Source organism: Schistocerca cancellata, chromosome 4 (genome assembly GCF_023864275.1).
Source record: "Schistocerca cancellata isolate TAMUIC-IGC-003103 chromosome 4, iqSchCanc2.1, whole genome shotgun sequence".
Taxonomy (NCBI): Eukaryota; Metazoa; Arthropoda; class Insecta; order Orthoptera; family Acrididae; genus Schistocerca; species Schistocerca cancellata.
Window position 1 is genome coordinate 565,857,200 of NC_064629.1, and position 518,926 is coordinate 566,376,125.

At 42.1% G+C, this 518,926-nt stretch overlaps 1 protein-coding gene and 1 pseudogene across 5 annotated transcripts; both read left to right on the plus strand.

The window, feature by feature from the left end:
- Window positions 1-48,814: 48,814 nt before the first annotated feature.
- On the plus strand, window positions 48,815-374,182 carry LOC126183286 (beta-1,3-galactosyltransferase 5-like). 5 transcript variants are annotated; one of them, XM_049925118.1, is made up of 6 exons: window positions 48,815-48,842; window positions 87,829-87,940; window positions 334,333-334,403; window positions 347,977-348,067; window positions 350,206-350,326; window positions 369,856-374,182. In XM_049925118.1, exons 5-6 carry the CDS (start codon window positions 350,209-350,211, stop codon window positions 370,959-370,961), a joined length of 1,224 nt encoding a protein of 407 aa, XP_049781075.1. In that variant the 5' UTR covers window positions 48,815-48,842; window positions 87,829-87,940; window positions 334,333-334,403; window positions 347,977-348,067; window positions 350,206-350,208; the 3' UTR covers window positions 370,962-374,182. The 5 variants fall into 5 exon arrangements, with proteins under 5 accessions (XP_049781075.1, XP_049781077.1, XP_049781076.1 ...); XM_049925120.1 differs by lacking the exons at window positions 48,815-48,842; window positions 87,829-87,940 and adding an exon at window positions 214,563-214,690 and having other exon boundaries at window positions 369,856-369,991; XM_049925119.1 differs by lacking the exons at window positions 48,815-48,842; window positions 87,829-87,940 and adding an exon at window positions 252,245-252,270.
- LOC126185839 (5S ribosomal RNA) lies at window positions 111,460-111,577 on the plus strand (annotated as a pseudogene).
- Window positions 374,183-518,926: the final 144,744 nt, after the last annotated feature.

Here is a 518,926-nt window from a genome sequence, read left to right on the forward strand (position 1 = left end):
GAAATATCTGCAATCTCTTCCATCAGTATTGCTTAATGGGACAAACGTAAATTTCACTCCCTCAGTGAAGTGTGTAGACAGAATACTAGATGCAAACCTAAACTGGGCTGAACACGCACCTTCAACTTCTGAAAATTCCTCTGAATCTCTCCACTCCCTAAAAAATTGGAAATGAAAAAGAAACTTGTATAAATGAATGTACTTTCGGCTGTTTTATTTATTTCCAGTTGCACATATGGTATGTCATCATATCTAGTAAACTCTGGCACTGATTAAATAAATAATTCACTCCCAAGTAATAAGGCTATCACCGCAGTTGCTAGCGCAGTACATACGGAAAACAAGCTTAGGATTCTCAAAGATGTGCGACGAAATCGGTCGAGCTTCTGTAAGGAAGCATGAGCGGATTTTAGCCGAGATTCTCGATGATTTCCCGTTAACTGCCACATCTGCCTGCGTCAGTGTTAGACCACTTGTTTAGAGGACCGAGATGAGTGACAGGAGAAAGGCGTTGCTATCATTTTGATACTGAATTACTCAACATCAAACGACGGAGATAGGCAGTGATAGCATCTCTGACGAACGATTATAAGCGTGAATTTCCACCTGCACTCACTTGGGTAGTACCGTCGTAATTCGCGTTCAAGGAATTACATAAGTAATTCTTCACTCGACGAACGTCTTTTTATATATCCTCGAATCTATATTTGTCAAACAGACACCACAATCTAGCAAATACTGGTTGATCACTAAGTGCTGTTTCTGTGGTCTGTTTCGTCATACAATTTTTCGCTTTACTCCTGCATCACAAAGCAAGTTGGAGCTTAGCCACTGGGCCTGCATTCGAGACGAACGAGATTCAAATACTAGTCTGGCCTACCTGATTTCGTTTCTAGTGGTTTCCATAAATCACTTAAGGCTAAGTCAGGCGTAATGGCTTCTCTTTTTCCCGTGTCATCTAAACCAACATTTACCCCATCTGTTCAGAAAGTATCGAGACTGAATTAGCAAAAAATAGAGAAACGTTAAGATGATGGTGTTATAGCTTCAGGTGTTCAATACAGTTTCCACCCACTTGAGTACAATTCACAGAACTTTCATACAACCATGTGAAACTGTAAAAGAAGTCCTTCTATGGGATGTTGTTCAACTCGTGCGTCACTTTAGCTTGAATGTCGGTTATCTCGTCAAACCATTGACCCTTCATGTGAATTTCTGCTCTTTGTCGTTTCGTGCTATTTTCGTATTCATAACACCAAGTCTCGTCACTCATAATGAACTTTTATAGAAACGAATTGTCCACGTTTAGCATTTCTATTAAGTCGTGTCAGACAATCACGAGTCATTCTGTTTGTTCTGGAGTCAAGGTCTGAGGGACAAGTTTGCACATGCTTTTCTCTTCTTCAAAACATTCTCGAACGCTTGATTTAGAGATATTGCTCCATTACTATTTGTGTCACAACAACATTGGCCCACTACGGTCGCACGTCCACTACTTCACGCTGCCTGCTCACAACTCACTGAACGAGTGCACATCTGTTATTTACAATTATTAGTTCAAGCTGGCACCATAGTTACTGAGCTCAAGTCTCTTATAAGCCAGAAATAAAATCAGCCTCGGAAGGGTTCGGTCGGACGATGTATATTCCGCAGGGCAAAAAAATGATTCAAATGTGGTCATCAGTCCCCTAGAACTTAGAACTACTTAAACCTAACTAACCTAAGGACATCACACACATCCATGCCCGAGGCAGGATTCGAACCTGCGACCGTAGCAGTCGCGCGGTCCCGGACTGAGCGCCTAGAACCGCTAGACCACCGCGGCCGGCTCCGCAGGGCACAGTATAGTGTGTGACGGAGGATACGTACTATACTAGGACCACTTTCTCCCTTTCCTATTTCATTCGCGGATGTGACGCATGAAGAAAAATTGTTGTTAGCCTTCTTATGAGCCGAAATAACGAACCGTAACACACCGGTAATTACACGATATGTACGTTGAGGGAAGTTCTACTTTCTCGGTTCATTTTGGAATGTACACCCTCGGAGCTTTTAGAGTAAAGCTCCCTGCAATGTGCAACGTTTTCCTTGTAGCGTTTGCCACTGCAAATTTTGAGTCTCTGTGACACTCCCACGCTAACTAACCAAACCTCTGACGACTCATGCAGTTATTCTTTGCATATTTTCTATCTCTGCCGTTATTCTCACTTGATATGGATTCCAAACTGGCGAACAACACTCGACAACTACTAGAATAAACTTTTCTACGTGACCTCTTTCGAGCGTGAAACACTCTTCCTTGGGATCTGTCTTCCCCAAGGCTATGTTTATGTGATCGTTCCACCGTAACTCGCTTCTGACAGACAACGATCAACTCTGAAGTTTATTTTGATACCCTCAGAAAACTGAAGAAACGACTTCGGCGTGTTCGTCGCCACAAATATGCAAACGAACTTCTCCTCCGCCATGTTAACGTAGGGCCTCACACAGGACTGCGCACACGAGTGGAGCTCACAAAACTTCATTCGACTGTTCCTTCTCATCCACCCTACAGCTGAGATCCCGCACTTTCCGACTTCTGTCTGTTTGGCACAGTGAAGGATGCACTCCACGGGATTCAGTACGTGGACGATGGGGATGTTATTTATACAGCAAGACGCTGGCGCCGACGTCGACCAGTAGAGTGGTGCCATGCGGGCACACAGGCTCTCCTAGAAAGGTGACGTAAGGCCTTCGCATTGGACGGAGATTATGCTGAAAATCAGGGTTTTTTTAGCCAAAAGAGAGAGGAGTAACACGGTATACTGGAATCCTGAATAAAACTAACCTGCTTTCAGAAAAAAAATTTGTTGCGTTACTTATTGAACACCCCTCGTAGTTAATTGCATAATCTACAAAATGTCTGAGATTACTATTAATACTGTCCGCCACGTCATTAGCACGCAAAGTGAACAGCAAGGGCCCCAATACACTTGCCTGGATGCGCCTGAAGTTTCTTTTTACTTTGTCAGTGAGTCTCTATGCAGGATAAAATATTGCGTCCTCCATACCGAGAAGTCCTCAGTTCAGTCACAAATTGCAGCTTGATACCCCACACAGTAGTACTTTCCGTAGTAAGTACAGGCGTGGTACTGAGTCAAATGCTTTTCATAAATATAGAAATACTGGATATAGCTGAGTGCCTTGATTCAGGGTTTCAGGATATCATTTGGCAATAGCGCGAGTTGGGTTTCGCATGACATATGCTTTTGGAATCTATGCTGTTTGGCATGAAGGTCATTCTGTTGGAGGTAATTCATCATGAAATGCAAGTTTTTCATCTGCATCATATAGTCCCATTAACGACATCGGATATTTTGTTGCTCACGTGTTATCTACACACAATGAATAACTCAACTTGAAGTGCAGCAACCCAATTATTTCATTCTATTAATGTTAATTTCCGTTCTAAAGTGAAGAGTATTTCTATTTAAATACTTCCTGACGAAATTCTTTGATCTAACTCTTTTAAGTGTAACGACAGTAGTCTGGTGTTTAATTTAATTCAAATGTGGGAGATGCCAAAATGCAACGAGGGGTGCGGCAAGCCAATTTAGTATTCGTCTTAAGCAGTGGGACAGGATGCAGAGTGTAACGTAGAAGAAGACTACTCGGAGACACGTAGTCAGGGCGTGAATGGAATGTAGCCATGATGATGGTCTATAAGACCTCCAAGAAAGTTGTAGAACATACTTCCGGTCTACGGTAGTTTAAAGGATTTAATAAACCTGCGAAGACACTTCAGGTAAAAACAATGGACTCGCTTGAGTCTGATGGAGGTGGAAGAACAAAAGGTAAATTATTCTTTTTCCGACCCTTAAAAACAGAGTAAAAGTTGTGATAATCTGACGTCTGAGAAAGACGCGATAATTAGGTAGTATGAAAGACGTACAATGTGGCTGGTCTGCAAATTCCCCAGTAAATGTTCAGTTCATATGTTCAGTTTTGTTGAAAGTGTGTTTTTATTCCATGAATAATGTGGTTAGAAATTGAACTGCATAGTGAAGACACCATGTCACTCCTGACCAAGGAATTACACTTACGCAATGCGCCTTGTCTTGTGTTCAAATGGTTCAAATGGCTCTGAGCACTATGGGACTTAACATCTGAGGGCAACAGTCCCCTAGACTTAGAACTACTTAAACCTCATTAACCTAAGGACATCACACACATCCATGCCCGAGGCAGGATTCCAACCTGCGACAGTAGCAGCAGCGTGGTTCCGGACTGTAGCGCTCGGCTACAAAGGGCGGCTTGTCTTGTGTCGCTTAGTTTCTCCGTATCGGTGTTTTTACCGTTGATGACCTAATGGTCACGGTATAGTGCGCTAAATGAATACATAGCATTACTTGTATGCTTTCAAGGTGTGCAGTGGAACATGCTGTGGTAGGTGCAGTGTTCCGATTACTGTATATCAAGAGGTGCGTAACAAAGAAAGTAACTTCACACAGTGTTGCTGGACCGAGTAAGATTAAAACGTTCATACCGGCAAGTACCGCCGATGTCTCGCGTTAGATCAGTGTTTCCTTATCCGCGGATAATCACCCCCTGAGGGGTAAAATGTAATTTTCTGAGGTGTAAATACAAAATGATTCAATTGTGTTTCGGCCACGAAGCCAAATTGTATTTAAAACAACATTACTATTTTCGCTGACTCGAAACACTAACAATGATTACGAAAGTTACTAATAATTACACTTATTCTTCAGATACTAAAATTAACGCATGAGGACGCTGATGACCTCGCAGTTGAGCGCCCCACAAACCAAACATCATCATTAACGCATAACACAGGACATATAGGTTAGCTAGTCAAAAGAATGTATGATCATCATCTTTCTCACATATTCCATGCATTAGACACATACAATGTACCATGTATCTATGTCAGTAAAATTGAGACATAAACATCACATATGCTTAAATATCTCATGAAAATACCTTGTTCGAGTTATAGGTATTTCCAGCAATAGGCCATACATTGCTTCATCATTCACTTCGCAAAATCAAACTAATTGGCAGCACAAGACAGTGTATCAATGTAATGACTGCGAAACTGCTGCAGGACCTACATTGCATGATTATTATTGTTATTATTATTATCATTAATGGCAGTGGTCAAACACAAAGCATCGGCAGCCCGAAGTCTTCCAATTTCTGCCAGGTCAGAAGTGAGGAGTCCAGCAGTCAAACTATTTACAAACAATGAGCCTGCATATAGTGCACACATTTCAACGTGGTTGATTTTAAATGGGGGTGCAGGGTGTGGGTGAAGCAAGTGTCGCTAGGGAGAGGATTGGTGAAAATGTTCAAATGTGTGTGAATTCCTAAGGGACCAAACTGCTGAGGTCTTCGGTCCGTAGACTTACACACTACTTAAACTAACTTACGCTAAGAACAACACACACACCCATGCCCGTGGGAGGACTCGAACCTCCGGTGGGAGGGGCCGCGCAATCCGTGACATGGTGCCCGAGACGGCGCGGCATCTCCACGCGGCGAGGATTGGTGCTGAGAAAGCAAGTTTTGTAACAAGTGACTATCCTCGATGGAGATTGTTGTGTTGGCAGAAGAGCCAACACCGTGTTACGAAGGGAGGCCGAAATGCACGCGTGAGGAGGGAAGAACTATACTGACGTGAGGTCTGAAACATGACAAGGAATTAGAATTCAGAAAGCGGACGTAACTAGTTTGATACTTAACTTTAATCCATTAATGATGAACGTCGCTCTTGACGGTACATGATTCACAATATTATCTGTTCAGGATACATAGTAACTGAATATGGCGCCTTGCTAGGTCGTAGCAAATGACGTAGCTGAAGGCTACGCTAAACTGTCGTCTCTGCAAATGAGAGCGTATGTTGACAGTGAACCATCGCTAGCAAAGTCGGTGAACAACTGGGGCGAGTGCTAGGGAGTCTCTCTAGACCTGCCGGGTGGCGGCGCTCGGTCTGCAATCACTGATAGTGGCGACAAGAGGGTCCGACGTATACTAACGGACCGCGGCCGATTTAAAGGCTACCACCTAGCAAGTGTGGTGTCTGGCGGTGACACCACAGAGATATTTATAGCTTTCTAGTCTGAGAAGAAGTTTTAGACAGCGCTAGTGATGCTCTGAGAATTGCCAAATCATTCTATAAAAGAAAGGCTGTAAAAAATAAGCAGTACCAGTTGTCCCACTGACTCATTTGTTCGTGCTTTAACAAACCACCCATATGAACTAAATCTCATTAATCTTTCGTTGACATTCCTGAGGGAGAAGGGTACTAGCTAACATCTAACTGCACTCTCATAAAGGTTGGGAGCAATTGCGCTACATCCTCCCATCTGGCGGCGTGTACTACGGGTGGCACACTCTCGAGGCTACCAATCATGGTACCAGCAATACACTACGGTATGATGTATTACCTATCAGCCAGGTACAACGTGGAACAGGTGTGAATAAAATTCTGTGTGACCCTTCAATGAGAGTGCTTAATGAACAAATGAGATTTTTGTGACTAATTTAGTATAAAATTATGTTAACTCTCGTTGATTTAAATGAACGGACTTGCAAAATAAAAGGTCAGTATATTAAATGAGTAGCCCAGGCCGTCTGAATACGACCCCTGTCTCACGGCGAGAAACAGGCAAAGCGGTGCGGCCTGATGCAGGAAAGCATGAATACGCCGCCGCGCCACATAGATAAACACTCTTCACAGCGATGACGTGAACGTGTTTCGCTCGAACTCGTAGTGAAGTTAATGATTTCATATGTTCCGTAACTTCATGCTGAATAAGCAAAGGAGGATGCGTTCTGAGTTTATAGCTTTCCGAAAGGGCTTATTGTTCTGTGGTTCAAAAATGGCTCTGAGCACTATGGGACTTAACATCTGAGGTCATCAGTCCCCTAGAACTTAGAACTACTTAAACCTATCTAACCTAAGGACATCACACACATCCATGCCCGAGGCAGGATTCGAACCTGCGACCGTAGCGGTCGCGCAGTTCTAGACTGAAGCGCCTAGAACTGGTCGGCCACACTGGCCGGCTGGTCTGTGGTGTCAGACAGATTAAGTTAATTTGTTAATATCATATGTCACACAAGGCAGCCACCGAGTATCCAAGTAAATTCACAATTGCAACATTTGGTTCTGTTCTTATTGGTCGGCTTAACAACACCCTTCCCTGGCCTAAATTTATTTTAGTGCTTTGACATAAGGCAACTGTGTCCAGCACATCGGTAGTTTATCTGGGAGCTTTTCTGTAACGAGGAATGTTCACAGGATGGCGAACTGCAGGACGTCTGCCACCTGCTGTGAACTTAAGGTGTCTCGCTACACGATATCAAATAACTGTCAATCAAAATTTACGTCACAGCGTAGCTCCTTGATAAGTTCCGAGCTTCAGTTTCCTGTGTTTCTTCAGCAGTGATGCGTGTCAGATCAGATATGCTGCTGGCCTGAAGACAGCAAACGGAGCTCAGCATATTGTTTTCAAGGGGAAGACATTGCCAGCAGCACTGCAGGGAAGTGCTGCAGGTCAGTGATTATTTGCGACATTTATATCAGCTGACAGGTAACGTTGCTATCTCTCGGAGACTACTCGCAGGTTCTGCAGCTCTACAACTACATCCTGAAAAATTCTTGTTAAGAACTTTTGACTGTACCACTTTTAAAAGTTTCTCCCCGTTTCAGTCACGTACGGACTGTGAAAAACATGAATACTTACACGCTTCTGGACGAGCTGTTATTTGCCTAATTTTATCTTCGCAATATCTACAGGATAGATACTTACTAGAGGCAGCCTGGGGAGGGAGGGGGGGGATGAAGAATGTTCATAGTTTCTGTTCTGAACTATGGTTCTTGAATTTTTCTAAGCGGGTTTGCGAGAAGAGGTACGGTGTCTTTCTTGGAATATCTGCCAGCTAAGGCACTTTCCCTATTCAAATAAGCCTGTGACCTTTCACACCACCCTTCTTTGAATATGATCGATGACCATTGCTAGTCCTACCTAATATTGGTCACGTACACTCGAGGAGTATTCAAACATGTGCCGTATAAGTGTTTTGTGTGGAATCTCTTGGTGACAAACTGCAGTTGTTAGTGCACTACCAATGAACCGTAACTAGCGATTTGCTTTAGCCACAACTGAGACTCAGCGATTTGCTTTAGCCACAACTGAGACTATGTCATCTTTACATGTTGGCATTCCCAGATACTAGTGTGACATGACTAACACTAGGTGTGAATCGTTTATCCTACACTCAAATGTTAGGTATTGTCGATTATACCAAAAAAATCCACTTTTCGTAAAAAAAAACTTTGTATTTCTCTACATAAAGACCGAGTTGCCAATCTTTGTGAGACACTGATGTTTTGGCGATATCTAATTTGATGTTACACACATCAAAAAAAGTTTTGCATCACCCCGGTTCCCAGAACTCCTGAATATACACATTGACTGTGGATGTTGTATCACAGACACAGCCCCTTTGACTGTTCAGAGACGTAGCTAAAGCCGCCCAAAGATGTAAACAATCACGCATGAGCAGCGCCTATTAGACGGAGGGGGTCCGACTGCCGGCCAGTTCCAGTCATTTCACCAGGACTGAGGTACACGGCTCGTGTTGTCTGTAGTTCAACCATGCTTAGACGGTCAATACCGTGGTTCAATCGCGTCCGCAGTGAACCAAAGCGATGTTGTTCCGATATGGAGGAGATACACAGAGTCAGGAACTGTCGATGACATGCCTAGCTCAGGCCGCCCAGGGGCTACTACTGCAGTGGATGACCGCTACCTACGGATTATGGCTCGGAGGAACCCTAACAGCAACGTCATCATGTTGAATAATGATTTTCCTGCAGCCATAGGACGTCTTGTTATGACTCAAACTGTGCGAAATAGTCTGCATGATGCGCAACTTCACTCCCGACGTCCATGGCGAGGTCCATCTTTGCAATCACGACACCACGCACCGTGGTACGGATGGGTCCAACAACATACCGAATGGACCGCTCAGGATTGGCATCACGTTCTCTTCACCGATGAGTGTAGCATTAGCATTGAGCTAGACAATCGTCGGAGACGTGTTTGGAGGCAACCCGGTCAGGCTGAACGTCTTAGACACACTGTCCAGCGAGTGCAGCAAGTTGGAGGTTCCCTACTGTTTTGGGGTGGCATTATGTGGGGCCGACGTACGCCGCTGGTGGTCATGGATGGCGCCATAACGACTCTACGTTACGTGAATGCCATTCTCTGAACGACAGTGCAACCACATCAGCAGCATATTGGCTAGGCATTCGTCTTCATGGACGAAAATTCGCACCCCCATCGTGTACATCTTGTGAATGACTTCCTTCAGGATACCGACATCGCTCGACTAGAGTGGCCAGCGTGTTCCCCAGAAATGAGCCCTATCAAACATGCCTGGAATAGATTGAAAAGGGGTGTTTATGGACGACGTCAACCACCAACCACTCTGAGGGATCAACGCCGAATCGCCATTGAGGAGTGGGACAATCTGGACCAACAGTTCCTTGATGAACTTGTGAATAGTATGCCACGACGAATACAGGTATGCATCAATGCAAGAGGACGTGCTACTGGGTATTAGAGGTACCGGTGTGTACAGCAATCTGGACCACCACCTCTGAAGGTCTCGCTGTTTGGTGGTACAACCTGCAATGTGTGGTTTTCATGACCAATAAAAAGGGCGGAAATGATGCTTATGTCGATCTCTATTCCAATTTTCTGTACAGGTTCAGGAACTCTCGGAACCGAGGTGATGCAAAACTTTTTTTGATGTGTGTATTTCAATTTTAACGAATTACATCTCCTTGTAGATTACTGAATTCTCAGCAAAAAGCCTGAGATTGTAATTAATAGTACAAGTTTTGACATTAACGTATAGTATGAACAGCACACATCATGCAAGATAACGTGCTGCATCTACCCTAGCAGGATATTCTCCACCCGAAAACCTGGTTCGATAAGTCATAAGAACGTATTTTCTTTAGAAAGCGTGGAATCTGTTGTGAATCAAAAGCTTATCAAAAGTCTGGAAACACTGAATGAACTTAGTAACTACTATCAATGCCATTGAGATCACCACATGCGAATATCATGAGTTGAGGCTCCCATGATAGATTTTTTTCGGTACCTACACCAAATTGCATTTAGGATATGTTTTGTTCCCGCTAAGTCATAATGATTGAACTCAGAATATATTCAAGGAGTCTCCTGCAAATAGATGTGAATTGTATTGGATAAGAGTTCTGTGAAAGGATTATATTTATTTTTTGATAGACATATCAGACTTGTACTCTTTTCCAGTTACAAGGAACATACACTAAAGCGCCAAAGAAACTGTTACAGGCAAGCGTATTCAAATACAGAGATACAGTATGTAAACAGTCAGAATACAGCGCTGCGGTCGGCAAAGCTTATATAACACAACAGGTGTCTGGTGCAGTTGTTACATCGGTTACTGCTCCTACAATTGCAGGTTATCAAGATTTAACTGAGTTTCAACGTGGTGTTATAGCCGGCGCACGAGCGATGGGACACAGTATCTCCGAGGTAACGATGAAGTGGTGATTTTCCCGTATGACCATTTCACGTGTGTACCGTGAATATAAGGAACCCGGTAAAACATCAGATCTCCGACATCGCTGCGGCCGGAAAAAGATCCTCCAAGAACGGGACCTATCTATGATTGGTACTGAAGTGGTGGACGAGGGTCTATCCTCTCTTAATGCATTTGCCTGCTTCTTTAAGTCCATATTATCCGCCCGCATTTCAGCCATTTGATCTAGCCAAACCTGACCTACCACTGTAGTGGTAACCCCTTGTTCCACTGGTTTGCTTATTTTAAACTTTGTGTATATACCAACAAGAAAAAATATAACAGGAAAAATCCGAAAGGAAAAATACGAAAGGAAAAAAAAAATTAATACTAATAACAAGGTCACACTCTCGACTACAAAGACACCTAGTCTCTACCCCTGAGCGCTATCCAAGAGCGTCCTTTACCTTCTCTGGCGTAATGCGCAAGCCTTCAACATTTGAAACAAATCACCACTGAAGATTGTGAACATGGAGCATTATGCTCCAGTAAATTACACTGCCCACATTAAACCATCAGTTTCTTTAGTGTTTCCCCTGAGTTCACTTAAATCTCCGCCACTTCCATGAATTGAACCTTTAAGCCAGTAATCAAACCCAGTCTTTCAGCCGTTTCCAATCACTCGAATTAAAAGGAGTCAAAAACAGTTTGTTTCTATTCACCATGAAGCGATGACGATACTGTATACTGGCCCGTGACGTCGAACGTTGTCATTGGGTCTCTTTGATACCAGTGTAATTAAATGCCAGGATGGCCATGTCTCGTCTCAGGATGCAGGTCGACTTGTCACGTAAGACCAGTAATTCGGCAGTCTTTGAATGAGTAGAGCTCAGATGGGGAATAGTTTCTCGCATAGTGCATTTAGACGGCCATTCGAAGGCGTGTATTGACCCCAGGCAGCACAGTCTGCCTCAGCAAAGCTCAAGCCCGCTGTCTGGCTGCGACGGGGTTGTTCAACCGAGTAAGCGAACTCGGCTAAGTAGCAGCGTCAGCGGCATTGCAGACGCGAAGTTGACGTCAGGCGTTTCTGCGGCAGCAGGGCGCATGTGAGTCGGACGGCCAGCATCTCTGGCAGTGGGTCAGGTGTGACGTCAGCTGGAGCGTAGGTTCCAACTCAAGAACTCTTACAGACACCCAGAGGCTGGATGCAGTCGCCCTGGAGATGGCCTCTTCGTGGTGGTTCCACTCTATCCCCGAAATCATCAGGTAAATCAGCGGCTCAGACTAGCAGCTAGTGGATGAAGTGGCTGGTTGGCATACGTGGGACCTCCGGCTGATGTGGATGAAGTATGTCTCCCTGTCGGTACTTGTTTATGTCAAGTTACTGCTAAATCTGACAGCAGCGGCAGACGCCGAGCCGACAGGATGCCCCTGTAGCGGGAGTAGCTGCAACAGTTGGAAAGTGCGCAGTAATTTATTTTAGTTTCTGTTTTTTCGTGTACTTCTGCGAAGAAGTGAACTACACCTGTGTATCTTACTGTATAGACTAGTGTTTACCAGCTTACTCTAAGTTTTTGTTTTCGTGGAAATCTTAGTGCATATCCTTGTGTGACACAGTTTACTCGTGTAACTTTCCTTCGCCAGAAGTGCCACGTCACACGTCACGTGACTACATTTAAATATCGTGTTAGTACAAGGCGTATAGCTTAGATCAGTGCTTTAGAGTTTGCATATTTATTTTCTGCAGTAGCTTCTATGCTAGCAGAGTTTCTAGTTGATACATCCATTTTGAGTAGAGAATTTACTTCTGTTTTAAGAGCTTGCGGATTCTGCGGTCTGAAGCTATAAACTCCGCAGAAGAGATTTTAGTATTTGTTCATTCTACTCATATTTTGTGCGCATTCGAACCTCAGTAGCGCCACAGTTGGGTAATTTTCTCTTTTGCAGGCGTCTGTTAGTACTTTCTAAGTTACTCCCGACTGCTTTGCTTGTATTTTTTGAAATCTTATTCAGTTTTTTTATACGGTATAATATGATTAGGAACTGTACTTGTTGTGACACTAGAATCGCCATCCGCCCGTAAACAGCTGGAAGTCACATTGGCCACGATCAACAAGCTTCTGGCCACTGCTCAAACCTGCAGCGACATTGGGACGCCAGTAACGAGACCTGTGACACCTTCGGTGCCGTTAGAATCCCCTGGCGACCTGGTTGTCCCTGTGTCTTCCGATATACAATATCTGCCGACTCTGTTCTTACTCGAGACTGAGTGGCGGACAGTGGTGCCTTCGTGTGTTATTGGGCGGAAAGCAAAAGAGGAAACGCGCCGCATGGCTCTCTCCTTACGCCTTAACGACAGGCACGAGATGCTAATCAGTGCTGATAATACTTCTGTCCCAGAACGGGATATCTTTCCTGTTGGGCCAGCAGCCGATTTTCCTGCGCAGTCGGACGAGTGCAAAGGGTGGGTATGCAAGTCACTTCGAGTCCCAACGTTAGAGGCGGGTAATGAAGCCCCTCAGGCAAACAGCATGTAGGGCGGGAAAGAATGTCAGTGTGCATTCGGTACGTTTGCCGGGAGGACGGGTTCCAAGGGGTCTCGTCGTGGAGGAGGTTCGCCGCGCGGGATTAGCCGAGCGCTCTCAGGCGCTGCAGTCATGGACTGTGCGGCTGGTCCCGGCGGAGGTTCGAGTCCTCCCTCCATATTTATAGTATATGCAGGGCTTGCTCAGAAATGAAAGTGACAGAAGTGGGAGATCCAGATAGCAGAGCGTTTAGAAAAAAAAGGGGGGGGGAGGTGGAGTAACAAACGAAATGAAACGAAATAAGTTGAGAGGACATGTGATGTTATTTCATTTACTACAAAATCGAACCAAATTTACAAAGAGCTTTGCAGTATGAGTCCACTTATCAGCCTGACGCTGGACCCCTCTGGCCTGGATGCATGAACTAATTCTGTTCGGATGTACCTCATAAATCTATCGTACATTCTCCCAAGGCAAGACGGCAAGCAAGTGTTGTAACTGGTCCTTGACATTCTGATACTGTCACTCGGACGGAATTGACACCGAGCAGGTCCCACATGTGTTCTATCAGAGACAGTTCTGAGGCTCTTTCTGGCCTTAGAAGTATCTCATCATCATCCAGATAGCCCACAATGATATTTTGCGTGTGCGTGAACAAGCATTGTCCTGTTGATAAATGGTACCACGATACCGGCACATGAGAGGAAATACAAGGAAAGGCGGGATGTCCGTTACTTATTGTTGTGCTTTTAGAGTTCCCTCAATCATTATCAGCCGTGACTTGAAATTGTGTCCAATAACTTCCATCATCATGACGCCTCAAGTAACACCGCTGCACCTCTAGAATGTGACATATACGCAGGTCGCTGCCATACTCACCGACGAAGGTCACCCAGAGTAGTGCAGATCTGCGATTTATCCCTGAACCCAATGCGACTCCATGCATCAGCAGTCCTTGCATTTCGGTTGCGGCATCATTCCAAACTCTGTCGTCGTTGTTGTGCTATCAATTATAGCCTAGATAATAGATGATTAATACATAATTCGGGTGCTGTTAGTCTCCAACCAATGATTCGGGGTGACACAGTATGTTGCAAGGGAGTCTATTACTTGTTCTGGGACGGCAGGTGGAGATACGAAGGAGTTGCAATGTGCTTGGTGCATAGTACAGCGATACTCTCTTCACTTTTTTTTTTTTATCAGGCACTGTATTTTACTCCCGTGGTGCTCGGTGGAGCACGAGGCAATTTCGGAAACTTTGCCTCGGCCTCTCGAGTTGGCTGGTCCGGCGGACCGCACATTCTGGTAGATTTCCCCAGCGAGGTCTCGCCCGCTCCCTCCCCCCCCCCCCCCCCCCGTCCGCCCTTCCCATCCCCCCACTCTTCCTCCCCGCTTCCAGCTGTTGCTTCACACGCGTGGATAACCCCAGGCCGCTCATGCAGTTCTGCGATTCCAAAGAGGCATGTAAAGTGTTGCGGTTTCTTGCAGACATGCGCTCACAGAAGCAGCTGCAAGCATTACTCACTGCAAGACACGCAACATAATACTCCGAGGACATCGATGTGTGCCGTGGCGGGAAACTCCATTTTCCGCCCCTGCAACGTCGCGACGTAGGGTGGTCGTGTAATTCCCCATATTCTGACTCCGAGGTCTAAGGAGTTAGTTATCGCTGTGGCACGGGGAGGTATCTTGGGGCGAATTGGTAACGGATCAGAGTGACGTGACGTGGAGATCTGTCGAAGCAGGTACGTGCCACATGAATACATTCTCATGTGATCGTCTGATGGTTCATTTCAGGAGTAAAAGAGTGTGCTCTGGCTGCAAGGATAAGAGACAGAGCGGCAGGGTCCATGTCCCCCGAGTCAGGGCTGAAACTGACTGCTAGTTGCAGAAATACCTGCATAACATTTCATGCCCTTTGCTTACAGGATGCTCAGTCCCAAAAATGGATATAGTAGTATTAGATGATAAATACTGTATACAATATTTCTTATTTTCATGTTGCCGAAGAGACAGTGGCATAAGATTCTCAACAATTGACGAAATGTATTTTTTTTCCTTCAGCTGCATTGATTGATGTTAGTTTTACACGGTGTCAGTTTATAAACTAGAAAGCTTCACGTTCAGATGATTTGAAGGACGCATGAATCAGATAAGATAAAAAAAAAAAAAAAAAAGATTCCGTACCTCTTCAGTACTTATTCGACCTACCTATCTAATACTCGGCATTCTTCTGTTTCATAAAATTTGAAAATTTTATACTGTCTTCCGGTCTGTTCTGTTTATCGTCCACGATTCACTGCCATACGAGGATACAGTCCAAATACTTTCAGAAATGGTACACACGGTGTACCGTAATTAAAAGCTACACCTAATATTGCTGAAAATATACGGTAACAGAAGCAAAAACATTCCAGCAAACATTGTCCCACAGACAAACTGTCAGCGAAATGTTTGCAAATGTGTGGCTACTAACCGCCACCGGTCAGTATGGAATGTTGGCCCAGTTAATACGATGGTGTGTTGAAAGGTAATACCTCTGAATTTTTTATGTGAAAACTCGTAAAGCTTTTTAAGAAAAACAAACGTTATTAACATTCTAATTCTTTATTCTTCATGTCTACATGTTTGCACCCCTGTGTCGCTAGAGGGCCCGAATCGTAGCACGTAACACGGCGGTATGTAACGTAATTATGTCGGTACGTAAGGAGCAGTGATCTGTATTCGAGTTTCGAATTCTAAAAGTCCACCCACACATAGAAAACCCTCTCCTTCATCATGACAATGCCAGACCACACAAGAGCACTGCGACATCTGCAAGAATCCAATGCACTGCTCCCTGCCGCCGTTGGATAAGCAGCTGCAGCAGCAAGTCGTATACTCCTAGCTCACTCATTTGTTACATAGTTTAATTCTTAATTTCTTTGCGTGTTTTTGGTACTTGCATTGTTTAATTCATAAATTTCGGGCGTATTATAGTATTTGAGAGTTGTAGCATCGCGTTTTAGTACCTGAATAGTGTAAATTCGCGTAGTCGTCTGTCAACTGTTTTTGTTTTGAACGGCCAGTGTCGGTTGGTCACAGTCAGTGTGCTCCCTGCCGCCGTTGGATAAGCAGCTGCAGCAGCAAGTCGTATACTCCTAGCTCACTCATTTGTTACATAGTTTAATTCTTAATTTCTTTGCGTGTTTTTGGTACTTGCATTGTTTAATTCATAAATTTCGGGCGTATTATAGTATTTGAGAGTTGTAGCATCGCGTTTTAGTACCTGAATAGTGTAAATTCGCGTAGTCGTCTGTCAACTGTTTTTGTTTTGAACGGCCAGTGTCGGTTGGTCACAGTCAGTGTGCTCCCTGCCGCCGTTGGATAAGCAGCTGCAGCAGCAAGTCGTATACTCCTAGCTCACTCATTTGTTACATAGTTTAATTCTTAATTTCTTTGCGTGTTTTTGGTACTTGCATTGTTTAATTCATAAATTTCGGGCGTATTATAGTATTTGAGAGTTGTAGCATCACGTTTTAGTACTCGAATAGTGTTAAATCGCGTAGTCTCCTTCCGCCGCCGAGCAGTGTGTCAGCAGTGCACAAGTGGCAGCATTACTGCATTTACTAGGCAATCTTGTATTTTAATAACCGCTTCAATTTTGTGTCGTTTTGTTTGCGCTCTCTGTAGATTAGTTCAGACGTTCTTTGCACAGTTTTTAGCATGGATAGGGACTGCAACTGCTGTGTTCGGATGCAGGCTGAGTTGGCATCCCTTCGCTCCCAGCTTCAGGCAGTGTTGGCTTCGGTCACACAGCTTGAGGCTGTTGCCAATGGGCATCACTGTGGGGGTCCGGATGGGGGTTTGTCGGGGACGGCCAGCTCGTCCCACGCATCCCCCGATCGGACTACGACTGTGGTTGCCCGGGATACTGCCCGCATTGAGGCTGATCCCTCACCTGTGGTAGAGTGGGAGGTCGTCTCAAGGTGTGGCAGGGGGCGAAAGACATTCCGGAGGGCTGAACGGAAGGCCTCTCCAGTTTGTCTGACGAACCGGTTTCAGGCTCTGTCTCAGGCTGATACTGATCTTCAGCCTGACATGGCTGCTTGTCCTGTTCCAGAGGTTGCCCCTCAGTCTGCAAGATCCGGGCAGTCGCAGAGGGTGGGCTTACTGGTAGTTGGGAGCTCCAACGTCAGGCGCGTAATGGGGCCCCTTAGGGATATGGCAGCAAGGGAGGGGAAGAAAACCAAAGTGCACTCCGTGTGCATACCGGGGGGAGTCATTCCAGATGTGGAAAGGGTCCTTCCGGATGCCATGAAGGGTACAGGGTGCACCCATCTGCAGGTGGTCGCTCATGTCGGCACCAATGATGTGTGTCGCTATGGATCGGAGGAAATCCTCTCTGGCTTCCGGCGGCTATCTGATTTGGTGAAGACTGCCAGTCTCGCTAGCGGGATGAAAGCAGAGCTCACCATCTGCAGCATCGTCGACAGGACTGACTGCGGACCTTTGGTACAGAGCCGAGTGGAGGGTCTGAATCAGAGGTTGAGACGGTTCTGCGACCATGTGGGCTGCAGATTCCTCGACTTGCGCCATAGGGTGGTGGGGTTTCGGGTTCCGCTGGATAGGTCAGGAGTCCACTACACGCAACAAGCGGCTACACGGGTAGCAGGGGTTGTGTGGCGTGGGCTGGGCGGTTTTTTAGGTTAGATGGCCTCGGGCAAGTGCAGAAAGGGCAACAGCCTCAACGGGTGCGGGGCAAAGTCAGGACATGCGGGGACCAAGCAGCAATCGGTATTGTAATTGTAAACTGTCGAAGCTGCGTTGGTAAAGTACCGGAACTTCAAGCGCTGATAGAAAGCACCGAAGCTGAAATCGTTATAGGTACAGAAAGCTGGCTGAAGCCAGAGATAAATTCTGCCGAAATTTTTACAAAGGCACAGACGGTGTTTAGAAAGGATAGATTGCATGCAACCGGTGGCGGAGTGTTCGTCGCTGTTAGTAGTAGTTTATCCTGTAGTGAAGTAGAAGTGGATAGTTCCTGTGAATTATTATGGGTGGAGGTTACACTCAACAACCGAGCAAGGTTAATAATTGGCTCCTTTTACCGACCCCCCGACTCAGCAGCATTAGTGGCAGAACAACTGAGAGAAAATTTGGAATACATTTCACATAAATTTTCTCAGCATGTTATGGTCTTAGGTGGAGATTTCAATTTACCAGATATAGACTGGGACACTCAGATGTTTAGGACGGGTGGTAGAGACAGAGCATCGAGTGACATTATACTGAGTGCACTATCCGAAAATTACCTCGAGCAATTAAACAGAGAACCGACTCGTGGAGATAACATCTTGGACCTACTGATAACAAACAGACCCGAACTTTTCGACTCTGTGAGTGCAGAACAGGGAATCAGTGATCATAAGGCCGTTGCAGCATCCCTGAATATGGAAGTTAATAGGAATATAAAAAAAGGGAGGAAGGTTTATCTGTTTAGCAAGAGTAATAGAAGGCAGATTTCAGACTACCTAACAGATCAAAACGAAAATTTCTGTTCCGACACTGACAATGTTGAGTGTTTATGGAAAAAGTTCAAGGCAACCGTTAAATGCGTTTTAGACAGGTACGTGCCGAGCAAAACTGTGAGGGACGGGAAAAACCCACCGTGGTACAACAACAAAGTTAGGAAACTACTGCGAAAGCAAAGAGAGCTTCACTCCAAGTTTAAACGCAGCCAAAACCTCTCAGACAAACAGAAGCTAAACGATGTCAAAGTTAGCGTAAGGAGGGCTATGCGTGAAGCGTTCAGTGAATTCGAAAGTAAAATACTAGGTACCGACTTGACAGAAAATCCTAGGAAGTTCTGGTCTTACGTTAAATCAGTAAGTGGCTCGAAACATCATGTCCAGACACTCTGGGATGATGATGGCATTGAAACAGAGGATGACAAGCGTAAAGCTGAAATACTAAACACCTTTTTCCAAAGCTGTTTCACAGAGGAAGACCGCACTGCAGTTCCTTCTCTAAATCCTCGCACCAACGAAAAAATGGCTGACATCGAAATAAGTGTCCAAGGAATAGAAAAGCAACTGGAATCACTCAACAGAGGAAAGTCCACTGGACCTGACGGGATACCAATTCGATTCTACACAGAGTACGCGAAAGAACTTGCCCCCCTTCTAACAGCCGTGTACCGCAAGTCTCTAGAGGAACAGAAGGTTCCAAATGATTGGAAAAGAGCACAGGTAGTCCCAGTCTTCAAGAAGGGTCGTCGAGCAGATGCGCAAAACTATAGACCTATCTCTCTGACGTCGATCTGTTGTAGAATTTTAGAACATGTCTTTTGCTCGAGTATCATGTCGTTTTTGGAAACTCAGAATCTACTATGTAGGAATCAACATGGATTCCGGAAACAGCGATCGTGTGAAACCCAACTCGCATTATTTGTTCATGAAACCCAGAAAATATTAGATACAGGCTCCCAGGTAGATGCCATTTTCCTTGACTTCCGGAAGGCATTCGATACAGTTCCGCACTGTCGTCTGATAAACAAAGTAAGAGCCTACGGAATATCAGACCAGCTGTGTGGCTGGATTGAAGAGTTTTTAGCAAACAGAACACAGCATGTTGTTCTCAATGGAGAGACATCTACAGACGTTAAAGTAACCTCTGGCGTGCCACAGGGGAGTGTTATGGGACCATTGCTTTTCACAATATATATAAATGACCTAGTAGATAGTGTCGGAAGTTCCATGCGGCTTTTCGCGGATGATGCTGTAGTATACAGAGAAGTTGCAGCATTAGAAAATTGTAGCGAAATGCAGGAAGATCTGCAGCGGATAGGCACTTGGTGCAGGGAGTGGCAACTGACCCTTAACATAGACAAATGTAATGTATTGCGAATACATAGAAAGAAGGATCCTTTATTGTATGATTATATGATAGCGGAACAAACACTGGTAGCAGTTACTTCTGTAAAATATCTGGGAGTATGCGTGCGGAACGATCTGAAGTGGAATGATCATATAAAATTAATTGTTGGTAAGGCGGGTACCAGGTTGAGATTCATTGGGAGAGTCCTTAGAAAATGTAGTCCATCAACAAAGGAGGTGGCTTACAAAACACTCGTTCGACCTATACTTGAGTATTGCTCATCAGTGTGGGATCCGTACCAGATCGGGTTGACGGAGGAGATAGAGAAGATCCAAAGAAGAGCGGCGCGTTTCGTCACAGGGTTATTTGGTAACCGTGATAGCGTTACGGAGATGTTTAACAAACTCAAGTGGCAGACTCTGCAAGAGAGGCGCTCTGCATCGCGGTGTAGCTTGCTCGCCAGGTTTCGAGAGGGTGCGTTTCTGGATGAGGTATCGAATATATTGCTTCCCCCTACTTATACCTCCCGAGGAGATCACGAATGTAAAATTAGAGAGATTAGAGCGCGCACAGAGGCTTTCAGACAGTCGTTCTTCCCGCGAACCATACGCGACTGGAACAGGAAAGGGAGATAATGACACCGTTGGGTGGCTTGCGGAGTATAAATGTAGATGTAGATGTAGACTGTCATCGATCATCCTCCATACCGCCCCGACTTAGCCCACCCGATTTCCATCTGTTTCCGAAACGTAAAGAATACCTTCGAGGACTTCACTTTTATAGTGGTGAAGTGATGCAAACAGAGGTGAGGTTGTGTTCAACAAAGTCAGACATCCTACAGTGACCGTATCAACAAACAGGTGTCTCGTTGGGAGAAATATGTTCGCCGTCAGGGTGACAACGTTGAGAAATAAATGTGTAGACATCAATAACAACGATGTAGAATTTTAATGACGTTCGCTTTATTTACAAAGCTTTAAAAGTGTTAACATACAATTTTCGGAGGTATTACGTTTCAGCACGCCCTGGTACAAATGTATTTGAAATGTAAAATTTTCGATTAAGTCGCAGTTAGTTTCAAATCACGCCTATGGCTTATCTTAACATAAGATGTAATACTACATTAGAACATGTTGTTGTTGTTGTGGTCTTCAGTCCTGAGACTGGTTTGATGCAGCTCTCCATGCTACTCTATCCTGTGCAAGCTTCTTCATCTCCCAGTACCTACTGCAACCTACATCCTTCTGAATCTGCTTAGTGTATTGATCTCTTGGTCTCCCTCTACGATTTTTACCCTCCACGCTGCCCTCCAATGCTAAATTTGTGATCCCTCGATGCCTCAGAACATGTCCTACCAACCAATCCCTTCTTCTAGTCAAGTTGTGCCACAAACTTCTCTTCTCCCCAATCCTATTCAATACCTCCTCATTAGTTACGTGATCTACCCACCTTATCTTCAGCATTCTTCTGTAGCACCACATTTCGAAAGCTTCTATTCTCTTCTTGTCCAAACTAGTTATCGTCCATGTCTCACTTCCATACATGGCTACACTCCATACAAATACTTTCAGAAACGACTTCCTGACACCTAAATCTATATTCGATGTTAACAAATTTCTCTTCTTGAGAAACGCTTTCCTTGCCATTGCCAGTCTACATTTTATATCCTCTCTACTTCGACCATCATCGGTTATTTTACTCCCTAAATAGCAAAACTCCTTTACTACTTTAAGTGTCTCATTTCCTAATCTAATTCCCTCAGCATCACCCGACTTAATTTGACTACATTCCATTATCTTCGTTTTGCTTTTGTTGATGTTCATCTTATATCCTCCTTTCAAGACACTGTCCATTCCGTTCAACTGCTCTTCCAAGTCCTTTGCTGTCTCTGACAGAATTACAATGTCATCGGCGAACCTCAGAGTTTTTACTTCTTCTCCATGAATTTTAATACCTACTCCGAATTTTTCTTTTGTTTCCTTTACTGCTTGCTCAATATACAGATTGAATAACATCGGGGAGAGGCTACAACCCTGTCTCACTCCTTTCCCAACCACTGCTTCCCTTTCATGCCCCTCGACTCTTATAACTGCCATCTGGTTTCTGTACAAATTGTAAATAGCCTTTCGCTCCCTGTATTTTACCCCTGCCACCTTCAGAATTTGAAAGAGAGTATTCCAGTCAACATTGTCAAAAGCTTTCTCTAAGTCTACAAATGCTAGAAATGTAGGTTTGCCTTTCCTTAATCTTTCTTCCAAGATAAGTCGTAAGGTCAGTATTGCCTCACGTGTTCCAACATTTCTACGGAATCCAAACTGATCTTCCCCGAGGTCGGCTTCTACCAGTTTTTCCATTCGTCTGTAAAGAATTCGCGTTAGTATTTTGCAGCTGTGACTTATTAAACTGATAGTTCGGTAATTTTCACATCTGTCAACACCTGCTTTCTTTGGGATTGGAATTATTATATTCTTCTTAAAGTCTGAGGGTATTTCGCCTGTCTCATACATCGTGCTCACCAGATGGTAGAGTTTTGTCATGACTGGCTCTCCCGAGGCCATCAGTAGTTCTAATGGAATGTTGTCTACTCCCGGGGCCTTGTTTTGACTCAGGTCTTTCAGTGCTCTGTCAAACTCTTCACGCAGTATCTTATCATAACGCATTACATATTATTGTGCGCTAGTACCGGTTACAGGTGGTGTCCCGCGTATTGTCCTTGAATTTAGATGCAGTGCGGCAATCGTCTGTGCACTAAGGTATGATTTCTCTCAAATACCTCCGTGTCATCGTATAAATCGTAGCAAGACTGTACCATTCACTGCTTCAGTTCTTCAAATGTATAGACGGGAATGCAGTACTTGTTTCATTTTCGACATGACCGCGGGCAGAAAAATCCAGAAACTGATGTGAGCTGGTGATACTGGAGGCCATAGTGCAGGCTCTGTACGACCTCTGCATTTTGGACAATGTTAACGCTTTAGATGTCGTCTTATATCAGCAGCAAAATGCTCTGGTGCCAGTTTATACAGTGAATAACGATATTATTCCGTCAGTATGAGGTTTTATACTTTGTAGGAACATAACTTTTTCTTAACAAAACAAACAAAATCCATAACCAACTATTACATTAAGTTTTATGTCTTGTAAATAATAGCATAAACTTTTTTAACGTAGCTTACAAAAGTTATTTAGTGACGCGATTTAAATAAACCTCTAGCTTATATTCTCGTTATTTTGATATTTGGATACTTTCCAGAATTATTTCAAGACAAATTTTTGTGAAAAACAAATGTTTCAACAATCTTGCTGGGTAGCCATTCTTTGGTATCTTTTCTTTCAAACGCTGCAGCATACTGCTAATGATCATTTTTAAATAGTAGGTACGCAGACCGTCCTATTCTTCTTTTAATCGACGTTTCTAAGTTTCTTTGGAAGCTATTGGTGTTTTTCTAATATGTCGCTCTAGTTCCCAGCACATCCACTATAGGGTTGAGGTCTGGTGATTGAAGCGATTGTTGTGGAACTTACGGGTGATTTTACAGCAAATATTCCTGCGCAATACAAGCCTAATGTTTCAGGTCATTGTTCTGGTGAAACGTGAACGTGTTTGATATCTCCATTGTTCAGCACTTTTGCGTGATCAGATAGATATATTTGTACACAATACTGTCCATGAACAATAATTCTCCCGGTGCAAATTTGGTTATACACTCCCGGACAAGAACTCTGGCACCTTCATAAGTTATAGTCGACTTAATATTTGCGACTTTAAATTCTTTATTTTTCTTCCGCCATACCATCCTTCGTCCATCCGACCAAAAAATATTAAATTTACTTTCCTCGGTAAAAATGACGTTGTTTCACCACATTTCTTCCTTCGCAATAAAATCTTTAGCAGATTCCAGTCTCCTCTTTCGGTTTTGTTCATTCACAAATGGTTTCTTGTTAGTCTCTCTTCTACTGCAGCCATTATCTTTCAATGATCTGGGAATCGTTTGAGGATGTACTTCCTTTCTAGTCTCGTTTAGAAGCTCACTTGCCAATTTGAATGAACTGATGGCGGGATCCTTTATTTTCCGTATTGGATTCCTCTTGTCAGGTGTATCCAACAGCTTTGGTTGCCCCTTTTAAGGTAAAGAGACTATAGGGTCTTCGTTTTTGAATCGTCTGACGATATCTACCACAGTAGTCTTGCTCATGTTGAACATGGCAGAAATTTTTGTATGTGATTTACCTTCCGCGTTATTAAAAATCACAAGCTGTCGTATGTCAAAACCGGTATTAGTTTTTCGTGCATTGTACCATTTGTTCTTGTCACATGTATCTTTAGGTACTACCCACCTAAAAACATACGACCTGTAATAACTATAATTATTATCTGAAAATGACGTAAATACTGAGTTAATGTTGTTCAGTACACCGTCCTCAGTCACCAGTAGAAATATCTACATTTATACCCATTACAACCTGTATAAATGCCTTGGTGGAGAAAGCGTTGCTTGCAGACTTCACCGTTATGTGCAGGGAGGTGAGTTCTGTAAAAACTTATTTCAAAGAGCATAATGACTAACTGATGATCAGTGCCAGGTGCAAATATTGTCAAATGAACCTCAAAGTAAATAAATTTAACGTGATTCCCGTAAACAAACGAATACACACGATATCATATGACTATCAATCACTGGAATCAGTTACAGTCTTCAAGTAGCCAGGAGTTTCCGTCCGAGGTGATTTATGACGGGACAAATATACGAACTTAGTCGTGGGGAAAACAGTTGCAAACCTCATACTTATTGCAAGAACCGTAATGAAGAGGGATTTACACAGGAAAATGTTGCTTACAAAATCCTCGTTTGACTAACTATTGAGTAATATCCGTCAGTCTGGGACCCTTAGCGAGCTGGGTTAATTGAATAGATAGAAAATATTCAAAGACATGCAGCACCATTCGTTACGGATTCGTTTCAGTGGCGTGTGGTGCTCACAGGAGTGCTGAACGGACGGCCTTGGAAACGTTATGATAAAGGCAAACAAAATACCTTTTGCCTCGTGAGAAATGTACTGTTTCCTCGAATGTATATCCCGCTCAATTTCAACAACGTTAAAATTAGAAAAATACAGCCTACTATAGAAGAGCACCGGAGTCTTCCTTTCTCCATAGGAAAGCGAGAGAGGGGGGGAGGGAGGGAGTACCCTTCGCAACATAACTTATAGGGTGTTGTTTGCGGAACGCATGCGTAAACCTAGATGTAGATAAGCGAATGGGGATAACAGAAAATTATGTTCCAGGGCAAACATACGTGATAATGGCGATCATCGTTTACAGCTGCACTTCATGATGGCCACGACGAGTGCAGTTGTCCACACTGAACGCTAATATTGTAACGTAAAGGAATGGGAATCCCAAACTGTCTGGAACGCACACTTCTGCTTCTTCCTCTAGCTCATGAGCAAGACAACTGATGTAAGAACGAACTTACACCTAATGTTAGACCAACGTGCACGACAGTAATTTGTATAGCATATTAAAGCACGACTGTACGTTTAAGTTGTTATGCTTCACGAGAGAAAAGGGTATATGAGTATTCTTTGAGATATAAAGTGCTCCTACAAATATGTCTACTATCCACGTCTCTTGGGCATCCTATTTCGCTTCCCACGTTTGCAGTCAAGGTCCCAGAGTCCTCGCCTACGGTCTGTCACGACCAGAAAATACATTGATTGAACCTCGGCTGTGGAAGAAATTTTTGTCGACAGTGTTTGACTGGCACGAGCAGAAGAGTCTGTGGTGTACGCAACCTGATCAACACTACACTGTCCCAGGTTAAATCTCTCAAATTCCTCGCGAAACGAGGGCATGTGGCACCGTTGATGACGATACAAGGGGTGGACAAAAATACAAAAACACGAAAAACACAACACATTGTCATGTCTAATACGGTGTAGGAAACCCATTAGCATTCAAAATAGCTTTCATTCGTCTCTAATTGGATAATTATAGGCCCTGTATGGTTTTCAAGAGAATTTTATACCATTCTTCCTGCAAAATAGTGGCGCGTTCCGGTAACGATGACTGAGATGGGCCGGCCGGTGTGGCCGAGCGATTGTAGGCGCTTCAGTCTGGAACCGCGCGACCGATACGGTCGCAGATTCGAATCCTGCCTCGGGCATGGATGTGTATGATGTCCTTAGGTTAGTTAGGTTTAAATAGTGCTAAGTTCTAGGGGACTGATGACCTCAGGTGTTAAGTTCCATAGTGCTCAGAGCCATTTGAATCATTTGACTGAGATGGATAGCGATCGGGCACCGTTCTTTCCAAAGTAGACCCCAAAGGCTCAATGATCCTGAGGTCTGACAACTGTGGTGGCCAGGAGGGATGTGACGCTTCATCCTGGTCCTCACAATACCAGACCCGGACGACGCGGGCTGTGTGAACAGAGGCTTGTTGTCTTGGAGCACAGCATCACCATTGGGGAACAAACATGGTACCATGGGATGGATCTGATGAGCCAAAATTGTCATATAACATTTAGCAGCACTGCGACCTTGCGAAGTGACCATGAGGCGTGCGGAATACCACGGTATGGGTGCCCCAGTCGTCACCGACCCTCGCCATATTTCACTCTTTGGATGTAAACTCGGCCAGAAGTTGGAAACAGCATCATACAAGACTCATCTGACCAAATGACTTTCTTCGATTGCTCCATAATCCAGGTTTTATGGCTTCGGCACCTCGTTTTCCTATTACGGGCATCTGCATCATTGATTCGTGGTTTTGGAATTCCGGCTCGCCCTGCAATTCCGTGCTTCTGGAGCTCCCTTCGTGTTGTTTTGGTGCTGACAAGGTTCGCGAGTGCGACATTCAGTTCTGCAGTGACTTTTGCAGCTGTCGTCCTCTTATTTTTCGTCACAATTCTTTTCAATTACCATCTGTCACGATCGCTCAACACACACTTTCGCCCGCTTTGTGACTTAGCAGTTGGTGTTTCTCCGCTTTCCTTGTATGAGGCGTAAATTTTCCATACGGCGCCTCTTTTAAACCAAGCACTGCGGCTACCTTGGGTACGGAAGCACCTACCGTACGAGCAGCAACTATAAGCCCACTGTCGAATTCACTTCGCTCCAACTTACAACTAAACAGAACACTTTCCCACGACTGGTACTTACAACGTGTTGAGGATATAGCACAGGTGCAGGTCGTGGTCGAATAGAACAGCGTAACCTCTGCATCTGCATTTATATTTAAGCATGCATTTCTTGCAATGTTACCATTTTTCTTTGCCAAACCCCAATATGTCCATTAGACGGAGGCCTTATATTCGCCACTTAATACCATTCCAAACATATTGGCCATGCTCTTAAATATATATCTATACTCCGAAGCCACCTTACTCTGTGTTGCGGAGAGTACATGTTCCAATGGCGAATGGTGTACGGACAGAAAGACTCTCGGTAAGCCCCTCTAACTATTCTGAATTTCTCATCGTGATAATTTCGCAAGACGTACGTGAGAGGATTTAATGTGTTCTCTGAATCTTCCTGGACGGCAGGAAAGAAAATTAGACGTTAACGTCCCTTTCTACGACTAAGTTACTAGAGACGTACACTACTGGCCATTAAAATTGCTACGCCAAGAAGAAATGCAGATGATAACCGGGTATTCATTGGACACATATATTGTATTTGACTGGCGTTGCTCGGCCACCATTGACCAGAAGTTTTAAATTGGTGAGAGATCTGGAGAATGCGCTGGCCAGGGCAGCAGTCGAACATTTTCTGTAACCAGAAAGGCCCGTACAGGACCTGCAGCATGCGGTCGTACATTATCGTGCTGAAATGTAGGGTTTCGCAGGGATCGAATGAAGAGTAGAGCCACGAGTCGTAACACATCTGAAATGTAACGTCTACTGTTCAAAGTGCCGTCAATGCGAACAAGAGGTCACCGAGACGGGTAACCAATGGTACCCCATACCATCACGCCGGGTGATACGCCAGTATGGCGATGACGAATACACACTTCCAATGTGCATTCTCCCAATGTCGCCAAACACGGATACGACCTTCATGATGCTGTAAACAGAACATGGATTCATCCGAAAAAATGACGTTTTGCCATTCGTGCACCCAGATTCGTTGTTGAGTACACCATCGCAGGCGCTCTTGTCTGTGATGTAGCGTCAAGGGTAACCGCAGCCATGGTCTCCGAGCTGATAGTCCATGCTGCTGCCAACGTCGTCGAACGATGTTTGTCGTCTTGCAAACGTCCCCATCTGTTAACTCAGGGATCGAGACGTGGCTGCACGATCCGTTTCAGCCATGCGGATAAGATGCCTGTCATCTCGACTGCTATTGTTACGAGGCCTTTGGGATCCAGCACGGCGTTCCGTATTACCCTCCTGAACCCACTGATTCCATATTCTGCTAACAGTCACTGGATCTCGACCAACGCGAGCAGCAATGTAGCGATACGATAAACCGCAATCACGATTGGCTACAATCCGGTCTTTATCAAAGTCTGAAACGTGATGGTACGCATTTGTCCTCCTTACACGAGGCATCACAACAACGTTTCACCAGGCAACGCGTCTGTAGCATATCATCTTCGTGGTGTAGCAATTTTAATGGCCAGTAGTGTACATGTATACTCCGATGCCACCTTACTCTGTGTTGCGGAGAGTACATGTTCCAATGGCGAATGGTGTACGGAAAGAAAGACTCTCGGTAAGCCCCTCTAACGTTTCTGAATTTCTCATCGTGATAATTTCGCAAGAGGTACGTGAGAGGATTTAATGTGTTCTCTGAATCTTCCTGGAAGGCAGGAAAGAAGATTACACGTTAACATCCGTTTCTACGGCTAAGTTACTGGAGACGTAGCATAAGTTCAGATTGGGCAAGGTATAGGGAAGGAAATTGGTCGAGACCTTTTCAGCGAATCGTTCGGTAATTTACTTGATTTAAGGAACCTGAATCTGAAAGACCGGGCAGAGATTTGAACCGCCAGCCTCCGGAAGGCGGGTCCAGTGCTTTACTTCAGTTCCATCACGTAACTCGGGACACTTCTTGGAAGTTACACGATCGGAATTTTAACAGCAAATCTCTCTGTTGTGTTCAACGCCTCTTTTGCAGTGTCTGCCACTGGAGTGCGATGAGAATCCCCGACAGTCTCCTGCACACAAAATGACTACAGGAAGTAAGGCACCGTTTCTGATTTATCACCTTCACTTATCGTGCCTGATAAGGGTCTCTCTGACGGGCAATATTCAAGAGTCGATCGAGCTACGGTTCTCAAATCTAAAAAGATAAATTACAATTCCTTAACAATCTTCCGATGTTTCTCAGCCTTGAAGCTACCTTTCCTGGTACAGGTTCCACTTCATCATCTTACTTTAGGGCGCTTGATATTTCACCGTGGTCGTTGTTTCCATTGATTTACCAATAAAAGTGTAACTGGACACTAATGGGTCTTTCCGCATATTTATGTGCAGTATCATCATCTTATTATGTTGCGGGTCAAGTGGTAGTAGTTGCGCGAACCGTCGATCGACTTGAGGTCTTTCTGCCGTCCACTTTCGTTCCCTCATCGTCAACAACAACACGATCACGACCTTACTGCCGGCCGGTGTGGCCGAGCGGTTCTAGGCGCTTCAGTCTGGAACCGCGCGACCGCTACGGTCTCAGGTTCGAATCCTGCCTCGGGCATGGATGTGTGTGATGTCCTTAGGTTAGTTAGGCTTAAGTAGTTCTAAGTTATAGGGGACTGATGACCTCAAATGTTAAGTCCTATAGTGCTCAGAGCCATTTTTTTGAACGACCTTACTCTTAAGAGAAAACACACACAGTTGGCAAAGGAAGGGTTGCTTATAACCGCGGTGAAGAAAACTTTTCCACTATCACGCTTCTGAACCTTTCTTGGAAATTATAGTAAACTATGACATAGAACTTTATTTTTTTTATACAGTTAACGGTCTTGTGTGCCTCTGCTTAGGTGTGGGCTCCTGTAATAGTGCAACTGTAGCCAGCATAGCGATGTTTTACTTCCCGCTACGGTGGAGTGTAAAAAACTGCCGGAAAGTGGAGGGAAATGAGATTGCGTGGCCACGCCCAGAGTTACTTCACGGAACGAGGCCGCCCGCGAGCCGACACTAACTGCGCAACACGCCGACTCTCCGCCCACACACTAAAGTTCACCGCTGCTGCTACATCTATACATATAATTGCACAAACCACAGTGTAATGAGTGATGGAGTGTATTTAATACGGTTCCTCTGTACGCTCCGTAATCCCTCTTATCTGACACTCATTAAGCTATGCGAGATATACGATGGTTGCGGCAGAACTGTCCAAGTTTTCCTCGTATACCCGTTCTCTCAAGTTACGCAAGAGGGCTTCCCGAGAAGAACGTCACCAATCTTTCGAAGATTTGCTTCTCATTCCCCGAATATCTGTGTTAAATTTTAGTATCGGCTATAATCACTTGATATTATGTTCGCAACGCGTCTTTGAATTTGTTTGATGCCTGTCCTGTTGCCATGCCTACTTGATAAGGGCTCCAAACGCTAGAATTCATTTACAGGTGCATTTCCCTTTCCCAGAACCCTTCCAACACACATACGTCTCCCATACACCTCCATAATACTGATTTTTCACTTTCGCCATATTCCTTTTTTTTCAATCCGCCATCATTTATATGTGACTCGTAACAAAATAAGCAAAGTCCCACGTTATGGCCCTGATGGGCCAAAGGGGTCCTATATCCATATCATCCTCTGTTAAAATCGTCATGCACATGGGCTTTGGAGGGACATTGGGTAGCCACCGCATTCTCGGCCGTTGTCGGCTTTCTAGGGCTTGGAGCCGCTACTTGTCACTCATTAGCTCTTTATTTGGCATCACGATGCTTAGTGCTGCATCCCAGCCCAGTCCTCCCATTAAGGAAACCGGGTCCTCCGCATGGCAATCACAGCCAAACACGCTGACCACTGAACTATGGAGGTGAGGTGACTCGGCAGAGCATGTCTCGCCAATGGGTCGTTAGGCACATATTCTCTGGTGTTTCAGCAGATATTTACAAAGAAAATGTTCAAATGCGTGTGTGATATCTTATGGTACTTAACTGCTAAGGTCATCAGTCCCTAAGCTTACACACTACTTAACCTAAATTATCCTAAGGACAAACAAACACACCTATGCCCGAGGGAGGACTCGAAACTCCGCCGGGACCAGTCGCGCAGTCCATGAGTGCAGCGCCTTAGACCGCTCGGCTAATCCTGCGCGGCAGATATTTACAGTTTCGATTTTGAACGTGTAGCTGGAGCCAGTCCAAACAGATCGTGCTCATCGCGTCTTTCATACGACGCCCAGCGTCGATGGAACGCGTCGGTTTATTTCTCATACAAAAAAAGAAAAAAAAAACAGTTTTTACCAAGTAGAATTTTACATGCCCATTCGATAGAACAGTCCAAAATCAGTTTAGTGCGTTATTCATTTTATCGATATGTATTAGCAGGAGCAGTAAAACACGAAGAAAAATCAGTACTCCATCAGCGAGTGAGCAGCACTTCTGCATGGCGGTAGGAGTCAGTGGGGGCCAGGGCGGTATTGTTGCTGCTGGAGTACTGCTTATTCTTCGTGTTTTACTGTTCCTGTTAATACACACTGACAAAAAAAATATCTCATTATACTAATTTGTGCCGTTCCGTGAAATGAACAAAAAAATTCCACTTTAAAAATTATTTTCTTTGTGATGGGAAACAAACCAGAGTTTTCCATCGACGCTGGGCGTTGCATGAAGGACGTGTTGAGCAGTATTTGTTTGTACTGACTCCAGCTACAACTTTCTAAATACAAATAGCAAATCTCTGCCAAAGTTCCAGAGAACATGCACCTGGCGACTCTTACCAGAGACACCCAGCATTGTAGGCATATACACACATAAAAAAAAAAGTTTTCCATCACCCCGGTTCCCTGAACTCCTGAAGATACACGTTGACTGTTGGTATTGTATCACAGGCACCGTCCCTTTGGCTGTTCAGAGATGTCGCTAAACCCGCCCAAAGATGTAAACAACCACGCATTAGCAGCGTCTATTAGACGGAGGTGGTCCGACAGCCGATCAGTTCCAGTCATTCCCCCAGGAAGGAGGTACACAGCCCGTGTTGTCTGTAGTTGAACCATGCCTAGACTGCCAGTACCGCTGTTCGATCACGTCCGCATAGTTCCTTTGTGCCAGGAAGGGCTTTCAACAAGGGAAGTGTCCAGGCGTCACGGAGTGAACCAAAGCGATGTTGTTCGGACATGGAGGAGATACACAGAGACAGGAACTGTCGATGACATGCGTCGCTCAGGCCGCTCAAAGGCTACTACTGCAGTGGATGACCGCTACCTACAGATTGTGGCTCGGAGGAACCCCGACAGCAACATCACCATGTTGAATAATGCTTTTTGTGCAGCCACAGGACGTCGTGTTACGACTCAAACTGTGCACAATAAGCTGCATGATGCGCAACTTCACTCCAGATGTGTATGGCGAGGTTCATCTCTGTAACCACGACACCATTCAGCGCGGTACAGATGGGCCCAACTACTTGCCGAATGGACCGCTCAGGATTGGCAACACGTTCTCTTCACCGATGAGGATCGCATTTGCGCCGGCCGCGGTGGTCTAGCGGTTCTGGCGCTGCAGTCCGGAACCGCGGGACTGCTACGGTCGCAGGTTCGAATCCTGCTTCGGGCATGGGTGTGTGTGATGTCCTTAGGTTGGTTAGGTTTAAGTAGTTCGAAGTTCTCGGGGACTTATGACCTAAGATGTTGAGTCCCATAGTGCTCAGAGCCATTTGATCGCATTTGCCTTCAACCAGACAATCGTCGGAGATGTGTTTGGAGGCAACCCGGTCAGACTGAACGCCTTAGACACACTGTACAACGAGTGCAGCAAGGTGGAGGTTCCTTGCTGTTTTGGGGTGGCATTATGTGGGGTCAAAGTACGGCGCAGGTGGTCATGGAAGGCACCGTAAATGCTGTACGAAGTGTGAATGCCATCCTCCGACCGATAGTGCAACGGTATCGGCAGCATATTGGCGAAGCACTCGTCTTCATGGACGGCAATTCGCGCCCCCATCGTGCACATCTTGTAAATGACTTCCTTCAGGAGAACGACATCGCTCGATTAGAGTGGGCAGAATGTTCTACAGACATAAACGCTATCGAACATGCCTGGGATAGATTGAAAAAGGCTGTTTATGGACGACGTGACCCACCAACCACTCTGAGGAATCTACGCAGAATCGCCGTTGAGGAGTGGGACAATCTGGACCAACAGTGCCTTGATGAACTTGTGAATAGTATGCCACGACGAATACAGGCATGCATCAATGCAAGAGGACGTGCTACTGCGTGTTAGAGTACCGGCGTGTACAGCAATCTGGACCACCACCTCTGAAGGTCTCGCTGTATGTTGGTACAACATGCAATGGGTGATTTTCATGAGCAATAAAAAGGGCGGAAATGATGCTTATGTTGATCTCTATTCAAATTTTCTGTACAGGTTCCGGAAAACTCTCGGAACCGAGGTGATGCAAAACGTTTTTGATGTGTGTACATTCATAACAGTAATAGTAACACCTCTTACCCACTATGACCAAATTAAATTGTCGTTACAGATTCCTTCTTAGTAGTATCTCTAAATGTATCAATAGTGCAACGTGCTCCAGATTTGCTTTCTAGTGGTCCCGCAGCTTCCCTGAGGTTGAAGAACGACATATTTTAAGTACGAGTTTTTGCTGCACTATTTATTCATTTACTCGTAGTGATACAAGTTACACGATGAAATCGTTTCAGCGTTTTGCCATTAAATATTGTTTCTTACTTCCATATTAGTCTACATATGGCACCTTAGGCTTACGTCTTAACTGGTATGGCTCAGATGGCTCTGAGCACTATGGGACTTAACATCTGAGGTCATCAGTCCCCTAGAACTTACAACTACTTAAACCTAACTAACCTAAGTCCATCATACACATCCATGCCCGAAGCATGATTCGAACCTGCGACCGTAGCAGTCGCGCGGTTCCGGACTGAAGTGCCTAGAACCGCTCGGCCACCGCGGCCGGCCTTAACTAGTGTGAAGTCGTCCATATCCCATCTTGGAAGGTAAATGTCGGTTGTCATTTTGTTATGATGTAATCACATAATTTATATGTTTATATTTTATTTCCGTGATCTTGTATTGTTATTTTTCATGGCCTATTTTACAGCGTCGGCTCCAGCGATACAATGTGTTTACTGTTGAATTTTTTTTTAAAAAGGGAGGATGATTGGGTTGAACGTCCCGTCGACGTCGAGGTCATAGAGATGGAGCACGAACTCGGGTTACGTCAAGGATGGGGAGGGAAATCGGCTATGCCCTTTCAAAAGAACCATCTTGGCATTTGCCTTGAGCAATTTAGGGAAATCACGGAAATATATGGAATAAAAGCAGCCACCAGTCGCAGAAGGTAGTAGTGAAAACCTCTTGACCTAGGTTTCAACCTATATAAATAGGCCTTCTTCAGAAGTCTTATTACCTGTCTTTACAATTTTAAAACAGACATCCCCGTATCCATGTATACATTTTTAAAAATTTTAAGGAGAGATAATAAGACTTCTGAAGAAGGCCCGTTTATGTGGGTTGAAACCTAGGTCAAGAACTTTTGACTGCTACCTTCCGCAACTGGTGTCTGCTTTTATTCCATGTATTACGTTTGCACAGTTGCTTCTGCAGCCATGTTTAAGATCCTAAAATCATGGAAAACGTAAATCTGGATGACCGGAACCGGGTTTGAACTAATATCCTCCAGAATTAGAGCGAGTGTGCCAACAACTGCGCCACCTCGCTCAGTATGTAATTTATATTTCACGGAAATGAATCCCCGAAAAATTAAACGCAGTCACTGGCTTTCCGCGCAAAATAAATTCCATGGTAAACATATAGCATCGCTGGACCCGAAGCCGCAAAAAAGCGGTGAAAAATAAGTTCACAACATTGCATAAATAAAAAGTAAACATATAAATAACGTAATCATGTCATAAGAAATAGAGAGCCGACATTTGCGCTCCAAGATGCCATATGTACAACGTCATACAGCTAAGACGTAAGCATAAGATGCCGTATTTTGAACACAGACTAATATAGACGTAAAGAACAATATTACAGCTACTACTCCATGTTCACAGGTACATTTGATAATGGCAAAACCGCCGGAACCAGCTCGTCGTGTAACTTGTATCACGACGAATAAATTAAAAAATAGTGCAGCAAGAAACCTCGTACTTAAAATAAAATACGTGCTCCAAATTTTCACCAATAATCTTGTAATCTGTTATTTAAAATTTTTCTATTTGTTAAACCCTTAGGCATTATCTTGCTTCATCCATATTTAAAGAGACCTAGCACTGATTACACTAAGCGCAAATTTTGCCTAAAACTTTCTGCATTGTCTTACGATTGTCCAACAACGGTACCGTCCTGTAGGGAACAGAATCACTGTCGAAAATCTAATACCAAGATAAGACACAGAGACTCAGCTTCTACCAGTCGTTCCATTTTGCTGTAAATACTTCATGTCAATATTTTGCAATATGAGTTATTAAACAGATGGTTCAGCAATACACCTTTTAGCACCTGCCTTGTTTGGAATTAGGATTGTAACTCCCTTGTTGATGGCCGAGCATATATGGAACAGTTTCGTCGTGGTTGTTTCTCCCAATAATCCTCATAATTTTGAGAGAATGTCGTCTCTTCCATGTCTTTTAGTTTTATGTCAAATTCTGCTATGGGTACCCTATTCGCCTTTCCGTCTTAATCCACTTCCCCCTTCCTTTCCATAGTGTCGTATTTATGTTGCTTTCTTTTGTATAACAATTTCGCTTATACGAGTAATTCACTTCAGCTGGCACATTTGAAGCTACAATGAATTCTTTCACCCAACGCGTGTACCAATGCATGGCTGTCCGTGGTCACCACTTTGAGGACCTTTGAATGTTTGACCTCTTTTTGTGACCACAATGAATTACAGTACTTAAAAAAGGTATTAAAGATACCCAGTTACATTTCTTATTAAGCGGAATGTCGTGTTCACGTGAACACGTAATACGTTTATGATTAGGTCTTGGGGAGAGGAAGTAGATTATTGAGCAAAAAGAATATAGAATGCTATTGAAAAAAGACGTATGATTGCGGTGATATGAACAGCAGTACGTCTATCTGGCTGATGTTCCTCTGGTAGCTTACTTGCATTTGCTAGATAAATTTTTTTTATTTTGATTCTGGTCAAAAGAGTTAATTGGGGTAGTCAAAATAAATAGTACACCTTGTATACATCGAAATGGAATGAAAACTAATATTAATCAAATAACGAATGAGCACTGCATCTGAAAATTTATTTATTTGTTTATTACTTTATCCCTACACGATCAGTACTATAACGCCTTCTCTTACTCATTATGAAACACATAAGAGGTCTTACATTCAGTATTGAATCTAACACTTGGAAACAGTTGTGTTTTAGTAAACGCAATAATAACTACGGTAGAAAAAGGAGAGTGACCGAGATATTTTACAAGTAGGTAGATTTGTACTGTGGGCTGTTAGAGTAATGGATGCTAGAGAAAAGATGAGTAAAGGGAGAGAAAAAGAAAACACGAGAGAACACAAGTACTGAAGAGAGGACAACAAAAGACATGACTGACTGAAAAGAGAAGAGACAAAGCAGAATAACTGGGGGAGTGTCAGCATTTACTTCACTGTTTGAAAGAGAGAAATGACTATGCATATTCACTGTTGAGAGGAAATTGTGAGGATCGTAAAATTAAGTACTTAAACGTTTTACAGTTTTTATTTAGCACGGTACTGAACAGTGGAATCAAGCGACGTTGGAATGATGACACACGATCTCACACAGCACAGACGCTTGTGGCAACACCGTTTCAAGGCGAGAGCTGCTTACTTCTTTATTCTTCACGTAACTTATACGACAGATAACAGGACAAGCTTCCACACTGTTCGTAGTGGCTGACGTACAGTTGAAACCTTGTGTTATTACTTCGTTTGCGTAGACTCGTTGTTATGTTAACGTAAACGCAAGAGACGCGTCCAGAAACTGAATTCTTAAGAACACTGCACTTTTACCACTTATTTAACTCACAGAAAATGATTTTACACTTATATCGCGTAAAACCTATCACTGCAGATTTTTTTTCTCGCTAAATGCAAGGCACTCTGAATTATTACAGACAAATTACTCCTAAGGGGCAGTCATATGAAAGCGAGACAGGTGGAAAATCAGTAAATAAACTGTTTATTACTTCAAAAATAATAATAATATCTGTTAATTTATTTATCCCACCGTGAGACAAGACGGTCAGCGCCTTCATGGACAAATTTTTGCGGTTGCCTACAAAAATGTGACGTGCACCTTTTCGTCCGAAGCAAATTGACGGCCAGGAATATCTTTCTTCAGGGCTCCAAAAACTTGGAAATCACATGGGAAGAGATCGGGAATTTGTGTAGGATGAGTAAGGGTGTCCCAGATAAATTTCTGAAACGTTGTTCAAACAGTCTTGGCAATTATGGCTTTTATAGCCACATCACGCTTTTTTCTGTTCATATTTGTGGCCCATGGTCGATCACTGATGCAGTAATTGTAATAACTCTTGTAGCACTATTCACCATCAAGGACATGCCAAAACACTGAAAGATATTTACGAGAGTGCTACTACTTCAATTCGTGATAACTTTGTTTATGTCTCCAGGTTGCCAGCATAGTTTTGACCCTCAAGGTTTCGTGCATCCTCTATAGAAATAAAGTCTTAATTGTGTGCTTACGGTCATGAAGGAGCAAACGATTTCATCTTAAAGGCGACAATACTGAACCAGACAGGGCACGTCTTATACACGAATATCTTCGACGTCAAACAAATGAGAACACCAATAGGGAAACTGCTAAAAAAATTATTTTAAAATATGGAGAAGAGCTGTGTCTGGTACACTACTGACCAAGCTTATTTTTATGAAAAACGCTGTATTTATTCACTTAGTAGTAGTACTTGCTGTTCTTTTATTCATTCGTAGATCACTATTACAATGATACTGGACATGTCGTGAAACTACGAGAGCGTGCTGAAAAGGAATGCCTCCCAGTTTTTTATGTGAAAACTCTTAAAGCTTATTAAGTAAAATAAACGTTATTAACATTCTACATATTCATTCACCATATCTACCTATTTGCAGCCCCCTGTCGCTAGAGGGCTCCGAATTGTAACGTGTAACATGGAAGTGTGTAACGTAGCTACGTCGATGCTTGAGAAACAGCGTGCTGTAAATGATTTTTGAATTAGCAATGTTCGTCCACACACGGAGCACCCTTTCATTCATCATCAGATTTCCAGACCACACACGAGCTTTCACTGTCATCCATCATCATAATCATCCTCCATACAGTCCCGAATTGGCCCCGTCCGAATTTCATCCTTTTCCAAAACTTAAAAAACTCCTTCGAGGACTTCGCTTTGACAGTGATGAACCGGTGTAAGCAGAGGTGAGGTTGCGGCTCCGTCAACAAATTCACACCTTCTACAGTGACGGTGTGAACAAACTGGTCTCTCGTTTGGAGAAATGTGTTCGTTGCCAGGGTGACTATGTTGAGAAATAATTATGTAGACACGAAGGACAAAGACGCAGAATTGTGAGTTATATAATCACGTACGATTAAGACGGACTGTTACGAATAAAACGGAAAAAATTTTGGAAATTTGTGGTAAGGTCTTATGGGACCCAACTGCTGTGGTCATCGGTCCCTAAGCTTAAACACTACGTAATCTAACTTAAACTAACTTACGCTAAGGACGACACACACACACACACACACACACACACACACACACACACACACACACACACACACATGCCCGAGGAAGGTCTCTAACCTCCGACGGGGAGAACGGCGCGGACCGTGACGAGACGCCCAGACCGCGCGGCCGAATAAAACACCAAATATGTTCGCAGAGTCGTAAACAGGCTTTATCTTCAATTGACTTTATTTTTAATTTCTCCGTTACCTGTGGAGGATGTGAAAAAAGGTTATATTACATCTATAAGATATATCATTCCTTAAACCAAGTATTTGCGAATAAATTTTGTGAATCACTGGATTATAAAAATGTTACTTTAAGTCCAGTTATGTACTCTGTCGCCATTTCGAACTCGCAAAGTTCGGCGCAGTGCTTCTCTGCTTTTTTAATTCGTTTGCTAGGCAGTTTTTACTTAATGGCCCTTCCTTCCCATATGTTGAAAGTTTTATCACGTTGTTTGGCACACTATCCTTTGATACTAACTACTTATTTCTGACAGCAGCCGAGCTATTTGTCGCACTGATGAGACACTGAATTCGCTTTCATGAGGACTGTGATTCAAATTTCCGTCCGGCCACCTATGTTGATGATTCCCTTGATTTCCCTCAAATCACTGTGAAATTGGTACGACCGATTTTCTTATGTATCCTTTTTCTACCCGAGTTTGCACTCCGTCCTCATCTCGTCATTGTCGACGGGACGTTAAACATTAATCTTTCATCTTTATTTCTGCCAGCACAATTCCTAAGAAGTCATATTCAGTTCAACGCCCATACTCTCAGAATGCAAGGCCTTAGAGGCTGTATGAATTCTTTATAGTGGCTTATACTGAATCTGGAAAGGGTAAGATTAAGTTTCTATGACCTATCGCTACACTTCGTTCGCTACATTTCTCACTCTTACGAATTATGTCTGTCAGAGCTTAAGAGCGTCATAAATCGCTCTTATCTGCCAGCCCAACGCTTTCGATTTGATGTCTTTTGAAGTACTCACAGAACAAGCCTTTAAATCCGACCGCCGTAGCCTTTTGTGACCAAGATGCAGGGCACAATTGACAGTCCAGTCGCTGATCCATGGTCTGTGTTTCTCCGCAGTCACAGTGGTATACACAGGGAAGTTCCATTTTTAGAAGTTACTCCTAAAACTTCCAACTCCAGAAAGAAGACGGTTGAGTGACCTCCACACGATACAGTTCTGTTCGTCATGTATATATGCAGACTGAAGCGACGAATGATAATTTATACCAATGCCGATATTCGAACCCAGATGTCTTGCTCGCTAGGCAGATGCGCTAGCCACTGCGTCATCGTAGCACAGTGGCTTTGCACAACTGCATGGAATACCCTAGCACGCCTCACTCCTCAATACAAATTCCCATTCATGCCTCAGCCTACTTGGGCAGCAGGAGACCCAGATTCGAATCCTAGCCTTGGTAAAAATTTTCATTCATCGCTTCAGTCTGTGTGTGTTTGAGACTTTAAAAGATCCTTGGAACCTTATAGTTTCATTCGATTAAAGCACCTTTGCCTGGGTTTCAGGCAGGATCCCCCGTTTCGTTCGATGCTGAGGTACTATTGAAATGCAGCTGCTGTTCGAGGTTTATGGGGAATAGCAAGTGGGCTGAGGCATGAATGGGAATTCACATACAGGAGGGAGGCGTGCTAGGGTTATGTGTGCAGTGGTCCAAAGCCACAGTGATAGGGGGCGTAGTAGCTAGCGCATCTGCCTAGGAGGCAGGAGAGCCAGCTTCAAATCCCAAGCACTCAACCAGATATTTCCAGGTCGCTGGTGGATAGCTCGTGAACGCATTATTAGTTGGCCTGTACGTACGCGTGATTTGACTCCACTGGATTTTTTTCCCTGGGGTAATTGAAGTATGAAATCTATCGACAATTTATGACAATCCAAGATGATTTAGAACATCATTGTTGCAGCATGAGCAATGATATCGAACGAATCTCTTGTGCCTACCGAGAAACTTTTGCAGCCGGCCGCGGTGGCCGAGCGGTTCTAGGCGTTCAGTTCGGAACCGCGCGACTGCTGCGGTCGCAGGTTCGAATCCTGCCTCGGGCATGGATGTGTGTGATGTCCTTAGGTTTAAGTAGTTGTAAGTTCTAGGGGATTGATGACCTCAGATGTTAAGTCCCATAGTGCTCAGAGCCATTTGAGCCAAACTTTTGCACCAACAACTGTAATCGTGTACTGCAGTAGGCTTTAGGCATTTCGAACATTTGATGACATAAATGGAATTCTGAGGAAGTATTTATGGCAACGCTCTTTCGTAATTTCCTCCTTGTTGCTATTGCTGATGCAATTTTGCAATTTAACTGCGTATCATGACATTCAATTCATGACTTGAGGCTATTAACAGTCTTTTATATCGTTTCCCTGTTTAACACATTCATTTAACTTTTGATGCGCACCTTTCTTTCAAGTCTCAGCCAGGCTCAAGAGCGCCGGCCGCTGTGGCCGAGCGGTCCTGGGCGCTTCAGTCCGGAACCGCGCTGCTGCTGCGGTCGCAGGTTCAAATCCTGCCTCGTGCATGGATGTGTGTTTTGTCCAAAGGTTAGTTAGGTTTAAGTAGTTCTTAGTCTATGGGACTGATGACCTCAGAAGTTAAGTCCCATAATGCTTACAGCCATTTGAACCATTTTGAACCAGGATCAAGAGCAGTACTACTACCGTAGTAAACAGGTGGATCATGTTCACAAAAGACGTCCTTTGCCTTTGTCGGTCCAATCATATGTATGAAACTGTGATTATTATTAGTTTTAAATTAAATTTTTCTCCACTGTTGCACATTTGTAAGAAAACTCTCTTAGCTGCGTTAAACACGAGTCCCAATCAGCGACAATTACGTACATAAACACGAGCTTCCACGTAAGAAACAAATCAATTTCGTATTCAAAACAGATAAATTCGAAATATTGCAGTTTCTACAGATTTTCTTACCAGAGTTTGAAGAGTGAAATGCCGTTGAATTCGTCCGTTATAGAACTATGATACTAGCAGCAGAAATTAGTATGTTTCCATTTGAAAAAACGAAGCAGATTTATATATCTCTGTAATTAATGTAGCTATGAAAAGGAACGATACGTTATTTAGGCAGGACTTTCGCACAATTCATTTGGGTGGTAACATGATTACGATACCTTAAACGGTTCCAGAAATATCTGAGGTAAACAGTTTAGCTGAATCGCCCTGTATACCTTGGATAGTAACGGGCCTTTAAAATTCTCTGTAACAGTCTCTTGGCGTATGGTTGAAGCTGATTCTACGTTTGACGATTTCACCCCAATAAGAGAGGAAGTACCGATTGTAGTCACCAGACTGGTCTGATACTCCTTAAGCTTGTATTTATTTCACTAGGGGACAGGGCGGAATTGTATCGAATGTCCTTAGGACGATTTTGAGTGCGAGATCGACTTGGGCACCGTTATCTGCAGCCTCCTGGATCTCATGGACAAATAGTGTGGGATGAGCTTCTCCAGATCGCCGGTTGCGGAATCCATTTTGACTATTAGAGAGGTTATTTTGTTTCTCCGATAAGGTCATAATTTTTTCTTCCATTTAAAAGACGTCTTAAGTTTGAACAGTAATTACATGCTAGTAACGACATTTTCATTAAAATTTGTTGAAGTTTAATCACTTTCGATACTAACTTCATTAACAAACTACATCTACACCTACACTCTGAGAATAACGATGAAGTTGTAGCGGAAAGTACGTTCTATTGTATCATATACTGATTTTTGCTGCTGATATTCAACTGTTTGCATTAGTGCATGTAATTTTTACATTATCCGGTCACAGTAAAGTGACCACCTATCAAAACCTGAACAGCCACCTTTGCAGTGTGGACCGTTGTGAGACGTGAAGGAAGAGGGTCAGTGAGGTTCTGGAAGGTACCGACAAGAATGTGAAGCTATACCGACTGCAGTGTCGTGGCCAGCTGCATTCCGTTTGTGGGTAGAGAATCCAAGGCGCGAACAGCCCGATACTGGTGGTCCTACACATTTTCTACTGGGTTTCAATCCGAGGAGTATGGTAGCCATGGGAGTACGGTAAACTCATATTTGTGCTTTTCGAACCAAAAATGGTTCAAATGGCTCTAAGCACTATGGGACTTAACATCTGAGGTCATCAGTCCCCTAGAGTTAGAACTACTTAAACCTAACTAACCTAAGGACATCACACACATTCATTCCCGAGACAGGATTCGAATCTGCGACCGTGGCAGCAGCGCGGTTCCGGACTGAAAGGCTTAGAACCGTTCGGCCACAGCGGCCGGCGCTTTTCGAAGCAAACACGTTAACTGCGTGCGGTATGACACATCGCATTGTCGTGCTGTCAGATGCCACCGTGACGAGGAAAAACAGCCTGTATGCAAGGGTGGACATGGTCCACATGGATAGGTGCATACTTGTATTGATCCATTGTGGCTTTCAGAATGACGAAATCGACCAGGGAATGCCGTCGGCCTGGACAGTTCCGACGATTGTTGCAGGTGTTAGCTTTCAGGCGTTTCACGCCGTGCACGCCAACGGCCATCTGTCTGATGCAGCATGAAACGTGATTCATCTGAAAGCGCCACCTGTCACTACTCAGTGGACGTCCAGTTCCGCTATTGGCGTGCAAATTCCAGCCTTCGTCGCTCACAACCAGCAACCAGCATCGGTGCCTGAGCCAGACGCCTGCTGCGGAGTCCCACACAGCAACGTTCGCTTGATGGTGGTTGAGGAGACAGTGTTGGTGCCCTTTTGTTCATCTGAGCGGTCAGTTGCTCAACAGATGCATATCTATTCGCCCGGTCACATCTCTGCAGCCGTCATTCATCCCTTTTATCTACAGCCGGCGGCACACCTCAGTTGCCTCGGCGCCGGTTTTGGATAGCGCCATTTTCCAAACCACGGTATACTTTAACCTCGGCGGCATACGAACAGTTTACAAACTTAGCCATTTCGGAAATGCTTCCATCCTTAGCCCTAAAACCAATGATAATCTCCTTTTGGATGTCAGATAAATCGGTCCATTTCCGCATTACGACAACAATTGCACTGCTTTCCGTGACCCCCCCAACACTCTGTATATACCCTCCACTGCTAGTGCTGCCACCTACCGCCTGTCAGTGGTTTTTGTCCGTTAACGTCGAACATAGGTGACGGTCACGTTAATGTTACAGGACCGTGTGATAACGAATAGGTGAACCGAATAGAGCTAGTTGGGAAATATTACCAAAAATCGGTTACGATTAATACCAAAATAATTGAGAAAGAAAACATCGAAAAGAAAATTCTACAAATCAACAACACATTGAAAAGAAACTTCTACAAATTAACAATAAAGTAATAGAACCGTTAATGGTGTGTTTAGGGCAGGTGAAGACAACGACAAAAAAAATGGATCTGAGCACTATGGGACTTAACATCTATGGTCATCAGTCCCCTAGAACTTAGAACTACTTAAACCTAACTAACCTAAGGACATCACACAACACCCAGGCATTACGAGGCAGAGAAAATCCCTGCCCCCGCCGGGAATTGAACCCGGGAACCCGTGCGTGGGAAGCGAGAACGCTACCACACGACCACGAGCTGCGGACGAAGACGACAGCATGGATGCCAAAATAAATAAGGGTGAAAATAACATAGAGTTCGTTCGGTAAACTAAATGGGGCTTGTAAACTAGTCTACAGATGTATCTGAAAAGACAAGTTTTTAGGTGTTATGTATTACAGACCTTAAATGCGAAAATCAAACTTGAGGGTAGCAAACTGAGGAACAGATAGATGCATGTTTGGAATTATTTTAAGCATGACTAAAACAAGTAAATGGATCAAAAACAGGCTGGAATTAGTTTTACTTACGATTTCCAGTGCTGTTAGTCCACATTAGTCCATGTGTGTGGTACTGGAGATGTGTTCATTTGGTCCTCATGCTCCAGCTGGCCGATTTCCGACGTTTTTTCACCACATTTATTATACCACATCGCTTGCACTTTTCAATTTCTGATCTATATGTGTATGTTTACAGAGTGTAGTGTTGCCAGCTGTCGCTGTGTGTTTATCTTCCGTCTTTTGTTTGTGTCGTGTGTTTTGTTTGATATTTTTCGTTTGTTGTGTGTGTGTGTGTGTGTGTGTGTGTGTGTGTGTGTGGACAGATAGAGAGTGATATAGAGATAGAGAGAGAGAGAACGAAAAAGAAGTGATGAGGAAATTCATTAATTATATAGTAGATTAGATATACCAGGCTATAAACATTCACAGTAACAACAATAACAACCCTACTTCTAAAAAAGAAAACAATCTATTATGAACTCACTTTTCACTTAGATCCGTCCTGGTGATTCTTTAGTAAATCATAATCACTAAATCCGAAACTAAAATCACTCAGTAATTCTAAAATAACATATTCTAGCTGTAAACAAATCACACCTAACTGAACGAGCGGCCATACCGAAACCCAACCACCTTTTGGCACAGTTGTCGGAAAATCGGTGGGAGGACGATCGGTAACAGGTTCAAATGGCTCTGAGCACTATGGGACTTAACATCTGAGGTTATCACTCCCCTAGAACTTAGAACTACTTAAACCTTACTAATCTAAGGACATCACACACATCTATGCCCGAGGTAGGATTCGAACCTGCGACCGTAGCGGTCACGCGGTTCCAGACTGAAGCGCCTAGAACCGCACGGCCACACCGGCCGGCGCTATTTCACCGTCTTGTGTCTAATTCACCGTATAATCATAGAAAATGTCAACAGATGTCCGTACAATCGTGTTCTGCACGGAAAATGTTATTCTGGTCAACGGACAATCACGTCAACAATGACGTCAGGGCACCTATCAAACGGGCTAGTGTTTTGGCGGGTAGTCCCACATTCACAATCGGTGTGTATACAGTCACCAGTACAGTAAGGCACAAAGAAACTCCTACAGACTCTCTTTGGTGGAGCGCCATAAGAAGAATGGAAGCAGGACAGTCGCAGACTGATGAGGTCCGACGGCTTAATGTGAATCATTCTGTTGTTTCTCAGATGTAGCAACAATTTATAGAGGCCAAAACAGTAGCCCAAAGACCAGGACAGAGCCGACCACGTGTGATATCAGAAAGGGAGGGCACTTATTTGGATGTATGGGCATTACAGTACCGCCTTACTAATGCACGGCATCTGGCATCTCACCTCGCAGCATCCACTGGTCGTGTTGTATCGAGACAAACGGTGTCCAGAACGCTTCTGCAGAGTGGCCCTTATTGTTTGAGACCTGCTGTATGTGTACCTCTGATGCTCTTCACAAAGGGAAAGTCTAGTGTGGAGTCGTCAACACGCCATCTGGGCGGTCGAACAGTGGGCGAATGTTCTTTTCACGGATGAGTCCCGGTTTGGTCTGGAGAGTGATTCTCGACGCATTCGAATTTGGAGGAAACGTGGAACACGATATCGGGATCCAAACATTATGGAAAGAGACCGATGTCGAGGGGGATCCCTAATGTTATGGACAGGGATTACGTTGACTACATGAACACCTCTTCAAGAAGTTTTACGGGTGACTCGATAAGGCTTAACTGCTATCAGGTACTATGACGAGATCTTGGGATCTGATGTACGATTATTGCGAGGTGGTGCGAGCCCAGACTTCGTACTGATGGACGATAATGTTCGACCTCATAGAGCAAGAGCGGTTAATGTTTTCTTGTAAACGGAAAATATTGCACGCATGGCGTGGCCTGCTCGCTCTCCCGATTTGAATTCCATAGAGCACGTCTGGGATGCACTAGGGAGACAGGCTCCATCATGTCAGCATCCACCAACCACCCTAAAGAGACCAAACTACAGGTTCATCAGTCCCTCATAATCAATGAATTTCCTAACCCCATCTTTCTCTCTCTCTCTCTCTCTCTCTCTCTCTCTCTCTCTCTCTGTCTCCCCCTACCTCCCTATACCTCTCTCTCTCTCTCAAACACACACACACACACACACACACACACACACACAAATATCCACTTATATATTAAACAAAAAAAACCTCTCACAAGGAACGACACATAACAAAATACAAACACATACACACCCAAAACAAACGAAAAATATCGAACCATGCACACAGAGCACAAACGAAAGATGAAAGATAAAACACAGCGACAGTTGGCAACACTACACTCTGTAAACACACACATATAGATCGCAAGATGAAAAGTGCAAGTTATGTGCTATAATAAATGTGGATGAAAAAACGCCGTAAATCGGCCAGCTGGAGCATGGGGACCGAATGAACACACCTCCAGGACCACAAACATTGGCAATTATGACCTATAAACGCTGGAAATAGTAAGTAACACCAAACGATGATTTAAGATCACGATATTTGTGCTACAATAGTTGTTTCTAATCTGTAAAACAAAAGAAAAACGTGACAAAATGTAACATATTAACATATTGTAACTACTACGTAATACACTTATAGTACAGGGCTATTACAAATGATTGAAGCGATTTCATAAATTCACTGTAGCTCCATTCATTGACATATGGTCACGACACACTACAGATACGTAGAAAAACTCATAAAGTTTTGTTCGGCTGAAGCCGCACTTCAGGTTTCTGCCGTCAGAACGCTCGAGAGCGCAGTGAGACAAAATGGCGACAGGAGCCGAGAAAGCGTATGTCGTGCTTGAAATGCACTCACATCAGTCAGTCATAACAGTGCAACGACACTTCAGGACGAAGTTCAACTAAGTTCCACCAACTGCTAACTCCATTCGGCGATGGTATGCGCAGTTGAAAGCTTCTGGATGCCTCTGTAAGGGGAAATCAACGGGTCGACCTGCAGTGAGCGAAGAAACGGTTGAACGCGTGCGGGCAAGTTTCACGCGTAGCCCGCGGAAAATTGGCTCATGCCACAACTGGAGACCGACAGCGCCGACTTCATCTTTCTACAGGATGGTGCTCCACCGCACTTCCATCATGATTTCGGCATTTCTTAAACATGAGATTGGAAAACCGATGGATCGGTCGTGGTGGAGATCATGATCAGCAATTCATGTCATGGCCTCCACGCTCTCCCGACTTAACCCCATGCGATTTCTTTCTGTGGGGTTATGTGAAAGATTCAGTGTTTAAACCTCCTCTACCAAGAAACGTGCCAGAACTGCGAGCTCGCATCAACGATGCTTTCGAACTCATTGTTGGGGACATGCTGCGCCGAGTGTGGGAGGAACTTGATTATCGGCTTGATGTCTGCTGAATCACTAAAGGGGCACATATCGAACATTTGTGAATGCCTAAAAAAACTTTTTGAGTTTTTGTATGTGTGTGCAAAGCATTGTGAAAATATCTCAAATAATAAAGTTATTGTAGAGCTGTGAAATCGCTTCAATCATTTGTAATAACCCTGTATGTATGAGAAGTAACATGTATTGCAGCCCACTGAAGATGCTTCACAAATAAAAAAAGCGAAACGCGTATGGCGAAAAACAAACTACCTTTCATTTAGTTGCATACACAGAACATATTTCCATGAATTTTGAAGCAACTAAAGAACGACGGAAAACGAAAAAAATGCCGGGGTTACTTATCTTTCTAATAAAATAAATAAACATACGTAAGCACAACTCAGCTGACAGAAAAAAAAGTCTCTAACATCTGGTAAGAACTGAACTGAAGTCTCTGATTCGATAGTCTGTTGAGTGTGCAGTGTAATATAGCGCCAATAGGCAGCACAAAGTGCATGCACGAATTGACGGACGAATGGGCATTTCACCATTCGTGTCGACAGAAAATAAAGTCCTCGTGAATTCCTTCTCAGAACTACGTTTACGACGCGTTCTTTTACATTGAGCAGAGAACTCGTGAGAGGTGGTGGAGGGGATGACAGTAAATTGCTGGTAGTAAGTTGTTATCTGGACGCCAAGTAGCGGCTCGCGTCGCCAATCAGTAGTGTGGCAGTCGCCGAATCGTTCACAGCTCGGGATCTCGTGTGCCTGATTGTGAGTAGCGTTATCTCAGTAAGACAGCCCATCCACAGAGAAGTAACCAGTACATTAGCTTTCCTCTCTGTCTCTCTCCACACACTGGTAGCAGTAGAGCAGTTCAGTTTGTTCTTTTTATATCTGATATGTTATTTACTGCATTATCTAGCGCCAATTCATACAGTGTCTGAAAGACGGAGACAGTTTACTTCGTTTATACAGAATTCACTAGCAGTGCGTCACCCATCGTGTGCTCATCTGACACACAATTTCGTACATTTATAAAGACACGATTAACTAACGTTTCTTGTATAGACATGAGATAGTTTGGACAACTCAGTCTCCTACGAGGTTAAGTGTTATCCATGGTATCTATGTAGAAATGGCAACGGTCTTTCGCTATAGCCGGCCGAAGTGGCCGTGCGGTTATAGGCGCTGCAGTCTGGAACCGCAAGACCGCTACGGTCGCAGGTTCGAATCCTGCCTCGGGCATGGATGTGTGTGATGTCCTTAGGTTAGTTAGGTTTACCTAGTTCTACGTTCTAGGGGACTAATGACCTCAGCAGTTGAGTCCCATAGTGCTCAGAGCCATTTGAACCATTTTTTTCTTTCGCTATATCGGAGAGATGACTGTTTGTGGAGCTAATGTACATCAATATTATATCCTAGATTTATCGGCAACATTCACATCTACATTTACATGATACGTGACTATTCTGCAAATCACAGTTAAGTGCCTAGCAGATGGTTCATTCGAACCACCTTCATGCTAGTCCTCTGCTGTCGCACTCTCGAACAGCACACTGGAAAAACGAATACTTACATGTTTCCGTGAGTGCTTTGATTTCTCTTATTTTAGTACAATGATCGTTTCTCCCTGTATAGGTGGGTACCAACAAAATATTTTCGCATTTGGAGAAGTTTGTGATAGAAATTTCCGGAAAAAAAATTCTAAAGCAACGAAAAGTGTCATTCTGTTAATGACTGCCACCCCTACCCGCGTATCATATCCGTGACACCCCTTCCCTTATTTCGCGATAGCACAAAACGGGTTGCCCTTCTGTCAACTTTTTCAATCTCCTCCATCAATCCTATCTGATGCGGATCCCACGTTGCGCAGCATTACTCCAGAAGAGGGTAGACAAGTCTAGTGTAAGCAGTCTCTCTACTATACTTGTTGAATTTTTGTGCAAAGTGCCCGCTCCGTTAGCTGAGTGGACAGCGCGTCTGACTACCATGCAGTGGGTCCGGGTTCGCTTCTCGAGCGGATCGGAGTTTTGCGTCCGCTCGGGTACTGGGTGCTTGCTTGTCGTCATCGACATTTCTTCATCATTATCAATATGCAAGTTGCCCAATGTGGCATCAACTGAAAAGACTTGCAACTCTGCGGTCGAACTTCACCGGGTGGGGACTCCCGGGCATGAATGCCATACGATCATTTCATTTTCATTTTCTAATTAATCTCTTTCTCCAAACATTATATGTGTGATCGTTCCAAGTTTAAGTTAATTGTAAATGTAATCCCTATGTATTTAGTTGAATTCACAGGTTTTAGATATGTGTGATTTACCTTGTAACCCCATCCCTTTTAGTACTCATGTGGATGACATCCCATTTTTCATTATTAGGAATCAATTGACACTTTTCGCATCATACTTATATCTTGCCTAAATTATTTAGCAATTGGTTTTGATCATCTGATGAGTTTAAGAGATAGTACATGTCAGTATCATCTACAAACAATCTAAGCCGGCTACTCAGATTGTTTCCTGAATCGTTTATATAGATTAGTAACAGCAAGGGGCCTATAACACTTTCTTAGGGAACGTGAGATATCACTACTGTTTTCCTCAATGACTTTCCGTCAATTGCTGCGAACTATGACCTTTCTGAGAGGAAATCGACTGAGGCAATATTTCGTAGGCACGTAGTTTGATTACAAGTCGCTTGTGGAGAACGGTGTCAAAAACCTTATAGAAATCTAGAAATATGGAATCAATTTGAGATCCCCATGTATCTTTACTTTTGCCTGATACACTGCCCTTCCATAACGCTATTTTGGATAAACTTTTACTGTCAAATAACTACACGAGATTTATTATTACGGGTAATTTGATATCTGACACCTCTGCTCATCTACATAAATTATTTTGTACTTTCTGGGTAGTTTAAGTATTTCATATGCAACACAAATATTCGTGTCTCAATATACACACTGAAGATATTCAACGGATTCCCTGTTCATCTCAACCCATCGAGTCGATGACTTCCCTACTTGTCTGAAGTAAGTCCTGTGTTTCTACCTCTTCAATTCAGTTGTTCATCCGAGTCCGTGTGGTTCGGTATGCGTGAATTGTTGACTTGCAGTTGATAAAGTGACATATCACGTCTTTCGCTAATGTTTTGCTGAGTGTGGAGAAAATTATTAAATTAGTATAGTGACTTGTGAAGCTAGTTTATACTGTGGCACAAATCTTCAGTCATTAGACATATCCCTCTGCTTGTCAACACTTGTAGTTATCAGTTAAAGAGTAAAACCAGTAGAGATGTGGGAAAATCTCAAGCAAGTATCCCCAAAATTCTACAGTAGTGACGTCTGGTCCAACTAAGTGGCTAAATTCAAAATCGTCCAGCACCACCAGTGAAAGAAGAAACAGAGTGCGTGGCAAGCTCTTATCAGAACTACTTTACTTGAATGAATTGCCTCAAAAATATTGGCCGGAAACAGTTTATTTTCTAGTATGAACATACGAAAATGGTGTGATCCTCACTTTCACAGTAGGAAATGTGGACATACTGAACAAACAAAAAAGATTTCTTTGTCTGAAAAGCGAGTGTTATAAAATTTTTGGCACATTGACAAATTTTTTAAGAGTGACCTGTTCTCGAATTGATAATTTATTTCTGAAGTTTAAACAGTCATCAGTTTTGAAAATCATTCCTTTGAGTCAATACTAAATTAAGATACTAATTTCAGCATTGAAAACAGTTAATGTTGACCAATTTGAAATACTATTTTCAGTTTAAAAGAATATTCCCTTTAGGTTTGATGTTATTACAGATCTATTTTTTTTTAATTCAAATAACTAATTTCCTCGACATACGCCGGAAGCTACCTTGTCTTCTGACTATGCTTCTCCATTAAATGTGATATACTGAGTTCTGTGTGGTAGGAAGGCTTAAGGAAAATCGGATTTCTGCATTTATTTTGTTTCTAGGCGAAAGTGCGGAACTATATCGGAGGCTTCCTGGGAGTCAGGGAACACGGCACCAACTTGAGCTCCACTACGTACTGCCCGCGGGTCGTACGAACGAACAGAGCGAGTTCGAAAGATCACTCTTTCATTCTGCAGAGACATGTACTGTTTTTGAAAACTCCTGGCAGATTAAAACTGTGTGCCAAACTTAAATTCAAACTCGGAACCTTGTCTTCCGCTGGCAATGCTCTTACCGACTAAGCTATGCATCCACGACTGAAGACTCACTCTCACAGCTACACTTTTGCCAGTACCTTCTCACAGCTACACTTTTGCCAGTACCTGTCTTCTACTCACGCAGTTTTAATCTGCTGGGAAACTTCAAAAGAAGGCACATACCGGTTCAGGGTGAAAAAGTAATTCTGAAAACAATCCCCTATGCCAGGGATGGCGAACCAATGGCACGCGTGCTGTTAGTGGCACGCAACAAAAAATAATTTGGGCGCGGCAGTAAATCATGAATTTAGGCACGTCTACCTAACCGACATAATTCATTTATTAGTCTGAATTTGATGTCATAAATGATGGCGTCCTCTTGGGTAAAATATTACGGAGGTAAAATAGTCCCATATTTGGATCTCCGGGCTGGGACTACTCAAGAGGATGTCGTTATCAGGAGAAAGAAAACTGGCGTTCTACGGATCGGAGCGTGGAATGTCAGATCCCTTAATCGGGCAGATAGGTTAGAAAATTTAAAAAGGGAAATGGATAGGTTAAAGTTAGATATAGTGGGAATTAGTGAAGTTCGGTGGCAGGAGGAACAAGACTTCTGGTCAGGTGACTACAGGGTTATAAACACAAAGTCAAATAGGGGTAATGCAGGAGTAGGTTTAATAATGAATAGGAATGCGGGTAAGCTACTACAAACAGCATAGTGAACGCATTATTGTGGCCAAGATAGATACGAAGCCCACACCTACTACAGTAGTAAAAGTTTATATGCCAACTAGCTCTGCAGATGACGAAGAAATTGAAGAAATGTATGATGAAATAAAAGAAATTATTCAGATAGTGAAGGGAGACGAAAATTTAGTAGTCATGGGTGACTGGAATTCGAGTGTAGGAAAAGGGAGAGAAGGAAACGTAGTAGGTGAATATGGACTGGGGCTAAGAAATGAAAGAGGAAGCCGCCTGGTAGAATTTTGCACAGAGCACAACTTAATCATAGCTAACACTTGGTTTAAGAATCATGATAGAACGTTGTATACATGGAAGAATCCTGGAGATACTAAAAGGTATCAGATAGATTATATAATGGTAAGACAGAGATTTAGGAACCAGGTTTTAAATTGTAAGACATTTCCAGGGGCAGATGTGGACTCTGACCACAATCTATTGATTATGACCTGTAGATTAAAACTGAATAAACTGCAAAAAGGTGGGAATTTAAGGAGATGGGACCTGGATAAACTGACTAAACCAGAGATTGTACAGAGTTTTAGGGAGAGCGTAAGGGAACAATTGGGAGAGCCAGTTCTGACAAAACTCTACCATCTGGTGAGCAAGATGTATGAAACAGGCGAAATACCCTCAGACTTCAAGAAGAATATAATAATTCCAATCCCAAAGAAAGCAGGTGTTGACAGATGTGAAAATTACCGAACAATCAGTTTAATAAGCCACAGCTGCAAAATACTAACACGAATTCTTTACAGACGAATGGAAATACTAGTAGAAGCCGACCTCGGGGAAGATCAGTTTGGATTCCGTAGAAATACTGGAACACGTGAGGCAATACTGACCTTACGACTTATCTTAGAAAAAGATTAAGGAAAGGCAAACCTACGTTTCTAGCATTTGTAGACTTAGAGAAAGCTTTTGACAATGTTGACTGGAATATTCTCTTTCAAATCTAAAGGTGGCAGGGGTAAAATACAGGGATCGAAAGGCTATTTACAATTTGTGCAGAAACCAGATGGCAGTTATAAGAGTCGAGGGACATGAAAGGGAAGCAGTGATTGGGAAGGGAGTAAAACAGGGTTGTAGCCTCTCCCCGATGTTATTCAATCTGTATATTGAGCAAGCAGTAAAGGAAACAAAAGAAAAATTCGGAGTAGGTATTAAAATCCACGGAGAAGAAATAAAAATTTTGAGGTTCGCCGATGACATTGTAATTCAGTCAGAGACAGCAAAGGACTTGGAAGAGCAGTTGAACGGAATGGATGGTGTCTTGAAGGGAGGATATAAGATGAACATCAACAAAAGCAAAACGAGGATAATGGAATGTAGTCGAATTAAGTCGGGTGATGTTGAGGGTATTAGATTAGGAAATGAGACACTTAAAGTAGTAAAGGAGTTTTGCTATTTGGGGAGCAAAATAACTGATGATGGTCGAAGTAGAGAGGATATAAAATGTAGACTGGCAATGGCAAGGAAAGCGTTTCTGAAGAAGAGAAATTTGTTAACATCGAGTATAGATTTAAGTGTCAGGAAGTCATTTCTGAAAGTATTTGTATGGAGTGTAGCCTTGTATGGAAGTGAAACATGGACGGTAAATAGTTTGTACAAGAATAGAATAGCAGCTTTCGAAATGTGGTGCTACAGAAGAATGCTGAAGATTAGAGGGGTAGATCACATAACTAATGATTAAGTATTGAATAGGATTGGGGAGAAGAGAAGTTTGTGGCACAACTTGACCAGAAGAAGGGATCGGTTGGTAGGACATGTTCTGAGGCATCAAGGGATCACCAATTTAGTATTGGAGGGCAGCGTGGAGGGTAAAAATCGTAGGGGGAGACCAAGAGATGAATACACTAAGCAGGATGTAGGTTGCAGTAGGTACTGGGAGATGAAGAAGCTTGCCCAGGATAGAGTAGCATGGAGAGCTGCATCAAACCAGTCTCAGGACTGAAGACCACAACAACAACAAATATCACGGTTCATCGAGAACGGGCAATCGGTGCCGAGGCGTCATAGAAGTTGTAGATGACAGGTCTTCGTTCATGCACATTGACTGTGGGTCACGGTGTACTCAGATGCATTACTAATAATACACCGTCATCTACTGTTAGCTCGCACATGTTGGCAGCTGTTCCAACAACGACGACTTCCGATCCCTACCGGCAAATACGATACTGCCACATTGTAGCGGCGAAACAGTGTTTTGCTGCGGTCGCAGGTTCGAATCCTGCCTCGGGCATGGATGTGTGTGATGTCCTTAGGTTAGTTAGGTTTAAGTAGTTCTACGTTCTAGGGGACTGATGACCACAGATGTTAAGTCCCATAGTGCTCAGAGCCATTTGAACGATTTTTGAAACAGTGTTTACCTGTTTGTTGTACGCTTCCGTCGTGAGTTGCAATTACACATAGTACTATTTCGAAACTTGTGAGTACTATAAAACATGTCTTGCATGGAAATATAAGTGAAATAGAGCATTTCAAACTTGGTGGACTGAGAAAAATGGCGTGATTCCTACAGCGGTGTATGTTTTACGTCCCGCAACAGTTTTGTGTAGAATATCGTCCGTAAAACGGCGTTATGAAACAAATCACAAATTTCTTTATAAAAAAATTGAACAAGAAGCAAAGAAATTCATTTTATGGGCTATTAAAAACAGGAACAGACAGTCGACACTTAAGTATGTTAGAAACGAACGTCATACCAGTGTCTCATGTTTCTCGGCTGCAAATGTCATTTCCCGCTGTGTAAACATTTTGGCGAGGGTAAATTTGAAGGAAGCCAGTTTAGCATGTGCATCATCATCTTTCGAAGATTTTGACAGTTAAAATATGATAACTGAGTGCGTCAGAGGTACTCCTTTATCTAGAAACACAGTAAAATACAGAATCCTAAAATCGGCGGAAAGTGTGAAAGAACAACAAAAAAGTGACATCAGGTTCTCTCCTTATGTTTCGCTGTGTCTTTATCCTAGTACACGTGTAACTAAATCTGCCGTACAGCTGTGTTTTTGTTCTATAATGTAGATGACATCAGAAAAAAATTGAATGCGTAATATCGTTGCAAGCAACTACTAGGGGAACAGAAATTGGTACGGCTGTTAAAAACTTGCTTACTGAAAAAGAAATATATGAAACCAAAATTGTTTCGACAACTACTGATGATTCGCCCAATGCGGTGGGCAAAGAAAAAAAAAAGGTTTTATCACTTTATTCCAAGTACACATTGGACATGCTATTCTTTAATTCCACTGCATCATACATCAATAAGGCTTGTATTCAAAAGGTGTTTTCGTTTCCCTTCATAAAATAAAGGTCATAGTCAAGTAAAAGAAAATTCTAAGCGTTGTTAAATGAAGTCAACTCGGTGTACAGTGACTTACTGATTTGTTGGAATGGTACAAATGGCCCTGAGGACTATGGGACTTAACATCTGAAGTCATTAGTCCCCTAGAACTTAGAACTACTTCAACCTAACTAACCTAAGGACATCACACACACCCATGCCCGAGGCAGGATTCGAAACTGCGACCGTAGCGGTCGCGCGGTTTCAGACTGTAGCGCCTAGAACCGCTCGGCCACACCGGCCGGTGATTTGTAGGAATGTTCACTTGTTGAACCGCAGAAAAGTATTTCAAAGATCTGTGAATTGTTTCGAAGAAATTAGGCTGCTGTTACAAAATGAGGAAAAAATTATGACGTATTCGGAGTTTATAGATTGTACGTGGCTTACGAAATTGTTACTTACGCACATGTGGCAGCATTTCAATGATTTGAAAGTAAAATTGTGAAGCGCAGACAAAACAGTTATCGTTATGATAGATCATCTTCGTGCCTTAGGGACAAAACTGCGAGCTTTTTAACAACGATACTGTTTCTAAAAACTATAGGTATTTCCTAAGCTTGAAAAAATTTACGAGAAATTTGAATTTACATGAAAAGCCGGGTCAATAAAACGTCAGTGAGGAATTTTCTTCGGTAATACATTCTTTAATCGAAGAATTTTCATCGATATTTTCGCAGTTTAAATTAAGATTTATTATTTATTTAGATGCGACTTCACTGGATAAACTGAACACGCCCAGGTTTGATTGGTTAGAAACTGAAGAAACTGAAATGCAGCTGATTGATTTCCAGTCTAGTTCAAGATGGACTCAAGAACTTATCTAAACAAGGAAAGAACTTCAAGTAAACGAATCAGAGAGACTATCAAGCAGTACGGTCAAAAATGCCGACATTAAAATTACGCGAAAGTCTAAAGAAGCTGACTTTGTTATCTTGACAATACTTTCGTCTACCGATGTCAGTGGGTCACTGTGTTGTGAAATGAGTAACATCACAAATGACTCGAGCTCAGCTTGCATTATGCTAAAAGTTAGAAAGTATACACCTGATATAAATTATGTGGCATCCAATTTGCAACAGCAGAAATCATATTAATTTTGTTTCATTTAGATAAACAATAAATTTTTATTTTATGATTGCTGTATGGAAGGTCTATTTCTTGCTGCAAATAAAGGGTATTAATATGGAAGTATTTAGTTTCTTTCATTAATCAGGAGAGCCTAATTTTCTGTGCACTATCAAATCTTAAAATATGCACACATTCATGCATTATCATGTGTCCAAACATGCACAAAATAACCAAGAAAGAAAAGAATATGTGGTATCGAACTTAAGTTCTATAATTAGTTTCATTGCACGCCACGGGCGTACTTAAACTTTCACATAAATGTACATACAAAGGTTCGCTATCCCTGCACTGGGCTGTGGCTAAGCCAACTGTCCACCAATTCCTCTCTTCCAAATATCCTAGTCACAAAACGTATGTAGAAGAACCTCTATGCAGTTAGGGAGGTGGGAAAGAGATATTGACAGTAGTGAATCCGTGAGGGCGTCCGTGAGTCCTGACTGTATAGCTCACAACGTGAGTGCACTGGCTGCGAAAGGCAACGTTTCAGGTTCGACCCTCCATCCAGTACACAGTTTTGATCGGCCAGGAGGTTTCAGCGCAAGATGGATTTCACACGATCGGTGACTGCGGAAACCGTGATGAGTCCTACATAGCTTTCATTCTTTTACACTTAATTGCTTAAGAGGAATACCAGGATAGTTTCCTTACCCTTAATTGCTTAAGGTGAATACCAGGCTAGTTCCTCACAGAACCTTGTTCCTTCTCTTCTTTTAACGACCTTGTTTCTAACATAAACTTCCTCTTATCAATGCAACGGTTCTTTCGTTCCCTGCTTTTCCCATATGCAACTCTTCCTGACGAAGTTACGACAACTTTATGTTAGGACAGTGAGAACCAAACAAAATAAAAATTTGCCTTTAGTTGTAGAGTATCTTCGCACCTGACAGTGGAAAACATAAAGGCTGTCGGAAATGCTCTTGTAGCTTCGGCTGATATGTGGCAACAGCTGGCAGTAGACGTACACACGTGTAACGGATGAGCCAGCCGGCTGCGTTTCCTCGACTGTCCCAGTTTTTATCACTGTCGCTCCATTTGTAGAGCTTCTTGATGTCGTCGTCTTTTAGAGGAATGAGTCATTTCTCATAAGATCCTGTTAGCTTTTGTATCGTACGATGCTCTCAGCTTAGCATTATCTACAATTATTACTTCTTATTTTACTCGTTGGTCCATTTCTTACAAATAAGAACTGAGAAATTTCATGCAGTTGTGCCACCACTGCCCGTAATTTTAGTACAGAAAGTCATTTTTATATACACTACTGGCCATTAAAATTGCTACACCAAGAAGAAATACAGATGATAAACGGGTATTCATTGGACAAATACATTATACTAGAACTGACATGTGACTACATTTTCACCCAATTTGGGTGCATAGATCCTAAGAAATCAGTACCCAGAACAACCCCCTCGGGCTGTAATAACGGCATTGGTACGCCTGGGCATTGAGTCAAACAGAGCTTGGATGGCGTGTACAGGTACAGCTGCCCATGCAGCTTCAACACGATACCACAGTTCTTCAAGAGTAGTGACTGGCGTATTGTGACGAGCCAGTTGCTCGGCCACCATTGACCAGAGGTTTTAAATTGGTGAGAGATCCGGAGAATGTGCTGGCCAGGGCATCAGTCGAACATTTTCTGTATCCAGAAAGGCCCGTACAGGACCTGCAACATGCGGTCGTGCATTATACTGCTGAAATGTAGGGTTTCGGTGGGATCGAATGAAGGGTTGAGCCACGGGTCGTAACACATTTGAAATGTAACGTCCACTGTTCAAAGTGACGTCAGTGCGAACAAGAGGTGACCGAAACGTGTAACCAATGGCACCCCATACCATCACGCCGGGTGATACGCCAGTATGGCGATGACGAATACACGCTTCCAATGTGCGTTCACCGCGATATCGCCAAACACGGATGTGACCATCATGATGCTGTACACAGAACCTGGATTCATCCGAAAAAATGACGTTTTGCCATTCGTGCACCCAGGTTCGTCGTTGAGTACACCATCGCAGGCGCTCCTGTCTGTGATGCAGCGTCAAGGGTAACCGCAGCCATGGTCTCCGAGCTGATAGTCCGTGCTGCTGCAAACGTCGTCGAACTGTTCGTACAGATGGTTGTTGTCTTGCAAACTTCCCCATCTGTTGACTCAGGGATCGAGACGTGGCTGCACGATCCGTTACAGCCAAGCGGATAAGATGCCTGTCATTTCGACTGCTAGTGGTACGAGGCCGTTGGGATCCAGCACGGCGTTCCGTATTACCCTCCTAAACCCACCGATTCCATATTCTGCTAACAGTCATTGGATCTCGACCAACGCGAGCAGCAATGTCGCGATACGATAAACCGCAATCGCGATCGGCTACAATCCGACCTTTATCAAAGTCGGAAACGTGATGGTACGCATTTCTCCTCCTTACACGAGGCATCACAACAACGTTTCACCAGGCAACGCCGGTCAACTGCAGTTTGTGTATGAGAAATCGGTTGAAAACTTTCCTCGTGTCAGCACGTTATAGGTGTCGCCACCGGCGCCAGCCTTGTATGAATACCCTGAAAAGCTAATGATTTGCATATCCTGTCGGTTAAATTTCGCGTCTGTAGCACGTCATCTTCGTGGTGTAGCACTTTTAATGGCCAGTAGTGTAATACCAGGAGAGGCTGATTTGTTACCACGTTACAGATGATGCGATTATCTATTATAAAGTACGAGACGAGTTCAATAAGTAATGCGACAAATTTTTTTCTTAAAGCAGGTTGGTTTTATTTATGGTTCTAATACACCATATTATTCCACACTCTTCTGGCTACAACTCCCATTTTTCAACATAATCTTCGTTAAATGCGACGGCCTTAAGCTACTTTACTGTAAGGGCAGGTATGCCCGCTGGTACCACTCTACTAGTCGAAGTCGGAGTCAGTGACTTACTGCATCAATTTCCTCCCAGTCATCAATGTAGCACTTCCCCGGAGTGCATCCTTCATTGAGCCAAACAGATGGAAGCCGAAAGGTGCGAGATTCGAGCTGTAGAGTGGATGAGGAAGAACAGCCCAATTAAGTGTTGTGAACTCCTCTCGGGTGCGCAGACGCGTGTGAGGCCTTGTGTTGTAAAGGAGAATTTCGTGGCGACGAACACGCTGAAGTTGTTTCTTCAATTTCCTGAGGGTAGCACAACACACTTCAGCGTTGATCGTTGCATCATGAGTGAGGACATCAAACAGAACAACCCTTACAAAGTCCCACAAGACTGTTGCCATAACTTTACCGGATGAGAGCACGGCTTTGGACTTTTTCTTCGGAGGAGAGGTGGTTTGGCACCACACCATGTGTTGGCATTTTGCTTCTAGTTCAAAGTGATGAACCAATGTTTCATCGCCTATGACGATGTTCGACAAAAAAATTTTCACGATCAGTCTTGTGACGCTCACGCAATTCCGCACAAATGGTCATTCTTTGATCTTTATGGTATTCTGTTAGGCTTCAAAGAACCCAGCGTGCACGCACCTTTGAGTACCCCAAATGGTGGATGGGTGTGTCAGCACTACCAACAGAGACGTCCAGTTGTGTAACGACGTGTTTGATTGTGATCCATCGATCACCTCGAATGAGAGTGTCCACACGTTCCAACATGGCAGGAGTAACAGCTGTGTGCGGCCGACCGGCACGCGGTAGATCGCACAGGTTTGCGCGCCCTTGTTACGATGATGACTGACGACTCGCCCAACAGCTTGTAACGATCTTTAAACGTTACTGCTTAACTTATGTTGGCCTGTGGTCCATCGATGTTGTGGATGCTGCGAATAATGATAACATCACGAAAATTTCAAAAATGGTTCAAATGGCTCTAAGCACTATGGGACTTAACATCTGAGGTCATGAGTCCCCTAGACTTAGAACTACTTAAACCTAACTAACCTAAGGACATCACACACATCCATGCCTGAGACAGTATTCGAACCTGCAATCATAGCAGCAGCGCGGTTCCGAACAAATTCATCGGCCACAACGGCCAGCTCAAAAATTTCAAGTTTGACAAATTATTTATTGACATCAGCTGATCGACAGAACTGACATAAGTGCAAAACAACTGACGAAACTGAGCTAAACCGAACTGAACTGCACTGACTCCTGAAGTAAAGAAAACTTGACTGACTCCCCGCTCAGCCTCGCTGCGACGCTTTAAATACAGTTGTAACAATCGCTGCCATCGTTAATTTATTACAAAATGTAACTAACAATTAAGAACAAATTCATCTAAATTAACTGCTTTTACATTTGTACAGGTAATAAAATATAATGTCAGATAACATAATATTTTTATCGTCATCTTGGTTTTATGTGTGAAAATTAATTCACAATCTGATTTCAACAATTATTTTGACTTTACTCTAATTTCGTAAGTAGTGACTGTATAGATTTTATTGCTAACATTTGTTCGTAGTATACACATTGCGCTTCGCCAGATTACATAAATTAAATACACACATGTTTTCTCAAATACCGGAATTTCGTAAATTTGGGTGGTGTAACTAACAAGAGGTAAATATCTGCGTAATTTACAAGCATCATTAATTACAACGAACTACATAAAAATGAATAACGAATGAAATTACATCACTGGATAATGATTGTTATTTTCATTTGAATCGTAATGAGGTTTTTGTGTTAGCGAATTTACAAATTGCAACTATGGTAATTAGAGGCGTTAGTCATTTATCCTAACATTTCCACAGCCTCTTAATATTTCCAGAATGAGATTTTCACTCTGCAGCGGAGTGTGCGCTGATATGAAACTTCCTGGCAGATTAAAACTGTGTGCCCGACCGAGACTCGAACTCGGGACCTTTGCCTTTCGCGGGCAAGTGCTCTACCAACTGAGCTACCGAAGCACGACTCACGCCCGGTACTCACAGCTTTACTTCTGCCAGTATCTCGTCTCCTACCTTCCAAACTTCGCAGGAGAGCTTCTATAAAGTTTGGAAGGTAAGAGACGAGATACTGGCAGAAATAAAGCTGTGAGTACCGGGCGTGAGTCGTGCTTCGGTAGCTCAGTTGGTAGAGCACTTGCCCGCGAAAGGCAAAGGTCCCGAGTTCGAGTCTCGGTCGGGCACACAGTTTTAATCTGCCAGGAAGTTTCAAGTTTCTTAATATTTGTTGCTAAACCTTTATTACTTCAGTTTCACGATCTCATATTTAATTTGCATATGTACATATTTTTGTTAATGACAACAATCTATTAACAATCACGAGAATGTAAGTCATTCCAGAATATTCTATATGTATTTACAAAGAAGAATAGGGTTTTGGGCAAACTGAATTGAACGATACCTATAAAAATACACATAAAAGGCCCTAGGAAGCACTGAATCGTACGATAAATACATGGATGCATATGAAAAAAGGGGGCATCGGACAGTTCATAATGATCTTGGGGGAGGCTGTTGCACAATAAGCTCACCGTGCTTTTGTTCACTTCCAGGTCTCCGTAGACAATCTGCAAGCGCCTGTGAATATCTGCGTTGCTTGGCTTTCCACCAAAGAAACTCAATGATAGCTCTCTACTTGAAACGAACCTCCGTCCCAGACGCCACTTTGAAGATTACGTATAGTGCCGACAACTATCGGAACTTCATGAAACTATAGCAGCTGAAGGGGGAATATTCTTCTATGTTCCACAACAAATTTCGAACTTTTTTACCCGAAATTTGCCGAGCAAAAAATTTGTTACATTACATATTGAACACCCCTCGTAGAAACCCTAGAAGACAGTACAGATTTGCAGAATGACCTGCAAAGGGTTGATGAATGATGCAGGTTCTGGCAGATGACCCTGAGCGTAAATAAATGTAAAATACTGCCCATAGGTACAACTTCACTATTGATGACAAATTTCTGGAAACAGCATCTACCGTAAAATATCTGTGAGAAACTATCCACACCGACTTTCATTGGAACAACCACATACCCTGAATAGCCAAAGAAACTGGTACACCTCCCTTATATCGTGTAGGGCCCCCGCGAACACGCAGAAGTGCAGCAACACGACGTGGCATGGACTCGACTAATGTCTGAAATAGTGCTGGAGGGAATTGACACCATGAATCCTGCAGGGTTGTCCATAAATCCGTAATAGTACGAAAGGGGGGGGGGGGGGGGGTTGGAGACCAGCACGTTGCAAGACATCCCATATATGCTCAATAATGTTCGTGCCTGGGAAGTTTGGTGGCCACCGGAAGTGTTTAAGCTCAGAAGAGTGTTCCTTGAGCCACCCTGTAGCAGTTCTGGACGTGTGGAGTGTCGCATTGATCCGCTGGAATTGCCCAAGTCCATCGGAATGTACAATGCACACGAATGGATTCAGGTGATCAGGCAGGGTTCTTACGTATGTGTCACCTGTCAGAGTCGTATCTAGACGTATCAGAGGTCCCATGTCACTGCAACTGCACACGCCCCACACCATAACAGAGCCTCCACCAGCTTGAACAGTCTCCTGCTTACATGCAGGATCCATGGATTTATGAGGTTGTCTCCATACCCGTACACTTCCATCCGCTCGAGACAATTTGAAACGCGGCTCGTCCGACCAGGCAACATGTTTCAAGTCATCAACAGTCCAATGTCGGTGTTGACGGGCTCAGGCGAGGCGTAAAGCTTTGTGTCGTGCAATCATCAAGGGTACACGAGTGGACCTTCGGCTCCGAAATCCCATATCGGTGATGTTTCGTTGAATGGTTAGTAGCCGGCCGCGGTGGTCTAGCGGTTCTGGCGCTGCAGTCCGGAACCGCGGGACTGCTACGGTCGCAGGTTCGAATCCTGCCTCGGGCATGGGTGTGTGTGATGTCCTTAGGTTAGTTAGGTTTAAGTAGTTCTCAGTTCTAGGGGACTTATGACCTAAGATGTTGAGTCCCATAGTGCTCAGAGCCATTTGAACCATTTGAATGGTTAGTACGCTGACACTTGTTGATGGCCCAGTATTGAAATCTACACCAATTTGCGTAAGGTTTGCACTTCTGTCATGTAGAACGATTCTCTTCAGTCGTCGTCAGTCCCGTTCTAACAGGATCTTTTTCCGGCCGGAGATTTGATGCTTTACTAGATTCCTGATATTCACGGTACGCTCGTGAAATGGTCATACGGGAAAATCCCCACTTCATCGCTACCTCGGAGATGTCCTGTCCCATCGCTCGTGCGCCGATTACAACACCACGTTCAAACTCACTTAAATCTTGACAACCTGCCATTGTAGCAGCAGTAACCAATCTTACAGCTACTCAAGACACTTGTTGTCCTATAGAGGTGTTGCCTATATTTGAATACGCATGCCTACACCAGTTTCTTTGGCGCTTCAGTGTAAAATACGTACTAGGAAAAGCATATGGCAGACGTGACATTCATAAGAAGAATAGTAAGGGAATCTTACAGTAAGGGAAACTTATCCACGAAGCAAATGGTTTACAAGGCACTTGTTCGACTTATTCTTGAATATCTGGTACCCTTACCAGGTAGGAATGATAGAAGAGATAGAGAAGATCCAATGAATAGCGTGACGTTCGTTACAACAGAGGCCTAGTGCGTCACGGAGAGGTTTACTACCGAAATTTTGAGAGACCACTTTCCGGGAAGAGTCGAACAACATACTACTTCCTCCAACATACATCTGAGAAATTAGAGATAATACAGAGGCTTACCGACAATCATTCTTCCGACGGGGGATTTGCTAATGAAACACGGAAGGAGGGATCTGTTAGTGGTACCAGAAGTACCCTCCGCCACACTCCGTTGTGTGGCTTGCAGAGTATGATGTAGATGTAGGCGTAGAGATGACCATGATCAGGCAACATAAAATTCTTTTTTGTTATTGACGCTATAGTATGTGTCACACCATATAGACAAACATAAAAATTGTAAATTGCCTGCTGATGTTTATTTTCACAAAATGAAGAAACCGTAATAGTTCTTGAATCAATAGTATTTTATTGTTTACTTTCGGTTTCGGAATGATATTCGATATCGTGCTGAAAACTAATGACTCCGAATATTTTGCGTGAAATTTCTTACAGCTTTTAAAACCAAACAAATATTATTAACGTTATTCATCTTTATTCTTCACGTCTACATATTTGTTTCTCAACATAGTCACCCTGGCGAGAGACCAGTTTGTTGATACCGTCACTGTAGAATGTTTGACTTTATTGACAGAGCCACAACCTCACCTCTGCTTGCACCGCTTCGTCACTGTCAAAGTGAAGTCGTCGAACGTGTTCTTTAAGTTTTGGAAACGGATGAAAATCGGATGCGGCCAAGTTGTGACTGTATAGAGGATGATCGATGACAGTAAACGTAAGGCATCGGATTGTTGTTTAAGTTGCAGCACTCGTATGTGGTCTGGCACTGTCATGTTTAAGGAGAGGGTGCTCCATGTGTGGGCGAACTCCTCGTATTCGAAACTCCATTGCAGCATGCTGTTTCTCACGCACCTACATAGTTACGTTCCAAAAATATGGTTGGCTGGCTCTGAGCACTATGCGACTTAACTTCTGAGGTCATCAGTCGCCTAGAACTTAAGAACTAATTAAACCTAACTAACCTAAGGACATCACACACATCCATGCCCGAGGCAGGATTCGAACCTGCGACCGAAGCGGTCGCGCCGGCCGCGGTGGTCTAGCGGTTCTAGGCGCGCCGTCCGGAACCGCGCGACTGCTACGATCGCAGGTTCGAATCCTGCCTCGGGCATGGATGTGTGTGATGTCCTTAGGTTAGTTAGGTTTAAGTAGTTCTAAGTTCTAGGGGACTGATGACCTCAGATGTTAAGTCCCATAGTGCTCAGAGCCATTTGAACCATTTTTTTGAAGCGGTCACTCGGCTCCAGACTATAGCGCCTAGAACCGCACGGCCACTCCGGCCGGTCAAAAATATGGTTCAAATGGCTCTGAGCACTATGGGACTTACATCTGAGGTCATCAGTCCCCTAGAACTTAGAACTACTTAAACCTAACTAAGCTAAGGACATCGCACACATCCATGCCCGAGGCAGGATTCGAATCTGCGACGGGAGCGGTCGTGCGGTTCCAGACTGAAGCGCCTAGAACCGCTCGGCTACACCAGCCGGCAGTTACTTTCCACATCGCCATGTTACACGCTACAATTCGTAGCTCTCTAGTGGCAGAGGGCAGCAAGACAAGAAGAATAAATATGTCGAACGTTAATAGCGTCTGTTTTATTTAAAAAGCTTTAAGGTTTTCCCATAAAAAAATTGGAAATATTATTTTTCAACACGCCCTCATCATTCCATCTTCTGGCCTAGAATAAAGCGTAGACCAACTAGGGTTGTCTTCCACCGTATGTCATCTGTGCAACAAAAGTTTTGTGTCCCACTTTATAAAAAAGGGAACATAGGAAAGTGACAGCAAGAACTGTCTTGCTCATCTGGCTGTACTTCCTGTTGATAGCCCAAGGAAGAAGCGCGCGCTCGCGCCTGTGTGTGTGTGTGTGTGTGTGTGTGTGTGTGTGTGTGCAGAATGAACTGGCGCGTTTTCGTGGGGCCGAAACGTCTTCTTGGGCAGCTTCCTGCGACGCTTCGTCTTGACAACGTCCCGGAACTTCGTCGTCACACTGCGGTAGTATGCTCCAATGACGTTACCCCTAACGAGCATCATCTGTTAGCACCACGTTATAGCTCTCCCAAAAACACTTATCACCTTTCCTGGTGCAGGTTTAGTCTTCGCCCTTTTTGGTGGTAGTGAATCCAAATGTTTCCCTGCTGTCTTTGGTCCTCTGTCTTGGGGTCATCGTGACAGACGCAGAACTCGTCCATGCTGTTTAGGCAGCTAATGAAATCATTTGGCTTGGCCTCACACAGCTGCAGCATTTCCGCTGATGCCTCGGCTCCGCGGGCTTTTAGAATGGGTTTGAGCAGTCGCGTTATCCAGTGGTCAGCGACATTTGTCACGTTGAAAATGTCGTCTAAGCTAATGAAAACTAATCCGTGACTGATTTTTACTTTTTCTGTTATTGCCTCGATTGTAGTACGATGATATTCCGGCACAAAGGCCTAAGTTTCTCTTGCGATCCCTGGTTCTTCATAGAACTCTGTTTGATGTCTTGGCCACCAAATGTTCCAGATCTGAACCCGATGAAAAACATCTGGGTCCCTATTGGTCGGCATCTCCGCGCCCACAAACCATTGGCCCGTAATTTATGGGATCTGCGATCTGCGTTACCTATACTTAGACATCTCGTGCCATATACATCCGGAAAAGCCGCGCAGGGTAGTGTAGCCGTGCGGTCTGAGGCATCTTGTCACGGTTCGCTCGGCTCTTCCCATCGGAGGTTCGAATCCTCCCTCGGCTATGGGTGTGTGTGTTGTCCTTAGCGTAAGTTAGTCGAAGTTAGATTAAGTAGTGCGTAAGCCTAGGGACCGATGACCTTAGTAGTTTGGTCCCATAGTCGTTACCACAAATTTCCAAATTTTTTCCACCCGGAAAACTACCGATGACTTGCCGAATCCATGCCATGCAAATTGCTGTACAGCGTTCCAAACGAGGACCAACATGCTGTTAAACAAATTTCCATAATGGTTATGCTTATCAGTGAGTATAAACGTATCGAAATAACACTCTGTAAATATCTAGTGCCGGCCGGAGTGGTCGAGCGGTTCTAGGCGCTACAGTCTGGAACCGCGTGACCGCTACGGTCGCAGGTTCGAATCCTGCCTCGGGCATGGATGTGTGTGATGTCCTTAGGTTAGTTAGGTTTAAGTAGCTCTAAGTTCTAGGGGACTGATGCCCTCAGATGTTAAGTCCCATAGTGCTCAGAGCCATTTGAACTAAATATCTAGTGTTGGTAGTAAATATGAGGGGCGATAAACAAGTTTCCGTTCAAAAGCTGTACAGTTCAGAATCGGCACGACAATCAGGCAAAATCGCCGTGAGCATTGAGGCAATCATCCCACTTATGCACCAATTTTAAGATATCCGTTTGGTAAGCGCCGTGTCCTATTGCGTGAGGAAGTACATAGCTACCTGCAGCACCCTCTCGTCTGACAGGAACAATCGATCCTTCAATGCCTTTTTTAAGGACAGAAGGCGCAATAATCGCATTAGGAAGATCAGGACTATAGGGCGGGTGCTCCAGCGTCTCCCACTTCCGAGTTGGCGTAAATTCTGCCTTACGACATTTATATGGGACGTGCTTTATATGAAGCATCAGCACTCCTTGACGCATATTCCGCAACATTGGTTTTTGACGGGCGCGTTACCACTCACACGATCTTTATTCTCCGATTACTGTCTACCTGTGTTTGTCCATCGGCAGCCAAGAAAAGAATAACAGCACGTTGGTCTTGTTTGTACGCATTTGGTAATAAAGACGCCATAGCTCACTTCACAAAACGTCAGACAATATTATTAACGCAACTTATATTTTAACATAATGATTAACAGACTAATAAATCTACCTTTAGAACATGTAGTCATACAAAAAGAATTGCCAGGCCTTACTTACTTAGCTCAACAAAATGACTTCGATCCAAGCATAGTGAGGAAACTATACACCAAACACGCAGTGAGATCCATAAAGACATACTCCTACAACTAACAAAATAAGTACTAACAAAACAAAATTTCAAATACATAACTAAAACTTACACAGGACGTATATCTAACGAACTAAACACATTACTAAAGAAGGCAACAGTTAAAATCGCCGACAGAACCGGACACAACGTCAAGACACTGAACCACTCCGATAAAACAAAACCACCTCTACGCAATGTACCAGACAAATATAAAATCAGCTTTAAAGACTGTGACAAATCCTACATACGACAGACAGTCAGAAACTTTGAAATTAGGTACAGAGAACACACAAGAAACAGCGACACAAACCAACCAACGTACTCCAACCACTTAAACACAGAAAATGAGACTGATCACATAACCAGTGCAATGAGAATCTTACATATAAAACCAAAGAGATTAAAATGAATGTTTTGGAAGAAATCGAAATATAAAAAATGTGTTCAAATTTGTGTGAAATCCTAAGGGACCAAACTGCTGAGGTCATCGGTTCCCACTCTTACCCACTACTTAAACTAACTTTAAATTATGCTAAGAACAACACACACACCCATGCCCGAGGGAGGACTCGAACCTCGGGCAGGAGGGGCCGCCCAGTCCATGAAATGGCGCCTCAAACCGCACGGCCACTCCGAGCGGGCATAGACACGCCCTGATAAACTATTAAATGAACAAAAGGACATGAAACATAAAAATTATATAGATAGCTTTACTGAAATCATACATCTCGATTCCGGATGAAATAAAAACAAAGATATACACACTACGAAAACAAAACAACGATTATATTACCACATCACAGATCATCACAATACATAGACAAATAACTAAATATATTGTAACCATATAGCATCGCTGGGTCTGCTGTCAATCGTAGCTGTCAAAACTACAACAGTATATACCATCGACAACAGACCTAAGCTGACATTTCCAAACAACAGCATTCATCTATATCTACATTTGCATCTACATAAATGCTCCGCAAGCCACCGTATGGTGCGCAGCGGAGTATACCCTGTGCCACTACTCTTCATTTCCTTTCCTGTTCCACTCGCAAACAGAGCTCTGTACGAGCCCTAATTTCTCGAATCTTATCTTTGTGGTCCTTAAGCGCAATGTATGCTGGCGGCAGTAGAATCGTTCAGTAGTCAGCTTCAAATGCCGGTTCTCTAAATGTTCTCAATAGTGTTTCTCGAAGAAAACGTCGCCTTTCCTCCAGGGATTAACGTTTGTGCTCCCGAAGCATCTCCGTAACACTGCGTGTTGTTCGAACCTACCAGAAACAAATCTAGGTGTCCTTCTCTGAATTGCTTTGATGTCTTCCTTCAACCCGACCTGGTACGGATCGCAAACACTCGAGCAGTACACAGGAATAGGTCGCACTAGCGTCCTATATGCGATCAGGTGAACCACTCTTTCCTAAAATCCTCCCAATAACCCGAAGTTGACTATTCACCTTCCCTACCACAGTTCTCACGTGCTCGTTCCATTTCATGTCTCTCTGCAACGTTACGCCCAGACAGTCAAACGACTGCCGGCCGTGGTGGGCATGCGGATCTAGGCGCTGTAGTCCAGAACCGCGCGACTGCTACGGTCGCAGGATCGAATCCTGCCTCGGGCATGGATGTTTGTGATGTCCTTAGGTTAGTTAGGTTTAAGTAGTTCTAAGTTCTAGGGGACTGATGGCCTCAGATGTTAAGTCCCATAGTGCTCAGAGCCATTTTTTTTAGTCAAACGACTTCACTGTGTCAAGCAGGACGCTAGTAATACTGTAACCGAACATTACAGGTTTGCTCTTCTACTCACATGCATTATCTTACATTTCCTCATTTAGAACTAACTGCCATTGATAACACTAGAAATTTTGTCTAAGCTGTCTTATATCTTCCCACAGTTACTCAACTTCGACACCGTACCATACACCACAGAATCATCAAGAAAACAACCGCGGATTGCTGTCCACCCTGTCCGCCAAATCATTTATGTATCTAGAGAACAACACAGGTCCTATCTCACTTCCCTGGGGGACTCCTTACGATACCCTTGTCTCTTATGAACACACAGCGTCGAGGACAACATATTGCGTTCTAATACTTAAGAAGTCTTCGAGTCACTCACATATACAGGGTGTTACAAAAAGGTACGGCCAAACTTTCAGGAAACATTCCTCACACACAAAGAAAGAAAATATGTTATGTGGACATGTGTCCGGAAACGCTTACTTTCCATGTTAGAGCTCATTTTATTACTTCTCTTCAAATCACATTAATCATGGAATGGAAACACACAGCAACAGAACGTACCAGCGTGACTTCAAACACTGTTACAGGAAATGTTCAAAATGTCCTCCGTTAGCGAGGATACATGCATCCACCCTCCGTCGCATGGAATCCCTGATGCGCTGATGCAGCCCTGGAGACTGGCGTATTGTATCACAGCCGTCCACAATACGAGCACGAAGAGTCTCTACATTTGGTACCGGAGTTGCGTAGACAAGAGCTTTCAAATGCCCCCATAGATGAAAGTCAAGAGGGTTGAGGTCAGGAGAGCGCGGAGGCCGTGGAATTGGTCCGCCTCTACCAATCCATCGGTCACCGAATCTGTTGTTGAGAAGCGTACGAACACTTCGACTGAAATGTGCAGGAGCTCCATCGTGCATAAACCACACGTTGTGTCGTGCTTGTAAAGGCACATGTTCTAGCAGCACAGGTAGAGTATCCCGTATGAAATCATGGCGGTGAATCGAGGAATTACAGTACATTCGAAACTAAAATGAGCTCTAACATGGAAATTAAGCGTTTCCGGACACATGTCCACATAACATATTTTCTTTATTTGTGTGTGAGGAATGTTTCCTGAAAGTTTGGCCGTACCTTTTTGTAACACCCTGTACACTGACAATAAAGTGTCAAATGCTTGCCTAAAATCTAGAAATATGGAATCAGTCTGTTGCCCTTCATCCATAGTTCGCAGCATATTATGTGAGAAAAGGGCAAGCTGAGTTTCACACGAGCGATGCCTTCTAAAACCAAGCTGATTCGTGGACGTAGCCTCTCAGTCTCAAGAAAGTTTATTATATTCGAACTGAGAATATGTTCAAGCAATATTTTTCTGTAATTTTGCGGGTCCGTTCTTTTACCCTCCTTATATATTGGTGTCACCTGCGCTTTTTCCAGTCGTTTGGAACTTTTTTCGGGGTGACAGACTCACGATAAATGCAAGCTAGGTTAGGGGCCAATGCCATAGAGTATTCTTTGTAAAACTGAATTGGGATTCCGTCCGGACCTGGCGATTATTTTCTTTCAAATACGAGTATATCAGTTGCTCTTCTACGCCAGGGATACTTATTAGTAAGTCGTCCATACGCAAGTCTGTTCGATGGTCAAATGACGATATGTTTGGACGATTCTCCCGTGTGAACGATTTCTTGAATGTGAAAACTAAAACATCGGTTTTCGTTTTGCTATCTTCAACTGCCACACAAGACTGGTCAACACGGGACTGAATTGAGGGCTTAGACCCGCTTGGCGATTTTGCATCGGACAAGAATTTTCTCGGTTTCTCTGACAATCTTTTGCTAAGGTTTGACGGTGGTAGTTGTTGTATGCTCCGCGCATAGATCTTTTCACAGACGCACGAATCTCTACTGAGCTTTGCTTGTCGTCATTTGTGCATTCTCTTTTGAATCGAGAGTGCAACACACTCTGCTTCATCAGCATCTTACGAATTTCGTTATTAAACCATGATGTGTCTTTTCCATCCTTTATCTACTTACTAGGCACATAATTCTGCAGACGACGATTTACAACCTGCTTAAGCTCTGCCATAATTCCTCTACGTCCGTTGTTGTTGTCGTAGTCTTCAGTCCTGAGACTGGTTTGATGCTGCTCTCCATGCTACTCTATCCTGTGCAAGCTGCTTCATCTCCCAGTACATACTGCAGCCTACATCCTTCTGAATCTGCTTAGTGTATTCATCTATTGGTCTCCCTCTACGATTTTTACCATCCACGCTGCCCTCCAATACCAAATATGGAGATCCCTTGAAGCCTCAGAACATGTCCTACCAACCGATCCCTTCTTCTAGTCGAGTTGTGCCACAAACTCCTCTTCTCCCAAATTCTGTTCAATACCTCTTAATTAGTTATGTGATCTACACATCTAGTCTTCAGCATTTTTCTGTAGCACCACATTTCGAATTCTTCTATTCTCTTCTCTTCCAAACTACTTATCGTCCATGTTTCACTTCCATACATTGCTACACTCCATACAAATACTTCCAGAAACGACTTCCAGACACTTAAATCTATACTCGATGTTAACAAATTTCTCTTCTTCAGAACCGCTTTCCTTGCCATTGCCAGTCTACATTTTATATCCTCTCTACTTCGACCATCATCAGTTATTTTACTCCCTAAATAGCAAAACTCCTTTACTGCTTTAAGTGTCTCATTTCCTAATCTAATTCCCTCAGCATCACCGGATTTGATTCGACTACATTCCATTATCCTGGTTTTGCTTTTGTTGATTTTCATCGTATATCCTCCTTTCAAGACGCTGTCCATTCCGTTCAACTGCTCTTCCAAGGCCGTTGCTGTCTCCGACAGAATTTTTTTGTCATCGGCGAACCTTAAAGTTTTAATTTCTTCTCCATGGACTTTAATACCTACTCCGAATTATTCTTTTGTTTCCTTTATTGCTTGCTCAATATATAGATTGAATAACATCGGGGCTAGGCTACAACCCTGTCTCACTCCCTTCCCAACCACTACTTCCCTTTCATGTCTCGCGAATCTGATAACTGCCATCTGGTTTCTGTAAAAAATGTAAATAGCCTTTCGCTCCCTGTATTTTACCCCTGCCACTTTCAGAATTTGAAAGAGGGTACTCCAGTCAACATTGTCAAAAGCTTTCTCTAAGTCTACAAATGCTAGAAACGTAGGTTTGCCTTTCTTTAATCTTTTTTCTAAGATAAGTCGTAAGGTCAGTATTGCCTCACGTGTTCCAGTATTTCTACGGAATCCAAACTGATCTTCCCCGAGGTCGGCTTCTACTAGTTTTTCCATTCGTCTGTAAAGAATTCGTGTTAGTATTTTGCAGCTGTGGCTTATTAAACTGATTGTTCGGTAATTTTCACATTTGTCAACACCTGCTTTCTTTGGGATTGGAATTATTATATTCTTCTTGAAGTCTGAGGGTATTTCGCCTGTTTCATACATCTTGCTCACCAGATGGTAGAGTTTTGTCAGGACTGGCTCTCTCAAGGCCGTCAGTAGTTCCAATGGAATGTTGTCTACTCCCGGGGCCTTGTTTCGACTCAGGTCTTTCAATGCTCTGTCAAACTCTTCACGCAGTATCCTATCTCCCATTTCATCTTCATCTACATCCTCTTCCATTTCCATAATATTGCCCTCAAGTACATCGCCCTTGTATAGACCCTCTATATACTCCTTCCACCTTTCTGCTTTCCCTTCTTTGCTTAGAACTGGGTTTCCATCTGAGCTCTTGATATTCATACAGGTGGTTCTCCTTTCTCCAAAGGTCTCTTTAATTTTCCTGTAGGCAGTATCTATCTTACCCCTAGTGAGATAAGCCTCTAAATCCTTACATTTGTCCTGTAGCCATCCCTGCTTAGCCAATTTGCACTTCCTGTCGATCTCATTTTTGATACGTTCGCATTCCTTTTTGCCCGCTTCATTTACTGCATTTTTTTATTTTCTCCTTTCATCAATTAAATTCAATATTTCTTCTGTTACCCAAGGATTTCCACTAGCCCTCATCTTTTTACCTACTTGATTCTCTGCTGACTTCACTACTTCATCCCTAAAAGCTACCCATTCTTCTTCTACTGTATTTTTTTCCCCAATTCTTGTCAATTGTTCCCTTATACTCTCCCTGAAACTCTGTACAACCTCTGGTTCTTTCAGTTTATCCAGGTCCCACCTCCTTAAATTCCCACTTTTTTGCAGTTTCTTCAATTTTAATCTACAGTTCATAACCAATATATTGTGGTCACAGTCCACATCTGCCCCTGGAAATGTCTTACAATTTAAAACCTGGTTCCTTAATCTCTGTCTTACCATTATATAATTTATCTGAAACCTGTCAGTGTCTCCAGGCTTCTTCTATGTATACAACCTTCTTTTATGATTCTTGAACCAAGTGTTAGCTATGATTAAGTTATGCTCTGCGCAAAATTCTACCAGGCGGCTTCCTCTTTCATTTCCTACGCCCAATCCATATTCACCTACTACGTTTCCTTCTCTTCGTTTCCCTACTATCGAATTCCAGTCACCCATGACTATTAAATTTTCATCTCCCTTCACTATGTGAATAATTTCTTTTATTTCATCATACATTTCTTCAATTTCTTCGTCATCTGCAGAGCTAGTTGACATATGAACTTGTACTACTGTAGTACGCGTGGGCTTCGTATCTATCTTGGCCGCAATAAGGCGTTCACTATGCTGTTTGTAGTAGCTTACCCGCACTCCTATTTTTTTATTCATTATTAAACTTGCTCCTACATTACCCCTACTTGATTTCGTATTTGTAGCCCTGTATTCGCCTGACCAAAAGTCTTGTTCCTCCTGCCACCGAACTTCGCTAATTCCCACTATATCTAACTTTAACCTATCCGTTTCCCTTTTTAAATTTTCTAACCTATCTGCCCGATAAGGGGAACTGGCATTCCACGCTCCGATCCGAAGAACGCCAGTTTTCTTTATCCTGATAACGACGTCCTCTTGAGTAGTCCCCGCCCGGAGATCCGAATGGGGGACTATTTTACCTCCAGAATATTTTACCCAAGAGGACGCCATCATCATTTAACCATACAATAACGCGGCACGTCCATCTTACGGGAACTAAGTAATGTCAGTTCATTGTCTAAGTGAGATGCTAGCAACTACTTATCTGCTCTACATAGCAGAAGCACTCTCATAGCCTTCTTGACCGATTTATTAACTTTCGTAACATACTAAAGTAAACGATTAACAAAGAAAACTATGGCGCAATTGAAGTTCCTAATGCGGCAATAAAATTATACGGCAGCAACAGCGCCACGGTGCAATATGGATGTCAGTACCAAACACACAATCAAACAAAATTGTTATTAGTTATAATTTTGCAACTGTTAACAAGGAGTATTTGCCTCAGATAGCTTGAAGATGGACATCGAGCTGAAATAGGCCGATTGCTACTGTATAATCTATAGCAATAAAACAACATCAATTATAGCGGCAGTCTGATTCAATATTTTACTACAATGTCATTACAAGCCATTGTTTACCGCATGCACGTCATAAAGACACGACTGCTGCAGTAACGCCTTGCCTAGCTACGTTGCGTATACGGTGCAGCAACGCCCTCAGACGGAAACATTTTTATCGCGCCTTACAGTTCTGGAAAACAAACGTGCACAATGCCCGATGTAGAAGTGATTGTACTGAGAACTGTTTTTACGACGGGGTCACAAACTTGTACTAAGAGTTTTTGAGGACATGATCTTTATGCCATTGACTGTTATAAGTTTTATTACGCTATTGCAGTTACGGCCTTAGGCCATTGACAAGTGCTGATATTATGGCTTTAAGCCATGTCAACTTAATGTAAGCTGACACATTTGTATGTCATTGTCAACACTGTCCATACACTCGTGACGTTGTTACACAGTGCGAGCACACGTATTCAAACATCATAAAACAACGTAATCTGTAAGTACACCTGTTCTAGTTGTTTTTTGTGGCTAGTGATGGTTTAACGAACATGTGCACTTACAGATTATGTTGTTTTACGATGTTTGAATACGTGTGCCTGCACTGTGTAAAAACTTCACGAATGTATTTAACAGTATAGACAACGACACACAAATATGTCAGCTTACATTACGTTGACATGGCGTAAAGCCATAATATCAGCACTTGATACTGGCCTAAGGCAGAAATTGCAATAGTGTGCCGGCCGGTATGGCCGAGCGGTTCTAGGCGTTTCAGTCTGCAACCGCGCGACTGCTACGGTCGCAGGTTCGAATCCTGCTCGGGCATGGATGTGTGTGATGTCCTTAGGTTAGTTAGGTTTAAGTAGTTCTAAGTTCTAGGGGACTGATGACCTCAGATGTTAAGTCCCATAGTGCTCAGAGCCATTTTTTTGCAATAGTGTAATAAAAACTTATAACAGTCAATAGCGTAAAGATGATGTCCTTCAAAAAATTTCTTATGACTGTACAACAAGTTTGAATTAAGAGTGAACCATGTATCTAATGCTATTAATTTTCCTTGAGACATATGAGTCTCAAATTTATCTACGATAATGTTAGAAACTGAAGAAATGAATTAAAATTTGTGCCACTTGAACCCAGGTCTCCTTGCCTACAAGGATGTGTGCTAGCCATTACAGCAGCGCAGCAGTACATGTAACACAGGTGCACGGATTACCCTAGTCCAGTGCCCTCCCTAATACAAACTTCAGTTCATGTCTTCAGCTTATTTTCCCCTTCTTAAATCGTCACTATTGCCGAGGCTCTCCGGTATTGGAATAGCACCCTTAAACCATCCACACCCTTCCACCCACCCACCCACACACATACAGAAACACACACACACACACACACACACACACACACACACACACACACACACACAGTCACTTCGTTAACCTCCCTTTCATTAAACGCAACTTCAGCAGCTTGTGTGCCAACATCTTTCCTTGCTTAATCAACCAGTTTCTCATTTGATCCATGATGCTGACTTCTGCAACCAAAGTTTCTATCAAGTCATCTGTCGTTGGGAAAAATGTGTAACATAGTAGGGTGAAGGACCCGCCAGCATAGCCGAGAGCGCTAACACGCTGCTTCCTTGACTCGGGTAGGCGCGCCGGCCCCGGATCGAATCCACCCGGCGGATTAACGACGCCGACCGGTGTGCCAGCCAGCCTGGATGTGGTTTTTAGGCGGTTTTCCACATCCTACTAGTTGACTACTGGGCTGGCCCCCACGTCCCGCCTCAGTTACACGACTCACAGCATTTGCGACACATTCACACTATTTCACGATTTACACTAGACGCACACAGCTGGGGTACACTAATTCCGTCCTGGGGGGTACGGGGTGGCGGCAGGAAAGCATCTGGCCACCCCTTACAATTAACATGCCAAATCCGGTTAACCGTGGTCTACCCTGCGTAACCGCGGGACAAGGCGCAAGCGATAGAATAGAAGGATGAAGGACACCATCATCGCGTTCCATAGCCACTACGTGTTCGCTTCCAGGTGATAATAGAATCCTTCTGAAAATCCGCAGATGGCCAGCCTTTGGTTAAACATCTGACATCAGCAGAGTTCAAATAGATGTCCAGCCATCCAGGTGGTTTTCGTAAATTGTCTTGGGTGATTCCTTTAACATACACGCGTGTAGCTGCATGGGATTTCCTTTTGAAGTTGTAATGCATGGCAGTTTATCCAGATTCGGATGCAGAGTGATTTATAATCTTACTTCAAAAAAAGTTGCTCACCTGAATGGCAGACAGAAAATAAATAAAGCTAAGCTAACTGTGATGGGCGCCATCATGCATGTTCGCCTCGTACTCGTTTTTCATATAGAGCTTTTCATAGTTTATACGGGCAGTCTGCGAGCCACGTAACAATACTCTCTTTCTATGTTTATGAACTATAGGAGTCATTTCCTCTGCATAAAATGGCCCAACCACTTACAGTTTTGCCGGCCGGTGTGGCCGAGCGGTTCTAGGCGCTACAGTCTGGAACCACGCGACTGCTACGGTCGCAGGTTCGAATCCTGCCTCGGCCATGGATGTGTGTGATGTCCTTAGGTTAGTTAGGTTTAAGTAGTTCTAAGTTCTAGGGGACTGATGACCTGAGAAGTTAAGTCCCATAGTGCTCAGAGCCATTTGAACCATTTGAACTTACAGTTTTCCTTGTCGGCTTAGAGATATGTCAAACCTTGTCAAGTCTGTGACCTCACAAGTAAAACTACGCTATCTGATGAGAAGACTCCGGAGCAGGGAGGAGAAGATTAGTGCCGGCCGCGGTGGTCTAGCGGTTCTAGGCGCTCAGTCCGGAACCGCGCGACTGCTACGGTCGCAGGTTCGAATCCTGCCTCGGGCATGGATGTGTGTGATGTCCTTAGGTTAGTTAGGTTTAAGTAGTTCTAAGTTCTAGGGGACTGATGACCACAGATGTTAAGTCCCATAGTGCTCAGAGCCATTTTGGAGAAGATTAGTGTTTAACGTCCCGTCGGCAACGAGGTCATTACAGACGGAGCACAAGCTCGGTTTAGGGAAGAATTGGGAAGGAAATCGGGCGTGCCCTTTCAAAGGAAACATTCCAACAATTGCCTGAAGCGATTTAGTAAAGTATCCGGATAGCTATTAGTGGACGTCAATAGTGTGCCCATCCTTCGGCTTTATGATGTCTTGAACTCTGCTGGGGACACCTTCAATGAGGTGTCAAAACGTCTGCAGAGGAATGGCAGCCCATTCTTGCTCAAGAGCAGGGAAGGCAGGGAAACTGGACGCCAGGATCTGCAGCGAGATGGACGTTCTGCCTCCTCACAAAGGTGTTCCATTGGATTCAGTTAGGGGCTCTTGTCAGGCTATTGCGTTTCAGGAAAGTTATTATCCACAAAATGTTGCCCCATGCTGATTTATGGTGATATAATCAGCTATTGTCTTCACACTATTTCTCTACTGTACACAGGACACAATGCTGTAAAATGTGTTTATATCCTTCCAGAATTAGCTTTTTCTCAAAAGCAATAAGGAGATCCAGCTTTGTCCATGAAAAACACTGCAATACTGTAACACCACCACCAGCGTACTTCGCTGTTTGCACTACACATGAAGGTATGTAACGTTCTCCAGCCGTTCGACAAACTCAAACTCAGACCGTACCAGTGTACTGCCACAAGGTATAGTGCGGTTCGTCACAAAATCACCCGTTTCCAGCCATCCGCCGTCCAGTGGTGTTGCTGTTCACACCAATTCGACTGTCGCTCAGTACTGACTACAGAAGTGTGGGGCTTATGACCAGCTGCTTAACCACTGCCTTCCACTCTTTTTAACTCCTCATGCACAGTCATTGTGGGCGACAGCCTGAAGCACATTGGAATTCATGAGTGATTCCTTCCACTGATTTCATGTGATTTTTGCAATCGTCCTCCGCAATATTCGACGACACCTGTCCGTCAGTAGATGAGGTGTACCTGGTCTCGGTTTAGCCGCGGTTGTTACTTCAAGCTTCCACTACACAGTTATATCACCAACAGTCGACTTGGGCGGCTTTGGAAGGCTTGAAACTGCCCTAATGGTTTTGTTATTTTGCTGAAATCCAATGACTATTCCACGTTCTAAGTCACTGAGCTCTCCTAACTGACCCATTCTAGCCGGCCGCTGTGACCGAGCGGTTCTAGACGCCTCAGTCCAGACCCGCGCTGCTGCTACGGTCGCAAGTTCGAATCCTGCCTCGGGCATGGATGTGTGTGATATCCTTAGGTTAGATAGGTTTAAGTAGTTCTAAGTTCTAGGGGACTGATGACCTCAGATGTTAAGTCCCATAGTGCTTAGAGACATTTGAACCATTTTTTGATCCATTCTGCTGTAATTGCTTGTCTATTGCAAACACAATAGCTCCTCCCCTCCCTCACATTATTTTACACGGGCGGATCCACCTTTCATGACATCTGGTCGCCAATTCCGCGTTACCTAGAAGTGTCCGGGTACTTTTGGTCAGGTAGTTTATAAGTGATTGGGCCCGCTTAAGCAGAGGAAAGGACTGCAGTGATTTACAGGCATAAACAGAGAAACAGAGTCTACAAATACGGCAGGCAGGTTGCTCGGTATTCTACTGATAACTATCAATCGTTATCTTAAATACAAAATTGTTAAGGGTTTTGTGGCCACTTGTTGACACATTGCCTGTTGGCTTCTGTCTCGAGATCTTCGGCCGACGTACGTCTGATGAATTTTCGGACGTTTCGCCATCACGATTGACTGGAATTGTCGAAGTTTCACCCTTCCTTACTGGTGGTAAACTGGAGCTGAGCTCACAGCCGCAATCTGGCGCGCCAGCGTCCAAGGGCTGGGCTCCTCCGCGGTCGTTTCCGGAGCGGTTCTCTTGCCACCTGCGACGGTTGTTCGCTGCAGCACGGAAAGCCAGGATGCGTTTATCTTGAGGCCTTATTCTTTCTTGTTGGATCTGGTCTCGTGTTTGTGTATTTCGATAGCTTCCCTGAATAGGTGCGTGTGGTAGTTCTTCTCAACAGCCAGAAATTCTGCGTCGGCGAATTTTACTACGTGGTCGGTCTCAAACAGTGCCACAGCCGATTTCTCCACCTGCCCCAACCTGCAACATAGCTTATGTTCTGTAATCCTGGTGTGGATTGATCTTCCAGTCATTCCCACATGAACGCGTCCTCATGTGCATGGTATGAGGTATACTGCCGACATTGCAAGTGGGTCCCTTTGCTCCGTTGCCGATCTGAGACGCTCTTTGATCTCCTTTATCGGTTTGTAAATAGTCTTTACACCATGTTTGCGCTGTATACGGCCGATGCTGTCCGTCATTCTGGGAATGTATGGCAGAAAGGCCGTACCCACCATTTATTTTCTTGATTTGACACTTCGCCGAGTATCTAGCTCTGCTATACTTCTATTATAACTTGTGGAGTACCCATTGCTCCTCATAACACTTTCCAGGTGTCGCATTTCGCGTCTGAGGTGCTGCGGCTCACATATTCGTCTTGCTCGTGTTACGACCATATTAATCATGCCACCTTTCTGGCTCGGGTGGTGTTGTGATAGTTTACGTGGGTATCGGTCCGTGTGTGTCGGTTTTCGATAGACTCTGTGTCCCAGATTTTCGCCATCTTTTGTGACCAGCATATCTAGAAATGGTAGCTTTTCTTCCTTTTCTACTTCCATGATAAATTTTATGTTGGCATGGAGGCTGTTCAAGCGCCTCAGGCAGTCACTGAGCTGTACTTCACCATGGCTCCACACAACAAAGGTACCACCGACGTATCTGTACCACACCTTAGGTTTACAAGGTTCCAAGTCCAGTGCTTGTGCTTCGAAATGTTCCATGAAGAAGTTGGCCACCATTGGACTAAGAGGACTAGCCATGGCCACGTCTTCCCACTGTTCATAGAAGTTGCCATTCCACATAAACTCTTAATTCCGTAAAATAATTGGTATTTTGTGAGAATATTGACCGAAAATTTTCTTTCATGCCATAATCATTCACAGTAACAACAATAACAACCCTACTTCTAACAAAGAAAACAGTCTATTATGAACTCACTTTTCACTTAGATCCGTTCTGGTGATTCTTCAGTAAATCATAATCACTAAATCCGAAACTAAAACCACTCAGTAATTCTAAAATAACATATTCTAGCTGTAAACAAATCACACCTAACTGAACGAGCGGCCATACCGAAACCCAACCACCTTTTGGCACAGTTGTTGTCAAATCGGTGGGAGGACGATCGATGACAGGTTCAAATGGCTCTGAACATCTGAGGCCATCAATCCCCTATAACTTAGAACTACTTAAACTTAACTAACCTAAGGACATCACACACATTCATGCCCGAGGCAGGATTCGAACCTGCGACGGTAGCAGTCGCGTGGTTCCGGACTGAAGCGCCTAGAACCGTTCGGCCACCGAGGTAACAGGTTCCAGAAGCTTACAGAATATCAACTTCGGATAAAGTGCCGAAAATGAAGTCACTACCATACCAACCTACCGCATCGATCGGTATGAACGATACAGAATAGGGCCCTAGGAGAGGCGCTGCAGGCGATGCTCTGTTATTAGCAAAGGCACTCGCGTCGGCCATCTGCTGCCATAGGTCATTAACGCCAAATTTCGTGCACTCTCCTAACGGATACGTTCGTTGTACGTCCCACTCTGAACTCGCATTCGGGAGGACGACGGTTCAATCCCGCGTCCGGCCATCCTGATTTAGGTTTTCCGCGATTTCCCTAAATCACTCCAGGCAAATGCCGGGATGGTTCCTCTGAAAGGGCACGGCCGACTTCCTTCCCCATCCTTCCCTAATCCGATGAGACCAATGACCACGCTGTCTGGTCTTCCCCAAACCAACCAACCAACCCTAACTATTTCCGAAATAGAATGTTCCACGCCTCTAGCTCAAACTACAATTCCGCGTTCGATGTCTGTTAATTCCCGTCGTGCTACCATAATAACGTCTGACACATTTTTACATGAATAATCTGAGTATAAATAACAGTTCTGTCAATGCACTGCCCTTTTATACATCGCGTACGCCATACTGCAGCCATCTGTCTATGTGCATATCGCCGTCCCACGACTTTCGTCATCTCATTACATATCTGTACCGACTTTTATAAGCGGCAGTCAAATGAAAACGACACAAATGGAAAAATGTAATTGAGCTGTTTGTTATTTCAAAAGTAATCGTCACAATTGTTTATACATTTATGCCACTGAGAGAGAAGACCGTCAATGCCTTCATGGAAAAATGTTTGCAATTGCCTCACAAACCATGATTGTACCCAGGCGTGCACCCCTTGGTCCGACGCAAATCGATGGCCACGAATGCCTTGCTTCAGGGTTCTAATAATCTGGATTGTATGGACGGGACCAAATGTAGCCAACTCCGCTGCAGAATATTCTATGAGGTTTCGGGATTGGAGCCGGATCATGTTGAATTCTTGCCTCAGCAATTCGGCTGGCAACTGTTCAGCCATCTTCAGGTGAATGTCCGCCACTGGAGACTGTTAGTTCATAGTGTCGGCTTTATAGCAAAAATTGGCACGGAGACGCATGTGCACTGGCGGCTTTCACAGGAACGCCGTTTATCACTGCAGAAGTTTCGATGGGAAGTCCTTACGCATACTCAAATACAGTTCCGATCTCTTCCCACGAGATTTACATATTATTGGAGCCCTGAAAGAAGACATTCGTGGCCGTCGGTTTGCTTCGGATGAAAATGTGTAGGCCTGGGTACAATCAATGCTTTGTAGGTGACTGGACAATTACTCTTTCTTTAAAGGATTTTAAGTCCACCTATAAGGTGCGACGGGCAGAGGTCCACGCTTTCAGTGCGGATGCACACGAAGCCTGATCTCTCGGAGGAATCCGAAATGGCGAGTAAGGGGTTGATGGGTAGGTGACGTTACGCTTGTAGTGTGCAACATCGTGGGGATTTGGGGTGCATGCGAAGCGTGCTAGGATGGCTGAGGCAGTTAAGGCGACCGCTCGCATTAAGCGGAGTTCGAGTCAGAGTCCGGGTCTTGCGCAACTTTTCACCTGCTGCCGTTGATTAATTTCAATGTCTGAATGCGGCTAATGTCAGTGAAGACCTTAGAATATCATTTGCATTTGACTGTTCCTTATACATTGACATCCACAGAAAAATAACTATAGCGAATTTCACTATACACAGACAGGATAACAATGCTTTTTGCTTACTCACTGCAACAACTTTCGGCATCTACATAGATCTCTATACTCCAAAATCCACCTTACGGTGTGTGACGTAAGTGTTCTTCTGGTACCATTGGAATCTTCCACCTTTGCTGTTCCTATCGATCGGGAAGAAAAGGCTGACGATAATCCTTAATATAAGTTCAAACTTTGCGAATTTTACAGGTATGGCGATTTCGTAAGAAGTATGTGATTGTAAGTCATTCTTTCCCAGATCTTCTTGGGACTTACGCTCTTGTAATTTTAACGTAAATCTTTCCGTTTTGCATAACTGCACAACACCTATTTTGCAACGTCTGCCACTGGTGTTGGACGAGCATATCCTTGACGTTCTCGTGCTTTTTAAATGAACGTATGACGAAACGTGCTGCTCTTCTTTGAATCTACTCCATCTCCTCTATCAACTGTGCCTGTTAATGGTCTCAGACTGATGCGCGATGCTTCGGGTACGATCGAAATAGGGATTTGTAAGCTATCTCTTTCGTTCACGGATACATTTCCTCAGGACTGCTTCAATGGATCTCAGTCTGGCGACTACAGTCAGTTTTATTTGGTCGTTCCACTTCTGGTGGCTCTGGACGGTTACTCCAGATATTTCAGGTTTGTTACTGTCTCCGGTGACTTATCACCAGTAGTATAATCATACAGTGATAAGGGCTCAGATATTGATGTTTCTGTCTGATGCAATTGGCTAGAATTAAGTGGCCATTACCAAGAGGTCCGTCGATCATACCCACTCACTGCTACCAATTGCAACGCATCCAGGATGTGCGATACAGGGAGGGGGGATGGAGACTGGGTGGTACTTAACCTTGGGACTGGTTTGCTTGGACACACTGGTTCCCGAGTGGAAAGCCGCTGAGCTCTTACCAAAATTTATTTTAGCACCAAAGCAAACAGTACAGACATCACTACTTGAGCAATACAGGAAAAGACATACATAATTTATAAAAGCTCTTTCTAACAAAACAAAGCATATGAATTATTAATTCCAGATAACAATACAATTAGAGCTCTTAGGTTAGGAAAACAGGTTTCATTTAAATCTGTGCATGTACTAAATTTATTGACATAAGTGGATTCTGGACAATTACTCTTTTCTTAAATGAGTTTAAGTCCATTTATTCCAGAGAGGCACCTCAGTTCAATCTCTGCCTAACGTTGCAAATTATTTTTTTTAGAATTCTTTATCCCAAATGGCCGTGATTGACCAGTAAGACAGTCAAATTTTAAATTAAAAGAAAAATATCATAGCATAAAACAAGCGGGTGTTACTGACCACCATGGCTAACCAGTAGACGAGAAAAATTTGAATATTTAAAGCAAATAACACGACATTAAGCAAGTGACCATCATTAACCAACAGCTAATCTACTTTCACAGAACAAGACGCAATTTTACTGAGAGAACTCCCGTGGGTAACTGGTAGTATGAGTATATGAATAACTAAATATTCTTTAACCAAGAACGGTCGTAACTGACCAGTAAAGAAACAATTAGATGACATATTTAAAAGCAGTATAATACAGCTTTAAACACTAACCATTACTGTCCAGCAGCTAAAATACTTATACAATACGAGGCATGGTTTTACTGAGAGAAGGCCCAAAAACGATTGGCAGTGTGAGCATATGATTAAGCACGTATAGGCAAGTACGGCAGTAATTAACCAGTAATAGAAAACAGCTGGATTAAATATTTAGAAGCAAAATAGCACGGCATTAAACAAGCGGGCGTTATCAATCAACAGTTACGCCACTAGCACAATACCAGGAGTAATTTTACTGAAATAGCGCTCGTGAGCAATTAGCAATTTGAATATGTGAATATGCAAATTTTCAGAAAGAAGATGGGCCGTAACTGACCTGCAAAAACAGTCAAATCTAATCTTTATAATAAATATAACATAGTATTAACAAAGCGGACATTTTTGACCAACAGCTAAGCAATCCAAGCTTACGAGTTGAAACGGCTCTGACTGGGCGATGGCCAACACCAAACCATTTAAGGGTATTGAGACTGGAGTATTCTTGAAGCAACAAGAACGGTCGCAGTGAGTGAAGGGAGGCCAGGAAAATTTTAAACATCACTTTTCTGTAACAACATGGCAGTGCATAATTAAGGGAAAAACCATAACGATACAGTTAACCACAAGTATCTTAATTCTCACTGAACAAAGAGGAACAGACTTAAGAATACAGAACAGCTTCAAAGAATAGATATGTGAGCTTTTCATAGTCACCGAGCGGTACTCATACAAGGCACGCGAAACTTTCAATCAGCTTACACTCAGAGAAAGGTGCCGTTTTACGACATCTTTTCCAATTGCCAATTCTTCCGCAGACTGCACAAGGTAATTTCATGAAATGGTCAAATCACACAGAACACTATAACAGACATAAAGATACAATTGGATACAGCATAATTGAAGTCGCACGCCTGCCACAAGGCCACGTTAACAAGAAACTGTGTACACATCTGCGATCAACATAAACTCTCAGTCAGATCAGTGCCTTTCAGAATTTCAACACTTACTTATGCGTAGGAAAACAGAGCACACAACACACACTCGTCTTCGCGCCACCCCCCCCCCCCCCCGTGCCACCCCATCACCCAGCCCTCCGCGCCGCCACCACACAGCCCAAGGCACAAAGCAGACAGTCTCAAACATAGAGCAAAGTTACGGCGTGCTGGGTGAAAGTCAAGGAACACGTTTATACAGTTCGGGAATACTGGCTGTAGTTCCACAGGCAAGGCATACGCAAAGCCAGATCGCACCAAACCCGTTTCCACGGCCACAACCAAGTATCAATAGACTTCGCGCTCTGCCGCATACGCTTCCGCTGACAGCGGCCACCCGTCTCTCGCGCGCAGTACTGCCGCTACGGGCTTCTACCCAACACCGATCCGTGCGCTCCGTTGACTCTGCAGCCGCCTCTGTCTGTCAGACATCAGATCTCACTCCAAACTCACTCCTCAGCGCCGCGGACCGCCCCCTCTGGCCTGCAGCCACACGTAAATATCTTTGCGCGTCGGAGTCTACCGCGGTCCAAAATCGATGAGCACGCATCAATATCGTTTCCCAAGGAGCGCCCCATTACTTATGAAATTTTCAACGTCTCAGTCTTCGGGAGGCATCTCTCGCGGTGTCCAGCACACAATTCACTCAATGTTGGAAATTATTAGTCAAAAAAATGGCAATTTTGCTATCTCACTGTGATATTCAACTGTATAATAAGATGTTTATTATTGGAGAAAACAATATTTTCTGATTCCTAATTAACTGTAAAACTCTGTCTCTTGTATTCCAGTTTTCCACACCCAGCCAGTCAGTGGTGTCCTCTGCGACGCTCTGCAGTGTGCATTACCGCTTGACAGCTGTTTGGATCACCGCCAGCTGCTACTGTTTCTGCCTTCTGTTTGGTACGTCGCTGCTGTTTGACCCAATAGCTTTTTATATTGATTATTTCTTCCCTTCAAAGTACTTTTGTTTTATCTGTAATGATTGTTGCTTTGTGTGACATAATGAGGATACCGAACAATGACATACACTATGTTGACAAAACTTTGTTTATAGTTTTTATAGACTATGACAAAGTTTTTGTCGGATTGGTTAGACGAATTGTGAGAAATTATGGAAGAAAAAGTAGTGCCAGCCCATTTACTAAAAAGCCTCAACCATGAACAAACATAGAGATAGAGACAAACGTACAAAAAAAACTAATAATTCTAAACCAGAGTATTAAGACGAAAGTAACCCTTACCACCTACGTTACATAACTTTTATACTGACGATGTCATTCTTAACTAGAAAAAAATTGTTAGCTGGGAAAAGGGCTAAATAGCTTTAGAAGTCGGTCTAGGATCTGCACTTAATAAAAAAACTATAATTTTAAAATATATTTACATTAAACTGAAACACAACTATTCACCGGAAAACGATTGACAAGAGCAAATACTCTGGTGTGAAAGACTTAATGCACAAAGGTAACTTTCACATGATGTGTGCCTGTCAAGTAACGTAGTTCAGTGAAACTTGGCATACGAAGAACTTCTACAACTAGTACAGTTAACTGAACGAAATGCGCAGTCAGACGAACAGAAATGACACTTTTATTCAAAGACAATAATTACACTGAAGTCACCGCGATTTATGATGGTCCCTGGACGTTACAAAAGGCGGGACATGGTTCTTAATAGGGTGTGTGGTCACCACGGATAGCAATGCTTGCTGTGCAACGTTTACCATGCTGGCCACAAGACTAGTAAGGAGTTAGTGTGGTAAGGCTCTCCATCCCCCCGCCCTGACAACCTGAAGTATAGTGTCTCAGTAACGTACACCGGTGAGTGTACCATGTCCCTATGCTCGTGCTGCATTATCCCTCCCCACACCATATCGCGTGGACCACCAAAACGATCATGTTCGATAATCATTCTTGGAGCATTAGATAGTCCCATCACTCGCCATATGAGCCTCCCCCAGAATTGATTGCTTTGGTGGTCCAGGTATTATGGCGTGGGGAGGAATGATGCTGCGTGAGGGAACTGACCTCCAGATATTTGAGCATGATACACTCACCAGTCAACCTTATTGTGACTTTTCAAGGGTGCACTCGGCCCTGACTTCATTTTTATAGATGTGTTGATACAGTGTTAATACAAAACAGAAACAGATCCTGCATATTACACAGTTATACAAAATTAATGGGTCCAATACTCCAAAAAGTCTAGTTCTGTTCTACAAAAATGTATTTACAAGATTAATAATAGGTTACTGGTGGCTTGTTATATCTCCTGCAGCTATGTAGGAGCAACATACACTCCTGGAAATGGAAAAAAGAACACATTGACACCGGTGTGTCAGACCCACCATACTTGCTCCGGACACTGCGAGAGGGCTGTACAAGCAATGATCACATGCACGGCACAGCGGACACACCAGGAACCGCGGTGTTGGCCGTCGAATGGCGCTAGCTGCGCAGCATTTGTGCACCGCCGCCGTCAGTGTCAGCCAGTTTGCCGTGGCATACGGAGCTCCATCGCAGTCTTTAACACTGGTAGCATGCCGCGACAGCGTGGACGTGAACCGTATGTGCAGTTGACGGACTTTGAGCGAGGGCGTATAGTGGGCATGCGGGAGGCCGGGTGGACGTACCGCCGAATTGCTCAATACGTGGGGCGTGAGGTCTCCACAGTACATCGATGTTGTCGCCAGTGGTCGGCGGAAGGTGCACGTGCCCGTCGACCTGGGACCGGACCGCAGCGACGCACGGATGCACGCCAAGACCGTAGGATCCTACGCAGTGCCGTAGGGGACTGCACCGCCACTTCCCAGCAAATTAGGGACACTGTTGCTCTTGGGGTATCGGCGAGGACCATTCGCAACCGTCTCCATGAAGCTGGGCTACGGTCCCGCACACCGTTAGGCCGTCTTCCGCTCACGCCCCAACATCGTGCAGCCCGCCTCCAGTGGTGTCGCGACAGGCGTGAATGGAGGGACGAATGGAGACGTGTCGTCTTCAGCGATGAGAGTCGCTTCTGCCTTGGTGCCAATGATGGTCGTATGCGTGTTTGGCGCCGTGCAGGTGAGCGCCACAATCAGGACTGCATACGACCGAGGCACACAGGGCCAACACCCGGCATCATGGTGTGGGGAGCGATCTCCTACACTGGCCGTACACCACTGGTGATCGTCGAGGGGACACTGAATAGTGCACGGTACATCCAAACCGTCATCGAACCCATCGTTCTACCATTCCTAGACCGGCAAGGGAACTTGCTGTTCCAACAGGACAATGCACGTCCGCATGTATCCCGTGCCACCCAACGTGCTCTAGAAGGTGTAAGTCAACTACCCTGGCCAGCAAGATCTCCGGATCTGTCCCCCATTGAGCATGTTTGGGACTGGATGAAGCGTCGTCTCACGCGGTCTGCACGTCCAGCACGAACGCTGGTCCAACTGAGGCGCCAGGTGGAAATGGCATGGCAAGCCGTTCCACAGGACTACATCCAGCATCTCTACGATCGTCTCCATGGGAGAATAGCAGCCTGCATTGCTGCGAAAGGTGGATATACACTGTACTAGTGCCGACATTGTGCATGCTCTGTTGCCTGTGTCTATGTGCCTGTGGTTCTGTCAGTGTGATCATGTGATGTACCTGACCCCAGGAATGTGTCAATAAAGTTTCCCCTTCCTGGGACAATGAATTCACGGTGTTCTTATTTCAATTTCCAGGAGTGTATAACTTAATTAGATGACAGCGAGGCAGGATATTGTTCCAGAGTCATGCAGAATTTGTTTACTAACCTAGTGGTAGCAGTTGTTATGTAACTTAACAAACGTCAATTCATAGAGCACTCTAACAAACAACACCGACACAGATTAGATCCGCATGGACTGAACAAATAGCGTTTTCCCCCATGGGGTGTTCATATGGATAATACTAAAATAGAAAGCACCACATTTGTACGCTGGACATGAAGTTCAATACCAAGTCCCCTTCCCCAGGTGGTGTTGGTGAAGAGATATCTACATTGACTCCTTCCTGTCTTCTTTTATTCACTTCATAAAATACACCATAAATACATAATTTCCTACTTCCAAATTCCTGTATTTTTCTTTAAAAAATAAGTGTAATTGCTGTAAATAAATAGAGAATAACACCAAAGTGCAGGCAAAAGATCTCCACGCAGCCCCACCTCAACGTGGTACTACATGGGCAACAGTGCCCGTGGCCTCAACTGCGACGCATAATTCCGCTGCACGGTGGTGGCCATAGGTACTGGCTAAGTGGTCTGTGTGGAGTACTACGGTCTGTATAAAGTAATAAGATGGCAGGCCCTTGTAATCATAATTCCGCTTTTAAAAAAAAGCCAGTATGGTGCCAACAGCTGCCCAAATTACTGCTGCAGAGGCAGTAAGATGAACCCAAGTCATACGCCTAACACTATGGTCTTCTCTCTCGGTAGTGCCGCGTGGACGTCGGGAGACCGATCTTCTTGTGACCGTACATTCTCGTGAGCACCGATGCCAGGAGTCATACACAGTGACTACATTCCTCCCACGTCTTTTTCCAGTATCACAGAAGGAACACCGAGCTTCTCGTAGCCCCATTACAAGACTTCGTTCAAACTTAGTGAGGCGTAGATAATGGCGACTAACATCAACTCACTACGTCCAGTCTCAAAGATAGCAAACGAACTCGACCCCTACATCGTGTATTTAGAGCAAACCTGATTCGCATCCTCATAGTGGCGCTACTAGCGCCACTCTTATGCGAAATTTCAATGGTTCAAAATGGTTCAAATGGCTCTGAGCACTATGGGACTTAACATCTGAGGTCATCAGTCCCCTAGAACTTAGAACTACTTAAACCTAACTAACCTAAGGACATCACACACATCCATGCCCGAGGCAGGATTCGAACCTGCGACCGTAGCGGTCTCGCGGTTCCAAACTGACGTGCCTAGAACCGCTTGGCCACACCGGCCGGCTGAAATTTCAATGGATATCATCTCTCACATGTAGAAACACTCCTATCAACTTTCGTTTATGTCACACAGCTCCTTCTTGGTGTTGTGATTTTTTTCCGTCAGTGTAGTATCGACAGCAATTGAGAGATCTGTACCAAATAAATGGTTCACTAAACAGGTCACAATACAGTTCAAAAGCAGCAAAAAAAGCTTGCCAAATTTAAAAGAACACAATAATCACCATGTCTGGTGAAGTTTTTTAGAAGCTCTAAATTTAGTGCGGACTTCAACGCGAGATGCTTTTAATAATTTCCACAACGGAATTCTGTGTCGAAATCTGGTAGAAGATACGTAGACATTCTGATCTGATGTGAAGGGCACCAGCGACCAAATACAATCAGTACCTTCAAAGCTATAGAAATGATGAAGTTACTGATGACAGTGCCACAAAAGGGGGCGTGGGAGTTACTAAATACGGTTTTCCGAAATTCGTTCACCAAGGAAGACGAAGTAAATATTCAAGAATTAGAATCAAGGACAACAGCCCACGTGAGTAACTTAGAAATAGATATCCTCGGTGTAGCGAACCAACTCAAATTGCTTAAAAAAAGCTATTCTTCCGTTCCAGATTGTATACAAATTATGTTCCTTTCAGAGTATGCTGATATAATAACTTCATACTTAGTAATCGTATAAAACCGCTCCCCCTATGAAAGATACCTATCTGAAGACTGGAAGTTGCACAGGTCACACCAATACGCAACAAAGGAAATAGGACCAACCCGCAGACCCACATCGCTCACGTCGATTTGGAGCAGAATTTGGGAACATCCATCATCTTCGCCTGAAGATGATGGACACGCAATCCATTGAAACGTTGCGACTAGAAGACGACGCCACTCGGCTGATAACCCGTGAAGATTTCATAGCTGAAATACGCAGAGAAAGCCTGCAATCGCATATAACATACAGTGTGTTCGAAGATTATTCACTACCTCGAATAAAACGATCTAGTGACACATAGGCAGCTCGGATTCAGAAAATATCGCTCGCAGGCAACACAACTAACTTTGTTTTGTCCTGAAGTAATGAGTGCTATCAGCAGGGGATCTCAAATTAATTCCATATTTCCAGATTTCCAGAAGGCTTTGATATAATTTCTCACAAGTGGCTTCTAATCGAACTGAGTGCTTATGGAGTATCGTCGTTGTTGTGCGACTGGATTTGTGATTTTTCGGTCAGAAAGGTCACAGTTCGTAGTAGTTGACGGAAAGTCATCGAGTGAAACGGAAGTGATATCTGGCGTTCCCTAAGGAAATGTTATAGGACTTAAGATGTTCCTAATCTATATAAATGATTTAGTAAAAATCTGAGTAGCCGGCTTACATTTTCTGCAGATGATGCTGTCTTTTACCGTCTCTTTAACTCATCAGATGATCAAAACCAATTACTAAATGATTTGACGTATGGAGCGAAAAGTGTCACTTGACTCTCAGTAATGAAAAGTGTGAAGTCATCCACATGAGCACTTAAATGAATCTGGTTACACGGTAAATCACACAAATACAAAATCTGTCGATTCAACTAAACGTCTAGGGATATCAATCAGGAACAATTGGAATTTGAACGATCATATAGAAAATATTGTGAGTAAGGCGAACCAGAGTAGGCATCTTATTGGCAGAACACTTAGAAGATGCAAGAAATCCTCTAAAGAGACAGCCTACACTACACTTATCCGTTCTCTGCTAGAGTATTGCTGTGCGGAATGGGATTCTTACCGGATAGGATTGACGGAGGACATCGAAGAAGTTCAAAGAAGGTCAGCTCATTTTGAACTATCGCGAAATAGGGATAAAGTGTCACCGATATTACACGCGATTTGGGAAGGCAATCATTTAGAAAACAGACATTTTTCGTTGCTGCAAGATCTTTTCACGAAACTTCAATCATCAACTTTCTCCTCCGATTGTGAAAGTATTCTTTTGAGACGGGTATATGAGAAATGATCAACGTAATATAATAAGAGATATCAGAGCTCGCACGGAAAGATTTAGGTGTTCATTTTTCCCGCGCACTGTTCAAGAATAGAACGGCGGAGAAAGAGTGTGAAAGTGGCTCGAGGAATCCTCTGCCAGGCACTCAAGTCTGAATTGCAGAGCAGTCGTGTAGATGTAGATGTAGTTGTAGACAAGATATATGCATGGTGCCAAAAGTGTCAGCTTATCCTGAACCATAAAAAAATAAAGTTCTCCGCATGAGTAGTAAAAAAATTCGTTAAATTTCGGTTACATTACAAAGGAAAGAAAATTAAAGGTTGTAGAATGAACCATACCTAGGGATTACAATTAGGAACAAATTAAATTAACGTAGGGGGAAATGACTATCAGGAGAATACTAGAGGAAGAACCACAGGGAGAATAATCATAGAGAGACTGACTATCGTAATAGAATAAGAGAATTCTGTGCTCACATGGAAATACGATGGGTTAATTTCCCACGTATCATTCGAGAGTAGAACGATCAAGAAATAGCCTGAAAGTGGTTCCACGAAGCCTATCAAATACTTAATCGTGAACTGCAGAGAAATCACATACATGTAATTGTTAATGCATGTCATGTGCATGTAATATATATGGAATATTTTCCCATAAAATTGTGGTCAGTTTGGAGCTAATCGCCCTAGTACTGGAATGCTCGTCGCATCATTATGCCAGTGACAGACACTACTGAGACATGACGTCAAACTGTTCAAACAGAAAGAACCAAGCAACAACATTTCCAGTCACAATAACTTCGAAGTTGCGTCACAGGCATCTATATTATCGCACTTAGAGGTGGTATGGACTCAGGTTTACTGCAGTGCATTTCAATTGCTCCTATTACCTGACAATAATTTTGTTAGGTCAAAATATATCCTATGGAAAGTCCTCAGTTATTTGTTTCGCATTTTAAAATATATAATTATGGGTTTCTCTGGTTAAGTGACAGGGGCTATTAACAAATGAAACAGTATTCAAGTTACCACTACAAGAACACAGCACGTCTGGAGCCACGCGCATCTTGACGCAAGAACCACGTTATATCATATCTAGCCCTTCATTTAATTTCTCCCGTTTCGAGTTTAGAAACAGAACTGGGTACATGATTTAGTCTTTCCATTATTTCTCCTACTCATATCACTCCTTCTATGCAACTTCAATCATTTTATGATCATCAGCTTTTCCCGTATGCGTCAAGTAAAATGAATCGTTCAGTAGTCCACTCCTATCTTATCAACGACTCGATCAGTTAGGCTAGGGCAAACAGATAAGAAGACGAATATGGACTAATTATGTCTCACTGCGAAACGCAGATTTTCTTCATGCATTACTGACTCCTATAAAATCAAAAAGACCAATTAAAGCAGCCAATAACAAATGGCATGTCGTGGCTTAGAAGCATACTGTATAATTACAGAGGAAGTAGGCATTTATTGCTACCTGGAGCTCCTCCATGATTGTATTTGGTATGACTGATGACAGAAGTTATCGAAATTACCGTAAAATTTGCAGTATCTTATTCTTTATATACTGTTCGAGGAAAACTACATTCAGAGATGTTTGCCAGATAGATCAGCCATGCTGAACGTAATGGTAGCATGTCACTGCTATTGCGAAGTGCACACTAGCGGCAACCTTCCTTTGAAATGAAGAAAAGGAAGATTAGGGCCCAACGTCCCGTCGGCGACAATATCATTAGACGCGGAGCACAATCTCCAATAGGCGTACCAGGGAGTGCTGAAAAGTAATGGTTGGTTCTGAGCACTATGGGACTTAACTTCTGAGGTCATCAGTCCCCTAGAACTTAGAACTACTTAAACCTAACTAACCTAAGGACATCACACACATCTATGCCCGAGGCAGGATTCGAACCTGCGACCATAGCGGTCACGCGGTTCCAGACTGAAGCGCCTAGAACCGCACGGCCACGCCGGCCGGCTGCTGAAAAGTAATGCCTCGGAATTTTTTAATCTGGTCTCAATATCGGTTGAGGTATTACACGTTATGCGTAATACTCGGTCGACTTTCACGCTTCGCTGACACAAGTTGCAACCTTCTGCCGCGAGAGGGCTCCGAATTGTAGCGTGTAACGTGGCAGTCGGTGAGTGAGAGACCCTCTGAAAACTGAAAGCACGAATTCGAATAGTTCGTCCATACTTGGAGCAGCCTCTCCTTCAGCATGACAGTGCCAGACCACACACGAGCGCTGCGACATCTGCAACAATCCGACGATATGGCTTCACTGTCGTCGAACGCCCTCCATACAGTCCCGACTTGGCGCCATCCTATTTTCATCTGTTTGAAAACTTAAGGAACACCTTCAAGAACTTCACTTTGATAGTGATGAAACGGTGCAAGCGTCTTCGTCAACAAAGTCAAACACTCTACAGTGACGATACCAACAAACAAGTCTGTCGTTGGGAGAAATGTGTTCATCGTCAGGATGACTATGTTCAGAAATAAATATGTAGACATGAAGAATAAAGATGTAGAATGTTACTGAAATTTGTATCACTTAAAAAGATTTACGAGTTTTCACGTAAAAATTCGAAGGCATTATTTCTCAGCAAGCCCTCGTATGATCGGGCAGAAAATCTGCCGTGACTTTTTCAAAGGAAACATGCCGGCATGCTCTTTAAATACTAAAAATGTACATCAGGACAGTCGGACGGAGATTTAAATCCTGTGCCTCTCGAACGCGAGCAAGTGTCTTACATTACTCAGTAAAATAACATCTCTCGTTGATTATGGTGGCATCCATTTATCGATATTTTGTTTTGTCTGTGAAAATTTGTGAGATCAATTGAGAGATAATTAAGAAACGTGTGATAACATAGTGCTCAGTTACGAACAACAAGAAACTCACCAAGCATACGGAGTACGATATTTTCAAGCCGTAAAGTTCAAAAATGGTTCAAATGGCTCTGAGCAGTATGGGACTTAACTGCTGAGGTCATCAGTTCCCTAGAACTTAGAACTACTTAAACCTAACTAACCTAAGGACATCACACACATCCATGCCCGAGGGAGGATTCGAACCTGCGACCGTAGTGGTCGCGTGGTTCCAGACTGTAGCGCCTAGAACCGCTCGGCCACCCCGGCCGGCTCAAGCCGTAAAGTGTTTAAAAGCAGACTAAAATTAAAACAGCGAGACATATTGAAGACGACACATCGTTCAAGAAACATGTTTGTGCAAATAATAAAAATAAATAAAACACTGTGTTTTGCAAAAGGCAGAGTTGAAAAAAAAAGAAAATTTACATTACAAACACGGAGAAACGGCAACAGGAGCTTCGAACCTATGCAAGAGGATCATCTCTTTTGTATTCTTAGACGGTCGGATAAGAAATGTTACACATTGTCTGACCAGAACCTTACTTATTTTTCTAGAATGTGGCACTTGTTCCGAAATAAGACACAAAGATCAGAAAGTGCAACAGTAATTTTAACTGACACATCCGCTATAATCTTAGTTTTGCGTGGAAACGGGCGTCTGCAGGAAATTTGCCGAGCTGTTGAAGTTACACGTGCTAGTAGCATCGTAGACACGACCGTTGGCAGCATGACGACGTTCACTTGTTCCCGATCACGAAGATGGAAGAGTTTATCATCGAAAGCTCTAGTTTTTATCCTAATTTGAAGCACTAAGAATACTGGTAATATTTTACACAACCAAACATTGAAATTGTTTCCCATCGGCTGCTATGCACATTTGCAGTCGCCGTTCGATATATAAGACGACCAGCGACACGATGCAAGTGGATAACGTAGTGGCACATGGTGTAGTGATTCGTCGGTAGATATCGTCCGGCGTCTTTGGGCCTCCCCGGCCGTTGCTGCTAATTCGTGATTCAGGACGCTAAGCGGGGAGGTCAACAGCGCCCTCCGCTGCTGCCGTAACTGACGGAGCCAGCGGGGATACTCTGCTGGCTTAGTGCTTGTTACATGAACTCAGATTATCGTGATTAGCACACGTTACTTCACCGGAAAAGAGCACGCGTTTCAAACACCTAGTGTCATTTATCAAGCGTTGCAGAGTAAACAGGCAAACTTCTATTTGACTTCGAAACCACGACGTTCAACTGCCTGATGTGTTAGCAAGTAAAAGGGGAAAAACTGATGTCTATGCTAGGTGCATATGACACGCTTTTGGCTGATCCCAAATACGTCTCTTGCCACAGTGTGGGCTGATGAGCGACATAGCCAGAACAGCTTCTACGTGAGCTTTGTCAATTGCAGTTTTCTTCGTCGTCTTCTGCTTGATGCTGAAGCTGTTTGCTCTCTAAAGTGAGCAGATAGCAAGCGTAATTTCCTGGTTCGACGAGCACCATCGATTTGGATACTTATCCCTACATCGTCGTTCGACTTTGACATTCTCCGTATTCAAGAATGTATCTATTTCGTCACTGCTGTACATATCTGCACGCAAGAATCGTTGAAGAAGAAAGAGCTGTCATGTGACAGCAGGTAGGTCGATACGAGACCTATTTCTTTCAGGTCAGCAGTACAAACAAGTAGGAAGCACACATGCTTTATTTAGTGGGCCGGCCGGAGTAGCCGTGCAGTTCTAGGCGTTACAGTCTGGAACCGAGCGATCGCTACGGTCGCAGGTTCGAATCCTGCCTCGGGCATGGATGTGTGTGATGTCCTTAGGTTAGTTAGGTTTAATTAGTTCTAAGTTCTAGGCGACTGATGACCTCAGAAGTTAAGTCGCATAGTGCTCAGTGCCATTTTAACCAGCCATTTTATTTAGTGTCATCCGGAGAGTGAGGTGCCATATTAAAATTGGTACCTTAAGACGGAACCATAAGCTAAAGACAGTCGCTACCGGATGAGAGATATCGACGAGGACACGCACTCAAGAGGTTCCGTACAGCGCCGCTGCTGGAAGCTTACTTATGTCAGACAGAAGTCATAGGATACTTCCTAATATCGTGTCAGACTTCCTTTTGCGTAGAGTTATGCAGCAACTCAATCTGGCATTGATCCCATAGTCGTTGGAAGTCCCCTGCAGAAATATTGAGCCATGTTGCCTCTATAGCAGTCCACAATTAAGAAAGTGTTGCCGCTGCCGGTTTTTGTGCACGAACTCACCTCTAGTTTTTGTCCGATAAAAGTTCGATGGATTCATTTTGGGCTATGTGGGTGACCATATCATCAGTTTGAATTGTCCACAATGTTCTCCAAACCAATCGCGAACAACTGTGGCCCGGTGACATGTTTGGAAACATGAAGTCCATGAATTTCCAGTCAATGTTCCATTCATTTGGGCCAGAGGACCCAGTCTATTCCATGTAAGTACGGCCCACACCATTATTGAGCCACCACCTGCTTTCGCAGTGCCTTGTTGACAATTTGGGACCACGGCTTCGTGGGGCCTGCGCCACAATCGAACCCCACTATCAGCTCTTACCAACTGAAACGGGACTCATCTGACCAGGCCACGATTTTTCTGTCGTGTAGGGTCCAACCGTTATGGTCACGAGCCCAGGAGAGGTGCTGCAGACGATGTCGTGCTGTTAGCAAAGGCACTTGTGTCGGTCGTCTCCTGCCGTACCCATTAACGCCAGATCTCATCGCACTGTCCTAACAGATACGTTCGTCGTCCGTGAGGCATCGATTTCTGCGGTTATTTCACGCAATGCTGCTTGTCTGTTAGCACCGACAACTCTATGCAAACGTCGCTGGTCTCGGGCGTTAAGAGAAGACTGTAGGCCACTGCTTTGTCCATGGTGAGAAGTAATGCTTGAAATGTGTATTCTCGGCAAACTTTTGACACTGTGGATCTCGGAATATTTAATTCACGAACGATTTCCGAAATGGAATGCTCCATGCTTCTAGCTCCAACCACCAGTCCGCGTTCAGTGTCTGTTAACTCCCGTCGTGCCGCCACAATCACGTCGGAAACCTTTTCATATGAATCACCTGATTACGAATGATAGCTCCGCCAATACACTGCCCTTTTACACCCTGTCACGTGATACCACCGCCATCTGTATATCTGCATATCGATATCCCATGACTTTTTTCACCTCAGTGTATTTGTTCTTAAAGCGTGTCACTGAACCTGGCGTGTTGTAGAAGCTTCTCGTCCCCCTCCAGAAGTTAAAATCGTAGAACTGTCGTCTAGGCTTGCTACGTGATATTGTGACGAACCAGTTGCTCGGCCACCATTGACCAGACGTTTTCATTTGGTGAGAGATCTGGAGAATGTGCTGGCCAGGACAGCAGTCGAACATTTTCTGTATCCAGAAAGGCCCGTACAGGACCTTCAACATGCGGTCGTGCATTATCCTGCTGAAATGTAGGGTTTCGCAGGGATCGAATGAAGGGTAGAGCCATGGGCCGTAACACATCTGAAATGTAACGTCCACTGTTCAAAGTGCCGTCAATGCGAAGAAGAGCTGACCGAGACGTGTAACCAATGGCACCCCATACCATCACGCCGGGTGATACGCCAGTATGGCGATGACGAATACGCGCTTCGAATGTGCGTTCACCGCGATGTCGCCAAACACGGATGCGACCATCATGATGCTGTAAACAGAACCTGGATTCATCCGAAAAAATGACTTTTTGCCATTCGTGCACCCAGGTTCGTCGTTGAGTACACCATCGCAGGCGCTCCTGTCTGTGATGCAGCGTCAAGGGTAACGGCAGCCACGGTCTCCGAGCTGATAGTCCATGCTGCTGTAAACGTCATCGAACTATTCGTGCAGATGGTTGTTGTCTTGCAAACGCCCCTATCTGTTGACTCAGGGATCGAGACGTGGCTGCACGATCCGTTACAGCCATGGGGATAAGATGCCTCATCTCGACTGCTGGTGATACGTGGCTGTTGGGATCCAGCACGGCGTTCCGTATTACACTCCTGAACCCAGCGATTCCATATTCTGCTAACAGTCATTGTATCTCGACCAACGCGAGCAGCAATGTCACGATACGATAAACCGCAATCGCGACAGGCTACAATCCGACCTTTATCAAAGTCGGAAACGTGATGGTACACATTTCTCCTGCTTACACGAGGCATCACAACAACGTTTCACCAGGTAATGCCGGTCAACTGCTGTTTGTGTATGAGAAATCGGTTGGAAACTTTCCTCATGTCAGCACGTTTTAGGTGTCGCCACCGGCGCCAACCTTGTGTGACTGCTCTGAAAAGCTTATCATTCGCATATCACAGCATCTTCTTCCTGTCGGTTAAATTTCGCGTCTGTAGCACGTCATCTTCGTGGTGTAGCAATTTTAATGGCCAGTAGTGTATATAGCGACGGAGTTTGTATGTGAGCCAACATGGCTGTATTCACACCCACTGTGATAGTGGTGCTTCTCAAATTTCGCACATTTCTCAGATACTCGCGAAAGTAATTTCAACGCCTACCTTAGCAAACGTTAAATCACTGTATTTGCCTTTCCAAGAGCTTTCGAATGCCGTTAAACTAGATAACTGGTATGTTAAAAAATAATTGTCTCAATATCTTACCTCAATACATATCTCTGATCAAGAGTTTCATCGATATAGGCTCCAAGGGTGTTACATGACCTGGAAGCTTATCATGCTGGAACCACGTGCTAGTCAGAGAACAATATGTGTATTTTTGTGTACCAAGCAAGAGGTCCACAAGAAATACTGCGAGAGACTGCCACCACAATGGCACAATCACTCGCCTGGCGGCTCCCAGTTCCAGGTAGCAGCCTCCAGACGGCGTTCACAAACGCGGACCTCTTCCCGCTTCTGCACCACTTCCTCCAACTCGCTGTATAGATCCGTCACTAGCAGGGACCTGTTACCGTAGAGAGTGCTGTCAACTGTGAACTACACTGCTTCTGGTTTGTGCTGGCGGACCTGAAATCCTTCCACCGACAGGCGCTGAACCATAACACGCCACAGACACTAAGATACTTCCTAACCAGAAATTGGACAATAGAGTTCAGTGTTCCAGCACACTCAGTACAGTACGCTGAAGACAACCTACCGAATTAGCAGTCGCTATTTACGGAGAACTTGGACCACTAACATAATGTCTGCAACATTACATACAGTTATAGCGACAATGTTATAGACTGCCAGGATAAAACAAAGTTATTTACATTTCATTGTATTAGATTTTGGAAATCAAGTGCCACACATCAATCTGTAGGCTACCGAAGTTATGTACCATTTTGTAACACACTCTTAATAAATGTTATTCGTTATTTCTTACTGTGTTGCCACATTTGTTTTATAGTGCTGCTCTATCGAACAAGTGTTATCAGACGTACACTCAGCCACCATTAAGGGACCATAGTGCGGTAATCGGCCGTCATCCCGTGGGCCACACTTCAAAACAAGCGCACCGCCAGTCACGCAGCCGCATTACCTACAGCCGCCACCGTGGCAGAAAGGCGCTGCCACGAACGCTTAAGCCGCTGCCAGTGATACACAAGCATCCTCTCTCTCCGGATCTCCAGCGGCGGATCTGCTTACGTTCAAACAACTACGCACAGACTCCCATTCTGTGTGTTTGCCATTTCGTAACATTTATAGACTTTCATAGCGGTCAGGGTTCGTCATCTACAGAACAGTCATTGTACTGAAAACTGACTGAATTGTAAAACTTTGTATCTGTATATAAGTCAACATTCAAATCTACTGTTATCAACTGACGCTGCAACTACAGCAAACAAAGCTATGTATTACTTCTGCTGTTTGATATTAGATGTAGAGTAAATTAATATCGGAATTCTCTGTACACGAACCGCATCTGTTCCTCGCTCCTGCATCCAGTAAAGAAGCACAAGACGTGCAAAGGAGGTTACAACACATGGCAGGGAAACAGTTTTCTACTCCTATGGACTTTTGGGCTGAATTAATAGTAGCATTACGTTACAACGCTCACATCATATGTATACTTATCTTTCAACCGTGGGCTTTTGGGCTGAATTAATATTGGCATTCAGTTACTAAATTCACAACATATATCTATTTATCTTTGAAGTGCTGTTGATTTCCGTGAACCATGACCGCTAGAGAAATAACGATGCGCGTTTGATGCCAACTTTCTTATCTAAATTATTTTCTTCTGATGTAATCCACGATCCCTCTAAGTCAGGAAAGGATGTATTTCCACATCTCGAAACACTTGTTCTATATATACAGGGTGCATTGCGTGAGACTCACCCCTGTCATATTATCAATAGTTCAAGATACTGAAACTAGGCTTTAACCAAATGAAAGTACGAAGAGGTGCACGGAATTTTGCTTTATGGATAATACAGGATGTGTCCTGAGTTGCGCTGGAGCCAGTACGGGGAAAGACATTTGCTATCATGAAAAACACGACGTAAGGCTGACACAAGCGCATTGACGGTTTGTTCTCTTACATTACACTGCATGAAATAATCGTAGGCCTTTTCTTGGGTTGTTAGTACTCTGAAAAAAAAGGGTTGCTGTATATTGTTCACACAGCCATCAAAAACCACGAGTAGTAAAAAAAAAAAAAAGTTGGTCCAATAATTAGCGTTGCACTAATTCCACACCACTCATACGTTTGCATATCATGCAGGCGTTATTGATGTAACTAATGATGATTTTCAGAATTCAAATGGCAATTTTTTCTGCAAGTTCACGAACACTGATAAAATTTTTCGTTGTTTGTGTTCCACTGCTTTGATCATTCGTAGAAATGACATATTGAAACACGTGAAGCTGCTGAATAATTTATTTTTAATTTTACGATCGTTTCGGTCGGAGATGGTTTTCCAGTAGTTTTTGTTTGTAACATGTGTCACATATATCTCATAAAACAATTGTCAAATTATAACATTTGTAAATAATATGTTGTTATGCATCTACCTTTGCATAACAAAACATTATTTACAAATGTTATAGTTTGACATTTTTTTATGAAACAAAAACTGGACTGGAAAATGATCTCTGACCGAAACCGCCAGTACAATTAAAACTAAATTATTCAGCAGCTTTACGTGTTACCGTTAAGAGCACTCACGCTTCATCAGAAGAAAGAGCATTTCAGATTCAACCTCTCCAGCACATACAGACTACATTAGCACGCGGCAGAAATGAATTCCAGCAATTGAATCTAAATTGTCCAGTAAGTCCACTACCGTTACTTTGTAAGAAATCAGTTTCAGTCTGTACAGAGCTCTGTGAGCCGGTGCTGTGGTCACAACCGTCGAAAGCGCTTAATGATGTAACGATTGTCTCTGACTTCTTTCCAAAGGCCGTTCCCAATTCTTCTAGTTCAGATAAAACCGATGCGACACATGCCAAAGTCCGAAGAACGGGCTGGGGTGTATGCGGCGGTCGAAGTCTATCTTCCCGCTAGTAGTTCCCATGCAACGCCAGTCATAGAGTTTGTGATGTTTGTGAAACACCCTGTGTTATAGATAAAACAAAATCCCATGTCCCTCTAGGTACTTTCATTTGCCGAAAACATCGTTTCAGTCTTGAACTGTTCATGAAATGACAGGGTGAGTCTACGTGCGTATGCTAAAGAACCGTTTCAGGGTGCTGAAAGACTTCTTTTAGTATCTTAGAGGTGTAGCCGATTGTGTCGGAAGGAAGAATTTCAGATAAGAAAACGGGGATTCGACGCTCATCGCTTTTTCTCTACCGGTCATAGTTCATGGAAATTAACAGCACTTGAGAGATAAAATAGTTCAAATGGCTCTAAGGACTATGGGACTTAACAACTGAGGTCATCAGTCCCCTAGACTTAGAACTACTTATAGCTAACTAACCTAAGGACATCACACACATCCATGCCCAATGCAGGATTCGAACCTGCGACCGTAGCAGCAGCGCGGTTCCGGACTGAAGCGCCAAGAACCGCTCGGCCACAGCGGCCGGTTCAAATGGCTCTGAGCAGTATGGGACTTAACATCTGTGGTCATCAGTCCCCTAGAACTTAGAACTACTTAAACCTAACTAACCTAAGGACATCACACACATCCATGCCCGAGGCAGGATTCGAACCTGCGACCATAGCGGTCACGCGGTTCCAGACTGAAGCGCCTAGAACCGCACGGCCACACAGCCGGCACAGCGGCCGGCACTTGAGAGATAATCATATACACGGTGTCCCAAGAAAACACCGACGAGCCTTAGGAATAGGTTCCTCACACAGAAACAAGAGAAGAAGTCTAGTAAACATGAGTTCTTTTCAGCGACCCACATATACAGGGCGTCCCAAAAAAACCGACAACATTTAGGGAGAGATCTCTTACACCAAAACAAGTAAAAAAGTAGTACAAGAAAAAAAGTAGTACAAATGGTCTCTAAAATGCATACCTTAAGAGCTATGAGCACTTGTTCAGTAGAGGAGGCGTATTTTACGCTAGTGAAGATGAACAAGCGCTCATGCCTCATAAGGTATGCATTTTAGAGCCCATTTGTACTAGACTTTTTTTCTTGTTTTGGTGTAAGAGACCTTTCCCTAAATGTTGTCGGTGTTCTTTGGGATACTCTGTGTATGTGGGTCGCTGAAAAGAATGTGGTTCTAGCGTGACCAGGTTCCAAATCACTTAAAACACCATTACAGCCCATATGAGTCAAACATGGGCTAAGAGGTGGATCCGCAAAGGACGAATCATTCGGAGGCCACCAAGAAAACCAGGTTTGGCACCAGTGGACTACTTTCTCTAACGCCATGCGAAGAATTTGTTGAACTGAAAACCTGTGGAAGCATTAAAAAGTATCGTACGTCGTATTTCAGAGGCTTCAGTGATCGTCAGCCAAACGCTGGAAATAACTGGTTTGGTCTGACAGTTCCTTCTGAACAGATGTACTCCGTATTTATACGAGAAAGATGGAAAGCATGAGCCACTGTTTTAACAATCCGACAAAAATTGTGTAAGTACTCAAAATTTAACGGCTAGCCTTGTATTCCCGTCTGCTACCACTTTGATGTATACGATGCTAGAGAAATAAGCTGGATTCTTTTATTGTTTCGTCTCGTTAGCTTTCCTGTTATTTATTATCTGTTGAAGTAAAGAAAATTGTGAGTTAATGCAGATGAGTAGGAAAAACAATCCCATGCTGTTCTGTTTGACAAAATCACGTATATTAAACAGCTAAACGTAAAGTTGCAAAGCCATCTGGAATGGAAAGAGTATGTTACGATGGTAATAGGGAAGGTGAATGGTCGACTGCGGTACATTGGAAGAATTTTAGGAAATTGTAGTTTATATGTAAACGAGATAGTGTATAAAACACTAGTGAGACCCATTCTTCAGTACTGCTCAAGTGTTTGGGATCCCCACCCGATCAGTTTAAAGTAAGACATCGAAGCAATTCAGAATCGTGTTACTAGGGCTGTTAACGGTAGATTAGATCAAAACGCGAGTTTATGGAGATGCTTTGTGAACTAAAATGAGAACCGTTGGAGGGAAGACGATGGTCTCTTCGCGAAACGCTTCTGAGAAAATTTGGAGAACAGGCATTTGCAGCTGACTGCAAAACAATTCTACTGTCAAAAAATGGCTCTGAGCACTATGGTACTTAACTTCTGAGGTCGTCAGTCCCCTAGAACTTAGAACTACTTAAACCTAACTAAACTAAGCGCATCACACACATCCATGCTCGAGGCAGGACTCGAACCTGCGACCGTAGCGGTCGCGCCGTTCCAGACTGCAGCGCCTAGAACCGCTCTGTCACTCCGGCCGGCGATTCTACTGTCACCAACGTACATTTCACGTAAGGGTCGCGAAAACAAGAGACGCCTGTGCTGTCACCAATGTATATTTCGTACAAGGACCGTGAAGACAAGAGAAATTAGCGCTCGTATAGAAGCATTTAGAGAGTCGTTTTTCCGTCGCTACATTTGCGATTTGAATATAGAAGGAAACGAATAGTCATGGTACACCGGTACACCATATGAAAGCTTGCGAAATATGTATGCAGACGTAGATGTAGAAGTTTACAATAGCAGCTTTCCGCGCCCTATAAGGAGATAGATACTGGTCATACAAAATTTTCCGCGTAGTTGGGGCAGCATACCTGAAACATTGGTTAAAAACCTCCTACTGCAGTTCAGACTCTCTTATTAGAATAAAACATTTTATTCATCACTATTGCCAAATTTCGACTACATGGTCAATACCAATTGTCCCAGTAAACATAACAACTGAAATATATGAGGAAATAAACAATGAGAAATATGTAAATGAAAAGCGACGAAGAAGATGGTTTTAGTCAAGTGTATACAAAAGGAAACAGAGTACAAAATATAGTAGCTAAATCTTGATACTTACGTGTACATAGAATCATATGTTCTGATAATGATAATAACAGGTCGTAAACGCAGTGGTAAATTTTTTTTAAATGTCAAAGATGTCCAGATGTATAGTCGACATATATTATACATCCCAGACCATATAGTCGAAATTTGCCAGTAGTGGTGAATATTTTATTTTATTTTTTTCAGATAAGACTGCCTCATGGGAAACAAGACGTCTTTTACCCGACTCAACAAATATTGGTAATAAATTGGATTTTTAGGGAAATTCCTTCACGGTATGATACCAGTTCATTTATGGAAGAAACTAAAATCATTTTACGTATTCGATCTTCTTCTTCTCGATGGGTAAAAACTGGCTCTTTTTTAAACTACTCGAAATGTTAACTCAATCTTCGCTTCAATCGCCACCGTCTCGGTTATCTTCAGGTTTCGAAAAGTATTCTTGCCACGCGACATGACCATGTGACATTTGTTGTAACAATGAGAGCCATTTGCATTTGCTAGTTTTATACTTCAAGCATCATCTAATTAACTTTATGTTGTTATGGATATAATCGCTTGTAATTTTATCTCGTAAAGTCAACCACTTTTTTGTCGTAAAAAGATCTCATACATTTCTGTCCGTTTCTTATCTTGTTTCCTTGATGTCCAAGTCACAGTTCTATGAAACAGATCAGTTTTAGAAAGTATGTTCTGCAGTCTGATTTTAAAATATGTCGTTATAAGTGCCCCAAAGTGCTTATTAACATAGCCACCAAGTTTGCTGCATTTCTTGATACCGTCTTTTACATCAACGTAAGATCTGATAATAGGCACAATTCAACCTAAATATTTAAGTGAAGTTATCGGTTTTATTATTGCCTCATTAACAACCACTTTAATCGAAGGTGAATATTTTCTTGCACAGCCGTTGTTTTAGTTGTTGGTCGACATTTTCGTGCTATACGTCCGTCCTTAGCGTTTTTTTCTTTCGGTTGTTACATTCCTTGGCGAATCGACTTCTGAAACTGCTGTTAGTCCCTGTTCATCTGCAAACAAGATTGTCGCAATATCACAGTTATCCACCATGTATACTCTATCTGGGTTTTATTCTTGCTACTCTTCTAGAGTCTTTATGCAGTGAAGGTGACATACCGTATGCCTGGCATACACTTGATTGACTGCAAGAGATCAAGTTCTTCACTTTTGCCGTTCAAATGCAGACGGCATCTATTCGAAAAGGACTTAGGTATTCTGTGGTTTGTGTAATTTTAGATATGACTTGCATTCTAATGTGGACTGCAGCTCACTGTCGAGTGTCAGATGTTTCCTGGAGTTGTTTCAGTTATTGTTTTATACCTAGGTATATAGCCTACTAGCTCTAGTAGTACTCATTTAAGCTGTTCATGTGTTGTCGTTTATAGTGGGGAAGATGCCTATTTTACTAGCTCTGTGCCCATAGGACACTCATCATTTCACTTATTTCGCCTCAGTAATTTCCCGAAAGTAACCGGTAAAACATTTAAGCTCCTGTGTTTCAAATTCATATGTGTAAGAGACGTAATATATTTATGGTGCTAATTTCAGTTTTAAAAGCTACAGCTGTATTTGAAAGCCTTCTACAGCCAGCAGGCAAGCTGCTTGTTACTATGACAGACTTCCCCGTTATTCCGAGGACGCTGCATTGGTGCTGAAGAAGGAAAGGGAAACCGCAAATATTGTTACAGGTGATGGAGTTCATCTTCCGTCATCACGTTTGCGAGTTATGAAAAACGGCAGTATTATGACATCCGCAAAAGTCGTATTGCAATGGAGGAAATGTGATTACTAAAAGCTGCGCAGTGAAATCCAAATAGCTGCTAAACATGAAAAAGAGACAGTTTATAATGACCATTAATTGTGTCTCCCAAGTACCTCTAAACCACCAGAGAAAGCATTCCACATGATGTACTTCGCCTATATGGTTTCCCTTCAAAACAGTGGGGATGCGAGGACTGACGCTTGGAACTCGGCCCTTTGTTGTTAAATGGCCTAATGAGCTGTATTTGCCTGCTGGTGTGTTCGCGGCTCCAAGACTTTGAATGTCAAAGTTACAGTAGATTAGAAACAGATCTTTTGAGGTAAGGAATAAATTAATAAATTAACACAGATATTTCAAAGTATTGAACGAGCATTGCGTCTGAACCGTTTGTTTCTAAACAGATTATATTTGATAGTAAACATTGACTTATCGCATCGACGTTGGTAATGCTACCTTGGAAAACACCACACAATTGCTTACACTGAGGTGGCAAAAGTCATGGAATACCTCCTAACATCGTGTCGAACCGTCTTTTGTCGTGCGTAATGCAGCAACTCGACGTGGCATGGACTCAACAAGTCTTTCGAAGCCCCCTGCAGAAGTATTGAGTCATGCTGCCTCTATAGCCGTCCATAAATGTGAAAGTTCAAATGGTTCAAATGGCTCTGAGCACTATGGGACTTAACATCAGAGGTCATCAGTCCCCTAGAACTTAGAACTACTTAAACCTAACTAACCTAAGGACATCACAAACATCGATGCCCGAGACAGGATTGGAACCTGCGACAGTAGCGGTCGCGCGGTCCCAGACTGTAGCGCCTAGAACCGCTCGGCCACCCCGGCTGGCAAATGTGAAAGTGTTGCCGGTGCAAAATTTTGTGCACGAACTCACGTCTCGCTTATGTCCCATAAGTATTCGATGGGATTCATGTCGGGCGGTGCGGGTGGCCTAATCACTCGCTCGAATTTTCCAGAATGTTCTTCAAACCAGTCGCGAACAACTGTGGGCCAGTGACATGGCGCATTATTATCCATAAAAATTCCATCGTTGAATGGCTTCGAATGGTCTCCAAGAAGCTGAACGTAAACAGTCCCAATCAACGATCGGTTCGGTTGGAACAGAGGTCTCAATCTATTCCGTGCGAATACAGCCCACATAATCATGGAGCCACCGCCAGCATGCAGAGTGCCTTGTTAACAACTTGGGTCCGTGGCTTCGTGGGGTCTGCGCCGCATTCGACTCATCTGACAAGGCCACGGTTTTCCAGTCGTCTAGGGTCCAACCGATATGGTCACGAGCCCAGGAGAGCCGCTACAAGCGATGTCGTGCTGTTAACAAAGGCACTCGCATCTGTTGCCTGCTCCATAGTCCATTAATGCCAGATTTCGCCATACTGTCTTAATGAATATGTTCGTCATACGTCACACATTGATTTCTGCTGTTGTTTCACGCAGTTTTGCTTGTCTGTTAGCACCGACAACTCATGTAAACGCCGCTGCTGTCGGTCGTTAAGCGAAAGCCTTCGGCCACAGCGTTGCCCATGGTGAGAAGCAATGCCTGAAATTTGGTATTCTCGGCACACTTTTGACACTGTGGATCTCGAAACACTGAATTTCCTAACGATTTCCGAAATGTAATGACCCACGCTTATAGCTCCAACTACCATTCCACGTTCAAAGTCTGTTAATTCCCGTTGTGCAAGCACAATCACGTCGGAAACCCTTTCACCTGAATCATGTGAGTAAAAATGACAGTTCTGCCAATGCACTGCCTGTTTACACCTTGTGCACGCGATACTACCGCTTACTGTATGCGTGCATATCGCTATCCTACGACTTTTGTCTCCTCAGTGTATGATGTGCCCAATGCAAAATTGTCCGCTGTTTGCAGTTCATGGGCCATTGTCGAAGATGGACCATTACTCTTTGTACGAACTTGCAGACAAGCATTTAATGCCTCGAAAGCCAACGAACATGCGGAGATAAATTTCTCAATATCTGTCTTCGTAACCGGAAGAAATTAATCATCGTGGATGGAAACTTGCGATAGACTGGTTCATTCAATCCACAACGGGCTTGCCAAGCAAGGTTATCGACATAGAATTGTTCGCAAAGTGAAATTTGAAGAAAGGAGATTAGTGTATAACGTCCCGTCGAAAACGAAAGTATTAGGAACGTAGCAAAACCTCGGGTTATGGGAGGATCGTGAAGAAAATTGACCGTGCCCTTTCAGAGGAATTATCCCGGCATATGCTTTAAGCGATTTAGGGAAATGACGGAAAACCTAAATAAAAATGGCCGCACGGGGATTTGAACCGTCGTCCAGCGGAATGCGAGTCCAATTCGCTACCCTCTGCGCCACCTCGGTCGGTAGTGAAACTTGAAGAGCTAGTGTTAGATTGTGCCAACGGCCTTGCCGCAGTGGTAACATCGGTTCCCGTCAGATCATCGAAGTTAAGCGCTGTCGGACTGGTCTAGCACTTGGATGGGTGACCATCTGGTCTGCCGAGCGCTGTTGTCAAGAGGGGTGCGTCAAGAGGGGTGCACTCAGCCCTTGTGAGGCAAACTGAGGAGCTACTTCATTGATAGGTCTCCAGTCTCGTAAACTGGCATACGGCCGGGAGAGCGGTGTGCTGACCACATGACGTCTGTTGTCTGAGGATGACAAGGCGGCCGGTCGGACTGTTGGGCCTTCCAAGGCCTCTTCGGACGGCAGTGTTAGATTGTGCGGGAAAAAATTCAGCAACAAGCACAAGAGAACTTACCCAATGAAGATCACACTTCGAACATTGCAATGTGGGGAGCAATGGTTGAGCTGCATCTGCATCCATTTCCTAAATGTGTGCTAGCCATCTGGGATCCTGTTATTGAATCCAGAGTTTAGCTTCGACAATTAATCACCCAAGGCAGTGCTACAGCGTTGAACTTTCTAAAAGCTGTATATATCATAGATGAGACCTCTTTGAACCATGAGGGCGTTTTCTACCTGCATCTGTAGTCATATCTACAGTGCTGAAAATCCGCAGTTTTGTAACTTCCATGCTCCTACTCAGTTGTATTTATTAATGTCACATATACACGGTATTGTCTTCAGGAACATACGGATCCATCTTAAATAATTTTGCAAAGTCGCAGGAATCGATCTACAGGGCCTGAAAAAAAGTGAAGCAGCCAGAAGACATGGTCAGACGTCAGTGTAACATCATTGGAAGGGATATATAGGATTAGAGTTGCAATTCTCTGTGACATGTAGAACAGTCACCAGAGTGCGTTGGTGTTATACGTGTTCAGTATTGCTACCCGGCCTGGTAACACGTATAAAGCGCGCGAATAGCGTCAGATGTTGAGTGATGAGTGTGAAGTACACGGAGTTGTCAGGTACTCGTGTAAGACAGCTTTATCCATACCTGTAATAATTTGAAAGGGGTATCATTGTGTCTCTCAATTCAGTGGGGCTGGTCGAAGCGTGCAATATCAAGTTTTCTGGAGCATTCAGATATATAGTGGTGATGACGGATTGCATGGGAACATGAGGCCAGACATACTCGTCGTCAAGGCTCTGGTCAACCACATCTGACCACCAAAAGTGAGATTCTTCGTATTGTGCATCAGGCACATCGTTACCACTTCACACCTGCGCCTGCCATAAGAGATCATAGTGATGGACTTCCTACAGCATTCTGTGTCAAACCGCACAATTGTATGGAGGTTAGCGTAACTGCCGCAGTTTGGCACTATCCCGGACGACCATCGTCGGAGAGGACGGCAGCGACATGGGAATAAGTCCCAATCTTCCAATGTTTTGTGAGGCACAGCGGTTCTACGTCTGGCGTGATGGTGTGGGAAATCATTGGGTATGACATCAGATCATTGTTGATAGTGAGTGAAGTAATTCTTTTTAATGTGGAGCTACATGAAGTTTTTCGTGTAAGAAACTCCATCGGAAGCTGAGTATGAACTGGTTGATAGAATCCTAGCTGCTTGTCTCATGTCTCATTGCACTGCAGACAACGGGAATGTTAGACAGCATGGGAGTACTGTAATTCATGCGCTGAGACTGATAGTGGTCATTTTGAACAGTTCCTATGAAATTAAATTATTGCTATAGTTCCTTAACGTTGAAAATCATTTCCGGCCTGTATAATTTTGACCCTAAAGTTAGAGAAAATCTGTTCGCACGGGAGCACGCTGGTGAAGAAATCGGGGCACCATTTCCTCGGTGTCATTAGCTGTGTCGCCGGCCGCGGTGGTCTCACGGTTCTAGGCGCTCAGTCCGGAACCGCGCGACTGCTACGGTCGCAGGTTCGAATCCTGCCTCGGGCATAGATGTGTGTGATGTTCTTAGGTTATTCAGGTTTAAGTAGTTCTAAGTTCTAGGGGTCTGATGACCACAGATGTTAAGTCCCATAGTGCTCAGAGACATTTGAACCATTAGCTGTGTCATACTGTCTTCTTGATATAAACAATGCTTTAAAATCATATACGCGCTGTATTGAAATGAGTCAAAGAATGAAACTCAATGAGTTGGTAGAAATAAAATTAGGGAGATTTCATAGGTGTTAGACGTAATTTATCCACCGGTAACTATGCTACTATGTTCTCAAGATTTCAAGAAATCCTGTAGCCTTAAGAAATTAACTGATAGTGGTCGGTGAACCCTACAGCTTATTGTGCGACCGAATCGACAGACAGACGTCATCTAGTGCAGAAGACTTTACAGCATAGATACAGAGGCCAGGGATTGAACGGATGGAATCAGTGCCACTACATACACGCTCGCAAGACGGAAGATTTGAATGAGGGAAAAACATCGTCATTGGTCTCTTTAGCTGTGTATCTTATAGAGTGATGAGTAGGGGTACGCGGTGCTTCACTCATGGGCTTTGTGCGTGACCTGTAAGCGGAGATGGAAACTTCAACAATCGAACTACGTTAGACAACTAAAATTAGGCGCAACGAATAAGCACACATGTTCTACGCCCGCATCAAGCGCTCTTTACACATTTTCTGCGATGAATAGAGGGAATACAAGTAAATCCGACAGTTGCAGACTTTCAAAAACCTTCGATTCCGGACCATATCAACATCGGTAACGGAAATCTAACTAGTTTGCTACTGGATGGAACGTTTCCTGATGGGTGTAGTATAGAAAGTTATTGTGGGTGGAGAGTCATCTACAGATATGGAAATACGAGTATCGTAGTATCTGGTGTGGGCCAGGAGAACAATTGCTGTTCATCTTATACGTGAATTACTTATCGGTTAATGTTAATTGCAGTCTCAGGATTTTGGTAGATGATGCAGTTATCGGTAAGGAAACTCTGCCTAGTACATATTGCAATAACATCCAGCCAGGTCTCGGTAAAATATCAGCCTGCTGCTGTAGAGAAACAGGAAATTGTATGCTTCACGAAACATAGGTGTTTGGTTTCATTTGGCTACAGAATTCATGGTTCACGACTAGAGCCCGTCATCAATGCAAATTCCTAAATGAAAATCAACCGCCGCGTTTTTCTGTCTAGATGAGAAGGCCAATTTCAGAATCTTTTGAAAGCATTTTGATACAGTTTTCATTGATAGATAGAGTGTGTAAAATTTCTTTCCGTTACGTCAGCCTAATCGTCCGGCCGTAGATACACTACTGGCCATTAAAATTGCTACACCAAGAAGAAATGCAGATGATAAACGGGTATTCATTGGACAAATATATTATACTAGAACTGACAATGACGACATTTTCACGCAATTTGGGTGCATAGATCCTGAGGAATCAGTACCCAGAACAACCACCTCTGGCCGTAATAACGACCTTGATACGCCTGGGCATTGAATCAAACAGAGCTTCGATGGCGTGTACTGATGCAGCTGCCCATGCAGCATCAACACGATACGACAGTTCATCAAGAGTAGTGACTGGCGTATTGTGACGAGCCAGTTGCTCGGCCACCATTCACCAGACGTTTTCAGTTGGTGAGAGATCTGGAGGATGTGTTGGCCAGGGCAGCAGTCGAACATTTACTTATCCAGAAAGGCCCGTACAGCACCTGCAACATGCGGTCGTGCATTATCCTGCTGAAATGTAGGGTTTCGCAGGGACCGAATGAAGGGTAGAGCCACGGGTCGTAACACATCTAAAATGTAACGTCCACTGTTCAAAGTGCCGTCAATGCGAACAAGAGGTGACCGTGACGTGTAACCATTGGCACCCCATACCATCACGCCGGGTGATACGCCAGTATGGCGATGACGAATACACGCTTCCAATGTGCGTTCGCGGTGATGTCGCCAAACACGGATGCGACCATCATGATGCTGTAAACGGAACCTGGATTCATCAGAAAAAATGACTTTTTGCCATTCGTGCACCCAGGTTCGTCGTTGAGTTCGCAGGCGCTCCTGTCTGTGATGCAGCGTCAAGGGTAACCGCAGCCATGGTCTCCGAGCTGATAGCCGATGCTGCTGCAAACGTCGTCGAACTGTTCGTGCAGATGGTTGTTGTCTTGAAAACGTCCCCATCTGTTGACTCAGGGGTCTAGACGGGGCTGCACGATCCGTTACAGCCATGCGGATAATATGCCTCATCTCGACTGCTAGTGATACGAGGCCGTTGGGATCCAGCACGGCGTTCCGTATTACCCTCTTGAACCCACCGATTCCATATTCTGCTAACAGTCATTGGATCTCGACCAACGCGAGCAGCAATGTCGCGATACGATAAACCGCAATCGCGATAGGCTATAATACGACCTTTATCAAAGTCGGAAACGTGATGGTACGCGTGTCTCCTCCTTACGCGAGGCATTACAACAACGTTTCACCAGACAACGCCGGTCATCTGCTGTTTTTGTATGAGAAATCGGTTGGAAACATTCCTCATGTCAGCACGTTGTAGGTGTCGCCACCGGCGCCAACCTTGTGTGAATGCTCTGAAAAGCTAATCATTTGCATATCACAGCATTTTCTTCCTGTCGGTTAAACTTCGCGTCTGTACCACGTCATCTTCGTAGTGTAGCAATTTTAATGGCCAGCAGTGTACTTATTGCTAGCCGTGCGAAGCCGAGACAGGTTGCTAGTGTCAGATTAATAATAATGAGTAACAAAGAGTGGGGATCGCGTAGGCTGATTTGTAGACAAAGTAAATAGAAAGCTATTATTCTCGGATATTTCGCCCATACGGGACGGCATCATGAGGGCTGCGACTGTTGATCAATACAAATAAAACAGTTTCTGCGTCTGTCACTTGTTTATTTTGCCACTACGCGTTTCGATGGTTCACACCATCATCTTCAGGTGGAGAATTGCTTATTTACATGGCTGCTGTTGGTGAAGAGTACAGACGTCTTTTCACAGTCGCGGATCAAGGGCAGTGTAGGTTATTTTGCGTCTTTTGAGGGACGGCAGAGCTGTAATAGGTCTCCATACTGTTGCCTGATACACGTCCTCTGCATTGCACATTACATTTACACTCATTTATGACAATGATTGTGAAATCCAGTTGTAATTTTACAATTAATAAAGCGCCTTCGTATCCCCTAAATTTATAAGAAAGATTCGTGTAGTACCCTTCTGCAGACGTGGATATATAAATGAAAAAAATAAAATAAATAAAAATAATAATCGGGTATCGAACACAGGACGTAAAAGTGAGGGGCCGCGATGCTAGCCGCGGTGCCCCCCAGTTCAGCAGCACCCAGAACGTTAATTTACGTCGAAAACTTTGACGGCCATTTTCTCAGAAATGGTAGAGTATCTGCTGATAAGTCAAAACATATGTTCGTTTGTTTTAACTCCTCTTCCGTTGTACAAAGTTACTGAGAAGTCATGTAAAGACACTTGCTGTGTTTTCCTCGTTAGAGAGATGTGCTGGCGACGGCAGTGTGTGAAGAGCATTGCCTACTGTTTTATGAAGACAAAAAGAAACTTAGCAGAAGTGGTATCCTGGTCTAGAGCTGCGTTCCCTGTTTTGCGACTCGCGCTTTAGTTTCAGTCAATAACGACATGACTTCAGATAATAATTATTGCTTGTGAAGCAATGCCCTAGTCTAAGTTCAAATGGTTCAAATGGCTCTGAGCACTATGGGACTTAACATCTGTGGTCATCAGTCCCCTACAACTTAGAACTACTTTAACCTAACTAACCTAAGGACCTCACACACATCCATGCCCGAGGCAGGATTCGAACCTGCGACCGTAGCAAAAATGGCTCTGAGAACTATGGGACTCAACTGCTGAGGTCATTAGTCCCCTAGAACTTAGAACTAGTTAAACCTAACTAACCTAAGGACATCACAAACATCCATGCCCGAGGCAGGATTCGAACCTGCGACCGTAGCGATCTTGCGGTTCCAGACTGCAGCGCCTTTAACCGCGCGGCCACTTCGGCCGGCGCGACCGTAGCAGTCGCGCGGTTCCGGACTGATCGCCTAGAACCGCTAGACCACCGCGGCCGGCCCTAGTGTAAGTCTTTCGAATGGACGCCGCTTTGGTGACTTGTACGTCTCTAATGTGCCCCAGTGATCCAGCTGGAAATAGGGGACCTACAGTTTAACGTGAAATACGAACCACGTGTCGTTCCTGACAACTCTTTGCATCGCTGTGAGGTGAAGGTTAAACTAAAGAAAGACTGAAAATTTCCGTGAACCGACCGGGATTGGAAACTGCGACCTCCACGTCTCCAGGCACGCGCTTTACTGCTGGGGCACCAGGCCCGACGACTATGATGTCAGATGAAAACGTATTAAAGAATGCTTCCCATAGACACGATCGAGCAGGGCAGGGCAGTGATTAAGACACTGCACGCAAGTGCTGTATCCGTTATTTTGAAGAGGACACGTCCCATATGCTACCCCATCGTTCCCAACCCAAAAATGTGTTCCGTCTCTAATGACCACGTCTTCGACATGATGGCAAACCAAAATCTTTCTTTCATTCTTCTTTCATATAGAGTGAAGGGAACGTTGTCTCCATGGGCTACGATCCCAGAATGTATGTCTTCATAATTATTAGACATGCTAACAGCACAATTCACAAAACAGGCCGTCCTTAAAACAGTCCATTTCGCCGCCGGCCGCGGTGGTCTAGCGGTTCTAGGCGCGCAGTCCGGAACCGCGCGACTGCTACGGTCGCAGGTTCGAATCCTGCCTCGGGCATGGATGTGTGTGATGTCCTTAGGTTTAAGTAGTTCTAAATTCTAGGGGACTGATGACCACAGATGTTAAGTCCTATAGTGCTCAGAGCCATAGTCCATTTCGCCAAACACTGTTCCTCAAGATAATCTCTCCCATCTCTGAGGTTGCTGTTCTCCTCGTGGTTCTATGCGAGGGCCCATCAGTGTATCGCCACCAATGCGATAACTAACGTACCCTTTTATAACATTTTCTTGAGACAAACTCAAGGATCTCTGTAATGATAAGCACACGAGTCCCGCTGAAGACTATCTGCAAAATATCCTGTCCTACACGTCTCCACACTAAATACGTTAGTTCATTAAAATACAACGCTGCAACGAAGCTAAAAGCATATGTCTACATGCTGCAGTATTGTAGGCATATTCTAAACTCTTTCCTAGAGAAAGAGAAAGAGAGAGATAGAGAGAAAGAGAGATACATACAGACAGACAGAGAGGGGATAGGGAGAAGTACTTACTTGAAACGGAGCATGCACCTATCATATATGACAGCTCACGAATCACGGACGTAGACAAATACGCAGATTATCTTCGCAAATATGTGCGTGACTGATAGTCTGGTGCGTTATCTTGAACGTCACATGCTCATCAGGCACAAAGATAGCTTGGGAAATACCCCAAAGATAAGTAATGGAAACACCGCTATCTAAAATATACAGTACTTCGAAAATAACATGCAGAAATCTTAAAAGGTACCATAATAAATTTCCAACGTAGGTTACGCAAAACTCACCCGATATTCGATAAAGAAATGGAAGTTTATTCACGAGAAACTTCTTTGTCAATCTGTACAGGTCGCGGCCGATACAGACATCATGAATATTAGACAATGCGCTACACTAAATTTTGAAGTATATGTCAAATTTTAAGAACCGTACGCGCCTCAAAGAAATGATAATCCTCAACATATTCTTATGCTGCCTTAGGACATGAACTATTTATGGTCTATTGAAAACGACTACATTGTTGAAAATGAATTCAAAGTTTAAATGTTTCACAAGAACATTTGACTGCAATAAACTTCATAGTTTTACCAGACGTTTCCTTAAGCCCGCCAGTTCTGCTGTTACGTACACACTGATTTGACAAAATATCATCAAACAATATAGGTTAGTATTTTTTCTCCGTATGATTTAATTTAACTAGACAATTTTCTGTCTGATAATGACCGCAGGAGGAACAAGCCATAAAGTTATACAGAAAATGCTATTCGGCACAGAGAATTATGTTGACGATTGTAACGTGATAGGAGATATGCAGAATAATGTTTCTAAAATGCTCCTTCTAAAATGAAAATAAAAGATCCCTGGGATCATACAACTGCAGTATTGTTATAAAATAAACGACTAAGACTATAAAGTAATGTTTGTATCATAGTAGCTACGACCTATCTTATTGCTACATACAGGGTGTCCCAGGAGGAATGCTCAATATGTAGCGATATGTCGATCATTTGAAGCAAAAAACCTGTATATGGAAATATTCCCTATTCCGAATGGTTTCCGATATAGAACGTATTTAATGTACATCATTATTTATTTTCCGTTTAACTCAGTACATTGTCAGGTTTACACATGTACACATGTACAACAGTTAGTGAACATTACAACATGTATACACAGTATACACAGGTTTACACATGTACACATGTACAACAGTTAGTGAACATTACAACATGTATACACAGTATCAACTTAAAATAGACATAGTAACACATTCGCCTCTAGGCATTATCGTACGCGTCAAATTCAGATTCTGTACAGTTCACAATAAATGTTCGAATACCCCACTGTCAACTTCAGCGCATTTTTGCACTGTTAGGAGAACATTTTGTGTTGCTTCTCTGAGTGTCTCTGACGTTCCCTAATGAGGGCATCAGCGTCCATGATGAGATCAGCAGTTCCTCTCGCATATTCACCTTTCGTTTGTACGCTTCCGACTTCATCCAATCACATAAACAAAAATCTAATGGTGTAAGGTGTGACGATCTTGGTGGCCAGTTATTTGTACTACCACGACCAGTCCATCGATTATCGTAAGTGCGGTTGAAATGTTTCCTCACACGTATGGTAAAATGTGGAGCGTCTTCGTCAATCTGGAAGTACATTACAGTCCACGTGGTCAAAAGGTTGTCTCCGAGATATTCAAAAAACGAATTTTCCAAAAAATTCATTCGCTCTTCTAAAATGACTGTACCTATAAACATTATTACTGATCATGCCGCACCAAACGTTAATCGAGAAACGAACTTGGAAATTGGTTTCCACTGTAGCGTGTGAATTTTCCTGCGACCATCGATGATTATTACGTGTGTTGTTGAGTCCATTCTTTGTAATCGTGGCTTTATCACTGAACAGTAGTAACGGCAGAAAAAGACGATTATCATTTCATCAGTAACAAAATTCAAGTCGTGAAGCATTGTCGCCAAAGTAAAGATTGAGGAAACGGTGTATGTGAAATGGGTACAAGTTTTACGCAAGTAAAGTTCGCCGTACACCTGTGTGTTGCATTGATACGTGCAGAAAGTCACCGCGTGCTGGTTGTACGACTATGCAGTACCATTTCAACAAGATGTAGCTGTTCCTGCACTGGTTGTTGAACTACAGGTTAAGAAGAAAAATGAGACGTTAGAATGCCTGTTTCACGCAATGCGCTGAGGGCTTCGGGAAACAGTCTACGATCAGGAATTCTACGTGGCGGAAAGCGCCGACGGTATTCTTCGACAGTCGAAGGAGCATTGCAGAAGGCGTAAATACATACCATATCTGCATATTCTCCATTAGTGCAGATATGTAACATTCTAGCCAGCGTGCGTGCAAATACGGTTAACCGATGCTTCTGCGTGATACACTCTGTGCCTCGCACTGCTTCACTCACAGCACACCATGGATAACAGCGGGTTCAGTGGGCTAGTTTCGTGGCAGAAAGACATTCCGAGCAAAGAGGCTGAAAGCAGCAAGATAGGCTGGGTTAACATAAAACGTCAGAGATGTTGAGTGGGTAAGACACATACTTGCGCGCCATTAACCCAAAAACAAAGGGACATTAAATGGGCTCTATCTCGGAAACCATTCAGAACAGGGCATAGGTCGAAAGGAAGTCTTTTGTTTCAAATGAATGTTCCTGTCATATCCATGAATATTGACTATTCCCTATGGGACACCCTGTATAACGACACAGACTGGCATGAAACTTCCTGGCAGATTAAAACTGTGTGCCGGACCGAGACTCGAACTCGAGACCTTCGACGTTGACGGGCAAGTGCTCTATCATCTGAACTACCCAAGCACGACTCACGACCTCTCCTCACAGCTTCAATTCCGCCAGTACCTCGTCTCCTACCTTCCAAACCTCACAGAAGCTCTTCTGCGAACATTGCAGAACTAGCACCCCTGGAAGAAAGGATATTGCAGAGACATGGCTTAGCCACAGCCTGGGGGATGTTTCCAGAATGATATTCTCACTTTGCAGCGGTGTATGCGCTGATATGAAACTTCCTGGCAAATTAAAACTGTGTGCCTGACCGAGACTCGAACGCGGGACCTAAGACTTTCGCGGACTAGTGCTCTACAGTTTTAATCTGCCAGGAAGTTTAATATCAGCGCACACTCCGCTGCAGAGTGAAAATCTTATTCTGGAAACATCCCCCAGGCTGTGGCTAAACTGACTGGCCTTAGAGCTTTTTTTGGCGCTATTTACACCGAAGTAGTGGATTCGGGCCACCTTGCGTCTCAGTTTTAGTACATTTCGCTTATAAATTTGCGAAATGTTTTGACACCATCAATAACAAGCGTTATACCACTGTATTCATCTTTTCAAAAGCTTTCGAATGCTTTTACGGAGCATATTGTACCGCTAAAAAAAGATACTTGATCCAACATCTCGGTTGATGCACGAATTTAAAGAACAAACTATGTACCAGAACTAAGTGGCCCTCCGCGCACTTTCAGTTCCCGTAAACTTCGATTTTCTGTCTTGAACAATTCAGTAAACAGGAAGAATGTTAAGTCTTTCGCGATTTACCACCTAAACCTCGTGAGGTAAGGTACAGCAAGTACTTTGAGTTAGTGATGTGTTGGAGTAAGACGACTGGGTCCCTGACACGCAGAGCTCGCGGATCGCTTTGGCAATGGCGATTTTGTGACGTCAAGAGGCGCGACGATCCGCCTACAAAAAGGTTCAGCAGTGACCGCGAACACTGCGCCAAGGCCGGTGTGTCGAAACGTGGCCAGGCTGCTCACAGTGGACTACATCTGTTCCCATTCCACTGCACGACTCTGCCTCTCTGTCTGCTAACCCAACATCGTATAAAGCCTACCGTATGTGATCAAAAGTATCCAGGCAACCCTACGTAATGCAGAACTGTCCACTAGATATCACGATAGGTGAACCCACCAAGTATAAAAGGAGGTGGCAAGTACAGTACTGTCAGTAGATAATCGTTAACAGCAGAATGTGGCGGTGAGGAGAGCTCAGCGACTCCGAACATGGATGTCACCTTCACAGACATTTCAACACTTCTAAAGCTGGCCATGTCCACTGTTTGTTGAAACGCGAAGGGAAAAGCACAGCTAAACCAAGTCAGGCAGACCCAATGTAGTCACAGACGGGGATCGTCCAGCATCTCGGGGGTGTTGTAAACAGTCGCAGGAAATCAACTGAAGGAATCTCTCGTGAGTTCCAACGTGTTACCAGCAGTGCAGCTAGCACAATGCCTGTGCAAAAGGAGTTAAGAAGAATGGGGTATGATGTTCGAGCAGCTCCTCACAAGCCATAGATTTCAGTAGTCAGTGCAAAGCGATGCTTGAGGTGGTGTAAGAGCGACGCCACTGGACAGTGGATGAGTGAAAACGATTGATCTGGAGTGATGGCCACGTGACCAGGTACACTGCCAACAGTGAAATACGGAGGACGTTATGCTATGATATGGGCCATGGGGGTGTTTTTGAGGATTAGGGTGTGGTCCTCTTATTGCGCTAAAGTAAACGTAAACGTATGGAAGGATGTGTACTAATTTTACGGTATTGTATACTGTGCGTAGTACAGGGGCAGTTCGGAGACCATGATTGTTTATATCAGCATAACCACGTATTCTCTCGTAAAGTAGCATTTGCGATGCAATGGCAGTTGCTAGGCTGTAAATTTCCATCGTGACAAGCCGAGTAAAAAATGCTTCAGAAAACGATACGAATCTGCAAGAGGATAGGAATTTCAACGCATTCAGGGCGAGAACCATATGCTGGACACTAAGTAGGTCATCAAGACTTGATGATTAAATTTTGTAAGGCAGTCTAGGGTTGGTTCACCAAATTTATTTTCATTGGGGGGAGGAAGACTCGCGAGTCGTACGTGCAGGCTCTTATAATAGGCTGAAACATTGAGCTAGTTCATGGTGGGAGAGAAGTTCCGCTTTACGCCCCACTAGAGGACAGAAATGTGACTTATTGGTTAATCATGGATGATATCGCGTACGGGGTGGGCAACAATCTGTAGTTGTTTGCTGATGATGCTGTGGTGTACGGTAAGGTGTCGAAGTTGAGTGACTGTAGGAAGATACAAGATAGCTTATACAAACTGTGGTAGGGAAGGCAAATGATTGACTTCGGTTTATTGGGAGAATTTTAGGCAAGTGTGGTTCATTTGTAAAGGCGACCGTATATAGGACGCTGGTGCGACCTATTCTTGAGTACTGATCGAGTAGCGAAATGCAGGAAGATCTGCAGCGGATAGGCACTTGGTGCAGGGAGTGGCAACTGACCCTTAACATAGACAAATGTAATGTATTGCGAATACATAGAAAGAAGGATCCTTTATTGTATGATTATATGATAGCGGAACAAACACTGGTAGCAGTTACTTCTGTAAAATATCTGGGAGTATGCGTGCGGAACGATTTGAAGTGGAATGATCATATAAAATTAATTGTTGGTAAGGCGGGTACCAGGTTGAGATTCATTGGGAGAGTCCTTAGAAAATGTAGTCCATCAACAAAGGAGGTGGCTTACAAAACACTCGTTCGACCTATACTTGAGTATTGCTCATCAGTGTGGGATCCGTACCAGATCGGGTTGACGGAGGAGATAGAGAAGATCCAAAGAAGAGCGGCGCGTTTCGTCACAGGGTTATTTGGTAACCGTGATAGCGTTACGGAGATGTTTAACAAACTCAAGTGGCAGACTCTGCAAGAGAGGCGCTCTGCATCGCGGTGTAGCTTGCTCGCCAGGTTTCGAGAGGGTGCGTTTCTGGATGAGGTATCGAATATATTGCTTCCCCCTACTTATACCTCCCGAGGAGATCACGAATGTAAAATTAGAGAGATTAGAGCGCGCACAGAGGCTTTCAGACAGTCGTTCTTCCCGCGAACCATACGCGATTGGAACAGGAAAGGGAGATAATGACAGTGGCACGTAAAGTGCCCTCCGCCACACACCGTTGGGTGGCTTGCGGAGTATAAATGTAGATGTAGATGTATTTGGGATCCTTGTCAACTCGGATGGAAGGAAGACGTCGAAGCAAGATTTGTTACCGGTAGGCTCGAGCAATACGTAGGTGTTACGGAAATGCTTCGGGAACTACAATGAGAATTCCAGGAGTGAAGGAGATGTTCCTTTCAAGGAATACTATTCAGAAAATTTAGAACCGGCATTTTAAGCTTATTGCAGTAGTATTCTGCTACCGCCAACTTATACTGCGCGTAAAGATGAAGAAGATAAAACACGAGAAATTAGAGCTCATACAGAGGCATGTAGACAGTCGTTTTCTCTCTCTCTATTTGCGAGTGGAACAGGAAAGGAAATGACTAGTAGTGGTACAGACTACCTTCTGACAGGCACCGTACGGTGGCTTGAGGAGTATCTTCAGGGGATGGTTGTGTTTGACGGTGTGGACTTCAATGCGAGATGCCTCTAACAGTTTCCACAACGAAACTTTGTCTCGAAACCTGGCAGAAAATCCAAAGAGATTCTGGTCGTATGTGAAGTATGTTAGCGGCAAGAAACAATCAATGCCTTCTCTGCACGATAGCAATGGAGATACTTTCGAAGACAGTGCTGCCAAAGCAGAGTTACTAAACACAGCCTTCCGAAATGCCTTCACAAAAGAAGACGAAGTAAATATTCCAGAATTCGAATCGAGAACAGCTGCCAACATGAGTATCGTAGAAGTAAATATCCTTGGAGTAGTGAAGCAACTTAAATCACTTAATAAAAGCAAGTCTTCTGGTAGAGACTGTATACCAATTAGGTTCCTCTCGGAGTATGCTGATGCATTAGCTCCATACTTAACAATCTTATACAACCGTTCACTCGACGAAAGATCCGTACCTAAAGACTGGTAAGTTGCACAGGTCACACCAATATTCAGGAAAGGTAGTAGGAGTAATCCACTAAATTACAGGCCCATATCGTTAAAGTCGATATGCAGCAGGATTTTAGAACATATATTGTGTCCGAACATTATGGATTAACTCCAAGAAAACCTTCTGTTGACACACAGTCAACATGGGTTTAGAAAACATCGTTCCTGTGAAACATAACTATCTCTTTATTCACATGAAGTGCAGAGTGTTATTGACAAGGGATTTCAGATCGATTCCGTATTTATGGATTTCCGGAAGGCTTTTGACACTGTACCACACAAACGGCTCGTAGTCAAATTGCGTGCTTATGGAATATCGTCTCAGTTATGTGACTGGATTTGTGATTTCCTGTCAGAGAGGTCACAGTTCGTAGTAATTGACGGAAAGTCATCGAGTAAAACAGAAGTGATTTCTGGCGTTCCCCAAGGTAGTGTTATAGGCCCTTTGCTGTTCCTTATCTATATAAACGATTTTGGAGACAATCTGAGCAGCCGTTTTCGATTGTTTGCAGATGACTAATAAAGTCATCAGAAGATCAAAACAAACTGAAAAACGATTTAGAAAAAATATCTGAATGGTGCGAAAAGTGGCAGTTGACGCTAAATAACCAAAAGTGTGAGGTCATCCGCCTGAGTACTAAAAGGAACTCGTTAAATTTCGGTTACACGATAAATCAGTCTCATCTAAAAGCCGTAAATTCAACTAAATACCTAGATATTACAATTACGAACAACTTCAATTGGAAGAAACACATAGAAAATGTTGTTGGGAAGGCGAACCAAAGACTGCGTTTTATTGGTAAGACACTTTGAAAATGTAACAGACCTACTAGGGAGACTGCCTACACTACGCTTGTCCGTCCGCTTTTAGAATACTGCTGCGCGGTGTGGGATCCTTACCAGATAGGAGTGACGGAGTACATCGAAAAAGTTCAAAGAAAGGTGCACGTTTTGTATTATCGCGAAATATGGGAGAGAGTGTCACAGAAATGATACAGGATTTGGGCTGGAAATCGTTAAAATGAAGGAGTTTTTCGTTGCGACGGAATCTTCTCACGAAATTCCAATCACCAACTTTCTCCTCCGAATGCGAAAATATTTTGTTGACACCGACTTACATAGGGAGGAACGATTACCAAGATAAAAATATGGGAAATCAGAGCTCGTACGGAAAGATATAGGTGTTCGTTCTTTCCGCGCGCTATACGAGATTGGAATAATGAATTGTGAAGGTGGTTCGATGAACCTTCTGCTAGGCACTTAAATGTAATTTTCAGAGTATCCATGTAGATGTAGATGTAGACGGTCAACAACGCAGGTGAAGCACGTGTCGCGCTGGGCTGTTCGTGTTCAGTACGGACTAGGCATCAGTGCAGGTTGTTTACGATTAGTACACGCTTCGAATTTGCATTCAGACGCCGAGGTCGATGTGTAATGAAAGACATAACCAAGTTCCAAAGAGAGCAGATTATAGGGACCCGATTAGCTGGAGTATCGGTAACCAAGACAGCCAGCTTATTGAATGTTTCAAGAGCAACTGTTTCAACAGTCATGATAGACTACACAAAACATGGGAAGCCATCATCCTTTAAACGTTCTAGAGTACGCAAATCAAAACTAAATGACAGAGATCGTCGTACGCTAACACGAATTGTGTCAAAACAGCACAAAACTACGTTGGTTAAAGTGACTGCAGAGCTCAATAGTCATCTTCTAGCCCCGTATCTATCGACACTGTCCGCCGAGAACTCCATAAAGCGAATATTCATGGACGAGCTGCTATAACGAAACCATTAGCGACAACAACCAACGCAAAGAAGCGTAAAACATGGTGTCAGGAGCATAAACCCTGTACGGATGATATGTGGAAACGCGTCATATGGTCAACGTTGAGAAAGTGATACAAGAGTGGCGCAAACAGAAATCAGCTCTCAAAACTGACCAATCAATAACTTTAGGTAGAGGTAAGTTAGCTATAGATATCCTAGCACTTTCAGACTATTTAGAAATATTAACGGCGAAATTTTTCAGTGCAAAATCAGACTGAACTCTTGAAAGAAAATGCCGAGAAAGTCGGTCTGCAGATATCTTTTGAAAAGACAGGGCACCTGATCTGCAGCAAAGAAGCAGCAATTTTAACAGATTAAATTCATAAACTAAACGAGTTTCACAATTTTTAATATCTCGATGAAACCATTCACGAAAACGGAACCTACCCAACGGCAACCGAAATTATATGCCAAAAGATGGGAACTCCATACCGACTGACCCAAAATATCTTCAACAAGAAATGTATATCCAGGCTTATAATACAGCAATGAAATCAGAGTGCCTCTTTTTATCAGAACAGGAAAACAGTCATTGAAAATATGAGAACAAGGAACGCAAAATCGGAAGAAAAATTCTAGACCCAAAACATGATAAAGGATAACACCGATTCAGAAGTCATCACGAAATCAAACAATACACAAATATCCATACTGACATTAGAAAACGCAAGCTAAGAATCAATAGGCACTTTAAAAAATAAACGCAGACAGACTTACAAAACAAATAATACATATTTTTGACAGTAGGAGCAAAGCCAAAACGGACACGATGAAGTGGCTGGCGATATCAAAGCTGTTCTATAATTGGAAAAAATTACTCTAGATGTCCAAAACCGTGAGATTTTCACGTCCAAAATTCACAAATGGCAAGTTGAACAAGATGAAACACCAAAGAAGAAGACTGGAACAACATGGCCTGAAGACAGAAAGGAAGCCCACAGGAAGACAATGGAAGAATTAGAGGCAAAAAGAAGACAAACGCCCATCTCTAACTAATTTGGCTAGTCCTAACGCGGTTCTTCGCAAATAATGTGTTTAAAATTCTGTTGTATATGTTACAGCTTTACTTACACAAAGATATCTCAAAGTACCATAGCAAACTGGAATCTTTAGCGCAAAGGTATCTCCATCAACGGAATGTCAGTCAGCAGCCAGCCACTGCTGGGATTAACAAACTAAAGAGAGTAGAAAGTCACATGTTTAACTCTTTCTGCCTGTTTTCATAGTTTAATTCTTAAATTCCTTGAGTGTTTTTGGGTGATTTCGAAGTTTAATTCTCAAATCTGTTGCGCGTTTTTTTGTATTTGATAGGTCAGACTCGCGGTTTAGCAACTGTGTTGTGTACATTCGCGCACTCCGAAACGCGTTTGTTATTTGTTTTGAAAGACCAGTGACTTCATCCCAGCAGTCAGCCGCCAGTCTCGGTTGCTGACGCACCACGAGATTAGTAAGTCACGTATTTAGCCTTTTCTGTCTGTGTTCATAGTTTAATACATAAATTTATTTCCAAGCTGTTGTGTGCTTGCGTAGCTCAATATTGTTAAATTCGTTGCGAGTTTCTGTATTTGAAAGGGTAGGCTCACGTTTCAGTAATTGTATAGTGTACTGTATATTCGCGACTGTGTAGCGCATTTGTTATTTGTTTTGAAAGATCAGTGGTCACTGATCACAGCAGTCAGCTGCCAGCCTCCGTTGGTGACACACAAGGAGATTAGCAAGTCACATATTTAGCTTTGTCTATTTGCTCTCACAGTTTAAGTCTTAAGTTAGTAGTAATAGGACGGATAGGGTGTGTGCATGCTGAGGACACAGGAGGAGCTGGCCGCATTTCACGACCAGCTGAAGACGCTTATGTCCATGGTCAACCGTCTGCAGGTTGCAGGCTCGACGTGTAACGGCGGCGGAGAATCTGGCGCGTAGCGTAGGACACGTCAGGTGTCGCTTGTTTCTTCCGCGGGCTCTGCCGCCTTGGAACTTTCCAGCGCGCCAGACGCGTGGCAGCCGCGTTCAACGCAAGGTGAATGGCGGATGTTACCCCGTCGCGTCGCTCGAGGCAGAGATTGTGTGTTGGCTGACCGTCTGGCCTCGTCGCCGCTCGTTCATCTGGGCACGAGCAGACACACTGCGGGAGGGGTTTGCTAGTTATCTGCAGCTAAATGCTATGCGCCTTATGGAGCCCCTTAGGGAAATAGCGCTCAGGGCTGGAAAGAGGTCGAATGTGCGCTCGGTGTGTCTGCCAGAAGACGTCATCTGAGATGTGGCTCATGTTGCCACCAATGACATCTGTTGCTTGGGCTCTGAGGCCATGTTCAGTTCATAGGAGACGCTGGCGGAAGAGGTGAAGACCGCTGGCCTCGCACGAGGGGTGCAAGCAGAGCTCACAATTTACAGCGTCGTTCCCAGAGCTGATCTGGGTCCTTTGTTTTGGAACTTAATGGAGGGTCTCAAATAAAGGCACCGTCGATTCAATGACGGCGGCAAATTTCTGTGCCTGTGTTATGGGTTGGGGAACTGTAGGACACCCCTGGATAACTCAGGGATGCACTACACAAAAGAAACAGCTACTCGGGTGGCAGCGTACTAGTGGAGTTTTTAGACTATGCGGCAATTTGAGGTCCTCTGATGAACGCTTGCAAGTCGATACGCAGAGAGCAAAGTCAGATCGCGTACAAAGTAAAGAAATTTCGATTGGCAACACTTTAACGGTAAATTGTCGAAGTATTCTTAACAAAGTTCCTGAATTTACTGCCTTCCAGAAAAATGTTTGAGCTCAACTTATTCTCGAAACCGAAAGCTGGCTGAAACCTGAAGTAGAAAGCCCCGAGATATATAGCGAAACATGGAAAGTATATCGAAAAGACATATTAGACGCCTTAAGGAGGCGGAGTGTTCACTGCATTCGACAAAAATTTTGTGTCTATCGAACGTCGAAATTGAATGTAAATTAAGTTTTTCTGGATGCGATATTCAGCTCTAGGCGAACTGAAGTTAATTATGAGTCGTTTTTACCAGCCACCCGTTTGCATCGTGAAGGTTGTAGGATCATTCAAAGAAAGTCTACGCTCAGCAGCGCGGAAATATCCAGATCATGCAATATTAGTTGGAAGCGATTTGAATCTGCCGACTATAGACCGGGACGTCTATACAGGGTGATATTTTCCACCGTGTAAAAATTCTAGGGATTAATCGATGAGAGGATACGGAACAAAAATGGTCTAATGAACTTATGTCCGGAAAAGCATGATTTCCATGCTAGAGACCATTTTTTGAATCGTGCATTATTACAGAAACTGCGGTCTAATAAGCACTGTGCCATGCAGCCACAGTTACAGTATGTGCTGAAAACTGCTTCCATGTGCTTCAACGCATGCGTGTACGCGCCGTAGCATGTTCTGTCTCACACATTCACAGCGGCCAGGCTGCAACCGAACAGTGTCAAAGACAGCATGAATACGCTGCTCCAGTGTCTCCACATCTGGAGTCAGCTCTGCATACACGATACTTTTGAGATAGCCCCATAATCAGAAATCACAAGGGTGAACGAGCAGGCCATACAAGTAGACCCCCTCGTCCGATCCATCGACCAGGGAAGACACGATTGAGATGCGTTCGGACGTTAACGGCGAAGTGGGCTGGAGCACCATCATGTAGCAGCTACATAATTCTTCGAATCATCAATGTCACTTCTTCCAGCAGAGGAGAAAAAGTCACCCGCAAGAAACGCCGATAGTTCCGGCCTGTTAGGCGACCTGGGAGGAGGACTGGTCCCAAAATACGGTCGCCAATTATCCTGGCCCACACATTCCGACTACACCGATACTGATGATTCGCTGACACCATACCATGGGGTTTCTCCATACTATCCTACAGAGGACTTTTATGAAAGCTGAAGATCGCAGTCCGCATAAAGGTGGCCTCAGCTGTGAATAGGGTGAATGACACAAATCCCGGAATCGTGGTTGCCCATTCCCGATGTGGAAAGTCTGTCGCTAGTAAGCCCTGCGCTCGTTGTAAGTGATAAGGGTGGTAACAATTGTCATGGAGAATGTTCCACACGGTCGTCTGACTTACCCTGTACTGATGGGCTAATTGCCCGGTACTGACACGGCGGTCGCCTTCCACAGTGTTAATCACATTTCCCTCCAAGTCTGCTGTCCGAACATTTCGAGTATGTCCTTCATGATCACCTGCTTCCCGAAATGACCCTGTCTCAGACAAACGGCGAAACACTGTTGCAAACATTGAGTACTGTTATTGTTGTCTGCGGAGATAGGGCTCCTGATATAACCTTGTTGACCGCCACCCATTGCCATTTGCCTTTCCGTAAGTAAACATCATGTCGGCAAGCTCTCGATTCGAATACGGAACCATTTTGTACAACGCTGTATCACATCCATTACAAGATGTGTCAGCAAGAGAAGTGAATCGGACACAACATTACCAATTACAATGGCAGGAGAGGGCGCTAGGGGATGATGAATTAGTAACAGTACCATCTTCTAGGAGGAAACCATGCATACTGTAACTGTGGCAGCATGGCACAGCGAGTATTAGACCGCAGTCTCTGTAAGAAAGTATGATTGAATAAATGGTCTCTAGCGTGCAAACCATGCATTTCTGGACATAAGTTCATTAGCCCTTTTTTTCCGTATCCTCTTGTCGATCAATCCCAACAGTTTGTACATACATGGTAGGAAAAATCACCCTGTAGATTCATTGCAGGTGGTAAGGTAAGACAGTTGTATGAAGCACTTTTGAACACGTTATCCGAAATCTGTAGTGAAGTACGACAGCCCACACGCAGTGTGGCTACAAGTTTCTTTCTTTCTTGGGGCCCTGGTCCCGCTTCACGCAGAGTCGGCCGTGTTACTATTGATTTGGCAGTGTTAGTTGCAGAGGGTGGCCGGCGGATGCCCTTCCTGCCGCCACCCCGAACCCCCCGGGACGGAATTAATGAACCCCAGCTGTCTGCATCTAGTGTAAGCCATGAAATAGTGCGAACGTTTTCAAATGTCTGCGAGTCGTGTAACTGAGGCGGAACGTGGGAACGAGCCCCGTATTCACCTAGCGGGATATGGAAAACCGCCTAAAAACTACATGCAGGTTGGCCGGCATACTGGCTCTCGTCGTTAATCCGCAGAGCGGATTCGATCCGGGACCAGCGCGCCTACCCGAGTCCAGGAAACAGCGTATCAGCGCTCTCGGCTACTCTGGCGGGTTAACCTTGTAGCTACAAGCAGGCGTGATATCGACAGTGTCAGTATAGAGACGGGGGCTAGTAATCATGATTTTATCATAGAGACGATGTTTACTAATGGTAATAAAGCCATCAAAACGCCTAGGAGAATATTTATACTAGAAAGAGTAATTATTATCACCCCACTTAGTCACTGAATGGACACCATTCAGTTCCAATATGATGATCGTAGAGGAATTACGGGCAAGGTTTAAACTGATTACAAATCGCGCCATGGATAAATATGTGCCTAGTAAATGGGTTAAGGACGGAAAAGATCCTCCGTGTTTAATACTAAAATTCGGAAATGCAGAGATCGTTGCACTCTCGATTAAAAAAAGAACGCGCAGATTTCGAAAGACAAAGTTAGTAGAAATTCCTGCGTCTGTAAGAGAATCGATGTGCGAAGCATACAACTACTTCCACCACCATATCTTAGCGAAAAATCTTGCCGAGAATCCGAGAAAATTCTCTTCATACGTAAAATCGCTAAGCGAGTCAAAGGCTTCTATCCAGTCACTCGCCGACCCCAGGGGTGACAACAGAAGACAGAAAAAGGAAAGCTGAAGTTTTAAATTGCGAAAATTATTCGCTGATAGCGAATTTTTTGACATTAACTGTATTAACAGTATCACCTGTTAGTGACACATGAAAATTTGTGTTGGACTGGCACACGAACCCGGATTTCCCGCACATCGCGAGCGGTCGCCAAAACCACTTTGACTACCGGCGCAAGCTCCCAGGATTCATCCAAACCTTCATATGCCTCACTGTCTGCATCCCCTAAAGCTCCCGACATTACTTGGATCCCCGGAGTAGGGAGAATGGGACAATGATGAGTGTTTTTAACGTCATTTTGCCCATCTAGGGTTGTAATATTTATTTTACTTTACGTTGTTAAAAAATAGTTCAAATGGCTCTGAGCACTATGGGACTTAACTTCTGAGGTCATCAGTCCCCTAGAACTTAGAACTACTTAAACCTAACTAACCTAAGGACATCACACACATCCATGCCCGAGGCAGAATTCGAATCTGCGACCGTAGCGGTCTCGCGGTTCCAGACTGTAGCGCCTAGAACCGCTCGGCCACCCCGGCCGGCCTTTACGTTGTCTGTTTTGTTTCTACAGACATGCACACACGTTTCCAGAGACAGACATTGTAAAATACAATACATTTTAAATTTCGCGTTTAAGACATCATTCATGTAAGAGGACCGTGCAAACACACCGCCGTTTGACCGTCGTACAGTCACCCGTATGGAGGACGTAGTAATAGGCATCCCTAGCGTAGATAAGCAACTGAAAAAGTCGAAAACGAGTAAGTCACCAGGTGCGCATGTAATACCAATTCGGTTTTACGGAGAGTACTCTCACACAGTTGCCACTTACTTAGTTTGCGTTTGTTGCGAATCTCTAGCCCAGATCAAAGTCCCAAGCGACTGGAGAAAAGAGCAGGTAACTCCTGTATATAAGAAGGGTATAAGGACGGACCAGCATTATTACAGACGAATAGCCTTAACATCAGTGTGCTGCAGAATTCTTGAACGTCTTGTGATTTCGAATATAATAAATTGCCTTGAGACAGAAAAGCTTCTGTCCACAAATAAGCATGGATTTAGAAATCATAGCTCGTGCGGAACACACCTTGCCCGTTTCTCACACAATATACTGAAAACCATGGCTGGAGGTGAAAGAGTAGATTCCAGATTCCTAGATATCCAGGAAACATTTGACACGGTGCCCCGTTGCAGGCTGTTAACAAAGGTCCGAGCAAACAGCCTAAGTCCACAGATATTTGGGTGACTCGAAGACTTCTTATGTAGTACGTTGTCTTCGATGGCGAGTGTTCGCCAGAGGCAAGGGTATCGTCAGGAGCGCCCTAGGGCAGTGTATTAGGAACGATCTTATTTTCTATATGTGTAAATGCTCAGGAAAGAGAGGAGGAGGTTAGTGTTTAACGTCCCGTCGACAACAAGGTCATTAGAGGAGGAGCATAAGCTCGGATTAGGGAAGGCTGGAGAAGGAAACCGGGCGTGCCCTTTAGAAGGAACCATCCCGGCCTTCGCCTAAAGTGACTTAGGGAAATCACGGAAGACCTACATCAGGATGGCCGGACGCGGGTTTGAAACGTCGTCCTCCCGAATGCGAGTCCAGTTCGCTAACCACTGCGCCATGCCGCTCGGTGCTCAGGAAAGAGTGAGCAGCAATTTGTGACTGTTTGCTGATGACGCTGTAGTGTACAGTAAGTGTCGTCGTTAAGTGCCTGTACGGAGATACAAGATGATTTTGACAAAATTTCTAGTTAGTTGACGAATGGCGGCTTACTCTGAACGGAGAAAAATGTAATTTCATGCAGATGAGTAGGAAAGACAATCTCATAAAGTTCGAACATAGCAGTGGTAGTAATCTGCTTGACACAGTCACGTCAGTTAAATATCTAAACCTAACGTTGCGAATTAATGCGAAATGAAAGGAGCACGTAAGGACGGTAGCTGGGAAGGCGAGTAGTCGACTTCTGTTTATCGGGAGAGTTTTATGTAAGTGTAGATGATTTATAAACGAGGCAGTGTGTAAAGCACTAGTGCGACCCATACTTCAGTACTGCTCGAGTGTTTGGGATCCCCACAAGGTCGGATTAAGGGACACATCACAGCAATTCGGAAGCGTGATGCTAGATTTGTTATCGGTAGATTCGTTCAGTGTCTCTTGAATTCAAATGAGAATCCCTGGAAGGAAGACGACGGTCTCTTAGCGAAACGCTATTTAGAAAATTTAGATAACAGGCTATTGCAACCGACTGCAGAACGATTCTACTGACGCCGACGTACATTTCTCGTAAGAACTACGAAGCTAAGAGAAATTAGAACTCGTACGGTGACGTATAGACAGTCGTTTCACCCTCGCTCCGTTTGCGAGTGGAAAAGGGACGGAAATGTCTCTTAGTGGTACAATGTACCCTCCCCCATGCACCATTCGGTGGCTTGCGGCGTAAGTGTGTAGAAGTAAACGTAGATGTAGATGAATGTCAGATGTGATAGCAAAGAAATGATACTTAGTTCCGAGAAGTGCTATAACGTATCACACGTGTTAACTTCGCAGAACCTGTAACAAAACATCGAGTTGAAACAAACACATTTAGCACCGCTGAGTCGAAGCAGTAGCCGGTAATGTTGCTCATAACTTAGCCATCGAACGGTATTTCTGCATATGTGCCACACCAAGAACATTAAATTCTACTTACCTAGGCCATCAATGTCTTCCAGATTATTTCTTAGTATGTACCCCGTAAACCACTGTGAAGTCGTGACGTGCGTAACTGCCGACTTTGAGTGTCACACACTAAAATGCTGATCACAATCGCTGTGTTTTCACCTTAATTGGACTGCAGCTACTACCTATATACCCCGCATGCCATTCTGCAGTATGTGGCGGAGGGTACTTCATACGTATATCGACTATTTTCTGTCCTATTCCGTTAGCGCATAGAGCGTGGGAAACATGCGAGTCGAAATAGGGCTGTACGTGCCATAAACTCTTATTTAATTCTCATGACCCCAGCGTGACTTATATGATGGTGATGGCAGAATTGTCGCGCAATTTTCTTCCAAAACTGATTCTCCAAATTTACTCAACAAGGTTCCGCGGGAACAATGCCATATTTCTTCCAAAGATTCCCATAAAGTTTTCCAAGCATTCCTGTTACAGGTTTTTATGGTCAGTGCCGACATATTTCGATCTTAGTCATGCGTTCAGATGTTCAGATGTGTGTGAAATCTTATGGGACTTAACTGCTAAGGTCATCAGTCCCTAAGCTTACACACTACTTAACCTAAATTATCCTAAGGACGAACACACACACCCTTGCCCGGGGGAGGACTCGAACCTCCGCCGGGATCAGCCGCACAGTCCATGACTGCAACGCCTAAGACCGCTCGGCTAATCCCGCGCGGCTCCTAGCAATGCGTCTCTGTTTTCTTTCGATGTCTGATGTCGTGTCTGCTTGATAAGGACTCCAAACACTGAAGCCCCACTCTAAAATTGGTCTTATATGCGTTTCCATCGAAAAATGCAATGCACTTTACCAAAACCATTGCGTAAAATCTACGTCTTTCATTCCCTTCACATTGTCTACGTGTTCTGCAAATTTCATATCTCTTCTTACTATTAGAGGAGAGTGTTGTACCTTGGAACATTTCTCAGGCTCTCGTCTCCAGCCAGCTGTGTAATAGAAATGTAATATGTTTTATAATTCCATTTTGAAATGATAGCATTCAATTTATGCTTGCTGCAGTCTTTTTCTGAAATTACAAAAATTACTCTGGAAAAGTTAAGTTCTTCCAAATGTGAAAAACTGTTCCAAGGAACAATGTGGTTTTGTACCTCGAACAAATATTTCATTGCGTATTATTGCTGTACTACCAATAATGAGTAAGTGAAATTAAATCAAGAGGAAGTATTATCAAAAACGAGTTATACGTTAAAAACATTTTTAAATAGAACCTATTGACAACTAACACAAATTTACCTTCTCAAGAGAAGGCAGATCGTCACGACATTAAAGAAACTCAGTTCATTTGCAAAAGTTACATTTCCCATCGTTAAAAGACATTCCGTTTCAAAGTACAAGATGGTGCACGTCTGACGAAGTATGGCTGAACCGGTCACGTGTTATGTAACTAGTTTTAAACAAGTGCAGAATTTTACCCCTCATGAATCTCTGCCATCATCATCATCATCATCATTTAAGACTGATTATGCCTTTCAGCGTTCAGTCTGGAGCATAGCCCCCTTATAAAATTCCTCCATTATCCCATATTCAGTGCCAACATTGGTGCCTCTTCCTTTGTTAAACCTATTACTTCAAAATCATTCTTAACCGAATCCAGGTACCTTCTCCTTGGTCTGCCCCGACTCCTCCTACCCTCTAATGCTGAACCCATGAGTCTCTTGGGTAACCTTGCTTCTCCCATGAGTGTAACATGACCCCACCATCTAAGCCTGTTCGCCCTGACTGCTACATCTATAGACTTCATTCCCAGTTTTTCTTTGATTTCCTCATTGTGGACACCCTCCTGCCATTGTTCCCATCTACTAGTACCTGCAATCATCCTAGCTACTTTCATATCCGTAACCTCAACCGTGTTGATAACGTAACCTGAATCCACCCAGCTTTCGCTCCCATACAACAAAGTTGGTCGAAAGATTGAACGGTGCACAGATAACTTAGTCTTGGTACTGACTTCCTTCTTGCAGAAGAGAGTAGATCGTAGCTGAGCGCTCACTGCATTAGCTTTGCTACACCTCGCTTCCAGTTCTTTCACTATGTTGCCATCCTGTGAGAATATGCATCCTAAGTACTTGAAACCGTCCACCTGTTCTAACTTTGTTCCTCCTATTTGCACTCAATCCGTTTATATTTCCTTCCCACTGACATTACTTTTGTTTTGGAGATGCTAATCTTCATACCATAGTCCTTACATTTCTGATCTAGCTCTGAAATATTACTTTGCAAACTTTCAATCGAATCTGCCATCACAACTAAGTCATCCGCATATGCAAGACTGCTTATTTTGTGTTCACATATCTTAATCTCACCCAGCCAGTCTATTGTTTTCAACATATGATCCATAAATAATATGAACAACAGTGGAGACAGGTTGCAGCCTTGTCTTACCCTTGAAACTACTCTGAACCATGAACTCAATTTACCGTCAACTCTGACTGCTGCCTGACTATCCATGTAAAGACCTTTAATTGCTTGCAAAAGTTTGCCTCCTATTCCATAATCTCGTAGAACAGACAATAACTTCCTCCTAGGAACCCGGTCATATGCCTTTTCTAGATCTATAAATCATAGATACAATTCCCTGTTCCACTCATAACACTCCTCCATTATTTGCCGTAAGCTAAAGATCTGGTCCTGACAACCTCTAAGAGGCCTAAACCCACACTGATTTTCATCCAATTGGTCCTCAACTAATACTCGCACTTTCCTTTAAACAATACCTGAGAAGATTTTACCCACAACGCTGATTAAAGAGATACCTCTGTAGTTGTTACAATCTTTTCTGTTTCCATGTTTAAAGATTGGTGTGATTACTGCTTTTGTCCAGTCTGATGGAACCTGTCCCGACTCCCAGGCCATTTCAATTATCCTGTGTAGCCATTTAAGACCTGACATTCCACTGTATTTGATGAGTTCCGACTTAATTTCATCCACCCCAGCTGCTTTATTGCACTGCAATCTATTGACCATTTTCTCCACTTCTTCAAATGTGATCCTATTTCCATTATCATTCCTATCCCATTCTACATCGAAATCTGAAACATTACTGATCGTATTTTCACCTACATTGAGCAACTCTTCAAAATATTCCCTCCATCTGCCCAAGGCATCCACAGGATTCACCAGCAGTTTTCCTGACCTGTCCAAAATACTTGTCATTTCCTTCTTACCTCCCTTTCGAAGACTGCTAATTACACTCCAGAATGGTTTTCCAGCAGCTTGACCCATAGTCTCCAACCTGTTTCCAAAGTCTTCCCAAGATTTCTTCTTGGATGCTGTAATTATCTGTTTGGCTTTGTTTCTTTCTTCAACATAACTTTCTCTGTCTATCTGAGTTCTAGTATGTAGCCATTTTTGATACGCCTTCTTTTTCCTTTTACAGGCTGCCTTGACTGTGTCATTCCACCAAGCTGTTTGCTTCATCCTACTTTTACACACTACTGTTCCAAGACATTCTTTAGCCACTTCTAGTACTGTGTCCCTGTACCTTGTCCATTCCTTTTCCAATGACTGTAATTGACTACATTCAACTAACTGGTACCTTTCTGAGATTGCTGTTATGTACTTGTGCCTGATTTCCTTATCCTGAAGTTTCTCCACTCTTATCCTCCTACATATGGACCTGACCTCCTGCACTTTCGGCCTCACAATCCCAATTTCACTGCAGATTAAATAATGATCAGTGTCATCAAAGAATCCCCTGAATACACTTGTGTCCCTCACAGCCTTCCTGAATTCCTGGTCTGTTATTATATAGTCAATGACAGATCTGGTTCCCCTGCCTTCCCAAGTATACCGGTGAATGTTCTTATGTTTAAAAAAGGAGTTTGTGATTACTAAGCCCATACTGGCACAGAAATCCAAGAGTTGTTTCCCGTTCCTGCTGGCCTCCATATCCTCTCCAAATTTACCTATAACCTTTTCATACCCTTCTGTTCGATTTCCAATCCTGGCATTAAAATCACCCATGAGCAGAACACTGTCCTTGTCCTTTACTCTAACAACTACATCACTGAGTGCCTCATAAAAACTATCCATCTTATCTTGATCTGTCCCTTCACAATGCGAATATACTGAAACAATCCTAATTTTCTTGCTAGACACTGTCAAATCTAGCCACATCAGTCGTTCGTTTACATACCTTATTGCAACTACGCTGGGTTCCATTTCTTTCCTGATGTAAAGCCTTACACCCCATTGTGCTATTCCTGCTTTGAGTCCTGTCAGGTAGACCTTGTATTCTCCCACTTCCTCTTCTTTCTCACCCCTTACCCTAATGTCACTAACAGCTAAAACGTCCAGCCCCATCTTACTTGCAGCCTCTGCCAGCTCTACCTTCTTCCCAGAGTAGCCCCCATTGATATTAATAGCTCCCCATCTCATTACCATTTGTTTGCCAAGTCGTATCTTTGGAGTCCCTGGTTTGTCAGTTAGAGGTGGGACTCCGTCACCTCCAAAGGTCCGAGGCATTTTGCTCTGATTGTTGCCAGCATCATATTTAAAGTACCAGGGAAGCAGGTTGCTAGCCTTACTTGCCCCGAGTCCCATTGGGTTTTACCCCTAGCGGTTGAGGGACTAACCGGTGGCTTTGGTAGTCTTTGCCGTATGAGCACAAAGGTGACCACAACTCAGAATATGTTCGAGATGCCCAGCCTTATTCCAAAGTAACTGATATCCCGACTGTCGGGACCACTTACTTGGCCACTCATACGTTGCCCGTGGTTCATGAACTATGACATGACTACAGGAACCCACACCATGAACCATGAACCACCATGAATCTCTGTAATTGAAAACTTAACAGTATCCGCAAAATAGCTTTAATACGTGCAGGGGTTGTGATACAATACGGAAACATCGCGAGAAATGCGTACTCGAACATAAATGCAGATGCTACAAGCCTGCAATTGGCGCTATTGTATTTTACCACGAACAGCGCCTATCCAATGGCCTCAATACGTTGCAAGTGTCAGTCGTGGTCAGCAGTGTTGCATTATGCCGGAGCTGAGTGAGTTAGAACGTGGACAGTCTCTTGCTTCTCATATGGTGGGTGCTTCCAACCAAAGGAGCAGATGTATTTGGTGCTTCAAGGGGCAGCGTATTGTACATTCGTACAGCATACAGGGAAAGCGGAAAAAAAAGTGCGAGTTGAGTGATCGTGACAGAGTGTCATTGAAGACGATTACGAAGAAAAATAAGAGGACGACAACGGCAAAAGTTACTGCAAAAGAGCCTGTCGCACTCACGAAATTGTCAGCAACGAAACAACAAAAATGGAGTTCCGTAAGCAGGGAATTGCATGGCAAGCTGGAATTCCACAACCACTGATCAGTGATGCAAGTGCCCGTAACAATAAAACGTGGTGCCGAACCGTAAAACTTAGACTGTGGGCCAGTGGAAGAAAGTCATCTGATCGGGTGAGTCTCGTTTCACATAGTTTCCGACTTCTGGCCGAGCTTACGTCACAGAAGTAAAACAAGGAGGGTGTTCAGTGATGATTTGAGCAGTCATACCGTGGTATTCCACAGTTACTCAGCAAAGTAGCATTATTGCCAAGGATCATGTAACCAAATTGGCTGGTCAGGTCCTTCCCATGGCACAATGCTTCTTCCGCAGTGGAAATGCTGTGTTCCAAGACAACTCCCTGTTCACACAGCTCGCACCGGGCAGGAATGGTTTTGTGAGCACGATGATGAATTTTCGCATCTCCTCTTGCACCACGGACGCCAGATCTCAATATTATTGAGTCCTCGAGCCGTACTTCGGAGAGGAGAATACGTAATCGCTATCCACCTCCACCATCGTTACGTAAACTTGCACTTAATTTTCAGGAATAATGGTATAAGATTCTCTTGAAAACCTCACTGGACCTGTATTTATTCATTCCGAGACTACTGAAAGCTGATTTGAATGCCAACGGTTTTCCTACTCCGTATTAGGCACGGTAATGTGTTTTTGGCGTTCCCACATTTTTGCCCAAACCCTGTACCTCAAAACTGTATCCATATGAGTACTGTCCTCTGCATAAGTCACCAAGACCGTTCCAGATGTAAACCATCGTCTTTAAGAAAAATTTGGTAGCTTAAAGAACAAAAATGTTTAGATTCAGCCGCGTGTAGTGGCCGCGCGGTTTGAGACGCCATGTCGCGTCCCCTTCCACCGGAGGTTCGAGTCCTCCCTCGGGCATGGCTGTGTGTGTTGTTCTTAGCATGTAAGTAGCGTGTAAGTCTAGGGACCGATGACCTCAGCAGTTGGGTTCCTTAGGAATTCACACACATGTGAACGTTTTTAAATTCAAAGTAAGCTTTCTTAATTCAATGTAGCCCTATATAATGTCAGTAACTGTTATACAGATCGTTTATTAGTAAACTATGAAAGTCGTGAGTAGATGTGTGCAGTGTCTGAAATTGAAGTTCCACACAAAACAAAATAATTTCCTTAAAAAAATCAATGAAATCGTATTTTTCTCTGAATATTCGTTATTGGAAAGGGTTTACAAAAATACTAATCTTGAAGTTCGGTTTTACGCATTGGACTACCATGTATGAAAATTCAGATCTGAGTCTCCGGACATAATTACTTTTTATTGGCAAAATCAAATAGATCGTACTAATACTCTCATTACATGCATCTTCCCAGAATTTTTCTCTATGTATCCAAACACTGCAATTACAGAACTAAAGATCGAAGACATAATAATCTAAGACCTTTCACAGGTCAATCATACAACACAGCTTACAATTAAAACAATTGGTGGACCATAACGTTACCTAAACTGTAGGCAAGTTCATGAAAGATTTTACAGAGGAAGGTCACATTTCTCCCTGTTCGCTTTTGTCTTCAAAACTCGTTATGCGAGCCACCGGTAGAGACCACTTACAGCTCGCATCTTAACTTAGCCGATGTTCAAAGTAAAAAAAATCTAATTACGAGGGTGGATCGGGTAGCGCCAACATCGCTACGAGTGCCAAGCTGACACTGCGCCGCCCCCCTCCCCCCCTTTTAAATTTATACATTTATATCCCGTCGTCTGACAAGACCTGGAGAACCTGCAGCAAAAGTCTGTAGTGGCAGCTGATTCAAAATGTGATCCCTCGGTCTACGACCCCACCATCTTCAAAGTACTGCCCCCATGGATGCTTTTTCAGGGTTCAAAACATTTAACATTACTAGGGCTACGTCGGTGCCGTACGGTGGATGATCCAAGAGTTCGCAATGAAATGTTTTCAATGACCTCTCCGACTGCCTCGCCGGTGGGAGGTGTCCTCAGATAGGCAGTGATAAGACCACGTCTCATCCCCTGCAGTCAATCGTATTAGGAAAAAGATTTAACTGCTTACGAATGTTATTGTAGGCAGATCCACAGGGATAAACAATGACACGTGACGCTTCATAACCTCACAACAATTGTCACGAGATCATTTCTTCCACATGTTATAATGTGGCATCACTGGAAAAGTCTAGGACACACCTTGTTTAAAAAATTTTCTCATAATTTGTTGAATTCCTGTGTAAAATTGAATGGGGTTTTCCGAGAAATGCAGTTCAACCAGCAGCAGGCGACGCATTCCACGATCAACGTTCTCTATGGACAGTCACTTGGCCAAGAAAAATCCCATAAATCACGCTGTTCTAACGGGTATATACTCTCTAATAGCACACCTACAGTCTTGCATTAGCTGCAATCCACTAACGGTTGACGGTGAACTATCTCCATAGGCTATGTGCCACCTAAAAATATGCTGTCAGCTTTTGTAAACTCACAGGCATTAAATTTAAAACAGTGGCAGTCCACTAAGAAACACACAAAAATTAAAACTGTAATGAAGCTGCACCAAAGCTGTCGAAAGAGGAATAGAACAGAGAGAAAAGTGTATTTTCAAATCTGACGATAACTGGTTCACTACAGTACGTCACCCGTCAGTTTTGAATAATACACTACTGGCCATTAAAATTGCTACACCAAGAAGAAATGCATATGATAAACGGGTATTCATTGGACAAATATATTATACTAGAACTGACAATGACTACGTTTTCACGCAATTTGGGTGCATAGATCCTAAGAAATCAGTACCCAGAACAATCACCTCTGGTCGTAATAACGGCCTTGATACGCCTGGGCATTGACTCAAACAGAGCTTGGATGGCGTGTACAGGTACAGCTGCCCATGCAGCTTCAAAACGATACCACAATTCATCAAGAGTAGTGACTGGCGTATTGTGACGAACCAGTTGCTCGGCCACCATTGACCAGACGTTTTCAATTGGTGAGAGATCTGGAGAATGTGCTGGCCAAGGCAACAGTCGAACATTTACTTATCCAGAAAGGCCCGTACAGGACCTGCAACATGCGGTCGTGCATTATCCTGCTGAAATGTAAGGTTTCGCAGGGATCGAGTGAGGGGTAGAGCCGCGGGTCGTAACACATCTGAAATGTAACGTCCACTGTTCAAAGTGCCGTCAATGCGAACAAGAGCTGACCGAGACGTGTAACCAATGACAACCTATACCATCACGCCGGGTGATACGCCAGTATGGCGATGACGAATACACGCTTCCAATGTGCGTTCACCGCGATGTCGCCAAACACGGATGCGACCATCATGATACTGTAAACAGAACCTGGAGTCATCCGAAAAAATGATGTTTTGCCATTCGTGCACCCAGGTTCGTCGTTGAGTACATCATCGCAGGCGCTCCTGTGTGTGGTGCAGCGTCAAGGGTAACCGCAGCCATGGTCTTCGAGCTGATAGTCCATGCAGCTGCAAACGTCGTCAAACTGTTCGTGCAGATGGTTGTTGTCTTGCAAACGCCCCCATCTGTTGACTCAGGGATCGAGACGTAGCTACACGATCCGTTACAGCCATGCGGATAAGATGCCTGTCATCTCGACTGCTAGTGATATGAGGCTGTTGGGATCCAGCACGGCGTTACGTATTATCTTCTTGAACCCACTGATTCCATATTCTGCTAACAGTCATTGGATCTCGACCAACGCGAGCAGCAATGTCGAGATACGATAAACCACAATTGCTATAGGCTACAATCCGACTTTTATCAAAGTCGGAAACGTGATGGTACGCATTTCTCCTCCTTACACGAGGCATCACAACAACGTTTCACCAGGCAACGCCGGTCAACTGCTGTTTGTGTATGAGAAATCGGTTGGAAACATTCCTCATGTCAGCACGTTGTAGGTGTCGCCATCGGCGCCAATCTTGTGCGAATGCTCTGAAAAGCTAATCATTTACATATCACAGCATCTGCTTCCTGTCGGTTAAATTTCGCGTCTGTAGCACGTCACCTTCGTAGTGTAGCAATTTTAATGGCCAGTAGTGTATATAGATGCGAAAGTCGAAAATAAAACTTGACAGAAAATACATCACGTGCTAATAAAGAAGGCTCCTCCGAACAATAGCACAATGAGCGCCACCGGAGCTCGATCCTGTTGTTGGAGTTAACAAAGCCAAGGCCAGCGATTCGGTGCCGTGACAGAACGCGAACTCAGGTGGAGTAGCGCAGGCACCTCGTAGCGTGTACCAACTACTACAAGCATTAAAAATAGACTACACACGCTTTCGCCGACCGCAATATCAGACATTGTGGTGACACTGAAAGGACTCCTTTAGTCTCTTTAGCCTTCAGTGCTGTTGCGTGTTTCAGCCATATGTTACCGTCTAAATTAATATGCTGCTGCGGCGTGGTATGAACCGTCTGTCTTTGAATCCTACATGTTATTTCGCACGCCCTTGGTTGTAAAAATAATTTTACAACTGGATGGAAAGTAATGATCCACGTAGAAAGCAGCGGAAGAAAATGTTATTGAATGATTAGAGAGTGTAACGCAGTGCCAGAGCATAGCCAACCGCCTTGAGACTTGAAGGAGCAAAATAGCCTAAGTGAGTGTATAGGGCTGTCACTGTCTCTCCTAAGAGCCACCAGGGACATTCTCTCTGGTGTTTCGAAAAATATTTGCAATTTCGTAGTGTCATCCTAAAAGCGTAGTGTCATCCCAAAAGCGTTGGTTTACCTCCCATTGCAAACAAAGTGATTTTTAAAACGGAATTTTACGTTCCCATTCGATAAAGCAGTCCCAAATTATTTTATTGCGATATTCGTTTTATAGATATTTATTAACGGGGACTCCAAAACATGAAGAATAACCGGTACTTTAAAAGCAGCAGTCTTTGCCTGGCTTGCCACGTCTCGTGTGCCGCCCTGTCCCGCACTGTCTGCTACCGCCATACAGCAGCGCTACTTAGTTGCTGCTGGAGTACTGGTTATTTTTCGTGTTTTACTGTCTCTGTTAATACATACCTATGGACCGAATATCGCATTAGACTCACCTGGGACCGCTCTATGAAATGGGCACATGAAATTTCGCTTTAAAAGTTATATTGTTCGTAACAGGAAACAAATCGACAGTTTTCGTTGACACTGGGGGCCGCACGAAATACATGATGAACGATGTTTATTTTGGCCGATTCCATCTACATATTGCAAAATAAAATCGTAAATATCTACCGAAACACCAGAGAAAATGCGCCTGACGACTCTCATGAGAGGCACAGTATATTAGCCAGGGAACTGTATAGGAAGCTCTGTGGGACTGTACAATTAAGCAACTGGAAACAATGATAACCATAAGACATCTAAGACTGACCATCCACAGCGAGCGAAAGTGGTGCAACTACATCAAACTAGCTCAGGGAAAGGAAATACCTGTGTGAGCTTCACGGGAAGAATCCTAATGGTATGTAATACATTCACGAAATACGAGTAAATGACCTACGAAACACTCGTTTACCTAATTCTTTAACATTTTTGAGTCTGATAACCTTACCAGGTACAATTAATTGGTGAGAAAGAGAAGATCCAAAGAAGAGAGGTGCGTTTCGTCACCGGTATGTATAGTTAGTGCGAGAGCGTAACTGAGATGCTCTTCAAATTATAGTAGCAGGCACTAAAAGAAAGGGGCCATGAATTATGGAGAGGTGTACAGGTAAAATATCGGGAGTGTATGTTCAAATAACGGACAGGTACACTGAGGTGATAAAAGTCATGGGATAGCTCCTAATATCGTGTCGGTCTTCCTTTTGCCCTCTGCAGTGCAGCAGCTCGACGTGGCATGGACTCAGCAAGTCGTTGGAAGTCCCCTGCAGAAATACTGAGCCATGGGATTCATGTCGGGCGGTTTTGGTAACCAAATCATTCGCTCGCACTCTCAAAATGATCCTCAGATCAATCACGAACAATTGTGGCCCGGTGACATGGTGCATTGTCATCCATATAAATTCCATCATTGTTTGCAAACACAAAACCCAAAAATGGCTGCAAATGGTCTCCGAGTAGCCGAACATGACCATTTGCAGACAATGATCGGTTCAATTTGACCAGAGGACCTAGTCCATTCCGTGTAAACACAGCCCACATCATTATTGAGCCGCCACCACCTTGCATAGTGCCTTGTTAACAACTTGGGTCCATGGCTTCGTGGGGTCTGCGCCACACTCAGCCCTACCATCAACTCTTACCAACAGAAATCGGGACTCATCTGACAAGGCCACGGTTTTCTAGTCGTCTAGTGTCCAATCGATGTGGTCAGGAGCCCAGGAAAGGTGTTGTATATGATGTGCTGTCAGCAAAGACACTCGCTTCGGTCGTCTGCTGCCATAGCCCATTACCGCCAGATTTCGCCGCACTATCGTAACGGATACGTCCGCCGTACGTCCCACATTGATTTATACTCATGTTCACACAGTGTTGCTTGTTTGTTAGCATTAACAATTCTACGCAAACGCCGCTGCTCTCGGTCGTTAAGTGAAGGCGGTCGGCCACTGCGTTGTCCGCGGTGAGAGGTAATGCGTGAAATGTGGTATTCTCGGCACACTCTTGACACTGTAGATCTCGGAGCATTGAATTCCCTAACGATTCCCGAAATGGAATGTCCCATGCGTCTAGCTCCAACTACCATTCTGCCTTCAAAGTCTGTTGATGCCCGTCGTGCGGCCATAATCACGTCGGAAATCGTTTCGCATGAATCACCTGATTACAAATGACAGATCAGCCAATGCACTGCTCTTTTATACAATGTGTACGCGACACTACCGCCATCTGCATACGTACATATTACTATCCCATGACTTCTGTCACGTCATTGTAATATACTGCTTTGCCACATCTAAATCTCTCGCCGCGCGGGATTAGCCGAGCGGTCTAGGCGCTGCAGTCAGGGACTGTGCGGCTGGTCCCGGCGGAGGTTCGAGTCCTCCCTCGGGCATGGGTATGTGTATTTGTCCTTAGGATAATTTAGGTTAAGTAGTGTGTAAGCTTAGGGACTGATGGCCTTAGCAGTTGAGTCCCATAAGATTTCACACACATTTGAACATTCGCATCTAAATCTCGTGACATATACATAGCAGTTCAATCAGATAAATCTGAGCTCATATGGACGGTTACTGACAACTTTTCTTCCCACACATCATTCGCAAATGGAATGGAAAACGCGGGAAATTATAGTGATACATGAAGCACTTTCCGCCATACACGATAAAGTGGCTTCTGGAGTATAGATGTAGATATTGACGTTGAACAGCACCAGTGGTCCCGCTGAGCTGAATGTCCCTATTCGACGAACTGACCACCACAAAAATTTCGCATGCCTCACTCCAAAACACAGTGCGAGAGGTTTGAAATTTAAGTTATAGGTTTTATGTCGAAATTGAAATGTCTTCTACTTAGAAAGTTTCTTTTGCTGCCACTAATATCACTGTCCGCATCTATAGTTAAAGATTTTCACAGGAAACTAACTGTTTGCTGTATTTCTCCTTTTTTAATGCATGAAATCTAAGCCAAAAAGATGAGTGACGATTTATCTTTAAATGAAATAGGAGGAACGAAATTTTAGATGTAACTTAACCGTCATTAGACTCGGAGTACAAGCCCGGACTGGTAAAGGACATGAAGAGACATTTGCCGTTGGCCGCAATTTTAAGTCTTTATGGAACTTTTCCAGCTACTGCGTGAAATGCTCTAGGAACACCTTGGAAAACCTAGATCAGTGTGATCGGTCAGGGATTTGATCACTACTTCTACACAAGAAAAATCCACTACCTTCACCAAAGCGCCATCTCACTCCGTAAACTAGACAGAGGAAGTCGAAAGCCGTACACGGTCTTGATACAGCTCAGAAATTCAAGAATTTTCGTGTAGTGGTTGTTCTGAGTTCTTGCGCATTTTGTAATGGTTGGAGCTTGTAGTTAAGCTGAAGATGTTTATCAATGTGCATCACTTCTAGACATAATTAAGTAACATTTGTGTTCAAGACATTTCTATTTTGCACTGAGTCCTCAACAAAAGATGGTCGCATACCTTTGTAAGGAGTTTCTCTATTAGAACATTAACATTGCGTTCTTGATGAATGCTTTCATTAGGTCTGCAAATGTATAATCAATTTTAAAAGGCCGGCCGCTGTGACCAAACGGCTCTAGGCGCTTCAGTCCGGAACCGCGCTGCTGCCAAGGTCGCAGGTTCGAATCCTGTCTCGGGCATGGATGTGTGTGATCTCCTTAGGTTAGTTAGGTTTAAGTAGTTCTAAGTCTAGGGGACTGATGACCTCAGATGGTAAGTCCCATAGTGCTTAGAGCCATTTTTTGAATCTTAAAGGGGAAGAAGATCCACCGTATAGTTATAATTCTTCTTTCAACATAATTCACAGACCGGTGACATGCTGAATTACACTCACAACATGGATGAGCACCGACCACAGGATGGAGCGAATTCGGTCAGGTTCAAATGGCTCTGAGCACTATAGGACTTAACATCTGAGGTCATCAGTCCCCTAGAACTTAGAACTACCTAAACCTAACTAACCTAAGGACATCACACACATCCATGTCCGAGGCCAGATTCGAACCTGCGACCGTAGCGGTCGCGCGGTTCCAGACTGAAGCGCCTAGAACCGCTCGGCCACACCGGCCAGCAGTTCGGTCAGGAATTAATAGCTATGGCTCTTGTATGTGGCATGAGGTCACTTTAACGTATCAAATACAAATCTCCGAAACAGGCCTGGAGATAAAGTTCAAAGAAATAATGTGGTTATTCCGTGGATCCACACCCGATACATGAAAAAATAATTTTTTAGTCTTACAAATTGTCGCACTGAGGGTACAAAACACAGGGTTAATCAACCTACAACTATCAGTCTTCATTAGTCTACTTTAGATTTCGTAGATGGTTATTTTTGGAGGTATCAACTATAAAGTACACGGAAATACATCCCCAAGTGTGGGGACATATCATAAGAAATGAAATTCAGAGTTGAACGCTAATCAAAGGACATTAACCCAAGAATACTGAACCCTCGTAAAGTTTACTACGATTGCAGTAACATATAAAAGAGGACATTTTGCACTTAATTTGGTATCTAACATACCACTGAAGATCTAATAATTGTAGTCAACTAATAAATAACCTATAAATTATGACTTCCTTTGAATAAGATGTGGTGTAATACACTTTACGATGGTTTAGCAGCAGTATAACATTTCCCCCCCCCCCTTCCTTTTAGTGTTCTAGGGTTAAAGCTCATAATAGACGCGAGAGTTTCAACGGATGATTTTCGCAACAGATTTACGCTTATCTGATCGTTGGATCTTCAGTGCAAAATAACGCGCTCGTTGAAGCAAGTTATTTTTGTTTTCAACTCAGCTATAAAATACTGACCACTTCGGTGAATTATTGTATGAATGCCGAAATAATGTATCGCAAAAATAGAAAAAGGAAGTTTAGAGTTTTACGGTGAAATTATCAGAGGCAGAGCACAAACTCGGATTGTGACAGGAAAGGAAGGATCTATACTGGTCCTAGAGGGATTCAGAGACTCAATCTGAAACCTAAATCTGGGTGGCTGGACATGGATTTCATTCCCATTGCTTTCGAAAGTGTGTTCTATGGCTTTGCAGATTACCCATCTCACTCGATCTTTAAAAAAAAAAAAAAAAAAAAAAAAGAAAAAAAAAAAGTCTTGCTGAATCAGTAAGTCTGTTGTTGTTGTCGTTGGTTCAAAAAATGGTTCAAATGGCTCTGAGCACTATGGGACTTAACATCTGAGGTCATCAGTCCCCTAGACTTAGAACTACTGAAACCTAACTAACCTAAGGACATCACACACATCCATGCCCGAGGCAGGATTCGAACCTGCGACCGTAGCGGTCACTCGGCTCCAGACTGTAGCGCCTAGAACCGCACGGCCACTTCGGCCGGCGTTTTATTGTTATGGCCGTCAACACAAAGATGGGCTCAAAGCAGCTCTCCGCGTTAATATATTGTACAAGTATTTTCATACGTGCATAAATACCGTTCACTATCCAACCCTTTGTCGCCCTCTACAATTTTTACCCTCAGAACTTCTTTCCATTGTCATACTAACTATTCCTTGATGTCTCAGGACGTATCTTACAATTTCATCTCTTCTTTTAGTCAATTTTTGACATAAAGCTGTGTTGTGTGCTGTCCTTAGGTTAGTTAGGTTTAAGTAGTTCTAAGTTCTAGGGGACTAATGACCATAGATGTTAAGTGGCTCTGAGCACTATGGGACTTAACAGCTATGGTCATCAGTCCCCTAGAACTTAGAACTACTTAAACCTAACTAGCCTAAGGACATCACACAACACCCAGTCATCACGAGGCAGAGAAAATCCCTGACCCCGCCGGGAATCGAACCCGGGAACCCGGGCGTGGGAAGCGAGAACGCTACCGCACCATAGATGTTAAGTCCCATAGTGCTCAGAGCCATTTGAACCATTTGATATAAAGCTCTTTCCTCCCAAATTCAGTTTAGTATCCCGTCATTAGTTATCCGATCTATCCACCTAATCCTCAGCATTCTCCTGTAGCACCACATTTCCAAAATCTTCTAATCGCTCTTTCTCTACACTGTTTATCCGATATTAATATTTCTGGAAACGCGTTTCTTGCAGTTACCGATCGGAGGTTTTTATCCTCTTAACTTTGTCAATTATTTTGCTGCTGAAATAGCAGAACTATTGAACTACTCTTAGGGTTTTATTTCCTAATCTAATTCCGTCAGCATCGCCTGACCTAATTCGATTACACTCCATAAATATTCAACGAGGTATGTGGTGCAGACACCGGACACGAATTCGGGAGGGCGCAGTCCCAAGATTTAGATTTCCGTGTTTCCCATAAACAGCTTAATGCAATTTCCAGGAAGGCTTCTTAGAAAAGGAGTCCGCCAGTGGCCTTCCCCATTGTTCCCCAGTGGAGCTTATGCTCCGTGTCTCTGACATCGTTTTGGACGGAACTCTTACCCCTAATCTTCCTTCCACAAATAATTGTACTGCCAGTTTGCAGAACAAGCGGCTGATATAACTGTGTTTACGTTACGTCATGCCTTTGAAACTGTAACAGTTGGGTTTTGCTTTCCGCAGTTATGAAACGAGGTACTTTGAAATTTATTGTAGGTACCTGATGCCTTCGCGGAACCTGGCCGTAAACTGTTTCCTGTTGACAAACATTAACAGGACTTTACGCGCTGACAAGTCTTGTTATCGGACGTCGCTACCGGGATGTCAACACTCAAAAGTTAATAGCTGTATGCGCGACATTCCAATTCTCTCAGCAAGTCGAAACTCAGGGATGTCGTATGCTACGTGTTTGTTGCCATAACTACACACACACACACACACACACACACACACACACACACACTTAGCTGTTGCGGTTTGGGGAATGAGGTCTGTGTGTCCAACAGTTGTGGGTTATTTATACTACCTAGAATGAGGTGGCGTAGTCGCTAAAACAAAGGACTCGTTTCCGACAGTAGGGGGCTTTAGTCCCGTAATACCATCCTGATTAGATTTTCATTGTCTCCTAAAATTTTTGTCATCCATCTCTGAACAACATAGCCAGCGATCTACAGCAAGTATATATAATCCTCGAGGATGTCGAAACTATTAACTCTTTTCTCTTTTGTTTACCAGAGCGACATTATCGCTATAATCACTGTTACTGTTAATAGATTTCTTGGTGGAACAACCATTTTTGTATTTACTCAAACATCTCCGGTAAACACAGTTTCCATATTGCGATAGCTTTTCTAGGTTTTAAAAAAACGTCTCACAAAGTTGAGTAGAATACAGTCTTTGAAATTATGAAGTGTTTTACGAAGACAAAAGCTGGTGCACAACGTAGGAGAACTTTGGGAAATTAATTAAAATATAGGGATAAGAAAGAAGCATTTTAAAATTTTCCGATGACATTGCACTTCTTGTGAGAGACGAAAAAATGGCTCTGAGCACTATGGGACTCAACTTCTGAGGTCATTAGTCCCCTAGAACTTAGAACTAGTTAAACCTAACTAATCTAAGCACATCACAAACATCCATGCCCGAGGCAGGATTCGAACCTGCGACCGTAGCGGTCTCGCGGTTCCAGACTGCAGCGCCTTTAACCGCACGGCCACTTCGGCCGGCTGTGAGAGACGGAAAGGGACTTAGAGGATTAATTGAACGAAGTGGACAGTGGAAGTCATAAAATGACATTGATGAAAGTCAAACAAGGTTAATGAAGTGTATTCGGACTAAGTAAAACGTTTCTGAGAAAATTGGATTGTAGCCGCGCGGAGTGGCCGCGCGGTTAGAGGCGCCATGTCACTGACTGAGCGGCCCCTCCCGCCGGAGGTTCGAGTCCTCCCTCGGGCATGGGTGTGTGTGTTGTTCTTAGCGTAGGTTAGTTTAAGTAGTGTGTAAGTCTAGGGACTGATGAGCACTGAAGTTTGGTCCCTTAAGAACTCGCATAAAAAAGTCGGATTGTAAAATGATGTGCTGCAGGAAGTAGGCGAGTTTTGTTACTTGGAAAGCGAAAGAAAATACAACTGCAGAAATGAAGAGGATTTAAGATTGACATGGGAACAGGAAAAATATCTGTTGTGCGAGGGAGAAATATATTATCATCAAATATAAATTTAAATGTTGTGAACTCATATCTGAAAGTATTTGTCTCGAGTGTAGATTTATTTGAAAGTAAAACGTGAACGATAAACAGTGTAGACACGAAGATAATACAAGATTTTCAAATGTTCCCTCGCTAAGTGACGTCACCCATACGTTCTTGCTATCAGTTGTTTCTGGGCAGTAGCTAGATCGTGACAAGTACATTTCTGAGTCTAAGCGCATAGAACTATTGTGAAACCTCTCCGCTGGGATGCCTAAAATTGTGAGACGCATGCCCTGTCTGATTTTATTAAGTTCTCTCTATTGACTCATTTTCACTGAGAATACGTGTAAAATCAATTTAACTGATTTTTCTATGGATTCTTAGTGAAATATTGCAAATATTACGTAAGAAAATAAACTATTTTCCGATGTTCCATAGTATTTTATTTTACACGGATTAAGTTTCTTGTTGCAAGTCTGTGTAACAGTATTACTGTTTGGAAGATGTTATTCATGTTTTTTGGCGTACTGTGAAACAAACAAAAGAAAGCTGCAACCACCAAAACAAATGTGGTGTATTGGTGTATTACGTGGTCGATGCGCTTTGCATGTGGAGAGCAACTACCAGATAACGGCTTACTTTTCTAGAAAAAAACTGAACAGGATGTATGAAAATACATAGTATGGAAGTAGGTGATACAGAAACAAACTCCCTAGCCATTACTGCAAATATTCAAACAGGAAGCAACTAGTTTAAAATATACAGGAAGTAGACATTTACAGTCACATCCATTCCAGCAGCTTCACAGAATCACTCTCCCTACAAACATGCTGTATTTCACCCTACTGTACGCCGTCTCCTATCAGTTCCTGCATCCACAACTGAATTTGCCCGAGAACTGTAAACAATGAAAACAATAAATTTAAACAATAGTTATCAGTCCACTATAAGTGACAGTATTCGCTGAAAGAGGAAAGAGAATAAGCTATAGTTTCCCAAGCTCCAAACAACTGAATATATATGCTGCCTATTTTTGGCGCCTTCTCAACAGAATAGGCAACATATTGAAAGTTGAATATTATTTAGTGGCCTACTACATCACAAGGACAGAATGCAAGAAGTTGTTTAACTACAAAGTCATACAATCCCCTACGAACAAAGCTGGATGTATACAGTATCACTTGCCGTGATTGCATCTCGTACTGCATAGGAAAAGGAGGAGATATGTGTGCAGCAGGCTGAGTGAACATAATAGATATCGGATATTTCTTAAAACAAACTTTACGTTTGCACAGCGTTGATTGGAAACCAAACAGAAATAATGTCGATGTGTCCAAATGTGGCACTTAGGACAGAAACACCAGACTCTTTCATAGCTTGAAATACTAGGAATTGAAAAAGTCAGAAGAGCTACTCAGAACTGCTGCTAAATGACCATACGCTTTTAATTCCTCGCCAGATCTGGATACATCCAGAAGAAGTAAAGAAAAACCTGGTTCATTTGAGCCCCTCTCCTAACTTCCATGCACTGTTCAGTCATTTAATCTGTACCAAATCCTCCGTCGTTAAATAGTGTTACGATTATTGAAACAACCTAGACTTTGTTAGCTAAGACATGGTACTCTATTGTCAGTACTGAGTGATGTGAACTTCTACATTCACTTAAACTGTAACTTATTTTATTCAGTTTTAATAGCGTGTAATTCGAATACTCTCTTTCAAATTCTAAAGGTGGCAGGGGTAAAATACAGGGAGCGAAAGGCTATTTACAATTTGTACAAAAACCAGATGGCAGTTATAAGAGTCGAGGGACATGAAAGGGAAGCAGTGGTTGGGAAGGGAGTGAGACAGGGTTGTAGCCTCTGGCTAAAAATGGCTCTGAGCACTATGGGACTCAACATCTATGGTCATCAGTCCCCTAGAACTTAGAACTACTTAAACCTAACTAACCTAAGGACAGCACACAACACCCAGCCATCACGAGGCAGAGAAAATCCCTCACCCCGCCGGGAATCAAACCCGGGAACCCGGGCGTGGGAAGCGAGAACGCTACCGCACGACCACGAGATGCGGGCGTTGTAGCCTCTCCCCGATGTTATTCAATCTGTATACTGAGCAAGCAGTAAAGGAAACAAAAGAAAATTTCGGAGTAGGTATTAAAATCAATGGAGAAGAAATAAAAACTTTGAGGTTCGTCGATGACATTGTAATTCTGTCACAGACAGCAAAGGACTTGGAAGAGCAGTTGAATGGAATGGACAGTGTCTTGAAAGGAGGATATAAGATGGACATCAACAAAAGCAAAACGAGGATAATGGAATGTAGTCGAATTAAGTCGGGTGATGCTGAGGGAATTAGATTAGGAAATGAGACACTTAAAGTAGTAAAGGAGTTTTGCTATTTGGAGAGCAAAATAACTGATGATGGTCGAAGTAGAGAGGATATAAAATGTAGACTGGCAATGGCAAGGAAAGCGTTTCTGAAGAAAAGAAATTTGTTAACATCGAGTATAGATTTACGTGTCAGGAAGTCATTTCTGAAAGTATTTGTATGGAGTGTAGCCATGTATGGAAGTGAAACATGGACGGTAAATAGTTTGGACAAGAAGAGAATAGAAGCTTTCGAAATGTGGTGCTACAGAAGAATGCTGAAGATTAGATGGGTAGATCACATAACTAATGAGGAAGTATTGAATAGGATTGGGGAGAAGAGAAGTTTGTGGCACAACTTGACCAGAAGAAGAGATCGGTTGGTAGGACATGTTCTGAGGCATCAAGGGATCACCAATTTAGTATTGGAGGGCAGCGTGGAGTGTAAAAATCGTAGGGGGAGACCAAGAGATGAATACACTAAGCAGATTCAGAAGGATGTAGGTTGCAGTAGGTACTGGGAGATGAAGAAGCTTGCACAGGATAGAGTAGCATGGAGAGCTGCATCAAACCAGTCTCAGGACTGAAGACCACAACAACAACAACAACAATAGAAAACTCTGTACCTACCCTCTAATCTATTATGTTTATTGCTATCAAAACCTTCATATGTCCAATAAGTTGTAGGTTCATTCGTATAACCAGTACTGAATCAGTTAGCAGTTTTTTAAGTGTGTTAAGTATCTATTCTGAAGACAGCATGAGTACATTAATAAAACGTATAAGATGACGACAACCGTCGTTGAGAGGTGAAGTATATTTGGGAATTTTCCCGGCCTGCAAAAAAGGCAGATTTTTTACTACACCAAATAACTACGTGTGTCGTCCCAACTTATACAATTTATTAGACGGCCGTGGTGTATTCGGCATAAACAATGAATTTGAAAAATATTCGTAGTTGAAACCGTTCGCAACTGTGGTGTTATATGTCAATAAACTTACAGTCAGGCCCTTCACGAGCAAGACAATATGTAATCATTATATACACACATCAAAAAAAGCTTTGCATCGCCCTAGTTCCCAGAACTCCTGAAGATAGATTTTAACTGTGGATATTGTATCACAGACACAGTCCCTTTGACTGTTCAGAGATGTCACTAAACACGCCCAAAGATGTAAACAACCATGCATGATCAGCGCCTATTAAACAGAGGGGATCCGACAGCCCATCAGTTCCAGTAAATGGAAAATCAGGATGGCTAGGGCCTCCCGTAGCGGTAGACCGTTGGCCTGGTGCAAGTCTTTCGAGTTGACACCACTTCGGCGACTTACGTATCGATGGGGATGAAATGATGATGATAAGGGCAACACAACACCCAGTCCCTGAGCGGAGAAAATCTCCGACCCAGCCCTGGTTCGAGCCCGGGCCGTTAGGTATGACATTCCCTCGCGCTGACCACTGTCACCAGGGGTGGACATCAGTTCCAGTCATTCCACCAGGTAGGAGGTACACAGCTCGTGTTGTCTGTAGTTCATCCATGCCTATACGGTCAATACCGCAGTTTAATCGCGTCCGCATTGTTACTTTGTGCCAGGAAGGCCTCTCAACAAGGGAAGTGTCCAGGCGTCTCGGAGTGAACCCCAGCGACGTTGTTCGGACATGGAGGAGATACAGAGAGACAGGAACTGTCGATGACATGCCTCGCTCAGGCCGCCCAAGGGCTACTACTGCAGTGGATGACTGCTACCTACGGATTATGGCTCGGAGGAACCCTGACAGCAACGCCACCATGTTGAATAATGCTTTTCGTGCAGTCACAGGTCGTCGTGTTACGGCTCAAACTGCGCATGGACCGCTCAGGATTGACATCATGTTCTCTTCATCGGTGAGTGTAGCATATGCCTTCAACCATACAATCATAGGAGACGTGTTTGGAGGCAACCAGGTCAGGTTGAACGCCTTAGACACACTGGCCAGCGAGTGCAGCAAGGGGGAGGTTCCCTACTGTCTTGGGGTGGCATTATGTTGTACCGACGTACGCCGCTCCTGGTCATGGAAGGCGCTGTAACGGCTCTACGATACGTGAATGCCATCCTCCGATCGATATTGCAACCGTATCTGCAGCATATTGCAGAGGCATTCGTCTTCATGGACAACAATTCGCGCTGCCATCTTGCACATCTTGTGGATGACTTCTTTCAGGATAACGACATCGCTCGACTAGAGTGGCCGGCATGTTCTCCAGACATGAACGCTATCGAACATGCCTGGGATAGATTGAAAAGGGCTGTTTATGGACGACGTGACCCACCAACCACTCTGAGGGATCTACGCCGAATCGCCGTTGAGGAATGGGACAATCTGTACGAACAGTGCCTTGATGAACTTGTGGATAGTATGCCACGACGAATACAGGCAGGCATCAATGAGGGAAGACATGCTACTGGGTATTAGAGGTACCGGTGTGTACAGCAATCTGGACCATCTTCTCTGCAGGTCTCGCTGTATGGTGGTAAAACATGCATAGTGTGGTTTTCATGAGCAATAAAAAGGGTAGAAATGATGTTTACGTTGATCTCTATTCCACTTTTTGTTCAGGTTCCGGAACTCTCGGAACCGAGGTGATGCAAAACTTTTTTTGATGTGTGTTACTACACTAGTATGTCATACCAGTTTATGACGAACTTCTTATATACAATAACAATAGAAAATCGGGCTTGCAATCCAAAGCTAGGTCAAGTAAAAGAAAACGTTTTGAAACATAGGCAAAAAATGTGATTTCTTACGTATACTGAAGGAAAGGAATTTGATGATATTATTACGGAAACAGAAGTGAATAATGATGATATGGTTATTGTGATATGGTGTGTAGAGCTTGTCAAAGCACTGAAACACTTCAGTCGAAAATAAGCACCTGGAGTAGTCGGCATTCCTTTAGAACTATTAGTATGCATGGGAGAGACCAACCATGACACGCTGTTCCACCTAATAGGTATGATATACTGTACATTGAAGAGCCAACGAAACTGGCATCGTGTAGGGCGCCCGAGAGCACGCAGAAGTGCCGCAACACGACGTGGCATGGATTCGACTAATGTCTGAAGTAGAGTTGGAGGGAATTGACACTATGAATCCTGCAGGGCTGTCCATAAATTAGTAAGAGTACGAGGGCGTGGAGATATCTTCTGTACAGCACGTTGTAAGGCGTCCCAGCTATGCTCAATAATGTTCATGTCTAGGGAGTCTGGTGGCTAGTGGAAATGATTAAACTCATAAGAGTGTTCCTGCAACCACTCCGTAGCAATTCTGGACGTGCGGCGAGTCGCATTGTCCTGCTGGAATTGCCCAAGTCCGTCGGAATGCACAATGGACACGATGGATAAAAGTTATCAGACTGGATGCTTACGTACGTGTCACCTGTCAGAGTCGAATCTAGACGTATCAAGGGTCCCACATCGCTCCAACTGCACATGCCCCACACCATTACAGAGCCTCCATCAGTTTGTACAGTCCCCTACTGACATGCAGGGTCCATGGATTCATGGATTCATGGATTCTCCATACCCGTACACGTCCATCCTCTAGATACAATTTGAAACGAGACTCGTCCAACCAGGCAACATGTTTCCAGTCATCAACCGTTGAATGTCGGTATTGAGGGGCCCAGGCGAGGCGTAAAGCTTCGTATCGTGCAGTCATCAAGGGTACACGAGTGGGCCTTCGGCTCCAAAATCCCATATCAATGATGTTTCGTTGAATGGTTCGCACGCTGACACTTGTTGATGGCCCAGCATTGAAATCTGCAGCAGTTTACGGAAGGGTTGCTCTTCTGTCACGTAGAACGATTCTCTTCAGCCGTCGTCGATCCCGATCTTACAGGATCTTTTCGCGGCCGCAGCGATGTAGGAGATTTGATGTTTTACCAGATTCCTGATATTCACGGTACACCCGTGAAATGGTCGAAAGGGAAAATCACCACTTCATCGCTACCTCGGAGATGCTGTGTCCCATCGCTCGTGCGCCAACTATAACACCACGTTCAATTTCACTTAAATCTTGATAACCTACCATTGTAGCAGTAGTAAGCCATCTCACAACTGCGCGATACACTTGTTACCTTATGTAGGCGTTGCCGACCGCAGCGCCGTATTCTGCCTGTTTACATATATCTGTATTTGAATACGCATGCCTATCAGTTTCTTTGGGGCTTCAGTATATGAGACGCGTGAAATACCCACTCTTTTTCATAAGTCATATTTGCAAACTTCTAACACGAAATATCTACTGAAAGACGATAAGAGCGGTAAAACTCGACTTAGATCAAAATCAGTTCGGCTTTCTGGGAAATGTAGTAACACGTGAAACACTACTGACCTTACGACTTAACGTAAAAAAACTGGTTAAAGGAAGGCAAATATCCATTTATAGTATCTGTAAATTTAAAAATAAGTTTTGACAATGTTGTACGGAATACACTCTCTGAAATTCTGTAGTAATCAGGGAAAAATACAAGGATATCTTCAACTTGTACAGTACAGGGTGGATATAATTAAACTTTCGTTACTTGAGCCAGTGTAGACGAAAAATTATTTACCGAATGAGTACCCAACTTTACAGGAAAGATGTTCAGATTGTGACTACAGGATTTGCGTTGTTAGTAGTGTTAGTGTCATGGCCTGCCGTTAAGTGCTGATACAGGTGCGGCGGGTAGTGTAGGCATCAGTGTGCATTGCAGTTGCACACAGTCAACATGGTTCTGGACAAGGTGAGCAAGACTTTATTCGTAAAAGAACTACAGCAATAGTGCTCCTGCTCTTCGCGAATGTCGACGTGTTAAAGAAATGTGGAGAGATCTTATTTCCGCTTCGGGGTTGAAGAACATGATTCGGAAGTTAGAATTAACTGGCGATTTGGGAATTGCTCCTGGGAAAGACCGATGGCCAATTGAGCCACAAATTGTTGAAGAAGTTACTGTTGACATGGTTGAGAATCCTGGACGCAATGTGCGACAGCTGAACGTTTCTTGATCCACCGTTGGGAAAGTGCTTCGAACAATATTGTGAAATGCTATTCGTACAAACTTCACATTACTCACCAACTTTTGCCACTTGGTGCAGACATTCGAGTACACTTTGTTCTTACGTTTGTTAGAAGGGTTGAAGTTGACGACCTGTGGCCTTGGAACATTTTGTGGAGTAATGAAGCAACACTCACAACTGTCACATTTGGGGTTCGTCACCGCCAACGAAGGCTCATTAAGTTTTCCTGTATAGTGACGGCATCACTGTGTGGTGTGGCTCCATGGCATAGTTCATGATTGGTCTATTTTTCTTTGAGGAACTCGGACTTCAAGGACGAAAGACATTCAGCGTGAACGGCACACGTTACTGTGATCTGCATCGCCAACATGTGATTCCTGCTCTTCGGGAGAGAGGTGCTTTGGACTCAGTAGTTTTGATGCGCGATGGAGGTCCACCTCATACTGCCCGTGAGGTCACTCGGTTACTCTGTAACACATTTGGAGAGAAGAGAATCATTGGCCGATCTTTCCATACCATGTGGCCACCAGGATCACTGGATTTGAAAGCGTGTGATTTCTGGCGGAGGGGTTACCTGAAGGACAGAGTTTATCAACGGGACAGTAACACACGTTGGAAGTTGAAGATGAAAGTAGCGAGTGAAGTAGTCTACATCGCACCTGAGGTGTTTCGGGCAGCGGTAGAGCAACCTCTAGGACGGTCCGAGACTGTCGTGGTTGCAAATGGTAGTTACACTGAGCAACGTTTGTAACCTGGAATGTAAACAAGGTACCCAATTAAAAAATGTTTTCCTGCCGTGTGGAAATTAAAACGTGTTCCTTGCAGTGGTTTACGCGTTGTTCCTCTTTCTCGTGTCCTTACAAATGTTTCCACAAAGTTTCATTGTCCTACCATCATTTGGTTCTCGTAGGAGCCCACTCAAGTAGCGGAAGTTTTATTATAAACACCCAGTACAAAAGGGGCATTAGTTGCCGAGGGAGTGAGACATGTCTGTAGCCTGTCCCCATGTCATTCAGTCCGTACACTGTGCAAGCACTGAAGGAACTTAAGGAGACATTTGAAAAGGAAATGTAAGTTCAGAGGGAAAATATAAAACTTTAAAGCTTTCCATTGACTCTATAATACTGCCAGAGAAGGCAAAAAATCGGAAAGATCAATTGAACGGAATGTATAATATCTTGAAAAGAGTTTTTAACACAGATAACAGTAGCAGTATAACAAGGGTATTGGGGTATATTCCAAGTCTGCCAATGCTGAGGAAATGAGATTAGAAAATGAGATGCCTAAAGAAGCAGACGAATTTTGCTATTTGAGCAGCAAAATAACTGACGACTGCAGAAGTAAAGAGGGTTTAACACTTAGCTTGGCAAAAGCAAGACAAAAGAAGGGTACTAATTAAGAAGAGCTGAAGCGAATTTGGGAGAAAAGAGCTTTGAGCCACAGCTTGAATAAAAGACGAGATCGTTTGATAGGACGTCTGATGAGTCAAGAGGAACACTAAAGTAATGGAGTGAAGGTTGTGATGTAAGGTTTGTAAAATTGAAACCAAGGCTTCAGTACAGTGATAGGGTTCAAATGAATGTCAGATGCAGAAGTTACCAGTAGATGAAAAGACCTGCACAGGATAGACTAGCATGGAGACCTGCGTCAAATCAGTCTTAAGACGGATTATTAAAATAACAACATGAATAAAGCTAACATATTTGTCTTGCGCTTTTACAGTCACTAATACATACACTGGGACACTCATATGCAATGCAGAGTTGACCACTAGACGACACGAGAGGCGGACTCGCCAGTATAAAAGAAGGCGCGGAGTATTTTGTTGTCGACAGAGAAACAGTAACACCAGAATGGGCCGATCAGGAAGGTCAGTGACATCGAACGTGGACTAGTTATTGGATGTCACCTGAGTGACAAATCCTTCAGGATCGTTTCAATCCTTCTTAAGTTGCTCAATTATACTGTCAGTGACTTACACTACTGGCCATTAAAATTACTACACCAAGAAGAAGTGCAGATGATAAACGGGTATTCATTGGACAAATATATTATACTAGAACTGACAATGACTACATTTTCACGCAATTTGTGTGCATAGATCCTGAGGAATCAGTACCCAGAACAACCACCTCTGGCCGTAATAACGGCCTTGATACGCCTGGGCATTCAGTCAAACAGAGCTTGGATGGCGTGTGCAGGTACAGCTACCCATGCAGCTTCAACACGGTACCACTGTTCATCAAGAGTAGTGACTGGCGTAATGTGACGAGCCAGTTGCTCGGCCACCATTGACCAGACGTTTTCAGTTGGTGAGAGATCTGGAGAATGTGCTGGCCAGTGCAGCAGTCGAACATTTTCCGTATCCAGAAAGGCCCCTACAGGACCTGCATCATGCGGTCGTGCATTATCCTGCTGAAATGTAAGGTTTCGCAGGGATCGAATGAAGGGTAGAGCCACGGTTCGTAACACATCTGAAAATTAACGTCCACTGTTCAAAGTGCCGTCAATGCGAATAAGAGGTGACCGAGACGTGCAACCAATGGCACTCCATACCATCATGCCAGTATGGCGATGACGAATACGCGTTTCCAAAGTGCGTTCACATCGATGTCACCAAACACGGATGCGACCATCATGATGCTGTAAACAGAACCTGGAGTCATCCGAAAAAATGACGTTTTGCCATTCGTGCACCCAGGTTCGTCGTTGAGTACACCATCGCAGGCGCTCCTGTCTGTGATGCAGCGTCAACGGGAACCGCAGCCATGGTCTCCGAGCTGATAGTCCATGCTGCTGCAAACGTCGTCGAACTTTTCGTGCAGATGGTTGTTGTCTTGCAAACGTCCCCATCTGTTGACTCAGGGATCGAGACGTGGCTGCACGATCCGTTACAGCCATGCGGATAAGATGCCTCATCTTGACTGCTAGTGATTCGAGGCCGTTGGGATCCAGCACAGCGTTCCGTATTACTCTCATCAACCCACTGATTCCATGTTCTGCTAACAGTCACTGGATCTCGACCAACACGAGCAGCAATGTCACGATACGATAAACCGCAATCGCGATAGGCTACAATCCGCCCTTTACCAAAGTCGGAAACGTGATGGTACGTATTTATCCTCCTTACACGAGGCATCACAACAACGTTTCTCCAGGCAACGCCTGTCAACTGCTGTTTGTGTATGAGAAATCGGTTGGAAAAATTCCTCATGTCAGCGCGTTGTAGGTGTGGCCACTGGCGCCAACCTTGTGTGAATGCTCTGAAAAGCTGATCATTTGCATATCACAGCACCTTCTTCCTGTCGGTTAAATTTCACGTCTGTAGCACGTCATCTTCGTGGTGTAGCAATTTGAATGGCCAGTAGTGTAGTTTTGAAGTGGAAACGCGAAGGAACAACCACAGGTAAACCAACACAAAGCAGACCATACGTGCAGACGGACAGAAACTGTCGAGCACTGCCGAGGGCGATTGTAAAAAATCACACGAAATCAGCTGAAGGTGTCACTCGTGAGTTCCAAAACGCTACCAGCAGTCAAATGGCTCTGAGCACTATGGGACTTAACTTCTAAGGTCATCAGTTCCCTAGAACTTAGAACTACTTAAACCTAACTAACCCAAGGACATCACACACATCCATGCCCGAGGCAGGATTCGAACCTGCGACCGTAGCGGTTGCGCGTTTCCAGACTGTAGCGCCTAGAACCGCTCGAACACCCCAGCCGGCTACTACCAGCAGTCCAGCTAGGACAATTACAGTGTGTTGTCAGTTGCAAAGGATGGAATACAATTGGTGAGCAGCTCCTCATTAGCTACACATTTCTGTAGTCAATGCTCAGCGCCGCTTGAGGAGCTGTAAAGGGCGAGGCCTCTAAACAGTGGATGACTGGAAACGAGTGATTTTGAATGATGAATCACGCTAAGCTCTGTGGCAATCCAATGGAAGGGTTTGAGTTGGTGAATGCCTGTAGAACGTTACCTGCCGTCACGTATAGTGCCAACGATGAAGTACAGAGGTCGCGCGGAGTGGCTGCGCGGTTAGAGGGGCCATGTCACGGATTGCGTGGCCCCTCCCGCAGAAGGTTCGAGTCCTCCCTCGGGCATGGGTATGTGTGTGTGTGTGTGTGTGTGTGTGTGTGTGTGTGTGTGTGTGTGTGTGTGTGTTGTTCTTAGCATAAGTTACTTTGAGTAGTGTGTAAGTCTAGGGACCGATGACCTCAGCAGTTTGGTCCCTCAGGAATTCACACACATTTGAGCATTTGAAGTACGGAGGAGATATGTTACGGTACAGGGCTTTTTTTCGTGGCTAGATTGTGGTTCCCGTATTTCCACATCTACATCTACATCCATACTCCGCAAGCCAGTCTCGTATAGTTCGTGGAAAAATGGTCAAATGCCTTTGAGCGCTATAGGACTTAACTTCTGAGGTCATCAGTCCCCTAGAACTTAGAACTACTTAAACATAACTAACCTAAGGACATCACACACATCCATGCCCGAAGCAGGATTCGAACCCGCGATCGTAGCGGTCGCGCGGTTCCAGACTGTAGCGCCTAGAACTGCTCGGCCACTCCGGCCAGCGTTCGTGGAAAGAAAGATTGTCGGTATGCCTCTGTATGGGCTCTAATCTCTCTGATTTTATCCTCATGGCCGGCCGGAGTGGCCGAGAGGTTCTAGGCGCTACAGTCTGGAACCGCGCGACCGCTACGGTCACAGGTTCGAATCCTGCCTCGGGCATGGATGTGTGTGATGTCCTTAGGTTAGTTAGGTTTAAGTAGTTCTAAGCCTAGGGGGCTGATGACCTCAGAAGTTAAGTCCCATAGTTCTCAGAGCCATTTGAACCATTTTATCCTCATGGTCTCTTCGCGACATATACGTAGGAGGGAGCAATATACTGCTTGACTCCTCGGTGAAGGTGTGTTCTCTAAATTTCAACAAAAGGCCGTACTGAGCTACTGAGCGTCTCTTCTGCAAAGCCTTGCACTGAAATTTATCTGTCATCTCCGTAAAGCATTCGCGATTACTAAATGATCCTGTAACGAAGCGCGCTGCTCTCCTTTGGATCTTCTCTCTCTCTTCTATCAACCGTATCTGGTACGGATCCCACACTGGTGAGCAACATTCAAGCAGTGGGCGAACAAGTGCGGTAGCGTTCTCGGGTTCGATTCCCGGCGGGGTCAGGGATTTTCTCTGCCTCGTGATGACTGGGTGTTGTGTGATGTCGTTAGGTTTAAGTAGTTCTAAGTTCTAGGGGACTGATAACCATAGATCTTAAGTTCCATAGTGCTCAGAGCCATTTGAACCGTTTTTTTTTTTTTTGTGACCTACTTCCTTTGTTTTCGGATTGCATTTCCTTAGGATTCTTCCAGTGAATCTCACTCTGGCATCTGCTTTACCGACGATCAACTTCATACGATCATTCCATTTTAAATCACTCCTAATGCCTACTCCCAGATAATTTATGGAATTAACTGCTTCCAGTTGCTGACCTGCTATATTGTAGCTAAATGATAAAGGATCTTTCTTTCTATGTATTCGCAGCACATTACACTGGTCTACATTGAGATTCAATTACCATTCCGTGCACCATGCGTCAATTCGTTGCAGATCCTCCTGCATTTCAGTACAATTTTCCATTGTTACAACCTCTCGATGTACTACATCATCATCAACAAAAAGCCTCAGTGAACTTCCGGTGTTATCCACAAGCTTATTTTTGTATATTGTGAATAGCAACGGTCCTACGACACTCCCCTGCGGCACACCTGAAAGCACTCTTATTTCGGAAGACTTCTCTCCATTGAGAATGACATGCTGCGTTGTGTTATCTAGGAATTCTTCAATCCAATCACACAATTGCTCTGATAATCCATATGCTCTTACTTTGTTCATTAAACGACTGTGGGGAACTGTATCGAATGCCTTGCGAAAGTCAAGAAACACGGCATCTACATGGGAACCCGTGTCTATGGCCCTCTGAGTCTCGTGGACGAGTAGCGCGAGCTGGATTTCACACGATCGTCTATTTCGACACCCATGCTGATTCCTGCAGAGTAGATTTCTAGTCTCCAGAAAAGTCATTATACTCGAACATAACACGTGTTCCAATATTCTACAACTGTTCGACGTTAGAGATATAGGTCCATAGTTCTGCACATCTGTTCGACGTCCCTTCTTGAAAACGGGGATGACCTGTGTCCTTCTCCAATCCTTTGGAACGCTACGCTCTTTTAGAGACCTACGGTACACTGCTGCAAGAATAGGGGCAAGTTCCTTCGCGTACTCTGTGTAAAATCGAACTGGTTCCCATCAGGTCCAGCGGCCTTTCCTCTTTTGAGCGATTTTAATTGTTTTTCTATCCCTCTGTCATCTATTTCGATATCTACCACTTTGCCATCTGTGCGACAATCTAGAGAAGGAACTACAGTGCAGTCTTCCGCTGTGAAACAGCTTTGGAAAAAGACATTTAGTATTTTGGCCTTTAGTCTGTCATCCTCTGTTTCAGTACCATTTTGGTCACAGAGTGTCTGGACGTTTTGTTCTGATCCACCTACCGCTTTTCTCTTACGAAAACGCGAAATGTGGAAGGATATGAAAACATTTGACAGCACTGTGTACTGTAGGGGAACAATTCGGATACGATGACTGTATAAACATAGCAATGCACTCTGTCAGAAAGCAGCACCTGTGGTTAGTGGATTTGCTGGCACTAACACTTCTGAAATGGAGCGGCCTGCTCATAGCCTCAAACTGAACCCAATGGGACACCTTCAGGATGAGTTAAAACGTCGACCTCGCTCCGGACCACAACGTCCGACATCATTACCTTCTCTGGTTTCCGGGCTTCGGGAAGAACGGGCTGTCATTCCTCCACAGACTCTGTAAGTGTCCCGAGCAGAATACAAGCTGTCATAAAGGCGAGGGGTTGACGTTAGAGGTCTGCATTATCTCCGATTTTTACCGGCGTGTTCTGCTCGCCCCTCTGGCTCTCGGGAGTATTCGGCCGAGCGTCCTCTTCCGTCGGCTGTGGGCAGCCGATCGCCAGCGCTCCGCCGAGTGCGCCAAACGCTCGGCCGGTCGCCAGTAACCGGTGGACTCAGTGCCAGCGAGCGGCGCTTCATCACACTCCTTGAGATCAGAGGCCACCGCTTCACATTAACCACTCACTTATTTCTTTTACAAATGTCTTAGTTGTTCGCTACCAGTTCTATGACCTAAATAATACACTTGTATATGTTACATTTGATGTTTGTTAATATGTTGCAGACTAGAGGAGCTTCGCCTTTGAGGTTATCATGTATTCATGTATTCCAGTAACTGTAACGTTAAAAACAGTAATGTCTGTATTTAGTATTTTGTTCCGTTCGGTAGACAAACGGGAACACAGTAGTCTAATCATCGACTATGTGTAGCCTATCTCCAAACTCGGCCACGTATACGTTGTACTAATATTGAATGCAGAATGAGAAGGAATGACGGAGTTAAAAGTAATACTCACGAAATTTTGTTGCACAAACGTTAATTTCTGAACAAATTATGACCTGTAATAAGGTTACAAGTGAATCATGACTATACAATTCGTTTTTCGTCATTGGTGCTCCCTGATACACAGGCGTCATTTGTGTTCCTGGAGCTATTACTACAGCTGGCGGTTTGAACTTCTTCCTGTGAAGTCAATGAAAGTGGAATCATACATTTATAGAGTTTGAGGAATGTTTCCTTCCTTGCGATTACGTGGTATGTTGTGAATACTTACGTAATTGTGATGGATCAATAAGAGATCATCCACCTTGTCTGATACCAGGCACGATCTTTTGCTGGACAACAGGTGACCAGCACTAGTGGCAGGAATACAGAGAACTCTTCTAGCTACTACCGACAGCCTTGGAAATAACCCCGCGTGCGCTTTCCACCACTGCAAAATTTGTCCTTCGGCACAGCTACATTCGGATTTGGAGAGCGAAAGGTACCTGTCGAGTTCATTGGTAGTAACTGTGTGTCCATCTTCGTCGTCCTCATCCGAACACCAGTCCAGCCTGGACTTTTTCATGGGAAGAACTTGGTCACTGTTTGCTTGAATGGACTCTAAACATGAATGAAAGCATCCGTAAGATATTCCTGTCACCTTCAAACATGTATACACCGTAGTTAGAATTACTGGTTACTAAACGACTATTTACAGTGACATTTTATATATATCGCACAAATTATATCAAAACGCATTTTGGAATGTTTAAGCTGCGAAACCTTTCCCAAATATCACATTGTAGACGTAATAAATGTTGATCTAACGAAAGATGGCAGATTAGACAAACAAACATTCGTTTACTAATTGGTTTCAGTGAATGAACCTTACCATTTACGGGCAGTTCCAAGTACAATCGTCGAACTTCAGCATACGCGGCTTGCTTTTCGTCTGCTGTGAGTTTCTTCAAATGACGCCGTGATGGCCATAGAACCGTGCAACATAATGGATAGACTCAATTTTGCACTTCTCTGTGATGAAGTATGCTGCTTTCCTTTTTATTTTCGCCATGAGCTGAAAAGGAACCCAATATACACTCCTGGAAATGGAAAAAAGAACACATTGACACCGGTGTGTCAGACCCACCATACTTGCTCCGGACACTGCGAGAGGGCTGTACAAGCAATGATCACACGCACGGCACAGCGGACACACCAGAAACCGCGGTGTTGGCCGTCGAATGGCGCTAGCTTGCGCAGCATTTGTGCACCGCCGCCGTCAGTATCAGCCAGTTTGCCGTGGCATACGGAGCTCCATCGCAGTCTTTAACACTGGTAGCATGCCGCGACAGCGTGGACGTGAACCGTATGTGCAGTTGACGGACTTTGAGCGAGGGCGTATAGTGGGCATGCGGGAGGCCGGGTGGACGTACCGCCGAATTGCTCAACACGTGGGGCGTGAGGTCTCCACAGTACATCGATGTTGTCGCCAGTGGTCGGCGGAAGGTGCACGTGCCCGTCGACCTGGGACCGGACCGCAGCGACGCACGGATGCACGCCAAGACCGTAGGATCCTACGCAGTGCCGTAGGGGACCGCACCGCCACTTCCCAGCAAATTAGGGACACTGTTGCTCCTGGGGTATCGGCGAGGACTATTCGCAACCGTCTCCATGAAGCTGGGCTACGGTCCCGCACACCGTTAGGCCGTCTTCCGCTCACGCCCCAACATCGTGCAGCCCGCCTCCAGTGGTGTCGCGACAGGCGTGAATGGAGGGACGAATGGAGACGTGTCGTCTTCAGCGATGAGAGTCGCTTCTGCCTTGGTGCCAATGATGGTCGTATGCGTGTTTGGCGCCGTGCAGGTGAGCGCCACAATCAGGACTGCATACGACCGAGGCACACAGGGCCAACACCCGGCATCATGGTGTGGGGAGCGATCTCCTACACTGGCCGTACACCACTGGTGATCGTCGAGGGGACACTGAATTCTGCACGGTACATCCAAACCGTCATCGAACCCATCGTTCTACCATTCCTAGACCGGCAAGGGAACTTGCTGTTCCAACAGGACAATGCACGTCCGCATGTATCCCGTGCCACCCAACGTGCTCTAGAAGGTGTAAGTCAACTACCCTGGCCAGCAAGATCTCCGGATCGGTCCCCCATTGAGCATGTTTGGGACTGGATGAAGCGTCGTCTCACGCGGTCTGCACGTCCAGCACGAACGCTGGTCCAACTGAGGCGCCAGGTGGAAATGGCATGGCAAGCCGTTCCACAGGACTACATCCAGCATCTCTACGATCGTCTCCATGGGAGAATAGCAGCCTACATTGCTGCGAAAGGTGGATATACACTGTACTAGTGCCGACATTGTGCATGCTCTGTTGCCTGTGTCTATGTGCCTGTGGTTCTGTCAGTGTGATCATGTGATGTATCTGACCCCAGGAATGTGTCAATGAAGTTTCCCCTTCCTGGGACAATGAATTCACGGTGTTCTTATTTCAATTTCCAGGAGTGTACATAACTGCACTCTGATAATTCAACAGTTGTATAAATGATCGTAACCTGTAGAAAGTGTTCTTACTTCGTTGTCACTGTCTATTGGTTCACAATGATGTAACAGACTCTTGTACCACGGCAGCATACGTTCCAGCGTTGTCATCTTTGCAGTTTCCAAATCCAAAGTCGCTTCTTTAAAGGGGGTTAGAAAAGCGACAACGTCTCGTACGCACCCTTCTTGGAAGGTTTCTAAAAGTGTCGATTGTCCCCGGGATTCTAGTAGATCTCGAATATCGTCGATTTGACTTATGATGGAATTGAGCATTAACAGTATACTGTTCCACCGAGTTACAGCTTCTTGCTTCAGAGTGCCGCCGACGCCCCGAGTGACCCGATCTCTTCAAATAGCCTACTGTAGCTCTTGCTGATAGTAGACACGACAGGAATTCAGGGGCTTCGGCTTCTAAAAACATCTCTTGAAATGTGTGACAAAGCGCAGTCATCAAGCAGTGATCAAAGCAAGGCAAACGGTCGTAAGATTCAAGTGCCTTCTTCATATTAGCTCCTTGGTCGGTGACAAAGTAACATTTCGTAAGATCATTCTTGTTAATTCCTAACTGAAGCATCCGCTCTTCGATTTCGTGCCGTATGTTCTCTCCTGTCTTAGGTACGCCCGGAAACTCGGTTGTTATCAAAACAAGCATTTCCAGCTGCCACTCATCATTCACATAATGCGGCGTCACAGTCAAAAAATTTCTCTTCTTGTAGTTATCAGACCACAGATCAGCGTCTAAAGCGCACATTTTGTTCTTTAAGGCACATATTAGCTTGGGCACCGTTGTCACCCGTATTTTGTCTGCCTTTTCTTTAATATGCCGCGATACAGTTTTAGGGTGCGGAAGAACATCTTCTATACTGACTTTGCCGTAAGTGGCGCCAACATTGATGAGCTCCTGCGAATAAATCTTGAAGCCAATCTTACTATAAGTATTTAACGGTAGCAAATCTATTCCACTCATATCGACCAACCTATCAACAACAACTTTCTTTATGCTACTTGGTACTGAAAGTGGCCGGTGGACTTCTGTTCCGCATTTACTTTTGCAGTGCCGAATCATACCTGTTGTGCTTGACTGGTACGAAAGTATGGTATCGCATGTGGTACATTGCACGAAACCAGCAGAAGCCTGCGTGACAGGATCCACTACATGTGCAAACGATTTCCAAGCTTCACTTTTCGCCTCCTCTTCCGACATGTCTTTCTTCTTCCGGACTAATGAGCCGCTCCTAATTCTCTCCATAATACTTCTCTTCGTTTCATGAATGGAACGTTTACGACCTATACTTGATTTATCCATAACGCTGTCTGCGCTGCTCAAAGCCAGGTCGTCAATTGAGTTTACACACGGTTTCTAATGCGATTCGGCACTGTAGAGCGCGCGGCGGTTGCACTGTCACCGACCGAGATTGTGAGTACGCTCGAGCGCCCTGCAGTGCTCGACAGTCCAACCCATAACCGAGAGGTGGAGGACAACCGGCCACATGCCGCATTAGACGGCCACAGCCGTATCGCAGCGTGGGCCTTTCCCAGCCGTCGAGCAGCGGCACGAAATGGGAAATGCTCGAGCGGTTGTTTTCATCGTCATGCAGAGCTCTAGTTGACGTAGCCCATAAAAATGTCCTCTAATAGGTGTCAGAATACTTTTCATCAGTTAATATCAGCTGACGGCGCACAGTACAAGCCAAGTGAAGAGTCTGTAGAGCCTTGAGCACGTGGTCCATCGTCAGGGCAGAGTAGAAGCAAATGCACTGTCGCAGCAAGTCTGACAGAAGTGAGGGGTACGAATTTCAGCGAGCCTGGAGTATTGTAGCGGCGACCTCAAGCAGCGAAAGCAGGTTATCGGCGCTGGAACACGTCCCGTCATTGTGCTTGCGTAATGGAGGCTAGCGGTAACGCTGGAGGCTCGGTACGATAACGAATTTGCCGGCAGGTCGCACGGAACGCAGCTGCCGAGTTCAGTGTGAACACCGCAGTCAGGTACAACCGCAGTTACCTCTCCAGAAAGAGAAAAGGGGAAACGAATCTCGCGATCTCGTTCAAAGTGATGTTTTATTACTTTACTACAGCAGTTAACGACACCTTCGGCTCTGGCTTGTGTACTGCATGCCATTTTAACCCGAAGGTGCGTTTTCCTCCAACCTTAATTTTTATGGGCAGTTGACGAAGAACGAGTTAGATGGTACAGAGGTTAGCTCAGATAACTCGTTTTCAGAAAGATAATGGTTAAATACTCATTCAGCGTCCGGTTTAGCTTTTCCGTAGTTTTCTTAAATCACTTAAGGTAAAAGCTGAACAATGCCTTTGAAACGGACACGGCCGATTTCCTTTCTAATCCTTACTCTAACCCAACAATGTGATCCGTCTCTAATGACCTCGTTGTCAATGTGATATTAAACCGTACTCCTCCTTTCCTTCCTTGTTTAAAGAAGATTCGTGAAACTTGTATCCAGTTATCTTTGGAGTTATATGAATCTGTATTATCACATTAGAAGTTCTCATATGAAATTTCCCCTTGCCGCAGCGTGCATGAACTCCGTTAAGCAACTGTATTTATGTTCACCGTCGCTTGCATTTTTACTTTTAAAATTTACTTTAACTACAGGTGTTGCAAACTCATCAACTACACAGTATGACACTATTTCTAATCCTTTTCTCCAAACAGAAACATATACAATGATTCAGGTCTCCCAGAAAATGTTGGTGTACAGATTTGATGTCGTATACATTGAAAACAGAAATGTAGACGTTAAATAATGGTGAAATGCTGTATTAACACTTTTGTTAGAAATATTATGACATGCTATGAATTTCTACACTGCAGTAACAATAGGGAAGTAGTTTGGCAAGTACAATGACTTTCAGAAATTTGACAGAATCACGAAACAGTAACTCAGGAAAACACAAAGCAGCTGACACAAAAATCGAATATAAAATTAGAACATTAATGGTGCACAAAACTATCCACACCATTGGTACTGACGTACGCCATTAGTTACATGGCTCCGTCTCCGAAACGAAGACCAATGGCAATCAAGAGACGTTTAGCCATTCAATACAGTTCAGCGTTTGCGATCGAGAGGTGTTTGATGTGTGAAATACAAAAGAGGCATTATTGGGGTGTATCAGCAGATCACATACATGTACGTACTTCGAAGGAAGGACGGAATATAGTGATGACGTTAGAGATTAAGCACAGGCTTAGGTAGGAAAGGAAGTTTTATAAAATAGAATGGTTTGGGGAACCCAAGCCTATATGGCTGGACGGAATTTTGAACTTCTCTCCTATAGAAAAGAAGTCTAGGTATTCAGTGTATTGTGATGCCTGTCTCTTTCTGATGCCTGCTTCTTCATTGAGGACTGCGTCTAGCAAGGTAGCCACAAACTCTTCACCATCATTCCACTGACAATACAGCTGTAAATTCGTCACCATAGATCCACCGAAAATGCGGTCATAAAAGCGTTGTTTCTCTGCGTTCTTCCTCAAAAAAATGGTTCAAATGGCCCTAAGCACTATGCGACTTAACATCTGAGGTCATCAGTCCCCTAGAACTTAGAACTACTTAAACCTAACTAACCTAAGGACATCACACACATCCAGGCAGCTGAACAGCCCCTCGGGGCTTCCCAGTCAACAATGTCTAGTAAAATGGTTCAAATGGCTCTGAGCACTATGGGACTTAATAGCTATGGTCATCAGTCCCCTAGAACTTACAACTACTTAAACCTAACTAACCTAAGGACATCACACAACACCCAGTCATCACGAGGCAGAGAAAATCCCTGACCCCGCCGGGAATCGAACCCGGGAACCCGGGCGCGGGAAGCGAGAACGCTACCGCACGACCACGAGCTGCGGACCAGTGTCTAGTAGTAGTACAAAATATAAGAACACTGCCGTCCCATAAGGTACATATGATTATTTCCTCTCAGACATCATTCATCATTTATCTGCTACGTCGCGTATTCACCGGCACACTTGACGCTATGATCGGCGAGCATCTCGTGACTGAGAGATTTACAAAAGCCTTCCAGCGGATTACATTACCTGCCATATTGTACCACGACGGCGTCGATTTGTCCTCAGGGCCTCGGACTGGCGCGAGTGGGGCTCTCGCGTTTCATACGCGCTGCACTTGTATCAGCTTCTCGACGAATACTCGTAATTTATTAGTGAAATTGCCAACGGCCTTTCCGCAGTGTAACACCGGTTCCCGTCAGATCAAGAAGTTAAACGCTGTCGGTCCTGGCTAGCACTTGGATGTGGAACCATTCGCGTTGGCCGAGCGTTATTGGCAAGTGAGTTGCACTACTCAGCCCTTGTGAGGCCAAGGTTGAGAGCCTATTTGGTTGAGAAGTAGCGGCTCCGGTCGCGAAAACCGATAGCGGCTGGGAGAACGATGTGGTAACCATATGCCCCTTCATATCCGCACTCAGTGATACCTGTAAGGACGGCACGGCGGTCGTTTGGTACCGATGGGTCTTCCGAGGCCTGTTCGGACGGAGTTTAGCTTAGTTCATTAATGTAACTGCATGCAAGAGTTCTACATGAAATAATTGACGTACAATTCGTCTTCCATCTAGACCAAACGACCTTATCAACGATTGTTTAATTTTCTTATATCCTGTAAAATATACACTAGTAATAAATTGGTTTATTTGAATGCGCGTGAGTTCCTACACTGGTGGGCAAAACTCATGAGCGAAAGTAATTTTCGCATGATGTGTCACTGCCAAGTAACATAGCTCGATACGATTTCGATCATACACAGAAAGAAAAGTATAGTACAGAATGTACACTACTAGCCGTTAACATTGCTACACTCAGAAGAAATGCAGATGATATACGGGTATTCATTGGACAAATATATTATACTAGAACTGACATGTGATTACATTTTCACGCAATTTGGGTGCATAGATCCTAAGAAATCAGTACCCAGAACAACCACCTCTGGCCGTAATAACGGCCTTGATACGCCTGGGCATTGAGTCAAGCTCCAGTCCGGAGCCGCGCTGCTGCTACGGTCGCAGGTTCGTATCCTGCCTCGGGCATGGATGTGTGTGATGTCCTTAGGTTAGTTAGGTTTAAGTAGTTCTAAGTTCTAGGGGACTGATGACCACAGCAGTTGAGTCCCATAGTGCTCAGAGCCATTTGAACCATTTGAACCATTGAGTCAAACAGAGCTTGGATGGCGTGTACAGGTACAACTGCCCATGCAGCTTCAACACGACGTGTAGGGTTTCGCAGGGATCGAATGAAGGGTAGAGCCACGGATCGTAACACATCTAAAATGTAACGTCCACTGTTCAAAGTACCGTCAATGCGAACAAGAGGTGACTGAGACGTGTAACCGATGGCACCCCATACCATCACGCCGGGTGATACGCCAGTATGACGATGACGAATACACGCTTCCAATGTACGTTCACATCGATGTCGCCAAACACGGATGCGACCATCATGATGCTGTAAACAGAACCTGGATACATCCGAAAAAATGACTTTTTGCCATTCGTGCACCCAGGTTCGTTGTTGAGTACACCATCGCAGGCGCTCCTTTCTGTGATGCAGCGTCAACGGGAGCCGCAGCCATGGTCTCCGAGCTATAGTCCATGCTGCTGCAAACATCGTCGAACTGTTCCTGCAGATGGTTGTTGCCTTGCAAACATCCCCATCTGTTGACTCAGGGATCGAGACGTGGCTGCACGATCCGTTACAGCCATGCGGATAAGATGCCTGTCATCTCGACTGCTAGTGATACGAGGTCGTTGGGATCCAGCACGGCGTTCCGTATTACCCTCCTGAACCCACTGATTCCATATTCTGCTAACAGTCATTGGATCTCGACCAACGCGAGCAGCAATGTCGAGATACGATAAACCACAATCGCGATAGGCTACAATCTGACTTTTATCAAAGTCGGAAACGTGATGGTACGCATTTCTCCTCCTTACACGAGGCATCACAACAACGTTTCACCAGGCAACGCCGGTCAACTGCTGTTTGTGTATGAGAAATCGGTTTGAAATTTTCCTCATGTCAGCACGTTGTAGGTGTGGCCACCGGCGCGAACCTTGTGTGAATGCTCTGAAAAGCTAATCATTTGCATATCACAGCATCTTCTTCCTGTCAGTTAAATTTCGCGTCTGTAGCACGTCACCTTCGTGGTGTAGCAATTTTAATGGCCAGTAGTTTAAGTGAAAGAAAGAGTCAATGAGACGAACAGATATGGCACTTTTATTCAAAGTCAGTGAGTACATTGAAGTCATCACGATTTATGATGGTCCCCTGGACATTATAAAAGGCGATACAGGGTTCTTAATAGGGTGTGTAATCAGTATAGACGGCAGTACATGCTCTGCAAGGTCGTCACAATGTTGGTAAGGAGTTTTTGCTGTAGGTTGTACCATTGCTGCTCCATCGCTGTTGAGAACTGTTGGATGGTTATCAGTGCGTGTGGACACGCCGCAATATCTCCCCAACGCGTCCCACTCGTGCTCGATGGGATATGAGTGGTGGGGAACGGGCAGGCCAGTCCATTCGCGTAATATCCTCTCGTTCCAAGAGCCCCTCCAACTGGGTTGTTCGATGCGGTACCGCACTGTCGTCCGTAAAAGTGAAATCGGGGGCGAATGGATGCCTGGAAAGAACGTACGTTGGGAAGGAATACAGTGTCATAATAACTTTCACCGATGCGTGTACCGTGTTCAAAGATTTCGTGGCCACATGCCCTCGGAACACTATGCCTCCTCACACTGTAGCACCTGGACCACCAAAACAGTCATCTTCCACAATGTTCCTCGGTGCATCACATGTTCCCGCCTCTCGCCATATGAGGGTATGTTCAGAATCAATACTCACACTGAATGTGCTCTCATTCGAGAACAGCACACGAACCCAGGTGTCGTCGGTCCAGCTCCTCTTGTCACCACTGCAAACGGTGCCGCCGGTGTCAACGGAACACTACGTATTGTTTGTCGGGCAAACAGACGTGCAACAGTGGCGTATGAGATTGTGTGCCTTCCAGTCTTGTTAAATGTGGTTGCAGCTGCACCCGCCGATTGACGTGGGTCTCTTCTTGCCTGCTGCACAGTGCAGCGGTCATGTGCTGCTGTAGTGGACCATAGCCGACCATCTCCTCTCCTTCGGGCAGCAGTGCCTGTGGTTCGGAATGTTCCCCGTGCACGTGAAAAAATGCTCGTCACACTTCGTCCTTATTCTGGTTTCCCGATGATTCTTCAACTGCCTCGTGTTACAGGGTCAGCCCCATTTGGCGCTATTGTCACGCTATTTCACGTCATGTGACGTCCAACTTTCTGTGCGCAACTGGGAGACCTCTGGCAACACACTCCTGCACTTTCATTCATTTCCACTTAGTAGTTAATATGTTAAGTTACTTTATCTACATCGCCCCTAAATTCTGCAGAACAGTGTATTAGCCACATTTCTTTCATGTAACCAGCTCCCAACTCTAGATCTGATCGTTGTTAGGTTACTTTCAGCAGTCTCACGTTGAGCTACTGTTAAAACGTCAGATAAGACCGGAGGGTCACTGCATAATTTGACGACCAACTGAAAGAATACCACTACAGTAATCTCTTTGATACTGATTTCTAGTCTAGTCAACTTTCCGTCCACGACCGAGTCCCAGTTAGCACCAAATTCTCCCCATTGGGCCGGCCGCTGTGGACGATCGGTTCTAGGCGCTTCAGCCCGGAACCGCGCGGCTGCTACGGTCGCAGGTTCGAATCCTGCCTCGGGTATGGATGTGTGTGATGTCCTTAGGTTAGTTAGGTTTAAGTAGTTCTAAGTCTAGGGGACTGATGACCTCAGATGTTAAGTCCCATAGGCCACTCCGGCCTACGTTCTAAAAATGTTAGACATATTACTTCCTCCAAAATACCTCTTACGTAATGACCACAATGCTAAAAACAGAGAATTTCGGGAACAATCTTCCTTTCCGCGGATGGGGCAAGATGGAAGAAAATGACGCTCCTGCACCATGCAGCCGGCCGCGGTGGCCGTGCGGTTCTAGCGCTGCAGTCCGGAACCGCGGGGCTGCTACGGTCGCAGGTTCGAATCCTGCCTCGGGGATGGATGTGTGTGATGTCCTTAGGTTAGTTAGGTTTAAGTAGTTCTAAGTCTAGGGGACTGATGACCTCAGATGTTAAGTCCCATAGTGCTTAGAGACATTTGAACCATTTTTATACTGCTGTTTTAAAAACTTACTATTTAGGAGGTCCGTCTCCGTAATAGAACGGTTGGCGTACCTGAAGGCCATGCGGGGTATTCAGATTATATCCACGCTACTGGGAATAATTATTATTTCCCGGGAGGACTAGAAAGGAGTTTTCTCTCCATTGTGAAACAAATGCGGAGCTACTTCAAGAAGAAATAACGCACCTGTTTTCGACAGCTGCGAGACAGAAATGCTGATAACATGCCACTCCAATACGTCAAACCACTGACGCATTTACTACACAACGATACAGTGACTCAACAGTAGATGGCAGCTTTCAGTTGTTGCGTGCACCTGATCGTGGAGCTTGTTACTGGTCCACGAAAATTGTCTGGCGTTTCAGTTCACAACAAATACCAGTTAAAAGATCAAAAACAGGTTAGACGCGCTCCATCTTTCGTACCATTTCCCAGCCATAGACTTGTAACTATAGGGAAATGTAAATTTACTCCCTTAAATTTCTTAGACGACATTGGAAATATGGACAAACTTACATACTTACAAATAAGTTATCAAACGTGCGCTTCATCAGTTTTGATCTCACTGAAGTAGGTTGTAGGTCTTCTGCCCTCCTCCTCGCATGTAATGACAAAAACAGGAAATGTACAGGAAATGTGCCGCGCAATTCGACCACTGTAGTTTGTAGAGCTACCAAGCTAACTGTCCTGTCTGCGTAGGCAGGTGCAAGAACATCGCGTACTCGACATGTGTTGTATTACATCTATATCTAAAAATGTGTTATGTTTATGCAATAAGACTGAAGTTTTAAATAGTGAGTGGTATACTGACCGAGTGATATGATATCCTGCCAAAAGAAGTGCATGTTGTAAAATTTTACCAGTAAATGTAGTGCTGCGTCAAACTTTCGTTAAACAGTTAGGTAGGAAACTTCGAATGGAATAGGATATCTTATTTTCCGAAGGCAGCCCAAGTATCCCCATTATTTTCACGCTGTGGTCTTGGTGGAGATGATTTAACGTAACTTCCCGTGACGTGTCACAAATGTGTATGGCTCTGAGCACTATGGGACTTAACTTCTGAGCTCATCAGTCCCCTAGAACTTAGAACTACTTAAACCTAACTAACCTAAGGACATCACACACATCCATGCCCGAGGCAGGATTCGAACCTGCGACCGTAGCGGTCGCGCGGTTCCAGACTGTAGCGCCTAGAACCTCTCGGCCACTCCGGCAGGCCATATGTGTATGTCGAATGTCGTGACTGTTGAGTGCTATATAAGCACTTTGTGAGAAATTAGGAAGAAAAGGAAGATAGAGGCTGAAATGCAATGACGGCACTTAGAAATCAAGCTTGTTATCATGTATGACCTGTTGAACCGGTTTGATCAAAGTCTGATATTTGCTACGTTTATAGGGACTTGACTACGAGTTTTTGCTCTCAGCCAGTCAAAGCAAAAGTCAATAAACACGAACTATGCTTTGCTTCTGAGAGACGTGAAGGGAGTATAAGAATGCTGGATGTCAATAACAAAATCTAGGACGTCACTGTCATTGTCAATGATAATGTGAGAGAATTTTCTGCAAGAAAAAGAACATAAACTTGCCACCAGAACCAACAATAGAAATTAATGGTTTAAACAACAATATTAACTCCTGATTATTGCTCAGTTCCAGGCTGTTTTATCAGAGAGAAGTTTACAGTGAGAGAGTAGGGTGCGAAACTGAGTTTAATGTAAGTGATTCAGAAAATGGTACACATGTAATTGAGTACCCAAATGGCATGAAGTGCAGGGCGAGAGTGAAAGCATCCAAGAAGTCCAACAACAATAAGAAAATGCCAGCTATTGCCTGTACGGTTGGGCTACCAGGTACACCAGTGAACCCAAAAGCTGTAGGAAGAAAAGAATGCACAGCAGCTGATCTCACTTATGACGATATCTGCACTTCTCATTATCATATAATAAGTTTAAACAAAACTGACCAGGATAAATGATTATTAAAATAATGGTAATCACATCACCAAAACACAGGAACATTGTGAAAGAAGCAAAAAAGGAAGAATACTGTTTCGATAAAGTACAGCATAAGGAAAAAAGATAGCCAGAGAGTACCTCTCTGTGCTGCAACATTTCAAGCAACATCAGGGATGTCCAAAGACAGGCTCTTAAGTTTGTCCTAGAAATTACATGTAACAAGGAAGTCACCAACTGAAAACCGAAGGGGAGACCACAGTAATACTAAAGATAAAGAAGTTACACGTGCTAAAAATAATTACATCAAAGCACACAGGTGTAGGGAGAGCCACTGTTATATGCACCTAACAGGGTTTGGAAAAGGCATCATTGCGGGTCTCCATTTGGCCGATTGATGAAATCGTGCAGTATGCAGATTTGTGGGGCGTTCGGATGTGACAGTGGACTTAACGTTGGACAGCCTGGGATGTGAGGGCGGGCATACTGTTCCTGTCGGTCACGTATGACCACTGCAAAGGTGTACTGTGCACTAAGCACATCCGAAGCCCTTCATATCTGCGCGTGCCATCTCAGAACAAGTAACAGACTACCTGTAAGTTTCTGCGTCCTCCTGCCTCATTGATCGGAGACCAGCAGTGGCCGGACTACGGAATTACCTGCCGGCCGTGGTGGTCTCGCGGTTCTAGGCGCTCAGTCCGGAACCGCGTGACTGCTACGGTCGCAGGTTCGAATCCTGCCTCGGGCATGGATGTGTGTGATGTCCTTAGGTTAGTTAGGTTTAAGTAGTTCTAAGTTCTAGGGGACTGATGACCATAGATGTTAAGTCCCATAGTGCTCAGAGCCATTTGAACCATTTGAACGGAATTACCGTTACATGCATAGGCTGCCGTTAACAACATAACACAAAAAATAGTATGTGTTCATTAATGTTAACACTTATCGTGATTGTATATCCTGTAAACAGACTCGTTCCACATCATTGTGGCAAAAGAATTGTACACATGCTCTATGGAACATATAACTAACTAACGGCTGCGTTTGGAGTTGTGCCGTGACCAGGAAGCATGGACTGCTGATGAATGTCATCGTACTGAGCTCAGCAAAGAATCGTGGTTCTATATTAGGCCGGATTAGCATCGTCAGCTAGTATGGTGGAGCCCTGGAGGGAGATCCTCTTGTTCGAATGTTTAGGAGAAGTACAACGGTGTAACTGTTGGCGTCATGGTGTTGGGAGCCCTTCGGTATGACTTCAAGTCACGGCTGGTAGTGTCTGAGAGAATTCTGACGGCACAACGGTATGTCACGGATATCCTGCATCCTCATATGTTACCTCTCGTGCACCAGTATTGTGGAACATTTTTCAACAGGACAATGGACATCCACACATGGCACGTGTCTCTATGAACTGTCTGCATGATGATGAGGTACTCCTATAGCCAGCGAGATCCCTAGGTCCGTCCATGATAGAACATGTGTGGGACTGGAATGGTCGTCAACCCCACTCCAATGTCAGTGTCCATTACATCGAGGACCAGTTACAACAGTTGTGCGCTCAACGGCTTTATGAGAGTCTTCCCAACCCAGTCACTGCATGCATCCAGGCCAGAGGACCTGCAACGTCATACATTCAAGTGGGCTCATATCCCGCTGTTTCACGAGTCGAAGGATTTCCTGTTCCCAGAATTCCTGTAGCTGTGACAGGAGCCAGTCGTCCGCTGTGTCTTTCAGTTCTTCGTCCGAGTTGAAGCTCTCACCTTTGGAATGTTTTGTAGCGGATCTAATACGTGGAAGTCGCAGGACGACATGCCCGGACTGTAGGCGAATGTTCAAGCTGCTCCCATTTCAACTTGGTGATTACATTTTGTGTGATCTTGGAGACGTGTGGACGAACATTATCATAGAGCAGAATCACTGCCTCTGTGAGCAACCCAGGCTGCTTGCTCTTGATGGAGTTGCGCAGGCTACGGAGTGCCTCACTGTACACGTCACTGTTAACGGTTTTTCTGTGCTCGAGGAATTCGACATGTATCGGACCTCGAACGTCGAAAAAGACGATCAGCATCACCCTAGCTGCTGTGGGCGCAACTTTGAGTTTTTTAGGGGGTGGTGACAACATTCGCGTCCCTAGATATCGCACTACGTTATCCCAAACTGGAATATGCAAATTTCAACCGGTTTGGTTGTTACGACGTTTCGTACCTTTTCATTTGAACGCTCCTTTTACAATGAGAAATCAGTATCCATCAACGCTAAACCTACACACTACTCTATAGTAATTCGCCCAGAAGCACTTTACGAAGCAGAATTTTTAACTCGGAACAACAAGGTGATGATGGAGACACTGGAAATCACCAAAAGAGAAGTACTATCGGAAAATTTGGAACCAACTGAAGAGCAAACACAATACGGAAGACGTCTTAACAGTGAACTTTAAACACATATTGAAAACATAATTAGGACCGAGCGGTCTAAGGCGCTGCAGTCATGGACTGTGCGGCTTGTGTGTGTGTTTGTTTGTCCTTAGGGTAATTTAGGTTAAATAGTGTGTAAGCTTAGGGACTGATGATCTTAGCAGTTAAGACCCATAAGATTTCACACACATTTTTTTAACATAATTAGGAAAATAAAATAGCATTCTAATTCCATATCCAAAGGATGAATCCCAACAGATTGCCAAAAAGACTGTTCACTTATTTCGGTAAATTATAAAATAAATTGAAAGGAACATGAACGAACTCAAAGTTATCCCACAAGATGCTGACGAATAACTGCCACTCAGAAAGAAATTACAGGATTTCAAACGCTTCCGTAAAAAACCCGAGAAGAAGACTGGAACTAGAAAGAAATTTTCACTCTGCAGCGGAGTGTGCGCTGATACGAAACTTCCTGGCACATTAAAACTCTGTGCCGCACCGAAACTGGAAGTCGGGACCTTTACCTTTCGCGGGCAAGTGCTCTACCGACTGACCTACCCAACCACGACTCACGCCCCGTCCTCACAGTTTCAATTCTGCCACTTCTCCTACCTTCCAAACTTCACAGAAGCTCTCCTGCGAACCTTGCAAAACTAGCCCTCCTGAAAGAAAGTGTATTGCGGAGACATGGCTTAGCCACAGCCTGGGGGATGTTTCCAGAATGAAATTTTCACTCTGCAGCGGAGTGTGCGCTGTTATGAAACTTCCTGGAAGATTAAAACTAAGTGCCAGACAGAGACTCGAACTCGGGACCTTTGCCTTTCGCGGGCAAGTGCTCTGCCAACTGCTGGCCGGAGTGGCCGAGCGGTTAAAGGCGCTACAGTCTGGAACCGCACGACCGCTACGTTCGCAGGTTCGAATCCTGCCTCGGGCATGGATGTGTGTGATGTCCTTAGGTTAGTTAGGTTTAAGTAGTTCTAAGTTCTAGGGGACGTACGACCACAGCAGTTGAGTCCCATAGTGCTCAGAGCCATTTGAACCATTTTTTTGCTCTGCCAACTGAGTGCTAGCTCTGCAGGATCGCAGGAGAACTTTTGTAGTTTGGAAGGTAAGAGACAACGTACTGGCAGAGCTGAAGCTTTGACTAGAGGTCGTGAGTCGTGCCTGGGCAGCTCAGACGACTGGCTCCTGTCACAGCCACATTAGTTCTGGGAACAGGGAATCATTCGACTCATGAAGCAGTGGGATAGTTGTGCTCACATCTTCGAATAAAGACTTAAAGTATACCCACAGTGTTATTTCGTACCTTTTCTTTTGAACACCCTACATATATGTCCTTTGTGAGGTATTATGCTGTTTTCGTCTTATTAACTCTTGCCTTAATGGCTTCTTTCTCCGAAATGCCTTGTTCAGTTATTTCTCCTAAATACTTGAACCTGTTAATTCTCTCAGTTTTTCAATATTTAAAAAAAACTTAACTCCGTCTGAACAGGCCTTGGAAGGCCCACCGGTACCGACCGGCCTCCGTATCATCCTCAGCCCACAGGGGTCACTGAATGCGAATATGGAGGGGCATGTTGTCAGCTCACCGCTCTCCCAGCCGTATGTCAGTTTCCGAGACCGGAGCCGCTACTTCTCAGTCAAGTAGCTCCTCTGTTTGCGTCACAAGGCCTGAGTTCACCCCACTTGCCAACAGCGCTCGGCAGAGCGGGTGGTCAGCCATCCTAGTGCTAGCCCGACAGCACTGAACTTCGGTGATCTGAAGGGGAACCAGCGTTACCGCTGCGGTGAGGCGGTTGGCCAAGTTTTCAATATTTAGTTTTCATTATGTTTGGGGCTACCTTGCCGTTTGTCAAAAATTTGGTTTCATCAAAGGAGAATTGTAATCCTCCTTTTCCAGCTTATTATTATTAAGAGAGCGCCTGAAATACCTTAGCTACTGCTGCTGAATATTGGTTTAAGGAGACTAAACATTTAAGATCAGTAGTCTCCTTTTCACCCCTCAGGAGGGAATTAGTAAACTCCATATGTCTACGTGTAGAGTAAATTCATGTGGAACCTTAATAAAGTTTCCTAAATGTTTGCGTAGCTTGTATCTCAGATGGGACGTAGGTACCGACCTATTATTCACCTTTTGGTATGTGGGAAACCGCCTAAAAACCATACCCCGATTGGCCAGCACACCAGCCTTCATCGTTAATCGGCGGGGCGTGTTCGGACTGGGGCTGGAGGGTCCACCGTGCCGGAAGCGGATGCTTTAACGTGGACAGCTATCCAGGCGGGTGGAGTCCCGTTACAATCCAGATGAAATAAATTCACAGTTAAATGCATTACCCTGAAGCGCTTAGATATTTGCATTCTAAAGGAGAAGGAAAGGATAAAGCTAGAAGATTTTCTCATTTAATTCCAGAGAAATTTGTGAAGGTTAAAAGGGTAGCATACATCAAGTGAAGAAGTATTCAGTAGAGGAGGCTAATTAAAATCAGTACTAGCTTTGATTCATGAGAATAAGTTTACTTGACATGTATTGAGAAAGATAATATTGTATGTAGCCATAGAAGGAATCTGACTGTTGCCCGGCATACAGCCTGACATCCAGGAGTGATCGTGTGAAGTGCAATCTCATTTGGTATCAGAACTCCTTTAGTTGACATCGTGGCATCCTTACAACATAACGGTGCGTCTATGACATTCTACTCCTTGTTTTGTTGCCCTTTATGTGTTATTCGTTGCGGCGTGATCTTTTCACAAAATTTCAGTCTGCAGCTAAACTGTCGAATGTGAAAATACTTTGTTGACGCCCATCTACATAGGGAGGTGATCATCGTAATAAACTAAGAGAAATCAGAGCTTGCAAGGAAATATTTAATGTTCGCTTTTCCTGCGCGCTGGTCGGGAGTGGAACTGTGAGAAATGGTGTGAAAGTGGTTCGATGAATCCTCTGCCAGGCACTTAAGTATGAACTGGAGAGTAGTCGTCTGGATGTAGATGTAGAAGACTGGGAAGGAAATCGGCCGGATCCTTTCAGATAAGTCACGCCGCTTTTGCCTTAAGCGATTTTAGGGAAAGCACGGGGATTTGAAACCCGGTCCTCTCGAATGCAAGTCCAGTGTGCTAGCCGCTGTGCTAATTCACTCCTGGAGAACAAAGTAGAACAAAAAGTCGCTATTAAAAGTATGAAGTAACCTTCGCCACGCACCGTACAGTGAGTTGCGAAGTATATATGTAGATGTATCATCGCCTTCACTGTTTCTGGGAAACGGCAGAAACCCTAAATCTAGATGGTCGACGGAGATTTCAACTCCGTAGATCCCGAATGCGAATCCACTGTGCTCGCTGTCCCACCTTACGCACCTCCCTTCCTTCGACTCGTGATATTAAGACATCAACATTAATCCATCACTTAAACTGAGTCACTACCTTAAAATTATAATTACATACCCATTTCAAGGTACTAGTCTTTCCAGAATAATGGAAACGGTATGTAACACCATATAATCCTGTGTAGGACTCCGTCCCGAAAGAAAATGCAACTCGCACGTTAATCATTTACGTTATGCTCTGGACGAGAAAATATCTACATTCATGCTTAAACGAAATACGACCTCACTCAGACAGAATTAGCTGATTTTAAAGGCTTCTTTGAAACAATGTTTTCAGCTTTAAACTGATTTCTGGAAGTCGTTTATTACAGCTGTGTTCAAAGTCTTATATAGCTTTTGAGAAGTTGCAGTTTAGTGCCAAGCCATTGTTTACAGCAAAGTGGAGGTAATTCATACGGAAGTCGTTTATGCCATGCAGTTTGCTCAAGGTAAATCGATTGTCTAGGAACAATGTGAATTGTTTCAACAGAAAGACCCCTCGACAAAAGCGAATTTATGAGTACGATAAAGAAAATGGTTTCAGGCGAAAGTTAATGTAAAAGACACTCTGCTATTCGTTTTTCTCCGTGAAAAGAATATTAACGTACGCGAATGGCCACGCAGATAACATCAGGCAGGCGAAACCGTGCACGTACTTTGCACTGTAATTCCCTAAAGAACTTAACCTTCTGTTCTGAGAAGCCGTATCCGTGGCAAGCCCCGCTGATTGCAAGTAGTGGAGTCATTACATACTGGCGACAGTAACACATGTTTATCCTGCAGGTCTGAAAAGCTGTGTGGCATGGGGTGAGCTATTCTAACTTTGAGCAATCCTAACTTAATAAACAAATTCCCTGTCGTGGCCAGAACCTTGCAGTGATCGTGCTGGTAGAGTCGAGAAAACATCCGTCATTTAATGAGCAGCTACGGTATCATTTTTCACAAGTTTCTTGTTTTGCCAGTTTCAGTGTTATTTTGTGACAACTTAGTTTCATTTCCGTCCTTTAATTATTATTCCAATGTTTCCTATTTCATTATTTTCATTATTAGCATTATTTACTTTCTCAGCTACATATATCAGACAGTACGCATTACATTTATTTACATTATACAGAAAAAAGCATCGTGTCAAATTTGAAATACTGCAGCAAAAACGTTTCATGGGCTGTAATTCTTTCCGCCCGCATCTCGTGGTCGTGCGGTAGCGTCCTCGCTTCCCACGCCCGGGTTCCCAGGTTCGATTCCCGGCGGGGTCAGGGATTTTCTCTGCCTCGTGATGGCTGGGTGTTGTGTGCTGTCCTTAGGTTAGTTAGGTTTAAGTAGTTCTAAGTTCTAGGGGACTGATGACCATAGATGTTAAGTCCCATAGTGCTCAGAGCCATTTGAACCATTTTTTTTTGTTGTAATTCTTTCACTGAAAATTGCTGACAGTTTTTCGAACAACACCATAGTCGTAATTTCTAAACAAATGAAGTGTACACATCTATAAAATCACAGGACTAATACTACGAGTATGAAGCTAATGTAAGTAAACTAATGAACTTACTTTTTGTTGTCCATCGGTTTTCGCCGAAAAATGCCAATAGGGCATTATTTTTCCCTTTGTAACGACCACTGTTACGCATCTAAAAGGAAAACCGATTGACAAGACGGAATAATAAGAAACTAAATAACAAAATATAACAACATAAGAAAGTAAATTGTGTCACAGCAGCGACGTAAACAAACGAACAGTAAAATATGAACCAGTTCAGACTGTGGGAGATGGTCACATGAACGTCAACGATGATGTCTAAGTATCTCGCAGCTGACGGTCCATATTGTTAACAGTCGAGTTTAGTTCTTCTCACAGTGAGTGTGAATGCCTCCTCCATGTCAACTGCAGGACAGAAAACGTTACGTCGGGCTGTTCCCTGGAATTCCGACGGATGACATTTCCATATTGATCATGTTTATAAATCAGAGATATAGCTTACCTTACTCTACTTCCGTAATTCTCGTTTTGGTTCGAATTAATTTCCTTTCCAAATGAGATGTTTCCTAGTGAGAAAATTCTGAAATTCGATACCAGCTAAATTCAATGAATCATGAGAAGCCATATTGTGACAGAGCGCAACTATAATTTGACAGAAGAACTATGATGACATCATTACTCAACTGTTACTTGAATCAATAGCAATTTTACTAGCAAAAATAAATAAAAAAAATGGGTTGTGCCGTTATCATTGCATTTTCGTGTGATTCGTTGCTCTATATTTTAAAGAAGAATTTCATGTTCCTACGTATTTGTTGTGAAGTGGAAGCCATAGTTTGGAACACGCACTTTGAATACATATTCATGAAATGGGATCCTGAAACGGATCTCACGTATACAATGATTTGGCCCATCTTATATCCGTGTAATACGTTAAATTTGTGGATAACAAAATTATGGAAACGTTTCGTAACGTATTTCGTTGGTATGAAATACTTTACAGTGAACGAGGTCGCTGACGCACGCCTCTGCAGTGGTGCTCGACTCGGAGATGGCCGTATCGAATTCTCGTAACGGAAAAATTTTCGCGGCCAACATTTGTCGACAAGGGTGTAGTGGTGGAGGGGTATACATGTTTTGCGTCAATTTCATGGCTTAAATTCCATATCTCTCCGCAACATCTCAAGTAGTAATCCTTTCGTGGGATGATGAGGTTAAGCTGGACGGTCACCTTGCTGCTACTGGAAAAGAGCGGTCTACTTACTGGGATCAGGTTTCACACTCTTATATCTCGCTGTCATCAATAGCACAAACATGGCACTAAACTTTACATTTACATACCACATTTGCCTCCACTGGACAGATCTGCTTAAGACACATTCACACGTTGTGAAGGAAAGATGACACCGTTGTATGCGAGGGAGGAAAACATTTCCAGTTAGAGCCCTTAGGGTCTCTCAGTCAGCACAGCCAGCTTCACTATTAAGACGGTTGATTTTTCATTCGTTACCTTATTAAACAGGCGCTAACTATACAGACTGTGATCGTCCAGTATAGCTGCTACATTTACGAATCCCAGTGCTATACTGCTTATAATAAGTATGGGTAGAGTCGGTGCAGTGAGACAGGAAATGTTTAATCCCATTTTTTCAATGATAAATGAAATTTTTCTGGTCTAGTAATAAATGCTATCAAAAATGGTTTTGCATCACCCCGGTTCCGAGAATTCCTGAAGATAGACGCTGACTGTGGATATTGTCACAGACACAGTCCCTTTGACTGTTAAGAGATGTCACTAAATCCGCCCAAAGATGTAAACAATCATGCATGAGCAGCGCCTGTTAGACGGAGCGGGTTCCACAGCCGATCAGTTCCAGTCATTCCACCAGGAAGGAGGTACACGGCTCGTGTTGTCTGTAGTTCAACCATGCCTAGACGGTCAATACCACGGTTCGATCTTTTCCTCATCGTTACTTTGTGCCAGGAAGGGCTCTCAACAAGGGAAGTGTCCAGGCGTCTCGGAGTGAACCAAAGCGATGTTGCTCGGACGTGGAGATACAGAGATACAGGAACTGTCGATGACATGCCACGCTCAGGCCGCCCAAGGGCTCCTACTGCAGTGGATGACCGCTACTTATTAATTATGGCTCGGAGGAACCCTAGCAGCAACACCACCATGTTGAATAATGCTTTTCGTGCAGCCACAGTACGTCGTGTTACGACTCAAACTGTGCGCAATAGGCTGCATGATGCGCAACTTCACTCCCGACGTCCATGGCGAGGACCATCTTTGCAACCACGACACCATGCAGCGCGGTACAGATGGGCCCAACAACGTGCCGCATGGACCGCAAAGGATTGACATCACGTCCTCTTCATCGATGAATATCGTATATGCCTTCAACCAGACAGCCTTCGGAGACGTGTTGGAGGCAACCCGGACAGGCTGATCGCCTTAGACACACTGTCCAGCGTGTGCAGCAAGGTGGAGGTTCCCTGTTGTTTTGGGGTGGCATTATGTGAGGCCGACTTTCGCCGCTGATTGTCATGGGCGGCGCCGTAACGTCTGTACGATACGTGAATGCCATCCTCTGACCGATAGTGCAACCATCGGCAGCATAATGGTGGGGCATTCGTCTTCATGAACTACAATTCGCGCCACCATCGTGCACATCTTGTGAATAACTTCCTTCAGGATAACATCGCTCGACTAGAGTGGCCAGCATGTTCTCCAGACATGAACCCCATTGAACATGCCTGGGATACCAGAATGAGATTTTCACTCTGCAGCGGAGTGTACGCTGATATGAAACTTCCTGGTAGTCGTCCTCGGATAGCTCAGATGGTAGAACACTTGCCAGCGAAAGGCAAAGGTCCCGAGTTCGAATCTCGGTCCGGCACACAGTTTTAATCTGCCAGGATGTTTCAAGCCTGGGATAGATTGAAAAGGGCTGATTATGGATTACGTGACCCACCAACCACTCTGACGGATCTACGCCGATTCGCCGTTGAGGAATGGAACAATCTGTGCGAACAGTGCCTTGATGAACTTGTGGATAGTATGCCACCGACGAATACAGCCATGCATCGATGAGAGAGGACATGCTACTGGGTATTAAAAATACCGGTGTGTACAGCAATCTGGATTCTGGACCACCATCTCTAAAGGTCACGCTATATGGTGGTACAACATGCAATGTGTGATTTTCATGAGCAAAAAAGGGCCGAAATGATGTTTATGTTGATCTATTTTTCAATTTTCTATACAGGTTCCGGATCTCTCGGAACTGAGGTGATGCAAAACTTTTTTTTGATAAAACGTTGTAAATGTGAATTACTGAAGAAAATGTCAAATATCTGTGTTCCGCTGTTAAGAGGTATAAGACATGTTATCCAAGCTGAAGAGGCCTTTGTTGGAGTGTTTTTGCCATGGCCCCTGGTACTGGGTAAAATCATTTTACTATCTGCTTTAGAAGTACTGGATACCTCCGGCACACTGGGGGAAGAAAACTTGCCAAGACAAATTGTACTTTCTCGAAGAACGCGAATTTCGACTCACGTGATTGTTCTGTGCCAGATACAACCTTACTTGCACTATACAATTTCTCTTCATCTTTACAAACAATTATCATCATTTCCACCTCCATTTTTCTCAAATAATTGATTTGTTGGCTTATTCACACCTTTTCTCACCCATAACTCTAGTTTCTCTGGTATGTCAAGTGTGCAAATGGTTCAAATGGCTCTGAGCACTATGGGACTTAACATCTGAGGTCATCAGTCCCCTAGAACTTAGAACTACTTAAACCTAACTAACCTAAGGACATCACACACATCCATGCCCGAGGCAGGATTCGAACCTGCGACCGTAGCGGTCACGCTGTTCCAGACTGTAGCGCCTAGAACCGCTCGGCCACCCCGGCCGTCTGTGTTAAGTGTAATTCTGGTTTTTACTTTATGCTTCTTTTTTATTTTCACTTCTTTTTTTTTACTTCTGGGTGTAAATAGCCTCAAGACTTGTGTAAGTAACTTGTGACTTTTGAGATGATGCTTTCATCAGTTTTGTTGCTAATCCGGAAGAGGACTGAGCCATTTCACTTGTTGGTTGAGAATAATCAGTCATGCTCCTCGCAAGAGGTGTAGCAAGCACATTACGTAGTGGAAAGTTATCCCCACTAAAAAAATGTGCTATCTATACCTACACTACAATAGTTAACACGAATGACAAAGTGTCTTACTGTTCTCTGTGTATCACTGCACCCATTTCTCCCGCACATTTTATGGACAAAACGCTTATAGTCGCCGCTCCCCACTGCCCTCGGCCAAATTTATCTCTCATGATTATCAAATGCAAAAAAAATGGCTAGGAGCACTATGGGACTTAACATCTGAGGTCATCAGTCCCCTATAACTTAGAACTACTTAAACCGACTTTTTCAGTGACTGCAGAAGAAGACTGCTACAGATTTGTATCCGTCTATATTCCATTTAGCATGTAAAATCTACATTATGAGCTTAGTCCTTGAGTAATCGCCACCTGTTCTTCCCAATGCTTTAATAGAAAACGGTGAAGAATTTGGGTGTAACTTTGGACGAGCACCTCAATTGGACAAAAAATACTATGCCACCGGCAAGAAAACTTCCGCTTTTCCATATGGCCTCTAGAATTATCGGAACATATTTGTACAGGGTGTGAAACGTAAACTTGTGTAATCACTCGTTAGCCTCGCCCCATATCTTGCGATGCAGTCCTACTGGGCACGAGTAGTTAAAAATTCTAGACGGTTAGAACTGTGATGTTTGCGTGCGTTACGACTACAACATCTGTCTATTTGAACATATTACGGCTTCATATCCCTAGTTAGGATAGTTGGAGCCATACACTTTACTTGACTGCTTTTATTTTTTGACTTCTATGGTGCACGTTCTATAATTTGTAATTAATGTGACGAAAATATTTATCTACTTTTTTCTTCATTTATTTGAAATTAGAAATTAAATTTTCTTACTTGCTTACTTTGTTTTACTGTTAATACTTAGCTCAAACTTTTTCTGAAGTGATGCACGTCTAGGAAGTGTATTCTGCCTATGTTTTTTATTATCAAACATTAAGTAATATCATCCGGAATTCTTATGTAATAAATGCGAATTCAGTTCACTTTATCTCTAGAAGTTTTTCCTTTGATGATCTTTATAGAGTTTTCAGTGAAAGCTTTACACGAATATATTGATAAAGAGCAAGTTGATTTACTCCTTTTCTAATTTTAGCTTTATGTTGCTCTCCATTAATCTCTATCCTCACACTTTGGTTTGTATGTACGTTTAATATTGTTCTTGTAGTTATTAGATTTATATGTAAGATTTAATGCTACTTATAATATGTGTCATAATATATGCAATGTAAAATATGAAAGATGCATGTTTATATGCGGAAAAGGATCCTCTGCCTCTAACCTTGCCAGAATAAATGTATAAATAAATAACACCGGTAGCAAGTACCAACGAAAACTTCACTGGTAGGAGTAACCATGTATTGGTTGTCGTTATATAATTTCCCAAATTGTATGGTTTTCTGTCCATGTAAACACAAAAAGGGAGTCATTGTATTCTCTGTTCTTATTTTCGTTGAACATCTCTTTATATGTACTGAAAACTTCTGAGGATGTGAGGATGTAACACCACCGCTTTGTTCTTTTATTTTAGCACCTTTGTTCGTTTGTTTAAACACTCCAGATCTCCACAGCGAAATGTTCATTAAAACCGTTACGAGTCGGTGTCGTAAGACAATCTTGTGCGTATGATACCGACAAACTGCCGCCGTAAAAATACTTGAGCATGGCGACATGTGACGATTTAGCTACGGGATTCTGAGGAAAAAGGAACGAGTTAACTGTTCTTCCGTCCACAGGTGAAACTACGTACGAGTGACAACTTCCATAATCCTGCACAACCTATAATTACTCTCAATATTTTCAAAACAACATTTATGTAATTACTGCACAGATCGTTATAAAATTTTCCTTGTTTGCTCATTAACAACACTGTCTTGAAATTTCGTAAATGTATATTGTCAGATCACGTGAGAAGTCAGATCGTTCGGGATCTATGCAATGTTTGCCTGTAATATGACCAAATTTGTGAACATCTATTTTGCCACTCTTTGTACGCCTATGTGATCAATTACAGAAACCCAGCTTTGTTGGCATGCCATATACTTTTCTAATATTTCACCGTAGCTCGTTGTGTAGCAAATTTTCGACGTAAAATAATTTGAGTTAGTTTTACCTCCTCCACAAACGATGCTTGTCACTTGCTTTAGCCACTAATGAGCTTATATAATACCACAAATTGCTGCTCTTGATACTTGAACCAAACGAATGCTTCCCGCTTTGAGTCACTGATTCTGTAATTAAACGCTACAACTTTTACAAATGTAGTGGCGTGCTTAAGTTCATACTGTTCTAAATTTGGAGTCGACTGGATGTTCCTTCTCTAGGGAGAAATTTTGTCAATATCAGACCGAATAACCTTCCAGTTTTCTTCCGGTACCTAATACGTATTCAAGCTTCACAAATCGTTATGATGTATGACGAAGAGTGTATATTTTATTGCACCATGTTTCAAAGTTTATTGTCGCTCTATTTACGGACTTAGCGTGGAAAGAATAAATTTTTATGTGCCAGTGTTATTAGTGTCAATTTTACCTTCGCATCGTGGAAGAGGAGGAAAAAATTCAGACGTTATACCACGGAAATTGGTTCTTGGAAGTTCCTTATGAGTTTTTCACTTGCTATTGTATGTCAAGTTCTATTGTCTACCAGTTCGTACTTTTCAGCCAAATTGTGGCGCTCTACTTTGAAACAAAAAAAAACATGTTTTTACTCATTTCGCTGTTTTTTGTACACATTTCATGCCCCCCCCCTTCATTTTATTCGAACTGATACGAAGTCGACACACTTACGCAGTATTTCATTATATGTTGTACAGACGTTTAATACTCAAATTCTTTCGTAGACACGCCTCAGCTTTCCAGTATTCCACCACTAGCGTAAACGTTTCTTTTGGTTTTCACACGATGGAATGTATGCGATGGTTCCAGTGTATTTATGCCTAGTTACTTCTAAGTGTCTGGATGGTATGTCTGACTCTAGGTGCATCTTATTAATTCTGTAATCACTGGCTATTTATTTATGTTTCGGCACGGGCATATCTTTAAATTTGTCCTTATTTAGAGTCAATTCTGGCTTATATCTTCTCAAGATAGAAACAGATGTCTCAGACCTTTTTTTTTCATCAAACATTTTCTCTTAGATAAGCACTTTATCGGCGAAGCGTCTGAGATCGCAACTAGTTACACATAACAAAAGCATTAATGATAATGTCATATTTCTCAGAGGCACACCGGAAATTACTTCGGTTGTTGATTGCACAACCACTATAAAACGCTGCAGTCTGAAAATGAAGAAACGCACAGAGTAATCTTAAATCTTGCTATGAACCTCATGGGGAAGTGATTTTTTTCTCAGCGGATATCGTAGTTCTGCATGTAATACTTCCAGGGAACATGTGCGGTAGAATATATTAGTGAACATTCCCCTAAGTAATTGTATGTCTTCCCTACCTTCTTCCTGCATCTCCCTTAGGCCTTCAAATTTCGTAAAACAGCTGCTCAGTGCATTCACCGTTCATAACACTGTCAGTTCCTGCTGCATTTCCTGGTTTTTGGACGAACGAATCCCAAGTTGGGGACCAGTTTCAATCACAGAACTGTTGAGTGTTGAGATAGGGTCCTTCTTTTCTTCCATTGTATACGGTGTCAAATGTGTATCTGTCTCTTCTTAATGGCTGCTAAGTGCTTGTACTGTTCACTGTTGTATTTGAGCTCTTATGGACCGTTACATAAATTTAAGTAAAGGAGATCGTGAAATTCGGCGCTAAGAGGTAATTTTTTTTTTAATTTACAGGAACCAGCAAACATGTCAGAAGATTGCCAAACTCAATTGTTTTTACAATATTTTCCCCAATTACTAATTTTCAAATATTTTAAGTTCTTTCCCACACTATCCGATTAACACATCAATTGTTCTGGCAATCTTCTTCCTTCTGGGAATTCTTTTATCGCACTCTTAAGCTATATGTGTCTTTATTACCTTATTTTTGTTACTGTGTGGTATTCATTAAATAAGTAATATATTTCTGTCTTTTTCTTCCTATCCAAATTCACCATTCTCCACTGACGTGGCCTTTCACTGTTCCAAATACGTTGCGCAGAACACCGATATGCAAAACTAAGGATGAAAGTAATCTTCGCATGATGTGTCACTGCCAAGTAACGTAGATAGATGAAACTTGGACAACACATACAAAGAACTGCTAGAGTATAGCACAGAAGGTAACTGAAAGAAATATGCAGTGAGACGAACAGAAATGACACTTTTATTCAAAGACAGTAATTACACTGAAGGTAGATCCGAATATCCCCCCTCTGAGAAGACCGCAGATGGGGAAGGAGTACAATGGCACAATAACGAGTTGACTGGTGAGTAGTGTATCGTGTTCAAAATATTTGGAAGTCAAAACGGCCATGTAACATTATGCCACAGAGCGGGGTAGCGTAGTGGTTAACACACTGGACTCGCCTTCGGGAGGACGACGCTTCAAACCCGCGTCTGGCCATCCTGAGTTTGGTTTGCAATGATTTCCCTAAATCGCTTAAGGCAAGTGCCAAGATAGTTCCTTCGAAAGGACACGGCCACTTTCCTTCCATCCTTCCCCAATCCGAACTTGTGCTCCGTATCTAATGATTTCGTTGTCGACGGGAGTTAGACACTAATTTCCTCAACATGCCTTTCCGCCCCCACGCCATAACCCCTGGACCACCGAAACAATCATGTTCGACAATGCTGGATGTACCTTCGTATGGCGAGAGGTGGGAGCACGAAACGTACACAGGAACAATGGCTAACATGGCAAGTTTAGTGGTCCATGTGTTATGGTGAGGGGAGGCATAATGTTACATTGGCGCACTGACCTTTGAATACGGTATACTCACCGGTCAGCGTCACTGTGACACTCTACTCCTTCCCATGTGGGTGTTTTCAGCGGTGCATTCGGCCCTGACTTCAGTTCTACGGATGCGCGACCACGTTGAACAGCGCTCTTGGAACGGGTGAATTTTCGGTGAAATCAAATCAAATCCCATTGAGCACGTGTGGGACACGTTACGGTGACGCCATCCAGCATTTGTCAACCACGTTGGTGGAAGAATGGAACGCTCTGTCACAAGAACTCCTTACCAACCTTGTAGCCAGTGTGGAAGCAGGCTGCCGAGCATCAAATGCTCTCCGTGTTGATCACACACCCCATTAAGGACAATCTGCCACCGACTGTAATGCCCAGGGGGCCATCGTAGATCGCCGGGACTTAAGTGAAATTATTGTCTTTGAATATAAGTATCAGTTATTTTGTTCGTCTCATTGTGTCTTTGTTGGTCCAAGCTTCATCGAGCTATGTTACTTGGCAGTCACACATTATGTGAAAATTACTTTATTCCTTATGTATACCAGTGTATTTTCCCCTCAACTTTTGTGAAGGTTTCTCCATCTGTCTTTGTCAGAGTCCAGAATTAACACCTACCTAAGTTGGGACTCATCACCTGCGGAAATCACTGTGAATGATACATGAAATTTAAATATTAATAAATTATCCAACCTTCCAAAACTCATCAGAATAATTCTCTAGAGTAAATGATTAATCCGGGATTTCAAAGAACTCTTCCTTCAGTGTAGGCCGTGGGTGTCTTGGAAACTGAAAATGCCCCCTTCACACGAGGACAACACATATGGGTGACAGATGGTAAAGTGGCTGAATTTACGATGTGGTATAAGGATTCATTAAAACGGGGTGATTATCAAGCAATTTATATGATTGACAAAGCGATGTAGCCAAGGACGTTGTGTCGTCCACAGTGTATCCTGTGTCACTACGACTGAAGTGACATTAAGAGGCATGATGTCGCTTACACTAGTCAACTACCGACGTAAATCATTTGTTTGCTGAGACACTGAACGACAAATTACTTTATATAAATGAAGCGAAGCTAAATCTATTCTTGAAATTATTGTTCCAAAGTTTATGTGAAATAAATTTAAAACTATAGTTCCTTGTCCTGTAACGTTTCTGATTTACCTTTTAGGAAAGAATGTCGTTAAAAAAACTTATACGTTTCTATCTACATAGATTCTCACTGTAGATTCATGATGAACCGATTATCGTTTAGTTATTCCTTGTAAGTTTCTAAATTATTTCAAAATTAAGTGAGTAGTCACAAGTAATTTCAAGATTTTGCATCATAAAATGTGCACATTGGATGCTCTGCGTCTGGTGTACTTTAAGTCATACTTTTCTGTCAGCGTGTAGTGAATGTTATTCGTATGAGAAAAAAAGGACTTTCCGTCTACGAATAAGAGTGATTTACATATTATTATGTAATTTAGTTAAAAATAAAAAACATGATAACAATCGTAGGAGGTTTCATCTAGACATATGCTAACTTCAGAATCTGTACATTATATGCAGCATTTGGTGAACTAAATGTTCACAATATACGTTTCACACTAAATCTTAAGAATCTTATTGGATGTAGTAAGTTAGACATGTCGCGAATGCTTTGCTATCCAGTTGTCATATGCGATGTATAGAACGTCTATCCGAAACTGGTTATGACTGTTACCATATGATGTGATGGTGTCTGAAATGAAGATCAGTGAATAATAGGTATATCGTTTATTTAATCGCATGAAATCACAATTACAATGACAATGACATTGTTTTGAAAATTTCTTTCATTTTTTATGAGTTAAATTCAGTCATATTAGGTGACTTATTAATATTTATGTGAAACATTCTTTTGTCTGCAGTGGTAATATTCAGTCAACAGCATCAACATTCTATAAATGCCCTGCACAATTCTCGAGATTATTCTTTCAGTAAGAATTCCGTTGATTCCTGTGGAGCTCTACTATAATAAACAGTTGTTTTCGTACAGTACAGCACTTCATGGAAGTTAATGGTAGCCTTTCTCGTGGCGATTCACTGTGCAGCATATCTCTAGGTTCCTTTTTAATGTATTCATATTTTCTGTTTAGTAGGCCTGCACCTAAGGTGTTGGTATTCGGAAATGGTACAAGAACTAAAGTGAACCATTTTCCACTTTACGATGAAGAACAAGTCCCATAACTTGTAGTGGAATGTATTGCTTCGTTTATGTCTTTTTTATGTGCTTTACTTAAACACGAAATAGCAGCCACTTCAAGAGCTTATATGCACTTGCAAGTCGAGTTGCTCGTAAGTACCTTGATCACGAGTTTATACGTTTCTCGCGAGTGAGTATGTTGCTTGCGAGCGGATGTGAGCTGCTCGGCGCGAGCGGCATGCTGTCAGTTTCTCCGGGGAGCATGAAGGGAACGCTCTGGCTCAGTGGCGATAGGTGGCGCTGATGCGTTTGTGAGCGAAGTCTTTTGAATCTTCTTTTTGTGTGCCAGTATGCATTTGGGGGATTGCAAATGCTCCGATTCATTGCTGTCTTCTACGTTGTTGGCTACCCACCGAATCCGATGTAGCCTTTACCTGCCTTTTTGGGCAGGATCGTGGTATTTTTTTCCTAAAACACCTTTCCATATTTGACTTTCAAAGGCAATTAATCTTAACTGGAGCAAGTCCGATATACAACTACGGCTGTTAACAACAGAGGGTGACTATTAAATAAAAACAGATGTTTTATTTCGAAATGAAAATACTTCGTTGACACGTAATTTATGGTGTTGGCATTTAATGTTCCAGCTTTCTTGACTTCCCTACATCCCACTAATAAACGGAATACGTGCGTGCGGGGTACCCGCACGGATAGGCAATGGGACTCAAAGTTTCCTAGGCCGTGCAATGACCAGTCAGAAAACATGGATGGCTCCACAAGGGTCTTAGCAGATGAGGCAGTTTTCACATGCAGATGACATTGTTAGAAACGTCTTATAAAGTACAGAGAGACTTTAAGATAATCAGTGGCTGGTAGCTGACTCCGAACACGTACGTAGGGTAATGCGCGTGAAAAGACGAAAGGGTCTAGTATCTTTAGTCTATACTGATAGACAATCGCTCAAGGGAATCAATCACAATCTACAAGTCTCTAGAAGTTACTGTTCTGAATTATTTTAGGCGGAATTTCCACTTATATCTAGCCGTAAGGAAGCTAGATGCCACAATGATTTATTGTTACAATGCTAAGAAAGTGCAATTCTCAGATGAAAGAGGTCGCTTACAAGGCCCTCGTTCGACCAATTACTGATTATTGTTCACCACTTTGGAACACTTACCAAGTTGGATCAATGGTAAAAATAGAAAAGACTCAAAGAAGAGCTGCTCGATTAATCACGAATTTGCTATTCAGTGTAAGAGTGTCAGGAAAATACTCGACAAACTGATGTAACAAACGTTACTACATAGACTGTTTTTCGCAGAGTGATTTACCCACAACAGCCACAGACCCCATGTTTCAAAATGACTAAAAAGAAAAACATACTATTTCCTTCAACATACATCCCGCATAATGATAACTACGCTAAAATTAGAGAAAATAGGGTCCATACGGAGCGGTATTGAAGTCTTTCTTCCAGCCAACCATTCGGCACTGGAACTGAAAGGGAAGGGGGGCGGGGGTGATGCACCAATTCGATGCTTGTAAAACGTTGTGGAGATGTACATCACGTTTTTTTGACAACAGACTTCTGACTGGTTTGATGCTGCCCGCCACGAATTCCTCTTCTGTGTCAACCTTTTCATCTCAGAATAGCAGTGCAGCCTACGTCCTCAATTTTGTACTGCATGTACTCCAGTCTCTGTCTTCCTCTACAGTTTTTATCCTCTGCAGCTCCTTCTAGTACCTTGGACATTATTCCCTGATGTGTTAACAGATATCCTACCATCCTGTCTCCTCTTATTGTCAGTGTTTTCCACATATTCCTTTTCTTACCGAAATTGCGCATAACCTCCTCATTCCTCATCAAATCAATCCACCTAGTTTTCAGCGTTATTGTGTAGCACCACATCTCAAATGCTTATATTCTCTTCTGCCACACAATGCTGAGCTCCAAACGTACAATCTCAGATACGTCTTCCTCAAATTAAGACCTATGTTAGGTACGAGTAGACTTCTCTTGGCCAGGAATGTCCTTTTTTCCAATTCTAGCCTGATTTTTGTGTCCTCCTTGCTCCGTTCGTCATGGGTTATTTTGCTGCCTAGGTAGCAGAATTTCTTAACTTCATCTACTTCGTGACCATCAATATTGTAATGTTAAGTTTCTCGCTATTTTCATTTCTGCTGTTTCTCATTACATAACCGGTGTTGAATGTTTAAACTTTAATTCCATTCGGAACTGATGTCCATCATCAACATCAGTACGTGGTTTAACCCCCACTGGCACGAATACTTGCTTGTATTTTTTGTCTCATAGAAGCAAACAGTCTCCGAATGTTATACTGAGAAATTTATTGCCGTATCTGAAATACATATGGTGGCAGTTCGTGAAAGTTACTGGATGGATGCTGGTGTGAAAGTATTCGTCTTCCAATTGAAACCTAAACATGCTGTGTGTGTGACAAATCAGGGGATCGGGTGTTTGTGGTCAAAACTAGAGCGTTCAGTCTAGAATTACACTGCCGGAATTTGGTACCCTGGTCATACAGGGTACGGCAATAGGATTTACCATCTTTGCCACATACTGGCGACAATTCAACCTCTACTCAACAACTACAAAATCGGTCCTGTTCTCATACCTAATAAATCCCCTATCGTGATCCCAGCAGTTGAATAGATATGGGTCTGGAGAATCTTTTCTTCAAATGGCTCTAAGCACTATGGGACTTAACATCTGAGGTCATCAGTCCCCTAGGCTTAGAACTACTTAAACCTATCTAACCTATGGACAGCACACGCATCCTTGCCCGAGGCAGGATTCAAACCTGCGACCGCAGCAGCAGCACGGTTCCGGAGGGAAGCGCCTAGAACCGCTCGGCCACAGCGGCCGGCAATCTTTTCTTCCTCTCTTTTTTCACCAACTCATCTACAAACACGTTGGCGTCCATCTGGCAGCCATAACAGACGTGAGAATTGTCCATCTCACTACAGAAAGCGACTCACTGTCTCATTTTACTTTGGGGCTACATCACACATGTTTCTGTTGTCTGTGGTATGCTGTCAACGACAAAAGAACGGGGCAGGTTAAGATCTCAACCCAGCTTCCAGTAATATGTTACAGACAGTTCGTGGCGACTTGTGACCTCTGCCGAATTTCAGCTGTTGTTATCCGTCTATTCGTCATAAGAAGTTCAACACTCTTGCTATTCTCTCGTGGTATGAACCTTCTGGAAAAATCCGTGCCACACTTTTGGTCCGGAGTCCACCTCGTCAATACTCGTTCAGCAGTCGTTACACTACAGTCAGCGCAGTGGTTAGCACACTGGACTCGCATTCGGGTTGACGACGGTTCAATCCCGCGTCCGGCCATCCTGATTTAGGTTATCCGTGATTTCCCTAAATCGCTCCAGGCAAATGCCGGGATGGTTCCTTTGAAAGGGCACGGCCAACTTCGTTCCCCGTCCTTCCCTAATCCTATGAGACCGATGACCTCGCTATTTGGTCTCCTCCCCCACAACAACCCAACCCAACCCACTACAGTCAACGGTCTGTGTGATCTGTCGGTACGATGCTGCGATGTCACTCATGCCAAGGATTTGAACTTTCTCAAAATCCAAAAGATAAGCTTAAAGTACACATCGACTGGGCATGCTGTGTTAAAATCTCCACCTGAAAAGTTCCAATAACCTTGGACATATCCAATAGCCATCACACACATCTTTCATTTGTAGGAATGGCTTTTTTTCGGCACTGAAAACACTGGCAATAAGGTCGTAAAATGAAGACATTTTAATCAACATATCACACATGTATGGAAATACTGTTCATTGTACAACACTTTCTATTTCTATAAGCGTAGTTGTCAGTATAGATGACCAGCGGCAATTAGTCAAACCACGTAGAAGTCAAGTTTTAAATACAGCTTATGTTTCATGGTCTACTTCCGATAAATTTCCGCAGCGTGAGGCAGGAAGGTGTGGCTCCGGTGACGCAGCGAGATGTGCTGTATTATGCATGCGACCGCAGGATAACTCCTCGCCGGAGTGCATCGCCAAGCCGCCCGCTACTGCAGAGGTCAACGCTGCCCTCGCCTGGCGGCGCGGAGGCTTCATTAAGGCGATTACTTTACCACTCACCGGCGAACTGCGTCTGGCGCTGCAATCCCAAAGCCGCGTCATTCTGCACAGTCGTCAAAGAAAGCGTTTACTGACTACTCTCCGTACAACCGTCATTTACAAGAACTCCTAAACTAAAGAGAAAGTTAGACATAAACGTGCGTCGATGTCGTGGTCGATAGACACGGAATACTAATTTAGACTGCGACTTACCGACCAAAAAAAATGGTTCAAATGGCTCTGAGCACTATGGGACTCAACATCTTAGGTCATAAGTCCCCTAGAACTTAGAACTACTTAAACCTAACTAACCTAAGGACATCACACACACCCATGCCCGAGGCAGGATTCGAACCTGCGACCGTAGCAGTCCCGCGGTTCCGGACTGCAGCGCCAGAACCGCTAGACCACCGCGGCCGGCAGAGCCTTACCGACCCATGATGTAAAAATGCAGCAAGACTGAATGCCATCCGGTGGCGTTGTGGGTACATGATGCGGTAAGGAGAGAATACAGTAGTAGCAGTGGCGAATGGGAATCATTCTAGCTGTGCACCTGGTCCCGGCGGAGGTTCGAGTCCTCCCTCGGGCACGGGTGTGTGTGTTTGTCCTTAGGATAATTTAGGTTAAGTGGTGTGTAAGCTTAGGGACTGATGACCTTAGCAGTTAAGTCCCATAAGATTACACCCTCATTTTTTCAATCATTCTAGCAAAGACAGAGGCCGCAGAAGGCGGAAATCCTCTGACTAAAAGTTTATGATGGAGGGCAGATGGTTATTGCCCGTGCCTGGGAACAAGCATCTCGGAAACGGGGAAGCTGGTTGGATGTTCGCGTCCTACTGTCGTGACCATCTTTGGAAAGTGGTTGAAGCACGGTGAAACAGCAAGTAGCTACTAGGTGTTGGGCGGCCTCGTCTCATCACAGAATGTGGAGATCGAAAACTTCGCTGGTTGAGAGGGTATGTGATAGTGCAGCGATTATAAAATCGAGTCAAATTGGCACATAACTCGGCAATATGAGCCTAGTTATAAGTATCACACTGCACCACCTCTGGCCTGGACACATGCACTGATTCTGTTGGAAGCGCGACATAATGCTGTCGTATTCTCCCCTGACTCAATGTGGCGCACAAATATTGTAACTGGTCCTCGATATCCTGGGTGCTGACACTGGGATGGAATTGATGTACGAGCTGACCCACACATGTTCTATCGCAGACATATCCAGGGATCTTGCTGGCCACGATACTGTCTCAACACCACCCAGGTGGTTAATTAAGACAAGTGTTATGTGTTGACAAGTTAATTTTCTGTCAAAAATTGGGATCACGATACTGTCGTATGAGACGTGACATACCAGTGAGCCATCAGAGTTCCCTCACTCACTACCAGCCGTGACCAGATGTCGTACGCGACGTCTTCCTATAGCATAGCATCTCCAAAACGTTCAAAGAATGAGACCTCTCCCCAGGCCGCTACTATACTCGAGGATGATGGTCATACGGAGTCGAGCGGAACCGCGAAGCCATTCGTAAGCAGTCCATGCTACCAGGTACCAATCCACATCCAGCCGTTTTGTGTTGCGGCGTTCTTGGCCGCCTATGTATGAGACGGTAATTCCCTAGTCCGGCTATTGAGACTCCGAGCAATGCTGCGGGATGATGCAGAATTTGCAAGGAGCTGATTACGTATTTTTGGATGGGAGGCGTAAATTTGAAGGAGTGACGCTGTGCTTGGTGCACAATACGACGATGCTCCCTCTTGACGTGGTGGACCGGAATCTTGACAACGAGTATGTCTGCCCTCACGTTTCATACAGTCCAACAACGAGCCGCTGTCACATCTTAATGCCGTAAAAACCTGGATACAGCACGATTTAGCCAGCCAGCCAACCAAATGGAGACCCATTATGAGACTGGAACTAATAATGCTCTCTCACACGACTATGCGGAATATCCGGGTCCTTCACAGTAATCACTGAACATCTGACGCTGTTCACGCCCTTATATGCCCCTGGTAACAACACTAGACTAAAACAATAGGCTTTGGTGGTCGTTCTACCTGTCACAGAGAACTGTAACTGTAATCATTAATATACCCGCCTATAGCGTGTAAGTGTACAAAGATACATTGATATTCCACCATCTCTTCCGACGGCTTCACTTATTTTTAAGGCAGTAGAATTCTAGCTAGAAAAGTACTCCATTTCAAATTACTAAAACCGAACAAAATTTTCGTTAAATACGAGCAGTGTCTGTTCTAGGATCAATCAAGGTCATATATGTGTGAAACTCTACATTTGTGTACAGTCGATGTTTGATGATTAACCAATATAAAGCTCAAACCGCTAAAGAAACAAAACCGTGCAACAGACAATTACGACCAGCGGTTACACAAGAGTCATAAACGAAGTACTTTTTGGCAACAAGCTAAACAATTCCTTGAAGCAATATACATGAACATATGCAGCACTTACAGGGCTATATTTCGCAAAACAGATTTTGCTGTGTTGTCACATATCCTCTCATTCGGCATCAGAGAGCAAATGTAGAATTTAAATGAAGTGATTAAAACACATACGAATGTAAGAATTCATGTCAAATATCTGGATAATGTGATTGCTGTGGCTTTTGATATTGGATGCACCGAATATGATACAGCATGTTCACAAGTTTCGTTGTCAAGTTGCATACTGTCCTCGTTCAAAAAACCAAACTGCTGAGGTCATCGGTCCCTAGACTTACACACTACTTAAACTAACTTATGCTAAGAACAACACACACACACATGCCCGAGGGAGAACTCGAACCTCCGGCGGGAGAGGCCGCGCAATCTGTGACATGGCGCCTCATACCTCGCGGCCACTCCATGCGGCACACCTCATTCAAACTTAACTTTTTTTACACTATTTGCAATTAAAGTAACTATGTGGTTTAAGCGTTGTGGTTCTCCAACGCAAATCAGTTACATTGTTATGGATGCCCTGCATGCTACTATCTACCACGAAGGGTGGAAAGGTACAAGAGGACAAAAAAAAATGGTTCAGTTGGCTCTAAGCACTATGGGACTTAACATCTGAGGTCATCAGTCCCCTAGTCTTAGAACTACTTAAACCTAACTAACCTAAGGACATCACACACATCCATGCCCGAGGCAGTATTTGAACCTTCGACCGTAGCAGCAGCGCGGTCCTGGACTGAAGCGCCTAGAACCGCTCGGCCACAGCGGCCGGCTATAAGAGGACAAGTTCAAGGCTTTCGAGTTCAGATCTGAAGCTGCTGGTTTACGCAGTAGACACTCTTGATGTAGAAACACTTCGTTAACTTGTCTGGAAGCCTGCGAAACGACTGTAAATTATGCTGTATTCCATGATCGGACAAGTGCATGTGCAAACTGACGCAGGACGTCTGCAACATGTGTTGTAAGTTTCTGGCATGGAAATTTAGTGACATATTCTTTCGTTAGTAACTCAGAAACGTAGGATCTCCTCAAAAACGTTTGAACGGACTATTTTCTTGTTTTGGTGTGAGATGCTCCCCTGTAAAAATTTTTAAAGGTGTTTCTGATACTCTCTGCACATATTGTGAACTGTAACGGGCCTATCACACTTCCTGAACTCTGCTTTCGCTTCTGACGATGTTTTTTCGTTAGAAAGAGTTAAAACTTAATTTAATGAAATTTGATTGCCTAAGTAAAACAACCTTTTTTATCTCGTGGTACTCATAGTGGCTACTCTTGGCTAACCAAGAAAATGAAATGAATGGAAAACGTATTAATAAAATCTGTCTACAGTACTTTACAGTGCATCCAGTATGTCAATGTACATTTCAAACACATTGCTTCATCACCAGGGCCTCGTTATGCAAGAACCTTCCTAGCGATGTCACCCCCTCTGCATCACCTATCAACAAAATTCGCAGACACGCGTTTCTGGGGTTTTGACATCGCTATGAAGATCCTTGCATAACGCTGAGGCTGTGATGATGAAGCCGTGCCTCCTTACAATATATGGGTGAGCTAACAACCCTATAAAAGACAGGAGATGGAATGTGTTATCAAGTTTTCCAACTGTTTTGTTTCAAAAGGACACAATTATCACTCGTTGAGGAAAATGTCATTTAAAAAAGCGTATAATGAAAACTGAGGTCTTTGTAGATGGAAATTAGTTAGAGTACCGAATAAATAGTGACTGAAGAACCACACGGAGCCCAATTTCAAATCTCACAGCCTCCTTAGAAAGTACTTCAAATTTTCAGTTACATATATGTGCACCGAGAACGTCCTTATAAACACTTCAAACAGCAGAAGGCTAGGATTGAATATGAAATATGCAGTACAGCGCTATTAACATCTGTAAAGAACACTACCCCAATTCCCGTAAATTTGGCGAAATTCCTTCAGGAAGCTAGTAAGCCATTAGCAGGAAGGTGACTGGATAGAATCTGTTGCAGATGTCTCAGGTAGTAACAGAATGTTTTCCTCGTGGCGGGACGGGACCTTGAACTAACCTGGCAGCATACAAACGGCAGTGTTAGTAGAATGTGACAAGAGTCTGACTTTCCCCGGCTTTACACAGGCTCTGCGTACCTGTGGTCAGATCTGTTACACGAATATGACGGAGTATGACATTTTATTCATTTTCTACACTTCCATTACTGCACAGAGGAAGAGAGTTACAACACTAGACTTTTGTTGGGTATTCAGATTTAATATACGATATTCCTCAATTCCATTTGAGTCATCGATAGAACGCAAAGAACCGCAGAGCCTGTGGGATTTCAGTAAAAGAAACAGACGCTTACTACCGTTTGTATGCTATAAAGTCGGCTCACGATTAGGACATCACATGAGGAAATGTTTTGTTACGACCTGACATCTACGCAGTTGCCATCCTTTGGCCACCACAAGAAAAGGTGAAAGATTGGAGTCTATCGTTGCGTCTTCTACGACGTCAGTAAAGAATATGCACAGTGGAACAAAAACGGACGTCCAATGGGCTTTTTGTAGGAACTCTATCATAAATGACCCAAAGTGCTTCAGGTAAACAGGAACATAGTGTGGACAGTCTTCTTCCTGACGCGAGTTCAATGTCTCAAGTACTGCACCACGTCGACTGTCCCAACTAGTCAGTCTTCTGCCTAATTTAAACACAATGAACAAAAAAATTAGTCATCCCCACAAGACATCACGCTAATACCATAAACACCGCCCGTATTCTTGATAATGGCCTCTGTTCGGCGAGGACCGCCTAGGGGGCTCACAGCTCTTTCATGAATACCTGTGTGGTACGCACTGCGTGCCAAACCATTGTAGTAATTCTTCCTTTCCTGTCCTACAATTTTACTCTTTGACTGTATCTTTTCGCACACTTGGTCTCTAGGACAAATTACTTGCTGACAACCTAGCTGTCTTGTAGGACGTCAAGTAGGCTTTTCCCACGTTCTTCCCTTTATTTTAGACCACATACACTCCTGGAAATAGAAATAAGAACACCGTGAATTCATTGTCCCAGGAAGGGGAAACTTTATTGACACATTCCTGGGGTCAGATACATCACATGATCACACTGACAGAACCACAGGCACATAGACACAGGCAACAGAGCATGCACAATGTCGGCACTAGTACAGTGTATATCCACCTTTCGCAGCAATGCAGGCTGCTATTCTCCCATGGAGACGATCGTAGAGATGCTGGATGTAGTCCTGTGGAACGGCTTGCCATGCCATTTCCACCTGGCGCCTCAGTTGGAGCAGCGTTCGTGCTGGACGTGCAGACCGCGTGAGACGACGCTTCATCCAGTCCCAAACATGCTCAATGGGGGACAGATCCGGAGATCTTGCTGGCCAGGGTAGTTGACTTACACCTTCTAGAGCACGTTGGGTGGCACGGGATACATGCGGACGTGCATTGTCCTGTTGGAACAGCAAGTTCCCTTGCCGGTCTAGGAATGGTAGAACGATGGGTTCGATGACGGTTTGGATGTACCGTGCACTATTCAGTGTCCCCTCGACGATCACCAGTGGTGTACGGCCAGTGTAGGAGATCGCTCCCCACACCATGATGCCGGGTGTTGGCCCTGTGTGCCTCGGTCATATGCAGTCCTGATTGTGGCGCTCACCTGCACGGCGCCAAACACGCATACGACCATCATTGGCACCAAGGCAGAAGCGACTCTCATCGCTGAAGACGACACGTCTCCATTCGTCCCTCCATTCACGCCTGTCGCGACACCACTGGAGGCGGGCTGCACGATGTTGGGGCGTGAGCGGAAGACGGCCTAACGGTGTGCGGGACCGTAGCCCAGCTTCATGGAGACGGTTGCGAATGGTCCTCGCCGATACCCCAGGAGCAACAGTGTCCCTAATTTGCTGGGAAGTGGCGGTGCGGTCCCCTACGGCACTGCGTAGGATCCTACGGTCTTGGCGTGCATCCGTGCGTCGCTGCGGTCCGGTCCCAGGTCGACGGGCACGTGCACCTTCCGCCGACCACTGGCGACAACATCGATGTACTGTGGAGACCTCACGCCCCACGTGTTGAGCAATTCGGCGGTACGTCCACCTGGCCTCCCGCATGCCCACTATACGCCCTCGCTCAAAGTCCGTCAACTGCACATACGGTTCACGTCCACGCTGTCGCGGCATGCTACCAGTGTTAAAGACTGCGATGGAGCTCCGTATGCCACGGCAAACTGGCTGACACTGACGGCGGCGGTGCACAAATGCTGCGCAGCTAGCGCCATTCGACGGCCAACACCGCGGTTCCTGGTGTGTCCACTGTGCCGTGCGTGTGATCATTGCTTGTACAGCCCTCTCGCAGTGTCCGGAGCAAGTATGGTGGGTCTGACACACCGGTGTCAATGTGTTCTTTTTTCCATTTCCAGGAGTTTATTTCGGTTATCTCATGTTCGCGTTCCCCCATCTAGGTCTGACCATCTTTTCTAAATTATTTTATAGAGTGTGCAGGCCGTGCAGGGAAGGTCGCCCAACACCCAGCATGATAGCCAGTCCATGTGGAGGTCATCAGGTACCGGTACGGTGGTAGCCCCTTGACTACGCAGGGATTGCACTGTTGATGACCTAGCTGTCACCTCTCCGCGCATGCCGTGGACGAGGTTTTTGTCCGTTTGGGGACACCGAGACTCTAGGCATGGGGCATTACACAAGGTGGCCTTTGCTTTGTCTGGGTGGCGCCGATGGGCATAGCGCTCGTTTGGATCAGGTGGAATCATCGCGGGTGTTTGGCGTCATGAAACGGCTAAAGTTATCAGCCGGTGGTCGTGAGGCTCCGGAGGTCTCTTCAGACAGACCACAATTCAGTGCAAAGTACTAAAATTCTAGAAACTTTCCCTCTTCGGGCAGCGCATCGGAGAAAAACTGAACCAAGTGACTTGGAGACAGTTATTCACCTCAGTTTCTGCTTCGTACCCAAACAGATGGCTGGTCCTTTCTCTCTACTGAGCCAGAGTTCTTTGTGGGGAATATTTAAAACTCATTTGGCGAACTTTCTGACCTTAGTAGATTACGAAGTGGTTCCCAGTTGTTACTCTATTGCAAACAACTTGGTTTGTGCCTGTTACCGAAACATACCCAAACATGGAGCATCGATTAATTTTTCAACAAAACCTAACGCTGCAGACTCACGAAAAAGTACACGAACACTTGGAAAGGTGACGGAACCACTTCATACACCATGCATGTCGAGCCCCTCCAGACAACAAGGTAGACACTGGCGCATTCGTCCTCGCTTTTGAAGTGGATTCGTTTCCAAAGAAGGTTAATATCATGATTTACTGCTTCGATGTGAAGCCGCATTTCCCACTCTGGCTTCGTATGCCAGCGTTTTAGACAGTCTTCCCGGCATACATAAGACCTGATCTGTGGAGACTGTACTCAACCACTTCACTTTTTCAGGATCCTCTCCTCAGAAATCCACAGATCAGCAGCCCAACACCAGCCAGTCGCTGAAGAAGCCACAGACTCTCGGTCCCAGAGCTGCTCACTCTTCTTTCTTTCTTACACCTTCATGGGATAAGCACTCACAAGATTCTCGCCGCTATAAGTTGTGGAAGAGAAGAAGAAGAAATGTAGGGAATATGCTGTCTTGGTGATTTTAGAGGGGCCAGGAACCGCCCCCACACACACCTTCGAACTCCAAATAGACGTTCGTTGATGTTGTTCCACACCCATTGGTGACTGACAGTGATCCCAGAGCGTGACCAGTCCTCGCAGCCCCTTCACAACTAACCAGGACACCCTCATCCATGGCCCAATAAACCTGCAACGCATACTACTGTCATCTACCAGAACTACAACTAATTTCTTCTTGTTGTGTGATCTGTGTTGCTTTCCAAGAAACAGATTTCAGTGATGATCATTTTCCAACTCTTCGAGGATACTGTGCATTCTGTCAGAATCACACTGGCCCTGAGAGAGCATCTGGATTGTCTGTACAATGGTTCTAACAGATATCGTTAGTAAGCGGATTCAACCCTGTACTCCACTGATAATAAAGTGCAAGTGCAACCAGTCCCAGTGATCACCAACTGTAAAGTTTACTGACGTGGCCTTACTTACCTTGAAATGACCACCATAATGCAACATTTCTCTCCCCTTTTCTCCTATTTGGGGATTTCAATGTGTACTACGTGCTGTAGGGGAGTATCACTTCACTTGAATGGGAATTCTGATCAAGCACCTTTTTTCTGACCTATATCTGTGCTTCTCTCTTATGGTACTCCTACCAATTTTAGTGCCACTCATGACACCTTTTTGAGGATGTACCTTATGCGCTTTTACCATAGTCTAGACCTTCGCTACAATGGTCACTGCATGACGAGCTTAGTGTTAGTGACCACTTTCTGGCGATCCTGTCACTTCCTTATGACCACCCAACAGACAACTTATCACGTTGTGATCTTTGAAGAGGTAGCTGGCAGTTGCGCACCACTGCCATGATCTTCACCACCTCTCTGTCTGAGTGAATCGACGAAACTGTGGGAAACGTCTTCCACGCAATCACCCCTACCGCTGGATTTGCTATGCCCCTTTCTAGGGGCCCAATCCGGCACCAGTCGGTGCCATGGTGGACCAAAGACATTTCATCACCTATTCAGGATCGTCGAAGGACTCTGAAATGTCTCAAGCGGCTGCCCCCACAGACCACCCTCATCACTTTTAAGTGGCTCCACACTGAAGCTTGCAATGTAATTAAAATCTGTAAGACGGATTTCGGCGAGCGCAACATATCACCCTTACGGGGGTGCTCACTTGTATCCAGCCCAAAAAAATTTACATCCTTCAAAACACGGCAAAACCAAAAACGTTGTTTATAGATAGCAAAAACTTTAGAAAGCCAAGATCGCATAAATATGCAGTATTTCTGTATTTACAGCAACCAGTTTCGACAGACGTTGCTGTCATCTTCAGGTCTTCAAAAATCTTTGTTATAAAACTTGTTCATTTTGAGTTGAAACCTCACGCCAAGTTGTCATGTGAGTAGATAAAATGTAGTACACTATGTAAAGGTTTGACATAAATAATACATCTAAAATCAAAAAGCACCTTGTACAGATAACCATGCCCACGTATGTAGCGTTCACAGATAATTTTCACGTCATAAAAATCACAGTGCACAAACAAATATTTTTCCAACCTTGGCTTCAGAAAGTTTTTACCAAGTAAAACAGATCGCACCTTCTGATTTATCACTATGAGAAAAAGCAGTCAAGCTGTTAAAAAAAAAGCTGTTTATAGAACTGTGTTGAGTTAAGATTGTGCAATAAATAGTTGATAAGTAAGAAATTATTTTAGTTATCGATATTTTAAAGTAAGACTCGACATGCAGTAAAATTATAAAAGCCATTATGTACATATATACTAGTACTACGTAAATATTTTATACATACACACAGACATATCTACAGCACTATATGCCCAGATAATAATAAATCCCTAGCTTACTTACTCACCTCTGTCACCATAAAGCAACTATTGATATGCGAGCGCAGCCGCGGCTCACAGCCAGTTTGCCATAAAACATTTAAAAACACTGCAGTTGCGGTGTGGGTGACCGTGGGGGGGGGGGGGGAGGTACAGAGGGGGGGGGGGGGGGGGAGCACATCACGAGCTATGTTTCAGCGCGCCTCGTGGACTGTTTCGAACCCATTAAATAAAACCTAATTCTGGGTGGTCGAGTAGGGATTTGAACCACCATCCTCCCGCATTGGTTGTAACTGTAATTAGTACCTAATTATTTGAAACAGTATCTCAGTGGGTCCAGATTTTTCGACCGGCGATCTGGTAGCGAGTGACTTCCGTGACAAAACGTAGCATAAGAGCGCAAACGACAAAGCTGGCGAAAACAACTTTCCTTGTGGTCAGCGATTACATTCGTGCCGGAAGCCAATGCGCGCGGCGAGAGATAAGCTGGTGGAACACAGGTTTTCATGCGACGTTACACTTTTAGTCTTGCTTGAACCGAGCGTAAACGCCACACACTCGTGCAGTGTAAATCATAGTCGTGGTAAACGCGCACCAATGGAGAAGAATAGGATGATCCAGCCTGACATGAGGCTGCCACCCAAACAGCTATGTCTTTTGAGACATAATGATTCGGGTGAGTACCATGCGCTTATCGCTTACAACTGAACACAGTCTTAGTCTTAAAATAAATGCTCTGTAGACTGCTTTGCGCATACGAGCTTCGTCGTATCATTCAATAATGGTTCCATTCGTTGTCAGTACAATGAAAATTTGCTGAGGATGAAGAGGACTTATTTCATCTAACCAGAAATTCTGCGTTTCATCTGTGTAACATCTCAAGGTGACGCAGTGCACGTTGAACATTTAAATTGTATTAGGCGAACGAAACTTTACTCATCTTTCTAGAATTACTACACATTTCTTTGGCAGACTACTCGAGACCACTTCGTAAAAGGTTCCGTCCGTTTCTTTCCGCTGGTTTTTGCTAATGATAATTCCTCACCTATACGTTGTCACAAACCTCTAAAGAATTTCTTTTGTAGAAATCATCAAATATTTGGCAGTCACTGTTTGCGCGAAATCGAACTTCCATTTCCATTGCAGATTTTTTCTAAAATTCAAATGCTTGTGCGCTGATGCACTGTGTATCCCGTGTTTTCTGACCTAAAAATTTTTTGAAAGATGTTGCACGATTATTAGTTAAATAGTTGCTTTCAAAGCACTAATGAAAATTTAGATATTCCATTGCTTCTGATATATTTCCTCATTGAAAGTCTTTACTATACGAGTCTCTTGAAAAATACCGTTTGTTCGTGAACATTACTCCAATGCACGTTGGAAAAATGTTGTTTTGTGTTCAACCGTGGCAGTTTAGTACACTTCTGTGCTATCAATTTAGTGACTTTATTACCAGCAGCTTCAGTATTAGTTCATTTTTCCATCATTTTTAATTAATAGTCTGCATTTGAAAGCTGTAGCAACGTTTTAGAAAAGAACGACAGAAGAATAAATACTTGTACTCTTCTACGGAGCTGCTTGTATTTTGTAAATGTTTACAAAGTAGTAAGTTTTCGCTCATGCATCTACAGATATGATTTTTCTGACAAATGTAATAAGCACTTCGCACGTATTCGGCTACGAAGTGTGGATGATCAGTGCAGGTACCAATAGGTTCCGGCCGTACTGGTGATGCATTGCAGATTCCTAACTAAGACCATTTAAATTGATAATCTGAAGAGATTCTGAACTATGAGTGAGAGCAAACGAAGTTTAACAGCTACAAGGGGACTTACCAGAAGGCACCTATCTTTCCTGCTGTTTCTACTTCACAGACGTATTTATTTATTGGAAATTTATTATTAGTTACTGTTTACCTGCATCAAGCTCTTCCATGGACAATGCTGCAATTTATCATATGCATAACTAGTGCATAAGGTGTTTTACGATATTCCTGTTTACTGCATGCATATAATCTGACCAACATACCGCAGTCTCATTTACCCTTGAAGAATTCTGACCAAAACCATCATATGGTACTTGTTTTCATCCAGCCTCGATATCTCAATCAGCCTTCGCAACCAATTACATCTTTTTACAGCCAGTATCATCATCGTCAGCGATAAAGGCCTCTTCCAAACTGTTCCATACGGCAATCCTACAATCATGTTGCTCTTGCATATTTTACAATACCATCTACCCCACTTTCGTCAGGTTGTCGTCTCGCCTTTTATTATCTTTTGGTATCCTGCAAAGAATTTTCTTGATCCGTCTTAGGCCTGTTCTCCTGGCTACATGTTCAGATCACCTATAATGCATTTTCGTTGCAGCTGTAATTAGGTCTTCCACTTCAGTTAGTTCCCTCATTCATTTGACTGTTTCCCCACCTGTTCAAGTAATTCCAAAGCAGCATCGTGCCATTCCTCACGATTTTTGGGTGGTCTTCGCCTTCGAAGTTTCGTCTCATAGCCATAATTCAAAATTGCCAAGACATACGGATTTTCAGGCAAATCACAAACTTGGTTTTGAAAAGATTATTTAATTTTCCAAAACCATTCCAAGCCATTTTTACTGTTCTGCTTACTTATTTTGTTGTCAGTTCAGTTGCTGTCTTCAATTGATCTAAATAAAAAATCCCATCAATTGGTTCGAAGCAGACGAAAGTGGTTCATATGAGTTTGGATTCCTCTGTGGCTGCTGACAATATTTTTCGCGGTATCTACATCTACACATATAGTCCGCAAGCCACCCTATGGTCATTTGTCATTTCCCCTCCTGTTCCACTTGCAAATAGAGCGAGGGAAAAACGACTATCTGTACGTCTCCGTATGAGCAGTAATTACTCGTATCTTATCTTCGAGGTTCTTACGTGCGATGTATGTTGGCGGCAGTAGAATCGTTCGGCAGTCAACTTCAGATGCCGGTTCTTTAAATTTTTTCAATAGTGTTTCTCGAAAAGAAAGTCACCTTCCGTACAGGGATTCCCATTTGAGTTCCCGAAGCATTTCAGTAATACTTGTGTGTTGTTCGATCCTACCAGTAACAAATCTAGTAGCCCGCCTCTCAATTGCTTCGATGTCTTCCTTCAATCCGACCTGATACGGATCCCAAACACTCGAGCAGTACCCAAGAATTGGTCGCTCCAGCGTCCTATATGCGGTCTCCTTTACAGGTGAACCACTCTTTCCTAAAATTCTCTCAATAAACCGAAGTCGACCATTTGCCTTCCCTGCCACAGTTTTCACACGCTCATTCCACCTCGTATCGCTTTGCAACGTTACGCTCAGATATTTAAACGGCTTGACTGTGTCAAGCAGGACACTAGTAATACTCTATCCGAGCATTACAGGTTTGTTCTTCCTACTCATCCGCATTAATTTACGTCTTTACACATTTGAGGCTAGCTGCCATTCATCACACCAAGTGGAAATTTTATCTTAGTCGTCTTGTATCTTCCTACAGTCATTCAACTTCGACACCTTCCCGTACACCTCGGCATCATCAGCAGGCAACTAACTGCAGATTGCTACCCATCCTGTCCGCCAGATCTATTTGGTTGGCTCTCCTTTTAATTCTGATTTTGCTAATAAAGTGTTCGAATGTAATGGGCACCGTAGCATTCATGTATACATTGATGTGCCATAAAATTATAACCACGGCCCACCGCGAAAGTTGGTGCCGCCCGGCAACGTGACTTGTAAGGAATGTACTTCGGCAGTCAAATGAAAACGAGAGAGATGAAAAAATTAAGTAAACTCTTAATTATTTCAAAGGTAATTTCCATAACTGTTCTGTTAATACATTTATCTCACTGTGAGACTAGACGGTCAATGCCTTCATGGAAAAATGTTTGCAATTACTTACAGAGGCCGGCCGCGGTGGCCGAGTGGTTCCAGGCGCTTCAATCAGGAACCGCGCGACTAATACGGTCGCAGGTTCGAATCCAGCCTCGTGCATGGATGTGTGTGATGTCTTTAGGTTAGTAAGGTTTAAGTAGTTCTAAGTTCTAGGGGACTGATGATCTCAGATTCAGAGCCATTTGAACCATTTGAATTACTTACAGAACCATCTACATCTACATTCATACTCCGCAAGCCACCCAACGGTGTGTGGCGGAGGGCACCATGATTGTAACCAGATGTGCACTTCTCCGTCCGAAGTAAATCGAGGTCATGAATGTCTTTCTTCTGGGCTCCAAAGATATGGAAAACGCATAGTGAGAGATAATGATTCCATGGAGGATGTGTAAGCGCTTCCAAGTGAAACTTCTGCAGCGTAGTCAAAACACACTTGGCAACATGTGGGCCCACCCATATGCGATTTTCATATTTTTTAGAGCCCTGAATATAGACCTTCCTGGCTGCCGATTTACTTCGTACGAAGAGGTGCACGCCTAGGTACAATCATGGTTCCGTGGGCAACATCAAACATTTTTCCATGAAGGGAAAATCAATTAAATTAACAGTTATGGCGATTACTTTTGAAATAATGAACGGTTTACTTTTTTTTATCCGTCTCGTTTTCATTTGACTGGTTCTTATACAGAGGGGTCCAAAAAAATGTATCCACCGTTTAAAAGTCCATAACTGGCAAACTAATTGGCGGAGGTATCTCGTCTTTGGTAGTGTAATAGTGTGTAGTTCCGGCAATCGCACCAAAGCGTTGTATTGCGTTGTTTTGTTTTGTCAGATGACAGTCGCCAGATAGTCAAGTGTTTTGTTCTTAGTTGCACCTAGTTACTCGAGTAAACATGGGTGGCGCAAGGCTTATATTCGATGAAAGGAAGTCAGTTTTGAAGTGGTATTTTAAGCATGAAAACATTAATGAGGTTCAACGGCAATGGCGAAATGAGTATCAAATAGAGCCACGATTCGTCGCATTCGAGACAAATTTGAAGCCGTAGAGGTTCCCCAGACCTAACTCCTCTGGACTTTTACCTGTGCGAGCGGTTCCAGGCGCTTCAGTCTGGAACCGCGTAACCGCTACGGTCGCAGGTTCGAATCCTGCCTCGGGCATGGATGTGTGTGATGTCCTTAGGTTAGTTAGGTTTAAGTAGTTCTAAGTTCTAGGGGACTGATGACCTGAGATGTTAAGTCCCATAGTGCTCAGAGCCATTTGAACCATTTTATTTTACCTGTGGGGAACACTAAAGGACGTCGTTTATCGGCAGAAGCCATGCACATTGGATGAACTTCGAGAATTCATCGTACATTCATGTGCAAATATCCAATTGAACATGTTGCAGTCAATAGTTCATGCTGCAGTTCGGCGGCATCGTTTGTGTGCGGATGTTAATGGTGACCATTTCGAACATCTACAGTGATATCTTTAAGTTGGACTTCAAGCTACACATTCACCAAAAATGAGACATTTCCGTCAATTAGTTTGCAAGTTATTGACTTTTAAACAGTGGATACACATTTTGGACCCCTCTGTATATACGGTCCAATCACATTAATGTGACCACCGCCTATGTGCGACGTTGACGTGCAATAACCACTCACTGACGGCAGATGGTAGCACTAGCAGTGGAGGGTATATAAAGCGTGTCGGGGGAACGTGGAAAACAGTGCACTCGTTGTCGTAATGCGGAAACAGAGCGATTATCGGACGTCAAAAAGGGCATGGTCATTCGCTTTCGGGCCAAGGGTGGAAGCATTGTCGAAATTACAACGTTTGTAAACTGTTCTGGCATCGCCGTGGTTAAAGTGTACCGTGCATAGCAAAGTGGCGCTATTCAAAGCCGGCGCAGAGGCAACTATGATGCACCACGGGCAACAGATGACAGGGGTGAACGACAGTTGTGGAGGCGTGTAGGGGCGAATAGATGTGCAACTGTTGAGCAACTGACCGCCCAGATGAACCAAGGAGCTAGCAACAGTGTCGTTGAGCCGACGTAGCTGCGTATGGACCTCTGCAGCAGGTGGCTAGTTCGTGCACATATGCTGACCGCTGTTCAGTGGCGCCAAAGGTTGCAATTTGCACGCCAGTACCGCAAATGGACATCCACTGTGTGGTAACGGGTAGCTTTTTCAAACGGATCACGTTTCACGTTCCACTGAACCGATGGCCGTTGTCGTGTACGGCGCGAAACGTCTGAAAGCCAACAACGACGGAGCAATATGGTCAGGGGAATGTTTTCGTGCCATTCCCTGTGTGATCTCGTCATTCTGGAAGGCACAATGGATCAGCACAAGTATGCATCTACTCTTGAGAACAATGTCCACCCTCCCATGCAGTTTGTTTTCCCACAGGACGATCTACCAGCAGGGAAATGCAACTTGTCATGCAACTCATAGGGTACCTACGTGGTTCGAACATTACCAGGATGATTGTTGGATGTGAAGTCCGCCAGTTATGCAAAACACCGTTTCTTCTCTCAGTACCCAAACATGTTTCGGCACCACTGTGTCATCATCAGTGGGTTTTCGTTTTTATTTATTCTGCAATGTGAACATTTCTGTTAAATGATTATAAAGTTATGTGCGTCTTTAGTTCAAACAACAGATCGTTTCTTTTTGTAAATACCTTTATATTTGGTGTGCATGAATTTTCTGGATCACTTGTGTGTTAATTACTACAGGTAGCTTGTCAAAATGGTTCAAATGGCTCTGAGCACTATGGGACTTAACATCTATGGTCATCAGTCCCCTAGAACTTAGAACTACTTAAACCTAACTAACCTAAGGACATCACACAACACCGAGTTATCACGAGGCAGAGAAAGGGTAGCTTGTCATCTGCAACCAAACGATGTTGATGAGAAAGTTTTTTACTGGGAGTTAACCTATCTTCTAGAATGTAATTTAGTTTGTCGCGATGTTTTTGCGCCTATATTCGTTTTTACTTACGTTTTCGTGTGGCAAGCACTTCCATTCTCCGCATCATGCTGAGGTGTTGTGATGCACACGTAACTATAACAAATATTTTCCACAAATAACGCAGTAAAACACTTTTCACTTCACCACAACACAGTGTGATTGTCGTTTGTTGTGTGTCCCAGCCCAGTCTGTGTTCATTTGTCCACCAGAGAGTTCGCCACTAAATTTGAATTTTTACCACGTTATTTGTGGAAAATGCTTGTTATAGTTACGTGTGCATCACAACACCTCAGCATGATGCGGAGAATGGAAGTACTTGCCGCACGAAAACGTAAGTAAAAACGAATATAGGCGCGAAAACATCGCTACAAAGTAAATAACATTCTAGAAGATAGGTTAACTCCCAGCAAACAACTTTCGCATCAACATCGTTTGGTTGCAGACGACAAGCTACCTGTAGTATTTAACACACAAGTGATCCAGAAAATTCATGGACACCAAATATAAAGGTGTTTATAAAAAGAAACGATCTGTTGTTTGAACTAAAGATCCACATAATTTTATAATCATTTAACAAAAATGTTCATATAGCAGAATAAATAAAAACGAAAACCCACTGATGATGACACAGTGGTGCCGAAACATGTTTGGGTACTGAGAAAAAACTGTTTTTGCGTAACTGGCGGACCTCACATCTAATTGCAAACACTGCCAATACAAGGAGATGCAAAACAAAATGATGGATATTATCAGGATGAGTTTACCGTACTCTCCTGGCCACCAGCCTCCCCAGATTTAAACCAAATCGAGATTCTGTGGGACCTCATCGCGCCATGGATCCTTAGTTGAGAAACCTAGCGCAGCTGGTCACAGTACTGAAGTCGGAATGGCTCCATATACCTGTGAGTACCTCAATTACTCTCTTCCTGCACGTCTTGCAGCAGCCCGCGCGGTAGAAGGTGGTGTCTCATGTTTCTGACAAGTGGTCACATAAATATGACTGGACAGTGTATGAGCGGAACATGGGTTCAAATGGCTCTAAGCACTATGGGACTTAACATCTGAGGTCATCAGTCCCCTAGACTTAGAACTACTTAAACCTAACTAACCTAAGGATATCACACACGTCCATGCCCAGGGCAGGATTCGAACCTGTGATCGTAGCAGCTGGGCAGTACCGGACTGAAGCGCCTAGAAGTACTCGGCCACAGCGGCCGGCCGGAATATGGGGAACGATTCTAGCGACAACATGGTGCGAAAACGGGGAAATTCACGGACGTAAGCGACTGTGATGAAGGACAGATTGTTATGACATGGCGCCTGGGAACAAGCGTCCGTGAAGCTGCGAAGCTGTTCGGCTGTTCGCGTGCTGCTGTCGTGAGCATCTTTGTATAGCGGTTGAAGGACAGACAAATTCGCCTGATCAGAAACCGATGAAATAGACTGGGATGCTATCGCGTGCTAGCACCGAGCCCACAAACCACAGGCACGAAATTTCCAGGAACTGCGTAACTTGTGCGTATACATCTGGTGCCATATACCTCCACAAACCTGACAAGGACTTTTAGAATCCATGACATACAGAACGGATGCTGTATTGCGTTCCAAAGATGGATCAACACAATATTGATCAAGCGCTCATAAAGTTTTGGTCATAAAGTGGATATTTTTCAGTACACTAAGATAGGCTGAATCGCTGCTTCTTTCCCTAGGGCTTTTAGTACAGGCTGCCATTCTATATTCACGAAGATGCAAAGCTGGTACTTTTTGCCGATGATACAAGTATAGCTATCTCACCCGACAGACAAGAATTAACTGATGAAACTGTAAACGATGTTTTTCAGAAAATCATTAAGTGGTTCTCTGCAAATGGGCTCTCATTAAACTTTGACAAAACACAGTATATACAGTTCTACACAGTAAATGGTATGACACCATTAATAAATATAGACTTCGATCAGAAATCGGTAGCTAAGGGAGAATATTCAAAATTTCTAGGTGTGTGCATTGATGAGGGGTTGAACTGGAAAAAACAGATCTGCTGAAACGTTTGAGTTCAGCTACTTATGCTATTAGGGTCATTGCAAATTTTGGCGATATACATTTCAGTAAATTAGCTTACCACGCCTATTTTCATTCTCTGCTTTCGTACGGCATAATATTCTGGGGTAACTCATCATTGAGTAAAAGAGTGTTCATTGCACAAAAGCGTGTAATCAGAATAATTGCTGGAGCTCATCCACGATCATCCTACAGACACTTATTTAAAGAGTTAGAGATCTTCACTATAGCCTCACTATATATATATATATATATATATATATATATATATATATATATATATATATATATATGCGAACGAATTCAAAATTAATAGCAGTGTACATGGCTACATGGCTACAACACTAGGAGAAAGGATGATCTTCACTACTCAAGGTTAAATCTAACTTTGGCTCAGAAGGGGGTAAATTATTCTGCCACAAAAGTCTTTGGTCACTTACCTAATAGCATCAAAAGTCTGACAGATAGCCATATAGCATTAAAAAGAAAATTAAAGGAATTTCTGAATGGCAACTCCTTTTACTTATTAGATGAATTTTTGGATATAGTAAGTGGGTAATTTCCCCCCCCCCCCCACCCACCCCCCTAAAAGTGTACTGTAATATTTTTTTTAATGTAATACCTTGTATAGACACCTTTTATTAACCTGACACGTTCCACATCATTACGAAGTGTCGTATTCATGATCTATGGAACACGTACTAATCTAACCTAATATAATCTAGTTGAACCTTAGTCCAAAGACTTTTCGAACTCTATGACTGCCTGGTAAAGTGTAAATTCAAATTTATAGTTCCACTCTGTAGTTTTTTTCGTGACTTGCAAATGATCCACCGTACTTCATCGCTTTATAACACTAGCTTCTTCCTTTACTTGATTAAAATTTAATTTTTTCTGCGGGGTTGGTGATTTTTTTTTATTAATCTTGTCATTAGAGGAGGAAACTGATAAGTCTACAACCTTTTTTCTTTTTCTGTCTTCTTTCCTGTGATGCAGAAAAGTTGCAGCATTATTCCAGTTTGGTGGAATTACACATGATAACGTTCGACAATGTTCATGGGTGCACTAAGTGTTCCCAGCCTCTCACCGTACGACGGTACGTCCAGTTTTGTCGAACATGATCGTTTTGGTGGTCCAGGTGTTATGGTGTGGGGAGGCATAATATTACGTGCGCGTACTGACCTCCAAATCTTTTAAGACGGCACACTTACCGGTCAACGTTATCTGTACTCCTTCCCCAAGCGCGTATTTTCAGGGGGGGGGGCATTCAGATCCAGCTTCATTCTTCTGAATGACAATGCGCGACCGCATCGTGCTGCACGGATGGACGAGCTCTTGGAAAGAGAGGACATTCGGCGAATTGACTGGTCTGCCCGTTCGCCCGACTTAAAAACGATCGACCAGGTGTGGGATGCGTTGGGGAGACGTCCACATGTACCAACGACCATTCAGCGGTTGTCAATCGCGCTGGTGGAGGAATAGGAGGCCCTGCCAGAAAGAACTCGTTACCAACCCAGTGACCAGCATGGGAGCACGTTGCAGAGCACGTACTGCCGTCCTTGGTGCGCACACATCCTATTAAGAACCATCCCCCGCCTTTTGAAATGTCAGGGAGACCATCATGAATCGCAATGACTTCAATGTCATTGTTCGTCTCATTTGGTATTTATTTCAGTTACCTTTTGGACTGTACCGTAGCAGTTCTTCCTATGTGTGATCCAAGTTTCATTGAGCTGTGTTACGTGGCAATGACATATCATGCGAAAGTTACTTTCGTCCTTTAGTTTTGTGCAGTAGTGTATATTCCCCTCTCGTGTCACGAAAATCTTACCAACGAGAGAGTAGTTTCTATGTTCCACGTCTGAAGCAACCTGAAATTTTACAGTTTAGAAAGTCTACAAACCATATTTGAAGAATATTTGCATTACATATCTTCATCTTCACGCACATTCCTCAAGCCACTCCACAGCACATGGCGGACTGTTCCATTCGCAAAAAAATGGTTCAAATGGCTCTGAGCACTATGGGACTTAACATCTGACGTCATCAGTCCCCTAGAACTTAGAACTACTTAAACCTAACTAACCTAAGGACATCACACACATCCATGCTCGAGGCAGGATTCGAACCTGCGACTGTAGCGGTCGCTCGTTTCCAGGCTGTAGCGCCTAGAACCGCTCGGCCACCCCGACCGGCGTTCCATTCGCAAATGGAGCGAGGAAAAAGACAATTGCCTTTATATTCTGTACTAGCTCCAATTTCCCTTATTTTCTCCTTACGGTGCTTACACGAAGTGATTGTAGGCGGCATCAGAATCATTACGCAGTCCGTTGCAAACTCTAAACTCAATAACGTTTTGCAAAAGCATTGCCTTCTTCCAACCAGGGGTTGTCTTGTAAACTTACGGAGAATTTCAAATACGCTCTCGTAATGACCAAACTGACCAGTAACAAATCTAGCACACTGCTTCTGAATTGCTGCGATATCTTACTTTTGTCCGCCCTGATCGTTATCTATAACATTTAAGTTGTATCAAAAGGGGTCGCACAAGCCTCTAATTTAGTGCAGCGCTGCATTTCTCAGAAGCATCCCAAGAAATTTTGTTAGGTTATCCGCCTTCCCTGTAACTGAACAGTTGTGTTCGTTACATTTAATGCCGATTCGCAACGTTTCGCCTAGACATTATATCCACATTTATGGGAAACTGCATTCCTCGCATCAAATGAAAATTCTGTCTAAGTCGCTCTGAAACCCTTTATATTTACTCAACAATTTATTGCGAAGAGCCGGCCAGAGTGGCCGAGCGATTCTAGGCGCTACAGTCTGGAACCGCGCGACCGCTACGTTCGCTGGTTCGAATCCTGCCTCGGGCATGGATGTGTGTGATGTCCTTAGGTTAGTTAGCTTTAAGTAGTTCTAAGTTCTAGGGGACTGATGACCTCAGAAGTTAAGTCCCATAGTACTCAGAGCCATTTGAACCATTTTTATTGCGAAGACATTTCAGTAATAAACAAATAACAAAACATTATTGTACAATAACGTTAGTGGCTATGATGTGAGATTTAATGCATGTATTTGTGTCATAGTCGTTGAGCAGATCATCTGCAGGCTCTGATGATGAAATAGGTGATAATTCTGCCTCTGTTGCTAGTGGATATAGCAGTGTTGCAGGTTATACTTAAATCCTGATAGTGCTGATGCTGGGAGACGGTCGATGCAGATAGTTTGGAAGTGGTTGTGGTTGGAACGGCAGGATAGCGGAAGGGCTACAGCAGTTCCCAATGGATTAAGATGACTTTCTTAATAAGAGACAGAATACTGAATGATGTATTAAGAACTGGAGGGAGCGGCAGGGAGGAAGGAGCCACGGAAAACATTGCTTGGACGCTAATGAGATGAAGCATATAGGCAGAGGAATGAGGAAGTTATAGTGGCAGATAAGGTTATATCGCCGTTTTTTTAGGTGTGAACAAGAAGTGAACCCTATTCAATGAATACGCTGTGTAGAGCTTAAGGCTGAAAACTGAGCTGTCAGCGAGACAAATAATAATTAGGATGTGGAAATATTGGAGGCAGTAGATTTTTTTTTTTTTAGGTTAATGGTGAGGAAACAGATTCTTCTGCTATGGATGTCAGAAGGGAGCCCACACTATTCAACAGGTGGCTTACGTACGTGAAGAATAGGAGCGGTCGTGTCGAACTTCCCTGGGACGCTTCTGAGTTTGTAGAATGAGTTCACTCGAAGACTCTTGGCTAGAGAACGGGATACGTGAAAGTTTGTGGGTGCAAGATGGAGACTGTGGAGAGGATACAGTTCACATTCCAGTCAAGCTTCCCGTTAGCTGTTCCGTCACGTCACCGGTGTGTGGGCGTCGCAGGACAGTGGTATCGTTTTCCCCGCCGAGTTCTTCAACTGCGGTTGCAAGGCTTCCTAGACGTTGACAATAGATGGTTACACTCCAGGGAAGCAATTCGTGGCACATGACATAGTACTGGGCACGGAGAGTTTTTCCAGGGACGGAGGAATCGCGCAGTGTCATTCGGAGTATGGGACACATCAACCGGTTGAATAGGGATCGAGAGAATTTTTTTCTTTTTAATTTTTTTTCCAGCATACCTCCTTTAATGAGATACAATCATATCACATAACAATGCAAACAGGACATTCGTCTGATTTTATTACAAAATATAAAATAAAATTGTGCGAAATAATTAATCTACGAAGTACATTAGTCTCACTACACCAATATAAAAAAGTGAAGTGCCTAAAAGACATGGTCAGGTGCGAGTATACCTTCCTACATATACACACTGATGACGGGTTTGTAAGTGACTGGAGTTGCAATTCTCTGTGACAGGTAGAACGGCCACCAGAGTGCGTTAGCGTCGTTGGTGTTTAGTGTCCTTACCATGCCTGGTAGAGTATACAGGGTGAACCATAACCGACTCATAAACCTCTGTAGGTGGTGCTATTGACAAAAACTAGGAAAAATGTCTAGTAAACATGGGCTCTTAAATGTGTACCCGAAGGCTATGAGCTGTTCTGTATCTTTCCTACTGTGAGACTATGTCTTCTAGTGAAATCTCTTTGCTTTCCATATTTTGTGAGGTGGTAGTATCAGCCAAAATAAGAAATAAAGTCTTCAGACTACGAACACTTCTTCATCTTCGCTATGTGAAACACATATCTTCTACTGAGTAGCTCTTGAGGTGTGAATTTTAGAGTCCATGTTTCCTGGACTTTTTTCTTGTTTTGGTGCATACACCCACTCCCAAAATATAAAAAGCAAACAGCTTACAGTAAAACAGACGTGTTTCATTGTATAGAAGATGAAAAAGTGCTCATAGCTCTTAAGGTATGCATTTTAGAGCCCTTTCTGGTCATTTTCTCTTGTTTTGATCTGTACTACCACCTCTGGCTCTGAGCACTATGCGACTTAACTTCTGAGGTCATCAGTCGCCTAGAACTTAGAACTAATTAAACCTAACTAACCCAAGGACATCACACACATCCATGCCCGAAGCAGGATTCGAACCTGCGACCGTAGCGGTCACGCGGTTCCAGACTGAAGCATCTAGAACCGCACGGCCACAAGGGCCAGCTACTACCACCTCTGGCACTTTTTCGGTGGAGTTCTGGCTCACCTTGTATAAGGGACGAAAACAGCGTCATATGTTGATTGTTCATCGTGAAGGATACCGAGATACCGTGTACTCGTGTAAGACAGCGTTATCAGCTCCTGAAAGAGTTTGAAACTGACTTCATTGTAGGGCTTTATTTGCCCAGTTGGTAGAATTGTGCAATATCCCGATTTGTGGCGCTTTCGAATGTGACGGTTGCTCGATAATGGTTTCCGTGGGAATGTGAGGGGAGGTATACCCATTGTAAAACTTTCTGTCGACCGCGTCCCACTACCAGAAGGGAGGATAGCCGTATTGTGCACCAAACACTTAATACCCCTTCACATCTGCGCCTGCTTTCCGAGAACAAGTAATGGACTCGCAGCAACATTCTGTGTCATCCCGCACCGTTGGTTGGAGACTAACAGCAGCCAAACTAGGCCTACACTAAGGTGAAGAAAGTCATAGAATTTCTTCTAATGTCGTGTCGGACCGCCTTTAGTCCGGCGTCGTGCAGCAACTCGACGTGGCATCGACTCAGCAAGTTGTGGAAGTCCCCTGCAGAAATGATGTGCCATGATGCCTCTATAGCCGTCCATAACTGCGGAGGTGTTGGCGCAGAATGTTGTGCACTAACTGACCTCCCGATTATGTCCCATAACTGCGGGTGATATGGGTGGCCAAATCATTCGCTCAGATTGTCCAGAATATTCTTCAAACAAGTCGCAATAATTGTGGCCCTGTGACATGGCGCACTGTCATCCATAAAAATTCGATCGTTGTTTGGGAACATGAAATTCGTGAATGGCTGAAAATGGTCTCCACGTAGTCGAACATAACTATTTCCAGTCAATAGTCGGATCAGTTGGACCAGAGGACCTAGCCCATGGCATGTAAACACAGCCCACACCATTACGAAGCCACCAACAGCTTGCGCAGTGCCTTGTTTACAACTTGAGTCCATGATTTTGTTGGGTTTGCACCACACTAAAACTTTACCATCAGCTCTTACCAACTGAAATCGGGACTCATCTGACCAGGCCACGGTTTTCCAGTCGTCTAGAGTGCAACCGATGTGGTCACGACCCCAGGTGAGGCGCTGCAAGAGATGTCGTGCTGTTAGCAAATGCACTCACCTCAGTCGTCTGCTGCCATGTCCATTAACGTCAAATTTCGCCGCACCGTCCTAAGGGATACGTCCGTCGTACATCCCACATTGATTTCTGCTGTTATCTCAGATTGCGTTGCTTATGTGTTAGCACCGACAACTCTAAGCAAACGCCACTGCTCTCTTTAAGTGAAGGCCGTCGGCCACTGCGCTGTACGTGGTGAGTGGTAATGTCTGAAATTTGGTATTCCCGGCACATTCTTGACACTGTGAATCTGGGACTATTCAATTCGCTAACTACAGGGTCCGGCATAAAAAACTCCCCGATTACAAAGTAACGTGCAGCGGACAGTAGAAGGAGCAGAGTGGTGGGGGGCGCGTCGTTAAGTAGCTGCCTACGTGCCGTTTTCAGTGTACGCCATGGCGTGGTCTGGTGAACATCGTGCCTTCGTAGTGGAAGATTTTATTCAAAATGGCGAATCGCCTATTAATACTCAACGTGCTTTTCGCGTTCGCTTTGCGCTCGGACGACGGGACCAATTTATTCTTGGGTTGCTAACTTTCGTGAGACAGGTTCCGCATTAAAAAGGAAACCACCTGGACGACCACGGACTGCAACAGGCCCCGGAAATGTTGATGCAGTTAGAGCTTCAGTTCAACAACCTATTCCACCTGAAATGACTCAAAGAGCAATGAATAACTTCAGGGAAAGACTCAATCAGTGTGTCGACAGTGCAGAAAGCCATTTAAGGGATGTTTTATTTAAAAAGTAAGACCATAAGAGTATTTTCTAAAATGGCATAATATGTACTTTTATTTAGTATAAATAAAATTGTTCTACCTTATTTGGTTTTGTTTTTATTAGCTTTCCTTAAAGGGGAGGTTTTTCTGCCGGACCTTGTATTTCCGAAGTGGAATGTCACATGCTTCTACCCCCAACTAACAAGCCTGTTAATTCCCGTCGTGCGACCATAATCACGTCGGAAATTTTTTCGCATGAATCACCTGAGTACAAATGAGAGCTCGGCCAATGCACTGCCCTTTTTATACCTTGTGCACGTGATATTACCGGCATCTGTATACGTGCATATCGTTATCCCATTACTTTTGTCGCCTTAGTGTAGGTAATTACTAACCCATGCGAAACGGACGTTGACACCACAGCACAAACGGATGGGTCTGGAGTGGTGCTGTGACCAGGAAGGCTGGTCGCATTGTGTTCAGGATGAATTGCGGTTCTGCAATATCGCGCATGACCCTATTCGGTGAATATGGTGGCAGCTTGGGGAAATGTCCCGTTCTTTCAATGTTTTAGAGAGACACAGCAGTACTACACCTGGTATCGTGTTGTGGGGAGCCATCAGATATGATTTCAGTTCACGGCTGGTAGGGACGGAGGTAACTCTTATGGCAGAACAGTACGTCACGGACATTCTACGTTCTTATGTGATATTTCTCATGCGACAGTATCGTAATGTGAAACATCGGACCTTCGTAGTGTCAGGATAGCACTGCTTTCTCGAGTCCTCAGTATAGGCTGAGGCATCTCTTTCACTTCTGATATTTTTTGATATGCTAAAAGACATTGGTAATCTGTTTTCACTGTGACAGAAAGTGACAATGGTCTGCTAAAATAACAATCAGAGTGTATCCGTAACCTTATTTACTACGGAAATGAAGAGATTACTTTTTTTAACAGAACTTTGTTCTTTCTAGTTCTCGGTGTGTTCTGCAGTTCTTTATGCATTTGCTGCCATTCTCCACATTTTATCACAGTTCCAGCAACTCATCATTAGCAGTAGTCATTCTAAACTTTTAAAAATCTTTACAAATTGCTAAGAAGTTGACGCAGTACATATTCTATAAACTGCGCAAATTAAAGGAACTTCAGCGTATGTATGTAGGCTGTCCGTACTAACCCAAACAAATACTGCTCATCGCGTCTTTCGTGCGACACTCGGTGTCGACGGAAAGAGTCGGTTTGCTTCCCGTTACTAGAAAAAGGTTTTTTTAAAGCGGAATTTTACGTGACCATTCTATGGAAAGGTCCCAAATTAATCTAGTGCGATATTCGTTTCGTCGATATGTATTAAAAGGGACATCAAAACACAAATAATGACCAATTCTCCAGTAACTACTGAGCAGCATTTTATGATGCTACAGAGGAGAAGCAATTGCCATGGTCACATTGAGAAGATACCTGGAGAAAGGGCTTGAAAACGTACCGCTGCAAATAGAAGGAAACGAGGAAGATCACGGAAAAGATAGAATAAAAGTTGCTATGTCGAAACGAAAATATAAGGGTACAAGTGTCATAAGAATTTGTGGCTCTTAGGATGCTGTAAAAAACCTCGCTCATAGACAGATAGACACTTTAAACGTGTTACACGATTTCACGTATGACTTAGTATGTACGCTAGAAAATGTAGTACGATGGCCCGAATCTCCGTCCCTCGTTGGAGTCACGATAATAATATCAATAACGTAACTCATCATTTTGTGGTGCTTTTTAAGCAAGTTGTTCGAAAGTTCCGAACCCGCATCACGCTGTGTAGCTGCAACAACGTCTGGCTGCGGCGGTTCGCAGCTGCGATTGCAATGTGCTGAAAGTTTCCAGATTTCTAGCATAAGGCTGGATCCAGTACTGAACGCGCCTGTGAGAAAAATAAGCGAGGCCTAGCGCGAGTCCCCACCGTCCAGTCAGGAAGAGCGGAAGCTGCGCGCGTCAGCTGATCTGCTGGCGCTGCGCGGAATTGCTTAACTACGCCACAATCCCTTGTTAGCAGGGCATCGTCCCCTGCTGTCGCTACTGGCTGCTTGAGGCTTTGCCACGGGCACAGCACGGGCTCTGTGGGGCCCGAGGACCAGAATATGAAAAAACGAAAACAAACGTACTTTACAGTTTCTAAAATACGGCTTGCAGTTGGTGCTCCAAGGTTCTGAAAAGTCTCAGGAATCACATTTTCAAACCGCCAAAAACTCGGACATCATTTTTTTAAAAAAAATTACGACCAGTTTTTATCATAGATCTTCATCTGATTGACACAGTCTTAAATGTGCAGTTCGTTGACACCAAGTACACAAGTGGGATACAAGAGCCCAATAGCTCTACGAATACCTCAGTTCAGGTTTGGATTTTACTTTAGTATACCAAAGCGTTTCTCGTTTGGCGACGTATGTATACGAGAGCCATTATGCGGAATACAGTGAGTGGGCACTCATAATTCTTTCGAATATCTCATGCCAGCTAACTGAAGTATCTGTAGAGCCATGATGTTTAATATAGTGGTCTCATACGTCTATTTTGGAAGTTTTAAGCTTCACCATGAAATTGCCGTTTCTCTTAACGTCAACAGTTGTGCATTTGTGGTAGTTTTCAGTCCGAAGGTGTGTTTGATGCAGTTCTCCACGCTAGTCTATCCTGTCGATGCCTTTTCATCTCTGCATATCTCCTTCAAACTACATCCACGGGAACCTGCTTACTATAGTGAAACCCTGACCACCCTGTGCTGTAATTTGCACGCCCCCCACTTCACCACCTTAGCGAACTGACAATTTCCTGACGACTCAGGATGAATCCGATCAACTGACCTCTTCCTTAAGTGAAGTTTTCAGCATTCTTCTGTAGCACCGCATTTCAAAAATTTCTGTTCTCTTCTTGTCTGTAACGAGCATATTCCACCTTTTCACTTCCGTACAACGTTAAACTCCAGACAAATACCCACAGGAAAAGTCTTCCTAACACTTAAATTTATATTTGACGGTAACGTGTTTATCTTTTTCACGAACGTTTTTTTTAATCCTCTCTACTTCGGCCGTCGTCAGTTATTTTGCCTCCCAAATAGCAAATTCAACTACTACTTCTAGTATATAACGCCCTATTCTAATTCCTTCAGCATCGTAAGGTTCAATTCGTCTACATAACATTACCATCTTTTTAGCCCTAGATTACTAAACCACTGTAAAATTTCCCATTGCGGTAGGGAATAGAACACGACATTTTGTACTTAATTTGGTATGTAACATGCCATTGGAGATCTAATAATTTTAATTGACTAATGGATAACCTATAATTTATGATTTCCTTTGAATAAAATGTCGAGTAGTACACTTTACGATGGTTTAGTAGCAATGTAACATTTCCCACCATTAGTGTTCTATCATTGTTGTTGACATTCATATTATAACTTCTTCTCAAGACTGTTCAAGAGATCTTTCAAGTCGTTTGCCGTCTGACATACACAGAGCTCACGAAGCTCAAGGAATAGCAGCGATATGCACATAGACAGATGGTGGTAGTATCGCGTACACAAGGTATAAAAGGGCCGTGCATTGGCCGAGCTCTCATTTGTACTCAGGTGATTATGGCCACACGACTGGAATTAATAGGCTTTGAACGCGAAATGGCAATTGGAGCTAGACGCATGGGACATCCCACTTCTGGAAATCGTTTGGGATCTCAATATTCCGAGATGCAAAGTGTCGAGAACGTGCCAAGGATACTAAATTTCAGACATTACCTCTCACCACGAGCAACGCAGTGGCCGACGGCCTTCACTTAACGACCGAGAGCAGCGGCGTTTGCGTAGAGTTGTTCGTACTAACAGACAATCAACACTGTGTGAAATAACAGCAAAAATCACTGTGGGACGGAAAACGAACATATCCGCTAGGACAGTGCGGCGAAATTTGGCGTTAATGGACTATGGCACCAGACGACCCACGAGAGTGCCTTTGCTAATAGCATGACATTGCCTGCAGTCTCTCTTGGGCTCGTGACAATATCAGTTGGACCCTAGACGACTGAAAAACTGTGGCCTGGTCGGATGAGTACCAATTGCAGTTGGTAAGAGCTAGAGCTTGTGGTAGTGGTCGAGTGTGGTACAGCCCCCCCCCCCCCCCCTAATTCATGGATCCAAGATGTCAACAAGGCACTGTGCAAGATGGTGGTGGCTGCATAATGGTCTTGGTTGTGTTCACATGGCATGGACTGCGTTCTCTGGTCAAATTGAACCTATTATTGACTGGAAATGGTTATGTTCGGATGCTTGGAGATCATTTTCAGCCATTCATGGACGTCAAGTTCCCAAACAACGATGTCATGTCACCAGGCCACAGTTGTTCGCGATTGGTTTGAAGAACATTCTGGACAGTTCGAAAGAATTATTTGGCCATCCAGATCACCTGACATGAATCCAATCGAACGCTTAAGGTACATAATCGAGAGGTCAGTTCGTACACAACATCCTGCACCGGCAACTGTTTCGCAATTATGGACGGCTATAGAGGCAGCATAGGTCTTTCCGCAGGGGAGTTCCAACGACTTTTTGAGTCCATGCCACACCCATTTGCTGCACTATGCCGGACAAAAGGAAGTCCGATACGATATTATGAGCTAGACCTAAGCACGACTTTCGTCACCTCAGTGAAATTACAATGTAACCTGGAAACTTCGAAGTTTTTATTTCGTAACCAATAAATTTTATTCCCTTTTTAAATATCTTCTTGCTTTCCGTTACTGGTTGCTCACTGTACAGACTGATTAACCTGACTTAGAGACTTCAGCTATGTCTCATTCCCTGCTCAATTACTGCTTCCCTTCCATGTCCTTCGACTCTTGTAATTACAGTCTGCCTTCTGTACAGCTTGTAGATACCCTTTTGGAGCTATATGTATACCTTCTATTTTCAGAATTTCAAACAGCGCATTCCAGGCAGTAAACAATATCTCATCGTACTGCCATGTCCAAATTTTTCCTTATCATTGGATTGCTATATGATGTACAAAACCTTTTGGGTCATAGCTTTATAAATGATAGGATACTTCGGTGGCTAAGTTGATGCGTAAACTTCAAATATTATCTGACTAAACTAATGTTATCACCGCCACACTCTTCGAATATAATATAATGTCGTGTGACTAGGGCCTCCCTTCTGGTAGACCGTTCGCCGGGTGCAAGTCTTTCGATTTGACGCCTCTTCGGCGATTTGCGTGTCGATGAGGATGAAATGATGATGATTAGGACAACACAACACCCAGTCCCTGAGCGGGGAAAATCTCCGACCCAGCCGGGAATCGAACCCGGTCCCTTAGGATTGACATTCTGTCGCGCTGACCACTCAGCTACCGGGGGCGGACACTCTTCGAACACAAAACGCAGGAAAAATATGGCCTCCCATTGACATGTAAAGAAGGAAACTTATACTGAAACGTGTAAAGGACTTTTTCATAAATACTAGCAACATATGGGACTCTGCCATGAAGAAAATTAACTTAACAACAAAAGAATTACCGAGGGAAGTGGCGCAATGGCTTGCACACTGGACTCGCATTCGGGAGGACAACGGTTAAAACCCGCGTCCGGCCAGCCAGATCTAGGTTTTCTTCGATTGCCCTAAATCGCTCCAGGCAAATGGCAGGATGGGTCCTTTGAAAGGGCACGGCCGATTACTTCCCCATCAAGGACACAATTCGAGCTCGTGCTCCGTCTCTAATGATCTTGATGTCGACGGGACATTAAACCCAATCTTCCTTCCACCAACAAAAGAATTGATCACTGAAATACGGTAAGGAGAGAAGCGATGTAACGTTGACGAAATGTGTCGTCATAAAAACTGGGATCGGTATCGAGAAACATAAGCAACCGAATTCATACTTCAGACGTCAAGGCAGCGTTATAGAAAGTAGTGACTTATGTAGTGGTCACCAAGAAAAGATTGTGCATATGGGCGATGCAAAAGTAGTACCTGCAACATAATGCCACCCACAAAACACACTAAGTCAAAGGATTACACGTAGCGAGAAAAGCAAGAGCTGGAAAAGGATCAGAAAAAATCACTGCATCGGTCACTTGAAGTGCAAAAAAGAATTTCAATCTGAAAATTCTGAGAGGGCCAAAAACAAAATACTACCTATAAAAGAGAAACGAGTCACTCAAATGCTTAATGGTAAAAACGGTAACCTGTTATCAATAAACAAGGTATGATCGACCCAATTGATTTTACAGTCTACGTGGTTAACAAGTACACGATATCTGCAAGATACCCCACTCGCAAAGAGACATAGTTCCATGGTTTATTTGCACGATAAATAGTAATGATCGGAAACGAGTCATTCAAATAACAAATTAATTTGTGATTGTTGCTACACGCTAACCATTATTTTTTTTTTTTGGCATACACCACATTTACCCATTAAAATAACAGAAATTCACTATGGAACAGGAGTAGCCAAGATGAAACTTTCTCAGTTTCTTTTCAAATTTTACTTTAGTGTGTCTCAGACATTTTATATCACTGGGTTACTGATCAAACATTTTGGTTCGGCACTGTGCACCCGTTTTTGCACTAAAGACAACCGTAATTTGGAGTAATGGATGTCATTTCTTTCTTCTGATATTGTAATTACGTAAATCATCTTTCTTTTTTAACTAAAGTGGATTATTAACAGCAAGCTTCATGATGGAATAACTGTACTATAATAAGACCATCGCGAATGAGCACCACATATAATTCCTGCAGTATGCTTTTGAGCAAGGAAGACTTTGTTAAAGATGAGTTACCCCAGAAAATTATTCCATATGGTATTATTGAATGAAAATATGCAGAATATGTCAACTTACTGCTCTGGGTCTCCCCAAGATTTGCAGCGGTTCTATGTGCAAATGTGGCTGAACTAAGTTGCTTTAGGAGTTCCAAAATGTCCTTTTTTCATTTTAAATTTTCATTGATATAGACACCTAAAAATTTTGATATTTCCACCCAAGTTACTGTTTCCTCGCCATCTACATCTACATCTACATCTATACTCCGCGAGCCACCTTACGGTGTGTGGCGGAGGGTACTTATTGTACCACTATCTGATCCCCCCCTTCCCTGTTCCATTCACGAATTGTGCGTGGGAAGAACGACTGCTTGTAAGTCTCCGTATTTGCTCTAATTTCTCGGATCTTTTCGTTGTGATCATTACGCGAGATATATGTGGGCGGTAGTAATATGTTGCGCATCTCTTCCCGGAATGTGCTCTCTCGTAATTTCGATAATAAACCTCTCGGTATTGCGTAACGCCTTTCTTGAAGTGTCCGCCACTGGAGCTTGTTCAGCATCTCCGTAACGCTCTCGCGCTGACTAAATGTCCCCATGACGAATCGCGCTGCTTTTCGCTGGATCATGTCTATCTCTTCTATTAATCCAACCTGGTAAGGGTCCCATACTGATGAGCAATACTCAAGAATCGGACGAACAAGCGTTTTGTAAGCTACTTCTTTCGTCGATGAGTCACATTTTCTTAGAATTCTTCCTATGAATCTCAACCTGGCGCCTGCTTTTCCCACTATTTGTTTTATGTGATCATTCCACTTCAGATCGCTCCGGATAGTAACTCCTAAGTATTTTACGGTTGTTACCGCTTCCAATGATTTACCACCTATGGAATAATCGTACTGGAATGGATTTCTGCCCCTATGTATGCGCATTATATTACATTTATCTACGTTTAGGGAAAGCTGCCAGCTGTCGCACCATGCATTAATCCTCTGCAGGTCTTCCTGGAGTACGTACGAGTCTTCTGATGTTGCTACTTTCTTGTAGACAACCGTGTCGTCTGCAAATAGCCTCACGGAGCTACCGATGTTGTCAACTAAGTCATTTATGTATATTGTAAACAATAAAGGTCCTATCACGCTTCCTTGCGGTACTCCCGAAATTACCTCTACATCTGCAGATTTTGAACCGTTAAGAATGACATGTTGTGTTCTTTCTTCTAGGAAATCCTGAATCCAATCACAAACCTGGTCCGATATTCCGTAAGCTCGTATTTTTTTCACTAAACGTAAGTGCGGAACCGTATCAAATGCCTTCCTGAAGTCCAGGAATACGGCATCAATCTGCTCGCCAGTGTCTACGGCACTGTGAATTTCTTGGGCAAATAGGGCGAGCTGAGTTTCACATGATCTCTGTTTGCGGAATCCATGTTGGTTATGATGAAGGAGATTTGTATTATCTAAGAACGTCATAATACGAGAACACAAAACATGTTCCATTATTCTACAACAGATTGACGTAAGCGAAATAGGCCTATAATTATTCGCATCTGATTTATGACCCTTCTTGAAAATGGGAACGACCTGCGCTTTCTTCCAGTCGCTAGGTACTTTACGTTCTTCCAGCGATCTACGATAAATTGCTGATAGAAAGGGGGCAAGTTCTTTAGCATAATCACTGTAGAATCTTAAGGGTCTCTCGTCTGGTCCGGATGCTTTTCCGCTACTAAGTGATAGCAGTTGTTTTTCAATTCCGATATCGTTTATTTCAATATTTTCCATTTTGGCGTCCGTGCGACGGCTGAAGTCAGGGACCGTGTTACGATTTTCCGCAGTGAAACAGTTTCGGAACACTGAATTCAGTATTTCTGCCTTTCTTTGGTCGTCCTCTGTTTCGGTGCCATCGTGGTCAACGAGTGACTGAATAGGGGATTTAGATCCGCTTACCGATTTTACATATGACCAAAACTTTTTAGGGTTCTTGTTTAGATTGTTTGCCAATGTTTTATGTTCGAATTCGTTGAATGCTTCTCTCATTGCTCTCTTTACGCTCTTTTTCGCTTCGTTCAGCTTTTCCTTATCAGCTATGATTCGACTACTCTTAAACCTATGATGAAGCTTTCTTTGTTTCCGTAGTACCTTTCGTACATGATTGTTATACCACGGTGGATCTTTCCCCTCGCTTTGGACCTTAGTCGGTACGAACTTATCTAAGGCGTACTGGGCGATGTTTCTGAATTTTTTCCATTTTTGTTCCACATCCTCTTCCTCAGAAATGAACGTTTGATGGTGGTCACTCAGATATTCTGCGATTTGTGCCCTATCACTCTTGTTAAGCAAATATATTTTCCTTCCTTTCTTGGCATTTCTTATTACACTTGTAGTCATTGATGCAACCACTGACTTATGATCACTGATACCCTCTTCTACATTCACGGAGTCGAAAAGTTCCGGTCTATTTGTTGCTATGAGGTCTAAAACGTTAGCTTCACGAGTTGGTTCTCTAACTATCTGCTCGAAGTAATTCTCGGACAAGGCAGTCAGGATAATGTCACAAGAGTCTCTGTCCCTGGCTCCAGTTCTGATTGTGTGACTATCCCATTCTATACCTGGTAGATTGAAGTCTCCCCCTATTACAATAGTATGATCACGAAACTTCTTCACGACGTTCTGCAGGTTCTCTCTGAGGCGCTCAACTACTACGGTTGCTGATGCAGGTGGTCTATAGAAGCATCCGACTATCATATCTGACCCACCTTTGATACTTAGCTTAACCCAGATTATTTCACATTCGCATTCGCTAATAACTTCACTGGATATTATTGAATTCTTTACTGCTATAAATACTCCTCCACCATTGGCGTTTATCCTATCCTTGCGGTATATATTCCATTCTGTGTCTAGGATTTCGTTACTGTTCACTTCCGGTTTTAACCAACTTTCCGTTCCTAATACTATATGCGCACTATTTCCTTCAATAAGAGATACTAATTCAGGAACCTTGCCCTGGATACTCCTGCAGTTTACCAATATTACGTTAACTTTTCCTGTTTTTGGTCTCTGAGGACGGACGTTCTTTATCAACGATGATAATGTCCTCTCTGGTAAGCCGTCAGGTATTTTATCGTTTCGCCCAAGGGGGGGTCCCTCTAACCTAAAAAACCCCCGTGTGCACGCCACACGTACTCTGCTACCCTAGTAGCTGCTTCCGGTGTGTAGTGCACGCCTGACCTGTCTAGGGGGGCCCTACAGTTCTCCACCCAATAACGGAGGTCGATGAATTTGCAACCATTATAGTCGCAGAGTCGTCTGAGCCTCTGGTTTAGACCCTCCACACGGCTCCAAACCAGAGGACCTCGATCGACTCTGGGCACTATGCTGCAGATATTAAGCTCAGCTTGCACTCCGCGTGCGATGCTGGTTGTCTTCACCAAATCAGCCAGCCGCCGGAAGGAACCAAGGATGGCCTCAGAACCCAAGCGGCAGGCGTCATTCGTTCCGACATGTGCTACTATCTGCAGCCGGTCACACCCAGTGCGTTCAATAGCTGCCGGAAGGGCCTCCTCCACATTACGGACGAGACCCCCCGGCAAGCACACCGAGTGCACACTGGCATTCTTCCCCGACCTACCCGCTATTTTCCTGAGGGGCTCCATAACCCGCCTAACGTTGGAGCTCCCTATAACTAATAGGCCCGCCCTCTGTGACTGTCGGGACCTTGCCGGAGAATCGGCCACTGGCCCAACAGGCGAGGCATCCTGTGGTGGCTCGGAAACGATGTCATCACCACTAGGAAGCACCCCGTACCTGTTGGAAAGGGGTAAGGCAGCTGCCACGCGGCCAGATCCCACCTTCGCCTTTCGGCCAGGCACGCGCGAGCCCACCACTGTCCGCCATTCACCCTGGAGTGATGGCTGACCGGTAAGATGCTCACTGCCGGAAGACGCAGCGACATCAGGGGTTCCATGTGATTCCAAGGCCACCGAAGTAGGCATAGGTCTCACCACAGTTGCCCCAACGCCACTACGAGCCGACGCCTGCGCCTCGAGCTCGATGAGCCTAACAGACAAAGCCTCCACCTGCCCCCGAAGAGTGGCCAATTCTCCTTGCGTCCGCTCACAACAACCACAGTCCCTACACATGACTATGTTTACCCTACCCTATACGGTGACGAATTCCCAAGATAATCTTCTGATGAGCTACTCTGATAATCAAGAAACACTCACTGAAATACGAGACGCGAAAACTACGCTAGGTTTTCCCAGAAAAACTATTTAAAAGCTAAGCGCAGCAAATAAGTACAAAAACGCTTTATACAAACAGTACTCGCTGCTGCTGGTGCTCTCGCTCTGGCTGTCACAAGACAACTGCTGATTCAAGTGACTAGTGGCTAACGGCCGCGAAACAAACAAAGACGGTTTTAGAGCGCTTTCTGTTCTAAACGATCAAGAAAACACTAAGAAATCTAACACGAAAACTACGTAAAGTTTTATCAAGAACTGTTAGTTACTATGCAGAGCAGATAAACACAAATAGAATCCCTTCCTTAGTGGAAGGTCGTAAACAAAATGCAAAATAAACGCTTTATACAAACAGTACTCGCTGCTGCTGGTGCTCTCGCTCTGGCTGTCACAAGCCATGTGTCATACTTGTCATTTAGATGTGCAGAGCTGAATATGTTGTGCCTTTTCAAATTGAATATTTCTATAAAACCTAAATATAATATTTTTATGAACCTTATTTGCAATTTTCTCTGTATCTGTAGGTCTATTTGGACTGATTTAAATATATCGTTTTGAACATCAAACCGACTGCTGTTTCACGCGGGAGTTCTTGCGGAAGATCGGCGAAGAGAACTGTTGAATTGTACTCACAAAAGTATCGTGATAGACGGTTTCCAACAAGAATGACACTTCAGCGAATATGAAAAACATTAATGATGTAAGGCCACTGCAATGCTACGCAGAGGGCAGCTGTTGCTCATAATTCACGTTAACTCCAGAGAAAATGCAAATCACTCAATCACTCTGGACAAGTCAGTCCAGGATTGTCCGAATCCTGCGCTAGCTACTTAAAATTAACCAGAAGGATTTCAGATGTCAGTCGCACCAAAACCGAGCGACTGACGCTTATTGCCGATGCGGTTTAAAGGCAGTAAGTTATTTTTCCGAAGAATTCTTTAAAATAATGAAACATTGAGGTTAAGAAATATGTATTATTGGGGCGCTGAGAATACGCACTGGCTGAGACAGACTGAACATTAAAGGCAGTGGAGTGCGAACGTTTGGTGTATCATTGTTGGAAACTATGTAATTGGTCGTCTTTCAGACCCTCTGACGCAGTCGCAGTTTTACAAGTAGTACGGGATATATTCCTTCTTTGCGAATGTAATAAAAGTCTTATTTAGACCAAACACGTTTTCACTTTATTTTAGAGCAGCTACAGTGACCACTGTACCAGTTGCACTTTTTCTTACAAATCTGGTTGACAAGATCATGCATAGTTCTCATGATTTAATTTACTACTATTTAACAGTTGTCATCTTTTAAATTGCTATTATCATTCATGTCTCTTCTGTCTCCTACTTCATTTCCTAACGTTCTTCCACACACAGGTCTTAGATGTTCAAAACACTACAGTTCATTGACACAGAGCATATTACCGTATTCATTTGATTTACAAAACATGAAAATGATAATATATTCTGTGTAAGTAACGTACGGTATAATATAAATCGGACGCCTATGTGTAGGAAAACGTTTGCAAATGAAGTAGAAACAAAAATTAAAAAACATAATATCGATAGAAACAGTGATATATTGTTCAATTAGTAAATCTGAACTTCTTCGCAAAACCAAACATTCTGCATAGTTGGCTAATTTGTGAACTGCTACACCCGCTCTCTTGTTTAGTTCCAAAGGCTCTTGTACAATATCAATGGCTACTACCAAAACACTCGTTAATTCTAAGCACTGATATAGGAACGTGTTTTTATTCATTCGAATAATATGTAATAATATTGACGTACAATAATTTTTCATCAATGATCACTTCTTACTTTTTTCGACAAAGAGTAGCTGCGATGAAATAGTTTCTCACGCATTAACTGCCTCTTTCGCCTTCTCCGCTTTACAAATTCACTAACATCCACACGAAAGTAATGCTTTCTCTTTATTAAATATATTAATAAGATACAGATAACCTCACTTCGTCGAGCAGACGAAAATAGAACAGTCGATTTACAAACACCTTTCGCGTCAAACGACTCGGAAACCCGTACTTGATTGGGCTAGCAAAATAAAATGCTGTTCGTTAAACACGATACTGGAAATCGACTTCTGAAATTCGAATTTCATCTTACGCAAGTTGTGTTAGTTATTTATTTTCGTGTTCCGCTCATCAAAATTACGACCTCTCGTTACGATGTGGACGAGTTTTACAACTATAGTACTATTTCTCAATGAAATACACTTTCAGATCAAATGTGTCCGGACACCTGTTAGTGCACATTTCTACGGGATGTGTCCAGCCTTCGCATTTATGGTGACCTGAGCTCTGTTGGACACTTTCAGTGAGGTGTCTGAATGTCTGTGGAGGAATGCCAGCAGCCCATTCTTCCTCAAGAGCAGAAACCAGAGAAGGTAGTCAAGTCGGAAGCTATGGTCTGGAGCGGTGTCGACGTTCAAATTCATCCGAAGGGTGTTCCATTGGCTTCAGGTCGGGACTCTGGGCGGCCCAGTCCATTTAAGGAATGTTATTGTCCACTGCACTGTCACGCTGATACAATCATCGTCCCCTAAGTACACTCATACTCATAAATTAAGGATAATTTCAGAATGTGATGCCACACAACGTGGCACTACACAAAGCTGCATAGGCACATAGAGAACACACACGACACAGATCTGTAAGTCCACGGTGTTGGTGATAAGTTGAGAAAACCGTCCCGAAACACATGTGCTTCAAACGGCACTGTTTACTGCGCATGTACCTCGACATCAATATGTGATATGATCACCATGCACACGTACACAGGACGCACAACGGGTTCGCACACTCTGGATCAGGTGGTCGAGCAGCTGCTGGGGTATAGCCTCCCATTCTTGCACCAGTGCCTGTCGGAGCTCCTCAAGTGTCGTAGGGGCATCCCAGACGTGCTCGATGGGATTTAGGTCTGGAGAACAGGCAGGCCACTCCATTCGCCTGATATCTTCTGTTTCGAGGTACTCCTCCACGATGGCAGCTCGGTGTGGCCGTGCGTTATCATCCATCAGGAGGAAGGTGGGACCCACTGCACCCCTGAAAAGGTGGACATATTGGTGCAAAATGATGTCCCGATACACCTGACCTGTTACAGTTCCTCTGTCAAAGACATGCGGGGGTGTACGTACACCAATCATAATCCCAACCCACACCATCAAACCACGACCTCCACACAGGTCCCTTTCAAGGACATTAAGGGTTTGGCATCTGGTTCCTGGTTCACGCCAGATGAAAACCCAGAGAGACTCACTGTTCAGACTATACCTGGACTCTTCCATGAACATAACCTGGGACCACTGTTCCAATGACCATGTACTGTGTTCCTGACACCAGGCTTTACGGGCTCTCCTGAGACCAGGGGTCAGTGGAATGCACCTTACAGGTCACTGGGCGAATAAACCGTGTCTGTTCAGTCGTCTGTAAACTGTGTGTCTGGAGACAACTGTTCCAGTGGCTGCGGTAAGGTCCCGAGCAAGGCTGCCTGCAGTACTCTGTGGCCGTCTGTGGGCATTTATGGTGAGATATCGGTCTTCTTGTGATGTTGTACACTGTGGATGTCCCGTACTGTAGCCCCTGGACACGTTTCCTGTCTGCTGGAATCGTTGCCATAATCGTGAGATCACACTTCGTGGCACACGGAGGGCCGGTGCTACGACCTACTGTGTTTGACCAGCCTCCTGTCGCCCTAGTATTCTACCCCTCATAACGGCATCAATATGTGTTCTTTGAGCCATTTTCAACACACAGTCACCATTAGCACGTCTGTAAACGTCTGCACACTTACTCGCTGCACCGTACTCTGACATGCACCAGCACACCTCTGCGCATGTGGACTGCTGCCAGCGCCACTGTGCGACGACCGCAGGTCAAATGCACCGCATGGTCATACCCCGAGGTGATTTAAACGTGCAAACAGCCCACCAGAGCTTTTTCTCACCATGTATCAGCATTATCCTTAATGTATATTTCGCTGCTGTACCAGTACACAATGCTGTAAGATGTGTTCATATTGTTCCATGTTTAGAGTTTTCTTAAGCACAATAACGGGACCGCACTCTCAAAATGTTCAAATGTGTGTGAGATCTAATGGGACTCAAATGCTAAGGTCATCAGTCCCTAGGCTTACACACTGTTGTTGTTGTTGTTGTTGTTTTGTTGTCTTCAGTCCTGAGACTGGTTTGATGCAGCTCTCCATGCCACTCTATCCTGTGCAAGCTACTTCATCTCCCAGTACTTACTGCAACCTACATCCTTCTGAATCTGCTTAGTGTATTCATCTCTTGGTCTCCCTCTACGATTTTTACCCTCCACGCTGCCCTCCAATGCTAAATTTGTGATCCCTTGATGCCTCAGAACATGTCCTACCAACCGGTCCCTCCTTCTTGTCAGGTTGTACCACAAACTCCTCTTCTCCCCAATTCTATTCAATACCTTCTCATTAGTTACGTGAACTACCCATCTAATCTTCAGCATTCTTCTGTAGCACCACATTTCGAAAGCTTCTATTCTCTTCTTGTCCAAACTATCTATCGTCCATGTTTCACTTCCATACATGGCTACACTCCATACAAATACTTTCCTGACACTTAAATCTATACTCGATGTTAACAGATTTCTCTTCTTCAGAAACGCTTTCCTTGCCATTGCTAGTCTACATTTTATATCCTCTCTACTTCGACCATCATCAGTTATTTTGCTCCCCAAATAGCTCCTTTACTACTTCAAGTGTCTCATTTCCTAATCTAATTCCCTCAGCATCACCAGACTTAATTCGACTACATTCCATTATCCTCGTTTTGCTTTTGTTAATGTTCATCTTATATCCTCCTTTCAAGACACTGTCCATTCCGTTCAACTGCTCTTCCAAGTTCTTTGCTGTCTCTGACAGAATTACAATGTCATCTGCGAACCTCAACGTTTTTATTTCTTCTCCATGGATTTTAATACCTACTCCGAATTTTTCTTTTGTTTAATTTACTGCTTGCTCGATATACAGATTGAATAACATCGGGGACAGGCTACAACCCTGTCTCACTCCCTTCCCAACAACTGCTTCCCTTTCATGCCCCTTGACTCTTATAACTGCCATCTGGTTTCTGTACAAATTGTAAATAGCCTTTCACTCCCTGTATTTTACCCCTGCCACCTTTAGAATTTGAAAGAGAGTATTCCAGTCAACATTGTCGAAAGCTTCCTCTAAGTCTACAAATGCTAGAAACGTAGGTTTGCCTTTCCATAAGCTATTTTCTAAGATAAGTCGTAGGGTCAGTATTGCCTCACGTGTTCGAACATTTCTGCGGAATCCAAACTGATCCTCCCCGAGGTCGGCTTCTACCAGTTTTTCCATTCGTCTGTTAAGAATTCGCGTTAGTATTTTGCAGCTGTGACTTATTAAACTGATAGTTCGGTTATTTTCACATCTGTCAACACCTGCTTACACACTACTTAACCTAAATTATCCTAAGGACAAACACACGCACCCATGCCCGAGGGAGGACTCGAACCTCCGCCGGGACCAGCCGCACAGTCCATGAGACCACACTCTAACCACGAAAAACATCCCCAATGCGCAGCACCACTTACTCTATACTTCACTGCTGGGCACTGCACATGACGGTAGGTAACGTTCTTTGAACATTCAACAAACTCAAACCTTTCTATCGGATTGGCACAGGGTATCAATCTTTTCCAGTCGTCCACTGTTCAGTGACACGTCACTCTTTACTCCACGTCAAGCGTCACTTATCATTGACTATAGAAATGTGTTGCTTATGAGGAGCTGCGCGACAGTTATACATTTTTTCAACTTCCTATGCAAAGTCATTGTGTTAGGTGGACAGCCTGTAGCGCTTTAGAACTCACGAGTCATTCCTTTCCAGATTTTTTGCAGTTTTTTATAACAACCGTCCGTAATGCTTCACGGCCCCATCCTTCAGTTCATGAGGTCTGCCTGGTCCTGGTTGAGCTGTGTTGTTCCTTCGCGTCTCTGCTTTGCAGTGACATCGCCAACAGACGACGCTAGCAGCTTTACAAGAGTTGAAGCGCCGCTGATGGATTTGTCACTCAGGTGACATCCAGTGTATAGACCACGTTCGAAGTCACTGACCTCTCCTGACCGACCCATTCTGCTGTCACTGCTCCCCTACTGACAGCCTCCTTTTATACTGGCAGGTCCACCTCTAATGGTCAATTCCACAATATATATTGGGTGTTCGGATACTTTTGATCAGATAGCATATGTAGCAACATGCTGAATCATTTACTTGATTGTCTTACGCTATGGTCTTTTCACCGCGATTTGGACGTAACTGTACTCTAACTTTATTTAGCAGGAAGAGTTGTCAAGCAGATTTGATTTCAGTTTGTGCTTGAAGTTGGTTTTATTTTTTATTTCATTCTTTAAATCGGTGTGTGTCGCGTGTGTACGTGGTGCGCAGGGAACTCCGGCAACCAGCGTCGTACAGGAGTGTGCTCGGCCCTCACAGCCGGAGCACTTGGCGTTCCTGTGGAGCGAAGGAGCGAGGTCAAGGACGACCGCTCTCCCTGCTGATCCTCCAGCGTAGAAGCCGCTGGAATGCCGAATCACGGCTGATTCCAGCAGTAGGGGAAGGCCGAAAACGATTTAGGCAGCTTCCCACGTCAGAAGACGTACTTCTTCCCGCTGTGAAAACGTTTGCGTTTCGCCGTTCGCATACAGAGGGCAGTGACTCGATATTCTGTCTCATCGTCCTTGCCCATACGAGAAATGTCACACGATGTATAAGGTCTTCACTACTTCTATCCTCTCTGCGACGTTTCGTTCTCGCGTTTTACGTATCTGTTTGTATGTAAATGTCGAGTTCTGGATGGAATCACTGTATACCTTCTGTGTAGTGAATTTATTTGTGATTTTCTTTGTATTTATCAGATTCCTGACCTCTTTGATATGGGACGCCAGAAATTCCTCACCTCTGTCAATATCTTCATCTCAAAGCACGACTTAACCCAACGTCCTCAAATCTATTTGTCATGTCCAGGGCGACAGTTATTGAAATATATGGAAAAAACGTAAATTAGTTACAAACTATGGCGTGCACACACTTTATACAACGTGTAAACGTCACTACATGTATTCAGATTTAGGTTATGGCAGGATCGATATGCCTGCCATCATTGGCGATGATGTGGCGCAGACGAATAGCGAAATTCTGTATCACCCGCTGAAGTGTCGTAATATCAACGGTGTCGATAACCTCCTGAATGGCTGCTTTGAGATCAACAATGGTTTTGGGATTATTGCTGTACACCTTCTCTTTAATATAGCCCCACAAAAAGGAGTCGCATGTGTTCAGATCCAGTAAATAGGCGCCCAATCTAGGCTCATGTCAGTGGTCTCTGGGTACCCAAGAGCCAGAATGCAGTCCCCAAAGTGCTCCTCCAGGACATAAAACACTCTCCTGCTTCGATGGGTTCGAGCTCCGTCTTGCATAAACTACATCTTGTCGAAATCAGGATCACTTTGGATAATGGGGATGAAATCATCTTTCAAAACCTTCACGTACCGTCCGGTAGTCACCGTGCCATCAAGAAGCATCGCACCGGTTATTCCCACCACACAGTCACCCATTTAGGGTGAAGAGACTTCTCTATCGCGAAATGCGGATTCTCAGTCCCCCAAATGCGCCAATTTTGCTTATTGACGAACCCACCCAAATGAAAGTGGGGCTTCGTCGTTAAACCAAACAACAACGATCATACTAATTCCCATCATGCCCCGCGACCAGGCGTACAGTTGGAACGTCCTAACGCAAACCGTTCAGAAGTTATGACGATTGTATTTAATATATTTCAGTAATTGTCACCCGGTATATTCCAGTCTCTGTACTTCTCTACAATTATTCCCTCTACGGCTCCCTCTCCTACCATAGAAGTTATTCCCTAAAGTCTTAAGATTTTCCACGAATTCCTTTCCTCGCTGATTCTATGGACAACCTCATTTTAATTTTCTGCGTTCCTCTGTAACAACTTTTCTGAAACGCTTCACTCTTTTACTTTCCGGTTTTTAAGTTAATACTGATATATATTCGTCTGTTCTCTGCAAATCTCTATCAACTGCGTGCAAGGGAAACTTCTTAATGTAGTATTTATTGAAGTGACCTTGCGGAAGATTCACAAATGCGGCCTGGGAAGAGTGACTTATTATATACCTCTGTGCTGGCTGATGTCAAGTTCATTATGTCGACGATATTTACGCTTTTGTAGACCCCTTTCCCTAGAATAACGAACGCAGTGAATTCGTGTTTCCACAATCACACAAAGTCACCCGGTATATTCCAGTCTCTGTACTTCTCTACAATTATTCCCTCTACGGCTCCCTCTCCTACCATTTTAAAAAGTTTTCAGGTCTTTCAACAAATAGTTTTACAATTAATACTGGTTTGTTTTTCATTATCCCCTTTTCCTCTGTTAACCGATGCGCTCGGGTAACAAATCAGAAGCACGGTTCCTGAGCGAGCCAGTGGGGAATAATAAATGGCGTACGTCCCATCGACCTAACCGATATAAAGTCAGAAACATATGTTGATAGTATTTGGTCGAATTACACTGATGAGCCAAAACATTATGACCACATGCTTAATAGCTTGTTTTGTCCGTCTTTGGAACGAAATACCTCACTGATTCTGTGTATAAGGGATCCGACAGTTTGTTGGTAGGTTTGTAGAGGTATTTGGCATTATATGTCTACACACAGGTCATGTAATTCGTGTAAATAACAGACCGCTGGTTTGCGTACTCGGTGATGGCGCCCGAAAGCGACTCAGATGGGTCCCACAAGATTAACATCAGGCGAATTTGGTCGACGAGATATGAACGTGGGTTCACTATAATGCTCCTCAAACCACTGAATCACGTTCTGGATCCGAGACACGGACAACTGTACTACTGAAAGATGACATCACCCTCGGGAAAGACATCAAGCATGAAGGGATACCGGTGGTTCGCAGCAATCAGCGTGTCTTCAATTACTACCAGAGGTCCCATGCAAGCGCAGTAGAATGTCTCCCATAGCATAATACTGCTCCCACCAACCTACGCCCGTGGCGCGCTGCACGTTTCGAGCCACTATTCACCTCGATGACGGCGTTTGTGGAGACGACCAGCAAACTAGTGTAGCAAAAATGTGATTCACCCGAAGAGCCGACACGTTTCCTTTGATCGACAGTCGAATCCCGATGGTCCGTGCCCAGTCGTTAGGTTATAATGCGAACATGTAGGGTGGTCCGCTGCGGAGCTCTATGTTCAACAATGTATGATGAACAGTGCACTCCGAAACACTTGTTCTTCCACCAGCGTTGTGCGCTTCCAGCAGAGATGTCACAGATCACCATCCATCCTACTTTACACAACAGACAAGCTTCCGAATCCCACATTTTGTGAAGAGTCGTGGACGTCCAACCATTAAGCGCCTAGTGGAAGTTTCATAGTCCTTCTACCTCTTTCCGTGGGTGCTCAGAGCAGTAGCACGTTGACATCCAACCAGCTTAGCCATTTTCGAGGTACTGAGTATTAATAATCTGCTCTTTCTCAAAGTCGCTTATCTCAGTGGATTTCCCCATTTGCAGCCCTTATCTTCTCTTGGATGATCCCCCGCCCGTGTCTGCTCCGTTTACACACATTTTGTGTCACTGGAAAACGAATTGCCTTTTACAACGCAGCATCGATCTCATGGATACGTGTTATTTGATGCCCGATGCTCAATAGAAGACATCCTCTACACGAGCAAAATTTTTGTCTCAAACGACTACTCTTGGCAAGTGAATGCTGCAGCGCCTCCGGAATATTATTCCCGTACTTTGTCTTCGGTGTCAAAATTTCGCATATTGTGAGTGCTGTCTCTGAACGGCGAAAGTGAGATTATGGGGGACCACCCCTCCTACAAAAAAATCCAAATATAGTAGCAAAATTAAAGAACTGATCAATGGTCAAAACAAAATTCAAAGAAGGCGTTTCTTGACAGTGGAAAATTCCCCACAGAGCTGATAACTGAAATAATTGGAAATGTTTTCAAACATTCCGAAACATCAATACTTATTTGTTCAAGAAAATGTATGCGTGGAAACACATCAAACAATATACATAGCATATTTTTACTTCATCCTTTGTGTCTTGCTTTCTCTCTATGTACCACATAGCGTTTGTCCAGTACATACTCTCCAATGGGACTGACTCACCGCCGTTTCATTATCAGCCGACTGGCGTTATCTGGTGCGGATATGGAGAGGAGTGGGGTTAACACATTGCTTTCGCGGCCGTTGTCAGTTTTCGCGACCTGGAGCTGCCAGCACTCGGTTAAGCACCTAAATTGGCGTCACGAAACTTAGGTGCAGCCTGGTAGTTCAACAGCACGTGGTGACCCGAATAGTCATCCATCCAAGTGCCAATCACGACCGATGATTCTTGACTTCGGTGATCTGATGGGAACTGCTGTATCCATCGCGACACGACCGTTGTCCATGAAGAGAAAGCAAACTATAAAATATAGATTAAGAGGATACAGAACCATTACTATAACATGACTGAGAGAGGTGACAATTGGTTAGTTTCCACTATTAGCAGACGACGCCACCGCCCTTCTCTCCACTCATGCAGTCTTCAGCAAACTCAGAACTTTAAAATTTGGAACAACTCGGGAAAATCAACTGATCATTAACGTCACCGACTCAGTCGCGACTTGGCTGGCGGCCGATTTACACACTGGCGTGTGACGTGGAGCCACCACAAGTAGTCGTGTAAACAAGACTTCTGCCCTTTGGTCTCGTGACGTGGTGCTCCATTCCCCTTAGGCACCGCCTACGTGCATCTGTCCCAACCAGGATACCTCCCCCAGCCGATGTGCTCCTAGCACCCGTCGAACTGACATGTGTATTCATGCGCGTGTGGCTGACAGTTACGTCACACACTGATTTTTTCTCTCTTGTTTAATCACGCTCTTCCTCCAACTCAGCCACGAGAGTATCGCGACCTAAGAGAGTTAAACGGAAAAATACAGTTACGTTACTTGCGTACGACTCACTGATTGTACCGTCTTCACCATAAATTATGTGCTGTAGTCCCCAGTCAGTAAACTGAGTCTTCCAACACATTTCACTGAGCAGCCCCACCATAAGATGTGAATGCAACATTCTGCAGATTATGACCAGATAAAATGTTATCTGGTTACTCATACTAGCAACGTCAATACGCTTATCCATTTCGAGGATTAAGTATTCAGTTCAAAGCGAAGTCCATTGCCGAAAGCTTGTGTGTTCATCTGGAGTAAAGCCGTAAGTAACGTGAGAATGTTTTAACAGTTGTTGGCATTGATCCCGCATTCGTCAGAGTTGTGGCGTCCACTTTACACGATGTGTGCCATGCTAAGCTGTGAATTCAAAGATACACTAGTGCAGTCTTCTTATCGTTATATCAGTAATAAATCGTCTTTGCGAGCAATAGTACATCTTCTTTGCTCGCAGTCTCTGTCCGGCTTTCCACAGTCACGTATTTCTCAGTCGATTACTGCGGATTCCGGGATGTCTCTTAAAAAAGGAGACTGCCGATTTCCTTCCCCTGCCCTGTTCTCATCCGATCACGCTTATCTCGCTTCTTTTCTTCGATTTTCCTACTCCACCTATCACCACAAACCAACCATCGTCTGCTCCCATCTTTTCTCAACGAATTTCCACTTTATTTGTTTAGTGTACGGTATATATGGGGATGCATCTGCAAGATACCACGTGTTGGAGGGAAAAAGAGATGTGAATTTTATTTAGATTCTATAAATGAAATGCAAGTAGTGTTGTTCAACATATAAGTGGTTTATTCAGTGAAACTAAATTAAACTGTATGTGCAATAATTATTGAAATTTTATCAAATTCATTAAACATTCACTCACAAATTATTCAGATAATGATAAACAAAAATAAAAAAAATTTGGGTCGCCAGATACTGTAGAAAGTATAAAAAAAAACAAATAGAATTGAATTGACACCAAGAGCTCACAAGAAGTGAATTATATAAGGTGCCTGCCCTGGTATTTGCCTTTTAACATGAGCACTGTATGACTTCATTCTAATTTAACATCTAAATAAATTACACGAGACGGGTTGACCTGGTGTAATAAATCAGGAAGGAATAAAAAAAAAACAGCTGAACATATGACTCTCTTAGCGGGCAAACGGTGAATACTGAGCCTTGCGTCTTCTCTCGCTTTCTTGAATTTCCTTGCAACGTGTTAGATGCTCATAAAGACGCAAGGCACAGTATTTACCGTTTGCCCGCTAAGAGAGTCATATGTTCAGCTGTTTTTTTTTTATTCCTTCCTGATTTATTCCACCAGGTCAACCCGTCTCGTGTAATTTATTTAGATGTTAAATTAGAATGAAGTCATACAGTGCTCATGTTAAAAGGCCAATACCAGGGAAGGCACCTTACATAATTCACTTCTTGTGAGCTCTTGATGTCAATTCAATTCTATTTGTTGTTTTTTTTATACTTTCTACAGTATCTGGCGACCCAAATTTTTTTTATTTTTGTTTATCATTATTTGAATAATTTGTGAGTGAATGTTTAATGAATTTGATAAAATTTCAATAATTATTGCATACACAGTTTAATGCAGTTTCACTGAGTAAACCACTTATATGTTGAGCAACACTACTTGCAATTCATTTATAGAATCTAAATAAAATTCACATCTCTTTCTCACTCCCACACATCGTCTGGTAATTGAAAATGGCTTTAATGTAAGGGGCCATCAAAAAGTTTCCGTTCGAAAGCCCTGCAGTCCAGAATCGGAATGCCAATCAGACAAAATCGCCGTGAGTATTGAGGCAGTTATTTCACCTACTACGCACCAGGCTGAAGATATCCGTTGGCTTAAACACCGTATCCAGACGCACGAAGAAGTCCATAACTGCCTGCTGCACCTCCTAGTCCGACAGGAATCGTCGACCATTCAAGATCTTTAAATGACCGAAGACTTATTAATCGCATGGGGAGGGATCAGGACTATAGGGTGGGTGCTCGAATGACGACCAGCACGGAACTCAGCGAACGACGGACATGGTGCCCCCTACGCATCCGTCATTCTTCGATGGATGTCTAATGGCGATTGTTCTTAAGCAGCCAAGAAAAGAATAACAGAACGTTGCTCCTGTTTCGACGCATTGGTAACAACGTCGCCAAATTTCATGTTTCCGCAATTACCGCATACACATCGGAAAGCACGAATGCGTCACTAATCTTTTGCCTACATGTCTGTTTTATATACCCACATCGGAGACGCGCTACGTTGCATATACAGCGATGTGACATTAGTCATGGGATGACAATATGCACATATGCAGATGGCGATAGTATCGCATACACGAGATAAAAAAGGGCAATGCATTGGCAGAACAGTCAATTGTACTCAACTGATTCATGTGGAAAGGTTTCCGACGTGATTATGGTCTCATGACTTTGAACGCGGAATGGCAGTTGGAGCTAGACGCATGGGACATTCCATTTCGCAAATCTGTAGGAATTCAATATTCCGAGATCCACAGTGTCAAGAGTCTTCCGAGAATACCACATTTCAAACATTACCTTTCATCACGGACAACATTATGGCCAAAGGCCTTTACTTAACGACCCACAGCAGCTGCTATTGCATTGGCTGCGGACGGTCGGGGTGGCCGAGCGGTTCTAGGAGCTACAGTCTGGAAACGCGCGACCGCTACGGCCGGAGGTTCAAATCCTGTCTCGGGCATAGATGTTTGTGATAATCTTAGATTAGTTAGGTTTAAGTAGTTCTAAGTTCTAGGGGACTGATGACCTCAGAAGTTAAGTCCCATAGTGCTCAGAGCCATTTGAACCAACCATTGGCTACGAGATTGGAATAATAGAGAATTGTGAAGGTGGTTCGATGAACCCTCTGCCAGGCACTTAAATGTGATTTGCAGAGTATCCATGTAGATGTAGAGTTGTCAGTGCTAAGCAACACTGCGCGAGATAACTGCAGAAATCAATGTGGGACGTACGACGAACATATCCGTTAGGACAGGGCGGGGAAATTTGGCATTAATGGAATGGAACAGCAGACAGTGCCTCTCCTGGTCTCGTCACCATATCGGTTGCACCCCAGACGACTGGAAAACTGTGGCCTGGTAAGATAAGTCCCGATTTCAGTTGGTAATAGCTGATGGTAGGGTTCGAGTATGGCGCAAACATCACAAAGCCGTGGACCCAAGTTGTCAACAAGGAATCGTGCAAGCCGAGGGTGTCTCCATAATGGTGTGGCTGTGTTTATATGGAATGGACTGCGTCCTGTGTCCCAACTGTACCAATGATTGACAGGAAATCCTTATGTTCAGCTACTTAGAGACCGTTTTCAGTCATTCATGGACGTCATGTTCCCAGACAATGATGTCACATCACCAGCCCATAATTGTTCGTGAATAGTTTGAAGAACATTCTGGACAATTTAAGTGAATGATTTGGCCACCCAGATCACCTGACATGAATCCCATCGACCATTTATAGGACATAATCAAGAGATCAGTTCGCACGCAATTATGGACGGCTATAGAGGCATAATAGCTCTGTATTTCTGTAGGGGACTTTCAACGACTTGTTGAGTTCATGCCATGTCGAGATGCTGTATTACGCCGGGCAAAAGGAGGTCAAACACGATATTAGGAGATATCCCATGACTTTTGTCGCCTCAGTGTATATTGCAGCATCGCCCTCAGACGGAAACATTTTGATCGCCCCTTGCGCTATTAAGCTACAAGATTTTAGATTTTTTAATCGTGTATTGTTCATTTCATTCGAGGGGGTGGGAGGGATAGTGCCAGGCCACCAGCAGTTAACATCGGGTGATACAGTGAGCCAGCCGAGGTGCGATAAGGTACCTGAGTGTTTTTCAAACCAGGGATGTGTGTGTGCAGCCCTGTGAATACAACTTTTATCATATTGCAAGACAGGAGAGTCCACAGCAGACTCATCTTGAACATGTAGAAGAAATGGCAACAGATGATCACCCAGAACGATGAAATAAACATTTAGAGTCACGTTCACGGTAACTTAAACGAGTGACTCCAAGTAATGGTGCAGGAAACGCCCCCCAAAAAACATATAACCAACTCCAACCTAAACTACATCCTCCATATTCTGCAGATTAAACGACTCATTGAATCGTTGGTGCACTCGACGTCTTGTGGCATTTGAAAAGAGAAAAAGTCGTGATTCGACGGACCACACTAAACGCCTCCAGTCAGCTACTGTCCTGAAGATGAAGTCACACTCAAATGAAAGACACAGTTGTTTTTCTCGTGTAATTCTCTGTCTGTTTAATAAAGAGTTGTAAAACTACCGTAAGCTACAGTAGATCATCATAAGTAAGTGTAGACTAAGGTAGTTTTCCTAGTAGCCTTAGTCAATTAAGATCTTAACCACATTACTTGCGCGGTAGGTGTATTGCATCGGGTGTTACCTCATTTCAATCTCCTTGTCTGCGTATACTATCAGTGTCTTACTATATAGATTCCTCCAGAAACCAGAAGAGGTGAACTGTCTAGAAGCTGACTGAGGGTATATAAAAGGCCACGTAACCTACAGAACATTTTTGTTCTACATAGTTATGTTCCTGTGTGTTACTCAAAGCAAATAGTCTTTATAGCAAAAAATTAAAACTGTCAATGTTTAATTCAAGTTTCATTCGAGAATCTTTGATTTGTTACGTAAAACAGAGGGATATTGAATTGAAAGTAAAAGAACAATACAGATGTATCATACAGCGTTAGAAAAGGTAATATCCTCAAAAAAGGTAAAATAACACCGCAGAACAAAAAGATATCAAACACTGCTTCCATACTTCGTCGAGCTCATATAAAACATGTTTCTGTTATTTATAAACAACTTTCGCAGTTATCAGTAATAACAGGAAACTCTTGCCTTTGGTCATGATGAAGAACGTTCTGTTGAGTACAAAATGACAATAATTTCTACAGTTTTTTATGTTTGTACTTGCATCAAAAGCAATTACTTTGGATACATAATAGCGCAGAAGTTGTGGGATCAACTAATTTTTATTGCTTATAAAATGCAATTTATATTTTTAAGGATATAAAATATACAGTAGATTATCATTGAATAATGTGCGGTCCTAATTATGTGCAAAACATACAAAAAAACAAAGAGAAGTCGTCGGCTCCCAGTTCCTGTAACACATTCGTCTGTTTTTTTTTCCCTACCAATGCTACCAATACTACCCGTATTCCTACAATTTACTACTTAATTTATGTAATGTACCAAAACTGCAGAACAGTAGTTTTCGTAAAGCGCGACCCTAGTTTAATATGGTAGGTGACCTCTTTTTCGTTTGAAAATCATGAGTTTCCTCCAAGATGGCGATTTCCAAAAGACCACCATGTTAGTAACATAGACTTGCAGGTCGTTCCTCCTCTCACGTCTAATAATGCTAACTTTAAATTTCTGTTTATCTACCTGTTTTTGTTTTACAAGGGTGTTTTACACCTACGGGCCATCCTGCACTTGCTCATCCTTACGTGTTGTGTAATAACCACAACGCTAATTTAAAAAAAAAATGGGCTTGTACAGAGGAGGTACTGTACTCCTTCTTCTCGTATACTATCCTCGAACGAAATAGAAGGGAAAATGATAATGGTACGCTAAGGAACCTCCTTTACACTTTGTGCAGTGGTTTACAGAGTATGGAGGAATGTGTATTGTAGAGAAGTATGTAAGTTAATTCTACAGTTTATTGTTTTTCGTACCCATTTTTCTATCCGACCTAGCGTAGGTAGAACACAATTTGTGGCTACTCGTAGTAGTAGAGACGTAGAACTGGTGAAACAAAAAGGTGATTCCTGTGGTCGATGAAGGCAGAGTTCAAGAAATGAACTGCTAACCAGATGCAGAGTGTAGAATTTTGCGATAGTCACTGAAAGCATGCGCAGTTAATCCTAGGAAACGTAAATACAGGCAAGGTCAACCACTCTGTTATCAATGGCGCATACTGTGGGCATCAGAGACTGGTGAGAACTGCCGGGCTAGTGCAGGTCTGTGGTATTTACGCATCAGTAGACAAGCCCACGTGACATGGCTGCTGCAGCGCCCTCTGTAGGAGCAAGCTGCGGCCGTGGTATCTCTAGCCTGTATTCCGTATCGATACTTGCACTGGGCAGGAAATCGGAATCACTATTAGACACTAAACTCACATGTGTTTCATTTAAATTGGATCACAGTAGCATACTTTTTTTGCTTAAAGAAATCACATTGTATAACATGTCTAACGGATTTATTTACTAGCAGTTTCAACGGAAACAAATTGTCTGCAGAGGATGTTCCAGTAGTAATTCCTTTCTGATTTTCTAACTCTTTGATCTATGTTCAATTTCCTTTTATCGAAAATTCATCGCAAATTGCAGGTGTAGGGATGATTATATTTAGTCCTGTATATTTGGTGGAAAATTTTGTCTTTTTTAAAAAAGCAGAACTTACATCTGCATACTTAAACTCTGGAGATAAATGCTCCCCATTCATGACTCGAGCAAAAGCTCACGCTTGCGACAAAATCCTTCGCAGTGAACTGAGTGCCCATACCTCGTACCTGCTTAACTTTCTGACATCAGTAGTGTGATTAACCAGCTGACGTTTTATCAGTTCATAAAACAGCGTGGTGCTACATTCATACATTACGTTATAGACTGTTTAATAGAATGCAATAGAAGGCTCAGTAGCTGAGTAATCAGCGTAGATGACTACCACGCGGAGGACCCGGGTTCGATTCGCGGTACTGCTAAGAAGTTTTCCTTGCTGCGAGGACTGGTACAGGATGCATTCGACGTCGTGATGCCAACTGAGGAGCTACTTTACCTAGTAATTGCGGCTTCACGGTCTGGAAAGCCTGCAAAACGGCAGCGAGAGTGGTGTGCTGACCAAATGCGCCTCCATATCACATCCGCATGACGCCGGAAGGGAGGATGATACAGTGGCCCGCAGAATTCCCTATGTCCTTCATGGCCTGGCGAGGACCTCGCTTATCAGTAATGTATAACAAAGACGACAGTAACAACATACACATCTGTACTCCAGAAGCCACCATACTGTGTGTGACGAATGGTAATTCTACTTGCACTCTCATCCGACCCTCTTCATCCTATTCCATTTGCTAATGCTGGAAAGAACTACTTCCGATGAACATCTATATGAGCCTTAATTTCTCTTATTTTCTTTTTGTGATTCTTTCGGAAGAGGAATGTGGAGGAAGTAATGTGTTTTCCGACTCTCCGTGGAACTTACGCCGTGGCAGTTTCAACAATAATCCTCTCCGCTATGCACAACGCCTCTCTTGTAGCGACCGCCACTAAGCATCTACGTGAGCTTTTAGAGCTTACTAAAAGATCCCGTGAGAAAATGCGCGTCTCTTCTTTGGATCTTCTCAGTCCCTACTATTAATCAACCTATTGAGGACCCAATACGGACAAAGAATACTTAAGAATAGTCGAACAAGTTATTTGGTAGCCATTTCTTTCGTGGATGAATTTCGTTCTCATAAGATTTTCCTATGAATCTTAGCCTACATCTACATCTACATGGATACTCTCCAAATCACATTTAAGTGTCCGTCAGAGGGTTCATCGAACCACCTTCACAATTCTCTATTATTCCAATCTCGTATAGCGCGTGGAAAGAACGAACACCTACATCTTTCCGTACGAGCTCTGATTTCCCTTATTTTGTCATGGTGATCGTTTATCCCTATGTAGGTCGGCGTCAGCAAAATATTTTCGAATTTGGAGGAGAAAGTTGGTGGCCGGAATTTCTGATAAGATTGCTCCACAACGAAAAACGCATTTTGTTTTAATGATGTCCATCCCAAATCCTGTATCATTTCAGTGGCGCTCTCTCCTCTATTTCGCAATAATACAAAGCATGCTGCCCTACTTTCGACTTTTTCGATGTACTCCGTCAATCCTATCTGGTCGGGATCCCACACCGCGCAGCAGTATTCTAAAAGAGGACGGATGAGCGAAGTGTAGGCAGCCTCCTTAGTAGATCTGTTACATTCTCTAAGTGTCCTACCAATAAAACGCAGTCTTTGGTTAGCCTTCCCCACAACATTTTCTGTGTGTTCCTCCCAATTTAAGTTGTTCGTAATTGTAATTCCTAAGTATTTAGTTGAATTTACAACTTTTAGATTTGACTGATTTATCGTTTAACCGAAGTTTAACGGATTCCTTTTAGCACTCATGTGGATGACTTCACATTTTTTGTTATTTATGGCCAATTGCCAACTTTCGCACCGCACAGATATCTGTTTTAAATCGTTTTGCAATTTGTTTTGATCTTCTGATGACTTGACTAGTCGATAAACGACAGCGTCATCTGCAAACAGCATAAGATGGCTGTTCAGACTGTCTCATGTCTTACTCGAAGACTTTCCGTCAATTACTACGAACTGCGACCTCTCTGACAGGAAGTTACGCAGTCACATAACTGAGATGGTATTCCATAAGCACGCAATTTCACTGCAAGCCGCTTGTGTGATACAGCGTCAAAAGCCATCCGGAAATCTAGAAATACGGCATAACTTTGAATTCCCTTGTCAATAGCACTCAACACTTCATGCGAATAAAGAGCTAGTTGTGTTTCACAAGAACGATGATTTCTAAATCCGTGTTGACTGTGTGTCAATAGACCGTTTTTTTTCGAGGTAATTCATAATGTTCGAACACAATATACACTCCTGGAAATTGAAATAAGAACACCGTGAATTCATTGTCCCAGGAAGGGGAAACTTTATTGACACATTCCTGGGGTCAGATACATCACATGCTCACACTGACAGAACCACAGGCACATAGACACAGGCAACAGAGCATGCACAATGTCGGCACTAGTACAGTGTATATCCACCTTTCGCAGCAATCCAGGCTGCTATTCTCCCATGGAGACGATCGTAGAGATGCTGGATGTAGTCCTGTGGAACGGCTTGCCATGCCATTTCCACCTGGCGCCTCAGTTGGACCAGCGTTCGTGCTGGACGTGCAGACCGCGTGAGACGACGCTTCATCCAGTCCCAAACATGCTCAATGGGGGACAGATCCGGAGATCTTGCTGGCCAGGGTAGTTGACTTACACCTTCTAGAGCACGTTGGGTGGCACGGGATACATGCGGACGTGCATTGTCCTGTTGGAACAGCAAGTTCCCTTGCCGGTCTAGGAATGGTAGAACGATGGGTTCGATGACGGTTTGGATGTACCGTGCACTATTCAGTATCCCCTCGACGATCACCAGTGGTGTACGGCCAGTGTAGGAGATCGCTCCCCACACCATGATGCCGGGTGTTGGCCCTGTGTGCTTCGGTCGTATGCAGTCCTGATTGTGGCGCTCACCTGCACGGCGCCAAACACGCATACGACCATCATTGGCACCAAGGCAGAAGCGACTCTCATCGCTGAAGACGACACGTCTCCATTCGTCCCTCCATTCACGCCTGTCGCGACACCACTGGAGGCGGGCTGCACGATGTTGGGGCGTGAGCGGAAGACGGCCTAACGGTGTGCGGGACCGTAGCCCAGCTTCATGGAGACGGTTGCGAATGGTCCTCGCCGATACCCCAGGAGCAACAGTGTCCCTAATTTGCTGGGAAGTGGCGGTGCGGTCCCCTACGGCACTGCGTAGGATCCTACGGTCTTGGCGTGCATCCGTGCGTCGCTGCGTTCCGGTCCCAGGTCGACGGGCACGTGCACCTTCCGCCGACCACTGGCGACAACATCGATGTACTGTGGAGACCTCACGCCCCACGTGTTGAGCAATTCGGCGGTACGTCCACCCAGCCTCCCGCATGCCCACTATACGCCCTCGCTCAAAGTCCGTCAACTGCACATACGGTTCACGTCCACGCTGTCGCGGCATGCTACCAGTGTTAAAGACTGCGATGGAGCTCCGTATGCCACGGCAAACTGGCTGACACTGACGGCGGCGGTGCACAAATGCTGCGCAGCTAGCGCCATTCGACGGCCAACACCGCGGTTCCTGGTGTGTCCGCTGTGCCGTGCGTGTGATCATTGCTTGTACAGCCCTCTCGCAGTGTCCGGAGCAAGTATGGTGGGTCTGACACACCGGTGTCAATGTGTTCTTTTTTCCATTTCCAGGAGTGTATGTTCTAAAATCCTGCTGCATATCGACGTTAATGATACGGACCTGTAAATTAGTGGATTACTCCTACTACCTTTCTTGAATATTGCCGACCGCTGTGGCCGAGCGGTTCTAGGCGCTTCAGTCCGGAACCACGCTGCTGCTATGGTCACAGGTTCAGAATCCTGCCTCGGGCATGAATGTGTGTGATATCCTTACGTTAAGTTAGGTTTAAGTAATTCTAAGTCTAGGGGACTGATGACCTCAGATTTTGAGTGCCATAGTGCTTAGAGCCATTTTTTTTCTTGAATATTGGTGTGACCTGTGCAACTTTCCAGACTTTTCGTACGGATCTTTCGTAGAGCGAACGATTGTATATGATTGTTATGTATGGAGCTACTGCATCAGCCTACTCTGAAAGGAACCTAATTGGTGTACAGTCTGGACCAGAAGACTTGGTATTATTAAGTGATTTAAGCTGCCTCACTGCTCCGAGGATATCTACTTCTTCGTTACCCATGTTGGCAGTTGTTTTTGATTCAAGTTCTGGAATATTTACTTCGTCTTCTTTTGTGAAGGCATTTCGGAAAGCTGTGTTTAGTAACCCTGCTTTGGCAGCACTGTCTTCGATAGTATCTCCATTGCTATCGCAGAGAGAAGGCATTGATTGCGTCTTGCCGCTAGCATACTTCACATACGACCAGAACCTCTTTGGATTTTCTGTCAGGTATCGGGACAAAGTTTCGTTATAGAAACTATTATAAGTATCTCGTTTTGAAGTCCGCTCTAAATTTCGAGCTTCTGTAAAAGATTGCCATTCTTGGGGATTTTGCGTCTGTTTAAATTTGGCATGGCTTTTTCGTCATTTCTGCAACAGTGTTGTGACCCGTTTTGTGTGTCAAGGAGGATCAGCTCCGTCGTTTGTTAATTTATTTGGTACAAATCTCTCAATTCCTGTAGATAGTGTTCCTTAGAATTCATGCCACAACTGGTCTACACTTATATTAATTTGGAAGGAGTGGGGATTGGCTCTCAGGAAGGCGTCAAGTGAATTTTTATCTGCTTTCTGGCCGGCCGGTGTGGCCGAGCGGTTCTAGGCGCTACAGTCTGGAACCAAGCGACCGCTACGGTCTCAGGTTCGAATCCTGCCTCGGGCATGGATGTGTGTGATGTCCTTAGGTTAGTTAGGTTTAAGTAGTTCTAAGTTCTAGGGGACTGATGACCTCAGAAGTTAAGTCCCATAGTGCTCAGAGCCATTTGAACCATTTTTTACCTGCTTTCTGGAATAGGTATATTTTTCGTTTATTTTTGGAGGATTTGGGGGTTACAATATTCAATCTCGCTACGACAACCCTGTGGTCACTAATCCCTGTATCCGTTTTGGACCGTTATTAACTTAGGATTATTTGTTGGTTTGTGTGTTTTCACACTTGGCATATGTTTTTCCTGCAATAGTTTTATGTGATCATGCCACCTTACATAGCTACAGACTGTTACTCCTATTTTACAGTTGTTGTTTTAGCGTAATCGAACAGTACTTGTACAACGAACATCTACAACATGGAGAATTATAGGTTTTAATTTCCCGCAAAATCTGTCATTTGAGATGGAAAATAATTTTTCATTGGCCAAATATTAGGAGGTAGTACTCCTTCCATCTCTGCAACCATAACTATACGGATTTCTTAAGAAGGGCTTCTGTTCAGAAGACGAGGCATGGCTGTCATTGTTCATTATCTATAGGAAGCGCCATGGCATAAATAATAGAACTGTGTTGTCGGCTTTAATTGTTTCACGTGGAGTGTGTCTCCTGGTCCTGTTGAGTAAGCATGATCGCATTTCGCCGGTACGATATAAATTACGTACAGAAAATCAAAATCAGGAATGCAGGATCATAACTTGAACCTGGACAGTCGAAAATGCGAGTACAGTGCTTGTCTGTATCATACTGAATAATTAAATGCTATGTAATGTAATGTCTTTTCATTAATAACAATTTAACTAGAAGGCACAGTGATAAATTACTAAATACCCAGTTCATAATTCGTAACTGATTCACTCAGAAACTGTGGTTATTTGCGATCGTGTTGAAATGTCAGATGTCTCACCGAAACTAGGCAACAGCGTGTGTCTGGCGCCTCCATCGACCGAACGGACAGTACTGCCACTTTAGGTAGCAGGATCTGTCGTTCGTGCTGCCGTGTTCTGTAATCGCCCAGACCCCGACAATTTGTTATTTTTTAGTTCCTGTTGTGGTACTTGCGTTTCTTACGTCATGACTGTTTGGATTTCTTCATATGTGGCTCTTGTTTAGGAGACAGGTCATATACTACCCTATTTTTGCTACAAGTTGTTTATAGAATGGTTTCCATTGTTGATTTAAATGGCAACAACAGGAGACACCTGTAGTTCTGATATAAAGTTGTATTACTCAAACTGAAAATGTTTCAAACCTAAGTTCATTTTCAGCAGTCGTCCTGCTGAAGAGAAATGAAAGCACTATATCGGAATGATCAAGACAAAAGCATTTACACTCCTGGAAATTGAAATAAGAACACCGTGAATTCATTGTCCCAGGAAGGGGAAACTTTATTGACACATTCCTGGGGTCAGATACATCACATGATCACACTGACAGAACCACAGGCGCATAGACACAGGCAACAGAGCATGCACAATGTCGGCACTAGTACAGTGTATATCCACCTTTCGCAGCAATGCAGGCTGCTATTCTCCCATGGAGACGATCGTAGAGATGCTGGATGTAGTCCTGTGGAACGGCTTGCCATGCCATTTCCACCTGGCGCCTCAGTTGGACCAGCGTTCGTGCTGGACGTGCAGACCGCGTGAGACGACGCTTCATCCAGTCCCAAACATGCTCAATGGGGGACAGATCCGGAGATCTTGCTGGCCAGGGTAGTTGACTTACACCTTCTAGAGCACGTTGGGTGGCACGGGATACATGCGGACGTGCATTGTCCTGTTGGAACAGCAAGTTCCCTTGCCGGTCTAGGAATGGTAGAACGATGGGTTCGATGACGGTTTGGATGTACCGTGCACTATTCAGTGTCCCCTCGACGATCACCAGTGGTGTACGGCCAGTGTAGGAGATCGCTCCCCACACCATGATGCCGGGTGTTGGCCCTGTGTGCCTCGGTCGTATGCAGTCCTGATTGTGGCGCTCACCTGCACGGCGCCAAACACGCATACGACCATCATTGGCACCAAGGCAGAAGCGACTCTCATCGCTGAAGACGACACGTCTCCATTCGTCCCTCCATTCACGCCTGTCGCGACACCACTGGAGGCGGGCTGCACGATGTTGGGGCGTGAGCGGAAGACGGCCTAACGGTGTGCGGGACCGTAGCCCAGCTTCATGGAGACGGTTGCGAATGGTCCTCGCCGATACCCCAGGAGCAACAGTGTCCCTAATTTGCTGGGAAGTGGCGGTGCGGTCCCCTACGGCACTGCGTAGGATCCTACGGTCTTGGCGTGCATCCGTGCGTCGCTGCGGTCCGGTCCCAGGTCGACGGGCACGTGCACCTTCCGCCGACCACTGGCGACAACATCGATGTACTGTGGAGACCTCACGCCCCACGTGTTGAGCAATTCGGCGGTACGTCCACCCGGGCTGCCGCATGCCCACTATACGCCCTCGCTCAAAGTCCGTCAACTGCACATACGGTTCACGTCCACGCTGTCGCGGCATGCTACCAGTGTTAAAGACTGCGATGGAGCTCCGTATGCCACGGCAAACTGGCTGACACTGACGGCGGCGGTGCACAAATGCTGCGCAGCTAGCGCCATTCGACGGCCAACACCGCGGTTCCTGGTGTGTCCGCTGTGCCGTGCGTGTGATCATTGCTTGTACAGCCCTCTCGCAGTGTCCGGAGCAAGTATGGTGGGTCTGACACACCGGTGTCAATGTGTTCTTTTTTCCATTTCCAGGAGTGTATATAGGCACACATAAAAACACTAATGGCAGAAAACTTACGTGGTCAAATGAAGCTTGGTGGCCATATTTTGCAAATACAAGAGACAGTCTTCACTCATTCCAATCTGATCATGTAAGTGCAGAAAAGTTGTGGAATGTTTTCAAAGAGATAGTATCGACAGCAATTGAGAGATATATACCACGTAAATTAATAAGTGATGGTACTGATCCCCCATGGTACACAAAACGGGTCAGATCGTTGTTGCAGAAGCAACGAAAAAAGCATGCCAAATTTAAAAAGAACGCAAAATCCCCAAGCTTGGCAAAGTCTTACAGGAGTTAGAAATATAGCGCGTACTTCAATGAGAGATGCTTTTAATAATTTCCACAACGAAATTCTGTCTCGAAATCAGGCAGAAAACCCAAAGAGATTCTGGTCATACATAAAGCACCCCATTGGCAAGACGCAATCAATACCTTCACTGCGCGATAACAACGGTGAAGTCACTGATGACAGTGCCACTAAAGCAGAGTTATTAAACACGGTTTTCCGAAACTCCTTCACGAAAGAAGACGAAGTAAATATTCCTGAATTCCAATCAAGAACAACTGCCAAGATGAGAAACATAGAAGTAGATATCCTCGGTGTAACAAAGCAGCTTAAACCACTTATTAAAGGCAAGGCCTTCGGTCCAGATTGTATACCAGTCAGGTTCCTCTCAGAGTATGCTGATAATATAGCTCCATATTTAGCAATTATATACCACCACTCGCTCACAGAAAGATCCGTACCTAAAGACTGAGAAATTGCTCAGGTCACACCAATACCCAAAAAGGGAAGTAGGAGTAATCCGCTGAATTTTAGGCCTATATCACTAACGTCGATTTGCAGTAGGGTTTTAGAACATATATCGTATTCGAACATTATGAAGTACCTCGAAGAAAACGATTTATTGACATATAGTCAGCACGGATTCAGAAAATATTGTGGTTGTGAAACACAACTAGCTCTTTATTCTCATGAAGTAATAAGTGCTATCGACAGGGGATGTCAAATTGATTCCATATTTTTTAGATTTCCAGAAGGCTTTTGACACCGTTTCTCACAAGCGTCTTCTAACCAAACTGCGTGCCTACGGAGTATCGCCTCAGTTGTGCGACTGGATTCGTGATTTCCTGTAATATCCGGCGTTCCCCAAGGAAGTGTTATAGGCCCTCTATTGTTCCTGATCTATATTAACGACATAGGAGACAATCTGAGTAGCTGTCTCAGATTGTTTGCAGATGATTCTGTCATTTACCGTCTTGTAAAGTCATTAGATGATCAAAACGACTTGCAAAATGATTTAGATAAGATATCTGTATGGTGCGAAAAGTGGCAATTGACCCTGAATAAAGAAAAGTGTGAAGTCATTCACATGAGTACTAAAAGAAATCAGCTAAATTTCGATTACGCGATAAGACACACAAATCTTAGGGCTGTACATTCAACTAAATACTTACGGATTACAATTACAAATAACCTAAATTGGAACGATCACATAGATAATATTATGGGTAGAGCAAACCAAAGACTGCGATTCATTGGCAGAACACTTAGAAGGTGCAACAGGTCTACCAAAGAGACTGCTTACATTACGCTTGTCCGTCCTATTCTGGAGTATTGCTGTGTGGTGTGTGATCCGCATCAGGTGGGACTGACGGATGACATCGAAAAAATACAAAGAAGGGCAGCTCGTTATGTATCGCGAAATAGGGGAGATAGTGTCACAGACATGATACGTGAATTGTAGTGGCAATCGTTAAAACAAAGGCGTTTTTCGTTGCGACGGAATCTTCTCATGAAATTTCAATCACCAGTTTTCTCCTCCGATTGCGAAAACATTCTGTTGGCACCCACCTACGGAGGGAGAAATGATCATCAAGATAAAATGAGAGAAAGCAGGGCTCGCACAGAAAAATTTAAGTGCTCGTTTCTCCCGCGTGCCATTCGAGAGTGGAATGGTAGAGAGACAGCATGAAGGTGGTTCATAGAACCCTCTGCCAGGCACTTTATTGTAAATAGCAGAGTAATCACGTAAATGTAGATGTAGATGTACAAGAGGCGTTCAATAAGTAATACAGCACATTGTTTTATGAAAGCAGGTTATTCTTATTCAGGGTTCCAGTGCACCACATTATTCCACACGCTTTTGACTACGAAACATTACTTTTCAACGTAATCTCCGTTCATTGCGACGGCCTTACGCCACCTGATTGGGCGGGTCTGTATGCTCACTTGATGCAACTCTACTGGTCTACGTCGGAGCCAACGTCTTACTGCGTCAATAACCTCATCATCATCCATGGACTGCTTCCCGTGGAATGTATCCTTCGTTGGGCCAAACAGCTGGAACTAGGAAGCTGCTAGATTCGGGCTGGAGAGTGGATGAGGAAGAACAGCCAATGAAGTTTTGTGAGCTCCTTTCGGGTGCGCAGACTTGCGTCAGTCCTCGCGTTGTCATGGAGAAGGGGAAGTTCGTTTGCATTTTTGTGGCCACGAACACGCGGAAGTCGTTTCTTCAATTTCCTGAGGGTATCACAATAAGCTTCAGAGTTCAGTGTTGCACAATGAGGGAGGACATGAAACAGAATAACCCTTTCAGAGTCCCAGCAGACTGTCGCATGACATCACTGGCTGAGGGTAAGGTTTTGAACCTTTTCTTCTGAGGAGAGATGGTGTGGCGCTGTTCCATGAATAGCCGGTTTGCTTCTGGTTCGAAGTGATGAACCCATTTTTCATAGCCTGCAACGATGTTCGACAAGAAATTGTCACGATCAGCCTTGTAACGTTCAAGAAATTCATCACAGGTGGTCCTTCACTGCTTCTTATGGTCTTCTATTAGACGGCGAGGAACTGTTCGGGCGCACACGTTTGAGTACCCCAACTGGTGGACGAGTGTGTCAGCACTACCAACACAGACGTCCAGTTGAGCAGCGAGGTGTTTGATTGTGATCCGTCGATCATCTCAAATGAGATTTCCAGAATGAGATTTTCACTCTGCAGCGGAGTGTGCGCTGATATGAAACTTCCTGGCAGATTAAAACTGTGTGCCCGACCGAGACTCGAACTCGGGACCTTTGCCTTTCGCGGGCAAGTGCTCTACCAACTGAGCTACCGAAGCACGACTCACGTCCGGTACTCACAGCTTTACTTCTGCCAGTACCTCGTCTCCTACCTTCCAAACTTTACAGAAGCTTTCCTGCGAACCTTGCAGAACTAGCACTCCTGAAAGAAAGGATATTGCGGAGACATGGCTTAGCCACAGCCTGGGGGATGTTTCCAGAATGAGATTTTCACTCTGCAGCGGAGTGTGCGCTGATATGAAACTTCCTGGAAGATTAAAACTGTGTGCCCGACCATTTCATCTCAAATGAGAGTTTCCGCACTTTCCAACATTTTAGGAGTCACAGACTGACCGCCCTTTTGTTCACTGCCAGGTCTCCGTAGACATTCTGCAAGCACTTATGAATGTCTACGATGCTCTGTTTTTCCGGGACTGGAGCGGGAATTTTCCACGATATCCCACAACAAATTCCGCATTTTTTCAACCGAAACTAGCCGAGGAAGAAATATGTTGCATTACGTATTGAACGCACGTCGTATGTGCATTCTACAGTCACATGCAGAAAGAAAATTAGCTGATGTATGGAATTTCTTTTGAAAGATACACCGCTGATTTCCTTTTCCTATCCTAGCTTGCATTCCTTTCCTAATGGCTACGTCATCGCCGAGAGTTGACCCTACTTTTTTTTTTTAATATTGAGCTCATCACGAGCTGAGACAGACCCTAGCCGCATCGTAAATACGTGTATTTATGTCAGGAACGCTGTCTCCAAGGAGAGGCGATAATATGAAGTGCTCTCTAATGTAAGCCTGAAGATACGGAAGTGGAAGTGGGTTATTTATGTTTGCTTTTACAAAGATATTGAGAATAGATACAGATACGGAGTTCTTCGATCTTTTTTAACAAGAATATTTCGTTCCACTAGTAAATATGCTTTATGTAATGATTGATGTAGCTGCTCACTTCGTTTAAAAAAGCTATCACAGGATGGTGTAGCACCTACCCCAGTGATTAGTTTGTGAAACTTCGTCAAAGTACTGGCTTAAATAAGTTTTGTGTCGGAAGCGTCTGTAAAAAATATTACAGATATTCAGAAAAGTAATGTTTAATTGAACAGTATGTCAGGAATCTCTCGCAAGGAACGGCGTGGTTTTCAATGATACGCTGAAATCGTATTGAAAAGAGCCAGTATCTAAAACATATCTTTATGTCTTAATATACGAGTATCGCGATCGTCCTTACAGGGTACGGCGCCTACTTCTTTCATCTCAAATAACTGTTGACTCGTTTACGATATTTTTAATCTCTTTCCAAATAGGCGAACAGCAACCAAGAGTTTGTGGTACGTAGACAAACGCATTTTCACGACTTTATTGACCATTAAGTTGCCGGCATTAACTTTTTTTAGGTGAATTACAGTATTTATTTGCACCATAAGAGCAGGTACGTATGAGACCAATTCAATATTATAACTATTTCGTAGATATTAGGAGAAATTACTGAGTGAACATCGAATATGGAGATTTTTAGGTCACTGTTGCGGCTCCTTGAATGACGCGCCGCCCAGACCATTATGCGACTGTGCGCAGAAATTCGATCCCTAATGATCTCGTGGGCGACGGGACGTCAGATTCTGATCGTCCTTCCTTCAATGGTAACTAGCACCGCCAAGGCAAGAGATACATAGCGTTTACTCCACGCTCGACGGAGAATGGAGAATGAAGTAAACTTCCGAGCTGCACAATGCTGTAAAGTCAGTCGTGTAAATGAGTCATTTTAGACAACAGTCTATGTGTTCTAGGAGGCCACGGTGCATGCACACGTCTGTGGTTCACCATATTGTTGACGAAAATTCTGAGTTAGATCTTTGTTAAATAAACAATCATTAACGTTCGGTCAAATTGAAGCTCTTTTCTAAACTACACCAGTTCCCGCAATCATATGATTGCCTGTAACGTCGCTAATGTTTAACGGGTTCATTGTACGTCTCGATGTCTCATCTTAACAAAGGCTGACCACTTCCTCGTTCGAAGTGTGGGAAAGTCTGCAGCCGTCTTTTCGTCCGACGCTTTCCGGGCGAGTGGATTCTGATGCCTTCCTTCCATTGTTCAGAGAGAACACACGCCACGACTGTTTGGCCTATCGCAGCAGTTTCTCTACCTATGTATCAATATTAGAAAATAATGAACAAATTAACTAATAGAACTGAACATGCCAAACGTATGTAGAAGGAACATAACATTTAGAAACGTAGATGGTCACTTCAGTTGTTATTTTTACGCTACAGCAAACGTTCTACGATTATCTTCCTATTATGTACAGTGTGTCAACTGACTTGCAAGGTAATAAATCCTTCGCTAAAATTTACGGCTGGCATTTCCATTATATTATATATTAAACATATATAATATAATGGAAATGCAAGTAAAATACATTCATGTAAATTGCCCGTTTATAGCCGTAAATTTTATCGATAGAAACATGAACACGTAAACATTGTCTATTCAAAATTTCATGTACAGAGCAGAAGAATGTTTTAAATAAAAAGTGTCTCAATTCGTTAGTTATGAGGACCACAGTTTAAAATCAACAAATGACAAGAAAACTAGTAATAAGTTATTCGTGCCACTCTATTCTAAAGTAATCCTCTCAACTTGATATCAGTTCTACATTATGTATGACGATGAAATTAAATAGTGATGATGTCGGGTAGCTCATACCCTTGTAGTTTTCTGTTTGAGGCATTCCAGTGCCCTGTATGTCAGTGTTTGGCACTTCATCATTTAATCAGTTCCTCAGTTATCTCACACCGCTGAGTGGATCAAGTTTTTTGACAGTTACACCGCACAAAAATTAATTTGACATTCGGGAATCGAACCTTGCGTACACAAAAAAACAATAATACTATCCTTGCTTAAATATATAACATATCAATAAAGATGTTATTACAGAGAGCTTAAAATATGTCCTTGTTAAGTGAGCCCCTCCATGAAAATAATTTTCACGAAATTTCAGTCACCAACTTTCTTCTCTGAATGTGAAGATATTTTACTGTCGCCAATCTACATAGGGAGAAATGATCATCACAATAAAGTAAGAGAAATCAGAGCTCATACAGAAAGATTTAAGTGTTCGTTTTCCCACGCGCTGCTAAAGAGTGGAACGGTAGAGAAATAGTTTGAAAGTGGTTCGAAGAACACTTTGCCGGGTACTTAAGAGTAGTCATGTATATGCAGGTGTAGATATTATTGGAGGGATATGAGTAACTAACGCCTTGTTTAACTGACAATTCTTTTAAATTAAAAACTTTAATTAAATGTGAATTTGAGCAGTTTTATTCAAAGTTTTTATTACACGCAGTCACTGCTGTTCCGAAAAACATTACATTTAAAAATATTATCGAAATGTGTTGAAGCGATAATTTAGTGGTTTCTGGTGCTTTTTCTTTTAAAAAAAAGGAAGAAAGTAAGCATGCTGTCATTTATACACGTACTTACTCGTTCAGTGACCCGATGAATGTATGTTAGTTAAGAAATAATTAAGTAAGAGTAACGAATATTACGATGATAAATTACAATAAACTACTAACAGTTGAGGTCTTTGGTTTTTAATTTTCTCAGTTCGTGGCGAGATTTGTGAAATAATAAATATGTTTTTCTTCATTGTATTTTTTGCTGTTTCTCCTGTCAGATATTACTAGACAACAGTGAATGTTCCACGATGTTCCTACCTGCGTCGACCTAGCATTTGCTGGGCGCCAGAAGCGAGAGAAAAGGAAAACGAAACATAACGGGCAAAGCGTCACAAAAACGTAAGTGTAGCTGGCTGCTGCAAAAAAGTGCAGTGCGGCGGCCTTACCTCTCTGGTTGCTATGCTCGGCCGGTCACCGGAGGCAAAGGACCCTGAGCTCGATTGTCATACCGTCCGTGAACACCACAACGGCTTTCTAATGCCCCTGTCAAACGTAACGCACTACCAGACAGCATTGTTGCTACTTGTGGATATAGGAGTATGATTCTGAGGTAAAAAATCATATCAGTAGATAGCATACGTCTTTTCTATCAATTGACGTGATGATTTTGGTGACAGAAGTTGAAGTCACTACGAACTGCATTTTACAGTTGTTTACGGATCAAGGTCCTCTTACTCTGATGGAGAGGCGGTAGGTCCCTAGGGAGAGATACACAAACTGTTCAATAACTCCAGTTCATATTTTAATGCGAAAGGAACACAAAAATTAAACAAAGGTTACTGCAGTCAAATGCTCACACTAACTGGTAGTGACCAAACTATTTTTCACTGATGAAACCGTTTCAATAGCCCATTTTTTCTTGGTCCATGGCTTCGTCAAAACAAGCTGGGCATCAACATTTATTTGAGGCTGCTACAAGAAGACTTCCACCGCTTCTTCTACGAAGAATCTTCTAGAAGCCGTCTCACTGGACCAAGAACTGTATGGCTAATAGTTCATCAGTGGAAACCTATTTAACAGAGCAACATGTTTGCCATTAGCACATTATTTCAGAGTAAACAAATAGAAAGTGGACCTGTCGACTGTCCAATGCACCTACAAATGAAATTAATTGTATTTTATCAAACAACAAGGAAATTATGCTAAACGAGAAGTAACAACACAAATATAGCATTGCAGTTGTGTATCTATTTCGCAGCTTCAATCAAACTCAGGTAATGGTATGTCCTCGAGAGATTACACATGGATTTAGAAGCAGAGTTCCGACACCATATCCCGAAAACAGCGATTAACATACTGGATTTGCAGACGGGAGTTGTGGGAGTTAAATCCTCGCTCGGTCATCCAGATTTACGTTTTCCATGGTTTCCTAAGTCAGTTATGGCAAATGGCAGGAAGGTTACTTTGAAAACGTACAACACCGGCTTATTTTTCCATCCGTTTCCTATCCTACCTTGTGCTTCGTCTCCAATGAGCACGTCAAAGACGGCAGTTGCTACCTCATACTCTTGACTTTTTTTCTTTTTGGGGTAGAACATATTAAGAGATCAGACATATTTCAGCTTCAGACGTCAAACTTCTCAAACTGAACTTTATTGGTAGTTAAGCTTTTAGTGGCTGCTGGCATGTTATTGAAAACATGTATTACTGAATAGGCGAGACCTTTCTGTACCAAAGTAAGGACTTGAAATCTTTGTGAAAGTTATTCTTATTTCTAGTACTGATTTCATGAAATGAGCTGTTGATTTGAATAAAAAAAGATATATTTTAATGACAAATTTCATTAAGGAATATATATGTTGGGAAGCATTAGTTAGTATCCGCAATTCTTTAAACAGCCCTTTGCAGGACGTTCTTGAGTTCACACCACAAATAATTATTATTGCACGTTTTTGAGCTCGGAAAAGTTTAGCTTGGCTCGATGAGCTACCCCAGAAAATAATCCTGTATGACAATGTGGGATGAAAGTAAGCATAGTAGGCTAGTTTTTTATTTTTATGTCGACTATTTCTGAGAACATTCGCATAGCGCATAGAGATTTGTTTAGGCGCTTCAGAAGTTCTGTGGTATGCTACTCCCAGTTAAATTTATTTTCAAGCTGTAATCCCAAGAACTTGACACTGTCAACTTCTTCTATCTGCTTGTTGTCATATTTTACACGTATACTGGCAGTAAAGTTCTGAGCTGCATATAGTACTTTTTTTTTCAAAGTTTAGTGACAGAAAAGTGGCTAGGAACCATTTACTAATGTCCATGAAAACTTCATTAGCTGACCTTCGTAAGGTTATACTTGATTTGCTATTTATTGTAATGTTTATATCATCTGTAAACAAAACAAATTTGTCAACTGGTAATGTTACTGATGAAAGGTCATTGATACACACAAAAAATCCTAAGGGCTCTAAGATGGAAACTTGGGCGTCACAACATGTTATTGGTTCCCAGATGGATGATGCCTGACAGCATAATACACATCTCTTTCCTATTGACACTCTTTATTTTCCGGCAGAGATATAGGATTTGAACAATTTTGCAGCATTTCCTGTTACACCATAATATACTAATTTACTTAAAAGGATATTGTGATTTACACAGTCATATGCCTTTGACATCACAAAATATACCAGTATCCTGTAATTTACTGTCTGATGAATTAAGTACATTGTCACTGCATGTGTAGATACCCTCCTCAATACGGAACCCTTTAGAAATACGAAGTGTGAGTTAGACAATACTTTATTTTTAGTCAGCTGGTTGAGAAGAGGACGTATATTATCTTTTCTAAAATTTTTGAGAATGCGTGCAAAAATGAAACTGGACGAAAGTTTGATGGTATTTCATTATCTCTTTTCTTGCACAATTGCTTAACTTCAGCATACTTCAACCATTCAGCAAATGTTCCACTGATAAAAGATTTGTTACACAAGAAGCTTAAAATAACACCAAGCTCAGAGGCCAGCAGTTTAATCAACTTTGTTGATATACAGGGTGTTTCAAAATGAACATACCGGTTTTAAGGTGTTGTAACATTTATTACGTTTAACTTACAATTGTAAATAATACACCAGATGAGAGAGCAACTCAAACAGTTTTGTACGTATTCCTGTGCGCAATGGGAAGAGTATGGAATGACAAATAATGACTGAAAAACGTGTTGAACGACTGCGAGCCTTTCACGCTTAGCTCCAAGAAATATCGCCGCGGAAAGTTTATGTGCCTTTCTTTTTCGGTGAATCAACTGTAACTGATGTTTCTTATCTTGATGTGCTACAGCTATGGCCCGTGCCTCAGTGGGAAGAAGCTTACAACACATCTTTATTTGGGAGAAAGATGGTGCGCCGCCTCACTGGCATAACTCAGAACGCGACTGGTTAAACGACGTTGTATCCGACCGGTGGATTGGGCGCAAGGGGCCCGTAAACACAGCATTTTATAATTGACCTCCACGTTCACATACGATCTGACGCGATCATGTGTGTGTACCTCCGATACCATCTTATCTTTCCGACTTTAGAAACAGTGTTATTGCAACAGTTACTCCTGACACATTGATCAAGGTTTCGGAACAACTCGCCTATCTACTCGATGTGTGATCGTTGTTCAGACTGAATAATTGTAAGAAAAACTGTTTGTGTTTCTCTTTCATTTGGTGTATTATTTATAATTGTAAGGTGAATGTAATATGTGCTACAAAGCCTTAAAACCCGTAGATTCATTTTCAAAAATACCCTGTATTACCATAGCCACTAGATTTTTTTGGTTTTAAGGATTTTATGGTGGACGTTACTTCTACTGGTGTTGTGAGGGTCATACTCGTCGTATTTTAGTTATTTATAGTGACGGTCTGAGATATTCCATGGCAGTTTCTGCTAAACCTGAAAGCCCCATCTTTTCCATATCAGTGATAAAGTGCTTATTGAAAAGTTCAGCGACACCGCACACATCCGTTACCCATGTATCATTTACCCTTAATGCTACATGCTCTTCTTCATCTCTGATTCTACCAGTCTCTTCCTTCACCAAATCCCATATTGTCTTTATTTTGTTATCTGGCATGCCTATCCTTTTTTGATAATGCATTTGCTTCGATGTCTGCCGGCCGGAGTGGCCGAGCGGTTAAAGGCGCTACAGTCTGGAACCGCACGACCGCTACGGTCGCAGGTTCGAATCCTGCCTCGGGCATGGATGTGTGTGATGTCCTTAGGTTAGTTAGGTTTAAGTAGTCCTAAGTTCTAGGGGACTTATGACCACAGCAGTTGAGTCCCATAGTGCTCAGAGCCATTTGAACCATTTTTTTGCTTCGATGTCTGTATTACTGTCTTCAGTATTTTGCAGTATGATTTGTAATGATCTATAGCATTTTCATCAGGGCTGTTTCTGGCCGCTAGATATAGCTTCCTTTTTATTTTACAGGATATCTTTATTTCTTGATTTAATCCATGGGTTTTTAATAGACTTTGGTCTAATCTGTGTTAGTTTTGGGGGAAAACAATTTTCAAATAATTTAAGGACATTATTAATAAAAGCGTAGTATTTATCATTCATGCTATGAGCATTGCACACATTACTTCAATTCATGTCTTTGAGGATTTTCCTAAAACAGTCAATTTTTGGCTTACTGTCTACCCTCTTGAACTTAGATTTAGTTGGTTTTATATCCTGATCAGTATCGATATTTAGCTAAAGGAACTGCATGTCATTGTCTGCGTAGCTACTTATTATTTGTTTTATAACATAAAGTTGTTCATTAGCAATTTCTATAAAGATATTACCAGTGGCTGTCTTTGAGCCCCTAGCTATTATAGTTGGAAAATTAACGGTATGAATTAAGTTGAATAACAATGCTGCTGATTGTAAGAACTTTCACTGGAAGAGTTTTCAAGAAAATCTACATTAAAATCACCATCAACCACTAATTCTTTCTTTTTTGTTGTTAAATAGGTCAATACAACTTCAAAGCAATTTATGAATAGATTCAAAATCACCTGCCGGTACTCGGTATACACTTACTGTTATGAATGATTTATTACGAAATTCTAGTTCTGTTGGACATGCTTCCACATGCTCCTCTAGGCAAAGTTTATAAATTTCTATTTTATTAAATTTTTGGTAATTCCTGATGAATGTGGCAACTCTTCCATCATCCATTTCTGCCCTACAAAAGCGAGAACCCAACCTAAATCCTACAGCATTTAACACATCTATAACAGTGGTCACGTGATGGTCAAAGAGTCAGATTATGTCAGCTGGGTTGGATGACTAATTAATCAATTCAGATAAGAAGTTCATTAATTTTAATTCATAGAACTCGAATATTTTTATGCGCTAAAGATTGTTGGTATTTCACATTGACCGAGACAAAACTGAGTGGAAATAAAATTTCTGCCGACTAGTGAAAGATTTTAAATAACAGCTGTCTTTGATGATCCAGTGTGCCAGAATTCTGCTATTTAGTTTCTTTCCCAAACGTACGGTTCGTTTCAATTCTACCTCTCTTAGAATTTGACTTCTTTCTGTCCTACCTAGCCGGCCGTGGTGGCCAAGTGGTTCTAGGCGCTTCAGTCCGGAACCGCACGACTGCTACGGTCACAGGTTCGAATCCGGCCTCGGCCATGGATGTGTGTGATGTCCTTAGGTTAGATAGGTTTAAGTAGTTTTAAGTTCTAGTGGACTGATGACCTCAGATGTTAAATCCCATAGTGCTCAGAGCCATTTGAACCATTCTTTTGTGTGAGACCAATACCAAATAGGACTAACAGTGGATATTGAACGTATGCAAATAAGGGTAGCACGAATGACCTCAAATTTGTTTGACGCACAGGAGGGTGTCACAGAGGCTGGAAAACTGAACTGGCAGACTCTTTTAAGATACAGGTTAACTACTCTGCGAAAGCCTACTGACAAAGCTTCAGGTGCCAGTTTTAAGGGATGAATCTAGGAATTTAAAATTGCCCTCTAAGTATAGTCCACTTAGGTACCACGAACATGACATTAGACAACATTCAAAGCACACAAATATGTTTATGACGTCATTATTCCCGCGCTCTATACACGAATGGAATGGGAAGAAGCCCTAATAGATCCTGCAGTGAGTAGTACCTTTCGCCGTGCACTTCGCAATGCTTTTCAGAGTATAGATGTAGACATGATTCCAGTGTTAACATGAGGCTGCGGAGTCAAATGATACCATATCTTTTCGGCTATTTACGAGCGTTATATTATATTTACTTATGTTTAGAGCCAGCTGCGTGAACACCAGTAGCCCCAGCAAGCTGGTCACAAATAAATACGAGGGTTGGAACTTAAATAGTGGCAACTGTTTATTCACAACCGATTCATAAGAGTTACATGTTTGTACCTGTTACTGTCCTTCAAAGTAGTCACCAGCGTTGTGTAGAACACGTTGCCATCGACGTGGAAGTCGTAGTATTCCGTTAGCAGAGCCTGTTCTGTTGATGGTGCGAATGGAACGGTCTACTGCCTGTCGAATGTCTGGAACAGTTCTGAAGCGAATGCCACGAAGCCAAAACTGAAACGCCAATCCAAAAAATGGCGTCATTATGGGTCGCCGTGAAAGTCGAAAGTGCGTCAGAGCCCCAGTATGGTGAAAGTTATGGTGATTCCCGTGTGCGACTGTGATGGTGTTATCCCAACGCATTACGTTCCTCCACGGCAGACCGTCAGTGCACAGTATTACTGTTCGTTTTTGGAGCATCACCTGCAACCAGCTTTGCGAAAGAAGCGGTGACACTTCCTTCGCAACCCACCCATCATTTTGCACGACAATGCGCCGGCGCATATAGCGAAAGCTGTGGCTGCTCTGTTCGGTCGACAGGACTGGAAGTACTGTACCATCCACCATACTCCCCTAACTTACGTCCTTGTGACTTTGATTTGATACGGAAGATGAAGGAACCACTTCGTGGCATTCGCTTCAGAACTGTTCCAGAGATTCGGCAGGCAGTAGACCGCTCCATTCGCACCATCAACAGAACAGACTCTGCTAACGGTATACTACGCCTTCCACATCGCTGGCAACGGGTTCTTCACAACGCTGGTGACTACTTTGAAGGACAGTAACAGGTGCAAACATCTAACTCTTTTGTATCGGTTGTGAATTATTAGTTGCCACTATTTAAGTTCCAACCCTCGTAGGTTTTAAAATGAAATAATCTGCGTTTTTCATCTATCACAGAGTTATTCTCAGACGTAAGTTCTATTCCTGCTCTTTTTATCTACACACATCGGTCGCTTAGTGTTTTAGAGCAAAGGAAGGATCAGAATGAAAAGCCGCATACTCTGCACTATCCTACAGCAATTTGCTCGAGGTTTATGTACGAATACTGAGTTATCCGGCACAACAGAACACGCGGGAAAGGGCAGCTAGAGAAGTGTACACAATGATATTGCGTAAACACTAGCGAGGTACTGGCGCTTGCAAAAAGCGGCCTCCCCACAGCGAGGCCGTTACACAGTCCTCGCGTCAGCGCGATGATACGTCATCCAGTGTTCTCCTCCCACGACAGTTAAGGGTTTTTGTTCTCTCTTTATTGGTAGCATGAGAACACAATGCCCCTGAAAAATTAACCTCTGTTCCTTAACAGCAAAAAACATGGCCATTCAATTCTGCTAGGTTCTTCGGTTCCAGCACAATAAGCGCCCAAAAGAGAAGTGAATGAGTTAGAACGCAGCGTGATTGTAAGAATTTCCGACACAGAAATTTTACAATAGTTTCACTAAAAGCAATGGTCGCTGTGGCAGGCCTAGAACATGAACTGATATAAACTGCCGAACGCCCACAATCGATAGTCAATTATAGCTGTCCGTTTATTTAGTCATTTGGTATTCTGTACAGAAATTATTGGATGGTAAAATCTGGTATGGGAATCCTTGAAACATATGTATAATAGTTAAAATTTATAGTAAAAACTTATTATTTAAAGATTTATCTGTTGGCAGTTACTCCTACTAATAAACTTCCGAGTTATTCAGGCAGTCTGTAGAACTGCAAATCGACTGTATCACCACTTTTAAAACCAGTCACTGCTGACGTCCGAAAGTGGTCCGTCCTCTGCACCTTCTCATAGTCACACGTTGGCTCTTCGGCGAGAGTCAACTTCCCCATCTGACATCTGGGTCTCCCAACGCCAACAGGTATCCTGTGTAACTTGGCCACTCCTATAAACCTTCTTTGTATGCAGATCGCTCTTCCAGTCGTCGGGGTGGTTATGGTTTAGATCAGTGCTGTCCGTTGGATCTCAGTGTATTGTACACTGCCTGACGAAAAAAGTGAAGCACCCAAAAGACATTGTCGGATGTCACTGTAGCTTCGTTCACGTATTCACTATCGGTGGGTATACAAATGATAAGAGTAGCAGTAGTCTGTGACGAATGGAACGTCCACCAAAGTGCATTAACGTTCTTCGTGTTTAGTGTTGTGATCAGGCGTGGCAGGCTATACAAGCGGCGTGAACAGCGTCTCATGTCGAATGATCACTGTGAAGGACACAGAGATGCCACGTTATCTGCATCTTACACAGTTTGAAAAGAGGTTCACAGTGGGTCTCCATTTGGCCAGCCAGTCGAATTGTGCAATATCCTGATCTGTACGGCATTCAGACGTGGCAGTGGCCTCATGCTAAACATGAGGGCAGGCATACTCGTCATCAAGGACAGCCGTTTTGTGCGTCAACCATTTCCCAACGCCTTCACATCTGGGAACAATAAATAGACTCCCTACAGTGTTCCGTGTCATTGCGCACCATTGGTCGGAGATTAGCAGGAGGCGGCTGGGAAATTACAGTCGAATGCGTTAGCACCACGACACAAACGGCTGTGTTCGGACTGCAGCTGTGACTGGAAAGCAGGGACTGCTGATGAATGGCATCGCATTGTGTTCTGCGATGAATCGAGGTTTTGCACTGCCCAGGATGACCATCGCTGTCGAGTATGGCGGCGACCTGGCAAGATATCCCATCCTTCCAATGTTTTGCAAATGCTCAGCAGTTTTACTCCCGGAGTCATCGGGTATGACTTCAGGTCACGCGTGATGGTGTTTTAGAGAACTCTGATGCCGTAATGGTACGTCATGGACATCCTGCGTCCTTTGTGTTATTTCTCGTGCGATAGTAGTGCCCTTTTTCAACAGGACAATGCTTGAACTGCCTGCATGATGTGTTGAGGTGCTCCCGTGATTAGCAAGATCTCCAGGTCTGTCCCGGGTAGAGCATGTGTGGCGTTAACTCAGGTCCAGTGCCAGGATCTATGATGTCAAGGACCAATTATAACAGTTATGCGCCAGTTTGCTTCTGCAGAGGATACAACGAATTTATGACACCCTTCCAACCTATCAGTGCATGCGTCCAAGCCAGAGGAGCTAAACATATTCGTCAGTAAGTAACTACTTCTCAACTTCACCTTCAGTCTGTTTTGAATATTGTAGTCTTTGCCCGTCTCTACGGTTTTTCCTCTCTGCTACTCCAGTACAAAGTTAAGTATTCCTGGATGCCATAACAGACGTTCCACTACCCTGGCCCTTTAAGTGATACACTTCTTTCTCCAGTTATTTGTTTTAGCACTTATCAGCCCATTTATTTTTTAATGTTCTTCCATAACACCACCACACCACACCACCACGAAATTACAATGCTGTACTCCAGAAGCACACTTTCAGAAACTCCTTCGGCATTTCAGTATCCATCTATGATACCACGAGAGCTCTTTTAGCGAGAAACCTTTATTTATCTTTGTCAGTCTTCCTTGCTTCGATAATACTGTACAATCTCACCTCGCAGATGGAAGAAGAATTATTTTACTTCATCCACTACTGTGGCGTTCGCAGTTTTCATGTTGAGTAACTGGTTATTCTCCTTTCTAATGGTCATCAACTTCACCTCTGCTTTGTTTTGCCTTAACCCTCGTTCCGTTTTAAGTACTATGACGATTTCTTTTAACACGTCTTTCTTACATCCGACATCTTTTGCCCTTCACTTTTATCCCTTTCCCCATCACCGGGCGACGTGGCGCAGTGGCTAGCATACTGGACTCGCATTCGGGTGGGGGGACGGTTCAATCCCGCGTCCGGCCATCCTGGCTTAGGTTTTCCGTGATTTCCCTAAATCGCTCAAGGCAAATCTCAGGATGGTTCCTTTGAGAGGACACGGCCGACTTCCTTCCCCGTCCTTCCCTAATCCGATGAGACCGATGACCTCGCTATCTGGGGCCGGAGTGGCCGAGCGGTTCTAGGCGCTACAATCTGGAGCCGCGAGACCGCTACGATCGCAGGTTCGAATCCTGCCTCGGGCATGGATGTATGTGATGTCCTTAGGTTAGTTAGGTTTAAGTAGTTCTAAGTTCTAGGGGACTGATGACCTCAGCAGTTCCGAGCCATTTTGAACCTCGCTGTCTGGTCTCCTTCCCCAAACAACCCCAACCTCTCCCCATCAGTAGCGATAAGATGCAGCCCTTCCTTACAGCCTCTTTAACACGAACTTGCTTTCTTCACGTTTCAGTATGTTTCGTAGATGTAAATTATTCGTCTGCCTGCGTCCTTCAACACCAATCTTTATCTTTCTGTAGATTTCTCCGGCCAATTTACTTTTGATGTCCCGCTTGGTTCGTACACCTTGAGTAATGTTACTTCCTGGATAGGAGAGCTTTTATATTACTATGTTATCTACCATTTTTCATCGCTTTTGTCTCTGCTTCGTTTATCTACACTCCAGATTTCTTGCTTATTAAGCCACCTCTTTGCTTCTACATGTGATCTAATAAGGCGCCTGCACGAACTTCCACTCTCCTATTTGATGCACAATGGCAGGGTGTGTAGGTAGTGCACGAATAGAACTTCAACATATGTAAAAAGGAGGACGCAACTCCCAATAGTTCTCTAGTAAAACGAGTTTGAAAATTTTAGGAGAGCTTATACTCTTTGTGGGGGCGCCAATATTCAAGGAGTCCGCAACCGAGCGAGTAAGCGCTTAGTTTCTTAAGTGCGAGGTTGCTGGACCAAATCTCGCTACCAGTACTACATTTTTGTGAGTTATCTGCACAAATATTCGGTGATATGCTTCGATATGCGTGGCACGCCACGAAACCGTATGACTAGCGATATCCGTTTACGAATGTAAAACAAGTTTGTTTTCCAATAGACACACTGAAACAACCATGCACATGGAAACCTTCGGCTTTCATTACATGTACTGTGTGTAGCAATAATGATTGTTTTCCACATCTATACAATCAGTATCATCGTAATTCGTGCAGTAATGAAAATGACTATACTGATCTGAAACGTTTCGCCGGCCGGGGTGGCCGAGCGGTTCTAGGCGCTACAGTCTGGAACCGCGAGACCGCTACGGTCGCAGGTTCGAATGCTGCCTCCTGCATGGATGTGTGTGATGTCCTTAGGTTAGTTCGGTTTAAGTAGTTCTAAGTTCTAGGGGACTGATGACCTCAGAATTTAAGTCCCATATTGCTCACAGCCATTTGAACCATTTGAAACTTTTCGTGTATCCTTCATTTCTAATTTCCTTCAGGAAATTTTTATTCTCCTGTTTCCAGAATAAAGATTAGGGAATATATTGATAATTTGCACCGTCATAATGCATATGTTGCTAAGATTACTTTGAAAAAAGAAAAGTACCGTCAACGAGATTCTATCCAGAGACCTTGCGCTTATGAAACTCAGAGTATATTCACGCTGCTGCGGACTCCTTGAATACAAGCGACCCTACAAGAAATATAAACACGCAAAAGATTTTCAAACTCTGTTTTCTCGAAACCGGTTGAGAGTTGCGTCTTCCTATTTACATATGCTGAAGTCCTAGTCGTGGCTAATATGAATCAAATCGGCGAGAGGACGTTCGTACGGTGCCCTTGCAAGTCTTTCTGCTTTCGACCGGAAGAGATGCGTCTTCATTGTTAGCAGCTGTTTCAGTTCTGAATTCTTTTTCCAGTTTGTTTCTGCAGAATGAAAGTCACACAACTGCGGCAATAATTTGCAAACACGCATTCCACAATTCTCACATTTGTATCTACTTCCGTACTCTGCTAATCAATGTGAAAGGGGGGGGGGGGGGGGGGGAGCAGGGGTTCAGGAGGAGCGGATACTTATTATTACACCACATCTTAAGATTTCTTCCAGTTCCATTCGTGGATGAAGCATTGGGGGGGGGGGGGGGGGGGGATGACAGCTCATATGACTCTAAGCTTGGTGATGTTTGTCTAATTTTTTCAATACGATTAATACGGTGTATATGCGTAGATAAAGTTCCACATGGAGGAGCATTCGGTCAGCACACCGCTCTCCTGATTCTTGTCGGGTTTTTAGGAACCGCTACTACTCGGTCGAGCAGCTCCTCAGTTGACCTCACAAGGCTGAATGCACCCGCCCTCCCGCGAAGGCAAAATCCTTGGTAGTACCGGGAATCAAACCCGGGTCCTGCGCATGGCAGTCAGCGTCGCTGACCAGCTCGGAGGCGGACGTATGCGTAGGGGCTGAAGAATATTTATACTCTCTGCCCTGAAAGATTGTTCTTAAAGCTTTCTACGCAATTTCTCGAGAGCTTACTGTGTCTTTCGTCTTGTGTCTGGCGTACGGTGTATGCAAACAGTTATTACACTCTCTCGCCAGAGAAACAAGCCTATGGTCATTAGTACTACCGGACTCTGTAGTCGATGTACCCTGTTAGTCCAACCTGATTTGAGTTTCATACACAGCATTACTCAGGTACGGCCCATACACATGTTTTGTACACAATCCCTTTTGTTGGGAAGTATGGTTTCTCAGTATTCTGAAAATGAATGGTAGCCCGCCATTTACTTTGTCTACAAGCAAGCTTACGTTGCAGTTCCAGTTCATATGTCTACATCTTGTTATTCGCTAATACTTGTACGACATTACTTGCTGTAGTTGTGACTCACAAATCCTGAAGTCTGAAGTCAAAGGATACCACGCTTTTACCTTCGTCAATCTTTCGTTTTCATGAGTAATATAAGAACCAGGGACACGGAAGTCACGAAAGCAACAACTCAACGTTCTTATCGTTTGACGTCGTGGAACGCTCTCCATTAACTATAATGTTTGACCATGAAGGCGGTTATCACGGGTCCTGATAAGAGTAGCTGCCTGATTCTCTGTATCTGAGTAGCAGTACGTGCCACTGGCATGTTGATAAGGACGTTCGAGTGTGTAGAGGTGTAAAGAGGGTTGAGCGTGCCGACAGAGACGCGGCACCAACCCAGGGTTGTCAAGGTGGGGAATAACGTTGGGCGTTGGGATTCCATTTTGCGGGCGATGTTAGGACTTGAGAAGGCATTCTTGGAGTTTGAATAGATGCGGGTACTTTACCAGCTGATACAGAATACGAGTGTGGGAAGTTGATCAGGTATAGAAAGCGAGATGTAGTGCACGACTTTCGTCGATTTAAAGGGACTTTGTTTCTACACCGTCTAGAGTATTTGTTTTATTGCTTGCTGCCAGCCAACTATGTGGGCGTGTTTCTTTCGAGACCTCACACAATGTTCTCAGCACTAGTTTTCCTCTTAAAATTGTCCTGCGATCGTGGATTTTGCTTCGTATTTCTTGATTTGGCAAATAATATTTATTTTCAATTTTTTGAGTGGATTCCCTTCACACGGCCACAGTCATCAGTTAACCCACAGGAAAATGGAGAATGAATATAGACAGAAAGAGGCCAATCCTGTGGCAGCCAGACTACAAAAAAATGGCTGTGAGCACTATGGGACTTAACATCTATGGTCATCAGTCCCCTAGAACTTAGAAAGACTTAAACTTAAATAACCTAAGGACAGCACACAACACCCAGCCATCACGAGGCAGAGAAAATCCCTGACCCCGCCGGGAATCGAAACCGGGAACCCGGGCGTGGGAAGCGAGAACGCTACCGCACGACCACAGCCAGACTACACTCGAGATGACAAATAGATAGCGCTGCAAGGAGAAACGTTGCCAAATACCCACTTAATTAAAAAAACGCGTATTTAGCAAGAGACACGAAGTAACATTGCTACATTTTTAGTTGATGAATGGCTAAAGAAAATGCTTTCCTATATATAATTACATTAAATGCGCGATTAAATAAAAGTTTCTCGTAAAGCAGTGAATGTGTCCACGAACAGAACACCAAGAATAATGAAATATTAGCCGTTTATTACGATGTTTCTGACATTCCGGAAACAATGGCAATCGATCAGAAAAAACAAGTTTCATTTGTTTTATTACAGAGAGACAAACGATTACGTATTTTCCTGCTGAGATAGTCATCGTTGAAGTTATAAGCCTCTAAGCTTTGAATATCTTTTTCCGTCTTCGCACAGTATTCTTTCGAGAAGTCACTATGAATTTAATTGTCAAGTCTTATAGTCGGGAAACCCAAATAAAATATCTTTCTGTACGGACACTAAAAATTTGCTCGTTTTTTTCGAGCAGTTTTACGATTCCTGTCTTCCCGATCAACTTTCACTAATCATTGCTTTTGTCTTTCTTTATTTCTTAGAAATACTATCATGATGCTATCTTCACTACTACTTTAACAGTTAACAGCGGAACACTTTACTGTTGCCGGGCGGGGTGGCCGAGCGGCTCTAGGCGCTACAATCTGGAACCGCACGACCGCTACGGTCGCAGGTTTGAATCTTGCCTTGGGCATGGGTGTGTGTGATGTCCTTAGGTTAGTTAGGTTTAAGTAGTTCTAAGTTCTAGGGAACTGATGACCTCAGAAGTTAAGTCCCATAGTGCTCAGTCATTTGAACTTTACTGTTCATGACTGTTTTGATAGTTACGTAATGGATATTAGTTGCACTAACTAAATCACCTCCGATCAAAATTAAGTCTACAAAAACTTCCGTGAAAATCTAATTCGAACATTATCACTGCAGCTCCACTTATAGGATGATTGTTCATCGATATTAAATTACGTAAAGCGAACCGAAAAAGGGCATACAAAAATGTAAAAAGAACTGCCGTGTTTCCACCTGCAAATAGTTACTTTCAAGGAGGGGAGAAAGCGCTGAAAACAATGTACAGTAGTAGCGTACACACTACATGAACCAAAGTAGAAGCACGAGTGGTGAGCATACCGAGCCTCTGAGCCAATCAGCGACGACATCATCATTGCCTAGACATCCATCTGTGGATCATATAACCTTTGTTATCGATGTTATCGAATTTTAATTGTTTGTGACTCGTGTTTTCTGAGGCTGAGATTGGAAATGGGTCCAGCACTGGCCTAAACGAGCATGAGAAACAGCTTAAAAACCACTCTCGGGGTGGCTACTGTACCGGATCATAGCTCGTTATCCAGCTTGCTGATTCAATTCCGATCTGCCGCACATTTCGTCCCGTAATCGAAGGCAGTGTGCATCAAGCAACGCCAGCATCCTTTATATGTGAGTAAGGACAGATACTATAGGAAGACGAGGTCATAAGGGACGGAAGATAAGCTCGGATTGGGGAAGGGAATCGGTCGTCATGTCCTTTTCAGAGGAACCATCCCAGTATTTGCCCTAAGAAATTGAGGTAAGCCATGGACAACGCAAATGTGGATGGCCGTACGAGAAGCTGGGCCGCCGTCCTCCCGAATGCGAGTCCAGTGTCTTAGTCACTGCATTACGTTGCTTCGTAGAATAAAAGAAAGGGAGAATTATATACGAAAGCTGGCTTGTAAAAGTAGTAAATTAAGGCATTTTGTCAAAGGGATTTGAGAGAAATAGTATGTGTTTATTTGCACTGTTGCCGATATTGTTATGAATAGGAAATGCCAGAGAAACGCTGAACTCAGTCGCGTCTGCATAATAATCAATTGACGGAGACCGCACACCTCTGAAGCTTACTTTACAATCCAATCGTCAGACGGGAAAACCTCTCGGTTAATTTTCTGCGTCTTGTTGAGACAAAATTTCAAACTGTTGTGGATGATGCTGTTGTATATAGGAGGGTCGCAACGATATAAAACTGTAGTAAAACGGAGGAAGACCTGCAGAGGATTATTGCTTGGTGCGCTGTAGTGTATCTAGGAGTATGTGTCCTGAGCATTTAAAGTGGCACAACAATACTGAACTAAAAACAACTGCAGTGACAGACAACACAAGGCACAATATTATTTAACTCGAGATACATCCTGCGAAAAGACCTCGACGGAAAAATCAAAGAAATTGAAACTTGTACGGAGCCTTGATCCTTGCCGACAGTCGTTCCTCTCCTGCTCAATGCGCCAATAGAGCAGAAGAAAGGGGAGCGAGCAGGGGAGTGGGGGGGGGGGGGGGGAATAATGCTACTTGTTACTTGAAGTACCCTCAGTCACACACCGTAAGTTGGCTTACGGAGTATAAATGTACTAGATTTCCTCCATATTGATCACCAGAAAGGCGAATCCATAAATGTAATTGCTTTGTAGGTCCGTCTCTAATTACTTAGTCGCCAACCACCGTTTCCCGTCTTTGCCGTCTTGGTGCCCCTGCAACCGCAAATTATACAAATGTTAGCGGTGCTATGTCGCCCGCAGCGCCGTGGTTTACAGCAAGATGTAAGCTATGGGATACAAGTCTCCGTACTCACTCTGTATTAAGCGCCAGCTTCCATGAATTTCTGAGAGCGCAACCTGCACTTCTATTACAGTTGTTAGCGACGCACTCAACAATGCATGGAAGCGCGCAATTGGTGCGAAAGGACTTCAAGAAAATATACGCCAGACTTTGCTTTGTGAAGTGAAATATGGCGCTGCAGTTCCTGTCACTTCTGTGACAGTAATTTGCTTTTACTAAAGAAGATATTGTAGACTTTTTATACACTTTCATTACGCTTTTTATATACTTTTCCTTTTATATACTTTTCCTAAAGGTAGAGTGGGCCCTTCGAGATCTGACCCACTCATGGTGTTTTCAGCCAAATAACAGGCGAGCTGGTTATTGGGCAGAGAGATTCCCCTTTGGAAATATTTGAGAGGGGATTTCCAATTCCTTTATCTGTGTTACAAACAAGGATTATTATCAGGAAACCTTGGTCAGAATCCGGTGGTGGAAATTAACTTAATTCTGAGACAATAAGATCCAGACATAAATGTAAAAGCCTAGTGTACGTCCATTTGTTTAGGTATACACAGAGTGAAGTCCGTGACTTGCCTCACTTACATAGTAATCCTACGTCGCTCGCGTTTCTGCTGTATATCTCATCACACAATGGGTCAACTCGTTTCGAAACGTGGACATATTAGAAAACTAGATACAAAATACTAGAAAATTGTGTTCGTTCCAGATTTTTGGGGTCGCCAATTACGAGTCCGAAGTCGGAATTACGAGACTCAGAATGGAGGACACAACATGGTGGATCATAAATTATAAAATTTGCGGAATCGAGTAAAATTTCGAGAAAAAGGCAATTCTGCGGTCACTGATAACGACTTAGAAGTCGGAATTGCCGTATTGAAATGTTTTATTCGATATTTCACATTTTTCAATCGAAATCGTAGTTACCTTTTTCGTTTGTGTCATTGTCACTATCAGAATTGTCGTTATTGGGCTGTCCACTGCGGGATGGTTTGCGAGCCGCGATATGCTGTTTACACCCTACAGACCGAGCGTGGCATGAAGTACGTACCGAAAAGGAAACATTGAAGATGTTTACCACAGAACTATCCACAATACGTTGTTTATTGATTAATTTTCAGTTCAGTAGCCTAGCAATAGTTTAACTGAGTGTTAAATAATTCATTAATTGCACTGAATTATCTCGCAATAATTTCCATAATATCGTGCATTATTGCAGAACACTGTGCAAATATGCGTAAGCAAACACATTTTAACTCGGTAACTACACCATTAGTTGGAGAGCCATTTACAAATGTGGAGCCAAGTAGAACAAATTTTGTCGCCAACTATTTCGGATAAAATCGGTGATAGTTTGAAGTTGATATACATCATTACACCGGTGAAAAATGTCATAAAGACACCTTCTGGAGTGCTATCCATTTTATTTAAATATGCCACAAGCTATATCGGGGAAATGTGTCATCGCCGATTCGCTGTTTACAGGCAACTTCACGGCACGTGTCATATCGACTTGTAACTGGAATGCCACCACAGCATTGGTCAAGTACGCAACAGAGCCATCTACACAAGATTTCGTGGGACTAGAGTAGGAATGCGCACTTTTTCTATTTCCATTCGTCCAGGTTTTGAAGCGAGTTAGCTCACTGTGTGGGAATCCAAAACGCTTCCAGACTCGAGTAATATCAAACAGAGAAAAGTTAAGATAAGGGTTTTAATGTTTCATGTGATCTACATAGTCCCCCACACTTGAGTACAATGTACAGAGCGTTCATACAGCCACGTGGAACTGTCGGACTGGCTTGAATGTCGATTATGTCGTCAAAGTGCTGACCATACATGTGAATTTCTGCACTATGTCACTTTGTGGTAGCTTTGTATTGATAACACCAAGTCTCATCATCGGCGATGATTTTTTTCCTGCTAAGAGGTCTTTTGCATTTCAGTCAAGTCGCGGCAGTCGTCTACGCATCGTTGTTTTTGTTCGGGACTCTAGGTGTGGAGGACAAGCTTTGCACACACTTTTCTCTTCTTCGAAACGTTCTGGAGAACGTGTTGAAACTTGATTTAGAGCCGTTGCTCCATTATGGTTGGTGACACAACTGTGTTGACATACTACGATTGCATCTCCACTACTTAACACTGTCTGCTCACAACTGACTCGTCGAATGGACACCTTTTGTTTAGAGTAGTTCAAGCTACAGTCGTAGTTACTGTGCTGACGCCGATTAGATGCCAGAAATGAAATCAGTCTCGGGACTCTTTGGACGGCCGGTGTACTATGACAATTTGAGGTGGTATACTAATTGGGGACATTTTATTCAAGAAAACTCCTACGAAAAATGTCATGATCACATACGTCGTCAGGCTTCCTTGTCAATTATAGCAGAGGACTTTCGTTGCAACACAGTTTCAAAGCACGTTAACACGCTCTTGCCCTCGCCCAGAGGCTACTAAACAAAAGAATACTCTCTTAAGTGCGAGGAACGCCTTCAATAAAAAAGAGAGAGAGAAGAAGTAGTTGAGTGGTTGGGGTAGGAGGAGGATCCGGGTTTGATACCCGATTTCGACAAGGATTTTTCCTTGGTGAAAGGGATGACACGACGGTGCACGCAGCCTCCTGATGACATCAGAGGAACTACTTGATTGAGTAGTAGGGGCTACACGGCCTGGAAAGTCGACAGTGGCAGCGGTGTGCAGACCGCATATCCCTCCATACCGCATCCGCATGATACCACATGGCGGAGGATGATACGGCGGCCGGTCGAGGTCCCTTGGACCTCCATATCCTGGAAGAGGAGCTTGCTACTACTGTCTAAATTGTACGGTTGTGTTGAAACGCTAACCATTTTTATATCCAAGCATACAGTATACTTCAGGCCAATTTGATGTCTTGCTATCTTGTAAAAAGCTGAGATGTTGAGAGACGCGGCTGTATTACAGTTGTGTTGTTGTTGTTGTGGTCTTCAGTCCTGAGACTGGTTTCATGCAGCTCTCCATGCTACTCTATCCTGTGCAAGCTTCTTCATCTCCCAGTACTTACTGCAACCCACATCCTTCTGAATCTGCTTATTGTATTCATCTCTTGGTCTCCCTCTACGATTTTTACCCTCCACGCTTCCCTCCAATACTAAATTGGTGAACACTTGATGCCTCAGAACATGTCCTACCAACCGATGCCTTCTTCTAGTCAAGTTGTGCCAAAAACTTCTCTTTTCCCCAATCCTATTCAATACCTCCTCATTAGTTATATGATCTACCCATCTAATCTTCAGTATTCTTCTGTAGCACCACATTTCGAAAGCTTCTATTTTCTTCTTGTCAAAACTAGTTATCGTCCATGTTTCACTTCCATACATGGCTACGCTCCATACAAATACTTTCAGAAACGACTTCCTGACACTTAAATCTATACTCGATGTTAACAAATTTCTCTTCTTCAGAAACGCTTTTCTTGACATTGCCAGTCTACATTTTATATCCTCTCTACTTCGACCATCATCAGTTATTTTCCTCCCCAAATAGCAAAACTCCTTTACTACTTTAAGTGTCTCATTTCCTAATCTAATTCCCTCAGCATCACCCGACTTAATTCGACTACATTCTATTATCCTCGTTTTGCTTTTGTTGATGTTCATCTTATATCCTCCTTTCAAGACACTATCCATTCCGTTCAACTGGTCTTCCAAGTCCTTTGCTGTCTCTGACAGAATTACAATGTCATCGGCGAACCTCAAAGTTTTTATTTCTTCTCCATGGATTTTAAAACCTACTCCGAATTTTTCTTTTGTGTCCTTCACTGCTTACTCAATATACAGATTGAATAACATCGGGGAGAGGCTACAAACCTGTCTCACTCCCTTCCCAACCACTGCTTCCCTTTCATGTCCCTCAACTCTTATAACTGCCATCTGGTTTATGTACAAATTGTAAATAGCCTTTCGTTCCCTGTATCTTACGCCTGCCACCTTCAGAATTTGAAACAGAGTATTCCAGTCAACATTGTCAAAAGCTTTCTCTAAGTCTACAAATGCTAGAAACGTAGGTTCGCCTTTCCTTAATCTGGCTTCTAAGATAAGTCATAGGGTCAGTATTGCCCCACGTGTTTCAATATTTCTACGGAATCCAAACTGATCTTCCCCGAATTCGGCTTCTGCCAGTTTAAAAAGCAGCAACCAGCCACCAGTATGGTTTAAAACATTTATTTAACTCAAACCATTACCACTTTCGTGTTTATTACAAATCCACCTTCGGATGGCTGTTACAGATTTCCCTTCTTTCTTGTTGGGGCCTCGCTTTCTATTCGTTTATTTGTGTTTTGCATTATAAAAGTAACACATTTTTGCACATGGACTGCGTTAGTGCAGTTTAATTCCCTTTAAATTGCTATAACACACATAAAACGACATGTATTGTAGCAATTCACAGGGAATTAAATAGCGCATATACAAAAATGTGTTAACTATATAATTTAAAACACAAAAGAACGAATTCGTCACAGAGAAACATCCCCCACTGCAATGCACCAGTAACTAACTCAAGACGAGGCCCCAGTAGGAAAGAAAGGCAAGCTGTAAGAGCCCCTTGAAGATGGATTTGTAATAAATCCGAAACCGGTAACTACGATACTGCAGTGCCTGTGTTGTTACGGAGAACGATGTAATATTCCTTCGGACATGCACGCATGCAAGCACTGAAATGTCGTATTTAACCTCCGCTACCAGGCAGCGACATCCAGTTAAAATGTCCTCCAGTGTATGGGAATTATTTAATACGTTTACGAGTAGAGATTGCGACGCAGGAACGAAAACATATCTAAACTTGGGTCTAGCCCTGAGACGTGCACGGATAGCCAAAAGAATGGTTCAAATGGCTCTGAGCACTATGCGACTTAAATTCTGAGGTCATCAGTCGCCTAGAACTTAGAACTAATTAAACCTAACTAACCTAATGACATCACACACATTCATGCCCGAGGCAGGATTCGAACCTGCGACCGTAGCGGTCACTCGGCTCCAGACTGTAGCGCCTAGAACCGCTGGGCCACATCGGCCGGCTCTTAAGGTATGCATTGTATAGCCCATTTGTACTACTTTTTTTCCTGTACTACTTTTTTTCTTGTTTTGGTGTAAGAGACCTCTCCCTAAATGTTGTCGGTTTTTTTGCGACGCCCTGTATATGTGGGTCGCTGAAAAGAGCTCATGTTTACTAGACTTCTTCTTTTGTTTCTGTGTGAGGAACCTATTCCTAAGGCTCGTCGGTGTTTTCTTGGGACACGGTGTACATGATTATCTCTCAAGTGCCGGCCGCTGTGGCCGAGCGGTTCTAGGCGCTTCAGTCCGGAACCGCGCTGCTGCTACGGTCGCAGGTTCGAATCCTGCATTGGGCATGGATGTGTGTGATGTCCTTAGGTTAGTTAACCTTAAGTAATTCTAAGTCTAGGGGACTGATGACCTCAGATGTTAAGTCCCATAGGCCACTCCGGCCGGCGGGATAGCCAAAAAAGCGAGAAATCCGGGTTCGAGTCCCGGTCATCGCAAATTTTCATTGTCATCATTCCCTTATGCAGCTGATAATTGTTCGTAATTCGCAGCTGCGAATACATTTCATGAAACCGGTAATGGTATGAGTTACATAAACTTTTTAAACCATACTTGTGGCTGGTTGCTGCTTAAATTATAAACCTTGCAATTTTACTTTCGTTGCCGGCCGGAGTGGCCGTGCGGTTCTAGGCGCTACAGTCTGGAACCGCGAGACTGCTACGGTCGCAGGTTCGAATCCTGCCTCGGGCATGGATGTGTGTGATGTCCTTAGGTTGGTTAGGTTTAAGTAATTCTAAGTTCTAGGGGACTGATGACCTGAGAAGTTGAGTCCTATAGTGCTCAGAGCCATATACGTGTCATCAACATAAGGAAAGAATTAAGGTAGTCGAAGGGGATCAAGTTTGAGGCGCAGTGCTCGAAATGTTCCGTAAACAATTTAGAGCTTATGGCCATTTGGTCAGTGTACAGTTGTGAGAAACTTTCTATGACGCCCGGATCCTGGTGAAAACGACCCGTCGTTCGCAGTTACTGACGCGTGTCGTCACAGGAAGACCACGAAATGCGGCGAAGCAGGCGAGCCGGCGGCGGTCCCCGCGAGTTGTGGCGTAAGAGGAAAGTGCTGCGATGCCCTGCGCTGCGTGACCGCGCTGGCGGCCTTGCGGTGAGTAACGGTGCCCGAGTCCACCGTGGGCTTTCCACTGGCCCTTGCACCCTGCCGGTGCCACCTCAAGCCCACTGCTAACACCCAGGAGGACGGCGGTTCGAATCCCCGTTCGCCCATCTAGATTTAAGCTTTTAGTGACTTCTCTAAATCTATTAAGGCGAATGCCAGAATGGTACCTGTGAAAGGGCACCGCCGATTTTCTTCCCCATCCTTCCCAATACGAGCTTGTGTTGTGTCTCTAATAACCGCGTCATTGACGGGACGTTAAGCCCCATTTTTCATTCCTTTTTGCAAACTAGCATCTGGCAACTAGTATCAGTTTTGTGGATGTGGGATGGCTGGAGGAAACGAAGCACAATTCCTTCATAAAGTAAAACTCGTTATTATTGAAAAACTAGGTTTATTAATCAGCAGACATACTAATGCTACCACTCTGCGCAAAGGATAGTCAAAGTTTTAAAGCCATGTCGAATTTATCCTTTTATCAGTTACATGTCTGTAGTCACGATAATCATTGAAAGTGGGGCTGGGAAAAACCGACCGGTTAAAACTGATACCGGTGTTTTAGTTCTAAATAACCGATATTTTCGGTATTTGTTTGGCCTCGGTTACAATAGGGGTTTCTTATTTTCTGCTAATGACGGGGTAAAAAACCAAAGTATGTATTAGTCATAGCAGTGGCGCTAAAATTTTTGATTTTTAATAAATCTTTTTTATAAAACGAGTAAGTTTTATTCGTAAAATTTCAATTGCTTTGAAATATTGCGTTATTGTAGAAAATGGGAACAGCGATCAGAGCTCTTTTAATAACGATGGTGACAGAAACGAGAAACACTAAATGGTTCAAATGGCTCTGAGCACTATGAGACGTAACATCTGAGGTCATCAGTCCCCTAGAACTTAGAACTACTTAAACCTAACTAATCTAAGGACATCACACATATCAATGCCCGAGGCAGGATTCGAACCTGCGACCGTAGCGGTCGCGCGGTTCCAGACTGTAGCGCCTAGAACCGCTCAGCCACCTCGGCCGCCCGAGAAAGACAGACAGGACTTAAGGTGTTACAGCAGTGCACTGCTGGGACAATAATTTCCCTGTTACCGTGTGGCGTGACTTATTGGATGGTACTCGTGTACATGCACTGTGCGAGATTTGCCTCATCTGGTCTATATGGTAGTTTCTCGCTGTCGTAGTCAGAAATTAGTTGTATTATGAAATGGCACCATCCATAGTCTGGAAGTATTTTACTAAGTGCATTATCAATGAAATACAAAGCTGCATTTGCTATAAAAGATTAAGGATAGTAGGAGTCACAACAACTTGTGGCATTATATAAGGAGAAAACTTAAAAATTAATAATTCATTCGTAGTTTACGAAAGAAATATGAAGTAGATGATCTGTTGTCTATGTGTACACAATATGCCCATATGTCCAAAACTGACAAATCTGTGCGAAAAATAGAGTTCTTCAATCTCAAGTTTCACTCTTTAGCACTGACTGTTAGTGGTGTGATCCTCGATACAAGACGATTTTTTGGGCAGAGTTACAAAAAATTAGAACCACTAGGAGAATACTGGTGATTTTTTTGTAGTATTCAACCACTTATCGCTTTTCAAGCAAAGCAGCAAACAGTGAATGGACTAAGTTTTCTTTCATTTGCCTAGTCACTTTAATATTTTTATTATATGCACATTGAAACAGAAGGAATTAACATTTTTCAATCTTTGTTCGATTTCTACGTTCAATACAGGAAATTTTGTTGTTATTGTGGTCTTCAGTCCAGAGACTGGTCTGATGCAGCTCTCCATGCTACTGTATCCTCTGCAAGCGTCTTCATCTCCAAGTAACTACTGCACCCTACTTCCTTCTGAATCTGCTTAGTGTATTCATCTCTTGGTTTCCCTCTACGATTTTTACCCTCCACGTTGCCCTTCAATACTAAATTGGTGATCCCTTGATGCCTTAGAACATGTCTCACCAACCGATCCCTTCTTCTAGTCAAGTTGTGCCACAGATTCGTCTTCAAAATGGCTCAAATGGCTCTGAGCACTATGGGACTTAACTGCTGAGGTCATCAGTCCCCTAGAACTCAGAAGTACTTAAACCTAACTAACCTAAGGACATCACACACATCCATGCCCGAGGCAGGATTCGAACCTGCGACCGTAGCAGTCGCGTGGTTCCTGACAGAGCGCCTAGAACCGCTAGACCACCACGGCCGGCAGATTCCTCTTCTCCCCAATTCTATTCAGTACCTCCTCATTAGTTACGAGATCTACCCAGCATTCTTCTGTAGCACCACATTTCAAAAGCTTCTATTCTCTTCTTATCTAAACTATTTATCGTCCATGTTTCGCATCCATACATGGCTACATTCCAGACAAATAATTTTAGAAAAGACTTCCTGACACTTAAATCTTTACTCGATGTTAACAAATTTCTCTTCTTCAGAAACGCTTTTCTTGACGTTGCCAGTCTACATTTTATATCCTCTCTACTTCGACAATCATCAGTTATTTTTCTCCCCAAATAGCAAAACTCATCTACCACTTTAAGTGTCTCATTTCATAATTTAATTCCCTCGGCCTCACCTGATTCAATTAGACTACATTTCATTATCCTCGTTTTGCTTTTGTTGATGATCATCTTATATCCTCCTTTCAAGACACTATCCATTCCGTTCAACTGCTCTTCCAGGGCCTTTGCTGTCTGTGACAGAATTGCAATGTCATTGAAAAACCTCAAAGTTTTTATTTCTTCTCCATGGATTTTAATTCCTACTTCGAATTTTTCTTTTGTTTTCTTCACTGCTTGCTCAATATACAGATTGAATAACATCGGGGAGAGGCTACAACCCTGCCTCTCTCCTTTCCCAACCACTGCTTCCCTTTCATGCCCTCGACTCTTATAACTACCATCTGGTTTCTATAAAAATTGTAAATAGCCTTTCGCTCCCTATATTTTACCTCTGTCACCTTCAGAATTTAAAAAGAGAGTATTCCAGTCAACATTGTCAAAAGCTTTCTCTAAGTCTACAAATGCCAGAAACGTAGGTTTATCTTTCCTTAATCTATCTTCTAAGATAAGTCGTAGAATCAGTATTGCCTCACGTGTTCCAACATTGCGTAAAAAATTGGAGTGTGAAAAAATTGGGACTTTGTACGGCGCTACGGTCGCAGGTTCGAATCCTGCCTCGGGCATGGATGTGTGTGATGTCCTTAGGTTAGTTAGGTTTAAGTACTTCTGAGTTCTAGGGGACTGATGACCTCAGCAGTTAAGTTCCATAGTGCTCAGAGCCATTTGAACCACTTTGTACAGGCGCTGATGACCGCGCAGTTGAGCGCCCCACAAACCAAACATCATCATCATCATCATCATCATCATCACCATGTTCCAACATTTCTACGGAATCCGAACTGATCTTCCCCAAGGTCGGCTTCTACTAGGGAACAATAGGAATAAAATACCGAAAATCGATTATTTCAGAAACCTGTTATTTTGAGCGGTTTTAACACTTGGGCTAAACTGGCGTTGAAAAAAAAAGAAAAAAAGTATATCCGAAAATCGTTTGTTTCAGTGATAACCGCCATCCCTAACTGAAAGCCCCATAGCACATTATCGTAGCACGCCGCTAGAGAAGCCAAAACAGTATGATTTCCTTAGTCGCGAGGATTGGTCTGACACGCTGCAACATTTCCTCTGCTGCTGGAAAAGAATTACCGCAAGCTTCCCCACTATTTCAACAGGCTGCGTCATTTTCTTGACTCATCTCTTCTAGCGGCGTTCCACGGTACTGTAGCGCAGGTATTTAATTGTGTTCCACAAATGCAGACACGTAACTGCAAACAACAAAACTTAATTAAATAGATTTATTTTTTCCAGGTTATAATCAAAAACCGGATTAGTGCTAGTAGGACTCCAGCTGTGAGGATTCCGACCAAACTTAGTTATGTATACAGGGTGCTACAAAAAGGTACGGCCAAACTCTCAGGAAACATTCCTCACACACAAATAAAGAAAAGATGTTATGTGGACATGTGTCCGGAAACGCTTAATTTCCATGTTAGAGCTCATTTTAGTTTCGTCAGTATGTTGTATCACGTTGGAATGAAGCCTCACCCGTAAAGAGAACATTTGCACTGAAATGAGGATTGACACATTGTTGGATGAACCATTCGCAGAAGTGTACCCGTGGAGGCCAATCAGCTGCTGATAGTGCCTGCACACGCTGTACATGGTACGGAAACAACTGGTTCTCCTGTAGCACTCTGCATACAGTGACGTGGTCAATGTTACCTTGTACAGCAGCAACTTCTCTGACGCTGGCATTAGGGTTATCGTCAACTGCACGAAGAATTGCCTCGTCCATTGCAGGTGTCCTCGTCGTTCTAGGTCTTCCCCAGTCGCGAGTCATAGGCTGGAATGTTCCGTGCTCCCTAAGACGCCGATCAATTGCTTCGAACGTCTTCCTGTCGGGACACCTTCGTTCTGGAAATCTGTCTCGATACAAATGTACCGCGCCACGGCTATTGCCCCGTGCTAACCCATACATCAAATGGGCATTTGCCAACTCCGCATTTGTAAACATTGCACTGACTGCCAAACCACGTTCGTGATGAACACTAACCTGTTGAAGCTACGTACTGATGTGCTTGATGTTAGTACTGGAAATGGAAATGAGCGTTTGGCGTCATTGGCCGGGAGGCCCCTCGCGGGGCAGGTCCGGCCGCCTTGGCGCAGGTCTTATTACATTCGGCGCCACATTGGGCGACCTGCACGCCGGATGGGGATGAAATGATGATGAACACAACACAACACCCAGTCCCTGAGCGGAGAAAATCTCCGACCCAGCCGGGAATCGAACCCGGGCCCGGAGGACGGCAAGCCGTCACGCTGACCACTCAGCTACTGGGGCGGACATGTTAGTACTGTAGAGCAATGAGTCGCATGTCAACACAAGCACCGAAGTCAACATTACCTTCCTTCAATTGGGCCAACTGGCGGTGAATCGAGGAAGTACAGTACATACTGACGAAACTAAAATGAGCTCTAACATGGAAATTAAGCTTTTCCGGACACATGTCCACATAACATCTTTTCTTTATTTGTGTGTGAGGAATGTTTCCTGAAAGCTTGGCCGTACCTTTTTGTAACACCCTGTATACAGGGTGATAAACAATCCCTGTTACACACTTCTAGAGGTTGTAGAGGGGACTGAGGTGACCACGTTTCCCATAGAAACCCACACCGAGAAGCGTCATCCAACGACGCTATAGAGCGTCAAAGCTATAGGCGTCGGCGCCTGTTATTGTATTTATATACGGTGTGATATCGTAATGGTGTTACAAACTTTCTAGGATGATGGAGAAAGATAAATGTACACTATGTGATCAAAAGTATCCGGACACACCCAAAAACATAAGTTTTTCATATTAGGTGCATTGTGCTGCCACCTGCTGCCAGGTACTCCATATCAGCGACCTCAGTAGTCATCGGACATCGTGAGAGAGCAGAATGGGGCGCCCGCGGGACTCGCGGACTTCGAACGTGGTCAGGTGATTGGGTGTCACTTGTGTCATACGCCTGTAAGCGATATTTCCACACTCTTAAACATCCCTAGGCCCACTGTTTCCGATGTGACAGTGAAGCGGAAACGTGAAGGGACTGCATCAGGATCCACTGCAGGTACTATGACAGTTAGGCGGGAAGTGAGAAAACTTGGATTTCATGGTCGAGCGGCTGCTCATAAGCTACACATCACGCCAGTAATTGCAAACGACGCCTCGCTTGGTGTAAGGAGCGTAATAAACATTGGACGATTGAATAGTGGAAAAACGTTGTGTGGAGTGACGAATCCCGGTACACAATGTGTTGATAAGATGGCAGTGTGTGGGTATGGCGAATGCCCGGCGAACGTCGCGTGTGTAGTGCCAACAGTGAAATTAGGAGGCGGTGGTGTTATGGTGTGGTCGTGTTTTTCATGGAGGCGGCTTGCACCCATTGTTGTTTTGCGTGGCACTATCACAGCACAGGCCTACATCGATGTTTTAAGCACCTTCTTGCTTACCACTGTTGAAGAGCAATTCGGCGATGGCGATTGCACCTTTCAACACGATCGAGCACTTGTTCATAATGCACGGTCTGTGGCGAAGTGGTTACACGACAATAACATCCCTGTAATGGACTGGCCTGCACAGAGTTCTGACCTGAATCCTATAGAACACCTTTGGAATGTTTCGGAACTCCGACCTCGTGCTAGGCTTCACCGACCGACATCGATACCTCTCCTCAGTGCAGTACTCCGTGAAGAATGGGCTGCCATTCCCCAAGAAACCTTTTTTTTTTTTTTTTTTGAGGTGGACATAGTACCGCGGATTTAAGGTGCAATGCAACGGAGTGCTCTAACAACAAAGACCGATTCGGCATGATGGTAAGAATCGTTGGCCGAAATGTGATACCTGAAATTCCCAGGGATGGGAATGAGCGTCAAGAAATGGTAGTGGAGAAAGAAACTACTGGAAAATATCATGGAATGAAAATTAACGTAAAAATGCAATAATAGTGAGAACAGGAGGCGAAAGGGTAAAAACAATACTGAGTGAAGAAAAATTAGAACATTTACAAGATTTTTAATATCTAGGGAGTAGAATATGGAGGAGCTGGAAGTGCATCACATAGATTTAATCAACAAGAGCCAATGGCAAAATAGGAATCCTCTGAGAATAAGAGAATTTTATGCAGCAACATGGAAATGAGATTTGTGGAAAAGTGTACGAATTGTTTTGTCTGAAGTATTGCACTGTACAGTGCCAAAACTTGTGCCCTGAGGATGGAAGCCTGGACGCAGTTGGAGGCTTTTGAAGTATGACTTTTGGAAGTTGTCCGATTCGCAGTGGACGACAACGGAACGTCACGTCACTTTAACGGCTCGTCAAATGGTCGTGTATTCAGAGTTGACGTCCGTTAGCATCACTTCACGTTGCACTGGCCAGTACTGAAAGGCGAAAGCGAGGTTATGAGCGTTTGTCCGTCGCAGTATAGTCCCAGCATAAAGGAATAAACAATGGCGTCAAAATTTACTGGCGAGCAAAGAAGAAATCGTAATGAATGATTTTTTACGCTTTTTTTCTCCTTGGTTTGCCCAGTACTGAAAGGTGAAAGCGAAGTTACGAGTGTTTGTCCGTCGCAGTATGGTCTCAGCATAAAGGAATAAACAATGGTGGCAGAATTTACTGGCGAGCAAAGCAGAAATCGTAATGAATGGTATTTTTTACACTTTTTTCTCCTTTGTTTGCCCAGTACTGAAAGATGAAAGCGAGGTTATGAGCGTTTGTCCGTCGCAGTATACTCTCAGAATAAAGGAATAAACAATGGCGGCAGAATTTATTGGCGAGCAAAGTAGAAATCGTACTGAATTCGTATTTTTACATTTTAAAATGGCTCTGAGCACAATGGGACACAACATCTTAGGTCATAAGTCCCCTAGAACTTAGAACTATTTAAACCTAACCAACCTAAGGACATCACACACACCCATCCCCGAGGCGGATTCGAACCTGCGACGGTAGCAGTCTCGCGGTTCCGGACTGCAGCGCCAGAACCGCTAGACCACCGCGGCCGGCCTTTTACATTTTACAAGTAAGTTACAACATGTTCTTGTACGCCTTCATGCTATAATGGAATCTATGCAGACGTAGACATGGAATACAAGTTCACCTCATTCTGTGTCAATGTAGCAGTTACACACCGAAGTCCAGTTAAAGACCCACACTCGAGGACATTCGTCTTTTTTAATCGATACGTACATCGTTCATGTTTCGGTGTTTTTTTTTTAACACGAGCTAAAAGCTGTATACTATCTACATTGTTTCACAAAAATAAAAACGACTGAGAGTTTTAAGCCCACTGCTAGTAAAAAGTTTTTTCCAGTCAGATTGCTGCAAGATAGCCAACAAAATTAACGAACGACCTTCTCTGAAGGATGTGTCATGTCAGAAGTGTATGGAGTCATCAGTCGATTGGGGAATGTGGAGAGTTTTGGAATGAATCAGAAGGATGACGCGCAGACTCCTCATTACAGAATGGACCTCACGACTTGTCTCGGCCTGTCTGTGCAACACCGATCGCACACACGTTTGGTCTCGGGCAAAATCTAAATGTGTGCCCTGCAGGCAGGTGTGTTCTGCTGACCTCCGTTATAGATGAAGGCACTTCCGGAAACGCATCTAGTCTTTATCACTCAATGCTTGCAGCACATTAAATCAGTTTGCAGTAGATCAACGGATCTATCGTAGTGCGGGTCTACAATTTAAACGTTGCTTCAATTCAAATTTATCGGTAACAACGCCCTCTTCTTGAGACAAAAAATTATATGAGCCACCTTGTAACAATACCTGATTTTCAGGTTTGTTTTGTGGCTGATTTGTAGAGCATTTCCTTTGTTTTCCATTTGCATTATAAAACAAGGACTATCCAGATAGGGACATCCGTTTTCATGCAGCAAGAGAAGTACTGGGGTTGAAGGAACAGCAGCTACACTGATTCATGCAGCAGACCCGAACTCTTGAGCTGCGATAGAGAGAAATCCATATTGCTTCTCAATCGCCTGCAGCAGGTGTTCGAAATGTACGATGCAGTTTAAAACCCTGACAATTGTGAAAGCTGGTCTGTAATATATATTTTAAAGGCAAAAATTCTCAAAGCCACTGACATTCATTGCATAATTTGTACTGTCATACGGATCGAATTTTATGAGTGAAGGCGTTGTGCGTCGGTGTGGTATCCTTTGTTTGAGTGGAAGGACGAATGTTCATGATTATAGCCGAAGTGGCCGTTCACCTGTAGTCAGAGACAAACTGGTGCAGGAAGTTGACGAAAAATTCGAGAAAACGGAAGTTCCACGATATCTCCACAGTCAACATTCCACAGATGTCTCAGAGTGTAGAACACGAAATGGTAACTAGACAAGTAAGATTCCATATTTTCTGTGCTCGTTGGGTTTCAGAACTCATCAGACGGCCTGGGATAATACAGCCTCGATTTAAACAAATTAAAAATGGTGAAAAAAGAAGCTAAACTCTAAATTCTGTCAGCCAGAAATGGTGTAGCTACTATTCTTCTAGGTGGGAGGGCAGGGACGTGGAAGGGCAATTAAGTCTGAATTTTCTTGTAAAAATACATATTTTAAAATCGCCAAGGGTGCTAATAAAATATTTCTTTATTTGCTACCGGTTTCGATAAGAATATAGCTAATGTACACTCCTGGAAATTGAAATAAGAACACCGTGAATTCATTGTCTCAGGAAGGGGAAACTTTATTGACACATTCCTGGGGTCAGATAAATCACATGATCACACTGACAGAACCACAGGCACATAGACACAGGCAACAGAGCATGCACAATGTCGGCACTAGTACAGTGTATATCCACCTTTCGCAGCAATGCAGGCTGCTATTCTCCCATGGAGACGATCGTAGAGATGCTGGATGTAGTCCTGTGGAACGGCTTGCCATGCCATTTCCACCTGGCGCCTCAGTTGGACCAGCGTTCGTGCTGGACGTGCAGACCGCGTGAGACGACGCTTCATCCAGTCCCAAACATGCTCAATGGGGGACAGATCCGGAGATCTTGCTGGCCAGGGTAGTTGACTTACACCTTCTAGAGCACGTTGGGTGGCACGGGATACATGCGTACGTGCATTGTCCTGTTGGAACAGCAAGTTCCCTTGCCGGTCTAGGAATGGTAGAACGATGGGTTCGATGACGGTTTGGATGTACCGTGCACTATTCAGTGTCCCCTCGACGATCACCAGTGGTGTACGGCCAGTGTAGGAGATCGCTCCCCACACCATGATGCCAGGTGTTGGCCCTGTGTGCCTCGGTCGTATGCAGTCCTGATTGTGGCGCTCACCTGCACGGCGCCAAACACGCATACGACCATCATTGGCACCAAGGCAGAAGCGACTCTCATCGCTGAAGACGACACGTCTCCATTCGTCCCTCCATTCACGCCTGTCGCGACACCACTGGAGGCGGGCTGCACGATGTTGGGGCGTGAGCGGAAGACGGCCTAACGGTGTGCGGGACCGTAGCCCAGCTTCGTGGAGACGGTTGCGAATGGTCCTCGCCGATACCCCAGGAGCAACAGTGTCCCTAATTTGCTGGGAAGTGGCGGTGCGGTCCCCTACGGCACTGCGTAGGATCCTACGGTCTTGGCGTGCATCCGTGCGTCGCTGCGTTCCGGTCCCAGGTCGACGGGCACGTGCACCTTCCGCCGACCACTGGCGACAACATCGATGTACTGTGGAGACCTCACGCCCCACGTGTTGAGCAATTCGGCGGTACGTCCACCCGGCCTCCCGCATGCCCACTATACGCCCTCGCTCAAAGTCCGTCAACTGCACATACGGTTCACGTCCACGCTGTCGCGGCATGCTACCAGTGTTAAAGACTGCGATGGAGCTCCGTATGCCACGGCAAACTGGCTGACACTGACGGTGGCGGTGGCGGTGCGGTGTACAGCCCTCTCGCAGTGTCCGGAGCAAGTATGGTGGGTCTGACACACCTGTGACAATGTGTTCTTTTTTCCATTTCCAGGAGTGTATTTTACAGAACGCAAAAGGTCAATCACTTCTGAATTTTCATGTAAACACTCATATTTTAAAATCGTGAAGAGCTGCTGATAAAACAATTATTTTTAATTGACTCAGCTATGGGTTCTTGGTGAAAAATTATATATTTTATTAACTAAATGAAACACTTTTTGCCTTGGTTCGCAAAACTTTCTTGTTAGTGTCGACCTAGGCTATTAAACTCATTTTCCAGTAAATAACTGATTCCAAAGATGGGAAGCAAGCAAAATAAACACACGTCAACGTCTTAATCTGTCATTTCTCGACTAAACCCACAAAAATTATCTCTGTTGACCGTCGTGACATAATTACGTTTGTATTGTACTACGTTAAGATTTTCATGAGGACTGCATCTAGTCTATCAACAAATATGAATGAAGGCGTCAAGATTCTCCTCCTATGTAGAAGTTACAACATTATCTAAAAGGGGTGAATAATTGAAATGAGTTTGCTCATTCAATAGTAAATGTAGAAATAGACACATCTATTTGTTGCTTTTTAATATCTATAACTGAGTGAGCTTTGCGTTCCTTCCCTCTTTGTGTAGGACTTCTTCATCTATTGCATATTTGTGATTCTGGCTTAAGAAATGTTCTTTAATCTCCAGCTTCTATGGTGTTTCCCGAGCCTAGTACAGATTGACAGCTCAGTCTAACCTCTATAGCAAGACTGACGCTCTTGGCTTACATAAGTCGTAAAATACACTCCTGGAAATGGAAAAAAGAACACATTGACACCGGTGTGTCAGACCCACCATACTTGCTCCGGACACTGCGAGAGGGCTGTACAAGCAATGATCACACGCACGGCACAGCGGACACACCAGGAACCGCGGTGTTGGCCGTCGAATGGCGCTAGCTGCGCAGCATTTGTGCACCGCCGCCGTCAGTGTCAGCCAGTTTGCCGTGGCATACGGAGCTCCATCGCAGTCTTTAACACTGATGATGATGATGATGATGAGCGTTTGGCGTCATTGGCCGGGAGGCCCCTCGCGGGGCAGGTCCGGCCGCCTTGGCGCAGGTCTTATCACATTCGGCGCCACATTGGGCGACCTGCACGCCAGATGGGGATGAAATGATGATGAACACAACACAACACCCAGTCCCTGAGCGGAGAAAATCTCCGACCCAGCCGGGAATCGAACCCGGGCCCGGAGGACGGCAATCCGTCACGCTGACCACTCAGCTACTGGGGCGGACGTCTTTAACACTGGTAGCATTCCGCGACAGCGTGGACGTGAACAGTATGTGCAGTTGACGGACTTTGAGCGAGGGCGTATAGTGGGCATGCGGGAGGCCGGGTGGACGTACCGCCGAATTGCTCAACACGTGGGGCGTGAGGTCTCCACAGTACATCGATGTTGTCGCCAGTGGTCGGCGGAAGGTGCACGTGCCCGTCGACCTGGGACCGGAACGCAGCGACGCACGGATGCACGCCAAGACCGTAGGATCCTACGCAGTACCGTAGGGAACCGCACCGCCACTTCCCAGCAAATTAGGAACACTGTTGCTCCTGGGGTATCGGCGAGGACCATTCGCAACCGTCTCCACGAAGCTGGGCTACGGTCCCGCACACCGTTAGGCCGTCTTCCGCTCACGCCCCAACATCGTGCAGCCCGCCTCCAGTGGTGTCGCGACAGGCGTGAATGGAGGGACGAATGGAGACGTGTCGTCTTCAGGGATGAGAGTCGCTTCTGCCTTGGTGCCAATGATGGTAGTATGCGTGTTTGGCGCCGTGCAGGTGAGCGCCACAATCAGGACTGCATACGACCGAGGCACACAGGGCCAACACCCGGCATCATGGTGTGGGGAGCGATCTCCTACACTGGCCGTACACCACTGGTGATCGTCGAGGGGACACTGAATTCTGCACGGTACATCCAAACCGTCATCGAACCCATCGTTCTACCATTCCTAGACCGGCAAGGGAACTTGCTGTTCCAACAGGACAATGCACGTCCGCATGTATCCCGTGCCACCCAACGTGCTCTAGAAGGTATAAGTCAACTACCCTGGCCAGCAAGATCTCCGGATCTGTCCCCCATTGAGCATGTTTGGGACTGGATGAAGCGTCGTCTTACGCGGTCTGCACGTCCAGCACGAACGCTGGTCCAACTGAGGCGCCAGGTGGAAATGGCATGGCAAGCCGTTCCACAGGACTACATCCAGCATCTCTACGATCGTCTCCATGGGAGAATAGCAGCCTGCATTGCTGCGAAAGGTGGATATACACTGTACTAGTGCCGACATTGTGCATGCTCTGTTGCCTGTGTCTATGTGCCTGTGGTTCTGTCAGTGTGATCATGTGATGTATCTGACCCCAGGAATGTGTCAATAAAGTTTCCCCTTCCTGGGACAATGAATTCGCGGTGTTCTTATTTCAATTTCCAGGAGTGTATAATAAATTGTAATGAAACAATCCAAAAAATTGCTTCGTTTAGTTAACAATAGATAATATTTACTAGTGGTCTGAATCATATGATCATCTCTACAAATAATATGTTATGTTATCTGCAGATGACCTGACGATCGAAGGCGGTAGTAAGTAAAGAATTATTTTATTAGAGTTATTGGCGGTTTTGAAATTTTTTTTTCACTTACGAGCTTACCTGCACAAAGTATCTGGATGTTCCGTCGTATCTGTTCCCGATGAACGAAATCATAGAGAGCGAGATTTATTGCCAGGAGACCAACTTCAATCTCGACGCCGTCTCATATGCAAAACTTTTCACATGATTCCACAAAAATAAATAAAATGGGGTCAGGTCACTTGAGTGTACTGGCTGCGAAACGAGACCTCCTCTTACTGTCTACATTTCAGGCAACGAATGACACTGTTGTTTATAGCTAGGCTGTAAAAAGTGAGCTGGTTCTTGGGTAGGGCTTTGTCCACGTGTTGCTGTCTATGATGTCAAGGGCTATTTTTAGAATTCGCCGAACAGTGGTCGCTGCGACACAGCCTAGTCGACGCGAATATTGACAAAAGGTAATTGGACATGGCGTTCGCGGCATCAGGTCCATGTTACCGGCTGCCCACGCACGTACACAGCGTGTCACGAAAGCCGGACCGGGCAACGTATTATGTAAATGACGAATGGTATGAGTGGTAGCGACAAGTATGTGAGCACAGCAGCAGAGGGGAGGGTTGCACGGAGGCAACTTACTGAGAAGGCTGCAATTTTAGTCATATTAGGATCGGTATATGTATGTTTAAACGAAAAGAGTGGTGAAAATACATGTTTCATTGGTATAATGACTGAATAAAAAGAGTCTTGATATCTAAAAGTTACTATGTGTGGAAACAATTAAACTGTCGCGGCGAATATCGGATTTCCTGAGAGGCTGGACGCAACACTCCCTGACTAGAGAGTCACCAGCTGAAGGAGTTGTCAAATAGATACGCTTTCAGTTTGTGTTTGAAGTTACTTTTATCATATGTTAAATTCTCTAAATCATTCGTTAGATGGAGAAGGATATTTATGGTTGAATACCTCACACCTTACTGTGCCACACTAGGACTGAGTGAACGATAGTGTAGCTCATTTCTTCTGCTAGTGTTATGAATATTACTGATGTTTTGAAGCTGTAATTGTTGACAACAAGTTTCATAAGGAAGTGAATATACTGTGATGCTGTTATCAGTATGCCCAACCACCTAAAGAGCTGTTTACAAGAGGTTCTAGAGTGGATACCATATAGTGGACGCTGAAGTGAAACCTGGTGTGTCCACGGCAGTGTTACTGTTCATGTTATACAGGGTGAGCGTTAATACAAGAGTGCGCTGACGAATGTAAGGTACTCTGACCGTGTGCCGCTGTTCCTTGTGTGTTGTACGCTGTGTGATAGACGCAGCGTACTGTAAGCAGCAGAATGGTCTGGTATTCATGTCGGGAACAAGCCGAGATGGTGTTTGTGCACGGCAAAGCAGATGGAAACGGTCGAGAGGCAGCACGGCTATACCAAAACAAGTACCCTCACAGGCACCAACCAAAAAACACAACATTTCAAGCCTTTTTTGGGCGTTTGTGTGATCATGAGTCCTTTATAGGAATGACAATCGTGCAGGGAGGCGGCGGACTGTGCGTACACTAGATCTGGAGGACCGTGCTGCCTCTCGACCGTTTTCATCTGCTTGGCCGTACAAAAACGCCATCTCAGCTTCTTCTCGCCATGAATACCGGACAATTCTGCTGCTTACAGTACACTGAGTCAATCACAGTCTGCAACAGGCAAGGAACACGCGGCAAGTGGTCAGAGGAACCGTCATTCCTCAGCGCCATCTACCGCGGCAACGATCCATTTCCGGACACATGTTCATAGGACCTTCTTTCCTCCATTTCCAGTCAGTAATCCTGCAGTTTTTCGGTTTTATTAATGTTCACCCTGTATGTTAATAATACAGCCGATAGTATTAATTGAGAGCTCAGGCTTAATAAGGATGTTCTGACCGCTAAAAACTGAAGTAACATCCAACCAGATCTTAAAAAAATATCATTCTGGTGCAAAGACTGGCAACTAGTTATTAATATAGAGAAATGCAAAGTTGAGCACTTCATGAAGCGTAATAGCGTAGTATCATTCGGCTAAAGTCGCATTAGCCATTCGAGTCAGAGAAATATTTAGGAGTAACAATGTGTAGAGGTATGACGTGGGACGATCACCTACGCTTTTTTGTGGTAAAGTAAATAGCAGGCTACGATTCCTTTGTAGAATATAGGGAAACAGCAATGTGTTTACAAAAGAGATTGCATACCAAACATTGGTAGGGGCCATACTCACATACGCTCAGGTGTATGTTAGCCATATCAGTGCATGCTAACGGGGAACGCATACAAAGAAGGGAGATTCAAATGCTGCTTTCATCAGCAAAGTGTCTTTACATTCACCTTCTTTATGCACACATCAAAAAGAGTTTTGCATCACCTCGGTTTGGAGAGTTCCGGAACCTGTACAGAAAATTGGAATAAAGATCAACACAAACATCATTTCTGCCCTTTTTATTGCTCAAGAAAACCACACATTGCATGTTGTACCACTATACAGCGAGACCTTCAGAGGGGGTGGTCCAGAATTCTGAAAATACCGGTACCTGTAATACCCAATAGCACGTCCTCTTGCATTGATGCATGCCTGTATTCTTCGTGGCATACCATCCACAAGTTCATCAAGGGACTGTTGGTCCAGATTGTTCCACTCCTCAACGGCGATTCGGCGTAGATCCCTCAGAGTGGTTGGTGAGTCACGTCGTCCATAAAGAGCCCTTTTCAATCTATCCCAGGCATGTTCGATAGGGTTCAATTCTCGAGAACATGCTGGCCACTCTAGTCGAGCGATGTCGTTATCCTGAAGAAAGTCATTCACAAGATGTGCACGATGGGGGCGCCAATGGTAGTCCATAAAGACGAATGCCTCGCCAATATGCTGCCGATTACGGCGCCTTCCATGACCTCCACTGGCGTACGTCGGCCTCACATAATGCCACCCCAAAACAGCAGGGAACCTCCCCCTTGCTACACTCGCTGGACAGTGTATCGTAAGGCGTCTAGCCTGGCCGGGTTGCCTCCAAACACGTCTCCGACGATTGTGTGGTTGAAGGCATATGCGACACTCAACCGTGAAGAGAATGTAATGCAAATCCTGAGCGGTCCATGCGACATGTTGTTGGGCCCATGTGTACCGCGCTGCATAGTGTCGTGGTTGCAAAGGCGGACCTTGCCACGGACGTCGAGAGTGAAGTTGCTCACCATGCAGCCTATTGCGCACAGTTTGAGTCGTAACACGACGACCTGTGGCTGCACGAAAAACATTATTCAACATGGTGACGTTGCTGTCGGGGTTCCTCCGAGCCATAATCCGTAGTTAGCGGTCATCCACTGCAGTAGTAGCCCTCGGGCGGCCTGAGCGAGGCATGTCATCGACAGTTCCTATCTCTCTGTACCTCCTCCATGTCCGAACAACATCGCTTTGGTTCACTCCGAGACGCTGGACACTTCCTTTGTTAAGAGCCCTTCCTGGCACAAAGTAACAATGCAGACGAGATCGAACCGCGGTATTGACCGTCTAGGCATGGTTGAACTACAGACAACGCGAGTCGTGTACCTCATTCCTGGTGGAATGACTGGAACTGATCGTCTGTCGGACCCCCTCCATCTAATAGGCGCTGCTCATGCATGATTGTTTACAACTTTGGGCGGGTTTAGTGACATCTCTGAACAGTCAAAGGGACTGTGTCTGTGATGCAATATCCACAGTCAACGTCTTTCTTCAGGAGTTCTGGGAACCGGGATGATGCAAAACTTTTTTTGACGTGTGTATTAGCCTTTTCTATAGCACATGAAACTCAAATTTTTTGGGTAGCTTTTTATTTTCGCCATACTGTTTAGGTCAACACTACGTCTTCTAGATGCATGCTCACTTCGTCACTCGTTTCATGACAATAGAATCTTACTAGAGGTAAAAAAGCTCTCTACACCCTCCACACCTCTATCAGTAAGTAAAGTATGTCTCTTACTGTGCCGTTTTCCTTTCCTTCGTCTTCCGCCTAGCCATCAATGGATGTTGGCAACAACACGATGCATATTTATTCTCTGAACCGCAGTATGTTGTAGTTGATCTGCGCTTTGTAATTCTCTCCACTACTTAATGTTATCTAACTGAGATTCCTTCTTCACTCTTTTCTTCTATTACCCTCGATCTTCCCTTCTGTTATCAACAGCAGAGGTATATATTTGGTGTTTCGTAAGATACGTACTTTATTCTCTTAAACATTGCTGTCATTTCTCGCTGTTTGTAGATTCGTCTCAATACTTTGGTGTTAGTTCCTCTTGCGCCCACGATAATTTAAATATTTGGCAGTTAATCCACATTTTAAATACATCGATCTTCTTTGCACTTGGCTCATTAAGTGTCCATCTTTCACAATCATATACAAAGTGTTCGAAAATTTCCGTTACAGACATCCAGGGCTTGTAGACAGGACTGGGTACATAATATTTTGGATAAGAAACCAAGTCCGGAAATTTATCGCTTTCGTTTTACGTCGGTTTCAATTCAAATGTTCAACTCATCCACTTCTGCTTGAGGAATTGAATTAAGCGTGACGCAGTACAATTATTCGGTAACAATTCGGAAGGCTCTGGCTCTGAGCACTATGGGACTTAACATCTATGGTCATCAGTCCCCTAGAACTTAGAACTACTTAAACTTAACTAACTTAAGGACATCACACAACACCCAGTCATCACGAGGCAGAGAAAATCCCTGACCCCGCCGGGAATCGAACCCGGGAACCCGGGCGCGGAAAGCGAGAACGCTACCCCACGACCACGAGCTGCGGACAAGAAGGAAACATAACGAAACATCTATTTATCACTTAAGCACATTTGTTGTATTAACACTTAAACATTACGTGTTTACATCATTCCAAAACAAGAAAGAACACAGCACACTGTACGTACAGAACAGCTCTGATGCGTTACAACAGCGGCCCGATGTGGTGACCACTAACATTGTTAGAAATGTTCTCTCCATCCCATCTGATGCGTCTTCAATTTCTAGTGCAACACCCAGAGGTTCCAGCAGATCTTCCTCTGTCTCGCAGCAAGGACAGACGTTAAGCGACATCAGGTAACCCCCTGACGTAATACAGTCATCCCGTCTACCCTGCTGCGTACCAGGAGAAGGAACTCTGAAACCTTTTTCTTTCGCTCAGCAGACGTGGACGCATTACACATCTGAACGGAAACATTCGTAGAACGGAAACAGTGCTTTTCCAGACATGGGTTGCTATTCAGAATATTATGTACTCACTTCCATTGACAAACCTCAGAAGTTTGTAACGGGAATTCCCGAATACACTGTAGAAGAACAGACAAGATGTAGCATCCTACAACACGAACTCAAAGGTTTAAGTCTAGCTTTGTACTTTTGAGAACAATCTTGAATTTTATGAAAGCATTATGGTCGTTGTCAATGCCACATTTTATCTCGATGTGTGATCTCCAGTATTCGCAGACCCACGTTCCAAGGTACTTAAACTTGTCTGTGCTTTTTATTAAGGAGCCATTGAATTAAAATGCTTCTTATTGGTATCATTACTCGGACTTAGATGACGGCTTTAATCTCCTACTATGTTGACCAGCTGTTGAAGATAGTCTACGTTATCAGCAGTCAATAATGTGCAGTATTACGGCATAGAGAATGTTGTTGATGAAGACTGCATTAACCTTTATGCCATTTACTATATCACGACGTGCTTCCTGAAAAATACTCTCTGAGCGCAATTTGAATAACAAAGGTGACAGAATACGTCCTGTCGAACTCATCTACAGATATTAACCAAGTCGGTGACAAAACTATCAAACTTCACCTGTGCAGTGTAATTCCAATATAAATTCTCTATGCAGCAGATTTCTTCTACATCTACTTACATACTCCGCAAGCCACCGCATGGTGCGTGGTGGAGGGTTCCTGTACCACAGCTGGTCATTTCCTTTTCTGTTACACGCAAAAATAGAACGAGGGAAAAATAACTATCTGTATGTATATATATGAAGATGATATCTGTTCTTTCGGACATGTCCGAAAGAACAGATACCATCTTCATATAAATATATACTTAAGGCTCACCGGCCATTCGACCATCTTCTTCTGTGCAGATGCACAAACAGTGCATTCTTACGGGAATCGGCAGTAAAGCCGCGAGTAATGAGTATAATGGGCAGGGGCACTATGAATATAACGCGGGACAATAAGTTGCGAATGTGGGTCTCACGGGAGGCGTGCCAGAGATAAGTCCCTGCAGTCGCACTATCCTCTGTGTTTTCGGTGGCTCAGCTGCATAGAGCGTCTGCCATGTAAGCAGGAGATCCCGAGTTCAAGTCCCGGTCGGGGCACACATTTTCAACTGTCGCTGTTGACTCATATCAACGCCTGTGTGCAGCTAAGGGTATTCATTTCATTGCAGTTATCTATAAACATCCGTACGAGATTCGATTGTATGGGATTGTTACAATTAAACTTCCACTGCTTGAGAGGACCACCATGAAAAACGAGTGATCGTAGGACAATGAAACTTTGTGGAAACATTTATAAGGACATGCGGGAAAGAAATAACGAGAGAAGGACCTCTGGTCTGGTATCCTCCTCAGGCAGCGATATGGATGTTCTCACAGTGCCGTGGGTGATACTAGTGTGAGACTCCATACGTCACCATTAGCGTCGCTGCATTCTAGTAGTGGGGCCAGTTCCACAGCCTAGCGCCAGTGTTGCGTTTACTGCAGACGCTATCGTCACGTTCTCGTTACAACAGTACTGGCGTTATCGCTACGGACTGTTATTCAGCTGTAACTATGGTATAGGAACGTGTGCTATGAACTGGCTTTGCTTGGACCGTTACTACAACGGATTTCTCTGCAGCCTACGACGACGACGCAGCACTAGGATTGGCATTGGATATGTCTGTATCCAATGGTCTAGAGATTCGAATGTATAGGATTGTTACAATTAAACTTCCACTGCTTGAGACGACCACCGTGAAAAACGAGTGATCATAGGACAATGAAACTTTTTGGTACCATTTATAAGGACATGCGGGAAAGAAATAACGAATAAACCATTGAAAGAAACATTTTAATTTCTACGTGAGAGGGTAACATTTGTTAAGCTACGCACTTCGTCACGGGTTTGTTTAACCCATTCCGGTCTGAATTTTTTCTGAAGGACGGAAAATTTTTCTTTATGTGGTAATGCTTTTAGGTGATTTTTTACTGACTTTAATGCAACATTTATGCAAAAATATGTACCCATTTTCAAAACATACTTTGTGCACTTGGCTTCATTTTATGGACTAAAACAGCTATTTACGAAAGATTCTCTATTGTAATAAATAGTAAAATGATCTTTCAATAATTACCATGCAAAATAACAGTAACAATATTCCAATGTTCAGTGGAACACAGCGAACCAACCGCCGGCCGCGGTGGTCTAGCGGTTCTGGCGCTGCAGTCCGGAACCGCGGGACTGCTACGGTCGCAGGTTCGAATCCTGCCTCGGGCATGGGTGTGTGTGATGTCCTTAGGTTAGTTAGGTTTAAGTAGTTCTAAGTTCTAGGGGACTTATGACCTAAGATGTTGAGTCCCATAGTGCTCAGAGCCATTTGAACCATTTGAACAGCGAACCAACCACATCCGTGTATTCCGTTGGTCACGAGCTGCTTCGCACTGCTACATTGACTTACTAATATTCTCATAGTGATGCCCAACGGTTGACAGCACTTCCACAAGATGAAAAGCTTGAACATGTGCCTCCGGTTTCATCGGGAAAAGATACTTCTGTTACAGAGAAGACACAGTAAAAGGTAATGTACACAGTCATAGCCAGAAAGTCTGAAAGGGTTAATCGGCAAGAGACTCATATTTTATATCCAATCACATTTCTTAATTATATGAAAATAACCATGCACAGGTTCTGCACAGAGGTTCTTGTAATGGGGAAAAAGAATTTGTATTTGATATGTCTTCCCCCAGGATTAAGTCGTGTTCTGCGGCAAAGTCTTGTTTACAGCTTATACGTCTTGCATTCCGCCTACTTTTGCAAAACTAAGCGTGAAAACTGAGAATTTGTGTTTCGCAAAACAGGCGTAAACCACGCTCTACAAATTCTTCTGGAAACTCGTTTACTTTGAAGCATCACACACCAAATGAAATATAAGTTACAGTCTAAATGGATATTATCGCCCAAACTACATTCCTATTTCCGCCCATTAAGGCGTTTCAGCCTTTCCCGAAAACGCTAGATTCGCAAGGTAACCACCGATTGCTTCCACAGTAATCGCTCAAATAAGCATTCCTTGTATAAACTTAGAAGACACGACGGAGGGAGTTAGGATGACGCAAAGAGCTCCTGGACGAGAAAGCGAACTTGTAGCCATGTTTTCGTGTCTTCTGTTTCACACTGTTTTACATGACGTCAATTCAGTGATTGTCGAAGTTAAAAAGCACGCGTCTAGTTTCCTGCAGAGGTGCAGCGAAAGCAGGTGATATAGTAGGACGGACTAACATCTTCGCATTTAACACGCAAAGTGCCGAATGTCTGCAGATGACACGACAGGCGTCGAACAGATGCGTTACATCATCGCGAATAGGCACAGCACGCCAATGCGACGGTGATGACTGTGCGTCAATTAGCTATATCCCAGTTGCGTGAGGCCGAGGTGCGAAGTTACTACGCCGCTCGGCCCGGGGGACGCAGTCGCTGTGCTTTCACGAGACCGTTGCCGCAACCTGCATGCTCCGGGTTTGCCCAACAGCCACGTGAGTATAACGCCGAGCTCTGGAACCAATCGGCGTCACTCCCAACGAACCTGTTTTCAGTGTTATGGTTCCCATCCAAAAGCTACCACATTCAAGCATGGTGGTACAAAAATCACCCCACTTTTTCAACGTTATCTCAGGAATCACCATGGTGATATATATTCATGGTCAACATTTTACAGCGTTATTTTACTGTTTCATTATGTTCAGAGCGCACACAGGAAGCGAAGGAATCACCTACAACCTCTGTCACTCGGTTACGTTTTCGATCAGTCGTTAGCTGTGGTACGGTGAATATCTCTTCCCTAAAGAAAGCATTATGAGCACATTACACTCGATTTTCTCATCGTGTAATGCTTCTGCGCTGTATCGCTAAGGTATGTACCAGTCTTTACACAAGATGTCTACATCTACATCCATACTCCGCAAGCCACCTGACGGTTTGTGGCGTAGGGTACCTTGAGTACCTCTATTGATTCTCCCTTCTATTCCAGTCTCGTATTGTTCGTGGAAAGAAAGATTGTCGGTATGCCTCTGTGTGGGCTCTAATCTCTCTGATTTTATCCTCATGGTCTCTTCGCGAGATATACGTAGGAGAGAGCAATCTACTGCTTGACTCCTCGGTGAAGGTATGTTCTCGAAACTTCAACAAAAGCCCGTACCGAGCTACTGAGTGTGTCTCTTGCAGAGCCTTCCACTGAAGTTTATCTATCATCTCCGTAATGCTTTCGCGATTACTAAATGATCCTGTAACGAAGCGCGCTGCTCTCCATTGGATCTTCTCTATCTCTTCTATCAACCCTATCTGGTACGGATCCCACACCGGTGAACTTACCTGCTATATTGTAGCTAAATGATCTTTCTATGTATTCGCAGCAAATTACACTTGTCTACATTGAGATTCAATTGCCATTCCCTGCACCATGCGTCAATTCGTTGCGGATCCTCCTGCATATCAGTACAATTTTCCCTTGTTACAACCTCTCCATACACTACAGCATCATCCGCAAAAAGCTCAGTGAACTTGCGATGTTATTCACAAGGTCATTTATATGTATTGTGAATAGTAACGGTCCTACGACACTCCCCTGCGGCACACCTGAAATCACTCTTACTTCGGAAGACTTCTTTCCATTGAGAATGACATGCTGCGTTCTGTTATCTAGGAACTCTTCAATCCAATCACACAATTGGTCTGATAGTCCATATGCTCTTACTTTGTTCATTAAGCGACTGTGGGCAACTGTATCAAACGCCTTGCGGAAGTCAAGAAACACGGCATCTACCTGGGAACCCGTGTCTATGGCTGTCTGAGTCTCGTGGACGAATAGCGTGAGCTGGGTTTCACACGATCGTCTTTTTCGAAACCCATACTGATTCCTACAGAGTAGATTTCTAGTCTCCAGAAAAGTCATTATACTCACAAGAGGAATGGTCAGTATACGCGGATATGACAGAAACGACCATTCGAAGCAAAAAAGTGAAGTAAACATGGGCTCCAAAATGCATATCTTAAGCGCTATGAGCACTTCTTTACCTTCTCTTAAGGTATGTATTTTAGACAACATGTTTACTAGACATTTTTTTTCTTGTTTTGGCCCGTACTACTTCCTCCCAAGTTACGGTAATCAAAGAGCTTACAGTAGAAGAGATCTGGTTCACAGCATCGAAGGTAAACGTGGACTCATTGCTCCTAAGGTACGCATTTTAGAGCCCATGATTACTAGACTTTTTTCCTTCGAATGACCGTTTCTTTCAGATCGCTGAATACTGACCATTCCTCGTGGGATATCCTGTACAGTCACCGCTATTTTCATTGTTCTGACGTGTTTCGTTTGAGGTGGTTCGTTTTCCTTACTTCCATGCAATGAGAAGAGTTTTGCGTAATTTTGCTTTATATCCTAAAAGCCATCCAGCGTGAATTATTCGAAGTTGCCTCTACGTTTTGTGACCTTATACCTTCTTCGCTGATTCGTGATATTCTTTCCTCACGTGTAGGTCGCTTCTCTGAAGTATTTCTCGAATGAGAAAGGCACTGGAACTGAAAGTGTTTGATCGAGATTTCAACTGGTTCAAATGGCTCTAAGCACTATGGGACTTAACATCTGAGGTCATCAGCCCCCTAGACTTAGAACTACTTAAACCTAGCTAACCTAAGGACATCACACACATCCATGCCCGAGGCAGGATTCGAACCTGCGGCAGTAGCAGTCGCGCGGTTCCAGACTGTAGCGCCTAGAACCGCTCGGCCACCCCGGCCGGCTGTCAAATAGAAGTCACTGCATTTTACTATACGTTAAATATAGAACAGAAACGAAAGTAAGGTCTGGTGTACCCCAAGGAAGCGTGAAAGACACTCCTATGTTTTCAGTATAAGTTAACGATGTACACTATCAGAATGAAAGTACCCGGACGCTCGGATTTGAACTGGTTTTTAGTCTACAGACGATACTGAGTGGTACTTGTGTGGTATCATGCACAGCTATATAAAAACGGGACCGTCGACGACACGACAGTCAGTTACTTCTTGACTACTGCCGTGCATTACTCTGCTGAGTTGATACTCCTGAAAGCTGAGAAGTTTTATTAACTCACATCGTCACGAGACCGTGCATTCGTAAACTCTATAACAAATTTTATAGTGCAGTTACTGTTCCCTCCTAACGAGCTCTATTATATTCTTATTTGCCGGTTGTTAACGTTTGTATACCACCCATAATTTGCAAATCTTTGAAGTACCAATTTCTGAACCTAGAGTTAATTTTTGCCACTCCCTTATCAGAAATAACTGCGGCAAATATAAAATCTCTGCTTCAAAGATTAAATGCAAGATCTTGAAACGAGTTTTAAGATTAGTGTCCAAAATATCGCCTCTGTGCCTAATACCACCTATGCCTGTTCTCTTCAGAAGAGGCATACGTGATATTAGGCACAGAGGACATGTTTAGGACACTAATCTTAAAACTCGTTTCAAGATCTTGCATTTAATCTGTGCAGACCATCCTTGATTTTTCGTGGTCAGCATCCAGGTTTGGGAGTTCAGTTGTAGAAGGCGCTAGTGCAGAAGTTATCAGTGATGGAAGAGATAGTGATCGGACTTGGGCTTTTATAGCATCTTTCATAATCTTTTCGGCCTCAGATACAGCTGTGGAACGACCAGGTAATAGTAACCAAGATACCGTCTTCACAGATATACCGATGGCTCGATTATATTTTGTCAAATAGAAAATGGTTCAAATGGCTCTGAGCACTATGGGACTTAACTTCTGAGGTCATCAGTCCCCTAGAACTTAGAACTACTTAAACCTAAGTAACCTAAGGACATCACACACATCCATGCCCGAGGCAGGATTTGAACCTGCGACAGTAGCAGTCGCGCGGTTCCAGACTGTAGCGCCTAGAACCGCTCGGCCACCCTGGCCGGCTGTCAAATAGAAGTCACTGCATTTTACTATACGTTAAATATAGAACAGAAACGAAAGTAAGGTCTGGTGTACCCCAAGGAAGCGTGAAAGACGCTCTCATGTTTTCAGAATAAGTTAACGATGTACACTATCAGAATGAAAGTACCCGGACGCTCTTATGCAACAAGAAATTGACCACTAAATGACAAGAGAGGCGGACCTGCCAGTGTAAAATGTGGTGGGGAGTATTGTGGTGTCAGTAGAGAGGCTGTAACGGCAGAATGGGTCGGTCAAGAAAGCTCAGTGACTTCTAACGTGGACGAGTCATTGGACGTCAGCTGAGAAACAAACGCGTCACGGACATTTCAACACTCTAAAGCTGCTCGTGTCGACTGTTGGTAATGTGATCGTGAAGCCCAAATGCCAAAGAGCTGCCTCAGCTCCAAGCAGACCTCTTGTATTGACGGACAGGACCGTCGAGCATCGCGGTGGGTGGCTCTGAAAAATCACATGAGATCAGTAGAAGGAATAACTCGTGAGTTCCAAAGTGCTACCAGCAGTCCAGTTGGCATAATGAGTGTGAGCAGTATGTTAAAATAAATTATTTAAATAAAAATAAATTTTTAATATACTATGTTCTTAAATCGACTAAAAAGTGTAAAATAATTTCTCCTAGCCTCACGAAGGGTACGCATCCTATATGGATAGTCCTGAAAATTTGTGCTTGTGAATTTTTAATATCTATGACAATACTTGGAAGATATATAACGAAAAACGTGGGGCGCACACAATAGATAACAGAAGGTGAACTATCCATGCATCAGTTCAGTGTCACTTGCGCGCAAGTTTTTAGTTACAGATCCCCCAAGTATTGTCATAGCTATTAAAAATGCACAAGCCTAAATTTGCAAGTGTTAGGAATATGCATGAGGCTACAAAAAATTCTTTTATACCTTTTAGTCTAATTTAAAAACATATTATATCAAAAATTATTTGTATTTAAATTATTATTTCAGCTTTTTAGTCTTGTGTGTGTGAAATTTTTCAGTGGACTTTAAACATATTCATGAGATCATATTTTTTTGTTTAAATCAGCTATTACTTGGGCAGCTTCACCCATGTATTTATGTGTCATGTGCGTTACAGACATCTCCTCTTTCCCCTCTCTCTGTCCATCTTCTCTTCTCCCCCTCTCTGTTGAGTCTTGTCCATCCACTCCCATACCACGTGGAAAGGATTCTAATGCTACCTGCACAACATGCTGATCCTACAGGGCAGCCGGCCGGAGTGGCCGTGCGGTTCTGGGCGCTACAGTCTGGAGCCGAGCGACCGCAACGGTCGCAGGTTCGAATCCTGCCTCGGGCATGGATGTGTGTGATGTCCTTAGGTTACTTAGGTTTAATTAGTTCTAAGTTCTAGGCGACTGATGACCTTAGAAGTTAAGTCGCATAGTGTTCAGAGCCATTTGAACCATCCTACAGGGCAGCCAAGATGTCAGGTGTTACCAAACTTTTTCACCCCCACCCCTACTGAACACCCTGACAAGAAAGCGAGTTAATGTTGCGTTGTCATCCTGTTCTGAACTATGATTAAAATTTCATATCTCTAACTCATCTGGAAGTTAGTTTAAAATCAACTGCAAAATTTGTACTGAACAGACAGACTAGAAAGCAACCTAACAAAAACGTATTAAAAAAAAGATAGCTTCAGATTAATGTAAAAGAGAATAATGTAAATGAATAACACGTTGCCATATTTCTCTCTGAGAAAGTGCACTGGAAATATCAACAGAAGTGTTCCACGTCATAGTGAGAGATCGCAATCCTGATCCATGTAATATGTAAATAACTAATTATCTAGACTCTAATAAGCGCCCCATCTAGTACTGTGCTATTGTACCCCTACGGGGAATTAGTAGGGCTCAAATCCTCTTTCAGATATACTGATTTGGCTTCTTGCAGTGTCATAAGCCATGCCACACTAACTCTGGGATGGTTCCCTCTAGAAAGGCGTCACCAGTTTTCTTCCCTGTCTTCATCCAACTGAGCAACTGTTTCGTCTCTATTGAACTCAATGAGAACAGGGCGTTTAGCTCTCCAGGCTTCACATCCGTGACCGGTATTCAATATTTAGGCTTACTATGGTTTTCCTAGGGAAGAAAAAGCCTCGGTAACCGAGGTCACTAATGCACGCCGGTGTGGTGGCGCTCGACTCGGGGGTAAGCCAGTTCCAATTCTGGTGGTGTATGAACTTCTCACTACCAGTATTTGCAGCCTTTGCGCCGGTGACCTAGATTAGATTCCAAACATCTCCTCAGTATCTCATGAAGTGAGGGCATTGTCAACTGCCCCAAGCAGCAACCGTGCTTTATTGGTAGTCCACACTTTTCGCAATTTTGGCTATAATAAACCGCAATGTCACTGTAGTAGATGTCACAATTTCAACTAACTAAAACGTTCGTGCTGTTCGCACGTTTATTTACATATTAGCTGAGTACCTGGCATTGCCTGGATGTGTATTTATTCCAGTCTTCTATTAGCTTATCTTCTTCGTCCTCTCTCTGTCCATCTCTTTGTCCACCTCCTTCTCCCCCTCTTTGTCCACCTCCTCCCCCCCACCTCTTTGTCCACCTCATCCTGCCATTCCCTTTTCCATCTCCTCATGCCCCTCTCTTTGTCAATTCCCTCCCCTCCTCTCTCTGCATGTCTCCTCCTCCTCCTCCTCCTCCTCCTCCTCACTCTGTGCATCTCCTCCTGCCCCTCCATCTGCTTATCTCCTCCCCTCTCATTTCCATGTACATCCTCCACTCCCCTCTGTCTATCAATCTCCTCCTCTTCCTGTCCATTTCCTCCTTCATCTCTGTCTGTTCATCTCGTCCTCTCTTTTCTCTCTGCCTATCTCTTCCTCCCCCTGCCTCTGTCCAACTCCTCCTCTTTCCTTTCTCTGTCCATCTCCTCATCCTCCTATCTGTACTTATCTCCTCCTCCCCCTCTCTGTCTGTCCATCTCCTCCTCCTCCTCCTCCTCCTCTTCCTATCTATGCTTATCTCCCCCTCCCCCCTCTGTCTGTCCATCTCCTCGTCCTCTCTTCTCTCTCCATGTTATAAAGCTCACCTCAATAGGGGCTAGTGGTTCTTACCCCTATTTTACAGCCCGCATCTCGTGGTCGTGCGGTAGCGTTCTCGCTTCCCACGCCCGAGTTCCCGGGTTCGATTCCCGGCGGGGTCAGGGATTTTCTCTGCCTCGTGATGGCTGGGTGTTGTGTGCTGTCCTTAGGTTAGTTAGGTTTAAGTAGTTCTAAGTTCTAGGGGACTGATGACCATAGATGTTAAGTCCCATAGTGCTCAGAGCCATTTGAACCCTATTTTACTTCTTTCCAGATTGTTACTAATATGTGTACCAATTTTTACTGATATTGTTCCAGGGGTTTAGGATGAGCTTTTTATCCTTGCTTTGCCCGAAAATGTACGTGCCAAAATATTTCACACGTATTCAACATATTTCAAGCGTATTGTACACATATTTCACCTGAAAGTCTAGCGAATTTACCCTTGCAGTTTCATTTTCACGCAGCTCAGTGTTTTGGCGACGTATCTGGTGAACTATGTGATGTACAATGACACTATATTGCAGGCACATCCAGTGGTACATGTGTCTACTGTCTGCGAAATATGTTGGGAATAGAATTAGTAATAAAGAAGTAAGAAATTAAAACGCCATACACAGTGCAACAGTTACTCACGCACCTATGGATCGTACAACGATTTATTCAGCGGCGTATGTGGATACTGCCTGTGAAATGTGTTCCGAATTTAGTTAGTAGCAAAGAAGTAATAATTTAAAACGACATGCATGATGCGGCAGTTCTTCTCACATCTCAGTATCTGGCGCCATATTTCCTGAACATTATGTCGTAAAACTTTTTGTGGGGGGGGGGGGGGGGGTGTACATTCAGCGGCAGCTGAGGATACTGCTACTGGTAATACTTGCAGCATATCAGACTATAACTTAAAACAGAATCTGCTAACTTAAAGCTATTTCTTTACTGTTCTGTAAAATATTGCTCCAGACGAAATGTCGCCCGACTATGTATGCTTTTCTCAGGGCAAGGGGAACAGGTGGAAATCGCCCTGACTTCTGTTAAGCGATTGGAAGCTGCTGCGAATGGGTGTATTGCGAGGATTACGGAGAGTCATGTGCGAGAGATACCAAAGATACATCAAGTACTAGCCTATCGTGTGGGTATTGTCCCCTTTACTGGAAGTAGAAGATCTGCCACTCGTCCACTCGACTGTGAGTGGCGTGCCAGTGGTAGGTCTAGGTGCCCTTAAGAGGGGAGATAGGGCGCAAGGATCCATCTGACCATAATTTTGAAGTGCGGTCTTCCAGTGAAACTTTAACTGAGCCATGGAGACTTACATCACCTGTTGGGAAACGTATTGTGACCCGTGTCAAATGGAGGCAAACGCAAAGGGGTAGGAGTCTGTTAATCCTCGGCAGTTCAAACGTGCACCGAGTAATTGTATTCCTCAGCGAAATGGCAATAAAGGATGGGAAGGAACACCATGTGCACTCAGTGTATATATCTGGGGGTCTCATTCAACAACCGGAGAGAGTATTAAAATTCTAGAAATTAGCTGCAGAAGCATTCGAAAGAAGATGCCAGAGTTTGAAGTGCTCGGAAAATGCAGTGAAGCTCACATAATATAAGGTACAGAGAGCTGGTTAAAACCTTCGACCATAGATACTAATAGGCCGGGCAAACAGTACAGTGACTACACACTTGGCGTGGTTGCAACACAGAATCACGTGACTGTTGGCAGAACATTGGCGGGAGTTCAAAGCGGCATCCTGCCTTCTGATTTCTTTTCCGATATTTTTCAACGCTTTCCCTACTAACTTCACTGCGTTAAATGTAGCTTGTTCAAATAACTTAACGGGGATGCAGCTTGGTTACGTCGTCGATAATCGCCGATATTTCGACACGTGCACACCCTGTTATTTATTTTCAAGGCAAAACTGCACCAAATAAGCGCCGTGCAAGGGAATTTAAAACCACCGTTTTGAGAGCAATGCCGTAAAGATAAAACACACATACACTGTACGTACTAGCACCATCACTCAACCATAGATGACTGACGTCAGAAGTTACTAATAGCGAAAATTAGTAACCAACGAGTGAGGTAACATTAACCCTTTCCCTCTGTTTTTTGACAAAGGGGAGACAAGATTCCACGCAGAATTTCAACAAAAAAACTCCCTCTCCAATTATAAAGTTACTTGCTAACTTAATTTCAACTGCTTCCTTGGTAACACTAACCCAGTAGTTGGAATTGTATGTCAGAATCTCCGTGCTGTTATATTCCATAGGATGACCGGTCTCAAGACAATGTTCTGCAATACCAGATTGCTCGGATGTCGCACGTGTGTGTGACGCTTATGCTCAGTACACCGGACTTCAGGATGGGCTACCTCAGCTGATAAACTCTCAGTGTCTGAGATGACGTGGGAACTGTGAGCCAAGGTACGAAGTACCCGTTCACTCTGAGCCAGATCAGCCTGTACATACAAGTCAGCATGGGGAGACTTACTATAAACGGCATGTCCAAACGTACAATCAGCCTTCCTCCTGACCAACACATCAAGGAAGGAAAGGCAGCCATCCTCTCCAACCTCCATCGTGAAACAAATATCTGGGTGGATTGAATTCAGGTGTTCCAAAAAGTCGTTCAAATTCTCACTGCCATGAGGCAAACAACATAAGTACCGTCTAAATATCTGGAAAAAAAAAAAAACACGTTTCAGAGTCGCCGACTCCAAGGCACGTTCCTCAAGTCTTCCATGCGGGCAATAACAGGTGACAACGAGCTTCCCATCGCAACTCCATCTATCTGCTCGTAGCACTGGGCATTGAATAAAAAGTAACAGGACGTCAACACATGTCGAAATAGGCTAGTTAATTCAACACCAACTCTAATTTCAGTTAACCATAACGAATCAGATGGAGGAACGCTAGTGAAGAGAGATAACACCAGAACTTACTAGAATATCAGAACCATTCAAAGGCATCCCCTCTAATCGACGTAAGAATCCGCCGACTTTGTAATGTGGTGCTCACTCCGACCTATTAGCGGGCTCAACAGAGCCACAAGGTGTTTTGTCACACGATATGTCGGAGCACTAACATTACTCATAACTGGCCTTAGAGGACCCCCTTCCTTGTGGATCTTAGGAAGGCCATATAACCTAGGGGTCCGTTGCGATACCGAGCGAAGTGGCGCAGTGGTTAGCACACTCGACTCGCATTCGGGAGGGCGACGGTTCAACCTCGCGTCCGGCCATCTTGATTTAGGTTTTCCATGATTTCCCTAAATCGCTTCGGGCAAAGGCCGGGATGGTTCCCTTGAAAGGGCGCGGCCGACTTCCTTACCCATCCTTCCCTAATCTGATGGGACCGATGACCTTGCTGTTTGGTCCCCTTCCCCAAATCAACCAACCAGCCATCTGTTGTGACAAGGAGCTTTTCTGAATGAGGCTGTTAGTCTTTCTCTCAGCATTTTTTGTGGTATCAGACAGTAAACACTATCTTTTGAATATAATCCTGCTTATTCAAAACTATTGTAGCGTTGCCACAAGTAAAATAACAATATCCGTATCAGCTCTAAGAAATGGTTCAAATGGCTCTGAGCACTATGGGACTTAACTTCTGAGGTCATCAGTCCTCTCAGTTGCTGTTGTATTACTCTCTAGCTTGTTTAAACACGAGTAATAGTGGTAGCGTGAATGACACAGGGATGAGCATGACATATATTCACATTTTTTAAATTTTATTTTCCGGCACAATTCAGTATTTACAATGAACTCAGCACTGAACAGATATTTTGTAAGAAGACAATAAATATTAAGCACAAATGATTTTATGGCACTTAAATAATTTTATTTATTTATTTAACTAAGCTTCTTACACATCTTGCTTGGAAAGTTTCAGTCTCTGTCTTTCCCAAATTCTGATCTTGAAGTGTTCAAATAAAATGGACTTTATAAGTGTAGAGCCATGGTTTTCTGTGACTTCAATGTTCACAGTATTTTAACCAACAAATCTAAATATATTGCTGTCAATTTCTGCGGTAGCACATGACTAGAGCATTAACGTTACATACTGTATTTGTTTATCACCATAGCCTTTGCCTGCTGCAAGCGATAGGCTTGCACTGCTACTTTGCAGATTTTGACCACACCCCTGGAAGGTGTCACTAAACCACCCATATTATTCCTTGTGAGGAACTTATTTTCAATTCCTATTGTGCCATTTAAACAATTTGTGCTCTTAGTACAACATATGTTTTTCTGCAAGTTCTCTTCAATGAATTCCACTACGTGTACAACAATTTTTGTTACACTGATTTGATCAATGCAGGGAGACAAAAACAGCAATGGTCTTAGTCTACTGTTATTCACACCAGAACTGAGATTATTGTGCAGTTTAACTCCCTGTGATTCTAATTCTCTATTTTTCCACTCCCGAACACCTCACGAAAAAAATGGTTCAAATGGCTCTAAACACTATGGGACTTAACATCTGAGGTCATCAGTCCCCTAGACTTAGAACTACTTAAACCTAACCAACCTAAGGACATCACACACATCCATGCCCGAGGCAGGATTCGAAGCTGCGACCGCAGCAGCACGAAAAAAAAGCACCTACATCTTTCCGTGCGAGCTCGAAGTTCCGTTATTTTATTATGATGATCGTTGTTCCCTATGAAAGTCAGCGTCAATGACATATTTTCGCATTCGGAGGAGAAAGTTGGTGATTGAAATTTCGTGAAAAGATCCTACCGCAGCGAAAAACGCCCTTTTTTTAGGATGTCCACTCCAAATCCCTTACTTCCGAGACACTCTCTGCCCTATGTCTCGATAATATTAAACATCTGCACTTCTTTGAATGATGTACTCAGTTAATTCTATCTGGTAAGAAACCCACACCGCACAGCAGTGCTCCAAAAAAGAATCGATAAGAGTAGTGTAGGGAGTCTCTTTAGTAGATCTGTTGCATCTTTAAAGTGTTCTGTCAATAAATCGCAGTCTTTGGTTCGCCTTCCAATAACATTTTCCATGTATTCTTTCCTATTTAAGTTGTTCGGAAATGTAATTTCTAGGTATTTAGTTGCATTTACGGCCTTTAGATTAGACTGATCTGTCGTGTGAAGTTTAACTCATGTGAATAACCACGCTTTTCATTATTTAGGATCAACTGCCAATTTTCGCACCATGCAGATATCTTTTCTAAATCGTTTTGCAATTTGGATAGGTCTTCTGATGACTCCACTAGACAATAAACGACAGCATGATCTGCAAACAACCTAATATGGCAGTTCAGACAGTCTCCTAAATCGTTTATATAGATAAGGAACAGCAGAGCGCCTGAAACACTACATTGGAGAACGCCAGAAATCACTTCTGTGTTACTCGATGACTTTCCCTTAATTACTACCAATTGTGACTTCTCTGACAGGATCTCACCAATCCGAAGCAACTGGAAAAACAACTTTCATCTACCTCACCGCAAGCCCCCTCCACAAACTCAAGCAGGTGAGGTCACGGTTGCTATAGCAACCACACAGCTATACTAGTCTTGTCTCCATCCACGAAGTTGAGCTGCGAGAAAGGGAAGGCTACCTCACTTTGCCTGGTCAGAATTGCACGTTTGCTGCTACAAGAGAGTTCCGCACAGTACAGAACTGGGAAATACGTTTGCAATAAGAACCAGCATACATAATTAAATAAACTTTTTTAACATGTGGCAAGATGAAAATACTGGTGAAGTGCCACTTCACCTACTAGCCCAGAATAGCCGCCGCTGGTAGAAAGATTAGTATGTTCAGTAATCAAAATAAGGAAGCAATAGAACCATATCTCAATGACTAAATTGAAATGTTTAGCTCAGGACACACCACGTAGAACTATGGCTCAAATTCAGAAGAACGGTTGCCCATGCACTATATAGCTGTGTAGCTAGTTGAACAGTTCATGATGGGAGGGACTGTCTACAGTATACAGTCACTGTGAAGAAACTCCTAAAGAAAGAGAAACAACTGTATAATAGGTGTAAAACAAAGCGGAGGGCTGCAGATAGAGATGTGCTAAATTAAACGCGTTTGGCTGTCATCAAGACAATGCGTGATGCTTTCAGTGAGTGGTATAGCAGAATATTATCGGACGATCTTTCACAAAGCACGAAGAAATTCTGATCTTGACACCAAAGTACTGTCCAGACACTCGTGGACGAAACAGGAACAGAAATCGATAGTACCAAAGCAAGAGCAGAAATGCTTAATTCTTTTTTCAGATGTTTCTTTGCGAAGGAAAACCCAGGCATAATGTCCCTGTTTGATTCTCGTACCACTGCAAAGAAGAGTGTCACTGGCGTTGAGAAACAGCTGAAATCGTTAAAATTGAAAAGAGTTAAAGGGCCTGATGGAATACCTATTAAATTCTATAACGAAACTACTGCCGAGTTACTCTTTCTTTTAACCATAACACGCCGAATATATATCGCGAACAAGAAACTGTGTCCAGGGTCGGAAGAAAGCGTAAGTAACACCCATCGACAAGAAAGGCAGCAGAATTGATGCACCAAACTACCGTCCAGTAGCCTTGAGATCCGTTTGCTGAAGAATCTTAGAACATATTCATAGCTCAAGTATAATGAGGTATCTCGAAAAGAATGACCTCCGCCAAGGCAACCAACATGGACTCCGAAAATATCTATCATTTGCAGCCGAACTTGGGCTTTTCTCACATGACACGAATCAGCATGGTTTTAGAAAGCATCTCTAGTGCGAAACTCAGCTCGCCCTTTTCTTACATGTTATACTGCGAACTATGGATGAAGGGCAACAGGTGGATTATCTATTTCTAGATTTCCGAAAAGCATTTGACAGGGTGTCCCATTGCAGGCTGTTAACGACGGTACGAGCTTACGGACAGGTTCACAGATACGTGAGTGGCTCGAAGACTTCTTAAGTTATAGAACCCATTACGTTGTCCTAGACAGCGAGTGTTCATCAGAGATAAGGGTATCGTCAGCAGTGCCACAGGGGAGTGTGACAGGACCGCTGTTGTCCTCTATATACATAGTCCGCAGTTCGTGGTCGTGCGGTAGCGTTCTCGCTTCCCACGCCCGGGTTCCCGGGTTCGATTCCTGCCTCGTGATGACTGGGTGTTGTGTGATGTCCTTAGGTTAGTTAGGTTTAAGTAGTTCTAAGTTCTAGGGGACTGATGACCATAGATGTTAAGTCCCATAGTGCTCAGCGCCATTTGAACCATTTTTTTTCTATATACATAAATGATTTGGCGGGCAGGGTGGACAGCAATCTGCGGTTGTTTGCCGATAATGCTGTGGTGTACGGTAGGGTATCGAATCTGAGTGACAATAGAAGGGTACAAGATGACTTAGACTAAATTTCTAGTTTGTGTGATGAATGGCAGCCAGCTCTAAATGCAGAAAAATGGAAGTTAACCAGGACGAGTAGGAAAAACAAACCCGTAATATTCGGATAGAGCGGTAGTAGTGTCCTGCATGACACTGTTACGTTTTTTAAATAGCTGGGCATAACGGTGCAAAGCGACATGAAATGAAATAAACATGTGAGGACTGTGGTAGGGGAGGCGAATGGTCGACTTCGGTTTATTGGAAGGATTTTAGGGACTTTTGGTTCATCTGTAAAGGAGACCGCACGTAGGGCGCTAATGCGACCTATTCTTGATTACTGCTCGAGTGTTTGGGATCCACACCAGGTCGAATTGAAGCAATTAATAGGCGGCTGCTAGATTTGTGACCGGTTGGTCCGAACAACACACAAGTGTTCTGGAGATGATTCGGAAAACGAATGGGAATCCCTGGAGGGAAGGAGACGTTCTTTTTGAGGAACAATATTGAGAAAATTTAGAGAGCTGGCATTTGCAGCTGACCACAGAACGATTCTACTGCCACCAACATACGCTGCGCGCAAGAGGCTCAAATGGCTCTGAGCACTATGGGACTTAACATCTGTGGTCATCAGCCCCCTAGAACTTAGAACTACTTAAACCTAACTAACCTAAGGACATCACACACATCCATGCCCGAGGCAGGATTCGAACCTACGACCGTAGCAGTCGCGCGGTTCCGGACTGCGCGCCTAGAACCGCTAGACCACCGCGGCCGGCTGCGCGCAAGAACCACAAAGATAAGATGCGAGAAATTAGGGCTCATACGGAGATATTTAGACAGTCATTTTTCCCTCGCTCTGTTTGCAAGTGGAACATTAAATGAATTGTATAGTGGTGGTACAGGGTACACTCCGCCAAGCGCCGTGCAGTTGCTTGCGGAATATCTATGTAAATGTTGATGTAGACGTAGAAAGCCCTATATCAAGACAGCCAGATAGACATAGTGTTTCTTGACTCCCGAAAAGCATTTCACTAGTACCACACATTTTATTACTATCCAAAGAACGATCACGTACGGTGTCAAGTGGAATTTGTGACTGGATTTAGGAGATCTTTATGGAGAAGAGACATCATGTTATCTTGGATGGGGAGGTATCAGCAGATGCAGAAGTAAAAGCTGCACAAATATTCAGCCAGTTCTTGTAAAGTGGTGTAATGACTGGCAACTGGCTTTAAATGTTCAGAAATGTAAAATTATGCTTTTCAGAAAACGAAAAAATACAATCACTCTTCCCGCCCTCCACACGTGAATGGTAAGGGAAAAGCTGCGATGACTGGTACAATGAGACACATTCTCTGCCCTGCACTTCACAGTGGTTTCTAGAGTATAGATGTAGCTGCAGATATATGTGTGCCTCTGTTGATGGTGTTGCGACGGTCGAATGGGGACGTTAAGCTCGGAAGGGGCTCCCTTGGTGCTATTCGGGAGGAGTATGTTATGTGCCAGCGCCGGTTGTCACTCTCTCCCGTCTGTCATCAACATGCAATACAAACCCAACGCTACACTACACACGCCTCCATCACACTCACCTACTCTCTACAAATCGACATATGAAACAGCTCTCACATGTTCGCAAGGAAAGGAACCACCGTGCGCCAACGAAGAACACATTTTCCGACTCAGCGGCTAAACCCATCCCGTTGGCTATCTCAGATAATAATGATATGCGACATTTAATTTAATTTTCCTAGAAAAACGTGACTGCCGTGTTAGTTTCTCAACAGGCCAGGGCTGCTTACTTCCGCCAAACTCCTCCAACTATCTCGTCTGGAATCGATTAGATACACTGCTCGTTCTGTAGAACTAGAGTGAGGAGAGCTTCGATGAGGTGGAACAAGTCTCAAAAACAAAAATCATAATACATACAGATATCTACAAAAGAACTGGTATACTAATGTTTGTCCGCAGCTCGTGGTCGTGCGGTAGCGTTCTCGCTTCCCACGCCCGGGTTCCCGGGTTCGATTCCCGGCGGGGTCAGGGATTTTCTCTGCCTCGTGATGACTGGGTGATGTGTGATGTCCTTAGGTTAGTTAGGTTTAAGTAGTTCTAAGTTCTAGGGGACTGATGACCATAGATGTTAAGTCCCATAGTGCTCAGAGCCATTTGAACCATACTAATGTTCTTTCAGCAGACCCTAAAACGCATAGTTCTCAAGGATGTGAAAAAGTAAAAGAACGTATATTTCAATTTGTGCATTAATTAAAAAGCCCACAACAAACATTTAAATGAATAAACATTCCAGTATATAAGGTACTTTCAAGATTATTGTAGCCAAGAGACGTCAAAACAATGAAAATTTGTAAGGCTTAGTTACATAGATTCCACTACTATACTGAAGCAGTGCAATAGTCAGGTATTAAATAGAACTCATGTTATGTCATATAGTTAATAATGAGTACATCAGTTGGTTCTACTATGAAACTGATCAGTTGAGTAGAAAATCGTTGAAACTATACTTTCCTAGTAACTAATTTTTTTCTGGTTTCTGTGAGAAGTGTGTGTTCCTGAATAACTGACAGCTCTTGCTCAAACTGAGTGACTTTAAGCCTTCATGAAGATTGTTCTCATTCCTGGAACTGACACTGTGAACTGACCTATTAACATGAAAGAGAGGTATTGCACAAAAAACAAATTTCATTAAGAAATAAATATACTGAGAGGCAGCAATTAGTATGCCCAGTTCTTTGAACAGGTTTATGTATATCGTTTTCGAATTTACACAACAATTAATTCGTATTAGTCGCTTCTAAATCTGTAAAACTTTAGCTTAGGTTGATGAGTTATTGGCCGGCCGCGGTGGTCTCGCGGTTCTAGGCGCGCAGTCCGGAACCGCGCGACTGCTACGGTCGCAGGTTCGAATCCTCCCTCGGGCATGGATGTGTGTGATGTCCTTAGGTTAGTTAGGTTTACGTCGTTCTAAGTTCTAGGGACTGATGACCAGAGCTGTTAAGTCCCATAGTGCTCAGAGGCATTTGAACCATTTTTGATGACTTATTACGGAATATATACTCTGTTTGCAATGATTTCGACTTCGACGAAACATTAAACCTTAATTTCCTCTTTTCACAGGTACAGCTCATGGGCAGCTGCTGTTACCTGTGCAACTACATCAACGTCTAATCTTCAAAGATTATAGTAAAGTAAGTAACAGCAGGTAATTCATACTCTTCTACCACCTAAAAGACATTTTTCTCGATCCAACCCGTTATCGAGCGTGGGGGAAACGTCTCCCCATATATAATCGTGTTTTCTTTGTTGTAATTTAATTCCATCAGTGTTATGCATCGAATCTGGTAAAAACTGCGTACTGTCTTTTAAAAACTAAAATTGGCAATAGCCTTTCCAATAGGAATGAACCACTTCAATCCACTGCACTAACCTCTAGGAACTGCATCCGGAAAGGGTAAATTTGGAGTAGTAGGCTGAAGTGATGTTGGAGGGCTGGCATGAGGGGACGTGTAGTGTGGGAGTGTAGGTGGTAAGAGTCATTGAATTTTCTATAGGTGTCAATAGGTTGCAGGCCAGCTCATGATTTACAGAGAAGAATGGAAACAACAGGGTGGGAAAGGAAGAGGAAACAGTAACGTGACAAAGGACAGGGAGGAATATGCTACATCTGATAGCAAGGACAAATGTCAGAGCGAATTTCGCTGTTGTCTGGAAAATGGGGGCTGCAGAAGTTCAGTTGAGAGAGGGTGTGGAAGTCGAATAGGTATAGTACGGGCAGAAGGTGACGGTATCGGCTCAGCAGCATGCCAGTGTTGCTAACTATTTGGGGTGGGGTGGAGTCGGATGGAGTGTGCTGCAAGGGCCGGGGAAAAATGATAGTTTTGTTTCACTAAAGTTTGTGGGCTTTATAAGAGACACAGAGATGTTTGGTGTGAATGAGTGGGGAAGGAAGATAATGATTTTCTAATGGATAAAAGTCATGGGCCACCTCTTAGTATGGTATCGGAGCTTCCTTCGCCTGGTGTAGTGCAACAAGTCGACGTGGTTTGGGCTCAACGAGGTTTTGGAAGTCCTCTGTAGAAATATTGAGCCCTGTGGCTTCTATAGACGTCCATAACTGCCAAATTGTTCCCATTGCAGGGTGTTGTGTACAAGCTGACCTCTCCATTATGCCCCATTAATGTTCGATGGGATTCATGTCAGGAGATCTGGTGGCCAAATACGCTGAAATTGTCCAGAATGTTCTTCAAACAAATCGCAAACAACTGTGGCCTGGTGACATGACATTGTTGTTCAGGGACATGAAGTCCATGAATGGCTGCAAATGGTCACTGATCGGTTCGGTTGGACCAGAGGACACAGTCCATTCCATGTAAACACTGCCCACACAGTTACATAGACACTACCAGATTGCACAGTGCCTTGTTGACAAATGAACTCTACCGTCAGCTCTTACCATCTGAAATCGGGGCTCATCTGGACAGGCCATGGTTTTCAGTCATCTAGCGTCCTACCGATATGGTCACGAGTCCAGGAGAGGCACTATAGGCGACATCGTGCTATTAGCAAAGACACAAGCATCGGTCATCTGCTGGCATAGCCCATTAACACCAAATTTTGCCACACTGTTGTAACGGATTCATTGGCCTTACAAACTACATTCATTTCTGCAGCTGTTTCACCCAGTGTTGCTTGTCTGTTAGCACTGACAACTCTACGCATATGCCACTGCTCTTGGTCGTTAAGTGAAAGCCTTCGGCCACTGTGTTGTCCATGGTGAGAAGCAGCTCCCGAAAATTGGTATTCTTGGCACTCTCTTGACACTGTGCAACTCGGAATATTGAATTCCCTAAGAATTTTCCAAATGAAATGCCCCATTCTGTTAATTCCCGCCATGCGGCCAAGTCATAAACCTTTCCACATGAATCATTTGAGTACAAATATCAACACTGGCACTGCCACAATTTGGGCGAATGTTTTGGCCACCCATATGACATGACATGAAGCCCATCGAACATTTATAGGACACAATCGAGAGGTGATTTCGTGCACATAATCCTGGACCACCAACAATTTCTTATGGACGGCTATAGAGGCAGTGTGGCTCAATATCTCTGCAAGGGTATGCCAACGATTTGTTGAGTTGATGCCACATCGAGATGCTGCGCTATGCCAGGTGAAAGGAGAACCAGCACGGTATTAGGAGGTATCCCGTGATGTTTGTACCTCAATGTAAGCAACACATTCTCTACTTGTTACTTATAATAATTAATATTTGTAGCCATTTTTGGGAAACGAACACCTATTTAAATAATTTTCTGAATAGGCTGGCTTTCTCCCCATTTGATAACTTTTGTATCTTGACGAACAAGACAATGGGATAATCTTTGACGACAGTCATAGTGTGTGTGCCCTTTTAGGTATACTACAGAGAAAAATATAATCAGGCACTGACGGATCGAGGACTACTGATATACGAAAAGGATATATACCACAGCAGCGCGACTTTCCAATGTAAAAGGCAGTCTGATGTTTTAGGAAGTACACACAACTTTACTCATCCTGATTTTTTATGTTCGTCTGGTTACCTGTAGAGAATGCCATCGACTTATTGTTGCTTCTGCACTCATGTCATCACTCGTTATTGCGTGTCACGAACGAGTATTTAATATTGATGTACCCAATTTAACAAGACACACATGGGGTCCAGTAGAAAACCCTCTGCGAAGATGCAGTGATAAGAAACTGGACTCATTTTCGGGAGGTTGGCAGTTCAGATCCCAGTCTGTCCATCCAGATTTAGATATCCTGTGGTTTCCATAAACTGCTTGAATCAAATACCGTGGGGTTTTCTTTGAAAATGACACAGCCAATTTCCTTCCAATACCCAAACGTGTTCTCCGTCTCAGATTGCATCGTTGCCAACTGTAGGTTGAACTCTAATCTTCCTTTCTCCATGTCATTCCAAAGGTTATCAGTGGGGTTCAGGTCGGAGTTTCGGATGGAGCAGCCTAGAAAATTCGCAAAATGTTTATTCACACTATGAAGATGGGACATAATAATGTAATATTCATTCCATTTTCTCTCTGCATAGTCTCCATATTGTCTTCAAATGGTTTAAATATTGCTCTATAGACAAATATGTTAACTTAGAGCTTAGTGTTTCATGCAGCCTGCTCACAATATATTCTTTGTGTCTGAGATGCATATAGAAAACAGTGAGTACATACTGCGTGGCCACACATCTGTGCACATCCCTTCAAAAGCTATCTTTGTGGCTGTTAAATTCTGAGAAAGAATTCAGGAAGGGTGCATAAACAGAAATGATAATTAATAATTAATTAATTAATTTGTGTGTGAGGCATGTTCAGGGCCAAAGGGTATTCTCTGATTTAACAAACTCATTTGACTGTGTGAATTTTTTAATATATTAGAGCATTACGGAATCAGAGTAAAAGCTCACCAATGGTTCATTTCAAAACCAGAAAATACGAATCTTAAGAGTATCCTCCAGTTTCATTCAACAGGGAGCATAATTTAATCAATCTCTGATACTGTACAATCGCAATGCCACAAGGCTCTGTTCTTTATCTACTGCTGTTTTAAAACAAGTGTCCTGCATTCTTGCAACAGATATTTCTGGCAAAAACTATAAAAATTTCGTATAAACATATGCCTGCAACAAATACTTGTTGAGACATTTACTCATTTTACTTTTATCTAGAATGGTCGATATTCACCAAGGGAAAGGCCTCAGACAAAGTGAACAGATTTGGTCCATGTTGGCAGGTCATTTGTATACTACCTGAAATGAGAACTACGTGATGTTGTGGATCACTAACCCAATCCCCTCACCCCTCAGGTTTAAGAAACTAATGCCTAAAGGCCACGGCGCACTATCGACTCAAGCTTGATGTTATTAATAGATAATTGAAAACTGAGCATTTTCATAATCTATGTGCTCCACAAATGGATGGTTTCCAAGAAATCTAAAAAAAGAACTATTATGATTGCCACTTATGCGTCCAAAAGTTTAAAGTGGAGCTGGCCAAGGGACCAGAGCATCTGACTGAGAAACAGAGGAACTATGTTGGATTCTTACATGCATTCTGCAGTTTCCTCTTCATTTGCATTTTTTCTGTATCGAAATTGGTGTGAATGGAACAGTTCAGTAGGCTGACATCTTCTTTTATTGTAATTAATAATATTAATTGAAACATTAAAGTCTGCATGAAGCAAATTACCTGCATCAACATATTTTGACATTGTATATCAACAATGATATTTGAGTTGATTCAGAATGCTTTTCAGAGAATCTCCCAAAAAGTATGTTACTGAGTTGCTTCAGAATGATTTTCAGAGAATCTCCCACGAAGTATGTTACATTGTGCTTTCACATCAGGTTATCGCCCACAAAAATTATTATGTTATTGCAAATAAGAGGTGGCTCTGACTTACGAAAAATGATAGTAACTCTAGGAAGAACTTTAAAATTTGGATCGTAGGAAGAAAGTTGATAAAATAAATGTAAGTATAAAGTGTCAGCATGAAAAGAGATGGATAATTTCAAAGAATTTTGTGTAGCATATGAAAGTGTCTTATTCTGAATCTGAACTACCTTTTTTTACCCAAAAATTTAGGTTATGATGAACAAAAGGCCTACCTTGTGAAACAATTGTGTAAGTATAGAACACATGATTGCAATCGATCTTACAAAAAGAGTCGAGGATTCAGTAGAATTATATCACATCCTTATGGAGGAAATATCTTCACATTTGCGATAAGCAAGTTTGGGAAACTATAGAAAACATAAATCTAAATGGCCAGATGTTATTTTGGACCTCCATCTTCTCAAATAAGAGTTCAGTGTCTTAACAACTGTGCTACTTCGCTCAGTCATTCCTTAGAGTCTGATAGGCAGTTTCTCAGTGAAATGTGGAGTTCTGAGTGCTGCTACATGTCAATATATCTGACTATACCACGAAAATGTATTAACTATTTGAACAGTATAGGCGTTTTGGCGTTCATGTGAATTTAGCTCCTCAGTGAATTCCCTGCAGTAAAAAAGCAGTTTGATATACATCCAGTCCTGAGCTAGGATTCTTCTTTTCTCAGATATCTCAGGGTGTTAACGTGCTGTTATAATCTATCATGTTGTATATTCCCTTTGCTGCCAGTGTAGATGATACTGAGAGTATCAAAAATACCTGAATAAACTTTGGGTATGGATTCCTTGGTCCAAGACCAGAGGAAAAATTATGTGAATGTTATCTGGAAATTCTTTTTCTTTTTGTCACTCCATCAGTTTGTGCAATGGTGCATTATCTGTTAGCTACTGTCACATCATTGGAATGTTCAAAGTGTCATCAGTTTATAAAAACTGGAAATAAATGATCAAAATTTCATCCTTTTGTGGCTACAAACATCTCATCTTGTCGCATCATGGATTGTCACAGGGGGCTCCCTTGTTCTAACACATTTAATGTAATCAGAGGTAGTGTGACTGATAAGTGCAAATAATCTACTTGGGACATTAGAGTTTGGGTTCCTGCATTGCTGTTCAACTGAAAATATCATTTACTCACCAAATATTAGAAAGATAAGACAATAAGATATCACCAGTTGATATTTCTGTCCACCTGCCATTTGCACCAACAGAAACTAAACCTAAATTCGACCCTGTAACTGATAGAAGTGATTAATGTAACTTGTTTCTTAACTGTTTTTGCAATACCAAGTCAATATCACTTCAATGGCTGCTATCTGACAATAGGACTTTTGTCCTCTATTCTACTTTCGCCGAAATCACTAATTTCCTTATGAAAGCCTCTGCACCTAGGCTACACCTGTATCTATTGGACACCCTTGCCTAATTGTGTCAGTAGAGCAATGTTATTTTCCACATCCATGATAAAACTTCCAGATACTCCATTCTGAATACTACGCTCTGCAGCTGAACGTGTGCTGTTTTGAAAAATCTCAGTAGATTAAAGCTGTGTGCAGAAGCACATGAATCATGACTTGATAGCTCAGTCAATGAGAGCATTGCCTGCGAAACACAAGGTTCGATTTTGGGTTCTTGGTCTGGGACACAGTTGTAATCTATCGATACTGCTCTCTCTCTGTGGCCAGTGTTTTCTGCCATCACTTCCTACATCTCATTATCTTTCTCCCCTCTTAATTTTCCTATTTTCTTCCAAACAACATATAGCTGCATTTTATTGGCCCTTACCCCTTTCCAACCATTCAGCTATTATCCTGTGATGTGCGAATAGACTCTGCACCTTTCCAACGACTCTAAATTTGCCTCAGTGAAGCAATCTCTTACAACAGCTGCATTACACCCCAGACTTAGCTTTTCTATGGCAGCCCAATCACATCATGCTCGTGTTTGTTTACAAATAATTTGGAAATCTGGGCCAAAAAATAAAAAAAAAAATTATGCGGTACAATAAAATCTTAAATTATATAACATCTTGCATGTACAGTTATTAAGTAACAAGACTATTACAGAACGGTTACATGGAAATTTAGCGATCTCTGAACAGCGAAAACTGGGGACCTCAGCTGTTCAGATATGTGAATTCTTGTACTTCTCCACAATAACTGAAATTAGTTTGTGGTTGCAACTGTGTTCTTAGTTACCTTAGGGACAGTCTCACCAATCCAGTAAATGGCTGATTCCGAGGTGTGAGCTGAGTGTACATTAAATAAATTTTTCTTCCTTGCTGCTTGTTCCATGAGATCTCTCGATATTCAAACACCCAACATCTATCTCAAATAAAATATACTTGAAAAAGTTTTCCAATTCAGGGAAGGTATTAGCGATTTCCTATTTAACTGTGATGCGTTCTATACAAATATCTCTGCTGAGTCCTGTTGCCGAAACTCTTACGCCGTATATCAGCTATATAACATAAGGTAGTGATAGTTTCAGTGTCTGTATAATACATTAATACATGGATGCCGGTCATTACAGTATCTGAACGGTATCTACTACCACTTGCTTAATCATACTATATCAAATGTTTCGATCTCAGATTATGCAGGTGTGCGATTTCGAAACTTTTTATCTCTGGCGGTCTGGGAGTTCGTCGGCATTCCCAGAGAGCTACAGTGATTGTTTCCATCTCGCGATACGAGTATCTTTGGTCGTGAAGTTTTGTTGTGACATTTATGCACGCCAGGCTACAGGGGAGTCTGACTAATCTTCAGAGAAATGGTGATACGTTGGTGTATATGTGAAGGTAGCGAAACTAAATTTCCACTCCTAATCGCAGATTATGGGTGCTGATAGGAAAACTCCCTGACTTCAAAATCTGGAAGTTAAAGCAAAATTTGTTCATTCGTCGGAGCGCTCCCGTGGATAGCAGCGTATATGACTGCTTCAAGTGTGAGTATACAATTCTCTTATATATTTTTCAACGTGTGGGAGTATGTTTATCAGTATTTACTGTACGTTCATGTGGCGTGTATATACTGCCGGCAATATTTCAAATCATTTATGTAGGGCGTACTACCGTCATTTCAAAAAACGGAGATCAGTAGCAGACGAATGGGTGTTTGCTTTTCTTGTGTACCTAATGTTGTAAATTAGTTGTTTGTTTATACCCAGTGACTTCCACTTTGAGGATGGAACCGATGTCGACATTGTTTGCGAGCAAAAATCGCTGTGTTCAATGGTTATCCCGACAGTTCTAATTCGTGGCGTCTCAAATGCATATAACATTACACAAAACCTCCCCAGAAAAAGAGCGTCTCGTTAATATTTTAAAATGTAGTAATCACAAAATTCCGTGTAATGGAATGTAAGGACTCGAAACAGGTAACGCAGCGAGCAAAGCAATATTCACATTTCGTGTGGTATGCTCGCTTAACTCTAAGGTTGCTTAAAAACACTGTGTTGATAACGTTAATAAACAAAAAATAATTGTTTCTTGTCATTAACAACAGCTGCATGAGTAGGGCAAAAAAATGTCAGTTAATGTTAATACTAACAATGTATACATTTCTGGTAAACTGACTTGCTCCACATGATTTCTATAAAATAATCGTGCCACTGACGTATGGCACATTTAAGATAGTCCAGTTTTTGAGTACGCATTAGAATGACCAGAATACCAACGTTTCTTTAGTGAGAAGTTTGCCGTCGTCATTTATAGTTGCAATATTCAGCTCTCAGTACAGAAGTTTGCCGTCGTCATTTATAGTTGCAATATTCAGCTCTCAGTACACTCATGTAAAAATTTTAGTCCTAGTCCATGTGACCAGAACCCTTTAAAAGGGTATAATATTTAGGAATTGCATATCATGTCTAACCAGTTTCAGATGAAAATATTTTTTTCTGTGTTAGAATGTTCATATTGAAGATTGGAATGATCTTTACTGAAGAAGGTGTAGATAAATAAATTTTGCAACGATAATGGAAATGGATCTAGTGCCAATTGATGTGAATTGTAGTTACTGGCTGAAATTGTTAGGCTTCCCCAACATTTCAAATGAAATATCCAAAATTTTAACAAATAACTGGATGTTTTGCTTTTGAGCACCATTTTACTGTTGGAAAGTCGTACCTGTTTGCTTGTAAAGTAAATGGAAAACTACTTATGTACGGGTACAAACGAAATATAAAGAAACATTTGTGTGTAAATACTGATAATTTGAGATAATCCATATAAAACTCTCCTTTTTGATGAACCCCATTCATCAGTGATGGGTTATTGAATTTGTCGTAGGAGAATCAACATTTGAATCCAATCTTTCTGATTAGTTTTTATTTCAGTGGGTATTGTAACCCTTTTAACACAAAGTTCACTTGATCGTTAAGCGATAACCCAGTGCCTTGGTTCCATAAGTTCCAAATTCTCATTGGTATATCATTTATGCACTTTTTAAGGATTTAATGAACATCATAGTTCATCTCTGAATTTTGCAGTGTGTCATTGCCAAGTGAACGCATTTTATGGAAAATTGTAATGTATTTTCATTCAGTATATTTGAACTACAGAGTAGCAAATTTCCAAGGCAGGTCGAAAAATGACGTGTAAAATGGGAGAATTTGAATGAACTTTCTTACATGTTAAAACTATGCATGGAAGTGTGATAGTAAGCCAGATCTTTACCTTTGAGCACACCATCTTAAGTGTCCTTCATTTACTGACGGAAAACCTTAATTGGTATGTGCCTAACAATTTGAAGTGGTGGTGGTCATATAGTGAATTAAATGTACAGCACTAGCTTCAGTGTGTGTTGGGTTTGCTCATGACAGCTGCTGTTTGAGTAAGTGGGCATAATGTGTAAAATACTTGCGGTTATTGGGTGGGTCAAGGTTCAGATTCCTACAGAGTCATTCTGATTTTTTTCTCTCAGTTTCTGTAGGTAACAGTCTTTTCAAATGCCACACCAGTTCCTGTTCCCATTGCCTAACTGAGGTACAAACTTTAATGTTGTTTCAGTGTGATGTAAATTTTAGTGCACATACGAAACTGTCACCAAAAAAACAAAATAAAATTCCTATGACTGTGAAAAATGAATAATTGGTACACTCCAGTATTGACTAAGTTTGGCCTAGTGAAATGTAAACTCAGCTGTAAAAAGTTCTTAACAGGCAGCCTGTGCAACACGTTATGTGGATGCAAGTGCAAATTACAGGCTTTGCTTTCATTTTTCTCATACTTCGTGTATTGTAGTAGGTTGTTATTGTAGTGATGAGTGTATATTCAGAAGGGAGAATTAAAAAACAAAACAAAAAGTTTGTTTTCTTGTACATCTGGACAGCTAACAAGGGAAGGTCTTGTAGTTTAGTGAGGTAGTATTACTTTTATTTACAGCATAGTGCTGGACTGATACTTGAACCAGAACCTTGTGAGACTGTGGTGGGTTAGGCTGTATGTTTAGTTTGTGAAGTGTGCATTTTTGTACCTTCCTTTCTGACACCCCCCCCCCTTCTACAAACACACACATCAGCTAAGTTAGGCTGTGAAGTGCACATTTTTGTGCCTTCCTTTCTGACCCCCCCCCCCCCTTCTACACAACACACACACACACACACAGTGGTGTGGCTTGGGGGAGAGAGTAATACTATCACTTATACCTTTATTTTGCTTGACTGTTCATGACTCGACTTCACTTTTATGAATCGAGCGAGGTGGCGCAGTGGTTAGCACACTGAACTCTCATTCGGAAGGACGACGGTTCAATCCTGCGTCCGGCCATCCTGCTTTAGGTTTTCCGTGATTTCCCTAAATCGCTCCAGGCAAATGCTGTGATAGTTCCTTTGAAAGGGCACAGCCGGCTTCCTTCCCTAATCCGATGAGATTGATGACCTCGCAGTTTGGTCTCTTCCCCCAAACAACCCAACCCAACCCACTCTTATGGGGCAACCAAGTCACCTGAGTCTGTCGATACTGGATGTCAGATTCATCTCATAATGTGATGATGTTATGGCATGTGATGGCATACATGTGCAGACTGGAAGGTGACAGAACACTGATAGTATTTTGTTTGTGTCTTTATTATATTTTGGAATGTAGTGTAGCCCAGTTTCCTCACACACAATTCCAACCACCTTCCCCAAACCCAACCCCATCAGCTCACCCTGTACACCCTCCCCACTCGTATTAAAAAAAAAAATTTAAATCACAATAATTCTATGGAACGCCATTCCACCAGCAATACCAGTCTAAATGAGATTACAAATTGGAAGAGTGAGAGCACCTTTTTTTCCCCCTCCCGATCAGATTTGGTCACCCCACCACCACCACCTGCAAACTTGTCTATTCTATTTGTGCAAGCTGCAGGGTCACAACCCTTAAAATCAATACTATGATTCACTGCCAAATGCTCATACCCCCATTTCCTCAAACACCTGTAAGAAAAAATACATCATGCATAACAGTGCTGCTGTCCTCAATATACTGCTCAATCAACCCCACAAGTTCCCTCTTAAATGGACTATGCAACACCTGAATATGTCCCCTCCCCCTTCAAAACAACACCCACTCCCCTACACCCACAGACCAACCTCCAAACCACCCCTCCTATACTTACCATTTCCAAATTGAAACTCATCAGCCTCCACTGCCATGCCGGGACGCCCAAACTTCCCCATGTAGTAACACACTTTTCACACTCACTCTTGTCTCATGTGCAAAAAATATAATGAAGACTGGTAACAAAAATAATACTCCACTAAAATGTTTCCCTCATGGCCAACCTAGATCTCTCAAACCAGGTACCCTGCCAGATAGATCTTCAAATATTGTAACAGTGACACCACCACCTGTACAGGTTTTGGTACGACTACCACACGTAACACAAACAACTTCAAACCTCAACATCCACTACAAGAGTGTGCCACCAAATACTACAGTAAGATGCCTACAAACAAGAACCAACTCAAAAACACTGTGCCACAGTGACGTCACACACCAGGACAGCATTATGTCATAGGTCAAAGCAGACTGGTGGAATCAGACACTTCGCATGACACTACCCAAATGCCTTATATGACAGCCCATTAATCTGGCCCATTTTGTTGTAAGAGAATTTAATAAGTTTCTTTCTTCCATTTATTTTTATAGTACTTTTTCATGTTGTACTTTGTAGGTCCGTTTAAAATTTTAAGTCTTCTGTATGACAACAACACAAATGCTTCAGGTTTCTTCTTTTCTGGGTTTTTTGCAATTTGTACTTCACTTCCATATTCTTACAGGACCTCTGTCAATTGTATTTCAATATTTGACACCAAAAGAGCCATTTATTGAATAAAGCTCTCTTTACTTGTGTGCAGGCTCGATACCCTTGATTTTTTAATCATCTCATGTAATCCTAGTGTTACTACATCCATGTCCAATTTTGATATTAAAAAAGTTGATATTTTCTATTCTAATACTTATAACTTTTGTCTTAGTTTTGGTTAACTGTACTGTATCTTGTGTACTTAATATGTTGCCCATTACTTCATACAGTGGAAGTTACCATAAGCATAAGGTTTCAGCAATCAATTTTCACCCCATGCTTGCCTCTCTCTGCAAGATATTCCTAATTTGAAGAGACAGGACGACAGTTAATCTCTCATCCTTCCCTTTTACTCTGCTGTAAGCTTATTAAAGGCAAGGAGGAACTTTAAAATTGTACTTTTATAGCAAGACTGGTATGCAGTCAGCATTTGTCACTTCCACTGATCAAAGTGATGCAGTGGATAAAACACAGGTGAACTCACATCGCCAAGCAGCAGGATTTAACTCGCTGTTCAGCTATCTAAAATTAAAGTTTTCGTGGTTTCACTAAATCTCATTTGATAAATACTGGAAAAGTTCATTTAGAAAAGCCACAGTCAGTTTCCTGCCCCATGACAGATTGCATTAAGACTCATAATGATGTTGTTAATAGTGTATTAAACACCAATTTTCCTTTGTTCACCACTTTCTGCTGCTGTTTGGTTTGCATATATGTGCAATGTATTGCTGTTTTAGCAGTTACATTGATGTCTTCTGCGTATATGTAGAATTAATGCGTAAACTATGGTCTATTTTAGACAAGGAAATGTGCTCATGTGTATTCATGAAATACATCTTTTAATGTTATTTTTGCCTAGAAACTTTGTACCTACACATTTGCAGATGTGTTAAAGGGATTGTTTAGCATAGGATCATAACCAAGTGAGGTGGCACAGTGGTTAGCATACTGGACTTGTATTCACGAGGACGGTGGTTCAAACCCGTGTCTGTCAATCCCGATTTAGGTTTTCCGTGGTTTCCCCTAAATCGCTTCAAGCAAATCCCGGGATGGTTCCTTTGAAAAGCCACAGCTGACTTCCTTCCTCATCCTTCCTTAATCCAATGGAACGATTGACCTTACTGTTTGGTCCCCTCCCCACAAATCAACCAACCATAGTAGCATTGCTTCTAAGAGTTTACAGTGGCGTTTTATGATTCAGTATTAACTTGGTAATATGGAGAATATACTGTTACAATATGTTAGGTCTTTTCATTTGAACAACTTTTCTTATATTGACTACTGTAGATGAATTCAGTTACACACACCAGTTTTTATTCACTTGAGTTTTAAATTCACTCATTTAGGCTGGTCAGTTCCCTCCCAAACTGCTGCCTGCATATCTGCAAAGACCGTTTGCAATTGTTAGTTTATTATTGCTTCTCATCAACATATCTGGAAAACTCTGCCTTTCAGATTACAGTTTTCTTTTGGCATTTAATGGCAGAATTGACCACTAGATGTCAGGAGAGGAAGACCCACCAGTATAAAAGGAGTTGTTGAGTATTGTATCGAGGAAGGAGGTGGTGAGTATTGTATTATCAGTAGAAAAGCAGTAATAGAAGAACGTGTGGGTCAGGGGTGGCTTCAAATGAAACTAATCATTCAGTGTCACCTGAGTAACGAATCCATCAGTGGCTTTTTAACCCCTGTAGAGCTGCCTGATTTGACTGTTGATGTGATAGTGAAGTGGAAACATGAAGGAACAGCCACAGCTAAACCATGTCTAATGTAGGCACTGTAGTGTACAGACAACAAAGCCAAAGACAATTTTTCTGTGTATCCACATTTTAAGCTGAGTTTCTCAGTCTCCTTTGTGATAAATGTAACTGGCTGATTCTTCAGATCAGTGCACAAAAGGAACCCAATCTTAATAGCTCCAGATAATTGTATAAAATAACTGGAACAGTTGTTGGTATATCATTTTTATGAACCCTAATAAATATGAGAAGCAACTGATGTTCTTTTCCTTCTGTTGTATTACAGACTGAATCAGCTGGCAGGTTGATATTGGTTCCATCCTGCAGCTTATGTCAACAGCATTTAAAATCCTTGCAAAATTGCTACGAACCTCAAGGTATGTACTTCATAGCTGTTAATTCACATGAAATGACTATTTTGCTGGTTTGGTCATAGTGACATGTTCATAATTTTAAAATATCTGGTACCTATTTGTAATAAAATAAAAACAAGGTTGAAGACTGCATTTTCAGTGGTATAAAGATACAGGATTAGCATCTGGGTTCAGAGAATCTTGTCCAAGGAAGCAGACATCTAATAATTTAAAGTTGGAAGCAGCACAGTAAAAAAACCAAAATTAGTATTGTTTCAAATGGCAGTCCTTTACACTGAGTAATAGTGATGTAGTTGGGTATTATGGCAATTGCCATTTTGGTTAATAGCTAGTAGTGACGATTTCAGTTCCTTGCCAAAAGAAATGGTAAGTCGCCAGTATTCGCACTGTTACTTTGTGGCTGACGTGTTCTGGAAAATGATGACTGAACCAACTAGTTTGTGTTTATATGCTTTCAGATGTGCAACTGAATAAAAATTAATATTATATTTTTATTTAGGTAGTGTTCTATTATAGAACTCTTTAGACTCTGTACAGTTAGACCAGTACAGACCTAATATTACTTCTCCAGCATAAAAAAAAATTCTTGAGGGAAATGGTCTGTGTATTTATACTCTTGACAGTTTTGTCAGTTTTTGCTAGTCTGTTTGAAGTAGACGGTGTTAATTAAAGAAAACACAGCAGATACAGTAGCACCTATCATGTGATCTACTTTTAGGTTCATCTAATGATAAAGTTGAGTTTTATTAGTACTGGCTAGATGCAGCAAAAAGCTTACTTAATCTGCTGATAGTTATATCAATCATGACTACATTGAAAACTCATTGTCATTTGTCACAGGGTTCTGGCTTTTTCAAAATTTCCTCAGTTGTATAAATTTGTGGCCAGTAGTTAATTTGAATGATAAAACTTTTTGAATGTTTTGAGATTAACTTTTATTTGAAAGAAAGTCTAGTGTGTTATTCAGTAGGTCATTTATTAAGGCCTCAAAAGAATGAAAAATATTCTTCATATTGATTCTAGTTTCTAATTATATTTGTTCATGCAAACAATTTTGAACCATAGTTTTTAATCCCTTCTTGACACACTAAGTGTTTGAATTTTTCTTACGAGAATCACAGCTAGTTTGCTTTGTCACAGCATTCTTCTGATCATACGGCTTTGAAGCTTGATTAGACACAAACTTCAGATACATTGTAGTCTTTCAAGGTGCCTTGAATAGTCTGGTTCATAGAAGTTTTTGAGCACCCGACTCCATTCCCCTCAGAAATAACATCTGTTTCCTTGTAAAGTGAATGGTGGGTTTGCCCATAATTGATCTCATTCATTACATCTCATGTCTAGATAATTTGTTAATTGTCCATATATTGTACAGTTTTCCAGCTGCAGAAGAGAGCCATAAAAATAAAATCTGGAAATAACTGAGCTTATTATAAGAGCTGTTTAAAAGTTGTAGAGCCATAACTGGTCAGCATGAGCACTACCAATCCATTATGTACAATCAGAGAAACAGTAGCAGTTGTTCCACAGACAACTGTATCAGTGATCATAGAAGAAAATATAGACATAACCTCCATTTAGAAAAAAAAATGGTAAAAAGAATTCTTGTGTAGAGTGAAGGAAAGAGAAAATTCATTGAACTGTCAGAAAAGTGACTGGGTACAGAAAATGTTTCCCACTCCCATTGTAATCCCCTCCCCTGTATCTAATCATTCTTGATATGTTGTAACAGTTGTTTCTAGGTAATGTTTAGTGTACTTACTACTGCTGCTGCTGCTGCTGCTGCTGCTGCTGCTGCTGCAGTAATAAACTATTTTTGCAGTATCTGACTCAGTATATATGTCATGTGCATGTCCTAGAAATAGGAGTTTGGGCTTTAGGAATAGATCATTCCATTGCATTGTAGTACCTGCTTTGCTAACAGTTTTTTGTGTGCTTCATAACAGTGAAAAGTAAATGACATCAGTAACTGAACAAATTCTCACAGTTGTGCTTCATGTGGGATGCCCAGTTGTCAGTGAAAAGTACATAATTTAGTTCAGAATTTTACCAATTAAAATGGCTCAAACTGCATATAAACATTAGTTTTATATCTTTTGCTATAGACTGAAAGTAACACGCTTGATTTAATTTTTTTGCAGCTCATGGCTTTTCGAGTCAGAAAATCTCATTCACTGCTCCTTGGTTTAGTAGGCATTGTCCTAATAATGTATTCAGCTTATTATTCGAATTCAGGATACCTATTTGTCGAAAATGGGCCAAGTAAGTCTTCTATTAAATTGTATGCTTACATTAAAATTTTCAGTGCTTCAGTACAGTAGCTATTTATTACCTCTCACCTATGTTATCATTAATAACTTTTGAGTTAATATTCATAATTTCTAATCATATTCACACTTCAATGGGAGATATTTGAACTTGGGAATGTATTGCAAATTGCAATCGTTGCTTTTAGTAAGAAATGGATGGGTATTAGACTAAACACATTTTCTTGTAATACACACTTAACGTATACTTCAGAATTCTATTTAGCCACAGTTCTGTTTCTGGACCGTAGAACTTTTTATGTTTGAACCTATCAAGATATTTCTGTTGTTCTTTTGTAAATTTCTTATCAATATGAAAGGTTGTAGTGTGTTAAAGGGAAAATAAGGGATAGACCATTTGTACTTCACTTTCAAAGAAAGTAAAGTGCAGAGAAGCTAAATACTACATTAATTGCCACACAGTTAATGACTGTGATAATTGAAGCAGTATCCACACTCATGTCACAAGTTAAAGATTTTGAGAGATCCATGTGAAAACATTACCTCCTGGTGACACTGTTTAACCGTTGTGGAAAAACACAGAAACATGCAGCGTACAGTACATACTAATATGACACCACTTAGTGTTCCTGCAACAGTATGTGTGTGTAAAGGTCTCTGGTGTTGTTCTGATTATTTTTTAAGCTTTGGCACACAGTACTAGTAGAAGAGTAACAGAATGGCACATTGGGACTGATGACCTCAGAAGTTAAGTCCCATAGTGCTCAGAGCCATTTGAACCAATGACACATCAAACACATTTGGATGACATTACATCCAGCCAGATCAGTGTCAGCTTTGAGCTTAGTAACAGTCAGTCCATGGTGGACTCAAAGTTTAATACTGCCCACATCATAATGTCACAGATCCCTGAAGGGAGGCAACACTGCCTGTCCAGGCAGGGTTCATCTTGGGTTCTCATTTGCATATTTTGGATTCAGGAAGATGCTTTGCATGCTCAATGCATTCTTCTCACAAAGGCACCAAATAACTCATAAAATATGGTTCTTAGCTGACCATTAGTTGACTCAGGAACAGTGGCATAGTGAAGTGTTTATGGATAAGTCACGGTTCAACTTTAAGAGTAATTACCACTATATGTTGACTTTAAAACTCTGCCTGTAGTATCAAAAGGGGACCATATAGTAACATCAATATTCAAATCTGGAATGGCAGCCTGTTAGAATTGCGTGTATGCCACTGTATGTGTTTACAAGGGCTACATTAATGACTGTAGGCTATGAGTATGACACTTTGCAGTAATATGTGGGCCTTTCTTATAGTGTGTATGGACCTGGGTTCTATCCAAAGGATAATGATACCAGGCAATGAAAAGCTGACATTGTGACTGAGTGCCTGAAACATAAGGTCAGTCAGCTAGAGTGACAGTTTTTTCCTTGGACTTGAATCCGATTGAACATGAGTGGGGACTGTAGGCAAAAGTATTTAAACCTCACTAGCACAGACCATTGCTGATCAGATAAAGACACTGATCCATGAAGTGGAAGTGTTGCTGCTAGCCTTGCTGGTACAGTATGGTCTACACTAAGGATTTATGTTGTCATGTAAGCGCATTACACACCATACTGACACTGTGTATGCCAGTTTTGTATGGACATCACACATTGTAACTGTCACCCATAACCTACATATGCGTGTCCACAACACTTTGTATCCATATTACTTGCTCAAAACGTCCCCAGTATGTATGTTATAATGCTTCATGTTTTGTGGATTTTGGAGATTCTCTAACTTATAAAAATGAGTGTCATAAGACTTTGTTGTATGCCAGGCTCCTGAATGATGGTAATGTTGCTGTCAGATAAATTAATTATGCACAATACACTCCATTCTCAGGTTATACTACAAGAGAAGACAAGGCTAGATCTGAACTGAAGCCTTAGATTAAGAGGTGTTCTTTTATCCTGCTGTAAATTGTTTGATAAACTGAAATTTTAATTGCCTCGAATAAATATTTCTCACCCTTTCAAGAAGTTGTTTGTTTTCATAGTTATTCTTTCTCTCCCAATGGATGAGTATTTTTAACTGGAGCTGTTGCTTAGAATTAGTGAGTTCCAAACCTCCATCCAACCCTACTACATTTAGTTTCTCTCTTCTTTGCCTAAATCACCCAGGCACATTCTAGTATGATTCCGTTTGAGGGCATTCTTCATTACTTCCTTTTTCCACTTGCCCTACCCCAGTGTTTTGTTTCCTAATGCCCTCAGTGGTGGCAACTCTGTTCATCTTCCTTCCTAATTTTCTGTTTTTCCTTCCTCTGTTCGTCCTCCCTCCCCCCTATCTCCCATGCCCTTTCTGATCATTGGTCCTGATTCTAGTATTGTAAAACAAATCACATACCTACATTTACATGGCACTAATGACTGCACTTTCTCTACCTCCTATTTTACAGTCATTTCTTGAAAGTTATAACAATTTTATTTCAGGTAAATCTTGACCTGTGTGTTCCTTATGTCTGTTTTTCCTACAAATATAATCATGCAATTAAGTGTTGTGTATTTATCTTAAGATATGTTCCTCATGGAATGACTTATAAGAATTTCACTACTCATAAATGAAGTATGAATCTGTCTTTTTATTATGTTATTTGCATTATTGGCCAAGGGCAGTAAAATTATGGCAGATTCTCACAAGGCTAAATATCTTCACTAAGTTTGTTGAGGAAATCCCCCTCAAAAGAGTTTTAATCATCAGAAATATTATCAGGTGAAATAATCTTATACATTTCTTTGAGAAACTACTATACTTTATGCAGAACATTTTCCACTATACGTTGTAGCTAAAAAGCTGATTTTTTTTCCTAAATCCTGTGAACATTATTTTTAGAGTTAATTAAATATGCATATAATATGATATAGCATTGTATTCTTTCAGTGATAAATTTGTGATTTGGAAATACTGCTGCATGAATTGGTGTTGCCGAGCTAAAAATGAATACTACCTTTCTTTCCAGATTCTCTTGTGTTCTGTGAAATGCTTTTAATTTATTCCTAAGCATACTGAAAGGACTGTATAATTGAGAAAATATCTACACTCATTGTTCAAGTTACTGCAGATGTTAGTAATTTGTTCACATGAAAATTTTCAGCTGGTAACATTTTTTATGTCACACAGATTTTTATATCATTAATGATTTTGTAAATACTTACCAGTGTTTTAAATTTGGTTGCTTTTCTGTGTGTTGTGTGTGTTATAAATAATATTTGGAAATACCAAAATAGTAAACAGAAAAGATGGTTGCAGTTACTGAAAAATTAACACTTTTAACAGGAAATGTCAGAGTTCAAATTGTGTCCAGAGTTCTTGCCTCATTTTCATTGGTTCGCCTTATTTCTATATGAACATGTGCAGTCCACAAGCCACTGTGCACTGTGCGATGAAAAGTGCTTTTTACTAATATCAAAAACCTTGTTCTACTCTGTTTGCATATGGAGTGAGATCCCAATGTAACAGGCAGTAACATCGTTGCCAAGTCTTGTTTCATCTTTACGTGCCAGATCAGGTTCAAAGAGAACAAAATTACCCATCTTCCGAAGATTAGTATTGAGTTCCATGAGCATCCCCATTATATCTGTGTGTGGAACACACTGCCATGCTATAATGCATGCAGTTCATCTCTGAATATTTTGTTTGTCTGCTGTATAGATTATATAATGATTCCAAGTGGTGGGGTAGCAGTCTAGAACAGAACACACTGGTGTTGTCTTTGCAATTTTCAGAAATGATGGGCTGCACTTTCTCAGAGTTCTCGCAACAAAATTGTCTTCCATTCACGTTCCCCGCTAAATGATTCCACATGTTCATTCCATTTTGTGTCTATCCACATTCTGTGTGTCTATCTCCCATTCAGTACACAGTGTGAAAGTACTGTCCAAATTATTCACCAGCTCCTTTGGATCATCCAGCAACACTACCTTCCTGTTGACAACATCATAAGCAAAATTGCTCTACATATATTGTTGATTGACAATACAGCACAGTGTTAAAGCAATTCGGGAATCTAGGAATACAGCATCTACATTTCCATTTACACCAACTGCTTCCATAAAAGGTGAATCAAAGATGGATTAATAATGTTCTTGCCCAGTGACACAAAATTTCCGATATGATGTAAATGTCAGTAAGATATAACCCCCTCCTGCTCCTCCCTTCCACACAAAAAAAAATGAAAATGGTACAGATGAAATGACTTTGCAACCACTATGAAATTTATCAGAGGGTTACTTCCCATTTTACCATGCGTGCTTCAGTGCCGTGCTGTGCTGTAAGTCATCCAATTGTTTCCTTGCAGTCCCTTCACGGTTGATACATCGAGGGTTGTTTTGTATTCCTACCTTTCTTACTGAAAGCTGGTTCTTGAAACAGTGTATGTAGGCTTTCATAGGGTAATACAGAGCTCTTAAAGTGTGTGTCAGTTTAGTTTTACTAGCATTTTCGTGATGCTATTCCATGGGCCAAACAAACCTGTGACCATTCATGCTGTTTTTTTTTGTGTAAGTTAAATATCCCTTGTTAGTTCTATTTGCTATGGGTCACACACACTTGAACAACAATCTAGGATGAGTCGCAGGAGTGTTTTGTAAGCAGTCTCCTCCATAGGCTGATGGTATTTTTCCATACCAGTGTATTGAAGTGTTCCATTTGCTTCACCTATGATGGAGCCCATGTCACTGTTTCATTTCATAACCTTACAAATTGTTACAACCAGTACCTGTATGGTTCCAGTTGTGACGTACTGATATTTTAGTCCCAGGATATGAAGTCTTTTGTTTTATGAAGTGCACAGTTTTACATTTCTGCATATACAGAGCAAGTTGCTAATCTTTGCACCACTTTGAAATCTTATCCATATCTCCCTGAAAATTTGTGCAGATTTCATCACAGTACTTCATTATAGATAACTGTGTCACTTCTGAAAATTCTAAGGCTATCATTAATATTTTTTGCAAGATCATTAATGTACAGTATTAACAAAGTCACCAAGAAACTCTCTGGAGTTTACCAGAAGTTACTTCTACATGTGTTGACAACTTCTCATCCAAGTAACATGCTGTGTCCTTCATAGCAAGAAGACCTCAATCCAGTTCCAGAATTTGCTTGATATCCATAATAAGCATAGGTGCTGGTTGTACTGAGTCGAATGCTTTTTGGAAGTCAAGGAATAGTTCACCTGCCTGACTGCCGTGATCCATTGCTTTCAGGACGTCGTGGGAGAAGTGTGAGTTAGGTTTCACAAGAGTGATACTTTCAGAATCATGGTTGTTGGTATGGAGAAGACCGTTCTGTTACAGAACATCATTATTTTTGAGTTCAGAATATGTTCTAAGATTCTAAAACACATGGCTATGACACTGAACAGTAGTTTAGGGGAGACGGTAGGTTCACTGCGATGATACATGTCCATGGCTAACCAATTTTATGTTCATCTCAGGAATTCTGTCTGTAAATGTACAACTATTGGGTGCGCCTCATTAGTATTAATACATGGAAATGTATTTATAGGTTGCTCACCAGTGAATGTCACGTCTTTTTTCATCTTATTCAGTTTGATGTGTTTATTCACTTTGTTTTGATTTGTGTTCATTTGAGAACCCTGTACGTGGTGTAATGTCATCTGGTTACATATTAACTATTATATGTGCTTTGTAACCAGAATAATAAATTCAGTATTATCATAACACTCCTCTGAAACTATAAAAAGAACATAAATACCGAGTATCATTGTAACTGTTGTTTCCATTCTTGCACACAAATTAAAGCAACAACTCATATCTTCAGTTGGTACATTCATTACGATTCTGGAAACTATTGCTGCCTTTTCTTTCTTTGCAAGTGAGAACCTACCAACTTCATACTCATTATTTACATACATATTACAAACAGTATTTAACAACAAGCTCCCCTAGGGGTAAATGTGTGCAAAACATTACAATTCACTGTGAGGAAAATGTTGTTATTCCTTTTCACTTCAAAGTAATGGAAGAAAAAGGCAGCAGGAATATTCCTGTAGCTACGATATGGGTTCAAGTCCTGGTCCGGCACAAATTTTCATATTCTTTCCATTATACTGCTAATGATTGTCCGTATTCACAACAGCAAGTACATTTCATGTATTCCTTCGCTTTTACCAGAATACATTTCATCTTCGTGTGTACTTTAATTGAAGATTTTCCTATGGAGAAAAGAAGTCTGCTGAAATGCCCATCTTGTAATTTTTCTTTTATACTGTAGCTATTCTTTCAGAACACATACTTCATATGTGCAATCTCAGGATTCATATGTGATGGAATACTCTGCATGCCGAAATATAAATCAGTGTGTGTTGGCTTGCCGTATACAGAGTGGCTAATCTACCCATTCAATTTTTGTTGTACCAAAACATCTGAAAAAGGCAACATAGCTTCTGTCTCTCTCAATAACAAACTGGATGTTTGGGTGCATGTCATTCTTGTGATTGAGAAACTGTTCAACAGCTTGAGTGCCCTGTGACCAACCATAAATGTGTTGTCAACATATCAGTAAAATTAACATCAGTAAAATGGAGCTAAATTTAATGCCTGTTCCTCAAAATGCTCAATAAAATACTTGGCCCCTGTTGGAGACAATAGAGGAACCCATCGTCATTCAGTTGGTCATACCAATTTTATCAACATGTAAGATGTAGGTGGTTGTCAAAATGTGGCAAAGAAACTTCATAGTTTTAAAAGAAAAGTGGTCTGCCAACAGTTTTTTGTGTGTCTTGCACAAGAACTTTGGTAAACTGAAAGACCACATCGAGAATGACTAACACATCATTTGGGCTAGCTTTGATTTGTTTGGTTTTGTCAGTGATTAAACATTTGAAGTATGTTCTCCAAAAGAGCAGCTAAGGCACTTGAGATACAAAGTTTGCGCTCTTCAAAAAATTAAAATGTGAACTATCTGTTGTGATTCTTCCTTGCTGCAGCACTACATCTAGCAAAATAGGTAGGGCCCTGGAAAGATATACCATCACACCCATGTTCTGACCATCTAAGAAGGTAGGGAGATGTTGTGCCTAGCTAGACAGCCTGAATGTGAGGATCAGTGGGATTTCTAAGGTTCCATAGGAATGTGGAAGCAATGACATCAAGCAGTCCATCTATACAGTTTCCAACTGTGGTGCAGTACACCAACTGCACATTAAAAATCAGGAACTTTAAAAATGACTAGTTACTGAGTACACCATCATGAATAAATATAGAATAATGTTTGATGAAACTAAAGTCTTGCCCCATGCTTCTGTACACTGGGGTTTTGTTATCAAAGGGGAAGCAGTAATTGGAATGTGCAACAACAAATTCAGAGATAGTAGTAGATATGATCTTAGTCATGTGTGGAAGGCAGCTGTCAACATCAGCACAGACATTGACACAAAATCTGACAGCATGGCATATTCTGACCAATTAAAAGTTGTTTATGTGCTATAAAAGGTAACCACAGCAATCAGTTGTTCTTGCTGAACACTGTGACGATGATCATCAAAAGCTTGAGGTTTTTCCTAGTATTGATGCACAGGAGGAAGAAGTATGTCTTAGACAAGAATGTCATTGCAAGAAAAGTTGTTCATGTCCAATCTCAAAGCATGTTCATTTGGTGTTTCTTGATTTTGACTAATACAAAGAACACTGGCTTATTTCACAGATTGTTCCAGATTATATGGACTTCACAGTCCTATAAACTATGGCAAGGCCTACAGATTGCCAACACTTTAGGCAAGAATGGCAACTGACCATCAACATAGGAAGTGACATGCAATAAACATAAATAACTGAGTACTCATATGTATTAATTACACTATAGTCAAGGAATTACAGTAATCATTCACACCTTGTAAATACATGTATCCATCTGAAGTTATTTAAAATGAAAAGACCACATAAATCTAGTTTTAAAAAAGACAGATGCTGCGGTCAATTGCAAAATCACAGTACAACCAATTCATGAGTATTGTCTGTCACGGGCCATTATATAGTTAAATTAGAGTGGGTGAGGTGAGAAGGAGACAGCACAATTTGTTATAGGCTCGTGTAGTTAGTCCAGCAACATCACAGGATTGATTGACACACTCCAGCATAAAATGCTACTAGAAATATGTGTCTCAGAGGTGCCTGCTATTAAGATTACAAAAACAGAAATTCTAAATCATTTCAAGAACCATATTAGTTTCTGACTTACCTCTCAAGTAATGACTTCTTTTTTTGATGTCCCATCCTGCATGTGGAAATTATTTTATTTATTTCGCCAGATACCATTTGAGTAGGCCGTCATTTATACCAGGATATTGGAGAAAGTCAAGTATGCTATCACACTAAATCATGTAAATTTGGTTCTCTGTGCACTAACTGTTTGCACATTGTGTTTCCGAGAAGGCGATGGGAATGATATTGGCATTTGCATAGACAAACTACCCAAACTTCATATTGAGTCTTGCTGATGTGCCAGACTAATAGTCCTTAACCTGGTGTGGCTCACTTCCATATGTTAAGCTAGTGCATTATAGATTGTTGTATGGCTAGATGATGTAGGGTAAAATTAAATAATTCCAGACTTTTCCAAATATACCATCAGTTGTTCCTCCTGTGTACCTCTCGCATATCCAATGGAAATGAGACTGGTGTGCTGTTGTTTATATGCTCACATCCTAGCATGGCTTGTGGAGTACAGAAACAGATGTAGATTGAGGAGAAACACAGTATAACAGCTAACCAGTTGCACCATAAGCATGCTTCGTTCTCGTGAAAGTTTATGTTGCATCAAGCTGATGGTTGACAAAGAATTTGATTTCTTATTTCTCTCCTGTATTTTGCTGTCCCATTCTATTGAAGTGCCACAAAGTTTCACAATTGCACAGTTTGTAAAACTGCATGTCAGTGTATAATTTGGACATTAGATAAGTCTTAACTGGTTTCATTATAGTCCTACAGTGTCTGCCCTGATAAATGATTTCATTCTCATTGGTTCCAAAATACAGATCTTCCAGTCAGATAGGTCAGTTTTGTTTAGAAGTATTGATGGCGAGGGCCTGTATTAAGCAATTTTATAGTAGGTGCTCAGTTCACTGAACTGTCTAGTGAGAGTGTGTGAATGTTAAAAAATGAAGCTACTGATACAATATCCCACTGCCCAAAATGTACTTAGAACTGTGTTGTGAATACCCTCTGATTGCTTCATTGTTAGTATTTTTAGTTTTATTTTGCAGATGCTCTGCCAGAATGAGTCCATATTCATTGCTTTTCACATGACCAAACATAAACTTTACAGCAAGAACTCCTGTGGCCAAAACATACTACAAATAATTTCCACCACACATTCACAGGAAACTGAAAATTAATCAGTCTGATGAAATTATGAAACTAGTAAAATATTAACACATACCTGATGTTTGCAAAAATATTTGTGTTATAAAGTTAGCAAAATTGTCTTAATTCTGCAGAAACGTGACTAAGTGGTAAAGTGCCAGACTACAGATCTAAAGCTCTGACACTGGAATTTATCACTGCTTTCTCCTCTGGCAATGGGAAAATGCCAGGTTGCACTGCATTTTAGAGCCAACATTAAACTGTAGGTCCACCTATTACTATCTGGGTAAGTCAGTTCAAAGTTTGGAGGAAGGGCAACTGCATACCACCTCCAATTGGACCTGCCTAGTAAAGTGCTGTTTTTTTTTTTTCAACCTTCAGGTTGATGGCAGTTTCACCTTTTTTGCAATAATAAGTATTCTAAGAGTTTTCAGACTCACTAGAATTGTCAGGGAACTGCAAAAGAAAACTTCTAGTTGCTGTAGTAATGTCCATGCAGGCACCCATTTGGTGCATGTGTAAAGAAATCTAAGCAAAGGCAGTATAATTCAAGTAAAGGTTTTGTAGCTTGCATGGAAATGTGCACTTCAGGGCAACAGGATTCCAGAGGCTTCAAGGTTTAACAGCAATAGGATAAAAGAGAAGTTAGTCAGATTTGAAAGCCAGTTTATTTCTGTCCATTCTTTCTGTAAAGTACCAGATATACTGCCAAATAATTCTGTGGAAAACATAAGATGACCATTTTAAGGATTTTTTTTCTTTGATTACAGGAATTTAGATTGTTTTGCTAACATCTAACAAATATATTCAAGTCTCACAATGGGGCAAGGTTGGGAAGCAGGTGGCAAATAAGCAATCGTACATGAGAATGAGTGAGATATTGAAAGATTTAAAATATTGAATATTTATAAATCTTATGACAGTATCTCAGAAAGTATATCCCAGAAAAAATGTGCACACATATTAACCATGTGTAAACATTAACGTAATTAATACTTTCCCCCTAGGGGAGCAGCAGCCAAATTGGATTGCAGAATAAATATGATCCCACATTTGAGTGAATCTTTACTTAAAACTGAGATTATTCCAACAGAACCAGCTAGTCCCTCAGAGGGGAGGAAAAGATCCCATATTCCATCAGAACATGGAGTAATTGAAGAAAAACACACACAGTGATTTCAGCATACACATTTGAAAACCTTGTTTATGATAAGGGGATGGAGCATCCACAGAAGCAAAAGCAGATTGTGGTAGATTAGTTCACTGGCTGGCAGAGATATTCAATGATAAATACTGCTTTTCTCCTGTTTCATTCATCATTGATTTCCATTCAGTACACCATTAAAACTAATAGTAGTACTTTATGTGCCAAGGAATAATACTCTTTCAGTGGAACCACAATGCCATTTTGTCTCAAATGAATTTTCTCTTATTTTGTCAGATAATTTACTCATAATGTTATCATGAGGAAAAAAATTTCGCACCTGATACTGCAGCAAGTAAGGGTATTATCTGTTGTTGTTCCCTTTTGTGGTGTCATATCATTGTTAACATTGCCCAGTGTAGTGGTTGCCAAGACCCATCCTAGTAGCCCACCTCAGATAGATCCAAAGATCAAGCAGTAACTGGAATGAAAGCTGCTTCAGCAGAAAACATATTCTTCTCATTCCCAGGTGAAGCAACACATTATTCCAAAAGCAACTTTGATATTATGTTCCATAAGATACAGTGGTCAGTAGGGGATTACATTTGTCTGGAAAGCACTTTCTTCCTTTCTTAGTGGAATAAAGTGTGACTCTTCCCTCCCCCTCCCCCTTTCTTCCATTCTCTGGTACCTTCCAAAATTTCAAAATTTTTTGTTGTTTCATTAGGTGTGATTTTTAAAATGCCTTTTGACACTGCTGAACTTGTTACGTTGGGTTACCCAGTGTGCAGGATTGGTCGTAATTGTACTTGATCAAGGATATGACATCTCACGTAAGGTATACATTGCTCCATTAGCTAAAAGCAAAGTGATTTGACATAACAGTTTATTGTTGTAGGCATTCCACGTAAGTCTTCGCCAGGGGATAAAAACTCTCTTGTGAATACAAACATGGAGAACCAAGCCATTGCAGACTCATTCATTTCTTGTGGTGCAGTTCTAACTTCTGTGATTTGGTCTGTAGGACAATTTCATTGTTGACAACTTGGCTTTGCTATACTACACTGATAATGGATACTTACTTTGCCTCCAACAGAATTTCTATTCCTCACACATGGTCACCAGTTCTTGATTTGATCTCAATTATTTCAAAATTTTATTCTATTACATGGAATTTCGCCCAACATGTGCGTGATTCACCCAGTCTGCAATCCTACTTTATGTAACCCTTGTATGAGTAGTGTATACATCATATGGGGGTCGTCGGGTACCTGTATATTGGAATTTATTGATGATGCAACACACCATTGGTGCCAGAGCATGAAAATTCCCCTTCCATGCGAAGGAGTTTTTTAGGGGCATGGGGGCTGTGGGCAACAGTTACCATCCCAGGCAGCTGTAGCCAATGCTGCGACAGGCTAGCAGGAGAGCCTCTGGTTAGAATGGGTAGCCACAAGACCCCCCAGCAATTTCACCTGATAGAACAGACCATTTCAGTGCATGAGGGTATGATCCGAAATTTTTCTCTTCCCTTGACATATCATTAGAAGAAAATAGATTCAGTAGAAATGTTGAGAAATGTTCCCCTCAGTACGTTTTTTGGTCACGAAACAAATGTTTTTGCTTGACATTTTCAGGATAAACAAACAAGAAGTCACCCTAAAGTGCATGGCAGAGGGTACCTTGTAACATTGCTAGTCATTCCATTTCCTTTTCTGCTCATCAGTTAGGTGAGGGGAAATCAACTTTCTACATGCTTCCATAAAAGTCCTTATTTCTCGTAGCTTGTCTTCATGGTCCTTTTGTGTGATGTGCATTGATGGCAGCAGAATCGTTCTGCAATTTGTCAGAAATGTCGGTTCTCTAAACTTTCTCTACAGAATTCTTCGAAAAAAAAAAAAAACCATTGCCTTCTCTACAGATAGCCCCATTTGAGTTTGCAGAGCATTTCCAACTGTTGATCAAACCTGCTGCTAGCAAATATAGCAGCACACCTCTGAAATGTTTCAATGCCTTCTTTTAATTTGACCTGTTGGTGATCCCAAACACTCAAGCTGTACTCAAGAATGAGTTGCACAACAATTCTGATATGGTCACCTTTTATAGTTGAGCTACATTTATCGATAATTCTCCCACTAAATCATGACTTTCTGAATTAAGTTACATTTTTTCTCACACTTGGAACAAGCTGCCATTCATTACATTTTCTATCAGTCATCCTGTTTTCTCAAATTGTCAGTCGAGGACAACACTTTCCCATACGCTACAGCAGCATCAGCAATTACAGAGTGCTGCTTATCCTGTACATCACATCATTTTTGCATACAGATAACAAGAGCAGTCCAGTCACACTTTTATCTGAGAACCTACTCCATGTGCTTGGACCTTTAAGTCTGCAGTGTGACACTGTTTGAAATGCTTTCTGGAAATCTAGGAATATGGAATCTGACTGTTCCTCTTTATCTGTGGTGCGGAGGTTATCATTTGAGAAAAAAGCATACAGAGTTTCACACAATCAATGTTTTCTATATCTGTGTTGATTTTTGAATAGAAGCTTTTCTCTCTCTTGAAGAAAGTTTATTGTATTGGAACATAGAATATGCTCAAGAATTCTGTAGCAAACTGACATTTAGGTTATTGGTCTGTAATTTTTACATGTCCTTTCTTATATCCTTCTTATATATATATATATGAGTCACATGCACTTTTTTCCAGTCATTTGGGACTTCATGTTGGGAGAGAGATTCACAATAAATGGAAGCAAAGAAAGAGGCCAAAGTCATAGAGTAATATATGTAAAACCAAATTAAGATTCCGCCATACCTCATGATTTAATTGTTTTCAACTGTTTCATTTGCTTCCCAATGCCAGGGATTCCTATTTGTATGTCTTCTATATGTAAGTTTGAGCAGCAGTAGAATGATGGTATGTCTGCATAATTCTCTTGTATGAATCATTTTTTAAATATGAAATTTATAACTTCAACTTACCATTTGCTGTGTTCTATTGCCACACCACACCAGACTGGTCTGTGACAGACTGATTATAAGCGTTTGACCCACTTAATGATTTTTTTGTAAGAATAGAATTTGCTAAGATTCTTGGCAAGGTCTATTACTAACGTGTGATGGTGAAGTTGTTTTATGCTTTGCACATCAGTCTTCTTCTAGATGCATGAATTTCTACTAACTTTTGCTTGTCGACAGTTCTGTGTTCGTTTTGGTACTGAGAGTGCAACACTCTCCCTTTTCTCAACATTTTCCAAATGTTGTTTTTAAACAATGGTGTATTTTTCCCATCCTTAATACACTTACTCAGCACATACACCTCCAGAGTGTGTTTCACAATCACTTTAAATTTTGCCTGTAATTTTTGTAAGTCCATCACATTGGGGCTAAATGATGTTCATTCATTGTCAAAGTAGGATGCTAACAACTGCTTATCTACTCTCTCCAGTTTAAAATCATGCCTAACCTTCTTGATGAATTTATTAACGTTAGTAACCATCTTGGCGATGATTCCATATGCTAATGTGCTAGACATAGATGACTTAGTTCACCAAGGCCAGTTACTTGTGGGCAGTTATCTTTAGTCAGACTTAGTTTCAACCTTGGTAGACATAATATTCTTGTTGTTTGCAGTAAACACTCCCACTTCTGTGATGTTTAACTTGTCCTTTTTTTATATATAAATTCCATGCTTTGTTAAATATTTCAAAGCATAGTACTTATGGTTTCTTCCAGCTCTCAGTTCAGAGTATCATCTGAGGACAACAGCTTTCCAAAAGAGCAGTGACTTCAGGGACTTCGTTACAAATGTTTGGGCAATTTAATGTTAAAATATTGGCATTCAAAGTGTCTTTACTTTGTGCATGACCAGATATCACTCTCTGTGTGCTGACTTGTGAGCATTAATCAAAGGACCACAAAGAGTTGCCTGACCTAGAGAAACAATGTGCACTCCATATGTCCTCTGTGACCTGAGCAGTTGTTTCCTCACCCCTAACTACTACCAGCTCTGCTTCTTCTTCAGCCTATCTTAATCTACTGATGTATCTGCAGCAAATATTATCACAGGATTGACGGAGCCTCAGGCTGATGCTCTCCACTCAGCTCCAAACCAAAGGAACCCAATGAACTATGGTGTGATACTGCAGATTGTTAATTGTGCTTGCACCCAATGAGCAGTCTTCACTTCTTCACAGCTGCTCATATGAACTTAGGATGGCCTCAAAACGCAGGTGACAGGTGCCCTTGGAGACTATGTGAGCCTTAACTTGAAGATGAATGTACCTGGCACCCACGATAACTGCAGTCAGTGCCTCTTGCACATCTTGGATGAGACCCTGGCAGACATCAGTGCACACACAGGAGTTATTCCCAGACCCAGATGCTATTTCTGTAAGGTGTTTCATAATACGCCTGATAACTATCTAACCCCTCCACCATTGTGCCTGCTGAGACTCTATTTTAAGGAGTAGGCCACTTGTCCACTTTTAGGGTAAAGTGCTGAATGCAGACAGCCAGTTCCCACATTCACCCTCTACCTTGAGCCACATGAGTGGATTACAACTTGTCACTACCCTTGTATGAAGAACCACTTGTATGAATATCAAGAGCTCAGATGGCAACCCAGTTCTAAGCAAAGAAGGGAAGGCAGAAAGGTGGAAGGAGTATATAGAGGGTTTATACAAGGGCGATGTACTTGAAGACAATATTATGGAAATGGAAGAGGATGTAGATGAAGACGAAATGGGAGATAAGATACTGCGTGAAGAGTTTGACAGAGCACTGAAAGACCTGAGTCGAAACAAGGCCCCGGGAGTAGACAACATTCCATTTGAACTACTGATGGCCTCGGGAGAGCCAGTCATGACAAAACTCTACCATCTGGTGAGCACGATGTATGAGACAGGTGAAATACCCTCAGACTTCAAGAAAAATATAATAATTCCAATCCCAAAGAAAGCAGGTGTTGACAGATGTGAAAATTACCGAACTATCAGTTTAATAAGTCACAGCTGCAAAATACTAACGCGAATTCTTTACAGACGAATGGAAAAACTGGTAGAAGCCGACCTCGGGGAAGATCAGTTTGGATTCCGTAGAAATGTTGGAACACGTGAGGTAATACTGACCTTACGACTTATCTTAGAAGAAAGATTAAGAAAAGGCAAACCTACGTTTCTAGCATTTGTAGACTTAGAGAAAGCTTTTGACAATGTTAACTGGAATACTCTCTTTCAAATTCTGAAGGTGGCAGGGGTAAAATACAGGGAGCGAAAGGCTATTTACAGTTTGTACAGAAACCAGATGGCAATTATAAGAGTCGAGGGGCATGAAATGGAAGCAGTGGTTGGGAAAGGAGTAAGACAGGGTTGTAGCCTCTCCCCGATGTTATTCAATCTGTATATTGAGCAAGCAGTAAAGGAAACAAAAGAAAAATTTGGAGTAGGTATTAAAATTCATGGAGAAGAAGTAAAAACTTTGAGGTTCGCCGATGACATTGTAATTCTGTCAGAGACAGCAAAGGACTTGGAAGAGCAGTTGAACGGAATGGACAGTGTCTTGAAAGGAGGATATAAGATGAACATCAACAAAAGTAAAATGAGGATAATGGAATGTAGTCAAATTAAGTTGGGTGATGCTGAGGGAATTAGATTAGGAAATGAGAAACTTAAAGTAGTAAAGGAGTTTTGCTATTTAGGGAGTAAAATAACCGATGATGGTCGAAGTAGAGAGGATATAAAATGTAGACTGGCAATGGCAAGGAAAGCGTTTCTCAAGAAGAGGAATATGTTAACATCGAGTATAGATTTAAGTGTCAGGAAGTCGTTTCTGAAAGTATTTGTATGGAGTGTAGCCATGTATGGAAGTGAAACATGGACGATAAATAGTTTGGACAAGAAGAGAATAGAATCTTTTGAAATGTGGTGCTACAGAAGAATGCTGAAGATTAGATGGGTACATCACATAACTACTGAGGAGGTATTGAATAGAATTGGAGAGAAGAGGAGTTTGTGGCACAACTTGACCAGAAGAATGGACCAGTTGGTAGGACATGTTCTGAGGCATCAAGGGATCACAAATTTAGCATTGGAGGGCAGCGTGGAGGGTAAAAATTGTAGAGGGAGACCAAGAGATGAATACACTAAGCAGATTCAGAAGGATGTAGGTTGCAGTAAGTACGGGGAGATGAAGCAGCTTGCACAGGATAGAGTAGCATGGAGAGCTGCATCAAACCAGTCTCAGGACTGAAGACAACAACTACTAGTTTCTTCTGATTTTGTGATTACATAGTGAGGTGACCAAACAACACTGGTGCAAAGTCTAGTGATTAGAAACCTTATGTCACCGCCTTTCCTCTCCTTGTCAGCCAGATTCTGCTGGTGACAGGGAAAAAACTATCAAGTTTTCAATTTTTTTTTAGTGGCCTCCCTTGTGGCAGCAGTTGCAGAAGGTTATTTCAAACTGAGTTGGCAATGGTTGAGTTCTTTCCAAAGTGTACTGTATCATATTAGATCCTGGACAGGACAGTGGATTTTTGGATCCTGCTGGAAAAGAAATCCCAGATGTTGGTAACCCCTCTTGCCCAACAAAATCGCAGCTGTATCTGGTAGCTTCACTTTTAATATTTGTGTGTGATCTAATTTAATCCGGGAAGTTTTTTTCTTTGCCATTCAAGAGAAATCTCATTATCTCATTGAAAGAGGAGGAACTGCAGTGTGTAAATGATACTAACTAGATATCAAACGTAGAATTCCTAGCACATGCGACCATTATTGGAAACTATCGAGCATTCAGGTTTCATTACCAGCTGATAAATTAACGTTGCCAGCTCAATTAGAGATGATAGATTTGCAGATTTCAATTTTACTTAAAGACATTTATTACAGCCCTCCTAAGTTTCAATGGTAGTATCATTTATTATAGTGAGAAACATGACCCAAACTACACAGAAATGAGATGCAAGTCAGCTACATGTTTGAACTGAACAGCCTTGAAAAGATAAAAAGCAAAGGAAGCTAAATTCTTGAAACAACAACACTGAAGGCTTTGACATCCTATATAAATCTGCTCTTGTTTTTGAAAAGAAAATGTCAATTTTCAGCAGTCCTATAAATGTTTCTTATTTTGGAAAAAAATGTTTAATATCTTCTTTACATACACCATTGATGTTGTGTTACCCTCCATGTATATCATCAGCGATTACGTGAGCCGCACTAGCTGCAGTCTATAGCTCACAGTGCACCAATATGATTTCACATTTGATTATTCACTGTGAGCAACAGTGATCAGCAGGGAAGGGAGCACCCACTGGTTCACTTTGGAATGTGATGGCTGGAATAGCATGATCTGTGGTCCGTCTTGCTCCTTTGTTTACTCAATGGGTGCAAGGGAAGTGATCATTTGTATATCCTTGCTACTTTCTAAACAGTTTTCTGTTAGAACTTTGTCAGTTAGAACAAGAAATAAATTTTCCTAAGTCTGCTGTGTTTGTTGGTGTTCTTTTAATGATTCAACCACTATCGGACTTCTGAAATTCGTCAGGGTATTATGGAATATATAAAGAGTGCAAAGATGTTTTGTGGTTTTAGCAATTGTAGTTGAACTACAGACTGCCAAGCATTATTTTTTTCCGCTTCCATTGGTCTGTTTTCATGTTTAACATATTTTCTGAAACTACTTCTTATCCTTGCTAATATTTTTTTAATCTTTGCATATACATAAGCTTCATCTTTTTCTTCTCATTTTGTCAGGAAATGCTATAGATGAGTGAGATAAAACTTCGTTTATCAAAATGTAATCAGTCTGCAGTAAGCCACATATAAGTGTCGTTTTTGTTTCTTTAAAAAGGAAGTTAAATTTCTAGCACTCTTTTCTGTGACACATTATTCCTGCTTTAAATGCATTGATGTTCAAAGCAGCTCAATTTTCCCTAATTTTCATAGTTAGTCACTAAACATTTCTGTTGATAATTTTTGCTGCACTGTGGGAGAAGCAATTGGTTGAAATGTTTTTTACATAAAGGTAAGGAATTGTTAAGTGATTTATTTCAGAAGTAGCTTGTAACAAATGATTTGCCTTGGTAAGCGTGAGGGGTGTAAGACAGTGGCTTTCAACTGCTTCGTATTTTTTTGCAGAGTAAAATCATTATCGTAAATTTAAAGCAATACTTAGATATAAATAACTTATTACGTACATTTCACGAAAATACAGGTAAAATTCTATGCAAAATTTCTGAATTTATGCAGAATCTTACTACAAATTAGAATATATTTCTGTGAGAGCTGCAGAGGAATTTGATAATTGCACATCTGTCAGCAAACATTTTTGCAGACTTTACGGACTTTAATTTGCTTCGTGCAATATCTAATACGAATTGGCAGCAACTAAGCGATGCTGAAGGTGGGTGCTTATAAAGCTGAATGAATGAATGAATGCATGCATGCTAACTGTTTCTGCACCCATTATTTATAAACTCAAGATTGCAGGTTGTATGTTGATGATTTCATGTGACATTTCTTTTAATTTTGCTAATTTATTAAGATGGTAGTGGTGAATTTAATCATAGCAGTTGCATATTTGTAGTTAGCATGTTCATAGCCCCACCTTCTCTCTCTCTCTCTCTCTCTCTCTCTCTCTCTCTCTCTCTCTCTCTGTGTGCGCCTGTCTCTGTCTACGTCGCTCCCCTGTGTGTGTGTGTGTGTGTGTGTGGGGGGGGGGGGGGGGGGAGGGCAGTGTGCACTGATATGTTTCCATAAAATTGCCTTTTTTACCTATCTTTAAATTAATAACCATTTTGTAGTGCTCTTTGAGATATGCAAGTTTTGTAATAGGTGGAGCTGGATTATGTACATAAAAATATATAGTTAAAAAGCTGATGGCATTTAATAAGTAGATTTTGATGTTAGTGCTAATGTTCTTTGAAAGTATTATTTGTATTTTTTCTTATATATGCTTCATTAATTGCAATTAATATCACAAATGTGTGTTACAGGAAACAGAAAGGCAGCTAATATCACAGCACCAGATGGCTCTGTTATTGTAGAGGTAGATGCATCGAAAAACAATATTGCTGCTCTTAAAGTATCAAAAAATGCTATTTCTACTGCTGCTTCACGAGTAGTTTCTGTACCTATGGGTGAAAACTCAACACACAATACAACACTTCGTGAAGCTGCTAAACAGCCAAAGCCAGTTGCAAATACAGCTGCAGCTGAGAAGAGTGCACCAAATGTTAAAGCAGCAACAAAACCAAATAATAGTGATCCTGCTGACAAAGCTGTTGTGACAAGTACCATATTTGATGCAGGTTATTTCATTACCAATGAAAATTTGTGTATAGATGATGGGCAAAATTTGCAAATTTTAATAATTATTACATCAGCCCCAGCCCATTTTGAAGCACGCATGGCCATTAGACAAACGTGGGGAAGCTTCAAGCAACGTAAAGATGTTGCCATGTCATTTCTCATTGGATCTGTGCAAGATAACAAAACTAATCAGACTCTAGCCACTGAATCAGATATGTATGGAGATATCATAATGGCACAATTTTTTGATACCTACAATAATTTAACTTTAAAAACTCTTTCTATGTTGGAATGGGTTGATAGCTATTGCAGTAAAATAAAGTTTGTGCTGAAGACTGATGATGACATGTTTATAAATATTCCAAGACTACTTAGTTTTGTTAGCAAGCATTCAAAAGACAAGAGAACAATTTTTGGAAGACTAGCAAAAAGGTGGAAACCCATACGGAACAAGAAGTCTAAATATTATGTCTCTCCAAACCAGTATCGGCCTTCTGTGTTCCCTGATTTCACTACTGGCCCAGCTTATTTATTAACGGGAGATGTGGTGCATGACTTGTATGCAACAGCACTTAACAAAACATATTTAAAACTTGAAGATGTGTTTATGACAGGAATAGTGGCACAGGATAGGAAAGTGAAAAGAACTCATGCAAATGAATTCATGAATAAACGAATAACATTCAACCCTTGTGCTGTACAAAAAGTTATCAGCATACACATGGTTAAGTTTCACGAACAGTTTGATCTGTGGAAAAAACTTTTAGATGGAAGGTCAAAATGCACGTAGTGTACTTGTTGTAAATGTGACTTGTCATATAATGGCAAATTCTTTGTAAAGTGCTGTTCATTATGTATTGCTATTTATTGTATATGTTTCCCCATTTCATTAGTTTTGGTTCAGGTTGCAATGTCTTTAATAGATAGTTGTTACCTGTACGCTGTTGTGTATAGATATGAAGACTGAATGTTTGAAACCCAACTATATAAATTTTGTTGAATATGACATCATGTAATATTTATTTTGTGTAATATGTGTTCATTTGTGCATTTTACAGTTGGGTTTCTCCTTTTGTCTTGTTTACAAGCATTTATTTTTTTTTAATGTATGCCATTTAATTTAAATCTGTACCATTATTTTTATAAATTCACTCAGCTTCTCAAATAAGACTTTATACTGTCATATACTAATTGCCAGGTAGCTACTTTTACCAGGATTTTTATATACCTGTAGGTGCTCTATATTTCTTTTGTGTCTTGTATTTCAATTTCCAGTATTACAGCAAGAATACATAAATTGTTTTTATACTAAAGCACTTTTTTTGCCACCGATCTCAGTTGTAGCAGTATTATAGACCATTTTCCTGTTGTAAATATATAAAACCATTTGGGAAGTAGCACAACAAATATCTTGCCTGTTGTGTGCACTAAAACACTGAGTGCCAGTCACCAGTTTGTTACAATACTGGTGATGATTAAAAACAAATTCCTTTGCTATTCCATCCATATTCAGAAAGAAGAAAAAAATTGTAATTATAATATTTATGCTTTATATATCTTTTGTAATGTCGCTGTTAGCATTCTGGTTATTGCTTGTTCCTCTCCCTCCCCCTCTTTCCACCTGCTGCCCACACACATATACCCTCACTACTGTAAAATGAGTGAAGATTGTAACAGACAGAATGACTTCTTGCAGCTGGAGTGTGTAATACTATCTTTATAAATGATGTGTGCTAGAGGAAATCTGTTGCCCGTGGAATATAGAGGATGTTTTATCAGTACTGTGCACAGAAGTTTTAGGCATATTATGATTATATTTAGGAAATACTCTGTTCATTTAAAATCTTGCTGCTCAAAACTTTGCTACAATTTCCTGTACCTGTGTAGTTCCAGTCGAATGACATATTATTTGGATAAAAACTTTTAATTTTTTGAATTGTCCACATAGTTTGTGCACTGGGATTATTTTGGTCATTGAGGGAAAGTAGATATGGGGAATCATAGCTTAAGAATTGAAAATGAAGAATTGTAAAATTTCTTTAAAAGCAATAGTAATAAACTAAATTTTTTACTGTGAATTTGATGTATAAGTAGCAGAATATTTGGAAATTGGTTTTGCCTTTGTGTAGTCTCCCTGCACAGCCTTACTTTATCTTCTTCCTCTCTTGTTTCTCTCTTCTTTCCTGTTCCCCTTTGAGTTGTCTCCTCTATTCTTCCATAAAGATTTCTTTCCTTCATTTTCATTTCAAATTTTCCATGTTCTTTTGAAGGAATTTCAGTATTTCAACAGAACTCTGTTGTTTCTTGTGCTTCATGGTGTGGATCATTGATTCAAACAGCTTTTTCACAATGACAACAGGAGTCTGTCTTCGAACTTTACTACTTCTGCAGCTCTAATGTTTGGTTTTTACAGTTACTAATACACAACAAGGTTAGCTGTCCATCACACTAAAAGGCCTTGCCACAGTCCATAAATGATCCTTTTATATTCACTACTGAAGTATCCTACCTCAATGTTTATCCATTTGTATACATTTACAGAATAAAATTTAATGAATTCTTTCTTGCATACTCCTTTCCTCACCAGTGAGACATTTACAGCAAAGGGTAAATCTACAGAAAAAATTAAACACATAATTAACCAAACTATTTGATGATATACTTTTTCATTTGTGCCTGAATTGTCATCTCATCTCAACATTCTTGTTGACTTGTTTCATTGCTTTTTCCGTGAATGTTTACTTAATAAATGGTATCCATTTGTTCAACAATTTAGTGCAGTGACATTTCTAGTTTCCAGACTTAGGATTAATGCTGCCACCATTTTGTTTGGTTTGCTTTAGATTTGAAGTAAGCTTGTAAAGTGTACAGTGCACTATAATTTAAGAAGAACTGGTAAGACATTGGATTGTAGTGCAAGCTTCAGTGTAGTTTATTCACATGAAAACATGTCCTCAACCATTTTTCTTATTTCATATATAAACTTAAAGGAATGTTTCTTTCTCAAAATTTAGAATTCATTGCCATTTATGATTTCAGAGGCACTTAAGTCAGTGTCTTTTTGGTGAGTAGGATCTGCATCTGCTGGTAAATATTCTTGTTTCCCCTTTTCAGAAGCAATATTAAAATATTCCTAATGTTTAAGATACTTGTTGTTAGCAATAGGTAGATTAATGGGAGAGCACAGACCATGGTGAGAGATTTTGCACTAAACAGTGGTACAAATGTTTTTAGAAGGAGCCCCCAGTGAACTGTTAATTGCTGACTGTATAATATCAAGTATTAGAAAAACCAAGGGAAATAGGTTGTTTAATGTTAGAGCAAAATGTGTAATTCACTGTAACTGGAAGTTAAACAAGTATTTTTTGGATATAGAACTATAAAAGTATATGCATTTCACATTACACATAAGTGTGGTGCTGTATGATTATCTCCCCTGTGTTCAACAAGGCCAATATTCATTTTCCCTTTTTCTGGACATCTGGTCTTAGTCGATGTCAATGAAATTTTGATTATTTAAATGTAGAGGGTCTGATCTTGCTACAAGTACCCAGTGAAAAAGATTTTAAAGAAGTTGCATTATCATAACATATTTTATACTGTTACTAAGAATGCTTATTTCTGACAACTTTCCAGAAGTGTGCAGAATTGTGGTGGTTGTTGGTGATAAATGTTTCAGGGTGGTGATTTAATTCTATTTTTCTATTATAAAACATGGCAAAATGAGGCAGTCAGGTGTGTAAATGTGGTAGCTACATTTTAAATATTTTTGTAAATGTTTGTTAATTATCTTAGGATCTTACTTAGAACTTCTAACTATAATAAGTAGAAGATTTATAAATAATATGGAGTGGAATACATACCATTCCATGTAAACATGGGATCAATCTATATTTTGTTACTTACCCCATGAACTATTGGAATTTATTGGGTGCCATTGTAAATGCTTTGGTGTTGATCTATGCACTTGTGAAAAGTGAATTATGATATTTTTTGTGTTATTTTTCCAAATTTAATGTATAAAATCTGGCAAATCAGTGATACATGTCCTTACTAGCTAACTGTCCTAAAGAACATTTGCAGAAGTTGAAACTTACAGCTTTGTAGGAACACTGAAAACTGTGCACAGTATTAATGAAAATTGAGTCGACAATCGATTGGTTTCATTGCTTAAATGAAGTAGACCTACACATGATGTTTGTAAAGCAAAATTTAACAATATGACATATTGTTTACTCATTACTAAATTGAATTAAATGATGTTTATAATAAACATTATTGTTTAATGATCATGAAACAGATAGGTAAATGAGGTGTTTGAATTTACTGAAAATTATTTTGAGTGATATTTTTATTGATTGTAGTCTAAGAAACAAACTTGGTGTTTTTAGTAATCTTCTTTACACAAAGGAAAGTGTTAAAGACAACGTGGTGGAAGTGTTTGTGCATACTGAGCGTATCCAAAATTTAAAGTGTGTAATTGACTTCAGAATGTTTGCTTTTCAATTTGATGTAAACAAGCACGTTTTTGTCACAGTAAACAGATGCAACAGCTGACATATTTTTAATCAGTATTTTTTGAAGAAGAGATATATCTTGTTTCACAGTTCGCTTGTCTCACATTTTGTTTGTATGTGTGTGTGTGTGTGTTTCACATTACAGGTCAGACAGGGCTGATCAGTAACTTGTGTACATCAACATCTTGTGTTTGTTGGTTCCTTCGGTCCTGACGTATAGCTGGTTGTTGAGTTTCTTTACAAAGTAATACATTCATCTCTAATCATACTTACATCTTTCGTAATACATTTTACAGAAACTAAAAACATTTAGAATGCCTTTTAACATGCACTTTCAATGATAGAATCAAAATATGAAGAACTCCATGCCTGTATTTTAGAGTTGTGATCTGAAGTTCTGAAGATACAATAGAGTTCATGAATGTGCAGTGAAAGTTAATTACCTCAATTTGAATAGGAACTATAGTGATTGCTCTTTACTTAATAATTCAAAATATGTATGATTATATCTTGTCAGATTGCTGTTAGAGACTGGCAACCAAGACTTACTTTTGTGTTTCACCTTCTGTCTGTGTGTTGGCTGAGCAAGCTTCCTTCATCTGGGCATGTGGACACACCTGAGTTTTTAATGTATTCTTTGTACAGGTTACCAGAGAAGTTGTTGAAGCATTTTAGTTATCTAATTGTTAAAGAACTTAAAGCTGCAAAGTTTCTTTATTGGGAATGAACATGTAATACCAGGCAGGTGATGTATGTGGAAATTTTTATGTTTCATTTAGGTATCGCCAGGTCTGTAGCGAAAAAAAGTTTGAATATGCTATATATGATAAGGCCAAATTCATACCATTTTTACTTTGCTGTTGAAATATCTTAGACTGAAATTTTCTATTGTTTGTTAGTAGAGGGGAACAGCTGGGCACTTGATGAAAACAAAGCGGTACACATTGTATCATCATATTGCACATTTGTTTATTGGAAAACAGGATTTTAGTTATAACGCGATTGATGTCAAGATCATTAAATACATTGCCATAGCTCTATTAGACAAGTATGATAGTGAAAAGTCCTGTTGAAAGAATTGTTGTACAATTTGCCTGAAGTGGTTAGGGAAACCTCATTAAACATAATTGATGATGTCAGTGTGGAGATTTGAACTACCATTCCTCCTCATTATGAACAGCCTCCAAAACATGTCTCAACATTTTGTGTTGTTTGCAGTCCTGGTATTATTTATTGCATGGTACATCGATGTACAACTGAGACATTAATACCTAAAATACAGCCACGAAAAAGCAGTTTCCCAATTTCAAATTGGATAACAATCTTAGCTGTAGCCTTTTAGTAATATCATCATCATTGTGTGCTGATGTAAATTTCTTCCATAGCTGCAGGAGGAGTGCTCCCTAAGTATTGCTCAAGTACCACAAAGGGGAATGAAATGTCATAATTGAGCAGAGAACTAAATTCAAATCATCCTCATGCAGATACAAAATTTGCACTAAAATTTCCTTCAGTCATGTCTTTGGCACCCGAAAAATTTGCATTCACTTCAGATTTAGTCTTTGTCAAAAACTGACATTTCAGTGTCTTCACGGGGTTTCATTTGAACAAGATCCACAGGTAAAACATGTTTTGTGCATTCTTCAGTTCATTAGTAATCTTCAAAAAAAATGAGCACAAGTATCAGAAATTTTAGGATTTAGAGTATTTTCTTATGAATAAAATGTCACATTAATCTGTTTGCATGTTACCTGCAACAGCTTTCTTCATAGATGTGCCCAACTTGAGTATGCCTGAATTCACTCCAGTTAAATTTTATGACCCATATAATTCATTCATTCACTCATATAGCACATTTGCACCTTACTCTTCTGCATAGATACAGAACTAATTCCTGACTACTATTCTATAGTGTCTTACATTGACTCATTTGTGTGTCTAATGTTAAAGTATTGTTTTTGCTGACAAACTTTTATGTATTTGCATATTATTTTGCTTTCTTACTTCTCTATTTTATTTTGACAGTGTACCCAAAATATTTTTGTAATGCTGATTATAAGACATCTTCACTTTACAAATAAGTGTTTCTTCTGCCTATATTGTATTAGTTTTTTTTTCTCTTTACCTCCCCTCCCATCACTCCCCACAGCATATGTGTCATCATGAAAGCCAACCTTCTGTTTTCTTCATACTTAAACCATGTTAACATTTTCATTTTCACCCATCCCATTCCACCACCCCCTCTCCCACAAGAAATACTGTCTACAATAGTCAACTTTATGTTACATTTATTTGAGTGATACAAAGGGGGGTGTAGTATACTCCTAGAGTGATAATTTAAAGCTGGTTCTTGAAACTTTAACAGACTTTCTTGGAATAGTTTACATCTGTCTTCAAGAGTCTTCCAGTTCAGTTCCTTCAGTATCTCTGTGACAGATCAAACAAACATGTGACTGATCATGCTGCCCTTTACTGTGTTTGTTCAGTATCCACTATTAGTCCAGTTTGGTATGGGTCTCACACACTTGAGCAACATTCTAGAACTGGTCACACAAGTGATTTGTAAGCAGTCTTCTTTGTGAACTGATTTCAATTCCTAAGTATTCTATCAGTAAACAAAAGTCTACCACCTGCTTAACCCAAAGTCAGAACTGTACATTAAAATTTTTATATCCATGAAGAGTAATGCTTCAGATTTACTGCTATGAAGTATGCAAAGCCATTATGATGCAAAGTGGTGAAACACACACACACACACACACACACACACACACACACACACACACACACACACACACACACACACACACACACATTCCTCAGACTGGTGAACCAGCACATTCAGCAAGTTGTAAGAGGTGCCTATAGTTTTCTGTACAACATTAACTGTGGTACAACTCTCTTTTTTCTTTCTCATATACAGTTTATTAGACAAAAAATCGCATTGACAAAATCCTAGGACAGAGTAGAATTCAAACCCCGACATTTTCAGTTCTGTGCTGACGCATACTTAGGCACCAAGAGATACTTTCTTCATTTACAGTTGCTAAGTTTGTGTATTAGAAGCACCAGCAACAAAAATGGGAAACATTGTTTTTAGCTGTTATGTGACTAGCTTCACGTTGATAAAGTAGTAAGTGTAGCTGTGGGATTGATATCAAGTTTTTGAAGCATTTATTTTATGTAGAACACTGTTGAATTTGTTGGCCATCCATTGTGTAAATGATTGTACATATTATGCGTGTGGTAGATCTCTCGTATTGCATGCTAGATGGAAAAAGTAAAAAGTTTTTATTTCAATCCCTTTTTCACTGTCAACCTCACTTCTCTCTCATCTCCCACCATAGATTACATTTCTCTTTGTAAATTGTGTTACAGTTGGTCAGGCTGTGTTATGCTAGATTTCTGTTCTTTCATTCAATGTGTTACACCACCTCCTCCCTCCACCCCCCCTCCCCCCCCCCCCCCCCAAGAAAAAAATTCCATCTTTCTAGCAGATATCATCTAATCATTTAGAGTATTTGATGTGCCTTTCTTCAGTAAATACTTCCTAGTCCTTAAAAAGCATAATTTTTGTCATTTCTAGCAAATTATGTTAATTTTTTACTTGCTATGAAGGTTGTGGCACCTTAAATAAATGTTTTTCTCTGTCCTAGAATGTTTTATGAAAGAATCGTGTTGCATGGAACTTATTGTTGAGCTCTTGTCAGCCTGTAAAATAGTAGTTTTTTGGTTTTGTGAAATTTAAGAAATACTGTGTAGTGGCTTTCCTTTTAATGTATTTTTGTATGTGTTGTATATTATAATGTGCTGCAGGATGCTTTTTTAGAATATTTTAATTTCTCTTGTTACTCAAGTTTCATGGAATACTCAAAGTACATATTTAAAGGATAGTGCACGGTTGTGATGATGTTGCTCGTTACTTTATGATCATACTACAGACTGTTTAAACAGAAGTAAATAAGTTTCTTTTGCCTGTAGTAAGTTGGTGGTATAATCTAATACAGGTATGCTGCCAAATGTGGACATCATGTTCAAAAGTAATCAGTAAGATTTTTGTAATAAATATTATATGAATGTGTCAATGTGTTGTTTGTTCTGTAAAGCCTCTGCCTTACCCACAAAAGAATTGCTTCTTCTACTAGTATAAAGTGTATTATCACTGTTACACATCTCTGTTTCTGCTAATTCTTATCTAATTAATTAGCCTCAGACTGGATGTGTTTCCCAGTTCTCTTATGTAAATAGAACCACATTGTCTGTTCAAATATGCTATGGATCATAGTTAATAGTAAAGATGCTCCTTACTTGTACTCAGGTCTTCTTACTAGCATTGCTTATGTTTAGAAATTTTGCACGCGTACACAAATTTGATTTGTTTGTGCATTACTCCAGGTGTCCTAGAATATGACGCAAGTATTCCCTAGCAGAGTTTGTGTAATAGTTGGTGTGGAGGGTTTATTTCATTGCTTTGCCAGTCTGATTTTAAGAAATAATGTCCACCATCATACAGCTACTTTACTGTTTCTCAGTCTGTTAAAAATTGAGCAAGATTTTAATACTTTTTTGTGGGGAGTTTCAGTTGGAAATATGTTTTAATTAGTTATAGGTATATGAGGAGCAGGGCAACTTTCAATTTTTGCAATATTTGGCCAAGTTTGTATTGTACAGTCATGAAAGAAGACTATAACTGTCACATTTGACTGTATATGTATGGAAAAATAGCTCATGGATGAACTGCTGGATGTCAGTGTCCAACAGGCATAATATTTTGCAAATGACGAGGTTGCCATCATCAGGTGCACTTATGAACTGACTGATGGGGAGCTAGTGCCACACTTTTACCTTTGCCTCCTCTCACTCTAATTGGCCACTCCATCAGCTGTCCATGCCCAGCACCCCTACACCCACTGCTTCTGCTGATCCACTGTTCCATCCTAGGTTTGTGCCCTGGTCTGCGCACTTGCTTTTCCTCCATCTGCTCACCCCAAGTCAGTTTGTTGTCTAGTATGTTATTCATCTTATTGACCATTCTAATATCAGGGTCCCATGCCTTGCTAGGTGCATCCCTGTTATCACAATTTGTTAGAAGTTTCCTTACTTGAATCTCAATACGTTCATAAATGACACACCACCATAATTTTGACATCTGTGTCAGAACCTTGGTGTGTTTATAGTCCATTCCATGCAATTCCACCTGGCAATGTTCTGTGACTGCCGAATTGTTAGTCTGCTGCAGTCTGGTATGGCAGCAATGAATTTTGACAGTACACACCATCTGATCTATGTAAGTCTTACCATATTGGCAGTGTATCTGATAGATCTCCGATTTCTGTAGCCCAAGGTCATCCTTTGCATTACCAAGTACTGCTTGTGTTTTAGATGGTGGGCAGAAGATGGTGTACACTTGATATTTTCCGAAGCTGGGTGCGGACAGCCAATGGAGCAGCCAGTCGGAGGGAAAGGGAAAGGAGGTAAAAGCATGGTGCCCCCCCCCCCCCCCCCCCCAATCAGTCCGTTCATGAAGGCAACATGGTTGTTTGCTGAAATAATGTGCTCACTGGACACTGACATCTGTCAGTTCACCATGAACTATTTTGACAAGAAGTATGCCAACAGGAACTGAAGAATGACAGGAGTGGAGAAGTTAAACATCATGAATTATGGACCAGCACTATTTTTATGTGGATTTGACACAGAAAAAGCAAGAGTTACAACATATGTAGAAGTTGGACACAAAGTCAAAAATATTGAGACAAGTAGTTTTTTGTTGAGCAGGACCTAGAAGCATGTTTTGTGAGTTGTTAGTGCAGATTACTTCTCTGATAATTGTAACACTCTCCAGACCCCTTCTAGGAAACACTCAGCTATTTGTGTAAAATCTAGATGCATTATTGAACTACCTGTCAGACTAGAAGAAAGAGTTAGTAGTTTTTCAGTGTTGATTTCTTAAAAGATACGGACAGGAAAAATAACTAAAATCATTATTTGGGTGTTTCAATCTAATTTTTGTTGTCAATTTTCCAACTTGGGGGAAACAAGATAATAGGACTAGGTAATGTTTTTATAGACAGTGCCCAGCATGAAATAATTAATGTTTGCCCAATTGTTAACTGATTATCTTATCATCATGCACAATTTATGGACATAAATTAATGAGAACAGGATATAATGTGAGCAACTTAAGAGGTGGTATTGGATGAGGATTGTATAAAGAGAGAGATGATAATGTCAAATTTAGTTTATTTTGTAATGAATTTGTCAATATTTGAAAGTTGCTTTCCTAAAAATTTACCCATAAGATCCATTTTAAAAAAATGAGCTGTGGATAACTAAAGGAATTAAATCTCCTGTAGAGGAGGAGGAAAATTTATGTAAAGCCTAGAATAAGTCAAGATCCAACATTACTTCCACACTACAAAAAATACCGTAACATTTTAAGGAAATTCATTAAGATGTCAAGAAGTATGTATGTCCTGGCAGAAATTAATAATGCAGGGAATAAGATTAAAACTATGTGGGATATTGTCAAATGGGAGCAAGGACAGCCAAACAGTGTACAATATACCATACAACAATAAAACTAAATGATAATGTTGTGACCAGTAATTCACAAGTTGCAAGTACTTTTAACAATCACTTTCTAAATGTAGCAGTGAAGATAGGATTAAATGGTTCATTTGAAGAAGCAAGGGAACATACTAAAAATATCATACCACAAAATGTGAAGTAACTAGAGGTAGCACTAACATCCTTCACTGAAAGTAATAAGACTTCAAAAATTCTAAAAAACAAAACCTCAAGTAGTGTTGATGGAATTTCAAACAAAATTCTGAAAAGTTTCCAACTTAATAATTAATGTTCTTAATGATAAGTGTAAAGCATCACTGGCACAGGAATGTTACCAGACAGGGTAAAATATGCAATTATTAAACCTCTTCATAAGAAATGTGACAAGACAGACTTAAACAGTTATTGTCCAGTTTCCTTACTGACATCCTCTACCAAAGTATTCATAAAAAGTGCTTAACTCTAGAGTAGCCTTACACTTAATTGGACACAGTTTATTTAGCATATCACAGTTTGGATTCCAGAATGGTTGTTTGATTGAGAATGCCACTTATACATCACTCATCAAACATTACAAACCTTAAATAATAAAATATCACCAGTTAATATTTTTTGTGGTCTTCCCAAATTGTTTATTATATGGATAATGGCACAGACTGAGGAAAACTCAATTCCATAAAACTTGATAGTTTTACACACAACTGGTCTGAATTGTACTTAACAAACAGAATACAAAAACGTGTACTGAATAATTCAAACCATAGTGGAAGGATAGAAAATTGTAGTGACTAGGTAGAAATCACAAAGGGAATCTCACAGTGATTAATTTAGGGTACACTGCTATTTCTTAAATACATGAATGACCGTCCACTTAACATTCAACAAGCAAAATTGGTACTTTTTGCAGACAATACCAGTTTATAATAAATCCCATTAGAGAGAATGCAACAAAAGATACTGTTTAATGATATTTCCAAAGAATTGTTACATGGTTCTCAAAAAATGGACTCTTCATAAATTTTGAGAAAAAAAAGCAATTGTATTGAGTTCTATACAACAAGTAAGAGTAATCCAAACAACTGATGTAGTACATGAGAAGAGTTGGAAAATAAGGTAGAATGCTCCAAATTTTTGGGTTTACGTAGTGATAAAAACTGGAACTGGAAGAAGCATCTTACTAAGCTTCTCAAACAATTTAATGCAACTACTTTTGCTCTCCATATAATTGCTAAAAAGATCAAGAGAACTGTGTGAATGTAACAATCATTGGGTGAAAGAGGAACAGCTCTTCAACTCCTTCATCTACATTTGAGCTTATAGTATTGAATAAATTTGACTTGTTACTTGAAGTAGTGGGGGAAAAGCCTCATCCAGCTGTAGGTCATAGTAGGGTAGGGTGCAGCATATTTCTAGCAAAGAAACTAAGTGTAAAAAGTTTTCAGCGGTGCTGAGCCACAGTAATACAGTATTTTTTGAAAGAATACATTCACATTTTCCTGTATTTGTATTTTTCTTCCATACAGTCTAGATTTATAGTAATATACAGATTACAATAATACACAATCAAATAACGGTGTGTTCTAAATAAAAATAAATAAAGAAGAGAGTGTAAGTCCGTACCAAAAGAGAAGAGTAGGGACAAATTAGAAACACGGTACCAGGTCACAATTATTGTGGAGACAAGTACTATACTTCGTCAGGTCACAGAGGACACACAGATTTTGTGAAAAGATTTTGCCGTAGAGGAAGAGGTTAATGTAGTAGGTGGAACAGAGAAGAGCCTGGCTGACAGTAATTACGGCATTAGGGGTTACTTGAATGCAACTATGCACATAAACGTGAGATTTGTGTAGTTCCTACAGTGCCATGATGGGCTATGGGTTAACACTGCTGTGAGTTAAGTGAACACTGAGTTGAGCAGACAGCTGCTGACTGAAATGACATTTTATGTGAGTATATTTTCTGTAGCTGCAAAAACATCTGAATAGGAGAGGGAAGATCGGTTGGCTGAGCTTCTGGCATATAATGTCCAGTGGGGATGGGGGGGGGGGGGGCAGAGGGGCACTATTACACTAAGCAAGATCCCTGTCATTATGGGTGTCACAGAGATACCTTTCTTGAGTTAGAATCAGGATTCGGGAACCTTGTTTTGAAATAAGTCAAAATAACAGAAGAGCCCCACAAAATGCTTAAAAAATGCACAGAAAAGCTTATTTCATCAAAACATTACAGGATTTAGCAATAAGGTACAGGAGTTTTTTGTCTGTTTGGAAAATTCAGGGAGCTCTGGAAAGCCTAGTGCCTATCTGAGCATCACATAACCACAGGTTTAGGTACCTGACAAAGTATAGCACTTGGCTCCACAATAATTGTGACCTGGTACCCTGTTCCGTATTTGTCCCTAACTGCATTTTAACTTCTTGCTTGTCAACAACTAATATGAGAAAAGGCATGACATTTCATTGCGCTGACCATTCAGCTACCAGGGACCGACATAAAACTCAGTGATATGTGTATATGACAACTAAAGCGATAGTACATATTTTAGTATAATGTTTAGATTTAATGCTGTGTGAAATCTGTAACACAGTCCTCTTCAGTGTAAAGGCTCTTCACAGTACAGAATTTTGTCTTCAGTATCATTTGCATTCCCCTGTATAAGTTCTGAATAGTACTCTTATCTTTCCTCTGAACTTCTTCATGTCATCAGCTTTATTTTTGCTTAAGTTATGCAATGATGGAAGTTGAGGTACCGGTATTTCAAACATTACTGAAGCACTCCTCTTTCCAGGTTTCAGGACTTCAGCATCTGTCAGTATAGCGAAGCAAGAACTTTGAAAAAGGCATTGTGCCCTGGTCTTAGGTCATTTTACATAATGCAGAACTCTTGCCCCAGATATCTTAAAAGACAATTTGGCCTTCATTACACATTAGGAGATTGTTTTCTTATAATAACAATACCAGTTTTTACCCCATACTTTAACTGCCTCAAACTTTCCCAAAATGTTATGACATTCTGAGGGTAGAATGAGTGTTTTATGTTTTCAAAGTTTTTCAGTTAGGTCAAAAACCCTGTAAAGAGACAAAGAGCTATGTCCACATGTTAGGAAATAATGTTGAATTCCTTTAAATACCTTTGAGCTTTCAATGTTACTCATAAGCTTTGCCACCATTGCGGAGTTTTTGTTTTGGGAGCCACAAGAATCAGGAGATAATCTGAGATCAAGATTTTCCACATCTTATTTTATTAGATCTTGCTCTAAAGAATTTCTAAAGTCTCTCACAGCAGACACAATTTCATTTGTCCCCGTCCTTAGTCAGTCTCAAGCCATGTGTAGTTAACTACCTTGTGTACTTTCTTCTGTAAATATTTTAAGGACATACTGTTATAGAACCTGACATGCCTGGACTAAAGTACTACTTCAGTTGACAGTTTGGGTAAGGGTTGATTCTGCTGACAGTCAAAACAAGCTGTCACAGTGTTGTTTACATTTTCATTTAAAATATTGAAAAATCTTTTTGCCCTTATTTTGTGCAACCTATAATCTGTTCTTGTATAATTTTTGAAAATATAGTATAATTGGATAGATAAAAAAATCATACTCATCAAATGGTGGAAGGAGAAAACCCATCCATAGGTTAAGGAAATGAGCAAGCTTTCAGATCCAGTGGCTCCTTCCTCTGTCAGACGGGTTGAAGGGGAAGAAAGAGGGATGAAGAAAATGGACTAGTGAAGTTTAGGAAATAAGGAGAGTTAGCAAATCTTACCCAGAATTGTGGGTCAGGGGAGTCTTGCCAGATGGGATGAGAAGAAAAGACTGATTGTTGGAGACTGCACTGGATAAGATTTGAAAATGTGAGACCTTAAATGTGGAGGACATATAATAAACAATACAGAGATTACTGACAAAAGATCATCAAAGAGTTAATAAGAGTGTAAAGCTGAGTGTACAGGTTCGGTAGATGCTGCTATGGATTACTTTAGACCAGACATTTCAAGTAACTTCCATAATATAAATTTGACCCTCACTACCCCAACAGAAATAATTTCCATCATAAAATCTTTAAAATCAAAAACATCTAGTGGGTATGATGAAATATCAACAAAGTTAATTAAAGAATGTGATTCTGAGCTAAGTAACATATTAAGCTATCTGTGTAACCAGTCGTTTATCAGTGGAATATTTCCTGAATGGCTGAAATATGCTGAAGTTAAGCCACTGTTTAAGAAGGGAGATAAAGAAATAGCATCAAATTTCCATCCAATTTCACTGTTACCAGCATTCTCAAAAATTTTCGAAAAAGTAATGTACAGTCGTCTGTATAACCATCTTATCTCAAATAACATACTGTCAAAGTCACAGTTTGGATTTCTAAAAGGTTCTGATATTGAGAAGGCTATCTTCACTTACAGTGAAAATGTGCTTAATTCATTAGACAAAAAATTGCAGGCAACTGGTATATTTTGTGATCTGTCAAAGGCATTTGACTGTGTAAATCACAATATCCTTTTAAGTAAACTAGAATATTATAGTGTAACAGGAAATGCTGCAAAATGGTTCAAATCTTATATCTCTGGCAGGAAACAAAGGGTGTTATTAGGAAAGAGACATGTATCAAGCTATCAGGCATCATCCAACTGGGAACTAATTACATGTGGGGTCCCACAAGGTTCCATTTTGGGGCCCTTACTTTTTCTTGTGTATATCAATGACCGTTCATCAGTAACATTACCAGATGCCAAGTTTGTTTTGTTTGCCGATGATACAAACATTGCAATAAATAGCAAATCAAGTGTAGTCTTAGAAAGATCAGCCAATAAAATATTTGTGGACATTAATCACTGGTTCCTAGCCAATTCTTTGTCACTAAACTTTGAAAAAACACACTACATGCAGTTCAGAACTTGTAAGGGGTGTCCCATGAGTATATGTCTAACATACGATGACAAGAAGATAGAAGAAGTGGACAGTGTTAAATTCTTGGGATTACAGCTTGATAATAAATTCAACTGGGAGGAGCACACCACAGAACTGCTGAAGTATCTTAACAAATCTCTGTTTGCAATGCGAATTTTGTCAGACATAGGGGATATAAAAATGAAAAAGCTGGCATACTATGCTTACTTTCATTCCATAATGTCATATGGGATTATTTTTTGGGGTAATTCTTCAAGCCAAGCTAAAGTTTTCCGGGCACAAAAACGTGCAGTAAGAATTATATGTGGTGTGAACTCAAGAACATCCTGCAGAAGCATGTTTAGGGAACTAGGGATACTAACTACAGCTTCCCAATATATTTATTCCTTAATGAAATTTGTCATTAAAAGTATATCACTTTATCAAACCAACAGCTCAATTCATGGAATCAATACTAGAAATAAGAATAATCTTCACAAGGATTTAAAGTCACTTAGTCTTGTACAAAAAGGTGTGCATTATTCAGGAACACACATTTTCAATAATTTGCCAGCAGCCATAAAAAGCTTAACAGCCAATGAAATTCAGTTTAAGAGAAGCCTAAAGGATTTATTGGTGGCCAACTCCTTCTACTCCATTGATGAATTTCTTAGTAAAACCAACTGATTTGTATATAAGTACAACATAACTTCTGCACAATTTCAGTGCAGTAATGTGTTCACTGAAAATTTGTGTGTGTGTGTGTGTGTGTGTGTGTGTGTGTGTGTGTGGGTGTGGGTGGTTGTGTGTGAGTATAGTCTAACTTCTGCACCATTTCAGTGCAGTAATGTGTTCATTGTAAATAAGTTTTACAGTAGTTGTATTACATGTTTATTACCTTATAAATAAATAAAGAACCTTTTTATTTTAAATTCAGTGCATTAGTATTTGTAAAATGACTCTTAGTGTTCATTAAAAAACGACAATCATTCCAGTTGGGACCTGTGGAATGGTACATTAGCTTATTTGTTTTAGTTGTAAATATTTGTCATGTATTGTTGTTTTTCTGACATGTTCCACATCCTGGAGGACCTCCTCACTACGGATCAATTGGAATGAAAGTAAATCTAATCTAATCTAATCTTATATGTGGTAGGGGGGGGGAGGGGAGGGGTAGGGACAAATAGACAGGTTAGACAATGAAAGATAGAAAAAGCTAAAAGTGAATGAAGAAAGGAATAGTTATTGAGAGAAATGCTGAGACTGAGAAAACTAAAGACATGGTTAGCATAAATTAAGGCCAGATGAGTGAGAACATGTGACAACCATTCCCACCTGCAGAATTCTGAGAAACTGGTGTCTGGGGGAAGAATCCAGATGGCATGTGTGGTGAAACAGGCACTGAGGTCATGACTATCATGTTGTACAGCATGCTCTGCAACAGGATATTGTGTGATGGCAGTTTAAACACTCTGTCTATGCCCATGTAGCCTAACTGGTAACTTAGTGGCACTCACACCAATGTGGAAGGCCAAATAGTGTATACACAACAGCTGGTACACGGCATGCTGTTTCACAGATAGCTCACCCTTTGGTAGTACATGTTTTCCCAGTTACAGGACTTGTACAAGTGGTGGTAGGAGGATGCATAGGGCAGATCTTACTGTGGAGATGGTCACAGGGATAGGTACAATAGGGTAGGTACACTGCAGAGATTGGGGGAGGGGTGACAGAAAGCTATTCTGTGTGTGGTGGGCTAAATGTTGGACAGAATGGACCTCATTTCATGGCTGATTTTAGAAAGTCATAGCCTTCTCAAAGAAGCTGATTAATATACACAAGATCAGGATAATACTGAGTGATGAGAGGTGTACTCCTAAGCTGTGTTTTGGAAGGATCAGTAGTACCAGGATTGGCTGTGATGGCATGGGAAATCTGTTTTTGAACTAGGCTGGTGAAGTAATTACATCAAGTGAAGGCTGAGTTGAGAACTGTGGTGTATTACTGTCAAGAGTCTGCATCTGAACAAATATGTTTGCCTTGAATGCCAAGGCTGTACGGGAGGGACTGTTTGACATGGTAAGAATGACAGGTGTCAAAATGCAATTACTGTTGTTTGTTGCTAGGTTTAATGTAAATGGAAGTGTGTAGCTGAACCTTGGTGAGGATGAGGTTAACGTCAAGGAAGTGGCATGGGATTTGGAACAGGAGGATGTGAAATTTAATTGAGAGAATGTATTAAGTGATTCCAAAAATTTTAACAGATTAGCCTGCTCATGACTCCCTATGGCAAAGAGGTCATCAATGTATCTAAACCAAACCAGGAGCTGAACACTTGTGGATTCCAGGAAAGCCCCCTCCAAGCGACCCAGGGGAAGGCTGGCATAGGAAGGAGCCATCCTAGTTCCCATGTCCATCTCCATGATCTGTCTGTATGTCTGCCCCTCAAATGCACAGTAGCTAATGGTGAGTATAAAGTTGATTAGGTGAGGAAGGAGATGTCATAGTTTGGGGATCAGGTAGGTGCTGGCTGAGGTAATATTCAGCAGTAGTTAAAACGTGTACATGGGGGATGCTGGTATAGAGAAAGGTGATATCAATGGTGACAAACAATGTGTCTGATAGGAGTGGGATGGGCACAGATTTCAGATGATCTAGAAAATAGTTTGTGTCTTTATTATAGGGAGGGAGTCTTTGTATTATAGGTTGCAGATGATGTTCAGTTAAGGAAGATGTACTTTCAGTGGGTGCTTTGAAATCAGCAACTATGGAACAGCCAAAGTGATTGAGTTTGTGGATATTAGGAAGAAGGTAATAGGTGGGAGTGCATGGTTTTGGTGGGGTAAGAAGTTCTATGAATTGAGGTGTTAGCCCTTGTGAGGGGCCTTGGGTTTGAAGGAGGTATTGTTGGTCAATTTGTATCACGGGGATGGGATCTTGATGGCAAATACTGTAAGTAAAGGTGTCAGAAAGCCGGCACAGATCCTCACTCACATGCTCCCATTGGTCAAGTATCACAGTGGTAGACCCCTTTTCTGGCAGGAGGATGATGACAGAGTCATCAGTTTTTAGGGACTGAAGAGCCTGGAGTACTCCCGAGGACACCTTAGTGTCATGTTGTAGGGACCTCATAAAAGGTTGTAAAGCAATTCTGGATGTTAAAAATTCTTGTAAGGGATGATTTTGAGGTAGTGGTAATGGATCGAGAGGGGATCATGGTCAGAAGTGTTCAAAGCAGGGTTCAGTGTCAAATTTGCTGTTGCAAAGGTTGGAATTGAGTTGCAAAGTGATATTTTCAGTTGACATTACACATCAAGGACAGTAGGTCATTCACAAAAGCTGCATGATTAAATACAGGTTTTGGGCTGCAGGGCTGAAAGTGAGACTCTTGGATAATACACACACTTCAGACATGGAGAGTGCCTTAGGTAAAAGGTTGAGAACACTATACTTTTGTGTCTGTTTCTTGTGATCATGAATTGTCATTGCTATGAGAGGCGGTGGTGAAGGCTGGGAGATGTTAAGAAGGTTGGCTGAGGCCGATTTGTAGGAGTGGAGTGGTGGTTGATGATGTGGCTCTAGAGCTGGAGAGGTACAAGAAGGGAAACACCTGTTGAGTAGTGTAGGAGAAGGTAGGATAGCTTTTTGAGATGAAGTCTGGCCTATTCCTGCAATTGCAGCTGGCTTGGTGGATGATACTATTGAAGGACACTTGGGAGGGGAGGGGGGGGGCAGATAACTGCAGGATTTTGTAGAAGAAGAGAAGTCTGGTGGAGTGGAAACTGGCAGGCAAGGCATATACGTCACAGAGTAAGCCAAGTAAGTGCGAGAGATTGCTGTATTTGAACTGTAAAAGGGGCAGGTTTAGAGTAGGATTACACACAGAAACAGCGACTCTCAGTGTTAGGCCTTTGGGCGTAACCTCCAGGAACAAGCAGCTTTCAAGAAACGGAATGTGGGACCTTAGTTTTGATAGTACAAAAGCATGTTTTCGAAAGGATCGAATATAATATGTGACGGGATTCTTTATGGTAACAGAAGAGGGTTTGGAATACGATTGATGGTGGGAGTGGCAAAAAAGAAGCAGAGGGGGAAAATCGAGAGATAGAAGGTAGACAAGCAAGGAAAAAGATCGGAAAAATGTAGAAACATTTGTAAGAAAATAGTGAGAACCGGCAAGGGTTAACAAGAGGTAATTAGTGGGCGAGAAATTCTCGCCAGAAAAGCGGACTGTATGAAACGAAAAATTGTGATAGGAAAGAGTAAATCGCGAAATATCGTGTAAAAGATGTGAAAGCAGACAAAAGTAAAAATAAAAAAAAAAACAAGCTAAACAGAAAGAGGAAGTCATTGAGGAAAACGGAATGTACTGTGCGTGGGAAATAAAATAATGCAGGATACGGCAGTAACAGGCGATCAGTACTGTTTGGCAAAAAACAAACACACAAAAACGTGAAACAATGACGTAGAAGCAAGTAACTGCTGATGTTGCTGTAGCATATGGGAAAGAAAAGTCCTGCCAAATTTGCAAATAAATCAGCGAAAGATGATTGGGAGAAGGCCCTGCAATACAGCGAACCGCAAGCAAAGAGTTAAATGCAAATTAGTAAATAGCACTGAACCCGTCTAACGGCGCGGAAATCAGTACCGCTACTGAAAAAGATGTTGGGGCAAGAGGTTGGTACGGCAAATAAACAGCGAAATAGCATGTAAGATCGAAAACAGACGACAGTTTGAACAAGACAGACGAAGACTGATAAGGGGTTGCGTAAGAAGCAATGATGGCCACAGTAGCTAATATATCAATGAAAATAATTAATTTTTGAAACAATGACGCAACGGGATAGATAGATTGTTTTTTCATGCTCTACAATATGAAAGGCGTGACTTCAGTGCCCGTTTAACCCCACATGCCACATGGATTCTTCTCCCAGACACCAGTTTCTCAGAACTCTGCAGATGGGAACTGGCATTACAACATATCCTTGGTTCTCACCACCCACCTGGTCTTAATTTATGCTAGTTATGTTCTTTAGTTTCTTCAGTCTCAGCATTTCTTCTCAGCAACTACTCCTTTCTTAATTCCCTTCTACTTTTCTATACCTTTTATTTTTTGACCTGTCTAGTTTTCCCCAACCCCACTTCTACCGCATACAATGCTTGACAGTTGCTAAGGAACAACTGACAGTTGCTAAGGAACACCTGAAAACTGCTAAAGGAACAACTGATATTGCTACAGAACATCCGACCAATGATAGTAAAAGGAAATATAGAGCGCTGGATGTGTTAGCTGCTGCAAAGCCTCTGTATGAAGGCATTGTACGCATTAAAGAAGTTCATGCAGTACTGTGTTTCACAAAGGTTGTTGTGAAACCAATTACTGTGTGGTATGGCAACATGTCTGCAAGACCTCATTTGACTGCTTACAATCGTGGACGAGTAGTTGGATGGCTCAAAGCAGATTAAAATGTCACTACTGTGGCCACAGTAATGGGTGTGTCCAAAACTTAAAGGTGTCATCTTGTGATGAAAAGAGGCCACTGGAGGTAGAAATGCTACGTGAAGGTATGCCAGTGGTTGTAGATAGACCACCACACTGCCAAAGGACCGATACATAGCACTTGTGGTGAAAAGTCATCTCACTCCTTGGTAAATAACATGCCTGGTCTTGGCAGACATGTTTGTCAATGAGCACTCCCTTGCCAAACTGTGTAGTAACTGATAACCACCTTGAGAGAGAAGTGGAAAAATATATCCCAAGGACTCCTCAACAGTTTGGTAGCAAGCATGAATAAAAGTGCAAAATGTGCATTAGTGCCCAAGGAGGGCATATTTCTTACTGAGAGTCCAGTACCTTCATGTTGGGAGTCTGACCTGTTTCAAACATGAACATTATTTATGTCTGTTATCCTGCTTTCCCTTGTGGTGAAATCTGTACCATTTTTCATTATAAATATACCAGCCAACCTCTATTACTTATCTACTGTTTTTTGTATTGTCTGTCATTTCCTGTGACAGCTCTAGTCCAAAAAAGTCTTTGTCCCTTACCAGTTGTCAAGCAATATATTAATTCTTGCATGATGTTCTGTCAGTAATCTCTGTCTTGCTTACTACCCTATTTTCCTCCTTTAAGCTCTCAAGTTTTTAACTCTCTTCCAGTTCAGTCCCCAACAATCAGTCTTTCCTTCTCATCCCATTTGGTAAGTTTCCCCTGGCCTGGGGTGGTATGCAACTTTTCCAAACTCTTCCCATTTTCTTAACCTCACCACACCTTTCCCTCCAACCCTTTCCTTCTCCTTCAGTCCTTCTCTCAGAAGAAGAAGAAGCCACTGGCTCCAAAAACTTCGTCTGCAGTTCATGGTCTCGCGGTCGCGTTCTCACTTCCTGAGCCCAGGGTCCCGGGTTTGATTCCCGGTGGGGTCACGGATTTTCACCTGCCTCAAGATGACTGGGTGTTTGTGTTTTCCTCATCATTTCATCATCATTCGTGAATATGGCAGGATTGGACTGAGCAAATGTTGGGAATTTGTATGGCCACTGATAACTTTGCAGTTGAGCGCCCCAGAAACCAAAACATCATCATCATCATCATCATCATCATCATCAAAAAGCTTGCACATTTCTGTAATCTTTTGTGTGTTTTGTCCTGCCACTGCTTGGTTAGTAGGTTTTTTATCCATCCATTTATAATATATTTTCAAAAATTGATTGATCTTGTTGATATATTAGCCTATGTATAATTTCTTGTATTCCATATCTTAAGCTGACTTTAACTCTACAACACAGTGTATAAGCTGAGAAACTATCAGTATGAGGATTTCCAGAGCCTAGGTTGAAACATTTGTAGAATACCTTTTTATACGCTGAAAGAGAGCAGCCAAACAACCCTTGTTTAACTTGGGAAGAATTGCACCTACCATGCATTTTTTAAAGATTTAACTCTGGTGGAAAATATGATTTCTTAACTTTATTTCTATTTAAGTATAGCCATCTTAATTAATTGTATCTGCTGTTCAGCCCTTTCCTGCAGCTTGCAAGCTTATCCACCTCACATTCTAGCTTATATATTTTGGCAATACACCTGAGTCTGTCTCTGGACACACCTGGAAAATACATGTGCAATAATATGACCTGTTCACGCAATTATTTACATACTACAAACTTTCTGTTTAAGCTATAAATAGGTATGAATTGAAAAACGCCTCCAGTCACAACTTTTCGTGTTTTATTAAGTACACAATGCATTTTGGTCCCTGTGGGTCCATCGTCAGGTGTAATTTTTCGTAATACATGCTTTATTTTTTCTGTTGAATGAGGTGAAATGCATATTCCACATAATCCAAGAAAATTGTTTTTAACATTGTAGCACCAGCAGACATTATTTCTCCATGCACAAATATGTGTATGCAATTGTGCCTCTCAAATGAAATGACATGTATTGAAGTGATGGAGAAAAGAATGTTTGCTGGTGCTGAAATATTAAAATCTATTTTCTTGGATTATGTGGAATATGCATTTCACCTCATTCAAGAGAAAAAATAAAGCACGTATTACGAGAAACTACACCTGATGATGGACCCACGGGGTCCAAAATGCATTGTGTACTTAATAAAACACGAAAAGTTGTGACTGAAGGTGTTTTTTAATTCATACCTCCATTGTATTGAATACAGTCACATTTGAAGCTGCAAAATATGGATAAAATTCATAAGAATCAGACTTATCTGTCACTTTTCTGAATGTTGAGGCACATACAGGAATCTCTCAGTCTTCTTCTTCTCATATATGAAGGGCTTATTTCAATAGTGGTACAAGTCCATTTTTTTTCATATTGAGATACAGAGTTCTAAAGTTAAAAGAGCACTGAAAAATCTGCAGTTGTGATACCAGAAATATTCAAGCATATGGCTTCTTGCTAGAGATGATCCTTTCTTTCTGTTTGTTTGGACCATTAATTTCAGAAGCATTATAGACAGAAAAGTGGAGGTAATGGACTTGTACCACTACTGAAAGAAGCCCTTCATATAGTATGAAACACTGGAAACTCCAGATAGGAATATCAACAATGTAGGGAAAGATAGACTGCTACCTACTATAAAGATGACATGTTAAGTTGCAGACAGGCGAGTCTGCAACTTATCATGTCGTCTGTATGGTAAGTAGCAGTATATCTTTTCTTGTCTTCCTTCGCTCTTCACCTTTCTGACAAGTTCACACTCATGTATCATATAAAAAATAATTCTGTTCAACTTTTATCTTATTCATATACAGAATATCTCCAAAAAGAATAAGATCATTTAAACACAAACATTTTGCTTTGAATGTAGTTTCCTTCATTGATTCAATGTGGTTACAATCTATATTCATATCTTTATTTGAGACTGTAATTATACACTTCTTACTCTTCTGATGTTGATGACTCCTGCTTTGGCTTCCACTTTTCAACTTCTGGACTGTTTCAGAACATTCTGAATCTTCTAAGATGTTAATAATGATGTTCCAACAAGAACATTTTACAATAGCTATTAATCTCACAGTGAAACAGTGGCTGAACATGAAAGAAAATTACATGGGACAATATGTATTGTTGTGTATCAGTCACTTAACAAAGAGTTGGTTTATCTTGTAGGATGTTTTGTATCTGCCTGACAATAAACATTTGTGAGTTTAAAGGTTATTAAAATTAACTTTTGAATTTTAGGTTCTAAGTTTCAACCACGCAGTATAAAGATGTAGATTAGTTGACTTTTGTGCGACCTTGAAAAATGGAGACATTGAGTTATGTGACAATTTAGTATATTCAGGTGCCTTCACAATGGAAAATATTCAGTTTTGTCATATTTTCTGGTAGCCATTGTGTGAGAATCATATTAAAGTACCATAATCTGTTAAAATGCATTTTGAACAAAATGGCATTTGTTCAGTTTTGTCAAAACAGTCCTCAGTCCATACAATTATTTGAAAATAGCTTTCCACACAAGCGAATCAGAAAGAACCTTAAATAGCCATGTAAAAACTATGGATCACTAGAGGCAATAAAGCATCCTGTGAAAGGAAAAGGGAATGTCAGCACGGGCAAGTGGAGATTCCACAGTAGTTGCACAAAAAGCTATTGAAAATTAATAAGAAAAGTTATTTGAAAATCAAGGAATGTGCACATAATGTCAGAAATAAGTAATTCCAAAAACAAAATTGGGGCTATATGGAATTTAGTGAAATGAGAGACAGGATAACCATACACAGAACAATATTACAGCACTATTGAACTGAATTGAGAAGGAGATGTGCTCTAGAATAGAATCTCACCTAAGTAAAATACAGTTAGAATTTCGGAAGAGTTAATCTAGAAAAATGCTATTTACATGTTAACTCACCAAATTTTACAAGCATTAAATAAAAAATAGTGCCAATTGGTATTTTCTGCAAATGTGTGCAAGACATTTCACTGTGTGGATCACAATATTCTCCTAGAAAAACCGAAGTTTTATGGGATTGATGGTACAGCCAACCAATGGATAATGTTATATCTACCCAAAAGAATTCAGAAAGTTGTACTTAGTAATTCAACCAATGCAGTCTGGGGACATTATTCTAACTGGGCAAAAATCACAAAAGGGTTTCCAGAAGCCACAATCTTAGGTTTTTCTTAAGGATGAGGCCCCTCCACACCCACACCGATGTGGTGACCAAACCAAATGTTCTACTGTCTCCTCTGTATAACATGTTAGTTTTTGAATCAGGAGTCACAGGATGCGGACTGTGATGTTATCCATGTGTCTGGGTAAGATTACTCATTTACATGGTCCATTCGAGATAGAAAGTGGACGAAAGCGATCGTAGGGTATCAGTTGTAAGGGCAGAGGAAAAAAATGCCAAAGCAAGTGCCATGTGAAGAAAATTTCTGCGACAGTAGGGCGGGTAGTAAGGGCAGTAGCGGCTTGCTAGCTGCAACAATGCATGCAAGGTGAGGTTATGTTAGCGTGAGGTATCATGCATCGTTACGTATGTCGCTGTGTGCTCGTTAAAGCTGGGTCAGTCCGGGAGCTCAAGCTCGGCTCCTGTGGATTCTCCTGGGCCTGCTGCAGTGGATTCATCCCTGTAACAAAGGAATTCAGTGCGGCAATGCACGCATTGCCATTACGCCCTCTACTGTGCTGTGTCGTCAGTGACTTCACACAGATTCATCGGGCTGGTGCTAAACGGCGGCAGCCCGCTTCCGTTCAGTGTCCTCCGCTATTGCATGCTGCAGCTTTACCGCATCTGAGCCTCGAACAGCTGTGCTTGCTCGGTGAGCTGTGCTGCATCAGTGTCAGAGAAATGCATGCCGTTCGCTTGCACTTGCGTGATGATGGCTGCCTTTTTGGCTTCTCGGTCCCTTGCAGGGGCCAGCCCCATGGCAGTCGGCATCACCGCTGATACCGCTGGGGTGGCGGTTGTCTTTTTTGCACCTTTCACCTGCAGTGCTGCTGGGGCGGCCACTGGGGCAGGCACACGTCATACCTCTTCTTCTGCACAGAGGCCTTGGGCGAAGACTGCATGCGATTACCTCAAGGCCTCTTCCTTCTTTGCAGCCATTGCTGCCGCAAAGGCAGCCCTCTCTGCCTCCATGACGGCTTTGAGGGCTGCAGTGGCCTTCTTCACAGCAATGCCAAGGTCAAGGCCACAGTTCTTTTGGGGGCACGAGCTGCATCCCGACCACCCGCCTCTGGGCGGTCATCCCCACTCCTGACAGCTGGAGCTGCTTCTGCACTGTCCCTCAGCTGGGCCGGGCTGGCCTGTGCCCTACGTCATTGCCGATGTCGCCTTCTCTTCTTCTGCTGTGTTGGTGCGGCTGTCGCTGCCTCGCTGCGGCCTGAGAAAGCTGGGCAAACACACCAGCTGGCGACGTGCGGGCCACCACACCGGACGCAAGTCGGCAGAATGTTACTGCCGTGGTTGCAGGTGCAGCTGTCATGCACGCCGGAGCACTTGATGCACCGCTCCGCGTTGCGGCAGTACTGCGCTAGATGGCCCTTGCCCTGGCATCTGAAGCAGTGGGGCTGGGGGCCCATGGTGGTTGGGAGAGCTTCCATCGTAACCGGGAAGCCCAGCAATTTCCACAAGCCGAAGATGTCGCTCTCGCAGTCGGCCATTTGCACGGTCATGGTGTAGAGCGGCACCCTCTTCTTGTTGGTCCAGTTGTGCAACCTTGCGGTTGCATTACAGAACCCGGCTCGCAGCAGCCCTTCCTGGACCACTGCCTCATCACATCACCAAGGCAACACCCTTATGAGTGCCTTGGTCGTTTCCTTCCTTCCAGCGGAAAGTGCCTTCTCACGTGCTGGTAGTGCGTCAACAATGTGGTCGGCCACGGAGACCTTGATCGTCCTGTGGTCAGCCACGTTTACAGCCCTAATGCAGATCAGTGAGTTTGTGCCGACAGACTCATAGATCACCTCGTTCTTTGTGCAATTTGTCATTAAGTCAAACAGCACTGTACACCCACCTTTGCACTTGACGTTTATGGGAGGCCAGGCTGCAACTCGTCTTCTCGGGACTTCCTTGCTTGGTCAGCAGACTCTGTGAGTTCCACAACCAAAGGACCCTTTGTAGCAGCAGGTTTCTTCTGCACGTACTTCTTCCTCATGCTGTGGGGCGCAGAACACGACAATCTGCTGGCATTGTGAAAACAACACATGACAATTTGCTTCCCGTGGCGCCCACAGCACAGAACTTCTTCACGAGCTCACAACGGTCTAGTAAGCGTAGCTCGCAGCGGCAGCGATGCGCACACCTTGCTATCTCAGGCCACTTTTGGTGCTAGGTGTGCTATTGTCCTTTATACAAGTAAATAGTCTTCTGTCTAATGTACAGCAATCAGAGTTAGTTCTTTTTGCAGATAGCACTAGTATTGTAATCAATCCAAGCACACATACAGGACCAGAAGAAATGGTAAACAATGTTCATAAAAGTCTAATTGAGTTGTTTTCTGCAAATGGTCTGATCCTTAATTTTAAAAAGACACAACATATTCAGTTCTGCAAATGTAGCGGTACTACTCCAATGGTAAGTGTAAAACATGGTGAGGAAGTAATAAATAGGGTGGTAACTTGAAAAAACTTAATTGCTCATATTGATGAGAAATTAAACTGGAAAAAGCACTTTTTGGAACTTCTCAAACAACTTAGTTCAGCCACATTTGCACGTACAGTCACTGCAAATCTTGGGCAGAGAGAAGAAATCAGTAAGTTGTCATATTTCACATATTTTTATTCAGTAGCGTCATATGGAATAGTGCTCTGGGGTAACTTGTCTTTAAGAAAGAAAGTGTTCATTGCTCAAAAACCTGCTGTAAGAATAATATGTGGTGCTCAACCACAATTATCTTGTAGACATCTAGCAGTCTAGCTACTGCTTCACAGTATATTTATTCCCCCATGATCTTTGGTGTAAATAATTGACTGCACTTGAAAAGGTGCAATGCTGTTCATAATGACACCACCAGAGGAAAAAATGATATTCATTATTCCACATTAAGATTGTCATCAGAATAAAAAGATGTTCACAGTGCTACAATTGAAATTTTTGATAGCTTACACAGTGATATAAAATGTCTGACAGACATTTGAAAACAAACTGAAAAAAATTCTCATTGATAACTCATTCTACTCCATAGAAGAATTTTTGTTATTGTAATCTGTGGATGGTGGTGGGTAGGAATTGCTAACTCACATACGAGGTGTGGCTAGAAAAAAACTGGACTAGTACTGGTGAAACAATAAAACGAATGCAATAAGGCTGAAAGTCGCGTGGCCTGTCACGTGACTCTCACTCCGCCTACTGCTCGAGTTTCATCTGCCTCCTGCACTCAGTCTGCCCGTGGCGTCTGTTTTAAGTAGTTGACGTTTTGTCTGTGCGTCGGAAAATGTTGAGTGTACAGAAAGAACAGCGTGTTAACATCAAATTTTGTTTCAAACTAGGAAAATCTGCAAGTGAAACGTTTGTAATGTTACAACAAGTGTACGGTGATGATTGTTTATCGCGAACACAAGTGTTTGAGTGGTTTAAACGATTTAAATATGGCCGCGAAGACACCAGTGATGACACTCGCACTGGCAGACCATTGTCAGCAAAAACTGATGCAAACATTGAAAAAATCGGTAAACTTGTTCGACAAGATCGCTGCTCTGCTCTGATTGTTAAACGGCGATCTTGTTGTAACATTACAAATGTTTCACTTGCAGATTTTCCTAGTTTGAAACAAAATTTGATGTTAACACGCTGTTCTTTCTGTACACTCAACATTTTCCGACGCACAGACAAAACGTCAACTACTTAAAACAGACGCCACGGGCAGACTGAGTGCAGGAGGCAGATGAAACTCGAGCAGTAGGCGGAGCGAGAGTCATGTGACAGGCCACGTGACTTTCAGCCTTATTGCATTCGTTTTATTGTTTCACCAGTACTAGTCCAGTTTTTTCTAGCCACACCTCGTATGTATATTTAACAATAATGATATATCTAAAAACAAAGATGATGTGACTTACCAAACGAAAGTGCTGGCAGGTCGATAGAAACACAAACATACACACAAAATTCAAGCTTTCACAACAAACGGTTGCTTCGTCAGGAAAGAGGGAAGGAGAGGGAAAGATGAAAGGATGTGGGTTTCCTGACAAAGCAACCGTTTGTTGCAAAAGCTTGAATTTTGTGTGTATGTTTGTGTTTGTTTGTGTGTCTATCGACCTGCCAGCACTTTCATTTGGTAAGTAACATCATCTTTGTTTTTAGATATATTTTTCCCACATGGAATGTTTCCCTCTATTATACACATATCAGTAATTTAACAATAATGATAATTAAAAAACAAAAAAACTTATAAATGTTCAGCATGTAGCCATATTTACAAATTATTTTGTGATGTGAATGTAATGTGACTCATTCCACACCATAATGGTTTATCATGTAAGTGATCAATGGAATGTGAAACTGACTAGCTAACGAGAAGTAGTATTATTGACTAGCTTTCTGCAAATAGTCTCATTTTTAATTTCAAAAAGACACAGTGTATTCAGTGCTACACATCTAGGGGTATGACACTAATGATAAATGTAACACATGGGGACAAAACAATAGTGAAGGTGGAAACATCAAAAATTTTAGGTGCCCACATAATGAGAATTTATACTGGAAAACAATTATTTTGGAACTCCTAAAACAACTTAGTTCAGCAACATTTGCACTTTGAATTTTGTAAATATTTGGGAGAGAGAAATTAGTAAGTTGATATATTTTGCATGTTTTCATTCAATGATGTCATATGCAGTAATATTCTGGGGTAACTCATCTTTAAGAAGCAAAGTGTTCCATGCTTAAAACATGCTGTAAGAATAATATGTGGTATGCACCCATGATAATCTTCTACACATATATTCAATGACTTAGGCATTTTTATTACTATCTCAAAGTATAATTTTATTTCCTCATTAAGTTTTTTGTAAATAATTGACCACAGTTCAAAGGAACAATGATGTACATAATTACAACAACACACGGAAAAAGTGACATTCATTGCTCCACATTAAGGTTATCTTTGTCACAAAAAGGGGTGCACAATGCTCCTACCAAAATGTTTTATCACTTACTCAACAACATAAAATGTCTGACAGATGGGAAAGTTAAATTTGAAAACAAATTGAAAATGTTTCTCCTTGACAACTTTCTAATTTTTTAATGTGTAAATGGTGATGGGCAGGAATTATTAACTTACAGCAGCACTAAAAAACTGGATGATCAGCATGTAGCTGTATTTACATATGAATTTGTAATGTGAATGTAAAATAACTCATTCCAAATCATTATGATTAATCATACAAATGATCCATGGAACAAGAAACAACCAAACAAAACCCTGTCCTGTGGATCAAATGATGAGACCATACAATAGCATCATCCATGACAGTATGATGCCTGTAACTAATCTTTGCCTCTTGGTTAAGGTGATTTGCCCATATTAGCTGACTTTGTCCAAGGCTAGAATGAGTGATAAGCATTCTCTGTCCAGGGGCCCATACTTGATGGGGTGTAAATCTGACAACAATGCTCACCCTGTAATAATCACTGATGTGACCTAAATTAGACTACAAAGCAACCTTTGACACAGTAGCATTAAGTCAGCACTTGGCAAATTAGATAAAATACAGTACTATTACATTGGAACCTACATCATCATGATACCTAAAAATGATAAATACTCTAATTTAGGAAGAAGCAGAAATTATTTGGTACCAGAACCTGGTATGTAATACATGTTATGGCTAATCCAAACTCTAGATCACCCAGTAGTTTATACATTAGCAGAGCTACTTTAGACAAATTCTCCTTTCTCTACTGAAATGAGAAGTACACTAGTGGAAAAAAATTTAAAAAATTCTTCCTTACTGGCCAGTTCACTGGACATACCAGCACCACAGAACATATTTTTCTCAGCTGTATGCTTCCTTCATGATCCAAATGTGAAACAACAAACATTAATAGCATGTTAACAATTGTGCAAATAGGGTGATCAGTTGCAAATAAAATATTCAGGGACAGATGCAAAAACTGAGCAACTCTATGTTGTTAATGCCTTCTTTTGTTCTAAACTCCTTACATAATGGTCATACTTACAGTGTTTACAACAGAGGCAGTAGCCATTATATCTGACTCATTTCTACCATTTGCTCTCAAACCCCAAAAATATGGAGAGAGAATGACATACACATTATGAATGTGGCACAGAAGGTGATCAAGCTACAGTGGTATCAAACTTCAGTAAAGATTCTTGGAATAATAGCACACCACAGAATACAAAAAAAAAAAGAGAATGTGTACCTCTTCATACTGTACAAAGTACACAATTGGCACTTACTTTATGATTTAGTGCATCTGACCACATCCATCAATTTAAAGCGAAGTCATATAACATGTGGAAATAAGAGTATGAAAAAGTGTGATGACACAGGGGTAATACAGTCTGTAACCTATCCCTTCCAAAATATGGTTGTTTATGGACTTGTAAGTATGTGCTATAAAACCAAGCACTCCCTCATGTACCTCCGCAGGATAGGCATCAGCGATTACTCAACTTGCCTGTGCTATATTTTTTTGTGTTAATGGTATTACAACTGAGCAAACTGACACCCAAATTACCACCAGTATCACAACTGCCCTCACATTACAAAATGTACCTTACAAAATCTTCATCCCAACAGCAACTGCCTTGCACTTAATCAAAATTGTCAGCTGCCGCTCGTCTCTTTAAAGAGTGTAAACTGCTTACCTGTTTTGAGTGGTGCTCCACAAAAATGAAATCTTTGGGGGCATCTGCAACCATGTTGGTACTAATGATTATATTCTTATTTCGGTCGCCAATTTTTTTTTTTTAATTTAGATAAACTTATCACAATGCATTTGATGTAACCATATCATCAGATCTTTGACATAAGGATAATATGTAAGACAAAACTGAAAAGGTACACTCTCGAACATCAACCGTGGCTGGCAGCCAGCCACTGCAGACTATAAGTCCACATCGATCTCGAAGTCGGACAAATAAACTGGCCACGCTGATAATTCTGTAAGTCCTGCTATCCACACAAAGTGACAACAGTTTAGGGAGGGGCACCTTCTAGAGGAAGTCTTGTCATCTGTTTGAGGTGTTATGCTATGTCTACGCCTGTGGTCTAGTGGGCAGCTGGCACAATAGCTCAGCATGTTCAGCTGCCCTTTGTAATAAAGAAAATAAAAATAAACCTGAGTGAAGTCTTCAGCGATGAATTTGAAGTAGTGGTGTATGACTTCCGCTCAGACCAAATGCCATGAACAACAATGGGGAAAAAGCAGAGAACTACGTGGCACCTGAATGCAACGTCTCACGTTTGAAAACGCTTGTTGTTAAAATTTTTCTAGCGCCTTTGGTCTAAATGCTGAAGTCTTTAATGCAATGGTAATACAGCTACAATGTACTGTATTTCACTTTCTGACGCGTCAGTAACAACTGTTCCGTCCAATAACATTTTTGCAAAAGGTTTATTGTCTGCCTCTGAACGCCGTGGCCCACATGCGGCACCCGACAGCAGTTGCCTCGGCAGCGCTGTGCTGTCTCACACTAAGCCGACAGCGTCAGCTGCTGCTCACCGCTTTGGAGAGTGTAAAATTTTTCACTGTTGTTGAGTGGTGCGCCACAAAAACAACTACAATTTTCATGTTAGGCTCGATAGCAGCTGAGGTAGATGATCCATTTTTATATGATGAGATTTTTATTATTCTACACTACTGGCCATTAACATTGCTACACCAAGAAGAAATGCAGATGATAAACGGGTATTCATTGGAAAATATATTATACTAAAACTGACATGTGGTTACTTTTTCACGCAATTTGGGTGCATAGATCCTGAGAAATCAGTACCCAGAACAACCACCTCTGACCATAATAACGGCCTTGATACGCGTCGGCATTGAATGAAACAGAGCTTGGATGGCATGTATAGGTACAGCTGCCCATGCTGCTCCAACACGATACCACAGTTCAACAAGAGTAGTGACTGGCGTATTGTGATGAGCCAGCTGCTCGGCCACCATTGACCAGACATTTTCAATAGGTGAGAGATCTGGAGAATGTGCTGGCCAGGGCAGCAGTCGAACATTTACCGTATCCAGTAAGGCCTGTACAGGACCTGCAACATGTGGTCATGCATTGTCCTGCTGAAATATAGGGTTTCGCAGGGATCGAATGAAGGGTAGAGCCACGGGTCGTAACACATCTGAAATGTAACATCCACTGTTCAGAGTTCCGTCAATGCGAACAAGAGGTGACCGAGACGTGTATGGCACCCCATACCATCATGCCGGGTGATACGCCAGTATGGCGATGACGAATACACGCTTCCAATGTGCGTTCACCGCGATGTCACCAAACACGGATGCGACCATCGTGATGCTGTAAACACAACCTGGATTCATTCGAAAAAATGACGTTTTGCCATTCTTGCACCCAGGTTCGTCGTTGAGTACACCATTGTAGGCGCTCCTATCTGTGATACAATGGTAACTGCAGCCATGGTCTCCGAGCTGATAGTCCATGATGCTGCAAACGTCATCGAACTGTCCGTGCAGCTGGTTGTTGTCTTGCAAACGTCCCCATCTGTTGACTCAGGGATCGAGATGTGGCTGCACGATACGTTACAGCCATGCGGATAAGATGCCTGTCATCTCGACTGCTAGTGATACGAGGCCATTGGGATCCAGCACGGCGTTCCGTATTACTCTCCTGAACCCACCGATTCCATATTCTGCTAACAGTCATTGGATTTCGACCAATGCGAGCAGCAATGTCGCGATACGATAAACCGCTATCGCGATAGGCTACAATCCGACCTTTATCAAAGACAAAAACGTGATGGTATGCATTTCTCCTCCTTACACGAGGCATCACATCAACGTTTCACCAGGCAATGCTGGTCAACTGCTGTTTGTGTATGAGAAATCGGTTGGAAGCTTTCCTCGTGTCAGCACGTTGTAGGTGTCGCCATTGGTGCCGACCTTGTGTGAATGCTCTGAAAAGGTAATCATTTGCATATCACAGCATCTTCTTCCTGCCGGTTAAATTTCGCGTCCGTAGCACGTCATCTTCGTGGTGTAGCAATTTTAATGGCCAGTAGGGTAATATGCAAGACATGAGTATGACTCAAAATAATTGTGCAGGCGTGACCCAACCTGACTACCTTATTACTTTGTTACATCTAGTTTCTTTCCCATTTTGAAGCGAGTCTTTATGGAATGTTTCGTCAGAAATTCGTATTTTTTCGACAAGCACTGTCAGTAATTGTGGTGTAATGAGTTTTATTGTCATGATTTGATTTCTTACGGTAAGCGTAGGGGAACTCTGCCTATTATTGCACCTCAACCTAACATCGCACCATTCTAAATAACACAAAGTAGGTGCTGCCACCTGGCGGGATTAGGTTCATCAGGTGTGTAATAGCAACCCTTCAGTATTGTGTCATCTTTGGTTGGACGTGCAGCAGCGTTCAGTTTGTGTAATTTTTTGAAAGTTTTGTGCACAGTAAAATTTTTGACATTTGAAAAGGACAGTAATCAATCTTTTAAGAGGTAAGCTATTTTTAAACAGTGCTCCATAAAACAGAACCACAGAATAATGTAGCTTAACAAGACATCGGCATATTGTCGTTTTTATTGTTAGTTTTGGGAGTAGAGTCGGAACATTGGTTTGCTCTTAATATCGCAGCTCTACTGTCGCTCTAATATCGAACTGTGCGATAATATGCTCACTTTTTATGTATATCATCTCTAACATTTCATCGCTCTATTTGTACTTGTAACAAGTTATAACGTTTTGTCACAGATGCCACCTAAAAAGAGAAAGCAGTGGACTGAGGAAAATATTAAAAGAGCTATCACTGCTGTTAGGAATAGAGAGACGGGCCTGGGACATGCATCATATCAATCTGACGTTCCAAGATCGACTTTGAAACACAAAGTTAATTCTGGAGATACTGATTTAAATAAGTTAGTGTCAGTTAAACTTGGAAGAAAACCTGTGCTTAACACCGTGCTAGAGCAGTTCCTTGTTAAATATTGCCTGGATATGAGAGCCAGATTTTATTGTTTAACTGCAAAAGATATAAAGAAGGTGGCTTTTGATTCGGCAGAAAAAAAAATCTTTACGAAACCCTTTTAATAAAGAGACAGCTATTGCTGGCTGGAAATGGCTCCATTGATTTTTATGGAGAGACCCAGAGCGTAGTTCAACAACACCTCAAACGTGTTAGAGGATTTAGCAGGGAAAATGTTCAGTTTTGACATTTACGAACCCCTTCAAGAAAAGATAAATTTTGACCCTAAGAAACTTCACAATTGTGATGAGACTGGTCTGACAGTTCTATAGCATAAGACAACGTAAGTTATTGCATTGAAAGGTAAACGCCAAGTTGGTAGAAAAATTGGTGGTAAGTTCCTATGGGACCAAACTGTTGAGGTCATCGGTCCCTAAGATTACACACAACTTAATCCAACTTAAACTAACTTACGCTAAGGACAACATACACACCCATGCCCAAGTGAGGACTCGAACCTCCCTTGGCGGGAACCGCGCGAACTGTGGCAAGGCGTCATAGACTGCGCGGCCACCCCGTGCGGCAACGCCAAGTTGGCTCTGTATCCTCAGCAGAGAGGATCCTTAGTGACGATTGTTACTTGCATGAGTGCGCCAGGTCACTTTATACCTCCTTTATTTGTATTTCCACGATAAAAATCAAAAGCCAGAGCTATTAGATGGGGCACCGAATGGAAGCATAGGTGTCTACCAAAAATCAGGATGGATAGAATCTGAAACTTTCCTTAAATGGTTTGAAGATCAGTTTTTAGAAAGTGTAAAACCTATCAAGGAAAACCCCATGATCCTGGTCTTACATGGCCACTATTCACGCACAAGAAACTTACCCTTACCTGAGTCAGCTAGGGAAAATGGTGTACACATAGTGAGTTTACCACATCACTGTTCTCATAAGATGCAACCTCTTGACAGAGAATTCATGTTTCCCCTGAAAACTTACCATGCACAGGAAATAGAAAACTGGCTGAAGAATCTTATAGCTCGAGTGGTGAGTCATTTCTGGATTGCAAAGCTGTTTGCTTAAGCTTACAAAAAGTCAGCCACAGTAGCTACAGCAGAGCATTGTTTTAGAATAACTGGGCTGTATCAACTGAACAGAAACGTTTTTCAAGACCATGAATTTTCAGTGGCTGAATCTACCATTTCCACTGGTCAACAAGACGACCCACAAGACTCTGTCCGTTATTCACCAAAAAATGACAGATATTCAGCTGAAACAAGTCATGTCAGATAGGTACTACTTGAGCCCCAGCCTGGACCTAGTGGCTCAAGCTGCCCAACAACTGTTCTGACAAGTACACCATATAAAATTAAGCTCGGTGAAGACATTTCCAAGAAATCAAAAAAAATCCTGCTAAAACTATTTTTACTGATGAAACAAAAATAATCAACTCACTGTAAAACATAAAAAGGAAAAAATCATGCATAAAAAGAAAACTATTGTAATTAAGAAAAGGAATGTTCCACATAATCCATTATTGGAGACATCCTCAGAATCAGAAGAAGATCCTGATAAACTATTGTCAGTATCTACAGACGACGAAGACAGTGAAAATGATTGCGAGTGTCTTTTCTGTAACCAGCTTTATTTGACTGACAGGCCCAGAGTAAAATGGATAACTTGTACTAAATGTCGCATGTGGTGTCATGAATGATGTTCTGGAGCTACTGACTATAAAACCTTTATTGGTGACTTCTGTTTGGAGGGATAAATTCCACGCTATGGTCGCAGGTTCGAATCCTGCCTCGGGCATGGATGTGTGTCATGTCCTTAGGTTAGTTAGGTTTAAGTAGTTCTAAGTTCTAGGGGGCTGATGACCTCAGCAGTTAAGTCCCATAGTGCTCAGAGCCATTTGAACCATTTTTTTATAAATTCCAACTTTGTATAATGTGTGTAGTATATGACATTTTTCTATGTGAAATTGCATGACATAACTGTAATTGTACATGAAATTGAATATAATAATAGTCTAAAATGTTCAGTTAATTTATTTTCATTCCTAAATTCTATTTTAAAATTGTTAGAGCTAGTATCTCTAATATCACACAGGGCAATAGAAGGGGGACACCTTTCATTAGTTGTGATATTCACTTAATTATTTCGGATAAGGGACAGCCATAACCAGCTTACTTAAAAATTAACAAAGGAACTTAATAAAAGTAATAACAGCAAAGTACACCCAAAAATAAAAATGGGTGCGATAGTAGGCATAGTTCCCCTATCAGATAAACTGTGTGAATAGCTTGCTGTACATGCTCGTAACTATTCCACTGACACATGGGTTCCACGTGACGAACAAAACTCAGATTCGTATGGTTGAGGTTGACGGTTGAGTCGAAGGTCTTCAGAGACGTTTGTGTAGTGAACGAGATTGGTATTCACAAAGCAGACGTCTCTGACCGTTAACACAGATTACTGATTTAATTTTATCCATATTTCGCAGCTTCAGACATGACTGTATTCAATACACTCGAGGTATGAATTTAAAAATGCCTTCAGCCACAGCTTACTGAGTCAAGCATGTGAGAAGACTTAATGTCTAAAGGTTTTCTTCAATTTTGTTAAATACTTTCTTGTAGCAATTTGCAGATGCATTAAATAAAACAGAGGGTACTAATCTAGAGTGCACTTGTCTGCGCCGCAACTTGAACTGAAAATTCACGCTGCCATCACATTGCAAGATGGGTGGGCAACAATTAAACTAACGAGACGCTGTTGGCAGCAGGCCTCTCTCATCGAAATATTTCTCGCTGATCCTCATAACGCAACGTTAAAGATATGAACAGTTGCCGTTTGTGTGAAGTACGACATTCCTTGAGGGCAAAAATTAAATTTTCTGTCTCAGTGTCTCATCTAATACGAAGGTTTTGTAGCATAAGTCATCTAAATGTAAAGGGAACTCCAAGTGAATTTAGCGGAACGATTCAGGACCACATGCGGAAATAAGTGCACTATCACAGGGTTCAATGTATTTGTAAGGATGTTGGGAATTCTTAGCTTTGCTATGGACAACTGTGCAGTGAAATGTTCGTCGTACTCGTCTTATATGAAAGCTCATAGGCAAGGCGCGAGCGTGTTTTGTTTTCATGCAGCATTATCTCCTGATTGTTTCTAATGTCGCATACTCTTCGTGACAAAAAATCCATCATACAGTCTTCCAAATCCACATGTCATGTGCGTCGGTAACAAATAGCGACAGGAAAGCTCTTGCGAGCAAACGAATAACAATAATAATAGAAACAATAACAAACTAATAATGAATGAAACTTATAGCATTACAAAAGAATGATGACAAAAATAAATAAAAATAGATTGGTTGTCAGTTGACAAAACGCAAAGCTTATTTTTTACAGATATTCATTCTGGGTATTTCCAGAGGGAAAAAAGGAAGAAGACAAGGAAAATAAAGAAAGAAATAACATTATGCGATACACATCTGTAGTCCAACAAGATTTGGACCAACAATTACCCTTGCCTTAGATCACGCGATGTGCATGACGCTACATAGCAAACACAGTACTTTTTGGTTTAACTCTCTGCCATTGCTCTAGTGGTAGTTAATGCAGACATTTCAAAACATGAAATATGAAAACAATTGAAATTTAAGCGTGTAGTTACCTTCCTAGGGTGGCAAAATTAAATTTACCATTACCATCCCATATGAATGCGAAGAATATTAAGATTACTAAATTAGTACGAAAAGAAAATACACTCCTGGAAATTGAAATAAGAACACCGTGAATTCATTGTCCCAGGAAGGGGAAACTTTATTGACACATTCCTGGGGTCAGATACATCACATGATCACACTGACAGAACCACAGGCACATAGACACAGGCAACAGAGCATGCACAATGTCGGCACTAGTACAGTGTATATCCACCTTTCGCAGCAATGCAGGCTGCTATTCTCCCATGGAGACGATCGTAGAGATGCTGGATGTAGTCCTGTGGAACGGCTTGCCATGCCATTTCCACCTGGCGCCTCAGTTGGACCAGCGTTCGTGCTGGACGTGCAGACCGCGTGAGACGACGCTTCATCCAGTCCCAAACATGCTCAATGGGGGACAGATCCGGAGATCTTGCTGGCCAGGGTAGTTGACTTACACCTTCTAGAGCACGTTGGGTGGCACGGGATACATGCGGACGTGCATTGTCCTGTTGGAACAGCAAGTTCCCTTGCCGGTCTAGGAATGGTAGAACGATGGGTTCGATGACGGTTTGGATGTACCGTGCACTATTCAGTGTCCCCTCGACGATCACCAGTGGTATACGGCCAGTGTAGGAGATCGCTCCCCACACCATGATGCCGGGTGTTGGCCCTGTGTGCCTCGGTCGTATGCAGTCCTGATTGTGGTGCTCACCTGCACGGCGCCAAACACGCATACGACCATCATTGGCACCAAGGCAGAAGCGACTCTCATCGCTGAAGACGACACGTCTCCATTCGTCCCTCCATTCACGCCTGTCGCGACACCACTGGAGGCGGGCTGCACGATGTTGGGGCGTGAGCGGAAGACGGCCTAACGGTGTGCGGGACCGTAGCCCAGCTTCATGGAGACGGTTGCGAATGGTCCTCGCCGATACCCCAGGAGCAACAGTGTCCCTAATTTGCTGGGAAGTGACGGTGCGGTCCCCTACGGCACTGCGTAGGATCCTACGGTCTTGGCGTGCATCCGTGCGTCGCTGCGGTCCGGTCCCAGGTCGACGGGCACGTGCACCTTCCGCCGACCACTGGCGACAACATCGATGTACTGTGGAGACCTCACGCCCCACGTGTTGAGCAATTCGGCGGTACGTCCACCCGGCCTCCCGCATGCCCACTATACGCCCTCGCTCAAAGTCCGTCAACTGCACATACGGTTCACGTCCACGCTGTCGCGGCATGCTACCAGTGTTAAAGACTGCGATGGAGCTCCGTATGCCACGGCGTACTGGCTGACACTGACGGCGGCGGTGCACAAATGCTGCGCAGCTAGCGCCATTCGACGGCCAACACCGCGGTTCCTGGTGTGTCCGCTGTGCCGTGCGTGTGATCATTGCTTGTACAGCCCTCTCGCAGTGTCCGGAGCAAGTATGGTGGGTCTGACACACCGGTGTCAATGTGTTCTTTTTTCCATTTCCAGGAGTGTATTACAATAATTTTGCAGAATCACTCAGCATCATTCCCAAAAGTGAGTGAACCATCACGAGTTGCCAAACATTGTGAGCAATATTGCTAAGTCTCCGCTGCATTAGCAATATGAAGAACTTCATTGACAGCTCATAATGTCTGCACTGCTATCCACAGCGTAGTCTAGCCAGTCCTCAGTGGAGCTGCGCAACCAGAGCCGATCTAAGGCGACACGATACTGCAGTGCTTGCGTTGTTAAGAATAACGATGTAATATTCCTTGGGACCTGCATGCATGTACAAAGGAAACCTATATCGTTCTTCCTAACGACACAGGCAGTTCAATGTCGTACTTATTCACTGATACCAGGCAGTGACTCTCAGTTAAAAGTGTCCTTCTCTGTACAGAAATTACAAAATGTGTGTATGATCACAGGTTGTGACGCAGAAACGATGACATATGCAAGGTTTGGGGTGGCCGTTAGTTGTGCACAGACAGCCAAAGCGCTTAAAGGCAACTACTCGCGTAAAGCCGGAAATTGGGGTTTGAGTCCTGGTCCGGCACAAATTTTCGTTGTCGTTATTCCCCCATATAACTGGTGGTTGTTGGTATTCGCAATGGTGAATACATTTCATGCCGATCTAAGAGACAGCTTCAAACCGACACTACGTTACACGAGTAACAAATACTGATGAGTTGCACACTTATTCTGTCCGGCTTTCGGCGAAAACTTATTTTAACAACACTAAAAATATGTGCAAAACGATCTTGTCAAAAGGTCAATAACCAGTAAGATATTACGCATTGTTGACCGCAAATGAACTGTATCTGCATCCAGTCTAGTGTCATACACAACTGGAACATCAGGAATACCACCAAAATTTGGATATATTATGGATAAAAGACAAATCATCGATACCACAGAGTAATAAATCAAATTGTGGATTCACAGGGGAAACTGAACGTATTACTGAAGCAGAAACAAAACAGGCAAATGTGCAGTTATTAAGCGTTTTCATACGTTTTCTGCCATACTTAAAAGTTTATTCATTACTTCCATGATTCATCCCGTCTTGTTTGATACCAATATGATGAATGAAATACAGATTCGTGTTCGTGACACTTGCTTCGAATCTGTTCTGACACTTTCTCTTGCTTTGTTGGTAATGTAACATGATATTCGCAATGCAGCGACTATTGCTACTTCCGCGAGGTTACTGGGAGACATATGACATGGAGTGTTAAGATTCTTCACATAATTTGTGACAGTTAGCAGTTGAGTTAAAGTAGCAGGGAAAGATGCTGATAAGATACAGCTTTTGCAGAAAAACTGGAAATGATTTCAAAAGGAGCACTTAACAACCATGAAGAAAAGCCACTGCAGCGGTGAAGACCCTTTCATTGCCATATTCGTAAGTGAGGTACATAGCTGACACAGTGAAAGACGAGGGTAGAGGTAGTTACGCACGAAACGACAATTTTGGAATCAAAAATGTTTCCTTTACTAACTGAATGCGAAATCTGAACCGTTTCGTGGGCAGTGGAAAACATGCTTCCTTCAAGTAATCAGCTCCTGGTCCCGTGGGATACATTCGTCCCACCTCTTGTATGGTGTTGCCACCTAGTGAACAGTACAGGGAACTACTTCCAATCGTAAGTTCTCGCCGTTCAAGGGGGCTGATTTCGTAGAGGCATCCCGCTCTGTCGCCGAGTGTTTGTCTGTAGAGGAGCTTTTGACTGCCGTTATCGCGACGTCTTGCGATTTTCTTCTCACTGCTTCGGTCTGAGGTATATACTTTTAATACCTAAATCGGGATGGCTGGATGCAGGTTTGAATCGTCGTCTTCCCAAATGCGAGTCCATTGGGCTAATCATTGCACCACCTCACTCAGTGAGTGATCATGGAGTATGCTTTATGTGAAATGACACTTATAGTTCTTTTGACATATAGACGTAAATAGAAGGGCAATTAACTGTAGTCGAATTAAGTCCGGTGATGCAGAGGGAGTTTTGCTATGTAGGCTGCAAAATACCAGATGGTAGCAGAAACAAAACGTGCATAAAGTATAGACTGGCAAAAACAAGAACAACTTTTCTCAGAAGATAAACATGCGAACATCAAAGATAAGTAGTGTATTTGATAGCGTAGTTTGTTGTCAGTGCCCATAAACATTTACCCTAGAGAGGCATTACCCATGATCCGACTCAAAGAAACGGTGAAAAACACTCGTTCCAGTGTTTTAGTTTTCTGCGCTTTTTAGACAGCTGACTACAAAAAGTATCTAAAATCTGGGGAGCACAGAGTTCCAGGCTAGAATGGAGAGCCTTACCACAGTCTAACACATATGTTAGACTGTGGCTTTGCTGTCAGCTAACACAGAGTAACATGTAAGGAGACGAAGTGCTATCAACGCATTGTCTAATCGTGAAGTCGAGAAACTGTTCGAACTCTGTCAGACTGTTTTAGATAATGTGGAGGACTGTATTGCTACTGATTTATTTATCTGTTATGTTCATCTGCTGCGTTCAATAAACTAATGAAAAAACGCTATTTAGTATGCAGTGCACCAATAAAATTGAATTACAACTTACCATGATAACATTACGAAAAAAGCATTTTTTAATAAAGCAAAGTACCCCAGACTATCTCGAATTACCGGGATAATACACCCTTTCGGGTCCTGAACGGTCTGTCTATGTTCAGTCCACAATCACATTGAAGAAGCGTTACAGGACTACCACGAAAATATGCATACGTAGCAGTAGGGATAGTTACACACCAAAATGCTGTAAACATATCGTTCAGTGCCACACTTCTGCCAGTAAAATTGACAGAAGCAGAAAAACTGAGCACTAACAAGTGTGCAATTCAGAAAGTTTTCACCTTTAGATCCACAGGGTAAAGAATCGATATAGCGACAAAACTCATGGGCGAGAAGTTGTCAAGGATGTCTTTATTGATTGTCGATCTGCCTGCTAGTGGCTCTTTCACAAAAGAGGGAGAACTTTTGTCTCCAGTGAGATTAGAACCGAAAACCATCGCATTTCGCCGCCTGAAGGGCGAACACTTCACCGCTAAGCTAGCATGCAACGACGTCAGAAAACTGCTTCCTCGTTGCAGTAATGAAGGCCAAGACAGAGAATTCGTAACGTGAATAGCGAAGTAAGCTGCAGTTTCTATTGGAACAAGCATCCTGCACTCATATCCACAAATTTGCTGCCTCCATGTCATCTCTTAAGTGAGAATTATTCAGAATATTTAATCTAAATGACAAGAAAATATCGAGTCAGCTTACTAGCTCAATTCTGAACTAAACCAGGAAGTAAATCGACGGTGATATAGTTGCCAAACGTATTCTACAATGCTGACAATTCTCCAGTAGATTAGCAAGACGCAATGTCGCTGGTTGTCACTGCAGCGACTGCGAGCAGAAATACCAAATAGGTCAATGAGTTTTATTCCCATTTCTCTAACTTGAGTATAGTTACTAACAGTATCCAGGTGCACGGACTGCAACTCGAACATCATAAATAAAGAGCATGGAAAACTATTTCGGCGGTTCTCCTTCTCTGTACATGTCGTAGGTATTTTTGTTTTTCTGCATTAAGAAAACTGCAAAGTGAAAATCTTATTAACTGGAAGCGAACCGTTTTTTTTAGCATCACCAGACGCTATTAACATTATGAGCAAATAATATCCATTTTGATATTATACGCTTGGAAACAGTTGTTCTTAAGCAAAAGAGACGAAAAGTATCGTCTAATTGTAACGATTTCAGTATAATTCCTAGTGAAGCTTTGTCAATAATAGCGAAAAGTGCGCGATGAATGAGCTTTCCAGTTGTCAGACAGCTTGAGACAGAGAGGAAACAAAGAAACTAGAAGATGTTACCCTAGGTGAACGTGAGATGGAATTTCTATGCAGTATCTCGCAGTTGGCGCATTTTGCACGTAGTTTATTTCTCGTTTGTTTCACACTAACGACCCCTCAAGGCTATCAAAACATTCATACGTGAAATATCGAGGTTAACTGCTAAAACATACTGCTGTTTTAAATATCACAACACTTGTGACCGGTTCTGACACAGTGGGCAACGCTAACTGTAGTTTCATTTCTTATTGGAGACCATTGGAAAGGCTTAATAACACATTCAAGATATGTACTCACTGCACACATCAACTTGATTCCTGAGACAGTTACTCATCGGCTCTTGCCTAACTGAAAAGTTTAGGGTCACATAAATACGGTAAAACCAGACGGAGAAATAGTCATGGAGACTGGACACCTCATTACGAACTTCAAAAAGTTAAGCATTGGTAACGCAACGAATTTAGATGAATTTACGTTGATGAAATGAATTAAACATTTCGAGATGAAACGTAAATTTCTTCCTGAAGTATTTCCGTTTAGAAATCGCCCCTACACAGCTAACAAACGACAAATATGTAAGCGTAGGCTTCCGCAGCCGTTGTCTCTGTTAATAAAATTCTTCTGGGCTGTTGACCACATTGTCAATATACAAAATTGTCCTACGTTTCGGCCACTATTGCAAATGGCCTTCCTCAGGGCTTCGTATATTGACAATGCGGTCAACAGCCAAAGAATAATTTTATTGACAAATGCCAAATATGTGTAACTGAAGATTTCTTCGAGTCGTCTTAAATACGATATTCAAGGTAGCAGTGGGGAGTTTCCGCCACCTGATACTGTCATCATCCCAGTACTGATACGATGCAATCCCCCAAAAAAACATCCCATAATTCCATCGAAAAGCTCAGAAATGGTATAGTTTCAGGAGAAGAGCAAAAATAGAAATTAAAAAGTCCACAACTTGCAAGAAATGAAACATGTCAGTTTCCACAGAATCAGTACGGTTTAACCTTGCGTTAACAAGCCTACTTACATGATATTAATCCTCAGGGTTGAAGGAAGTGGTGATTAATTTCGATAGTGTATTAGTTTCTCAAGACTGACGTTTGTGGCCCATAGCAATTGGTGCAAAAATACTGCAAGAACTTTATGTTCCATGCGCTGGCATGGAGTTACATTAGCAGTTTCCTGAAACTTTATCTTACAAAACGAAACTTCCTTTGGTGAAAGAAGGGCAAAAATAAATGTGCAATTATTTAGTCTGAAGTGCCAACACTCAATAGTTTCCAGAAAGTGACAGTCAAAATTTTGGTGCTACTGCCTCAGTTTCCACACATTATGATATATCAAACGAGTTTGTAGCGTAGTGGCAAATAGCACCCAAACGTCAAGCTTGAGAAACTAATATACTATCGAAATTAGTCATCACGTGTTGCATCCCTCAGGACTAATTTAATGTAATTAGACTTGTTAAAAGTAAGATTAAACCATACTGAATTTAAAACGACTCGAAGAAATTTTCAATTACGTGTATTTGGCAATTGTTAGCCGATCTCTTCCCGTTAATGAGATTTTTAGTTTGAAATTTGCTTAATGAATAAAAACAAGAATACCTATGACAGTTACAGAAAAGGAGAACCGCCTAAATACACTCCTGGAAATGGAAAAAAGAACACATTGACACCGGTGTGTCAGACCCACCATACTTGCTCCGGACACTGCGAGAGGGCTGTACAAGCAATGATCACACGCACGGCACAGCGGACACACCAGGAACCGCGGTGTTGGCCGTCGAATGGCGCTAGCTGCGCAGCATTTGTGCACCGCCGCCGTCAGTGTCAGCCAGTTTGCCGTGGCATACGGAGCTCCATCGCAGTCTTTAACACTGGTAGCATGCCGCGACAGCGTGGACGTGAACCGTATGTGCAGTTGACGGACTTTGAGCGAGGGCGTATAGTGGGCATGCGGGAGGCCGGGTGGACGTACCGCCGAATTGCTCAACACGTGGGGCGTGAGGTCTCCACAGTACATCGATGTTGTCGCCAGTGGTCGGCGGAAGGTGCACGTGCCCGTCGACCTGGGACCGGACCGCAGCGACGCACGGATGCACGCCAAGGCCGTAGGATCCTACGCAGTGCCGTAGGGGACCGCACCGCCACTTCCCAGCAAATTAGGGACACTGTTGCTCCTGGGGTATCGGCGAGGACCATTCGCAACCGTCTCCATGAAGCTGGGCTACGGTCCCGCACACCGTTAGGCCGTCTTCCGCTCACGCCCCAACATCGTGCAGCCCGCCTCCAGTGGTGTCGCGACAGGCGTGAATGGAGGGACGAATGGAGACGTGTCGTCTTCAGCGATGAGAGTCGCTTCTGCCTTGGTGCCAATGATGGTCGTATGCGTGTTTGGCGCCGTGCAGGTGAGCGCCACAATCAGGACTGCATACGACCGAGGCACACAGGGCCAACACCCGGCATCATGGTGTGGGGAGCGATCTCCTACACTGGCCGTACACCACTGGTGATCGTCGAGGGGACACTGAATAGCGCACGGTACATCCAAACCGTCATCGAACCCATCGTTCTACCATTCCTAGACCGGCAAGGGAACTTGCTGTTCCAACAGGACAATGCACGTCCGCATGTATCCCGTGCCACCCAACGTGCTCTAGAAGGTGTAAGTCAACTACCCTGGCCAGCAAGATCTCCGGATCTGTCCCCCATTGAGCATGTTTGGGACTGGATGAAGCGTAGTCTCACGTGGTCTGCACGTCCAGCACGAACGCTGGTCCAACTGATGCGCCAGGTGGAAATGGCATGGCAAGCCGTTCCACAGAACTACATCCAGCATCTCTACGATCGTCTCCATGGGAGAATAGCAGCCTGCATTGCTGCGAAAGGTGGATATACACTGTACTAGTGCCGACATTGTGCATGCTCTGTTGCCTGTGTCTATGTGCCTGTGGTTCTGTCAGTGTGATCATGTGATGTATCTGACCCCAGGAATGTGTCAATAAAGTTTCCCCTTCCTGGGACAATGAATTCACGGTGTTCTTATTTCAATTTCCAGGAGCGTAATTTTCCCTGCTCCTTATTAATAATGTTAGAGTTTCACGTAGTTGTACTTTAGCTTACTGATAAGGTGTTCGTCCTTCAAGCGACGAAATGCGTTGGTTTTCCGTTCTAATCGCGCTGGAGACAATTTTTTTCCCTCTTGTGTGAAAGAGCCACTAGCAGGTAGATTGACAATCAGTAAAGAACTCCTAAGACAACTTCTCGCCCGTAAGTTTTGTCGCCACCTTGATTCTGTACCCTGTACATCTAAAAGTGAAGAACTGGGCTCCTTTTTCTGCTTCTGTGGACTGATGGTTCAAATGGCTCTGAGCACTATGGGACTTAACTTCTGAGGTCATCAGTCCCTTAGAACTTCTTAAACCTAACTAACCTAAGGACATCACACACATCCATGCCCGAGGCAGGATTCGAACCTGCGACCGTAGCGGTCGCGCGGTTCCAGACTGTAGCGCCTAGAACCGGTCGACCACTCCGGCCGGCTCTGTGGACTGAATTGGTATAATTGTTGGCACTGGACGATGTGTTAACTGCATTTTGTTATATTTCTACTCCTACACATATGTATGCATATTTTCGTGGTGGGCCTATAATGCTACTTCAGCATGAATGTTGACTGAACGTGGGGACAGACCGTTTGGAAGACGAAAGTGTGTACCATCCTGGTAATTGGTGGTGATTTCGGATGTTCTGTTTGTTAAAGAAGACTTTTCCGTAATGTTATCACGGTAAACTGTAATTCATTGGTATTAGTACAGTGCATAATAAATAAGATTTAGCAGTATAGTCCTCCACATTATCTAAAACAGTCTGACGGTGTTCGGACAGGCTTTCGACTTCACACTTATTGACAATGTGTTGATAGGACTTCGTCTCCTTACATGTTATGCTGCGTTAATAGACAGTCTAATATATGTGTTAGATTGAGGTAAAAAAGTCCAATCCAGTCTGGGACTCTGTGCTCTCCAGATTTCAGATACGTTTTATGGCAAGCAGTGTATAAAGAGTAGAAAACTGAAAGACATCGAAACGAGAATTTTTCCCCGTTAATTCGTCTGACAGTCAGAACGTAATGCAGAAAGCCCTTCATCGCCGTATATCCTCAAATCCTTTTTAAAGCTGTTAGTTCCATCGTTGAGAGTTTCGAAAATAAAGAATATCTTAAACTTGTAGAGCACAGTGATTAGGGCTAAACTGAATGTCCGGATCTAGTCTTGCACGATTCCAGCTATGAAAACACATTCTTCTTGCTGCTAACACAATCAAGACTTTGTAATGCGATAGGCTTTGTGTGGTAACTCTGTTGTAACAGTGATTTGTGGGTGTGACACTGATTGATCCAGCTAAATTCTCTTGGCTTTTCTTTGTCATCTCGATGAAATATACTGAATAATTTCCACTTAAGACATCACATTGAGTCACTAAATGAAACTTTTTTGGTTCCAGAATGGTCGTTTCAAGCGTAACTGTCCCCACTCTCATCTTTCACTTTGTGAGCTATGTACCTCACTTACGAATATGGGAATGAAACAGTGTTTACTGCTGCAATGGTTGATCCGCATAGTTGTTAAGTGCTCCTTTCCTAAAATGGTTCCTACTTTCGAAATCATTTCCAATTATTATGCAAAAGGTGCATCTCATCACTTCCTTTAGCTACTACTGTAATTGAGCTGCTAACTCACAAGATGAGGGACAAATCTTAACACACCGTGTCATACGTCCTGGAAACCTCACAGGAGTGGCAGTCTTCTGCATCGCGAATGTATGTTTTTTTCATCTCAGTCACGTTTTGGTGGCATTCCTCATATTCTAGTTGTGTGTGGCACTAGACTGGACGTAGATACAGAATTGACGTCAACAATGCGTAGTATTTTGTTGACACTTCTCACAAGATCGTATTGCACAGATATTTTGGTGTCATTAAAATAAATTTTCGCGGCAGGCTAAATAGGATAAGACGGGATAAATCACGGAAGCAATGAACAAGCTTGTTAGTATGCATTACCTACGGCAGATATGGAGGTGAAAAACGTATGAAAGTGCACAACTCCAAATTTACCTGTTTTGTTTCTACTTCAGTAATCATACGTTCCTTCAGTAGCCATACGTTCAGTTTCTTTCTGTGAATCCACAGTTTGATTTATTACGCTGTGGCATCAGCGTATTAGTCTATTATCCTTAATATATCCACGTTTTGGTGGCATTCCTCATATTCTAGTTGTGTGTGGCACTAGACTGGACGTAGATACAGAATTGACGTCAACAATGCGTAGTATTTTGTTGACACTTCTCACAAGATCGTATTGCACAGATATTTTGGTGTCATTAAAATAAATTTTCGCGGCAGGCTAAATAGGATAAGTGTGCAATTGATCTCTGTTTTTCAAGTGGTTTTCATATTGCTAATGCAGCTGAGTCTTTGCAGTATTGCTGAAGATGTGTGGCACCTCATGAACGTTCACTCAAATTCGGAATTGATGCCTAATTGTCTTGTCTTTCTCTTTTCGTACTAATGAACTAATCTTAATAGTACGCGATTATGTCGCAGTTGGTGAATCTTAATAGTCACTGCGTTTATATAAAATGGAGATCGTAAATTTAATTTTCCCACCCTAGGAAGATAATTACATTCTTAAAATTCAACTGGTTTTGTATTTCATGCTGTGAAGTGTCTGCATTAACTACCCCAGAGTAATGGCAGAGAGCTAAACGAAGCATTGTCGTGTTTGCTCCGTGGCGCCACGCATATCGCGTGATCTAAGGCAAGGGTAGTCGTTGATTCAGGTCTTGTTGGACTAACGATGTGTTTTATTTTAGGTTTTTACTTGTCTCTTTGGAAACAGGAAGAATGAAATTCAGCAGCAAAATGTTAAAACCTTTGCATTCGGTCAACTGAACACCAGCCTATTCTTACTTATTTTTATTTCTGATTGTTAAAACTATACGGGGTGATTCAAAAAGAATACCACAACTTTAGGAATTTAAAACTCTGCAATGACAAAAGGCAGAGCTAAGCACTATCTGTCGGCGAATTAAGGGAGCTATAAAGTTTCATTTAGTTGTACATTTGTTCGCTTGAGGCGCTGTTGACTAGGCGTCAGCGTCAGTTGATGCTAAGATGGCGACCGCTCAACAGAAAGCTTTTTGTGTTATTGAGTACGGCAGAAGTGAATCGACGGCAGTTGTTCAGCTTGCATTTCGAACGAAGTATGGTGTTAAACCTCCTGATAGGTGGTGTATTAAACGTTGGTATAAACAGTTTACAGAGAATGGGTGTTTGTGCAAAGGGAAAAGTTCTGGACGGCCGAGAACGAGTGATGAAAATGTAGCACGCATCCAGCAAGCATTTGTTCGCAGCCCAGGAAAATCGACTCGCAGAGCTAGCAGAGAGCTGCAAATTCCACAATCAACTGGCGCCACCACATTAGCACTTATCTGTCCGTAACTACCTGAACGTCAACTACCCGAGGCGATGGATCGGCCGCCAGGCAGCCCGTGACAGAGCACTTCATCACTGGCCTCCAAGAAGCCCAGATCTTACCCCCTGCGATTTTTTCTTATGGGGGTATGTTAAGGATATGGTGTTTCGGCCACCTCTCCCAGCCACCATTGATGATTTGAAACGAGAAATAACAGCAGCTATCCAAACTGTTACGCCTGATATGCTACAGAGAGTGTGGAACGAGTTGGAGTATCGCATTGATATTGCTCGAGTGTCTGGAGGGGGCCATATTGAACGCCTCTGAACTTGTTTTTGAGTGAAAAAAACCTTTTTAACTGCTCGTTGTAATGATGTATAACAGAAGGTTATATTATGTTTCTTTCATTAAATACACATTTTTAAAGTTGTGGTATTATTTTTGAATCACCCTGTATTGTAATGCAATAAATTTCGTTCACTATTAGTCTGTTATTGTGACTATTATTATTTTTATTCGTTCACTCGCAAGAGCTTTCCTATCCCTCTTTGGCACCGATGCACATGACCTGTGATTCTATAAGATTTATAGTGCTGGATTTTTTTTTGCCATTCAGAGTATGGGACGTTAGAATGTATCAGGAGATAACGCTGAATAAAAACATCGCGCCTCCCCTATGACTACTCATATAAGACGAGCACGACGGACGTTTCGCTACACTGCTGTCCATAGCAAAGCTAAGAATTGTCAACATCCTTGCAAATACTTGGAAACCTGTAATAGTGCGCTTACTGCCGCATATTGTCCTGTATCGTTCCGCTAAAATTATTTGGAATTCCCTTTCCATTTCGATGACTTACGCTACTTAATCCTCATGTCAAATGAGACACTGAGACAGAAAATTTAATATTTGCACTCCAAGAATGCCGCACTTCACATAAGTAACAGCTATTCTTATCTTTAACGTTACATTAGGAGGCTCAGCGAAAAATATTTCGATGAGAGAGGCCAGCTGTGGGCAGCGTCTCGTTAGCTCAGTTGTTGCCCACCTCTCTTGTAATGAAGTGGCAGGGTGAGTTTTCAGTTCTAATAGGGGTGCAGACAAGTGCACTCTAGGTTATTATCTTTCATTTTATTTAATGCAGCTGCGAATTTCTAGAAGAAAATATTTAACAAAACTGAAGAAAACCTTTAGACATGAATGACATCATATGAATGTGAGTTTTGTTCGTCATGTAGGACCCATATGTCAGGTGAATATTTATGAAGTGAATATAGAGCTCTGTGCTAAATCTGTGAAATAGCAATTAGATACCCATGTAGACGTTTTCTGACACCGGCGTTAGCAACTTCTTTTCACTCCGGATAGCTTCGAAAATTGGCAATTTTGTACAAAAATGGCTCTAAGCACTATGGGACTTAACATCTGAGGTCATCAGTCCCATAGACTTAGAACTACTTAAACCTAGCTAACCTAAGGACATCACACACGTCCATGCCCGAGGCAGGATTCGAATCTGCGACCGTAGCAGCAGCGCGGTTCCCGACTGAAGCGCCTAGAACCGCTCGGTCACAGGGGCCGGCGGCAATTTTGTTGGTTCAAATGTAATTGAATACCTTAAATATCACTTCCGATAAACGTTAAGAGCTCCTCGAGTCTACACGTGGACCTCAAAACGTGTAATGAACCTGTGTTGCTAAGGCGCATGCACTGCAAGGTATTCACACAGTTTATCGGATAAATTTACCGTAAGAAATCAAAGCACGACTGTAAAACTAATTCCGGCGAAGTTACTGACTGTGGCCTGACAAAAAATTCGAGTTTCTGACGAAAATACTCCATGAAGAATCGATTCCAAACGGGATAGAAGCAAGATATAACAGCTCTGAGCACTATGGGACTTAACATCTATGGTCATCAGTCCCCTAGAACTTAGAATTACTTAAACCTAACTAACCTAAGGACATCACACAACACCCAGTCATCACGAGGCAGTGAAAATCCCTGACCCCACTGGGAATCGAACCCGGAAAGGAGTGGCCGAGCGGTTCTAAACACTTCAGTCTGGAACCGCGTGACAGCTACGGTCGCAGGTTCGAATCCTGCCTCGGGCATGGATGTGTGTGATGTCCTTAGGTTAGTTAGGTTTAAGTAGTTCTAAGTTCTAGGGGACTGATGACCTTCGAAGTTAAGTCCCATAGTGCTCAGAGCCATTTGAACCACTTGAACCCGGAAACCCGGGTGCGGGAGGCGAGAACGCTACCGCACGACCACGAGCTGCGGACGCAAGATATAAACCATTAAGAATAACGTTAAGCAATGTAGTAAGATAGTAAGATTGGATCACAAACTACAAAATTCCAGAACGAGATTTTCACTCTGCAGCGGAGTGTGCGCTGATATGAAACATCCTGGCAGATTAAAACTGTGTGCCGGACCGAGACTCGAACCCGGGACCTTTGCCTGGTTCCCGGGCTCAAGTCTCAGTCCGGCGCACAGTTTTAATCTGCCAGGAAGTTTCAACTATAAAATTAATTGTGAACGATAGACATGTTTTACCAATTAATGTAATACAATACTTATCGAGCAAAAACGGGTTTTCTGCCTCCGTTGGTATTAAACGTGAAATGAAAATCGGAGATTTTTTTGGGGAGCATCACTCAACAACCGCAAAAACAATTTATACTCTCCAAAGGCATGAGTGGTAGATGACGCTTTCAACAAAGTGTGAGGCAGTGTACCGCCGCTGCAGCAGCTGCTGCTGGGTATTGCAAGTTGGCCCCGGAGCATACTCGTCTGAGACAGCACTATCAGCACCTAAAAGAGTTTGGAAGGAGCATCATTGTGGGTTCCCATTTGGCCAGCTGGTCAAATTGTCCAGATTTGTGGGGTATTTGGATGTTACAGTGGCCTGATGTTGGGAAAATGACTACAGACATACTCGTCGCCAAGGTTCCCATCAAACACAACTGACCAACACAAGGGACGATTGCTATTTTGTGCACTAGGAACATTGTAACTCCATCACATCTGCGCCTACCGTCCAAGAACAACTTCCTATAACGTTCTGTGTCATCCCACACTATTGGTCAGAGACTAGCAACAGCCAGACTAGGGAATTACCATCCCATGCATAGGCTCCCATTAACACTACAACACAAATGGATGCATTTGAACTGGTGCCATGGCTGGGAAGTACGGACTGCTGATGAATGACGTTGCATTGCATTCAGCAAGAACCACATTTCTGCATTACCCTCGCTGACCATCATTGGTGAATATGACGGCGACCTGGGAGAGGTAACATTCTTCCAATTCTTCCAATATTTTGGAGAGGTACAGTGGTGTTACAGCTAGTTTCACGTTTAGGGAAGCAATCGAGTATGACATTAGGTCATGGCTGGTAATAATTGAGAGAACTCTGATGGCACAATGATACACCACAGACACCCTACATCCTCCTGTGTCACCTCTAATGTGTCAGTGTCATGGTACCATTTTCAACAGGACAATGCTCATGCACAAATGGCAGATACCTCTATAAACTGTCTGCATGATCTTGGCCAGCAAAACACTTCGATCTATCCCGGCTAGAACGTGTATAGGACCAGCCTGGACATCAACCTCGTTGCAGTGCCAGTATCCAGGATACAAGGATCAGTTTAACAGTTATGGGCCAGCTTGCCTCAGGAGGGGATTCCATGGATTTATGACAACCATCCCAACTGAATCAGTGCATGCATCCAAGCCAGAGGGGGTGCTATGTCATAGTCTTACATGGGCCCATACTTTCAAGTTATTTGTAAATTTGATTCAGTTTTGTTATCATTGCAGTAACATCACATACTCACTCAACCCTTTCATTTCCTCTTTCTCTTCTGGGTGCTTCACTTTCTTTTTTATCAGGCAATGTATACATAAGCTGCCATTTATAATGTTCTCATTCTCATTTATGAGGATAATATAATCTTTATGGCTGTTTCTCCTGAACAGTTTATAAACTTTCTTAATATCATTGGCAGACGGAAATATTAGTCAGTACTTAGATTTTGCAGGGGCAAGTCCTAACGCTGCCAAATTAAACATTCAATATCGAATGCGTCACTCCTAGATTTCAGAATAATAGGTTCCTTTTTCCAGAAAGAAAATGGAATCATTTGTGGATGGTTGTTAAACCAAAGAGGGGGCTGGGGTCAGGTCAGACAGATTTTAGGCTGATTCACAAAGGAAAAATAAAGATTGCCAAACAAATAAAAAAGTTTGCCAGGCAAGGAAATAATGCACTAAATACAGAAAACAGATCACTAAAAAATAAATATATTATTAACAAATGAACACGACACTGCTTCGTGTAGCTCTCTGCGATTACTCTGGGGTAGTTAATGCATACAGTTCACGACATGAAATACAAAACCGGTTGAAATTTAAGCGTGGTGTAATTATCTTCTGAGGGGGGGGGGGAGGGGGAAGTTAAATTTACGATCTTGATTTCATATAAACACAATGACTGGTCTAGGTACTTCTAAAGATCATTAGCTAGCAAACAAAAAATTGCTTAAAAAGGGAAAATTGCTATTTGGAAACTTGACCCTAGGCGAAGGCTAAGAAGGACCTATCTGTCGTGATGATGGAAGAATAGACTAACACCAGTTACAGTAAAAAAAAAGGCATGAAACAAAGTGAGGAGTCTCTGTAGATAGATGAAAAGAGTACATTTCTTCCTTCTCAGGAGATGTGGGTCTTGCTTAGACTTGGGTCTGAGTGACCTTTCCCTCCCCTCCTTCCATTTCCAGATGCACCAAATCAATCCATCTTTACTATGTGAAGAAGGAACCTACTGTATAATAGAGATAAAATAAGACATGAAAGTATTTTAAACAACTAGGATTCAAAAGAAACCTGCTAAAGGTACTTGAAATAAAACAATTACAATGATATCGTCATTTAGTGATAAAGGGTGATCATAAGAACTTCACCCTGCAGAATTATTTTATCAAAATATTCCTTAGAAGCGACCAAGAGGAAGATGTTGAGAAGGCTCAGAGAAACAGATTTTCAAGAGTCTCAGTACTAGAAATGTAAGTTGCTGTCAAATATATGAGAAGGACAAAACCTTATGGAGGAGGTCCATATAGAGTTTTCTTATAAGTATGATCACATCAGCGTGTTTCCTATTCATTTCTTTTTTGATGTAGTTCATTATACCATATATTTCAGGCATAATATCCTTTAAAATATAGCATTTTACTTATGAAATAGTTTGTTTCAGTAATTTCAAAATCTTTGATATTAATTCACTGATATCCTTTCACTATTTTAATGTGAAATGGTTTGACTTTGTATAAAGTACCTGTTCTATAGTTTATTTAAAATATTTGGTTTTATGTTGAAATTTGTATTCAGATTTGTGCTGCAGAAGCATGGTAGCCTGAGTTTTCCATAATCTAACTGTATAAATCTCTTCATAAATTTTGGTTTGTTTTGATTGTGAAGCCGGTTCTATAAGTTGTCAATGAAAATTGTAACGACTTAAGTCCCCCACCTGTCCATCCTTTTGGTCACACCTCGTTTTCTTACCTTTTTCGGCCTTTGTTTATGTTTCATTCGCATTCTTATTACTTTTAATTTTCATCTTTGATCTATCAGTTCTTCATCTTTTTCTTCTGCCTTTGTCCCACACTGTCACAGGGCAGTATGGTTGTTAATGGATTTGTCATGGTTAATTAAAGGGCTGGCCAGATGTCCTCCCTGTTGCCACACCATTACTCCTGAGATGGAATATGTGTACCACAACTCTATGCTTAAAGGGTTATTCGTGTGAAAGTGAGTGGAAGTTTGTCTAAATTATTGTAAACTGTGTAACTGTATTCACCTAGTGGAGTGTGGAAAACCTTCTAAGAACCACATCCCACTGGCCAGCACACCAACCCACCCAAGCATCACTTTAACACACATGGCTATCTAGGCACATCATCTTTCACCTATCAGCAGTATTCTGGAATTTGAATCCCAGTCTGCCTTTCTTCTCTCTCCTGATGCATGGTTTAGAGTGGCTCTTCTGTCACCTCAGTAACTGTGTGCCCTACTCCTTCTTTTCCTGCTTTCTATCTTTTTCCACACAAAAGAATTTGCTTAATCCTTATTTGATTCATTTAACAGTGTTTTTAAATTTTTGTCTCTGTCATACATTTTATAATTGTCTCTGTTTCAGGTGCTGGCAAAAATGCTACTCTCTGTCACAAACATAGTTAAACAGTGGAAAGTCCAGATCAGAATATGAACAATTATGAAAGGACTAGATTGCTATTCACCATAAAGATGACACATTGAGTTGCAGGCAGGCACAATGAGTAGACTGCAGATTGATCAGAGTGGCTTTGAGGTAGTATTATATGTGCATAAGGTGTGCCTGCTTATATGAAAATGTGTGTGTTTTCTTTTCTTTCCTGAAGAACGCTTTGGCTGGAAGCTCAGTGTATGATATTCTGCTCATTGTACCTGTCTGCAACTCCATGTGTCATTTTTATGGTGAGTAGCAATCTATCCTTTTCATAATTGTTGATAAGCATAATCAATATTCACTGTTTAGTTTCATATTACTCACATTGATTATGATGTTGTCATGTAAAACATATGTGCCTCAGAGCACTTAAACCCATATAAGCATGTGGCAATGAATTTTATTTGATTAATGATTAATTTCAATTTTTAATATATCAATAAAACAACATTTTCATTTTTGTAGAGTAATGGGTTCTAAGTGCAGAAGAAATGTATTCTAGCAGAACAATTATCACAACAAAATCATTTCAGACAGTCTTTACTTCACATGTTGCTAAATTTATCTATGTGTACACATATTTTATTACTGTTGTGCTACTAAAACAACAAATGTTATGTGTCACACATTCTGGTGCAATTATTTTAATGACACTATTTTTGTGGCTCCTGTGCCACTATCACCGGTTATGTTGTTCAAGGAGGTTCTCATTTGATCCTGCACTACATCCTAGAAAAAACTGAGATGGTTACTGGGGGGAGCCAACTCAGAATCTGACGTCAATAGTGGGTATCCCTATTTACTAGACTGTCCAATGTTATAAATGTCTAGTGAGATTCACATTGATCAATAGATTGATAGTTTACATCTTACAATGTTTTGCCCTTCACTGTTTTAATCATAATTTAAATCACGCGTTCACAAAAGACACAGGTAAACTGAAGCAACTTTTTAACATCTTGTAGATAAATTTCCAGATGCTGTAAAATGTATTGGTATAAAACCACTATAATACACATCATGTTGAAAGGGGGTATATGCAGACCATGGGGGAATGAGAGGAAAGCATGGAGGGGAAGTGGTATGTGTATTTCTGATAGCAACAAAGGTGTACATACCTCCCACATTGCCAGTTGCCACATATGTTGCCGCAGATTACAATGAATGAAATTTTATCAGCACGGAAGTACACCAAAGGCACAATCTGAAGTAGTACATGTGTCACCATGCAGCTTTACTTATGTCGAAACACCTAGAAGGAGACTGATCCTCATTATTTGGTAGTTGTTGCTGGAGCTGGTTCTTCATAACAATTCAAAATGAGGCCACCTTCTGACATTATGTGTAGTATAGTGATTTTTAACTTCTCTTTGAATGGAAAAACAAGTGTCACATCTGTATATTTTGCACACCAGCAACTGTTTAAATGTGATTTGAGTGGTTCTCAAATCATTTTATTTTTAAATTTACATTTTGCACTTCAGAAACTATTTAAATGTGATTTGAGTGATTGCCAAAGTATTTTATTTTTACATGTACTTCTGTGAATGCCATACCATTGCATATCTCACATGTAGCTTATATGTGTCACATTTAAGATAAAGTTTTTACATAATTTGAGCAACAATATATTACTTATAAGTTAATATATAAAAAGTATACCTTAGTTTGTACTGATAATTCTATGTAAAGAGTGAATATTGGAAAAGTTGCTACTTTCTTTATTTTTTGATGTGACTGGGCTTTAAAGTAACTTTAAACACAGAATGTAGAAAGGCCCACTAGTCACCACATAGCCTAACTGTACCATCTTCCTTGGGCACCAGTTTGACAGATGAAGCCCATGAACTGTCAAAAGGTCTCACAATTCTGGCTTGTAATAGTTCATCAATGGCCACTGTGACACACAAGGTTTATCCAGTGCTAGTCTTCACACCTTTAATTGAACTGGGGGGGGGGGGGGGGGGGGGGGGTCCAGAGTGGTGACAATTTTATGAACAGTACTATTTCATATGGCACTCTGAGTAAATTGCACTCACGAATGCACAATGGAAGGGGTTATACCCTCAGTTGATCAAGAAGGGAAAAGAACAGGGTGCTCAGTGCTAACATGGGTTGCATGTTGTGAAGGTGTGGCCATGTGTACTGCCATTATAGGTTTCCTTGCCAGATGCTCTGCATGCACTGCCTTGCTGTAGTTAGTGGAATCAGAAAGTTGAGATCGTTCCATCAAAATGCTGTCAAACTGGGAATGCATGATAATGGGTTCATCCACCACTGTGTGAATTTTTTGTCAAATGATACCACTTTCCTCACATAGGCATAATGTCTCTAATCTTGTGTTGAGGTAACATTGCTTGATCTGTTGCAGTTCTGACACTAATGTCATGCAGTCTTTCATATATTGCTGATATTATTCATGTGCATCATCATGTTGATTGCTTTTTGAGAAGAGATTTGTGGAAGACTGCTGTGGTGGAGGAGGCATAGAGCTGATGTCTCTGGGGATTGAGCGACTGCTGTCCTGATGTTGGAGTGTTCCGCCTGTTAAATATGGAGAGAGATGAAAGTGGCAGCAAATCAGCTCTGCTCATCACCTCCTTGCCATCTGCAATGAGGAAGTTCCATTGAAATGTCTCCTCTAAGCTGAGATAAGGTGCTAGCTGAGGATCCATTGATGGGAATATTGGAATCAGTTGCCACCTGGAATTGAATGGCAGATATGTCTGTCGTCACTGGTATGTGTTCAGGAGGTTATGTACTCACTTCCAAACCCATGTTAGTGAGGAAATACTGGTTTCAAAAGTCGCCAAGGATGTAGAGTCTGCTGTCCTGGTGAGAACGTGACATGCAGGATGTTTTGCTGATGTGTCACAGAGTTAGGACCCCGGAGCTGCTGTTATGATCCAGTGTGGTCATTCTTCCCACTTGGGGGCTTGCATGCTGGCCCGTAGTTCTATGCTTTGTCGCCAGATTGTGCATGAAACCAACAGAGCTGTGGTCTTGACACTTCATCTGTGCACAGAGCACCATTGCTGTTTGAGAGACTGTTTCTTTTGATTTTGTCGATATCACTGCCATGTGGGCAGGGTTGCCATCATGCTTGGTGGAATTGGCAAGCTCATGTTCATTTGCCCCCTACTTGCTGTGTGGTATGGTGAAGTTGCTGTGCCCTGGTGCAGCGCATTATTGTCAGTGGCAATGATATGTTGTCTATACAGAACAGCCAAAACATAATGACCACTGCCCACTACGACGTTGGTTACTACCTAGTGGCATTGCAGGCAGGCGACACAGTAAGAAAAGTATGTAAGTGGAGCATGCACAGATGGGGGATCACCATATGAAAGATACAGCTGCAAATGGGGATATCCATTGAGATAAGCGACTTTGGCAAAGGGCAAATTATTGTTACACACAGCCTATGATTGAGTTTCTCGAAAATGGCGAAGCTGGTCAAATGTTCATGTGCTACTGTCGTGAGCATCTATAGAAAGAGGACGGTGAAACTACCACTAGGTGCTAAGTGGTTGGACGTCCATGACTGTTCACACAACCTGAAGTTCGGAGGATTATCAGCTCTGTAAAGTAGGACAGATTGTGATCTGTGGCATCTTGCTGAAAGAGCACAATTCTGGTGCACCCACAGGTGATTCGGAGAACAATGTTCATTGTAAACTGTTGAACATGGAGCTCTGCAGCAGACTACCCCTACATGTTCACATGTTGACCCAACGACATCGTCGATTATGATTGCAGTGAGCATGGGATCATTGGGATTCGACCATCAATCAATGGAAGCCTATCGGCTCTTCATATGAATCAAATTTTTGTTACACTAGGACTGCTGGTCATCTTCTCAAATTTTATTATTGAGGTGAACGGCGGCTCGAAACACAGAGCGCCAAGGACCTGTGGTGGTAATTGAAGACATGCTGACAACTGCGAACCACCTGCATCCATTCAGGCTTGATGTCTTCCTTGATGACGATGTCATCTTTCAGTAGTATAATTGTTTGTGTCTGAGAAGCAGAACCATGCTACAGTGGTCTGAGGAGGATTTAGTGAACTCATGTTGATGTCTCGGCCATCAAATGCACTTGATGTAAATGTTATGAAACCCATATGACAGTTATCTGGCACCATCACTGCATACGCAAATCAGTGGCCCGTTACTTACGTGTATTACATGACCTGTGCATAGAGATCTAATGCCACATACCTCTACAAACCCATAAACAAACAGTCAGACCCTGATATGCAGAATCAGTGATGTATCTCGTTCCAAAGATGGACAAACAGGCTAGTAAGCAGGTGGTCATAATGTTTTGGCTCGCCATTGTATGTTGCAATACTGTAAAAATTGTATCCACCAATATTAATTCCTGCTTCAATGATTTGCACTCGTACAAAGACATTGTTAGTTACATTTGAGGTGGTAGTTTGACAATCCAGAGTCCATTGTGCGTTATTGAGCATGTAATTAATGTCCACAAGCATACATAGCCAGTGCCAAAGTTGCAAAGGTTTCCTGCTTCCCAGACTTTCATTGTATACGACTTCTTTTAATTGCTACTCCAGCATTCACTGGAAGGCATTGGAGTAGTGCTGAATTCTGGAGGTGCCAGAGTGATGCCACTGTTTATGTCTGCACATTTACCAAGGTGGCACAGAAATGCAACGAATATTTCACAGCTGCTGGAAATGCCTTGGGTGGAAAGTATGTAGCCTGCATGGTATGGTGGTTACTTAATGTGTTAACTAAAGGGTACAGATGTGGCATTCGTATATGGGTGTGGGTGGCAATGCTGGGGTCTGAAGAGACATGACAGACCAACTCTCAATTTCCAGTGGGGATGTCTGTAAATTGTTCAATCAGCTGGACCACATGGTGCAGTACAAATGGTTTGATCATATCTGTACATGGCGCAGTGAGCATCACAATGTTGGAGAACATTCTGTAATTGGCATTTGCAGCAGTTTGTTGCAATGTATCTTAATGATTTGCACATAGTTTCCCATCATAAACAGTATTAGCCAGTAAATTGTCCGTCGACGCCCATTGTTTGGCAGAGTAGGTGGCATTATCAAGCCCAGTAGCACTGCTCTGAAACATTTCTTTTTTCCTGTTACACTAGTGGCAGCCCTTCAGCATGTTGATTTCACTAGAGTTGCAACATGGCTCAATTGTCGATGCTCAGTAGCTGGTTTGCGAAACACAGAAGTGTTTGAATTTACTGTATGCATTTGTCGCAGGTCATCAATGTGGATTTTAACCTAGGGAAGGATTAAGCCAATGGCTAATAATTGCATGTTGCACATAAAATATACTTTATTATTTACAGTGGCACAAGCTAATATGCATCCATAGAGGTTGGGGTTGGGCTGTTTGGGGGAAGAGACCAAACAGCGAGGTCATCGGTCTCATCGGATTAGGGAAGGAAGTCGGCCGTGCCCTTTCCAAGGAACCATCCCGGCATTTGCCTCGAGCGATTTAGGGAAATCACGGAAAACGTAAATCAGGATGGCCGGACGCGGGATTGAACCGTCGTCCTCCCGAATGCGAGTCCAGTGTGCTAACCACTGGGCCACCTCGCTCGGTCCATCCATAGAGGTGTAAAGCTCAGAGTACACTACTCTCCTCTCCTCTTAAGATATTCCACTTGTGGCTGCCGCTGCACTGGTCAGAGAGTCTTATCTCCTCCATTGTCCCTAGCGCTGGTCAAGTCCCCACACATCAGTCATTAGGGGTCTCTTGCTTATCTCCACTTTTTAACTTGAGTATTACTGTGGTATATTTAATTCATTCAGGATATACACCTTGAGTAGTTACAAAGGCAGTGCCATCAATTAGTCAGCATAAGATTTCAGCACTTTGTATCTGGAAGAATTGGAAAAATCTAAGTTTTATTGTATCTCTTTTCCAGAGTATATATACAGGATTTTTAACTGTTACACTTTTTCTGTTACAGAATTTCTGAAGAAGCTTTCTCTTTGGAATCGTGCCTTGCCAGAGATGCAACAATCTACTGTCTACAACAATTTAGTTCAATTTCGTGTCATCAGGAACTTGGGGTCAGAATTTCTTGGAAAACGAATGCGTAGTTTGAACAATATACTAGGTCTGAAGTAATGCAAAATGTCTAACCGCCTACAGATGAAAAGAGTAATATTTATTTTGTTCTGTAGGAATGCATATCACACCAAAATTGTGCTGGAACAATATTACTTTATTGTGCAACATCTGTGTATACAAGATCATTTTTTGTTAATTATACCTATTATTTGTTAATTATACCTGATTATGGAATTAAAAAATGCAGACCATTTGAATTATTATTATTTTGTAGATGACAGTAAAAGAATTCAAAATACATAATATTCTATTGATTTCATACTGGAACAGAAACAATAAAACATTGACTGATACAAATTGTACTAAATGCTTTCTCTGAGAATTACTCTGAATAGTTAGTTCATGAGCCCACACTAATTGTAAATGGTTGCGGAAACACACTTGACCTCTCAGCCACAAATAATCCTGATCTGATAAAGTGTGTCATGATGGATACAGGGATTAGTGAACACAAGGTTATTGTAGCGAGGCTCAAAACCACATCAACCAAAACCACTAAAAATAAACGCAAAATATATTTATTTAAAACAGCAGATAAAAATTTGCTTGATGCCTTCCTAAGAGAGAGTCTCCATTCTTTCCAAGCTAATTATGTAAATGTAGAACACATTTGGCTCAAATTGGCCGGCCGGAGTGGCCAAGCGGTTAAAGGCGCTACAGTCTGGAATCGCACGACCGCTACGGTCGCAGGTTCGAATTCTGCCTCGGGCATGGATGTGTGTGATGTCCTTAGGTTAGTTAGGTTTAAGTAGTTCTAAGTTCTAGGGGACTTATGACCACAGCAGTTGAGTCTCATAGTGCTCAGAGCCATTTGAACCATTTTTTGGCTCAAATTCAACGATACAATATCGACAACAATAGATAGATTCATACTGGATAAGCTAATAAGAGACGGGACTGATCCACCATGGTACACAAAACACATCAGAACACTGTTGCAGAAGCAACGAAAACAGCATGCCAAATTCAGAAGAACGCAAAATCCCCAAGACTGGCTAAGGTTCACAGAAGCTCGAAATTTAGTGCAGACGTCAATGCGACATGCTTTTAATAGTTTCCACAATAAAATATTGTCTCAAAATATGGTAGAAATCCCAAAGAGATTCTGGTTGTATGTAGAGTACACCAGTGGCAAAAAACAGTCAATACCGTCACTGTGCGATAGCGATGGAAATGTTACCGATGATGGTACCACTAAAGCGGAGTTACTAAATACAGTTTTCCGCAATTCCTTCACGAAAGAAGACGAAGTATATATTCCAGAATTCGAAACCAGAACAGCTGTTAGCCATGAATGACATAAAAGTAGATACCTTAGGTGTTGCGAAACAACTCAAATCACTTAAGAAAGGTAAGTCTTCCGGTCCAGATGTATACCAATCAGGTTTCTTTCAGAGTATGCAGACACAATAGCGCCTGTCTTAGCAATCATATACAACCGCTCACTTGACGAAAGGTCTGTTCCTAAAGACTGGAAAGTAGCACAGGTCACACCAATATTCAAGAAACGAAATAGGAGTAACCCACTGAATTACAGACCCATATCACTGACCTCAATTTGCAGTAGGATTTTGGAGCATATACTATACTCGAACATTATGAATCACCTTGAAGAAAATAACTTATTGATACATAACCTACATGGATTCAGAAAATATCGTTCTTGTGTAAAACAGCTAGCTCTTTATTCCCATGAAGTAATGAGTGTTATCGACAAGGGATCTCAGATCGATTCCATATTCCTAGGTTTCCAGAAGGCTTTTGATACCGTTCCTCACAAGCGACAATTAATCATATTGCGTGCATATGGAGCACCGTCTCAGTTGCGTGACTGAATTCGTGATTTCCTCTCAGAGAGATCACAGTTCGTAGTGATAGACGGTAAATCATCGAGTAGAATAGAAGTGATACCTGGCGTTCCGCAAGGTAGTGTCACAGGCCCTCTGCTGTTCCAGATTTATATAAATGATCTAGGTGATAATCTGAGCAGCCCCCTTAGATTGTTTGCAGATGACGCTGTAATTTACTGTCTAGTAAGATCATCAGACAATCAATTCCAAATACGAAATGCTGTAGAGAGAATTTCTTTAGGGTGCGAAAAGTGGCAATTAGCACAAAACAAAGAAAAGTGCGTGGTCATCCACATGGTTGCTAAAAATACAGGGCAGGTAAACACTGCTGCTTTATATGTAATGGCCAGTAATTGATGGTTACTGCTACATTAGTTCGTTAGTTAGAAATCGCAGACGCTATTGACTGCATGGTGATGAGCATGTGCTTATCCTCTTAGTCAGTGGTGTGACTGTGTGGTCTTGTGCCACATCTTGAATGTGCACAAATCTCGTCTGCCCACTGACTCCATGCTGGTATGAATTTACTGACAGGTATTTTAATAAAAATGACAATCTGACATAAAATGTAGCAGAAGTCTACTCTTAAGTGATTTTGACATTAGTGAGGATATACACCATTACAACAGAGGCAAACTGGACTTTCGTACACCAAGACACAGACAGGCAAACAACTCATACAAAATACTGTGAGTTAGTTTTCTAATTAACTTCCAAAATCTTCTCAGTCCTTCCCTCATAATAGTTTTAACGGTAAATTTTATGATTGGTTTTTGAAAAGCTCACTCTGCAAGGTAAGAGAATTTTTTGAAATAAACGGGGTCACTATTAATTTTCAAGGAAATTGATAAAAAATCAGAATAAAATTTAAAAAATGTTATCAACTGTAAATTTAATGACTAAGCCTTTTTCACAGTAAGCACTCTACTATTAATAAAAAATATTTGAATTATGCTGCTTTCCAAAGTCTCTAACAAACCTGTGTTTTAATATCTGTCTAGAATGAGGAATGTCTTCCCTCAAAATTTTCAGTCTTTTATGTCTCCTTTTATTAACTGCTGCGTTTGTAATAAACCATTAATTACACTGCCAGAAAAAAATTAGTATACCTGGGAAGGTGACAGTGATTTTGACCTGATTAGAGTGTATGCCACATGGGGGATAGTAGATGTACTCATATGCAAACAAATATCGTAGTGGGGTATAGCTACCAGAGTGCCATCCATCTTTGTCTGTCCTCTAATAAAGAATGCTTCCAGCCAGAAGCTCGGTGTGGTGTAAACTTGTGAAGCAAACAGGCAACCATGCATGGAGACACACTCGTGCTTCCTACAGCCAACTGAGTGAGTTTGAAAGGCGTCAAATTGTGGCCTTGCATATGGCGGGATGGCCCTTTCAGAGAACTGCAATGTAAGTTGGGCGTGCTGCGTCAGTTGTGCAATTATGCTGGTAACAGTGATCATGTGAACATTCTCACACCTGTAGATGAGATGCTTTACATCCAAGCAACGCACGCCCCCACCTGGATCGCCAAGGCAGGATAGCGTTAGGTACAGAAGACTCCTATGTAAAAGCTTTGAAAACGAGTGCTGCAAAATATAACGTCTGCAAAAAATGTGCAAAATCTCTTAAAAGTGGTGTAGCCTGTCTACAGTGCTACGAAAGATGTCATTTTCGCTGTGACAAATGACATGTGATTTTTGATAGCGAGGACATGTGAAAAATGCAATCGTAAAGAAGTGACCACTATGGAACAATCAACATGCACTTATGACGCAGCAAGGACGACCGACAGCATCAGAAATGAAAATAAGTCTCTTATTAAACTTTTGCAGGAAGGAATAAATGAAGCTGCATGCGAAATACGAAATAAATTAAGATCAGACTGATAGTTGTGCCTTTCAAGTTGCCCAAGAGAACATTTAGTAACTCCTGCCAACAACTCTGAATGGCCTGTGCACCAGAGTCTATGAACAATAGCGTTTACAGATACCATAAATAATGTTTCCTCTTCTGAGCCAGCTCATAAGAAAGATTTCAACATCAGTCTCAAAATGACGATCACAATGAAAAACAAACTTCATTTATTTATTTATTGATCATCCATTTTATCATAAACAATGATACAGGACTTGTCGTATGTAGATACAAGAAATAACTTAAATAATAGTGTCTGTATACAAATCATACAGGTAATCAAGTACATAAACAAAAATAAATCCTACAGATACAGATAAAAATCATAACATATAACCAAATACACAAACCAACAAATTCGAAGTTTACATTATATCCAGTGACACACAGTTATGCTGAACTTGAATTATGGATGTCCTCGAATTCATAAAATTCATTTACTCAGCAAAACTGTAGAAGCTTTCACTTATAATCATTTTCTGAAGCTAATTTTTAAACAGGTACAGCTTTGATATCCTTTTCACTCTTAAGGGACAGGCCCTAAACATAATTTTGGGATGATATATTACACTTTTTTGGTACTGGGCGTTCTTATGTATTTCTCTATAGAAGTCAGTTCTGTGTCTAGTTGTATAGTCATTTTAATCACTGTTTTCCTACTGGACCTATTTTTGAATAGTAAAGGAGTGTTTTGCTAGACTAGAAACATCCCAAAATAACACATCATATTGCAGTAGACTATGCATAAATGCGTAATAGGCACTCACCGCTGTTTCTTCACTGCAGGAATTTTTGAGCATTCTTAATACATACCAGCATTTACTTAATTTTTTTATTCAGCCATTCTGTATCTTTATCCCATTCAAGATGCTCATCTAATCATATTCCTAACAATTAAGCATTTGAAGTTTGAAGTATTTTCTGTTTGCCTAAGTTCACTACTATGTTAGGGATTACTTTATTTTTTGATGTATGCCTGTAGCACCAGCTTGTGTTAAATAACTTGGTAAGTCATTTATGAACGTCAAGAACAACAGGGCCCACAACACTGATCCTTGGCGTACTCCATGAGTAACATTCTGATATATAGAAAAGTAGCATTTACCTTCATTAACTGTTTCTACTTCGTGATATCTATAAGATAAGTATGACTTAAACCACACATGAGCAGTGCCATGGACTGCACAAAAGTATTATGTGTTAAGCAAGATCCTAAGATCAGTAACATCAGATGCCTTAAGTAAGTTTAAAAACATTCACAGTTTATTTCATTATGGTCAATGAAATTTAGAACAAGTTTTAGGAAATTATATATAGCAGTTTCAGTCGTTCTTCTTTTTCTGAATCTTCTGGTGCATATTATTAATTTGCTCCCAAGACCGTAAATTTAATACTGGTTCATATTCGTCCAAAAAAGTTAGCAAATGTCCAAAAATACACGTTTCAAAACCAACTAGCCCAAAAACAGCGATAAACAAAAATATTCGTGTGCTTGGTGACAGTCATGGATGTGGAATTGCTGTATTATTGAGGGCTGCATCTAATTTAACAGTAACAGGTTTTGTAAAGCCAGGAGTGCAGTTTTGTGAGATAAATGAACTAACAAACTCTACTGAAATGTCCAACTTAAGTAAAGGTGCTGACTTATTCGAATCTGCGGAAAAAATTACACTACTGGCCACTAAAATTGCTACACCACGAAGATGACGTTCTACACACGCGAAATTTAACCGACAGGAAGAAGATGCTGTGATATGCAAATGATTGCCTTTTCAGAGCATTCACACAAGGTTGGCGCCAGTGGCGACACCTACAACGTGCTGACATGTGGAAAGTTTCCAACCGATTTCTCATACACAAACAGCAGTTGACCGGCGTTGCCTGGTGAAACGTTGTTGTGATGCCTCGTGTAAGGAGGAGAAATGCGTACCATCACGTTTCCGACTTTGATAAAGTTCGGATTGTAGCCTATCGCGATTGCGGTTCATCGTATCGCGACATTGCTGCTCCCGTTGGTCGATATTCAATGACTGTTAGCAGAATATGGAATCAGTGGGTTCAGGATGGTAATACGGAACGCTGTGCTGGATCCCAACGGCCTCGTATCACTAACAGTCGAGATGACAGGCATCTTATCCGCATGGCTGTAACGAATCGTGCAGCCACGTCTCCATCCATGAGTCAACAGATGGGGACGTTTGCAAGACAACAGCCATCTGCACGAACTGTTCGACGACGTTTGCAGCAGCATGGGCTATCAGCTCGGAGACCATGGCTGCGGTTACCCTTGACGCTGCATCACAGACAGGAACGCCTGCGATGATGTACTCAACGACGAACCTGGGTGCACGAATGGCAAAACGTCATTTTTTCGAATGAATCCAGGTTCTGTGTACAGCATCATGATGATCGCATCCGTGTTTGGCGACACGGCGGTGAATGCACATTGTAAACGTGTATTCGTCACCGCCATACTGGCGTATCACCCTACGTGATGGTAGGGGGTGCCATTGGTTACACGTTTCGGTCACCTCTTGTTCGCATTGACGGCACTTTGAACAGTGGACGCTACATTTCAGATGTGTTACGACCCTTGGTTCTACCCTTCATTCGATCCCTGCGAAACCCTACATTTCAGCAGGATAACGCACGACCACATGTTGCAGGTCCTGTACGGGCCTTTCTGGATATAGAAAATGTTCGACTGCTGCCCTGGTCAGCACATTCTCCAGATCTCTCACCAATTGAAAACGTCTGCTCAATGGGGGCCGAGCAACTGGCTCTTCACAATACACCAGGCACTACCCCTGATAAACTGTGGTATCGTGTTGAAGCTGCCTGGGCAGCTGTACATGTACACGCCATCCAAGCTCTGTTTGACTCCATGCCCAGACGTACCAAGGCCGTTATTACAGCCAGAAGTGGTTGTTCTGGGTACTGATTTCTCAGGCTCTATGAACTCAAATTGCGTGAAACTGTAACCACATGTAATTTCTAGTATAATATATTTGTCCATTGAATACCCGTTTATCATCTGCATTTATTCTTGGTGTAGCAATTTTAATGGCCAGTAGTGTAATATTTGGGTCAACATTTGTAAAACTCTGATTCCTCTCTCTCAAAACCTACCCTCTGGGTAGAGAGGGTGAATTTTAGTTATAGCAAATCAAAAATTACGAAGTAAATAAGTATTTTTTATTTATCCCTAACCATTTTCCATGCAAAAATGGGAACATGGATTTTCTTGAATTACAGCGCCAACTATCAAGAATCAAAACAAATGTTTCAGACAAAATGTACGTATTTTTTATGTAGACTCTGATTCTGCAATAAAAAATGGGGGTTACCATTTGAAATTTCAAAGTTGTCTCCCGCCCCACCCCAAGAGGGCTCGGGTGGCGGGGTAATTTTAGCACCAACAAATGTCCCGCTCGAAAATAATCAACTTTGGATTCTACACATTTTTTCGTGTGAAGCTTATTTTTCGAGTTATTCTTGTTCATCAACTTAAAATTTACATCCTGTATACAGGGTGGGAGGAGAGGTGCATGTTTTGACAGATAGCGTTAGTGATTCTGAACAAGAAACCTTGATGTGGAAATATGCCCTATTCCGAATGGTTTCTTAGATAGAACATTTTTAACGTACGTTTCTATTTATTTTCTGTCTTATTCATTGCCATTGTTTACAACGTACTACGGTAGTATAGAGGAAGCTGAGACGAACATTTTGATACAGGACGCTTGTGGATTATCAAGCCGGAAAACTATCTCAAACTGGCCTACAAAAAGTATTGAAGCTACAGCGTACGCGCGTCGCGCGAGTTTTTCAATATTCTCGCGATCTTTTCGCGCAAACTGTTAGTCCGAGACAAAAAATAAATTTGCCTTTTTTGTTGCAAATTTAATCTGCTTTAATTGTGTACTGAGACACGTTATCGTTGGAGTGTGCGGTTTTCGAGTTATTAAAGAAAAACGTATGAAAGTGATATTAAACGTGTTCTGTCTCGGAAACCATTCTCAGTAGGGCACTTGTCGATATTACGTTTTTTGTTCAGAATCGCTAATACTATTGCGTCTCAAAGCATGTACCTTTCCTCCTGACTCATCCTGTATATATATACAGAAATGAAATGAACAATTTTACAAAATAAATAAATACATGTTTAAACAGCTTATTACATGCAAATGTACTCATCGTTAACATTCCTCATCATCATGATTCGCCTTCCTGGTCCTGTGTCAACCAAAAAATTTCCATTCCATACAAACTAATCTCAGAAATATGTTCCAACATCATGCTGTAGAGATGACCGATAAATACAATTTAGGAATAAGGTCTCATACAGCTCATAGGCTACATTTAAATATGTTGGGAAAAGGCAAACTAGCAGAAAAACTACGAAATCATACGCTGAAGAAAACAACATGAAGTTTCAAAATATCCAGACAAACACAAATTACGAAATGGTTTAGACTGAAAACAACAGAAGCATTGGCAGAAGGAGAAGAGTGTGAACCACTCAAAATCATCTCATCTACAGAAAACTGCCTGCAAGAAGCCACATGCAAAAACAACAACTGAGCAAATTTTTTAGGGTAATATCTACGATGGAAATACCTTTAGAAAAAGAACTATTAAGCCTTCAACGGAGAAGTCACAAAGCCTGCCTTCTTTTGTATTACATCATAATTTACAATCTATCAGAAATCAAATTCCATTGCTGGAAGTGTTTCTTCAGTCTCAAATAAATCCAGATGTAATATGAATTACCGAACATTGGTTGTGTAAAGAAGAAACTCAGCCAACCTCTATTCCAACATACTCACTAATGAGCTACTACTGTGGATAATTCTCTACACATGGTGGTACTGCCATCTTTGTAAAGGACCAGATAAAATTCTGTGAGGTAGGCCTCAATAAATGTGTTGCACTATCAGCAGATAAGGAGCTTTGAGCCTTCTGTGATTAAGCTGCCTGAAGTAAACTATATAATTCTAAATATATACAGAAATATATAAGTTGTAATATTCCCATCTTTATGACCAAATTACAAGTTCTGGTGAATATTGTCAGGCCATTAAATATAAAAATGATACTTTGTGGTGATTTTAAGATTTATTTTTCAAAAAAACAGTAATGATACACATGCTTTGATAAATTTGTGCAAATCATTCAATAAGATCCCCACAATATACTCTCCAGCAAGGTCAACTGAGCACACAGATTCAATAATTGATCAAATTTTCACAACTAATACTACCTCTATATTCAGTTGCAAAGTACTCAGCATCGGATACAGTGACCATGATGCTCTGCTACTGAGCATTGAAATGGGAAAAATTAAAATCAGCCCACAAAAATATTATTCAAAGAAGAAGAGTTTCTAAGGTCAATATTAGGAGTTTTAATTTCTTAGAAGATAAGGAAAATTCGGGAATTATTTATATGCAAACCACTGTTGATAATATGTTCTTAAGCTTTCCTGCATTGTTTTAATACAGCATTTCTTCATGAAACAAAAGTGTCAATCAATAATAATAGAAAGTCATGGGTAACAAAAGGGATCAGAATTTCTTGAGAGAGGAACAGATTTCTACAACATTACTGCAAAAAATACAGAGTCACTCAAGAGTGTTCTGAGTGTCAGAAAGCTTACAAAAAAAACCTATCTTAGAGTTATTAGACAGGCAAAACTTAAATGTAATGAGAATTTCGTAAGTAACTCTTTGAACGAAATGAAAGTCATGTGGGAAGTTATTAAAAAGGAGACATGTTTCAAGACCTAAACAAGAGAATATTTCTCTCTCACTTAAAGATTCTAAGGTCACACATCTGGGTGCAGTTCTAAACAGATTCATCGAATATTTCACCACGCTAGCTGAAGATCACATTCAAGCTAACTGCAAGATACCATTCTCAAATCCAGCAATACGTCAAAAACCACCAACACTTCGATATTTGTTTATGAAACAAACCCCAATGAAATTATGAACATAATAAAGTTGTTGAGCAATAAAACCGCTAGTGGCTATGGTGAAGTATCTCACTTCACTAAAAGCCTGTGCCCCCCTCATAGTAAAGCTATTGTCAATCATCTTCAACCATTCATTAAAAATTGGCATCTTTTCCGATGCTCTTAACTAGCTAGTCTTACCATTGGCAAAGAAGGGTTCCTCTGATTTAGTAGCCAATTATCGACCTTTGTTCGTGTTAAGCATCTTTTCAAAAATCCTGGAAAAAACTTTTTATGGCGGACATCAATTTCATAAATAATCTTGCACCTATCAGCACTGAACAACATGGCTTTAGAAAATCTGTGTTTAGCTAAACAGTAATTTTTGAACTATTGGTCCAGGCATTAAAATCAATTGAACACACATTAAAATCAATATAGCTGCAGGTCTCTTCTTAGATCTCTCTAAAGGTTTTGATGTACTAGATCATAAAATATTGCTTGACAAATTTGAAAGAACAGGAATAAGAGGTGTGGCTGGCTATACTCTTACTTGTCCTCGGAGTCTTTCGCAACGGCATACATGAATAAAACGTTCTCGGTTTAACACCCACGTCAATTCAGATAAAATGCTCGAGCTTTCGATGGCCATCTCCGCCATCGTCGTCAGGAGTTCACTGACTGCCGGGACTGTTACGGTCTCTCGCTTATATAGGCATGATGACATCATCAGCAGCCAATCAGATCGATCCAATGTGGCACGCGCGCGTAAGTCGACCCGGGCAGCTCGTGGCAGCACCGGTGACGTCAGGTGGCGCCAGGGGGAGGCTCCACGTTTGAAACTGCCGCTCCCGCGTCGCGCATCTGTCTCTGCTTTCTTTCGATGTCCAACGCCCGTACCCATGCCCTGCTGAGTGTGTATCCCTGGTCTCTGTTGAAATTGTTTCTGTTTAAGCGAATCTCGACCGCTTCCTTTATAACGGAGTCCCAATATGTAGAAGCATGAGCCAGCACTTTTGTATTTTCGAACTGTATCTTATGTCCGTTTTCTAGGCAATGTTCCGCTATGGCCGACTTCTCAAGCTCCCTTTGTTTTATATGGAGCTTGTGCTCAGTACAACGCTCCGCAACCGTGCGAATTGTCTGTCCAATGTACATGCTGCCACATTCACAGGGTACACAATACACACCGGACACTCGGAGAGCAATGTCGTGCTTAACACGGCGCAACATATCTCGTATCTTGGGGGCGGGCCGGAACACTGGTTTTAGCCCATGTTTCTGCAGCATACGTCCTAACTTACTGCTAGTTGCTCCACAGTATGGCAGGAATACAGTCCGTTTTCTGATTCACCAGCTGTCTTTCGTAGGCGAAAACACGTTTTAAGTTCTGCAATTCAGACTGTAGGTGGTCGTCGTCAGAGATAATCTTGGCTCTATGAACCAACGTGTTAAGGACAGCTTTCTTGTGTACGGAGTGGTGGAAACTATTGGCGTTCAAGTACCGATCAGTGTGTGCAGGTTTCCGATACACTGAGTGACCAAGCTGGCCTCCTGCCTTCCGCTCAACCAAAACATCCAAGAATGGTAGCTTGCCGTGCTTCTCCACCTCGACAGTAAATTTAATGTTGGGATGGACACCATTTATATGATCGACGAACTGCTGTAGTGTATCTTCACCATGAGGCCATATCAGGAAGGTGTCATGAACGTATCCCGTGGCTGTGCCGTCAGTCATTTCATAATATTCATCGCAGTACAAAAAGTACGTTGTTGTTAGGACGTGATGGAACAACTTAATGATTCCAGATGGAAAATGTTGGGCCAAAAAATCCAGCGTATCTTGTATTGGCACCCTCGTAAAAAGTGACACAACATCCAGGCTAACCATTAGGTCGTTTGGGCCTATCTTCATTCTCTTGAGTGTCTCAACAAATTTCTGCGAGTTGACAACATGGTGTTCGCAATGTCCCAATTTTGGTGCTAATAATCCTGCCAGATGTTTAGCAAGTCTGTAGGTAGGCGAACTGATTGCACTAACAATGGGCCTCAGGGGAACACTTTCCTTGTGTATCTTTGGTAATCCATAAAGCCTGGGAGGTCTGGTGGCACGAGGCGTTAATTTCTTCACCACTTCATCTGGTAAGCCATAATCCTTCAATAAATTCCCCGTCTTTCTGACAATGGCCTGTGTGGGATCACGACTAAGCTTGCGGTACGTGGGGTCTTCTAATAAATGCAGCATCTTCAGGTGGTAGTATGCAGAGTTCAGAACCACGGTAGCATTCCCTTTGTCAGCTGGCAAGACAATCAAGTCTTCATTCTCACGTAATAACCGTAAGCATCATCGTTCCTCCTGGCTTATATTAGATTTTGGTGGCTTAACTTTCGCCAGAATATGGCTGGTAGTTAGCCTGACGTCCTCAGCTGCATCGTGCGAAAGATTCCTAATGCACTGCTCTATTCCACTAATTATAACCAATATTGGCAGACGTCGTGGAGCTGGAGAAAAGTTGAGGCCTTTACTCAGAGCTGATATAGAGCCGTCGTTCAGTTCTTGGTTGGAAAGATTAACAACCGTTCTATGGGCCTTATCGGGTTTCACAACAGTTCTTCCGTGAACCAGTCGGTCGAATTTGGCACATTGCTTCGACGTTGCCTTGGATAAACTTGCATGTTGTTGCGCTGCCGTAGCTACATCCACCAACTCCCAATCGAATGGTGACAATGTTGAAGACAAGGACAGATGACACTCAAGCAGGTTCCTGGCGTTATGATCAAGCTCGTATCTTGTCTGTCGTATCCGCTGCCTCACTATGGCGAGACTGGTCCTCTTCAAAAGTCTGTCCACTGCAGCAGTTCGAATGTGGTGCTTGACTACTGCAAAGCGAGGAATTACCTCCTTGTCCTGGCAGCGTTGTAAAAATGCCAAAGAACTCAGCAGATGTGATCTCTTTTTCCGGAGTTTTTCTAGCAGTCTCACACTGCGCATTATGTCCTCACCGTAGAGGAAAGCTATGTGTCCTCGGAGTCTTTCGCAACGGCATACATGATATTAATGTACAGAACAAAATCAGTAACAGGGTTTTCCTCTCAGATGAAAGATCAATAAAATATGGTGTTCCTCAAGGCTCTGTTCTCCTCATTTCTGTAGATGACCTTGTTGATCACATGAGCTCACAAAAAACTATCCTGTTTGCTGATGATAAAAGTGTAGCATTGATTGGATCTAGTCCTTAAAATCTTCAGTCAGTGTACGATATCTCTATGAAAAAATTGCTAATAGTAAAAATAGTAAAAATAGTAAAAAATAGTAAAAACTGTGTGTATCAACTTCCATTTTATTTCCTCATCCTGCCAAAAAACTATCCAAGTAAATTTAAATAATCAAAAATTTAAAAGCAACAAAATTTTTAAGTCTATGGGCTCAGCAGAATTTAAAACGGGTTACACATCTAAGTAACTTATCAAAGAAACTCTCATCTTTGTGCTATGGACTGTATTGAAATCTATTGCAAGTAAATCCACAATAATTCAAGTGTACCATGGACCTTTCTGCTCCTTGCTCTGCTATGGAATCATCTTCTGGGAAAATTCCACTCACAACACAAACACATTTAAACTACAAGAAAGAGTAATGAGGATAATTTTTGTCTCAAAAGGATAGAGTTCTGTTAATGTCACTTTACAAAATTTTATGTTCTATCATCCCATGCCTGTTCATCCAAGAAACAATTCACCTCACAAGAACAGGAAAATTAATCCAAAACACGGATATGCACACACATCATGTCAGAGGACAATGGAATATCCACCAAATGCTTCAAGGACATCATCAGTCCAAAAAACTGTATTTCAACTTGGTGTCATATTACATAATAATAGTCCAGATCAAATAAAACTTGCACTAGATCCAGTATTTAAGAACAAACTAAAGGCATTGCTAACAAAGCATTGTTTCTACTCAGTTCAAGAACTCATGGAAATGAGAAATTAAAGAAGTGTTAGTTAAATATCAACAACTAAATGTGCACTGAGTTGCCAAACACGAAACTTCTGCTTCCTTTGGATATCCTGTGACTGAGTGCAGAAAATTTGTAGGTAAAATAGTAACCTATACCTCTACAGTATATAAGTATGTTTCAGTTACACTTCTCAAATTTTGTAATACTTTTTACACATGTACACGTTCTATTAGTAGTAAATTTCATTGTCTGTGCACTCTCAATGGTTATTTTCATGTTTTGTGTGTTTTTAAATGTTGTTCTCCTTCTGCTATATTTCCAGTGGTCATTTTTATTATTTCTGTATTTCAGAAAATATTTATGTAAATTCTCGAGCGGCAATCCATTTGCCTACATATTTCTTAGTTGCTCATATTCACTGTTTGTATACTCTGTGTGTTACTATATTCATCAATGAACAAATCTGCAGAAATTTTCGAGAGCCAATCTATTACCTACATACAATGACGAGCCAAACATTATGACCAACTGCCTAATAGCTTGTTGGTCAATCTTGGGTATCCAACACAGCACTGATTCTGCATACCACCGATTCTACAATTTGTTGTTAGGTTTGCAGAGGCATGTGGCATCAGATGTCTACACACAAGTCATGCAATTCCCATGAATAATGGGCAGCTGATTTGTGTAAATGGTGATTGCATCTGATACTGACACAGAAGAAATCCATCGTATTCATATCAGACGAATTTGACAGAAAAGACATCAACGTGATTTCCCTATCATGCTCTTCAAATCAATGTAGCACGATTCTGGCTTCAAGATGTGGACAATTATACTGATAAAAGATGAAATCGGCGTCAGGGAGGACATCAAGCATGAAGGGATGCAGGTTGTCCACAGCAGAAATTATGCCTTCGATTACTACCACAGATCCAATGCAAGCGCAGGAGAATTTTTTCCATAGCAGAATACGGCTCCCACCACCAGTTGCCTGTGGCGCTGTGCATGTTTGGAGCCATCGTTCACCTTGAAGATGGCGTTTGTGGAGACGACCATAAACCTGGTGTAGGAAGAAACATGATTCATCACAACAGCCATCACCTTTCCAATGATCCGTGGTCGAATCCCAATGATCCCATGCCCACTGCAGTCGCAATTGTCGACGTCTTTGGGTCAACATGGGAACTGTAGATACTCACGACAGTAGCACATGAAAGTCCGACCAGCTTCGCCATTTTCGAGATACTCATTCACAGGCTCTACATAATAATAATGTGCTCTTTGTCAGAGTCGCTTATCTCAACGGACTTCCCCATTTGCAGCCCATATCTTCGCTCGGGTGTTCCCCCATCTGTCTTTGCTCCACTTACATACTTTCCTTACCACGTCACATGCCAACAACGCCACCAGATGGCATCCAATGTCGCGGTGAGCAGTGGGCATAATGTTCTGGCTGTTCAGTGTATAGTAGTTGCTCATATTCGTTTGTTTGTGTAATCTGTGTTACCACATTCGTCAATGAGCCGTTTTTCTATTTCCATTCTCACTGAGAAATTTATAGAGAGGACAGTTCTGAAACTGCATCTTTCTATGTTATGTGTACTTTTGTACAATATGTTATCTACAGGATGAATAAAATATACAGATACAAATACAAATGTCAAAAGAGCAGCATGAAGCAAAGAAAACGCTGCATCATGTGTCAGATACAGAGGCGAGCAAGTGTGCTGGAACTTACCTCAGTTCACTGCTAGTAACGCGAAATCGCCTTAACGCGTCTCCGGGTAGCGCGCAAGTGTTGCATCACAATTAAGTATGAAATTAAAAACCAAAAATTATTTTTAAAATTTTGTTAAAATATAGTTTAGTGTAATAGTGTTTAAAGTATCAAGTCCTTGTGTACCTAGACGTAATAGTTTATGTAATAATGCCTTCTAAGAGAAAACAGGTGGCGCTAAATAATAAAGCTAGAAAGACAGAATTTGGTCAGAATGTGCCTTTAGAACTCATAAATAAGTGGTGCTCCAGTGTCCTTTCTGTGAGATATCTACTTGGCTTTATCAGTTAATATTCGATCCACAACGTGACGACCTTTATTTGTGGCATAAGCAGTATCATACTCCTTGCATGCATTGTCTAGTATATTAATTCCCTGCTCACCATGAGCTAGACGCTTTTTCAGATTCATTCCAGGTCGACAGAAGCTGTGTCCGGGGATATGAACTTCAACTAGCAGCTTATCAAGATAACACTGCTACATCTACTGATTGTTCCCTTGCACTCATGTCTTTGCTACTGCATGGTTTGAGGTTTATGTGTCTTGTCATATAGCAAACCGCAAGTGTTCACCCAACCTGTTATCATGGACACCAATAGGTCTCATCTCAGTTGTACTATGAGTAGACCGATTATACTCATGTGGTAGAATTTCTAGCCATTTGTATGGTCCTCAAAGATTAAATTGCATCCCGTCCATTTTTGATCATCCTTTTCAACTCTTCGACAACACTACAAAAAATAAAAACACCTACAGCTGTCCTTATGATTTTATTTTATTTTGTCGCGTCGAAACTGGTAGCGACAAAATAAAATAAAATCATAAGCACGGATGTTGGTGTTTTTATTTTTTGTCACGAGCATGAACAGCTGTCTCCACAATATAATTTCATTCGTGTGACTTATAATCCTTGTGTCAGCTGATCCTTTGAGTAGTTGTAGTCATTACACGATTTCGTTTGAGTCGTCATAATTTATGTACTGGAGAGGTAGATCCGTGAGTCTTTTATGTTGGATGTCAACTCCTTAACTTTCCCTACGTGTAACTGCTAATAAAGGTTTAATTATATTCTTGTATTTGTTACTACTGGAGCCTTTCATTTATCCTTTTGAGGTGTTGCCTGTCCTATATGTGTTAATCATACTTAGTATTCCACCATATGCTTTTATCTCTTTCAGGAGATACTTATTGATGTTCAGAGCTTTTAAGAATATTAGCTCTAATAAACCAGATATTCTCTCAGATTCCTTACTCCCAACTTGTATTGCTTTCTTGGTTAAACATATAGGATGATTACCCAACGTATATGGTATCTTGCTTCTGAACCTGTATGTTCTGTGTAGCTCATCATGATTGTGATAGTTAATGAAATCGGTAACAGTACATCCTTCTTCTTCTTCTCCTTCATCTTGCCCCTTTCCTTTTCCAACTCCATCCATTGTATGTGAGAGCCGTTATAGACTTTCAATTAGTGTTTTAAATATTTCATAGAGAGACTGATCTCGTTGCAACTCTTCTAATTTTAGCAATCGTAATTTCTGTCTAATAGCTTTCGACACTTCAGTAACCTTTCACATTGTTGTCAACACGCTTTTGTATACTAAGTCAGCTTTGTGATGGCATACAACTTATATATACCAGAATGAGATTTTCACTCTGCAGCGGAGTGTGCGCTGATATGAAACTTCCTGGCAGATTAAAACTGCCAGGAAGTTTCAACTTATATATACTCTGAAACTCCTGGTGGTGATTTAATGCAACTTCGTTAGATACCACCTGGATAAAACTAAGAACATCCATTAGAATTACACTGACTTCTTCAGTTCTGTCATTCAGCATCTCAACTGTTCTAGCTACTGCTTCGATAAGACTTTCCAGTTCCACTAATTTTGCGTTGATTGCCTTGATTTTTCTGTCAGTGTAGAGACAGATGTGCTTCAGACCCTCAGAATAAGTGTATGAAACACAAGAAAATTTGTCCATAGTCTGCAATATACTGATACAGTTGTGTATTCGTACACTACTTTTAAAGAGAAACTCTAGGAAGTTTTGTTTATGCCGATAGTCATTCAATTTCCTCGTTTTATCAATGCACAGAAAGACGCACTGCATATGATTACAGGAATTGATGCATATGTTAACAAATTCATTGAAACTCATGTCAGATCCTACTTGCACATAGTAAATATGTTTTAAATTTACATTGTCCTATTTGAATATGATAATTAGGTTCATATTATTCCTTACCAACTGCTTTGGAATCCTTGAAAATGTCTGACTGAAATAAGAGACACCGGTTTTCGTATGGTCGCTGAAACGAAAGTATTTGCTAATTTTAGCCTGGTTTTCCACTACGACATTATCAAACATGAGTACACTGTTTGATTTTACTTTCTCAGGTGATAGAAAGTCACTACTTTTGCTCAACGTCTGGTAGTTTACTCCATCAATGCCATATATTATGTTTGAGTTAAAATAGTGTTTTGAATAGTATATATGCATACTAGAAGCAAATACCCTCAGAATGTGTTAAGAATGATAAAATAAGATTAGTCTTCCCACAACTGGATGGTCCAACAATCAAAGTGCATATATTATCAGGAAATAGCGAGCCATTACTCTTCTTATCCTTGTTTCCAGTATCGCTGTCAGACCAGTCGCTTACTACAAGACCCTTGTGGTGAGATTGGTTCATCCACTCAGTTGTGATGGTAACTTTTGTTTTACATTGGGTTGCAGGTGGTTTTATAAACTCTTTCATATTACATGTCTTTCATTCTTAAATAAGATCATAGTTCTGCGCCCCCATCTGGTAATGTTGAATCACATGTTTCCACCTCCATCGATGCATGGCGTACATCATAGTGTTCAGCTATGATTTCTTCCGATGGGCGGAGAGTGTGGCGAGCTAACTGCACCAGATTGCTTCACAATGTCTCATAGAATTGATAGACATATGGCTGCCACATTAATCAACACTTCGGCTCATGCTGTATTGGATAGCTGGTATACACTAGATTCTTGAAAGTCTGGTCCTGTAGAGGTGTGCACTCTCTGTTGTTAAATATTTTAACTGTTACAGGGAAGTCCTCTGCAGAAATTGTATGATCACTGTTGGAGGGTGGACGTTTCCATGGAACAAGGCTGAAATCTACATTGACACATCTCATAGTCAGCACCATTCATTCACGGATGATATAACTAAAAATCGAGGGTTTTCGAATATCACCATCAGGTAGAACTCCTTATTTAATATCATACTGACACTGACGTACTTACAGCCGCCGATGTTTAAACAGTAGGTTAGACTGAACAACATCATGTCAGGTTGGTACTGCTGCAATGAATTCACCTCTCCTGCAGGGAAAAAAAATAATTTTTAATTAAACATACTTATTTTTCGTCCACATTACTATTCATCACCATCAGCTGTAATACTTACAATTGTTGATATACGTCTCTACATCTTTGCCCTTTGGTGGCTTTCTCACAAGTGAATGAACTATTTATCGATTGGTGTACTTACTGACTGGCACAACAGTCCATGTAGAACCTTAGCCTCCTTTGTCACCTGCCTCCTTTCTTCTCCGGCCACCGCTTTCCATCTTGAATTCCTGACTCCCACAGCTTTGAGGTTCTCCTTCATATCAATTGATGTAAATGTATATTATTTGCGCCTTCCTTTTTTAAAAAAAGAAAATATGAATACGCTGACAGCTACTGCCAGTGCGTCATTATCAGATGAATAAGGTTATTATTCTCTTTTAATACTAAATGCTGAATGATGGCGCTGATTGTCTTGTATAGTACAAGGTAAGACAACTGAAGCATCTTTGAATACAATCATTAAGTCGCAAAACTGGTGTATCATAGATATTCCAGAGCTAATTATGCATGTATATGTCACGAAAAATGTCTATTATATGCATTAATGGTTAAACATTTTTACAGGAAACTACGCGTTTATTTTTAATTTTAAAATCTGAAGATGTCTGTAGTGCCATTGTACTTTCCCTTCTGGTGAAAGAAATTGATTGATAAACTCATTTCGCACTTCCTTAAGTGGTGGTGCTGACTATATGTGTCTAGGGGTTCCAATACGACATTTCTTTTCGTCCATCCGCCTTTGTGCCAGTCTCCTTTTCGGCACTGATATTTTCGAACTAGTGCTGAACGTACACAACATCTGTAAGTTTGAGGAAAAACTTCCACAGAATTACAAATTCAGCAATTTTGAGGAAAAACTTCCACAGAATGACAAATTCAGCAAGTACTTGTAGCAAGATGCGTGAACCTAGACTGAAGTTTCACCCTGCAGCAAAATATGCCCTGATTTGAAACTTCCTAACAAATTAAAACAGTGTGCCATACAGGGACTCGAACCTGGGAACCCGGTCTGGTAGACTGTCTAATTTGTTAGTAAGTTTCATACAAGAAACTGTTTACTGTATACTATTTACGAACTTTTAGAAGTTGACGAAACTAGCGGACGTTGACGGGAAAGGGGGAGGGTTGAAATATGGTGGTACCTAATGCTCAACTCAGTTCTTCTGTGATTACAATGGAAAGTTATATAGAATGCCCAATAAATATGATTTCTGGATTACGATGTTAGAGTCGTTACTAGGCAGGCAAATAAATTGCAACGACTCTGTTACGAAGGCTGATTTCCTATCTAAAATAAAGGAAAATAGGCCAGCCATGAAACTGTATGGCGTGGACAAAATCGCTGAGAGCAGAGGCCACAAACTAGTCTGTTTAGCGTCCTGTAACTGTGTTCAAGAGCCCGTAGAATTGGTATGTTCCAAAATAGAACACAATTGCAGGGAGAACAACATCACAGGTGACTTGACGACGAAAATATTGCAGACTCTTGCTAATGTTGCCTTTCTTTCAGTTATCACACAGGACTCGCAAGGTTATTACATGGAAGTGTAGCAGCTGGAGCAAGAGTATTTGACATGAGATGGAATAATGGAATAGGCCATCAATGAAGTTATCATCAGTACCACAACCTCAGGTGGTGGTGATGATGATGATGATGATGATAATGATGATGATCTTGAATCAAACATATGTGACGGTTACTTTCAGTGAACATCATTTTGGCAGTCCTTTCAGGCATAGTTAATTACACTTTGTAAACATTACTGCTGTGCTGCATTTAGTAAATCCATTGTGCAAACAGAGTCCAAAAAGCGGGTTTTGACTTTCAATTCATAGTGTCGTAAGTTGATCATTCATCTACTTTCATTTTTTTATTGTGTTTTATTATTTATATTAGATAATAGGCTACATAAATTGTAGATAATACTCTTGTGCATAAATATGTCAACAAATTAGGTGGCTTCCGATCCACGGAAGTGTCATTTAAGCAGGCAGTATTTCCGCGAGTGCCAGAGCCGATTTCGTGGTGAGCACAAAACGTGGGTAGTGGTGCCAGCACTGCTGCAAGCAGCTGATGCTGCCTCACCCTCGCTGCTCCTCTTCCCTCAGCGACCATAATGCGGGGGCACGGCCGTTCCCAACAGCCACCGCATCAATCGTCAACTTATTGTGGACATACAGTACGTATTAGTTATAATAACATAGAGTGAGGCTCTTGGTAATGTAATCATTAACAGTTATTTGTCAAACATTTTCATAAGACACATCCAAGTTATTCTCATAACATCACAATTATAGTCTCCATGAGCATGCAGTGTCTCTACAATACAGCAGACCACAATCGGCGACGGCAGTTATGGAAAAACGGCACCACAAGCAAATTAATTCCACAACAAATCAGGCTGTAGGATGTGGGTGGCTTGGGGTGAGGGTGGCGTTCACAGGGAAGTGACATGATGATGTCATGACCTTGGTGCTATTGTCCAGGTGGATGATGTCAGAATTCTGGAAATGCTTCAGTGAAATATAACAAGCACCGGATGCTGACATCAGAGATTCCACGAATGCTGATGTCGTCAATTCTGCAATGCTGCCCAGAACCTGCAGTGATCCTCTACTGACAGCAGCAGAAAATGTAGGCGCTAACAAACGTGGAATTCAGCAAGTTTTTCGTCGTTATGTCCACAGAAACAGATGCAAGGTAGGGTCATAACTTAGGGGGTAGGGGTGGGCGGGGGAGAAGTTGTCTTAGGATTTCTTTACTTACTGTTGACCTGCTTGCTGGTGGCTCATTCACAGAAGAGGTAAAAATCATCTCTCCAGCGAGATTAGAATCGGAAAATAATACAGAATTCTGCTTGAATGGCGAACACTTTATTGGAAAGCCAAGATACAAATGCATCAGGCAGCTCTTCCTTCTTGTCCTACTGAAGGTTAAGAGGGAGAATTCGCAAAGTAAGAGAAAAGTAATCCGTAGTTTCTATTTGAATGAGTTTCCTGGGCTCCAGAACATAAATTTGCTATCTCTTTGTCACCCACGAAGTGAGAGTAACTCAGAATATTTAACCTAAATAGTAATAAAATATCGAATGAATTTAAAAGGATAATTTTAAACCACTCATGGAAGTAAATGATCTGCCACATAGTTGCTAAACCTATCTGCAATACTGGTAATTCACCGTTACACTAGCAACACGCCGAACATGTTAGCATAGTCGATGTGTTTCTTGAGCTGAATGGCACTAGGAAAGATCATCCATCGAAGACGCGTTATCACCAGCTGCCACTGCATTGACTCAGAGCAGAAATACCTAATATAGATCAATGAGCTTTATTCACATTTCTGAGACTATCATTTGAGTCTAGTTTCGAATAATATCGAGATTCACCGACTGTAACTCGAATATCATAAGAAAGAGCAGGTAAAATTATTTGAGCAGTTCTTCTTTCAGTAGTTATTGTAGGGAATTTGTTTCTCTGTCTTAAGCGAACTTCATTCATCAGAAATGATTCGCTTTTTTAGTCACCAGATGCTATTAACGCTATGATTAAACAACATTCATTTTAATATTACGTACTTGTAAACTTTTTTATTATGAGTGCTTGCATTGCTACCACCTCTAATAAGTAATAACACAAATGAAAAGACAACACAACACTGTGTATTTTCGCGTTTTGTAATCATATTTCATAAGCTGTGAATAACATATACTGTAGTTTCAAATCACAAAAGCAAACTGTGCATGGGAATCTTTCGCATTAATTAGAACTCAAATGCTGTGAAGATATGCAACAAGTGAATCACTGCAATGCTATTCTAGTCTATCACAACATTCGTATGAGAATTATTGAGGTGTATAGATGGGTAGGTGATATAAAAAATGAGGAGGTACTGAACAGAATTGGAGAGAAAAGAAAACTGTTGCCCAACTTGGGTGATAGGACACATTCTCAGACATCAAGGGATCGCCAATATTTAGTATTCGAGGGAAGTGTGAGGGGTACAGAGTGGAGGCAGACCAAGAGATGAAAAAAGGAAACAGGTTCAAAAGGATGTAGGTTGCAGTAGTTATTAAGAGATGAAGTGGTTTGCACAAGGAAGAGCAGCGTGAAGAGCTGCATCAAATCAGTCTTCAGACTGAAGACTACAACAACTATTGTTAAAACAGGCTGCTACGTTAAATATTATCATATCTGCTCACTGGGCAACGCTAATTGAATTTGAATATCTACATCTACATCCATACTCCGCAAGCCACCTGACGGTGTGTGGCGGAGGGTACCTTGAGTACCTCTATCGGTTCTCCCTTCTATTCCAGTCTCGTATTGTTCGTGGAAAGAAGGATTGTCGGTATGCCTCTGTGTGGGCTCTAATCTCTCTGATTTTATCCTCATGGTCTCTTCGTGAGATATACGTAGGAGGGAGCAATATACTGCTTGACTCCTCGGTGAAGGTATGTTCTCGCAACTTCAACAAAAGCCCGTACCGAGCTACTGAGCGTCTCTCCTGTAGAGTCTTCCACTGGAGTTTATCTATCATCTCCGTAAGGTTTTCGCGATTACTAAATGATCCTGTAATGAAGCGCGCTGCTCTCCGTTGGATCTTCTCTATCTCTTCTATCAACCCTATCTGGTACGGATCACACACTGCTGAGCAGTATTCAAGCAGTGGGCGAACAAGCGTACTGTAACCTACTTCCTTTGTTTTCGGATTGCATTTCCTTAGGACTCTTCCAATGAATCTCAGTCTGGCATCTGCTTTACTGACGATCAACTTTATATGATCATTCCATTTTAAATCACTCCTAATGCGTACTCCCAGATAATTTATAGAATTAACTGCTTCCATTTGCTGGCCTGCTATATTGTAGCTAAATGATAAGGGATCTTTCTTTCTATGTATTCGCAGGACATTACACTTTTCTACATTGAGATTCAATTGCCATTCCCTGCACCATGCGTCAATTCGCTGCAGATCCTCCTGCATTTTAGCACAATTTTCCATTGTTACAACCTCTCGATATACCACAGCATCATCCGCAAAAAGCCTACTGATCTCCCGATGTCATACACAAGGTCATTTATGTATATTGTGAATAGCAACGGTCCTACGACACTCCCATGGATATGATTGGAAAGGCTTAATAACACTTTTAAGATACAACTGCCCTCATCAATTGTCTCTTTATACAGTTGCTCATGGTTTCTAACTTAGCTAAAAAGTTGAGGGTCACATAAATAGCTTAAAACAAAAAGGGTAAATAGGCATGGAGACTAGACATCTCACTCTTTACGTCGCCGTTGAATAACTTGCAAAAGTTACTTGAAAAGCGGTTGATGAATTAAATTAAACGTTTCAAGACGAGACGTAAATAATTTCTTCCATAAGTATTTCCGTTTTGTAATCACCCATAGACAGCTAACAATTGCCAAATACGTTTAACTGAAGATCTAAATCAAAATGGTTCAAATGGCTCTGAGCACTATGGGACTTAACATCTATGGTCATCAGTCCCCTAGAACTTAGAACTACTTAAACCTAACTAACCTAAGGACAACACACAACATCCAGCCATCACGAGGTAGAGAAAATCCCTGACCCCGCCGGGAATCGAACCCGGGAACCCGGGCGTGGGAAGCGAGAACGCTACCGCACGACCACGAGATGCGGGCAACTGAAGATCTCTTCGAGTTGTTTTCAACTCGAGGTCACATTGTGGAGTGTGTGTCACTCGATACTATCATCATAACAGTCCTGGTGCCATGAAATCCCCAAGCCCCAATATAATCGAAAATCTCAGCAATGATTTAATTTAATGAACAGAGTCAAAAAGAGTGATTGAAACGTCCACAGATCACAGGAAATTAAACATGTCAGTTTCCATGGAATCGATAAGGTTTCATTTACGTCTTCTAATGTATCATAGTAATCATGAGGGATGCAGGACTTGAAGATTAATTCCCAAAGAATAACAGTTTCTCAAGGCAGACGTTTGGGATCCATAGGAATTGGATGAGCTATGGTTCTGGTGCAGAAATACTGCAAGAATTCCATATTCCATGTGCAGATATCGACTTACATCAGCAGTTTCCCGAAACTATTTTTCGCCAAGAGCGGCCCACCCTAGGATGCATTCCGACACAGTCGAAATTTCGCTCGGCGAAAGAAGGGCGAAAATAAAGAAACACTTATTCTGTCTTACGTGCCAACACTCAACAGTTTCTAAGATAATGACAGTCAAAGTTTTGATGCTATTGCATTAGTTTAAAAGCGTTGTGTTATACCAGTCGAGTACGTGGTTTAGTGCCGAAGAGAATATACTCGAATCTTTGTGTGCTGGATTTAAATCAAATTTTTTGTTGTCATTTTTTTGTCGTGGAAGTATGTGACATCAGTGACATCAATATTTTTGTAACCTCGAGAAATACAATGGTATTTTCTACAAAAAAGTTTCAAATCTTATTACAATTAGATTTTATCACCACAAATATTATATAACCTTATGAAACTAACAGTAATTGAAAATAAAGGCCACACGTTGCTCATGATGCTCTGCATTCCTACACTCTGAATGTCTTTCTGAAATATGTCACCCAGGAGAATAAACAGGTTCTCTTGAAGTATAAATGTAGAAGAAAAGCAAAAATTATAGTACTACAATTTATGCATTTCTCATAAAAGGTTGTATGATATCTATGATAATGAAATATATTTTTAATAAGATTTGAAATGTTTAGCTCTTTTGTAAATAATTCCACTGTATTTCTCGATGTCACTAAAAATGTTTACGTCACTGATATCACATACATCTGCGAGAAAAAGAAGCAGCATAGGACTGGATTTGAACACAGAGCACAAAAATTCGAAATTGTATTCTTAGCCACTACGCTCAGACATGCTCTGTTTAATGCTGCGTGTGATAATTGCTGAAGTGGAATCAAAAAGTGATTCTCATTTTCTTGAAAACTATTGCTGCCATCTAAGACAAAATAAATGTACCTTTATTTTCGCCCTTCTTTCGCCAAGTGAAGTTTTGAGTGTTTCAGAGAGCGGCCTATGACAGGTTTCCCTCGTAAGATACACGTTCAGTGAACTGCTAATTTAACTCAACGCATGCGCTTGGAACATGGCGTTCACTCAGAATTTCCACACAAGAAACATAGCTCTGCTAATCCGTACGAATATTAACTGCCTATCTTGAGAAACTAATATTCTATAGAAATCCATCCCCATGTCCTGCGCCCCTCAATATTACTATGAGAGTATTAGGCTTGATAGAGTAAGATTAAATTATTTTGATTCCGTGGGAACTGATATATTTATTTTCCTGTGACTTGTGGACTTTTTAGATCTCTCTTTTTGACTCCCTTAATGATACGATATCATTGCTGAACTTTTCGATGAAACTGTAGGTTGCTAGTTGGGGATATGCATGACGATAATATCGGATGACGGACACCAAAGTCTTTAAAACGACTCGCAGAGCTCTTCAGTTAAACATATTTGGCATTTGTTAGATGTACAGTGGCGATTTAAAAACGGAAATACTTACGAAAGAAATGTTTTTGGTATCAATGTTTAATTTATTTCATCAGCCTTATGCCATCTAAATTTGTTGTATTATCAATGCTTAACTTTTCCACGGTATTCTGTGATGTAAAGAGTGAAGTGTCTAGTTTTCACGCATGTTTGTATTTCTGCTTTTACTCTGTTTGTGCGACAGTCAGCTGTTTAGTTTAGAAAGAGCAATTGTATAAGGAGACAAGTTGATGTGTGCCAGATATATCTTAAAGTGTTACTAAGCCTTTCCAATAGTCTTCAAGATGAAATGAAATTACAGTTTAAGTTGCCCACTGAGTCAGATTCTGGTGCGAGTGCCGCAGTACGTAACATAGCAGTCTGTTTTAACAACTGCACATCTATAATTTACATATGAATGTTGTGTAGTCTAAAGGAGTCATTAGTGTGAAACCGGGGCGTAGACGACGAGTAAAACACCCCAACTGCAAGATACTGCATACAAATTCCATCCCACACTCACCTAGGGTAACCTCATTCTTGTTACTTTGGTCCCTCGTTGTCTTAAGCTGTCTAAAAATTGGAAAGCCTATTTAGTCTAGTAACGGGATATTTTATTTTATTTTGTTACCTTGTGTATACGGTTAAGAGTATGTTGAATCTAAGTTTTCGACCTCCAAAACACTCGGGACAATTTTTTGTGGCAAAAAAAACTTGGGACTTTTTCAGATTTTCGCACATTCGGAAACTATGCGTCCTAATGAAATTTTTACCATTGCCAAACTGAAAGTGCATTAAATTTTGCATCGAATGATCCACTTAAATGTCGAAATCGATGCAGACGTTTGGCCGCAATCAGTTGTCAAAAGTTGGCTAAATGTCTGCTCCAACGCCTGTAACTCAAAAACAGCTACTCCAAATGAAAAATGTCTAGTTATCAAAGATGTAGAGCATGAAATTTCCTGTTCCAAAATCATCTAGTTTTTTTTTTTTCATTTTAGGCTCTATTAAGTATTCATGCACTTGAAAGCCAAATTATTTTCATTTTGTTGTTTTTCGCTTCAGTCAAAGTTATTCAATGAAATGAAATTTCCAGTGGGAAGACTGCTCTCTAATGAGCGCATATGTGTTCTCTGTGTATATCTTTTTAATTTTCTTCATTTATGTGTATTTTTATTCGTTTTTATCCATAACTTAAAGGTAAGAGTGGGTCGCTAAAATGAAAACCAAGTACTTAGTAACGGCCAATATGTATTTACATATGAGTATTGTAAAAATTTGTACAAATGAGCAAATAAAAGGGAATGACAATATAAGAAAAGCAATTTAAATAACAGAGATTAAAATTTTTATCAAATTTCAATTCTGTTGAGGTCATTTGGGTGACTGCAGCAGGTCCTGGAGCAGCATCCGATCTTCATGATCCACTGCAGCACCTTCACCAACTTCCTCGTCCTGGAACATATCTTGTATCTCTTCCTCATTCTTGTCGAGCCCAATTTCTGGGGAGTTCTCGCAAGATAAGCCACAACAGTGTTTGCACGTTGAGGTACTGCTGTACATCCTGCTTTGCATGTGCAGGAAACCATCTTCACTAGCATGTGTAGGTCCCCATCTTTCGTCACCGTCATGGGAAACAAGCCTGATAAGTTTTTTTTACGTTCCCACTGGCATGGATCAGTTTTCTTCCCCAGCCAAGACTGCACTTGATAGGATCGCAGTGAGTGCCACCTTCCTGCGTCCGATGTTGGTGGTAGCCTTTCATATTTGAATGATTTTCTCGGGGTAGACTTTACAAGCTCGTACCTGCGTTCGTCCAAAGTCACGCAGTTGTAATTCTCATACAGTGCTAATATCATCTGTTCTCCTGTCCGTGCTGTTAAGTATTGAAAGACTGAGGGTTTAACAAATTCAGCAGCTTGCCCTTTGAGGTGTGGCTGTTGCTTCATAAGGTTTAGTAATTTCCCTTTACCTTGGTCAAAAAAAGATGATGTGGCATCATATCCTGTGAAGGCATGGCTGAAAAGGGCAAATGCAGGATATAAATTGAAAGAATTGCTGGGGTACCACACTCCTGCTGATTTCTCTCTTCCCGGTTTATGGAAGTACAAGTTGTTGTAGTTGTTTCGTCGACCCTTTAGGAGAACAAACACGCCAATGTCCTCGCGTATGATTGCCACACTATCAGACTCAGCAACGTGGGAAATAGCTGTTTCCAAAATTAAGGAATCCGCATTTTCTTCTGCCTGTAGCACTTGAATATCTCCAACCTCAAATTTTCTCATCAGCATAAAAATAAAATGGTTGTTGTTGCTCTTATTTGCAAGAAACTTCACCTGTGCGACGGTAGCATTTGTATCTTCATCGAAAACGATACCTCATGGAGAACCTGATGTCCTTAAAAGACGAAATTTTTCAGAAGACTTTGTTCCCCTTTTCGAAGCATCGCTTGGGTAGACAAAAATTCAGAAGTTGAAAGTCTTCTTTCCCGATCCTCCCATGGAATGGAAAGTATTCAATCAGTCAATCGTACAGATTTTCAAATCGGCGTTATCAGAGATGAGCTGGATGTATCCTTCAATGGTTATGTTAGGATACTTTGGTCGTGCAATCGAGGACGACTCAAGTAGGGAAGCTTCCATATATGGAGCCGCACTAAGAGCATCGACAACAAGTTTTGGCTCTGAGCACTATGGGACTTAACTTCTGAGGTCATCAGTCCCCTAGAACTTAGAACTACTTAAACCTAACTAACTTAAGGACATCACACACAGCCATGTCCGAGGCAGGATTCGAACCTGCTACCGTAGCGGTCTCGCGGTTCCAGACTGTAGCGCCTAGAACCGCACGGCCACCCCGGCCGGTGACAACAAGTTTTGATCCGAATCTTTTGTACATGAATGTACTGAGCCCAATCAATAGTGAAGATAGAAATGACCATGGCCTTACTGCAGAAGTCACTGCTTGTGGCAAAGCAACACACTGTTTTCCCATTTGTCCTGAGTTCTTCGTTTGTTTTTGAAAATCAACGACTCAGAGAAATGGAGCAATGATTCAGGGACCGCTGATTGGACATCAGGCAACAAATCATCAGGTGGAGTGGGGGGGGAGGGGGAGGTATTGTGATGTGTCACAGACCGGTACACCGGTGTACAGATGTTCTCACTATATATCTCTGTAGCAGTGCTTACAATTCTCAGACGCTCTTCTCGAGGATCTTTTAGCTTTCTGTGATAGAAACTATAGACTGTACTTTTGAAACACACTACTGTGCTCTTTTTATGTCTGTCAACAATCATTATTTATTCGCCACATTTCCAAGAGAGTGGGGTTTATATGGTCCTTACATCTCCCTCTCAGCCATTCGTGATTTGGTTCTTTAACTCCTGAAAAGTAAACTGGTACTCTTCTGATTATTCGATGTAGGAAGAAATCATGTCCATTGCTTCATCTAACTGTACTGATTCCGGTACTATCCTGTTTTCTTCCACCTCTGATTGGTCGGTAAAAATCCATCTGACAAAACCTATGATATTGAGCATTTTTAGCACGAAGGTTCTCACCACGGATACGTTCCAGTAATTCGCGAACCCAGTCATCACCTCGTCCTTCAGCAGCCACGATAATACTATCTGTTAATTCAAGTTTCATCATTTTACGAACAATATTTTGCTGGGCATAAGTTTTCTAAGTTTCTCCCAATTAGCAACAATTTCCTCGCCACAATAAAAGCTGTGTTTATTAAAATCAAATACCTTCTTGTATGATCGAAGATTCGACGTTGACGGTGCAGAGCTTTTTGCCAAAGACGATCTAACCAGTTTTGGGTTACTGTACTTCTTCTGACAAGCACAGTGCACTTCAGCTTGAGCCAGACCAGTTAATAACTTACGATATGCTGCGATTTTCTATCCTTACTGGATTGTAGTAGCGTTTCCTGTCGTTTCTGTTTCACTTTAACCACATCACCATCTGCCAGACTGGCGTCACATGTAAAACACACCTCCATACGGTGTGGAGCACTCATTTGAAATGCACTGACCGCACAAAAAAGGTAAACTCAAACGACGAACGAGAATTTGCGAGACACAAGGAGTCTTGAACGCGTCCCTCGCACAGCATAGAAAGACTGCGCATGGCTAACTGTGAAAACAATAACAAAGGAACGGAGAGGATGGCAGCCTCGGCTGTCTACGGCATGTCAATCGATGGAGTTCACCCGAATGTGGCGCAGATTTATGTCTTTCTATTGGAAATTTGATTTCATTGAATAACTTAGACTTAAAAAAAATGGAATTACTTTTACTTCAAAGTGTATAACGTTTAATAGTGCCTAAAACTGAAAAACTAGATGCTTTTGTAACATGAAATTTCACGCTCTACAGCTATTATAACCAGACATTTTTCATTTGGAGTAGCCGTTTTAAGTTACAGGCTTTGGAGCCGACTTTTTAGCTAAGCTGGTAGAAACGAATGAATTTTGACAGCTGATTGCTGCCAAACGCCAAACGGCTGCGCCGATTTTGACATTTGAGTAGATCATTCGACGCAAAATTTAATGCTCTTTCACTTTGGTAAGGATAACGATTTCACTAGGTTGCATAGTTTCCGAGTAATAGGCGAAAATCTGAAAAAAGTGCCAATATTTCTTGTTTTCTGGCCACAAAAAGTTGTACCGAGTGGTTTGGAGGTCGAAAACTTGGATTCAGCATACTCTCAACTATATACACAAGGTAAAAAATAAAATCTCTTACCTCATTTTTTGCAAACAAAGGACCTTTTTTGTGAAGCCGTTACTGGACTTATTTATCAGGCGCATTTCGCTTTCACTGATAAAGCATCATCACCAGCAGCTATAAATCGTTATGAGTAGACGACACTTTCCGTCTCTTTGGTTTTTATGGAATGAATGACAGTTTTATTTAAGAATAGCAGACACATTACTGTCAGCACTTTTTGATCCTTGTTTCACATTCTCATAACACCTCCTTCTTCTTTCATATCATCAGAAGCTGGAATCGAACTTGCACTGCAGTGTTTCACTTGTTTAATTCTCTTTGCGGCTTTTGAGACCTATTTTTCTGTCATTGTGAAAGATTTTCTTGCACGGTTTGCTTTTGTGATTTGAAGTTCCCCCAGAGGACTTCATCTAGAAGTACGCGGGTGGCGTCCTTCCACTTACTTGTGTCAGGCTCCATCTTTCTCCTTCCCTGTCGGCCCCCCTTCGCAACTCTTGCTTTTTCGACCCCAAAGGTATTAGGTTTCGAGGCCCGAGGGTATCTTTCCAACTTTCTGATTCCTATCTCTAACTCACCTCCTGAGGGGAGCCCACCCCTTAAGAAAAGCCATCAATCCTGCAGGCTGTGAGTGTAACACCGCAGGTTGGACGGAAAGCCAGCACCCTCTCTTCGTAGAAAAATTAAACATGCTTTCAAGACTACAAGTAAGCCTTGGAACATTATTGATAAAACTAGACGACGTCAGTGGCAAAGGAACGGTATACGATTTGAACGTGGAATGTAAGGAGTCTGTAGAAGACAGGAACTGCAATCAGTGTTGCCAAAGAAATTCAGAGGTACGAAGTAGACCTAGTTGCACTGCAAGAAATCCGGTGGGAGGATGCTGGCAGCTTAGATGTCGAAAACGGTACTATTTTGTATGGAGCCTGTGAACGAGGTCATCTGTTAGGTACTTGTTGTTGCATCAGTAAAACTTTGGCCACTAATGTTTCAGAGTTCGTGTCAGTCAACCCAAGAATATCTGTTCTAACAGTGTCAGTAAAGCATATTAAGGCGGCTTTTGTGAACTGTCATACTCCCACGGAAGTGAGCGAAAGTAAAGTGGAAGACGAGTTTTATGCGCAGCTAGAGGCACTGATGGATGCTATACCAAATGGACATCTGAAGATCCTCCTTGGTGATATGAATGCCAAGGTCAGGAAAGAACAAATATTCCAAGACACAAAAGGAAGGCACAGTCTACACGACATAAGCAATGATAATGGCATGAGGTTCATCAGCTTCGCTACATCATCAGGGTTGTTCATCTCCAGCACAAACTTCCAGCGGAAAAACATATATAAGGGAACCTGGGTGTCACCAGATGGGAGAACTATAAATCAAATAGACCATGTTGCAATTGATATAAGAGCCAAGAGATGGGTGTTGGACGTTAAAACAGCGCGGTGTGCCGAAGATGGTAGTGACCATTTCCTGGTCAGAGGCTTTTAAACGTACAGTGTAAAGAAAGAACTGGGCCTAAGTTAAAAAGAGTTGAAAGGTACCATGTGGAGAAACTAAAAGATGAAGCAACGACGACCGACTACCAGATGCAACTTAGTAACCGTTTTTGAAGCGCTCAGAATCAGGACCTTGAACTAATGTGGGGAAACATGCAGAGCTCGGTTAGGCCGTGCCCTACGTGAGCGACAGAAGTGAGTGACAGCGCGTGACAGCTTCAGGCGATAAAACACAAGCGCAGGTGTAGTTACGGAAGTGTCATACGTGAGCGACATCTGTGTCGCTGCCTGTCTCCCGCTGCAACTGGCGACATTTGAATTCAAACGTGTTTGAATATCTTGTAACCACAAAAGCGAACTGCATCTAACAACAAGAAAGCGTAATGACCCAGAAACAGCCAAATATTATAAAAACTACTGTGCTACATTAAGAAAGGTTATTAAAAAGCCCAGAAGCATGTGCATCATGTCTGAGATTAATACCTCTGATAACAAAATCGAAACAATTTGGAATATTATTACAAGGGAGACAGGGCAACCAAGAGTACAGGATGACGGCATCACCATCAAAGCAAATGGAAACTCGATAAACAACAAGCCGGAAGTCGAAAACATTTTGAATAATCATTTTTTAAATATTATAGAGAATATAGGATCTAAATGTTCATTAGAAGAAGCAAGGCAGTTAATGGAAGAGGCCTTTACCACACCTTTTTATACAACTGAAATTCCACCCACATCTCCTTCTAAAATTAGGAAGATAATAAACTCTCTCAAGAATAAAAGCTCACATGGAATTGATGGCATTTCTAGCAGGATAATAAAAGCTTGTTCCCAAGAAATAAGTGGGATTCTTAGCCACATATGTAATAGCTCTCGGAAGCAGGTTATTTTCCCAGATAGACTGAAGTATGCTATTCTTAAACCACTGCACAAAAAAGGGGATACGTCTGATGTCAACAACTACCGCCCAATCTCTCTTCTGACTGCCTTAGCCAAACTTCTTGAAAAAGTAATGTATTTTAGAGTAGCTTCACATCTTTGTAACAATAAAGTTTTAACAAAATGTCAGTCTGGTTTCCAGAAGGGTTTTTCAACAGAAAATGATGTATATAGTTTCACTAACGAAATATTAAATGCTCTGAGTAACCGGAAGTCACCCGTTGGGATTTTTTGTGATTTATCAAAGGCTTTTGATTGTGTAACTCATGGAATACTTCTAGATAAGCTCAGGTACTGTGGTATGAATGGGACAGTGCTCAAATGGTTTAAATCATACCTAACTGGAAGAGTGCAAAAAGTTGAAATAAGCAGTTCACATAATATACTAAAAACTGGTGATTTCTCAAACTGGGGAACAATCATGAATGGGGTGCCGCAAGGTTTGGACTTGGGTCCTCTGCTGTTCTTAATATATATTAATGACTTGCCATTCTATATTCACGAAAATGCAAAGCTGGCAATTTTTGCCGATGATACATGTATAGCTATCACACCCAGCAGACAAGAATTAACTGGTGAAATTGTAAACGATGTTTTTCAGAAAATCATTAAGTGGTTCTCTGCAAATAGGCGCTCATTAAACTTTAACAAAACACAGTATATACAGTTCCACGCAGTAAATAGAATGACACCAATAATAAATATAGACTTCGATCAGAAATCGGTAGCTGAGGTACAATATCCACAATTTCTAGGTGTATGCACTGATGAGGGGTTGAACTGGAAAAAATACACTGAGGATCTGCTGAAACGTTTGAGTTCAGCTACTTATGCTATTAGGGTCATTGCAAATTTTCGCGATATACATCTCAGTAAATTACCTTATCACGCCTATTTTCATTCTCTGCTTTCGTACGGCATCATATTCTGCGGTAACTCATCATTGAGTAAAAGAGTGTTCATTGCACAAAAGCGTGTAATCAGAATAATTGCTGGAGCTCATCCAAGATCATCCTGTAGACACTTATTTAAAGAGCTAGAGATCTTAACTGTAGCCTCACAATATATATATTCACTTATGAAATTTGTTATTAACAATCCGAATGAATTCAAAAGTAATAGCAGTGTACATGGCTACAACACTAGGAGAAAGGATGATCTTCACTACTCAAGGTTAAATCTAACTTTGGCTCAGAAGGGGGTAAATTATGCTGCCACAAAAGTCTTTGGTCACTTACCTAATAGCATCAAAAGTCTGACAGATAGCCATATAGCATTTAAAAGGAAATTAAAAGAATTCTTAATGGCAACTCCTTCTACTTATTAGATGAATTTTTGAATATAGTAAGTGGGTAATCACCCCATCCCCCACAAAAAATTAAAACTATTAAGTGTCATGTAATATTTTGTGTGATATAATATCTTGTATAGACACCTTTTATTAACCTGACACGTTCCACATCATTACGAAGTGTCGTATTCACGATATATGGAACAAGTACTAATCTAATCTAATCTAATCTTTGAATCTTGTCGGTGCAGCACGCGCGACACAGAGCAACAGCCATGTGTCTTCTTGGCAGAGCAGTGGAGCGGACGCGACAGCAGCTATGAATTACTTAACATCCGATTTTAACAAAACTATTCCTTGAAAAAATTTGATTCTTCCGTAACCTATAGCTTGATATCCTTAAATGATAAAGGTCAGAATTCATTTTCGTTATTCGTCATAGTTACCGTGCTGCACGAAATTGAGTACATGCCTGCACGAAATTTTTAAGAATTTGCAGAGGTAAAATCACATTGTGTAGACTTTCCGTATAGTTCATTTACTCCCATACATTATTGCGTATGAAATTTAACCAATATATCTAAATTGTATTTAAAGTTGAGACCGGAATGATATCTCTTTTCATTCTTGAGATATTGGTTGTTATATCCGCGGACGGGTCGCTCGCGGCGCGTCCGAACCTTTCCTGCGGTTCGGGAATCAAGTGGTCGTAAAAATCGTCTTATCTCATAAAAAGTTCAAGGTATCAAAACTTTGAAAATGACAGCACGCATAAAGGACTATTTTGTCATATGATTAACACTCAATACGTTTTTGTAAACGACTGTGCAGAGCGAAAACAAGACTCCCTGTAACTTACATCATGAGGTTCTGTCCAAATTTTCATAGCCAAACAAAGGGAGAGAAACAGGTAAATTGGGTATCAAAGCGACCAGCATGAGGTCTAGTTTCGCATGAAAATATTTAACTGCTTGAAAGTAATCAAGGTAATGAACGAAAACTTAATTAATTAGCTGAGGAAAAATTGAAACATTTTCACGAAAAGCTGCTGTAAATGAAGTGTCAAAAATTTCATCTGTTCAAGACCTAGCTATTTTGCACATAAAACGATACATTGGTGCGGTATTTAAATGTCAAAAAGGCTTCCTTCGAATCAAGTACGTTAAGAAGGCAAACGAGGAGTCAGTAAGATCATGCTTTCTGAATAAAACTTGAAATTAAAAAATGGAAGAAATGAGACAAATATTTTATGAAATGATTTGTGTAAAAGAAACAAGTAGACCAGAGAAACGTTCTACGTGCCTTTGAATGATGCTCGAAATCATGAATAGAAAATGAGGTGCACCAAACGTTTCCCTAATTTTTTTATGTCCTACTTTTAAACAAATCATTACACAAAACGTGTGACTTTCTTTTAAAAAAAATTGTAAGCTTTACTTTTACAGACTATTTAGAACAATTGAAACACTTGGCCTTAACACAGACTGCTGATGAATTACGTCCACAACGTCAAATTCTGTAAAATTTCATGGTTCATTGTAATTTATTAGGAATTAAATGTGTGTGATATACTGGGATAGGTGTGAAGATCAAGTTCTTTGGCAAGACCTTAAAAATATACTTAGCAATGCAGTGTAAACAGTATACATAAAACTTAGTATACAGACTCACAACTGAATCAGCCAAAATAGAACCCAGGATCTTTTCCATACACGTAATTACGAACTGTATTTGCTACCCTACGCCAAAGCTAGCTCTTGTACACTGGTATCAATCTATGTGCTTATGTTTGTATTTAGCGTAGTTAGTCATTCCTCTGCATTTACTGGTTATTAAAAGTTCTTGATCATGTAAAAAACAATCGTATTTAAATTATTGATGAGATAGTCGAATGCTCCTCTGCTCATTCACGTGTATTCGAAGTATTTGTCTGGTGATCGTAGTTCACGATACTTATGAAATTCTCCATGAAGATTCCTCCCTTTGTAAATTTCATGCACAGCGTTCCTTTTTGCTTTATTTTCTTAAGTAACCTAATTCTGTAGCCTTACCCTCCAGCTACAGTATTCTACAGGCTAAGGACGCCGTTTTATAGAAACAGCTGGGTTAGCTCTAAGCAACCATCTTGTAGCGCGACATGGTCGCTCACACACAGGACACCCAAGGTTGTCGCTCGATGTTGCTGCTTGTCGCCGGAGTGTCCTGTATCCAGAAGTCGCTCACTGTCGCTCGCTTCTGTCGCTCACTTAGGACATAGCCTATTAAAGAAATTCTAAGACACCTTCTTGCCTATATATTTTGTCGCTATCATGATACTGTACCCCATAGATCTAAAGATAAAAAACTTATTGCACTGCACACTTGTTAGTGCCTGCTGTTTCTGCGAATTGTATTGACTTAATTGTGGCACAGTATGGTTTTGCATCTGGATTTCGTTATATATACACTCATACTGTTACACCTGCATACTTTCGTGGTAAGTATGATTGTAGCCTGTAGACACAGATTGTTTCGAAGACGAAGGTGATGATGATGTTTATGTTTGGTTTGCGGGACACGAAACTGCGCGGTCATCAGCTCCCATACAAAGTGCAAATTTTTACGTAGTCCGATTTTTTTCACAGTCCAATCTAGCCAGTGTCACGAATGATGATGATGATGATGAAATGATGAGGACAACACAAACACCCAGTCCCCGGACAGAGAAAATCCCCAACCCGGCCATGAATCGAACCTTGGATCCTGTGATCCAGAGGCAGTAACGCTAGCCACTAGACCACAAACAGTGGACGAAGCCTACTAATTGGGATACTTTGTTTCACTAAAAGAGATTTTCTTCGTAAAGTTATCATGATAACTTCTAAATTATTTGTATTAAGACAGTGTACATAAATAGCGTATATTCCATAGTTTATAGAACACAGCAGATAAACATAAGCTATAAAGTAATCAGCAGCAATATACTCTCCCGCATTCTCTAAAACAGTCTGACAATGCTCCGATAGTTTTTCGACTTCATGCCTGCAGACAACAGCGCTTCGTCTCCTTCCACGTTTTGCTGTGGTAACAGACAGTAAAGCTGTACAATTCAGCATAGCGATAAGGTCAGGGGTCTCGTCAATTCTGTCACTGGCTGTACATGGTAACTCACTTGTAATTTCTTCTGCTTTTGTCTTGGTTATTTCATCCATTTTTGTTGTAATAGTCCATGAAACACATCATTTACCACAGTACATATGAAATCTTTGCAGTTCATACACATTTTTGCTTTACACGATGTGACATTATGATTTTGAAATAGACAGCGACCCAATGTTTAACATTTGTACAATTAAAAATATTTTTTTACTATTTTTAACACTATTAATTTCATATACTTTTTGTATAATCAACGCCGATTCATACTAGACGTCAACGAAATGGAACAGAGTCTCATGTTACACCACCGTCGAATAGTGAAGGGTCCATAAGAGATGTAACGTCAAAACGACATCAGTGAACTTTTCCCAGTACTGAACGGTGAAAGTGAGATTACGAAATACCATCCGTGACACGGAAAGTCAGAGTATAATTTCAAGTAAATTATGACATTCACATTTTATAGTGGAACATTGTGTCACGTCATCTCAAAACATTCCATGATTCATTTCAGATGGCGGCATTCTCACAGGCCACTAGTGGCATGGACTGGGGTGGAACATGTCACATCACCATCAAGGTTTCTCAGTAAGAAAGTTTTGATGGTGACCTTGGTGGGGGAACTGTGTTGTTACTGGCAGAAGTACAGCTGTGAGTACCGGACCTGAGTCGTGCTTCGGTAGCTCAGTTGGTAGTGCACTTGCCCGCGAAAGGCAAAGGTCTCGAGTTCGAGTCTCGGTCGGGCACACAGTTTTAATCTGCCAGGAAGTTTCATATCAGCGCACACTCCGCTGCAGAGTGAAAATCTCATTCTGGAACTGTGATGTTGTTTGCTAACATCAGAAGTTAACCAATTTTCACTGTGTTCACTCGTGTTATAATAGTGAATTTCGTGTTTTTGTGTCTACTTAATCTTTATTTTATTATTATGATATGTTTTCGTGACAGACTGCAAATGTTCTATGATGACTTGTATACTTTTTCCGTTGAGTGTTTTTCCATTAATGACGTCAGATATCTGAAAGTGAAAAGTGAATTATGTTTTACAGCAACAGAACAGGGCTGACACATACTGTGTGTGTAAATAAAAACATATGTTGCTGAAGCAGTTTTCACTAAACAATCTTTCATTAAGAGAAAAAAATCAGCGCTATTCAAGGAATTATAGTTGTTTATGACGTTATCTACTACGTCAGAACATAACTTAATCTATAAGGTAAAGAGGTTTTATGTTTCCCCTTATGAATAAATACTGATTGATGTGTTTATGTGTATATATTGCAGCTAGCAAATGAACGGCGATGTTCTGAAACGCTATTTCACTTCTCAGCAATTTGCCATACAAATTTGGTCAAGAATATTCATTATGAAGTTTGCTTTGCTTGTTAATAACCTTTATCGTTATTAGTTCAATTTCAGTACCATAATCCGATTTTTCTATCACGGACGGTATCTTATAACCTCACCTTCACCGATATTTACTGGGTTACAGGAATTGTCGTCGTGTTAATGTTCTGTCCATTGTGAACCATCCACCGTTTGACAGTGACATGAAGTGGCTGTCCATTCCATTTCATTGACATCTAGAGCGAATTGTCCTTATCTGATCCTTACTTTAATACATTGTTGTATTATGATGGCACAATATGTAATGACTGAATCATTAAAGGTTGCCAGAAAAAGAGGTAAAATTATCTAAATATGAATTTTACCTGTAAGCCCCGTAACTTAGGTAGAGGCGTACAGTGCAAGCCACTTTCGTTAGTCAATTAAGAGGTCATACCCATAATGAAACCGCTGATTTCATGGTCACTGATTGTGGATTGTAAGTAAAAAGTGACGCAGCCCGTACCATCTGTATGCAAATAGCCTGAAATGATGTAGAGGCCCTAAAGCGTCAAGCAAGCCAGAGTTCCAGCGAGCAAACCTTTTCTCTAGGTACCTCTGGACTGAAGTTATTGGTTTCCATCATACATATGTCCACATGTCCTTTCGTCGGTATGTCACTTTCATTGTGATGAATAACTGAACCTAAGGGTTAGATTAGAGCAATAGAATCTGGCACTTCCAAGGTTCGTGGTCTGTAGTGCCATACATTATTGCGTATACCCGAATCGTAATAAAATTATTGGTCATGATGGCTATTTGTTCTAGCAATTGATTGGAGAATCTAGTAAACCTCATCAATGTTTTTATAAAGCAATGTCTGTGCTCTTCTGCATGTTCACTACAAACCTGTGAAGAAGCGATAAGAAGCAGGTAAGTAAGACAATTTTTCTGCACTGTCTCCAACCACAGAGACCTAAAAAATCTCATATTGACCCCATCGCCGTTTCACTCCTGTACTCAGCCACTCGTGTACCAAGGAACGAATGACCTAAAATCCCACTTCACCTATGATCTGAGCGTGAACTTCTGCTTAAGTACATTACGACCCATGTCGGGCTACGATATATAAACTGGTGCTAGATGTGGTGCTCAGGCTTTGGTAGCTGGATAAGTGCCTTTACTAAGAAGTGAAGTGCCTTAGAGTACGAAAGAGTGGGTTTTCTCTTAGCGGAACTAGCAAGCCCCGTCTTAAGACGAATCAGCTTGAACTTCCGGAGCAGATCAGGTACAATGAACAGGCAGATCAGTCCTTTTCAATGTACAGCGCGAGGGAAACAAGAAGAAAGAAAGAAGAGGAAGACGAGAATTCGTCCATCACTCTGTGTCGCAAAATTACGAGACCACGATAAGGGGCCTGCTGCAGTAAACATCAGAGGACGCCTTCACAGCTGTTACGACAGTTGAGGTCGGGTCTACAAACACCAGAATCAGTGGCAATTGCACCAATTTCTAACCTTACACATGCATGGGGCTCCAACGAAGTGCCGCAACCTGAGAGACATATGTCGTGAGTGAATCACAATATAGTATGGAGGCAGGGTCTATGTCTTTGACAAAGGACAAAAAAATAATATGGGTCTGGAAAGTGGTGAGGTCCCCGCTCAGCATAGAGTCTTGTCTGACGCATTTATGTTAATTCTGGTCGGCCGGGGTGGCCGAGCGGTTCTAGGCGCTACAGTCTGGAACGGCGCGACCGCTACGGTCACAGGTTCGAATCCTGCCTCGGGCATGGATGCGTGTGATGTCCTTAGGTTAGTTAGGTTTAAGTAGTTCTAAGTTCGAGGGGACTGATGACCTCAGAAGTTAAGTCCCATAGTGCTCAGAGCCATTTGAATCATTTTTTGTTAATTCTGAGAGCCTGCGTTGGAAATAAAGACGAACTTAGAAAATTTCTAGTCAACTGTAACCTATCATTCGACCTAACGCCAATCCATAGTCAGACGGTGCTACTAAAATTTGTTGAAACTAGGACTATGGGTACAGCTCAAAGTAAACTACTAATACTAGATTTGACAGAAACTTGGGCGGATGTGATGGGTATTTTATTGGCTAACTATCAGGTAAAATGGACTTCGCATTACCATGCTTGTTATAATTCGCTAGTAGACAGAACAGGGCCAAAAGTAGGGTCACATGGGATAGACACGTTGACACATTGCAGCACTAACTGAGAGAAGCCATTCAGGGAATGATGAGGGAACCTGGGAAGTCTAGTTGTAATTGAGAAACTGGCATGAGCAGTGTTCATACAGGGAATCGGAGATGAGAGGATTAAAACCGTCGTGAGAGCCAAGGGGAGAGGATTTAACGTTGTCCCAAGCAGTGCATCTAGCATTAGCAAAAGAAACATCCATTGCCTCTTGAAAAAAAAAAAAAAAATAAAAAAAAGAGGAAAGTTAATTCAGTCGCCCGAGAGACTACTGTTTTAGATGTGAGAGAGAAGGCTGTCATGCGAGGAATTACCATGCTGAGAGATATGTCCAGAAAATAGACGCCTTGTAGTCGAATTGTACAGGAGCAGAGAAACGGACGCTCCATCCTCCACCGCCGCCAAGAAGGACAAAGAAGACTCATCACAGAAAAACTAGAAACATGCGACCGATGGTGTGTCGTCGATGCCATAAGTCGAGACACACGATATGTTATGTTTGTAAAGGACGATGACTTAGTCCGACAGTGTAATGCCGATGCAAGGCTAACAAACACTAAAACTCAGAAACCGTGAGTATGCGTTTGACCCATGCCACGAAGTTGTACTCAGTAGACTGCAAAGGGAGGAATGTTTCGTAAATATAAGATGCGTGCAGGAACCACAAGTTTGATGGTAGATAGAACAATAACAAAAAGTAAAACTTAAAATGATCACTAAAGAAGTAATAGAGACGTGCAGAGCCAAAACGTTACTGCTTAGAACAGGAGACGATGTGTGTGTGTGGAACACAAGTTTCATACAGTGCAGGACGAGTTTGATACACAGTATGAAGAGATCTTAGACAGAGACTTCTGCGAATGTTTAAAAGCAATCATAGATCACACAACAAAGAGGCTATGGGTGAAGAACAGACCAGTACGGGTACAGACGGAACAGGAACCGAACCGGTGAATCTTGCGGACTGAGAGAGAGTTGCGAAAAGACGAGCAGTGTCCCATGGAATGGACATCAGACTGCAGAGAAAAACGGGTTTCGAGGGCGATTGCAACAGCAGGGATATCAGTAGGAATCCAGGTAGGATCGAACTTAAGTGGAGAACCAGAAGAAATGAGAAGTGATAGGCACCATGTCTAAGGGAAACAACAAAGGTGAGCGGCAGATGGAAAGGAAAGAGAGACTATGTCATGTTATATGAGATGCCCACGAGGCGAAAGCCGGCCTCTGTGACCGAGCTGTTCTAGGCGCTTCAGTCCAGAACCACACGACCGCCACGGTCGCAGGTTCGAATCCTGCCTCGGGCATGGATGTGGGTGATGTCCTTAGGTTAGTTAGGTTTAAGCAGTTCTAAGTTCTAGGGAACTGATGACCTTAGATGTTAAGTCACATAGTGCTCAGAGCCATTTGAATCACAAGACGAAAGGATTTTAAGGATTAAACAGTAGGACACAGATCTCAGTGAGGGAATCACGGAGAAGCAACAGTTTCAAACGGGAATACATATATCTGCAGCATTGATGATGTGTGGAGAGGCACTTGCGTCATGAGTAGTTTGAAAATCATGGAATAAGAAGTTATATTGGGGTGTCCCGAGGTAAAGATACATGCAGTACCTATCACGGAAGAAGGCGAGAAACGCTGCATATAGAGTATAGTTTCAGTGGACTAAGAGACAAGGTCGTGAATTACTAGACCGAAGGAAAAGCTACGAGTGGATCAGTTAAGCAAACAAGGAAGGAGTTCAATTATTAAATTGTGTATTGCATATCATGATGTATTTCACCTGCCCGAAGACAGATTAACGTACACTGAGATGGTGAAGCATGAAATTAAGTTGAGACCAGAGGCTCTAGGAGAAGTGATAAATATCCGTCCATACTGACTGCTAGAGGCACACAATGAGGCCCTCCGAAACGAGATAGATACAAGATCAAGGGAAAAAATAATTACGCCGACCGAGAGCGAGTGGAATATTCCGTTACTGATGATTCTGAAGAAGATGGACGCTTCAGGGAAGCGAAGTGGAGAATATTTGCTGACTGCCGGAGATTAAATGACAATTATATTTCCCGCTACCCCGTATGATGAAATTTTAGATAGCTTAGGAAGAGCCAAGTACCTCTCAACACCTTAGACTACGCCAAGGGTTGCCACCAGATGCTGTTGAATGAGGATGATAGAGAGAAAATAGCCTTCTGTACTCAGGAGGATGATTATGAACACAAACAATTACCAGTGGGAATAATAAATAGTGGCGCCACTTTTCAGAGACCGGTGAACACAGCACTAACTGGACTTCGGGGACATAAGATGTTCGTATATTCAGATGGTGTGGTCGCGGTTGGAGCTACGTTAGAATAGCGTAATGCCAGACTTAGAAAAGCTTAAGTGATCTGTTGTCATGATTAATGAAATTCAGAATTAAACTAGCAGAATTTGACTTTGAGATAATATACAAAATGGGATAGCGAAACACAGTATCAGATGGATTGTCACACATACCAGAACACCCGGCTGCAGTCAACAGAAATGTGGAACAACAAGACGACCAGTAACCATTGATTAGTAAAGAAGAGAAATGAACCATTCTGAAACAATTTCATGATTCGAGAATAGGTGGACATTAAGGAATCAACTGCGTATATGTCCGTGTTGAAAGGTATAGATTATGAAGAGGTATGAGAAAAGACATGGATGAGAACATTTGAAGACCCTTCATATAACAGAGAAAGGGACTAGATACATTTTAACGTTTTAGTGTGCCCCCCCCCCCCACACCTCAAAATTCTTTGTGGCAGAGCCTATAGTACAACAGAATTCTGGCACAGTAGTGGGAGTCTTAGTACAGAGAATAATTTTTAATTACCGTCATTATTATTGAGTGACCCAGGAACGAACTCTCTAGGTGACATCCTAAAGAGCGTTTGTCATTTATTGAAGATCGAGACGATTCAGTCTTGAGCATACCATCTGCAATCAAACAGAGCACTCGAAAGAACGCATTGAATGCTAACAGAATACTTATGCCATCATGTAGCAATGAATCAGGAAAACTGGAGTGAACAGGTGCATTTTTTCACTTTTGTATATAACACCATACCGCATCCAGCAACTGGGTTCACTCCATTTGAGCTATTTTTCGGAGAATATATAACATTCCTGGGATCTGGACAAAGTACAATACAACTATGACGATTACATAACGGAACTAAAGGAAAGGATGTGCCAGGTGCGTCTGATAGCAATAAGGAATGCAAGGAGAAGAATAGGGAATACTATGATTGTACTCAAAATCCGAAGGAATTCAAGGCAGCAGACGACATATTATTACACGACAAAATTGTGAGAAGAGGGAGATCAGTGGAGTTAACAATCCCATGGAGAGGACCTTTTCGTGTCGTAAAGACTTGTGGATCAAATGGAACAATAATTAAATATAACTGAGAACAAAAACATATGCAGGTTAAGTTGCAAACGTCTGTAAAATAACGGTTATCTTCCTAGTGTTTAGTACGTTACATATAAGCAGTGCTTTTTTTCTAAAAAAGAGTTTGAGGGTACTCTGACATTGGATATAATGCAGCGAAAATTACTTATAACTGATGTATGGGATACCACCGTCTGCTTTTAGCCATGACATCATCAACATGTCGAGCTACAAAAAGCTGGTATCGGACTCTTCAGTTCACTTAGCTCAAATGAAGCAGGTGATACCGAGAATGTGGAATCGAACACTTCAGTTTACATCACCTCAAATGAAGCGTGCAATTCCCATCAACCCCTGAGCAATAAAATAAAATGGTATCGTACACTTCAATTGACCTATAATACACCTCAAATGAGACAGGTGAGTCCAATCAACCCTCCGACATACAAAACAATACAAGGAAATATTACCGAACACATATTTTAGCCCATAAAACACCACCAAAAGACACAATACAACAAAAACCATCCACACCTAACATCAACAACAATAGAAGCTACACTTCAAAAATCTTTTGCAACCTTGTTTGGCTCCCGAAACGGCATATATGATGGGTGGTATCCCCTTCTTTAACTGATCCAATTTTTAATACAGCTGAAAATTTATTTAACTATAAAACTACAATATAACTTACATTAATGGCATTACAACAGTTTCCAAACTGACTTTAGTTCATGGCTGCTGTAGTCTTCACGCCTTCTTACTTTACTCTTGCTATCAGTACCAAGATGTCTGCCTTTCATGAACCAAGAGCATACATAGTCCATGGGCTGGAACAACATCAGTGGAGGACCAACCAACATGAACATCAGATTGCTGACTGTGGAAAGATGAAATGAAGCCCTTGTTGGCGAGATGATCAGATTCATTTGGGAAAACCGACGTTCACAGTCACTCGTTGATATAGGAACACATTTCAGTGCATTCTGAAGAGGAAGGAGGGAGGCTGGAATTTTCTTCTCCATCAAATACTTCTGAAATCCTCTACATGTATCTCCCTCTGGAAGAGGAAAACAACAACATAAAGTTTTGATATTTGTTTCACCATATGTTATTCCAGGATTCTCAGGCCGATTTGATGAGTCCAAAACTTTCGCACATCCAGAGATAGCAATATCCTCTGTCTGCAGAAGACGATTCTCCATCCGCCGTTTCAGACAATCGTAAAATATGCTGGGCTTCAGATGTCTGATAGTTGCCCGCTTTTCCAGTGGAATTCGCTGAAGTTCAGCTCTTGGACTGCTTTGAGAGCTTCGCAGTAATGAGGACCTCAGCTCATTTTTCTTTCTTCAAACACTAACAACTGATTTCTGATCTTCTGTTGGGCAGAAAACAGTGTGATGTATCTTGACTGTAGCTCAAGACTTAATTGTGATAATTCTTGAAGCGCATCACACATCAGAGCCAAGTCGAGAATGAAGTCACCTTTGGTAATGTACTTCAATAAACCACCGTCAGTACCTATGTCAGTTGGTTCCCCAGTTTGATCATCTTTTGCAGCTGTGAAGTGAGCAACCAAAACTTTAAAGTTTTTCCACAATGAATCGCAAAGGATATTGGTAGTGGGACCATAGAGACATCTATTGGTAACTCGGTGTTTGAGTGTACGCTTATCCGTTTAGCACTACCATCGCCCACTATTAGCGAGCGAGGCCACTACATGCTTGTCGAACTGGTTGCCAGCAATTCAGTTGTTGAGAATGGTTTCCGCTATTTCGAAATGCTTGAAACAGTCAATGACATCGCTTTTCCCACCAAAAACTGCATTGGTATCATTTGTATTGCAATCACCAACACAGAAATTGAAATAAAAAATTTACATTCGTGAAATAAATCTTTGGCACTCTGCCAAGTTCTCAACATCGTAAAAAATTACTTTGACGACGAAAAAGTGTAGGGGTATGCATCCCCCAGCGTTCCCCCAGAAAAACACTACCGCATATAAGAGCTTTGCAACAACTGCTCGAAAGTAACGTGCTCCTAAAATAGCGTGAACACCTCGGATTTATTTTTATGAGCATAACATGATGTCATAGGAGCAACGACGTTTAAGCTATGACATAATCTGCTACAAAAGAAAAAAAAATCATCCATAAAGTAAGTTATAACACGCCTAGTATATCTATAGATACGACTTGTTCCTACATCAAAAACACAAGTGTCACTAATGTAGATACTTGAAAATGGCCTAAGGCCGAAATTGCACAATAGTACAGGAAATAAAGACAATGGCAGCTGAAGAATTCAAGAAATCTTTCAAAAAATTCATCGCAGCTGCAGACCCTATCACAATGAAAATTATGACATCAATATGCTTCGTCCAGTACAGAACGGTGGATGTTGGGTTGTCAGGTACCTTACGTAATACAAACAGTTGGGGTATAGTATCATAACTGTGGAATTAACAAAGATAAAGTTCATTAATGGCCAAAGAAAACTTCATAACGAGTGTTACAGATCAGTTGTATACAGTACATTGCTGAGAACTAAAACAACATATCAAAACATCGACATTTATTTGCTACTGAAAATAATAAAAACACATCAAAGCATGAAACTTTCTGGCAGATTAAAACTGTGTGCCGGACCGAGACTCGAACTCGGGACCTTTGCCATTCGCGGGCAAGTGCTCTACCAACTGTGGCTAAGCCATGTCTCCGCAATATCCTTTCTTTCAGGAGTGCTAGTTCTGCAAGGTTCGCAGAAGAGCTTCTGTAAAGTTTGGAAGGTAGGAGACGAGATACTGGCAGAAGTAAAGCTGTGAGGACGGGGCGTGAGTCGTGCTTGGGTAGCTCAGTTGGTAGAGCACTTGCCCGCGAAAGGCAAAGGTCCCGAGTTCGAGTCTCGGTCCGGCACACAGTTTTCATCTGCCAGAAAGTTTCATATCAGCGCACACTCCGCTGTAGAGTAAAAATTTCATTCTAGAAACATCAAAGCATATTTATAATGGAAACAATAGGGACTGTTTACACTAGCCATTATGTTTCTTCCTATGCAGCAAATAATATTATAAATCAATTTATATTTCTCCTTCATTAGAGCTTACTTTTTCACTCTATTAAAGTTTATTTAGTGGAAATTATTTTTTATTTGTATACAGTGTAGATGTCAACTCTGTTCTAGTTGTAGTGTTGGTGGTAGTAGTTGTAGTTGTATTTACAAGGGTACTGGACATGTCTTGGTATTACGATTTAAGAACAAAGAAGTTTACATGTGCAGAGGTTTATAGACTTCCAGGTCTAGAATTATAAGAATGGGACAGATCGCTGGATGTATCCTTATTTCTTTCTACCTTGTTTATTTATGGCTTATTTAGTCTGACCATATTAGGGCCTTAGGGCCCTCTCTTACATCTGACCTGAAACAATCCATACAGAAAATATTACAAGACAATCACAACCATAATAATTTGCATTATCAATAAAAATAATAACTGGACTTCGCTATGCCAGTCCCAAGCCCGTACGGAGCCTCATTTGCAAGAGATGAGGAAGGAGGAGGGTGAGAAGTAGCAACCTCGTAAAAAAAAAAAAAAAAAGAAATGGCTCCTTCTGGTTTCGGATGGCAGCACCCAGTAAGAGCCCCTGCCTAGGGCTACTAAGTGAACCCCGGTCAACAGTCTCAAAGGCGTAAGAGGAATCTGAGTTCCCAACGACAGAGAGCAGAAGAACCCGATGGAGTAAACCATGAAAAACAGTCATTTCGACCTAACGATCCGATCTTACTTTGGAATTTATTTCCTCTACCTACACAAAATAGTTTCATATGCAGAATGGAAATGTCGCTAAATGAAGGCACTACCACAGGTGATAACATGAAAAAGGAATCTACCATTGCAATGTGCAATGCATTAGGACCTAGGATTCTGGGGAGTCCCACCACCTGCATACAAGATGAGTCTGAGCACAAACACCTTCCAGACTGAAATTCAGGAAGAAATACTTCATTGGGACCGTAAACAAAAATTCACTCCCCCTAGTCAGAAAACAGAAAGAATTGGAGACGTTCCTGGACGACCTCGAAATTCAGATCTTGGCTGTACAAGAGACCAGATTCCTAGATGAGCACGTCATGGACACACAACACTAGAGAGTATTCAAAGGAAAGCCAGCAATAAAGATAATGACTAATACCCCTTTCCTGGGAATTGCCTTTTACGTAACCAACACCATAGTGAAAAAAGTTATAAACATCTCATCAAAATCTGAAAGATTATCCGATCTGACAATCAACTGCAAAAACAGGAAATACACTCTCATAAACTACCATGCTCAAATTAACGAAGACAACAAGAAGAACACACAGAAAGTAGATGACTTCTGGGATCTACTGGAAACAGAAATCTCCAGGATACCTGTGAACCATATAAAAATCCTTCTGGGAGACTTCAACGCACAGATTGGGAGAGAAAGAGAATATAGAGACATAGTAGGAGACTACCCAGCACATAGGTGAACAAATCAGAATGGAGAAAGGCTCATTGGACTCAACAAAACTTTCCAGTTGAAGCTGATGTTAACTCATTTTCGGAAACTCCCAAGAAAAGCAAAGACATGGGTATCTCCAAATGTCAACATAGTAGAATTCCCATGAGACCATGTAGCAATAACCAGGACAAACACTAGAGAAGTGATGAATGTTGAAGTAATCAGAGATGGTAAATTCGACTCTGATCACTATCTCTCCAAAGTTAAAATGCGTTTTCTCCCACCAAGCTGAAGAAAAATCCACCCAAAGTGACCAAATATAACACCAACTGAATAAACATCAACCAAGACATTATAAATACCCTCAGAGAATAAATCCTCTCCTCTAGAACAGAAACCTGGCAACACTCCCATACAGGAATCAATGAAGCCTCCAACCACCAAACTGGAACTTCTGGCTCCTCCTGAGAACCTAGAAGATGATATACCACCAACAAAAGAAATAAAGGAAGCCCTAAAAAGTCTCAAAAACGACAAGGCTAGCAGAGAAGACTCAGTATCAGCATAAATGCTGAAATGGGCAGAACTGGAAATCCTGTACGACCTACACCGAATCTTCCAGCATATAAGGAAGAAAGAAAAACTGCCAGATGAATGGAAAACGTCACTGATCCACCCACCCCATAAGAAAGGTGACAAACGAGATGTAAACAACTACAGACTCATGTCACTAATCCCAGGCACCTAAAAAATCCTCTCAGGGATACTGCTGAATAGAAGGAATCCTAGATAAACAACTTGGAGAAAACCAGGGTGGGTTCCGGAAAGGCTGCTCCTGAGCTGAACAAATTTTTAATTTGACATCGATAATCTGACAAAGAATGCTGAATGCTAAAAATATAGTGGCTTCTTTCATTGACATCGAAAAAGCCTTTGACTCGATGGATAGAGAGACCCTAGATAGGATCATCAGAGAATTTGGGGTCAAAAACAAGCTGGCAAAACTTATCAGAGAAACTTTAACAGGCATAACTTTCAAAGTGAAGTTTATGGGAGAATTGTTCCAAGCATTTGAAATCAAGACAGGTGTGTGGCAAGGTGATGGATTATCATCAATACTATTTAACTGTGTCCTGCAGAAGATTGTGAGAATTTGGAATTCCAAACTTGAAAATCAAGGGATTAGTCCAGTCTGTCTAGGAGGAAAATTGGGACGATTCAAAGTCAACTGCTTGCCTATCACTGATGATTTTGCAACACTTTCAGAGAACTTAGAAGAAGTGGCCATTCAGATCAACCCACTAGAAAGGATCGCTGGCAAGACAGGACTTAGGATCTCGAAAGAGAAGACCGGATTCATGACAAGTGCTAAACGTGGGCCACAGTTTCTTGAAACAGAAATTGGATGGATTGAGAGGGTAAAAAAATTCAAATACTTCGGTGAAGCCATACAAGAGAATGGACTGGAGAAACCTGCTGTGGGGGACCAGATCTCAAAAATGCAAAGAGCATATGGATTAACTAAAAACATTTACAACAAAAAGTGCATTTCTTGGAATACCAAAATGAAGCAGAGGTAAAAACAGTGTGCCTGTATGCCAGCGAATGCCTCTCAATGAATTACAAGTTGGAAAAGCTGGAGATACTAGAAAGAAGAAAATTATGGAAAATCATGAACCCATTGAGGTTGAAACTGGTTGAAATCAACAAAAAGGCGCTGAAAATCTAGGAGGCCATGAAAAAGAGGAGGTGATTATTTCTAGGACACCTGTTCAGAGTGGATAAAACCAGACTAACCAAAAGGATATCTGACTACCTGTGCAAAAAATAGACAATAACGACATGGATTAAGGAAGCTTGTAGAGATCTCGAAAGGTTCTACATTCAGGAAGTTCAGATGTTGAATAGCTATATATTTCGGACCACAATTCAAAATTTGGAAGGATTTCAAGTCGAAAGAACTAAGGCTAAACGCTGAAAGGCATAATCAGTCTTAAATGATGATGATGAGAACTAGGAAGACTGGAAGAGCTCCAATGGATGAACAAAAGCAATAGCACAGCGTCTGTATGAAGGAGTATTGGAGAAAGAGGAAACTTCAGACAAAGAAGAAATGAAATTGCAGCGTGACACTAAGGGGACAGTTGACAAATAAAAAAATTATAATTGGTAATAATGATAATAACATCCTGGCCAGAAAATGGAGAGTGGCAGCTGGATCATGTTTGTAAGGATAAAAATTACCACAAGGAAATCTTCAATGAGAAATTTCTGGGAGGGACAATTATTGGATCGGATCATTCCATCAATAAATCCACCTCATTGACAAAGAAAAAAATCCCATCCCAAAAAGAAGAGAACCTACAACCCTCACAAATTAGTAAGTAAGAAGGAATATGAAGAACAAACAAAGAATATAAAAATAACAAATGATCTAGAAGAAATAGTTTGCCAGACACCAATGGTGGAAAAATGAGTGTGATGAAACAGTGGTAGGTACAAACCAAGCCTGGTTAAGCCATCAGAGTCATAAAGCAGAAGAATCACACTTAGAACTCACAGGAGAAAGAAGATAACCCAAAAATAGTAAGAAGAGTTAAAGAGAAATATTAAAATGATAGACTCCTAATGATGGAAACAAATAGCTACATAACCAACTCAAGGGGCTACTACAAAATATTTTGCAGGCAATGACAAAGACATGATCCTCTAACATTAATGTTAAGGGATAAAAATAATAACACAGTCCATAGCAGTAGAAGAAATGCAGATATTTTAGCAGACATGTTTAAAAAATTAGTAAACAGCGACGGTCCTTCAGAAATATTACAAATAAACACAGATAACCCTATTAAAACGCCAGCAGAAGGTATAAACCCATCTACAATCCATGAAGAGTATAAAAGCTTTGAAAGAGCTCAAAAACTACAAACCAAGTGGAGAATATCAAACATTTGTGGAACTTTGGAAATATGCAGCCAAATCAGCAAAGATATCATTGCATCAGTTGTATTCGAACTGAGACTATGCTCAAGGATTCTGCAGCAAACAGAAGTTAGGGATATTGGTCTGTAATGTTGTGGGTCCGTTCTTTTACCTTTCTTATATACTGTCACCTGCGCGTTTATCCAGTCACTAGGGACTTTGCGCTGGGCGAGAGTTTCACGATAAATGCATGCTAGGTAAGGGCCAATACCGCAGGGCACTCTTTGTAAAATCGAACTGGGGTTCCATCCGAACCTGGTGATTTATTTGCATTCAAATCATTCTGTTGGTCTTCTATGCCAAGTATGCTTATTACTATGTTGTCCACTGTAATAAGTTTGTACGATTCTCCTATGTGAACGATTTCTTGAACTTGGAATTTAAAACTTTGGCTTTCGTTTTGCTGTCTTCAACTGCTAAATCAGACTGGTCAAAAAGGGACTGAATGGAAGCCTTAGACCCTCTTAACGATTTTACATATGACTAGAATTTTGTCGGATTCTCTGCCCGATCTTGCGCTAAGGTTTGACGTTGGTAGTTGTTGCATGCTTCGAGCATAGATCTTTTCTCAGACACACGAATCTCTATTAAGCTTCGCTTGTCGTCATTTCTGTGTTCTCCTTTGAACCAAGAGTGCAACAGCCTCTGCTTCCTCAGCATCTGCCAGATTTCGTTATTAAACCATGGTGGGTCTTTTCTATCCTTTATCCATTTGCTAGACACATAACTCTCCAGACCACGATTTACAATCTGCTTAAACTTTGCACATAATTCCTCTACATCCATCTTACTGGAACTATGTGATGCCAGTTCATTGTCTAAGTGAAATGTTAATTACTGTTTATCTGCTCTGTCTAGCAGAAACACTCTCCTAGCCTTCTTGACTGATTTATTAATGTCGTAGTCATAGTTGCTTTAATGAGATCATGATTGCTAGTCCCCTTTTCTATACTGACATTGTCGATAATAATAATTTTTTATATTTCTGTAACGGATAAAGTGATGCAGAAACCTTCTTACAGACTGCAGTTGTGTGTTCAGTTCTGTATAGATAATGGTCCAGAATTATCCTCAGATTCTATGGAGCAGAAGAAATGGTATTTTCTGTGCTGTTTAGGATTAAGGGTTGAAGGGATTCCCTGAACTGAGGAGTACTGCGATTAAGATTGCTTGCTTATAGTAAGAATCATTCCAGAATTTACCTGAAATAATTTGGGGAAACCACAGAAAACATAAATTAGGAGAACTGGATGGAGACTGGACTCTCCATCCTCTTGAATGCAAGGCTATTCTGTTTAAAACTGTGATATGACATTCAGTTTACCACTAATGCACAATACTGTTTTACAAATAAGTTATTTAATAGTGATATACAGCTGATGCTACTCTGTTCGTTCATTTCTAACTCCCAGACTCCGAACACATTATACACACACTGTTTCATAACACACACTACCAGCTGATGTCAGGACAATCTTGTGCACCACAACTTCCTATTTGCTAGCCTGAAAAACTTAGTTCAGCATCCCTCTATAATGAGTGAAATATTTAGCTCAGAAAGATAAGGTGTTAGTACTTGGGAGTAGGTTTTTCCAGAAAAGGAAAAACAAGATGGAAAAAATATAGTGTGAAAGTGTTATGTGGTGTCATCTAAGTCGTGTTTCAATGTATAGAATGCTTGAGTTAACTGGTTCTTTTTAATTTCGTTTTTAAATAAGTTTGTTTTTTGGAAATTTCTTTAGTCTCCTTTATTGTACCATTTTATTCTTTGGTAGAAAATACTGTTTTGATTTCTTGTTTTGCTAAATTTAGCTTCAGTCTACATCTTGTTCAATGGTCATAGACAGAACAGTCTGTGTTGTAATAACCAGTGTTCTTTTTGATGTGTACAACTGTTTCGTAAATATATTCACACAGTATAGTCAAAATCTCCGGTTTTTTTAACATTTCCTTACAATGAGCTTGAATATTATTTTTGGTTATTAATCTTGTGGCCCTTTTCTACAGTTTGAAAACTGTGTTCAAATTTTGTGCATTTGATCCCCAGAAAAAAATGCCATAGCTAAGAACTGAGTATATATATGAATAGTATGTAACTAAAAGACTCTGGCTGTTACTCACTGATGACAGGATTCTAGGGCCACAACATGCTGATGACACCACGTTTGTGAGTATCATTCTGTGTTCACACCACTTAAACTGAGAATTCATAATCATGCCTAGAAATTCTGTATTTGTTACACTGTCTACAGAGGTGCCATCTACATTTAATTTAAGTGTGTCATTTTCCCTCTTTAAATTGAAATTCATGGCAGTTGTTCTTTCTGTTCAGTGGCACTTTGTTGCTTATCAACCAACTGCAAATTTCCTTGAGGGTTTCATTTGCTTCTCTATAAGTAAGTTTCTTGTTTTCTTAGTGATTATAATATTGCTGTCACTGACAAAGTGATTTTTTCCCGATGACTAACACTAGTTGTTAAGTCATTGATGTATATCAGGAATAGTACTGGTCCTTAAATACTATGCTGAGGTACTCCTATCTTGATGTATGTTGGCTGTGATAAGTGTTTTACAAAATTGAGACTTATTTCGGGTATGTGTTACTTCTACTCTTTGTATGCTGTCTACTAGGTATGATCAGAACCAGTCATTAGCTATCCCTCTTATAGTCAAGAGTATCAATAGCCCGAGAAAAATTTAAAAAATATGCATGTGACACACTCATCTTTCTCAAGAGCATCAAGTTCCACTTTAGTGCAGTGTACCTTAATTAATTCCGTACTTTTACCAGTTCAGTTGTACTTATTCAAGTAACTCATTAATCTGTCTTTCGTAAGTGACTCCATTAATTTTGAGAATAGTGACTGTAGGGAAATGAGCCAGTAATTTTTTATATCTTCTTCATTACCTTTCTTTAGCAGAAGTACAACTCTTGCCTGTTTTAAATACTCTTGAAATTTCCCTGATGTGAAGGGTTCATTTATTATTTTTGTTAAGTTGGGTTGTATACTCTCTATGCATTGCTACAGTATAGACACTGGTATTTCATCCAAGGCTACTGACTTTCTGTACAGTTTCTTGACTTCAAGCTCTGTAGATGGTAGCAACATTTATTTACAGGTGTTGTACTTGTTTTTGGGAATGTTCTCTGCAGTACTGGAAAAATGCTCATTCATATAGTTTGCTAGGTGGTGTGGATTATTTATTACTTTATCCCACTCTCTCATCAGTATGTTATTATGCCTTTGTTGGTCTCTCCTTGTTTCTATTTTTATGAAATATCAAATTGTTTTCCTTTTATTCTTTGCATTCCATATTATTTTGTCATTAAATAATTTTTGGCAGCATTCAATACCTTCCTATAAATCTTTTTGTACCAAAGGTAGAAATTCAGGAACTCTGGCTCATTATTAGTCTTTTTCATGGAAACAAGGTACTGAAGTGTTTTGGGAGGACTCCTTAATACCTGCTGTTATCAATATGTTTTTGCCTGATGTTGATACTGATGTCGATACTTTTGTAAATATCTTTTCAAAGTTCAATTGAAATAATGTTGAGAATTTAGATAATTTAACATTTACCTTAGTTTTCCTACACACTTCATCCCAGATTTGTTTTGCTAGTCCTTTTGAAAAATCTTATATTTTGCTTTGTGATGTCTTTTGTAAGCTTGCAGTTTATGGAATTTTTTGATACCCAATTTTACTGTAGTTATTCATTTTACAGCTGCAACACACTTATTCCTGTGTATATTTGTGGTCACATTGTCAATTATTGATACAGTCATTGTAGTAACCCTTTCTGCACTCTTGACAAACAGGGAGATGCCAAACCTCTGACTGACATTTGTGAAGATGTTATTAGTTTCATTTATGTTATTTGTGTTTGTCTTCCACACTAAATTATGTTGACTTCTATATTTGAGATCTGATCTATATCGTCTGCTCATTTATCGAGAAATAGTGTCCAAACTACGACTGGGAGACCGATAGATGCACAAAATGGTTTATTTCTTGATGTTGTTAAGCCCTGTTAATTTAATAGCTGATATTTCAAATTGTTTATCTAGTCTTACTGCACTAAGGTCATGCCTTGCTTCCTTTTATGATATAAATGCATTGTTATCTGCTCTTTGAAGTAGTCCTACAATAAAAGTCTGTCCTTTTGTATAATGATACTACTATATGTTGGATTTATGTGTCTCTACAACAATGCTCAGCGACACAAATTACTGTGCAGTTCAAAGGTAGGACCTCAACTTCAAAATGTTGTATTTTATTTTTGTTGATTGCATGTTTTGATGCCTGTGTACGGATTTGCCAGTAACCTCCATTGGGCACATCCCCATTGGAATTGGGGTAAGCTCACTGGCTCTGCCGCCACCAGAGTCAGAGGGTAGTGAGGAAATAAAATACTCACTTTGAAAAAATAACTGGACTGTTGCTCCAGGTTGGGGGTTGGACACTGGGCTGACAACCCATCCTGTACAAGGGAACTTGCTACAAAATGTCAAGAAAATGCCTCGGAGGAAAATAGAAACAAGGAATGTAGAAAACAGCTTACAAACAAGGACTTAGGATTTGTAATGTGGGACGTTAGGACTTTGGCAACAACTTGAGCTCTCAATATTCTGTCAGAAGAACTCAACAGATATAAAATGGCACTGCAAGAAGTTAGATATCCAAGAACAGGAAAACTGGAAACGGACAGGCATATTCTATACTACAGTGGACTGGTAGATGCAAAGTGGAAAGTTCCAGAAGGGAGTAGGTTTTATAGTCAGCAACAGCGGTAGTAATTGATTTTCAACTGATTGATGATAGAGTAGCTGTCAAGCCACTAAAAGGTAGATTCACAAATATAACAATAGTTACACTATATGCTCTAACCGAGGAACTGGAGGATGAAAAGAAAGATAGTTTTTATGAAATACTCAAAGAGGTACTTCGTAAGACACCACAATATGATAAGAAGCTCGTTGTGGCAGATGCCTGCTAAAGCTGGCAGGGAGATCATCTGGAAAGGAATAGCTGGGACTGAAAGACTACATGTTGAAAGTAATGATAATGGAGTGTGGCTATTAGGCTGTGCAAGTGCAACCAACCTAAGGGTTATGAGCACACACTTCTCATGGAAGGACATTCACAAGATGACTTTGGTATCACCATATGGAAGAACAAAATACCAAGCAGATCATGTCTTGGTAGATCAAACACATAAAAGCAGTATAATGAATGTGGAAACCATAAGGGGAGCCAAAGCAGACACAAACCATTATCTAGTCATAGCAGAGGTATGCCAAAGAATAGCCATATAAAAGCCCTAGGTGTGTGTGGAGGGGGGAGCATAAAAGACTATGACATTGACATAGCACAGGAGTTTATCATTAAGCAGTAAAACAAATCTGATGTAACAATGGAAGACAACTTTGACATTGAAGACCACTGGGAAATAATAAAAACAAATGTGGAAGAATTGGTACTAGAAGTATGCAGAAAAGGAAAAAGAAGGAAGAAAAATCAGTAGATTTCAGAAGAATGTGAGCAAAAAGTGAAAGAAATAAGAGAATAGAAGGGAAAACAACTACAAGAGGATTCCAATGAAAGTAAAGAAACATATGAAAATGTTAACAGGGAAACTAAAAATATCCTCAGGAGGAAAAAGAGAGAACATGCAGGCAGTTTAATAAAATGAGCAAAGGAGGATAAAAGTGCAGGGAACGCAAGTGATCAGTCAGATTTTTCAGAAAAAGATATATACCACAGATGTAGGGCATTAAAAATAAAAGTGGCAATACAGTTCTGGAGGGATCTAAAGGTATGGAAATTAAGAGAGAATATTTTGAGGAGCTTCTAAATGTTGAAGATAGAAATGCAGAAACAGAGCAATAACATGATTATCAGAGTGTACATCACTTTGTGAAATCGCCGACAATGAAGGAGACAATAGATTCAATCAAAATACTGAAAAACACCAAAGTTCCTGGGAGAGATGGCATAACAGTTGAAATGTTTAAGAAGGGAGGAATAAAAATTGCAAAATAAATACATAAACTTGTTACAAACATCTGGAATGATGAAAGAATTCCAGAGGAGTGGACATAAGCGATAATAGTTGGTACTATAGGGGCATCAAACAACAATGCAAGAACTACAGAGGCATCTCATTAATTAGCACCTCCTATAAAGTGTTCTCCAAGATCTTCCAGAAAAAACTAGAACCATATTTAAAAGAGATAATAAATGAGCAGAATCATTCAACTACTGACCAGATATTCGTACTGAAAGAAGCCATATCCAAATATTGGTAGTATAAAAAATGGCAATACTATTTACTGATTTTAAGAAACCCTGTGACAGTATTCCCAGAGATAACTTGTGGGAGAAAATGCAGAGATTCTGAATACCGAAGAAGATTACAAATCTTGTGAAAGTGACACTGAAAGGCTCGAAAGGTATTGTGAAAATGGATGGAGAATGTTCCAGGGCGTTTGACATAAAGAGAGAAGTCAGGCAAGGAGATGGAGTATCACCCCTCTTGTTCAACATTGTAATACAGGAAGCTCTGGATGTAGCGAGTGAAGCAGAAGATGAATTTAAAATAGAAAGAAAAATAAATCTACTGGCCTTTGTAGATGATATAGCATTAATTGCTGAAAATCCAGAAGACCTTAAAATAAGGGCAAAAAGAATCTTTCGAAAAGCAAAGGCTGTTGGATTAGAAGTAAATGATGAGAAGGCAATATTCATAAGAGTAAAAAGAAATTATAGACCAAAATGATGGGAATCTCTGCAGATTGATAACCACATGTTTGAAGAAGTAGATGAGTTTAAATATCTGGGGATAGTGATGATGCTGAGATCCCATACTCTGACAGAGCATAGGGGACGATGCGAGAGACCTGCACCACTGTACTAGGCAAGGTCCTAGCGGAGGTGGTTTGCCATTGCCTTTCTCCGACTGTAATTGGGATGAATGGTTATGGTGAAGACGACGCAGCAACACCCCATCATCCCAAAGCAGGTGAAAATCTCTGACCCTGCCGGGAATCGAATTCAGGACCACGTACGCAGGAAGCAAGAACACTACCGCTAGATCACGAGCTGTAGGGCAGAAAGAAATTACAGAACAAAAATATAGGAAACTCTGCAGATCAATAACCACATGTTTGAAGAAGAAAATGAATTAAAATATTTGGGGCTAGTAGTAAACGACAAAAACGGTGAGAAACAAGAAACGGAGACAAGGATCAAAGCTGCATCCAGAGCATCATACTCACTCAACAAACTACTGTCATTGACAGGTTTTTCAAGAGGAGCCAAAATAAGAATATATAAAACCATAATCACTCCAGTATTACTATACTGGGCGGGAATATGGAGAACACATAAATACACTGAGAGAACGATAAAAGTTCTTGAAAATAAAATTCCATGAAAGATATTTGGACCAATCTATGAGGAAGGAGAATGGCGAACAAGAAACAACAGGGAGCTCAGGGATCTATATAATGAACCAGATGTAGTTGCAGACGCCAATACAAGATGACTAAGACGGGCCGGCCATGCATATAGGAGAGAGCAGGGATCTTTACTGAGAGAAGTCTCAGAGAACAAATCTGAATGACGAAGACTTCTAGGCATGCTGAAAATGAGATGGAGAGACGAGGTTAAGAAGGACATTCAGGTACTGAGAGCAATGAAAGAAGATACCAAAGACAGAATACCGTGGAAGAGGATACTTGACGAGGCCAAAAGCTGACTGCAGTTTGTGGGGCCAGCAGATTAAGAGTACGAGTAAGTATGTTTTGATGAAGGATTGTTAAGTCTGCCAAATATCCCATGTTTTTTCTTCCAGTGGTTTCTTTTCTTTATGACATGTTGTATAAGTGCCATTAGATTTGTTATAATCTATCTTGTGAGTAATTGTATCAGAATTTTTTTAACTGCTGCGGATACCCTTTAGACAGGGGAACGTGTGATCTGAATTGCTGTAGATACTCCTTAGGCCAGGAACCTGTCATCTGTATTTATCCGAAAAACGCCTACTTCTCCTAGGAAGAAGTCTCTGGCATCTTTAGTTGAAAAGTGATGCACATTCACAGCGCTCACAAAGATAGAGATTAATAGAGTAATATCAATTAATTAAGGCAATATTACATAATTATTAAGTAGATTAATACCTATTGTAAGCTATCAATTGTAGGTTTCTCATATTTTGCGTGTTTTCTGGAAAAAGAAAACATTACATACGCTGGAATTTTGGACTAGGTTTTGTTTACATTGTGGTATACTGAAGTTATGTGATAATTTCAATAAAGTAAAGTTCGTGTTGTTAATATATTCTGATATGATATCCATTTGATTTTCTCGTAAGTAGCTGAAGTGAAAAGTTCTGAAATAAGTGAAAAATTTATGTAGTGTAGGCTCATTTCTTTGTTTCCTTTTAGTTTCGTCACATAAACAATACAGGTTAAATCGTTTTTGTTTCTGCAGAAGTTTCCAATTAGTATCTGAACTTTAGGACTTAACTTCCTAAGAAATATAATATATTAATTGAGTAGTCTAGGAAATAATTCTTGTTTTAACTTAAATTAAAGATAAAATTTGTTTGCCATGAGTGAGAAGCGTATGGCTTGCCATAGCATTGTTAGTTCCGGGATGTGGTGTGAGTTTTGTTGCAGCTTCTTTCATGTGGGTGACTGTAGTGGCGTGGGAATTGGGGAAATAAACAAGGCTCACTGGTTGTGTAGGATTTGCTATAGAGATAGGAATATATTGGAACAGGAGGAGGAGATTGCTGGCCTTCAGACAGAACTAGATAAAGCGTAACAAGATCTAAACCGGTTAAGGGGAGAGAAGGGAAAAGAGAGGTGGGAAGTGACAACAGGTTATAGAAGAAAGAAGAATAGGATGTTCTCAGACAGTGTTGTTGTGAATGTGGAAAACAAGTTTGATCTGTTGTCACAGTTGGAAACTGATGAGCCTCAAGTAGATGTAGGAATAGACAGGACACAACAAACTCTCGAAAAGTGTTTGAAAAGTAAAAAGTCACAAAAAGTTGTGAACAAGAAGAAAGTTTTGTTGTTAGGTAGTTCACATGGTAAAGGTGTTGGCCAACTGTTGCTGGATGAACTAGGGCCAAGTTACCAGGTCACAAGCTATTTCAAACCTAGTGCAAGTCTGGATCAGGTGATAGAGGATGTAGGTTCACTTTGCAAAGACTTCACAAAGGAAGATGCCATGGTAACTGTGTGTGGGACAGGCAACAGCGTAGAGAGGAACCCTAATTATTCAATTGTGAGTGATCTGGTAAAGATAGCTTCAGCAACAAGACATGGGCTTGTGTCTGTTGTGAGGTGCCATGACTGGCCTCATTTAAACTCTTCTGTTAGGAGACTTAATTTAAGGTGGAATGCCTGCTTGGATCAGGTAAGGGGTCTCATATCAGTGTGGTTCCTGTTGACTCTACCAGCAGGTGGGACTATACTAGGCATGGCCTTCACCTAAGCAGGAAAGGAAAGGAAAAACTGTCTGGGCTAATAGTAAATAACTTAATGGGAGGGGGGGCATTGTCACAAGTGGTAACGTACCAGTGGTTACTTGTGACAGCAGTTTTTTTAGGGTAGGGAGGGTAGAGTCAAAAGATATTCAGAAACAGGCTGAAAATGACATTAACATTGATAAAACAAGCAGCCAGAAAGCAAATTTTAATGTACACAATTCATGGAGACAGCCTCTGATTGAAACTAGAGATAATCAAAAATTAGCAGAAAATCAAGTTAATCAACTTATAATTCAGCCAGTGTACAAAACAGTTTTCCTTGTTCCATCAGAATATCCTAAGACTATCCCCCCCCCATGAGCCATGGACCTTGCCGTTGGTGGGGAGGCTTGCATGCCTCAGCGATACAGATAGCCATACCATAGGTACAACCACAACGGAGGGGTATCTGTTGAGAGGCCAGACAAACGTGTGGTTCCTGAAGAGGGGCAGCAGCCTTTTCAGTAGTTGCAAGGGCAGCAGTCTGGATGATTGACTGATCTGGCCTTGTAACAATAACCAAAACGGCCTTGCTGTGCTGGTACTGCGAACGGCTGAAAGCAAGGGGAAACTACGGCCGTAATTTTTCCCGAGGGCATGCAGCTTTACTGTATGATTAAATGATGATGGCATCCTCTTGGGTAAAATATTCCGGAGGTAAAATAGTCCCCCATTCGGATCTCCGGGCGGGGACTACTCGAGAGGATGTCGTTATCAGGAGAAAGAAAACTGGCGTTCTACGGATCGGAGCGTGGAATGTCAGATCCCTTAATCGGGCAGGTAGGTTAGAAAATTTGAAAAGGGAAATGGATAGGTTAAAGTTAGATATAGTGGGAATTAGTGAAGTTCGGTGGCAGGAGGAACAAGACTTCTGGTCAGGTGACTACAGGGTTATAAACACAAAGTCAAATAGGGGTAATGCAGGAGTAGGTTTAATAATGAATAGGAAAATAGGAACGCGGGTAAGCTACTACAAACAGCATAGTGAACGCATTGTTGTGGCCAAGATAGATACGAAGCCCGCACCTACTACAGTAGTACAAGTTTATATGCCAACTAGCTCTGCAGATGACGAAGAAATTGAAGAAATGTATGATGAAATAAAAGAAATTATTCAGATAGTGAAGGGAGACGAAAATTTAATAGTCATGGGTGACTGGAATTCGAGTGTAGGAAAAGGCAGAGAAGGAAACGTAGTAGGTGAGTATGGATTGGGGCTAAGAAATGAAAGAGGAAGCCGCCTGATAGAATTTTGCACAGAGCACACGTTAATCATAGCTAACACTTGGCTTAACAATCATGATAGAAGGTTGTATACATGGAAGAATCCTGGAGATACTAAAAGGTATCAGATAGATTATATAATGGTAAGACAGAGATTTAGGAACCAGGTTTTAAATTGTAAGACATTTCCAGGGGCAGATGTGGACTCCGATCACAATCTATTGGTTATGACCTGTAGATTAAAACTGAAGAAACTGCAAAAAGGTGGGAATTTAAGGAGATGGGACCTGGATAAACTGAAAGAACCAGAGGTTGTACAGAGTTTCAGGGAGAGCATAAAGGAACAATTGACAGGAATGGGGGAAAGAAATACAGTAGAAGAAGAATGGGTAGCTTTAAGGGATGAAGTAGTGAAGGCAGCAGAGGATCAAGTAGGTAAAAAGATGAGGGCTAGTAGAAATCCTTGGGTAACAGAACAAATATTGAATTTAATTGATGAAAGGAGAAAATATAAAAATGCAGTAAATCAAGCAGGCAAAAAGGAATATAAACGTCTCAAAAATGAGATCGACAGGAAGTGCAAAATGGTTAAGCAGGGATGGCTAGAGGACAAATGTAAGGATGTAGAGGCTTATCTCACTAGGGGTAAGATAGATACTGCCTACAGGAAAATTAAAGAGACCTTTGGAGAAAAGAGAACCACTTGCATGAACATCAAGAGCTCAGATGGAAACCCAGTTCTAAACAAAGAAGGGAAAGCAGAAAGGTGGAAGGAGTACATAGAGGGTCTTTACAAGGGCGATGTACTTGAGGACAATATTATGGAAGATGAAATGGGAGATGCGATACTGCGTGAAGAGTTTGACAGAGCACTGAAAGACCTGAGTCGAAACAAGGCCCCCGGAGTAGACAACATTCCATTGGAACTACTGACGGCCTTGGGAGAGCCAGTCCTGACAAAACTCTACCATCTGGTGAGCAAGATGTATGAAACAGGCGAAATACCCTCAGACTTCAAGAAGAACATAATAATTCCAATTCCAAAGAAAGCAGGTGTTGACAGATGTGAGAATTACCGAACAATCAGTTTAATAAGCCACAGCTGCAAAATACTAACACGAATTCTTTACAGACGAATGGAAAAACTAGTAGAAGCCGACCTCGGGGAAGATCAGTTTGGATTCCGTAGAAATACTGGAACACGTGAGGCAATACTGACCTTACGACTTATCTTAGAAGAAAGATTAAGGAAAGGCAAACCTACGTTTCTAGCATTTGTAGACTTAGAGAAAGCTTTTGACAATGTTGACTGGAATACTCTCTTTCAAATTCTAAAGGTGGCAGGGGTAAAATACAGGGAGCGAAAGGCTATTTACAATTTGTACAGAAACCAGATGGCAGTTATAAGAGTCGAGGGACATGAAAGGGAAGCAGTGGTTGGGAAGGGTGTAAGACAGGGTTGTAGCCTCTCCCCAATGTTATTCAATCTGTATATTGAGCAAGCAGTAAAGGAAACAAAAGATAAATTCGGAGTGGGTATTAAAATCCATGGAGAAGAAATAAAAACTTTGAGGTTCGCCGATGACATTGTAATTCTGTCGGAGACAGCAAAGGACTTGGAAGAGCAGTTGAACGGAATGGACAGTGTCTTGAAAGGAGGATATAAGATGAACATCAACAAAAGCAAAATGCGGATAATGGAATGTAGTCGAATTAAGTCGGGTGATGCTGAGGGAATTAGATTAGGAAATGAGACACTTAAAGTAGTAAAGGAGTTTTGCTATTTGGGGAGCAAAATAACTGATGATGGTCGAAGTAGAGAGGATATAAAATGTAGACTGGCAATGGCAAGGAAAGCGTTTTTGAAGAAGAGAAATTTGTTAACATCAAGTATAGATTTAAGTGTCAGGAAGTCATTTCTGAAAGTATTTGTATGGAGTGTAGCTATGTATGGAAGTGAAACATGGACAGTAAATAGTTTAGACAAGAAGAGAATAGAAGCTTTCGAAATGTGGTGCTACAGAAGAATGCTGAAGATTAGATGGGTAGATCACATAACTAATGAGGAGGTACTGAATAGGATTGGGGAGAAGAGGAGTTTGTGGCACAACTTGACCAGAAGAAGGGATCGGTTGGTAGGACATATTCTGAGGCATCAAGGGATCACCAATTTAGTATTGGAGGGCAGCGTGGAGGGTAAAAATCGGAGGGGGAGACCAAGAGATGAATACACTAAGCAGATTCAGAAGGATGTAGGTTGCAGTAGGTACTGGGAGATGAAGAAGCTTGCACAGGATAGAGTAGCATGGAGAGCTGCATCAAACCAGTCTCAGGACTGAAGACCACAACAACAACAACAAGGGGTAAGCTTAATGAGTTGCTTATTTGTGTTGAAGAATTAGAGTTGAGCAAACCAGTTGATATAATCTGCCTCTCTGAACATCATGTGACCACTGGTATAAATATGTTGAATGTTACAGAATTCATGCAGGCTTCTTACTTCTGTAGAGAAACTATGGAGAAAGGAGAATTGCCACATTTATCAGAAACTGTTTTAATTTCAAGGATATTGATATTAATAAATTTTGCTCAGAGCAGCATTTAGAAGCTGGTGCAACAGAAGTAGTATTTCATAATAGGTCCTTTATAATATTAGGTATATACAGATCACCTTCAGGAAATTTTAACCTCTTCATAAAAAAATCTGGGTGCTACGTTGTCCCATCTCATGGTAAAAAACAAGCAAATACTGGTTGCTGGTGATTTTAATGTGGATTTATTGAAAAGCTCTGTCAGTGAGTAAGTATGGCAGTCACTAACACTCCCATTCACTTTAGTTCCTACAGTGAACTCTGAAACTAGGATAATGCTCTGCTACTACTATTGATAATATCTTTGTAGACAAATCTAGGGAAAAAAGTCATACCAACCTACAGGAAATGGGCTATCTGATCATGACATGGAGCATCTTGCGTTAAATGTTGAAAGTTGTCAGGATAAAAAAATCTATTAAATCTGAGTACAGGAGGGTAATAAATAAGTCAAAAATTGAGAAACTCAGGAAATTTCTCAAAGACATGAAATGGATAGACGTTCACAATACTTCTCACTCAAGTGGAAAATACAAAGCATTCGTTAATAAAGTTACCTCCATTTTTGAAAATTGTTTTACCCTAAAGGTAACTCAAATCACACAGAAGTCAAGAAGTAAACCATCGATTACACAAGGTTTAAAGATATCATGTGGCACAAAAAGGAGACTGTATCTACTATCTAGGAACAGCTCTGATGTTAGAATTGTAATGTGTTAGAAAGAATACTGCAAAATATTGAAGCAAGTAATCCAGAAATAAAAGCAGTTTTATTATGAGAAAAAAAATTATTACATCAGACAACAAAATAAAAACTGTATGGAATATAATGAAGACAGAGACAGGTGGGGCCAAAAAGGAAGAGCAACGGATAGCTCTAAAACTAAATGAGACTTTGGTAACAAGTGCATGTAGTGTTGCAAACCTCTTAACCAAGTACTCCATTTCTGTTACTGACAGCTTGGGGTCGTCAGGTTCAGTGAACTGTGCAAAGGAGCATGTTAGACCAGTCTTTAAAAATAACATCAGTAAAATGGAAATGACACTCATGTCTCTCAAAGAAGTGGCATCCATCATAAAATCCTTAAAATCTAAGTATTCCAGTAGATATAATAACATATCAAGATAGGTAATCAAAGAGTGCTCATGTGAGTTGAATTCTATCTTATGTTATTCGTGTAATCAATCTTTTATCAGTGGAACATTTCCAGACTGGCTAAATATGCTAATGTTAAGCTTTTTACAAGAAGGGAGGAAAAGAGATACTATCAAACTATCGACCAATTTCACTTTTGCCGACTTTCTCAAAAATATTTGAAAAAGTTGTGTCCAAGTGTCTCCTAAAGCATCTGACCACAAATAATATATTGTCCAAGTCACAGTTTGGATTTCTTAAAGGTTCTGAAATAGAGAAAGGTATTAACACTTACAGTAAGATTGTAGTTAATTCATTAGATAATAAATTAGAGACTACTAGCATTTTCTGTGACCTGTCAAAAGCCTTTGACTGTGTGAACCACAGTATTTCTTAAGTTAATTAGAATATTATGGCGTCACCAGCGATGCTGTGAAATGGTTTGAGTCTTATCTATCTAACAGGAAACAAAGTGTGTTGTTGCAAAATACCTGTGCAGTAAGCAGTCAGTTTTCATCTGATTGGGAATTAATTATATGTGGTGGTCCTCAAGGTTCCATCTTGGGTTCATTGTTTTTTCTTGTGTACATTAATGACCTCTTATTTGTCTCATTGCCAGATGCTAAGTTTTATTATGTTTGCAGATGATACAAACATTGCAATAAGTAGCAAATCAAGTAAAGATTTAGAAATAGTTGTTAATCAAATTTTCACTGAGCTTAATAAATGTTTTAAAGCTAATTCACTGTCATTAAACTTTGAGATGCCTCACTATATGCAGTTCAGAACACATCAGAGGTTTATTCCATCATATGTATAATGAATGAAGATGTGCAGATGGGGTAGGTTGACAGTGTTAAATTTCTGGGATTACAACTCAATAATAAATTCAGTTTGGAAGGGCTTAAGCGCCTAAACAAGTCTGTATTTGCAGTGAGAATGATGTCAGATGTAGAAGATATAAATATAAAAAAAACTTGTGTACTTTACTTACTTTCATTCTATTATGTCATACAGGACCATATTCTGGGGTAACTCATCAAACTGCGCAAAAGCTTTTAGGGTGCAAAAGAGTGCAATAAGAATCATTTGTGGTGTAAATTCGAGAACATCATGTAGAAACTTGCTCAAGGAACTTTGTGTTCTAACCACTGCTTCTCAGTATATTTAAACCTTAATGAAATTTGTTGCAAGTAATACATCTTTATTTCCAGTCAATAGCTCAATACATAGTATCAATACTAGCAATAAGAACAATCTATATAAAGACCAAAAATTGTTTACATTGTTCCAAAAAGAGGTCCAATATTCAGGAAAACACATTTTCAATAAATTGCCAGCAACAATTAAAAACTTGGTTTCAGATAAAGCACAGTTTAAACAGAGTTTGAAAGACTTTTTGATAGGCAACTCCTTCTGCTCTATAGATGATTATTTTTACAGTTTTGACAGCACTTGGTCGCAACAGTCAAGATTAGGTATGCTGTGTATGATAAATTTATTATTAGTGCATAACAATGTTTCATTCTGACAGCGTGTTAATTCTGTAAATGTTAGCTGTTCCAGTTTACTACATTGTGTTCACCTGTTTCGACAATCTCCTGACAAATAATCAGGGTAGTAAGTATTATATTAAAATGTTTTATGTTATACTTTCTGACATGTTCCACAACCACGAGAATCATGTCATTTTTTGGGTCTATGGAACGAAAACTTAATTTAATGTAATCACATGACAACAGGTATTTGATAATGTGTTGCATGAGATTCACCCTCTATACTTTCATAAATCAGCTGTGTCAAACTTCCCTTCCCAGTCCTGTGTAGGTGCAGGCCATTCCCAGTGAAACCTCATCTACTGATACTACTGACAAGCACCAGAATAACATGTGCAAAGTCAGTTGCCATCAGTGTCATTTCTAACCCAACATTATCTGCCTCACAGTTCCATTAAGGCTACCATGGCGCTGGAACAACTCAACTGCAAGTCAGAGAAGCTGTCTCATCCAGGTGGCTACTTACATAATATGCACCATTCCCGTCTAAACTGTTTTCTGCCCCATCCACTATCACTACATGGTTCTCTTTAGAAAAATCCTCACATAAAGACCTGAAGTTCTCTATCACTTGACTTAGCCATGCACTTGGTTTAAAAATACTTGTAGCCTGCTACGCTGCCCCTAAACTATCCTGTAACTGAGGGCCTACACCTCACTCATGATTATTATGTGGCAGCAGCACTTTCTTCTTCCTAACACTGCACATTCCATGCCTTCCTACCATCGATTGAAGTGTACTGTACATTTGCTACTCGAAGCCCTGTCTGAGGCTCTTTTCCACTTAACTCTAGACGTTTTAGTGCTGATAATAAGACTGTCAGACTGCATTCTCTTTCTCCCTATATTCCTACTAACAGACAGTTCTCAGGAATTCTCCTCCCCTCTTTTTCCCTTGATCCTGATCATTTGCTTCTTTGCTTCCACCAACTGTGACTGAAGGGCACAGATTTTCCTTTCCTGTTACTCAATCAAAATGTTCTGTAGATCCCACAGAGAGCCTCTTTCATTTTCCCAACATTCTCCCCACCACACCCTCCAAGTGAAAATATTTAATACAAGATTGGCAAAAAATCCCCCTCCTTACTACCCTATAACAGCTCCCACATTTCTCATTCAGGGTCAGCTTTGAAAGAAGAATTAAGTTGAAATTTAAAGAATGCCACATTTTAAAGGACGCGAAATTTGCTGTTTGTAGACAAAACGACACTAAAATTGTTTTGTGTTGTTGTCACTGTTTTGTACTTGTTTAGAAATATAATGACAGAAGAATGACTTATTAGTCTCCTTGTTTTTAGAGTATTTGCGTTACCAAGCTCGGTTGGTTAGGTTTTTAATCCTATATAACTGAGAGAATTTAGTCGTAGATTGCGTCTGTTTAACTAGCAAAAAACAATATGAAATATGTTGCTAAATACATTTTGGAATGTTTACTTAAACTTCCATGGCGGGTATAGAGACTACTGAACTTAGTAACTGTCTTGTTTTAACGAAATTTATTGTATTAAGAAAACTTAAATAGAATTTTCAATATTTATGCCACCTAAAATTTCGGCCTACTTCTCGATTATCGAGATTTCAAATAACACGAGTTGTTTTTAAGAAAAAGCACAAAATATTCACTCATATAACAAGAATAGACACTACATCAAGTATGCAAATCAAAACAAATTAAAATTTTGTACGATTTACCCTTAAATAAGTACTTTTTGTAGACGATATATACCTGTGTACCTTACTCAGTGACCATCTTGGAACATTGTTGTATAACCTGGGTCATTTGTGGCGTCCAGAAATTTGCCTTCACTTTTAGAAGATTACTCAGTGAAAAAATAGCCAAGTTATCATGAAACATTTGCAATGTGTCAAAGTAATAGTAACAATAATTACAGAAATATTAATAATAACAATTGTAAGTGTAATAGTAATAATTATGAGAGAGATAGAAAAGTAGAAAATGCAGTGCTGTAACATAATGAGTGTGGCGAAAATATGTTATTTATTTATTTATTCATCAACAAAAAATTTTCTAGATTGTGGGACACAAAACAAAATAGTAATACAACACAGTACAGTAAAACTACAGTATTATTTCAGTAGATACATAACGTTCTAGATTTACTCACAATAGAATTTTCACTACTTGAAATATCTGCATTTTCTTGTTTCAGGTCTCTTGTATCTCAAGTGTTCTAAAAATTCTGCTACTGAATAGAAGCAGCCCATAGGGTTTTACAAAAGAGTGTGAATGATTATCTGATTTTTACCTTATGTAGAAGACTATTGGAAATTTGAATACAACTGATTATTGTGGAAGTTTTGTATGCTGATTTCCTCATCGACTGCACGTGGAGCTTTTCCTTTTGTCTTGTATCATGTTCATGGATATCAACATTTTCATTTATGACTTTCAAATTCTTTCAAACATACGTACTTTCAGGTATTACGCACAGGAAACTGGAAGAACTGATGACTTTTGATAGAGGGGTTTGCCAGAATCTGTTTGTCAAGCATGCTGCATTGCTCTTACAGTTTACTTCTGGGTTAGGAAAATGAGTGAACTAGATAGTCTATTACCCAAGAATATAGTTTCACATAATTGGATGCTATGGAATTAAGCAAAGTAGGCAATTCAGCCTGTGCTAAAACTTGCTTTAACAGAGAGTAATTGTAGACCATAACATATTGTATTTAGTGTTCCATTTATTTTGTTTATATGTTTATGGCATCTGAAATTGTTTTGAAGCCATATGCCTAAAAACTTTGTTTCCAGAGAAGATGAAATTTTGTTGGAATTTATTGTACACTGTTGCTGCATGTATCATCTTTTAAACAGAAATTTTGGAATGTTGTTTTTGGTGTTTATCAGTAGTGTCTATTCAGTGATTTCACTGTGCTGTAGTTTTATTTGCAGCTGCTCGTAGCTGACTTGAGATATTTTCTGTTATAAGAATGCTTGTCTCATTTGCAAAAAGGTATTTGTTTGTGACTCAATGTTCAGGTCTAAATCGTTTATATACAGCAGAAAGAGGGTTGTCCCAAGAACTGATGCCCAAGGAACTCACTTTTTTTTAGAATTTTTACATTTGAGAAACATATCCCAGCAATTTCGTTTAGTTTATGTTTTATTTGTATTTTCTCCTTCCTGTTTGTCAAGATTATCCAGCAATTCATTGTGGTCTAGTATATCAAAGGCTTTACTTAAGTCTTAAAAAAGTGACGAGGTAATTTTGTTTCTTTTCCATTGTTTACAGGCGATTGTTTACAAAAACATGCATGACACTAGTTGTTGATTTATTTTTTCTGAATCCATGCTGCATATCAATGAGAATTCTGTTTCTCTCTAAAAATTTCATTTACCTATTATAAATTACTTTTTTATGATTTTACTAAACTCTGATAATAAGGCAATTGGTCTATAGTTTTCTATATGTGATTTGTCTCCTTTCATATGAATAAGTGGCCACTGTCCGCCCCCAGTAGCTGAGTGGTCAGCACGACAGAATTTCAGTCCTAAGGGCCCCGGTTCAGTTTCCATCTGGGTCAAAGATTTTCTCCCCTCAGGGACTGGGTGTTGCCTTGTCCTAATCATCATCATTTCATCTCCCATCGACGACCAAGTCGCTGAAGTGGCGTCAAATCGAAAGACTTGCACCCGGCAAATGGTCTACCCGACGGGAGGCCCAGGTCACACAATATATACATTTATTTAGTGACCACTTTAGAAATTTTTAAACAGCAAGAAATTTGCCTGTCAGAAAAGACGGATTGACTATATCTGAAAGTGGCAATGAAATGTTTGTAATACATTACTTTCTGATGCAATCAAGAGTACCATCAATCACTGATGACATTTTCTAAAGAGTTGATGTAACATGGATGATTTCATCTGGAATTCTTCCAAAAACATAGATTGAAGAGGAACATGACTGCATTTCGTTTTTATATTTCTTTCTAGTATCTGTTTTGGTAGAGACTATTAAAGTATTTGTGACACCTGCATAGTAACACATGAAAAGATTAGCGATGTTTTGAGGGTCATTTACACATTTGTTCTCATTGTTCAGAGTGCTTTTCTCCATTTTAAGGGACACTTTATTTGCTTCCTTCTTTATGACTTTTCACACTGCTTGGCTTTTATTTGATGTCTGTATTATGAACTTATCATTGGCACTTTTTTGCCAAGTTATCAAACTTTTTGTAGATTTGAATGTATTTCTGAATGTAGTTGACCAGAAGTGAAGGTACGTTAGTGTTTTTCCTGTACCCGAGTAATTCTCTTTTCCGCACACTTGACATTTTGATACCTGTTGTTATCCACCTCTTTGATTTTGGAGCTGTGCCTCTTATAACTCGTGTTTTGAGAGGGAATGCAATTTCAAAGTAATCACTGAAGATGCTACAGAATTTCTTGAGCTTATGGTTGGTGTCATCTGTTTGTAAAACTACTTCCCACATTTCCCCTGATAATAGGAAATTGCTGTACTGAACCTTCTAACCATTGCAGTTCTTTCTTAGTTCAAGGTAGGCAAAAAGTAGTTTTGGGAGGTAACAACTTGAGCTTCATGATCACAAGGGCTTGAACTTATACATTTTACAGTACAGTTTGTATTCACTAGTATCTGATCCAGGGCAGTAACAGTAGTTTTTGTAATTCTTTTTGGGGCTGTTACAGTCTGTTTTCAGTTGAAAGTATCTATGGCATTGAGCAGTAGCTCTTTTCTTTTGCTGGTTGCAAGAAAATCAACCTTGAATCCCCATGCAGTACTATTGATTTCTTCTCTAAATGGAGCCAGTTTGTACATATTCAAGCTTATTTAATAATTACTCAAAATTTCCATTTGGAGAGTGATAAATGCATGCTGCAACTGTATTTGCCTCGCTGACTTTAATGCGTGCCAGCTCAAAGCCCCTTTCTGCAATGAGATGCTGAAACTTATTAATAGATTTATTTTTAGACCTTGCTTCATGAAAATTATGGTACCTCAGTTTTTATAACTGTTTCTTCAGAAATAATTTGCTAGAATGTACCCTGATACAGAAAAGAAGACAATTTGTTCAATATTTAGCCAGTGCTCTGTAATGCACAGAACACTGATAAAGTAGAGTTCTGTATTTAGTAAAATACCTACATCTAAAATAATGTTTGTTATTGATTGAATATTTTGATGGCAAACAGAAAGATCTTTGTTGCTGCAATTTATTTGATTATCAGTGTTGATTTTTACATGAACATTATAGAGTTCCCTAAAGGCATTTTTTTTTCTTTTGCACCAGTAACTTCATTCTTCCTTGGTAAGGATTTGTCCATAGAAAAATCATCTGTGTGGGAAAGAAATTCACTATTGTACAGCTACACTACTGATGACAAACAGCTGGAGACAGCCTCTGCCATAAAATATCTAGGCGTAACTATCCAGAGTGGCCTTAAGTGGAATGACCATATAAAACAGATAGTGGGAAAAGCAGACACAAGAAACTTAAGGAAATGTAACTCATCCACTAAATAAGTGGCTTACAAGGCGCTTGTTCGCCCGCTTCTTGAGTATTATTCATCTATCTGGAATCCCTATCAAGTACGGCTGATTGAGGAGATAGAGAATATCCAATGAAGAGCTGCGTGTTTCGTCATGGGATCGTTTAGTTGGTCAGAGAGCGTTATGGAGATGCTTAAGAAACTCCACTGTAAGACGTTACAAGAGAGACGTTGTTCATCATGGAGAGATTTACTATTGAAATTTCGGGACAGCACTTTTCAGGAGGAGTGAAACAACATATTACCTCCTCCCACATACATCTTGCATATTGACCACGAGGAGAAAATTCGAGAAATTAGGGCCAATACAGAAGCTTACCGACAATCATTCTTCCCACGCACTATTTGCGAGCGAAACAGGGTTGAAGGGATCAGATAGTGGTACCGAAAGTACCCTCCGACACACACCATTAGGTGGACTGCGGAGTATGACGTACATGTAAATGAGTTGTTGGAGTCAGAATCTCTTTTTTCCAGTGAGCTGCGGACCGATTTTGCATAAGAGAGATATGATTGATGGTTTGGTGAACAGAGAAGATGTAAAGATGAATCTGTTTTCTTTGATATTGTGTGTCTTAATTTCTAATGTTAGCAGATGGCAACACTGTTCCCCCCACTAACGCCACCATCAAAATTTTCTTCCTGAGAAACCTCGACCATGACGTTCCATGCCACTCACGGCCTTTGCCACTTGAATTGCATTATGGAATGTTTTCATGTGACACGATGAGACTTTCCGTTTTGTCAAGTATTATGACCAATTCACACTTGCCATCACGTCATGTCATATCATAACATTCCATGATGCATTTCAAATGGCAGCATTCACAGGAGTAGTCAATAGACTGTCATGGTACGTCGCTCCACGTACATCACCACCAAGGTTTCTTGGGAAGGAAGTTTTGACGGTGTCGGCGTCTGCTAACTTCGGAAATTAACCTATTTTCGCCACGCCCACTCATGATACGATAGGAGATTCTATGCTTTACTTTCTTCTTAATACTTAATGTGATTGTTTTGTCTTTTTTGTGTGAAATTACAGATGTTCCATGACAACTTGGATATTTCTTTCAGTGAGTGTTCTTTCATAAGCAAAGTCACATATCTGTAAATGACAAATGATTAAGGTCTTACAATAACAGAACTGAGCTGATGCCTACACTATGTATAAATAAGAACATACATTGATGGAACCATTTACATTGAATAACATTTTTAAGTGTAAAAGTCAGCTATAATAAAAGAGAAAAATTCAGTTGTGGCGTTATTAGTTATGTAAGAAAAAATATTGTAGATAAGGTAAATTTGTTCCTTTCATCCCCTTATAACTATTATTTGATGTGTTTTTAGTTTTATCGCAGCTGACTTTATGCATGCAGGAGTCATGTCAAATGGCAACAGTGCGAAGATGGCCTACTGCCAATGCAGTACCATGCTCAGGAAAATGCAAACTGTGATCGTTTTGACTTCAGTTACTCTAATATATGGAAGGTCTAGTAAAATGTTTCTCCAAGACCAACAATCTCTTTGTAAAGACGAGTTTTCTTACTAATTTCTTATTATAAAACCACTATTGAAAGAGAGTGTGGGAGTCTGAAGACACATAATAAACTGCATAGATGTAACATGCTTGTAAAAAGTTGTTCGTTACTTATAATAGATGTATATTTTTATTGGTTAAATAACATTTTTGTGATTCCATGAAAATATATTGCCTAAGGATGAAAAAACAGTTGTATAGATGCCCTACCTGTCGCCACTCTGCAGCCCTCCCCCCAATCAAGTTTGTCTAAGTGTTTTTCAATTGTGTAACTGAATTGGAGTTGGGTGCCAGCCCATTATTCACCTATTAGGATATGCAAAATCACCTAAAAACCTCATCCACCCTGACTGTCACACCAACTCTTGTTGTTAATATTAGATTAGATTAGATTAGATATACTTTCATTCCAATTGATCCATAGTGAGGAGGTCCTCCAGGATGTGGAACATGTCAGAAAAACAACAATACATGACAAATATTTACAACTAAAACAAATAAGCTAATGTACCATTCCACAGGTCCCAACTGGAATGATCGTCATTTTTTAATGAACACTAAGAGTCATTTTACAAATACTAATGCACTGAATTTAAAATAAAAATGATTTTTATTTATTTATAAAGTAATAAACATGTAATACAACTACTGTAATACTTATTTACAGTGAACACATTACTGCACTGAAATGGTGCAGAAGTTAGATTATACTTACACACTTACACACACACACACACACACACACACACACACACACACACACACAAATTTTCAGTGAACACATTACTGCACTGCAATTGTGCAGAAGTTATGTTGTACTTATATACAAATCAGTTGGTTTTACTAAGAAATTCATCAATGGAGTAGAAGGAGTTGGCCACCAATAAATCCTTTAGGCTTCTCTTAAACTAAATTTCATTGGTTGTTAAGCTTTTTATGGCTGCTGGCAAGTTATTGAAAATGTGTGTTCCTGAATAATGCACACCTTTTTGTACAAGACTAAGTGACTTTAAATCCTTGTGAAGATTATTCTTATTTCTAGTATTGATTCCATGAATTGAGCTGTTGGTTTGAAAAAGTGATATATTTTAATGACAAATTTCATTAAGGAATAAATATATTGGGAAGCTGTAGTTAGTATCCCTAGTTCCCTAAACAGGCTTCTGCAGGATGTTCTTGAGTTCACACCACATATAATTCTTACTGCACGTTTTTGTGCCCGGAAAACTTTAGCTTGGCTTGATGAATTACCCCAAAAAATAATCCCATATGACATTATGGAATGAAAGTAAGCATAGTATGACAGCTTTTTCATTTTTATATCCCATATGTCTGACAAAATTCGCATTGCAAACAGAGATTTGTTAAGACGCTTCAGCAGTTCTGTGGTTTGCTCCTCCCAGTTGAATTTATTATCAAGCTGTAATCCCAAGAATTTAACACTGTCCACTTCTTCTATCTTCTTGTCATCGTATGTTAGACATATACTCTTGGGACACCCCTTACAAGTTCTGAAATGCATGTAGTGTGTTTTTTCAAAGTTTAGTGACAAGGAATTGGCTAGGAACCAGTGATTAATGTCCACAAATATTTTATTGGCTGATCTTTCTAAGACTACACTTGATTTGCTATTTATTGCAATGTTTGTATCATCAGCAAACAAAACAAACTTGGCATCTGGTAATGTTACTGATGAAAGGTCATTGATATACACAAGAAAAAGTAAGGGCCCCAAAATGGAACCTTGTGGGACCCCACATGTAATTAGTTCCCAGTTGGATGATGCCTGATAGCTTGATACATGTCTCTTTGCTAATAACACCCTTTGTTTCCTGCCAGAGATATAAGATTTGAACCATTTTGCAGCATTTCCTGTTACACTATAATATTCTAGTTTACTTAAAAGGATATTGTGATTTACAAAGTCAAATGCCTTTGACAGATCACAAAATATACCAGTTGCCTGCAATTTTTTGTCTAATGAATTAAGTACATTTTCACTGTAAGTGTAGATAGCCTTCTCAATATCAGAACCTTTTAGAAATCCAAACTGTGACTTTGACAGTATGTTATTTGAGATAAGATGGTTATAAAGACGACTGTACATTACTTTTTCGAAAATTTTTGAGAATGCTGGCAACAGTGAAATTGGACGGAAATTTGATGCTATTTCTTTATCTCCCTTCTTAAACAGTGGCTTAACTTCAGCATATTTCAGCCATTCAGGAAATATTCCACTGATAAACGACTGGTTACACAGATAGCTTAATATGTTACTTAGCTCAGAATCACATTCTTTAATTAACTTTGTTGATATTTCACCATACCCACTAGATGTTTTTGATTTTAAAGATTTTATGATGGACATTATTTCTGTTGGGGTAGTGAGGGTCAAATTCATATTATGGAAGTTACTTGAAAAGTCTGGTCTAAGGTAATCCATAGCAGCATCTACCGAACCTGACAACCCCATCTTTTCAGTAACAGTTATAAAACGTTTGTTAAAAAGTTCTGCAACACTATACACATCTGTCACCAATGTATCATTTACTCTTAATGCTATTTGTTCCTCTTCATGTCTGGTTCTACCAGTCTCCTCCTTCACTATATCCCATATTGTCTTTATTTTGTTATCTGATATGACTATCTTTTCCTTGTAATATATTTGCTTTAACATCCGTATTACAGTCTTTAATATTTTGCAGTATTTCTTATAATGTGCTATAGCATCAACATTGGAAATGTTTCGGATTGACAGATACAGTTTTCTTTTTGTTTTACAAGATACCCCTATTCCTCGAGTAATCCATGGCTTCTTTGTAGACTTTGCTCTAACCTTGGTAAGTTTTGGGGGAAAGCAGTGTTCGAATAAGGTAAGCACTTTATTAGCAAAAATGTTATATTTTTCATTCATGCCATGAGCACTGTAAACATCAGTCCAGTGAATGTCTCTGAGGAGTGTCCTAAAATAATCAATTTTTGGCTTACTGATTACCCTCTTGAGCTCAGATTTAAGAGATTTTATATCCTGTTCAATATTAACATTTAACAGAAGGAACTGCACGTCATGGTTTGAGAGGCCATTGACTATTGGTTTTGTAATACACTCCTGGAAATTGAAATAAGAACACCGTGAATTCATTGTCCCAGGAAGGGGAAACTTTATTGACACATTCCTGGGGTCAGATACATCACATGATCACACTGACAGAACCACAGGCACATAGACACAGGCAACAGAGCATGCACAATGTCGGCACTAGTACAGTGTATATCCACCTTTCGCAGCAATGCAGGCTGCTATTCTTCCATGGAGACGATCGTAGAGATGCTGGATGTAGTCCTGTGGAACGGCTTGCCATGCCATTTCCACCTGGCGCCTCAGTTGGACCAGCGTTCGTGCTGGACGTGCAGACCGCGTGAGACGACGCTTCATCCAGTCCCAAACATGCTCAATGGGGGACAGATCCGGAGATCTTGCTGGCCAGGGTAGTTGACTTACACCTTCTAGAGCACTTTGGGTGGCACGGGATACATGCGGACGTGCATTGTCCTGTTGGAACAGCAAGTTCCCTTGCCGGTCTAGGAATGGTAGAACGATGGGTTCGATGACGGTTTGGATGTACCGTGCACTATTCAGTGTCCCCTCGACGATCACCAGTGGTGTACGGCCAGTGTAGGAGATCGCTCCCCACACCATGATGCCGGGTGTTGGCCCTGAGTGCCTCGGTCGTATGCAGTCCTGATTGTGGCGCTCACCTGCACGGCGCCAAACACGCATACGACCATCATTGGCAGAAGCGACTCTCATCGCTGAAGACGACACGTCTCCATTCGTCCCTCCATTCACACCTGTCGTGACACCACTGGAGGCGGGCTGCACGATGTTGGGGCGTGAGCGGAAGACGGCCTAACGGTGTGCGGGACCGTAGCCCAGCTTCATGGAGACGGTTGCGAATGGTCCTCGCCGATACCCTAGGAGCAACAGTGTCCCTAATTTGCTGGGAAATGGCGGTGCGGTCCCCTACAGCACTGCGTAGGATCCTACGGTCTTGGCGTGCATCCGTGCGTCGCTGCGGTCCGGTCCCAGTTCGACGGGCACGTGCACCTTCCGCCGACCACTGGCGACAACATCCATGTACTGTGGAGACCTCACGCCCCACGTGTTGAGCAATTCGGCGGTACGTCCACCCGGCCTCCCGCATGCCCACTATACGCCCTCACTCAAAGTCCGTCAACTGCACATACGGTTCACATCCACACTGTCACGGCATGCTACCAGTGTTAAAGACTGCGATGGAGCTCCGTATGCCACGGCAAACTGGCTGACACTGACGGCGGCGGTGCACAAATGCTGCGCAGCTAGCGCCATTCGACGGCCAACACCGCGGTTCCTGGTGTGTCCGCTGTGCCGTGCGTGTGATCATTGCTTGTACAGCCCTCTCGCAGTGTCCGGAGCAAGTATGGTGGGTCTGACACACCGGTGTCAATGTGTTCTTTTTTCCATTTCCAGGAGTGTATAATTTTGTTCATTTGACTTTTCTATAAAGATATTATCAATGGCTGTTTGTGAGCAAGTGGCTATCCTAGTGGGGAACTTTACTGTGGGAATTAAGTTGAATGATAGTGTTACTAACTCAAATAAGTTCTTATTGGGAGAGTCTTTAAGGAAATCTACATTGAAATCACCAGCAACCACTATTTCTTTGTTTTTGGTTGTTAAATGGGCCAGTACAGCTTCAAGGTGGTTTACAAACAGATTAAAGTTACCTGCAGGTGCTCGATATACACTTAATATTATGAAAGATTTTTTGTGAAAATCTAATTCTGTTGCACATGCTTCCATATGCTGTTCTAGGCAAAATTTATGAATGTCTATGTTCTTAAATTTATGACAGTTCCTGATGAATGTGGCAACTCCTCCTTTCTCCATTTCTGATCTACAAAGTGAGAAGCTAACCTAAACCCTGTAAGACTTAAAAGTTCTATACCAGTGGTCACATGATGTTCAGAGAGGCAGATTATGTCAGCTGGGTTTGAAGACTCTAATTCATCTATGCAGATAGTTAATTCATTAATTTTATTTCTCAGTCCTCGAATATTTTGATGCAATAAAGATAGCTGACATTTCACATTGACCAAGTTAAAATTGGGTGGAGTTAAAATATCTGCTGACAGTTGAAAATTCTTAACCAATGGCTGTTTATGCTCATGTAATAAGCTGGAATTGTGTTTTTTGATTTCTTTCTCAAACTGAAGGTTTGTCTCAGTTCTAACCTCTCTTAAAATTTGCTTTCTTTCTGTCCTCCCTACCCTAAAAAAGGGTCTTTTCTGAATCCTATAACCACTGGTATTTTACCACTCATGACAGTGCCTCCCCCCTTTAACTTTCCTGCTATTTCCCCAGCCAATTTACCCTTCCCCTTCCTGTTGAGGTGAAGGCCATGCCTAGTATAATCCCACCTACTGAGAGAATCAACATGAACCACACCAATGTGTGACCCCGCACCCGACATGAGCAGCCGTTCCAGCTCCAAATTAACTCTCTTGACAGAAGAGTTCAAATGAGGTCGGTCATGGCGCCCAAGAACAGATACAAACTCAACACTAGTATGCTTCGCTGCTGATGCAATCTTCGCCAGGTCACACTCTATACTGTACCCAGGATCTCTGTCAATACTGTTACCTGCCCCACCCACTATAACCACGGTGTCTTCCTTAGTGAAATCTTTGCAAAGTGATCCTAAATCCTCTGTCACCTGCTCCAGACCAGCACTAGGTTTAAAAAAATTGGTGACCTGGTATTCTGAACCTAGTTCATCCTGCAAAAGTTGGCCGACACCTCTTCCATGGGAACTACCTAACAACAACACTTTCTTTCTCTTTACTGATTTCCCTACATTCTTACTTTTCAATTTGCTGCTGAAAGTTTGTTGTGCCCTGTCTACACGTGCAACTGCTTGAGGCTCACCAGCTTCTAACTGAAGCAACAGGTCAAATCTATTTTCCACATTCACCATAAAGCTGTCAGACAAAGTTCTAGGCCTGTTCCTCCTGTTGCCTGTTGCCACTTCCCACCTCTCTTTACCCTTCTCCCTCCTTAACCTGTCAAGATCTCCCCTGGCCTTGTCTAACTCAGCCTGAAGGGCGGCAATTTTACCCTCCTGTTCTAGTATCTTCCTATCTCTACTACAAATCCTACAAAACCACTGATGAGTCTCATTTACTTCCCCTATTCCCACGCCACTACAGTCACCCACATGGAAAAAACTACAGCACCCATCACACCAAAGCCCCGACCTAACAATTCTACGGCAAGTCAAGCACTTTTCACTCATGATAAACGTAATAGTTTATTAAGAATAAGTCAGTTAAATTACAGATAAACACGAAAATATGGTTACACAAATTTGGCCTATACGCAGCTGTGTGTAAACAAAAACAAAAGTGCAAAGTTTCTGAAACAACAAGTTAAACTTTACGCTACTTTCCGGAAATGCTAGTTAAATAATGAAGAGGTACGCTAAGTTAAATTGCTGGAGAGAGCAAAGAACAAGTAAACGAAATTCTATAGATTTGCTGCAGCAGAACGTAAACAGAAAATACGACTGTATGGTCTTTTCGAGTTTTCTGCTATATTACGTAAAGAAAAATGAAACCTTTAATGGTACACTTAAACGGCACACTAATACACTTATTTACCACGTAATCAGTACTAATCTATATGTTTTATAATCTAAAATAACTTATCTTTACGAGAACACCAAAACTCGCGCAAGTCGCCTGGCTGCAGGGCTGCATGGATTCGATCTGGAGCTGATGCACTGCCCTGTCCTGAAAGTGGCACTTTAAAATGCATGTCTATATGGGTGGGTCACCAGAATGTACAGAATACACAATCATAACATGTTTAAAAACAATTTTTCCATGCCAACAGAAGTAAAATGGTTCAAATGGCTCTGGGCACTATGGGACTTAACTTCTGAGGTCATCAGTCCCCTAGAACTTAGAACTACTTAAACCTAAGTAACCTAAGGACATCACGCACATCCATGCACGAGGCAGGATTCGAACCTGCGACATAGCGGTCGCGCGGTTCCAGACTGTAGCGCCTAGAACCACTCGGCCACTCTGGCCGGCACAGAAGTAAAAGATGATGACAAATTGTAATCATGTATAAAATGTAAAATGCACAAAGTGGTTTGTAATATTATTATGCAATCGCATAATTCACAGGAATTTGATTATTTCAGTTTTTCGAATGTAAACAGTAAGACATAGTGAAATGTTTGGCTTGACAAAGAATGCTCTTCTGGTGAGCTACTTTCGTTGCTCCACTCCAGGTATTTTTATATCTAGAAGCAGTTACTGAAAGGGAAATCTAAAAAGTTTTGGAAAGCAGGAAAACGTGAGCATTTAAGTAAATGTTTTCAGCATTTTGTGGTAGGATAAGGTTTTGTGTGGTGTTGTTTGAAATTGTAATATGCTTCACTTTGCTGCAGTTTCTTTATCATAAAAATCAACAGGTAAAAATTCGAATGAGGTATATCAGAACTAGATATGGGATTACTTACATGTAGATTTGTTTGACTTATTTTCAGTAGAACTTGTAAGTAGGCTCTTTAGGTTTTTATGTTGGTAACGCCATGTAGTGCTCTGTATGAAAATCACTGACTGTGCTGTGTGCAGTCTGTGGCTGGTTTGTATTGTTGGAATTTGCTATTGTAGTGTTGGGCAGTGGGCTGTTAACAGTGCGTAGTGTTGCGCAGTTGAGGTCAGCCGCCAGCAGTGGTGGATGTGGGGAGAGAAATGGCGGAGTTTTGAGAGCGGATGATATGGACGTGTGTCCACCAGAGACGGTAAATTTGTAAGTCTGGATGTCATGAACTGCTATAAATATTATGACTTTTGAACACTATTAAGGTAAATACATTGTTTGTTATCTATTAAAATCTTTCATTTGCTAACTATGCCTATCAGTAGTTAGTGCTTTCAGTAGTTTGAATCTTTTATTTAGCTGGCAGTAGTGGCGCTCGCTGTATTGCAGTAGTTCGAGTAACGAAGATTTTTGTGAGGTAAGTGATTAGTGAAAGGTATAAGTTAATGTTAGTCAGAGCCATTCTTTTGTAGGGATTATTGAAAGTCAGAATGCGTTGCGCTAAAAATATTGTGTGTCAGTTTAGTGTTGATCAGAAAAGGTAAAGAGCGAAATGTCTGAGTACGTTCAGTTTTGCTCAGCTGTTTGAAAACCAAATAATGTAAGAGGTTTATCAGCACAGTAATTCATTAACTTTTCTAAGGGGACGTTTCATATGTCGACCCTTAGCCGAGGATACCTCACTGGAATCTTCTGATTTTTTCTTGTAGTTTCTGTAATTAGTGTAGCTATTGTTTATTGCTAGCGTGTAATTATAGAGAGAATTTACTTTGTAGTTGTAGTTTTTCATTGTTGTACAGTAAAACAGTTGTGGCATGCATGTAGATTTGCACCAAGTATTCCGCAACTGCGCTTGCAATTAACTAGATATTATTTTCAGTGCTATGTTAATGTGTTTTCTTATTTTGCTCTTCAAATTGTGCTTTCCTGTGTTATCGTGTGAAATATTGTGACAATAATGGCGTGTGAAAAACGTCACAGTAGGCTCCAAAGTAAACTGAGAAATAGTAGTGACGACGAACGTAGCTTATCAGCACCACTGTGTAATGAATTAATAGACATTCAAAGTGGTAATTTGGTAATTGTGCGTAGGGAAATGGAGCGGGCGGCAAATAATGGGGTAGACAGTGAAACAATTAGTGAACAGGGAAGCATTATCGATGGATCGGTAGGCAACAGCTCGCCTCAGGAATCCGAAATGACAGGACACAATCTCGCAAATACTGTAGATTGAGGTTTTGGGTCCCCACCGTTTTCTCAAATAAGTCAAGACACATTTTCTGCTTGTCAAAATGTGAATGTTGCCGGTGCAAATTCACTGCCAAAAGCACTGAGGAACGTGTTTCAGACACAAGTGCATTGTTATTACAATTAATACAACAAATGGGACAAAAGCTTCAAAAGTTAGACACGATGGAACAAAATCTTCAAAAGTTAGACACAATGGAACAATATCTTCAAAAGTTAGACACAATGGAACATAATCTTCAAAAGTTAGACACAATGGAACAAAATCTTCAAAGGTTAGACACCATGCTTGAACAATCACGTGAAGATTTAACTACTGAGTTACATAACATCGAATCGAAATGTCAAAAAGTCTGTAATGACGTAAAATCACAAATTTGTGAGCATTTTCAACCTATTTTTTGCGGCATGAAAAGGCATTACAGAATCACGAAGCAGCCATAAAAGAACTGCAAACTATTGTCCATGAAAATCACAAGACCTTGTGGGCTAAAATTGACTCAGTTGCAACTACCGATTCAGTTAAGCTTCTTCCAAAACCTCAGGAAAACTTAAAGGACACAGTAGATACCCTGAAAATTGGTTCAGAAAGACACATGGAGGAAATTAGTTCATTATCAGAGAAAGCAGTCGAACTTTTGGATCAGCTAAATAATTTATCTACGAAGGTAGATGATAATCTGAATGACACAAGACTGATAGTCTTTAATGATACAGAAGAGTACGAACAAATTAGGAAATACAAACAAAATCAGAATCAAATTAATACGAAAC

Excerpts from the sequence above, each read along its gene's own strand:
- LOC126183286 (XM_049925118.1), top strand. The coding sequence starts at position 350,209 with ATGGCTTTTCGAGTCAGAAAATCTCATTCACTGCTCCTTGGTTTAGTA. Across the intron at positions 350,327-369,855 it reads ATTTGTCGAAAATGGGCCAA|GAAACAGAAAGGCAGCTAAT; the intron begins GTAAGTCTTCTA and ends TGTGTGTTACAG.